Below are 576716 nucleotides of genomic sequence, written 5' to 3' on the forward strand. Positions count from 1 at the left end.
TAATCGCTTGTAAACATTGCAAGTGCTCCGCAGACCCGCAGACTTGAGCTGGAGTGCCCAGCCAAAAGCTCGAGCCTGAACTGGAAGCCCCAAATAAGGCGCGAGGATCCGGCGCCGCCCCTTTCTCTCTCGATTTGGTTAGAAAAGTTCCGGTTAGACGAGCTGCAAAGTGGAAAAGCGATCGGAACCCGCAGCCTTTAAAGGAACCGCAAAGGACGAAACGTCATGGATCGGATTTCACCAATTTAGAAACAAGAAAGAAAAAAAAAAGTCTTATCTGCGCCTTTTTTGAAAAATAATAATTTTTGTCAAGGGAACTGGGCGACGTTCCTTGTTTGTTGTTATTGTGTCGCGTTAAGGGAAAGTCCGGTTAAGTTTCTTTTTAAATATTACAATCATGATTTCATTAGCACAGCATTCTCCACACTTCCCATTAATACAACACCCATCTCTTGTTGTTGCCATTCCCATATTTACGGTAGTCTTACGGTAACGCGGTAAATTTACTCCATCCAATAATTTTATCTGTGGTTTGGGGGCAGAGGGAGCGGTGCCTTTATTTTTCAACTTTTAAGTTATGTTGTTCATCGCCGGGGTCCGGAGTCCCAGTGCAACCCAAATCAGAAATGAATTGGTCTTTTTCGGACACACCCTTCTGAACCGGCCAGCTGTGCTTCAACTCGTCCAGGGCTTCGCCAGGTCGCACTAATGTTAATTGTTTTGTTTCCTCGGCAAAATGAGAAACACATACCGGCAAAGTATTATTAAATAAAATTAAAGTTTAAACATCTCGTATTAAATATTTTTTTACATTTTCTAAAGTTATTTGTCACAACTATGCACGCGCAAAAGATTCGGTTGAGCAATTTGTATACCGGCCCCTAAACTGTGTATTTTGTTTTTAACAGTGAGTGCATTTTAACAAGAATTGTAATTATAAACAAATAAAACCGCGTATGTCATCGCGTTTTCATTTGTGAGTAGGGCAAGTTGTCATCCTCTTCAGTATGTCAAGCCTGCGACATTGAGGGATAATCAGACTCTCGGTGCGTGTTGACAGCATCCCACTAGGCTTTATAAACTAGTACTCTGAATTGTATATTTGATACGTTTCAGTTTCAACGCACCGATATCTGTTTAGGCAAAAGGGCGTACAAATTTCACAGGCTGGCCCACGTTTCATGAACTTGGCCAAGGTGCGCTGCGCTTCGAAAGCGTGAAAAAGCGTGGCTTCTAAGGGGTTTAGAAAGACGTTCTCCTGAGAGAGAGGTTTGCAGCCCTGGTTCTACAGAGTCCCTCCCGTATAGTTTTTGTAGTCAGGATTAAAGCCAGCGTCTATACACATGCAGGACATGTGCCCAGTGTTCAATAAAGTAATTCGGGGCTCAGGATGAACAAACTACAGACGACTCTTGCTCTGCAGGACTGGAGCTACTGACACTTGTGTTATACAGAACCCCCAGTAAGGGTAAAAGAAGCTAAACGACAGCTGAAATCCGGGATCATTAAGCGATAAGGTGGACAGGACTATACACTGGAGCAGCCCCGCATGTGTAGCATTGATTGTTAAGCTTTATTCAGCTGTGTTGAGAGGAGGTGCAACTTTAAGCGCTCCTGGCCCACAGAGACCTTCGCACGCTAAGACTCTGATAGTTGACAACTAATAGTTAATGGACAGCTTCAAGCCAGACACATACTGCTGCTCATTGGTGTGTTAGCTAATCAAAAGAAACAACACTCTCAGGGGAAAAATGAATGGTTTTATATCACACCAAAGTGTCACTTACTACCGTCGGGCTGTACTTAGCTTTGCTATATGTTACTTCACAAACAAAAAAGTGCTGGCTATCAGCTCTTAAAGGTCAACTGTATGTAATCAACTACAACCCCCCCAAAAATGAGACGAGCCTCCTCACTGTCAATGCTGGTGTAATGGGATCTTTGAATCTTTAATTCCTTTAGAGAGAGCAGGTCTTCTCAAGGATCTCCTTTATCTGCGTGGCACAGGAAAGAACACAATGAAAAGTTATTTATTTTAGCAGGGAAGAAGTGAATGATTAGTTTAAAAATGGGGAATTGTTTCAGCTTACTGTGTTCCAGATACAGGCCTGAACACTCATTATTTAGTTTGGGTATTTGAGAGAGGTGGACTGTGTTTTCCAGCCACCTGGATTCTCCTTGCAATCACTTTTAACCAACCCACCTGAAACGCTTCATATGGCTCCCTCATTCACAGACGGCAATCCAAAAAGACACAAGACTAGTCAGACTCTTACATTGACCTCAGCACTTCTGACTGATAAAAAACATGACATGACCAATGCATACAAACCACATCATGGTCATCATGGTGTTAATTCACATTAGACAGAGAAAAGCTAGGTTGGACGTATAGCCTTTTTACCTTTTTTTGATGTTCTCCCCAGTATAAATTTCAAACTACATCATGTTACCAACATTTTAAATGTGTGCATATTGAGGGAAGCAGGTGACAATGAAAATCCGAGACTGTCATTGCACAATGTGGGTTCAAAGCTGGCTCAGGACCTGACTGGACCTGGCTTGTTTGTCTCAGTTTAGCCGTAATAAATATTAATGGAATACAGGCATAAACTGCAGGAACACAGAGCCTATCCCGGAAGCATAGGGCACAAGGCATGTCTGCACTCTGGGCAGGGCACACACATACAGGAACTCAGAGATCACACCATATAGAGACTCCAGTTAACTTAGCCAGCATGGCCTTCGAAAGCTGGAGCATACAGCAAAAACCCAGATGAACACAGAGAGAACATGCAAACTTCACACAGAAGGCCCTCAGGCCTGGCATCATAATCAGGACTCAAGAACTATGAGGCAGTGTCTATAACCATCACACCACCCTGCTGCCTTAATTGTAATCAAACAACATAACTCAAAACATTGCATAAATGCAATTTCAATGTAAAACATTCCACTTTGTCCAGATTTCTTAAAATGCCCCTATATGGCTCTTTGTCTGAAGAATTAATATATACATAAACTGTTTAGCTTCTGGAAAGACTGAGCATTGACATTTACACACATTGCAAATTATTCATTTCACCTGAAATTACAAGTCAATGGAAAGCAAATTCGACAGCAGCAGTTGAGATGACTTACATAGTGAAAGATAGTTCTTTCAGTGCTATAAATGCTCATTTAGGAGCGTGCTGACAGATACCCTGTGAAGGCCGAAGCTGCTTCCCCATTAGTCATGGTGTCCTGATCTGAATCACTGTGATCAGATTAAAACTACGAAAATGTCTCATTTTCAATAACTTTCTGCCCTGACCACGTTTCTCCCAGTAGTGGTATGCCCAACTGAAAGGTCACCCCAGCACCCGAAAGGAACAACAGTGTCTCACGGATTCGCCAGATCTTCGGTCCAGTGGATGATCTTGATCAGGCAACACCGTGAAGCCTCCCTCACAAACCAGAATGAAGGGTTTTTCCTTAGGCAAATAGATCTGATCATTGGGACTTCCATAGCACAGTGGGATTAAATTGCCTGTAGGCAGCATCTTTCAATTGGGCTGGTGAGCTCTTGACGGATATTCATCAGTCCAGCTTTCAAACAACATTGTCCTTATGTTTAGTAAAAAGAAGTACACTGTGTTAATATTTATCTCATGCTTTGCCCCCCTGCCCCCTCCCTCAGGATGTAATAGCTAAGAATTAATAAAACTATCCAACTGCCACAGCACACTCTGGGGCCTGGGTTCAATTAGCAAAGTGCAATCTGTGTGGAGTTTGCATGTTCCTCCTGTGTTTGTGTGAGTTTCCTCCAGGTGCCCCGGTTTCCTCTCACAGTGTAAAAACATACTGGTAGGTTAAATGACTTCTGGGGAAACTGGCTCATTGATGTGAGTGTGTGCGTGTCTGCGTGTCTCTGCCCTGTGATGGACTGGCGTATCCTGCTTTGTGCCTATTGGGATGGGTTCCAGCTCCCCCACAACTCTGAATTGGATAAAATGGATGGAAGTTTGCACCTGCTCCAGCTATCCTGCTGCCTTGGAAGGACTTTCTTGATAACATTATATGGCTAACAATCGTGGTGTTACTCAGGCCAGTCCAAACCTGTTCTGCCAGAGACAGAGCCTAGAAACCAAAGTATCTGCTTGATAGCGTTACCTGAGCATTGCAAATGGGTCAGAACCTTAAACTGGGGAAACTTTCATGTGCACAGCCTACTAATCACCAGGTGACCTACAACTGTGATCAATCCTTCTGGAGTTTTTCACAATTGGTAACTTTGGGCTTGAATAAATAAAAAAAAGTACAGTTGGCTTGGAAAAACGGCTTTCATTAGGGAAAAAATAGAAAATGATATTTTAGTATTTTAGTAAATTAAATATTGTTAATGTTAAGATTCCCCTACTGGAGAGAGTTACAGAATAGACTTGAGTGGGAGACGGTCTGACTCACTCTCTGTGGTTTTTGGCAAAATTAATGAACTGGGGTCCCCAGTGGGCTCAGGAAACCAACACGAGGCATAATGTGTAGGTGAGCAGCGTCCCCCGGGATCCCGGACTGTCTGGATATTCCCGTTGAATTGAGAGCGATGGGACATGCAGAAGTACAGATTCCATTAAACAGTCGTACAAGTTCTAGGACAGCCAAAACACAGATCGGGCGACCCTCTGTCCCTCTCCTTCCCTTTGACACTTTCCTAAAATCCGAACCCTAAAACATTATAGCTTTGTATTTATCCCCTGTAAAATGTGACAATTTTTGTGCGAGGGCCGAATTATAATACTGATTTTGCAAGGGCGAGAATAAAATACGACATACCGAAAGTTTGTCATACAACATGAATCATAAATACAGATTATTGTAGATGTTTCTCAATATGGTTACTAATTCATATTACTGTAAAAATGAAGCTCTGTGTATTGACGGACGCATTGCAGGAAGTAACATTTACCATTACGTGAATTTCTGGCGCACTCGAAACAAACTGAAAACGACATTAATTACAATATAGTTGTGAGGATTTCATTCGTTATTATTCAAGTCTGATGCCAAATACCAGTGACCAAGGGAAACTTTTATCCACTGTGACAAGGCAAGTGAAAACCAATGCTAAGCGATTTGAATATTCTTCTGACAAAAAGAGGAACTGGTAGAGACGCTTTTTCCACTAACAAAAGCGGTACTATTTCCCTTCCGTTGCACACTCGAGCGCGAGCACGCGTACTGTACACACACACATTCAACATCCGTCGCAGACGCTCTCCTCATACCAGTAAACGACGGGCAAAACACCCGAAAACACCGCAGTTGTGCAGGTGTTTAAACATAACGGGTCAACGAATATTACAGAGAAGATTTAGCTCTTGAAAGAGCAAGCGATACCACAACCAATCAATTTTGTTCCTCACCAATTTGCCATAATTACATCTAAAGACAGTGATATACCGGGTGAAATGGTAACTGTAATGTACTGTCCAAACCGCTGGCTGTAGGCGCAATATCGTGATGTTGATTGTAATAGTAAAATGCATATTTGTGTTACAATCAAAACCTTTTCTTGGGTAAAAGGCATCAAGCTGAACATGATAAAAATCATGATTAATTATATCCCATCAGTGATGCTGATTTTTAATGCTAATGGTCTGCACGTAATCTGAGCTCTTTTTTTCCAGGTAAAAATTGTTACAGCAATTGTGACGTTTTTTCATGCACATTTTCTTTTGTAAGAACAATTAGCATGAAAACTATTGAAAAGCTGATTGAAATTAGGTCTGGATTACATGCTACGCCCAATTGTAGTAGTAGATGAAAAGCAGCTGTTTAATCAGTAATGGTTTCTTCTTTGTGCTCAATAGAAACCCAAATACAAGGCTGTACTCTGCCACAGGAAGATTTGTTGAAAAGTTGATTTCAGTCTGGGTCCAGGTGTTCGGATTGTCTGATGGAGATGACCACCAAGATTGACCATGAGCAACAACATTTAAAGAGGAACAAAATCCCACCCTCACCTTCTCTGCACCCTGAGTCTACCAGCGAATTGTACTAAGTAATAAAAAAGCTGTTTTAAAGTTGCAGTTGTCCAAAGGAAAATTTAAGCATTTTACAACAAATGTGGTAAAATACCAGACACCCCCATTTCATTACAATGCATCTTTATAAGTGTATAACTTAATCACCTGTCAAGGAATCAGCCAACTAAAAAAGTTTCCTGCACAATTCTGCAGTGAAGTGATTTGGAAGGGCCTATGTGCGACTGTCCCTGTATCAATCAATATTTTTGATTCCCTTATTGGTCTTCTCCTGCCCAGAGAGCATTTCTTTATTTTGAGTATATACATATATATAATATGTTCACTCACAAGAACGTAAGAGAGAGGAGGAGGGCATTTAGCTCACCTATCCCTTTTGACAGCAGTTCATTGATCCAGGGATCTCATCCAGCTGTTTGTTGTTGAAGCTGGGTAGTTTGTTCCACGCTCCCACAACCCTTTGCGCAAAGAAGTGCCTGTTTTTCTTCTTCCCCTCTGTGGGGCAGCTCCGCTGCTGGCTGTGTTCTGCTCCAGCTGGAGGCAGCAGATGCAGGAGAGTCAGGGTGAGGTGGGCGGTGCTCTCGAAGGGAAATAACTTTTTTGGAAGGAGCAGTTTGGACAAAGATTCGTTCACTGCCTGGCTAACCCCCACCCCCCATTACGATTATCTACCTCCCTCTGTTCTCTGCTCTTTCTACACCTGAGTATAGCCCCCCCAGCAATGAAAAGTCCCCATTTCTTCACCAGCCACATTGCACAATTAGAGGTTTCTAATGCAATTACATAATCAACCCATCCCTACGGCCAATTATGGAAGTTTCTGCAGGAAGTGTGAGAGGTGATGCAGGAAGCCGCAAGGCCAGATTCAAAGAAAGACTTACAGAACAGCAGCAAAAACATCTTAATAAAAAAAAAAAACACAATACTATTTTCCCCACATCATGTTTTGCAGGGCCTTCTTCTCATACTGTATATGCTGTATATGCTGTATGTACAGTAGGTGTGCAGAATGAATCATCTTAAAAATTCCAGACCGGACATGTTGGCAGCGGTGGCCCTCTCTGACTGAGCACCCTGACTTGTTTGCATGAGGGGATTCCATGGAATCACCAGCCGACAAGAGATCATTATCGAGCTATTTAAATATACTGTGGGAAAAAAAAGACACAACCACAATGTCATATTCAATCAGCGAAAGGCCCCTTCTCAGGTAACACGCGCAACTTACCTCCCTGAAGACTTACATCGAAAATATTGTTGTTATATAACAATTGTCCAGTTCCTAATATTTTCTTAAAAATGTTCAAATACAGCTCAGATACAGGGGGTGAATGGTATGAAACTACAACATTTGCACACCTGCTTAGCCAAGATGACACTAGAAAGTCAAACTCATTCAAATCCAGAGCAAACTCTTTCTCTCTTCCCCCTCTCTAACCTTTGGAGATGATGTTAATTTCCGATTTAATTTAAAGACTATAAACTCCATGTATGGATATTTAAAGAGATTGTTAAATTCTGATAAAAGCTGCAAATATCTGGCTGGAATGGGAGGTGTAACCTCGTAGGCCCAGGAAAATCCCTTATAACACAATGGTAGCAATTAGTGTGCAAGCGGATAGCTCTGCAAACCATTTGCATTTCAGACATACATCAGCCTAAATGGTACATGGACTCAAACAGGCGTGAGGCTGTTCCACTAGAGGGCGATACAGAGTCTTGAGGCAATAAAAACACTGTGATTACAATGAGGATGGTATGTTCTTGGTGGCATAACTGTGGTTTTATGAGAACGGTCAGGTGTAGGCAGACCTGGTTAAGTGCCAGGTTCCTGTAGGTTTTAGAGGCATCTTTCACTTATCACCTGAATAAGATCTGGAAAACAGAGCTGACTGTACGTCTTACTCAGTTAGTTGGTTGGATTAAGTCATTAAGGGCTGAGATGGAATGAAAATCAGAGGCAAGCAACAAGAGAACTGATGCTCCAGGCGCTAAGATTGTAGACTCAGCCTCTTTGATAACAAATCTTCTGGTTTTGTGGGTGAAGAGCCTCTATTAATGACTCTGACATGAAAGCTGACATGAGAAGTATTTGCAAACAGGGTTGATCAAAACAGTATGTTTGTGAAGTATCCTTTTATATTGCGAGAGACACATTATCTAGCACAGGCCGTGTTCCATCAGGACATTCCATCCTTCATTTGTTTCACATTCCACATTTCATCAGGGCATTTTGTCATGTGACATGGCAGTGGTTGACTGCAGTGTTATCTATCCATCTATACATAGCACAATACTGGGTCACACTGAGCCAGAGCCAGACCTGGCAGACAATGGGCATAAGGCAGGGTACGTCCTGGATGGAGCACCAGTTCCTTGGCATGGCACGCCCACACTTGGTGGATTATTCATAGATGCCAGTTCACCTATACAACATAGTTTTGGATTGTGGCAGGAAACTGGAACATCTGGACACAGGGGGAGCATACAAGCTCCACACAGAAGGGCCAGTTTGGAATTGAACCAGAGACCCCTGGACCCCAGCGCTGATCACCAAGCCATCAGGCCACCAACAATGTTAGCCACTACCACAGAAACAATGCCTCTTTTTGCCAAGGAATTAGGTAGTACACTTTCAAGTGTTCATTCAAGCTTCAGGCTTCCTATATATCACAGATAGTCACTACTGGTCCTGTAGGGCCATGTCTTCTGCTTTTAGTTTTATGCTGAAGTCACAATGACTTTGTTTGAATCAATTGATCAATCAACATGTCTGTATTCTCACCGTTGTTGAGGTTTATTAGTTAGCTGTAAAACTAGCCATTGTAGGTAAGGAATGAATATCAGTGATCAGCCTGTGTCAAATAGGCAGTGTTGATCAATGTGAATTGCCGTGTATCTAAATTTTCTTGAATTATCTTGCAGTTTGCCCAGGATTTTGTCTGTTGATCTTTCAGACAGACCATTATGAATGCTATGATGCTATGTTTCTGAAACCATCAATTTAAAAAAGATGACAGCGTGGCAGGAAGATCTACAAAAACAGGACAGGTGGTGTACACATTTCAAAAATACACTAGAACAGGATCGCAGAACATTCCACCAAACTCCCAACCAGCACAGCAAAATTAAGCAACAAGTGTACTTTCACTGTGTGAGGTGTATTTTGTAGCCTGATACTGAATGCATTATTCACACCAAACCACCCTAAAAGTCACAAAGAAATTACATATAAGCTTTTTCATTCAGGCCCATTTGAATTCTCAATTTCTTGTCCTCCTTAATTTTGTCCCTTACTCTTGCCGTACTTTACCTGGAGTGATGCTACGCTGCCTTCGATTCACATTTTGCTGCCAACCGCAGATTTTGTTTCAGGTTCTTAAGTGAGTTCAGAGCCCTAGTGGGTTAAGCTTTTCCTCTGTCTTTTTGTTTTTGACCAAATCAAATTAGTGGTCCTTACTGCAACCAATGAGATTAAAAAACAGGGTCGTTTTCGTTTGTAAATGCTAATTATACACATCCCATTGCTGTGGGCTCGTGGAAGGCTCCTGCTGCTAGGGGATAAGTGACAGATGAGAATAGGAAATGAGCCTGGTGTTTATGCCAAAGGTCATCTGGTTCCATTTACTTGCAACCAGTCTTGCCGGGTTTGGCTGCAGCTCCGCTATTAGGCTCGATGTGTGGAGGGGGTGGAGGACCGTGTCCTTATGTGTGTCGCCACTGCATAATTCCGTATGTCTGACCAGGGGTTTATTGTTTGGATTCAATTTGTCATAGTATAACATTAGTCTCTTTTGAACTGCCTCACCCCCCACTTCTGCCATCTGCCCACTTGCAGAATGCAAAGTGCTAAGGACAGAGGGGTGTCCTCGGAAGTCGCTGCCGAGAAAGAGCCCTCCACCATCACCTGATGAATCTGACCCGCATGTTGCACAGAGATCTGCAGCCAGTATGATCAACCGTGACTACTGCTGTGTAGCCTGATAACTGCCTGAGTATTGGTCTACCCTCCCTCCCAGCCCATTCCTCCCTCTTCTGAGTGACACTTGCTTAGGCCTGGATATAGTTAATCTATGACTTAGTCTGCTTGTCTGGAAAACCTCACCAGCTGGGGACACCCCAGTTTATAGCTCGAAAACTGTCATTTTTTTTTATTAGAACAAGTATGCTATGTTGCAACATTCAAAGTGATGTTACAGAGCCCTTTAGTGAGCTTCATTTCTCCTCTGCGTGAATGATAAAAAACAACTCTTTCTTCATATTTGACCAATGCCACTGTTTTCCTTTTCAAAACACTTCACATTTCAATATAGGTACTGTGTATCTGGAAAACTGCCTGCACCAGTGGAAGCAAAAGCTCTGTGCATCTCGGAGCACAGAGGTTCTTTAAAAAATAAATCCTCGGATGTGATATTAAAGGATTTGCTGCTTATTTTTTGAAGTAATAAGCTCCTAAAGATTGGTGCAAATATCAGGTAATTGGTCAATTATTTCTCGGAGTTCACAGAAAGGGCACCTAAAGGTTTATTGAGGTAGGTTAAGCCTCAGAAGGAACAAAGCCCTCAATCACCCTTGTGCAGCCTCTCAGTCTGGTGAGACACAATAATAAGGTCAGTGAAACCTCCAACAAGACATTGATCATCTGCACATCAAAGTCGTTCTTGGAAATCAACCCTCTTTCAGAAAGCACTGATATTGACAGAGTGTTTGTCCTCAGCAACATAGATACTAGTTGAAGCACAAAAACAACAGCATTAGTACTGACTGCCCTTTCCTCCACAATGTAGACATGTATTATTAGTGGAAGTAGTAGTATTATCAGAAGTAGTAGTACTTCTTTTGAATGTCGAAAAATGAAATTTAGTTCTGTCCAAAATCTCAGCAAGACAAGACGTTGAATGCATCAGGGTCCTCATCTAGATAATGTGGTAAATTACTAATATATTGCGGAAACTACTGGAATTGAAATTCTCTTGCTAAGACCATCACTTAAAATGCTTTGTATGACTGCGTACAATTTTGGTCACCACGTTACAAAAAGGAAATCATTTCCAAGAAGGCGAATAAGGTTAATTTCTGGTATTAAAGGAACTGGATCTCTTTAGTCCTGAATAGGGGACGATATGGTTGGACTTTACAGATGTATTTAAAATCTTGAAAGTTACTGACAAAGTCAATCCAGGGGACTGCATAGGGAGAACTAGAGACACTGAGACCTGAGCACACAAGTGGAATAAGAGAGTGTATTTAGAACTGAAATCAGGAAATGACTCTTTACACAAAGGTTTGTGGGGATCTGACATTGCTCAGCCAGGTTCCTGTGAGTTTTCAGGAAACAGCTGGATGAGATCCTTGGATTAATATGATATGAGTAACCACATGAGGAAAATGGACCAAGTGGTCCATTAAATAAATATTAAATATTAAATAAAATCAACAACTTTTAAAAATAATGCATATGTGCAGGTAGCATTATCTGTACTGGGTAAAATTGATGATGATGATTGTATTACAAGTGAGAAGGAACTGCTGCATGAAGCATTCGGCATCTCTGATCATCTGAAAACCTGTTTTTCCCTGGCAGTTCATCTAATAAAGCTATCTTCCAACAGCGCAGGCTGAGATTATTTCAGAAATGGTAGGTTCAGGTTCATTCTCTGCCCTGCGGTGACTAGTTGAGGTTGCCTGTGTATGGCTTGGCTTGGTAGGTGTTCATCCAGAATGGCAATCTTCAGCTAAGAGGGGAACTGTGTCTGGTTGTGCATGCCTAGGTTCAGGCATCATCAGAACAATAAAACCAAGCTCAAGGTAGGCAATGTAGGGCAAACAATGTTGTTTATACAAATAAAAAAAAACTAAAGAAGCAAATAAAAACCACATAAATGAAACCACATACAGTAAATCAACCAAGAAGGTAATATGGGGTAGCTTCTAAACTATATTATACATCCTACAAGAACCTTTGCTCTTGGGTACATATCTGTCTAGATGACTATTGGGGCCAAAGAAGTGGAGTCCATAAGGCTATGGTTTAAGACCTGGGATAAACGCTAAATAGGATCAGTTCAGAGAAAAAGTAGTTCAGTTAAATTAAGTTAGAATACAATGTTCCGATATTTTATGTCCAGTGATAGGCACCTTCTGTAGAAAGACAATTCATATAGAGAAAACTGGGCTTTAATGTTAATAATGTCTGCATTGAATAAACCACTACTTGTTCCTTCGTTTATTTATACAAATAAATACCACAACATCCAAGAGCAGCAGGCAAGTCATTCCATCTCCAACAGTAAACTCCAACACTTCACAGCATTAGTTCCACTAGATGTTCATAGATGCTTGTCAACATGAAAGATCTCTCAGTAATCATCTGCTTAGTTTCTGTGTTCCAGTAGCTCCGTGTTATGTGAATTTGTCAATCACTGCCACCCTAGAGGCTGTCTGGACTGACCCATTAGCCAGGTTTGTTTTTGCCTTCAGCAGAGCACCACAATCACATGACATGCACCAGAAAATGTGCCTTATTTCCCATAGTAGAGAAGACTGAAGAAAGGTTCTGGTACTTATTTACAATAATCACAATGAGACATAGCACAGTATGTACTGGGCTATGCCAAATACCAAGAACAGGATGGGTCACTTCTTTTGAATGTGGCATTTTGTAATATTTTACTTAGTTGCTGCACATATATGCACACACATTATTGTTCCTATGTATTAAGGATTGATATTACAGAAAATGCTGCCTTTATGGTTTTGTGAGTCTCCATTCGTTCCTAGGCGAGTGAGAAAGAAACCTTTTCTAGGTTTTTATCACAATGACTCAGCCAGTCAGGGAAATCCAGTTCCACCAATTAACCCTTCTCTCAATGGGGGACTTATTGACCCTGTTTCTCTAATAGTACAAAATCCTTCACTTACTCCTTTAAATTCATAAGGTATATTTCTTTACTACCAGCTCAAAAGGCTACACCAAAGTTGAAAGAAATCATCACGGAACAAAATCTTCTATTACATCTATCTTTTTTTGAGGATCTGCTAGTCTCATGTATTTGAGTTCTACGTTTAACTAAACAAATCATTTTAAAAATGCAGCATCTTGTTTAATATTCTGACCTCATATACCATGTACCTGTCAATGGAAATAAAACAAGAAATATGCACAAATAGAACTAAAACTTTCCCTTCTCAGATAACAAAAATAATCACCCCCCCTTCCCCTCAAGCACTGCCCAAGTGTCAGGCTCAGAGATAGCGCTGAGGAGTATTTTGGTTCCAGCAAGTTCCATTGCAGTAAAGCTTGTGGTTTCCGCCTGTGTTGCGGTCTCGGTCAGAGCCGCCCACTTCCTCTCCGGGGCCTGACGTACTTCCTGTGCCGAGGAGCAAAATTAGTAGCAACTCTTTCCACATTAAGACCCGTGATACCGGGTCTTCTTCCCTTCTCATATAATTAGTAACTGGAAATAAATGTAAAAGCCCCAAATAGAGAGTTAAACAGGTCAGATTCACCTGAAACCACTGAAGCAAAAGTCAGATATTCTTCCTCCGCGAACTTGTTTGTGAAAACAGAAGACACTTAGAAAGCCATTTCACATTTCACTTTTTCTGAAAAAACAAATGGCCTTAGACACGTTATTTTCACATAAAATCTGTCTATAAAGAATACCAGAAAATACTTGAGAGTAGAGTATATAGTAGTTCATTTCAATATTAATGACTGTCACTTTGGGAGTCATTACCAGTATAGGAGTCTAAAGAAATATTACTGCTGAGGGTTGAACGTGTATATCATTGACTTTTATGTTGAGTTTCAACCTATTAGTTTGTGTCTTTCACTTGGATTGAAACAGATACAGTATACATTGACAGCAGTGAGTGCTGTCAGCGCAGGAGTGCAGAGGTTTCAGAGATCGAATAAAAGTCTCCTGAATTAAATGAGAAAGCTGGGGAGAAAATCAGGCCTTTTTTATACTCTTCCCCTAAGATATTGTAAGTGTATAATGTCACATAATGTTTGTTTCATTTAATTGATTTCCTTTTCCTAAAGTGAAACCATCATACAAGTCACAATATTTTAGTTTCTAATTAATGCCGGGATGTTTTACAGGTAGACAACAAAGGATCTGGAAAGTCAAAGCAACGTTGAGGTGAAAAATATAAATATACAGTACACTGTATATACTACAATGTATGTCCTTTTCAGAGTGGAGTTAAGCCCTGCTAGTTCCAATGAGTATGTACAGTATACATCCTGTATACTGTATATGTACAAATATGGAGAAAAAAGTCAAAAGAAAGTTGACCTCACTTCACAAAACCAGGCATGATCAAAAGCAAAGGAAAAGAAGACATTCTGTGAACCAGTAGTGAGTGTTTTACCCACAATTACACAGAAAGAAAACTCCACTACATGTTAATAGAATCATAGTAGCGGAAACCAGAAACCATAACCTTTTTTCTGTGCGTGAGGCGGTCTGGGAGGATTAAATCTAAAAAGAGGAAGACGTGAAGGGAAGACTGGTCTTCTGGTGCTGCTTCCTCCCCGACAGGTCTGACGTCAGGAGTGTTGTCCCAGGTGCTGACAGAATCAGAGCTCTTCTCACTCTGAGCCTCCGTTCTCAGCACAGGTTTGTGAGGGCTTTCACTGCAAACTCTTGCACAAATACTTGCACTTACCAGGGTCATAGTATTTGAACTTCAATAGGCTTACAGTGTCTGTACAGTGTGGGGTGTCATAGGTGTTACTACTATGATGCAACACACTGTGTAGTCAGGAAAAGAGACTGGTTGATCTGCCCGAGTAACTTTTTAAGTGTGTGTTTGCCAGGAATGAGACTGGACAAGCAGTAATAAAACTGGCCACATTCTTAAAGACGTGCTCTGAGCCACAGTAACCCCTAGTGAACAGATACCAGATAAGACCCCAATTGAGCTCCATTCATCTCCAATCTTCAGTTGTCAAATTATCAAAAATGATCATTCAACTCAGCTGTTGCTTCTATTAATTAAGCTCACAATGACATGGGGAAGGTTAGCAAGGTATCTAGAAATACATGCCTAATCAGTTTTGATTTAACATGAACAGCAGTCTTGCATGACCCCCAGAGCCAATACTGTGACCCCATAGTGGTTTGTCATGTGGCCTGCAAGAAAGCAGTGCATGTCCTTAGTTACACAAAAACAGTGTCATGGAATCAAACTGTGAAAAATAACTATTTTGCACAAATTCCAATTTAACTGGAAAAATAGGCTTAACCATAAATAAAAAAAACAGTTTTCGTGAATCAGCAACCCAAATCACAGCAGAAATTTATTCTCAGACTTTCATATTACACAGCGATGACCCAAGCTCTGATTCCGGTTCACAATTTGATACAGTTTCATTTAAGTCAAAAGCACTAAACCTATAAATTGCAAAACAATTAGAGTGACTGCACCATTAAACAAGTTGAGCACACAATAAACAGAGGAAAATGATTGAACCCAGCAGCATAAGCTTAAAGACCAGCTCCTCAAAACTTCCTTCCTTTCCTATTATTTCATTTCTTACTGGCGTATCTTAAATGATTTTGTATTTCTACTTGCTCTGCTTACAGTAATTACCTTCAAAGATAAGACTAAAAGCTAACCACTTCACAAAGTGAGGAAGCAGGTGAGAAAAGCATGTTAGCATCCCCTAAAGCTGTGATTGAAGTCTGACATAGTGATCTATACAGCTGGTGCCATGCCTCTCTCCGGGTATCATCTAAGTTATGACTATGACTATGGTTTGATGGATAACCTTGGTTAACAAAACACAAGATCTTCCTCAACTGGAAACTCAGATTAAAACTCCAACAAGTCCAGGAGACCCTATGGTCCTTAAAGCTGTGGATTTCCTCTCAAACTAGAAGTGATAGATCCAATAGAAAATGTGCTCTGGAGTTGTTTTTAAAGAGATGTGATGTCTCAGTGAGGAATCGATACACAACAGTGACTTAAGACAGGAGTACATCTTTCAGCAGGGAAAAATGCTTCTCTTTTGGCATGTTTTACAAGGCAGTTGGGTATGTTTTAACTAGTTGTCAGAGAGCCATGGCAATGCCAGGGTACACAATAAGATGGGCCTAAGCTTTCCAAATTAGTCGTTGGCGTTCTGAGTGAGAAACTGCACAGTGGCCACGGGACTTCCCAGATTGAACTTCTGGATGAAAGCCTGCAAATCCCAGTTACCTGAAAAAAAAAGTCACAAATCTGTAAGTAGCTTTTGGCATAACAGGTAAAACAAACAAAAAGAAAGAAGGCAAATATCAGGAGCAAGCTAAAGCGCAGTGATAATAACATGCCATGCAACGCTTAAAAGCAGGCAGGATGTAAAGTGGCAAATTAAATTAGCGTAGCTAGCAGAGAACATTAGAAAGGTCAAAAGTAACATTAGGCTGTTTGGCTCCATATGCCTGAATGAGAGTTGACTATGGTACTCAAAACTGTGTGGAGAACTGATAAAAAACACAACGTAAACATTCATGGAGAAAAAAAAGCATTCAGATGAATTACAAGGAGATTCGGGAGGCAGTGTATTTTTAAAAAGGCATTCATGGGAGTGTGAACGTGAAATGACTGGCTCATTAATGAATGCTAGTCCTCCTTCAGGAGAGATCTTCATGAGCACCCTGCTCTTGAACTACCTATCTGCTACGGCAAAGAGTTTCATTCCTGCTGATTTGCGAATGGATCCGATGGTTTGAATATTTCTTTAGTTAGTGCAACATGACATGCTTTTTTTTTTTTCAGCTCTCCACTCCCGGCTCATTTCGGGCAAGCGATATAAACGGCAGAACTGTGGCTGCTCTCCAGGAGCAGGGACACAGGCCCCATGGGCTAAAAATGTGTCAAACGGGATCATTTGAATCGTCTCCCCTTGTCTCTAAAACTTCCCCGACTTTTCTGAATCGTGTGACCAGGTCACAGGTTTCATCAGTAGTTATCTGCTCAGCAGCCACCTTCATCCAGGATGACGTAAAATACATCTGAAATTTCCATGAGGTACGATCCGTGAAAGAGCAGCATGACCCGTACTCCCCTGCCCCTCGCACCCGACAGCCATCTTTCTTCACGGCTCAATTCAATGGGAGAAACGGGAGAAAACGAGGGACAAGGAAAAAAAATGGCCGCCTGGTCTTTTGCAGGCAGCCATATCCTAAGAAACCGAGCTGGCCACTTTCGCTGGTTATTTAAAACGAAACCCTGCCGTGAAGCACGTGGCTGCGAGATCTGAGTCACTGAGAACAGCGCTGCTGAAAATAAAACGTGTTGCCGTAGCATCGGAGGAGGGATGCGCGAGCAGTTGGCACCCAGAGCAGGTTCTAGCGCCTGGACTGCGTTTTTTCTTCCCTTTTTAAAACAAACACCAGACGGCAGTCCGGCTGGTATGACAATATCACTTCATGGATTTTGACACCCTCTCCCCCCACCACCCCACCCCCCTTCAAACAAAATTTGAATTAGAATTCCAACTTGACAAACAAAATGCTTTTATTTGCTCCTTGCAGCTGAAGCAGAACTTTTTTTTTCCCTTGTAAACAAAGCACGGGGGGCTGTAAGCGAGGATAATTTTGGCTGGGTACCCGATGGTAATGAATGCTATTTTAAGTATTCGGCATAAAATACACTGCCACTGCTTTTCAATAGCCTTTGGAGAGCCACAATGTGCTACAAATTAAGTTTTTTTATATTTCTTTTTTTTTTCATTGCAAAGTTGTTAATCCGCAAATAAAATCACATAAAACTCATGCATTTGCAGGGTGAGAAGAAACAAAACCACAGATTTCAATTTCGATGGACTTTTCTTCATGTTACTGTCTTACCCAGCTTTGAAATGGCTAAATGTGATGATCTCTTCACAAGGAAAGTCCATGTCACCCTTCACCTCAGCTTTGCAGTCCCACGGAAGGGGCTCATAGCTCTTAGTAAATGTGGGGACCCAATTCTTTATGGCACTTATTAGGATTTTTATTACTTATGTTATTACTACTAATTTATTTGGCTGATGCTTTTATCCCAAGCACCTTGCATTTGTGCCCCTGGGTGAAGTGTGTCCTCTGACTGAAGTGCCTTGCTCAAGGTGCCCCACCCACTTGGGATTTGAACCCATGACCTTTCATCTCCAAGCCCATTAAAAAAAGTAAGACATACAATATAATTGCAAGCATCCTTCATTTTTTTTCAGTGTAGTAATGTACACACTACATATATTACATATACTATATGTACACTTACTGTAGGTTTGTATGATATTCTCCATTGTGCTATAAGGGAAAACCCTTTCAGCCTGTGCAGAAGGCAGTGCAATGTGTGTTAGCAGTACTCACCACATCCTGGGGAAAGCGAGCCTGTGAGTGGCGTTGCCGGGGCGGAGTGTGACAGTCATAGTGTTGAGGGGAACAGTGTTGTTCTCATGGGAACTAACTTGTTTATTCCCCAAGATCCATAATCTGACATCACAGGTGAGAGGAACACTATCCGTTTGCTTCACCAGGGGTAAGCAATCTTGTGTCTGCCATCCATTGCACACTCTTCTATTGTAACTCCAGAAACGTCCTTTGTTAAATTAGGTAATCTGGTGCAGGAGGGTCAATTTAAGAATAATTTAAAGTATCAGGCCTGGAGTGGGATGGGCTTCCTGGGGTCAGGATTGTCCAGTTTGTGGCACTGGTCTGTCTTGAATGGCAATGATCAGTCCCACAGACCACTCGTTGTGGAGTTCACTGGATATTTGCTGGAATTCTGGGCCTTGCTGTAGTCTAAGACCTTTCCTGTGCCCACTTTGCAATTCCTACACATTTAGAAAGAGCGGAAAGAAAATGATCATGTTTTTCTTCAAGCTTCAAGATCTAGCTGCTTGAAAATGTCAGCTGACTGGTTTATAAAAAGAATATCTGACCAGACAGTCAGAAAAAAAAGGCTGTAGATCTTCTCTCTAGCTCAGGTACAACAAAATGGTTATAGAATATTTTTTTTCCCGATCTCTTCCCAGAACTGCAATTTCCTTTTCGTAATGTATAAACCACAACCAAAAATAATATGAAAATATGTATTAAACATCAGAATTAAAAGTTTTTAAAAGGCCTGTAAATTAAAAGACGCGGTAAAAATCATAAATATTAATGGAAATCTTGCCCATTTCCACAAAGGTATATTGTTAGCTCAGGTCTTCCGCAAAACCCTTTCAAAAAGACCTTGGATTGCTTTCACTTCTGCTCTGGTGGTTTCTCTGTCAACAGACAAGATGTCATTGTCTAATTTGTTCACAGATAGCAAATATATATCCACGTGATACCCTTCATCTTCACACTCATTCTGATTGGTGCCATAATAGCTCTTGTGAGGGCGAGGTAATGAAGACTGCACAACCGCAAGGCCCTGTCTGTGCGACCCCAAAAACGGCTCGTTCAACGGCTTTGTTGAACAGCCCTCCCTTCTTCCTACAGCTGGCGAAGATGAAGGGAACTTTTATACCAAACGGGGAGTGAGCAGTGACTGTCCGAACATGAGAACGATACCCAACGAGAGGTAGTTGTTTAGTCCATCTATCTCATCTGGCAGCTAAAAGCTGAAAATCACAGGAGTAAAGATGAGGCTGGGAGAATTGGGACAAATTTATTCTGAATTGTCTCTCACTCATACAGTATGCCACCCAACGTCAGCAATCGCCACCACTCATTTCTCGTTTTCTTTAATTCTCTGTCCGCTGAAATCGTAAAGCAATTTGTCAGAAAGCACTCTCCTGGGGAACCTGCACAGTTCTGAAGTTGCAGTGTGGCCTAATCAGTAAATCCATGCTCATTTCAAGGTTGTCCTAGCGCTCCAGGACTGATCAGGACTCCCAGATATCAGCTCAGTCTGCCACCACAGCTCTCCTTTGGAATAGACAAATCCTGGAATACAGGATTGTAAGACAATAGGCAAACAGATTGAGAACGGTCTTCTGGCAGAAAGATTACTTCAGCTGAGCATCTCTTCAAGCCTATTTCTAAATGCTAGAAGTATTACAGAAAAGCTGGGACAGGAACAATAGACATAAAAAGGTTAAGTAGGCTGTATTTATAACCATTGATAGCCATAGGAAATTAAATTTAAGTTAATGAACATGATTGCTTAACATTAACCAGAGATAAGATCAATGTAAATCATAAATGTGAAACAGATGGTATGGAGATAGAAGACGTACCCTAGGAGAAGGACCTAATCATTTATTCTAATTCACCAATGTCTGCATTTAGACAGTGTGGAGGGAGCAATAAAAAACAAGCCAACTGAATATGGGTTTCATTCAAGAAATGTGTTGATGAGAATCTTGGAATAACAGCTACCTAGAATGTGTATTTGCAGGAAAGACTCAATGGCCCTTTTGAATCTGGCCTTATGTTCAAATATTAATTTTGTAGCATGGCCTCTTCTATCATATTTATTCTGCCCAAAGAATGCAACAAAGATATGCATTCCTGAACTTTTCATTTTTCATTTCGTGGCGGCTATTAACAGCTTAACAAAACAAAAATGAATGACTGAACTGATCCAAACTACTCCTCTTTTGAGCTCTTTACCGTCAGGGGTCTGACTGGAGTGAGCATCACTGCTCCAGCACAGCTCTTCTGATTGATGCTGGTCAAACTGGGAATTACAACGTGGGTTAAACAGCATTTACCTGCCTGCCTTTCTTATTCACTGTCCTGGAGAGCAACTTTAATTGAGTGTGGGAAATGGAGTGGGTGACCTGTGCTTATGAGGTGACAGGGTGCTGGCAGCCCAGTGCTCAGGGGCACCAGGGGGGTTAATGTGCCGCCTCCGCATTTCTAGGGCACAAGGGCCAAGTTGCCCAGAATCTGGGTTATTAGGAGCTTGCTGCTTCCCTGTACTCTGGCCCAGGGAGAGAAGGTGGACTACTGGGATTCCTGGGCCACCATTGATTTACACAATCGAAAACAAAAGGCTACATGCTTTTAGAACAGCCCATTGTCATATAATTCTATATTGTGGAGATCAAATCAAACTGTATTCATTTTGTTTACTTTTAACACAAAATTAAGTGCACAACTGTGCGGCACAGTACTGTAATTCATACTTTATTGCCGAAACTTGGAATTTTTTACGTTCTTATTTTTTCTTGATAGTTTCCATGGGCTGGGAGATCACGTGAAAATTACCAGCACGCTTGATACTTCGCGCACAAATCTGTCCTTGGAAATTATTTTATCTCCTTACATGGAAAAGATAAGAGGGGGTATTAGCTTTTGGTCAGGTCTGCAGACAAAACACACTTTGAAATGCGCAGGAGAATGCAGAATCCACAGCTCTCTCGCTCTCTCTATACTGCTCAATTCTTCATGACCTACAGCTTTGTTCTGCTGAGAGACAGTGGTAAAATGAGCCCCGGAGTGTGATGAGTGCAGATCTCCCTGTCGCTTGGGGTCTCTGAGCACACACAGTGCCTCTGCCCAGACAGAGGATAACACCACTACTCTGAATGACTGGCTTCTGTGCCTCAGCAGAATTTCACATTGTCTAGATTTCAGAGGGTGTGATGTCATTCCTGTAGCCCGCTCAGTGCACTGAGCCCTGTTACATGAGCATAGTAGAAAGGTAAAAACGTAATCCAGATGCTGAATGAATGTACACCACACAAGTCAGAATCACACAGAAAACTGGAACAAATATTACATAATGCTCAGGGAGGGGAGAATGGGTTGGTGAGTTACTGCAGATGTTTTAGAAATGACATTGCTTTACGTGCTCCTGACAAAACAAAGAGGGCCAAAACGTGACATTGTTACAAAATCAAATGCAACTGAAAACATCACCTTCATTTCTTCATTGGTAGTTGTCCTTCTGACTTATAAAAACCACACAGGACGAAACCCTGGGATCATGCCAAAAGCTATTAATATTTCCTTCAGGCTCCATTCTTCTTTTTATAATGAGAACTATAATTGTTTTTTCGTGCAACCAAACAATATATTATATCACACAAACGCGGCAGACATACAGTATATAACTTCAGTCCACAGGCCCGGTTATAGCAGAGTGACGACTGCCAGATCACTTGACTTGCTTGGATGAGGGGAAATCCCTTTGCAGTTGTACTTTGATAGGGAAATGTCTGGTGTCAGGTGGCATGAATATCCTGCCTGTGCTCCGCGCTGACAGCAGGCGCACACTGAGGGAGAAAAGAATGGCACGTTGTGATCTGGTGGGGAAGTGGCACGCTGCCTCATAGAAAGGCAGCGAGTCTATAAATAGGCTCTGCGGCCACGGGCTGAATCTCGGCGCGTAGCCACTGCACTTCGCGGCAGCTCTTTCCAGTTCCCCAATTTGCCTGTTCATGGAAAGCTCAGTGCGGGCCTGTGAGAGTGACAGGGCTTTTGTTTTTGAGCATGAGGATGGAAAGTGCTGATGCTCTGTTCGCCGTGACTTTGGGAGCAGGGTGGGTGGGGGGAGGGGGGAAGCAGCTGGCACAAGAAGAGAGGGCACAACAATTGGAGGGCATCACTCACGCCAGGGGGGTCTTTCGGGGTGACCACATTAACCCTTCCTGTTCCAGAGGAGATTATCCGTGGGCGTCTGCTGGTGTGTGAGTACGAATGAGCGTTCAACCTCAAATTTACTACTCGCTTTTAGAAGGGTGACCTTTGAGAGAGAGTTAAAGGGGGGTGTTTCGATCTTTTTCGGATTACTCATCACAACACTACCGACCGCATTAGGCTTTGACCTGCCTACTCTGTAAACCGCACTCACACAGCCATCTGCAATATTAGTTGCAAACTGTAGTGCATCTCCGATATCAGAATATCCTTGAGTACCCATGAAAAGAAACAATTCCCATTGAAGGGCATTCCCGCACAATAACATTAAAAAAATGCCCCACAGGTCCTACTTTCGGCACCCTTGTTCAGAGCCCATGTTTCTCCACGGAGGTGTTTTAGGGGGAACAGCTACACCACTCCACCTCCCCCAGAGGCGACGAGTCGGAGCTCTGGGTTGAAGGGACTATCCCCTGCCACAGAGGGTAATTCTGGGGCACATTGTAAAAGTCTGTGACCTGTTGAATGGGGTTTGGCGAGCTGAACAGAGAGGCCAGAAAAAAAAAATCATGAATCATGAATCATGACAAGGGAATAGTGAATACCAGCAGAGGACATTCATACACCCTCTCTCCTCCGGACTCTTACTGTGAGACAATGGAAAGTAAAAGATGGTTGCCTTCAAATTTCCAAATAAAAATCCTTTGAAACAATGTGTAACTGAGCATTCTATGAAAACTGAGTATTTCTGTGTCAGAAAGTTTTTGAAATGTTTAAATAAAAGCATTAATTCAGCTGTGTGATGTGGATACTAGCATATGTAGAACTGTCCACATGTTTTTGTGGCTTATGATTTGCAAGATTGTGTTGATTACTGTTCGCTAAATTTTGTGGAGTAGAAAACATGAATGGTTATAAACGAGAGGAGGCTTTTTGGTATATCTAGCCTGTTTAGAAGATTATTGATCCAAGCATCTCATCCAACTGTTTCTTGAAGCAAGCCAGGGTATTAGTTTCAACAAAAAGGCTGGGTACATTGTTTCAGGCTCTCTTGATCTTCTGGGTAAAGTGCCTCCTGCTCTCGGTTTGAAACGCACTTCCATGTAGTTTCCACTTGTGTCCCCTGGTTTGCTTGTCACTGTTCACTCTGAAGGAGTCCACTGGGTTGACTTTGTCACTGCCCTTGATGATTCTAAATACTTAGATCAGGTCAGCTTGTGGTCTTCCCTATTCAAGACTAAAAAGGTTCATTTTCCTTCAGTAGGACATTCCATTAAGCTGCAGAATGTATCTGGTTGCTGTTCTTTAGATGGATTCCAGAGCAGCATCTTTTCTATAATATAATGATCATAATTATTCACCATATACTACATGAGGCCTTAACATTAAATCCCTTGATTTGAATTCTACACTTTTGACAACATATCCTAACATTTTGACTTTTTAATTACTTCCTGACATTGTCCAGAATATTTAAACGGTATGAAACATAAACACCTTTTGTTGACACGGTTTCATTATTAGCCTCTTTTAGGACAGTTTTTTCCATGTTCATTTACTGCTTAGGCTTTTCCTGCCTGCATACAAAATCCAACATGTGTTCCCTTGAAATCATCTGTCAGGTGTTTGACCTTAAATTTGATCTAAATCTTTTAAAAATTGTATCTGCTGCTTCTAGAGTGTTTGGGATCAAATGTGAACTTGATGAGTTTACTGTTTATACCACAATCTAAGTCACTGATATAACTTGAGTCTGTGCTCAAGGGTCTGGGGGAACTGCAATGTGAGACTAGCACATTGTCCGATCTGTCAGAGTGCAGTGCTTCCAAGACCTTCTTTCAGAGGGGTGGGTTTCTCTTATTTTCGTCTCACAGACACAAACAAAAACTCAGTAATTTAAAATCATGAGATATTTCTCCTATACCCCCACTCAATCTGGACAGGCCAATGGTTTAAGACTTGGCCTATGGCTACAACTCCAATACTGTACGGGGGGAATGAGGGCCTGTAAGATATGCTCCTCTGACACGCCCGCTACACCTTCCAGAAGCACATGGAGGAGAGGTAGCGCATCATTCACTGAGGCCACTGCAAACCTGTAGGAGACCAAGGAGTCACAGGATTCACTGTTTAGGCAAAAGCTGAATGATTGCCAGTGTGCTCTGGCAGCTGTCCACTTCTCACTGGAGGAAGTCTGGTCACAATCAGGTAATGATGTGACTTAGGCTTGAACTTTCAATGTCTCTCCCATAGGACTAGTTCAATTTGAACCTCTCATTAATACATGAGAGAGGTAACAAAAAAGAGCAGGCCTGTGGTCCACATAGCCTTGTGGTTTCTGATTGATCTTCTCATCCAGCTCTTTCTTGAAAAAAACCAGCTTCGGCAACATGGCTGGGTAGTTTGTTCCAGACTCCTGCCACTCTTTGTGTAACAGAGCCTTCTGTTCTCAGTTTCAAATGCACTTCTGTGTAATTACAACTCTCAAAACGAGGCTCTCTGAAGCTAGCTTTCAGTGCTGATATTTCATGATCTTTTTTGATTTCATAGTCACATAGTGATATGCTCTAAAAGAGACCCTACTAGCTTTGTTAATTTTATAGGTAAAGTATGATAAAGTCCAGAAATAAAGAAAATGTGGGGTCTTAAATCAACAACTATTTCATGCTTCACTTAAAATATGTTAAAGGTGACAATTTGGATGGCAGAAATCACACATGGGCACTATTATTTTTGCTGAAGATACACGTTCATAGATTTACAGTTTTTATCACTTGATCTTCTGTGGCAAACAAAACTAAGAAAGGTCTGTGAGAACTGAGAAAAACATTCCTGACAGCAGTCTACAGTGGACAGTGTTCTGTGCCAATCCACTGTGCTGCCTAGTCTGCTGCTGTAGTTTCATTGATAAAATCTTGTTGGTATTTTGTTACTTCATGGTTTGGAGTTGGGTCTATGCCTTGGACTGCTCCATGGCAGTGCAGTTCAGCAGTACGTGTCTGCCAGCTGGCTTGCACATGACACCAGGCTCTCTGTCTCTGCCCACGCCTGCCCTCGCCCCCAGCCTGTGAAACCCCTGGCGCTTCGCTGACATGCCGCCTGCATGCAGCAAAACAGGAACACAAGCACATTTTCCCTTCCAGTCGACGAGGGGTTTCCCCATAATCTGAGCTACATCTCGAGAGAGCCAAGATCAAAGCCTTCCGCACACTGACAGCACGGATCAGCTGTTTCAGGCGGTCTAAATACGACAGAAAAAAACCTGCCCCATATTTCTGATTGTTGAGCAAGCACGCTGCCTTTTGGCATCGCAAGGGCTAGATCACGGACTAAGTTACCATTTGCCTACATTCAGTTACCCTGCATCTCCTCTGCTCATGCCTGATTGCTGTCAGGATTTCATTAGACAATGAAAAATGTGTTTGTGTCAAAAGGCATAATTGAATTGCTGGAGGTATCACATGCTGGCAGTCAAATATGATTACGAGAAAGAGCATTTCCAATATCCTTTTCCCCTGTACAATGAGCATGGCCCCGATAAGCCTTTACACAAATAAATCCCCTATTATCATGCTGAATGGGGGGTTAACCAGGCTAACGTGATGTTTACATTTTTAGTAGACTGATAACCTTATATTTGCCAACGTCTATCAAATAGTGGTGACTGTCAATACGTTCTGTAGAACCAATGCTGAGAAAGCCTTTTGTGTCATTATAAATCAAATATAATATATTTATATATATTATATAATATATTAAGATAAGAAAAGGCCTGTTTTAACAATGTGCACTATTGCTTTTGCAGAGTTAGTTCCCATCAAAAACTATAGTCACCTTATGTGGAAGCTGCAAAAATAAAACCTTTTCCATTTATTAGCTGTGATTGAACATACAGTACCACTTCTCTGTTTTCAGCAGGTCAGCTGACAATTTGTCTGTTGTGCTCAGCCAATCAGACTGGATTATGTAATCACATGATTTTACTTTCACATTTACTAAAGAGGAAGGATGTCAAGAGAGGTGAAAGCATGAGGATACTGAGCGATCGATTAAGGTTTGCCATGATATGATGTGTTAGATGTGAGGGAACACAAAAAACACCATAAAAAGAATACAAAAAAAAATAAAAGATCTTAACTGAGGTGAAAGGATAAATCAAATATGTTTTTTACCGATATATTCTGTGATATGCTCCTTGGCTCTTTCTGTGCTCACTGTGTGGTCCACAACTGAGAGAAAGTTTTTCTTTTCCAGTTTGTTCCACTTACTACAGTAGCTGCTATAACACGTTTCCCTCAGAAACAGGCCATGTTCAAATAGCTTAAAATAGCTGTCAGTTGTTCAGTGTGTGTTGCAGTTTACCAGATGCCATTTTGCTGTCAGGTTTTTGTTGTCAACTAGAGCTGAAAAAAACCTTAAGCTTTATATATATTTGTTTTTGATTAAATTAAATTTTGTTTCAAAGAAAACAAGGATAACTAACAATGGCCTCTATTCTGACTTGGTTTCCTTTTCTTGGGATTTTATTTACATTGTCTTTTGTCACATTCCCATTAAGGCTACATCCAGGGGAAGGTGGGGAGCAACATATTGACAGGACTTAACAACATTACACCTCTAAACACCTCACAGCCACCCGTCAAACAACAAGGTCCTAAAATTCGCATCTGAGAGTCCATGGCTCCAATGACGGCTGACTTCTGTTCTTCTCTCGGGGAGTCTAGCAGCATCGCCTTTAAACTCACAGGACTCCCTTATTGTCAAATCGCTAACAGGTTACGAGGTGATGACGCAGGATAATTCGGTGTGCCGGACCCTGGACAGTACTGCTGACAGAAAACACCCGCACCCCAGAAAACACTGCCTGCTCCAATTAAAAACACAGTGGGACGTAACACTTTGTATCTTTGTTCAGAACAATCACAGATCATAAAAGGCAAGTTTCAGACAAACAACGGGGCTGTGTTCCTAAGGGTTGTTCACCTCATTGACTCACAGGTGCAATGTGGTTTACACAAGGCACAATTCAGAAAAACGGGCTGTCGTCCAGCGCCCCATTTTTAATGAGTTTCAGCTGCCAAGATAGCCTAAATGGAGGTTCTCAAGTCCAGTTAGAGAAGGATGATAACCCAGGCTCTCGCCCAGCTCTTCTAAATCCTAATGAAGTAATTTCTCGAAACTGTAAAAAGAGGAAATGTCTTTTCGCGATTGCCTCATGCGTCTCTCTTCCTGACCCTCAGTCAAGCAGATTTAGCCAAAACATAACAATAATTCCTTACACTTGTATAGTGCTTTTCTGGACACTCCACTCAAAGCGCTTTACAGGTAATGGGGACCCCCCTCCACCACCACCAATGTGCAGCCCCACCTGGATGATGTGACGGCAGCCATAGTGTGCCAGTACACTCCCCACACACACAGATGGTGATTATTAGGAGGCCATGATTGGTAAAGGCCAGGGGGAAGTTTGGCCAGAACACTCCTACTGTTCTCGAGAAAACGCCCTGGGATTTTTAATGACCACGGAGAGTCAGGACCTCGGTTTTACTTCTCATCTAAAGGATGGCACCATTTTACAGTATAGTGTCCCCGTCACTATATTGCCGTATTGGGATCCACGCAGACCGTAGGGTGAACGCTTCCTACTGGCCCCACTAACACCACTTCCAGTAGCAGCCTTAGTTCTCCCAGGAGGTCTCCAGACCAGGTACGCGCCAGACTCACACCTGCTGAGCTTCAGTGGGCTGCCTGTTACGAGTTGCAGAGCGATATAACTGCTGGCTAAACATCACTGTACCAAAATACTCAATAATTATCCTCAAAAGCCTCTAATTCTTGGATGTCATTATTCTTTGTCAAATTGTATTGTCTTTATTGAAGCCATGCTATGTCAGCACTGGTGGTTTTCCGGATTTATTTAGCTGTATTTAGGTCACTGGGCTTTGTGCATCTAATGAGAGAGAGGAGTGTCATCCGCCCGCAGGGTAGCTGTGGAGGTGAAATCCCTGGGCAGGGGCCCTTGTGCACATCATGAGCAGAAAAGCAAAATCACATGGCCCACCTGACCAGGGGCTGCCCCAGTCTCTCATACATGAGACACAGTGCCGGACCAGGAATAACTGGTCCCGTGGGCTTGGGTATTTGTTTCCCTTTTCAAACCTGCCAAGATTGCAATCAGTTTTGAGCGGATGTAATTTTTTCATTGAAATACAGGGTGGGTGTTATTACAAATCGGAGTCAATCGCAATCGTTTTCTCTCCGAAGCTGGGATGTTTTAACAAGGCAATTTCTAGAAAGGTTTTCCTAGGTTTTGTGCTTTTCTGTTAACAGAACGTGCTGCAAATTCTAGATACTTCAAATCTCTATGAATGTGTAATAAACAGGTAGTGTAAAAAACAAAACAGATCTTCTTAAAGTCTGGTGGCAAAACCACTGCTCTGTTAACACGGTGCAGCTAGTACCTTTACTGGTTATTTAAATTTAATTAAAAGCAGTAGGGCAGTGGCAAATAAACTGAAGACAAAGCATTATATAACCACTTTCACCTCAGAACCTATGTAAATATAGTACTTGCAGCACACTCTTCTGGAACAGAACAGACCATAGGGAATATTATGATATGATTCAAGATAAAAATTAAACACTGAGGCTTGTAAATTGATGAGTGTGGAAGATGAGATTGATATTAGAAAAATATAAAACTGTAACAAACTGTAAAAGTCAAGGATTATATTTCCACCCATTATAATAAAGCTATTTATCCCACAAAATGAGAACACACAACAGAACAGAACCTGACCCTGGCACACTGGAGTTGTGAGACAGCAATGCTAACTTTCACAATGCTAGCTGACCCAAAATTGTATTTATGAATGACAAAACCTACCAAGAGGTAATAACTTTTCTACTGTATGTCTACATACAGTTGTAATGCAGTTTGTATTGCAGCATGGTTGCAATCTTTTTTAGAGAAACTATAGCATGAAAGCAATACTTAAAGCATGCATTAGCCTAAGGAAATTAAAATGTAATATAATTTACAGCACTTGTGTATCACATGGGTGCTGTGCATCAGGAAATTACAATACAGTTGTAATGCATATGTAGACATACATGTTCTCCTGTTTGTCTCTCCTGTTATGCCCATTTGGAATGTCGTATTCTATCTTTCTCTTATGAGCAGCAATCCACCCATTACAAATAACAGTAACATTTTGCCTAAACAGGACCTCTTCCTTAATAGTGTACCTCATCAGCATATGGTGCCAAAGTAATGACCCAGAGAACACAGGGGTTTCTCCAGAAGATCTCTGCTTAGCATCTGTGTATGTGCCCTGTAAGAGTCACTGTGTCAGGCTTGCAGCATATTGACTCCCAATGGTTGTTTCTCTCTAACCCTTTAAAAACACCAATATTGGCCCAGAAGACTGAAACAGCCAGAAGTCAAGCAGCTAGGTCTCTGAGTCATGCATCGAATCAGGCCAGTTTCTTACTGAGCTCTGTATTAAAAGAAGGAGTAGAGAGGAAGTACATTCAGGCACTGCTGCGCACAGATGTTTTCACAGTGGTCTTTTTTGGTTTTTATGAATCACTGAAGAAGTCAACCGTGAGCAGTTTGTTATTGTGCTCTTGTTTCTTCCAGCAATATGAAGGGAATGAAGACATTATTTGAAAAAGCAGCTCAGTGACTAGAAAAACAGATTGTAAAAGCAAACTAGTAGACTCTAAGCTATTTTGAACACTTCGGAGCAAGCCCCTACCTCTAAGCAAGGCAACCAGAACAACATTTACCAAGTCCACAGTTCATTGACTAAACAGTTTTGAAAGTAGCTACTATTACAGACTGCAATTCTCCAAGCATGCAACGACCCGATGTGAGCAAGTAAAGTATGGCTTTAATTTGTAAGGTGTGGTTCCAGAGCAGGTCTGGGTATGCCACTTTTCAAGTCAACTGAGGTAGCAGGTGGCTAGGCTACCAGGCAGCCATTTTATCTTAAGCACGAGTTTCACTTCGGTAATTGTAAGTAGAATGATACCCATTAAGACTGGAGCTTTTGTTCAGATACAGTTTGCAGTATGGACTGGCTATTGACATGAGAACAAAATGGAACAGGACATCCTAGGTTATGCAGGATCCCTACTTAACCTTACCATAATTGCCTTGCCACTAGAATATTACCACAATTTGGAAACAATTGGAAAACAGACCACCCAAGCAGGTGATGACCCATTATGGACATACAAAATGCAGGAGCTCATTACATCTATCATGATTCAAGGCAATCAGTGCATCTGTTTGCATTTTGAGTATAAAATGGAGGCCAAACAGACATTGTGGTTTATGGATTCCATTTCACCTTGCATTAATTATATTATCACGAGAATGCTACTTACAGTGTAAGGAGTTAGTTGGTCAAACATGCCGTGCTCAGGAGCAGTTGGTGTAAATTGTCTAGCAAAGCAGTTGATGACCCGCTATGGGCGGGAATATTATCACTGCAACTCGTGAGAGAAGCCCTGGTTAAAGAACTCGGATCAGGGTGTGGCAAAGCCTGGGTGGAGCTAAACATTTAGCCCTACCCATCGCGGGTTTTCATTGGCAGATCGACCATCCCCCATTGATGAATACGGAACAGGACTGGGCTAGATGTGGGTGGAGCTAAACCTTTAGCCCTGCCCAGCACGAGATTTCATTGGCAGGGAAAGCATCCCCAGCTGAGGAACACTGAGCAGGACTGGGATGTGGGTGGAGTTAAACCTTTAGCCCTGCCCATCACGAGTTTTCATTGGCAGAGCGAGCATCCCCGACTGAAGAACACGGGACAGGGCTGGGCTAGATGTGTGTGGAGCTAGACCTTTAGCCTTTCCCGTCACAAGCGTTTTCATTGGTCACTCTTGCCCGAATCACTTTATGAGTTCTAATAAGACACAAAGAATACCATGGAGGTAAGGAATGTCGAATGTGACATTACTCCATGCTATTTTTTTATTCCTACAACAGTAACACTAGTAACACAATACCTAAACCCTAAGCGGTGTGCTCTGGAAATGGGAGATGCCACTCCCGTTGACGAGTGGGCGGGGACCTGTGTGTGAGGGCGGGGCCAAACGATTAGCTCTGCCCATGTGTTTGTCCCCACCTGTACTGTCTCCCGCAGCAGAGATACTTGGCTTGTGTAAATCAGAAGCAGCGCTGTGCACTCATGAAATATACCATTCTTAAGACAGCAGCTTGAGCTGCCAGAGGAAAAGGGAACTCACATGACCAATTTGGCTCATGCAGGAATAATACTGACTTCTGGAATTACGTTAAATTATGTATGCAAAAAATGATTTTTGAGCCATTTTGTATGATGGAACACTTTTCTCAGAATGGTTTATGATCTGTTGCAGATGTGAAAGTTAGAGTAGAAAAACCCTTGGCTGTAGATGGAATTGGCCCAGATACTAGTCTCATCCTAGTATCCAGTTGCTCATCTTCCAAAAACTGTCTTCAAACATGAGCAATTTAAAAAATTCAATGAAAAAGAATCCTTATAGTCACATGGTTTCGCAATCTGAGAGCCTAAAAAAGTTTTCAGGAAGTTCCTTATGTTGTTCTGTGTATACAAATGAAGAAGAAAACCTAGAACAGATTTCTGATAAGCAGTGTTGACAAAGGAGAGCTGGTCCCTTCCTGGAACACATTTTTTCTTGGTGATCCCAAAACAATTAGTCACTTAGACTTTTCAGCTTTGAGATAATAGCCAATAACAACAGTACTTCAGCTGTGAGCACATAGTGTCCTATTGTGAAGAAGATCATTTTAAACTTTTAAAATTCAAGCAGCTCCACAATACATGTCTGTGGTATCGGTTGTGACTGGATTTTCTGGGTTTTGAGTTTTGGAAACATACATATTTAAAATGAAATGAACACTTCAGTGCTGAAATACATCATGACACTTTTGTGGAGCATTACAAAAAATGCAATTGCTTATTTCATAATCACCATTATAATTGCTATATTTTGCACTGTACAGTATTTATTACACACACCCAAAGAAGGCTTTTGCAGCCGAAATATTGTTTTTCTCTTTTCTATTCTTCAGTGTGGAATTACTTGTTCCAGTATATATTACACAGGGCTGATTATTGGCAATAGGGAATCACCATTGATCAAATCAGACATATGTCAAGCAGATACAGCAAACCCCTTCGTTCTCGTTTTAACAAAAGCCACTGAAATTTAAACTAGGACTGACCCACAGTAAAAGCAAAATTCTGGTCATTTATGTTATGGTTTGATGATGTGGACCCAAGTGACCTGCAACCCGAATCATGTTTGTCACAGTACCAAGGGCAGTACAAAGTGCCAAAAGAAGAACATGCTACCAAATTAAGTTTCATTACCAGCTTGAGTTTATCAATATCTTGAGCAATCAGGTCATAACAGAGCCTTAATACAGATCTGGGTACAAATGGCAGTGTGCGTGGGCTCCCGGCTCTGTGAACATGACCCTATTAGTGTGCTCTGCTGCACAGTGACTCACTAAGTTCATTACTATTTCCTTTATTAGTTTCAAACGTTTTGACAAAATAGTCTTCGGAAAGATGCCTTGATTAAGTGCTTACAATTATGCGTGTGGTTAACGATCTCTCTTATCCCAAAACACAGAAGGAGAAGGAAGAACAGACTCTATTGAACATGGTGTGTCTAATTCTGAGACACTGTTTTGACAAACTCTATAAAACCCTGAGCTATTGGGTATTCAACATGATGAGGGTGACAGGTAATGGCCTGTATAAAATACCGCTCTAAATATGCTCTGTAGAATTAGCGCAATGTATGAAAGTATATTTTCAGTGCACTGTATATGAATAACACGTTTCATATACATTTTGCTGCAACATTTACTGTAAGTACTGCAGAATTTTATAATACAACACTGAATCATGACCTCAGAAACTATTTGGAAGGTCTGGATAAGTCAGTAATTGAGAGCGGGGCTGCAGAGTGTTCAGTGGCTCAGAGTTCGATCGCTCAGTACTGCAGCAGGTCAGTGTTATGGTGCTGAGCTGCAGTGTGTTCAGTAGCACGGTGTTATGGGTGCTCAGTGTTGGCTGACTGATGAGTAGCTCAGTATTTGGGAGGTGGGTTGTTGGGGGTTCAGTAGTTCAGTGCTAGTGTACTGGGTTGTGCTGTGGAAGCTCTCTGTACCTAATGCCTTCTGCTCCTCAGGGCTGAGGTAGGGAGTCGCTTTGGGCTGCTGTTCAAACAACATGAGCTGGTAGCGATGGAAGCCTGTCTCCGAAGGTGGGGTTGGGCGTCGATATTCTAGAGGAAACAAACAGGATCAAGGTATAAGCATCACCAAAAACAGTGCAGTTGCAACAGAAATAAAGCAAGATATGCAACATAAAATATTCACATAGAAAGACATAGAAATCTACATTAGAAAACGTTTTGTAATGGTATTTCCCAATACAGCAATTTAAGGTGTGATGGGGAAAATATACCAAGTGTTCACTTTTGTTTCAGTACTGTGAAAATGATTTTGAATGATAAACTTATCAATAAAATTTTATAAATAAAATTATAAATAAAAATTTAGTTTTTTAATTTTCACAAATGTACCTTCTTGAGATTCAATTGGAGGACAGTTTGCATTAGAAAAAAGGAGCTAATTTTACATTGTAATAGAAAGATTTGGAAGAAATCTATCACAGTGTGTTTATTTATTATTTGGATTTAAGGATGTCATTTACTATTGTTTTGTTCCAATATTTGGCAGGACCCAGTACAGTTACACTCCTTTTTTACAACCCACTGATGGATACAGGACTATTCTCCTTAACCCACGGTACAATGTTTGAATTTCTCTTGGTTCCCCAAGTTAAAACCTGCAAATCTGACTGATGTGGGCTCAACATCCTGGGATCCTGATCTGTTGCACAGAAAATGTGAAAGAAGAGCCTGAACCGGTTTTCAGACATCATCAAACTCCTGCTCCGTGTCTTTCAAAGTCCAACCGCTTCGAAATGGTACAGATTGAAACACAATCCACCCCCCAACAAATCACGGCGTCTCTATTCTCTGTTACCCCTGATGTAATTTGGAAATGCCTGCTTCTCAGAACGATTCAGTGAACTGGTTCTTTTGCATTCTTCTGTTGGTGAAATCAGACAACCTCAAACACGCGAAAACCAAGAATAGGATGAATATGGACAAAACGACTAAGCACAGATGCACTGCCATGGGTTAATGACCTCTCGTTGCCGAAATGAATTAATAAGTACATGACCATTAGCATGGAGGGACAGAGGGGGCTTTATTTACCTAGAGCTAATGGCAAGGGCTTCTCAACAGGGAGAACAGCTCCATGCATGGCTTTGTCCCGCGCCACTCGCAGAGTGACAGACGCCCATTACTGCCATGCTACATCAGCTCCACCAACCCTCACACATCATTACCCAGGAAGGCCAGCCGCCCCGGCGACTCTGCCCAAGAAGACAGATGATGATGGAGGAGTGTGGGGACCGGAGATGAGTGAGGACTGGGGGGGGGGGTTGCGTGAGGGCTGCATTTCGACATGGCCAGAGCCGGGACTCTGGGGGTATTTGAAAAAAACCCAACATGGTAGCCGTTTAAAATAATGGACAATATAGTCAGAGTCCATTCTGAATTTGAGTCCGTTAGTGATTATTGCCTGATCAACATAATTGGATATCAGAACATCCTCAAACAGATTGGAAGAAGCGCCTAAGATGTCCCGGTGTTATTTCTGTTGTTCCAGAGCAGAGTGGATAATTAATTAGCATGATTTAATTAGCAGTATTGCCAAAAATCACATACATTTACTATTCTTTAAATTTTGATTTGTAGTACTTATAAACTGTTTAGGAATAGAAACCGTCGATCTAGGCAGACTGTTGGTTGTCTAATTTCTATTGATGGCATCAATATACTTCATTAAACTGGTAGCTTGCTACATTTGCCCCTCCAAATGCTTTGCAGACAATGTAGTGCCAGTATGTCTTAGGAGTAAAACATTTTAAAAAAATTAAAGATTTAATGCTCAGTTCCTCTAGAACATTCACAACAGATAACTGGAAACAAGCATGATCCAAAAGGAACATTATTATGTCAATTCAGTAACAGACAAGCCCACAAACACACAGATATATTCTTACCAGACAGCACTGTGCCCTTTATATCACCTTTCTGAAGGTCACTGCCCTGGGTTCAAAGAGAGAAGGTTAGTTTCTGGACTTGACAGAAAGGATGCGCACTTATATTTTAATATGTACAAATGATCTTTTTAATGTTGAGACCATGACAAAATCTCCTAACCAACAAAATATTTAAAGTCTTTCAGAGAAGGCAGGCTGTGATCCAGTGTAAAAAAAAATGCCAATCTAATTACATAAGAGCTAAATGACTACTTCAAACAGAGATTTATATTGATTTGAGGTGAATTAAACATTTTCAATGGGCCCATTCCAACCTTAAGCCTGCTATTGGCATAAGGTCATCATCAATAGGGTGTTTAAATTGATAAAAAGTCAGTATATTCTCATTCAGTGATGTATGAAGGGGCAGTGTGTGTGTCTGTGTGACACCATGTCGCTGGAAAGTTTCTTTAATAGAAATGTTTATTTACAGCTATAAGGTCATGTGCCTGGGAGGAAAAAATAAGCATGAAATTAGTTGATTCATTCCGAAAGTGAACCAGCCCCCACTTGTGCGGTGAGGATGGAAGTCCCCAAGACCTTCACAGTATATCGGCAAACCTCTACATTAGGTCCAGTGAACTGTACGCGTACTGTACAGCCTACCCCCCACCCTCCCCACAGCCATCCATTCACCAGGCACAGGCTCCCCCATCAGGCATATCCAGGTACTGCAGCCAGTTCTCGCTGGTCACAAAATAGAATCAGCATCCCCAGCTGGGCCAGATGACAAAGCCTGGAGACCCCCTTCCCAACAGTGATTCAAACGTGGCTTGAGTTTTCTTTGTTAAGCTCTTAGATACAATGTGACTTAATCTCAACCCTAGATATGCCTCCATTTAATTTATTTAGGCCAATAATACAGGTTTGGGGTTTATTTATATCGCTATTCTTAGGTTAGCAAAAGTTTCAGATTCTCAGTTCCTGTAACCTGCCAATCTGGCCTGTGACATATCGCTCAGCTGTAGAACAAGCCCGTTCATTCTTCCGTGGACCTTTCTAATAAAAGTGACCATCAAAATGAGAACAATGTTCAGCTTTAGTATTAAAACCCTGGCTTTCACACATCTTTATAAGAGAACAGAGGTGTAGATTTAAAATCCAGAAGGAACCTGATACCTCCACCAGTTCACTCTGGAGCTCTGTAAGCCAACTGAATGTATTATTATTCATCTGCATAACCATGCCCTTACTTGGGGCAAAGTAAGAACAATGTAATTAAGTTGCATGGTTGACATCCAAGAGTTGATTAAATGATGTCACGTGATGGATGAGTCTAAACTGTCTTTTTGACAAAAATGAACTTCGATTGAAAAAGTTCCTTCCAGACCAAACTGATTTGCAAAATACATAGCACCCCCCTAAGGTCAATAGTTGAACTGCATCCACTGGGAAAGAACCTCCACTTGTGACAAATAAGATCCCTCTGTCCCCTGCAGGAAGAACAAAGAAATACACTTGGCCAACAAGTGTACACCTTGGCCAAGAGCTTTCTTTTCACCTTTTCTTTTTTCTACCTGCTTTATCATTGCTTCTTAGCAGATGAAGAGCTCTTAAATAAAACATAACAGAATAATCAATCAAGCACCAATCACTTTTTTTGATCCATGGTTTAACACCCTGCATTGGAAGAATGCATACAAAACAGTCAATTAAGGTGTCGACACGTCAAAGGTGTCAGGGTTTTAAAAAGCCATTTTTATTGCAATTTTATTGCCCGTGTTTTTGAATTTGAGAATTTCTTCTACTCATTTATTTATTAGGATAAATTTAACACGGCAATCCACATTTTGTTTTACATTTCAACAGTGACAAATGCTTCAGAGAGAAGGAAACAGGCTCGCGATTAAGATATAACACAAAGCAAGCACACATCTCTGTTGCACCTTTCATATGTCATTACAATAGAGAGGAGGAATGCGGAATCTTTAATGACAACAGATCAAAACTTTATGCAAGAAAAAAGGGAAAGTCCTGGCTACGGCCCTGATGTCTTCACAACCAGGATCTCACAAGAGGTGGCAGTTTATATAACACATCTCCGCGAGAGAATTCTCACAACCGCTTCCTCTTGAAAAAGGTGAGCACTGTGAAGAGGGTGAAAGGCTGGGAAGCATCTTTGATCAACTTTTACTCGCAAATGAAATCAGACTTTTGGAGTTTGAGAGAGGCGAGTCATCTGAGAAAATGCTACAGCTGGTAAAACTAGAAAGTAATAGACATTGAAGTCTTTTTTTCGGAAGTTGATGAATAATGGTAGCCATCCTTGTAATTCTTGTTTGAAATATTTTTAAAATATATATAAATATAATAAATTCATGACTATGCTTCCCTAATAATTAGTCATTCTTTCTAATTGCATTGCTCAACTTGATAAGGCCACTGAAACAGTAACTTGCGCTTTTCACGAGGCACACCTAATTGGGTGGAATTTAACAGTCTGCTTATTTTTAACTTATTTCTTATGTCAGAAGCCAAGATGTGGCACTAATCATTACTCAGCATGCAGCTGGTGAAGAACATCCGGCACACAGTGACACTTTGAAAGCTAAAAAGGGGCTGTTCCTCTACGTCAGCAGCCACAGACTCACTCATTCCATCACCATTTGCAAGAAAACCCAAATGGACAACATTGCAACTCCACACCGAAGGAAACCCAGATCTGAACCGAATGTCATTGCGCCAAATAATGTATCCACAAAAATAAGATCTAAGGACCTGGGAGACAGCAGACAGGTAGTTGTGACTGCTACATAACTGTTTCACTCAGGAACCTTTATATTTCAGATATTGATATAAAAATAACTGTAATCAAATTAATTGATAATTTACTATGGGTTCTATTTACCAATAATTTTATGACATGTCACAGGTGTATTAAGGACACCTATTTGGATTAACCTATTGTGTATAACTGCTGGACAGTCTGATCACCACTCAGGTCAGCACAGCCAAAATAGATCACGTTGTCTCATCCTATTGGTCTAGTACAGACTGGCATCATTCTTGGCACAATATGAAACATCCTGGATGAATGTGTAACTTTTTGAATACTGGTAAATCACAATGTAAACCAGTGTAGATAGGGGTTTCAACTGTAAAAATATAAATCAGCAGAAAACCCAGGATTTGCTCTGAAGACAGTATGAGTATGCTCTTAGTGTCATGACATGTTCTCCAACATTCAATACCCTGACACAATCTGACACATAAACCTGCTCTCTACTGATGACAGTTTTACAACTACAGAGTGTATCTGTCACTGGATAATTGCTGTTTTCTTCCCTTAATTAATGCTCTCTTGTGGTTCTTTAAGATATCACTGTAAAGTCCTTAATTCCCTGGTGTCTCAGGTTTGCAGTCAAAATTGCTTGTAAAAAAAGGCCTATTTTGAGCAAATGTGATGAGGAAACAAATGGATTCAGTGCATTTCTTTGAAGCCTGTTGATAATGCCACATGTACTCTTTGTAATCATACAGTTCCCAATGTCTTCATAGCAGCAAGCCACAAGCTAGAGGGACAGGCTGGGTTCTAGGAGACTAGGTGGACAAACAGTGAGCAGAGCTCTTGCAGGACTGAGCCAGAGGAAGTTACCAAACAGGAAGCAGAAATTTGTCATCTGCTTTGAAAGGGCAAGAAAAAGCTTGAAAACAGGGAAGCACAGTCTGTCACGATCGTCATCCCTCCTCTTAAGGGTACTCCGACCCTTTCGTATTTTAGTTCATTAGGTGCACCTGTCCCCTGTTTGTCAATCTTTATTTAAGGTGGGCACTCCCGCTATTCCTGGCTCAGTATTGGGAGATGGACACCCGGAAGCCTGCCTACCAGCGGGTCCAGGAGAGACCCGATGGCATAGGCTTCATCACGGCGTCCTGACCATCTGAGACCAGGGCTCGGAGCGCCTGGCCTCGTTATCCTGTTTCTATCTTCCTGGTTCCCTGTCCCTGTTCCTGATCCCGTTCCAGATTTTAACCTTGTTTGTCTCATCTCAGATGGATTTCCCGGTTCCTGGATTCTGGACTGTGCCCTGGATTTCCCGTTTGGACTCATTTGCCTTCGTCACGCCCCCCCTGTCCTTCATCACGTCCTGATCCTCTACGTCTCTTCCCTGTTGTCCTTCTGCACTTACTTCCGGAATATACCATCTGCATAGGGTCCTGAACTACGCTTCACATAGATGTGAACTACACATTCCAATCTACAAATCCCACCTTGCAGGTGTCGGGGTGGAATGCAGCAGTGTGGAAGGTTTAATTGGGCATTGGGGGGGAATAAAGCAAAGAAAAAAGGAAAAAAGAAAAAAGTGAGAGAGAGAGGAGGAGGAAGAATAGCCAAATGAAAAACTAAACAGTCAAAGAAGCACAGAGAAGGAAATGGAAAGAAAATGAAGAGGGAAAGAATGAAAGCACTGGGCCGCTCTGGTTGCTGAGCCTGTGTGACAGGTGGAGAATTGCACAAGTCTGGGAACTCTATCCCTGACCATGACGTAGGCCAAGCTGGCACTTCATCAAGAGGTGCATGACATGAGCATAAGGAGAGGAGTGCTCATTTGAAGACATGCGAGGGCCTGTGAATGACTAGGAGAGTATCTGAAGGTGGCGTAATTCAAAGGAATGAAACAGGCCTTAAGGGACTTCTGCCTCTGTGCCATAAATTAGGCTTACGAAAAGCCTATTGTTATGCAAGTTTCCTAACAAATCAGCCTTTAACTGCTAGTGTACTGTGTTTGCGCTACCTGAAAAAGAGCTCCTCTTGCAAACTTAGGTCCTTAATAACTGGGCAATTAAGGATTCCGAGACCCTGTTTGTAAGAGCAGTTATATTCTGCTGTGGACTTGCACAATCTGACTTTCACTGAATTTACTAGGCAAAGCAATTTCTCTTCTGTGTAGTGGGGTTGCTGGCACATAACAGATGCTGTGTGTTACCCATGTGTACTATAGTGGTAGAGGAAGTGAAGTTACAAGTTCAATTGTGAAGTGCTTCTTAACTATTATTATCTACAAGGTAATTTAAATGTGCAAAATGTGGTTTGTAGTTCCTAACATGTTAAAATCAGCCCCTAACAACTGTTTCTTACAACCAGTCGTTGCATTTGATGTGCCAGCGGCTCAATAAGAGCTACTTTAAATTTCATCAATGGAATCCTGAATTCTCGATGAGACATCTTGAGTTTGGTCTTGCAGTTTTTTTCTGTTATTTCATCAAGTTCTTGTTTATGTTGGAACCCAATATAATGAGATGGTGTGGCCAGCCATGGCCATGGGGCTGAAATTGCCAGCAGTACCCACTGCTGCTACCTGCAATCCCCTTGCCTTCAATCAGGACTTGAAGTGGGATTTAGAAGGAGACAGAGCTCTTTCGCTTTATAAACTTGTGTGTTATGCTACCAGTGGACTGAAATGGATTGCAAAAGGCCTCCATAGTGATCGTTGAGGTGCCAACTTTTCTTGCTTTGAAACCCCATTTTTTATTCTCCTGGAAGATCCATTTCTACTTCTTAATACAAGGAACAGTATGTTTAGGAACAAGGAGTTTAAGGATCAAACTATGTTGAACTAGATCTATTTAAGAGGTGAAACACAAATGCTTCAAATATCCCAGAGGTGGAGCATCATTCAGGACCATTCTGCATCAGTTTAGCCTCCCGCTTCCCATTCAGAGAATCGCCATCTGGTGAAATCAGCCTTCAGGGCAGTACAAGCAATGACTGTCCCTTCCATTCATCTCCTCTAACCCATCACTGACAAGAGCTGTTTTTACTAGTTAGTTAATAGTCAAAATTGAACTTTGCATTATTTTTCATGTTAAGCATAAAGATGTTTTAATAAAAACAGGCTACTTCTGATTATGATGTCCAACTAAGTCAATAATTTCATATTCAGTTCTTGTGATCAGGCCTACATAAAAGAAATGTGGACTTGGTTACATTAAAAGTTCAGGTCTTTGTCATTTCCCTAACCCTGAACATAGCCCTAACCCTCTGTGACTCTGTGTATAGACTTATGAAAGACCATGTGGTGACCACAAAACTTTAAAAGATCTTTTAATTTTTTTTTTGAAAAAGGAAAACAAATCAATTATCTACACAGATATGGATTTAAAGTACCCCAAAGCATTAAAAAATATGGTCCAAATTAGTCCCGAAAGCTGAATATCTGAAAAGTGAAATATCTGTTCTCAATCCTGAATCTATTTTAAATCACTTTCCATTTATCTTCTTTGGTTCTGGTGTATGTGTTGCTTATCGTGTAATGGTAGCATTGATTCTATTGGCCTCTTTCTGCAGTTTGAAAAGCTCATATAACACCCCCCTGAAGTCTTCTTCGGTCTGGACTAAAGCAATTCTGTTCTTACATCTACTACAGACGTGCATTCCCATTCCCTGCTGTATTGCTGTTGCTGTCTTTCTCTGGCAGATACAGTTTAAAGAAGCTTGTCCAATTCAATCCTATAAATACACGGAAAACAAGGAAACAGACTCTAACTTTGTCCCTGAACTATTAACTGCCTGTAGAGATCAGTAAGAACAGACTCAGCAGGAAACACTGTCACTTTAGCTCTCAAATGTTGACTTGCTGTTGCTATAGCAATAGTTCTGGACTCGGCATGCTGTGTAATTCATTAGTAACTTATTCTAAATAAAGCATTTTTTCCTTCAGACTTCAGTGAGCTAGGCAACAGTCATTTACACATGATATTTTTCTGAAAATTTCGAAAACCTAGTTCAGCTTTGACTTCAGCTAATTTAAAGATGTTTAGGCTCAGTTGTTTAACTCTGGAGTCTATTCAGAAGTGAGACTTCTTTGTCACTTGAATCGAACAGCTATTGGGGTTTCAAACGTTTGCAGAAACTGAATGTAACAATGTTGTCTATTGCTGGAGCCTCAACAGGCCTGCAAAGACCGTCGTGTAGAGGCCACTTATGTGAGAGTAAATATGGGCCTTTGCTCACTCACACATGAGTAATGAATGACTGATACAGCAGTATGGGGTAGTATCATGCACAAACCATGTGGCTGCTCCAAGCTGGGAGAAATATTGGGAGAAAATACTGAGCTCCAGCTGTTGTGATGAAACATTTGTCAAACCATGAGAAAGAGCACATCAGAAGAGCTTGTGCATTACAGAGATCTGGACATGCCTTCAGTTCCACAGATACCAAAAGGGAATGGTATTTATTAGATGCTAATCGCTTCACACTACTTGTCTTTGATCAGTAGGTGCTGGGAGGTCGTTCCGTATGATATCATTTTGAGGCTTGCCGAGCCAAACTCCCATTCTTACTGGTTCTCTATCCTAGAAACATTTTGCAATTTAGTATCACGTTCCATGGAAATCAGCTCAGGTTGTGATATTTCTGCACACCTACTGATTGCCAGTCTGTGTTCACACATTAACTAACACGGTGAATTAAAATTACAAATTCAAGGGCAATAGATTTTCCAGCAGTAGCTCACAGATAATAGATCTGTAATTAGCTGGCTATTAATGCTTGATACGTACCTAATACGAGAACCTAGAACTACCATCCTCCGCAGTCTCTGCCAGGGAACTGTATAATTAGTGCTTAGTGGAGCATGCAACCGTGCAGTACAACTCTCACTCTGTATGCTGTGAACAAGGGGGCCGCAGCTCAGACAGTCAGGGCTTGGCTGTGATCACTGTTTCAGCGCTGTCACCCCTCAGGGAGGTCTGCACTGCAGGGTTCTGGGGTTAATTGGCTGTCTGTCATGGTGATACCATAGCGCTCTAGTCGCAGGTGGTGGGCTTCTGTCTCCACAGATGGTTAAGCAGACTTACGACCAAGCCAGTTTTTAAGCCTATAGCAGAGGGCTGACTTTCACTTACTTCTTCAGTCAACTTGCCGGTGAAGTAATTCATCTAACCTACATGAGCAAGCATCAGGACTGCACAATACAGAATTTCACTACTAAGAGAAACTGAAAAGGACTCATTGTGACACTGATTTAAAGGCAGACTTTTCCCTTACTACAGTCTGGTGACTGTAGCACAAAGCCAGATCTTTGCTCTGATAGGTTCATTGCTCTGTGTCATCTGGCTGCCACTTAAACAGCCTCAGTTTTTAAATGACCAATTTAACAAGTGGTGTTTCTTCAGACAGAAAGTTTTGTGTAGTATAATGATCTCCTTATAATGAGTGTAAAGGGATCACAATTCTTCAGCCTTGTCCATCAGCTGTATCTTAATATAACATACACGCATATATTAATGATACAGGTTTCAAGACAGGTAGGACAGAACCAGACAATTGAAAAGAAGCAATCCTACTGACACATCGGAATGTACTGTATATACATGATTAAGGCTCATAATTTCTAGTTATAATCTGATTCGGGAATTACAGATATAAGGGTTTTGTTGTTTAAGTACTTTTCTAATCACTTATTTCCTTAACACATTTATACACACCTGCATTGGACTGGTACATGTGAATTGTGTCAGATACACATGAGCTAACAGAGTGTTGGTCTCTTTTCAAACTGTGATGTGGACAGAGGCATACTGTCTTTACCACCAGATACTCACCCTGAAACATAGCATCACTGCCTGTGGGTAGTACTTGCCTATATTTCTACAGTCACCATGCAGAGACCTGCAGGTACTGTAGAACTGTAAAGAGGCAAGTCACTATATTCCTGGCTATGAACATTTAGCAGAGAAGCAATTAAGACGTCCCTGGCGACACTGCTTGTGAAAGAAATATCAGTTTCTAGTAGAAGATGGTAGATTATAAAAAATAGATTGAAAAAAAAAACCGAACAGACTTTGTAAAATGGGGGTATTGCTGAAGTAAAAAATAAGAGAGCATCTGCCCTATTCATGAACACCCAAAACGTGCATTAACCAAGCTAACATGTAGGGGAAAAACAGTAGGTCATCGAGTTTAGAGACAGCATGTCTCCCATTAAAGTATCACAAACAGGCCACCATGGGGAATAACACCTATTTACATGGCATTCTCACATCGTGATCAGTGTCCTGTAGAAAGAAGAGGTAGTCCCAGGGGCAGGGGGCGGAGTGGGTGTTGTGAATAGGGGACTCAGGGAGTGCGCAGGACCTGGGGTCCTACTATCAGGTCGCACATACAGGTGACAGGCAGAGCAATTGATTCCTGTTCTCTCCTCTCGGGGGGAAACACTTTTATTGAACGGTAGGGAATTATATTTGTAGAGCCTACAGATGAAAAAAACTTCCACAGACTTCATTAATTTTGTGACAGGGTATATAGCCAATGAGAGCCAATGCAGATATTAGAGTGTCCTTGTAGAGATGCTACATCTAAATCTGTTCTAGGTGTATTTTCCCTTTTAACATTACACATTTGCTGGTATAAATAGGACCGTTAGAATTAGTGTAGAGTAGTGTCAATCAAGGGGTTCACGTTTACTAAATTACTGGCCACAGGCTGTATCTCTGCTTCTCAGGCAGACATTTAAAGCCTTCAGTCTGACTGTCCTCAGATGAAGACCGGGTTCTGTTGTAATAGCTTTCTCGTACCTGAGAAAGACAAATTAATCCTGATGAAAAAGGAAAAAAAACTCCACCAAGATTCACTCCTCACAACACTTTCCTTGATAAATTAAACCGGCTGCCACCTCCACTACATAGACAGTTGCAGGTCCTGACCTTCAGGTGTCAAAATTCCTTCATGCCACTTACAAAAGGTCCAGCATTTCTCAGCTAATTAAGGTATTCTTCAAGATGTGTTGATCGCCGTCTCAAAAGTACATCTGCTGAGCCTAAGCCGCCTTCTTATGTGGAGTAGCCCTGTGTTGAATCTAAAACGCACTACTTTTCCATGGTCTGCTAACTCACACAGCTCAGCTTTGGCTAGCTCTGCATGACTACAAGCTAGATGCATTAAACTATTCAATTGCAGTCAAATAATTACCACAAGCACCACAAGCAAAGCAAGAAGTACCAGAGGATCTAACTTTAGTGCAAGTGCATTAGTTATGCATTAGTTATAAAAAATGTAACATATAGAGCACATTTCCTCACTTGTTAAAATTGTAACTTTCCTCATGGTGTAACCAGATTCATTAGAATCGCTCAAAAGGTAGCTTCATGATCCACAGGCACCCAAGCAAGCAAGATGGGACAAATGGAGATTGAATGAGCCTTCCTTGTGGTATTGATATACTATACAACAAAAGCATTTGATTCTGGTTTGAACATGGTAACTGTCTGTTTTTTTGTAATAAAGCCGTTAGTGCAGGTGTCTAAATTTTAGCAGATACTCCAATTTCAGTTCTATCTACAGAATCACCAATTATTTTACTTTTTATAAGCCTCCTAAATGACCAACTGTTCATCTCCTTGAACACTGTACACCTTTAATGAGAATGGAAGAAATGAGGACTTGAATATTGTTTCCTCCGACAAGCATGTTGTCAGAACCTCTCAACGTTTTCCACTGGGGTCCCACTGAGGGAGGTGGTGTTGCCTGAAGCAAAAAGCATAGTTCTCTTTTGCAAAGTTGTACATTTGCAGGCAAATCAAGGTTATCATGGCAAATTCAAGCCCACCGAAACCCTAAAGGTTAACCAGCTGTGTAGCTCCATTTACAGAGTTAAGTTAAATGTTAACTGGTGATGTGTGGACTACAGGCCTCAACCTTTATGGTTTGAGAGATTGGAATGCCAGCTCCCGGAGAACCGCATATATTTTAGATTTTTTAAATTGTCACGAGTGGTCTAACACATGTGGATAGAAAGCAAACAGATCTTATCCACTGCATGTCACAAAATATTTAAAATATTTATTCTTTTTGCGATTAACAGACATCACTCTACTAGAAAAGAAGTATGGGCTTTTAAATTTTGGGTTGATGACAGATTCAGAGGAAACTAAAACAGCAAGAAATAAAAGACAACATGTCAGCAGCTCAGAGTTGCTCAAAGAAAGGGGAGTATAAACCATTATATTATTAGGTATTCTTTTCATTTTGAACTCCTAGAAAAAGTGCCTCAGACAGAGTATAAGACTCATTATACAAATTAGATAATTCTATGCTTAACACAAACTTTGAATAATATAGTTTACAAAATTTGGGACCAATCAATATTAACCCATACATTTTTTATGCAAACAGGACTGGTTTAATGGCTCACAGACGCTAGATCCCATAGTTCACTTGTTTGCTATTAAAAAAGATTTGTGCCACGTAGCTTTTAACTAAGAAAATCATTCACAGATATGAAATTCAATATATATGAACTGCACAATTAACAATAAAATCATTGTTCTTTTACATTTTTTGCTTTGAAATTATAATCCACCCCAGCAGTGAGTCAGACTGTTGAAAACAATGACTCTGCATGTTGTCTGCAGGCTGCTGAATTACAAGACTCAACAGACAGCACTGCTGGGAGAGCCGAGCGGTTGAACAGAAAAGAATTGCAGTTCTAAATGATATTTTTCTGAAAGCTGTGCTTCTTTACATTTGATAGTTATTTTCAGTCTCTACATGCAAAGTTCTACTTTTAGGTTTTCCCTGGGTGCTATCTGGTAGTCAATATGGAGGTTAAAAGGGGGAAAAAGAAAAGTTAGCTCAAACAAAATCTGTCCAGCAGAAAACGAATTCTACAAAAATGGAAATGGTGATAAAATCTGATGTAAGATTTTTGCCTGCAGGCAGGATGAGCCCCATATTGTGTGAAGAAACATTTTGGGGTCCTGGCCTGGAGTGTACATTGATGCCCCTCATCCCACCTGAGGGTGGGATAGACTTGGAGGATCCTTGTCTCTCTGCTCAACAAATTTCAACTCTTTTGTAATATGAGGTAAGATCACTTTATTGGCCCTATACAATTTCTTGTATTAGGAATTTGTCTTTTCACATATCCCAACTTGCTCTCCATGAGACACACAGACAGGGAGAGAAGCTGGGGGTCAAGGCACAGGGTCAGCTATTCATACAGCGCCCCTGGAGCAGCTGGGGTGAAGGGCCTTACTCGGGGGCCCAACAGAGTAGGATTCCTCTGCCGGCCGTGGGATACAAACCAGCAACCTTCCAGCCACAGGCACAGACCCTTAGCCACAGAGCCACCACACCACCCTGTAAGTATCCTTTAGCAGCAAATCAGCTACACTTTAGCCTCACCTCTATATTTCTGCATTAGTTCTACCTTAGGCTACAATGCTGACCTGCTCTCTAACATGTCTCGCTATTACTGTATATTATGAATCAATGACAACCACAAGCAACTCCAGGGTTAGTTAAAGAAGCTTCTCCACAAGTTTCCCTTCCTTTCAAAATGTGCATGTTCCCAATGGTTCCTCCCCGTACTTTGTGTTGCATGTTTGCAGGATTCTTACTTTACTTGGCCAAAAAATGCAATAAGGAAAAAAACATGGCTTCTTTAAGAAATAAAACAGTTTTGTCCATTGTGTCACTGCAAGGTGCACAGAACAACTGGCTGGGTCCGGTTATAAAACAAACAGGTGGCGCCCCCAGACAAGCTATTGGCTGAAAACATTAAACTGCATCATGCCATGGGAACATCGGATTTCTGCAGTTGAGGGCTACTGCTGTTGTATTTTCAGGGGTCATGAGAAACTGTAAATGTCAATACACTCATCCCTTGATTTCCAAGTGTATTCTATTACACAGCATGTACAGTAAACTCTTGCTTTACCTGACTATCCATGCATGGATCAGGATTTTCCAGCTTCAAAACAGGCACTGGAGAACCTCTCCAACTGTCCAAAGGATCCCAATAAAACAGAAACAATTTGCTTCCCAAGTATAATAATACGTAAAACCAACAGTGTCAGTTGTGAACATGCGCTAGCATTTGAGGATGGATTTGTTCACCTGTAGCTCTTTGTAAAGACCCCCGAGGAACTAAATATAACCTTCTTGGACGCCTACGTGGAATGAACACTGTACAGTACTCGAGTTATTGAAGTATACCAAGGAGAACATCCTTCTTTCCATGATCATCCTTCTATCCAGTCGAGAGAACCACCAGGACCAAAAAGTCCACCAGACCACTGGACCAGACCAGAAGTCCACTGGAATTCTTGTTTCCCCACTGTTCCCGGTTCGTGGTCTCTTTCTGACAGCTGCAGTCACACGCAGGAGTGTGCTTTACCGCTCTTAATCTGCTGGGTGATCAACCGTAAGGGTCAGGGACAAGGGAGGCAGATGACAACCTTCATGTGGAAATTCTACTTCGTGTTGAGAAAATGCCACAACATTTCCCTATGAATACTGAGAAAGTAACCGGATGATATGTCCAGCTTGTCAAATGAGCTTCCTACAGTACGTCGCCTTGGAAAACAACCCCTAAGCAAGAGAAAGGGGAACGCATACCAACTAACCGCTTCAGATTAGGTTCAAGGGACACAAAGCAGAATTCCATTCAGTGGCACCACAAGGAAAAGGATACAATACACATCTGAAGCCAAGAAAACAGTGGGAGACCACTCATAACAAAGCAGCCAAAACGTTGTGTTTTCTTTCTTCTCTTTTCAGCGTGGAATAAACCTATTACTTGTTCCTTAGTTGGGAAAATGCAATAAGAGTACTTTAATCAGCTGGCTGGGTAATGTGTAAGATATGCTCTGAGTCCAGAATATGATTGGGAAACCATGAGAACTTTCACTCTATACTTGGTCTTCTCTTGGGGTAAATGAAAAAAAGATGCCTGAGGCTGATCTTCACTGTCCTGCTGGGAGCATGCCTAGAAATGAAGTACCACAGCAGTCCTCTTGGGTTCAAAATCCCTACAACATCAGCTCATTAACAGACTTAGCATTTTCTTGGTACTCATCACTTCTTACTTGTAGCATACACTTTGACTTCTACCCTGAGAGAGGGTTCCTCAAATGCTGTATTTGCTCAAGGAGTTTCCATGCTAATTAGTTATCGCGCCTCCTCAAAAACCTGCAACAAAACACTTCTTAATTCTGATTGGCAGAAGTGTGCAAGGGAGGCAGATTCACACGGAATCTCTTAACGAATCTTCTCATATATTTTTTCCCATTCAGGCCTGTGGAGCTGTTTCGGGTAGGTGGCATTATTTTTTTAGTGAAGCAGGTACTCAGCACAGCATGCCACTAAATGATCTAATAGCTGGCACCCCATTCCTATTAGTTTACCTGTCTCTTCTGTTTAACACTCGTCAACTCTCGATCTGCAGGATATTTCTGCATCATGAGTTTCCTGTTCTATCCTTACTCTGCATTCCTACACAGTACTGTCTTCCTCTGCACCAAGATCTTCAGCTACTATAGCACAATGGAGAATGGGGAGTTCAAGTCCCTGGAATCTGATCATGAATAAATTATCCCCCAAACATCTGGGGACTGGAGTCGATAAAAGAAATATAAAGTCAGAAAGAATACCAAAAAGAACCATAAATGAGAGTATGCTGAGGCAAAAGCAAAAAAAGTTCCCTCTTTCATGTTTGCTATAAGCAGTCAACTTTTTTTTTCTTGCTACCTGGAAGATGCTCAGATCCTGAGATGACAGGATTCACCTGGTGGGTGTCAAGGAGGGGAGGGGGATGCCCCCTTCTGCCCGCCCACCCGCCCGCCTGCCCACCTCTCTCTCTGTCTGTGTGGGAGAGAGGTTCCCTTTGTCAGCAGGGCTTACTCACGAAGACCAGCATCCCCCTCTGCCTCCCCCCACCCCTCCCTCCTTCCCTCTCTCTTGCTCACTGTGTTCATAAAACCCACACCTACGACAATTAGCATCCCACGTCCTCAAAGAAGGGACGAGGGCTTCTCTCGCTGCTTAAATAACAGACAGAGTGAGCAAGGGAGAAGAAGAGAAAGAAAGCCCGTAACAGATGGCATTAGCAGCTCTATTCTGAGGACGGACTTTGCCACTTTCACTCTCTCTCCGATGCTAGTCATCTTCCCTTCATTCAGATTCCTCTTGCCACTTCACTTTATTCATATTTAAGAGGGTCTAATTAATCAGCTGTTACCATAAATCTCCACCTGATTAACGCCACGGTTTAACAGATGTGCACGGATTCCTTTTCACAGAGCATGGGCTCTGAGCTTTAGACCTTGTTGAAAATTACGCAACTTTGTGATTAGCAAACGATGGAGAAAAACGTAGGATGGCATCTTGTTATCGTCTAAAAGAACCTCCTAACCCAGCAGAAAATAATCAAATCAGTTCACTTTCCCAGAAAGCAAAGAGTAGTAAACTCCAAACATTGTTTCAGCTGGAACAGAAAGATTCTTCTCTACAGAGGCTGAAAACAGGATTCTGCTGCATGTAAAGGAGGACGAAATGGACATGTTCAAAAAGAACATTCTGATCTCTACCCAAGAACCTTCCTCCTGTACTGAAGATCAAAAATGCACGGTGAAAAATCAGTTTTTAAGAGATTTATTTCCCCTTGATCCTTTTCAATTTTTTGTGCTTTGGCTTTTTAGTTCAGGACCTTAACAGTTTTCTCTCATTCTGGGTTAAAATACAAGAAAAGACTGAACAAATCTCTGAGCTTAATTTTCTGACAGCGAATACAAAGTGTTAAAGTGAGCATACTGGGGAGATGATTAAAGTATGTGAAGCTGTGATTTCATTAAAATGCTTGGTTCAGTTACTGCACTGTCATTACACTGGCAGTGTCTTTGCACAGAAAAACGAAATACCATTTGGAAGTAAAACACAAAGTCTGTTGTTCAGATTACATATGTTACTGCACTGATACAGTACATGGAGTTTTTTTAACCTTTTCTTTTAGGGAATCAGATTTTTCATGAAATGCTTAATACAGCACACAATTGAATTGCTGAACATGACAAAACACAGTTCAGACAGTGAACCGATTTGCATAAAAATAAGAGTAATAAAGTCAGTTTCCTTTTTATATCAGGACCTGTAGATAAAGTTGCTTCCTGTGCCCTGATACGTTAGCTGACCCACACACGTCTCATGTGAAGCACCACCAAACCTCTGGCAGTGTGAAACCAAGGTTTTATTTGATCTGTACCTGGATGCTTGTTCTTTAGAAACTACATAAACCCACATTGGTGTTGTGAAGATGCTAACGAATTTACAGGCTGGAAGACTAAATCAGTCTTCCTTGTGTAAAATTATTGAGCCTGTTATGGTGGTCCTTGGACACTGCAGGTTTGGCTTTCATTTGGGTTGAGTTGTTTGGTTCTTTGGTGTCTTTTCTGTGACAACCATTGAAGTCAAATGAACATGCTACATAAGTGACATGATGTTTTAGGAAATGTACCTATGCATGGAGAATCTTGGAGTTGGTGAGGAATCTGGGATTTTCAGCAGATGAGTTAATATCCCCTTTCCTTGCATTTCCTAAACATGCTCTCTAGGGTACAACATTGTGAGCACATTTCAGTAGCTTGGTAGAGCTTAGACGTACTACATGGTCAGTGAGGATTATCAGCAAAAGTCACAGTCATGTGTATTTACCGGTCTGTCAGCAGCAGTATCAGGTATAGTAATAGTACAGTACTACAAATTGCAGCCTGCAACCCATACCCTCTGAGAACTGGACATGCAAGATAAATAAGACATCTGTATCCTTCTCAAAGTATGGTGAGCATCAAGAGAAATATACAATTGGAACATATTCACAAAATTATTATTAGGAAAAAGACAAAAACATTTTTTATAGCAGGAACACTAACATCCATGCTCATCCTTCACATGTGTATCCCTGTTCACTGGTCTCTGAGTCTTTGATGGCATTCATACTCTTATCTTATCACACAAATATTAAATGGGACTCATGTCTGAGAGCTCCACGCTCTCAACTCACAAGAAAGCCATTGTTATAGCAGCAGCATGAGGATCCTGCTGAAACGGCCTGCAGGTGAGGTTCAATGCAGTGCCATATAGTCAGCTTGCCATCAAGAACTACAGCTGTAGCTCTGGTATGACTAAACATGCTTGCCCAAACCTTCACACTTGGACCTAATCATGGACTTGTGATCCCCTAGATCATTCACACGGGGTGGGTTCCCTGATTTTGATCAGGGGGTTTCTATAATTTGCAGCTTTGTGAGCACACCAGGTGGCAAGAGAGAGGGCACTGACTAATTCCAGCCTTCATCTAATCAATGGCATCAAGAAGTTGAGCTCTTGATAAGTGGAGTCAATTGGTCCCTCTCTTTTTTCTTCTTCATTCCCACAATGCTTGACATTCAACAGGTCGAGTCGTCACCTCATCACCTGTGCCCAATCAACTCCCTAATGAGCTAATTTAGTGCTTATACCACAGTCAATAGTCACTTCAGCGTATCACAGTCACTCACAAATGATCAATTAATCAAACTGAAGCTAAAAACATCAATAACTCATACCAGCAGAGCTTATTTTTCTAAAAATATACATGCATAAATACATACAGTAAGTTTCTTTTGGTGCTCTGTGAAGAGTTTTATAATGTACGGCATGTTCAGTGCATTTACACAAGAAAATAGTTAACATCAGAGTTACAAGGCTAATCAATTGGGCCGACTAGTCAGCTAATGAATTTGAAGCAATTAGAACTGCTTCTCCATTGTCAGATTCAGCGGTGTGTCACTGTGTAGGCAGGATGGCAATAAGGAGGAGGAAGGGGGACGCTCCAGATTTGCTTCACTGCCTCATCAGTTGAACAAATTAACTCTCTTAACAGGCTTTCCCCTGAACTAATAGGTTTAAAAAGAAACTAATTTGTCCTTAAGCACAGCAGATGCATGGGTAAAACCCTGCATTGTTCAAGTTCCAAAATGGAGACTGTGGCATGAACCAGGAAGACAATGTGGTTCTTGGAAATAATCTGTGTTTAGTGTTAAAACTGTGATAAATGTCACCTGTTAGAGTACTGAGCACATGGGGCCCATCAGTCTTAACTAGGGAACAAAAGAAGCTTACATGAGGCCACGTCAATGCATCAAGTTAAGGAGTTGGTGAACAATTTTTATCCTCACCATCCTCCATATCAGTTTATCACTGGAAGAGAGATTATCTTATATCTGCTTGGAGCTTGATCAGTAGAGCTTCTCCCTACTGTACTGTAGGTCCTCCCTCCCCAGTCGAAACACACAATGTGAGACATTGTAAGAATTCCAAACCGAAAACAGCCAACTATGGCCTGCTGATAATGCTATCCAGCTCACCCGAGAGAGCAGCCTGGGTTCACCATTTGGTAGTATCGTCACTTCTCCGCAGAAAAATACAACAATGTAATATTTAGGAAACACACAACATGTACAGATGAAGCCTTCTGTATCAGAATTGAAAGTGTTGCCAACCCGCAATTGCTAGTTAAACATTTGTTGGTTGATAGAGCAATCACATTACAAACCACAATATGCTTTGATAGTTATCTTTATCAGGGGAATTTCTGAAAACACATGAACTCATTTCCATTAGCTCTTTTTCTTTTTTTTCCACAAAAGATAACACTGGATTTAATTTATAAGCACTCAATAATGCTAATTAACGCACATCTACTTTCCTCCTGTTACACGCTTACTGACCAGAGTCCGTTGTTTCTGAGATTCTGTAACGATTTTCTAGGACTGCCAGCTCTATGGCTTGTTACAGACAGAGGGATGCCCTAGCCTGTGTTCCCCTGGTAACAGCAGGACTGTCTGTCTGCGTGACTCATTTGAAGGGAATCCTAGAACAGCACTGCCCACTCCCCCCACCCCCGACCTCCGGCCCTCTGCAGGCAAACAAGCCACTGACAGCCCCCCACACACACACAGCCTGAGACAACTTCTTGTGGGCACCTAGTTTGCATAGTTCTTTTCTGCTGACACCCTAAACCAACCTAGGAGAACAGTTTTTTTCAGCCAAAGTGAATTAAGGCTCAGCAAAGCAATAGCATGCAATTTGCTTTTGCTCGGCCCAGTGCAACCTTTTTAGAATAATACCAAACATAATCATTTGCATTACCTAGTGCTTTTTATCCCAGAGCATCCCGAAGCACTTGGTGTACAAGAAGGGACCCACTTTATTCAGCACTGAAGAGCAGCCCCCACACAGGGAAACACACAGGAGCCACGAGCAACTGCAGCCCCTCTACACAGCCGGTCAGCTGGAGGCATGAGACATTGCTTCCCCAATTGAGGGAGAAGTTCAGGTAGGCTAGATCGCGGCAGCCCAGACTGGACCTGAACAAAGACACTTGGATTAATGCACCTACTCTTATGAATAGTGCCATGGAATCAGTATTGACTTGTATTAATGTCTAATCTGAAGGAAACCCCCTCCTACAGCACACTAAGGCATTGGTTTTGAAAACTGAGCACTAGAGAGAAGAGCGCCACCTACTGGTCTGCCAACACACACACAGACGGCAGCAATCTTGTCATCCTTTCTTTCTGACATATCTTAATTTCAGTATTGACCTGGATCAGCCTCGCTTAATTTCTGAAGTGACAGGATCAGACTACAAAATAGTGAGTTTAGTTCTGCATTAAAGGGCCCATTGATCACTATTAACATACATGGTAGTGTACATTACACACTTATTATTGATAATTCTGGTAAGTGTGTTCATGTAATATAATGACTTCAACGGGCAATACCTGAAAAAATGGAAATGTCAGCACTAGCCCCTTTAAAACTCTCCTCCAGAGCTGGTAAGATAAAAAAAATCAACTGTGCTAATTAACCTCAAAAAAGCCTGGCTCTGGGAGAGCTAGTCTGACAAAGACATTACATGTCTTCTGAATTAAACTAATTGAATTTACTGTTTAAACTGCTGGGATTAAATATACAAAGGAAATGAAAGTATTCAGGAAACACAGAGAAATAAAAAAGGAGCATATTTAATTTCTAAATTCAAACTACTGAATGTTTTTGATAAGGAACAAAGATGAGGAAGGACTAAGCCAGATGGATACCTGTGAGCAGGAAAGTGGCTGTCTGAGCAGGGCAAGTTGGTCCTGCCACACTAGGGGGCTGGGTAGCAGTGGCAGGACCCACACACACAACTTCCAAGGGCTTCCTGTGAAAAACTCTCAATTAAAAGGCCATTACAGCAGCCTCAACAGGCGTGTAATTAAACCTCTAATCAGCTCAAGGTCAATCAAGTCCTGTAGGAGGGGGGTTCTATGTGGGGGACATAATGGGGGAGATTACCACTGCTCTCTAATCTTCTGCTAGACAGCCTAATCTCTCGTGATCTCATAGGCTAAGCAAGGCTATGAGAACTGAGCCTTGTCTGGTGGATCCTTAATCCATACAAGGTACTACAGTGTATCAGGTGGTTGTGCTAGCCGACGGCGCAGACCAGCACTTGCAAACCAAAATCCCCCAGGCACTGCTAACATACAGACGAGTGTGATCCTACCTGTACTGTGGATCTCAAATACCTGCATCACAAGCATCTCAGATGAGAGGAAGCCATGTTCATCCCCCCTCATGTTCATCAGATTATGTTTAGTCCCATAACCAATATTGTTTGTATTGAGAACATCTCAATGCATGAGGAGAACAGATAAGCTCCATACAGAAGACGCCCAAGACCTTGTGAGGCAGTGAAATTAACTATCACTGCCCCACGCCATGGTGAAGGAATGTAATATATTAATAAAAGTGTGTGTAGCGTACTGTGGTGTATATGCGTAATGTAATGTGAGATGAGATAAATCTACACTTTGATTTGGTACTTGAATGGATATAAAGTCCATAAAGAAAAGAACAAAACAGCCTCAACTCCTTTAATATCTCAAGTAAATCCCCCTCCAAAGAAACAAAACAATAACCATATAGAAGAAATAAAGGTTTATTTCACAGCCGAAACATTGTGTTTCTTTTCTTCTCTTTTCAGCATGGAATAAACCTTTACTTGTTCCTTTGCGGCCTACACATGCTGATGCAGCTACAGTACCTACTTGAATAACCATATTGGTCAAAACACATTTCAAATGACACACCAGTTTTGGTGGTGACCCATCCATCCATTTTTAACTGCAATATCCAACTCAGGGACACAGGGGAGCTGGAGCCTAACCCAGCAAGCAACAAGTGCAAGGCAGGATACACTCTGGACGAGATGTCAGTCCACTGCAGGGAACATGCAGACACATGAGCAAGCACACTCACACCAGGGCCAAATTTCCCAGAAGCCAATTAGCCTGCCAGTATATCTTTGGACTAGGGGAGAAAACTGGAGCACCCAAAGGAAACCCAGGCAATAGAGAGGGAACATACGAGCTCCACACAGATAGCCCCCAAGGAATGGAAGGCAGGACCCCAGAGCTGGGAGAGAGCAATACTAATCACTGTACCACCATGAAACCCTGGTAATGACCTCTTTAAGCTTTTTTTTCTTCAGTCACTGGATAGTCTTTGATAAAATCCATTCAACTAAATACCCTCATACTGATTTATACGGATAGCTAGTGTACTGTGGAATTGAAATTGCAAAAAAAAAATTGCATTAAGATATTGCATTGCTAGATATTGAATCTTTCTATTATGAAGCAGATCAGAGCAGAACAGATGTTATGGTAACTACTAGCAATTGTGCATACTTCACAATAAGGTTAATGAACCACAGTTCCTATGGGAGATTGAGTATGTAATTAATTTAACAAATGTGGAAAATAAACGCTTTTATGCTTTTATTGACTGTGACCACAAAACGGCCTTTGTGCCAATGAAAGGTGTCAGTCTTCTGGGGTTCTGTTCTATGAAGCTAAAAGACAGAAAAACAATGATGCAGAATGCATTTGTAGCAAGGAACCAAGCATATAATTGTTTGATTAGCAATTATGAGGAAAATGGACTTCTTCTTCATTAATACTGTTTTTCCATCATTTCATGTTTGAAAAATGTTCAATGTAAAAGTCATGATTGTGCACACTGGTGGTACGAAATTTACTAACGACGTACATGGACATTATCATCCATCCATAATTATTCCTGGTAAGGGTCACAGCAAATAAGAGTCACTCCCCAAAGCTCAAGGCACTGATTACCCTAGCCAGTATGCCTCAAGAGGTAGAATCTGGAGCATCCCCATGCAAACTTACATGGGGAGAACATGAAAACTCTAGGTTCAGCATATAATGCGCACAAGGCCAGAATAAAACCCGGGACCCAAGATCTGTAAAGCAGCAGTGCTACTGCCACACCAGTAGAACGCCAGTGAATTTTGTGTTATTCTTTTATTTATAATATGTGCATAGAACAGTCCTTACCCCCTTTTTAAAAAGGATTTCACTCCATAAAATCCAGGGCAAATGGCATGAATTTAAATACTACCTTACATTAGTTTGTGGGGAACCCCAGTGCTGGGGCCCTGGGTTCAACTCCTGGGATGCTATCTGTCTGGAGTTTTTTCTTCCTGTGTCCAGACAGGCTTCCTCCAGGTGCTCCGGTGTTCTTCAGTCCAAAGGCATACTGGAAGGTTAACTGGCTTCTAGGAAAACAGACCCTGGTGTGAGTGAGCGAGTGTCTGTGTGTGCTTTGACGGACTGGCATGTATCCTGCCTTGTGCCTGTTACTTGCCAGGATCATCTCTGGCTGCCCCTGTATTGGAAAAAACGAGTAGAAAATGGATAGACAGATGTATTACATTAGTTTGTCTTGCTACATGTGGTTAAGGAATATCTAGAAGCGTACAACTGCAAACTGTACTCCCAGGAGAAAAAAACAGCTGATTTTATACAACACAAACTCTAGGGTAAATGACTGAAAAATCTGATCGTAGCTGTCTGTCACATTACAGGATGCCAAATAAGTTCAGTGCAGACAGTCTGCTAACAAAGCAGTGGACAGTGGACAAGACACATGGTGAACCATCACAGCAGATTTTAACTTTAACCGAGAGCATGCAAAAGAACAAACAGTTCTACACAAGGTGCTTGTGATCTCATTTCTTGTAGTGGCCTTATCAAGTAGAACAGTGATGGCGAATTCAGCTTTTTAATGGAAATGGCATGTACTGTATATGTCCCTTCTGAGTATCACTGTACCTTATTGAGCTAGAACATCTGAGTCTCTTCATCTATAAAAATCTAATTGATAAAGCACCTGATTATTAGGTTTAATATATAGACTGATTAGGCCTTGAGACTAAAAGACTCTCCTGCTATCAGTCTCCCACACTCATGTGTAGGTAAAATTATTAAGGTTATTATTATTATTATTGAAATTATGGTTAGATTTGAATAGGGATTTTCCAGAATGGAAAGAGACAGAGCAAAAAACTGACTCCCTAAGTAAAGCCTTTTGGAAACTCGGTTATTAGTGTGTTCAGTGTCCACAAATGAAAGGGTGTCTTATTTGGTAAGTCTCATACAATATGTACCTGTATGATGTCTGGGATGTAGACCTGTCTGAGTGAGTGGCCAGAACTGCAGTCTTTCACATTGTCGTGATTTTTATTGGAAACAATGAAAACAGTGAAAACTAGGAAGACAATTCTGCCCAGAAAACACTAACATGCAACACTAACAGCAACTTAACACTTACATCCTAAATGATTATACAGTACATCAGTGCTATAAGCAAAAGAAATAGACTGTAAGAAAGCTACAGTATTAAATGGGTTTGTCTCACAGCAAGTGTTTCATCTGTCTTCTGCTGTTTCTATTGTAATTCTCTTTTTTTGTTAATGACAACAAGCTTGGCAGCACAGACCTTGAAGATCCTTTGCTTGTTTCTTTTCTCATCAGTCAAGTGAAAAGTGCAGTGGGAGAACTGAAAATTAAACAGGGATCCCAACTTGTTCTTTGTAATGCCTTTCAACTTCAAGGATCTCCATTTGAGATAAGACTTCATCTCTAGGGACATTTGGAAAAAGAGATTTTTCCATTACTGGAGATTCCAAGATCATGCTGATAAACACTTGTGGGCGTACACCAAACAATCACTATATTCCCCAGCTTATCTTCCATCTTCTGTTTCAGATCACATCTCCACCATCTTCACAAACCTATGTATACGTTTATTGAGCTCCGCATTCCTAGCTGAGACAGGATTCAATACAAGCGAATGATCCACCTGTACTTTGACCTGTGTTCTATCTCTCCTGCAAGCTAATACAGTGAAGCCTATTTTTTTGCAAGAAGAGTCTCAGAGCCCTGCAAGCTGTAAATGTTCTACCAATGTGGATAGCCAAGTAGGGAAAGCAAAAGTGTAAGAAATTTAATCGCCCCCAAAGGAGCTCCCCTTTAAACCTGCAATCCTGGGCTGGTAGTGAAATCGTGTTGCTGCAGGTTATACCACACTCATGTGTTGCCTTTTCATTTCTTTAGAGGGAGAAATCTATATCACAGCATTAATAGTGTTAGCATAGAGGACGAAAACTATTTTAGTTCGCTGCTCCTTCATTTCTGTTTTTACAATGTTATTTAGTTCACAATTGCAATTAAGGACAAGCATTAGGAAACTGATGGTTATGTGAGACCAGAAACTTGTCAGAAGTGTGGTTGAAACTCTAGGGGTCATGAATTCCTTTGCCAGGTGAAGCAAACTAAGATTTGTCTCCAAAGTGTATCATAAACTGTATAGAGATTGCAGGATTCAATACATTGTGACACACTTCCTGTTTCTGGCGGGCCAAACATGCACTTTGAGTGTATGAGGCTTAGCCTGTGCTCCTGAGATTACAGCAACATGCCATTCAGGTGTCATCTTGAGATTTACAGCCACAACAGGCACACTGAAAGGAGCAGATACTAAGGACAGGCACTGCTTCAGCTCTCAGAATGGAGATAATATGCATTGGAAGTATTTCCCACTGTGTAAAGATCCTCACAGTGGTTATTGTGCAGGCAAGATGAAGCCTTCTGAAATGTGTCGGGATCAAAGAGCTCATCCAATAGAAATGGGGGATGAGGGTCTTTTTCGTAAGTAAAGTCTGAACATCCCTGGGATACAGGCCCCAGCAGCTGCAGAATGAAAAAGTGGAGCTCGCCTATGACAGAAAAGTGCAACATGGTGTAAGTCTGCGGTCATCTCTTCATGCTAAATAATTCATAATCACTAAGTGACCAAAGACACTTCCCCACATTTCTAGCTCACCAAAACATACAGTACTTCATTATAAACATGAAGGTCATGCTGCCTGCAATTTACTATTTTTTCAATTGTGACCAAGTCAAAGATACTGAATACTCAAGGATGAACAGTGCTGCCTATCTTTGCACTATCAAATAACCAGTGTTTCAGATAAACAAATGTGAGTTGCACACAAGAGAAGAAAATAAGCCAATTAATTTATAATTGTCAAGCTTGAGTCATAAATCCTGTATACAGTACCTTTCTTATTACTCTGAAAAATCCCTTTTGACTGACTAAGACTTCTCTATAATTCTTCAGTGAGGTATTATAAACAAGCAAGTAAGAAATTATCATAGAGTCAAAACAACTGGTTAAGCCCAATCCATTTTAATGAATGCTTAATAAAGTTAGTAGGATCCTGATCAATACAATTGTCTCCTGATTAAACACAAGAAATTAACATCTAGATGCATATGTATTAGCGAAGAATACTCCTGCTCAGTTTTGGGGATGTACTACCTTCTAAACCCAAAATAGGCACCAGTGCTCTATTGCACAAATAACGGTGGAAATCTGTCAAATGATCATGGCACGATTCAGGATTTCAGTCAATGACAAAAAGGAGCTGAATGGCCTTATATTCCTGTGCAACCACATGCTCTTAAAACTTTCTTTTGGAAGACAGGGCTTTTTTTTTTCCTTTTTCTGAATAGGCCTTGCAGCCCGCAGAAGGCCAGAGATGTGTCTGCCTCCTATTTTTGGTTTGCCTAATTGTGGATTAGGTGTGGAAACAGCTTGGCTTCCTCCCCCTCGTGCTGCCCTGCCTGTCGAGAGCAGCTGTGGGGCTACACGCAGTCACACTGTTCCCCCTCAGCAAGCGGGGTTTCCTCGCTGGTCCCAGTCTCTCCCTCCTCCACACGCTCGCTCTCTCTTTCTCTCAGCCAGGATCGCCCCGCTTATGCAAGCGCAGGTGGGCGGGCTTCACAGGCGCCCACCCGCCTCGGGATTGGCTCCAGCCGGCCAGCTGAAGCGTCACTCAATCCAGGAGGCTGCCGGAGACTGGGTATCCGGGGTAGAGGGGAGATGGCAAACTTTCAAGCCAGCCTGCAGCAGCAACATTGAAATTCTTACGTGGGAACAAGACAACTTTGCAGTTGGGGAATCTGCACACACAGACCAAAAAAAAACTGTTTGTCTAGCGAGAGTCAGACAGCAGGCTGGGGTATCGGCAAATAGATTCCTCCAGTTCACAGCCTGTTCGCTTCCTCCCTGCAGATGGATATCAAGATCATCTTGGAGCTTCTGTCCAGATTATTGATTAGAAGTATTGATAGCAATGGAATGGAAGTACCCTGTGTCTCTTCCATGTCAGGCAAAGGGCTGAAACAAATTCAGAGAGTCTGCAGCAGACAAGAAAGTCAGTCACATGCAGCCTTTCCCCGATTTTAGTGGGAAAAAAGCTTTGTCCCCCATCGCCACCAGCCTGGCCTTGCTGATAAAGCCACGCTTATCACCTGGGTAGCTTGCCGCAGTGAAAGATTCCTCACAACGTTCACAACATGGCTCCCCCATATCACCTTCAAGTTTGGGTACACTCCATCCTCTCCTCTCTCCAGCGCTCTCGTGCTCAGACTGGGTTCCTGGCTAAATTCGCCTTAATAATTCTCATTTCCTTCTGTGGCTTTTCTTAACGATCTAAAACACAGCACTCTCGCCACTCCTCGGTTCTGTTTTTTGTTGTTGTTGTTGTTGTTGTTATTGACCTCAGTGCAGCACAGTGAACCACTTCAGTTCCCCACCATCTTGCCACCCGAGCAGGGAGCCGACTAGTTGAAAACGCTCTCAGTGCAGCACTGTCACCTCCTTCGTGGACCCTCTTGGAAAACCTTCCCCTCTCCCCACTCCGGGCCCGCGCCACTCAGCGTGGAGCGCAGGGGCCACAGCAGGCCAAGGCCGAGCGGCGGGAGGAAGGCCGGCCTGGAGCGAGCGGTTGTTATGGCGATGGCGGGGGGCCTGTGTAGGTTACAGCGGCTGCGGCACGAGCGCGCGGTATGTTGAACGGGGGCTCAGGTTGGCTAGGAAGCGGAGGATTCTTATGTAATTCCCCCTGTAGGTAAAAACAGCAGCCCACACTCGGTGTAACCTGCTTGTAACTGAGCTGACAATGAGGGTTAGCTGCTCACAGTAATTATAATCTGATTACTGCCTCCCTAGCAGCAGCCTGAGGGTGTGTGAGCAATAGCGCAAAGGAAAGACCGGCTCTGCCTGCTATAAATACAATGTACACACACTCACTCACATTTACTCACGATGCCTATTGTACAGGGTAAAGAGGGAGGAGGATCTGGCTTCTGCCCTCATTTAAACTCTTCTTTCATTCGATACAGGTTAGATTTAACTTTATCCTGCCTGAGCAACGGTAGAGTATCAGTTGCAGGAAAAGCATAATGCACAGTACAATCCTTCTGTCGGGATGCTCATTGACATCATCCAATGTGCATTTTTAAACTCTTTCCAGGTTTTTGAGCACTAGTCTCTCCCGTTACTTGTCCATTGCTCGCTTCACAGTGGAAGTGTTCCTGACGACGATGACATTTTTGTATTGCACAATCATTTGACCAGTTTATTTTTTAAATTCCGACTATTGCAGAGAAAAGCTGTCAGCACATGAGGAGAGTGTGCAATCTTTAGTGGACAGAAGATAAAGCAATACTGTAGCTCATAGAAGGAATGTCATCACCTGTATGGACGACAGGCAACACAATGTTCAAAAGTGAACATACAGCATGCAATGGGTCACTCAACACTTCATGAAAATTGACAGATTTCTTCTTGATGGAAGCGTAACGTGATGTTCAACCTATTATTACCTACTGTACAGTACATTGACTTTCGATCGATGTATGGACATAATATCAGTCTTTCTGACAGGCATTTAGAGAACATGATGTTGGAGATGTTTAGATTTTTCTTATTTTATGGATATTCTTATTCTATTATTTTAAATATATTATTTTATAATCATATTCATAAGGGGTATTAAAATTCTCTAAGATGGGGCGGTGGCTCTGTGGCTCAGGATCTGTGCCTGTGGCTGGAAGGTTGCTGGTTCATATCCCGCTGCCGGCAGAGGAATCCTACTCTGTTGGGCCCCTGAGCAAGGCCCTTCACCCCAGCTGCTCCAGGGGCACTGTATAAATGGCTGACCCTGCGCTCTGACCCCCAGCTTCTCTCCCTGTCTGTGTGTCTCATGGAGAGCAAGTTGGGGTCTGTGAAAAGATAAATTCCTAATTCAAGAAATTGTATATGGCCAATAAAGTATATATATATAAAGTATATCTTATATATTTCTGTCCTCCAGCAATATTGGGACAGAAATGTTAAAATGTTTTGCTTTACTGTCAATCAAGTTATAATTGTGATCTTGAGATTAATATGGACCATAGGTACAATATAACACATATTCCATTTTTGGTTAGTTATATTTGATCATTTTAGAACAAAAATATAGCGTCCAACCCAGTGACCAATTCTTGGGGTTAAACTTCTGACTTTATTTTTTCCTGCACCATGTAAAAGACGAATTCCTAATGCAAGAAATTGTATGGTGCTAATAAAGTGATGTTATGTTATGTTAAAATGCATGGTTAGATGGACTTATCAATTCAGCCAGTCAAAGCATCCATTTCTTTTCCTGGTCAGCTCCTCAGTTACAATGGCCATATATTTTCATTGTCATGACAGCGATTCATGTTGAATGGTGAAGCACCACCCAAGGACTATGTAAGCATTTGCTTCTATATAGGCAGATAAAATTAAATGTGTTCCTGAATGTTAAATGTTAAAAATAAATAAATGTCTATGTAAACCTCATAATCCATTCTGTTGCCCTCATCATTAATTTACACATTAAAGTTTTACTAAAATGGTAAATCTTGATACCTGTGAATTTTGAGGCTTGAGTGTCACTTATGTGGTGGTAACATGAGAAGGCTATATGGTCAATTGTGTGGAACCTGGTCTTCATCGGGTATGAAAGCCTGACTCAGCAGATCTTAAATTAAGATAAACCCTCAAAATAATCTTTAACTAGACCATTTAGTGTTTTATTTGTGAGCAGGAGAACCTTAAAGTCCCCTCTAGATTGCACAGACGAACAGTGAAATTTACAGAGGAAGAGCAGGAATAATGTGTGCAGGGATTATTTTTTTAGATTTTAAAACCGTCAGCTATTTTTTTGTTATGCCCATCCAAAACACAATCACCGGTTGTGTGTTTTTCATGTTTCGGCTCACAGCTACCAGCTCTGTGACTGTACTGTATGTGCTGGAGAAAGAGGTGCTGCAGGCTGGCTACTCCAACTCACCTTCCTATATGTCATGGGCTATGTAGCTTCATAATGAACCACATCACTGCATGCCTGCACCCAAAGGCTGCAGGGGATGCTGTGTCTCTGAGAGCTGAGAGAGCCCAGGACAACTAATACCAGCCTGCCTGCAATAGCATTCAGCCAATCCTGCAGTGCAACTTGGAGAATCCTGGTCACAGTAGGCTAGTTACCTGCGCTCAAGTGAATACCATTACTGGGTGTCCTGAGAGCCCAGAGACTTGTAGAATTCGTAAAATGCTGAAGACTATTCAGTATCTTAGAAGGTACAAGGCATTTATCAATATCAGATGCAAAAGTCTTATCCAAATGTTATGCAAGTGAAAGAAAGTCACTCTTGTAATATTCCTGGCATGTGGTTCAAGTGACAGGTAACGCCATTTCATCAAATTAGATATGTGTTAAAGACTCGAGTTTGGAAGGCTCTTGGGACAAACATGAAGGCTATTATGGCCTTGAGATGTCTTGCTCTGTCCAAACTGCGCTGAGTTTGGTTACCTCGTGTGGTTTTTTCAACTTGCTCTCAGAGTGTGTGTGTTTGTCAAAGACAAATGAAGAGGCCATTACAAATCTATAATTATAATATTATACTTTTATTTCTCTCATCAGCCGTGTATTCATAATAATAACAAGCGTTGCAGCTGTGCCATATGATCATATTGTTAATCGTTTAGTGAAATAAGGAGAAGCTGAGAGGTGGGCGTGTGTTAGATTTACACTTTTAAAATGTTTTTAAATCCAGTACATACTAGTTGAAAAAGTCATTAAAAATACAATTCAGAAATTCCTAATTAATTTCTAACAATACAGTTAAGTGATTTGTACACAAATTCACTAAAGACTATTATTTCACGTTTAAGTACTTGTTTTGTTAATTCAGAAAATTATATAGTGCGCTCATTATGCACAAAGATTGTCCTCTTATCAGTGTAAACATACTTTTTAATCTATACAGCAACAAAGCAGCTGGAAACATTGAATTAATACATCCATTGTTATACATCCACTTATTCCTGACAAAAATTACAGCAGCTTATAATGTATCCCAGCAGGAAAAATCCTGAACTTGATACTAGTCCAGCCAGGGACACGCAAAAGTGCACAGCACCAATGTAGACACCAGTTAACACAGCAAGCATGTCTTCAGATTGGTGTAGGAAAGAGCATTAACTGTCCTGCCCCCGTGATGCACCTGCTTTAATTCATGTTCCTGTGCTTCATTTAAAATACTTGTACTGGCTTTCATTTTCATCAGCCAGTACAACATCATCTTGAAAGCAGATTGGACATTCTGCAAAACCCAGTCATTGCGTAAAAGCATTGTCCACCAAGTTGTCAGCGGGTGTGTGTGTGTGAGGGTTGGAGGAAGTCAAACGCTGCATTCACAGTACACAATATTTAAGACTTCCGTGCACTCCATGCTACCGTGATCCACGGGTTTTCAGGTGCTCTCTCAATCATCAGACAGAGTTTACTCATACACCCCATTTTATTTTCAAGATCTGGGCTAAGAAGAGTAGTGTCCTGAGATACAGACCTGCATCTTGGCTTAATGTTGGTACAAGACCATCGAATCCCCACTAGGTTAGTCAAGTTGCCACAGTAAGAGCACAGATAGGCTTTAAGAGGAGAAACCAACAATTAATGCTGAGAAAGCAATGTTCATCACCTACATTTCCATTTAGCTGGGTGTGGTGAAGGAGTGGCCATTCACTCTTAAACGTAAGTCATAACCTCCATTAACAACCGAGGTTCCAAATAAATCTCCTGTCTGCTGAGCATTTTAGCTATGGCAGCTGGTCCTAAGAAGCTGCTTGTAGCATTAGACCTGAACGTGGATAACATTGTCCTTCTCCTTTAAGTATTAATACACTGGTCTGACTAATCGATCCATTTCGGCATTAGGGAAAAGCAGAGCCACGCTACAGAATTAATGTGACAAAAGCTAATCAAAGCAAGGAGGAAAAAAGCAAGCAAAGAACTTCTTATTATAAAAGCTTGGAGGCTTGAAACCAAATCTTTCAAAATACAGAAAAGAAAATGCTTTTTTTGCCCAGATTATCGTTACTGAAAAAAGCACAGAAGGAAACTATGCCAAAAAACATGAAGAAAAAAGAAAACCCACTAACAGTGATCTGATTTAAAAGCGTGGGTTGCATTAGGCTATCAGGGGGAACACCACATTTCTGTGAGTATATAGTTATAATAAAAATAATGAATATCTTTAGTTATTACAAAAAACGAAAATGTGGACTGTGTCATGAATAGCAGTCCTTACTGCATGCTCACTTCAGTGACAACAGAAAGGTCTCTTTCTATATTAAATCAAAGTATAATTACAATTCTGCTGTACATAACTGATATATCTGAATAAATCTTTTACAGGGGCTTTTTCCACATGCGCTTTACTTTTTAAGACAGAATCTATGACTCTAAAATGTCAGCATATTCAGCTTTTTGGAGATAAAATGAATATGATGAAATGGTAAAAAATAGGTTAAAGGCACAAATTCTGCAAAATGTAGGAGTCTGACAGTCTTCTACAGCAGCACAGTGCCCCGGCCCTGCAGTCACCAGAAAAGATTTTCATAAGGGGATCCCAGAATGACAGAAGGATTGAGTGTCTTGATATTGTGTTCGAAGACAATATTCCTCTATCAGCTCTCACAATGCAAAATATACATTTAATCTGTAATTTACTAATGTGAGTCTTTCAAAGGAAGACTCAAAACCTTCTTCTTTAGAAGGGCTTTTATTGAATTGGTTCTGTCTCCCTTTATGCTGCAATCCAGGCTCTTGTTGTAATTGTGATAATTTTGCTGTCTCCGTTCCTTGTATGCTTTTTTTTTTACTGTAAAGCACTTTGAGAGGCCACTTTTGAAGGCGCTATATAAAATAAAGGTTTTTATGATTTGATTTTTTTATGAATGGGATGCACACATTTTTTTCCTCAGAAGAATGCATGCATGCGTTCAAAATATTTAAAAATGAAACTAAAGTGAAAATAAAAATCCTTACATTTGTTTTTTCCGGCGAAATGAAGAACACATTCTGTTAGATTACGTCTGTTCGTTAGTAAATGAAGTGTTCAACGAGATAAAAAAGATGCATATGTTTCAAAATCTGTTTCCCTCAGTGCAAGAGAGGAGCGCCTCATTATGAAACTCTATACAGCATCTCCTGTAAAAGGGCAGACGCTCTCATCATTAACTAGGTGACAGTGTGCTCCACTAGTTGGTCCAATATGCAAAATGAACTGTTTTACTGACGGCAGCCAGATGTTCCCACAGATGAGGTGTGAAGTGCATTAGGCAGAAATGAGAGAATAATAAAAATACACGGAACAGAAGGAAGAATAAAAGATTACTTACACCACTGAAACGAGTAGGAAAAAAGAAAATCAAGTATGACACATATATTGTGCATTTCGCCAAAAGCACATAACACATACATTTACTGTATATAATATATTTGTAATGTATACTGTATATGTATAATTGCGCTTTTTAGTAAAGAGTAGGAACCTAAGATTATGCTGATGCTCTCTTACTATGGGAAATATTACTCTACTTTTAGGGCTGTATGCTGTAGCCTGGAGGACAGAACAGAGCTAAACAAAGAAACAACAACACAGCAAGTCAGTACCTTGAAAAACAAGCTATGAATATGCATGCAAGACCAATCCCAAATAAAAGTTTTTAAAAGGTTGTATGGACGTCTGGTTATTACATATTTACAAATCCCTGTTCATTCTTGTTTGGACTTTTTTAACCATTATTATCACAAGGAGAGGTCTTTTTAGACCGAGCTATTATACCAGTAGGGATGAATGACAAATATTGCTTCTTGTTGCCTATGTTGGATGAATTATAAAAGGTAATCTGAATAAATTGCTACGTTTGGTGAACAAATGGGTTTTGTAAAAAAAGCAAATGGTTATGTATTAAAAGGCCTTAGGTAAGTGGAAATAATAGGAGGATAAAAATGCTGTAATATGTTTTGTTAACTTACGGTAAGGCAGTACAAGCATGTTGGTGTGCTATATATCTTTATTATCTATTATATGTTGGAAGTATTTTTATTAATTTTGCCTTCGAGTGCAATTTTATGACATTAAGAATGAAAAGGCATATTAGGCTCATCTGGAGATATTTTTAGGGTTAGTGAAGTCCAGACTAGAGCCACAGCAGCTCAGTGGATCAGAACATTGTGAGAGCGAGGATTGCTTGGCTTGAGTAAACATGAATGGAAATCCTCTTTTTTTCCAGAAAAATAATTCTTTATAAAACAAAAATGAAAAGTCTTAGAAATTTAGAATTTGAGGTCACTGACCACCAGTTTGACCACCATCATTTTTAAATGTTGGTCTTTTAGCTGTTTCTTTCTGCTTCTGTCATAAGATCAGTTATTCCCTGCAAATGTTCAATATTTCTTCATTTAGTCTCTTTGTCTTGCCAAATCCTGCTTTTTTGTGGCAAAAATAATTATTTTTTTTCTAATGAAAACGTAGACATCCGATGCTTTTTTCAACAAAGTCAGTTCTTGTTCAGAGGAAAAAAGGTTCACATAACAGACTACCATGCTACCTAGAAAACACTATTTTTATTCTTGGTAGAATAAAAACAGAAATTAAATCTTATACAGTCATAGTCATAAAAAACATAGTAGGGTTTACTGTGGGGACATGTACACTTGTATTAAACTATTGCACAAATTATGTTGTCATAGGAGATTTGTATGTGTTTTTTTATTGAAGTCAATTTTTCAGTCATACTATAATTTAGAATACCTTGGAGCTGTTTAAATTCTTTCCATGGCACTCCTGGCCTGCTCTAGAAAATATCAGAGACTCACAAACTCTCATCAGCTGCTACTATGTTAAAGTACCCATGTGTGCCCAGACACTGGCGCCGTGGGCTGAGGTAAGGAGTATGCATTAAGTGACATACAGAACAAGCCTGATTCATAAACATTACCCACTTCTCAAGGCTGTTGTTCAGCCACTGCTTTCTGACTATAAGTGGGACAAAGGCATTTTTACCTTTTATTTTAAAGACAGTAAATGGGAATCACGATGGGCAAGCTATGTAGTATGCCCACAAAAAGCCAGAATCTTTGATACGCTTTATTTACATTAAAATGACTCAGCTGCCAGCACTGTTCATATTAAGATAATTCATTGAGAGACTCTAAGTAACAGCATGCCAATGGAACAGTCTCAATTTGAACCCGTGACCTCCAGGCTATACATAGAGTGAAGCCATGGGGACACAACTGTTTGTCATTCACCATTCTTTAGGAACACTCCCGAGATTAAAGCTGAAATTGTCATTTCTGTGTAATGTATTCTGCATATATTAGCTCAGGTGATAAGAAATTTGACTGAAGATTACTGGGAATCAGTCCAACACCAAGTACCAATGTTACTCCAGGATGGGGAAGAATGAGATTCCGTTCCAGATGTATCAGACATCTTATTTATAGCACAACAATGACAGAAGCTTTGGTAAACCTCATACATGTAAGGGAAGCTTCACTTTGTTGGACTCAGTACTGCACATATAATATTTTATAATAATATTTTAACTATATTGTAAATGCTGCCCTGTGATCTCATAACTGCATCTTAAATAACAGGAGATGCCAAAACACAACGACCTACACTGCTGACTTAGTCACTAAACTGCCTAGTTTTTAATGAACGGGAATACTGCTCATTCATAACATACTAAAAAGCTTTAAAAATATCCTAATTTAAATCCAAATAATAGCCTGAGGAAACAGAATACTACCAGGCTCTACAGGTTGACTTGTAAATGTCAACTCTATGAATAGGCATTTATGTATAATGTCCTTAACAAAAAAAAATCTGAAGTTGGTATTTTTGTTTATAGCCAATATTTTTCTTAGCATGTTTACCAGGCAATATCAAAAACAATTAAAATGAAAGCTCTCTCAAACGGTGAAAAGCTCTTTAGAGTGTTCAATTATAGTCATTAGATTTCATTACATAATTTTGGTTAGCCAATAAAAACAATAAGAACAAAAACTTTTCTGACCCATTTACAAGTACACAAGCCATTGTGATAAATAGAACCCCAGCCCCCTGCAAATTGCCCAGTTATTGAATTGAACTCAACACAATTCATGATTGCCATTACAAACATGGAACATGAAGATGATCCAGTTTTCAAGAAAAACAACAACAGTTCAAAATTGAACAATTCAATTGCAATGGGCAGTTCTCCATTTCATGGCATTTTTTATTACAGGCTTCAGAGATTGTGATGATTATGAACCTAGAGTAGTTAAAGATCATGTAAAATTGATGTTGCTTTACAATGGTTTGAAGAAATATCATATTCTACCTTACGTGCTTAGCTATTTTTTACAATAACACAAAAGCAAAATAGCTTCAGAATGATGTAAAAACAGAGATTAGTAAACACTGGAAATAAAAAAGGATATTGGAAGAGAAATGACTTGAGGAAATGTTCTCCCACTAGAATACATGTCTTTACATAATCATCACAGTATATTACTAATTTATAAGATAAGTACAATTACTAAAAAGTATTTTATTCTTAAAGATACAAGTCAGATATAAAGTGCACAGCAAAATAAGGGGAATATAAGGCAAATTGCATAAGCATAACCACACAATATTATCTTTTACACATCTGATATAAGTGGATCCATAGGTTTTAGAAATAAGTCCTTGCATTTGAGTTGCCTTATCATATTTTGGATTTCATGTAGCTGTGAACTGTCTCATCCTGAAGCTTAATTTGCAAATATTCAGACACAAAACATATTTCAAAAGGTGTGCTTTTAGTGGTCTCCAGCTCACCTGTAAAGTAAAGTGAAATTTACTTTTAGTGACACATTGGGGTGCCAAGTCTCCACTGGCCAGGATCTTATAGTTGTGACCTCCAGTGTAAACCAGGGAAAAAAACTTGCCTCAACAACATGCATTTAACAAGATCAGCAAAACAAATGGCAGAGGAGTCTGGAAAAGGGTGGACTGAAAATGAATGCAGAAAAATCTGAAATAATGGTAATGGAGAGAAGAGGAGATACTATGACCAATGTTGAGGAGACAAATGGAGGAAAACTGAAACAGATTGATGGCTTTAAATACCTTGGATCAAAACTGGTAAAGGGAGGAGAAACACTGGAGGCAGTAAAACAAAAGAGTGAAAGCTGGATGGAACAAGTGGAGAGAAATAACTGGAATAATCTGTGACAGGAAAATTCCTAGAAAGTTAAAGTGCAAAATGTACAAGACTGTGATTAGACCTGTACTACTATATGGAGCTGAATACTTGGCAGTTGGAAAGAGGGAAGAGAACTTGATGAGAAGAACTGAAATGAGGATGTTGAGATGGATTCTGCAGATTTCAATGAAGGATAAGATCAGAAATGAAGAAATCCGTAGACGATGTAGGGTGGTGGATGTGGTTGAGAAGATGCGAGAGGCGAGGTTACGGTGGTATGCACATATCATGAGGAGGGACGTTGAGGAAGTAACAAAGAGGGTAATGGAATTTGAGGTGGAAGGTAACAGGGGAAGAGGCAGGCCTAGAAAGAGATGGATAGATTGTGTGAGAAAAGGTATGGAGGTATGTGAAGTGAGTGAGGAAGATGTGCTCGACAGAGACAAGTGGAGAAGAGCAACCAGAGCAGCTGACCCCAGGACAGTCTGGGACTAAGGCTGTGAAAAAGAAGAAGAAGAAGGAGCAAAACAGCATCAACTTAGTTATAATGATCAAATATAATGTTGGCAACAAGGTTTAACTAATACTGGCAAACTGAATTCACTGCTTTGGGTTTCCTCAACCAGACCTGAGGACCACCGGAATCAGAAAGCAAATCAATTACCTACAATAAAAAAATAAAAAATGCAAGATAGCAGATTTCTGAAGCTGCTCTGACCACTACCAGCAGTGCAGAATCCCTTTGCTAACAGTTTTTTAAAATAATTTACATACACACACCTACACAATATATACATTTAAAAGACTCAAAATGTTTTATATCTGCTTTGGCTTGGTTTTTGCTTAATTCTATTTTTAGGAATTTTGTGGCTTTTGGATCTCATTCATGTCATCTCTATAGTGTATAATAGTAGTATAATAGTGTATAATACTGTATAGTGTATAATAGTAGTATAATAGTGTATAACACTATATAGTGTATAATAGTGTATAATACTGTATAGTGTATAATAGTGTATAATAACACTTAATGAATGTGCAGTGTTTCTAGGGTTTTGCATCTGGAATAAGCTACCCAGCCATGTTGTTGAAGCTGATACCCTGGCTTCTTAAAATAAACAGCTGGATGGCATTGTTCAATCAATTAGATACTTGGAACCAAAAGGCCCTAATGGCTTACTCTTTCTTGCAGCATTTCTTATGTTTTTTTTATCTATGGAAATCCTCTGTATCATCTTAAGGGTTAAATACAACAATATCTGTGCTCAGTAACAGTTTCTGCATATTTGAAAAAAATCTAGTTAACTACCAACCCTCCCCATACTTAACGCAAATAATGTTGCAAACTGGTTAAGTATGTGTGGATGGGGAGACAGTGTAACTGTTTACCTAACAGGTTATTTACATAGCAGACTGCTCTTGTTAAATTCTCATGGTTTGCCTGTTAATTATCGCTACCAACAGCAAACAGGAACATCTGCATCACTCAAGACACTGGGAGAAAAACAGAGAGAGAGAGGGAGAGACAATCTGGAATCCGAGTTTAGCACTGAAGGAACAAGCTGTTAAATGTATTTCTCTAATTGCCTGTTATTGATGAGAAACTGCGAGGCTAGAGGAGATCCTGATTGCAAGATAGCTGGGGAGTTGCAGAGGTCAAGGCTAATCTGGTGAGAAGAAGAAAAGTTCTTTCTATTTGAATGGTCTCTGTACCATATTCCCATCTGCTGTGCAGTGTCTATCATTATGATCATCATCATCACCCTTTTAAACGTAAAGTTTACTGTTGTTTTTTTCATGTAAAATAATTATTCAACTATAAAACATAACAGTTATTATTCTATATAATATAATTCCAAAAAGAACAATTTAAGTGGAAACCTGAGTTTTATTTTACATAACTAATACAGGGTGTATCTACTGTGTAAGACCAAATAAACCATCGCCATTTACTTAGGCCTTGGAAGTGAAGATGACATAGCAAAAATGGTGGATGTACACTCACAGTCTAAATGCTTTTGGGCTCAATTACCCCATATCTGCACTCAGAGCAGAAAGTCAGTGAGCTGCATGGCACTGTGATTCCAGACTGAATGTTAGCATAATACAGGAATACATGGATAAAGGCCAGGATCAGAGCGAATATAGAAAGACTGATTTCAGATTCAGCCAACCATTCATTTTCTAACTGCTTTATCTAATATAGGGTCTCAGGGGAGCCGGACTCTATCCTGGCAAGCCGTGGGCACAAGGCGGAATTGATCCTGGATGGGAGTGCACACACAGACTTAAACATGCGCGCACTCACACCAGAGCCAATTTTCCCAGAAGCCAATTAACCTACCAGCATGCCTTTGGACTGTGGGAGGAAACTGGAGCACCCAGAGGAAACCCATGCGAACCTGGGGAGAACATGCAAACTCTGCACAGATAGCAGAAAGAGAGCAGAGCACTGCTTCCACCAAAGCAGAATTTGTTACCCAATATTTTACAGACGTTTTGAAGATAGCAAAAGTCAGGAAAAGTCGTGAACCTGATCACATCAGTGGGCCGGTACTGAGGTCATGTGCTGAACAGCTCGTTTCTATATTTCCATTATATTTTCAAACTATCTCTGAACCAGCAGAAAGTACCCCCAAGTTGGAAATGGGCATTGATCATACCAGTTGCAAAACACAAAACCCCCAAGACATTAAATAATTTCAGACCAATGGCATTGCTATCAACACAAGGTAGAGCACCCACTGAATCATATGCCGGGCTAAAAGAGGAGTCAAAGATGCTATCCTAATATTACTGCATCTCTTATTGTCACGGTGGTCATCCCTCCTCTAGAGGGCGCTCCCACATTTTTTGTATTGTTTTTAGTTTTTGTTTTAGTACTTTCACCTGTGTCTCGTCCCCTTTTTGTTATTTAAGCCCGGTGTCTCACCGGATCACTACGTTCACCACCCCCCCCCCCCGTCTTTCAACCCCACCGAACCCTGCTGTGTCTTTCCCTGATGTCCTTCTCCAGACTCTTCCGGATTATACTGCCACACATTGGATATTTAACTACACATTTCATCGGAGTCTGACCCGGCTCCCATGACATTTATAGTCACTTCTAGAATGTCCCAAGACACATGTCAGAATTTTATTTATAGATTATAGATCAGCCTTTAACAAAGTTCAACCACAATTCTTAGTGTTACTCTCAAATTTTAATCTAGACTTTAAGATTATACTTAGATTTTTTATGCAATGTATCATAAAGAGTGGGAGTAAATGGTCTTATATCAAAGCAGCTTTCTTCTTCCACTGGGTCTCTTAAGGGGTGTGTTCTACCCCCCATCCCATAATTCTTTATACAGACAGGTGGAGAAGCCCTTTTGAGGACAGACACATCATCAGGTTTGCTGATGACTCTGTCAGTCTCCTTCAAGACGTACAGTAGACACTGAGCAGGGCCTGTGGTGGAAGCAAACCTTTGTTGAAGGGTGTAACAACTCCTTTCTTCAGGTTAATGTGTCAAAAATCAAGGACATGGTCACTGATTATAGAAAGCAACCACCATTTGCCAAGCAAACTGAGGAATCACTGAGGAGCAAGACATTGAATTTGTCAAGTTCTAAATATATCGACCCTAGATCACACGCTAACCTTGGAGAAAAGCACAGATGCCATGCCTGTATGTAAGAAGAGCCAAACGTGATTGTTGTTCCTGAGAAAACTCCACTCTTTTAATGTGTGTACTACAGCAATGACTTAATTCTGCAGAACCTTCATTGAACCTGTCTTAACATTCCCTGCAGCCACCTGGTTTGGTAACCTTCAAAGACAAAGTAAAAACAGACAGAGCAAGATAATAAAGGCAGCCAGCAACATTATTGAAGAACAGCGGCTTCAGCTGTCAGACATCAAATAGTGTGGAAGGCCAATATAATCACTGACTGTCATGGTTGCCCCTTGCACAGGGAATTTGAGCTCCTTCCATCAGGGTATGGTATTTGACTACCTGGATTCAAATGCAGTAGAACTACGGTCTTTTCTAATCCCATTAACCTTCTTAATTTGGACCATTGATTGTATATTTATATTATTTTCTTTCTCATCATACATATATGTCTCTTATTTATCAATAGCTCCATGCTATTTTAAATGTATTGTGTTATGTCTTTTACCTGCCTGCAAAGCAAATTTCCCATCTGGGACAGTAAAAGTAAGAAATTAAAGTAAGTAAGCAGGTAGCCCAGAAATGAAACCCAGGGTCCCAGCATTGCCAGGCAGCAATGCTAACCACTGTGCCACCATGCTACTTATGACAGTTTCAGTACATTTTAATTCAATGTTAATCATTGACAAACCTGCCATGATGATTTCAAAGGGAACAATTGATACATTATTTTTTGTACAACATCTTATTAATAAAGATAAAGTAATTTGGTTCTAGCAATTCAATTTTACATGGCCCCTTGAACTGAGTCTCAGTTTACTTGCTTATTTCTTCAGTTTTTGGATGCAAATCAGCCCTGGTTTCATACTTTCACATGAGGCAGTCTGAGCATCAGCAGGCACCTGATAGATCATGCCCAGAGGCATTGTGAATTGGGAAAACTCATCCATCGATTGTTAATATCCCTCCAGGTGGGTTGAATCAGTAGGCTGAAATGGGAAATTCTAAATCAGCAAAGAATTCTAGGGGTCAAAAAATAGCCCCTCAAATTAAAGCATCAGGATTCATACACAAAAAAGTATCCCAGAGGAATCTGGATATAATTTAACACTTCATAATTCGCACACTCAATTGAGATAACAAGAAAGGGTCAAAGGATGTCACTTAGCCATTCCCAGCAATTAAACACCTCCCACTGAGGGTACCCATCACTCAGAATACTCATTAACCTCTCTGACCAACCACCATCCTCGACACCACAAACAGCCCAGCACAGCAGCCAATCACAACTCAAAGATTTGATGGCAACACCCACACAGCGGTGGAATATTGAACGGCTGGTTAGCGGCTGTCAGTCTAAAGAGCCAAAAATACATCACAGTGGACAGAACAAAGTTAGGAAGAGACAGGAAAAGTACTCTGGGAAAACAAAGTCCTGATTGTCCGTAATAGATCCCCATGGAAAAATCACTACTAACAAGAAGGAAATTAAACAAATTGGATAATCAAAACATAGTGCAGGAACTGATTCAATTACCCTATATCACCCATGACCAATTCTCTCTACAAATAAAGGATGTGCTTATAAACAGCAGAATTAAAACCCTATAGCAGATCCATCACCCAATGGTTACTGTATGAACAAATCAGTTACCGACACTGCAAGAAATGTCATAAAATTGAGAAAAGCTATAAATTTGGCCCAGGTAGTGTTGATCATCAGAAAAAAGTCCTCAATAGGATAAGGATAGGCAAAGGATAGGAAAGTCTGAAAGCTGCCAGTTAAGATCCATCCTAATGGCACATTCCCTTGCTGGTTGACTTGTTTTGTTGTTCAAGCCCTAGTCTGCCTGTTAAAAAGTACTGTACATGCTTAACGTTTTTCGGTTGTGGACAGAGATGAATATTCCTGTGACAAGATGACAAAGGGTTATTGGAATAGTGTTACCATTCCATTATGAATACTACCCCTAGCAATGCTGAGTTACTGAGTTTTTATTTCATGTTAAAAGTTTAGTATATGTAGTTTAGCTACATTTAAAGGGAAGGAAATGAATGTGTTATTTAAAAATTAATTATCAGTGCTCAATTACTTTGTGTAGCAAAAGTTTAATAACCTACTATTAAACTGTACACAATTCCTGCTAAATATCCAGTTATCAATGTTATAATGTTAGTTGGGAGAGCATTTTTGTGTTCAATATATTATTAATCAACAGAATATAAAATTGTGACCTTAAAGCACACCTTAGAAAGAATAACAAAATTTAAAACCTGTATTGTCTTAAGGAATCTCAGCGACTATGAGAACAAATTTGTCACCCTTAATTACACATAAAAGATGTTTGTTTTCAGTTTCATTTTTTCTTAATCTACTTGGCTTTTAATAACAGAATGAATCTTAATTAATGAATCAAAAATCACCAGCTTAAGCAATAAGCATTCTTAAATAATGCAATGAAGACTATTAACAGTAAAAGGATTTTTTGTTTATTTAATGATATTGTTGCTTTTTTTGTTCAGACCTTCACCAATATACATTTTACTCTGTGCAGTGTTTGTCATGTAAAAATGTGTGACTATCCATTAAGTCTATGTACTGTAAATGTGAACATAAAGAATGATAAAGATACTGTATAAACACCTTATTGACAACTGATATCAAAGCAACTATACTGAATTTTTTTAAGCTACTGCACATAACACATTTCATTCAATTTGGTCTACTATCTATATTATCTTAAAGAGTTATAAATTCTAAATAAAATGTCATTTTTATTGTAATGCTTATTTTATTGCAATAATTATAATAACTATTATATATGGGCCCAGTGTTCAAATGATTTTATGTAAATATGGGATTACTAACACTTTTTTTATAAGAATAAAATGCAAAGGAAATACTGTAAAGGCAGTATTTTAAAACATTGTTCATGTATGTTATAGATTTGTGAATAAAGTCCACAGTATATGCAATATTCTGTTTCTCCCAATATTCCACTGGTGTTTTTTGTGAAACAAACACATCTATCCTATCCTTAAGCACCCTCGGGAATGTGCACAATAAAGATTTTTAATGCATTATTTTTAAGAGTGCATCTTAATGTATCATATTAATTAAGAAGTTGAGTCACATGCTCTATTAAATATAAGACATTCAAATTTAACATTTTAAAATACTAAAAAGACAAAGAGCTGCAGCTTCAAAAGGCAGAAAACAGCATTTTGTAGAGCCAATGTTCTGAACCAGAAACAAAACAGATTGAAAGTGAACCATATCTGCTTTGGAAGAAAACCATGGTGATTTAATTCACCACTGCGATGTTTAATTTATTCAGCTTTTATCCTGTGTGCTTGCTTTTACATTTAAAAGCTTAAAGCTCCTGTGTGTAAACAATCAGTTTTGTTTCCACTCTGTATTACTGTTCCTCTGTTGGTTTAATAATCAAACCCCCTCCTCCCTGCTAAGATCAAGATGTAATTCCTATGTTGAAGGGCCAGTGCGGGCCATCAAGTAGCAGATAGAAGAATAGATAGTGGAAGTACTTCTTTTCATGTCCTGGGGCTTGGTTGTTCAATTGGCACTCTCCTCCTCCACCAATGTGTGCCCCCAGCTGGATGATGCAACAGCAGCCATAGTGCACCAGTACACTGACCAAACATCTGCTATCAGTGGGGGGGGGGGGGGGCAGAGTGATAGAACCAGTTCATAGATGGGGAGTATTAGGAGGCCATGACTGGGAAAGACCAGGGGAGAATTTGTCCGGGACACCAGGGTTAACACCCCTACTCTTTTTGAGAGATGCTCTGTGACTACTGAGAGTCAGGACCTTGGTTTTATGTTTCATTGGAAGATTTGCTAACTATTTGACAATTTACAGTATAGTGGTCCCATCACTATACTGGGGTGTTAGGACCCAAACAGACTGCTGGTTGAGCGACCCCTACTGGTCAACCTTATCTTTCCCAGAAAGTCTCACATCCAGGTACTAGCCAGGCTGACACCTACTTGGCTTCAGTGGGTTGCCAGTTGTGAGCTGTAGGATGATATAGCTGTTCGCCCAGTGCTGCGAGATCTAGGTAGGCACTCAGAGAATCCTTTTCCTGTCATGCAACAGTATCTTGCACTGGCTTGGTGTTGTGGAGTCATGCAGGGTGTGTTTGGCGTGGAGGTGGAGCTCTCGATTGAGAAAGACGTGTTGCCTCACACATAAGCACAGCTGAGAAGAGTGAATGTTAACAAACCTCAGCTGTGGGAGTGGTTTAAGGGGGGACTAGAACACTCTTTTTATATTTCGAGGTTAGAAAGAATCAGCATTGAAGTGTGCATTTCAAGCCACAATAAATGTAAAATGTGCACAGTAACATGTAAAACTTCCAATTTACATTCACAAAATAGACAATTTCCAGGTATGCGCAGCACCATATTCTGCGATTCAGAACAATGCAATCACACCCCCATCAAACAAAGAGCCAATAAAACTTCCGGTGACTTGTTATGGCCTCATTACATTGTAAAAAAGCTTGTGAACAACTCTCTTTTAATCTGCTAGAAATATTGCTCTTGATTTCGAGACAATTTTGCCAACAAATACTACTTTCGTGTTAACTCTGCATGCAGATAACATTGGAACATTTCTACAGTGAGATGTCTCCTTCACAACCTTTACTTATTCATTCGTACATCACATTACATTAGTCATTACAGTGACTAGTGAGCAGGAAGGGCTCATAGTTTATGATTTTGTGCTTAATTTAAAATCTGTAACATTTTTCTATAACATCTATAGCATCAGTTAATTTATTTTGTTAACATCAGGAGCTGTTAACATCAAGGCTTTGTCTATTGCATCCCAGTCTTGCAGATCTCAGGTAGATGGCTGGGTATTGCAGATGGCACCTGGAGGACTAGCATGTCTGGTCTTTATTGTTTAAATTCCAGGACAGGATTCAGGTCAAATAACAAATCATTTGTGTAAACTGTGTGGCACATAAAGAAATAAATCAAAGTTCTTAAGTATACTGATTCAGTCTCTAAGTACACATTTATTCCAAAATAATTACTGCTTCCTTTAAGCAGCTTTCTCATGGATCTCATGAAAACAGTTTACTAGACTTGAAACTGCGTCACGTTCTCAGCCTTCATCCCACTTGTACCTAAGTTGCTGTCACGCCCTCTACATCTAGAGGGCGCTCCTGCTCTGTCCTGTTCCTAGTTTCCCTGTGCTCTACTTGTTCTTCCAGTGTGTCTTGTTGTCTGGGGCTCTATATTTCCGGGTCTCCCTATCCTCCTCGCTCGGCACTGGGATGTGTTGTCGAGAGGCTCGCCTCACCAAGTCGCCCCACGTCTGCTATCTGAGAGCTTATGTCTCGTTCCAGCTCCGCCCGATATCTTGAGCCCGGAGCGAACCCCTGTGTTTGCTCCATTCCGGCCGCTACGCATAGGGTCCCCCCGTCTCGCCGGTCTCTCTCCACGCCTAGCCCCCGGCTTCTGTGACAGTTGGTTTTTTTTTTGGTTTCAGGTCAAATTGTTTAATTTTTTTGTAAGTGCATGTGACTGGACTAGATTTCCAATGAATTAATCCCTTTAGGATATTTGCCTCAACTGCACCTCCTACAGTAGATTCCCTATCTGTTGCAAACTATTAAACAAATGAGAGACTTCATGAGACTTCAGAAATGGCAATTTACAGAACAGAACAAGAAAAAAATACAGCATTGACATTCAAAAGAACTGCAGGGATTATTAATTAAAAGCATTACCACTAGAAATAACATTCCCAAAAGACATCGGCATCATCCAGGCTAATGGAGGTTCAGATACCACTTTAGATGGACCTAAGTGATACAAATGTATAAAGGAAATTAGAGGCGCCTATTAAAAGCAGGTGAACAGGACCAATCTACCCCTAGAATCTAAAGAATTCAAATCACTACTTTTTAACAAATAAACGTTTGGCTGCAGCTCCTCCTTAACATCTGTGGAGAGTCTCTCAATGACAGTGCAACAATGTGGGGCATGAGTCCTGGCTGTGGACACCTGACTGTAAGTTCATGCATTCAGATTCCAGGTGGGAAGCGGCTGCTCTTGAACAATATACTTCACTCAGACTATTTAACGGAGGTGTTTTTGACTGATGTATTAAACCAAATTAAATGTGCAGTGCATCAGTCAACCATTAAATATAACTGAGGATATTCTACAAACAGAGTTTCTTTACATCTTTAAATGATGAGTACCATCTCCACACAAAAAAAAGTGGGGAAAGAGGTTAATTTCAACAATGTAATAGATGCTGTATGTGGACTTAAATGAAAGATGTTTCATAGAAAGACACTTGTAGATTTTGGCCCTTTGAAAAATTCAAAATCATTCACCACTTGGAAACTTCTGGAAGGCCTCTGGCACTAGGTAAAGAGAGGACTTTCTGGCACCAGGAACGTGGTATGCATAATGTCATGCTGGAAAGAAGCGATAAGCTTGCTCTTTCCAGACTGCAGTACCCCATCAAAGTCTTGGGCGCCATTTTCCAGTCACACATTGAGTGAACAAAATTGTCAGAAGCTGTAGAACTTTGTTCAGCATTGACATTATTTTGTGAAACTACATTTGACATTATCTTGTGAAACACGAGGAAAACAAAGAAGAAAATTGTTACTGCAGGAGCGCACTCTTAGCTCATCTTCTTAATGCCAGTGGCATGTTATTCTAAGATTCTCATAACCACCCTGCCCAAAAATCCAGTGGTCTTACAACAGTAATAGAAAGGAAACAGCTGGCCCCTTTTCCATCACAATCCTCAGAGGCACTTTGACCATTGGAAAACTAAAGCACCATCAGATCAACCAAGATGGAATATTTCAATAAACCGAATGGAAATGTCAGTCATCAGCAAATTTACAAAGAAGAACTTCCGATATCAGACCTTAACAAAACCAAGGACGTAGTCCATTCCAAATTCATTGACATTTAACCTTGGAAAACAAGGCATGAGAATGTACAACCAGTTATCAAATCATTCTAAGAGGTCTTTAGCACTGAGAAGGAATTGATTCAAGATATTTCTAAAGCAGCTCTAAAGCTGTGAGGATGATGACTAATTTGATATTTTTATTCTGTAATTATGCAAGAAGCTGGAAACATGCTAATGAAAAGCACATAGGGGGGGAATTCACAAACTGGAGCATTCCAAAGTGTTTTTAGCACCAGTTTGCACTTACGCTTTTATATGGTACGTACGTGAGATTTCTGATTGCCAAATCAGCGCTTTAAAAAAATCTATATTAGCAAGCTTAGCTTTTCAATTAAAGGCCCAGTAGCAGCCTATACTTAGAGCACACATTGCTATTCTGCATCACTGCAGCTCTGAAAAAAATAACATGTAAAGCACTTACAGTATTTGTATTGCCATTTTAGAAAATAAAAGGCTGGACCCTGTGTTATTGTACTCATTTAAACATTATTTTTTCATTTACATTTGAGCTGCAATGGTCTTGTGCTAATTGAGGCACCCAAAATAAAACTCCACTTACGTAAACACAAGGGTGATTAAGACATACTGAATCACTCTTATTTTTGCATGAGTGGACATTTTTCTTCATTGATTCTTACCTTTGACCTGCACTTCACTGCTCTGAGCAGGTGAGTATGTTGAGTACCAGTGAAGGTATTGTTTACTTCAATTTCCCTCTTTTCTTCTGCACACTTTCATGTTCTGAATTTAGACGTATGCATAGGCGTCCTCTCAAGAGGAAGATCGCAATGCTTCTTTTGAAATGAAAGGATTTAAATATTTGATTACGCCAATTTTTGGGAATAGCGCGCTGAATAAAATCGCCATGTTCTTCGAATTGGTTGCAGTAGGCCGAGACAGACAACCCGAAAAGCGGAGAGAAAGGAAGTGAAGTAAATTAAAATATAGCATTTATTGACCAAAGCTGCATAGTAAAAGCACTTCCTAGGTCAAAGAGCAACGCAGATCCGTCACCCCATTCCCCTCGACCCAGAGTCAACATGATAAAACAACAGTTTTCTCTCTCAAGAACAAACATGGTGAAATACAGCATCCATCACATGAATTCTGTTCTCACTAATCCACCTTCTGTATGTTAGAAGCTTCCACTTTTCATCCACTGATTGCTCAGGAACCTGTGATTCTATACTGATGAAAACAGCCACTGAGCTTGGGCATTTTGTCAGTGGAGTTCTTACCCTCATGATTGCCACTCCAGAACTAGTGGTAACACTTAGGTCGAAGGATAGATACACAGGCTCCTTGGAACAGAAATTTTGCCACTTACCATACATGTACTGTACTGTACACTGATGAGCACAAGACTGGAGAGATATGGTACTGCTAGGTGCTAGATAAACTGGATAAACTATCTATCTAGAAATCTAAACTATCTAGATAAAATCTGGTGAAAGCCTGAGCATAACATTGATGGATTACTTATGGTAAAATGTGCCATTTCACTGCAAATACTGTTTAGAAACACTGATCCCACAGTAATCATAGGTTTTACCAATGAATTACACACCCAGATCATTGACTCAAATTATAAATATAAACAGCTTAATATATTCTTTCTGATTCTGTATTGCATTTGATCATAAAGGCGGGCTTGTCCAATCTTAAGTGTGCAAAACAAGGTGTGTGTGTGTACAGTACGCTATGAGTGGTACATTTGTATATTTTACCCTAGTCTGTTACCTATTGCTTTTACTTGCCTCTCAGCCTCAGAGAGAATTCACTGGTTGTAGGCAATCTTCAACACAGTTAAAAGGATGCAAAAAATCCAAAAGCAAGAGACTCACGACAATGTCAGCTACCAGCCAGTGCCTCCAGTATCTGCGTGTGGGGTTGCTATGGCTTGGAGCATCTGGATCCACCATGATCAGGACATACTTCTGTTTCTGAAAGAATGAAGGCCACTTCAAGTGAGTTAACCTGAATGTGACTGTAGCTGCTGAAGTCACAATTAGGTCACAAGGTTTTCAATTGTTGCTTCAATAATTGCATCATTTCAAAACAATGTACGCGTTGATGTTGTTGGTGAGACCTGTGAAAGTGCAGCAGGGGAGTAAGACAAATAGTATAGATCCATTACTAGTAAAGAGCTTATCCTGGTGAGAGCTGGGCAGAGTTGGAGGCAACCCCAGAAACAAAGGGATGCAAGGAACTGAGAGCACATTAAGAAAGGAAAAAAAAATGCAAAAGGGAAGTGATCAGAAGAGGGCAGTCCTGAGAATGAATGTCATGAATTACCATGTTAATAAGATCAATCCTGATTATAGAATACAGTTTCATGAGCATTCATCTGCTCTTATGGACCTGCTTTATAAACAGCTCAGGGTAACTGAATTATTACATTATTTTCTAATTAAATTAGAAAATAGAGGCTACAGAGGAAGGAAAGGAGACGTATTCTTCAAATCGGAACTGCCACCGTGACACCTTTTTCAATCCTTCTTTTATTTTATCTTCCACCATCGAACCAAACAAATAGATTTTTGTGTTCTGTTGAGCATTAGAAGTCATTTTCAGTCTCTTAAATACCTACTGTACCATAGCACCACTGCTCCCGAGTGTTCTGACCGGAGGAGATTGTAATAGACTTTCTAATGTTAGCCTGAGGGAATGTGAGGCCAATGTTTAACCCTGTGGGTCCCCGGGATCGAAAGGCAACATTTGAGGAAAAGGGCTTCAGAACCAGTTAACTAAATATAATGTCCATCCTTGCAAAAGACTTGAGAATTATTCCTTAGTTCTTCAGCTTTTATTAAGTTAGCAACTTTAAATACTTTTTGTGGCATTTCAGGAACAAACACTCCATTGTGATTTAAAAAAGCAAATCTTTCAAAACACTCTATTCGCAAGAATACATAAAAGCCAATTTGTGTTTTGCTACATAATTAAATCAGGACTGCAAAGGGACCAGCAAGTTAATTTCACTTGTGCTGGATTTGAGCTCACGTTCTCCAGATGTGAAAGGTTCTTGGAAAACTGGATTAATTAGCTACAGGCAAATTGAGAAACAGATGTTTCAGAAGTGTTGTATTACCTGTGATTAACGAAAGAAGCTCATAGTTTCTCTACTGAGATCAGTGAGGGCACTAAGCAAACCAGCTCTGAAGAAAGCTTTCTATGCCACAGTCATCCATTTGAGTAGGAAAAAGGCTCTACTTGCCAGCTAAATAGCACAAAATATTCCTTTCTGTCTGTATTATTAAAGTTAGAGAATTATGGGAGCAGATTGAATTGTTGCGAGAGCACATTTGCCATCTCTGGCACGGTGCCTGAAATCTGCCTGACCATATGATGGCTTTCTTATTTTACACTCTTTCCCGTTAAGCAAATGAACAGAGACGTCAAGCACAGCCATTCAGATCAGACTTGGCGTCGGCCGGTTTCTGTGGAATCATTAAAGGCAACACTTGAAATGTGCTAGAATCACAGTGCCTGGAAGGCTGGGGTATCAGTGCTAGAGACAGCAGCTCAGGAATGCATAAAGGTTTCCAATACAAACCACCTGAACGGCCTCAGCTTACTTATCTGTTCACGAGTCACAATGGTAATAGACCTGTGATAACACAGACTTCGGAAAAGCCATACTGCTAAGTTCCTTATTTTTTTATTCAGCATGAACACTTGCTTTTCCCAATTTATGCTACCTCACAGAATATTATTGTACACAAATGGATGATATTCTGATTCAAAAAAGCAGATTAATAAGTATCCTGTAAGCAGGTGGGGCTCAGTTTCTTAGGTACAAACAGATAACTTTTCTTTGCTAAACCAGCAGGAAACCAAAGGAAATTCTGCAATTCCATTAATAGGAAGACATGATTAAAACTTTGCAAAATTTTGGGATATCTTGGACACATGTTCCATAGCTGGGGTTGCTCTGAAATGCAGGACCTCACATTTTCATGTCTAAATCCATCCCTCTGCTTACTGCACAGTGTCTGCACAAGTCTGCGATCTAGCTGGCCTCAGAAGTTAAGACATTTGTGGTGGATATACAGCTGTAAATGAACTTTTGTGCCTGGGCTCTCTCAAGCAGCTGTGTGCATCTTTGTGGGCTTATTTATGGAGTGCCTGAATGAGAACAGACTGTGCCGTTTACAGTTTTATGGAAATACTAATTTTCACTGTGGGACATTCTTAAGAGCGTAAACCTCAGCTTACTTGACATGCAGATATCGCAGTAAGCCTAAACATACTACCCTGCAGCTAATCGGATAATGTTAAAAATTCCCTTTGATACTGCCTGCAGGTAATACACAAACACATTGCCTTCCGACAGCAAGAGCCTGGCAAGCTGAAGAGCATTACCAAATCGCTCCAGCCCATCCATTATTGCTAATCTGTGTGACTGCAATGTTCAGCTCTTTCAATGCGTTCATCTTTTGTTAGTCTTCAATGACCAGGTTGCTGTTGAAAGGCTATCTCCGAGTGCTGGATGCTTTTTCTTTCTTATACACTTCATCTTGCAAGATGCAGATGACGACAGCAGTCCAAGTAGGGTGGGGAAGCAAATCATATCATGCACGGAAACATTGCTAAGAATTGGCTATTTTTTTTCTCTGTAGACTAAAAGCCAGATGAGGAAGTAGTTGTCTGGATCCGGGATAACTGGACTGATTTGCTGTCAGCATATGGGACAAATACTAGGCTCTAGGCTGCTCTTCAGCAGTAAATAGCAGAGCTGCTGTTATGCTGATGAGTGGCATAATTCACTTCAGATTGTGCATGCTCCTGAGAAGCATGTCTCTGATAGATCTTTATTTTGTTCTAATGTCTGAAGTCAGGGATCCTGTGAAAAGATGAACATTTTGTCTCCCATTCCCAAGTAGCTCCTCAACATCATCAGGCAATATAGAGAGTCTGCCACCTCTAACTCAGAATCTGCATCTTACAGCTACTGAAGTTCAATTTACCAGAAAAAAGATCTTGTTACTCTTTAAAACTGTTTTAGCACATACCTTAAAATAGAACCATTCATATATACCTTATTTGGAACCAAAACCGAAACATGTTGAATGTGTTTTCTTTTACTGCACTGCACTTTTACATACTGTAAATACACAAACAGTGCCACTTGTAAGTGGGTATACTTTAATATATAACACATCGAATCTCACTATTTAATCCAATAGTGTGAACCTTCATTTTGGTGGCTCTTATAAGCACTGGTACACCAGTTATTCAAAGAGTCACTGGAACTACTTTGTATTGTTTCAGTGGAATTAAACAGAAAACTTTGTTATTTTTTAAGCATTTAATCACCCTGGGCAGATAATGTTTATTTTACAGGAGACCGAAGGAATTTCAACAACCAGCCTGACGGTGGGATAGGACAGGTTTTCTAGAACTCGAATGTACTTAACGCCTTGTTCCTGTCCTGAAATGGTCTTGGAGACCGCCGGATGTCAATCAGGCTCCGCATTCACCGATGTGGCTTGGTTCCAGCGTTGAGCCGTACAACGCTGGCGTGTGTGAGTCGTGGCCAGGGTGCGTGTGTGAGGATAACAGCTGCGTGGTGATGGTACCTGCTCTGAGGCGGCAGGCCCAGCTGGCACACTGAGCACCAGGGAGGAGAGAGAAAGGCCCCTTCCACGCCTGCTCTTCACACATTCTGCCACGGCTCCTCTCTCTCTCGCAAGCGCACTTTTAACTTCCATCTGTCAAACCCAGCAATAATTGCAACCAGATATAGAGACAGACTCCAGGGACCAGCAGACATGCACATCATTATCTGTTTTTTTTATTATTGTTCTTTGTTTTTTGTGTTGGAGGCTCAAACCCTTCTTTTCTTCTTCGTTTGAAAAAAAATAAACGCATGGTGCAAAAAAAATGCACAAGTTGTCGCTGTGTCTGTATGCTTCTCGATACTCGACAGGAAGTCATATACCATAGCATCTGCTCAACAGGAGAAACTGCAGCTCGTCACACACTGATGAAATTGAACAGTTCTTTGCAATTAAACATGTTACTGTGTCCTTTCTACCTAAATCTTCACCTGATGCTCAATTTTTAAGTGATGTACTGCACACTCCTATTCCGAACTATTGAATCTGCCTGCCCTCCAGCATTTAATGCAAAATGTTCAGCTGGGCTCTGGGCTTAATGTTAAATATGCAACTTTTCTCGCCCTTCAAAACACTGGAACTGAAGACAGGTAAAACGGAAAAGGGGTTGACTCTGTCAACATCCTTAAGGATTTTGAATATTTGATCAAGATACCTTAGAAGTCTTCTGTGTTCATAACCAAATAGTTTGATTCTTTTAGTCTGTAAGATAAGGGCATTACATCAAGCCCATGAGTGTATCAACTCTCTCTTCTCCGGACTGATTCCAAATCAGCATTATGTTTTTTGTAAAGAGGTGGAAAATGTGAATACAGACCTGTAATGAAGCATTCTTTCCGGACCCTATGCTGACAACACAATCCGGGGACGAGTGAGGAAAACATGGGGAAAAAAGCATGCGGGAGTCGGGAATGAAAACAGGGGGCGTATCCATGGTGCGCAGGTGTTCAGGGGGGTGAGTCCAGGGCAAACACCAAAACTGAGTCCAAAGGGAAATCCAAGAGGAAGGCAAAAGGTCCAAGCCGGGCGGTCCATCCAAGACAAGGACAAACAGGATTAAAAACCGGAGCGGGACCCGGTGGAGGGTCGGGGGGAAAAAGGGGGAACGGGTCCAGACACTCAGATCCCAGACTCGCTTGGTACGGGAACCAATGCAGAGCCCAGAACAGAGTGGGCGTCTGGCTCTTATGGTGGGCTGGAAGGAGGCTGGAACAGGGGGCAGGTGCAAAAATCAAGTCCGAAGTGAAAGAGCCGGAGCGCCCTTAAGGGGGAGGGACTACAATCATGACAAGACCAAAACATTGTCACCATAGACACTTTAAGCCTGTTTCAAAAGTAGCTTCTTGGAGGTCAGTCTTTCCCATCTTACTGTATATAGCTCATACTTTCACTACCTGCATGCAAGTGTCTACACTTGTCTACGTTAAGTTCCATTTTATCAGGTGCTTGCTCAGTCTTGAATTTGGCTTTTTTGAATTTCCTTTACAGTGTCTGTCTGTCATATATGAGATATATACAGATGGAATATACTTGGATTCTCTGTGAACTTGACTATTTTACTACTTATACCAGAATCTGGATCACTCACATAAATTATAAGCACAGAGATTCCTGTGCAATATAAATATTGCAGGCTGAAAAAATGGAAAAAATAATATGCTTAAGAGAGCTCACAGAACAAAAATACCTACTGCTGTGGTGAGAAAGGGAAACAGAAAGAAAAAACAGTTTCTGCTAAACAACAATTTGTGACTCGGAACAAAGATAGGCAGTGGTCTGAAGAAAGTCCCAAAGGTGTTAAGGCAGCCGAGACAAAATATCTTAGGATCCTATGCGGAGAAGAGAGAGTGTTCGAGAGAGGGTCGAGACAATAGGCACAAGCAAGGTCGGGGCATCCAAAGCCAAATCGTACGCCAGGGTCCAGGTCCAGGAACAAGAAATGGGGGTCAGAATCCAAGGGAGTCCTCAAAGAAATCCAATCCGTTAGGCAAAGTCGTGGTCAAAGAACAGGCAGAGAGGTCTAAATCCAGAAGAGGTTTCTGGATTCACAGAGAAAGTCTCTGTGTGAGAATCATCTTGCAGTGAAAGCAGTCTTTTGGTTAGGTTAGTTTAAAAGTTGGCACAGACGTGGGTTAAGTTCTGTGTTCGTTTGTTGACTCAGGGTTATTGATTAGGTTAATTTAAGAGTTGGCAAGGAGGTGGGTTTCAGATAAAGTTCAGTGCACGCCCATCGACTGAGGTTTAAACAGAAGGGAAAACAAACTAAGCCACTAAGTTATAGACCATATTAGGGTGTGACGGTGCTTCTGTTACACCAGGGCTGTTCTGGCATCAGTCCTACCTCTGAGTTTCCTCATAGTTTTTGGTTAATGTAAGCAGGTCATCCTACTGTATGCCACATTCCCAGTGAAGGACCACACTTTGATATCATCAATACTGATCACTTCCAACATTCATCATTTACTATATTTGTCAAATATCTATAACAAAATCATCAATTCATGTGACCACTTGCCTTTTCCATTCATAAAACTGCAAGAATCAATTTAATCATTTAGTAATTGTTTAAGCACTCTTTTTCTTGTACTGATCTATTTTATTTGCTCAAAAAGGTAAAAAGGTGCAACTATTGATCAAGTGACCAAACACTAACCCGAACTAGATGAACTATACCAAAGCTTTGAAACCTTCATACGTTCATGAATAACCACAGGGGACAAGATGCCCGCTGCCTCTCTAAATAATTTGTAAAAAATCAGCCTCATTAACTCATTGGGATTCCCATAAAAGAGAATCAATCAACTTCAAATACCTCTGACCCTTTTCCTTTGATAGGGACCTCCTCCTCAGTCAGTTTATTGACATTTGGAGGGTGGTGGTGGAGGTGGGGAGAAATTGGCCGTAGTAATCCAGAGCACACAAACACAGAACTAATCTCGTGGAACTGAGCTGCCCATTAAACTCGGCATCAGTTGCAAGCCACTTCTCCTAAATATGTTAACCTTCCTGTAATCTTGTGCAGAAGAGCTCTATGATTTGATTCCTAGCATTTGCAGTTCATTTCAAAGAGTCAAGCAAGGTCACCCGAGGCTGGGCTGCAATCTGCCCCCACTATAGCTGGCCTCCACTTATTCACTCTAGCGTTCCAGTTCTTTGTTCAGATTTTTATGGATGCATTCTCACCTACAGTAATAATATAATTGCTGTATATGAGTGCCCTTCGACCAGAACCCTCTGATGCTCTAATATCGATGAAAATTAATTTGTGTACACAATAAATTGCCATGCATTAACCACACTGTTAGGTGAGGCTGACAGACCTAATTACTCTTTTCAGAGAGCACGTACCCATTCCAGTTGTTCAACACAGCACTATCCAATGATCTCCACTTATTCTGAATGTGTGTAATTTTGCCTCCGATTAAATTATCATTGAGGCCTTTAACTCAGTGTCTTTATGTTTCTCACAGCACGTTTTGCATGAATTGTAATTTCATTCTGGGTGTTCTGGTTTCCTCCCACAGTCCGAAGGCATCCCGATAGGCTAACTGGCTTCTGGGAAAATTAGCCCCTGGTACGAGGGTGTTCATGTCTGGGTGTGCCCAGCGCCGGACTTGTATCCCATCCAGGGTGTATCCTGCCTGTGGCGCTGGATTGGATAAAGCGGTTAGAAAAAGGAAGGAAGGATGGTCTTTCATTCCTCACAATTGATCCTGCAACAAGTTTTGGATTGAATACTGAAATGTCCTTTACAGGTATGTGTAAACTATGATACCGAGCGCAGACACAGAAAACGTAATACTCTTAGTTATGCTGATTAAGTACATATACTGTATAGCATTTTTATAGTATTCCTGTTTGGAATGAGACCAATTGGAGGCATTTTGGCATGATTTATCCTTTTACCTGATACTTTCTTATGAAAATTAGAAAAATAAGTTGCCTTATAGTGAGCATGACATAGGCTCAATTTCATGCACTCCATACTATTCATACTACTCACTACTCAAAAAAAAACCAATTTAATGTTTCTGATTTTTGCTAGTTTTTTTCTTCCTGGGAATGGAGTGGGTGCAAAAAACAAGTTACCTCGTTATGCAATGTTAAACACTGCAAAGCATAGTAAAAAGTGGGCAATTCCGCACTTCCCTTTTTGTTTGTACTGTTTCTATAATGGACGGCAGCACAGTGAAGACCATGCATCACAGAACAGGGTACGAAGCAAGGCGCCGGAATGAGTAGAAGGTTATGTTAAGCTTGTCTTGTTGCTGGTCTGTGAACAACTCTCCCCTGGGAGTGAAGGGTTAACTGCTCGCTCTGCTAGTTTCTACAGCTGCTGCACAAACCCCACTGCGCTGTAATGAAGAGTCTGAGGACGCAGAGCGCGGCGAGAGAAATGAGGTGTGATGGGAATCAGAGGAGTCATCAGGCTAGGAGGCGGGAGAGAGACAGCTATTAACTGGCCAGAGCGTGATCTTTAATGCTCGCTAACAGCAGGGAAATGGAGCCTCATATCCCTATGGATTAGGCTCCAAGTGCCCTGGTGATAACAGCACAATCCCACAGGGAATTCCTATTAACTGCCAGAGAAAAACTCAACGACAATGGAATTATTTGTGCGGGAGTTCATCATACAAGATTTCTCTGTACAAGAAAAAGTTACTGAATTGTGCTTGAGGGGAGAGGGGCAGAGCTGAGATCTCATTGGAATAACATGAATCTTGAACATGGTTACTGCAAAGTCAGTGCACCTTTTCTGTGCTTCTACGTACAGTATGTTTCCGCTGAGAACAAATGAGGTCATGAGCTTTTCTCTCAGTACATGGCAACGATCAGGAAATCTCAATTCCTTTTTGAAACAAGAAAGGGAAGGTGATAGCCCAAGAGATAAAATGGCACAGCGATGCAAGAAGACAGGGATCCTAAATTGCCACCTTGAGTTAGTCAAAAGAGCCAAACAGCAAATGAGATGAGACCATTCCCTGAAATAAAATTATCCTAACACGTGATCTCCACTTCAGTTTCTAAGGACAGAGTAGGAAAGATCACTTGTTAAAAACAGCAAAATAGCACAGAGCTGGGTGTTTCCAAGTTATCTTGTTGTAAACAACAACAAAATATTAGCATATATAACAAAAAGCACAGACACTAGTGAAAGTAAAGAAACACATTTAACCTGTTTGACCTTAAACCTCAATAATAAACAAGACTGTGATGTTTCAAGTAGCTCAGTCCAAGTGTTTGCCACGATGTATATTTGATTTGATTTATACTGAGGGTGTGGTGAGTTCCGTCTACTAGTGCAGCAGGGACTGAATGGTACAGAAATGTTTGAGAAAGGGAAGATCTCCGAGAAAAAATCTTTGTCATGAAAATGTGAGCCACCAAACCCAGCGTTTTCCTCATCTGCAAATGAGACGAATTGTTAAGACTCAAGTTTCAAAAACACTGGGTGTGAAAAGGATGCTGTTGTCATAAAATCATGTGGCGTATCTTAATTTAAAATGCATTATCACACGGACTATTACCCTAAATAGCCAACCTTCAGGAAATTGACTTGATTTGACTTGCTTTCATTGACTTAGCTGGACTCAAAGAATGAAGTATCAGTGGTGTGATTTGTGATTAATTACTAGATTTCCAAGATGGAGCTAAGAAATGTATGATTTATTGGGTGGACTTCAAACACAGGAAGGAATTAGATGTCTAACAGGGTTAAAGATCTGGTTTAATCTAACAGAGGTTGCTGATAATCTCAAAGGAAATTTACATATTTTGAGGACATATTTGAGGAAATATTGAAGACATTGATTACCATGAGGGTAAAGTATTAAAAACACGAACACTTGGAAGAAATACTGTATGCTGAATGAGGCTAGCTGTGATGCTGGCCAGGGTGTTCAGGGTAGCATAGTCTCCCTTGAAAGAAATTTATAGCCTGTCAGTCACACATAAGCCCTAACAGTGAGCATTGTGTAGCATCATTCTTGTAAATACAATATCTCAATAGAGGGCTCCCATCACAATATCACAACACTAAATCCAGCCACCTCCTTACCTATCAAAACCTATTGATATCCTGAATGACTCCTGGCATGGCACCCCAAGATACTGCAGACAAACAAAGCATCTCCTCATTGAGATTCATGACGTCATGGCTACTGCTGTTATCTCTGGCAGGAGCCACTGTCCACCCACTGACACCATAACTCAGCTTGACATCACCACAGGAAACGGTCATCTCAGTCTGGCCCAATTCCAGGGATATCCTCCTTACACATAAAGGTTTAAAGGTCTTTTGGCTGCCCACAAGCCAAATACTAGAGACCATTTCTTATGACTTTGTTATCCCATTTGTTTTCATGCAATTTTATCTAGGTTAGTTCTTAATGCTCTCTAAATGTCTCTTCCAAACCAAGACTATAGACCACACTGCTGTTTATACTGCTTCAAATTTAGTTCAGAGCCTAGGTCATGTCACTTGTCACCTGTGACCAGGATTCTCCAAGCAGGGATGCACAATTGATAGAGCACCATCAGTGGAAAAAGTTGGGATTAATTTCCCAAGAATCTCTCAGAAAAAAACACAGACTCCTTCGACATCTCAGGGTTCTGCAGGACTGCAGAGCTGTACCCATCCTCTGGCACTAACCCTCCTGCCAGGCGATGTGGAGCACCAGGAATGTGCCAGTCAGGGAGCCAAGCACACCTTTTCTTGCTCTTTCTGTATTGGTGCAAGAGTGATTATTCTGAATGGGGGTGTAAAAAAACAATTCAAGACTGAAGGTGAATATAAAAATAAAAGAATATACAGCTTTAGATATAATGTAACTTATGTCCCGTAAATGAGGCACTGAAAAAAAACACCACAGAATTCGAGATATTTCTGATGGTAGAAAGCATAATCTGAATGAGCTTCTTTTTCTTTAGTCGAACATGTTCAGAAAAGAGGGAGACCCTCGGCGAGTTTAAAAGTTCACGCTTTATCCCTGATCAAATTGGAAACAATGTCATTCACACGGCTTCCTGTTAATTTCCTTTCTTTGTTCCTGGTCTCTCCTCTTCAACAGTCGAAGCACAGCGATCTCCTGACAGGACTGCTTCATTTCATTAAATGGGAGATACATCCACTGCACACTGAGAGCAAAGCAATACATTGACATGAAATCCCTCTTAAGTAGCAAGAACACTTGAACTTGTTTGGTAATTAACAGGTATCTGTGTTGTGATTAAGAAATGGAGATGGCTTAACAGCTATTGATTGAAGCCTAAAGCGAGGTTGGATAATCAATAATAAACTGAAAAAATATTTAGATGTAGTGCAAAAAAAGAACTAAGGAATGCCTGTAGTCTTCTATAAATTTGGTTATAATTATATATTTGATTATTACAGTAAGTTATTTGATGTGGTGGTGCATCATTCCATGGCTTAGAAACCTGCGTCTTGTGCCACAGAACTGCAAAAAAGCAAACCCATTTTCTTCATTTTTCAGGTATTTTGTTTCTGATTTGTTCCAATCAGTTTTCTTGGTTTTCTTTTCTTTATTCATTGTATTTATTCCATTAGAATAGCTTATAAAGACACTTTTCATCTGAAAGACAGAATATAGTCTTATAGTCTCCTTATAACGAGCAAAGCTTGATTACCAGTTATAAAGTGAAAAGGACAAATAGTGTTAAAGGTACAGAGCATCAGCTTAAATTTAGTTTGAAAAACAATGATTTTGACATAGCATGCATTTCTGAATTTGTGGATACAACATCTGAATTCCAGAAATGCTCTTTGAAGACACTTCTGTTCTGTCCTTCATTGTGCATTTCTGAGCGCCGCGCAGAAGTCATTTTAGTGCCAGATTGGACTGATACTAAAGGAGAGGAAAACAGAGGAGCACGCAGGTCATTCCCATCATAGGAAATGCAACAAATAAGAACGAGACCAGCAGAAACATACAGGTAGATGACTTTCAGGTGGAGTTATTACATTTGATTCTAAAAAAAAAAACTTCACAGGATGGGAAAGGGGTTAAAAACGTTGCCTGTCTGATGGATCTTTAACAGAGCAAAATTAAGCTGTGTGACAAGGCGCAGGGGGCAGAGGAGTGGCAGGAGGTCAGTGCCGCAGTGGTAATTGAATCCTGTCTCTTGCATGGACCGATGCCATCCGGTGATTGACTGAAATGGAAATGCCATTCGCACAGTTGTTGTGACATTAGCAGGGACTGGCTGCTCATCAGCTTTGCCAGCAACCTAGAGGTCACCTGCCTGGAGGGGGCTGGTGAGAAGGAAGGGGTAAGTTGGATACAGGTCCTGTCCATTAAAGTAGAGCCCCCCCCCCAACACACACAGGTAGACGCTGAGAGCTAATGACAAAGGACACTGCTGCATGGGGCAAAGATGGAGAGCGAGGGGAGAAATCCTTTTTTTGGAACAGAAAAAGAATTGAGCTGTCTGGTTTAGCTAGAGTATGTTTTTGGCATTAGCTGCCCATTAACTGAAATGTGACTCAAAGACTATATGAAACCATTATTTTTCACTATTATTTTCATATGCCACAGGGCTTTGCAAAAATAATTATACTCAAAATATTACAATCAAGCGACAATCAAGTAGATGAACACGGTCATCACTGAGAGAGGACACTTAGACCCTTTGGATCATTTCTGCTCTGGCATTGACCTGTATTGTCTTAATTGTCACGATCGCTAACCCCTCCTCTTAAGGGAGCTCCAGCCCTTCCTCGTTCCCTCCCGTTGTCTGCACCTGTTCCCTATTCCCGTTCCCCCTTAAAAGCCAGACGCGGACCTCACTCCTGGTTCCTCATTGATTTCCACATCATGAGAGCCCGGGGTCTTGCTGCGTCTGGCTCCGTTATGCTTTTAACTTTCTGTTCCTAGTTCCTGGTTCCCCTCGCCGGTTCCGACCCGGTTCGTGTTTTAACTCCCTGGATGGATCCCCTGGCCCTGGACTCTACCCTTTGTCTCGGATTACTCTTTTGGATTTCCTACGTGGATTGTTCGCCTGGATTCACTTCCCCTGGACACCTGCACTGCATGGACACGCCCCCCGTCTCCAGACCCTTTTCCTGCATGACCATTTTTCCCCTTGTGTCTTCACTATTCTGGATCGTGTCGTCCGCATAGGGCCCGGAAAGAACTGTTCGTGACATTAATAAGTATCAGTGCCAAGCTTCTACAAGTGAGAATAGAAGTCATGCTACAGTATGTGCTGACGTGCACTTGACATCTTCCAATACTGATGCTGTTACATGGTCATTCCTGAAAAAACATTCTGTGCCCATAAATCAATTACATTGGGAAGCCAAGGTTTTGCTAAGATGACACAACAAGTTTAATAAGCCCCCCATGAAACTGTCAACCTCAAAATACAAGAAATGGTTTAATTGTGAACAACTGAGTAGATGATTACTGGAATTAAGTACTTAGTAGAAATTATTTAGAACAAAAATCCGAATCCTTTTCATTCCAGCAGCTATATCACCCTGTAACTCACAACTGGCAGCCCACTGGAGCTCAGCAGGTGTGAGCCTGGTCAGTACCTGGACCGGAGACCTCCTGGGAAAGCTAAGGTTGCTGCTGGAAGAGGTGTTAGTGGGGCCAGTAGTGGGCACTCACCCTGTGGTCTGTGTGGGTCTTAATGCCCCAGTATAGTGAAGGGGGTACTGTAAAAATACTATACTGTAAAAAGGCGCAGTGGTTAGGATGAGATGTAAAAGTGAGGTCCTGACTCTCTGTGGTCATTAAAAATCCCAGGGCGTTTTTTTAAAAAAAGTAGAGGTGTAATCCCAGCGTCCTGGCCAAATTTCACATTGTCCTTTACCAACCATGGCCTCCTATTAATCCCCATCTATAAACTGGCTTCATCACTCTGTTCTTCTCCCCACTGAGAGCTGATGTATGGTGAGCGTACTGGTGCACTACGGCTGCTGTTGCATCACCCAGCTGGACACAATGGTGGCGGAGGAGAGTCCCCATTACCTGTAAAGTGCTTCGACTGGAGTCCCCAGATGGTCTATATAAGTGTATTATTATTACTTGCTAGTTTTATCAAGGGGAGTGGAGCTCACACTATTGAATCATTACACTGAAGACCACTTAATTTATAGGACTTAATTTTGCTTGATGAAAATTTCAAACATGCATATCATTGCTAGAATCTGATTAATCTCCCCCACTAGCAGGTTGAGTGTAAAAATATAGGCAGAGCTGGACCATTTGGTATCTAACCCCTTACCAAAAGCAGCACACAAATTCAGAGGCAAACCAGTTGCAGGTGCAGTCAGTGTCTCACATTTTAAGGGGCCCATTCCAAATCCCACGCAGCAAGCAAAAAGGGTAGGGTTACTGCTACACTGCTTCTGCACCACTGCACAACGTACACAGAACAGGAAGATTATTAAACTTGAAGCAGACAACATACTTTCTTTTTACTGAGTACAGTATATTTGTAGCCACTGGGAACGAGTATTCATTTACAAAAAGTCACATTGACTTATCATTAAAACCTGACAATGGCATTCCTACAATGAAGTTCACCATGTAGCACAACAATACTGTTCCATAGAATTTATCGCAGCTTCAGAATTAAAAAGAAGAACGGGGGTTTCCCCCAGTCAAGGTGCTTGTCCAAGTGTAGGCCGACTGGGACTTCGAACCTGTGTCTTGTCATTAGCAGACCTTGCCCAGGATTCCCTGAGAGGCATGGCACAACCGGCTGAGACCCGTCAAGGACAGGGTGGATTAATGGGCCTGGGATTTCTCGGCTTGCAACAAAACAGCGCCCCCTGTGGTCAGCCAGGCACCTGCAGGCAACTTCAGGGAGGGACACACTGCTCCTCCACTCAGAGCTGAACCTACAGTCCAAGGCTACAGTGTCTGTGACGAATGGCTGGAGGACTGTGCACCTCTTGCTCATTCCCCTCTGTACACTACAAGCCGAGACATATAAAACACACAACCAGTGCTACAAATTGGAAATATATAAAAACTCATTTAAATGTAATACAACATACATTTATACTGTATAGTCATTTACTGCTATGTACTGAAGAAAATAAACTGAAAATTAGCCAGTTCCTAACTGTGTTTAAAATATAAATGTTTCAAATCATTTGGATTTGAATATGTAACCTATCACACCTAATACAACAATAATAATTTTACCAAGTGCTTTGTTTTGGTGCTTACTAATGCACTTCATACTGTGACTTACAGCTTTGCCAAAAGTGTGTTGCTCTTCGCTGAACAGGTTTCATTTCCAAAGACGTAGTACAGCTTATTAAAATACAATGTGCTGTCAGTTTGAAACTCTCCATTAAAGCAAAACCCACCAATATTTCAAAGTGCTGTTGATTGCACTATCCCTCTTTTTGCACTAACAGTTCTACAAAAGTGGAATAGACAAATTCTGCAGTGAAAGCAATTCCTATCATTTTAATGCATCTGCAGGTTGCATGTAACACGAGACACTAGTACTCTGTGCTAAAGCAATTCAGAAGACATCACTAGATTTAGTTGTGAGCTTCCATTGCATTGGGATGGAACATTGCCACATTTCTCCTGGGGTCTAGACATAAAAAGTAACAAAAACTCTCTGCCACAGACCTCATGGGGTTCTTACTGTAACTTCTTGTAGCGTGTAATCAAGCCAATTTGCAGATATCACATCAACCATTAAAACAGATGAGAAGACAGTAGGATGAATTATGGCAGAACTGTTTTGTCATGGTACAGTGGAATTTTGCCTACAGATACTGAGCTGTCAAAAAAAAAGACGTTCTGTGAGTCACGAATGATTGGAGCTTCTGTGACCAAGAACCTTTTTTGGTCCCAGGAAACTCCACATTTTGACATTCAAATTCCCAACTTGGACCAGAAGTACTGCACCACATAGCAATCTTAAATGTGGGTTAGTGATTCCTACTGGATTGTGATCTACTTAACCTCAGAGGCTTTATTTATTAACTTGACTTCCTATTTTGTTTGAGACCTATTTAGCCAAACACCAGTTTACTCTTTTCTCTGCAACATTTTCTTCCACAGTTCAGGTTCACAGCCTTACAAAATACAAAAAAAAACCTGCTGTTAATTTATCACTCTTTTAATCCACACAAATCAATGGAACTCGCAGCATTTATTTATAAAGCTTATGAATAAAAAACTGTAAATAGCTGTATTAGCATTGTGATGACAGAATTGTTGCACTTGTCTGGTGCAAGCAGAACTATGTTTTGTATGCAAACGGTAAATGACCATTGTGCCCGTATTTCTGGGATGATACAACGGATGAAGACTTTAATTACTAACATGTAACATTAAAGAGCAAATGCTACACAGAATATGAGACATTTCAATTCCTGTCTGTTTTTATTTGTGTGAAATTTCACTGGATCAACATAAACTGAATTGTAGCAGCTGTACCAGTGCCTAAATTGTCAACCTATCGGGAGGGTTTAAAGGACTAAATATTCATACACACTGAGAAAGACAGTCAAGTCTGAGGGAGAGAGAGTGATGCCCACATTACACATTACACATTATAATCAAAAAGCATTAGCTTGCCAATAAGTACACAAGACTTCATTAATTCCTGGTATTATCATACCCTGGCATTGTTAATGCTGCTTTCTACCTAGAATCCCATCTATTTATATCTCAGCCTCACTCCCACACAAGCAGAGTGTGAAGTGGCTCACGGGACCACACACAGCTGAGAGCAGGGAGCCAGGCAACAGCTCTGCAATGTAGCGCCTTTGCTCAGCACAGCCACAAAAACACATTAACACCTCCTCTTAATGCCTGCTAATGCCACCTGATAGGCATTTATACTGCACAAAAAGAAATAACTACCTGCGTTAACGTTGAGCTGTGCCATAAGCATCTTATTATCGACAGCTTTGTGAAGGTGGCAGCTCAAGCCTCAACAGAGCTAACAGCTTTTTTCGTGAACCTTTCTGCCCAGGATGAATTTCTTTTACTGTATATCTGTGAGTGTTATTACTCTTGCTCTGTTGGTGCAACAAGGTAATTATTCTAAAACATTTCCAATGAAAGCTAGATTTGTCTCCTCCAGGTTACAACATAGTTGAGGGCGTCACTATGCATTAGTTACTTAGTCCACTTATTCTGATGCCAGATCCAAAGCCATTGGCAGTGCCCCAGTGGCACATATGGTCTACACAGTCTATCCAGGGTACAATGTTGTAATCCAGTCTGTGCTGCTCACCATTTTTGGCCAGGGCTCTCTGCTAATAGTGCAAAATTGACTGGGCATCAACAGATTTGGTTGGGGGACAGAAGTGAATTTTTATTTGTCGTGCAACAGCTCCCCCTGTGGCTGGCCAGGCTACCTGCAGCTCCATGCAGCGTCGTTCAGACTCGTTTTTGTCCTCCAGGCAGAAGCAATCTATTCCAAATCAGGAACCTAGGAAGAGCCATGTCTCTTAGTTCGGTGGGTGAAGCTGGGGTTACGATGAATATTTAAAACTGTGATTTTAAAAACATTTCCTAAATCCGTGGCTGGTGACCAGCGTCTGTTGGGAAATCCAAATGAATAAATGCCCCCAATAAAAGTCTCCATTTAAAAAAAAATGTTTTTGAAATGCTATTGGAAAAATGCATAGTAAAAATAGATTACAGTATATATTATCTTACAATATATAGATACACTTAAATACTTAAAGCCTTTACTTGTATCATATGTCTGTCAGTTGATGCTTCTTATTGGATCATTCGCACTTTGTTAATTGACCAACAGACCTAAAAATAGGTTCTGTAAAAACTCAACAAGCCATCGAAAATGTTTACTTTATTTGCTTAGCAAAGCAGATGATCTACACAGAACTGTGAATTAAGCACTGTACATACACAGTACTTGTACAATAACATGCAAAAAACACCCCACAAACTGATTTGTACAGTATCATCTTCTATGCAGATGAACTAAATATTAAAATTAATTAAATATATTGCCTAACATGAACAGTATAACAGGATTGATCGTTGCGATGAGCTTTTTTTCTACGTCCCTGTGCAGAGATTTTGACTTCAGTCATCAAGTCACACAGCACAGTTGTAGCAGGAGTAAAAATATATTTGAAATGTGACTGATGACTGAAATGTGACATAACTGATGCATAAGATATCATTCTGGATTTCTCCTAATCTTTAAAAGTGAAAAGACAATAAAGAATTATTGCTATATAGAATTTGTCATTGTAACAGTACAATCTGTGATATACTGTATCACAGAAACATAACATTAACCTTAGATCCTGTGTGTAGTTGTATAGGGTAGAAATTGCAGCCTATTTATAACAAAATTGCTATGCATGGACAATTGTCTTTTAAGTTGCTACAGTACATTTCTTCTCAGAGGCATACAAACCTTAGCTACGTGTTTCAGTTACAGCATGGAGGCATTCTGGGACAGCCACTGTTCAGCCAATTACAGCTCAATCACTTGATGTGTGCTATGCAGCATAAGGACATAGACGAGAGATTAAACAAACATCTTTGTTCCAGCACTCTTAAAAGCATTTGACTGGAATATCAGCATCTCCTCGCCCTTTTGTCAATATATATTGTACAGTAACACATTGAAATCTCAAGTTCCAGTATGCAAATGATATTGCATGAATTTTAAGGGTTCGTTTTCTTTCTGCTTTTCTACCACTGTACAGCAGTGATGCAAAGTATTCCTGCAAGCAGGGAAAGGGTTAAAATGGTTATTTTTTTGGGTGGTAGAAGCTGACAGTGTGTTCCTCTGTGCTGAGGAAGCTTTGCGGCACAGCATGCTCGAGAACACAGCCTTGCTCATGTTAAGCTTGTTAGTCACCCTGGATGCGATCTTGTTAGCTGTGTCTTTCAACACTTTCTTGTGGTGCCTTTACACATACACACCTACTCAGAACCAGCGCAGATGCACACAGACACATACTGAGGACCAGAAATGCAAACATACACAACTATAGTGGGATTGTTTTGGGGTGGGGGCATCAAAAACCATAGATACAGATTTATTTTTGGTTGGAGAAGAAAGCTGCCACAACACTGTGGTAGGACCTCATTCTGCTTTTGGGACCGGGTTTGTCTTGAACTAGAGATGCCATCTGGGTTGGTCAGACAGTGAGGAACATGATCCCTGCAGACCTATATTGTTTGTTAGAATGTTAACAATTCGCCTTTAAACGTGAACAGAAACAAACATAGGAGAATGTGATTCAAGTATAGAAACTCCTCCAGCCTATTGAAAGCATCAACCCAGTGGATGTCTTTAAGACACAGTGAAATACACACCTGTGGACACAAGCAGAAACTAAGGAAACGACATTTAAGGCTGGGAACTTGCAGGTACTTTTGTAGACAAAGGGTGGTGAGAATTCAGAACATGCTACCCGACCATGTGATAAAACGTGTACCCTGACTTCTTCAAAAAGGAGTTGGATTAGATCTTCAACCCAATCAGTTCCTAGCAACAAAATCAGCCAGACAGATCAAATTAATAGCCATTCTTACTGTATGCTCTACCTGAAGGAGCTGTACGATTGTAAACCAGGATAAGAGGATGTATAAACCTCCAGTATAACACTTGACAAAACTAACGTTATTTATGTAATACTAAGGATAGTGAAATAACAACGCAAGTCAAGAAGTTTAGAAATAGGAAGAAACCTGGTACAGTATGTATATTTTAGATTGGAGCAGATGGTATAATTAGAAAGACAATGGTCTTAGAAAGACAATGCAGTACAGTAATGTATTGAATGTCTGTTTATTTGGGAGGTCAAAGGTTAGGGAAGTGGGGATTGACAATGGTTTGTGTACATTTCTAATTTTTAATATAATTTGTGTTAATTATGGTTTGAACATTTAAAAAACCCAAAAATGGTCAAGATTTAAAAATGCCATGTTTTCAACCTGATATTTTCTAACAATATTTTCATGAAGATAAAAAAAAATGTTATGGTTGTAAATGATTGTATTTATGAATTTCATATTGCTATTGTAATGCATACGGCCGACATTACTGGTTGTGTGAGCCGGCTTGCCAACGTGGTGACATCACCGCCCTTCCCTGTGAATAGCAGGGACCTCAGCTGCTGGGCTGACGGGAGATTTCCCTTTGGCTCAAGTGGCTGGGTCCCTGTTGAGTGACGCCGGAGGCCCGGGCTTGAGTCCCCAGTGGTGGGGGGCCGACCTGAGGCGGCAGCGGCGAGGGCGCATACCCACGTGAACCCGAGAGTGCAACAATATTCAAATTACAAAACCTTTCATGAACTACTTATCTGAAGCGCAGCAAAGGAAGACTTGAAAATATAGGGAGCGAAAAATACACTATTAAATGGGGTCTTCAATTTCCAGATGAGCTGATTTCATATTACAAAGCAGATAGTCATTAATTTCCTTAAAATCCCTCCTTTGGCAAAAGGGGGTTCTGAAATAAAAATGGGAAAAAAGCAGGAGAAAAGCAGCACCACACACATTGAAGAATAGATCCTGCTTTTGGGAGTTTTTCTTAAGAGGCTTTTGCTTCTGAAAGTCAACTTCAGTTGTAATCACTGTTTATCTACAGTAAGCTTTTTTTCCTTCCGCAATAAACTAATAGCATTTCCTAAACAAAGCATAAACGGACTGTTCACACACTTTCAGTTACACTCTCACCAATACGTCAAAGGAATTAGCAAACACAATGTGCAAGTTCACACTCAGACCTCTAGATGCCCATGAAAAACTCCCAGAAACCCAATACGCACAAACCAATGCCAAAATCATACAACTGCAAAAACCTCCTCCTAGGACAGCCCCTTCGAAATACTGTAAATGCGTAGATCGCAGGGCAAAGAGAGCACAATGCATATGATCAAGGTGAGAGGCATGCAGCTTGTTTTCTCATCTTATCAAAATGAGAACCTCAGACATTTGCCAAATTTTACAGCACATGGGTTGTGCCAGATTTGCAGTAATTAAAATGGAAACACAGTAAATTCAAAGCCAGCAAGCTGTTCGACTCTCCTTTCCAAAAGTCACATAATATTGGGCAAGATTACATTTTCAAAGCTATAATCGCCTGAAGACAATTAAACAAGGTCTCTGAAAGCCATCTGATTTTTGCCCCGATGAGGAGGATATTCTAAATATAAACACATATTGGAAACGGAATTTTAGTTTAACTCTAGGCAGCTATATGGTTTCTATAGCAACTCTTTTTTTGTTTGTGATTAGTGAGGGGGAGGGGGAAAGACAGACTGATTTTCTTGAACAGTCTACCTCTTAGAATCTACATTTACACTGCACAACTCAATATTTTTGTGGCTGAACTGGAAAGCCAAGCTTCAGCGTAAAATTTGGCCTTTTCTAGCTTAATTTTGAATGTCCCAACGCAAGGATGAAAATTCAGCTGGGTTAGCTCTCAAAAAGATGAAAAATCTTTTAAAAGGCTAACATACTGTATATGGTATATAATTCTATGAGAAACACAGGATCTAATTCAAGTCTTGACTAAAATAACTCAAATAAAGGAATTGAGAAAATAAAAAAAATAATATATATCATTAATAGAAAACAGTTGAGCCTGATTATACTGGATTTGACACCTTTCCTCATTGCTGATAAAACCTATCAAACATCTTCACAGACAATTTGTGATCGGTGGACGTGTGATGTCAAAACACGCTTTCAGGCATTTCTTTCAGGCTTAATTAAGATTTTTAATCACCATAAATGAAACAAGCTAAAATCAATGACAAACCACTTTGGCACTGGATCTTACTCATCTCAGTGGAGGATGGTGTCAACGATGTGATCAAGCCCCGTACAGCACGTCTTTGCACACCACTTCTGAACGTGCGAAAAAGGGAGAAACCAGGAAAAAACCACACATGGATTTTTACCAAGGTCGGCCATCTACAGACCATTTCCATCTGCCAGATAAGGAACTGTGGAAACAGTTGAGAGGAAGAGTCCATGAAGACTTTCTGTAGCCTTAGAACTGGGGTGTCCACTCCTGGTCTTGGGGAGCATGTCGGGGAGCTCCAACCCAACATGTTTAAGAAGCCCCCATGAAACTGTCAATCTCAAAATACAAGAAATGGTTTAATTGTGAACAACTGAGTAGATGATTTACTGGAATGATGTAGTTAGAAATTATTTGGAACAAAAATCTGAATCCTTTTCATTCCAGCACATATATCACCCTGCAACTCACAACTGGCAGCCCACTGAAGCTCAGCAAGTGTAGGTCTGGGTGGGAGACCTCCTGGGTAAGCTAAGCTTGCTGCTGGAAGAGGTGTTAGTGGGGCCAGCAGGGGGCGCTCACTCCGTGGTCTGTGTGGGTCCTAGTGCCCCAGTATAGTGAAAGGGGTACTATATTGTAAAAAGGTGCAATCCTTTAGATGAGACATTAAACTGAGATCCTAACTCTCTCTGGTCATTAAAAATCCCAAGGTGTTTCTCGAAAAGAGTAGGGGCATCCCACTGATAGCTGATGCGGGGTGAGTGTACTGGTGCACTATGGCTGCTGCCACATCATCCAGGTGGGGTTGCACATTGGGGGTGGTGGAGGGGGTCCCCATTACCTGTAAAGTGCTTTGAGTGGAATGTCAAGAAAAGTGCTATATAAGTGTAAGGAATTAATTGTTATTATACCTCAAGAGTCAGATCTGATTTCAAATTACTGGTGCAATCCATCACTAAGAAACAAGTGTTCCAGGCTTACAGATATGGTGATATAGGGTGTCCTACAGGATTGAATACTGTTCACTTAATGAATTAATGTGCTTGCCAGGACTGGGAGAGGATACCACTGTCTTAGAAACCTGACTGAAAGTACATGACAATTAATTCAATATGTAAATTAGAAAGAAAAGAATGCATCTGGTACTGTCTTTTATCTTACGCTAATCAACTACAGAAGGCATTTGCCTCCTTAAACATAACATATCGATAAAATTCAGAATTATTTTAGCCAGAAAAAGCAGCATCACACCCAAGTTATTTGCACTGCTTTCCAGTTTCTCTGCTCCACAAACTGTTTAGAAAGATCTGTGTTCTCAATGGCAGACTATTAAATATTTACCTGCTGAAAATAAAGGAATACTCTGCTGAACACTCCAAACCTGCTGTTTTTGTTACCTGTGTCTCTGGTTGTAAATTTGTATGTGCCTCTATGGATACAAATAGAACAGCCTTATTGGTCACTGCCTTACAGGTTATCTGGCTGGCTAAAGAGGAGGCTGGCTTTATGAGAAACAAATAGCTCAGCAATTAAAACCTGAAAAGAGATCCTGGCAGCCTGATGTGATAAGAAGGCCTCACAAAAATCAATGCTCCCCTTCCTCCTAGGGGATAAATGATTCACGACACAACTGCATGCCACCTCCCCCCAAAATTCTCTTTTATTTTTTTATCAACTGGTACTCTGCTCTGGGGGGCAGCAATATCATTTATATGTGCCTGATTTGTGGGGTGATAGCCTGGTAACGTAAGGCTAAGGTGATTTCCAGAAAGAGACACTGAGACACTGGAGGTCACTAGAGGTCTTTGACTGACACGATCAGTTTAACTGGTTGAAGTGCAATGTCAGGGGTTTTGGAAAAAAACCCCAAACTCAAATCAATTTTCAGCCGGTGCCCTTTTGTCTACCTTTAATTACAAAAAACACAAATGTCAATTTGTGTGACATTTAATGAACATTCTCTTTATTGTACAGTAGATCAGAAACCAACCTTCTGGTTCAAGAATACACATATACAAGTATACATGTATACATTAAAGTATAAGTTGAAGTATACACTTTTTAGACATTTTACATAAAATATCCACCCCCACCACCACCACCAAAAATTGATTGTGTGACCCACCCTTGTCTCAGAGCCAGGGTGGGATGGATCGAAATTTCCTCGCCTCATGGAATTCTAGGAAACAGGCAGCCAGGAAGACCTCAGCTATAGGTCTTAGATTTCATTAGATACAGCCAGCCTGCTCGGTGTCACGATCGTAATCCCTCCTCTCAGGGGCGCTCCTGCTCTTTCAGATTTCCTGATTACGTGCACCTGCCCCTCCTTATTTAAGCCTGGCACTCCCGCTATTCATTGGGGGGATGGATGCCTGGAAGCCCGCCTACCAGCAAGTCCAGGAGAGACCCGATGGCATAGGTTTCATCACGGTGTCCTGACTATCTGAGTCCGGGGCTCGGAGCGCCTGGCCTCGTCATCCCGTTTTAATTCCCTGTCCCTGTTCCGAATCCCGTTCCGGCTTTTGACTCTGTTTTGTCCCGTCTTGGTTGGATCACCTGGTTTTGGACTTTTGGACTTCGCTCCGGATTTCCCCCCTGGACTCCTTGGACTCGTTCGCCTTGGCCACCCTCCCTGAGCACCCGATCACCATTGTCAGCCCCTCCTGGACCGGCTTCCGTTACACTCGGGATGTCTTGCCCTAAACATCACACATTGTTTGCCTGAGTTGTTTGACTGTAGGGTTTTCAGTTGACTGATTCACTTTTATATCGGACTTTTATTCACGATCCTGAGTGTTGCCTGCTCCCATAGGTTCTGGGCTGCGTTTCGCGAAAACAAACACCTGATAAAAGCTCTATACACACTAAGCACACACATAGGCTTGAAGCTGATACAACTGTGCGAAAAACAGTCATATGTAATATAGAAAGGATGTAGTTTCAGTGCCATGCCATGAACTACGTCTTCTGATTGAAAGAGTGAAGACTATACACAGACGGCCCTAGAGCAGCTGCCAGCAACAGCATCCTTGGCCATCAGTGCCCCCCCACCCCAAACCCCCCCGGGCAGATCTAGGCTGAGGCTTTTGGAAAACAGGAAAATATTTTTTCCCCTTTTCTCCTTTTAGCTTTTAAGGTTTTTTTAATCCCCAGTTTAAGCATGGGGTGTATAAGCACGTTTAATGTTCAGTGTTTCTGAGATCACAATAGAGACACACAATTTTCAGGATACATTTGTACACAACAGTCCAATTTCAAATAAAAAGGCACTGAGAATGTTAATCATCATTTTTATTATTACAAATCAGCGAGCGTGTATTTGATGCTGAATTTGGTCTCAGAAGTGTATAGAAATAAATTATAATTCATATTCCCTCCGTACACACACATGGAATGAAATAATGACATCTTTGTTATTTTAATTGAAATAATATATTTAAGGATTCTTCATTTTTTATATTAAATGTTTTTTCAACCCTTTTTTTCCTCAACAATTTGCCTGGATGGATGGGCAGCCCTTGAGCCTGTATTAGGCAAGAATTTATTTGCTCGTGCAATTAAAGGGTTACATCCCCATCTCCATGAATGTACTCTAATTCTTCAACATACATGTTGAGCCAAAAATCCTGTTGAGAAAGGAGCTGTAGCAGCAATACTCTGTACGCCACCATCCCTTCAAGGCACACTTAGGATTTCATGGGAAGAAAGAGATCTGCATTCCTGCACATATAAAGAACCTTTCTTCTTCCCCAGAATCTCAACTTTTCACTAGGAAGAACCTGGAGCTCCATTTGGGAAGCAGGAAAGAAAATCTGTGCCCATTTTTGGCAAGACATGTAAGGCTCCATGAGTAGCTTAGGTATTTCAAATCCCTTTAGTTTTAATCAATTTCTTATTTCTCGTGTGACATGAAAGGATCAGTCGCTGGTGAAGTTTATTTGAAGTGCCTGAGTGGGGGAAACCATCTACTGTATAAATCAAAAGCCGGGTGCCTCCTCCATCTCATTGTGTTTCATTTTGTCAATGGAGGAGTGGGCAAGTATGGCTTTGATTAGAACACGACATAACTTTCTTCCAAATTTCTATTATACATAATTCCCAATAAACTAGTCCAATAATTCCACCACAACTAATGAGAAATCTCAACTAATTTTGTCCCATTGTTGCATAGCTAATTGTTCCCAAACCCCTTGCACAGACACTCCTGCAATGATCTTCCACTTATCATTGGTCAGCAGCCATATCACCCTGCAACTCACAACTGGCAACCCACTGAAGCCCAGCAGGTGTGAGCCTGATCAGTACCTGGATGTGAGACCTCCTGGGAAAAACTAAGGTTGCTGCTGGAAGTGGTGTTACTGGGGCCAGCAAGGGCCCTGTGGTCTATGTGGTTCCTAATGCCCCAGTATAGTGACAGGGACACTATACTGTAAAACCAAAGTCCTGACTCTCTATGGTCATTAAAAAACCCAGCAGGGGTGTTACCCCAGCATCCTGGCCAAATTTCCCATGGGCCCTTACCAATCATGGCCTACTAATAACCCCCATCTATGAATTGGCTTCATTACTCTGTTATCTCCTCCCAACTAATAGCTGGTGTGTGGTGAGCGTTCTGGCGCACTATGGCTGCTGTCGCATCATCCAGGTGGGGGCTGCACATTGGTGGTGGTGGAGGGGAGTCCCCATTACCTGTAAAGCGCTTTGAGTGGAGTGTCCAGAAAAGCGCTATATACTGTAAGTGTAAGCAATTATTATTATTACTTGTGAGTTATTATTACTTGTACATTATCCATTGTACTGCTGGACAGATCACCGGTACTTCTTAATGATAACCAACAATAGTAGATGACAGATTTTTTACAGAAACATAAAGCATAGGTTTGACAAAGGGTTTACATTGCTTCTAATATTAACACTGACTTCTTTTCATAATCGGGAAAGAATCAAAACCTGGCAAGGCGATGTTAGTCTTCCGGAGCAGGCTTTGAGCAGCTTGCCGAAGCATGAATATAGAAATAAAACAATGAAATAATTCAAGACTCTAATGATTTAATACATATACAGAGTAATTATGGTACTCTAATTTTTAGCTAAAAATACTCATTTTTCTCAGCAGGTGATAGTCGCCTGCTTAGTGAGATTCTGTAAGGTAGACAGTTTGTCTAATTTAACATCACTTCATCTAATATGCTGAATAAATTTGATGCCTCCTGTAATTCACGAACAAATTGATCTAATTTGTTCCAATAATTGGGCACCCGAAGTTAGATTCCATTTGAAAAATACTGTACCTACGAGTCTAACAAGTCGTGTATTATCTAAAAAAAAAAGATGTATTCACTTTGTCATCCCAAATTTTAATTTGGCATATATTCTTTACAAGCATTTCACAGACAGTTCACTTGTTTGTTAGAATCTGGACGCAACAGAGAAAAAAAACAGACAGGTAAACAGAGGAACGTATGTTCTACATTTTGCTATAAAATGTCTGAATACTATTATGCATAAAACATAACAAACAGTAAAAATAAGTGTGGTCATGGTTAGAAATGTATTTGCTGTGGGAGTCAAAGAAGAATGTTAAAAAATGGTGCAGCACTGTTTTTTGTTTCTTCTAATTTAATTCTAGTTTATTTATGTTTTAATTACAATTGGCAATTACCCACACATGGAGAATGACACAGAATCTGACCCACCCATCAGGCCACTCATTCTGTAATGCGGTACAAACACTGCAATATGCAGAGTTCAGTGCCAACAGGAAGAGAGGCAGATCGCTCCTGCAGGCACCTGGGAAATCACAACTACAGGCCAAACAAGCACTGATCAATTGATCTCAGCTTTACGCCTTCATGGCGCCACAGCCCTAAATCCCTGTCAGAATCAGCTGGGGACATGACACAGGCTTGAACACACATTATCTGGATCAGAGAAGCCAAGAATTGGGGTGTGTCCTATTACCTTTTGAGCCACAGCCACCACAGTAACACCTACTGTAGTTTTCTATGAGTGAATGGGGCAGCTCAGAATGTTTGGTCATTTTGAGATGCACTGTCAGAAACATACTATTAAATACTGCAAGAAAGGTTTGCAATTCCTAGTCTGATGGCCTAAGAAAGATTCTGTGATTTATAATGCAGTATTTATTCTTTGAACATTCCCAGTTCATCACACAGTGTGATACAACAGTTACAGATGAGTAATCAGCTAGAGTGAGATGTAATATTTAAACAAAGGTCACATAATGTCCATACCCACATTGCCTAACACTGCAGATGCAGCTCAGAAAATCGTCACTCGAAAAAAATGACTTAAAAATGCCTGTTTTGCAAAGTAATAGAAGAAAAACCCTAATTAAGATTTGCAAGGAAACTAACTGCCCAGCAGAAAAATCACAGCATATAATGCGTTACATGAGGGAACAGTTAAATAATCTGACGGTGACATTTCGGTGCTGTCTTTATAATTACAAATGAATATAATGATTCTGTATGATTTCAGACGCCACACTGCTGTTGTCACCAACAATATATGTGGAAACATTTAGCCTCTGCTTGAATAGTATAAAAATGTCCACTTGGTGAAAATCATCTAAACTAATTAATTAAATGTTTTTTTTTAATATTTCAAATGAAGAGGAAAGTTACTGATTATATTTGCTCTTTATCATGAAGGATGGTAGACCCAGATGTAAATTTACTAAAAGGTGAGCATTCAGAACATACAAATTTTACATCCTAAAGTACCAATCCAATTTGAATGTTTCTGTACATTTTTAGATCAAATTGGAAAGGATCATTCCAATGCCATTTACATGGAAAGAGGAGTAAATTGCCAAAGTAAAGCAATTTGAAATCCAGTTTCCCTGTTTCTTCACGTTTTATAACAAAATGCGCCTGTATTGAATCAACCTTTCTTTATTTTATTTTAATTGAAACACTGAATTTTTAATTGAATTAACTTTTATTGCCCCAAGAGAATTTGTCTTGCACATCAAGAGCTCACAAACATATAACATATACAACAATAATACAACACAACAACAGTACAATAGCATAATACAAAACTACATTCAACAACATCGCTCAGTCAGAACTTTTCCAGTACTGTAAGATTAAAAACAGACAATCAGCGTGTAAAGACTCCAGCAATAACAATAACAATAAGATCCCCTACCTGCAAACAATTTGTTCATTATTTAACAAATGAATGCTTTTAGGTATAAAGGAAGTAAATGCTCTCTTAGTCTTTATACAGAGGATCTGTTACCTCCTCCCAGAGGTACTGTACAGTAGGAGAGTATATTTTAAAAAGAGTACAGTATATGAGAGGGGTCTTCTAACATTATATGTGCATGACTAACAATATGTCACTCTATTAGATGTGCTATTGAGTCCAAGGATGTGCTGGTAATATTGCTATGAGTCTTGATCACTTATTCAGTGATTCAGTTCAACGTATTTTTGCTGTAGAAGGAGAAGGCATCTCCCCAGCTCTGAATACAAAAGGTTAGAACACTCTGAATAAAACTCTTATAAGAAAAAGTGTCAACATTGTGATTTCTACATTAAAACTATTATATTACATTATCTATATATTCTATATTAAGCAGTGGATTGACTTTAATAACATGTACATTATAGTATGTACAGTATGTCTTACAATAAAGTATGTATGTTTTACAAAAGTACAAAGTCCATTTGCTTTACAGTGTTTTTTTTAAATGGAAGATCTACTTAACAATACGTCATTTACAACGATCACTTTTAACACACAACAGCAGCTAAATTAACTGCAAGATGTGAGTATTGGGGCAATTTTTTAACTGATAACGTCCAGATAATTTTTCCAAATTTTGGGATTAAATGAATTAGTTAGCCGCATCTTGATTTAAAGAGCCTAACTCACATTAAAATGATAAATTAATTAATATGTATAAATTATATATTAAATAACATATAATAAATTAATAACAAAACAATGTGAATACCATCTGTGGAGAGAAACACTTGATCAGCTAGCAATACAGTATATTGATTGTATTCATTTTTTGTTATTTTTTCAGATGTTTAAAATGTATGTTTTTAAGGTTATTGTTAATATCTGGGGCATCAAATTATGTTTTTTTGACATAGCTGTAACTGTAAATCACATGTTTTGACTACAAGGTAAAGCACATCAATCATAAAAATAGCTTCTTATTTTCATAGCTTCTTCAGAAAAAAATATTAAACAGAGGCCCTGATCATTTGGTCATTAAAAACCCAACAACACTGTTTCTCTGATCCCCTCCTTTACATGAAGAGCTTTGGAAATATACAGTTTTAATACAATAATGTAAGCTATTACAATTATTCTAATTAGGTTTCTTATAAAAAGCATCATTCTAGGTTATTGTATTCAATCTACAAATGCATTATGTCTATGTCACATAAATGCTGTTCGATACAAAACTGTTCAGACTTTCCTGTATTTTATTATTTCACAACAAAGTAGAGATTCACTGCAGTAAATTGACATCAGAGGGATCGCAGTAAAAACATTTGAACAACGTAAACCAGAATATATAAGACACTTCTAAGGAAAATTTAAAAACTAAAATTAAAATTATTATTTTTTCAATCTAGTCAGGATAATATATAATTTAATTAAAAATATCTATCATGTTTTTAACTGTGTTGCAACCATAAGGGAATCATGGTGTAGCAGATTATACCAACGCAAGTTTAAATAACAGACTTCTTCATAGGCTGTTTTTAATCATATACAATATTTAATCTTATACAGTATTTGTTTAGGTAAAAATAATAACATAAAAATATTGCCTGGAAATATTTTAATGTGTTACCACAACAATAATTTAAGCTAAGTGTGCCGTGAAGTTTTTCTAATATGTAGATTCTCAAGTTCTCTTTGTTTTAAATACATCCTTGCTTTCAAGCAGCCACTTGCTTCATCAGATCTCAGGGCTGGTCCTGCTCTGCAGATAATCGGAAATGCTTGGAGATCTCACATAAATGTGAGATCTTACCAAATTACGCACCGCTGACGTTAAGTCTTTTCAGAAATGTCTCCATTTATGATAATAAACCCAGTTATAATTTAAATGATTTACAGAACTGCAATTGGCCATATTTTGGATGTAACGCATTGATCATCCTGAGAATACAGCTAAAGCAAGGTTGCTATTAATTATTATTATTATCCATTTAATTTGATGCAACACAAATATTAAAATAAGAGATATCTATAACAAAAACATGAAAAACCCAGATGCCCAGTTACAAGAAACAATTCAGGTAAACCTGACTTTCTTTGCCTTTAAAATGTGGTCCTAGTTCTTATTGCTGCTAGGTTGCTACTTATTTAGCAGACACCATGATTCTGGGCAACTTATAAAATAGAAAATGTAACTACTTTACATTACAGTACAGGAAAGAATCATTCAGGTACTATAAGGTGGTATAAATAAATATTATTAAATTAATAAAAAGACAAGGAGATCACCAGAAACTGGATATTCAGTGCAAGTGGTGCCCTATGAAAAACGAAACAGTAAGTCATAAAATTTTGTAAGATAAGATAAGATCACTTTATTAGCCATATACAATTTCTTGCATTGGAATTAATCTTTTCACATACCCCAGCTTGCTCTCCACGAGACACAGACACATAGACAGGGAGAGAAGCCTGGGGTCAGAGCACAGGGTCAGCCATTGTACAGCACCCCTGGAGCAGTTGGGGTTAAGGGCCTTGCTCAGGAGCCCAACGGAGTAGGATTCCTCTGCTTCCTCTTCCTGAGTGCAGATCCTTAGCCACAGTGCTGATAAGAGATGCAGTGTGGCCATAAAGGATAAAGGCCTATAATTACTGTAAATAGACACACTGGGTGAATATGAACTGGTGAAGGGCTCAGAGAGCACTTTCACACATGGCTGTTTATTAAAGTTTTAGAGTGGTTAGATGGGAGTATGGATTGGTGGGTAGGCTGAAAAATAATGCCTTCATTGCATTTCTCATGTTATTGTGAGTTTGTAACATACTCAGATCCCTTGAGTCACCATATTCAAGTTGGGGTCTGTCACAGCGTGCAATTGCTTAAGATAGGTTACTAAACTAAGAATAAGAAAAACATTAGTGCAATACAAATGTAACTTAGAGCTGGGAGATCAGAGGTGCTGTCAAAAAAAGATGTTTTGAGCAGGTGCCAAAAAGTGATCAGGGACAGAGCAGTTCTAATTTCTATGGGTAGATCCTTCAGCTGCTCTATTACGCACCAAAAAATAGTTTTGGTAACCCTAGTGGGAAAGCATTGCAGAATTCCATGCAGTTTGGACAGCTGCGGATGCAATCCATCCAACTACTAACCACTTCATCTAGTTCAGGGTGACAGGGGAGCCAGAGCCTATCCTGCCAAGTCTTCAATACAGTAGTAAACATCCAATATACATATTCCTATGGAGTGCACCTGGTGATCTCCAGTTTCAAGCAATCATCTAACAGAAAAATCATGAGGGATGGATGTGTAAGATTTTTGCTGTTCCAGTGTATCCCTACTGTAAGATCAAATGGAAACATTGTATGTTTCTTGGGTAATTAAGATTCATTAAACAAAAAAGACCTGGAAAAGTGGTAATTTCATTTTTAGATTGCACTTGGATTTTTTAAATAGTATAAACTATGCTTTTGGGAGAAAGGACAGCTAGGTAACATTTTACCCAATACAGTGACAGTCAGATTATTTTTCTTGTTACATTTGTCTCCCTTTTTTAAAGTGTGAGCTCATATTCCTTATAATAAATTAATCAATTTAAGAACTATGAAAAAGTCAACAAAATATTCACCCTTTATATTCAATACTTAGCATATGTGGCCGACAGAAATTACAGAGCTAGTTGAAGATCAAGACTGTCATAAGCTCCTTCACTTACAAGGAATGAACCAGGGAGGCAGCTGAAAGGGTGAAGTTGGGGTAGTGGGAGAGGGGCCAGAAAAGAGGCACTCAGAGTTATGGGTAGCCGGTGAGTATTTACTGTATACACAGGAAAGTTTTTTTTTCCTTTTAGTTGCATTTTGACGAAACATTTGTTGAAAAAGGAGCACAAGGGACAAATGATCATGATGATCATAGTCTGTGATCATCTCGATATTTTAGGGAAAAAACTGTAGGATATACTCTAGTTGTTGGATGGAAGAAATATAAAAGACAAGGATATGAGAGCAAAAATGACACTATACTAATCAAAGACAATAAGTGATGAAAAAGTACCAAAATACCAAAATGAATACTGAAAGATAGCGTGGTTTCCATTACCAGTCATTAGTCTTACCACTCAGTAAGAGTGAGAGGGACCAGGGATAGAGCAATAGATTAATTTTGATCATGGACATGGACATGGACATGTCACTTGAGCATACAATCAGTTTTAACCAGTACAAGGTCTAGAAGTCTGCACTCTGGATAGGAAACCCACTGTTAAAGAATATCGGTCTCTGTCTGCTAGGGACCCAAAAGTACAATTGTTAACTCTGGTCTTGTAGTTTGGTGTATTTTGGAAAAATGGATGTCCAAATCCCTCAGTGTGTATGCATTGTGGGGGAGGAGCACGATTCAGCTTTAGTTACTGCAGGGTAATGGAAATCATTTTAATATGTTAAGAAGATTAAACTGGATAAATGTCGAGATACATTAATTTTTGTAAAACCACATAAACCTTCCTTTTTAAAAGGGGACAGGATGGAGGGAGGGGGGTATATGAGTCAGTTGAAATTAGGAAAATATGATCTATTTTCAAGTATGACTGGCTAAAGAAAACAGCTTATTTTCTGATTCTGTAGATGTTTAAGCTCCTTGGCTATGACAAATTCCAACCTTGCTTCCTATTATTTTCAGAACCAATCAAGAAACCTGTGCAAAGAAAACACAGGCCACGTAGGTCAAAACAGTCTTACAGTGCTGCTCCTGTTTTTGATTTGACCCTAATTTCTTGACTTCGTACTTAATTAGTTCAGGGTTGAGGAAAGTATACTAAATCAAAAATGCCAAAATCATTTAAAAAACAGTAACAAATCATTCACCAAAGGATTGCAGTGTTTTACTATTGACTTTGATTTATTTTCTCGATTAGTTAAAATAAACAAGATAGACCAATTTCAAATATTTAATTTCAATACAAATACCAATTTCAAATAGATTTTACATGCTTATTTTTAACAATGTCTCCTGTGCCTAAAACATAGTTTTTAAAAGGTATTCTAGCACTTGGGTTTATATTGAAAATGACTTAACCTCAATTTCATTTATTTCTTAAACATTTGAATAGGTTTGACTCCAATTGACTGAATTAGGAAAAGTCTACAAATCTGTTTTGTACAACGACACCGCATTTTCTCCTAGTTTTAAAACTTAAAAGCTTCTAAAATGCATACAGTAGATTTGTATTATTTTATTATAACATTTATCATTACATAGACAACATTAGCAATGTCACATATATGTGCATCGCAGGGAGATACTGTAATATACAACGGAAAGCAGATTAAGAGAACAAATACAGCTCATATGCACAGTAGAATTCTTGAATGAAATGGTAGCATACAGTAATGTCCTAATAAAGCTACAGAAAAGACATTTCTTTCCTCCTAGTTACCTTTCTACCTTGACTGCGTGCACATATTTAAATGGAACACTTCTTTAAATTGTCCCCATGTCTGATTGGCTTGCACTTGCCCTGCGATGGACTGGCGTCCTGTCCAGGGTGTACCCTGCCTTGCGCTCGTTGCTTGCCAGGTAGGCTCCGGCTTCCCGCGACACCACAGGGTATAAAGCGGTTTGGCAAATGTCATGACAGGTCTTCTGCAAACTAAAGGAAAATGTCTTCTGATCTCCAAACTATTGCACTGTGGATGTCTTGAATATTTTGCAATATTAATATTTTTATATTTTTAATATTTGTTCTATACTTATTTTACTTAATGTCTTACTTCGTTATACATTAACGATTTTAAGACAATCTTCTCTTGGAATTTTAGCCATTTTGGTTACAAACTAATTATTAATCTTGATAGATCTGTAATTTATATTCCTTCTACCTTTATGGAGGTTTAGGGAATTATGATAATTATGAAGAACACATGGTAATGAGTCAGTTACATTTTATTGATAAATGTAATCGATTTGCTACTACAACACTGCATATTGGTTGATGTACAGTATACTTTGCTTTGAGCAAATCTGTTCAAGTTTTTGAGGATTCTGATAAGTATCAGTTAAAGATACTAAATGACAAGCTTGATTTCTTCTTTTACAATGTACGCTGTATTGATAAGTCAAACGTTTTCTATTAGTAGAAAACACTAAAGAATGCTTTGATTAAAATCTTAATTTTCATAACACAGATAACAGTTACATCCATTATTCAAGGCAAGGTACTCTAATGTGGTTGACAATTTAGTTCTCTTAAGAGGATGGTGGTCAGAATATTGATATTTTCATCTTTACCATTAGTCCTCAAATGCTTTTCATTACACCAGCATTTAAATTTTCATCTGATATAATTAAATCTGTTTTCCTAATTAAAGCTGTTAGCTATAAATGACAAAACAGACTCAGGTGTTTTGTAAGCTGCATTCTTTAAGCAAAGCTTATTATCCCTTTCTCTTCAGTGCACAGAGAATGTAGCTACGTATACTGCCTGTTTCACACAACAAAGACATTCTGTCTGAAGATAGAGTAAGTGTTAAGTAACACAGCAAAGAAAAAGTAAATAAAATAGCAGAGGATTAACAAATCATTTGCATAGCATTCCTCCACTTCAAATACATGCAATCAGAGATATGTATAAACTGGTTAACACAATATTTGGTTCTGTGCATTAGCATTCAAGTGGTTAGACTCCAGACTCATTGTGTTAAAGAAACAAAAGCTGGTGAAAACTACTCACAGCTCATGGGTTCAGTTTATGCTTCATTTTATGTTTAATCTGAGGATGTTGTTACAGGGAGGTCAGGAGCAGAAAAATGTTTTGGCAACTTTTGTTTTTTACTTCACATGCATTCATTGTAGAAGAAAAATATGGGTAATTACCCTTGACTAACTACTGATCTCTGCATAGCAATTCCTCGCACAAAAAATATTATCTACTGTATTTGTAACAGTCTGTCAGATGTCATATCTAAGCTATGAATATTAATTATTGTCCATGCATGATCATGCATGATCAGAAGCCCACTCTTCACACTCATTTCTCCTATTCAAGAACCACAGTACACCAAGAAGGACTGACAGCTCCTGTTAGCAAGGCTTTGGACGAAGGAAAAGACAGCACCCTGTAGAAAACCTATGTGAACACAGGGAGAACAGGAGAGCTCCACACAGACACCAGATCCTGGAATAAAACTAGGCCTTAAAGCCGTGGGACAGTAATGGTGACCCGCCATCAGAACGCTCATGTAATTAAATACATCTGAAGGAGGCACTAATACTTTCAATTTAAAAGTACCTTAAAACTTTAAAGACTTGAATATTCAGGCCAATGTGAATCAGTTCTAATCTACCTCTTCCATCTATTCACATTTTTTAATAGTTTTATCATGTCAGTACTGCGATAATTTGATAAGCAAATTGTGTGGCAACAACAAATGCTGCATTTCATTCAATGCTACCCATTTAGAACATTTCAGAACATTTAACACTAGCACGAACACTTATTCTAGTTATGTGCACTCTAATGTCGTCATTAGGAAAATCATAATTATTTACTCGCTGTTCTTTTGTAGGAATTTGGTGGCTTCAAATTATATTATTTTAATTGGTTCAAAAACAAAGTACAGTAAAACAGGTCTTCTGAAACACAGGATTCTGCTGAACACTTATAGTAATTACCAAATAAACTTTATTGTTTTTATTTTATTTTGAGCCAATTTATTTGTTGATCCTTATACGGACGGACCTATAAGATTTTCTGGACTACAAATATTTGCCAATCCATGCTGTGTTTCTTCCATCAATGGAAGATGTAACTGTTGACTGTCAAGAATCCGGGTCATAGAAGAGACCCACATAAGGGAACATAAATTATAGTCTGACGAAGTTGAAATACTGTTAAGGACTACAGAAACACTCCAATCTACCACTCAGGTTAGTAGGAAAGAAATTTGTTCCCTCCCTTTATCAACAGATGTGTTAGCCTGCAGCCCGGCCAAAATCAACAGATGCTCCACAGGAAATTTTAATTTTACTTTTTCAAAGATGCTTGGTCTTGACAAAACCTATGCACCTAATGGACAAAGAGACACCCTGTGTGTGTAGAGTGCGTTTTTGGGGGCTGAAATGTAAGGATGGGAGGACAGAATAAATAGATACTGTAATACTCATTTTTAAAAAGCCATCGGAACACCCCCCCCCACACACACACACACACACACACACACACACACACACACACACACAGCTGCTTCATTTTTCAGTGTGGGGTCCAGGCATGGAACATACTTGTGAGGCTAGTGGGAAGAGTGACAGTGGAGTATAGCAATGAGATTAGAATATGCCAAATCGATTTGTCTTGTCCTTTCAAAACGCGCCCACTTGAACGAACCTGTGCCAATTTAACTTAACCCTTTCTTCTCGGTCCTGAGCCTCAGCAGGGAAACAAAGAAACCCATTGGGAACTGGGGCAAGCCAGACTTGGAAAAACAACCTGCTCATTGAGGACTTCAAACCAGCTCCTAGATTGTCTGCAAACACTGTGTATCAGTTCAGTGAGACATGTTTGAAGCAAGAGATTGTACTACAAAAGAAATAAATTGTCATGCAGGCAATATTCTTTTTACCTAAATGTATATACTGTATACACACATATTTTTAATTTAAAATTAACAGCTATGTTTCTTCTTTTTTAATAAAAGAAACTAATACATTTTCTTTTCAGTTATATGCAGTTTTGCTCTTCCACTTTCTATGGGATCCTGAAACCTTCAAATTCACAGTCGATACTTTGATTTGTTGTGACTTAAAGTGACTTAAAGAAATTTTGGTGTACATGTGAAAAGCAATACTCTGGGTTGCAAAGTACCTCTGGAAAGAGAAAATAAGAGGATGTAAATTATAGGCTTTGACAATTATGGCCACAAATAAGAACTGAAAAAGAGCCAGATGTCTATGGGATGAGCACATCTGCTCTCACCTCGCCTTTAGGAGCTAAAATAAGGTCGTAAAATAAAAAAATGCACATTCGACCTCAAATAACGATTTTTTAAAAAAAACATTAAAAAATATCCAGGATCTTTACTATCTCTCTCACTAACATTGCTTCATGATTAATCATACAAGAGTACACATCCTGGCTTTGTCCCTGCAGCACGGTTAAGAGCATGTAAGGGAAAACTCAAGTTTACCATCTTTATAAAGAGAATAAAACTTTCTGACTCCAGCAGCAGAGCCCAATACTGACCTTCACTACACAGCTGCAGCAGCCCCCCCTTGTGGCTACTGCTGCAACTGTTCTCGGGGAACCTTACAGCTTACATCCTGCACACTGTACATTACCCCATATGGTCCGTATAAATAGAATTTAATTTTTCTGTATTTGCTCTAGCGCCAATAAGCCTTCGCAGTAACTTTCTGCCCAGATTATGAATCTCTGAACTATAACTCACACAGATCAGCCTTTCCCATGGTTTTATATGAACTGCCGCTTCACCAGAGAATATGTTTCCACATTTTTAATATGTTTTAGAACTTGCAGCAGTCTAATGTTATTAAGAGGATTTTTTTTCTTCAGTATTACTTTTATTAGAGTCACCTGAGTTTAAGCTGCATTAAAAAAAATGTTGAAGATGTGCAAAAGTATGTACTGTAGGTGGAATGTTCCTTACCATCAGTGGAAGAAAACAACTCCATTAGAAAAGAAACTTTTGGGGGCAGATTGAAATCACTGATAACCATCTGCACCTGCTCGAGTAGTGGTCTAAAGGACGTTAGGACAGCATAACAAATGTTGCCCAAAAGAAATGCACATGAAATATGTTTTGATTAAACTCTGAAAATATTAACAAAATGCAGTAAAGCTACCTAAGGATTATTGTGAGTGAGCAGGAGCAATGAATGATATTAGCAGAAGTACTTCATTGAAATTGGAACATTGATTCCAACTATAAATTTCAATTCCTTCATTAAGGCTCTAGAGTTTGTTTGTCTACTCCATTATTCTGCCTTCAAAATGAAGTGCAATTGAGGCCAAAACAAGAAAAGACCACAGAAGAAGTAAGTAATAGGTAGTTATTTATAAGAGCTGAAAACCCCAGGAACTTCCTTGAGGGGGGCGTGAGGAATCCCCTCAAAACCAGTGGGACAACAGTGGAACAAAAGCGATTTCTCAGGAGAAGTTTAACGTCAGAGTGCTGCCAGACATCCATCCTGCCTCTTAATACTCCTGCCTGCCTACGAGGAGTGCTACAGCCATTGAGATTGCCTGGGTATCTCCCTTTATCTGCTCTAATCCCCTCATTGATGATAAAACACATTTTCATGGTAATTGAAATCATATTTTACTCTCCCACAACCAGCAGTGCGCCTGTTTTTACTGCCTGCGTCCTTCCCACTCCTTGAGAACAAGCCATGAAGCTCAGAGCTGGACTGTTTGTTTCTTCAATCTCTGACTGTAGGTATGTGTATTTTCAAGTCCTTTGTGAAAGGTGTTTAACACTTTAACTGAGCAACCAAAAGAGTCTGTGGCCTACTTCAGCTACTGTATGCTTACAGGCCTAAATGTCTCTATATCAAATTATGAACTTCTCTATATTAAATTATGTGAAACTGATCATTTATTTTCTGTGACCATTCCTCTTCTAATATCCTGTTAAATACAGACTTCCAAACGTTGTCATGAATGTAATGTAGTGAATTATGGTGGCACAGCAGTTAGCTTTGCTACCTCAAAGTACAGGGGCCCTAGGAATATCACCTCAGGAATTGAACCCAGAGCCCCGACACCACAAAGCAGCAGTGCTAACCACTGCACAACCCTGTCCCCCTTTTTATGGCTCATGCACTGTAAACTGAAACATAATACAAATGCCATTTTAAAAAATGTGTAGACACATAGAAAAATGTGCTTGTGAGTTTGAATGTGCAAAGATGATGCTTACCACACATAAGAGGAAGTCAGGCTTGCAGGCTTTAATCACACTGCAGTCACACCATGGCTCAATTAAAGACACAGAATGTGTCTATGCGAATGTTTCTGGCAGGAACATTGCAACATGGAGTTGCTAGATCACTCAGGATCCATGCTGATGTGCAGTAACTTACCATCACTGCACACCAGCAATGCTAGCAACAACTGACAGGAAAGAAAGGGCTTGGACTTCATATACTGTACAGTCCAAGATCAGACATCTTGAGGAAATATTAATTAAGCAAAATATCATATGCAAATGTAGAACCCTTTACTGTTACTGAAGATAAAGTAGTTCTGAAATATATGTAATTCATTCCTATATTTAAAACATAAAACATTGATTAGATAAAATTAGGCAATGATCAGTAATATTGAGTATTTAGTGCACTGATTTGGGTTTTTATCTGTCATTTCCAGAATTTTATTTTTTGGGGTCCCCTAAATGGCTCGACAACCAACAGCACTCATGTGGGGTGCAGGTGGACCTCAGTGCTCCTGATGGCTGAAGATTGCCAGAGTAACCCCGCTTATCACCCACGTAGACAAATGGCGGAGCATCACTATGGTAGAGTGGGCATCAGCTCTTATCTGAGCTCTCGATGAAACAGAAACGCCTCTGAACAGCCAGAAGCCGGTGAAACAGGGCTCAGCAGAGCTTGCCGCAGTCTGGGGAGTAGCAGTGTGTCTGCTCTGAGCCCGCAAGGGACTGTGATTGAATCCCAGCAGGAACAGAGCAGGGCTGCACCAGTCTCATTGGTGTTACCCGTAGGATTTCACAGACTGCCGTCTATGTCACCTGCAAGCTTGCATTGGAGAGGTGATGTCAGAGAGAGACATGCCACCACTCCAATTGGCATTAAATGCTCTGTGAGGCACAGCACCACTTGCAGGATGACAAACAACAAATGACTCCGACAACTCAGTGTATCAAATGTGCAGGTCCTCACTCTTCGTGGGTTTTACATGGGTTGTGGCTGTAAACTAGGTTTTAAAACAATGGGCAGTTCCAAAGCAGTTATAAAAATGACTGTCAATCACATTAAATAACATTACCTTATCACGTTGCCAATGACTCTCATGCCATGACGGCAAACACCCACTTTTCTCTAACCTTTTATAATCCTTAGAGAAAATGCATTGAGAATTCACCCATAAAATTTAGAATTAGTACAGTTTCCCCCATAAAGGAAAAAATAACTGTAGCTCCTCTAACTGTGACATTTTCCTTTATTCCTTATTGAATACAGTGAAATGTGGGTAAGCTTCCTGGAAGGTTTTTTTTTTTGCGGAGAGAACATCTCTCTCTGTCTATCCACCCCAGCGAAACCTGCTAAGGAATACTCCGTGGGCAGACCTGTAGGCTTCCCTCAGAATGACAAGGCCTGCTGGACTCCATAAGAAGGCAGCCCCGCGCGCACACACGCTGCCAGTCTCTCTGTGCCCAGGCAGAGTGGGCAGCTGAGAGATCACTGGCTCTCCCTGGCACCTCCAGCTTATCGGCTCCATTTTATCATCAGCAGCTCATAAAAAGGAGCAAAAAGCAAAAAAAAAAGGGGGGTCACATTTAAATCTCTTTCACCGCCCCCAGACCTTTCCATTAAGTGAAGCATACAAAATCAGAGAGAGAGAGAGTGTGTCTCAGAGACTGCAAGCAGCTATTAACAGCCTCTACTGCTATGCGTGAGCTCAGCAGAGTTCATGAAAGAAGCAGTTCTAATCACAGTTCACTAGCAATAACAACACCCAACATGAAAATGCGTTTAGGAATGTTTATTCAGAAGTCGAATATAAGAAGCTTAGGCTTAACCTGCTCAGCTGAGGGCCAGTCACCAAGTGAGGATGTTAGGATGTCCAGGGACATCTGTCCAGGGAGAAGGGGAGGAGGAGGAGGATGTTTTGGGAAGTTAGGTGAGGAACAATTATGGGTCAGGGCATACTTAGCATACTTTAGCATACTTTAGCTGTCGTCAATCCTGACTTTCCATTACAAAATTAAGGAATTTCAAATCCAGTAACAGTACATGTGCACTTTTCCACTCCGGGCTCTATAGACGTGAGATTCACTCCTGGCCCTGGAGAGCTGCAGTCCACCCATATACAGTACAGGACACTGTCAATAGTTTATAATCCTCAATCAGTGGTGGTGGTTGAGTGCCGTCGAGTCAGTATTGACTCATGGCGACCCTCCGGACAGTTCCCCCATCACTATCCATAGAGTTTTCATGGCAAGATACGGAAGTAGATTCCCAGGCCTTTCTTCCACACAGATAGTGCTAGTGTTGTTGCTGTTGTCATGGAAACGTGATCCTCCGCCACCAACACCGCCCCATACTGATGCTGCCCAGTATGGGTTATTAGAGAACCTTGCACCCGATGTGGGGCAGAAACCCACTACCCTGAGATTATGAGTCTTATGCTGTACCAACTGAGCTAGTCGGGGCATTCCTCAAACAGTAAACACCCAGAAACAACGGTAATATAGACCAATTAAGTGAAAATTTGATTCCAATAAAGACAACAAGTGTCCAGGCTGGAATGCAAACCATAAGACATGGCGCCCCAACATCCACCACCACCCCCAGACCCCCAGACCAGGAGTGAAGGCACACAAACATTTCCAACAAATTATGTCATCGAATCATTTTCTCTGGTGAAACGATGGAGCTAATTCAAATCTACGCGATATGGAAAGCTGGAAGTTAAGTAAAGGCAGCTGTCAATGATAGCAGAGAGTTACCTTAGTGGGACTGCCAGCCACACAAACCCCAGCCAAAACCCTCACTTCGAGCTTGAACCCATTCTCAGCACAACCCTCTCCCTTCCAGTACTCCCCCAAAAATGTAAATGCAGAAAAGTTTCTATCACAATTTATTTTTGTTTTCAAGAGAAAAAGGCAGACTTGCTTTTAAGGCAGACTCAGGAATCCAGAGTGTGCTGCTCTGACTGTATTATTATTATTTTAGTACCTTACTTGAAAAGATGAAAACTTGAAATAAGTCTTTTCTGCTTCTTGGTTTCAGCGAAGTACTGCTTGTGTTTTCACTTTCCGGAACCTGCAGTCTTACTACATCAGTGGGGTTTTTTTAGAGAAAAGAATGACCTATAACTCCTAATACTGTATCTCAGACTCTGCGTAATTTCAGTTCCTAATGAAGCTCATCATTACCTACGGTGTTCTCCATTGGACAACTCCAAATTTCAAATTGCGGCTTGATTGGGCAGTTCTGAACTTCCAGGGGCTGAAAGCAGAGGCAGATGTAGAGCTAACAAGAATAGAAAGCTACTGAGCTGATTACACAGGCTAGCAATAGGAAAGGTTTTAAGGAAAACCAAATATGGCTATAAATCCTCTCTCTGCACTTGGCAAATAGCTCCAGGTGAGATTCAAATTTTAAGGTTATATATTATTCAATAATGATCAATTTTGAGCACTAATATTATATACAAGACAACTTACAAAAGCAGATTGGAAGCGTTATCAGGTTTGCTTCCTACTTGAAGCAAATTCTTATGTCACAGCATGAAACTGTAACAGTAACTGACCACAACCTCACGGCTCCACGGCTCCTTTCACACAGTGTCAAACACACTCAGCCCCGCCACTGCCGAGCTCGAGACAAGGCTGAGAAATAGCTCTGGCAGAAAATAAAAGACCTACCGCCGAATCCACAGCGCTCCAAATTGCTACTCAGTTGAGAGAAATCCCGCTTTTTTCCCACTACCTGCCGTATGTTTTGATAAGTGATGGGCAAAACAAAATTTTAAAATTGCGTTTCAGGGCCCAGTAAATAAAGTTCGTATTGATTTGATCTCACACGTAATCTGTTTTGCTGTCTGCCACTAACTCTGGCAATAAAAGAGAATCATGTAAGACAGCATTATAGATAATACGGCCATATATCAATGGGGGTTTAAGACGCAAAAGGGTGATATATCATGTTCTACCCAGACTGCTTAGCTATGGAATTTATAAAATGCCTCACAAATTGAAGTAGCTTTCAATTTTAGTTTTCAATTTATATATATAGGGTTTTTCTCTCTGCTGATTTTATTTTATTTTTAGTTTACTATAGCAATCCCACGAGAGGTTGCCCACAGGCCTGGTCTTGCTCTGCCTTGGTGAAAGGCAACCTCCTCTGTTGCAATTGTTCCACCTCTTTAAAGCGTAAAGCCTACTGAATTAATCCCAGATTAACGTTATGATTTTATTTAAAGAACACAAAAAAAATACCTCTAGAAAAAAAATCATTTCGATATTAGGTTCAATTGGCCATCCTAACCTGCTGCACAGTGGACAATGGACAAAGAGCATGAACTGCCTCAGTGCTCTGCCCTGGGTGGTTTAATAATAATAATAATAATAATAATAATAATTGCTTACACTTATATAGCGCTTTTCTGGACACTCCACTCAAAGCGCTTTACATGTAATGGGGACTTCCCTCCACCACCATCAATGTGCAGCATCCACTTAAATGATGTGACGGCAGCCATAGTGCACCAGAACGCTCACCACACATCAGCCATCAGTGGGGAGGAGAGCAGAGTAATGAAGCCAATTCATAGAGGGGGATTATTAGGAGGCCATGATTGGTAAGGGCCAATGGGAACTTTGGCCAGGATGCCAGGGTTACACCCCTACTCTTTTTTTCGAGAAACGCCCTGGGATTTTTAATGATCACAGAGAGACAGGACTTCGGTTTTACGTCTCATCCGAAGGACAGCGCCTGTTTACAGTATAGTGTCCCCGTCATTATACTGGGGCCTTATGACCCACACGGACTGCAGGGTGAGCGCCACTACTGGCCCCACTAACACCTCTTCAAGCAGGAACCTTAGTTTTTCCCAGGAGCTCTCCCATCCAGGTACTCACACTTGTTTAGCTTCAGTGGGACATAGAATGTCCCTGTTGCCACTCAATCAAGCCAACTCTGTGACTTCATCTGTCTCCTTCAGATTATACTGTGTGTTCTTATAAAACATGCTCATTTCTACAGTAAGACATGAGATTCCAGCAAAATGCACTAGAATTCCCTATGACTACCATTGCTTCTTTGGAAGGTACCATATCCACTTGTGCCATCTGTGCCAAGGGACATTTTCATGTAACACGGGTATCTTGCCCTCACCCATCCACCTCCCACGCCCACTCACTCTCCGCATTTCACTTCCTACAACTATCATGTCAGCCCACTATCCGGTGTCTCCTCGTCACTTCCATCCTCTCACTGTACTTCCAGCTTTTCATGACCCCAGAATCTGCTGCTTTTTGTTCCAGCCGAGCTCTATTACTTCTCACTTAATTGAACCCATTATTGAATTGATTAATTAGAACTATTTTACTCATTTCAGCTCTTAGGTTGATTAGTAACTTAAAAGGCTTATATAAACCACATGAAGATATCTGAAATATTATTATCTACTGATTAGAATGCCTCCTTTAATATCACTATTTTTTTAAATTCTAAAATTGCATTCTGAAATTCAATTGTTAAAGGTTCTGAAAAACTCCATGTGAAATTAATAATTTTGACAACATGCAGACGTTCTTCAATATACTTTACAGTATGCTGATGGACATGCTACAGATACTGTACTTTTAAAATGTTCCCTATGCTTTTAAAACCAATGGGTACTGGGATTAGTATGTAACAGTACTTTATATAAGGCCATAGTGATCAATTCATTTCAATTCCACTTTATTTGTCATTATACTTACACAGGTACATAGTATAATGAAAAGTGTTTTTCATTAGTCTCTCAGGTGCAGTACATACAGAACAGCAGACAAGACAATAGAAAGTAAATGCAATACCAATAACAATGTAAAAACCAGTGTGACAGTACCAATATCTGTTAAGAACTGTGCAAAAGTACACAAACAGAGCAAACAGTGCAAAATAATACAGCGTTATCAAATAGTACAACTCAATCAAGTCAAGTTTTATGTTCAAGTTTGGCTTACTTTCAGTTGTCGGAGGTATGGTGTATCTATGTAGTGGTGTAGGAGTATAGTGTTGGTACCATATAAGCCTTTAAACTTCTCCATCTTTGAAACAGTTGGAAATTATAACAAATGACTAATTATGGGTCAAATTAAGTAACCAAGAGTACCTCTCGCTACATCTACTGGGATCACAAGTACCAGGATTGGGAAGCCTTGTCAGTGTATCTCTGCCTTGCAACCCTTAAACTGCTTCCTCCCCTACTGACACCACCCATTACTACAGATCAGATTAGCAGGCACCTCCGGGGCAGTGCGGTGGCTCTATGGCTAACGATCTGCGCCTGTGGCTGGAAGGTTGCCGGTTTGTATCCTGTGGCCGCCAGAGGAATCCTACTCTGTTGGGCCCCTGCATAAGGCCCTTAACCCCAACTGCCCAACTGCTCCAGGGGTGCCATGTAAATGGCTGACCCTGTGCTCTGACCCCAAGCTTCTCTCCCTGTCTGTGTGTCTCAAGGACAGCAAGTTGGGGTCTGTGAAAAGACAAATTCCTAATACAAGAAATTGTATATGGCCATTTAAGTGATTTTCTTTTAGTTTATAGTGCATGTTCACTGTTGCTTCATGGCCGCATGCCTTATGTGCTGTAGCCTTCCACAGTGTATTTGCAATTAACTTCATTGCAGTACACATTAGCTGTAGCCTGCTGACTGTTAGCGTTTTGGTCATTTTTATGCAAAGAGAAGTCATTCAGAAGTACCTCTTCCTCTGATTTGTGTGAGAGTAGCAAGCAGAAGCATTTAGATCAAAGGAAGGCAATGTTACCACTTTTCTGATGCGCCACAGCAGGACCTTGGTCCAATCAGTGCTCCATGCCTTCAGTTTATTTTTAATTAACTAATTGACTCTGATGCTGAAGGTGGCTATAAAAATTCAGAAACAGATTAAACAAAAACTTGGAATTGAAATAAAGCACCACCAAGGTTGTCCAGAAAAAGGAAAAAAAATGTTAATCCAAGCTATGGCTTTTACAACAGCTGCATTGTCAGCTCACCTGTTTTAGTGCTTAGTCACTAAGAAAATCATGAATGCTCAGAGGAATGTCCTTCAAATCCATGCCCTTTTAGGCTTTTGTTACAATAACTTCCATATTTACACAATTGAATATATTAAAAAATAAAATGCAAAAATTTCTTTTCAACCCCAAATTCTTTAAATCTTTAGGCTAGCACTAAAGGTTTTCGACCAGTTCAGGGAAGCAATAAAGCCAAGTGGAGATACAGTACCTTGCAAAAATGGTAGCTTTACAGTACAACTGTGTCTTGGGAGGCAAGGTAACATAAAAAAAGGCATTTTTGAAAAAAAAATTCAGAGGTAATCAATGCCTGTAAACAAAATACTTGAGCTTGAAACTTGAAATTCTAAAAAAATATATTTATATGTAATCTGCAGTTAAACGACTGCTTCTGAGAGCGCTGCGTGCGCTGATTACATCTGGAATGTCCAGTTATGATGAAAACCAGCGCACCAGACAGAGGGCTAACTGACGGAGGGCTCAGTGAATATGTAATCTAAAACAAAGATTTTTATAATCTATAATCTATGATTCTATAATCATTTTTTATGGATTCAAATTTATGTTTCGACAGTTAGAAACGACATGGAAAAATTAAAATATTGAAGTGACATAAAAACAAAGAAAAAATAAAAACAATTTTATTACGAATTTTAATATCATGTATATTAGAGACTTGAGCAGCAGTTCAAGATGCCGCCTGAAATTAAGACAAAATATATAGTGTAATAGCGCCACCTCCTGGTGGCAAATATTTCAGTTCTACCCATGGGAGTAAGAAATAGTTTCGATTCTCAGGCTGCGAGACGTGCGAGGACAGTGATCGGCATCGAAAGGATTCTGATTCTCAAAGCTTGCAGATTAGAATGGCATACGTTTAGCAATAATATTATTTATGGTACCTGAAAGTTTCAGGTTGTTGCACAAAGCTAAGGTATGCGTATATGTGATCTGACAACTGGAATCAATTTCCTGTCGTTAAACTCTGTTTATTTTTAAGTGAATACCAGATTCACAAATAAATCACGAATATTTCACATTAAAGTCGAAAACTAATTATTAGTTAAAATAGTTAAAACTAAAAATTAGTTGCTGCTTTTTTCTCAAACTTGAAATTCATCTCATAGTGATGTGAAATTAAACTCAGTGCACCAAAAATTAACAAAGTGTAACAAAAAAAAATGAAAAATGTCAACCTTTAACAGAATGCTTTAAGGTCTGCAAAGATGGACGGTGTACAGTACTCTCATATCCACAAGACAGTGCCCAGAGAGAAGAACTGTGTCATAAAATCTTTCTCAAGCAAAAGAATCAACATCTTTTAAAGCTGAGAATGAATTATAACTTCCAGAATTCTAGAAGTTCATGATCATTTCCAAGAAATAACAAATATCATCTTTTGAATTCCATTTGAACTGGTTTGGTTTGTCTCAAGAGATGAGCAGAATGAAAAGCTCTTATGTAATCATACCAGCTGCATTTGGAGTTGACACATCAGGTCTAAACCATGTCACACTACCCCCTGTAGGCATCTACATTTTAAATTAGAATTTAGATTAATTTTTTATTTAACTTGGCCTTTTGAAGCAAGAGCCTCTGGTTTCAGTCAAAGAGGATAACAATGCAAACGTGCACAAGGTCTCAAGAATGCATCTGACTGCTTAGTGTACAAAAAAATACTGCTGACATTTTCACACTGATCCCCCTTGACAGATCACTTTAGGACATACAGCTGAATAAATGATGAAAACATCAAAGGTAAAACGCTGTGTCAGGCAGTGCTAATGGCATGACAATGGTACCCAAACCTCTTGAATTCTCTCCTTTACCACACGTGGCTGACATGATCTATCAGCTGAGAACCCAGCCTCACCTTTTTGGCCTGTGTCAGCTGCACCTGTGGGGCCTTCCACTCTGTGCTGATCTTGGATCGGCAACGCTGGGCTTGTGGGACTATACTGCACTCACTGATCTGCAGCTCTGGATACAACACCTCTAATCCCCCTCTGCAAAGCACAGGAAACACATTTCACCCACTACAGCCATTCAGTCAAAAGTACCTCCCACCAAAGGTATTATCAAAGATTAGCCCCCATGTGTCACTGAAGTCCTTGATATACAGTACTGGATTTTCTTGATTAGTCATAATTTGCACTTCAACAGTCTCTCCCACCCATGTAGCAGAAATACACAAATTTCTGTAGAGAAAAGAATTGCACCCCTTCTGTCTTTTCAATGCAAAATGCCTTTATACTTATAGATATTATTAAAGGGAAAGGGATAAATCTGTTATAGAAAGGTAAGAAAACAGTCACCCAGGTTTGGAGGTTAACCTGATTAATTCTGAACCACACATACCCCTGTCAAATTATGAGTAACGCTAATATTGTGGAGTGCCACTCTCTGGCTTATGCAAGGCAGTAGTGTTTGCATATTGGATAAAAGAGATCCTCCATTCTTTGTAGAGCAAATTCAATCCAGTTAGTGCTACAATCCGGTGACACACACAGCTCATGAACTGTTGATTGGACTACCTGGACTGAAACTTTTTCTTTAAAAAATGATGCACAGTGTAGAACATAACTGAACTATCCTAACACAAAACTACAGCTTTATTGATACAAGTGATGTTCGTTTTTTTATTGTTCAACCTTAATAGCAGGAGTATTCTCTCAAAACTGGTCTGTTAATGCTGTCTCTCGGGCTGTGAGTACAAAAATGAAGAAAAGTAATTACACAGCAACTTTGCTCCCGGATCCATGCTACTGAAAACACTGAAGAATAACCTCTCTGAAGTACTGATCAAAAGGTTTAAAAAGTTCCATAGATTTCTTTAACAGGCTTTTTAAGAAACGAGCACCCTGTTGTAGATTACTTTTTTATCCTTCTCTCCGATCTCTGCTTCCACCCTACTTACCGGCAGAACTGCTCATCGGCGCTGCTGAGTTTCTCCGAAATCCTGTCCTTTTCTCCCTGAGCAATATCCAGTTCCAACACACTCACAGCCAAGCAAAGCACCAGGATCCCTGACCACTGCATCGCAGCCAGCTTGCTCCTAGTGGGAAGGGAAAAAAAAATCTAATCACACAACCACCCCACTAACGACCCACAGTGTATCATCATTCTTGAGTCATTTCAGGCTTGACAAGCTGCAAAGCCCTGGTACAAACTGTACTGAATTTGCAGGAATGCACATCGCATATGCTTTTCAAATATCTTTTTACAACAAAAGCCTTTCTTTGCATATTTAATCAAACAAGGTAACGAGTATCAATTCTGCAATGCCTTATTAGGGCTTAGATGGGAGAGTCTCCCATCTGTAAAACCTGATGTGCCTCAAATTACTAAGCAATGCGAGTTTTTATATCTGCCTCCCAGTGCTTCTGTGGAAAACAACTTCTAAAGAGAATTCTCAAAGTTGAATGAGGAAAAACGAAGAGGCCAGAGGGAGTGTCTATGTGTCGCACAGGCTGAAGCACACAGTGGTAGCAATCCACAGTTAAATAATACAGGTTAACAACAATTGTACTCCTGTTGTGTATGTTCTGGTAGTCCAGCCTGAGCAATTTTTCTTTTTATGAACCATGCCTCATAGGAACATAAGACCAGTTTCACGAGGAATGACAACACCCAAGATAAAAGCGTCATGGAGTGAAATTTTGGCTTTAACTCGCTTGGCTGAGGGTTGACCTCCCGGCCAGAGGACAAGGAGACCAGGACCCCCATGCAGGGTGACCAAGGGGCAGCTGCAGAGGTGGAGATGGGTTTGGAGGTGGGATGCAAGAGACATGCAAGAGAGAGAGATAGGGATCTCGTAGGTATTTACAGAGTTTGGGAGAGGAATGGATTGTCAGGAGCGATTGCTAATTACCGACAGCTGAGTCTGACTGAGCTTAGTTGTTGTCATCCCTCTTGAACTTTTGTTATAAACTCCATTACAAATGAGAGAAGGACATGTGTCCCATCTAGGCCATTTGGTACTTACTGTAGTAGCTAAGGGATCCAAAGATCTCGTCCATCCTGCCTGCACCAGAATAATCAGCTGTGCAAATAAAGCACTTAATACCAGCAGGACAGCAGTGAAATGTAGACAACTACTCCTTGAGTTTTTCAGCAGGGTTATAATCTAAATTCGCCACCAATCAATCCTTATGCTCACTGTATCATTTTAGAAAGGATTAACAAGACGAAAGAAATTACCTCAACTGGCATTTAGCTCAAAAGCATTTATCAAGACGCTCTGATCCCCACTTGGAAAACAGTAAAGGATGCGGTATGATTTTTGGTCTAATTCCAAATGGATGGATTATTCCTTTGGGGAGGGTGGTGGTGGTGAGCAAACTTTAAGTGGCAGGACACATGACTTTTTTACAATTCAAAAACTATCACAGATGAAGCTATTGAAGACCAAGGTTTGTTCTATCTTCAGTCTTCTGCTACAGTATGTCATCCTTTACCTGTGTAGCTACCCATCTGTGCGTGTGCTGTACATGTACAGCATACGTACTACAGTATCAACAGAAAAGGCTGTGGTTTATTCTTCAGAGGAAAAAAAAACTGCAATGGTATCAAAACCCTTAAGCAATGTTTGCAATTAGCCAGCAGGACTCCTTTGGGCTATTCTGAAAAAGTACAAATGGCACATACATTAGAATTTTTTTTTCAGATATTCTAGGTAATGTGAGTGGGGCACTTTTCTACCTAATTCTCTAATATTGCTTCAATTGTACCAGCAAACAATTTTGACAAGGTGATTAACAGGAATCGCAGAGCTGGACGGGGCAAATTAACAATCAAATCATTCAGCGTCTTTCAGTACTGAAGAAGATCGTGCTGAAGAAGGTGCAATAGTTATCATCGCATCCATTTCATGTCTAAATCATTACAACACCACAGAAACCTAAACTTATTCAAGGTACTTTTTTCTGGAATTTGCGTTTTGTAAGTAAATAGAAGCATATAGTGGGGACACGATTACACGAAACTCGGCGAAATGCAAACAAAATTCGACAGTTGACATCAAAACCGCAGTAGGAAAATGATCAACCCGAATCTAAAAAACTGTAGTTAGTGTTTCTCAGACGTTACACGGCATCCGATCTGAAGTGGCAGGCAAAGGAACAGCAGGATCGGAACGCAATCACAAACTATTAAGGACAAACAAGCAGCACATTTAAATTGTGGAAATTATATCTAAAAGGTTTCGTAATGTTTCGTATTTAGTGTTTCCCTTTTTCTAAACAGATGGCACAATACAGCAAACGGGAAGATGCAGAAGCGCAGTTGCACAGGTGTACCGAGAAGGAAAAAAGACCAGAAAACGGAGCAGTTATATTAGAACTGCCGTTTGGTTGCTGTGGGATCAGCCAGCTGCGGAGCTACAGTGTGGATGGTGGTGGAGAGGAGTCCCCTTCACCTGTAGCTCATTCTGCAGAGTGTCCAGAAAGTGTAAGGAATTATTATTAATAGTAGTATTAACAATTACTTAAAAACCCGATAGGAAACACAACAGATGAAGAGGTACAATAACAGCAGGAAGGGGGATTAACGGGTATTTAAGGAATCCCCAGCTGATCACTGTGCTGGACAGCAGTGAAGTCACTTGAAAATAAAATAAAAACGTGCATTTCTTCGATATTTCCAACTATACAGTACAACATTCACATGCCTTCAATATAGAATCTTCGAGATTGTGATGTTTTGTTTGATCAATTTATGTCCTGTCAATAATAATAATAATAATAATAATAATAATAATAATAATAATGGGCTACTTTGTGTTTATTTGTCCGAAAGCCTATAGCTGTTTCAGCTGTGTATTCGAAGATGTATATCAGGTACTGAACTAATCTCTTTGTTGAACAGAACTGCCAATTTATCCCCCGACAAGATGTAAAAAGACAACTATCGAAACACAAGTGACTGTTCTGCAAAATAAAGAGTACATACTGTACAGTATGTGGAAGCAAATTAAACCCACACATTTCCTAATGCCCACAAGTTTCGTGTCTGCGTTTAACTTCATAGCTATCCTTAATCCTTATGTGCAAGCTTCGCGGCTCTTCTATGTTTCAAAGGACAAGAAGAAACGGAATATGGGAGAGTTAGCACTGAACCCGACTGCTGAACAGGTTTAATCTCATTTCAACATTTTGATGACAGCGTTAAAAAAAAACTTTATATGTAAACACGGGTGAGGGGGAGAAGAAGAGACGTCGAAAGTTTTAACTTTAACTTGCGATACATGCGTGTCCGCAGTGAGCAGCGCAGCGGCTGACTCACCTAGCCCCCGTGTGAAAGTGAATCTGTACTGTGTGGTAGTTCTCCAGTTATAATCAGAAATAGCGTTTGTTTCTCAGGGTTGCGGCAAACGGGAGCCTGCATACTGGGGCACAGGACTGGGGGGGGTCGCACCCCCCAGTGAACAGGACGCCAGTCCATACCGGGGGCACAGCCTCACACGCACACAACGAAGACACGGAGCCGCCCACCCGCCTGGCCAGCACGCGCTCGGGGGCCGGGAGAAGAGCCACGCGCACGTGAGGAGGACATATGAACTCCTCGAGGAAGGTCGTGCAGGACGGACCCAGGACACCAGGACTGTGTGTGAGCCCGAACTAACCGCGGCACCTACAATTTATGTGCTTAAAAAAACTCTCTCCATAGGAGAGAAACATTTCGGAAAGAAAGCAATGACGTTTGCATGCGACGCAGGTCATATCGATACGCGTCCCATGCTTTGACAATTTTACATAATTTATATAAACTTTTAAGTTCAAATTTTCCTTTACCGGAGATGAAGTTGTAATATTGTACATACTGCATTAAGGCGGCTAACTTTCAAGCTTACAGAGAACACGTAACATTTAACAAGTACTAGGCTTTCACGCTTTACAAATAAAACTGTTTCATTCTCCTGTCTTTTGTCAACACGGTAAACGTCCAGACGAGTTAAAAATACGCAGTATACGGCTATGCTCCGAATAGCATCATATTGCATTTGTTCAGAACTCCAACCCAAGCAGTAAAAAATCACCATGCATTGACATTAGCTATACAGATATACGTGTCATAAAAGAAAAATACTTTTACCTTGCTTTTACAAGAAAATAATGAAGATTATTAGAGTGTCTCGCTGTGGATATTTATAATCACGCGTATATTTATAACCGCAGTTTTAACTTTCAAATGGTTATAAGGAGCAGACACGGCTTAGTAGAAGTCTGTCGACCCACCTCTTCTCACCTCCCATTGGCCTTTTAGCTTGTCAAAATGTTAATTTATTCGAGGTTGGGGGGTGAATGGTCCTGTCGGTTGTCAATATTCCTCCGCACTGAGCGCAGGTGTTGAGGGACCGCTGAAGGATCTGTGGGTGCTGGCTTATGGTAATCTAGCAAGTGGGAGCAGGCTACAACAAACTGCATTTTCTATTAATATTTTATGTTATTAAAAAAAAAAACAAGAGTGGCAACAGGTGCAGAGCTGAGTTTGTGTTTCAGGCAGTGGTTCCCCTTGTCCCAAGTGTCCAAGTGAGCTGTTTCTAGTGCATTTCGTTTTAGCCAAGTTCGGAATCTGTTCGGCTTGTTCTTTGAGGCACATTTGTGCGATTGCTCCTACAAAAAAACAAAACTGACCGGTGATTTTGATCGTCTCTGGACATTTCGGAGGTTCGGAAGAGGCCGCGCGTTGGTGGGCTGGCTAAAATGTAAACTGATTCCCTCCGGAGAAAGGAGAACCACACACGTTGTGCCATGACGTCATCACCTTCAACTCTTGGTCATAAATTGATCACCCGTTTAAAAGATGGTTTGACACAATCAAGGGGCCAGATTGTTAAGAGCAAGTCGAGTCACCAATGTCGAAGAGGCGTTTGTATCAGAAACAGCAAAGGATTTTGTCTTAAGCTGTGAAAACCGCTTGAGCCCAGAGATACACAGTGTGTGTTTAAAGCCACTCCCGGGGATGTGTCAATGAAAACACATTCTGGAAACGGTATTTAAATATTGACTTAGCAATAGTCAAGTATCAACAAAAGAAAGGCTTTAATGATCCAATCCTATAGGTAACTGGCAATAAACATTTATGAAGGAGCCAATTTGAAGAGAAATAACTCATCCATTGGTGGAACACTTTCAGAGGAGGTATAGAGTTTTTCTTAAAACACCTTATTTTTGTGTTGGTTTGTAAAGGGCTCCTTTTGGAGTTTGATGTTTGTAAACAGGTTATCTTTAAACTAGGCAATGCTTTTAACACCTTCTTTCTGTTCCCTTATGCTGACATGTAGGCTGAAGTGATGAGGTGCTTGATTAATACATTCAAGAAATGCAGAGGGCATTTTAGAACAGACTTCAAGATTTTATAAAATAAAGACCTTCCATTGGTCGTGATCCTATAGTGGTGCAGAGCTTTGGACTGTCACTGAAAAGATGGAGAGTAAAGTCATGGGTTTTGAAAACAGTGCCTTAAGACAGATTTTTGGACCAGTGAAAGAAAATGGAGAATGGAGAGGAAGGAAAAACAGAGAATTAAGAGAGCTTTATAAGGACCCTGATATTGTTGCTACTGTCAAAGGAAGAAGTCTACAGTTGTTTGGCCAGGTAATGAGAAGAGATCAAGAGCTAATAAAAGAGGTAGCAGGAGAGAATACTGAGGGAAAGAGGGCACGAGGAAGGCCTAGAACAAGATGGCTTGACTCAGTGAAAGAAGATGGCCACAAGGCGGAGATTGATGTAGACGCCTGGAGAGATAGAGTAGGATGCGATGGAGGAGGCTAGTGGGTGAGGCAATGGGCCGGCTTCGGATCGAGACGCCACCGCAGTAAATAAAGGCCATCCATTTGTCTGCTGTGCTCCATATCGATGTGACTGCTGTGTCAAAGCCCGTCTGAAACATCCATCCTTCCCTTAACATCCAGCAGTGTATCCTCCTGTGGAACATACTGTACAGTATCCTAGAGGCATAAAACTGCAAGGCAGGACAGAGAGCTCACCCCCGCTCTCCTCCTGGACAGGGCAGTCCGTTGGGGGGCAACAGAGAAGGAAAACCTCGTTTCGATTATTCCTACAATTTTGGCCATAATATTGCAAGAAAGATATTGCTGTACTGGACCCAGTGCAGGGATGAACCAATAGATGCATTCTGGGACTTCAAGCAAGGTCCTACAGGGACAGGCTGAAAGAATGAAACCACTTGTGGTCTTAATCAGAGAAGGCTATGAGGCAGCGTGATACAATTATTCAACATTCTCAACTAAACATTGGAACACAAACCAGAGGGCACAAGTGGAAAGCATGTGGATTTTGCATTTAAAAGCAAGAACTGGAGGCGCTTCTTTACTCAAAGGATTGTGGGAGTGTGGAACAAGCTAGCCTACCATGTCATTGAAGCTGATACTCTGGCTTCATTAAAGAAACGGTTGGATATCCTGGGGTCAACTAGCTACTTCCAAATGGGCTAGATGGGCCACATGGCCTCTTCTTATTTGTAACCTCTCTTATGTTTTTACTATTTAGAATAGTTGATCAAACAGCCAGCCAGTCTTTGGGTGGTGGGAGGAAAACCAAGAGCCTAGAAAAAAACATGTACAGTAAATATGGGGAGAACATGTAAACTCCACATAGTCTGAAAGTTGAGCCCAGGACCCAGAGCTGTAAGGCAACAGCTCTGACTGGCCACTCTATTGTGCCACCTACTGTCTGAAACTGAAAAAACATTACATTGCAAAATTTGTTTTTAAGATGAATAGCGGAACTTCTTTTGAATGTAAAATCCCCAAATGACCCAAAATGAAAACGGCACACATCTGACATCAGATTACCTTCTATCATATTTATTAATAAACATTATTTACACATCAAGGACACATGCAACAAAAGATGAGCTCTGCACCTCATTTACCTAACAAATGGGTTTAAATTCCCTTAGTTAATTTATTTTGCAGCATCACAAAAGAGAAGAACACAAGTCAAAAACAAAAGCCTCATTGAAATACAACACAGAGAAAACATTAAAGTTGAATATATTTAGTCAGTATCTACACAAGGCTTCTTTATTAAAAGAGCTCTACACTACCGTGATTGTACAGCAGAATCTCATCCTAGCAGCTGCTTTTTGCTCACTTTGGTTTTGTGCTTCTCTGCAGCGGTGAAATTAGCACCTGAACACACAGATAAGGGCTCCTGAAGGTCTGAGTTAGATTGACCATGTTTATTATTATTTCATTTTTTGCAGTTTAACACCTGAATTCTAGTGCCAGTGTTGAGTATGAAAGATGCTGCAATCTCACCTCTTTAATGGCCTACTGAAACATGTCTTGCTGAAACAGCTTTCCATTTTGTGCATGCTCCTTTACTATTGTAGATGGGCTTGGATAGTTTATCAATATGTTTATGCAGCACAAACTCATTTCCTATGCAATATACAGCATATATATTTAAACACACATAGAAATATAGATTTTAAAGACATTTCCTATAGAATTATCATCTAGGCAACAATTCAGATACATAATTGGGGCTTGTTGCATTCAGCGTGTTTCCATTGATACAGCGACTTTTAAGACATCAGTCCACACTTGTAAGGTCACCCCTTCCACTTCAATTGGAGCACTGTAATCTCAATAATTTGCGTGAAGATCTCTGTGTTTGATGGGAGATTCACCAAAAACCTCCCATCTCCCAGTAACCTCCCAGTAACTAAAACCTAAATAACACCAGAACGCTGGGGGTGGGTGAAAAGATGTGAAGTCTGCAGCTACTGTACATGAATGCCACTGATTAATACAGAATGAGCGATGTACAATTAATTTGTTAAGGTATCCTTTCTAATGCCGTGAAAGGCTCATTATAGTTACAGAGTGAAACAAACTGAACTCTTCCAACAACCTCCTCTTAAACATAACTGAAAAAAAATGGCAATGGATCATAATGGCCATGCCTATTAAAAATACATAGCAAAAACAAAATACAGGGGACTCATTTATACTTCTTGTAACAGGATACTTCAGACATGAGCTTTGTTTTCTCTTTATGTATTCAGCACCTGTTGTGTGATCAATGCCGTCACTCTAAGGGCATGTGAGCTCTGCCACTGAACCAAAGGAAAGCCACTGCAACATACTGTACAGCAAAGCAAGAGATCATTGTCTGCTCTTGTACTCCAGCCAGCAATTCAGAATTTTAAAATATTGACATTGATTGGCAAATTAAGACTTAAAATCAACAGGTGTAGACAGAGAAAAGGGCAGTACAGTAACAAATTTGGTGATGCTATATAAGATGCACAGTGTAGCCCTACAGCCTCGAAGGCTTCATCTCATCAGCACTTGGAAGCTAAACTAACCTGGGCTTGGCTTTAGAAGCAGGTAGTAAAGGGTACTAAAGTGCAGGAGCTGCATGCAGTGTACAGATAGGCATTGCTCAGGGTGAAAATAAAAGCTTCATTGCATTGCTGTTTTACCCATTTAATGCTTCACAAACTGGAAGCCCTTGTGTAAATTGTAGTGATAAAGCAGAAAACAAATCTGTATGATATACTGTAGATGTATATTTTATGTGTTTAAATACCGGTATATACAGTAGGTGTGCTCTGGGCAGGTTACTTCTAAATTTTAATGTTTTATATAATGGATTATAGTTGCAAGTTTCTTGTGCAAGGGATTACTTTTTCAAAATTAACATCAAGCTGGGGAAAATATTTTTTAATGTAATAAATTCCGCCAATACATTTATTGTTTGTATAATTAGTTAGCAAAGAATGTCTTAAAAACAATAAGTCAAAAACTGTTTAATTTTAAGAAGTAACCCTGTTCAAAAGAAACTAGCAAATGAAATGTGTTATTCGCCTGTTATTTATACATTATATGTACACATATATTTATGTCATGTCTGTTTTTAAGCTACCCAAACATACAAAAAAAACATAAAAGCACTTTAGAAACCAAACAGATGTTTCCTTGAGAAAGACAGAAAAAGCATACAGCAATGTGTGGAAGCAGACTCCAATTTCAGAAAGTTCTTTTATGAGGATTATTTAAATTTCACAGGATTGGCTGTAAACACTTACTACTTACTCAAATGAATTAAAACATTACGATTGAAATGAGTACAAATACTGACCTAAGAACAGCCTGCATGCAGTGTCAACTTGGTTAAGAGCTCACAGCTTCAGAAACCAGTGGCAGCTCAAACTATCAGGCAGGGTCTCCCAAAGGTCACAATATCTCATCCTGTTGAACCTGAAAGTCTGGATCCAGGCAGACTGTTGATGATGGAGATGAGACAATGATGTAAAGCAGAACTTTTGACAGTGTTTTCGCTTTCTTGTTTTACAAGCCTTAAAAAAAGAATTGCAGTCAACACTGATTTAGCCCTGGGTAAAACTAATGATGTGGAATTACATGAAACAGGGGAAGGCTTAGTCAGCTCAACAGCAGTACTGTCATTACATTAAAAGTTTGTTTTGCGACCCTAGCATAAAATGTCTTTCAAAGAACCAAGCTAGGGAATTCTCTAAAAAGCATTCAAAGTCAATCAAAAATCAAACTAGAGCAGCATGAATCAAACAGTGTAGGCATGCACATGCAACATTGACAGCCCTGTGATATACAGCATGTATAGTACAGTGATTTCCTTTATGTAGAACTTTTCACGGAGGCTGGTTTTGCCACCAATTGTGAGCTTGTCAAACGAGATGAAATGGCAAGATGCACCCTTTATGTTTCTGGTCTGACACGTTATCAAAAAGAATTTTGCACCACGTTTTCCACAATGGACGTTTTTTTGCTAGTGCCATATACTGTAAATTCCTCACAGTGGTTAAAATCAGAGCTCCCCCATAAAGTGCTCTGTTGTATGTTACATTTCCTGTTTAGCATCTACCAGGCTGATATTTTTATGATAGTGCTGTTAATGTTTTCCTCACTATAACACTACCTCTTCAGAGTGAAGCATTCCCATCTACAGGATGAAGCCGAAATTTGTTGACTTTGCTATCCTACATAAGGTGTCATCAGTAGCACAGAGTGATATCACCTCTGACATTTTGTTTTCCCTGGGTCTTAGCTTGCAGAGCTGTCACATGAGTCAGTTTGTCAAACTACTTGAGAAAAGAGATTCTCTCCCAACAAGCCAAACACGCCCCTTCAGGACCATATCTGCACACTCTGAGAAGGTATTTGAAGAGAAAGCATGTCTCACCATATACGCCTTATTCTGCAAACACAAGCGTTACAGTTTGTAAGAAGTTACTTTGCAGTGTCCCTGTTTTTTAACAGATTCAGCATGTCTGATGTAAATTTTAAATTCCACTCGTACACAAATTGCTCCTAAATTTTGTGTTTGGCCACATTCACTGTGGAATACAAATGGTTTGACAGATTTTTTTAAAAAACAAACTGCACGTTATAAAAGTCAAGCCGCAACTTAATTTAATACTGTATGGTTCCACAAAAAAAGTGCTTAAATTTTAGAGAACGTTTTCTTCTGTAGTAAAGAGTTAACTTGCCGTGAAACAGTTTGGAAACATCTGCAGAGGTGGATAGGCCTGCAGAATATACAGTATGTATATACATATATGAATTTCCACAACACTCTTTTTTTTTTTAATTGAAGAAAAGCTGGTTTGCCTAGGCTAAAACTTTTTTGTAACGGCATAAACACGGGACGAAATCATCACTCTGCAAGAATATCCGAAAAATTTCACAGTGCTTCATTCATTAAAACATTCAGAACATTTTACTTGACAAAACCAACTTATATTACAATGACAAATACAGGAAATAACCATCATGTTTTTATGTTCAGCAGGAGTCCATAACACCATGAAAGTCTCTGTCCTTGCTCAGAATAAAATACCAGAAATTGGGTACTGTAACGCACTGTGAAGATCATTTGACAGGATCAGGTTACATGATCAGCAAAAAGTTAATTGATAGTGAAGATTAATTTGTGAGTACTGTGCTTCCCCTTTGATTTTCTGATATACAAGCAACAGAACAGTGCTTTTGGCAGCTGTTTGTACTAAGAAGTGTTTTTGGTAGGTCTGATGTGAGCCTCCGTATAGAGGTGGCCATAGTGTTGTGGCCTTGGGTGAAATGGCATATCACAAAGCTATAGGAGCAGGTGCCTGTCTCCTAGCCTCAAACCTACCACTGGGTTTAGTAACATAATTTGTGATTACTCCACCCCCCAGTAAGAGCACCTCCCATTCCTCTCCAGGAAATGAAAGACAGATGGAAACAATGTTCACAGAAATCCCAAACGACTTTGCAGCATAAAACAGGAATATTGAACCCAGAGACTACATTTTTAAATAAATCTATGTGCAGCATCAATCTGTACATTTTACAATTAAACCAATGTAAGCAATTTTGATTTCTAAACTGATTCAATCTATGCATGCTCCTTGTTTTTCTTTGTGTATAACTAAAATGTTTCCTAATAAAAACAGTAGCTTTTTGTGTTTGCCTTAACTTTGAAGTAGTCTTATGCATTTAATAAATATATTAGTTGCACATGCAAAAACATTTACATTATATATACACACACATGTACTGTATTTACAGTATACTGTATATATGAGACATATATTTTATGCATGTGTGCACATATATACACAAATTCTGAGTTGATCAGATAAGAGTTGATATCTCAGATTGTAGGCCTGTAAAGATGTTGCTATACATGGGTGTAATGCACCACACTGTGTGTGTATATTTCTCATTTTCATTATCTTTTTATTCATTTGTTAAAAAAGTGATTTTACAGTAAACATTGCATGGAAACACAAGCTTTAGACTAACCAAGTGGGGTTAACTACACAAAAACCAAACCTGGATAAACAACAAAAGAAAAACTCTGAATAGTCCAATACTGCAGTGTAGCAGAATAGTGCAGAGCAATTACTGTAACATATTTAAACTAATAACCAAAACTCTCATTTGCAAGACTCATGTTTTTAGATTATTACTGAGTAAAATTTGTATAATCCACAGAGAGACTTCTGAATATCTTCCATTATCCACAGGAAGCTGCAAAGATCTATTCAAAAACATCTATTTCATTTTGTGTAAAGTCAGCAGGCACGTCCTGACACTGATAATAGCACACGTACTGTTTGTATTCATACACACACATAAATCCCATGGTCTTCTGCAAGTTGTCTGATTCCTTGTATGACTTCCCAACTCAGTAACATAAACCCCACAGGGGGTACTTAAGGTGTCACAGTACAGAATGGTTTTCTCAAAGATCTCCAGGGGCTTATATACTGTACATTGACTGGCTGCAGATAAAACAATTGTGTTACATCCCTTAGCATAAGTATTACAAATCCTTTTTTTTAATCACATTTCCAAAAAATGCCCGGTTTTCACTAACACTAAATACTTCATTCATCGTTTTTTTCTGGAGATGCAGTGGGCAGGGACAGTACAAGCCACCCCCCCACTTTGTCCATCATTGGAGGAGAAGCTGAGTCACTCAGGCATCTCACAAGTCCATTTCCACCAAGGGTGCAGTACTGCCACTTGCAGTCACAGCACACCAAGCAGAGTAATAAAACTCAACACACATGCTCTTCAGAGCTTGCTCCTTGAAATCTGGCAGGAAGATCCCCTACTGAACAGCAGCACTGGGAAAACAGACAGACGAGGCTCTCTGTAAGACATGGGTATAAGATGAGGATCCATAACTAATTCACAATGTCTCTCTCACTAGTTCTTTTTAGTAACTCCAGTGCTCCTTTAACCTTAATTGACAACAGAGATAAGAAAATACCCCAAAACCTCTCCAATGTTTAAGCAAGAAAATAACATGCTGTAAGCTTCAGGTCATCCCAGTTGCTACCTGAACAGGTTGCATTAGGCTGAGCAATATTTCAGGTACTGTGGATGGATGGTTACCATGTTACAGTACTTATTTGGATGAACACTGACTTTTTTCACTGGGACTGCTGCTGTTTGAAGAGCCGTATCGGAGAGTTTTGTATTTACAAATAAAAGCTTTGACCGGTCCTTGAAGAAAAAACATATTCCAAGACAGTTTTCTTTTTTTTTCAGCGACATTCCAAGAGTAAACACTCAGGCTCCAACAAATTTAAGTGCATTTCGCTAGTGTACACTCCTTTCTGTCCCTTACTGCAAGTGTGTGTTATCACAACACGGGAAGAAGTTCTTCTCTTATGGTATGACAGAGATCACAATGCATCAGTCACTATAATGTGATGGGACACCTACAGATGATCAGTTCATCGTCATATGGACACTACTTTTGTTTCACTAAAATCAATCAAATGTCTAGAAATACTGCAGCAGATACAGAATTCCAGCTTAATACCAAGTTCATTTTGGATTTGTTTTCACTCAATATAAAGAACAAACAAAACACAATAAAAAGCTACCTCAAATTATGCATTTTTGTATGTTGTCCAGGTTCTTGTATGAACTGATTTTTCCAATATAGAACTGAAATTTGAAGAAGAAAACATTGCTTAATCTCAAGAATATGTCTGTTCAATTAAGTCAAGTTGATTCTTGTTCCTGATCAGTCCTTAATGTGAATTTTAAGGACTGGAGTAAACTGGATGCTGTGTTATCTAAAGATATGTTTCACAGGACATAGCCTTAAAAGGTTTACCCAGTCACTTTGACATACATTATGACTGGGCTTAAAAAGTGTCAAAATACAGACTTGTTGTTTAACTGTTTTGCTGGTTATTTAATGGGACACATATTCACCGACTGACACATAATCAGAATCATTAGCAGTTTGAAAGGTGGTGTTAGCTGCAAATCCTGGAAGATGTCAGCATGCCAAAGGTTTTTATTTCTGCCTTTGTCATACTTCCTCTAGCGGGGCACCCAAGCAAAAGAAACATCAGCTGGTATCAGCATCAACTAGAGGACTGGCGTTCTGGCTCATCGTGAATGTTTTCTCCCCACATTGATCTTGAATACTCCAGATACGCTTGACAGCTTTTGTTCCTCCCGTGTCCCAAAGAAGGAAAATCTTCATATTCGAGGCCAGTGCACTCCACAGAAATTGATGTTCCACAGCTCTCTATAGGGAAAACAAGCAAGACGTGAAAGGGGAAAAAAAACGTGAGCCTGACCTAGATGTTCTCCTGCCCTGAAAGGACCTTCCAATCCAAAACTGCACAGCCAAGGGTACAGTCCTATTTACTCCCCCGCAGAAACACACCACAGAGCGGTGAAGGTGGGCCTAGATGTCAAGGCCTCGGGTGCAACCTGTTTTGTTGCTGAATTTCCCATCCACGCCCCCCTGGCTCCTCTTTCCAAGGGTTGGGCAGGGCCTTCAAGAGCTGATCAGACCACAGCAGAAGAGCTGGAGGAGGAGGAGGACGAGCTGGAGGATGGGGAGGAAGGCAGGTTCCAAAAGAGCCACTTGCGCTTGCACTGCCGCTTCTGGTACAGGTAGTCCTCCTTCTCTCGCTCCTTGCGCGCTCTCTGGTAGTGATCGTCTTCCTTCAGGTACCAGACGGGCGGCCAGCGGTGCTTCTCGAAATACTCTTGGTTCTCTGGAAATCAGCAGAAGGTCAGAACGCGCTGCTTGTCGTCACGTCATGCTGTCATGTACGCATGTATTAAAATGTTAAATTGCATTTAAAAATCCATTCATAACAGAATGCTAAAGAATTATTTATGTTATTTTCCAATTTTTCTGGCAGTTACCGCAATTACAGCACAAAAAAGAGATTTAATTTGGTTTAACTGTAAAGCCACTGAAGCTGCAGTAATGCTATTATTTCTGTACATTTTAATTGTCTTCGTTTCTACTGTTCTAACAGGTGAATACGGTACCTGCAGATTTGGCCTTCATGTCACGTGGGAACTTGCGACACACACTGTTGTAGTTGGTGCAGATGTGGTGGAGACACCAGTCGGTGAGCTGATGCGCACAGTGAAACTACGAGGACACACGAAAACAGAGGCAGGTAAGAAAACACTCAGTGCTTAGCAGAGCAAACTGTCTAAAAATGGCATTCCATAGGAATTTCCTCTAAATCAGGGGTTCCCAGCCCTGGTCCCGGGCACCCCACACATCCCAATTACAATACCTGGACCCTTAATTGACCTGATTGAGCATTTATTTTTTCCAGGTCCTTACATACAGTATGTTGGAGGCTGTCTTTTATAAGCAGAGATTCTTAATATCACCCACATTTCAATTTTTCAAAAACGAGCACAAATTCCAGTCAAACAACTTGGCAGTTAAATTCAACTTAAGATGGATTTAAAAAAACAAAAGAACAAACACCAGTAGGTGTGAAGGACCCCAGAACCAGGGTGGGGACCCCTACTCTGAATGAAGGTTCCACTATTCTGAGAAAACAGTCCTGTTCTGTGAAAAGACATTGTTTGGATGTTGGATGCTGCATTTTTAATTTGGCAGAAGAATAAAATCTGCCTCTTGGTTTTGATTTTAGCTCAATTTAATTGCCCTTGAAGTAGGTTTTAAATTGTTTACACTTTTCAGTTTTTTGGGGAAATGTTATAGAAAACAACAAAAGCTTGGACGTTTGTTCTCAATTCAACTGCTTATGTTTTTCTTACGTTTTCCACCTGTGCTGTACAGGCCAATTCCTTTTGCCCAGGGAAACATTAAATTAATGTAGATAAACCGGCAACCGCAAGAAATGAGATCTCCAGGAATAAGAAGAAAGAGATGGAGGAGGTAGTATGTAGAGGGTCCCAATAAAACAATTTAGAAGTTCAATATAAAAGCAATATATTTCTTTGAATCATATTCCCCATCAGGAAGAAGAGATCAGATATATCTACCCATACCTGCGCCATTTCAAGGTACACCAGCACATCTCCATCAATGTCAACTCCCATCATGGCTGCCTCCATCAACATTGTCACAGTGTACAGCTCTGCAACGAGACACCAGCTCCGTGAGCCCTCACCACTCCTGACTGCTGAAGGCCACACTGCATCCCTCTGATGATCACGGCTGTAAGCTCTAAGTTATGCAGCAATATATATTCCACTCCACTATCTGAGCACAGGTCAAATGATCTGGAACTCCAGGACTTAAATACGGGACGGGAATGTCCGGGAGATCACGGAAGGTTGTCAGAGCAGGGGTAACTTATAGACCATGACTGTATACAAACTGCTAGGGTTCACTGTCCCTCGCTCCCCTGGCCTTTTCCCAGGTCCAGTCCCCTACTGGCCCAACACCTCCACACTGCCGATGTGTTCACTCTGACTGCGTGAGTGTCTAGGCAAACAGTGTGTCTCTATCTGTGATGTTTGGTGCCTGTGCTGACTATATTATAGCAACAAGAAGACCTTATAAGGGGAGAGAACAGAACGTTAAAAAGAAAACAAACCATACCCAACAAACAGACTGGCCACTGTGCGCACAACTCAAAGAAACAGCCACTGCCCCACCCCCACTTCTATCTCTCTGGGACGTAAGGAGGACAATGGAAGAGAGTATGAGAATGGGCATGGGAGGAGAAATAAAGATCTGGGAGACAAACTCCTTGTAAAGGGTGAAAATCCAAAATCCAAAAATGAGAAGTGAGTTTGATCAGTTGATCGATTTATAGCTGACAGAAGAAGTTGCATATTCCTGTTCTCTCTTATGAGAAGTAGCCTCCGCAGTGCTTTTTCTACTCTCCAACCTGGAATCAACCTCTGCTCATTCACACAGATGCAGCTCCAGACTCAATCCTACTGATTGTCAGCTCTGTCTGGTCTTGTGGCTTTGCTCATGTGATATTCATGCACAATGCACCAGCCCCAGGTACCTGTGAGCGCCACAAGGTGAGGCAGACAGAGGCGATTGGCCAGGACGATGAGCTCCATGGCATCCAGGTCTGGCCGGGAGCAGAAGCGGCCCGTGTACAGGTACTCCAGCACCGCCCGCATGCAGCTACGCGTTGTGTTGGGAAAAAGCACCTGCAAGAAACACACAAACAAGACAGCGTGACCACAGGGTGGGAGCGTGGTTAGAACTCTGAGAGAGCCCTTGGGTTGGTGAATATTTTTAAAAAGTTGGTGCCGTATCTTTGAGCTAATGTGTGCAAACTATGTCAGTGTACTGAAAGCGCCAATATCTCCAGGAAGCTGGTGTTAAATCGACTGACAAATACAAGCACGTGTGATGGTGGTTGTGGTTGGTGCAGCCAGGGCAACGTAGCAGCACTTCAAATGACTCTCAACGTCCCAAAAGTCCTCAAAGCAATGCAATGTGCTGCATTTTTTCTATATCAATCAGAAAGTTCTAAGACTTCAAATATTCCTCAGTAACTGTCCCTTCCAGTTCTCACAAGGGACCCACCTCTTTGGTGCAGCTCTCCACAAAGGGTCCCCCAAACATAGCAGCCATCCAATCACAGCTAGAGATGAGCAGGGGCTTGTGAGCCAGGATGGTGCCATCGTCCAACTTAAACACTACATCTGATGGAGATAAGAAATAGAAAAGCCATACTTCGAATTTATTCTCCTACAGAAGGATCTCCTACGTTACGTTTGCTACTTTTGCCATTGGGAAAGCATTTCAAGTAGGTAGCTGCGTCATCATGCGTAGGCTGCAAAGGAAGAGGTAAAGGTTTATTCCATGCTGAAAGGAAACAAAAAGAGACACCTGAAACAGGCTCCACAGCTGAAACACTGACCCTATTTTCTTTTCCTTTCAGCATGTAATAAACCTTTACATGTTCCAATGGAAAAGCATGATGCGTTCAACTGAATTACTAAGAACTCTGAGCGTTAGTCAAGCTTTTTGCCTGCCTATGACTGTGGAGTTTTAATGTATCAGTTAACAGTTATACAGTAGGTAAGTGAAAACCAGTCAGAATTCTGTGACGCAAAGCAGAATCTAAAGTGAACATTTCAAAATTTAGTGACACTCATGACGGGAGTGGAGCAGGATGTACAGCACCACACTGCTCAGAAGTGACGACTGAGCTGAGTAACTCTCTCTTCAGTTTTATCATTATATTGGAGAACGTTCAGAAAGCAGGGGTGGTTTTAGGTTCAGGAGGCCAGAAATGTATTTAAGCATTATAAGTATTGGCCAAAAAAAAACTTTTTATAGCTAAGAAGAATTTCAGAGTCCCTGAAATTTCATTAATACCCAAACTAAGAAAATACTGTATGAAATCTTTACAACCTGAATTAATTCTAAAAAATATTGGCAAAATGTTTTGCATACAGTATACTGTTGACATATAGTATGCATTCCTACCTCAACCTCAATAAAATATTGTTACTGATACCTAGATACACTGGTTATGCTTCGCAGTGAAGGCAGTCCACAGCACTGTGTCCCTTAGTATTGTGCTTTGCAAACCTTCTCAGCATGCAGCACATTTCTCTTGTCCGAAAGTTTGCATGGCAGAGCAAATGATTTTAAAATAAGCAGCACAAATACTGCGAGAAACAGCATTTATTTCCAGCTGAAACAGACCATTTATTTTAAATGGTCTGTTTTATTTTAAAAGGAGCATTTTGATGTGAAAGATTTGAGTTATCTTCTTCTGCATTCAAATTCTAAATTTGAATGTGAAATGTGACCTTAATCTAAAGAAGAGAACAGTTTAATATTTGGTTTGCTGCTGGAAAGAGGAGTACACGAAGCCCCTGAGCCACACTGTTTAAACAGAATCTTGTCCGATTCCACTGCCTTTGTGAAATGTCCTGCAGGAATGTCACGAGGTGTTTCACGGAAATTATGCCAATATTTTTCTTTAGATATTTAAAAGGAATGATTTATAATCCCTTCCAGAATTCTGCAATATTATGTGATAATTTCCATATTACTTGTACTGGACTGAGTAATTTCTTCTGGACTCCTATAGGATTAATTGTCAGTTTCTGTCCGAGGAATATTAGAGTTTTTCCCAAGACTGCAATAATACAGTGTGTACAGGACTGTGATCTGACTCAGTGCCAATGCCGTACAGCAATCCTTACCCGAGAACGTGCCCTTAGCCAGGCACTCCTTGACGCGGTTGGTGCGCCGCACATGGAAGGCCTTGGTGATCTCCTGATTCATGAAGGCCTCGTTATTGAGGATGTTGGCCACCATCATGCGCAGGTCGAAGACCTCCAGCAGCTCGGCGATGTGCGCAATGTGCATCAGCTCCTTCTCGCGTTCGTCCAGGTGGCCCGCATACAGGTAGCGCAGCACCGCTCGGAACGGGCCCAGCTGGATGGAGGGGTCCATGCGCACCACGGTCATCAGGCGGGAGCTGTAGGTCACAGGGTCCTCCACCATGTCCTCCTGGATGCTGATGAAGGCCCGGCTCCAGGAGGACAGCAGCCTGCCCCTGCGCCCTCTGCCGTAGGAGCCCCCCCGGAGGGTGCCGTCACTCGTGGAGGCCCGCAGGCTGGCGCGGTCGCCCTCTCCGTTGTTCTCACACATGTCGAAGCTGGCGGCTCGCATGAACAGGTCTCGGCCGGACAGCGCCTGGCTCCTGGGGGTCTGCCGCTCGTCCTCCTCCTCGGGGCTGAGGTCCATCGAGAAGAGGTCGAAGAACTTGGAGGAGGCCGTGGCCAGGTAGATTTTGTGGGCAAAGAGGCGGTGGCGCTCCTGCAGGACCAGGATAACGTCGGCGCAGAGCGGGTCCTCCAGCAGCCGGCCCGGGTGCTCCTCGGTGGTGGAGGGGGGCGCGGGCACCGTGATCATGGGCGGTGGGGGCTTGGGCGGCAGGAAGGGCGCTTGTAGGAGCGGGCGCTGCACATTGCGCAGGTGGGACTTCCAGAACTGCAAGTGACGGCGGGAGATGAGGGCGGCGCGGATGGCATTGTCGAAGACATCCTTCACCCCGAACTGGGCCACCACGCTCGTCTCGTAGTACGGCACACCCAGCTCCTTTGCCACTTCCCTGCCCTTCTCTGGAGCCAGGATCTCATTGGGCTTAATGGGTCTGCAGTGGAGAAGGGGAGTGTGGAACAGCAAATGGGTTCGGAATGAGAAAAGCAGAGGGAAACACAAACATGGCACAAGTTAGAGTGTATCTCATTTAAGATGAGATTCAAGGTATAAGAGTATCTTCTGATGCACCGCATTGGACAGACAGCATCTCCAAAACAACACTGAGCAGTCCTGGTATCCAAACGGCTCTCAGAAAGACAGGTTTTCTGACTCATTCTAATTTGCACAGACGCTGCCCTGCATCACACACGGCCTACAATATGCCTTGTATTAATCATGACAGGCTTTTAATTCTTACTTGTGCAAAAATAATTAGATTTTTTTGTTTCGAAGGGCAGGACAGTGAAGTGTCAGTTGGTGCTAATAACCTTCATATGCATCTTTTAAGATCCTGTGAACATAAAAAAAAATTTCTGCTGGATCTGTTCTAGTATAAAGAGAGACTCCAGGGCTTTCACATCAAATGCAAGGGGAAATGTGGGCAGTGAATTTTAACTAGGAGTAAGGCTGTGCAGTTTTTAATTCCTTGTTTCTTAACACTGCAGTACAGTAAACTGTGAACTTTTAGAGGTCTTCATAGCAACTCAGGTTGCACTAATTTGACAATAAACAACTAATCAATCCAAAAATTCAATGTTTAAAACTGCAGGACAAATTTTAACAGCCTAATGTTTATCAGTTTAAGAACGCCAGATTACCAAAATATGGCCGTGTTTAAATTTCACAGCCAATTATCATAAACAAGGGCAAGTATCTTTTTCAACCGCCAATAACGAGTGCAATATAAGCCTTTTTAAATTCTTTTTACACCATTTTCAGAAATCAATAAAGCTCATCCTATCCTAAAGCCTTTCAGCCATCAAGGACATCTATAAGCTTTTCAGCTCTCATTACTAATAACCTAACAAACTGAAATAGTGCATCTGCCACAATTATACAGTATACACTCACAAACAAATGTCTGATTGTTATACTGTTGTCCTGTAGATATTCATAACGTGTACACATTTGTGGGTACTGTACCTACAGCATTGTTTATCTACTAATACTTTTATGTAATAACAGACTAATTGAAACGATTAAAGCAGTTAAATCATTGCTTAATGATTACTCATTATTTGGTTTGACAAAAAGGCTCTATCAACATCTTGAGGCTAATGGACTGTATTGCATGTTGACAAACAAGCCATGAAAAATGCACAGCAACTACGGTGAGAAACTAGAAAAACACCCTTGGCAGAGGAAGCGCCAGCTGACCTGGCTAGGGGGCGCCGCGCCCTGTTCACAGCCTCCAGATCCGCGTAGCGCAGGTCCAGCTGGCAGCCTACCAGGATGACGGGTGCCCGTGGGCAGAAGTGCTTGATCTCTGGGTACCACATGGTCTTCACATGGTGCAGAGTGTTGGGGTTGGCAATGGAGAAACACAGAACTACGACATCCGACCTGGCAGAGGGTCAGCAGAAACAGATGTAAGAATGCGTGAAAGATACAGAGGGCAGAGAACAGTCATCACTGGCCTCTTGAACGCTCCACTCTTAACGATGTGGTTTGAAAAGGCTTTGATCATCGCAGTCTATGCTTGAGCAGAAAACAGGAAATCTCACACTTCCGTCATGCAAAAGAGAACTTCAGGAATGAAAGAGTTAAAAGAGTAAATGTAAGAGTAAAAAAAGTAAATGTGGTGCCCAGTACCTGCCGTAAGCGAATCGGCGGTCTTTGTGGTGATCTCCAAAAGTGTCCCAGAGACGCAGGGACACGCTAACATCATCTACTACATCCCGGGATCGCTCCAGCACCTGTTGAAAAACACAGACATACTTTTTAAATTGATTTTGCCAGTCTCTTTGAGCAATAGTATGGATGATCTAGACTTTTCATTTATTTAATTCCATTTACTTGCCCTCCAAAAGTCTGTCGTAGCTGCTGCTTGTTAGTGCGTATGTGCTGTGTTTATCTACTGCGCTAAAGATCTGTTGTTTTAAAATGAACAGCTTTAGAATTTATATAGTACGCAGTCAATATGACAAAGCAACTCCGGCAGCTTGGCACTGGTCTGAGACCACTGTATTGTTTTCTGTGATACGCAGCTCAACAACACCTTACTGCTCCTCCATTGATGAGAATTTTTGTTTTCCTAGCAGAGAAACATTTTATCTAAGGATCCGAGCAGAAACAACAGCAGAATATTTTCAAATACAAAACACTGTATTGTAAAAGATGTCATAAGATAATTAAAAAAAAAACATAATTAAATTACTAAACATATTAAATAAAAAAAACAACATGATAAACTATTCATTTCAGAAATTAAGCACCCCACTATTAATCTTTGCAAGCAATTGCAATCACTGTGAAGAAATAATCAACAACACAATTTTTTCTTCAGAACTCTGCATGTATTACGGACAATTAAAAAGTAATGCTACTGTAAATGAAGCATGCTGATTTACAAAGGACTGAAAACAAAGAGTTGGAAGTCAACATGATGTGCAGTTTCAGTCTGATTTCTTTCAGTGGGCTTGTTTGCACTTCTGATGTTGAAGAATTCATTGGACTGGGGTAGGAAACCTTCTCATTTTGAGAAATCCCCTCTGTACTACTACTACAGACTGTTAAACACTCACTGCCAGTACAAGAAAACATGCTTCACTGAGAATGAAATGAGCTGTTTAAGCTTGCAAACTCATAGGAAATGCCAAGAGTGAAAGCCAACCAGAAAGTCTTGAATTTCAAAGAAGTCAATGACAAGGAACTAATTACTTTAACCAATTACAGCTAATTAATTCTTTAATGACAAATAAGTAATTACTTAAATGAACATCTGCAATCGTGTCTCTTGCCCTACAAACTCCTATGCAAAAAATGATGGGAAACAAAATCTACAGACCTAGGCAAAAAATCTCAAATATCATATTGTTACAAAAAAGGGCGTTACGAAAACAGAGTAGGCCGAGCAGGTTAATTAATATGTAAAATAAAAAATCATAACCCCCAAGTTGTAAATATATGCCAAGAAATATATTCTTATAATTAAAGGCATCTGAGAGATCTGTTCTTTAGGACTGCTATGATGAAGAGAGTAATAAATCAGGCACAGTGGGTTAACAAACATTGATTAATAATGACAAGGACACATTAAACAACTCACAATTTAAACATACAACACACAAGTTACTCTATTTACAAACAAGCTCTATCGGATATAAAGCCTAGTAGGCCCAAAAAAAGATAAACCTGCCTTCTATTCCAAACAGAATATAACCTAGAGTTAAAGCACTACAAAGTAAACCTCTATTCTAAAAATACATCCACTAACGAAGAGAGACTTTAACCTAGGGATTCCCCATACAGGAAATCAGAGTTTTCTAAAAAAACAAGCTTTTTTCACAAGTTTCAAATACTTAATTTGAATCTAGTCTTAAAGGTTAATCAGACAAGAACCTCCTGCCTGGCACTGTCTCTTCTCTCTCCTTGTGTCTTTCTTTCCTTTTTCTTCCTCTCATCTTTTCCAGTGTCCTTTCCTCATCTCGCTGCTGTCTACCTGCTTGTTCTATCCTCTATTCTTCAACCCTCAATCATTTTCCCTAGCTTAATTAACCTACCTAAACCAGACAATTCCTTTTATGAATGTGTCTCAGACCCCATACAAATTAAAAATTAAACAGTTTTACTGGCATGACTGTTGAATTACAGTGTTGCCAAAGAATATACAATCAATACAACAGCTACAAGCTTTTACGATACAAACACTTCACAGGACATTTATATACACTACAACATACAAGACATAAAACACTATTGAGAGGCTCACTGTTCCTCAGTGTGAGCAGGAGGTTACGTACTGGGCTGCCAGCTCCACAGAGTTCCCTCCCCCCTCTCTCAGTAGGAGCTGTTCTGAATCTGGCAGGTATGTTAATTCTGGGATTAGATTTGTTATTCTAGGGAAGAATGTTTGTCTAACATACTGATGTTTGACTAATACAGATCAGAAAAAACACTTCAGTTCCTTTCTTGCTTTGAAGATTGGAGAGCACTGCAAATGTTGACATTAACTAGGTGTTTGACCACCCCTCATGTAGCTGTAACACTCAGTATGAATAGAAAGATTCTAATTTGGCGATCAGTCTTGGAAATAATGGAGGCCTGAAGAACCTGAGGAGTTTTGTGGTAAATGAATTCAAATTGTCTGCTTTAATAAAAATATGTGCGGTGTATAAAAATCATTGCACAAATTAATATTAAATACCCTAAGCTTTTCACAATCCATCGATATTTATAATAGTTTTAATGTATTTTTTCAGTAGAATAGGACAGGACAATAATCAGTCATTAGAAGAACTATGGTATATCTGCAGCCCACAGAAAAACATAGGGGAGGCAGTACTGTGATATTTTCAAGTTTTGGAGATTTGCACTAACAGAAGGAAATTAAAAGGAGTACTGTAAATATAAATCTCATGTTAACTACTAATTCTGATTTGAGAAATGATTGGTTTGAGCCAAATCAAGATCCAAAACACACTTCAAACACTTGTTCCTCCAATAGGAATAATAATTTGAACATGCATAATGAAAATAATGTTTAAATATAATACAGAAAAACTGTAAGGAGGTAATTAATGAAATAATTAATTTACCTAAACAAGCTGAAGAAGGTCTTTTGCATAATACGTCCTGAAAATAATTGTTTGTTTTCCTCACTGTTCTCAAACACATTTCCGTCCAATACAGGTGGGGTATGAGCCCGAGCCCTGCTGGTCTGCAGATGCTTTTCAAGCAGCAACTGACTGAATGTAAACAGACAGGCACAGTACTTTGACTTCCCAAATCCAAATACAAACTTGTTCAATTAAGTAATTAAGGTAGTCACTGACCTCCTGACAGACACGGTATTGGTCTATCGCCCAGACAGTGGGCACGTGTGTAGCGAGCAGCTGGTACTGCGTGAGGGTGGCATTGCAGGCACGGGCACAGATGAGACGCGTCTTTCCAACGGCATTGTCTCCGACCACCACGCACTTGATAGTTTCAACGTTTGGCCTCTCATAGTCCATGTCAGAATCCATCAATTGGGACCTGAAGGGGTTGAGAAAGAAAACCTGTTAACATATACCGTCCCAAATTTACCTGGCTCCTAAAACCCGAGTGTCCTTCAACAAGGATGAGAGAACCCTTAGATCATCCTTATGTAACCCTATTTCAAGAGTTTAATTTTGCTTTTCAAAGCTTCCTAAATAAACTCGCCATGAGTAGTGCAATTAGAGATTACAAAAATGGAAGCATGTTAATAGTAAAAATTAAAATTTGTTGTGCGATTTTAGCAGTGTCCAGGTAAGAATGACATTCACCCTGCAGCCAGGTCTTCATTGGACCAAGTGTTTTCTGAGCCACTGTGCCTTAGAGGAAACGTGTTCAAGTCAAGAAATTCCCTCTTTCCCTCATAGGGGGCGCCTCTGAGTGGGAAAAGCTTTCTGAAGGCGGTGCAATGAAGTTTCATTTCTACTGATCTCTGAACTGGACCAATCCCTTGCCTAATTTGATAAATGTATTCCTTTTCCAAGGTCTTAAGCGGCTGCTGATTTGTAAAGTCAACAGAACAGGTCTTGCAGGACAGTGACCTCTTGGTGTAATGTGGCTGTATAATGGAGTCTGAAATGAATGGCATGGGAATGGACAAAGTCCTTGATCACATGAGTACTGGAGTATATATACAGGTAAGTCTCTTTCCCAGCATCCAATGCACTGCAGACTCCTTCCTCCCCAGCCGCTGCCTCTGCTGCAGCTCATTTCTTTGGGAGCCTCTGACAGCCTCACCCTCACAGCCAGGCATCAGTCTCTCAGCCAAGAGTGTCAGGACCAAAGAAATCTCGAGCTAGTCTGCCGACGAAGCACTCCATACTGTGGCAGACACCTGGAGCTCAAACATCATAAAAGCTTAATAAATTAAGGTGGTGCAAGCCTGACAACTTTCTCCAGCGTTTGAGCTGATGATTCTTTGTCATAGTTTTTCTCTGTGTCGATATCCTTTCTGCAATAAGGCTCGTCAGTTTATGTGGTGCCTTTGCAAAATAAAAATGGGATCACAAAGGAATGGATGTGCAGCGATGTTACAAAGGCTACAGGCCTGTGGCTGGAAGGTTGCCGGTTCGTATCCCGCGGCCGGCAGAGGAATCCTACTCCATTGGGCCCCTGAGCAAGGCCCTTAACCCCAACTGCTCCAGGGGCGCCGTATAAATGGCTGACCCTGCGCTCTGACCCCCAGCTTCTCTCTCCCTGTCTGTGTGTCTTATAGAGAGCAGGCTGGGGTATGCGAAAAGACAAATTCCTAATACAAGAAATTGTATAGGGCTTATAAAGTGATCTTAAAAAAAATCTTACTTAGGGAACAATTAGAAGTCTACTTATAAGTTGCTAGGACAAGGCTTCACAGAAAAGAACTGCTCCCTCTTTCCTGCTTATAACAAAATTTTGCCAGTTCACAGTACACACAAGGCAAAGAAACAAGTCAACTCTTGCAATTTATTTTTGCCATTCTTTCCCCTTTGCTTGAGATATAAAATTCCTTAAAATTCAGGTCATCCTATAGTTTAGGAAATAATTACTCAGTACAATAAGATCCCATTATTTGATCGAATCCTGTATAAAGCACTTTGATCAACAGTTGCAGAGAGGATGTGTAAAACAAAACTGGTTTCTCCACGTCACACAAATGCAAAAGGAAATGAGCTATTTGTGGTGTACAACTCAAAAGATATCTTTTCCTTACATGTTGCTGTCTGTCCAACTTATTAGATGACAGAGACCCTGTCTAGATACAGGAAAGACAAGCAAGACAAAACTGGAAAGAATTAACAGTGCTTCCTACCTGTTATTACTTTCTGTACAGGCCCTACACTCTCCATCCCCAGATGGGAAGCAACTAGGGGAGTGCTTTACAGTAACGACTGAGCAAAGAGGCTGGCATTTCCTGAGTGCTGTATAAACAAAAAGCTGATCCAGCCCTTCCATCCACCTCTCTGCCTAGCAACAGCCGATGACTGGTCAAAAAAAAATAGTCTCTCTCTCTTGTGTGTGGCTTCTGAAAGTTTACACCAGGAAGACTGCCCAAGCTATGAATCCAGTAAATAGGGCAGCAAACCAATTCACCCATCTACCCCCAGCCACATAACTAACTGGGCTCCACTAATCTTTGTTGTTTCCATATAAATAATAGTGCACTGTACTATTTTTGGATTTTGATAAGGCTAGGAATTATTGCACATAATAATTACTAGAATTATTTCAATTTTCTAAAAATAATAATCAAAACTAAAGACATGTTTTAATGAGAAAAGACAGGGTAGTATTTTATATTTATTTACATATAGCCAACATGTAGAAATGCCAAGAATATCTTTCAGTTTTAAGATGATACAGTACATCATGCAGTCTATAGCTTAGTACTTCTAATCTATCTTTGTCTAAATCAATATATTAACTGATTCCATTTGAATTGTTTTAATGTCTTATGTCTTGGAGGTAAACATTTCACAGACCAGCTTGAATGAGTTACGACTCCTGAGATTGTAACTACAAATACAGGGCAGACCTGCTATCGAGGATGTAGGCCTATTTAATGGAAATTGATTAAAATTTAAATGGATCCATTATGCTGAAGTTTTAAATTTGTTGCTTTGTGTTATGCTTATGGAATCTCTAAGTCCCATAATGTAAAAATGAAGAGTTTTTTGGTGATTCCTTCTAACCAAGTTTTCAAACTGTATAACTCAACCACTTAGCTAAGTCAAGAATAATCTTCTTTTTTAGATACTGACCAATGAAAATTGCTGGAGATCTGCAGGGGTGGGAAAAAAGTACTACTACTACTACTACTAATAATAATAATAATAATAATAATTGCTTACACTTACATAGCGCTTTTTCTGGACACTCCAGTCAAAGAGCTTTACAGGTAATGGGGACTCCCCTCCACCTCCACCAATGTGCAGCCCCACCTGGTACTAAATGGTACTAAACCATTCCTTCCAAGCTCTGCAGGAACATGCTAAACTCTAGAATGTTTAATGAGTATCTCTGAGTCATTAGTAGATGAAGGCAGAGGAGGACTGTTCTTTTTTGACCACTTGAATTATTCGTTCTTCAGCTCAGAGTTGAACTGTAATTTAAGCCAGCAGACTGGGCCACCATTGCCCTGTTACATAACGTTTATACCTGGTGTGAAAACACCTCACACCTGTATACAGTAGCTTTGTGCAGGGGAAAAAATGATATATATGATATCATTTACATATGATGTAATATGATGTGATTTACATATGATGTGAATGAAGACTATCTCCACAGACAGAAGCAACTGTACAACTCGGTTTAAAGATGTTTCATCACTTTGTTTCAGCCACACATTATTTTAAAGGTAGGGCCTCTAAGCAGAGAAAAAAGCATGATACACCTTGAACAGTTTCTTACCTCAAGGTGGTTTGATCAATTTTCTCACAACAAAGCATGTTTGTTTCACTCAGTCCATACAATTACGTCCTGTTGTAACACATCCATACTATACTAGTAGCTAATTGGGCCAGAGCTCATCCTGGTTACTATAGTGTTCAAGAGGCTGAGAGTATGTCACAGGCTGTGTTGGTCCCAATTTAACGGGGTAGACTGGAGCAACAGGGGTACAGTACCTCACTTGAGGTACAATAGCAGTGTCTGCAGTGCAGGACTCAAATCCACAGCCTGTCAGCCCAGGGACTGACCTGCTATCTAGACTGTCCCTCACAAAACTTTAGAACTAAAGCACAAACTCACAGCATCACGTTGAAGAAACAAAAAATGTCATTTCTTCACATAAGGTTGTTCTAGTCAACTAATTTCTCCTAGACAAGATTTCTGACAAGTGAAAACTGTCAATGATACAGGTGATTTCGTTCAGAAATAGAAATAAAGACGGATTCTGTTTTACTTTCTATGCCCTTGTCCGTCTTAACACGGTCTCCAGCTTTTTCCTTTGCTTCAGATTTTAATTACAAAAAGCCTAGTGGAATAACTGAGACAAGGCAATCCATAATGACAGACGACACACAGCTGCTCCCTTTAGTCAACTCGCTTCCAGCCTCAATGTCAAGTTTCCCTAAAATATTGCCATCTAGAAAAACGTCTTGAAAACACACATTTTACTAAAAACCATGGACGTTCTATATAATAATTGGCCAGATTGCGTCATTTCCCTTGAATAGCCAAAGCTGTCAATCGAAACACGTGCTTCTCTTTCACGTTTACAAGTAATTTATAGAAAAACGCCAAAAAAATAAAAAGGATGCTAAGGACATTAGACACATACAGCTTTGAACGGATTGCCAGCGATTCTGCCAACGCGATTAAATTAATTATACATTAACATATGTCCATGGACACGCTGTATAACTATCTGCTCATAAGAAGCTCAATTCGAGTGCATTTAACGCCACACGTTAAAATGGCGATAACGTCAAAACTCAGAACATGGGGTGAAACATGCAGTGTTTTTACCTTAATCTTTTCTCCGGTTGATCAATATATCGTAATCTTTAAATAAAATGGCAGTCTGGAGGGGGGGAAACGGACTTTGCTCACCTCCCAGTCTGGAAAATGGTGGTAGTTGATTTCGCTGTCCTACAGTCTGGTGTTTCCAAGGAAACAGATTTTTTATTTCTTACCAAAACTAGACGGCCACTTAGCAACCATACATAAACGCAATGGATTATTTAACATAACAATTAATTTACAAAATAAGAACTAAAGATGTATTTTAAAAGTGAAGTTGATGTATTTAACCCATTAACGTGCATATTTTAGAAACTAATATGTTAATTCCATAAGCAACAATATTTAAATGCAACCACAGAAGTGCCATTGTTTTATTATGACAGTATGTAACATTCACTAGAAAGAAAACATAACACAAAGATTAAATTAGCAAAGGTACAATGAGGTTTTCCAATCCGAAAATCAAGGACAAATCTATCGTTTCGGAATGACAAAGCTTATATTGAACATCAGCTGTCAGAGATCCAAAACCGCATTTGCAAGACGATCCTCTCCAGTTTGGTAAAAGCCAGTCTTCTTATTCTTGTTACGCATACAAACGCCATTACTGCTATACTATAACGGTCTTTTCAACGCCCCCGGCAGCAACACACATACACTTCAAAACTATAAAAAAAGACGGAAACTACAAATTAAGAGCCTAGCGGGCTGAGCAGCACTGATCAAAACGGACAGCAGACGTCTCCCGGTTATTGCCGGACGTGGTCACGTGAAAGAAAATAAACCGAGATGCTTCATTGCCACGGATATCTTCCAGACGCACTGCGCGCTGAAGAAACACTTCTTAACAAATTAGATTTGTCGAATAAAGCGTTCAAAATATGGAAGCTTTGAAAGACTCTAGCCCTGTCTTAGTTACTGACTCCAATACTGCTGCGGACCTAGGCTTCAGCTCATTCATAAAAAGTCTTCAGTCCCCGCCTTTTACGATGGATAATGTGTTGATTGGCTACTTCTACGCTGCTTGCTATTGATTGGCTGCCGCGGCTGCTCGTTACCGCGGGTTATAATACGGTGAAGGTGACTCGTGACTGCTGGGTCATAACATCAGCAGGTCGCTCTTAATGGTGAGAGCTTCACGTTTCCACTGCGTAGGTTATTTTTGGACTCCGTAGGTATTTGGTCTCTATTAACTGGAGACGCTCATATGGAGTGGTTTTATTTTTGATATGCATTGGTTAAAAATGCGTGGTTTAAGCTGTCGCAGTGGCTGCACAAGTTCGTTTGTAAATCACAAAATGAACAACATTGTAACATTCGAAATTCAGATATTTTGTTTTCGGGGACGCAAACATGAGAGTCGCTAATTCTGACACACAGGAACTGAGACTTTCAGGGGCACGGTCTTCTTTTAATCTAGTGGTTGATATTTGATTTTAATTCATGTCGTATGGGAGCCTACAATCCATTTTTGTTTTACTATTTATTAAAACGGGGAAAGGAAGGGGGTTTCACAACTATCCTGGAGTCAAAGCCTTTCTCATATCAACACACGTCGATTGAAAACAACTTAGTTTCGACTTTTCAAAGACCTGAAACAAAACGGAAGCAACAGCAAATAGATACCCAACAGGAAGTCCAGGAGATATGTACTGTAGTTCAGGAAAAACCAACATAAGAAGAATATAAGAAAAGTTACATACGAGAGTAGTTCTTTGATCCAGAGATTTCATCCCGCCGTTCAGTGAAAGAAGTACTGTAAGGGTATCGGCTTCAACAACGTTGCTGGGTAGCTGGTTCCATACTCCCACAGCCCTTTGCGTAAAGAAATGCCTCCTGTTCACGTTTTTAAATGCATTCCCATGTAGTTATCACTCGCGCCCTCTGATTTTGTCAGTACCTTTGAGGATTTTAAATACTTGAATTACATCCCATCATAGTCTTCTCTGTTCAAGACTATAAAGATACAGTTCTTCCAGCCTGCCAGTGCTGGACATTCCCTTAAGCCCCAGCATGTCCAGTATCTGATCGGTCTTGTCTTGACAGATACCAGACCAGCAATATTTTTTCCCATAACATGGAGGCCATAATTGTACACAATATTCAAGTCAGGTGATGTGAAGTTTCCACATCCAAACCCCAGCTCTGCATCCAACCCAACTCAATTACTGAATGTCATAGAGTCGACTATGACATTTGTTTTGTATTATTTTAAAGTGGGCTGTTTGTCTTCTGTGTCCATCGCACAGTCTGTTCTCTTCAGCTTTTTACACAGCTCATCGCCTAATCCTACCAACGACAGCTGTGGAAAGGGGCTCTGCTGAATGAATACAGCACGTTATTGGCAGGACCGGCACTGATATGACATAAAACAGACAAGACGTGGCAAAAATGTAAACGCAGACAAAAGACACAGATTCTGCTTAAAATGCTGTGAATATTGAGTTTTGGAACTGAAGTAATTCACTGGCACACAGAGCAAACAAGCGAAGCATAAAAACAGCTGATCTGGTCATACTGACTGGGGGGGGGGGGGGGGGGGGCGTGTCTCCATTTTTAAAGTGGGGAATCAATTTCTCTTTGGTAGCGTCAGATGCTATTCCTCATGCGCCTTTCCCCTCCAACATCAGTTCATGGCTGCCCTAGCTTGTACTCCTTGCGTTGTCCACGGTTTTGGAAATGTTTGCTGAAAGGCAGCAAGTGCTGGTGAAGCTCTTGGGACGGGAACTCGGGAGAGAGGAATGAGTGTAAAAAAAGACTGGACCTCAAGCCCTGAAGCAGAACTGTAGCTCACAGCTTCCCAACAGCCCTTTACCCCCCCGAGTTTTTTTTTTCTTGAATTCAGGAGAGCTGGCCAAGCCCCTTCAGAGCCTGAGCTCAGTAGAACACCATCCACATGACTCAGCAGAACCTGACGGAATCGCTTCCATCATACAGTAGCTGTTCAAGCTGCAGCTCTGCCACATTCTAGTAACTACAGGGATAGCTTAAGTGCGTTTCGTGTGATGGGTTGTTTTTTTTTACTTTTTCTCGTGTGTGAGGGTTGTGAAACTCTGGTGGCAGGAAGCACTGGGAACTCAAATTGTCTAGGATCCCACATAGTGGGGAGTAAAGCCTTTGACATCCTGTAAGGGACAATTCACCTATAATTTCCCCCTTTACCTTCAGTATTGAGTCCTTTAGCAACTCAGTCCACAGTATTACCCAGACCTAGACTCTCAACAAAAATACAACTACAACTACTCCATCTTTCAGCACACGTAACGTCCATCTACAACAAGCATCAATAATCATGAGACCCAATACCTTCTAAAAACCAGAATAGACAATATTCTCGCAGTATGCCTCTGGTCCAGTGTATGGCAAGCTTCCAGACACATCTCCAGAGTATATGTGTAACAAACAAAAGATGACACAAATGTAACTTATCATTCCTATGCTTAACCAGGCTAGTATACAATACATGCATTTAACCGATTTAATAATATAATAATATTTAATTTAATAATGTAATCCCTTACTCCTTTTTATGTTTAGTAGTGGGACTGTTTCAACTAGATTAAAAAAAAATCATTAACTTCTTTTTTTCTAATGGTGTACGAAAACATAACAGTGTGTGGATGAACACGCAGTTAATTCTTGTACCGGTACTTCGGACGCAGTTTCCCACAGTGTTACTGTGTGAAGTTATTTGGTCATTCTTTTCAGAGTACGTTTTACCACTGCAGGACCTGAAAAAACCCCACTGGAACCGGTTAATAAGGCCTATCTTTTTGTTGTTGTTGTTGTTTTGGCTTTAGTTTGTATACATCTTTTAATTACACATATCGGTATGCTTAAATACAGTATGTACGAAGACATGGGGAAAGCAGATGGAGTAACGTCTTCTCCTCTTACTTACCGTAGTGTATTGAAGTGGTGCATCGGGCTGGCTGGCGTTTGAAAGCTCAGGGAAGAATTCATCTCCACCGGCCGCAGCCAGCACCTGGAGGAAGCCGGGAGTTCGCTTCATTTTTCCGGCATAAATCAGTAAGGCTTTTTTGTGTGTGTGTGTGAGGAATTCGACTCCGTTTACGGATTAACGCAGTTCCCAGGCCTTTCCGTGCCGTTCCACTGTCGGACGGTGATTTATTTATTGCTCAGTGCTACGGGATCTGTTTCCCAAGCGGGTTCGCTGCCACTGAACCCTCTGCCCGCACACAAGGTACTGGGGGCGGATTCAGTTTCAGCGGTGCGCTGCAGCATCGCACAGCCCACAGCTATGTACGACAGGACACCCACATTTCGCGGACGCGCACTCGGAAAGCCGATCTGTCCTTCTAGTCCGGAATAACGCGGTGAGCAAATCCCTCTCTAGAAGTCACCGCGTGATGCAACTGCAGCTTCCCTTTCAAATGTTTAACCATCTCAAAACCTACAGCATAACTCTCCGGGGTTGGGACCGTACGGAGCGACGGGGCAAACGAGCTTTGTGCGTTTCCACTTTGCCGCTGGCTCGTACGGAACGCCCCGCGGGGCCGGCGGGTTTAACGGGATTTCAGGTTAAATTGGTACTGCACTCCGCCGCTCGCAAGGTCACCGCGCCGACGTCAGCAGCACACCAGGAGTTTCCTTTCAAATAAATCCTCAGCGCCTCTTCTTCCGCGTGCCCCTCTCCTTTCAGAAAAAAAACACACTTTTCAGGTCAATTAGTGTTTCCGAAAGTCCATGCGTGCGCTGTGATGGAATAGCGTCCGGTCCGGTTTGTAGCTTCCTCTTCGCGTCCCGTGTCCGTGTCCGCAGTGTTTCCATTCTGATGCCAGGAATTGACTGGCTGCCTTTCTAAACCTTCCGTGGACTTTTAAGTTTTCAGCCTTTTTTTTTTGGTCAGGTTTTTTCATATAACCCAGAGGTAACCAATCCTGGTCCTGCAGGGCCAGCGTGACTGATGGTTTTTCCAGGCTCTCTTTAAAGCACCAGCACCTCAAGAGCTGGTGCATTTAAATTATTAAATGTGCATCTGTCGTCCCTTCCCATACCGGAGAAGTCCTATTTCTCCACGCTGGTCCTGGAGTTTCCCTGTGTCTTTAGGCTATACTTTCAACAGAGTTCTTTCTGATAGGCTAATTGAGCTCTAGTTGATTATTCAGACCCTTAAGAGGTTGTACAGTACTTACTCATAATAACCAGCAACTTCCATGGTCCTGCTGCTTTGCTTAGATGCACACTGCTATCCAGATGTCCTGCAAAAACAGAGACTGAGAGAAATTGCAAAAAAACACAGGGATGATCTCAGTCAACATTTCTGCCAATGTACTGCAATTCAGATCTGATGGTGCTAGCACTCTTTATGACAATGTGTAGCAATAACCTAAATTTCAAATGTGACATAATTTTCATGCAGACATTTTTGTAGAGACGTACACTGCGAGAATGTGGAAGGGATGTTCACAGAGACGAAAACGTTACGATAGGCCTCTGAAACCGAAAATGCTGCCGTGTGTATAGTGACACTCGATTAGATATTCGTCAAAAGAGATCTTAAATATCAGATATTTCATCAGATTTTGTGTTACAAATAGTGTCATTCAGTAAGTGATTACACGATAAGAGAAAACTCCAAAACAGTCCAATGGGTCAGGTGAACGTTTGGTGGTTACTGATACAGAGGTACCTCATTTGAGTCTAATGTGCCATACAATGTGAAGTTTTGATTTTTTTAGTGTTACTTTAAAAATATATTCTTGCAGCTTTCTTCAGTGGCTGCTTCATCATCCTGTACATTACCATCAGAATCAGAAAAAAAAAGTCCTTGTTCATGTATGGGTATTATGTGACAGAGCTAATAGGGTAAAGTGCTGTTCCTCACCAAATTGAGCAATGGTATCATATATATTACATATTGTATATCACACAATATAGCATATATATTCTCTAAAGCAGTCTTATCACCCTGCAGCTCAAAACCTCCAACCCACTGAAGCTTGGCAGGTGTGAGCCTGGTCAGGGCCTGGATGAGAGACCTCCTGGGAAAAACTAAGCTTGCTGCCAGAAGAGGTGTTAGTGGGGCCAGCAGGGGGAGCTCACCCTGTAGTCTCTATGTCTATATTGGTCCTAATGCCCCAGTATAGTGATGGGGACACTATACTGTAAAAAGGCACCATCCTTTGGATGAGATGTAAAATTGAGGTCCTGATTCTCCGTGATCATTAAAAATCCCAGGGTGTTTCTCAAAAAGAGTAGGGGTGTTACCCCGGCGTCCTGGCCAATTTTCCTGTTGGCGTCTCCACAAAAGTGCTATATAAGAGTAAGCAATTATTATTAATAATAAGAATGCTAATCTGAACCTAAATTTCGCAAGACTGAACTTTTTCCTGTAATTATTTTGTCAGCATGACAGTATTTGCAGTGTAAGAAAATTTCAAACATATTTTCACTTGTGGACACAGAGTACCAATGAGGATTTTTCTTGAATTTGCAGTAAACACTATGGCAAAAATGTCCGTGTGAAATCGCTAAATTTCAGACTGGACAATGAGAGTTCGAATCATTGCACTGTTTCTGTATAATGTGAATCTGAATGACATTTTTAAAACATTACAGATTGGTACGAAGGCTGATGGGTAATTTTAACAGATGGGTTCTAAAAACTAATGCCCAACTTGAGTACAGTCAACTTAAATCTACTGTGTCAGGAACCTACTGTAGGAGTTGACTTGGACAGTCACCGTGCCTTTGACAAAAACGTCTCACCGATAATTGTCTTCTGTTTGTCAAACAAGTGAATTGTAGAATGAATCCATGTGAGGTAATCACACCATTTTAATTGCTAAACATTAAAAGTGGACAAATTTGTCTAAATCCATTCAAAGTCTCTGAGTGAGATATATTGGATTTTAGCAGGCAAATTGTTTCTGTTTCTGTATGTGGCCCTCTACAAACTTTTGTTACACACTCTGAAATACTGTACCTGCCAACAGGGTGAGAAGGAGTTCTTCCCAAGCTAAGACTGTGCTTCCGTATAGATTCATTAACTTTGGAGTTCAAGTGCAGATCAGTTTTTTTCATTGCAGCTGAGACGTGCCGCATTCTGAGTTCTCCTGGTTAAACATTGAAACCCCCTGCCGCGGTTGAACAGCAGTTTCGAAAATGGCTCAGTCGGTGTGGTGGATTGGACGTGTGCTCTGTAAATCTCAGCCACGCTTTGAAAACGTTTTTCAGAGGAGCCCACCCTGTGTGTTTCTTTCTTACCTGCAGTCTGGTCTTCTAATCCGAACTTGTCTCTGGGAGCTGGGTTAGTTGCTCTCTCTCTGTCTCTCTCTCTCTCAGTGTCCCTCCACTGTTTTTCAGCTCCTCCCTCCCCGCTCGATCTACATCCGTAAGCAGAGAAGAAAGATTTGTGAACACCAGCACAAGCGATGAGGCTGACAGGTCCGTACAGAAGCACTCGCTGGCACTCAGGCACGCTTACAGCCCGGGGCATACAGTGAAGTTCAAAGCCATGAATGAGTCCTTCCTGCGTCAGCAAGTGGGAGCAATGGACAGGAATTTTGTCACGCGCACTGTTTGTTTAACTTTGTGAAGGTGCAAGCACCCTATCTATTAACACCTTAACTCTTTCGTTCCAAAAACCTGCATATTTTTTAGTATAGTGGAAGTGCTGACATATACAGTATTTCAGGTTGTCGGGTTCTCCTGATGGGAGATCAAGATGGCGGGCTTTATGGAGAAACCTTCCAAAGCCTGAGCCACAGATCACTTTATTGGCCATATACAATTTCTTGTATTAGGAATTTGTCTTTTCACAGACCCCAACTTGCTCTCCATGAGACACACAGACAGGGAGAGAAGCTTGGGGTCAGAGCACAGGGCCAGCTATTTATATGGCACCCCTGGAGCAGTTGGGGTTAAGGGCCTTGCTCAGGGGCTCAACGGAGTAGGATTCCTGAATATGAACCGGCAACCTTCCAGCCACAGATCCTTAGCCACAGAGCCACGCACCACCCATCACGTCATAGGCATGTAATGACAGCATAAGGAAACATCTACTGCTATAATAAAAGGACAATACTGCATGTACTGTGCAATGCTGTACTCTCTGCCATTTTTTCAGTGTGCTAGGAACCTAGTGCACAAAGTTTTGAAATCAGGTCCTTAGCCTCACAAATGAGCATCATCAGCAGCAGCAGCATCATACAAGGGCCAGACCAAGGTCTACATGGCCAGTGTTGGGGATTTCCTCCTACTGTGTCACCAGTGGCATCACATTCTACACACTCTTTCTCCCTGCTTGCAGGGAGAATGCGAAGTGGGGGCAGTTAAACAGCAGCAACCTACAGTACTGGTAGGTTAAATGAAAAAACAAAAACTTGGTAAGTGTGTGCCTTACAATGGACTGGTGTCCCATGCAGGGTGTATCCTGCCTTGTGCCCATTACTTGCCTGGATAGGCTCCAGCTCCTCCATGACCCCGTATTGGAAAATGAATGGATGGATTCACTAGTCTGCTTTCCTAGCATATTTACCCAGTGTCTTTTGAGTGTGTAAACTGAAATAATATCACTTATTGGATTGAATGGACTGAACATCATGGACTGAATAAAATGCACTACAACAATGACCTAAAAGGAGACAAGAGAAACCAGTCTTTTTATATACAGTACAGACACAATAGATAACGTATGCTATTGATGTCTCCAAAAGTTCGTCTTTGCTATTGCCAGTGTCTGCACAGGCTCCACTCTCTTAGCTGTGATAGCAGCAGAGCAGAACCACAGGGAAATGACAGCTCTTGCGATTGTCCTGTGTTGAGCTGAGAGGTAGAGTATTTGCACACTGTGAGGAATTCAAGGCTGTGGCTGAGGGCTGTGTTTTAAGAATAAATGAGCTGTGTTGAAAAGGTTCGAAACAGAAAGGTTAACTGGCTCTGCGTGGAATGCATGTGTGCTGTGTACATGTAAGTTATTCTGAGGCTGCAGAGGCAAAGGTTTTTAACCGAAACCAGTCGTGCAGGAAATGAAGTGTCACATGTCTTTTTTTTCCAGAGGGTACTGCTTGTTATAGTACATGAATGTAAAAGAGATATTTCAAATGTGGATTTGGACAGATAGTTTAGAAAAAGGTACAATCTGTTTCAAAGCAGTTGTTCCTTTCAATTTTGGATAATGTGGTATCAGAATTTGCTTGTGGTTGAATGTTCAGAAATTATGGTACTTAATGCCAGAGTTACAACTATAAGATCCTTAAATATACAGTACTGCAACTTGCAAGTGCACTGCGTGGAGTTATAAAAAATGAGTAAAATATTTAAAAAGAAATCAATCAGGTAAAATAGATATACTGTCAGCAGATGAGTAGTGATTAGGACTCCAGACTGCAGAGTCATGGCCCCCAAATTTTGGGTGGTTCCAAATACTGCTGTGGTTTTAATAAGGTGCCTCTTTCAGATTTCTAATCCATTGAACGCCGTGTTGTATAAGTAGGTCTGCATGCCAACGTTTTAAATTAGACTTTTCTCAACGAACTTGGTAATATAAAGGAAAAGGTAAGTATGACATATTTATTCCTAACAATTCCAAGGTATCACTTTTTTGACAAAAGTCCTCAGTTGTTGCTACGCTGACTAAATTACGATTTTAATTTTTGTCATGAATACTGCAGGGACACTCAAATTTAACAGAAATTGCTTGATATAATAAAATACATGCGCTGTCACCACCTTATGTGTAACCAACATGAGGTATGTGAAAGTTTATCATTATAAAAAAATTCTCCGGCACAGATAACAAATTTTGGTCCGATTGAAGCTGGGCAGAACTACTGTATTTGCGAACCATTTCGAGTTGTCTCACCTCGTTATGTGCAATGCAATCCAGTAGGTGGCAGCACAATCCAATTACCGCCTGTCCTTTCTACGAATGAGCCAGTCTTTTGTGCTTTGACTTGATTTTTTTATAGACTCACGTAAATCCCCTCTACAACCATCTTTACATTATAAAGCCGTATTAAGGACTCGACAGTAAATTGAATGATATTTAAACCTGTACATGTCAACACGAGAGTGCTGTATGAAGTCTTGCTGGCAAGACACCATTAACCTTCCCTGATCTTGATGCTACTTATTAAGATTCTTTTTCTATTTTAAGATATTTAAGGAAATCGCTGTTGGTGACTACGCTGGTCTTATGACTCTTTGTAATGATACGCTACCGTAAGAGTGTCAAGGTTTTCAACACCTTTCACATTGTTGTGTAAACAATGAACATAATATTTAGTTAGAACTATTCTTGCAAAGGCAAACATTTTGTTCTTTTTTGTCCTTTACCGGTAACTCCGTTTTGGCCTTACAGATAGATATGTTATCTTAAACCAGTTGTGACTTTTAGCACCTGATCTCTCTGGGGGAAATACATCCCTGAATTGTGTAACGTCTTCTTCCAATTCCAGGTTGCGGAGGAGCGGGATTATCCTGGCAAGCAACGGGCACGAGGCAGGGTACACCCTGGATGGGACGCCAGTCCATTATGGGACAGACACACATTCACACCAGGTCCCGTGCTCCCAGAAGCTTAATTAACCTACCAGCGTGTCTTTGGACTGTGGGAGGAAAGTGGAGCACCTGGAGGAAGTCAACATGAAGACGACGAGAAGACACGAACCAGGTTGCAGGCATTCTTTTAGATGGTCAAAACAATCCTTAAATCAAGTCTCTTGTTCTTTTTATACGGATAATTATTCATTTGTGCCTCGGCACTAAGGAGCTCATACTATTCAGAATACAGCATTGTGTGCTACACAGTATGTTTTAGCAAGGGGTGTGTTTTCTTTGGCTCTCAGTTGCCTTGCAACCAGCATAGTGCTTTTAGCTCCTAGTTTTAACCCTGGGAAAAGCGGAGAGAATCCTTTGTAGATTAAATGGGAACATATGCAAAACTGCAAATCTTACAGAATTCCTGTTTTTCCATCTAGCATGCTTCAGGCAGGTGGCGGCTTTCTTTTTTGCTGACCTAATATACAAAGTAGACGAAGAGATATGAAAAATAAGAGCAGTGGCAGACAACAATGATCAGGAATTAGGAACCTATTAGGAAATCAATGACATGCCATGGCACGTATAATTACAGTTATATCCCAGCCTGCATCGTGCCAGCCCTGTGCTAAATCCTATATAAACCAGATGTTTTTAATTCGGAAGGAGATTGCTACAGTATATTGCATAATAGAGGCCAGACAGGAACCCAGTAAACACTACAGTAACGAGGCAAATATTTTCACAATGAGCTGAGTGGTGGAAGAGGTAATAAAAAAGGGTCTGACCTTGGATTGTTTATTATGCAGCAGAGCAGTTAAATGTTTATCTTGGAAGCCAGCGTCGGTTGCAGTGACAGAAAACATAGAAGACTAGGAGTTCAGAATAAAGACTGAAGAGAAATATCACAGACCCAGTTCTGTAAGTAACCCTACTTCTCCAAATGTGCTGCGTTTTGATGATAGATCTGCTCTGGGAGAATTTGGGCCAGTTTAGAAGACGTCCGCCTGTGCTGACACAATAAATTACTGGTAATTATGGAAACCGCTGCCAATTACTGTGAGGCGAATGACAGAGTACTGTTTAGCACCTGATCGCTGGGCATTGTGATTTGCATTGCCAGAGCTGATCCAAGAACTCTTTGGAAGATATTGCATTTCTGACAATAGAAAGTCGACCTAAGCCTTACCTGGGAAAAGTCCAAATAATTGCTAAGGTCTGAATGTAAGGGCTTTTGCTTATACGCAAAAATACTGCAAAAACTCCCAAATAAAAGCAGGACAAGATGTTTTGTAGTTCAAGTAGGTAGCTGTGTCAGCATGCATAGGCTGCAAAGGAACAAGTTAAAGGTTTATTCCATGCTGAAAAGAGAAGAAGGGAAGCACAACGTTTCGGTTGTGGAGCCTTCTTCGGGTGTTTTGTGATCACTTAAGACTGACCTTCCTGACTTTTTGTGAAGAAGGATGTACTGTACAGGCTTAAAAGACTGCAGATCCATGTACAGTATGCTTAAGACATCCTAAAGAAGTAGTGTAAGAGCAGAATTTAAAGAAGAGGCAGAATAATGCTCTGTGCAGCATATAATATGTACTGTATAGAAATGGAAATAACTGCAGTCATTTAAAAGATAGTGTTAAAAGAGCTTTGAATAAAAGTTAAATAATTTGGTAAATGACTGAATCTTAAAAAAGCTTGCTTATTTAATCTGATTAAATCCTTTGAGGATATATTAAAATACTTTTGCTCTGCAAAATATGAGAAGGTAGATTGCTCCATTGGAATTCTGTGCATTTTAGTATTTGCTGCAGTGAGAACCAATTAAGATTAGCCAACAGATACAGTCTGTTTCAGCTCAACCTTCCTCTTTCTAATGGGGTTCATGTTAGCGATCTGATATACCTGTAGGTATTTTCTTTGAAAAGTGATTAACCTGTCATTTCTGGTATTCATGGGAATAACCCAGTACTCTGTAATAATGATTGTTTTAATAAAGTTGTTATTCATTAACTGCCCTATAATTCACTTGCATGGGACCAAGAGCAATACAGAGCTGTGAATTCCACATAATGTAAAAGTACATAATCATGAATGCTCTCTAGCATTTTCTGAAAGAAAAATAAACAAATGAATAGTCCCTATTTTAGTAGTCTTAGATGTGTTTACCCTGTTGATCCACACTGTCCAATATATACTGTAGATAACATATAAAGCAAGACAAGGTCATCAGTCCTTAAGACATGCAATCTTCTGACCTTAACCCAGTTTGGAGCACTTATCCTAATGTCTTTCACTTCCTAGGTGGGTCATGGACAATTGGCCGATTAGGCAAGGTTGTGGAAAGAACCGAACTTGCACTGACCCTCAGACACTCAGAATCACCCAGCTGGTCTGACATAGGCTCTAAGAAAGACAGCGTTCTGATGGATGACGTTAAGTAGACTTCAGGGTCGCTTTGCTTTTACATGCCTTGTGCCATCCCCAGCTTTTGTTGCGGGATCATTAATAGTAATCCCACAGGAAAAACATCCCTGCCTCTCTTCCCTCTGCCCCTGAGCTGTTCATCCACGTGACATCTGACTCACTCACTCTCTGCCCCCTCCTGCCACTCCTTCCTCTGTAGCTGGATAAGAGAAGCATTTACTATCTCCCCTGGCTCTCCCAGTGTGGTCTTACTGGCTGGCTGTGGAAAGACTGAGCTCTGTCAGGAAATAAGCTTGTCCACCTGGCATGTGTGTGGTGGCTGGGGGATGGATTGCCCTCAATTTGTGGGGACATTTTTCTCAAATGTAATCCCTAAAGACAAAAACTGCTGAAAAACAGATAATGAAGTGAAATTCCTACATTGGAAATGACCTTTCTTATTAACTAAATGGCATCTGTATTGCATCTTTAAGTGCTAAAAATAGTTTTAGGTTTTAGACACGTGTCACTTCATACAAGAGAAACTTGCTAAAAACCTTTAGCTGGTTAGATTTCATGGTCTCTCCATGACGACAATGATTTGAGTGTGGTTAATGGGACTGGGAATAAAGCCATATGTATATTCTGTATTTTAGTGTCTGTGTGGTTGAAAATCTTTTTACCATGTTAAATAGGCAACATGTCTCACTCTGCAATTGTTTTCATACCTTGTGCTGCTTATATGCCTTTTTGGTGTCTGTCTGCTGCGCAGTGCTTTCAGAGCTTCGCCATAGAGGCAGAGAAGAAAACCCTCTTTCCTGTATATTAAATGTCAGGCACTGTTTTATACATCAGAGCTCAGAGTTAAATGATTTATTTTATCCATATTAAATAGGCCTTTCTCAAGTGGCAGGCTCTCAACTTCTAGTATTAATCATAGGTCCGTTTGTGCTGTCAGACTTCTTTTCTGCTCTGGCAGTGATTAGCAGGCAGTTCAGGCCAGACCTCAGTGAAACTGGTGCCTGAGAGCCATACTGATACTGCTTTCTTTTTCACAAATACCTCAGAACTGAGCTCCAGAACACTGGGAAAGTTAACAAGTGTCAAGACGACCTAAAAGCAAATGATTACAAAATGAGGGGATTGTTCCAGAAGAAAATGAGTTCTGCGAGATGTAGTAAATGTGTACAGCACAGTATGTATTTGAATCCTTCAAGTACATTTAGTCCACTGGTACTCTCATGTACCAGTAGAGGGTGTTAAAGGCTTTGAAAGTGGTTTTAAATCTTAGTTGACTTTCCCCCATTTTTTTGTTTTGTTTGTGTTAGCCATCTGTTTTGTTTTATTTTTAATATTTTTGAAGTTGAGCAATTTCTGAATCTGTACATATCCAAGAAAACTTGCTTATTAGTGTTTTTAGAAATGAGATATTTTGCTTCACAAAAGCCAATAACCTTTAACTCAGCAGTTATAAGTATGTGGGGAAATCCAGCGTTTTAGCTCAAGAAATGTGTGCCGTTCCTGGTGCTTTTATCACAACCGACGCCTTGAGTTGTGTTATTGCTTCTGTACCCATCTGACACTTAGAAATACTGACAGAGCTTCTGTTAGGAGTACATCTTGTAGCAATCTGCTGCCATGTCAAACACCTACTGTACATCACACAGATGTGCAGAGGCTACAATCCTGCAGAATCTTTGGCTACCAGTTAATGAGCACGTGATCAGTACTTAGGAAATGTAATTAGTTGAACCAGTAAATGATTGGATATATGTCCAGCATATAGTCAAGGCTGAAATTAAATATAGAAGTCACTGTAGTTTAGGGTTTATCGCCTCTGTTAAAAGTAGAAGCTGGTGCAGCATTTCCATCTTGTTTTAGACTTGATGCCACAGCTGTTTTCATATGGCTGTTTAGTATGGCTTAGCTAATACATAGTAATGGCAACATTGTCCTACAGTGGACTGTCAGCCCAGTTGGAATTAACCCGAACAATAATTGCTAACCCAGCCCCTTTGTGCTGCCTGAGTTCTCTGTCTTTTCCTCTAATCTTGTGTTTTTAGTTCTCTTTTTTGTGACTCACTAGGTTAAATACCATAATCCTATTCATTTCTAACACCTAGCTAGCAATTATAGAAAATGTTGTAGGCTGCTCTGCCCCAAAGAAAGCATACATCTGTCATAATTATTTCAAGGTACCAACCCGATATGACTTTAGTGCTTACAGAAACAGAGTATGGGAGACTCTCACTATTTTAAAGAGGTATCCAAATACTCCACCCATTTTTAAATGACCATTACACATCACTAAATACAAGATAAACTGGCTAAAAGCTTTAAGTCGTTGGATTCCCTGTATATAATTCCTTCATTTTTTATTTTTGCATTTTGAGTCCAAATTAATGATTCTAAAAAACAATTTCATCTTACTTAATTTCCTTACTGGAGAATATATTCTATACATTTACAGTCTAATATGAAACACACTAGATTCATATAACAGCAGTGTAATATTCTCTGATAAATGCAAATCACAAATCAAAAACTCTTCCAAGTTTGTAGGGGAAAGGACTTTGATTCAGAATGAAATTGCTCTTTTCACCTGTGAGAAGTGGATCCTAGTGTTTAAAGAAAGGATTATGAGCAAGTCCCTTTACAAAAGTATTAGCCTCCACTCCCAGGCCACTACTGAAGTCAATGGCTAACCTATTTTGGCTTTGTGTTGGATATTACTGGCTGGTGGTGATGATATAAGATGGCTTACAAGTTTAGTGTATTTTTGTGGCACAAACAATTTTGTTTACACCTATTCACCATTTGCCAGTGTTGATGATGCATTGTCGGTATTAACATTTCAAATCTGGAGCTAGATTTTATCAGCACAACAGTGTGTACAGTATGTGTGACAGATACAGCTGTGCTCTGCCCCTGCTAGGATTTGATCCCAGTCCAGTACAGGCTCAGATCGGATAGAGCCTCACTCACAGACAGTGGAGAACTCCGCTGCACTAAAAGAGCAGGTCTTCTGCTGTGGGAGCATTCAGCTCTGTCTAGGTTTCAAAGTGGTGGAGTTGCTCAACAACGTGCTCATTGCAACTCAAAGTATGTACTGTACATCACATCAATATTTACCACCTGGTACACACTAAGTAATTTAAACATTTGACTGAAATCTGGTTTCCAGCAGCACGGAAATGAGTTAAATGTACAAGTGTCAGCAGAGAGATTTATCAAATACTGTATCGAAGTTACAGACCATGCCTTTTTGGGAACACCAATTCACATATTTTTTGCTGAAATGCTGTCTGCAAACAGACTAGTTGGTTGTTCTGAAGATGATATGTTAGAGGACACAGAGGTTGTGCTATTTTCTGATTATAAACAGAGCCCTCAGTGGCAATACAGAATTGTCAGTAGACTACCAGGATACAATGAGAGAAGAGTCAGCCAGCCTGCAGGAGGCTCATCAAGAGTAGACCAACTCATTGTCTCTTTTCAGCCTAAATTTATAAGAGCGGTCCATCCACTGTAGGGTTTATATTTAGGACTTCATATTTATTCACCTTATAGTTTCTTGTTGTCTACCCAAAAGAGGTCAGAAATAATAGCATCATTGTCTAGGATTTTGCAATATTCTTTTTTTGGTGGAGGAAGTGTCAATCAACTTCATGCCCCACCCCTTGAATGCTGATGTCATTACAAGTTGCACATGATTATCTCCATTAGATTATGTTTTTTTTCTGTCCCCCTCTGCCTGCCTTTATACCTGTCAATGAGCTTGATTGCTTGGTACTTTAATGATTCTGGACCCATGCATTCACTAATTGAAACAGATTATTTTCCTTTCTATGGAGGCTGTAGCCACTGCATTATTTGTTCTGGTATTATTATGATATTCTATCTGGAAACATACACTAAGGACAAAAGTGCAGGGATAACAAAGCATTGAAAAGTTTCCAGTCATGTGATGGAGGCTGATGAGTCTGCTGGACCAATCAACTTGTCTGTCAGTATTCCACTTCATTTTGAAATCACTGTTGTTAAACAGTTTTGATAGGAATAAAAATGAAAAGCTGGCAACACTGGCTCTTGTTAGGGAGCCTGTGTGACCTTCTCACACGTCTTGACAGAACTGAGCAATAGTCATTTCCTACCTCAAGCCGAAATCCGGGTCTCAAAAGAGGAGATCTTCCTGATGCAAAATGTCTTGGATCGGATGTGTATGCGTGTCTCTGTGTTTCCCAGGAGAGCCAGTATGCTTCACACTTGTGGGATGCCAAGGTATTGTACATAGTCATCACCTTCCGTGGAGGAAATATAGATCTGAGAGGGGATAACGTCCCATTCTTAATTGTACTTGAAAAACCTCTTTCCGGAAGACTTCTTCTACTGTCTGCGAAAGCTCTGCAAAAAAAAAACGGATCTCTTTAAAATTATGATCCACCCCCTGCAGACAAAAGAAAACACAAAGGAAATTGCCTGGGAAAGAAGAAACTTTCTGGTCCTGCTTGTCAGTGCAGGCCGTGTGCCAGTATGATTCAGAACTTTGACTATGACCATCCACATAGCGGGGGTTAGCAGGATATTAAGAGCATGGCAACATCAGTCAGTCAGATTCACGTCTCAGTCTTGAATACAGCGTCTGCTTATGTGCTGAGACAGGAAGGACACACATCTGCCTTCAATCTCCTTTCAGTCTCAGTCCATTGAGGTGGACTCTGAATTCTGGATTGTGCACAAAACTAATTTTTATTTTTTATAAAGGGGGAAAAAGTGACTGGGTGCTTTTTCTAACACACACAAAGGGTGGTTCCTCTAGATCCATGTGCCTGCTCGGGAATTTCTATTATTTCCATCTGAGGATGGAAACTATTACACAGCTCACAGGGCTTCACATGAACTGCTGAGTGGGTGGGTCGTGCAGGGCTAGCGCACACACATGCACACACAAACACTGTGACTCACTCCCTGCACTTCAGACTACAGCCAAGCCACTGGCCTGAGACAGCAAGCAGCTGTGCACTGCAGTTATCTCAGTGCTTGAGCAAGATTAAATCCACAAAGAGCGGTAAGTACTGCCGACTTAATACTTTTGGTCTATTCTGTTTTTTTTTCATGATGATTGTGTTTTCTGATTTGACTTTGGTTGTTCTGAAAGGCAAGAAATTAATAGAGGAATTGTAGTTGTTTTAGGTGGCTGTTTTCATTGTAGTGGTTAATAATCAATCAGAGGTAAAACAGTACTGTATGGCTAATTTAATTTATTGTGTTATTCTCTAAATAGTATTTAGAAAGCACATCAGGTAACACATAAAGCACTACAAATCTAATTTGTACAGTATGTCTGTAGAACAGTACTGTGGCTTGCTGGTTAGGGCTCTAGACTTGTGACGGGAAGGCTGTGGGTTCAAATTCCAGGTGAGACAATGTTGTTACACCCTTGAGGAGGCACTTTGCCCTAATTGTTCCAGCCCAATCAGATACAAAATGGACATGGACTTTAACTGGTACATACTGTATATTGATTTTGATAGTAGCTGGCATTAATCTAATGCAACTTTGGAATCCCATTACACAACTGGATATTCAGTTGTGTAATGGGATTCCAAAGTTGCATTAGATTAATGCCAGCTACTATCAAAATCAATATACAGTATGTACTGTATGCACCAGTTAAAGTCCATGTCCATTTTGTATCTGATTGGGCTCTTCTTGAATAGCTAGTGTGCCATCTATTTGGCAGCATCTAGAGTAAGGGGCCAGTCCGAGTCACTCTTTGGACTCAGAGCTGCAATTTTTAATGAGTCTTGCCTAATTGGAATGAACCTCCTAGACTAATGGATCGTTCATATCCATGTGCCCAGTCTTCCGAGAGACACATCTCCTCTGCCTCAGCACTCCTCACGTGTGCCAGAGTCGTGTCACACAAGGGTGACAGCAGGACGACCCAGGGGGAGAGTGTAGAGAATGTTACCTAAAGCTGTACTGCGGGAGGAAGGTGGCTTTGTAGGCACAGTAGTAATAGTGTTTGTGTTTTAGTCCAGGGGATGGGGGTTTCCTCTCATTGACCCCAAGCAGCAGACTCAGGTGTCACTTTGCTCTTACACTGACAGGGGCAGAAAATCCAGTGCTCAATTGAGTTTCAGCTGAGGGAGAGATGGCTCAACTCTGGTGGTAATCATGGACCATAGAATAGGGTACATGACTGGAACAGAGTAGGAAATGTTCATTTGAATCTATAGGTTTTCTGCAATGTTTGATTGGGGCTACAAAATAGTGTGTATATTGTAGCATTATACTGATTGCATGATTAAGGGTGTCTAGCAAATCTGATGCATTGTGGATCATGTGTTGGGCTGGGGTAGTTTTGCAAACAGGTGGGTTGCCTGTTTTTGCGACCATTTGAACTTTTTTTGTGTGTTACAAGAATTAAGAACATGAGAGGAGGCCCATCTAGCATGTTTAGTAGTTAATAGTTCATCCAGCTGTTTCTTGAAAGCAGCTGGGTTATCAGTTTTAACAACATGGCTGGGAATCTTGTGCCAGACTCCCACAACCCTCTGTGTAAAGACATACCTCCCTCTTTTTGGTTTTAAACACACTTCCACAAAGTTTCCTTATGCACCCCCTGGTTGGTGTTTCTTTGCATAGGAATTTCAAGATTTGTTCAGTTCAAGAATGTCCCATCCCGGAATGCAAAAGAGATGGGTTTTTTTTGGAAAATGCAACCAACACACATAAACGCACAACATAACACACACCGCTCAAGAAGACACAAAAGGGAACCCCCCAAGAAGCAGAAAGGACTCGAGGGCTCCCACCCTGGAAAGCAAACATGCTGACATAATCATAAAGAACCGCGGAGGTCTCATTGCGGATGGGTATCCATTACCCACACTAGTGGCTGATAACACTAGCTGAGAAAGAGAACCTCAGCTCACAGCAGCGTATTGTACAGCTGCTAACAGAAGTGTTGACTCCCTGTGTCTGACACAAGGTTATTTGTTTAAATGTAAATAGTGTAAATGTCCTTGTTACCTTTGACATATAAATGAACAATAGAATGAATACTTTTTCTTTCTAGCAGGTGATAGGTAAAGGAAAGCGTGCTGGTGAATTCATTCATTTAATACCTGGGGGATGCAGCTCTACAGAAGGCCTTGTGTCTGATTCAGCATGGCCATTATTTACGCCTGCAAGTTCTTTCTTCTTTTCTTTCTTTTTTTTTTCTTAAAGCAATAAATCATTATTTGGCATCAAGGCTGCACCTTCCCCTTTTCATTTTCTGGAATGGCTTATAGCAGGGATGTTCACTCCTGATCCTGGAGAGCCCCAATCCAGCAGACCACAGTATATCTAATATATAATTAAGGAATAGTTCCTTTACCTGAATACAAGCCTGGCTAAATTCTTTGATAGTTTACAGCAGAAGCAGGTAACCTATACAACTGAATTGATTACGGCTCTCCAGGACCAGGTTTACAGAATCAGTTCAGAAAATCCTTAAAAATACCTAAAGGGAATAGAATTTGGTAAGTGTCTACATGGAGTTATCCATTTTGCTTTCCTATTTTTATACTTTAAGCAGATAATTCAGTCATTCTAATGATGCTTTGTAATGATAAGATCTGATACGTATACAACAGGGAATTTAATGGAGCGATTTGATTGAAAGACTTTACTTAGAGGTAAAGCAGCAGTGTTTCACTGGGAATTTGAACCTGCAACCCTTCAATCATGGGTCTAGAGCCCTAACCACTAGTCCAGACTGTTACCTGATCCTGATGAAAGGTGTTTTATGATACAAGCATAAGCTCTTATTGCTAAGCGCACACGCACTATTTTTGGTTAGATAACATTCAAATACTGTATGTATTCCACCAAGAATAGCTCCTGGAAAGTCATCCCAAGGCCTAATGGAAGAGTACGATACAGTGGCTCTGTTAAGTGTCACCTACAAGTGAAGTCATTTAGCAGTTTGTGTCAGTTGTTGTTTATGTTGTATGTGTTTTTGCAGATAGACTTGGTCTAGACTTGAGCTTAGTTTGCTAGTAAAAGCCCAGAACACCTTGACTTCTTACTCCTGTTGTGATGTGGGAGGTGGTGATGGGACATTGAGTTTAGGGTTGCTGGTCACTATGAAAAGGCATTCAGAAAACACTGATCACACTGGCTGACTCCACCCTCCAACGATGGTATCAGAACATTCCCTTAGTGAAGTACTATGTGAAGCAGGTTGTTTGACAAGAAGGAAATCTGGTGTTCTCAAAAGATTAAGAGGTAGTTATTTACTTAACCTGTTTGATTGTAAAATAAAATAAACCATCTTCAACCGCCCTCTATAAAGATAAGAGATGATATCATGTGCTGCATGGAAGAGTTCTGAGTAAATGGGTATATGATCTCCAAGGGTCCAGGAGTCCCAGACAGGTGGAACCCAGTTTAAAATACTTTAGATTTCCTGTGGTTACACAAAGCTTATACAGACAGCCCCAAAATTTAGACTAACAGAAAAAAAAATAAGGATGGCTTTCCATGAAGGAAATGTGGACAGGCCCGATAAGAAAATATATCAAAAAGGTCGTTATAGGAGAAAAACACATATCAAAAGGTCATAAGACAGGTGAGAAGTTAAAGAAAACACACAGAACACACACACCTTTTTACATTTGAACTAGAGGACAGCATCTCCTATAATAGGAATCTACATTGAAGACATAGGAATTGACTTGAAGAGTGGTATAGCCAAATGAACGTAAACCAACTGCTGGCCAGACTGCCAAAAGACACCCAACAGGAACCACATGCCCCTACCGTACTGCACATCCACCACTGTTTCATGGGCATTAAACAAATAGTCCTCTCAGGATTGGACCCGAATCCTGTGTTTGCTCCAGAGCTGTTATTTTTTTACCTAATGAGAAGAAAATACAGAAGGAAACTGGAAGCGGGCTAGAGGAAAAAAAGGACAGCGGTACTGTACGTGGGGCTAAAACAGAAAGGCAAAGCCGTGTGGTGTCTTTGGCAAAATGCAGCCGCGGTTCATAGCCAGAGTCATAATCAGCTCTTCCACTTCAATGAGCTTCAGAATGACAGGAATAAAGATCGCATCACAGCAGGGGGCACATAACTGAGGGCTGTATGACACTTCGCCTGGGTAAACACTGTCAGGGCACTCTGACAGATCTGCAAAGGGGGCTGTTGCTCTGCTATGCCTTACAGATCACTTTTCTCTCTGTAGTGCTGTGCTCTTTATTATTTGGTAAACCTCTTACAGTACATTCAGCACCACTACAACTTCATAGCAGGCACCAAAAGTGTTCTGTCTACCTCTCTACACTTCAGCTATTTAAGCCTGCTTTCCTGTCTTTGTGAAACCCAGCTGTATCCACTTTAAGATTCTTAAAGCCCCCAGCTCCCAAAATACAGAACAACCTGAAATGCAAAATCTTGCTTAGATGAGACAACAGCACTCATGTGGCAGATACTGGGTTATTCCCAAGGTGCAATTTAGTAGCAGGAGTCAGGAAGTAGCCAAGCTAAATATTTCTCTCAGTTCAATATGGAAGAAGATAAAACAAAGATATGTCTTTGCTTCAAATATTTATGTAAGATTGAAGCACTTGTAAAAGATAGGCCTTGCATACAGCAGCCTAATGGGCAGCACAGCAGTCTCCCTGACTGATAACAGAATCCCATAGTCTGGGTGTTTTAGCCTCTGCCTAGTCAAGCAGTCTTGTGAACCATTACCCAGTTGAATTTGCGTGGTAATGTTTAATTTGTCCTCTGGATGTTATGCTAATTTGCTTTCATGGTGTCATATTGTACCTTTCCTGCCCATTGCCCCTTTAGACACTGATAATGATATGATCTTTTTCATTAAGGTAATATTGCCTGTTTTGTACAGTAAATGTTCAATCTGGTAATGTTTGCCTGCAGTGAAAGCAATGCTGAGGCCTAACTTTCTCTTTACAAAACGTTCAGACATAACCTCCTGGGCACAGCTGCAGGGTTAGAGTGTTAAACTACAAGCAGGAAGCAGGTAAGGGCTGTGGGATTTAGTGAGTAGATTAGGCTAGGGGACTTCATTTTCCAGTTCATCCAAGCTCCTGGACACTGTATGCGAATAATCAATAACATTAAGCTGGCTGAAGTGTGCAAATAACGCAGTCGGACAGGAATATTCCTGGGCTGGAAACTCAAGTAAACTGATGTCTGCAATGGGTGGGAAAGAAACGAATCCTACCACAAACGTTTCCATTTCTGTCTTCACCAAGTGTGAGCAGGGTGTGCTTGGCGTGTGTATGCTGCAGCAGCTTGCCTCCGCTCTGCGCGAAGTGGCGGGTCAAAGTAGCTCAGAGATTAGTCTTGAAAAAACACTCAAATGCTCATGAGTCATTAAGTCGCTCAAAGGTTTTCTGGGATCGAGATCCACTGAGCCAAGCAGTTTCCTGGATTCTTGTCTCAGGCACTCCAGCACAAGGGCAGGAACTTTCATTCAAGACGGCAGGCTGTAAGAGAGGAAAGGAGGCACAACTGTTTGCGTTCTCTGGTCCCTAACCCTATGCTGTGAAATACCACCTTATCGCAACAAAGAGCTTTCTTCATTGAGAGCCCGGAGATCTGCCAAGCACTCAGAGGATGTCTTTTGAACGGGCCCTGAGGTTGCCATAGCGATGACTGTCAACGTCTCAGCAGCGTTTTTCACAGAGCCGGAGAGAAGCAGCGTAGCAGACTTGCGTAAGAGCACTGAGCTGACAGGATCAGAGGCATCACACCCCGACAGGACTGGAACGGTCTGAGCGAGCTGTGGACTGCACCGTGAGTAGGGAAAAACCCTGTGTTTAAGAATGCAGGCAGCTACATTTTGTCGAAGTAGTAAATTCCGTCTGATTGCGCCTTGATTAGCTGTTCTTGTGAACTTTGCTAAGGCGGTGTTTAAAAGCTGAAAAAATATCGTGCAAGATGCCCTTTGCATTTTCTGCCTTTCACTGGCTTCTATTGTTGTTAATTTACTCAAGAGCAAACTTTCAAAAACCAGCCAGGAAACTAAAATGGACTTCCATTACCACACTGCGATCTCCTTGAGGTTTTTCCCTCTCTTTTGTGGTCATTCTTTTTGGCAATTAAAAAACTCTGGATGACTTGAAATGACGACACTGCAAAATTCTTTCAAAATGCATCGGAGGGTGGCTTGTTTCAGGTTTCACTCACTTCTTTTTCTATATTGCTTTTACTGCTGTGCATTTACTGTATATTGGCCCGAACACTTTGTAAAAGACCTATTGATTTGCTGTAATCCTGAGCTTCTGGGGAGAAGCAGGTTGGGCATTTTGACATGAGATGCAGAGCCTACAACACAGTGCAGGAATAAGAGATCGTATTGCAGAAGCAGAGATCAGGGGGGCCAAAGGTCTAAGTGTATTTGTGAGTTTGTGCTCCTCTTCAGGTGTCCTTTTTCAGTCATCAGACTTTCAAGGATGTTAAACTGGAGGAGACCAGGAGTAAAAGCTCAGGCACATACACAGAGGACACAAGACTCTCATTAAACAGCAGTTTTTGCCATTTTAAGTTTTCTTGCTAAACACATAGCATCTATTGTAGCATAGAGATACAAGCATAGATTTCAGAGTGGTGAAAAGGTAGCTGCTTAAAGCTGGTTATACTGGATTCATCCGTTGAATAATCAGGATTGGATTTTGCTAAGCCAGAGCCAAATCCACTCTTTCTAAGCAAACACTCACCGGGCTGTGTTGCACAACTGCTCAGGTTTTGCAGAAGAGAAGAAGACGCAAAACTGGTGAGGTACTGTACGCGGTTTTAATTCCCATGTAGCCCGAGGAACGTATCAAAGAGACCCCAAAAGCTGCGAGGCAACAAAGAAAAACCGGAGCGCGGTGTGTTTTCTGCTTCTTTGGAATTGCATAGTGGGGACCGGGGGATCAAAGTCCAGGCTTGAGAGAACGGCTTCACGTCTGACATGCATTTGAGCAGACGTTGCTGTCTAAACTATTACTCTCACTCGCAGTGACGAAAGGTTCCCCCCAACCTTAAATCTGTGCCCCCCCCCAACATGGCCTTGCTCACAAATGTAACTTGCACTGTTTTCCTGCTCATTGCAGTACTTTAAAATGCAGTAGGGATTATTTCACTTGAGATGTGTTCTACTGTAGTTGAAAATCCAGTTCCTGATGGTCCTGATTGTGATCATACCAGAGTGATATCATAAAGTGTTCAGACTGGTTCCAGAACAGTAACCCGTGGAGTTTACATTCTCTTTTCAAATGATTCTAAAGCATAAACTAACAAGGACAAAACACGGAATGTAAGATGTTTGAACAGCTAAAGAGATATTGCCGGTGGTGGAAAAATATTTGAAAAGAAAATCCTATCTCAGCTATCTCGGATCACAGGGCTAAATCTAATCTTCCCTTTAATGTATAATTTACGTTTGTTAAAAATTGCCTAGATTTGGCCATTTCTCTCAGCCCCTCCTCCTCCATTATCTGTGCTCTCTTAAGAGTGTTTTATGACAGGCCTTCATTTGCCAGCTGTGCCCAGCCCACAAGATCAATCATTATCATCTGTTTTTTATAAAGGGGAGTCCTACCATGAGCGGGCCTGTTGTAGATACAATACTGTAAACATATCTTTCAGCAAGGACATCCATGCACCAATAAGCAATGGTAAAAGGCAGCAATATTCTGAAGGCTGATGTTTAGCACTCTATCAATGACAGACGGAATAAGGTGAAGACATGCATGATCCAGGGCTAAGTTAACCAGCAGGACACATGTTAACTTCTTCCATGCTGCCAAGAAAGCCATAAGCACAGACCTATAAAGAATAAAACCTTTCTCATCATAGTATGACTCTCAGCTCCTTAAAGATGATGATGCCACTCATCCTCTTTGGGTGTTGTCTAGCATTGTTTCCTTCCTCTTGTACTTTTCTAGAAGTAGTTTTCCCTCAATTACTTCATCATCAGACTTGAGGTCAACACTGATCCGATCCAGGCAGAGGATGAGTTCACCTTTCTCTCCCAAAATGACACAGAGCCTCTTCATTATTTTTCCCCTCTGTCCAGTTTACTTTCTAGATTCTCAAGCATCCATCAATCTTCCAGGATTCTTTGTCTTACTTTCTCATTGTCCTAGTCTCAGATGTTGCTCTCCAGATATGGATCTTTGTTTTGCTTCCTTTCAGGTGTTTATCGAAGCGATTAGAGAACGGTTCTTCTCTTTCTCTCTGAAGCCAAGTTTGGCTCTTCCCCGGTTTCTGGTGTTGATTTTCTGAGAGCATCATCCATCAGGCTTGAAAAGGTTACAGAAAAGTAACAGAACTCTTTCACTCCCTCTGATGCTCCTTTCTGTGTCTTTGTCCGTTGACACCCTCACCACTTTTGTCTTCTTTGTGTTTGTTCTCATTCCGTTATGCTTTACTTTTTTGCTTAGTTTAGTAACTAAAGCTCTGTGTTACCCTGCACAGCTCTGTCATTTGTAAGTCTGCATGACCTCACTCTTTGTTCTGCAATTGTTATTCCTTCCCTCAGGTTGTGCCATTCATCCTTTGGCATTGCTTCTATGAAGCCATTGAAGAGGGGTGATAAAATGCACCCTTTGTATGCCTCAAAACCATTTTACTCATTACAAACCATAAATCCTTGATAGTGGACACTGTAGCTGTGCTGTGGAGGACATGTTTCTTGTGACACTGTAAGAAGAGCAGAGGTCAGTGGCTGTTTCACTGCTGTGGCAACACAGGCTTTTCTGTGGCATCTTTTATCCATTGATTTCCATTTCCCTGACAGCACTGTGCTCTGGTTTAACAATGCAGTGGTTAGCATATCTATGTTATGCTGGGGAGGTGGTCACTGCTTTGTGATTTATATGAAACTGGGTTTTCCAAGATCTGACAGAAGCGGTGAGAGTGTCAGAGACCTGGTCTAACTCTAGCTGTCCGCTTTATTTTTAACAATGGCCAATTTTCTTGGTGACCACCATGTGTGGCCACAGTTCCACAGTAATATCCATATCAATGGTTACTATCCTTGGGATTGATGTTTTGTCCTGGTGCAGAATCTGCATTACGGATTCTTATGGAAGGAGGTTCGCTGGGCTGCATTTGCAGGAAAACGTTGAGGATGACTCAAATGGGCTCATAGTGTTTTTTTTGTTTAAAGACTTGCCAAAACAAAATGTGGAAGTTTCCTTAGGTTAGATTGCATTCTAAAAGTATCATACAGTATAGCAGAACATCACTGTATAAAGGGATGATGAAAATATATACTGTTCTCTCTGTATAGCTTGTATTTCACCAATGAGTTTTGCAAAATCTGTGCAAGTTTTAGATCCTTCCAAACAAGTCTGGGAATGCAATTCCTCCATTCATCTGTGGCTTCAGTCCAGTGGGTTGAAAGCTATTGTACAAAACCCTCATAAAACTCTGTCGTGCCGCAATGTGCTTAAAGCTAACAGTTACACTGCATTTACTTTTCATTTGGTATCTAAAGGTTGTTTTGCTGCCCGATCGGCCTCCTTGGCTCAAGTCTGAACAGTCTAAGCGTAACTGCCAAGTTATAATTTTCTGTTTTATTTAATGCCATGGCCCATGGGAGGGAGGCGTGCTATAGGCCTCCAGGTCTTTCCTATACTGTAGCTGCCTCTTTCATCTTCATTTGCTTTAAAACCTGGGAAACGTTCTTTTGGTTCAGTCAATTGGTTGCAAAGAAAGGTAAACACTAAATCACGAGGCATGCATGTTGAGTTTCAGCACTCACTGTTTAACATGTTCCATTTCTTCTGATTCCAGAATTGTGTGACAGGGCTCTACTTAAACAGGCTCACTGTTTGACATTTGATTTTCTCAGCATTACAGGGAAGCCAAGCCAGGATGAGGCTTATCTTGGGGTTTCAAGTACAAAATGAGGGGGGTCCTGCCCCTTTTCTCTACTTCTACAGGCTCCCCCAGAACTGGGATCCCTGGGAAGCTCACCTGCTTGGTTTCTCCTAACTTCACCCCACGCAAGTTACACACTTCCTGCTCAACATTCAATCGCATTTGCATGAAATGTGATCAACACGTGTAGAGCATAATGGTTTTGCCAGGATGCTGTGAAACATGGTTCTACTCTAAAGCAAATGGAAAACACAAAAGCTAAGAGCAGTAGGTTCAGACATTTTAAAATGGGAAAGTGAGGGATGCTTATCAAGCTGTAAAACCTTCCAGCATCTTCCAGCTTTCGAAAGTTAGGATTCCAGCAGGAATTGTTTGTCCCAGCCCCATATTTAGTAAAAGACTGATTATATGACCAGGCAGTTGGCTTGTACAAGAACGAGCCCTCTTTAATTTTTTAGACACAAAACAAATATGCCTTCAGATCTTGGAAAATATCCTACTTCCACACCAGATATGAGTCATAGTTTGACTTAAGTAAGCTGTTAAGAATGTTTGACTTCAAAGAAGACATGTCTAATGAAGCAAAGTGGGAATTTAACCAAGTAAATGTTACAGTTGATTTTACCTTATTAGGTGGGATTCTGTTTTGGCCCCTTTTCTCTGTAACATTTTCAGACAGATCTGGTGAGTATAGTTCAGAGTGTCATTTATAGCTTTAGCCAAGATGTCCTTATACTGATTTAGGAAATGAATGCAGCTGCTATTGCAGCCCATCTCTGTTTGCAATGAAGCTCGGTCCAATCAAAAGTGAAATTTCAATGTTTTTTTCAGATTCTATGATTCTGAGATTAAAATCTCAGAGTGAGGTTAGGGCAGGTTAAGAAATAGGAAAGGTCTTCAGTGTCGTGGGATCCCTTGATCTCTCCTGGCATCCCTGAAGTATGGTTTTGGATTGGTGTCATAAAGTGATAAATATTGTCTAGAGAAAGTTTAGACAACATCTAAGATCATTAGCTGCGACTGACATCTCTTGCCACAGAGTATTCTGAACTTCCATTAAGGGTAAGACTGTGGTTTATGAGCAGCTCAAGCCATCGTTGTTCCAGCCTCTTCTGTCTGGTAGAAGCTATAGATCTACCCTTTTTAGGAACAGTGTTTATCATCCGGTTACAGAGAGATTTGTCATGCTAGACCTTGTGTAATTCTGTCTGTTCTGTCTGTAATGGTAAGTGTGTGGGTGGTGCAGTGGTTAGCATTATGCAGCCTTGCACAAATGAGGCACTGGGTTCAATTCCTGGGGGTCTATCTGCATGGAGTTTGTATGTTCTCACCATGTTAGCGTGGGTTTCTTTCGGGTGCTCTGGTTTTCTCTCACAGTCCGAAGATATATTGGTAAACTAATGGTCTTCTGGGAACATTGACCTTGGTATATTCCTGTGTCTGCACTGCGATGGACTGGTGTTCCGTCCCGTAGAAATCCAGCCTTGTGCCCATTGCTTGCCGGGATAGATCATCCCCCGCAACCCTCAACTGGATAAAGAGGATATAAAATGGATGGATAGTACTGTATGTATGCATAGTGCGACGCAATTATCATGACCAAATATTATTTAAGCGAAAGGGGAAAAATGACACAGTTTTAGTATAGTTTAAGTAATGTTTCACAAGAGTAATGCTGAATTTTCACACCATTGCGATCAGTGATCTGAAATGTGGCCACTTCACAAAAGAATGATGGCATATTTCCCAGGTTCTGAATGTAATAATTTTACACTTTGAGAAGTGTGATCATTTGGTTTCAGTATTTTAATTTGATGAGTCTTGCTTGCACTATGCGTTCCTATTGCTTTACTGTACTTCACTGTGCATTTCCACACTGGACTTAACTTCTAGAATTGCCTACATATTAAATGTTTTTGAAATACAGAGCACACCTGTGGTAAAAGGGCCAAATTAATTTGATACAAATTTGATACAACTTAGGTCTTCAAAGGGAGAAACTGTTTGCATATAGTTTCCTGGTGGCCTCATTAGTGTCAATTACTCTTTTACAGCTGCTTTTATGAAACTGTCTGTGTTCTGAGCATTTATTTTTATTTTGTAATTTGGCATTGAGGAGGGCTGAAAAAGCTGAATCACTCGCTCATATATGCTCACAGGCAGTTTGTGTTTGTTCTCATTACCTGTTTCAACTGGCAGGAGGTGACTGATGTTTATATAAAAACAACCACCAAAATCAATGATATGTTATGTTTGATTTATAGATGCTATGACAGAAGTGTATTATGAATGAATTAATTTATGGAGTTTCACATTGACATGTTTCTTAGAATTATTTCAAAAGCAGCCAGGCAGCCCATGTCCATATACTAAAAAACCCAGTGCACTTCATCATTGTGAAATATTTCTCAATGAGATCTAACAGGGGAAAAACGCTGCCTCACTGATAGAAATATAGATATGAATGGTTACAGTGTTACAGGAAAGAAGGGGCCTGATTGTTCACTTTATCTTCTCTTGAATTAAGCAGTCTTTACAAACGGGAACAAAATGGCAATGAAATGCATGCCATTGCATTTTCAGATTTCACTGAAACATGAGCCTGTAGCAGTGTTCATGGACTCTGCACAGCTTTTGGCCTCAGTACGGGAATATCTCTGTGGTTTGGAATGTAAGATTTCATTAGAATGGGTAATGTATTTAACAGTTTATGTAAATCCGATCACATTTGGTATTTAAATTAATACCACTCAAAAATATATGTACTGTATTCAACCTTTATACCTAGTGATTTTGAATAGATGCTCATCATTCAGACCATGGCTACTGTTAAATCCCCTTTTAGCTTTCCTCATTAGTGTTCCTGGAGTTCAAGGGATATTCGCAAAAGCTGCTGTCAGTCTATGTCAGAACAAATAAATCCCTAAAAACTATGTAATACTTCATGAGTTTTTTTTAAACCACTTATGATACACTGTAAACTGTGCTGCTGGATCCCCCAACCCCAAACCATCCTTTCAAAACCATCCATCCATTTTCTGACTGCTGCCTCCAATTCAGGTCCTTTGAAAACCTCTGCTTCTACATGTTTTCCCTTCACACTTTCTCAGTAACCTAACCTAACCAGTTAGCCGGTGTCATAATGTACATTTGACGAAGCAACCTCAGGCCTGTTGGACTTTACTGCATGAGAATTCCATGTGCAGCTCCTCAACCCCTTGCTTCTGCTATCTGTAAGTGCTGGGCACTGGTCAATATTAAACTGCTTTTCAAATTCTTATCTTCTCCAGCACTATGGCTGGCTCCTGTTAGAAATGCTTCTTTGTATTGGCCCTGGGCGAAAAGATACCGTCAAGTGCTGCTTTTCGGCCTCATGATGATGATGTAATGGAATAAATGGGCCAGGACCTTACTCACAGCTACTCAAGCTCTATAAGCCACCCTGTCATACTGTACCTCTGTGTATAAGATCATAGGGCGGGCAGCACGATGAGCCACACTTCTGAAGGATTTCAGGAAGTTTTACAATGAAGTGTTTATCGGATTAGTGTGCGCCACTGGCCTTTTTGTCTGATGAATCCTTTCTTCCCTGTTGCTTTTCCCTTTTTGTAAGAGTCCTCCGAGTTCTGTTTTTCCAGCACTGGGCTGACTGCTCACTACTGCAGCAAAATGGAACAGCTTGGGAAAAGACTTAGCTATGGTGTGGAAGAGAGAGCAGTAAGGTGAGGAGAAGCTGGCCAGCGATCATGGGCTGAAGGACAATGGGATCTATTTCCTAGTGCCTTCTCCCCACTCTCCAGTTTCTCATCTGTATTCCTCCTGCTGCCCTACTCCACAATCATTCAGAAGCAATAATGGACACACACTATAGAGCTATACTGTCTGGTGCTACCTAAACATACAGCTGTTTAGACACCATTTGCTGATCCTACAATCTTCATCTTTCTGACTGTGCCCCTTTTAGTGCCACTGTCTTGTGCCACTATAGTCCCTTTTGCTATTTAACTTTATATACAGTACCATACTTGTACACAGATTCGTTTAGCATGTACTGCAATCTCCTGCACTGTAGAAAACTGCACTTTATTTACAGAATGTAACTAATACACTTTGACAAACTTTTTTTTCCAGAGTAACATAAGTCATTACACTGTGCATATTATACCTTTTTTCAGTTGCCTTGGATAACCATGTCAAACAAATAACAAAGAAGTAGCTTTTCCTAATAGAATTTGATGAGCCTGCTCAACATGGAACAAATGAGGTTTAAAGAAAGTCTTCATATGTCTAAAGGGAGTTGTGGTTGCCATTGATTTAAATGGAACAACTGTACAGTACCTTCTGTAGAAATGTCTTTAATGAACACCAGAGATGGCTGGCCTGGCAAAGTTCAGAGCCGCTCAGTTATGAAAAATCAGGCAGGGACATTTAATTATTCTGCACTATGTGTTCAGAGCTATTATCTACCATTTGCCATGGCAACATGAAATATTGTTATGTACATCCTAAATATTTATACATACATACTTTCTAGCTTGACTACAAATGTCAGTTGCTCTGCATGACCTCATTTGTGAACACTGTACGTCTGCAGATGAGTTTATACCATTGCTGAGACACTTAAGGGTGATGTAATGATTTCCCAGAAAATGTAGCTCTAGATCGAGAGCTTTAAAGTTGTAAAACAAAAAGGTGATGTTTCTCTGCCTTAACAAGACAGTTTTGTCTTGTCTTGTTCTGCTGTGCATCTTTGTTTTTCCTGTCAGTGGCACAGCATGAGATCAGACTTTTTCTGCCTGGGCTCTCTTTGTGTCTAGGAGTTTTCAGAAACAGTTTCTAAACCTGCCACGTTGTTGTCAAAACTCGCAGGCAAGTGGGAGGACAGCGCCATGTTGTGGCACTGTACTGAAATATGTAATGGACAAGCAATTCACCCTACTCCTGCATGAAGTCTGCAGAATAAATCATTTGTGAAGATAAAGGTGAATATTACATCATAATTCCATTATAATTATACTACAACAGTGGAGCAAAACATACATACATGATATGCTAAACATGAGAGTACATTCAAGCTCATTCTTGATGTGTATCCCTTATCATACTCTTTCTTGCAGTGCTTTGGCAGAATTAACATAGAAAAGAAAGACAAGCAAGTGAACTTTTTTCAGTGCACAAAGTACATTTTTTTCAGGATTCTCCATCGTGCTTATTCTTTTCCTAACTGAGGTGAAAAACCCCACAGAGCAGTCCGAGGATAAGAATAGTTCAGAACGAGAAAGTGGCCTGTGCTGTCGAGCAGTAGTTGTGACAACCAGGACAGCAAGCAGGACTGTGACGAGTGCTTCTTTTCTAATATGTGGCTGTGTTTCTGAACCTAGGTGGAGATCACTCAGGCTGTGCTCAGCATTGGAAGACCGTGATTAGGACGTAGTCGAATGACATGCAGCCCCAGGTAATGCCTTTGGCAGGAGTGAGATGACCACAGCATCATACAAGCTTATAGTACAATACTTATCAATCAATCAAGGTTTATTTATCAATGCATGAACAGTACAGCCATACAGCGGTGTTGTTGGCAATGAAATGCTTTATGAAGCATCTTCCACTTATCTGCATTTGCTTCTGTTGTTTTCAGCTTGTTGAACTTGTATTGATAAAACATTTCACCTTGCCGTTAAAAATTTTAAAACTACAATTAAGTTTAAAAAATTACAACAGACTCAACCCAGACTCAACCCCAGTTGCTTCATGATGATAATGTTTATGGCACCACCCTTGGCACTGCCTGGCACAGTTGTACCTGTCCTTGCCCTCTAGAGTGAGGCTCTTAAAATGAGCCCCAGATGAATGTGTTCTTGATCTTTGCCACAGCTGAGCAGGCCCATCCTTGCCAGTGTTACACAACTTAATTCTATCCACTTCTTCTCAAAAGCCCCCCTGGAGACTGTTGGACACAGGTAAGTCATGCAGCTCCGATTTAAGCCTGCCCTTTCCAGTTTGTGGTTTTTTTTCACCCTGGGCGCAAACATTTGAAACAGACGAGCCCCCTTCCCCACTGTCACCTTCAGACACTTGAGAAACAGAAAAACCTGGGTGGCTTGTGTTTAAAAGACCAGCTCCACTAAAAAAGGACAAAACAATGGAGGTTCAGCAGAAGAGGACATTTTGGTAACGATAGAGAGGTTACAGCTGGGCTGTGCCAAGACACAGGCTAAAGAAACCCATCCGAGTAAAATTCCAAAAGTTGTTTCAGTGGAAGTGTTTCCCCCAAGTCTGCCGGAAAAGTGCATTTGGATTTTAATTCCACCTGAAAGGATGTGCTTTTAAAACAAACAAGGCGGACAGCAACAAAGAAGAAGAAAAAATAAACTAGTTGTGGACAGGCTTAAATTTCCATTAAAATAGCCCGAACTCTTAACAACACAATGCGGCTGTGCTGATTTATCTAGATACAGTTTCACAAAGTGTGAGAAAAGCGGGATCTTCTCATGACCCTGACGTACAAACACACACAGAAAGAGTAGGAGAGTCTCTCCCAGATAAACACACAGAGGAGGAGGCGGGAATGGGTTTCCAAGGAGACCAGGGCAATTGTATCAATCTGGTGACTTGACTCCCCCCCACACCCCTCATTTCCTTCACAGCACCTCACTTTTTCAGAATGGTTGCAATGGGCAATTAATTGCCACATAACGAGCCTGCCTTTTCAGCCTTGTTTGTGTATAGCCCTTTTCTCCAGCCTTGCAAGAGAGACAATTAAAGAGGTGGAACACCACTGCCGAAAAGTTCGTTTTCCATAAATTAGTAGCCTCTCCCCCTGAGCCGCAGATAAAGGGCTAATTAGTACCCTGAAGAGGCAGTGAGGTTTATGTCTGTGATTTTTTTAGCCACATAGAAACCTCTGTAAAAGAGTTCAGACTGACCACACTGCCACACACACTTTTCAAAGCAGAAACCCAAAAGTGTGCTGTTGTTTAAGTAAGAAGCAGGAACTATGTATATACAGTAGCTTCCTCCATGTTATGTTTTTCAGAATACTTTACCATCTTCCTGTAGTAACATCTGGGCCGAGGAGTGTCACACTTTTTTCAGGTCTAAACAATGTCTAACTTTGGCAAATATCTTGGCAAAAATATAAATATATATATAGAACAGCAAGAGTGAGACTTCAATGTTGGTTTATTAAAAAACCTGCTTATAAATATAAATTATTATTCTTCAAAATACCAACCAACCAAATGTAATCCTGATTAAACTAGAGAAATGCACATTACGTAGAATATAATACATTAATGCGGCTGGTAATTTTCTGAATTGCAGAGTAAAGAGAGGCAAATGAAATGGACAAAATGTAATGCCTAATTAACTCTGTCTGAAGGTTTAGATTGCATAATTCTATAATTGGTTTCAGAAACCGGTTTGCATTCATGCAGATGTTTGTGAGGCCTACTGTTTCTGAAGGCTCTCCGGACTGTTTGTGCATGTCTGTACTCACAAGGTGGTGTCTGTGACGTGGACCCGCTAAGTAGCCAGTGCTGCCTGGAAATCTGCATGGAAAACCCCATAGTTAATTAAAACTTGTGTATTAAAGGTTAAGGGAAAGGGGTTTGTTAGCAGAAGGTTTCTTGTTCAAGCTTTGTCTTTGCAACCTGCTGTTTGCTGCCTTGAGTGAAATGTGTGAATCTCTTTGTAGTCTTTTAGTTTAGCTGTAAAACTGAGATATTATCGTCACCGACCTGGTTATCTCATGGATTTTTTTCTGGTCTCAGAGCATTCTTGCTTGAAACGTTGTTGCTAAATGACATGTCAGGGAAACCCTGTTCCTTCTTGAGCTCTAACAAGGTGCGGGACGTGTTGTTTCTGTATTCCTGTGTTTGTGAACCTGCAGAGGCAGGTGGAAATTCTGGATCGTTCCCACGGCTCCCGGATTGTCTTCTCCGATGACACCCTGAACGCACAGCGCTTCTACCCTTCTCCCCCTGCCTCCCAGCGCTGGACTTCTCAGTTCTCCCCAGGGGCAGCAATGACAGAGAATTTTCCCAAACTAGAGGACTTCATCCCTGCTCACCTCTACTCCAATCCTGCCCAGGGCGTGGCGCTGTCACCAGGGCTGCCCACCCCACCCCTAAGCCCCTCCCACACTTCTTCCCCTGGTCACGGACATCAGCCAGAGCCGCAAAAAGCAAGTTGACTGCTGCTTCCCCTTCCTTTCTCTCCACTGACTTGAATCCTGTAGAGAGTCATGAAACTAAAGCACGTGGGAAGGCACTGGCAGTGCTGGATGTAAAGACAGCTGAGTCAGTTCACTCACATAGGAAGTGACCCCTGCCTTCAAGAGCTTCGCTGCGTCTATGAAGCAGTTCATTTTTTATGCATGTGCTTGTGTTTTCAGAATCAACACTGTGCGGCAATGGCGCACAATATCGCAAGCAGGGTCTGCGCAGCAGACAGACCGGCCCGTGTTTATGCTGGGCTGTCAGCAGCCCCAACCACCCTGCCTTGCTCTCAACACTGAAATCGGAATGCAAAACTAGAAACATCTGATCTGATGAAACGTCTTTAAATTTGTTGGGGAAACTGCATGAAATTAGAAAGCACTGTATGCATCCAAAGATTGTAAGCAGTGGTGAATATACTACAGCCTCATATGATGATGAATTTGTACAATAGTTCTAGGATTTACCGTATATGGGGATAATTCATGACAATTCATTCATGTTTTTATACCTCCCAAAACAAATTGTTCCTAGTTTTGGGACTCAGTTTAAAACCTTGACCTATTGCAAGCATTCCATCCCTGTTCTCTAGGGTAGTGCAGCTCCCATAAATACATAAAGACAAAATAGAGAATAGCAGACAACTTAAATGCATCTGCTGTAGATACACTCATGTCATCAGAAAACTGTTCCACCTTGTGGTAACAATGACACATTACACCTAGTGTGGGTGGCTTCTGACAAACCACAGTTTGTTCTCGTACAGAAGTTGTCGGTTAATCAATTGAGACAGATAATTTGCTTCTCTGTCTTCCTCTGCATTCAAAATAAAGTGTCCTTCTAAAACAGATTATATACATGCTTTTCTTTACCTGCTTAGTGTTGTGATATTATAAGCCTGTAGGTTTAGTAGCTTGTTTTCAGCCCGTGAACTACTCTTCATTTGGGGAAGCAAGGAATAGTAAGCAACAAAAAAAAACTGTTCAAACTTTTCTATAACAGTCGTCATGTTTTAAGTTTTTAGCTTTTGTTTCAAGCTTTCAACTTATAGAACTTATTGAACTTATATTGTAAGATGAATGTTTTAAGCTTTATTTCTAGAGAACCAGGAGCAAGTTTTCAAAGCAAAACTTTTGAAAATAATTACCTTAGCAATGGAGGAAGCATCTTCAAACTATGTCAATTTATGGATCATCAGCATTTCAAGCATTTTGCACATGATTTTTCCACCATACTGTACCTAATATTAGTTTTAGTCCTGTAATTCTAACCAGGGCAGCTCCGTGTGTCAGCATCTGACTTCTTTGTGTGCTTTTCTCTTTTAGGTCATGGATACCAGTGTGGCTGGCTCCCTCACCCTCAACTTTGGGTTCAATGACACCCTGTCCCAGTCATCCAGTAAAAGGGTATCCCAAAATGGTACCGACCAACACGTTCTCAAGACACATGGTACGTCTATAGCAAAATATAGTGAATGATAGAAGAGGGGGTACAGGGGATGATGACTATGCTAAGAGATCTATTTTACGGTATCAAAGCCAAAGTTTATTTTTCAAATATTGTTTTTCTGCACTAATATAATGACTCATTGTTTCTCAGTCTGACTGGGGTGGTCTGTTACACAGTGAAACATCGACCGGGGCTTTTTAAAAAAAGAGACCCCGAGGCACTTTTTTGCACAAAGAGCTGAACTATTTTGTTGAGAGAACACTGGCTTCTCTCAAGAAACGGTTGGATAAGATCCTTGGATCAATTAGATTAGATCAATTTGATAATTGGATCAATGGTATCAAACTACCAAAACAGCCTCATGGCATTTATATCTTTTCCTATGTTCTTGTGTGCATGAGTTTATTGTTCCACCATCCTTACATGGGTGGTACTGAGTGTATAGTGCTACCAAAGTGTGATGTAATCATCTGGGCTCTCTCTCACTGGGAAGGGACACTGCTGAATGGCTCTGGCACAGTGCTGGGCACTGCAGGCTGGCGGGACATAAACTCCGCCCCCTGGGGGGGACCTCCAGCACAGATCCTGGGAAGCAGCCCTGCCAGCGCCCTGGCACAGACTCCCAGCCTGCACCATAGCAGGCTGGCCTCCGATGGATTCCCCGACAGCATCCTCCAGACAGGACAGGCCCTGGAGAAACTCCCACCCAGTTCCGAGCCAAGGACTCTGTCAGCTCAGAGACCGCCAGGCAACTCTGGGACCCTCCACACAGAGGAGAGGTGGGTGAAGTTTGCTGGCATCGGGCCCGTGGATGAAACAGGGATGCCCATCGCCTCTAGATCGGTAGGTACAGTAGAGCTACGTCTATATATCTTTCTTTATATGTCAAGCTGTGGGCAATGGGAGCTATGTTATGGATGCTATTTAATTGGTATTCTTCAAGAAATACCATGCTACAGCTTTTGGATCAGGAAGCTAACTTGAAGAACAAGTTCCACCTTTTTTTTTTAATCTACTCCTCTTGATTGTGCATGCAATCTGTTCTAAACAGATAAATCTAATTCTAAACAGGCTAATCTAATTAGCACAAAACTAGTTCTAACAAAAAGCATTATCCGTATATGATTTTTATACCGAGCATGGTCCTCAAGATATTAACAACACTTCCCTTTGTTGCTTTCTATCTGAAATTGACTATTTTCCCTTTTATGCAGCTATATGTCTGTTAAAGTGAGGAACAGGACATCACTTCACTGGTTTGCTATAATAACTGCTTTTAAATGCACTAACTCGCACAGCATTCCACAGGCATTAAACATACTTAACACTGGAATGGTGTATAAGCATGAATTATGTGAAGCGCCACAGATGATAGGGATAATAATGGCTTCTTTCTTTCCCTTTATGCCTGTTTGAGTTTCTCCCACTGTTGATTTTACAAGACTTTCACATCTTTTCATCAGCTTACAATCTTCTCTTTCCAAGAACTGGGTAAGTTCTCTCCCCGTTCAGAGTTAAGGGATTAAGAAACAAACAGGCCTGGCTGTTGTCTTTTCCCTCTGTGCTGTCTTGCATTTCAGCTTCGGCTTTTATTTCTCTTTTCTCTTCCGAGCCATTGTCTCTCCTCGTCTCTCAACTCCCACCCGTTTCGTTTTTTCTCTTTGTACGGCAGAGTGTGAACAAGCCCAGAGACTGGTACAGGAGCATGTTCAAACAGATCCACAAGAAACCAGAAGGTAAGGAGCACTTCCTGGGCTATTTGTTAAGAGGGAATTCCTGTATGTCAGTGGCAGCTGTCAAAAGCGGATCGAAGGCCAGATTACTCCTGGAGACACGTAGTGAAGGAAATCCGAGAACTTTTCAGGGCTAATAATGACTCCCAGGCAGTCGGGGCCGCCCGCATTGTGAGACCTAAACAGTGGTTTTAGTGGTCTGACACTTCAGTCTTGATGGGCTGCGAGGTCTGTGGTTTTCTGACGTCTCATTTACCTTGATTGATCTTTTTTCTTGGTTGGAAATATTGAATTGTGTGTCCCGCTATTTTAGAATTGGATGAATTGAAGGAAGAGTTTATTAAATGTTTCCAGGATTCCCAGTCTTGGAGGCCCACACACCTGCCAATATGTGTTCCAGCTGGGTTTTTCACTCAATTGGCCGAACACGTTTTTTTTGTTTGTCAGCTGCAGATTTTTAAGTTGCTTATGAAACACAGCAGTTGAAAGGCAACTTCCAAAATGTTTAAAAGCTTAAAAAAAATTAAAAAATTCAAATAGAATTTATTGAGGGTTCGAGAGCTTAACTTAATTAACTTGACCTGACTGATATTTAACTGAGAACGTGATTGGAATAGACACCAATTGAGCTGGGGCCTGGGGGTCCCCTGGACTATAACTGGGAACCCCCCTGAATCAAGGTACCATTTCTGTGCTCGTAAAATATTCGTAAAAAATAGGCCGAGAGAGCAGCTATACAGTAAGTGTGATGATTTCATTTCATAATTGGACCCATTGAGAGAACAAAATCAGCTCAAATAAAATCCCAAAGATACTGCAGGAATGTAAGAGTTAAGCTGGAAACTCTTGATGGGTGTTTCAGCCATTAGTCTTGGGATGAGGTTTTGCTACCCCACCTTAAAAAATCTGTTTGGACTGTGTTGATCTCTGTTGTCTCATGGTATCTCATTGCTCCAGGAAGCCAGTGCATTCTCTGTTAATTTGATTTCTCACGTTTTGTCCTTCATTGCAGAGTTTGATTTTGATGACAGTGGGCCTCGTTCTCTTGATGGTGAGTATTCAGAATAAACATATGTCAACACAAGCAGTTAGTCTGAGCTTCCTATAACCTGGGTATAGATTAGGTTCAAAGAAGGGCTTTTCTTCAGAGATAAGGAGTACAAAACTGTATCCTGATGAAGCCGTAGCTCTGGGGTATCCAACCCTGATCCTTGAGAGCCCCAGTCCGCTACAGTAGGTTATGTGTTTCTGAATTTAGGGAACATCTTTAAATTATTGCTAAATTAAGCAAGTCCTATATTCAGTTAGAAGAATTGTGGTCCTTAAGGACTGAGGTCAACTAAGACTTTAGTCCTAAATGATTATTCAATTTCTTAATTTAACAAATCACGTGCTTACCCCATCACAATTCAATTGTTCAGAGACTTTAGAAATTGTTGATGTAATGGTGTTCTGTAAATCCTGCTGCACTGGGCTTTCCGGGACCAGGACTGGACCCCCCTGCCTTAGCTGAATCATCCAGTTTTTAGAGTGGTTCTTACAGGGCATCCCAAGAGGCCTTGCTTGGATTTTGTTGGTCTCAAGGATGATGGGAGTGCCCGCTCCTGTTGGGTAGGCAGTAAATGCACAAAGGCCCTTGGGTGGGGTGACCTTCTGTTTTTATTTCAGAGCTTCATATCACATTAACCCTTAGTTGCCTAACTGATGATACTGTTGATGGCTGCATTTTACCAGTCAGAATTGGGAAATTTGCTGAAATGGATGTGCCAATGTTTCATACTGTAGTTCAAGACCATTTTCTTATGCCAGGACAAAAAGCAAAGAATTCAGATCAAAGCAACTGTAATTCGGGCAGAGCAAATATTCATTCATATTTGATAATAATGTCTCCAGGGTTTACTGACTCTTATGAAAAGGGGCAGAGGATTGCCTATGTCCATGGCAAAGGCAGGGCTTTCAATTAACATCTCCTTGGGAAGACAGAACCTCTTACAGTACAGTGCCCGCTGTACAACTCCCATGGTCTGAATCCTGTGGTCTAGACTGGATATTGAATACTCCTTATGGTTTCATTCAGCTCCACTTTATACAGCTTAGCAAACTGCTGAATTTTTGTTTTTTGGCCTCCTACTTAAAGTAGGCTAGGTCTAGTTCTGCTAATTGAAAGACAACTGAGTTCACTGGTCTCCAAGGAGAAGTGGCTACAGTATCACATTTTTCTTTTTACATGAATTGTATATACTTTAGTGACCATTCCTTTCCAAGCCTTTGGTCATCTTCCAGTATGTCACAGACAAGATTGACAGGAATGTTGCAATTATTTCCTTCCTCAACTCCTCCAGCTTTCCTTATTCAGTACCACCATAGGAAAACAATATTCCTCCCATGACATTCCTCTGGGATTCACTTAAAAGCTAAATACATAGAAGAAGTATGTATAGAAGAAGCAGAAAAGCAACATATAATATTTTGCTATTCTTGAGAAGCTTTGCTGCTTATTTTATTTCACTAAGAACACCATTTTCCCAGGAAACAGTGAAAGCAGAGTCACCACTCATTTCCTGGCTAACAGCTTTGTTTCACGTTGGTGCCTTCTGCACTGCTCCAGGGGAACCCTGTACCTCCAGGCGCCTCTCCCCTCTTGAGACGGTAGACAGACGCAGCTCGGACGGAGACCCCTTTGCCCGCACTCTGTACGGCTCCCTTCCTGACTGGTAGGTGGCCACGAGTGTAAAGTCACACAGCTGTTCCCCCTCCATCCTTCCAGGTTGGAGAAGGCCTGGGACAGCCTCACTGCTCTGTCTTTAATCACACAGCAAATCAGCAATGTTTTGAGCTGTAAAAAGCTGCTCACATCTTCAACACCACTGTGAGTCTATGCAGGCAGTATTTTTCCTGATAAGTACACCAGTGGAATAAAGGTAAGAGCTTAGAATTCTGTCCAATTGGAAAGTTCTCCTTTTTGTTTTTGCTTCCAGTTCTACTTAATTGTTTAAAACTGAATATAGTGTTGTGGCACTAGACCATTATCCCAGGGGACCTAGTATAGGGGGTGTGCACCAGGATTTGAGGGGGTCTCAGGTTAGCTAGGATCCTCAGTCAATTGAACACAGCTGGTCTCTGGACATTAGTTATCTTTGTGGCACGATCAGGAAGGACAGGTTGTATTTTCTGATTAGATTAAATAAATATAAATATATATACTGTACATATCTGACAATAAAGGTGAGAAATGTATTCACATGACAACAATCATTCTCTTTTTATTAACTCAAAGTAAGTAGCATTTGTTCCTCTGCATGGGGGTTTGGTGCTTTGGATCTCAGAGATGCATACTGTATACTGTATATTGGATCTAGCTGAAAGGAAAAGACATGGGACAAGGAAAACAAGATAAGGATAAGATCTGTCAGGACAGGCAGGAGCAAGGAATCCATGATAAAGCAGCTGTGCTTCTTGTTTTTAAGGAGTGAGCTGGGGCCTGGAAACACACAAACAGTCCAAGGCAAACAGCCCCCAGAGCCGAAGAGCATATTCGACTACGAACCAGGAAAGACTTCGACTCTGGGAAGTGAAAACCAGGTAAGATGACTTGCTCTTTCGCAGCATTTCACAATTACCATTGTTCCTGCACCAGTAACAGCGTGGTTTTCACATAGATACGAATGATTCAGCGTGATTTGCTGAAGTCTGATTTAGACAACCAGATCATTTCCTGAATATATTTTATAAGTCCAACAACCCATTCTACAACCCATTCTATGTAAACCTTGTGAAAAGCCATATCTCTGGAGATCCCAAAACAGGTTTTGAAATCCCATTGTGGCCTAGCTGTTAAGCTGACCTCTGTCTAAAAACCATGCTTAAATGTGAGCACAGTCAAGCTACTTGGTTAGAGGTTGGACTACTGCTTTTTCCCCAGGAGTCTTATGCTAAAGAACCCCAGAGAACCCCAGTTAAATTCTGGGGGTTAAAGCAATGTCCTGCTGTATACTGACAGGATGAGAGAACTGAAATTTTTTAGTCTTAAACAGACAAAACTATAATACAAGTATTCAAAATCCTTAGTCAACCAGTGGATGTCAGTAGAATAAACAGCAAAATGCCGACCAGAGAACACAAGTGAACACTAGGAAAAAGTGCATTTAATAGCAAGTAGGCACCTTTTTACTGTACATGAAGGTTGTTCGAGTGTGGAACAAGCTACCCAGTCATGTTGTTGAAGTCGATACGATGACGTCCTTGAATTGATTAGCTACTGACCAAAGAATGGTCCAGATGAGCCAAATGGCATTCTTTCATTTACAACCATTCTTATGTTCCTACAGGATATCGAAGTCTTATTTCTTTCGAAAATAATATTTCTTCCTAAAATACCTCTAAAACAAAATTTTAAATTTAATTTAAAAAGTGGCTATTTAAATAGCAACCAAACCTCTAGAGAAAATATATACTGCAGGACAAGAAACTCATCTGCTCCTTAGCATTCTACAGAGAACCGTTTTAATTGAAAGTACAGGAAACGTAAAGATTTCGAAAATGCAAAGTGACTATGCAGATTGGACAATTATTAGTGCAAGGCATAGTCTATTTATCGGTTTTGCATTCATTGCACTACTGTTAAAATTTGCCTTTGCTGTACCCATTGGGTTGGGCAGCAATACCAGGATAGCTGCTGGTGCTTTGTCTAGTATAAACAAGCTCCTGTTGCCTAGCTGTCTGACGGTGTGGACGAGCCCAAGCTTGCGCTGCCTGCCTGCACAAGGGCTAAAATCACAAAATCTTGAGCCTGTTCACCAAATGCAAGAAGGGATCCTGCAGGTTTATTCAGTGAAGAGTGTGGAATTTAAACTGACAAATTTCACCAGTGATCTTGGGATTTTGTGGGTGTTGTCATTTCCATTAAGGATTAGGAACTGTAAGCTGATTTAAGCATGCTCTTCAATACAGCAGTGCTAGACGACCCAGTGTACACTAATTCCAGACATTTCCTAAACTAGATTAGTATTAAGGTCTGGATCCTGATTAAATTACTAGATACTCTACATTTATTTGCTAGTAATAGTTTTATTGAAAATAAACACATATCTAAAAACACATCCATTTCTATGACAAAGAGTCAGCTATTTTTGGAATCCTTACAATGGCTTTGTGTAGGTCCCAGATATTTGAACCATATTGATCAATTCTTCGTGCTACTATATGTCGTATAGGGATATGCAACTCAATATATGACTTTCAAGCCACGCTACATTAGGTGCCATTTGAAATCTCTACATTTTTTCAGAAGCTTATCATTTGCCCAGGCAATATGGAGAAGAAAGGGGTTCATTTGGGAGTGCTTTAAATGATTCTTGTCAACGTCCCACGTCTGCAATTGGATATGGCTATTTCTGTCTGAAAAAAATACATCATTGTTCCATATCCTATATTAGTCTGAACCTGGCTGAGCTGTCCTGTGATTCAGATTATCTCATTAACTGATTGTAGGTATCTAACGCTGGGTAGAACATTCCCTGATTTAATTTCTGTAGCTGTTTCCTGTTTCTTCACATAGAGAGCATAGCATCATGATAACGCAATCATGATTCACTGGCTGGTTTTCACAGTCCATATCAGGTGTTGTATTCTCAGGAGATGACCTCATAGTCTTTGTGTTGTTTTCATTGCGGAGATGGAGTTGGCTGTGACAACAGCTTTGGCATTGAGACTACCTCATCATATAAAGGAATTTCAAGGGAAAAACAAACAAAGAAAATTGCAGCTATGTTTTTTTCATCTTCAGCATTTCTTCTGCTGTAAAAAAGTGCTTGCTTGCTCCATGTCCTTTCCTGTGTTTCGCTGTGAGTCTCTTGGCAGGTTCAATTCAACAGACTGAATTATACAGTGTAACCTGCACATTTTCACTTTTATAAAACAACCAGATTTTTTAACCTCATGCAATATAAGCCTTAGGCAGTCCCAGTCAGACTGTTAAGGGTTTCCTCAGACTATATATGCGGGATGGAATCTGCCTTCTGTCATTGCTGAATTAATGCTTCGATCACTAGTATAGCATTAAAAGAAGGAACCCAGATTTGGGAGACAGCTGTTTAAGAAGGTAAAGTGCCAGATTTGGAAGAGAAACTTGTTTCTGTGGTGGGATGGAAAGTATTTGCAAGCCGGTGTTGAGCAAGCTGTGTCTGGGAATGTATCCCATTCCAGAGGGCAGTCCAGTAATCCTGCTTTTCTCACTTCTGTACCTCAGAGGGAAGAATCTCTAAAACACCTTTTGAAGGAGCCTCGCTTGCTGCCTATAGAGGTGAGTTTCAGATGTGTTGACTATAAACCTGACCTTCTGTGGTTTAAGTCGGAAAGAAAAGATTGAGAAAACTGACGTTTTCTTGAGCGGCTCTTTTGTTTTACACTGTTGACTACATTTTAAGGGTCTTCAAAGGTAAAATGCCTCAGCACAGAGAGGAGAGTGACATTTTAAAACTCCGGGGTACGTTAGTGTTGCCTGGTAACAGCTTACTGTTGTTTTCAATGGGTAAGGGTGGCAATGAAGATCATCAGATTGATAGGAGATTGGTCGGATATGCTGCGCCTGTCCCCATCATCTCTTGAGCTGCGCAGTGTGAAAAGAGGAGTTGTAATAGGTTCTGGTTCAGTGCGTCTTCAATAATCCTGTTAAAGAAAGAGATCAACTGCAAAAAAAAAAACTGAATAGCCATTCTTTGGTTCAGTTTGAGGATGCAAGGTGGCATGTCGGTAAGAATTGTAGCTCTTGGATCTAAGTCTTAGTTCCAATCTGGAGTGGAGTTTGCATTTTTTCCCTATGACTGGGTGGGTTTCTCTCACAATTCAAAGAGATACAGCCTGAGTTAATTGTTGTCACAAAGGAATCTATTTAACCTCCCTTTTAAGAAATATGGCAGAGTGACTCCCACGCTCAATGATCTGAGGATGTTTGGGTTTTTATTCCACATCTGATTTTAATTATTAACATGAACTAATTATTTAATAATAAAACACTTGTGGAGGTGTTTCTTAATCATTTGGTAATATTTCCTGAAGTGGTAAAATGGTTATGTTGTGCCACTTTTTGTTGGTGCTGGAAACATTCTGGTGAAATATCTGCATTGGGTCCTGTGGGCTCTATGAAACTTAACTGTGGATCATTATTGAGCGTTATTTTACTGCTGCATTTCTAAAAAGACCAAAGGGAACTAATCACCGTTGTGCTTTACAGTGGTTTACAGCGATCACAGGCCTGTTAACTGTGGTTTGGGATTTTGGATGTTAATGTGTGTTTCCTGTGTAATCACTGTCCCTTCTCTCACCTGTTCCACCCCATGATGCTCTGGCCAGATCACCTTGGCCAAAGAGCTGAGGCAGTTTGAGGCCGAGCTGGACTCGGAGATCCAGGGCCTTGAGAGGCGCCTGTCTCAGAAACGGGAGCGCCGAGGCCAGGGTGAGGTACTGAGCCCATTGTGTCTTCTGTGCCAGAGGAAGCGCACGCTGCACGCGGCCGCAGGCTCGCACGCCAATCAGACCACCACCCAGAGAGATACAGCAAGGAGGCTGGCCTCTCACAGGGTCAGCCAGGCCAGGCAGTCCAGCCGGAGCTAGCACGAGGCCATGACCGCCAGCCAGCAGTGTAGCACATTCACATCAGCCCCATGCTCCCGTCATTGCGTCTCTGACTGGTACACCCTGCTTCACAGAAGCGCACTCGCTTCACGGCTGCCGTCTCAATGCCGGTGGTTTGTAATCCCAGCCAGGGACATGGAGCAAGTCAGACATGAGAGTACTGGGAAACGGGGATGATGGGTTTCAAAACTGAGCAACTGTCTGTTCTGAAAGAGACACGTTGTTCAATTCATTTCTGATCCAATTTCTTTACGAGCGTTTTGGTCAAAGTGATTGCTGGATGCTGGCATCTCAAACAACCCCTAGGGCATCGCAGGGCCTTCTGATTTGTGCTCCAGCTACTTAATTAGAAGAGGTATTTGAAGAACTGGCCACATTTAACTCTCTGTGGGATATTATAAAAGAATGGCCTAATTTAATTATCAATGAAGTAATAAATATTTCAAAGTGAGGAAATGTGTTAATTAAGTAATTGAGACCTCAAGTTGGAATGAAATCCAGAAGACCCAAAGACCTTTTAAGACTAGAGTTTGAGACGGCCATTCTGGGCTGGTCTAATGCTGTATTTCTCTGGGGAAGAGAACACAACTGTACTCTGATCACACGCTGCTTGATTTTGTTACAAATGCAATCTTGGCTGTCTCGGAAGCTCACGTGCATGCCTGCCCAATCCCAGCTTGTCTAATATGACAGAAACTGAAGGATCCTGTTGGATGAAGCCAATCTTGTTTTCTGGCATTTCGATTTTCTGGGTGCCTTAAACCAACTGCTTTCACAATTTCTATTAATCATGAAGCCAAGGTTAATGATGAGCACAGCAAAAAAAATGCACAACAAAACTATCTTGCTTTCCAGTCTTTTTTGCACTTTTTTTTACAGAAGCATGAGAAGGAAATCTAACACCAGGGCTTTTTTTGTGATTTTATTAGACCATGTTCCATTTAAACAGAGCTTTAAATCCTTTTGCCTATTTGCTATGATGAATGTGCAATAATTTTGCAATTTTGCTTTGGGTTTTCTCTACACTGTACACTCATATTCCTTGCCTTCATAGTTTTATTCCTATATGTCAACAGCCTTAGCCTATGATAATACTATGCCATATTACAGCACTGATAATCATGTACTGTGGTATTATTTTCTGTAGCATTAGTGTAGTAATGCAAAACATGAGTATGGTAATAACCCTGTAAGGAAAAATTGTGGAAAATCTCAATATGTGCTCACAACTATCCAATAGATTTACTATGGTAAATGTCCAAAAGGATTTGATGCTTTCTTCTAGCAGTGTCTACTCTGCACTGGATTGGGTGACACATGGGCTCAATGCCCCTAGATTTGGGAAGCTGATTGTGAAGTTGTCTCCTTCACATCTTCACCCCTGTTTCTCCTTCTCCTTCCCCCCCTCTCCTTTTTTCCTTTGCAATTGTTTAACCTAATCTCTTCAACCCACATTTGGACTATTCTGCAGTCCTGATTATATCCTCCCTCTTCTCCTGATTCTAATAGTTCTTTTGATCTTGTTTCTCGTGTCTCTTCTCCTCCCTCCTGCAAAATTCTGCTGTACTCTGCCTGCATACCCTTTCTGCCAGAGTCCTCTGTGTGGTACTACTCTGTGGAGCATAGGACCCAGGGGAGTGTTCTTTCCCTATCTGGGAGTGTCTAGGAGGAGCAGGCTCCTGATCTGCTGGGATTTTCTCTGCTCATTTCCACAAGGGGATAGGCTCCTTGGAAGTTTCGGTCTGAGCTCCTGTTTTTTTTTTCAGAGAGCAGGGAACAATCAAAGCCCAGTTAAAGTCCAACCAGCATCCAACACACAGGACAGCAGGTGAGTCCTAGGCGGGACAGGTTCCCTGGCTTGTATCAATGTTGACTGTATAGCCATGGAATTGGAACAAAGCTTTTCTTTGGGGGGAAGATCCTAAAAGGCTGTTATTCTTCATCTTTAAGCTGAATCTTTAAGCATGTTTTGTAAGAAGGCAGAAGCTTTCATCTGATGTTTCAAGAGATGCTGTGATTTTCATTTTAGGATTTAGATTGTCTGTTTTTAAAGCTATATTACTGACTTTAGACCTACAATTGTCTCCAAACAGATTCATAAGTGACTCCATAACTTTAAAAGGCAGGGTGTTGTACAGTGGATCAGTCACTTGTTACATAATGTGGAAGCAGCTTTTGTGAATGGATTTATTAAATTTGCTTTGAAGTTTAAAACAAATAACATAATGTATGTTTCTTACTGATTAACCAACTGTTTACTCACCAATGAAGTGAACATGCAGTACAGTACTGTAGTTTAACAAACCCAGGTTAGAATATGACCTAACTTAAAGTAAAATGATATATCATCTTTGGTTCTCTTACACCATCAATATAGAGAAGACAAATATTAAAACATCCTTATCTGTGTAATTTTCACTTCATGCATTTTGTTAGGCATTTTGAGGGCAGTGATTTGGCAGCTTGCACTACTGATCAATCATTATGATTGTGATCGCCACAATCACCATGATTATCATGACCATCACCATGTGATAGCTGCAACTGTTTTTTAGAGGTTAATTGTGGAATTCTATGTTAAGATGTGGATTGTAAAGTAGTTAGGGAAAAGTCATAATGTAAAATTTTAAATTAAGCCTGTTTTCCCTCCTTAGTTTTTTTCAGATCTTATTTTTTTAAACGTATTCAGAAAGCCTTTTACATTTGCATATTTGCATATTGTACCTCAAAAGGGCACTGCATTTGAAGAGGAAAAATCCTGATGTTACAGAAAAAATAAAATAATGTTAAACTGCTTTGCACTTTTAATTTTGCATTCTGAAAATCTGATGCAGACTTATGCAGTTTTATTGGGTTTTTCTGTTTTGGAGGGGAATATTTGTAAGCATGGTAGGTTGAGTGAATATTCTTGTGTCTTTTAAGCTGCTTATTTTGCAATTGAGAATTGTATTTGTTGTCAGCAGTTTATCATCTTGTGTATTAACAGGTTTCTGATACTAGCATTTTTCAGGTACTTCTCTTTAATATGGTTGAAGCCCACAATTCTACTTAAAATGGAAAGGAAGCTGTTAAAACTGGTTAATTAAATGGCAGCAAATTTTTAACTTTTTCTTAACTTTGTCCCAGTGCCATTCAGCAATAACAAGATCATATCTTCTAAATTGCTCAAGTTCAACTCTCCAAAGCCAGTTAATATACCAGGTGTGGTTATATGAACAGAAATAAAATGGATCTGACTTTTCACTCTCACAATCGCATTTCTGGCAGCTTTCTTTGTTGCTTGACCAAGATTTTTAAAATACAGCTTGTTATGTATTTTACTGCATTCCCAAAAGTTTGCTTGCCTTTGAAATAAAGTAGGTCATGTGAATTAGTTTCCACTTGAACACATATACACACCCTTGACCCGAAAGGAGTTAAAGAAGTTGGAGAAACCTTTTTGTTTATTCCAGATTCTTCAAGAAATATAATCATTTTGTGCTCTATTATAACTAACGGATCGGTGCTGTTCTGCTCAGAACACTTACAGAACAACTCAATGTATTGCACTGCCACCTAAGGAAGGCTGTAAGATTATTGCCAGCATTGTCCTTACGGGTTTGACTATTCACTTTCTACCTGGCTGGCCTCTGAGATGTCAAACTTTGCTTTGGCACCAATTTTACACATATCATTCCTGCAGGTTACCTGTGGGAATTCGAATGTATTTTTGTTTTAAAGGTTCTTTCAGTCCTCCAGTCTGTCAAAACTGAGCCGAAATTCTTAAAGGAGTTTTATGTTGCTTTCTGTTCACTGCTCACTTAGTGCAATCCAAGAAAGGCTTTAGGTTGGCGAATATGGACATTGGCCTTTTTCAATTATCATTTCCGCCTTAAAATATTCTTCCTGTTAAGTCACACTACAGACGTGCCTTATTTCTCGGACAGCCTTTAAAAGATGAGAGGGTTGTAACTGTGTTACTTTGTGAAGGTGCAGAACTTCATTTTAATCCAGCAAAGTTGGTAGCACCATATTTAGGCTGTTTTAAGTTCCAGTTTTGAGCAATTCTCCTTTTTAACAAACAGGACAAAAAGAGCACATACCCACACCCAGATTTATTATTATACCACAGAAATGGAGATTCTTAACCCCTCCTCTGTTCCCCTCCAAATCTGACACAGTATTAATGGGCAGCTCTGTACATCTTTTATCGCTAGTGTCAACACCCAGCTATCTGTGGATTTTTTTTATGATTACATGCTTGGGACAGATGTTACCTTTAAGCATAATATCCCAGGAACGCTGCAGCTTTAAGAAACCCTCTCAAGTTAATGGTTGAGCTTTTGGATGCACGCCCACATACCTGGCCTCTGTTAACCTTCCTAACAGACTCCTTAAGCCGATTACGTTTTTCTCCTGTTTGGCTTGTTGTTTTTTTTCAGCAGGAATAGAACACTTAAACAGCCTGGGGGGTGGATTTGAGATTTTTTCAAACAACCGTAGGCCCTGACACTGTCCTGGAGGTCAACGCCATCCCAGTTTGTGTCAGCTGTGCTTCCATCCAGTTTGGTGTGGAGCCAGTTTTGGCTCCTTAAAGGGGAACTGCAGTCCCAGTTTCTACGACAGGTTATTAAATATTGGTAACAAAATAAATTCATTGACGGAATCTCAAAGTTAACAATTAATCAAGATTCTAAATTAATCGCAAAATCATGAACTCTGTGCAAGTACTGTGCCTCTGCCATGTTGTCGCAAACAAAACAGAGGATTGAATCAGCAGAAAGTCAGTCTTTTTCCTCTTCCAAGGGGTATTCAGCTAGCCAAGAGATGGGTAATAAACATGGGAACTGATGTAGGTCCCATCAATAAATTTCTCAAAGAGATGAATAAGTGAATAAGTGCAGGTTATGTAGCAGAAATGTTACTATTTGATCTGCATGCAGAGTTGACAAGTAGTATTTGTCGACAAAAACCATCTCAAAGTCGAAATGTTGCATTCAATTCAATTAAACTCATTCAAATCGGCAGTCTAGATAAAGTATTTAAAAAACACGTCGCATTGTATGTGTCGCTTTCATAACATCATATAAAAATGAATACAGTAGCAAAATTTGCTTGCTTATTGTAACAGAAATAGATTGTTTTTCAAATATTGTTAATTTGATGTGGCACGTACTGTATATTGAAATACTACGCTTTGGAGTTTACATGATTATGAAGACTGACGATTTGATATGAAATATGTAATATGAAATACAGTATATTTTCATTTCAGATACTGAACCAAAACTTGTGCTCAATCCAGGTGCTCTTCCTACAATGTTTGCCCATAAAAAAAAGGATGAAAAGAGAATGCAGTGAAAGGGTGATATCAGTGCTTAATAGAAAAATAGAAAAAAGCTACCTTCACGATTTAAGTTCCTTTTTATTAGTTATGTTTAAGATGTTTAAGTTAACATCCATTAAATATGGTTTACAACTAAGAGCAATATTTCTGTCGGATTTAAAGAGATACAGTGTAGCTGTATCACAAGTGTAATAAGGCCGGTTTGCGTCATCAGACGTTTTGTTGCCTTGTTCTGAATCGCAGTCAATGACAGCAATATGGCTCTGCATGTATCGGATATTTTGTTGATTTTGTGATCTAAATTGGAGGTTTTACACATTACCAGGTGCTTTATACTTTAATTGTGGTTTGAAATGAGCTCATCAATGCCAATTCTCTATAACTGCAAAAGAGGGCAGTTAGGAGAGATTCCTGCCTGACAACCGTTTGGTTGGCAAGGTGTCTGAAACTGAACCCAGTCAATAAATCGACCCAGAGGTCAATCAAGGAATAGAACTGTGTGCCTGTGCTCTAATGCTTCCCCTCAGTGACTCACTGATTCAGTCCCACTAGGCTGGGAATCAACACCAACAGTGTCGGCATGGTTGATCCTTTCAATGCCTTTCTTAAGGCTCAGGCACAAGGTAGTCTAGAGAAGCCTTTTTTTTGCAAATTAATATCTCAGCAAAGTCACCACCATAAATTTTCAATTCTATGAGGTAAAATGAATACCTCTAACTACTTTTTGATAAAAACAACAATTCTTTCCTTGAACAGGTTGAACACTTCTTCTCTGGTCTAAAAGGACCCTTTTTGAGTGCCACTCCAGAAATGGCATTTGGTGAGCACTCAGAGGCAAACTGATCTCACACTGTAAAGGATGCTCAAATTGTCAGTGTTAGGATCAGACATGGATCGGCTGCAGTCTCGTGAGCCACTCAGAGTTTGTTGTAAAATTTCTTCTGAACTTCAGATCACATCAACAACTCACCTTTTGTTTCACACAATGATCTTGTCCTCTATTCAATTATTTCCTGGAAACTGCAATCCAAAAAATGAGAAAAAACTGTTGATTAAAAACTAATATTGCAAAATAAGAGTTTCAGCTGAAGACATTTTAAGACGGTTCTATTATTGTTGGGTCTTTTTTATCATGCATTCCAAGCAGGAAAAAAAGGTTGTTTGTCAGCCAGGAAGAAGAGCCAGTGCTATATTTCTTACCAATTGCTTGACACATTCTTGGGCTCTTTCAGATTTGGTTGGTTAAAATTAGAACATGTGTGATGTTTTAGTATTTTCTGTGCCCAACCTCAACAACCCCTTCCTACGGGAGGCAGTGAATGTTTCTCATGAGAAGGTGATTCACAGTAGAAAATGGAAATTTAAAGGGGAATTGATTTTTTTACTTGTTAATTTTGGATATGGAGTTTATATGGAGTTGGAATATTTAGACCAAAGTTTGCATTTGATCCTAACACAACAAGAATAATATTGTAAGTCTCTGCTATCTATTCTACCACCTGGGTTTTCAATTTATATTGTTGAAAGCTGATAGAGGCAGCATGACTTGTAGCAAGAGTTTGAGTTTGAGTTTTGTCTGAGGTGTGGGGTGGGGTGTTCATTATAATAATGTAAATCTGGCAGCAGGTTGGAAGAAAGCGACGTCCAGAGGACGTGTGTTTCAAATTTATTTTAACTTTATTTATTTATCCTTTTAATTTAGCCTGAGTATAAACTGAGCCAGTGACGGTTAGACATAAAGAGTGGGCGTCTGTATTTTCAATCATTTAAAAACAAATCTCTAATGAGGCTACCTGTCAAAAAAAGCCTTCACTAACACCCCCAAATCAGATGGAAAAAAATAGAACAATATTATTGTTTATTAGTACCAGATGCTCTGTGGGGTGTTTAAAAGTTAGCTGAATTCGAGAGTACTTAGGGAAAGAGCTATAAAGTGCAGTAAAAGAATGTATTTTGATATGCGCAGTTGCCCAATATGTGCATGGCTTCACTCCTTTATTTTTGGCCATTTGGGCTCATTCCAAGACACTAATAGCATAACATGGACAATAAAACACACCCTTTTTTGTAAAATAATAACAACAATAATAATGAGTAATAAAGAGTGCATCATTTTAAGCTGTCAGATGTGGGCATGCGGTCTTTAACGGGGGTATCATCTGGATTTCCTGTTTTGTTTTTTATTTCTCAGATGCTTCAGCTGGTCATGTCATGTCATGTCATTTGCCAAACCCGCTTTACACCATACGGTGCTTCAGCTCGTATCATATAATATTTCCTGGCTGTCTACTTGCCAGTTCTTAATGTTGCCAAAAGCCTCTCTCTTTCAGAAATCTCATGTGTCAACAGGCACTTTACTTGCCAATGAGACTGACTTCATGAGCCTCTCTCTTGAGTCTACACATGTAGCTTCACAGTCTGATTCCCTTTCAGATTGCTCTTATTTAAAGGGGGAAGAATATCAGTGCTGCACAGGGTTCAGTATACAATTGTGTTATATGTGTGAAACAATTATTAACACCCTACATGAATATATTTTTGTTTCCAAAAGGGAATACAGCACACTGAAATTGTGAAGTGTAGAACAAAAGACTTTGTTGGCACTTTCACAGGCTCTCTTTATACATATTAGGGGCTGGTTGGGGTGGACCCTAATCATCAACAACCCTATCAGTGCAGTTTTGTTCTTCCTCTTTCCTGAATTTGGAATAGCCCCTTAGTTGACTCACCTTGGAACCCTCAATTGTATATCAGCGCAGCTCACGGCTCCAGAACCTGTACTGGACAGGGAGTGTAGGCAACTATACATAACTCCCCCAGCATGGCATTCATCATCTGGCACAGTGTGAGCCCCAGAGGGGCGTAGTGGAAGTGTGCTCTGATTGGAGGAGCGTCTAGGCACCTGGCATTGTCAGGTGCTATTTTAGACCCTGCCTGACTGATCCTTGACTAGCCATGTACTGATGCTGGCAGAATGCTTATTTTCATTACCGTTGTCCTTTGAACCCTTATTCTTCTGAATTCAAATCAAGGAATATTATGTTAAAGTTGTACATGCACTAGTTAGGCCTCATTTAGAATACTGTGCACAACTTCGGTGCTCTGGAAACAGTCCAGGGAAGAGCAATCGGATGCATTCTGGGGCAGTGCACTGATGGGCTGAATTCGGAACCTCTTAAGTCTTGAACAGAGAAGACTACGAGGGGACGTGATGCCAAATCCTCAAACCCATTGAAAAGTGGACTTCTTCAAAATAAGCAGTGAAATTAGCTCTATCCAGATTCCTAGGCTGTGATGTCACCTTCTGTAACAGGCTTAGCGTCACAGAGGCCTGCTACACATGACTGAAAAGACTTTGAACATATGGCCAAATAGGGCTGCGGAGCGCGAACGATGCCCTTTCCTCTTCCTGTTCCAGGGGAAATGTTCCTGAAGTTGTGAAATGTCTGTGGGCGTTGCCTAGTTAAAAGCGCTGGCTTTACTGCGTTACTCACAGACTGGTGATTTGCAGTTCTGAGTCTCGCTTGTTTGCCTGCCCTGCAGTCCTCTGACAACAGCCAAGCAACCAGAGACGAGAGGGAGGGACTCGGCACCCAGCCTCAGCACTACGCAAGGGGGAGCAGGCCCACTCATCGGCAGATGTAAGTTAATGTGCAGGCACTATGCTCAATATTTTTTTTCCTTTTTGGCTTCACCTGGGATTACAGCAGGGCCATGAACTCCTATACACATGGGCAACAGTACAGCACTTTTCTTAGTCTCACTAAGTAATCACCTGTTTTCAACACTGGCTTAAATGTGATCCTTGAAATATTAGTTCAGCAACTGGATACAGAAGTGACAGCATCATAAACTGTTGCTATTGATCATAATATTACAATGTATTATGTATCATGTGCACATCACATCAGTAAATACAGTACCTCTTTATTGATACTGTGCATGAATTTGTTAGTACTTTATGTTTCTAAGTATTTGCCTAATTTCTTCAAAACTGTTTTGTGGTCCCCTGGGTATCTGAAGCACCGAGCAGCAATCAATCTGTTTCAAGCTGTACAATGTTTAATGATGAATCAGAAAATCTATGTCTGAACTTCAACTTTTCACGTCTTTTTGTGCAAATTTGCTCTAAGTTATCGCAGTGGACAAAACCTACACTGAACCTGACATGCTTGCACGCACTGATGGCCAAACAAAATTATCCAGGGACTGGGATGTCAGAATCCGATAAGACTCAGACAGTGATGAAGCCCTCTCTCTTTTCCAGGCAGTCCTGCCATTGTACCTGAAGTCATGGACTTGCCACCCAAACGAGAGGAGAAGAAGGTAAAAAGTCACCAATATCTCATTACCAGAAGTAGCTCAGACACACAGCTGCTGCTGTCACTTCAATCTGTGCAACAATGCCTGTTCCTTCTGTTGCTATCATAATATGGTTTTAATCTATAATACCCCTGTGTGGTAATCTTTATTGAGGGTAGCATGTCACAACACTTATTATGATTCATCAGAGTATCGCCAGAGGTTGGGACAGTTCAGCAGCTGAGGATGATAACCTTGATTGTGTTTCTGCAGATGAGAGCAGCCAGAGCCAAGTTCAATTTTCAAGCACAGTCTCCCAAGTGAGTATAATAATGTGTCTTTGTGCAGGACTGAAATCTAAGTGAAACACAGTGGTATAGTGAAGCACAATACAAAAAGGAGGAAAAGCTGTCACGATGAAAAAGAAATTACTCTTCTAGACATGATAATGCCATGCAAAGCCATTGTGTGGTTTTACTGTGATAAATGTTCATAACACAGACTTCAGCTGTGCTAAACAGTGTCTGCTCTTTAAGTTAATAGCTTTTCTATGTTTACATCTGAGACAGTACATGCTGTATGTAGTATCCTTTGTGCATGGGTAGCTATGGGTATATCTCAAGATTAAATAATGTGCAATGCCGTGCACAGGACCTTTTTTTCTGCAAATGTATCCACTCCAAACCAGCCACAGCTAGGTAGACTGATTTGCACACAGACAGAATAAAGTAAAACCTATACAGCATGTATGGATAAGATTACAAAGCCCTTCTCTTGCAAATACTATATGGAAATGCACAAAATTATATTTATTTTAAAGTGACATTTGGCTGATTTATTTTTTTAACTTGTGCCATAAGATACATCATCAGCCAGTGGGACAAGGTAAATGACATTAAGTTACTGCAGGGTAAAAACACTTAGAGAACTCTGTAGATTCGGCTACATTAATGGCCCATTAATGGCCAGGTTTGTCAACGAGTATGATAGAGCAGTATGATAATAAGGTCCCAGGCTGCTGTATTTCTAATCTTGACCTTGGCCCCACAGAGAGCTGACCTTGCAGAAGGGGGATGTGGTTTACATCCACAGGCAGGTGGATGCCAACTGGTTTGAAGGGGAGCATCATGGGAGAGCTGGCATCTTTCCAACCAGCTATGTGGAGGTAGGTCTCAAACCCACCACTTGCCCCGTAATCCTCATAGTTCTTGTATTAATGGTTGATTTTTCTGAAACTGTTATTGATTGCACTGTAAAAAGGGCATATTTTATTAGTAATAACGAAGAAGGTACATTATAGGGATTACGTTTTCACGTGTTCAGTAGAATTGTTATGTGGAATCCCATTTCTGTTATTTGGAATCCTATTAGTGTGGAGTCCTGTTACGTTTTATAGTTTAAATGGAAATAGATATAATAAAGTTTTACAAATAACATTTGACTTACTATACATGGACATCTTCCCTTTTTCTGACCCATCATTACACAGATTTTCACAGTGTGGTCTGTGTGAAATGTTTAAGGTCCTTAGATTAAGGGCTAAGTGCCATATCAAGAGGCCTAAATGAATATATGTATTGCAACAAACACTGGTTATGTACACTGGAGTTGCCACTTCCAAACTTGTATGTGTCTCACGTTACAGGATTACCATCTACAGTACATCCAGTATGTCACGTTACAGGTCCAGCATTTACTTATTTATTTAATCTAGGATGTATAAGCTTGGTATATGCCGTGTAAAGCAGAGCACATTTCAGATGCAAGATCAGATTTGGATTGGAGACCCAGGCTGTAAAGAAGTGGCACAATCGCCCTGGGTCATGCGTCCTGATCTCCACTTTCCACTTTCTGTCCTTGTTCTCAGCTAATCCCCCCAACAGAAAAGCCCACGCCCATCAAGTCGCCAGCCGTCCAGGTGCTGGAGTATGGGGAAGCCGTGGCTCTCTTCACCTTCCCTGCCGACCTGCCTGTGGAGCTGTCCTTCCGCAAGGTCAGGGCGCCCTGTGTTTGTCTGTGGCTCACTCTCTTACTTCACTAACGTCTTCAAAGATTTTGACATCTGCCTCGCAGGTGATGATGATTGTGACTGCCACTCTTAAATCAAACCACTGGTTCTAAATACACCTGCCTTGTAGCACACTCTGAAAGAGCAACTACTGTATGCAGCTGCGTAGAGCTGCAGTGATCTATGCAGAGTAGCAGGAATCCCCAGAGCATGTAGTCATCGATTTTTCTGCTGCAGAACTAGTATTTTGTGTGTGTGCTTGATTTCCACTCCCTGGATTTGCCTACATCAACCACTGGCCAGCCGTGATTTATACTGGAATTATCCTGCCTCTAGGGCTCCTTTTAATATTGCGTCTTCCAGATGAATCCTGGATTGTATCAAATAATGAATGAATTTTTGCAATTACCACAAAACTCTTTAAGTAAGCAAAATTCAAATGTGACCTTTACTGTAGGACAATGTAATTGTCTTGGGATTTCATCTTTTTATTCAGGATTGCAGCATTAAATATGATAACTGTGTTGGCAGTGTCCTTGTACCATTAAATATGGGGTGTATTCTGAGAAGGTGTACCCAGCCTGGTAACTCCGTGTTTCTCCCAGGGGGAGCGAATAGCCGTGACCCGTCGTGTAGATGACAGCTGGCTGGAGGGCCGGATCCAGGGCACCTCCCGCAGCGGCATTTTCCCTGCAAACTACGTGCAGGTGATCAAAATGCCACGCACGAAGTCCACCGACGATCACCCAGGCTCCCCCACCTCCCCCATGCCACCCTCCCTGATGAGCCCCACCCAGCCCCAGCAACCTCTTTCTCCTCACTCTCCCCATCCCCCAGCTCCACTCAGCGCCCCCCGACCAAGCTCTGACCCTCGCCACTCCCCCTCTGGGCAGCAGAGTCCTTCCGGGCTGCGTTTCCCTCAGTCCCTGTCCTCCCCAGCTTCTGCTGATGGAGCAACAGTTTTCTGGCCCCATTCCCCGCAGTCCCCCCCCCCTTCCCTGCCACAGCATGGCCCCTCCCAGCCTTCTTCTCAGACCTCCCTTTCCAAGCCTGCCTCTTCCCATTGGACCAAGTCCACCTCTAGCCCTGCCTCCTCCCCGCCACAGACAGGACCATCCTCCAATCACTGGGGTGGGAGCCACCCTACAGGCCACACCCCCTTGAACAGGCAAGCTGGTGCTCCCTTGTCACCATCCAGTCCAATCCTAGTGTCTTCCCAGTGGGCGGGTACAACGTCAAGCAACATCCCTAAGCAGGTGGGTGTACTTCAGATGATGGCTTTTCTATTTAGAGTTTGCAATTCTTTCTTGCAGTTCCAAAGCAAATGTACCTCATTCTTATGCAAAGACAACTAACCTAAGAATACACAACAGGCTATACACTGTAAGCAAGGTACCACTGCAAAATTAAAAAGAGGTTATGAAATAAGGCCTGCTTAGAGTCCCCTAGCATAATGCACAAACTCCCTGCATTGCAATTACAAAAGCTGTATGTCATTAACAAAGCCTATTTGTTCCCAGAAGCAAGAAAGTTTGACTGTGCATCTGATCACATCACCTAATTACTACTTGATATCTCCTTTTAGGATGGGTTACCTTCTAACTCCATCCAGGGCAGTGCCAAGTCTTCAGCCATACCACAGATACCACCCCATCCTGGTCCGTTGCAGCTCCAGAGGCAACCGTGAGTTACAGAGCTGATGCTGATCTGCTTTCATGCAAGAAATCATGCAGACATTAGTTGGTCAGAAATGTGAACAGTCTTGTAGTCTTCAAAATGTCAGTTGCTGTTTTTCCTTCTCTATTTAGTTAGGTTAAATTCGTTAAGTTGGAGACAACCTGTGACGTTCTGTAATATAGAGCATTCTGTGTAGAATTGGCTTACTCTTATATTCATTTTTGTATTAATACAATTTCTAGCACTTCCAAAACACGTTAGTCTATACTCTATGTCTTGTTAACAAGAATCACGTATCACAGAAATGCAAGTTCATACTCAAGACTAGTGGTTCATTAGGCTAGAGATTATCCCAGTTTCTGTAGCATTAAGCAGACTGAAAGTGTGTGACCTGCCCCACTCTGTATGGGGCACCAGTTCATCATAGAATTCCACAGTAATCTTGTACAGCTGGGAGGACTGGGAGTGGGTATAAAGTACTATGCTCAAGTCTGCAGTGTCCACTGCAGAGATTCAAAACCCAAATCTCTACTTCTCCCAACACCCAGAGCTCAGTAAGGCACTTACAATTAAACAGACCAGCATGGCATTAGAGCTGCTTTTTTAAAATAAAATACTCCATGGTGTTGGCAACAAATGAACTGGTTGTCAATGATGTACGACTTTCTGAAGTATCATACCTACTTTGTAAGTTTGTCTTGATATTTTAATTGATCAACGATTCAAGTAAGTTAATATTTCAGGAGGACATGCTGCACTAGTGACCAACAATGATAAGTGTGTTTGAAGTTGTGCAATTTTCTGAAACCCTGAAGCAGCTGCTTTAAACCTGGAAACAGTGTTTAATTGCTGCAGTTCAGCAGACATACTGTATGTTGTTAAATGAAGTAGGTGAGGTCTCAGCTGGGATGATAAGAAAGCCAAATAGGACACAGGTTAAAGTTTAAAGAGTCACTGGTCCATTGTCAATGTTACGTCCACATGGACAGACATAAGGAAGTGTCCAGTAAAGAGTATGAGAAGTTTCTGTTGCTCAGGCCTGTGGTCTGCGATGTGTCTGCAGCTCCTAACTGTCTGTACTGTCCTTTCACCCTGCCCTCTCAGGTATAAAGCAGTTTACAACTACAAACCCCAGAACAGAGACGAGCTAGAGCTGTGGGAAGGAGACATTGTGCAGGTGATGGAGAAGTGTGATGATGGCTGGTTTGTAGGTAAATTATTTTTTTTCTTTTCAGCCTAAGCTTGCAACATTGTCTCTTCTCATTTGAATGTTTTATTGGTATTCTGTTGCCTACCATTCAATGGATTTGTGGCAGATGTTTATTGGTATGTCTTAAAGAAACAGAAGGTTAACAAACATCTCCACTGTAGCTTGAGTGAGTCTTTTCCTGACCATGATGCACTGGGACAAAACAAAGTTCTTCCACCTGATTCATGTTCTAAGTGGTTTATATAAGTAGAAATACAATATTTGTTTATTACTATTAGTTAAAAAAATATTAAATATTTATTTAAAAAGCACACCTACATTGTGTTTAATATAATTTTATTGTATTTGTAACACAAAACCTACCCTAAAGAACAAATATTGCTCAGCATGTAACCAAAATATAGCTCTGCTGCCCTCTCCCTGCTGTTTCCCGTCAAGTGTTAGGGTTTTGTATATACTCTTAAAAATTAGGAGGTAAAAAGTGTATTATTATTATTTTTATTTTTATACTGTATGTATTCTGAAATCACCTACCGGTAACATTAGACCACTATCTGTAAATGGAATTCATTCTGCTTTTTTTAGCCTGAAGGATTATCAGATTCAATTGTAACAGCAGATAATTTGCATTAAAGTATAATAAACATTGGCACATATACACTGTGACATAAATGCCATCAAAACAGATCGAAGTTATTTGCCCTCAGGCACTGGGGAACAGAGAAACTATGATGTTCAGCTGAGAGATGGGGAGGAAGATTTTTTTAAGCCAGAGCTCTGATTTAATGGAATCCAACAATAATGTACTACAGACTTTGAAATTGGGTCAGATGACACTATGATGTCTGTATGAATTAATTGTTCTCATGTAGTTAATTCTCATGTGAAACAGTATCCCTGGCATCTTTAGCGCATCTTTACCACTCATCTCTTTTTGCATGGAACCCATCCACAAAAGATTCTTGTTTTTTCAGGCTCAGAAAAGAAGAGAAAGACTGCCACCTACTGGTCTGCCTTTCCAAGTACATTGAACATTGTTTCCCCATGAGAAATCCAGGGCACTTAATTAATTCCAAACCTTTTGCATTATGCACTGTGCAGTAAATATGACCTTGCATCTTTAGAAGCGTAATTTAAATTATTGACAGGTTTGGCTGATCTTCTTATTTATCAGCTTTTTGATGACTCACAGTACTTAAAATGTTCACACAGACGTATTGTTTGATACAAATTCCCTTTCTCACATACCAGGTACATCAGAGAGGACTCGAGCTTTTGGAACTTTTCCAGGCAACTATGTGGCTCCTGTCTAACTGCATAAGGGCACCCTACAGAGGACTGCCGCTTGTTGCCAATCGTAATGCCAATCAGCTTTATCCCTGGAGAGGACTGAAGAATACGGATAAGAGTCCAATGTGCTTTGAGAGAATTGCAGCTTGTTGCTGACAGATACTGACAGTGACCACTAATGAATGCATTCATTACCCTGTCCTTGATTCACCCTGTTTCTACACCCTTTGCAGACTAAGTTAACCATGCATCAGACCTGGAACCTTTCCACTTGTTTAACTTGTTTCAACCTAAACCTATTCAGAGAATCATTTTTTTCAATTTAATTCTTACGGGCCTTGATGGATATGAAGAAGAGGTGAAGATTGAGTCACATCAGCAAGGATTAAATATTCTCACGTTTACAAAAAAGTCCTTTGTACAGTACAAGCCACACATGGATCCCTCCTTATCCTGGCTGACTATGGATTCTTCTACAAACAAGTCAATTCAAAGAGATATGCAGCAGAGCCAGATTTTGGCTGGTTGTCTTGGCTGCAGATGATTCCATGCCTGACTGACGTACAGCAAAACCTGACAAGCTTTTCTACGTTTGTAGACCACATCAATATCCTCAGTATGTTACTCTTTTTGCTATCACCAGTACTTAGTGCCACAGACAAATGTCCCAGTAACTTGAATTTGCAGAAAGGAGAAAGCGATTCATCCCAATGATTGCTGATCTGGCTCTTCTGAAATTATTAGAACATCTTTGAACTGATTTTTGAAGAACAGCAATTAATCAGAGATTGTGACTTGGCATTCTTCTATACCTGCCCCCAAACCCATTTTGCTATAAAACACTGTTCTGTTTGTACTGAGTCTTCCCTGTCAGCCTTCACTTAAAGGTGAGCATTTTCATTAGGTTAAGCTTAATGCAGAGCCAAAGACACTGCAAAGCAGTGAAAGAAGTTCTGAAGTGGTTGAATGAAAGTAATGTTTTCAGGTACTGACTTTTGTAGAACTTTCAATCAGTAGAAATATACAGAAGAACACTCAAATTGTTTACATTCAGTCTTCTGGAGAAAGAACTGCCTTGGACATTGCCAGATGCACTTTGAACTAATGTGGCAAGATGGGCAGGAAGCTCAGAATCCAGATTAGATGACTGAATGTTTTAAGTAATGTCTTCATATTATTATCTGGCGCAGTTTGTCTCTCTAACAGAATGACTGAGCAAGGGGAAATTGGACGAGGAAGTGTGCAGCAGCCTTAGAACACCTTTGACGTTCTCCTAGATCTTGGTGGAAAGATGACAGGAAACAGCTGACTGGTGTTAAGAATACCTAGCACTGAAATATTGTAGAACGAGCAATTCAGGGAATAATCACTGCCTACGTGTTCAAAAGTAAAGGGACTTTAAACCATTGTATTGAAAAAAAGCAACCTGTGAATCGAACGTTCAGCATATCCCACTAATCTACTTGATAGATCCTGTTAAATTGATCCGTTTAGCAAATGTGTTCTTCATGCTGACGAGATCACTGTTTTGCCCTTTTTGGTTCAACTAATATTTTTTAACACCACACCAGCTTTCTTTGCCTATGGATACTGAGACGGTGCTATGTCAGCTCTAACTTTTTTTTCTTGGATTTCTGAGGCTGCTCACCTTTTTGGATGGTTTATGTCGCTGTCTGGGATACTGGGATATGGAAGAATAAGCAAAGTTGCTCAGATGTAATAAAGAAAACCTTAAAACAAGAGGCCTTTCTGTGCGTGTCAGAGCACAAAAAAGCCTTGCACACTGTTCCGTCCCCCAGTGAGCTGGATGTCTTTCAAAGCTCTGTGGCCTTGTCTTTATGAACAGCGTTTGATCAAATTGTTATTTTCTATTTTCAGTCTTCTTGTGTATTATGGTTTACACATACACCAGCCATATAATAACAGATTTGAGGCAAAGATAGGTAAGGACCCCTCTTTGATCACATTGTGAAGTACAGTTTTCAAGGATGCCTTTTCAGTGTTGCCCACTGTTGACTGTGCACGTGAACTGTAGGATACGTATGTCTCTTTTTTGCAGTTTAACTGCATTTTCAGAGGAAATGGAAAACTGCAAAAGTCTAAAAATTATCCAAGACCACGTTGATGTGTAGTGGTAAGTTAATATGGGTCACCTGCTCACAGGAAATGAAGATCACAGAAAAGTACAGGCAGACTAGGGTCATTCTTATACCAGATATGCTGTAGCACAGACACTGCTTTGTTAATTGAAATAAGAATTTTACAGAAAGAAATAATATATATATATATATTTTTGCCTTCAGAATGTATATCATTGTTATATAAGGTACTCATTTATTTGGATGGATGTTAGATAAGTATGATAAATAAATGCATTAAGTATAAAATTAATGAAATTTGTGATCTATGTCTCCACATTGGTATTATTTTTCTTAAACCTGCTAAAGAAAAGCAAGTCCATACAAAACAATACTACTATGAATATGATATATTCAATATGATATAGCAAGTTTTGTGATACATCATTTAAGGTACTGTACCACTATGCATGTGTAAACTTTATGATAACCTACAGGCTTTTCACAGTGGTTTCTTTTCCATAAAGAGGTGGAAATATGATTGAAAGGCACTACTTTGTGTGAATATTCAAAATTGTGTTGTTTTAATAAAACCTCCTGTTAATTAGTAAAGTACTGCGGCAACTATGTTAAAGACGAGTGAAATAGGGAAGAATTAGGAGATGAACCACAAAGCTTTAAAAACACTTTTTAGTTTTTTTAAAGATGCATGTCCTTTCAGACGTAAACGTTACTCTTCTGAAAATCAAAGATGTTAACCACTTCAGGCTAATCAGGCTCTGTAAAGGAAGATGCTGTTCTAAAAGAAAAAGAAATGAATTAAGTATGTGGTGTCCCAAATATTTCATGTACGCACATTTTATTACATTTCAATAAGCAAATGTCAAGAATAAAACAATGCCACCCTGCCCAGTTACTGTTGCTGCTGACAACCTCTTATGGCCTAGAGAGTATCAGTGTTGTGTTAGAATTGCTGATCTTAAGAACTTAATCCGGTGGCTAAATAACTCTTATGGGGTTCTCTAATGGGAACTGTAACAAAAGACAAAACTGGTTGGGTGGCAGATCTGCCTTGAAAACTGAATTAAGCAGAGCTTGTATGTGCAAACAGAAACCGTAACACTGAATCACTAAGAAAACACTCACACAATAACAGAGGCAAGCCTGTCCCTAAACAGGAGGAAGGGCCAGAGGACATGAACTGTGCCTTTCACACGTGATACTGAAGAGGTGTTTAATAGCTGAAGACACTGCGGAGAATGCAATGAGCAAACGGAAACGTTTGTTTAAAAAAGTGTAATTCCGCTGCTCGCAAACACTCTCTTCACGAGGAACAGAAGACACTGGGAACAGATATACTGTAAACGTAGTACAATTGTACTCCAAGGTATGTTCTTTGAAAATTGAATGATGGTTGTACAGTATGATGTCTTGTGTTTTGCTCGCAGTAACGTTTGCCTTGTGTGGATTATGGAGGGAGAAGGTCCAAAGAAGTGTTGGAACTTGCGACTAACGCAACTATTTGACTTTTTTAACAGATTTTTTAAACATTTCGTTAACAAAGTTTCCAAACATGTCTAAGTAGTGCATGTATTCTATTTTATTAGTGCAAAGCTAGTGAAGCCCATTATAATGGCTTAACTGGAGAGCCTGAAAGTCAGAAAATGTGATCTGACGTAGAATAATTTACAGTAAGGATGTTTATTCCTTTGGAAAGGATTGTGGTTCTGAACAACCCTTGTGGTATCCAATGAGTTGAGTAAGACAAAGCAGATGAGGTTTTAGGTTTTAAACAGCAAAACGTTGCTTGGTTTGAGAACAGTATCCACAGTGCCTCAATGAGCAACATTATTCCTTTTAAAGGATTATGACGAGTGTCCACAGCAATGATCTGAATGGGTCTGTTTGGGACAATTAAATTGTTCCACCAATGTTTCACAATATTGCTTTTTGAAGAAGTAGAGAGCCCTGAACAAAGAAAAACAGAACTACTGCAATTAGATAAACAACAGGGACAAAATATCACATGTAAAATTGCAACAGACAGAAAAAAAATTCTTAAAACGTATGTTGATATGCTTCCACGGGAGTATAGGTGGATTTTCACCATGCTTATTCCTCTATGTGCTTTCAGGGGTTTAAAACCAGAGTGGTTATTTCGCAAAGGAAATAACTACAAGCAGAACTAGCACCAGAGTTTCAGACAGAAAATACTATAAACAATTGAAAGAAAGAACGTAGTATTGGGATTATCTTGAATTTGACTCTGAGATACAGTACATTATTTTAAACTGTATATCATGTTACATATGTGTGACCTCTGTTGATGAAAATACTGGAAAGATGCCCGTGAATTAATGAATGACCCAATCCAAACCATAGGTACTGCTAAAATAGCACCTGAATCCTGTCACCGTCCTGTTTAACATTCTGAGCCCCTTAAGTTTTAAATATGTACAATATCAGTAGTTGAATCCAACAGCAGTGTTAATAAATTAAACTTAATATGCATGGTGGGGTAGTGGGAATCCACAAGACCTTCACACAGGAATTAATCAAAACATGAAATATGTAACAGTTTTTTTTCCCTGTCACCATGGCCACACACCCCGTAAGTACTGTATATACTGTATGCACGCCGCCTTATTCTAAAAATTGCTTGCAGACAGTACCGATTTCAATCTGCAGATGGCGCCTTGAAACTAATTCTGCACGGATCTCGCATATCTGCCTAATTAATCTCGGGTTCACATCTCAATTAACCCCCCCCGAAAAAAGACACACCCTCTCCGCCCTGCCCTAGAACCAGTACTTCATATTTTCATTAACACGTGGCATATGATGATCTCATTTTTTTAAAGTCATGAGTTTGTTTCTTTTTCACTACACCCTGTGGAAACTAGGTAGAGGAATCTTGAGTTTAATTTTTTAAAGTTAGTGAATAAGCTCTTTCACTGCTCGCGAAGAGGGGAGGCTAGCTGGCGCACGGTCACGTGGTCTCATATATATAACAGACAACGCTAATCACTCATAGAGGAGTTTGCTCGACGTCGTGTGACTCTTTGACAGCTTGGAAGAAGCTGAGATAAAAACAAGTCAGCTGCTCGTTTCGAGAGCCTCCAGGAGCAAATCGTACTGTCTCGCCGTGACGCGCTTGCCTATCCAGTGTACAAAGCAGAGCTACAGGTGTGGACCTATCGACGTCTGTCGGCATTCAGTCGCTTCCTTTTGTTACTGGTGCTTCATCAAAAACCCTTTCACGTACTGGTAAGTATGTTTGTATGTTATTTCCTGAGCCTAGAACAAGCTAGATAGCTGTTCTATGAAGAGCGGTACAGGTTTTAGCGTCCTTCAGAGTTCAAGGTAACATCTCCGATACTCTGTGGCTGTGGTGGACATCAAATCGTTTGCTTTCATTGGGGGAAAAATAAATACGGGCCTCGCTTTTCGTGTAATTCCTTTTACACGAAAGTGCATTGACTCCGATAGTTTGTTTTTAATTTACTTGGAAGAATAACGTTGAGAAGAGACGGAACAACGCACCTTGCCATTAGAGCTCTTAATAAAACTGATGGAGAGAGGCGGCTGTGTTAGTTGGTCTATAGGCAGCAAAAACCTACTGTATGAGGGTGGGTGGAGACTGAGCTACAGTACCACTTTAACATCGGACTGTACAAATTGCTCTTGTATACTGGTAATTATGTCACTTGTGCAAAATCTGAGATAACATTTTGCTGCTTTAAGAATTCTTATACGTTTCTCTTTACAGTACGTCAACGCTCCGTTTGTAGTTGTTATTCTGTTTGGCATCTACCCATTAAAATAGACAAGAGTGTACGAAACCGTCTAGAAACACATCCTATCTTTATTCAAAACTAAATGTTTGCTGTTGTGGAAATTTCCGCTGCTCTGTTGCGGTGCAGTATTTGTTTCTTATTTTATCATGTTTATCCTGAGGTATTGCTCGTGGTATTTTTGATAGCCTTCTACACCTGACCTGTTACTTTTGATTTGAGTTTTTCGTCACATGTTTTAGTGTTTGTGGGATGTTGCCTGCACTTGGACCTTGTAATGCAGAAAATCGATTTATATTATCTTTGACCTCGATGAGCAAAGTTATTTTGGTGATCGTTACAACACATTCCTGTGCTTTACAGGTGACACCCCTGTGAAGTGTTCCCTTGCTTAGAGGGGAAAATCTCTCGGCAGTTAATCAGCAATGAAACTTAAGATACTTTTGGGTTAATGGATTTGAAGACCTCGTTATAATACTTCTCCGCTTCTAACACCACGTTTTTATGTGACTGCAGGGTTTTTGTTGATCTCAGTTCCGTTTTGCGGTAAACGAAGCGGTTTGGTTGATTTGTTCATTATCTGCAAGTTTCCTGAGCGTGAAATGTCTCGTTAGTGATGTCTGTGACAAGGACATGCAGAGGAAAATCAGTCTGAATTTCAGCGCTTTATGAGAGTTGCTTGTCGGTTATTTTCGTGTCTTATTGATGCACTTAGTTATTTGGAATGTGAAAAGAAATGTACAGTAGTCTACTGGAAAAACCACTTGGACGTTTAACGTATTTGATGCGTCTTGTTTCAGTTTCTACAGGTGCACGCAAGCTCTCAATATCTGGTGCAGCCTGTGTCACCTAAAACGAGTACACTAGTTTAAGGAAATATTTAGGATATATTGTTTTTTTGTAAGATGAACATAACGTAAATATGGGAGTGTACATTTCTTGCATTTCTATAAAAAATCATTTCTATAAAAGGATTAATTACTCTCCTATGTAACGACAGTTACAGTCTCTTTCAGTGCAGCCGGACCGACCAGTTAGAGTAGGTCTGCAAGTCGAATTTGATAAATCTGTATTGGTGTGTTAGGTCATGTTGGGATGAAGAGTGCTTTATTGGTTAGCAATTGCTTAACATTACAGTCCGGTCTAATGACTCTTACAAAGCTGTCAACTAAAAAATAATCCATCTTGGTAAAGCAAGTGTTACTACTTAGTGAAAACTTCAGAAGGATTTCCAAGGATGTCTAAAATGAAAATGATCATCTCTGTTTTTTAAACAAATATGTATAGTCATCTAAACTACTTGAATTTGGAACTTGTTCATGCAGAATTACATTTCTACAGTGTGTTGCACAGGAATGAAGCTCAATGACCATCGCATTTAATCACCCTAAGAATATTTTTTTTCCTACAGTGATGGTTGTTTATTGCTCTGAATTACAATCCCCGTGTTTTGAAGTCCAGACAGTTGGTGTAAATCTGCACTTTCATGTTCTTGGCATGGAATAAGCCTTCGTTATGTTGGAGCTGTCAGCTTCTGCAACACCTCCCTGGGTGCCTTTTCAGCTCCTCCACAGCCTTTACACAGTTGGAGTTGGGGAATTAAGAGTTGGGTCTTTGTCCAGCGGTGTCAAACTCCACTGGTGGGCTGTAGTTCTACTGGTTTTATAAGTAGCCTTTTATGGTCAACAAGCAGAAATCTGGAAAGGCTTTTAACTGCCGATTTAAGCAACTGTATGATCCAGTTATGCGATTTAGAGCTCATGGGTTTTCCAGGACTGGGGCTACAGATTTATTTCAGTAGAAGACTGGAGTCCGTTTAGCCATCGGAATACTTGAATCAGGCTCTTATTCGGGTGTTTTTTTTTTTTTTATTTGTGTATGAGTTGCAGCTCTTCAAGCCCCTGCTGGGGTGCGATCCAGGTTGTTCTTGGGCTCCAGACCTGAACAGCACCACTCCCTAGAATGCAGATAACTCCCCCACACTAATAGGCCGGTCCTCTGTCGCTGGGGGGTTGCGTGTGACCCAGTGATGAGTGCCACTGAGCTCTAACCCTGCCAAGATTTGATCATGGTCTGTGTAGACTGGGAGGCAGGCAGTGCCCCTCTCATTCCAGCAGCGAGGTCTGCTTTGCCACAGGAGCAGCTCCTCTGCTCTGGCAGAGTTTTACAGTCTAGGCTCTCAGAAGAGGTTGGCAGCTACAAACACAGCAGCGCAGTGAGGTCTGTTACACATACTGCGCATGGCTGAAATCTTCAGTATAATCCCATCCTATACAACTGGTTTTCCCAGTCCTGGTCCTGGGGTACTACATACCTACTGTTTCCCCCCCCCCCATCTGTGTACTTAAATAATTCAACCATCCTTGGACCTGAAATAGTTTTTGTACTCTGATTCAGTTCCTCAACATGTAGTCGCCTTTAATTATGGTTTTTCCGTAACTTCACATCTATAGCGTGGAGGAGGGGAAAAAAAACCCAACTTGCAGAGGTTCTCGCCAAGCAGCGTGCCGGTCAGTTTAAGGATCTGTTTGGTAAAGAGCTTGGCTGGAGGCGTGTGGCTGCCCAGGGCCGAGATCGGGGTTCCCTGCTACAATACACCTTTCTGTGGTTTTTGCATGTTCTTTGAAGACCTTCTCTGGAGCGTCTACGTTTCCACACCTCTTTGTACCTGGTTTCTTCAGGTGTGTCTTCCCCAATGGCAAGAGGAATTGGGTGCAGTGATGTCCATAGGATCGGAAAGGAAGAATCACTCAAGTCCAAGCTTCACATTCGCACGTCAAAGCTCCAGGCTTGGCTGTACTGTATGCTTGTCACACCTAATGCAGTCTTCACTTTGAAATGGGAAATATGCATGCTTCGAATTCTTAGAGACAATATCTCCTTCTGACTCCTGCCTTTGTTGGTATGTAATAAAATGTGAATTGTTGAGGTTTATTCTGCTGACATGCCTTGAAAATGTTTAGGGAAGTCCAAAAGACAAATCTTTGCTTGCATCCCAGGCTTCTCTTTTTCCATTCCTATCCCATATTGCTTTTGTTACATTTTTCTCCAGTGCAGTTTTCTAAATGCATCGATGTGTCTTGAGAAATACATGGTGTAGTAGCAGTGCTGATTCAGCCTCATTGCTGCAGAGACGGTGAATCTGTTGAAGTAGTGCAACAGTATTTAAACAAAACAAGGGCTGTGCTCCCTAGTGAGGTTCTGAAAAGCTGTCGTGGAGGTTTTGAGAGAGTTTGACTGTATAAGTAAGTGGTGGTAAGGGAGACTTGAATTGAAAGCAGAAATTTATTCCAGAATTAATTAGTAGTAAGCTTTTTGTCTAGGTTTTAGCATGCTAACTCAATGGAGACATTAAGGGTTTCCAAAGGAGGCAGTCAGGGACTGCATATTCTCTGAAATACTGCTTTTTATGATGATTTCTTCTACAAGAGGGAAGCATTGTTTCTGCATCGTACTCATAAGCTCTAGTGAGCACTGAACAGAGTGCTGATCAAGCATGTTTTTAGTGCTTTCCTTAAACCGGTTCATGTATTCATTCTGAAACTGAATTGCATGAGCTATTTAAGTCTGACCACTTGTTAAAAAGGCTCTGCGAGCACAAAACAAGCCTGCTGTCAAGTCACACAAAAATATTACTATTCTGAGGGGGTAAAGAAAAGGGCATCATATCTGAAACGAAATGAGCAAATGTGACATCTTGATCGTTTTTGGAAAATGAAATTAAATCCTTGTACTTCATTTTGCTAATGCATTGGGAATATCTGATTTGCCATCCTATCAATTAACCTCTATTGTATTGTTTTTGTCCCATACTGACTCTTGACCCTGAATTAATATTCCCTTCTTTCATTTTCAGTTTATTTCCTGACCTAAATTACCCAACCTTCTAGCTCTGATGCAACATTGTACTGAAACGCTGCAAGGCAGTTGAGGAGTTTTATTTTGCAAAGGGGCATGTTGAAGGGACACAAGGTACTTTGGTGTTCCCTCCACCCAAGAGTGCTTTCTTAGGCTGATTGGGGAAGAAGTTTGTGCTTATCTCTCTGAACAGGAGTTGTTCCTTGGATCAAGATAATCTTCTTTTAAGAAAGCTAAAAAATATTTTGATCATCAATGTATATCTCATGTAGAAATGAAAATGCATACCTTAGTTTTGACATCCTTGTAATTAAGGATTATTTGCTGTGTAAAAGGGGTCCTTTAAAACAAGTGTTGTCTAGAGTTGATGTACAGGGGAAAAAAGCAACCTTTCCATTGGTTGGGCAGCTTTAAAGTCTGCTAGCTGCAGACTTCTGTATATTAGCCAATACAACGTGCCAGGTATTTTACCCCTGCCATCTAGAATACATTTGTGAAGATAAAGGTCAGTGTGTAAAATAAAACTTTTGCTTTTCTGTTTCACCAATACAACCTCAGTATGCCAGGCTTCAAATGTGCCAGCTTTGTAGCTGCTGAACAGATTCTGCTGCTGTCTATTGCTTTGGCTGTTAGTCCAACTGTGAATTTTTTTTTTTGCGTCACTGCAGGAAGTTTCACTCTGCGATATCATCTTTCTTTCAATAGGTCTTTAGGCGGTATTGTCTGGGGATGATAAGGAAGGCCTTGTGCAATTTAAGCTGGTTGGTCTTTCTTCTCTGACGGCGTGTCTCAAAATTGCACAGTAGTCATGGCAGAAGCATGCAAATGTGAGATGATGACTAATAACTCGATTCCCTAGATGTACTTTGAGCTCCACTCATATCAGATTTAAGCTAAAAAGATGCTTGGTTCAGGACATTATATTCTTAGTATGTTTTTTTTTTAGCTGTTTCTCATACTTTTGCCACAGTTCCTATTAATCAGTTGAACTCTTATAAAGGTAGTCTTGTTTGCTGATATGGTCAGTAATGGTCAGAGAACTGTGTATCCTTTGGTACATTTGCAGAGTGGAGGCACAGTAAACTGTGCCATATTCCTACTTTGCTGCTGCTTCTTCGCTTGTTTTTGCATCATTCTTTATGTATCATTCCTTTATTATGCTTCTACCCCAGTGTGACCCAGTGCTTTACTACACGATGTGCTTTGGGCATGGGACCCCAAAGTAAACTAAGGGAGGAGGAAATCTCACTCCGAAGTCCACAAAACGCCATGAGGGGCGAGGAGATGTGGGCTTGGCAGCGCACTGCTCAGCGGGGTGAGGGGAGGAAGGGGTTAATGATGCGAGGCAGACGGATGTGGTGTCCTGTCCTGCTTGCGCTGAGCTGGGGGAAATGCCGTTCTGAAGCAAGCGGCTCACACTGCTGCAGTGTAGGTCTGCCTCTGCAGTGGGGGAATGAGCTCAAGGGCAGCACTGACTTGCTTCCAGATCCCAGTGCTGGAGTTCTGCAGCTAAGGAGCTGCTTTCATGACCAGGTATCATCAGCCTTTCATGCTTATTTCTTTGCTTTTCTGGTTTCTCTGCTCCCCCTGAGCTTGCCGACCCTTTTTTTGCATCTGATTTTTCTTTTTCATAATATGCTAACAAGAATAAAAAAAAACAAACAACTGGATATAATGCAAAATCTCTAGTGTGATCCCATGTCCAGAGAATCTGCAGACCGTCAACAGCAAATTCAGGAATGGCAGTTCCTCCTCAGATGGGCTCATTTCCTTAGCCTGGAACAAAAAGTACTTTTGGGGGAATGTTGGAAACTTGGAACGCTGCTGTCCAGAAACCTGATTATGCGACCATGTTGTGTGTATTACAGCTCCAGATCTGCATCCTTCCAAGGGCCACTTTGATTTCTCTGCTACCCCTGTAGTTAAATGCATTAGTGGGCTTTCTCACTTAGTTGAGCTTTGATTTTTAATGTAGGTTAATGGGGCTGCTGAACAAAATATCTCCCCCCCTGATTTATATTTAAGAGTTCTATAGTTTCCCCACTTCTTAGTGGGAGTCTGTTAACCTCAAACCACTACAGAGACACTTGGGGAACATTATTAAAAAATGATCAAATAAAGTGGGGGCAGCTCCAATTTTGCATTTACATGTTCCAACAAAAAGAAACCGACCCAGTCCTGGATTGTAGTCGAGTACAGAAAAGGACCTGAACCATGATTATTAGAACCTAAAATGTATACTAATGATGTGCAAATGTGCTAGCCTACTAAAAACAAGTCGAAGGCAACTGCTGTGTTTCCCAGTAGTGTGGGAAAGCCAAGTACACAGCTTAGCTGAGTGACTCATTTTTTGCAAGTTGTGTGCAGGTTTCTCTTTGAAACCTTGATTGAACTCGAAATTTGTATACAAAGATATGTGAAAGAGGAAATTATTTTTGCTTCTTTTTTTCTGGAGTCATTGTGCGGTGTTCCATTATACTAGCATAGTGTCTGAACACAAGGCCTTACTCTAGTGAGGAATGGTTATGTTGAAGCAGCTACGGCAGAGCTTAGATGTAGACAGTGGGTGGCCACAGCTCTCACAGTTGCAACACTCAGTCCTGCAAACCCATTCAGTCTAGAATTGCTTTAGCATGGAAACTTAAAGTACCCCAGTCCCAGATGGAGCATACAGTCGGCAAATCCTTGTGCTTTGAATTTGAATCTGCAAATGTCAGGCAGAGGTTTTTACTTTTTGATTTGGTCTTTTTTTATGCAGCCTTTTCCTGATATAGTTCAGCAATTAATTTAATGGACTAAGTGTAGAATTGTGAAAGCAGAAATAAGAGTGGAGTTCCAGAAGAGTAAAATTAGTCCACTCAAGAATACATTACTTGCTTCTGGTAAATGTGGAGACCACCCTACTTGTGGCATGCAGCCTTATTCCCTAAAGTAGCCTTTCCATGGCTTTACAATGTATGGGATTGTAGCAGTATTGTTTCACCTGGAGTAAATTGCTATTTATTCTCCTCATAAAGATTCACATGTCTTCCAATTTTTAATCCTGCAGTTCAACAGAAATTCACATGGTGGGGGTTTCTGTTTTCTCAGCTCAGAAACTGGTTGGTTTGAATTTGGTGGCAGTGGGGTTTTTTTTTTTAAAGTGTGTATCTTGTAGCTCGTTTGACACCTGAACCGTGTTTCAAAAACTAGAAGAATATGATGGGTGCCTCCAGGAGATTGCTGGCTCTCGTTTCTCAATATAGGTACCCTTTAGACTTGCATGTTTTGCCCCTGGGACAAATATACACTAGAGCTTTCTAGATTGTTTTTACATTGCCTCGAGCCATAACTTTATGAATTCACGCAGATTCTTTTGTGTTCCATTAGTTAATAGATCTGGAGACTTAATTTTATGGGGTTATTGTCCTTACTACCCATTTTGGCAAACTTGCTCCACTTTTTATCTTTTGAAGTGGCATTTGGCCACAGTTGGCAAATGCAAGAACAATTGGACTGTAGGAAGCTTGTTTTCCGTAGAAATCAGTTTTGCTTTCAAAGGCTCTTCCTTCTTGGACAGATGATGAAGTTTACTGTAGTTTTGAGGGGTTAACCCAGGGTCATAAACCAAGCAGAGGAGCCTGTTGTTCCCTGAAACTGGAAGCACAGGAGAGATAGAAGGTGTCTGAGAGGAGGGAACACCTTGTGGCACTGCTGCCAGCCACAGCTGGGGAATCTAATCAGGTCTGGGTCTTTGGTACCTCTTAGCTGGTTCTTTGCCAGTTTCACCTCATTGTCAAACATTCTTGTCTTTAACCAGACACAGACGCACACCTTAATTCTTCAAATATTTTCCTGTGTGGTGTACTAAATCATACTATACCAGCTTATGAGATTTCTTTGCTAGAGATCTGCCTCCATAAGAATAGGTTTCAGAACCTTGAGAGTTCAGTCTTTTTTGTTTTTCATTGAAATTTGTCTTTTGGAGATGATTTTTTTTCCCTCCATTTTCTGTTTGTAGCTTCCCAAAAAACCTATGATTCAGAAGATTTGCTAAACTAAGGACAGGTTTCGGTCGATCACTCTTTATCGGCCATGACTGGCATGGCCGGCGAGGAAAGTGGAGGAAACCCACACCCACAGTAAAAATGCCTTATTTACTGGGGGTGTGGGTTTCCTCCACTTTCCTCTCTGTCCAAAGATGGGATGAATGCCGTCGACTCATGGCGACCTTAGGACAGTTCCCCCGTCACAATCCATCGAGTTTTCATGGCAAGATACAGAAGTAGATTCCCGGGCCTTTCTTCCGCGCAGATAGTGCTAGTGTTATTGCCGTTGTCACGGAAACGTGATCCTCCGCCGCCAATACTGACCTATACTGCTGCCGCCCAGTGTGGGTTATTGGAGAACCTTGCGCCCGACATGGGACACGAACCCACTACCCTGAGATTGAGTCTAATACTCTACCAACAGAGCTAGTCACTCCCCCAAAAGATGTATACTGGTAGGTTAATTGACTTCTGGGAAAAATTGGCCCTGGCGTGTGTCCTGGCCCAGTGCCTGCTGGGACAGGCTCTGGCTCCCCCTTGATCCCTGTATTGGATAAAGTGTCTAAAAAATGGTTGGATATCGCAAAGTTCCTAAACCTGGTCCTGAAGGGCCACAGACCTGCTGCATTTAATTGATTCAATAATATGATTCATTTGACCTGTCTGACTGTTCTCATATCTTAAACATGTTGGTGGTTGCCTTTTAAAACTATTGCATTTTAAGTAAAATTTTTAAACCCCAAACTTCTGAGGAGAAAAAACGACTTTCCACTCAATATTCCACTCAAGCCTGTAGGTGTGAGAGCCTCCAGGACCAGGGTCAGGCACCCCTGATTAGGCCTTCGGCCTGCTTCTCTGCGTTAGCTTGCCTAGAACACTAAAGACTGGATCGCTTCGCGCTCTGTGCGCTTCTCCCGTTCCATGCTCTTCTAGGTACTGTACTTGGGGGGAATATAGTCAAAGCTGTGTTTGCAGGAAAAAATGGGACGATGTTGACATGTGACAGCTCTTAAAATTGAAGAAGTATATCCAAAACAGTGTTTCAGGCCTGGGTGAATCAGTAGCTCTTGTTGGTGTGTCAATTTGTCAGAGAATAGAGCATTTTTAAAATATTTTTTATTTTCCAGAGCTGCCTGCATAAAGCCACAACCACAAGTTGAGAGCGCATTAGTTACGGGCCGACTGTATTTGTAAATGTTTTTTACTTGGAATTTATTTAAAATATGGGAAAGAATGTTCAGTAGAGCTTGCAGTTTTCCAGTGTCATGTCACTGGATCATTTAACCGGATATAAGGTTTTGCTTTTTACATGTTTATAAAGTCAAAGTTTGCAGCCATTTCTAAAGTCTAGATTTTTTTTTGTTGTTCTTTAAACACCAGCGAGTGTCTTCTGCTGCACTCTTTAACAGAGCACATAAGATCCTATTGCATCTCCCAACTACAGAAGAACATGTTGAAATATTGCTGAAGATATTTCCAAAATCCATATCCAGGCATTCCATGTCTGTTCCAAGTTCATGTTGAGAATTCTTGACTTTTTTTCTGGTTTTGCCTCTATTTTAGCTTCAGGGTGGATTCACAGTAAATGGAATGCTTAAGAGAAAGCCCTGTGCACTCAGCAGGTTTGGATACATTCACATGTCTGTTGTTTGTCTCTGTCTGCAGGTGTGGGGATTTATTGCAACGACAGAGGGCACAGGCCTGTTTAGAGATGTCGCTAACTGTGAACCTGATTGGGCCATCTCCTTGGGGGTTCAGAATATCTGGAGGGAGGGATTTCAAGAAGGCAATCGCCGTTTCCAAGGTAACACTTTCCACGCACCTTGCCTGTTGTCCAGCTGAGTTTGTATGGAATAGTCAGCCAACTGCTCCCGAGCTGCACAGCTCATTCTGCAATGTCCGAGAAGAGCACAGAGTATGGGTTAGAGCATGAGCTTTCAGACAGAGTCAGATTGTTACAGATTTTCTTATCTTTAAATTGCGGACTTTAGGAAGTCTCGAAGAAACCTTTTAGTGTAATTGCAGATTCCTGCGAGTAAATTTGTATTTGTTTAATTTGCAAGTGAATTTCCTGCAGCCAGCTACTTTGAGCTTGGATCAGCCTACCCCTCCTACAAAAAATGAGCAACTTTGCTTTTAACGTAGGGACTTTCTAAGATGTGCTATCAACATTGTTTTAGTATACAGCTGAGGGAATGATAAGTAGAACTTGTTTGACTTCGATGTGAAGAGGCACAACTTCTTATCCTGTTTTGATTAGAAATGAAAGACTCCTTATAACAACACCAGTTCCACCCAGCCTCTGCCACCACCTTGTCACTCTTGTCTGGCCACTTCATGCTGTTTGTTTCTCTGGAATGCTACCTGTTTCCTTTGATACTGAAACTCCCACTCTGGGCTGGTTTAATAAACTGCTTCATCAAAGGAAGCCACTGATTACATTAATGGAATCCGAGTGCTGGCCTATTGTTTTTTTGTGTTGTTTTTTCCAAGCCTCGGCTGCAGAGAAACAGGAAGATGAATCGCTGGTCAGTGCATATTGTATAAGAGGCACGGAAGATTTTTTTTCCAAGATTTCTTTATAAAACGTCTGAAGTATAAAAGGTTATTAACAATGTTACAGATTGGACTGTAGTGCTTTAGAGATGAGCCTGCCAACTCAAATATAAATGTGATTGCTGTTATTCTAGCTATTGAAAAATTGAATTGTAGTGATTTTGATGTCATTTCTTGAATAATAATTGGTTGCATTTATTACCAATGTGTAGTCCCCACCTGGATGATGATAGCAGTTATAGTGTGCCAGTTCACTCACCCCACATCAGCTATCAGTGGGGAGGAAAACAGTGATGCAGCCAAGTCATAGATGGGGATCAGTAGGAGGCCATGATTGGTAATGGTCAATGGGAAATTTGGCCAGGACACCAGGGTAACACCCCTACTCATTTCAAGAAACTCCCTGGGATCTTTTAATGACCGCAGAGAGTCAAGACCTCAGTTTTACATCTCATCCCAAAGATGGCACCTTTTTGCAGTATAGTGTCCCACTAATACTGTAGTAGGATAGACCATAGGGTGAGCGCCCCCTGCTGGCCCCACTAACACCTCTTCCAGCAGCAGCCATAGTTTTCCAATGAGGTCTCCCATCGGGTACTGACCAGGCTCACAGTGCTTAGCTTCAGTGGGTTGCAGGGTGATATAGCTGCTGGTGAATTTTGCTCCCATAAATGCTAAATACTGCCATTGGGTTGTTTCCAACACATGGGTTGGCAACTTGCACAACAAGCACAATTTCTGTCTCTCCTTAAGCCCTTAATCTGCCTTCAATTCACTGCCAGCAGTGCCCTCTGCTCCTGGCTTATGTGCTAAAATGATGACTGCTTAGCATTAAAACAACAGCGATGCCCTCTCTCTTAGGCTCAGTAGGAAGCCACCCTGTACCCAGAGACAATATCCACTGCAAAAAAAAAAAGGAGCTTTAGTTTTTGCAAAGTGAGGCATACAATGATTGAAAAGGCCTGCGCTATTGAAGGTCCCCATAGCAACACATAATTACCACTTGAATAGTCATGCAAACATGGCACCCTTGCCCTTTGGCTTGTAATTCCCTTAACGCTATGCAGTTCTTTTGGAAGGCTTTGTGCCCATTAGTTCTAGCTTTGTCCTAGAGAATGTTTAAGTTTGTAATGTTGTTGGTAGCTTATTGTTCCCCAGTCTTGTTGGTCCTTTTCTTGAAGGACCTCAGGTCAAGCACTGGCTCAATAAAACACGTCTTGGTAATTTGTTCTGAAGTGCCTATTCTTGTCTTATTTTTCAAAGACCTTGCTCCCTTTGATCTATGAAAAGCCTGTTTCCAGTTTTTATTCTTTGCGAAGTGTGAAAGGGAGACCCTGCCTTTAAGCTACTTGGAAGTTCTGTGTTCCACGTTCTCTGTATCTTCCATGTTGTGGCCAGGAGGCTGATGACAGACCTGTGGTAATGCAACATTCTTAAGACGCACTGAAAACGAAGTAAGCTTTCTTCAGTCCTTGAGAGGGTCTTGAGAGCCTCAGTGTCAAGAAATGAAGGAAAAGATTTTACCAATAAAATGGATAGCTCAATGAAATCCTTGAGATTGTGGATGCAATGGAGTCACTGGAGGCTGTATCACTCAAAAATGGGTCTGTCCATTATTTCTCTTTTAAAAGATCTTGTCTCTTTGTTATGGACTCCCTTCCTTCAGATGTCAGTTTATAACTATAAAGAGGCTTTCTGGATGCCAATACTTCACGCTGTTCTTTTTGTGATGCTCCCGCTCACCCCTCAGGTTCTTGTGACACCAATCAGTTTGCTGGCAGTGTAAATTGTGACCAGTTCCACCATGCAACTCACAATTATGGGCAACTAACAGTCTATACAGACTGCCTTTGTTCTCAATACATGACTGGATATTGCTCTGACTGATTTGCTGCAGGAATAGCAATGGCCATTTTCTACTTTTCTCTTTGATAGCAAGTTACTTATTGGTGGGAAATAAGTTATGCATTTAACTGATCCATTTACCTTTTACATTTCTTTATCTAAATGTAATTGTCCTGTTGGTTACAGCTATAATTCACTAATGGATCGGAAGTTGATTCATTGATTAACATTCATAAATGCTTTTGGTGGTGCTTCTTTGTTCTGAATCCTGGCATCTGTGGTTTTTGTAGTGTCTGTGTTTAACTTTATTTACTAGAGCTGACGGTGCCACACAGTGCTCATCGGTGTGCTGATGGGATATGGCCTGGAGTTGGTCACTTGGAATAAGTCGCCTCAGACGGATTGCTTTGCCTCATGGTGGCTAGAATGTCAATATGTTGCTAAGGGTGTTGCACAAGAAGGAGCGCTTTGATGGCAGATTGTCTTGTGTAACAAGATTCTCCACTCCCTTGTCTTGCGTATGTGCAGAAATGACCAGTGTTTTGCGTTATTGCACTTTGCATCTGACAGCTGCTTGATCTCTTCTCTCCTTCTCCCTGGTAGGGTCTATTCCAGTTCTAGGACTCATGGATATAGATCAGATATAGATGGCACAGCTTCTATATCTGAATTCCTGCTTTGCTGAAGAAAGCAGTGAGATGATGCTGTTGAGAGTAGTTGTGGAAAAGGCACGTTTCACCTAATGCACTTATGCAGATTTGTTATCATGTGTTTCTTTTCCACTTATGCAACATTTCAACATTCTAATCATTGGTCCTGTGCTTGTTAGGGTTGCAAGCATCAACATGTTAAGTATTACTTTTACATAAAGGAATTGGCACATGAAGTAGTTAACATAGCCCGATTAATTGTTTATATAGTGATAAGATGTGTATATACTGTAGCCTATAATTAAGTGCATCAAAGACTTATGTACAGGAATCAGAGGTAAAGGAAAAAGCGACTTAAAGTGTTTCAGTTAATTATGTAGTTTTAATGAGCTGAATGGATCACAGAGCTCATTCATTTATTGCCTCAAAGGAATGTGCAATCATATACAGCCTTTTGCCACAGAAAAATACCTAAAAATGTATATACAAAGTATGTTTTTGTTCCAATGTGATCAAACGCATAAATGTACCCATGAAATTACATACTGTATTACATTGTACTTCTTTCTATTCATCTCATGATCTCAAATTCAAATTGCCTGACTAAATTGCTGGTACTTCTGGAGGGTGCTGGAGCTGGTTCAGCAGGGGCAAAAAAAGGAGTAGGTTGGTAAAGAATAGCTGGGCAGGAAGCAGTCTAGCCCTTGTGAGCTCTCTAAAGCTTTTTTTTCTATACTTGGAAACGACTAAGACTTGTCAAGACTACTCATTAATTGGGAGCAATTTCTCTAGTCTGCACCTATCAATTTGGTGATGAGTCAAGGAAGTTGAAATTGGAAGAGAAATTGGGTTGTGTATTCCTTTCCACTTGACTGGGGGCTCTGAATATTGGATACTCTATGTACATAGTAAATGTATATTATCTCTTGGCAAGATCTCAGTCCATCTTTCTTACTTTACACCAGCTGCTCTGCAGCAATTTGACTGCTGTCTGTAACAGCCTACTGTGATCCCACACTGACTTCCTACGTCCACTCCAGGTGAATGGAGGCAGCAAGGCAGAGTCAGCCGGCCTTCGGCCGGGGGATGTCATTGCGGAAATCAATGGCGAGAGCACAGCAGAGATGCTGAACGTGGAGGCGCAGAACAAGATCAAGAGCTCCAAGACCAAGCTGCAGTTGGTGGTGGACAGGTAAGGGCAAGGCTGCCAATCATCTGGGTGTTGGAGGGGCATTGTCATGCTTAAAGGTGAATCCATGCCCGGAATGTTCTTCCAGGAGTTACTGGAAGAAATGTGTCTTACAGTACTATATTTTTGTACTCACTGTGGCTTTCGTGTTGGTCTCCCGTAGGCTGGAGTCTTGCTGGGTTTCCACAGCGATTTAAATTTTGTAGGGATAGCTGATGATCTGCCTGTATTTGTTGGCATTCCAGGTACCTATGATTTTGTGGAGGTCCCTCACACATTTAAGATGCAACCCCACATGTGTGTTGATCCAGCCCCATTTTGTACTGTAGCTGTCATACTGTCCTTGGTCTACTGCTCTCCTGTCTGCCTTTGAGCAAAGTGTCATTGTTTATCCTCCTTTCTGTTTTGTTGCCTTGTCTGGCCAATGGTGTCTGAACAGATCCATGACCGTTGAGACCATTTTGTGAACTGGTATAAGCACAGTTACAGACAAGAAGAGGCCATTAAGCCCGTCTAGTCCCTTTGGTAGTTAGTAGGTAATTGACCCAATGGTCTCATCCAAAGAAACCAAGCTGTCAATTTCAACATTGCTGGGTAGCTTAATCCAGACTCTTGCAACCCAAGTATATGTTACTGTCCTCGAAGAAACGTTAATCTCTGGATTGTTGCCTATATCTTGTTATAGTACAGAAGAGAATTAGCAAGTCATGCAGAAAGTTTAATTTGAGGAGCTTTGTCTTGGTCATTGACAGGCAATCAGTTACAATGCGTCATGTCAACACTGCATTAGACATTTCATTTTTACACAAAAGATATTTCAGGAAGGGGGACAGATGCATTTTAGCTACAGTAGGTCAGTAATGTTTGTAGTCCTAATAAAGGTACCTTGTACTGAAGGGTTGAAACTATGGGTATTGTTTGGCTGTGTTTGCATAGCTGTTGTTGGAAAGCTCCTTTGATCACTTGTTCCTTTGCCTTTTAGTTTCACCTGCCCTTTTATTTCCTCGTGAAATCATGAGGTCATCCATATTAAAACGTACTCAGTAGTGACTGTACAATTCCTATTGGAATAATATCCCGTTGAACACTTAGCAGAGACGCAATGTTTCGACTGTGGAGCCTTCTTCAGGTGTGTCATCCGAAACATTGCGTCTCTTTTCTTTTCCTCTCAATTTGAAATGAACCTTGACCTGTTCCAAAACTTTGACTCTGCCTTCCAGAAGCATTGTCTTCTATTGTTAATGATTGAATTTCATTTATTTTCATTAGCTCAAATCTGCATGTATTAAGAAAGCACCATATAAAAACCATTGGTACAGCTGAACTCCCAAGACTTAGTGCTGCAGATACCAGAGCTATTGCAGTCATCGGAGTCAGTCTTGTTTATTTACTTAGCTGAAACAATTGTTTTGTGTCCCCTGTAGCAGATCATGGCACCCTGAAATGTCCTATTTGTTTAGGAAGTGGAAACAATATAGCTTTAATTGAACAGTATTTTGCTCAACAGGAGGTTTAGTGATGTAATTGAAAGCTTGCCTAGAGCAACAGCCTTAAGATGCTGTTTATCAAGGACTGGGTTTGGTGGCAAACAGTTATTTGGAATGCAGGAATGTCATGATGGGAAGATGGAGTTTCACCACGCCTTTCATTTCAAGATCGTTCCTTTAGCTTTCACTAACCACAAACTCTGGTTTCTGGGCATTGCTGAAGTGCATGTGTGCGTTCTGATTTTTACTTTCAGCCCTACATCTCACACAAAGACAATTAGTCCCACAACACCTGGCTTCCTGCCACAACTAACAGTTCGCTTTTGTTACCCTTTTAATTTGGCACGAGAGTCCTGCCAAACAGTCAAGACTGCATTCCTGTGTTCTTCCTGCATTCTTTCTAAATTCCAATTTGCTTTTTCAGCAAGGGGAGTGCTTTATGCCCAGATTAAAATAAATCATAAATTACGTATTTAATAGTAGGTGTTGGTCAGGTTGATGTCTGTAGTAAATCAACTGTTAATGGAATTTAAGATCATCAGGTGGGTCGGAGTTTGGTTTTAGTTTGAAATAGGATAAGTATTGAATGGAGAATGTTACTCCTGGGTTTTAGAGAATACCCAGTTTGAACATGTACACAAAGATTGCATTAATTGATTTAGTTATTAATTACTGGATTTTATCTGGAGTGGTTTAAAATTAAGCAGGGTATTGTGTTCATGTTGGCAGGCCATTCCTTTTAGGCAATTAGATGACAATTACTTTTTAGTAACTGTAACATTTAGGCAGTTGTTATAGTTACAAAACCACTTTGGTTATGATTGGAACAGTACAATTTGAAAACATGGCTTAAGGCCTTTCCACTTCCTATAGGTTATTCAGTTTCTTTTTCTTTATTCATGCCTTCTGGGAAGAAACAATATTGAGACACTAGTCAGCTCAGAAAAGCACAGATCTAAGAATATATACCATTTCTTAATTCAGGACAAATTGATACTCGCTTTAAAACTCGTAGCTACTGCCAGCAACTGGCACCTTGCTGTAGCGTTCTGGACAATGTCCTGTACAGAACGCGTACCCAGATGTGTAAGGGGATAATAACCGCCACTTGGGTGATGCAGGCATCTGGATCTGAGAAGCCTTTGTCTCCAGGTTCATTCAGGCACTAATCATCTTGTGCTTGATAAGTCTAGAGGATCTTTTTGCCTGTACTTAAAGGTTAAGTTACATAACATAAGACCCCCAAGACTAAGTAAGCTACTGTGTGGGAGACAAAAACAATCTTGGATGACATGAAGTGTGCAGAATTTGTAAATGTTATCTGATCTTTTCAAACAAAGAAAAATTATAGTCCAGCTTAACATTTCATTAAACAATTGATAATTGGCTATAACCCTAAATAAGGAAAAAATTGAAAAGGTATTGATGATGAAACTTTAAAATAAAAGGCCCACTGTGAGTCACAAGACTCAAGCCAGTTGTGTGCTCCAGGAGTCTAGGGGCACATGACTTCCCTCTTCACCTCCCTTAACTGACAGTCTTCCCTTCACATCTTCCAAGAAGAACAGACATCCTACATGAATAGCTACTTGGGGAGTTCAACCCTCTGGTAGCGAGTGGACCCAAAACACAGGAAATGACCTTTTAATTTCTGCTTTTTTGATTGACATGGCACTTTTCAATGCATCTGTTGAGTAAAACGTTTTTGCTATTGGTCTGAACTATACAGTTGGCTCCAAATTGTATTCATACAATGTAACAGAGTTGGTTTTGGGAAGAAAAATGCAACTATACATGCAGTGTAGAGTTAAACGTGAAGTGTGCAAGGTAATATGTATTGGATAACACAAGCCGTCTGGAATAATTGCGTATATAATTACAATATTTGACATGAGATGCACTCCAACAAAAATTGTTTTGTTTCTCCTTTGGCTCACCTAGAGAAGATGCTTACTGTAGCCTTTTAATAGGCTCAGGCAGTTCTCAGTCCAGAAGTGTGACCATTCCTATGTCCAGATGTTCCCCAGCTCCTTTAGAATACATACCATGTTTTTGTGAAACACTTTCTTTACTTCATAGGAAAAAAACACTCTATTGAATCGAGGTCTGGCAGTGGTGATGACCAGTCTTTTTAATTTTAAACATTTGGCATCCTGCTGGAAAGTTCATTTTTGACTGAGCTTGAGCCTTCTTACCCGAGTGAACAAGGCTTGAGATGGAATATCCTGCAGTAACTGGAATCTGTCCCTACCTCGGCTCTGGTAAAGGCAGCCAAGGGTGCAAAACACCCACCTGCATGCTTGGTAGAAGTCTATTAACGTGAGCTTCGGATTTCTATGCTGTAACCGTGCTGCTGGTAGGCCTGTCAAACTCTGAATTTTTCTTCTAACCACATTTGGTCATATTTGTATTGGGATCAAGTAGTTGCTATTTGGCAGGCTCTTTTCATTTCTTGTTGCTATGGAAGTCTGCCGCAGACAACAGATTCATGTGGTCAGCCTTTACTGGTAGTCGTGGAGCCGTGGGCTCCTGATGTGAAACTTCAAAAACAAAATCTGACAACTGTTGCCATTTGGTGTGAGTTAGCCTCCCAAAGCATGACGGACCACAATTTTGAGTGCAACTTTTTCAGCCTCTTCTGGTAGTGTAGCAACCATTCTGTCAGCCTCAAACCTGATGATAAATGCTTCATGAATTTTTTTTTTATAGCCGTTATTGAGGTCAATAATTTTTTTTTTTTCTGGTGCCTGGTGGGATTGGCTCCGGCTTCCTCCGAGATTCTGAATGGGAAGAAGTGGTTAGAAAATGGGTGTTTTAATCCAATATGGATCCAGTATTAAATCAAGCTTATGTACAGTATGCAACTAATGATAATAAAATACAACTGCATATTCAGTGCTAGCCCCAACTTTGTTATATTGAATCAAGCGTATGAATAAATGTGGAGCCAATGGTGTTGTAGTCTCCATTTTTATCCTTGGGTGTATATTACTTATGCAACAAAATAAACGTCTTTTAAGGTGTGCCTCAGGGTTCTATACTGACTTCCATCTATTTTCTAACTGCTTTATCCAGTAAAGAGAGCCAGAGCCTATCCCAGTAAGCAACAGGAGCAAGGTTGGGTACACCCTGGATGGTGACGCCAGTCCATCCAAGGGCACACGCGCTGACACAGGCATGCACACATTCACACCAGGGGCAATTTTCCCAGAAGCCAATTAACCTGCCTTTGCACTATGGGGAGGAAACCGGAGCACCCAGAGGAGACCCACACAAACACGGAGAATATTCCAATTCCATGCAGAGAGCACAACAGGGAATTGAACGCAGGTCCCCAAAGATGCCTTGCTAACTGTGCTACTGTGCTGCCCCTAATGTGACTTGATTGATTTTTTTTTTTTGTGGCTCGTATCTTCCTTATGTAGTTTGTGGCTTTAGCAATTGTTTTAACTTAATCTAATTTGAGGTTGGAATGAAATTCTAGAAAACCATTTGAATGACCTTGTCTTGCTATGGCTGTTGCTGAAAAGCTTGTTCATACTGGCATTTAAAATGTTAAGCATGACCTTGTCCTCACTATATCTCTTGTAACCCCTGTTCTGAAGACATGGCACTGGCGACGAGTAAAGGTTAGTGCTGATGTTAAGAGTACTGGTAACTCTCGAAGCGAAGCTATGAAGGATTTTTCCCCACTTGTCACTGTACACTCTTTCTGTTTGTAATTTGTGTTTAGCAGTACCAAAGCAAGCTAATATATCATTGGCTCTGTCATTGGGTCTGACCTGGACCCCTTGGAGGTAGTGGCTGAGAGGAGAATGTTGTCCAAACTAGAGGCCATCATGGACAACATCTCCCATCCCCTCTATGACAGGCTTGTAGAAATGAAGAGCATGTTCAGCAATAGACTGATTCATCCACGGTGTGACAGGGAACGCTACAGGAGGTCATTCTTGCCTTCTGGCATAAGACTGTCCAACCCATCCACCTTGCGTCTGGGCAGAGGCAACATTGACAGTGACCTGTTTCTGGACTAAACACATCTACACATCTACTGCTACATCTGCTCTCTTTCTTTTCACGTTCACAACCGTTTTTCGTGCAATATATGCCAGGGACCTGTGCAATACATTTATATTTATATCTGTTTATATCTATATTACATCTATATTTATATTCATATGTGTTATACGATTATTCTGCATACTGTTCTGTTCTAGTTTGTTCTTTGTGTGTCTGGACTGTGAGTAACTCTTTTAGTGCACCCCTCAGTGTACTGATTGTATTGTATGTATTGTACTATTATTATTATTGTATCATTCGTCACACTGTGGCTGTGTTGTCTGTGTAAAGCTGCTGTTGCACTGCAGTTTCCCTCACGGGATCAATAAAGTATCTATCGATCTTAAAGTAGGTGGAACTTTTTCAGTGTAAGCACCAAGTCTGTGGAATGTTTCCGAGTCAGTGGCCGATTTCAAAACTTGGCAAGTCTTTTTTTTCTTCTGTTTTTGTCCTATTTTTACTTTAAATTGTGACATCTTTAAAGCACAATTTGCATATAAAATGATTAAAAAAACATTATAATGCAAAGTTCTACTTAAACCTCTCTACCTGCTGGAATGTCTGTCCATTTTTAGACAGCATAGTGACCGTGTTCTAGAAAGAGAGGCACAGACATCATTCCGCTTCATTTTGTTTCTTGCAGTTTTTCAGCTTCAGTGTCTTATTTAATAATTGCACATTTCAGCAGCTCAGCAGGCTCCGTCAGCAGTGTCACTGCTGTGTGTGTGTTTTAATTAGGGATTGTCTCTTTTCTCGCATGTCAGCAGAACGAGCTGATGTATGCAAACACTCTGATCCATGCACATTTTCTTTTTCTCTTCCTCTGTCTCGCACACGCGCGCACGTTGTTGTTCTGTCCCTCATCTTAGTCACTCTGTTTGTGAGCGAGCATACTGTAGGCTCGCTCTCTCTCTCTCTCACACACACACACTGATCTCTCCCCCAGCCCATGTGAGCAGATTTTTCCCCACTGACCTCATGTCTCCCAGCTGGCCAGAAACAACACCCCAGCCTCTTTCCCTGGACAATGCCATAGTGTAGCCGCCACTGCATCTCTCCCAATTACAGCTTTCACAGGCCCTAGCCTTTAAACAGCCTGGGCACCTGGCCAACAGGATGACTTTAGGCACTGCCCTGGCTGCCTTAAGGTTCAGCATCAACCATCCTTTTGGGGCATTGTTTATAAAGGACCCCTGCTGTTATGGTAACATCTAGGCCAGGTGTGTTATACTCAGAACCACTGGTAACTTCACTGATTATAATCTTAATTTATTCTTTTGCATTTGACAGTTTGGTCTAAGACACAGATAACAAATCATAAAGATTTAGGGTAGGAGTTGTGAATTATACTTTTTCCAAGTATTGTAAAGTAATAACTATTAGGGGTTGGTTATTATTGAATTGGTAAAAGGTTACTGCTTCATTTCCTGTGATAATGAATTTGCAATCCCACATCCACTGTAAGTCATTCCCACAAAAAAAACTTTGAGGCTGAAGTTAAACCACTGGATTTCTTCAGCATGAACAGTGAGACACAAACAAGAGGACATGAGTCCAAGCTGCATGATTTGAATAGAATAACCTTTATTGCCATTAAGGGAATTGGTCTTGCGCACACATCAAGAGCTCATAAACGTGTATGTGTGTATATATATGACACTAAAAACAACTATGTGATGTCATGATACAAAATAACATTTAACATCATTGCTCCATCAGAACTCTGCAGTACCATAAGATTAAAAAAAACATACAGTAATTTAGCCTGTAAAGAGTCTAAAAACGGCACCATAAGAAGAATCGAAGAATACTTTGAATTGAGTTTAATATGGAGAACAAACCAGCTATGATGTTAAAACCGATGCCCTGGCTTCCTGTGAGAAACATATCAATATCAATTACTGCCAAACAGAGCAAATGAACTGAGTGGCCTCCACCTTTTTGTAAGTTGATGCCCATGCTAGTGTTTTCCTTCAAGTTAATTAAGCCATTATACTTATTAAGAAAGAGATGGTTTTGGTGAAAGGAATGCAAACAAATCGAGCATCCCCCTGTGATCTGAATGTGACCCTACTGTCCTGGAAACATGGCAGGGGTAAAAGGCCGTGATCCAGCACCTTGGTAACTTTCCCAGTTATTCTGTTATTTGAATTGTTTTTTGTGATGAATAAACTTTTTAGCTGAAAAGTTAATAATCCTATAATTGCATCACCACAAATGTATTGAAAATTATCCATTTATGAGTGTTTGGCAAGTCTTAACATGACCATACAGCTGCCCGTCACCACAGACTTCCTTACAAAAATGAATGCATGTTATTTTACCCGTCTTATTGCAATGCAAACTTTGCTCCTGTTTGTTTTGCACAAACATAAACCTGCTAAAGTTAGAAAATCAGTGAAAATCTGTTGATTTACTTAAAAGATGCACATTGTCTTCCCTTCAATCCCCCCCCCCACAGAGTCAGTTTCTCATAATTTATAGATTGCATGCACGGCTGATTAGGCTACCGTTTTGATGAGGCATTTCTAGATGTACTTTAAATCTTCTGTTTTATGAGACCAATCATAAGGTTCTGCTCTTTAAAGTTGCCAGATTTATTTAGTATTTTTTAAGGGTAAATCGATAGATAGCATCACAGACCAGGGTAATATTAGCGGAGAATAATATTCTGCTTCTTAAGTATACATTAGTACACATATGTTAAAGTTAGCAGCTTTCATTATGCTACTGTTTTTCAGGGTAAGTGGTGAGCATTTAGTTTAATTTATTAAAATTTATAGTGCTTTTTGCCTTCAGCTGAATGCCACTCACTCCAATTTTTGGCAGATCAGTGTTAGCTGAGGCATTGATGAGAGTTTGTATCCGGAAATGTCACGATGAGCAGTATTCTTCAATGCATGCAGTCACTTCAGTTGGCTTGCAGCGGTGTACTGGCATAATCTCGGTCAAGCTCTATCACAACTCCAGCGGGAAAGAGCCCATATATCATAACCGCGGCTATTCTAGGTTGAAACTTGGCTCTCCCTGCAAACCACACTTGCAAACTGATGAGTTAGCAAATGGTTTTCCCATATAGTTTTCTCCTATTTCCTCTTGCTTTCTGTGCCTACTCTGTGTTTCAGAACCTATGCAATCCAGATGGAAAGCACTGTTTTCGCTACGTGTTTAGAAGCCAAATGCAATCTGCGAATGGGCTAAAATAATACCAAATGAAAATTTCTAAGTCCGGCCCCATAATGGTAAGGATTCATGGTTTATGGTTGGCATGACAATATAGGCAGAATTGCACCCTGTGTGCCGGCACTGTTTTGAGATCAAGCTGAGCAAAACCACATACGTTGTTTGTTTGCTCGGAGAAGATGGTAAAATGTTAAGATGGACATTTCTTTTCACTTTTCTATGGGTGTTTTCCATCTCTGGCTGCATCTTCAATAAAATGATGCTTTACAGTTAAGTGCGCTAGCACTAGTAGGTTTTAACTGCACCACAAAGCTGCAATTACAGCAGTCTGTCCACAGCAGGCATCTTCATTTTGTGGCCATCTTAAAATGCATTTAGCAAGGTCCTGGATTGGACATGTGCCTTGCAGGGAAGGAAAGGTACAGGCTGAATCGGTACAGTAACCTGAAATTTACAGATCTATTTATTGCATGGTGACGGCTTAAAAGAAGTACAAAAAGTGCTCCCCTTCTTGGGAACAGTCTGGACAGCAAGTCTCTCATCTATGCAATAACAGGCATTCCTTCATTGCCGTCTTGGAAATTCTGAATGTTTCAAAGGACTGTGTGCTTTTGGAGTTCTCCTGAGCATTTACAGTATTGCTGTGATTGTACCTGTTGATACAAAAAAACAACAATAAGAGGGGATGCAAGGAATTATATTACTTCTGAAAGTGTCAAGATGCAGAGCTTCTGAAAAGTTATTAATTTTGTGTAGATACTTTATTAATCCCATGAGGGAAATTGCAGTGCAACAGCAGCCTGGCACAGTCACCACAGCACAGTGTAGTGAAATGATACAATAATGCACAATACAATAAAGTACAGTCAGTGAGAAGTGTAGTAAAAAAAGTGGTTGAGGTGGTGGGATTATTTACACTAGACAGATTTCTTAAATATGATATACCATCAGAAATGTTTCTAAGTTAGGGATGATGGTCCTGTTTGCTCTGTATCTTTCCAAGCAAGGTCATGTGGGTTTGCCAGAGTGATTCTGTCGGATTTGGAAAAAGTGCCAGCAAGGAGGAAATGAAATGGCCAAGCTTCTTCTCCTATAGAACCTTTTACAGCGCCCTCAGTGGTACTTTGTCCTAAGCGGTATATTAAGAATAACCAGACTAAAGCTTCCGTGTTTACTTGCTTTGTCTCAAAGTTGACATGCTCTGGAAAGTCCTTTGAAATGGCTCATTGTGTGTACAGCCTGGGCTTCCATTGTCCATTGTTCCCTGGTTGAACTGGAGTAAATGCTGCAGCTTTCTGTTTCCCCTTATTCCCAAAGCCTGGACAGCCAGCATAGTCGCTGAGCTGGAACAGGCCAAGTCCAGGATCTCCGTAAACAGCTTATTAAAGCACAGTGGAATGACCTAGGTAATTGTAAATCATGTGAGCTAAGGAACTTAAATAGGATGCACAACCCGACATAAATTGTAGTGGTGCATTGCTTTTAGTCTTCCTATCCTCCTTGGTATTCATGAAAAACAAATGCAGTTTATTTATCATAGCATTTTTATTGTTTGGGGCATCACATTGTGCAAGAACATAATTTTTGAAACATCCTTCTTTAGCTGGAATTCAGGCACTAAAAAGTGTTTGTTTGATGGATGCCAGGTTCTCATATTGTGAATGCGGGCAATTTTTACTTGGGGAAAAAAATCACTATTGGAATGTTGCTGTGGCTTGGTTCTTGAATTAAATATTTTTGGGTCATCTTGGATTTCAGTATCAGTAATTCATCTTGACAATACTGTATGTTAAGAAACTCTTTTTAGTGCTTGTATTTTAGGCATACAACCATGTGTTCTGTTTTTGCTTTGGCAAATCTTTTCTGACTTTTTTGGATTGTTTTGAAATTGCTCTTGTTCAAAAGGGTACAGTGTAAAAAAATGTAATATCGCAGAGGATTCTGAACTCTGCTGGTGTAAAGTATATCTCCAGGGATCTCATCATATTTCTATTCCATTTTGCAGTGTCAGTAAATCAGACAGCACTTTATAAGCCCATGTTCAATGTATTCAATGGTTGTTTTCCATATGTAAGGTGTGATGCATATCACTCAGAATGAATTAATGCCGAGGTTTTTTAAAAGATGCCTTTTTTTAAATAAAAACCAGTAAATGCAAAATGGGAAAATTCAGAATTTTGATAGCAAACAGGTGTTGGGAACAAGCTCGTCCTAGTGAAGCTTATTCTTGCAGGGAGTGAAAAGGACTGACTTCGGACTGGAAACATTCAGTCTGAGAGAAGGCCTTTTGTCCCACCATAGATGCCTGGGTGCCTATAGGCACTGGGACTCAATAGCTAGAGATGTGTATCTTGCATCTTCAGCAATGCACCCTTGTCGTTCTTGAACTCATTGATGCTGTGTAACAACATGCCTCTTATTTTCAGTCTACTACTAGCTTTGTTCTAGTTACACAAGGGTTACTTCCAGTGAAATAAACAACAACTGGTTGGGAAATCCAGAATGTGGAAAGCTGCCAAACCAAGTGAAAAAAGGTATTATCCATAGCAGAGCCGCACAGTACCTCACTGGCTCAGAGTTTTTCCTGGTTCCAGTAGTGTTAAGCAGATGGACAGCACAAGACTCCAACCCCTTCATTTATAGAGTTGAATGGAATGGAGCAACTGGGGTGAAGTACTTTAGTGGGGTTCAACAGCAGTATCTGCAGCAGGGATGAGAGCCCACAACCCATCAGTTATAAGTCCAGAGGCTTACAGATTTAGCTGTGATGTCCCCACAACCCCTAGTGATGAGCTGATTTCTGTGCCTTTACCAATAAGACTCTAGTTTTAGGCAGGTGACAGTGGCACAGCCAGGTAACTGTGGTGCATGGCACAGCTCTGCCCTGGGGCACAAAAGGGACATTGTAATCTACAGTAGATGGAGTGATTACTTTTGGGCAGTGTAGGCTTGCAGCTGTGCTGTATCTGGCACCCAGCACACAGTCGCCTCCTTTAACAGCATCTCACAGGCCTCACAACAGTCTGGTTTTGTCCTGAACAAACTCTGATTTTGCTGGTGCTGATGTCAGGAGCTAGGCCCTCTAGGAAATATCTTAACTAAGTTATTTTAGCCAACAAAAAATGCAATTCCTGGTTTGCTACAGATCTCAATGACAGTGTTGTTCATTCTAGTTTATAGCTCAATGGGTATAGCCTGTCAAACTTTTTGAGCTAATGACGGGAGTCCTAATTACACACAAGACAGAACAACTGTCATGCAGTTCATCTAATGTTCTAGGTTTTGATCTGCAGCTGAGAATAAGCTGCATTGCTTTGCTCTCCATTCTTTCCACAAGTTATCTTATGTTAAAGACTATGAATTGAAACTCTCCATAATGAGTATTTTCGTATGTATGAAAAGGCTTTATATGGAGTTGAGTAGTAATGGTAATAACATAACATTAATTGTGTGCCTCTTGTGGAAGTTCTCCACCGTACAAGTGGATTATTTGGAAAAATTAAATCGTCTGGTTTAAAAGGATTTAAGGAGAATGACGCCCTTTTTGAAGTGTTTTCAAACTGCAAGCATGCTGTAGTGCATTGCCACATAGCCGTTTCAAGCCAAAACCATGCACCAGTACGTTTCAAATTGTCATGTGGTAAAACGCTCATTTTCTGTGACTGATGTTCAGACGGCACTCCATGTCTGTCCACACGTGCGTGCTCAGTCCACAAGCTTATCCACTGTGTTCCTGTCCGCATGCATGTCATTAGCTATGCCTCGCAAACGACCCGTCTGCGTTATGCCGGGACTGCAGGTCCTTTCTCTGAACTCCAGCGGCTTTTCCAAATAAGCCGAGCGATGAACAAGAGTTATTCAGACCTCTTGGCCAAGCTGTCAGAACTGGCTTTTCTGCACAATTAACGATCGCATTGAAAGTATAAGCTTCATTACCTGTCCAGCATGCTTCTTTTCTTAATGGTTCTTGACTGCAGCATGGTTTGTTTATAGTATGGCGGTGCAGGCTTATTGGAAGGGAGGAAATATCAAAAAGACCCTCTAAAGAACACTTTGTGTTCTCTCGATTTTTCTTCTTTTTTGCTGCTGGTATTCGTCTGTCGACATTGAAATTTTCTTTGAGCAAACCAGAGATTGCAGAACAGCAAAACCTTTAAGCTGCTTTGCAAAGATAGTCTGTGTTATTAGAAAAATAACCTTAATTTTATATAGCGCCTTTTAAGGTGGCTTTTTAAAGTGCTTTACAGAGTAACAATAAATAAAGAATACACAAGATACAATTTCAATACACAGAGGAGACTGTGGATGGTAGTACTAAGTATAGTAGGAGCAGAGGGGTAAAGAAAGGAACCAGTTAAGTAAAGGCTCTTCTAAAGAAGAAGGTTTTGAGTCTGGATTTAAAGGAGTTCAGAGAAGGTGACTCTCTGATATCCTTGGGGAGAGAGCCCCAGAGCTTGGGGACATAACAGGAGAAGGCCCTGTCACCCATAGAATGTAGACAGGCTATTACAGACTAGGTAGGCTGAATGGCCTCCTCATTTGGACCTGCCCTTATTGTGTGGCTGCTGGACAACAAAACTTTAGCGCCTCAGTTTCCTTTTGTTCAAATTCAAGTCTGCCTGTCTCAATTACACTTCACGATGCCAGTTTTGCTGAATGCACCTAACAATGCAGACCAGGGCAGAAGTTGTTGTCTCAGTGTTGGTTCTCATGCAGATCGCTATGTCATGACGATACTGGAGTCTAGGGCAGAGGTGTGGCTGAATGCTTCATGCGGTGCAGATTGCATTCTGGGGCACCTTTCCATATTGCCCAGGGGGTTGATGGTGAAATATTTGGCACCCCGTCTGTGACGAGAACTGCTGTACCCCAGTTTACATTGGGGGTGTGTTCTTGAAAAGCGTCCCATATAGTGAATTAGCAGATAAAGAATTGATTTTCCCTGTAAGGTTGTATTAAAGAGGGAGGCTGTGTTCAGAAATGATCCACATACTAGCATAAGAAGAATGTTGTTCGAAAAATTAATTTCTGTAATAGTACACAATGTGAACGTTTCTGTTGTTGTACCATGCGGAATATTTAACTATTATTGGAATTACACTATAACTGTTTACACTTCTGTTTATTCACTGTATATTGCATGTTTATTAATAATCGTGATAATATACTGTACATACTGTTCTGATGTGAAAGAAGTGACATTTTATTTTCCCAGTCTCTCCTCTCTGTTAGGACTATGATCTTCATTTAGAGTTCACAGCTTTTCAGCATTTCTTCTCCTTGTGTTTGTCTTGAGCAGGTCAGAACCCCTCTCCCCTGGACAGACAAATGGGCTCAGCTCTCCAGAACACCTAGCCGTCCGATTCCAGGTCTGTACCTCTTCTGTTAAACCAGATCTTTTCAATGGAACAGAAGGCCTGTTTTTAGCAAAGGATCTGCAGCCATTTTCTCAAGATATGGATGTGAAACAAAGTTATAATTTGCCTAGTATTTTTGTTATTTGGTGAGATGTGTTAGGATTTACTCGTTTGACCAATGCCTTTATCTATGGCAATTTGCAGGGGTGCCACATATCAAAAATAACAATCTGTATGTGCGAAAAGATGTTTGTAAGATAAATGTATGAAGTCGCATAGCTGATAAACTTATAAGATTAAGAAATGGATTATAAATTCTTGACCGATTTTAGTTGGTCCTTTATGGTCTCAAATCTTTCTTCCCGTCTCATAGGAAACATCGTTTCTCTCTCTGTCCCTGTTGTCCTTCGAAATAAAAAAAAATGTTTCTGTTGTGATCCCTTCCATGTGGCATTTATTAAAAAGTGTGTTCCTTTAGTTCCGGAATATACAAGCTGTTCCATCCATCTTCTGAAGTACACAAGGTATTCTGCAATGTACTGATCTACATACTGTACCTCTGCAACTAGGAGGATGTAATGCTGCACAATGTGTAAAAAAACATGTACTGAGCCAGGAGTGCAGTTAATATGCCTCCTGTAAGGAGTTGTGAACTGTGCAGATTTGGAACAGTTCCAGGTAGGAAAAAAATTTGTGTGGTGATACTCAGGTGTCTAGCCTGTGGGAGCAGACCTCACTGCACAGCTGACCGGTTGGCATCCTTTGGTCCTTTACTGCGCATGTGTTTGGCAAGACTGGACAAGCAGCCTTCTTATCAGAACAGTGTGGCTCAGAGCCATCTAACTCTGGACTGTAGATCCACTCTATAATTATTTGGCTACTGGGTTCAACGTGAAAACACCGCCTGAAGATCTGGAAGTTCCTAGGGTTAAGCTGAACAAAGAAAAATACATTGCAGTGTTTTTCTTTTTCCTTATAGTAATGCAGAGCTACTCTGGTCTGACGTGGTGAATATTGGAAACTTACACTGCTGTGAATCAGTCACATTTCACTGACTATTCATCCCAAATAACATAGTACAATATTAGATGTCATGTTAAACAGTATTCTCTTGGATCAAAGGCAAGAGACAGTAAGGGAAAAATCATTACTACTGAATGTTGTTTATTCTTTGTTTCTAAGAGGATGGGCTAGAATAAAAAGCAGAGGGACATTTTATTGAACAAAAGTGACCCAACCACTTCTATGACTTCTGTGACACACCGATTTCTTTGTGATGATGCATACATCTTTCAGCAAGCCATAGTAGAGGGTTATGACTATCTTTATTTCCATGCTTCAGAATAAATATCCCAGAAGAGTTTCAAGTGGCTCAAAGCAGTAAAGGCATTTGCTCAGTGCATGTTGAGCTCTGTGGGTAAGACATTGCTGGTGTGAGCCTGGGTTCTTACTTGTAGGCTGTGACCAGTATTGCCTATGTGGCAGCACGCAGTTGGCAGACCAAAACTAGGAATAGGATAGGACTGGACGTAGGCAAGATTTCTCTCTCCCTTCCAGCAAACTGTGACCACCTGGGCGCCTGCGGACTTGCAGTGGCATCAATTGGAGAAGCACTAGCACTCCTCTGTTAGAAGTTAAATCCCCTGCCCCACAGTTATGATCTTGGAGCACGTGACATGGCGAGTGGCTCTACAGATGGGCATGTTGGAGAAGTTCACGTTGCTCATTCTCTTCTGGGTGGATACAGGACTCATTGCTGGAAAAGAGTCTTCACCACAACAATTTGGAACCACCATTTGGTTTAAGTATGAAGGAAATAATACAGGATTCCACAGTTTAAAAAAAAGTTTTATACCATATACAGACTGTTTTCTTCACTCTTCAGAATGCTTCCCCACTGTTTCCAATGCTTAAATCTTTGTTCTGACCACTACTCAAGTTTTTCATTTTATTTCTCAAATGATGACTTGTCCACAATGACTAATCTATGAAATCCTTCTGCATGCAGTTCCCTTTGGATTTTGGTTGTGCCAGGTTTAAAATCTGGTATACTGGCTGACTTCCTGAGGAATTCTTTCTGCTAGTCATGTGGGTTGTTTTTCACACCATGCAGTGCTTTCCAGGCCCTGTCTCTTTGTGGTTTCGGTCTGCAGTCCTGTTGTAAACACTGACACAAACGCTGAGGCTTGGGACTCTCATTAAGGTTAATCTTAATCTACCCAAGAAATTACAAATATTGCCCCATAATGTAACCCTCTATTTTAATTTGTCAGGGTCATGTCGCCTCTTTACAGTCTGATATTTTGCTTTACTACTGTATGTCTATGTGCCCAATGCATGGCACTTACTAAAACTATATTAATGTAATAAAAATACATGTCCATATTCTGTACAAAATATAACAAAACTGAAGTGAGGTCTTCTTGAGCAAATACGTTTTAACGTTAAATTGAAGAAAAAAGAGGAAACATTATTTTTAGAACCAAAAGGTCTCCGTCAGGCAACAGCTGCTTCCTTTTTTGTAGAAACATCCTGTTCCTACTGCTGCATTTGTGCAATTGGACAGATGCCTCTTCGAGCAGTGACCGGCAAAATCCCATAAGCCCAGGATTTTGATTCCTGTCCTCTTCATGATGGACGTTTATGGTCAAAATGGTTTCTTTGAGCTCTCCAAAGATTATAGGATACTTCAAAATTATGGAAAACATCTGTTTCCTTAAAAATTATAGAACTTGGTAAAAGCATTTTGGGTATAGAACGCAATGTATTTGGACAAGAGATGCTAAAATGTGTCGTGTTTTGTGGTACAGCTATGACTGTAGCTAAAGCTCTGTGATGTTCAACAGTTTAATTAAAAGCAGTATAGATGGGGAAAACGGAGTCTGTTGGACATTTTTAACTGGCTTAATATACTTTAAACTTGATAGGCCATTCAGCAATGTTTCAAGTGGAGGAAAAAAGGTGAGGCTTGCGGTAATGATGTAGTGTCATTTAAAGTAAGCAGTCTTTTTTTCGCAAATCTTTAAGAACGAATTGGTTAACTGACAATCTGTGCCCCTTAACTACAGAGGGTTATCTTCCTTTAAGAAGCGAATAGTTTTACAGAGCTCTTAATTCTTTCCTTGTTGTAGGAGGCCCTGCAGCCAAGCCGAGATGAAAACTACAACGATTATTCGTTCTCTGGCCCACCATCCCTGTCACCAACTCCTTACTCCCCAGAGAGGAAGAGAGATGCACACACAGCCTACAGCACCAAGAGGTACCTGACCTCATAAAAGTTGCTATATTATATCGGATCACCACACCGCCACCATCTCCACCGCCCAGTACATGGTATTTAGACTTGGTAATTTTGTTCATTAATTTCCGCCATCTTATAGTATCCAGTTATTTTTCCAATTCACCGCTGCTTGACACCAGCCAGAGAAAAAAATCACACAAGATTACTAGCTTCCTCTGAATTAGAAGAAGGTATACAAGACAAGAAGGAGCCATTAAGCCTGTGCCAAGCCAAGATATATCAAATAATACAGCTCCTGTGCCTCAGTGTGGTCTGACATGGACTACAGTAAAAAGGCAGGCACCTGCCTAGTGCCAAAAGCTACTGGACCAGAGTAATTAGAGGATTCTGATCTGTCATAGTTAAAGGGCAGGAACTGTTTTCCAGCAGTTTTCCACTGTATTTTACAGTGGAGTACTAGCGTAATATGGGTTGAGACAATGCTGAAGGACCTACCAGGGTTAGTTATTGGGAAGAAGCTGCAGTAGTAGGCCAACGTATCTGATGATTAACATAAGATATTGACATACTGTAAGCCTTCATACCTGGATACTTCATACCTGGATCTTGCAAGGGTTAATGTAATTTTTAATCTGCTTTAGGATGATGCACAAGAATCCCTTTGTCTCACAGCCTCTCAAGATTACAGGAGCTGTTGAATATAATGGCAGTTACCACTAAAATATCCCAAACGTTCAGTCTCACGCCTTGCAATGTGGAATCGATGTTGCATGTTCTCAGGCAGCATTCCACTTTTTTTTGTGTGATTGTGAGGTTGTACTTGGCACGTCATTCGTTGCCTGTAACCAAAAATAAAATAACATATTTCAAGAGAGAGACACATTCCAGCCATCACTCCATTTGTTTGGAGGATTAACATCTGAAAGCTGGAATCCTGGGAGAGGGGAACAGCAGAATATCTCGGAATGCAGCAAAGGTCACGCCTGCGAGTTTCTGACTTGTGTTTTGTAAAAGGCAAGATGAATTCGAAGAACAGGAAAGTAGCATGCGTGATAAAAGTCATTGTGGATAGTGAAGATCTTAATGATGGGCTCACATGATTGGGTAAAAGCCATTCTTCATGGATTCTGAGCATTTTTGAAATATGTATTGAAAGGTATTCCTGGTTCTTTGCATTTTTTTTTCCCCAGGGAAATGAATAGATGAAAATATTTAGGTTACTTACTCAAGAATGCACAGCACTATTTTTTTTAAACAGCCCTTTTGTTTTTCTTCTTGAACTTTTGCTTAAAAGCAATGGGGGAGAAAATTGGAGGCACTGTTTCCCATAATTTCATTTGAATTACTTGCCAGTGATGCATGACAGATTCACTTAATAGCTATTCTAACTTGTTGTTTCACCCAGTAATCGACAGTGGGATTGTTTGCATTGTAGCCGTGCTTAGATTATTATTATTAATGTATTGTCTGTTGCACAATGTACATTTGGGCCACTTTATCCCAAGAAAGCATGATGTTGAAAGTGTACTCACCTTTCTTTTTTTATTGTAAATATGTCTGTGATAAGTACACACTACTGAAGCTTCCATGTGGCTTCACCATAATGATGCTTGCTCAAGTGCAGGCTGAGACCCGTGATCCAGGCTCGAACTTGCAACATCTAGAAGATGTCACCAGCTGATTATGACTGAAATTGTCCAAGTGGCAGGGTACAATTGGCTGAGTGCCATCGATGATAGGGGCAGGGTGGGATTAGTTGACCACAGCCGTCTTGGCTTGTGACATCACGTTGACCCCAGCACCTTCCCAGAATGCCGTGCTGTAGGTGAAGAACACTCCTCAAATCTTCTCTGAACCTCTGGTACAGGGCCATATTACCCGTGATGTCTGAAATGGGGTGTGGCTCAAAAAAGAGAGGTGCACACATCAAACTTTAAATAAATATTGATGGTCATGGTTCCCACATGTCCAGAAAAAGCTCCCTGGCAGAACTGTGCCAGGAAAAGAGGAAAATAAATGTCCTGGAAAAGGTATGGAAAACTATAGTAACATTTCTGTTAATATAAAGGTGTAGGTACACACTTGGCTGCTGTGTACTCAGATACTGTAGCTGCTAAAATTACACTGACCCAGTAAATGTGTTGTATCGATGCCAAGGTAAAAAAGCAGAAGTAATTTTGAGTCTGCATTGTAAAGTAACACAAATGGCTGTATGTTGATATTCCAGGTGAGACAGAGCTGTTAAAACCATTGAGTAAAGCACTTCGTCCAGGTAGTTCTGATAAATGGCTTGCTGTGAATAAATGTGTGAAAAGTCAATTGAGAGAAAATTATCTGGTTAAATAAACCAGTAAAACTCCAGTCGTTTACGTCTACTTGAGCTTTTCCAGGTCATGCAATCTCATACATGTGCATTGCTCTAATCCTGTTACTGTTTTTAAGATTCATTCTGTTAATGCTGTGTTTTATTTAGAGTACTTCAGAAGTAGAACCACTTATGCGAAAACTTGAAAATGAGCCCCAAAGAACTGGAAATACACCTATTTGTAGAATTCTGTTTTTTTAGGCAAAGGTTTCATGTGGAAGAAATCAATTAAATCCATACATGACTAAGATTTTTATTCTACTTAAGTAACGGCTCACATATAACTGAAACGGTTTTCTTCTCCTGTTTGTAGCTTCCAGACACGCTCGTGGTCTCCAGTGGAAAAGGTTGCTAGCCCCAGGACCTCCTCAAGACCGGTCTCCCAGGTGAGTGGGATACAACAATTCCTTCCCAGTAATCACAGCTAGAGGATTGGAGGATTTCAGAATAGGAATCCACTGATTTGTTAAAATCCATTGAATTTCTTTGCTTAGCAAAGCACCTACCTCTAAATCTATGATGGCAATAGGTGCTGAATTCACAAGTCTGTATATGAATGTAGTTAGGAAGTTTTGAGCTGCAGAAAAGAGAAGCTTCATATTCACCTACTGTATATAAGTGGTCTTCCCATTCCTGGAAAGTCTTAATCCAGTTATCCTTCCAGGTGCTTACAGATCAGTAATAAACATGAACAACTAAGCAGGTAGCTTGTTCAGATTCATGAGTCCTGAAGGGTATTCAGATTTGTATTTCAGATCTCTAAATAAAATTGTTACAAGGCTTTGGGAATTGATTTAGTGGTTTTCTCTAAAATTAAGGGTCTCTAGGACTTGGGTTGTAGACCCCTGATTAATATAAACTAATGTATGACAAACATACAACAGTGGACTCGTACATTGAATCAAGAGGTTTAAATAGGTATCAGGCAATCTAAATGTGATCAAAAATGTTGATCAGGAGTATTTGGAAATGTGCAAATTAGCTTGGTGATCTTTCCCTTTTCTTGTTAATTAAAATTCTTTTTTTTTGGAATGACTAAAGAGATCCTTAATCTACTCAGAAATAAGGAACCAAGAACTCCTGACATTTTTAAGAAATCGCATGACTTGAGCTCAGGATTTTGGAGCTTAATGAACAATGCTACTCAAATGCTAGAAAGTAAAGAACATTATGCACTGTATGTGTCCAATGAGTTATTGATGTAAAACGTAGATCTTGTTTTCCCACTATGTATCCGTATAAAAAAAACTGTTCGCATACTTCAGATACTTTAAATGGTCTCATGATTAGCAGTTTTTTTCCTTTGAGTGAAAAGTACCACATTTTCCAGTTGAGCAGAAAGATTAGAGCGATGCTGTGTTCAACCCTTTTTCTGAGTGACTTTGCGATAATGCTCGTTTAGAACAGATGTGCGTTATCACTGTGCTGGGGTCGACCTGTCACTGTTTCTGTACAGAAGGAGGCGATAGCTGGGTCGATCAAGCTGGAACTCTACACTGCTAGTATTGTTCCAGATTAGTCAAAACAACCCTTTTCGAAATCAAAACAAACTGGCAGTCTTGAGAGAGTAATTATACTATAGATGTATTTGCTCAGTTAAAGATATGTCTTGCCATTCCTTTCTACTGCTTTATGTCTGAAGGTTTTGCCACAGTGTACATCCTGATTGAACCTCCATTGCTAATTTGAGTCGCCTACCAAAAGCAATGAACTACTGCATTAATAAATAATAAATAAATTACTGCATAAATAATTAAATAAACTGCAGATATTCCTAAGAACAGACTTGTTTTTAACTTGGATAAATAATGCAACCATTAAAGAAGAAAGCAAAAGAAAAAATTGAAGTAAAGCAAAGAGAACTAGGAAAGCAGTATTTCTCCTTATTCGACTGTTTTCTTGAAATAGGTAGCACACCATCTATGCTAAGCAGAGCCAAGAAAGTTGGGTGCCCACACATCATATTTATCACAGGAACTTAACATCGTAAAATCATATCTCCACATACTGAAGTGTTGTCTGGGTTTCCTGCAGCATGTCTATCCTCAGTCGGAATGTCAGCCTAGCACATGAGCGTCGACATCAGGCCCTGTACTAAACACTGCAGTGTTTGTGGCTTTGTGCTGTGCTTTGTGTTGCATACCTATTAACTCCTATGTCAAGCCTGTACATTTTAATAATGTGGCTGATTCTATACTCTAATGCAACGGTAAATAGAAGTACAAGGGGTCATCAGGGTCTTCCATACTTTTTTGTCTGCAAAGTACTGTGTGGTGCTCAGTGTCTGGTTTTCTTGTATTGCATGGAGGTCCTGATCATGAATGTTTCATCTGTCAAGCACTCCTGAGAGATTTTATAGATTTGCTTTCTTTAGGCCACAACCAGTGCTGTCTGGGACCTGGACCGCTGTTATCTGGAAGTTTTGAGGAATGCAGAGTCATGTCCATGTGTGACATATTAGGATTTTTTGGAAATGTTCAGGAATGTCTGTATCTGTAGGGGGAAGGGTGGAGCAGAATGAGGAACCTCCCATTCTGAGTTGGCGTGATCAGCTGTTTTCAAAAGTCAGTTTCTTTATCATTTTTTTTTCCTCCTCTCCCTTCCCGCTCAGATTGCAATTAATGCTTTTGTGTGTGCAACAAAGATAGAAAATCAGGGAGTGCTCTCAGCTGTTTCTGCCAAATTGACGCCTCTCCACTCCTCTTCCTGACAGAGTTTGATTTTCCCATATAAACCTTTCAAACGAATACTTGGAATCTGCAGCTGCTGCTCAGCTAAATCTACTCTGCTCATGCTTACCAGGGAAGGGATGGAGAAAATCAACGGTCCTTATATTCTGCTGCAGCCAAGCTGCCCGCTCTGTAGTACAGGATTTAGGTGGGCATTTTGCCCATATTTACCCACAGTGGAAACTCGGGCTGCTGCCTGCTGAGGCCAGATTCGAGGTTGCATGTCTGTCATGATCATGAATGAGATGGAAAAGAGCTTAGGCAACAGCTGTGGACATGAGTGCCTTATTCATTCCATCCACTTTTGCAAGCAAGGTGCAAGGCAGAGTCATTGCCTGAAAATATAATTGAGGTTGTGTTTCCACTGAAGTGCCAGTACTGGAATAACAAAAAATAGACCATCAAATGACAGCAGTTATAAAGCTCAGTAACGTTGAGGGGAAAACTCAATTCAGGCCAGCTATATCGACGTGAATTGCTCGGTGAACCCCTTCAGCAACCACTTGACTGCTGAGCTTCAAGCGTGGAGCTGCACTGGCTGCAAAGGAACAAGTAGATTCATCTTGGGGTGAAAAGCAGAAAGCAGAAATTAAGGTGTTGAGGCTGCTGGGCCTTCTCTAGTGGTCAGCTCGCTTGTAGGTGTTTCACCTCTGTGCTTTGCATACCTGAAGAAGGCTCAGCGGACTAAATGTTTTTTTCTTTCCGCTTTTCAGAGTGGAATTCGCCTCTGTTTGCAAGGATAAAGGATATAACCTTTACAGCTGGCTTTTTAGAACCCATTCCAATTCATGAAGCCCTGCCCCTTCACCATGGAGGGGCTGTTATGTTGTATCAGCTACTGTTCTCTTTAAAGCCACCTGAAAGTGTTTCCACATCACTGGCTGTGAGGCTCTAAAGAGCCGAGCCTCTGACTGCGTCCATTTTTAGGATAATAGAGTGGAGTGGGGGAGGGCTGTGGTAGGGGTGTCAGGTGTCCTGAGAAATGGTGCGTTACAATAGGGGCTCTGATGGCAAAGTCTTGGGGGTGCGGGTGTTGTCTTTCACCCCCGTCACAAGGGCTGTCGCTGTGTGCGAGAAACTGGCTGAGGCTGGAGAGTTTTTGGGAGGGGTGGGGGTGGGCACAAAGAGGGGAATCCAGCACCATTCCCAGGAAGATCCATGACTCTCCATCACAGCCTCCAGAATCTCTTTCCCTTCTCCTGATCACAGGACAGGGCTGCCCATTGTCCAGCCTGTCTTTCACGATTCTTTCGCCATGGGACGTCTCCAAAAGAGCAGAGCGCACAGATGCACAACGATACAAAAGACTCGCTGCTTTTTTAGAAATGCAAAGATCTGATTTTTGTGTGGAGAAGTCCATTTTAAATGCACTCTTTGTGAAACATAAATGTCTTCAGTGTCCAAAAGCGAGTTTGAAAACCAAATTGAAAAACATCCCGATATAGTACAGCTTTTATTTAATGTTTTTGTTTAGATGAGAAATGTAATATAACACTTATAGTGCTTGAATGGAGTGTCCAGAAAAAGCACTTGACAGGTAGTGGGTACTCCCTATGTGGGTGCTGCGTTGGCAGCCGTCGTGCACCAGTACGCTCACCACACACCAGCTCTCAGTGGGGAGGAGAGCAGAGCGATGAAGCCAGTTCATAGATGAGGATTATTAGGAGGCCATGATTGGTAAAGGCCAATGGGAAACTTGACCAGGATGCTGGAGTAACATCCCTACTCCTTTCAAGAGGCACCCTGGGATTTCATAAAAGCTCATCTCCCAAGATTATAGCAGCCTTCAGAGATCTGTGCTCCTCCTCAAATCATTATGAGTGACATGACTGGATACTCTTTGGAAAGATGAGAGGGTGGGGCTCTGCAGTTTTACGTTTTCTTTGCAAATCAGCTCTGAATAATGTAATTTCTGTGATTATTTTCTGAATTAGTCCAGGCTGTCACTGCTCATTTGAGTCACTTTTTGTTTCCCTAAGAAACCTTCTAGGATCAGGGTTGCCAGTATATAATGTGACAATATTATAAACCGAATATTGAAGAAATGTATTTGGGGGCTTTTTTGGAAAGGTTGTTTGGATACAAATTTAATAGGTCCCTGGTTGTTGCTTTGACATCTAGCCAAGCACAGACGATAAGAGGAACTTCTGTAACAGAGGAGGATCATGTCTGTTTAGGAAATTAAAGAGAGCTGTAGGAGGTATTAACACATACAGGCTTGTGTTTTTTGTTTTTTTAATGAGCATCAAAGCTTTTAGCTACCAGTAATCCAGCTTGTTAGACACTTGTATTGAAACACACTAGCAATAATTCCTCTTTTTTTCATGTTTGTGGTCATTACTTCTCTCCAGCTGCATGGTTAAATTCTCCTTTAGACTTCCCCATCAGTTTATGATTGTTTAGCAGGGAGCAACATTTTGTCAAGCCTTTTCTTTTTGCTGGACTAGTGAGTCACCACCGCAGCTAAGGAACAGTGTGCACAATGTGTGAGAAATGATATGAACAGGGGCAATAAAGGCAACTCTTTTCTAAAATATTTGTAAAACTGGAATTTTAAGAAAGTGCCCCCCCACCACCTCTTCAACTTCCTAGCCAAAACAGACTGAAAATCGCTGTGCTAGATTGATGTGCTATTCCAGGGTTGTCAGGACCAGAGGTGCTGTTTAGTTTGGCAAGGCTGAGGTCTGCTGCCTGGCTATTTCCTTAATCCCACACGAGGGGAGTGGGGAGTGTTTTGTGTATGTGGGGTGGGGGGGAATTGTTTTCTTATTCTTGGAGTGAGAATTGGGAGTTGACAGTGCCAACAATTGTAAAGGCATCTCCATTAATAAAACAAGCCCATTGGCTGGTGTCCCATGGGCAGCATGCTTCCTGTCCCTGAGCTTTTTCTTTCAGGTGGCAATTTCGGACCAATTCTGCATCCCTAAAGCTTCACTCTTCCAGGCTTTTAGTCTTGTCTAAATGTCTGAGACTGTCTGTTTCACTTACTGTATTTTATAGGCCTTTGGCCTCAAGAGATAAGTCTTTTTATTTGGATCCAATTTGCATGCCTGTTTCATGGATTTAAAGCTTGTTATTTTAAAAAATGGATGTCTTTCCTCCTCTGCTCAAAAAAAAAAAACATGAGAATAACCTGAAATCTGCTGGTTCCAGAAAAATTCTACAGAATTCTTCCCCCCCCCCCCCCCCCCCCAACCACCACCACCAAAGTTGATCAGATAAACTCTGCTGTCCTCATCACCATGACAGGGCTTTGTTTAAAATTGTGATTCTGCTCCGTCAGATAGCTTTGAGAACCAGTTCGACCTGCTTGCTCACTGTTGTCCTTGGCCTTCTCTGTTAAACTGTATCTTATGCTTGCAGGTTTTATGTGTTTCGGTCCTTTATCTCTTTAGAGCATTGTTGCTCCTGCACAGATAGCAGACCGACAGGCCAGCTCAAAATCAAAATGAATCTGCTAGGGGGACTACCCCTGATCTGAGATGCTTTAGTCATCAAATCTGTTAAAAAGATACTAGGTAGCAAGCAAGCGGTCCGTTTTGATAGTTCTTTTTTTTTCCTATCACAGATTTGACATTCTTCAAAGGTTTGATATATTTAACTAAAAAAAACATTTAATGTTCCATTAATGGCAACAGCCAACTACAGTATATTGAATACATATCGGGGAAAATAAAATAAGTGACATTTTCTCATTTTTATCAAAGATTACAGCACCTTATAACAGCTTTATGCAAGTGAGTCTGGCTCCAGGCCGTTCTCTTGCTATCTGCTGTAATAGCCGTGTCAGCCCTGGGCATACCCTGTTCAATTGTTGACTGCGTCATTCCTACTCAGCTCTCAGCCTGTCTGAAATTACGTCCTATAATTACCACGTAATTGGATGCATTTTCCAACCAACAGTAAGCATTAAACAGGCAAAAGTATTTCACCTCCAGTGAACTTTAACAATCAAAGGAATGCACTGTTTAATAAAGGTCAAAATCTCCAGGGTTTTTTTTTTGCTGTGGGTTTGAGAACTGATATACTGTATGTAGTTTATGAAAGTGTATTTCTTTCAATTTAGAATACATACTTTGTTTTGACTTTAATTTGAATTAATTGAATTATTCCAGGTCTTTAAAAATTGCCTCATAGCTACAGGGTCCTGGGTCCACTTTCCAGAATGGGGGTCCTTCTGTGTGGAATTTGCATATCTGCCTTGTGTCTGTGTGTTTTCTTCAGGTTTTCCCAGTTTCCCTCCTGCCATCCAAAGACATGTTGTCAAGATTAATTGGTGCCTCTAAATTCTCCTTTTGTTTTGTATGTGCCCTGCAATGCACTGGCAACCTGTCCAGGGCATCAACCAGCTATGCTTCCTGGATTGGCTACAGCTTACCACGGTCTTCACTAGCAATAAACAGCTTTCTGATGGTAGCTTTATGCATATGAATTATTTCATATGGTTTATGCAAGATTTAATTTATTTGGGTGTGTTCAAATTCTTTATTGGAGAATATGGATTTCAGAATTTTCACAAACTCAGTATTAAGATAATGGCATTGTGACAGACTAGGGTGGAGTTACAACATGCCAGTATCTATGCTGAACTCCATATGATTTTTACTGCACAATCTGGACCTCCAGCTCTGGTCCCGATGCCCTGCGTTTCAGGAAGCTGTCCATTGGAACGTGCAACTTCAGCCTGGATGTAATGGATCCGGGAGAGGCACTCAAGAGACTCGTCATAGAGAGAGGAGAGTGGGAGGACACTAGCTCCCTTCCTTGTGGAACGAGCTGTTTAAAGAAGCAAACCCCTTCCCTGTCTTTGGGTGGTGGAAGGAAACCACAGTAGCCCAGAGGAAACCCTCATGACCACAGGATAAGCATGCAAACTCCACACATGACGAATCACGGCTGGAATTGAACACAGCACCCTAGTGCTCAGAAGCAGCAGCACTAACCACTATGCCACCCATGAAGTACCCTTAGTCTCCTTAAAACATCAACAGCTTAATACCAGGACCAGGGCTTGGGACCAGGTACCATGTAACTACCAAATAAAAGTAATATATGGTCATTTCAGCTTAAAACCTTGGATGGATTTAACTGCTATAGAATGGGAGCTGAACATGCTGAAGTGTTGCGATATGGTAAAGTACATCAAAATCTTGCCTTTAGTATTGCTCTTTAATTTGCATACTGTAGCATTTTGACTATTTTCTTAACTTGCAAAGAATATATAGATATTTGGTATTGCTATGCAGTTGGGAAAGTCTCTTGCCATCAGGCAATAGACTGTGATTGAGATTGTCTGTCTCCTTGCTCAGATCATATCTTTTTATATAAAAAAGCAAGATTCCTTTATTATCTCTGACATGTGTTTCCCATCAAGTGGAGTCTGTTGGACTGACTCACTTTGGTGTTCTCTTTCTGGGTGAAATTGAAAGAAATGTGCTTGTCATTACCACTGGATGAGAATCTGTGTTCTGTGTCAAGTACAGCCAGTCCAAAATGGTATTTTAATACTCTTAGATATTTTAATAGCCATGGCACCTTGTTACTGTGCAGTCAAAAATGATATTGTACACACCCTTTGGAAATCTTGTGAAAATCTGGTTTGTGAGAATGATATTGCAATGAATTCTTAACCACAAAGAATAATAAAATTTACAGATTGCACAGTTTTGCCTTTTTGGGAAAGGGTGCTGTAGAAGCATTCTGATTAATCAACCATTGGGTTTGGCAAAACATAGGGTAACTCCCATTGTAGAGTAGTTAGATCCCATTTGTACTTCACACACTGCAGGCTCTGTTGCAAAAGTTGGACTTGAAGGCAATAGATTAAATATTTAAACTCCACAGCTGTCTATGCAAATGTTCTCAAGGAAATGAGGTTCAGCTATACAGGATCTGCTCTGGGCATATGGAGGAGCCTTAGCTTTCAAAGCAGAGAGTTCAATCTCCTATACACACGGGACTCTTATCTTAGTCCCTGTCATACTGAGGACTTGAGCTGGTTCTGGAAGACACCTAATTCTCCAGCTATGATGGAACTGATTGCCTACTTTCATAGACTGCCACAGTATTTTGTCCATTGTAGCATGGACAATGCCTCGTTATTTTTGGTTCTTGGCCTTTGGCATCTGTGTGACTGCATGGCCTGAGGTGTAATCCATATTGATTTATTTGTAATGAAGAAAGTGGCCTTATTTTAATTTCTCTAAGAAACAGCATGAATGTGCAACAGATCTTTAACTTCAAAGTCCTCTCCCACTCCTGTGACCGTTTTTATTTTGCCTGGATTCTGATGGGCATTTTAATTCCTGAATTTGCCCATTACTCTCCATTTGGAAAGCGGTATTTCATAGGTTTTAATATGACACCTGCCCTCGAATACTCAAAACTCACCCCCTGGCATGGCTGCCATGCTCCTTACAATTGAAGCCTGACCTAGGGAGATGTAATGCCTAAGAGAGGGTCCTGTCAAGAAGCCAACAACACAATGCTTCCCCATCTTGTAAATTGGGTCTGGCCTTTGGGTTGGACATCCTGGGAAGCTCCTCAGAAACATTCCTGTTCCTCCCCTTGGGGCTTTTAGATTCTTTGTGTCTTGTGCTGAAGCTGTGATCTTTATCCAAAACAGATGCCCTTACTTCCCTGAAAAAACTTCCTGTTTGTACTTTGGATGGATGTCAGTTTTTCTTACTGCACTGTGTAGGACTGATTTTGATCTTGGGATTCATTGAACCATCAACTTCTTAGATCCTGACACCATTGACTTACAGAGATAGTTTGTGCCATCTTAGCTTCCCTGTTGTGGTGCTTCAGACTTGCCCATCGTATTGCATATTGTTTCTTCCTCTCTCTGTAGAACATTAGAAACCAAAAGCCGATGCCGAGTGGCACTGGGCTCTGAAGCCTGTTGTCACCTTATATATGTACAGCACAAATAAAACTACAACACTTTCATTCTTAAATCTTTGTCCTATTTCGGTACTGAAATTGTCCATCAGTTTGACAAATCCTTTCCAGAAAAGGAGAGGTCTGTTTGTGTAGGAGTACAGGGTTTCTCAAACCAGGAGATGTAATTTACCAAAAACAAACTGGCAAAAATTCAAATACTAAGTTGGTGCTCCAGTATAGTATTACATTTACTACAAGGAGATTGCTTTATCAAAGATATTCCCTTTTTATCTGTGCTTAGTGTTAATAAAATTATCAAGTGTCCATAAATAAAACTTGTAAATCAGAGTTCAGTAGAGCTACTGTAGGTGTACCATTGGCATACTTTCCAGAAAGTAAAAACATTCATAAAGAGGAATTAAGATGGAGTTTTAGGCTGAAGTGTGTTTTCAGATTAAAATGTACACGAGTGGGAATAGCAATGAGAGGTGGAGGAGAAAGAATGGGAAAACAGGATTGCATCTGAGCCCAAACCCAGAGATCTGTTGCCAGTTTTCTGTGGAGCCGCTGGGCACAACAGACCCTTTAATATGACAGCTGAGAGACTGTGCAGAGGAGTTCTTCCTGAGCCACGCTGCCAAGCATTTTTTTTAACTCCCCAAACCTCAGCACCCTAAGACACTGAAATCGAACATTTTGCCCAGCCTCCACAACCACCCCCCACCCACACACACACACCCTTCTTGTTCTTTGATGTGCCACATGTTGAGAGACGTCTCTTGATTCATATAAGCTCCACACGCTATGTGGTAAAATATTGAGCTTGCCACCACTGGGCGGGGCCTTTACTGTAATCTCATGTCTGTGTATGAAGGGGGGTGGGGGGAGAGCACATTTCTCTGCTAAAATAGGCTGCTGTGATATTTGTCTGCTTAAATTGCCTGTTTGTTCTGTGCTCTGGAAAAAAATAGTGCAGTAGGATTAATACTGTATACAGGTCTTTCTCTGTATCTATATAAGAGTTCCTCAGGAACTCTGCTCTAACTTTTTGGGAGATACAGACTAGATGTGGCCATCTATGATCTGCGAGAGCTACAGGTTCTTCATATTACTTTATGACTTGCTTCCAACTGTATGGGTCTATCAGTCCAGCAGTCCACCTGTAGTATTTTAGCTGGTATAGGCAAGGGTTAGCCACTACTGAGGTAGAGTTTGAGACCTAGTGAAAATGTTTAAATTGATAGAAATGTTTTCACCTTAATTTTAACTTGTCATGGCAAAGATGCAGACGTCTGAGTCGGTTACATTATGGGAATCCAAGAGACTTTACAAGGAAAAGAATGACTGTTTTCAAGTATCCTTCTCCTACAAGAAATGCGCTTTATTGAGAAACCGTATGAATGCCCCATTTGAAAGAATACAATTCTATTTCAAGGGAAAAATTTCACTCCAGTTATCAATGTAGTGTGGATATAAAGGAATAAGTGTCTGTTTGATTAGGTGAAGATCTGACCTTTTTCAAAACTTTTTTTATCTCTGTGTCTATGTATGCCTTAACAACAGATCACATAGTTCATTTTCTTGGCAGTGGATTTCCTTGTGCATTTGAGATTGCAGATTGTCTGATGACCCGAGGTTGTTTGGAGATGTGATTACAGTTTGGATGAAGCCTTAATCATAGCTTCCTCAGTGCACCAGCCAGAGGAATGAGGAATAATTGGATGCTGTTTTTTTTTTTCATGCACTACATTCCCCGAGTCTCATTCTGTTCCAACACAAACAGGCTGCGAGATTTTGCTGGCCTCCAATGACGGCACTTCAGTGTGTCCTGGTGTTAGTGGCCGCTGTCCCCAGGGTAGGCAGGCTGTTTATTCGTCTGGAGGAGGGGCAGGGGCAGAAGCTGGAAAGTTTAAGGAGCCCAGTTTTCTATAAAAGGTTAGGAATGGTGATATGATCACGGTGGTCAAAGCTGAACCTTCTAAGGCCACTGCAACTGAACCAGCATCCTTAAACCTGGTTGATGGGGGCAAATTGTGCTAAGTGGTCTAATGCAGCAATCATTGTCTTGATTATCATAGTACGCCGTATAAATGCTTCAAAACACAATAAATAAGAATAAAAGAGTGAAGTGTGAAGAAGCAGAAGTAAAAAAAAATAAACCAAATATAAGATTGTCTATAGACCTACAGTGCCTAGTGCTTTTAAGACATTGGAAGTTGAATCAGCAGACCCTGTCGCCATTATTGCAGCGGGCTGGTATCTCAGGAGTCTGGGGTAGATAGGCTGGTGAGTAACTTCAAGATCCTCTCTGGATTTCCCAGGTAGCCACTGCAGGCGTGTACAGCTCAGCCCCGTGTTTACTAATGTAGAACATTCGTGTTGGACTAGCAAGGTCTTGCTGTGTTTTAATGGAGCATCTGTATTGACTAGAGAGCATCTATTAATTAGATGCTTTACTTCAGGAGCTTGTAGTCGGGAGTTAATAGGAACTACTAGAAACAGGGAATAAGTTTCTCATCCTAGCGATTCCAAGAAAGAATAAAATGATCCCAATTAAGTGTAATGTTTCTGGGGGAATAAATATTCAGTGAAATTGTAACAAGGGGGTTGCACCAAAATTCCTCAAAATGTTTGTCGGGAATCTTGGTCTAGCCAAACATTGGGAATTGAACCCAATGCTGCACTGAAATGTGTTCAAAAGGGCCTCAATTGAAACCTGATGGTGGGCCTGGATTCAGAAGACTCTGGCACACCCACTGACAACATTCCAGGCCATCACTTTTACGGGCTCTGCGATCTTTTATGGAGACGCTGTTGTTTCTCTCAGGCCAGGCTGTACAAAACATAGCCCCTGAATTCTGTGCTGACTCTTCAGAAGACTCTGGACCACACTGCACATAGACCAGGAGGTCTTGTAGTTGTGCTTGAATCCCCTCCTGTGCAGGAGGGTTATTGGTCTAATTAAATGATAGTTCAGTTGATTTTACCATTTTCCTGAGGTCGTGTTGCTGAGGACTGTTGCCCTTAAGGACCGCATTTGAGGAGCTCTAACCCTTAATCCCCATTTAAAACTGTTTGACGTGGGATTCTGAGCTAGTCCCTGTAGCAAGCCAAGGAAGTGAATTATAGAGAAAACTTAATATTAAATCTTTTTTAATATCATAGGTCAAGTCCATGCTTCCATGAGAACAAAATACAATATCCCGAATTGGTTACTGTACAAAAGCATGGCTGATCCCTTTACAATAAGGTAAATTAAAAAAAAAACAAATTGAAGAGTTGCGTAACTTTTTGGATTAAATCTTAAAAAAAAACCCAGCTGTAGTACATATTCCAACACGGTTTAATTAGGAAGAGTGTCAAAGAGAAAAAGCAGTGGGTAAAATACACAATTTGTGTGCTTTGCTGAGCTATTGCAATAAAGTGAGTTTGTTTGCTAGAAACGGCTGGCTCAGCAATTGCACACCGTACACTTGACAATGCTGGATGTTGCCCTAAGGAAACTACAAAAAAAATAACAGTACAATGTTTTACTCAGAGCCCAGTTTACTACAGACTGAGACTGAACTCATTAAAGCAGTTTGGCATAGAAACAGGAGGCATTATCTAATTTTTTCCTATGCAAACATTTTTATATCGGCGATCTTTCATTTAATAACCCTCAGGTTAAAAAAATAATGCAACTATCGTCGAGATTTATTTTTTTGGCTGCAATATACAATGTGTTGTCCCTTTTATGAAAAGGGATGCAGTATGCCTATGGACAAAATGTTAAATAGTTTTGGATAACTAATTGCAGTGTACTTGGGCTAAAAGTATGTTTTGCACTGGAAAAGGTTTTAAAAGCTGTAAAAAATGCACTTATTTGTCTCTTTATCAGACAGTATTTGCACACCTGGTTTACCTCCTCAGTAGAAGATGTGCTCGCATTCTCGCAGGCTGCTGATGAGCTGTGCCACGCTGCACCACTCTCGCACCTCTGCGTCACACACAGGAAGTCATGGGTGCCGTCTCTATCAGACTCTTCCTGTGGGTTTATGTGCAAGATCAGTCGGGGCGAGTTTGTCTGTGCTCACTAAGACAGAAATGCCATGGGTATTCCCAGCTTTACCTATGGTTTAACTGGCACTTTGCAAAAATGTCCGAGCTTATCCGGTTAAGGAGAGGCCGAAGGAACATATTTAAAACAGCCTACAAGAGCATAAGAGTTTACAATTAAAAAGAGGCCACTCATCCAGTCAAGCCCGATACCAAAGAAAGGTAGGTCTTTCATTGCCAGAATACTGTATATTCAGTGCTCTTGGAGACCGTTCTTGGTGCAACACTATATTCCTTCCTGGCAATCCTGCTGAGTGAAACTGCACAGGAAAAACCACCACTACTTTGAAATAAACATGGTCCATAACAATCTGGAGAGACCACAAAATAAAATCAAATAGCATCTCATGGCCTATGATCACGAATGATAAAACTTAACCCTATAGCACAACAAATCAAGACAAGTCAAGCACAAGCAGAATAATTGTGGTTTTGTTTCATTCTGATCCTGGGCATAATGAAGCAATAAAAAGATATGGGGTGGCACTAAACAGGAATAAAGAACAAAAAAACAAATACCACAAATATCTATATTTGACTTCAATAAAATTGCCAGCAAGAAGGCAGCAGTTCTCATTTGAAAGGACTGTAGGTCATTTTAGACCAATTAACTGCCTGTCTTCTGTGGCGAGTGAGGAAATGAAGCTTGTGTGATGGGACACTTCAGTGTAGTGTGTCTGTCTTGCTGCCAAACCACATGAGGGACCAGCCTGCTCACTGCAGCCCTCCTGGGTCATGGCTCTGAGGGAGTCGGAGTGGGACAGGGGCCTGCTGGTCCTGTGCAGATTGCTTGAGCAACCGCGAGCAGCTGGAGAACTCAGGGGTTCGGGTTGTTTGTTGGGCTTGTAGGGTTAGAATTTCAAGCCATGGAATATGCGTAAAAGGTATTTTCCAGACAGGTTTGTCCACATTTAAAAAGAGAGACCAGAATCCCTTGTTTTCCCTGTCAGACCAGCACCGAAACACTTGAGGTCATCTCCATCTCTTCCACTTTCGCTTCTGATCTTGCATCTTATCCATTTTCACTTTTAATCAGTGAGCCATGTTGCAGAACACTGGGTGATTGTAGGTACAAGGAATTATAATGAGAAGTTAAAGACAAGTGAATAACGGTGCAGTAAGCTGATCACTAATGCAGTACAACCAAAATGCCAGTCAGAGCTTTGTAATGATTTCTGTAAGACAAAAAGTGCATGGGTAACAGCATTACTTTATTATGTACAGTATCTTATAGCATGGCCTTATTCTTTTTACATTTTTGAGCCAGGGCCTTGGTCCTTGGAGAACGTAAGAGTGTTGTATGTGATCGGGAAAAAATGAAATGGGCAGTTATTTTATTACCACACCAAGTTCAGTGGGAAAAATCCATAGATATTAGGGTGGCAGGATGAAGGGTAAGATGGGAATGTTGGACAATGGAACAAGTAATAGGTTTATTCCATGCTGAAAAGAGAAGAGAGAAAACGCAACGTTTCGGCTGTGAAGCCTTCTTCAGGTGTGACCATGTTCAACAATTGTCGTTAATTTGCTTTCCAATTGTTCATCCCATGGAAATCCACATATCCTGCATGAAGAACTGGGAGGAGGCCATTCAGAACATCTAGCTCATTTGACATCCGAGATCTAGTATCATCTTCAACAAAAGATGGCTGGGTAGCTTGTTCCATACCCCCACATCCCTTTGTGCACAAACTGATCTCGGTTTTAAGTTCAGTTCCATGTAGTACCCACATGTGACCTCTAGTTCATGGTTCACAGTTGCCAAAGTAGTTAGGCATGATGAGTCTGTTCAGGAGCCATTTGTATTACGGCGATTCTTTTTTATTTAATGCGGTATGTAGTCATCATGGGTAATAAGACATACTGTGTGATTGGAATTAATTAGCTGGAGGATGCTAATGATGTACAGACTATCTTTAGAGATGTTTCCTTTCTAAGCTAAGAAGAATGTCTTTTGAGTACTTTCAATTAGTTTCACACTTACAGAGGTGTGAAGAAGTGTTAAAATACCCCTACAATTTGAGTCATTATTCTATGATGTATTAGTTAACTTTTCTGTTGCATGTACATACTGTAGACTCAAACCATGCTACCTTAGAAACCTGGATAACAGTTGAAATGGGCTTGTCCCTAAATTGTGTGAAATGATCGCCCTCTTGTGTTCGAGCGAAGGATGGCATCTCCATGAAACATTAAGGTTAGACTAAACCTCATTTATCATTTAAATTGTGTGACTCTTCATCAGTTCCTAATTGTTACATGTAAAATGTTTTGACAAAGAATCCTAATGTTTTTAAAGCAATTACCGAGCCCTGAGGGTCAGTTATCTGGGTAGGTATTATATAATTGGTAAACCCACAGAGTAGGAATATCTTAGAGTGCTTTTGTAGTGTTGCAAAACAGTACAATCAACATGTAACAAACTCTATTACTTTATTATACAGTATGTCTTGTGTGTCAGTGATGAGATGGTTGCAACAGTGAATTTTCTGCTGATATTAAAGCACTAGTGCAACTGCAGTTAAATATGCTTTATTATAGCCAGCAGCCATATCACCCTGCAACTCACACCTGGCAACCCACTGAAGCTCAGCAGGTGTGAGCCTGGTCAGTACCTGGATGGGAGACCTCCTGGGAAAAACTAAGGTTGCTGTTGGAAGGGGTCTTAGTGGGGCCAGCAGGGGTCACTCACTCTGCGGTCCATGTGGGTCCTAATGCCCCAGTATAGTGATGGGGACACTATACTGTAAATAGGCGCTGTCCTTCAGATGAGACATAAAACCGAGTTCCTGACTCTCTGTGGTCATTAAAAATCCCAGGGTGTTTCTCGAAAAGTATGGGGGTGTAACCCTGGCGTCCTGGCCAAATTTCCCATTGGCCCTTACCAATCATGGCCTCCTAATAACCCCCATCTGTGAATTGGCTTCATTACTCTGTTCTCCTCCCCACTGATAGCTGGTGTGTGGTGAGCGTTCTGGAGCATTATGGCTGCCTTCACATCATCCAGGTGGGGCTGCACATTGGTGGTGGTGGTGGAGGGGAGTCCCCATTACCTGTAAAGCGCTTTGAGTGGAGTGTCCAGAAAAGCACTATACAAGTGTAAACAATTATTATATTAAGAGTTAATACTTTTGGCAAGAAGACTGTAGTGTGAATATCCAGTAATTGAGAATTCTGCCTTCATTGTGTTGTTGAACTTGGTTTTGAATATCGAAACATTTGACAGTGCATGATTTGATTTGCTTCTAGGATTCCATTATGGTCTACTTGTTAAAAGAAAAATGTATCAGTAATGAATAAAGCCAACCATTATGGCTGTCTGAGCATACTCATCATGATCTTATGGCTGCATCAAGTGCGACCTGTATCGGAGAAATTCTAAAGCTATAGGATGGTGTTCTCTTTGTGTCATGAATAAAGAGCAGTGTGCAAATACAGGACCACAGCGTTTGAAGAGTTGTCTGCACCTCCTGCTGGAGGAGGAAAACTTATCATTGAGCCTTAGGTGTGGAGTCAGTTTTGCAGTGGAAGTCAAGTCTTGAAAAGCCCGAGAGTGCTCCGAGAGTTGTGTTGGAGACACCGTTGTTGATGCTCAGCTGAGCTCTTGCGGGAGCGGCTCCTTGTACCCAGGCAGCCTGTGCAGGTGAGGGCGAGTTCTCTCACCACTCCTTCAATCCGTATAACAGCCCTCAGGGCTTGGAACGAAAAGCATGCTTTTGGAAACTTAATTTGACATTCATGACTGAAGTGGCCCGTCCCGTGTTTTGTTTTTTTTAATGATTTGGAAAGCTTGACTCCTACAGGTGAGCCTCTTTCTCACAGGTAGTTGATACCGGGCCAGCCCTAGTGAAGGGTTTCTGTTCAGTAGTGGCTGTCCTGGTGCACTGAGACTAAGTTTCTTCATATCAGTTGCCCTTCATATCCCACATGAGTGATTCATTCCCAAATGCTTCATAGAATGTAATCTTCTGTATAACTTGGGGAAACGGTAGCATATACATACTGTGCTGTGAACTGAACTCGGTACTGTTCCTGCCTGTCACAATGGTTACCAGTTACTCAAAAGGTTGATCTGAAGTCGTTGTCTTGTTAATGGGCAACATCACTTTCGTAGATTATCATTTTCAAACTTAATCGATCCACTGAAATATGTCCACCTTTTACATCTGTACAATATACAGTATGTTTAAAAGAAAAAGATAACTTTGTAAAATGATAGGGTTTGGAAGCAACCTGGATAGGATGGAGGAAGGGGAGGAATGGGTCGTACTGCAGGTCATAGGTATCAGGTTGGAGACGGCTGGAGTGTCAGGAACAAGTGTGTACAGAAGTGGGAATGTTTTTTTTACATGTCCTTATTTACTGCTGAAATAAGAAGAGTGTTCTATTAAATGGCACCATAGAACATTTGAATTCCTAATTGAGGCTGGTATGCTTTTTAAACGATCATTCGTTTGTTATAAATGTAAGATTTCTTGGAGTAGATTCTCTGATGGACAGCAGGACAGTGTAAGATAATTCATCTGAAGAGCCTGTAAGAGAAGACTTTGTGTAACATTGATGTGTTCCCCTTTTGTATACTCTGTCCTACTAGTAGTAACTATTAACTTTAAGTACTGTAGCTGTTTTCCTTTGTCCTGGAGTTATTAGTTAGCATCTAAAAAGAAGCAGTAAGAAAGTATCATCGCAGTTAGTCACTGGAAAGCACACCTTTAAAGAAATAAAAGAAGAGGGAACAGTAGGGTAAACTCCTTTCTGCTGTGAGGTACTATTGTTGTGCGGTAGATGGTTTCTGTGGGAGTTTCTTTTATATGACTCAATGTATAAATTAGGCAACACTAAATTCCTGAGATACAAAAAAACTCTTAGTTATTTCTGACTCACGGTATGTTGTAGCAATAGCAAAATACCATTAGAAGAGGTCAAACCTGTTTTCCGAGCTTTTCTGTATTTTCTTGAAACTCTATCTGCAGCAGCTGGAGCTATTGAAAGAGTCTGTTGTTTGTTTGTTTTTAATCTCTCCTTAGGGGTGAAAATAATCATCATAACTTTCTGGCGTGAAAATATTGACCACCAGCATATTAGTCTGAAATCTTTGCTTCCTGGGGCACGTGTGATGCTCTGGGTATGATGAGGTGCCCCCTTTGCTGGAGGCCGCTGTGCGGAGCGAGTCTTCTGTGGCAGTGCTGCTGCTGATGTGGACACCTGTGTTTCAGGAGTTCGTCCCAGACGTCCGGAGTTATTCCTTGTCCCGGACGCCCACCCCTCCAGGCCGCTACTCCCCACAAAGCCCCAGGGAAAGGGAGCCTCCGCTTTCCCCCCGTCGCAGGTAAGAGCCAAGAGCTTTAAAACATCCCTTTATCCTTTTTCTAAACCATTTTATCAAGCAATGGGTACAAAGTAGGGTTCACCCTGGATGGGACACCAGCCTGTCGCAGGGCAGACAGAGGCAAAGACCCACAGCAGGGCCAGTTTTCCCAGAAGCCAGTCAACCTACCAGTATGTCCCTGGTCATTCATGAGAACGAAATCCACATGAGCAGGGGGCGAACACGCAAAGTCCATGTAGATAGCACCACAGGAAGTGACCTCGGGGCCCCAGCACCGTGAGGCAGCAGTGTTAACCACTGTCCCATCATGCCACCAGTTTCAAATCAACCATCCTACACATAGATTCTAGACAAAGAGCTATTAGGGAGTGGGATTTTCTGGACCCGAAGAGGCAACCTGTAAACAAACGTTTCGGAATCGAACGCTTCTATTCAGAATGTCCGGACACCATTTAGTCTTACAGAAAGCTCTAACAGCAGCTTGGGCATAATCCAAGGATACCCCCTTCCTGCTGGCTCTGTGCCACTCCATGGTGCAGTGCCACCTGTGGGGTGGGGGTGATGTTTACCCCCTAAGAGATGGCAGCTGTGAAGCATTGCTGAAGAAATGGAAGGGTTAAAGCGTTTCTCAGGAAAAGGCCTAATGGAAGGCACATGGCCTCAGCTCCCACATCTCGAGCAGTGCATTCCTTTTCCTTGACTTGTCTGCTCCGAGGGGCTGGGGAGGAGAGCAGCTGCGACAGGCCGGCCTCCCGGCGTTCCTCCAGACGCGGCCCAGCCCACCGTCCTCTGTCCCGGGAGAGCAGCCGGACAGCGGCGGCCGCGTGGAGGAAACGCCTTTTCCTCTTCTTTCGTTTCTTCCTGGTTTCAAATCCTGCTGATTTTCCACATGATTACGACAGTTTCGTTACAACGGTTGAGGCTCCATTTGTGGAACATTGAATCCATTTCAGATCCTATCCAAATCGGTGCAGTGCTGGAGACTTCAAGCGTCTTGCCTTATTTTGAGTAGAAGAATGTAAATGCCCAGTACAAAAACCATTTATATTTTTTAAAAGATAAATACATTGCAGTTTTTAAAAAGGTAGCTTTTCTGATTTAAACCATGTTAAAAGACCCTGCTTTTGGAAACATAAATACTACTACAACGCTAGTGAATGAGAAGTTACATTATGACTTCTCTTTCCATTCACTACACTGTGGATGCTCAGAATAATTTATTAATGCCGTCCCACTTTATAACTCAGCTTTAATCCTGTCTCTGTAAGGTCCTGCGTTTTGAATTTTTGTTTTCCATTCCTGGCACAATCAACAACAGCAGCAAAAAATAGCACATAATTTGAGTTCGTGAGGGAATCCTGGGTATCTGTGTCTGGCTATGGCAACGAGGGCGCCTCAGTGTGCCCAGGCAGTGACGAGCTGTGCTTTCTGTAGCTGAAATGTGAGTGAAGCAAAGAAATATTGCATCAGACCTACACTGTCACACCTTCACCTAGCCCCCCATTGTAGGAATGTCCCAGTCAACACATTTTCACACCCATCTGTTCACCATTGTTAATGTTGACTAACCAATGAACAAACACTCCCGAGCAGTGTTTGCACGGTGGATCAGTGACTCTTCACTTCCCTGTCTCTGCTGTGTGTCACCTGGCCACCTTCGTCACACTAACAAACTTGAACCACAGTGCAAGTGGTCCCTGTTGGGATCTCCTTTCAGTGACTCTTTCATTTCCCTTCTTAATCCCACCATGCCCCTCACCCCTACTTACCTTCATAGGCCCTGCCTCCACGGCAGCTGCAAAACGGGGTTCACTCCCTCCCTCCAATCACAGGCCACCTCCCATCCCGCCCCTCTTCCCCCTTCAGCCAATGACATGCCGACTGAGGGCACACCTTTGAGCCAGACTCTTTCCCTTGACTGGGACAGAGCAGAGGTGTGTGTCTGTGTGTGTGCACGCCACACTGCTCCAGAGCTGACTACAGAAGTTACCCTAGAGCAGGCAGCTCACAGGCAGTTGAGCTAACAGCACAGGAATTTTCTTCTTTGTTCTCGGCTCAGGCTTAGCGGTGAGTCTTTGGGGCTTTGATTTTTATTTGGGGGATGGGGGGTACTTTCTACATAGTCTTTCTGCTGGAAGATGTATAGTTAAATTTCAACATCATAATACAGGCTGGTAATCTGAATTCTACCAATGTAACATGAGAGGTGCTTTGCTTAAAGGTCTGTTATTTTTCTTTTGGGGGATTTTTGAAAAACATAGCTGCACTTCCCACATTTGTACAATGTACATGAATATAGTGATTTTAAAAATGCACCAAATATCTGTGTAACTATTTCAAAATACCTCACAAGCAGCTGTGCAGCTTTTACTATGCAAGTAACTTTAGTAAAGCTGAGACTTTGTCATGTTGTCGAGTCACAGAAATTTCCTTGAACTCTGCAAGAGAATGTCGTAATGATAGTTTCCAATATTTTGTTTAAAAACCAAGATTCTGAAATAAAACCTAGCTGTTCACCTCACACCAGTCTGTGGTTTTCCACACAAGTGTGATTCTATTTTATAGATACTCAATTAGCTTCTCTCCTGCTCATTTTGGAATTGAAAACTGATACTCAGCTGTGTTTCCAAAGTGACCTGAGGGAAAAGCATACACTCCCACACATACATGCACACAAAATACATGTTAGCAAGAATGATTCTCTTTTCACAGTCCTCTATAGAAGGGAAATGTTGGGGCTTTGGAACCTGTAGGAAGACCTCCATCGTTGCACTCCAGTCCTGCAGGTCCTATTGGGTCTGGAGATGTGGAAAATGAAGCTATGCAATCTCAATTTGCTAGTAGTATACTTACCTCTGGCACCATTTGGCCAGCTAGGTCCTGGCTGTGAGGAGTGCCAACTAATGCGGATACATTGTTTCAAGACTGAAATAATATAATTTTCTCATTTAAAAACATAAAACAGTTGCAAAGTGTGATATTTTTTTAGGTTCTTTTGTCGCCAAGCCTTCATTTAGCAAACCTGGATGCTTTTTTTTTCTTTCAGACTTGGTATTTTAAGTACATTTGCACAAACAGATGTGTGACAATCTTTGAATATCTCAGCTGCCTATATGTGTGCAGCGTATTTCAGAAAGGTATTGAATCCTTAACATACTACAGAACCAGATGCTAGAGATCTGGTGAACACCTGGTGCTATGGCTGTTTATTTGCATGTGGACTTTGCTAGAAGATGTCTGCAACCTTTTCATTTTCTGTTAATGATTACCAGTATATCCATCTGTCATATTGCGATTTATAGTTTTACAGTTCATCACTTTTCTCCACAGATATTGAACAAAGGTTAAGATCTTCACTGATTAATACATTGGTCTCAGAGTTACCAGCTGTGGAAAACCAGACTTGCTCTTAAAAGAGTAAAGAAGATTAAACAGCTGGGTACTTGTATGACTTTGCCTCATATCCACTCTATTAATTTTTCTCTATAATAACTGTCTGTGAAAATGTAGCTGATCAAAGGAAATGCAGAGTATCTTTTCCTTGTTCTTGTTTTTCTTGCTTGTTTATTGGCTGGATCTGTAAGGATGGTATTTATTTCACCTCGGGGTGTTCACATTAGCTTACTATTCTAAAAATACATATCCTGATTTAACTGCAGGTCATGATCTGTAAAAATACAGATCATGATCTGAAGTTGCTAACATATTCTTGTTAGCAAGTCAATGGAATTTTCGGTCTGCAAGACCCAGCTGGTAGTCTGTAACAAGACCTTTAACTTTCCAGTTAATCACAACAGAGCGAGTGAATTAAAGACAAGTCACTCTAAAACCCATTAGCGGGGTTTCAGGATTTGAAATACGATTTCGTAACTTTTCTGTTTTTTTTTTCTGCCTGATCAGAAGCATGATAAATGTCAATTGTAAGTGAAAGCAGCACATGAATGCACAAAACTGGACCATTCATAGTGGGAGCATTGTTTTTGGTATGAAGGTCATGGACCTCTATTGATGATTGGGCATCAATTCCATTAGCTTAAATAGAGTAACTAAGAGCTGCTCAATGCATCAGTAATATCGTTTCAAACAACAGGAGGTAAAATGGTATCCCAAACAAGAAACTCTGAATGAGGCAGCATGAACTTCCTTGTGAGATTCCCAGGATTTTCTTTTTGCAGTCTCCATTTTCAAGCATGCACTGTCCCCAACACGTTTGGCACTTAAGCTTTCCAAATGATGATAGGTTTCTGGAAGTTGGCAGGTTGTACAGAGGAGCCAGGAGTACATGTGGTAGCGATCAGTTTACGTCACTTCTGTAGGTCTGGGAGCTGACTGGCTTGTAGGCATTTCGCACTCCATTAACAACCGTTTCCCAAACGCCACCGCAATGTTTTTAGATTGCAGCGAAGTGAGACGCAGGATATTGTCTGCTAAGTGTTGTCCCAGCCTCTAATTAGAATTGGGCATTGTGTGTAACTTTTCATTAGATTTGAGTTTTGTTAGTTTCTACTATTGCTTTTCTTTAAATAACTTCTTTTGTGTTCATGCAAGTTTGGAGTGCGCAATTCTTGGTCACCCTACTGTGGCAGTGCTCATTTCCATGAGGACTGGATATCAGCAGTTGTGATCTGGCTTTTTGTTCTTTTTTGTGCTCACAGGGAATTGTATGCATGGCTCACATCTCCCTCTGCTGCATAGGTAGTTACCGGTTTGTTCAAATTTGGGGTGGGGGACAATCTTTTTCCAACTTACTCATCAATATCTGTACTTCATTACTTATTTCTGGTGTACTGTATATGATCTCATTAAATTGTCAATTGTCATCCCTTTGGTAGAAATATTTCTCATTTTTTACAGCCTAATAACATAATAATAGAACATTGTGAATTAACTGTGGTAAGAGCTCAAGGGATCGGGTTTAGAAAAGTCTAGCAGCATCATTTTACATTTTGCAGATTTTTAGATTCCCACTGATGCAATTACTGTGTCTGACTGACCGACATCTACAGAGTTAGAACCACACCTGTTTTTCAAGTGCAAATTCAGGTCCAGCCCTTATCCGGCTCCGTTGTTGCAGAACTGGTTTGAGGGTGATGGAGGTGTAAGAAGCTTGAGACAGCAGCCCTGACCCAGGCAAGCAGTGGATTGGTCCAGTGAGAACAGGTGTCTTGCAAACATTTCAGGGAATCAAGTGCAACTGGTTTTGCCTAGAGAAACCTGAAAACAAAAGTCATTCCAGATGATTGCCTGGCTTACACAAGAAGAAAGGAAGTGCAGCAAGTTTCATCATTTTAATTCCTAATTACCAACATCCCACATGAGTAAAGAAGTTTTCTGGAGTGTGCTTTCGAACAGCGCATGCACCGAAAGTGCTCTGCAAGCCGTATCTTAATCTTGGAAACTTGCTGTTGGTAAATTGTCAGCAACATTACTCTAAAGTACTTTTGACATTGTTTTTCTTAGTCTTTTGGAGAAATTGCATGGCCTATTCATAATAAACACAATGCAGGAAGCACAGTGAAGATTTGAAAAGAAGATTGGCGAAAACATTGTTCATTACACATACTCCATCTTGGAGTTCATTACAACCAGAAGTGTTTGAATAGAAATGAAACACATGTAGGTTGAGGTCCTGTTGATAAGAAAACGCGTCTGTTTTTGAATGGCACAGGGCAATTGTGGGCTGCAGAGATATGATCTTTTCAGCTTCCGCATTTGTGGAATGTTTCACAAGTTGAAAAATTTTTGTTAATGGGTTTAATACTCACACGTACATTTCTGGAAAGCAGAATACCTGTGATGCATCAGTCCAGCAACATCATCTTAAAGCAGTCAACCATGTAGCCCTAGGTGAACCAACATTCATGCAGAAGCTACTCTAAAACAACCTGGGCTCTTCTGCCTGATGGAGTCCCACCATAATTCTCCAGAAGGGAAGAGATGGAAAATCTGCTGGATCGCTATTGCCGTAAAGGTTATTAAAGCAGCTGTGATTGTGGCTTTGGTATAATTTGTATGGGATATTCCTGCAATCCCAGAAACGGCATCCTCAACTCGGGATGCATCCGATGGAAATTTTCTATTCGCCACACCTGGTTTTGGGTCCGCTCCGCTCAGGCTGGAGTAACACTGTGGCTTTGCCGTTGGCAGCTCGGACGCCGCAATGCAGCGCTTTGACCGGGATTCAGAGGTCTACAAGATGATCCAGGAGAACAAGGAGTCCCGATCAGCACCTCGCCAGTCCAGCACCTTCCGGCTGCTGCAGGAGGTCCTGGAGGCGGATGAGAAAGGTACTGCAGCACCTCCATGAGCACTGAGGACGGGGTCATCCGTCCATCTTCACTGTTCTGCAAAAATCTTTGTCCATTTCTTTTGATACAGTACCTTGTAGATATTTTCTAAGGGGGTGTCACACTTATGCATGGTACTGTAGGATATAGAGCGCCCCCCCCATAAGTGTTTTTTTTAAATTAAGAATGCATGAATATACATTCAGTAAAGCAGTAAGGATGCTGATTGTGTACCTCCTTGTGACACGCCTCTCTGCTGGGTTCTGACGACCTGCTCTTTGTGTGTTGTTGGGTTGCCAGAGGCCGCTCTGCGTTTCCCGGGAAAGCTGTCTCCGAACGCTCCGAAGCCAAGCTCGTCTGTGGCCGGCGTTCAGAAGTTCCACACCTGTGAGAAGTGTGGCACCAGCATTGTGTAAGATCTCGAGACCGCTGCCTTATCACACACCCAGTGCAGTAGAATCAGCTACACTCTTACCACATAGCTGCTTTCTAGAAAAAAAAAGAGGTGCAGTACTTCACCATGTGTTGTTGTAGCTGTTTAACATGGCAATAACTTTTTTTATTTAGAAATTAGCCAATATAGCTGGTTTAAGCATTGTACTTATTTTGGGAACTTCAGAATGGTCAGTAAATGAGGCCAATCAGTACAGGCTCGCAGCCAAGCACGGGCTGAGCTGTGATGGCAGGTTCAAGCCTGGTTTATGTCACTCGCCAGTGGTGACTGGGTTCTTCAATCAGCAGCATTGAGAACAGAGCGAAGTTACTCACCCAGGGCTCTCAGGTCTCAGGCTCCCAGTGGCCTCGAGGACAAATACTGTACAGGCATGCGGTACTGTAAGTGAAGGGACGAGAGGCTGCGTTAGAATATGCGAGGTGGGAGGAGTTCACAGCTGACTTCCTAGAGCCAGCTGGCTGCTCCAGATCAGGAGTGTATACAAAGAATAATTAGCGCGTCGCCATTTAAAAAAAAAAACTCATACATAAAGTTGGACTCATTTTCGTTCCATGACCTCACATGGGGTTTATACAAAATGGTGTGCCTGCACAAAACCTAAACTCAGAATGGGTTCAAGAAGTGTGTTAGTGTCGAAAAACATTCCTCATAAGAAATTATCCAGAAGATCCTAAACTGCAGTTTTGTCAGCTTCACCTCAGCTGCTTTAAGGAGTCAGGCGGAATTAAGATTATACAGTATGTCTGGGAGGTTCCTCTCTGGCTGATATCATTCATACCTGGTAAAGAACCATATTTTTCCAAATCCTGGTGTGATGGAAACACTTGTAATGGTCATTTCTCCATCAGCTGGGAGTGACATCAGATGGACAGCTGACTCAGTAACTCCCCTAATCAGAATTACACCAAGAGAGTGTGGTGGAGCAATAATTTAGTAGCTTATCACGATCAACAGGGATAAAAATTAATGTTACCTAAACAGCTGTAATGTTGTATTTTTCAGAATCCTCCTTCTTGCTCTTAAACGTCTTTCACACAGTCACATTATACAGTGGGGCTACTTATAACAGTATTACCAGATTGGTTTAAAGAAGCATGTTTACAGCTCCTGATTACAGACCATGCTAAGGAGTGCAGAAAGTATAAATAAACACAAAACAAGCCAGCTTTAAAAAAGTATTTTAATGGGTTTGCCTGCGTGCTGAGCTAAGTGTGAAAAGATGCTTTTATATTTTCACTGAAAGTTCTTTGTGTGGCTTAGCTTCAAAGTGTAATTTTAGTTTTGGAATTTATCAGGGGGTTTTGTAACTTCTGTACTACAGGGTCACATGTTATGCTAATTTTTTAGTGAATGTTTAAATGCTCAAAGGTAGGAAGATCTAATGAAAATTGAGTCTGTTTAAATGAATGGAATGGAATCGCTGTTGCTCAGTTTCTGTATTGTGCGGTCTGACTAGACTGAGTAATATTGTACTGGTTGTCTGCAGGACGCAGGCTGTCCGCATCATGGAAGACCGGTATCGGCACCCGGAATGCTACACCTGCACACAATGCTGCCTTAACCTGAAGATGCGCGGGCATTTTTGGGTGGGCGATGAGATGTTTTGTGAGAAGCACGCCAAGGAACGGTACCAAGGGCCTGGCAGTACCCATGTCACCATGGTCTCCCCTCACCACTAGAGATGAACCCAGCAGGACACTCCTGACAGACTGTGGGCAGTTAGGCTAGGGGGCATAGGCTTAATTCTAGAGGATGTGCCATTGGTGTAACATTATTAGGTATTTTGTTTTCTGTTTACAGTCAGTCTTACCTGCCTTTTAACTTGTAGGGAGCTGTCAACACAAGTGAGAGTTCTCCAAGATAGAACAGGCTCAGTCTTCCTCCGTCGATTCAGCAACCTTGGAACAACTGGTGTCTCAGAAATACGCCCTCCACTTCAGACAATCATGCATTCATGTCCGTTACCCCACCTGGCCAGGAATTTTTGTATTTATTATCTGTTAAATGGAAGGAATTCCTAAATGTTCAACTAAACAAGGGCTACATCATCTCATCACTAGGGATGTCATCTCTGAATGACAAATTTCTTCCACTCCCTTTAGATAATGAAATAATAATCAAGCACTTTATGCTGTTTCATGGACCACTGAAGTGGATGGCCCTGGGGTGACAACCAACAGCGATCAACTTGATTTCCGTAGATAGGGGTGGAAGTGCTCAGTCGATTAAAATTAAGGAACTGAGACCGATTTTTTTTGTGAGGCAGCAAGAACAGTGGCAGCAATAAAATAATTTGATATTCCTAAGAAACATATATGAATATATGTAGAAAAGAGTTTTGAGAATGCTCCTTTTAGAAGAAAATGTTATTACCACGATTTTCATCCAAGAAAGTGCTGTTAGGTACTTATAACATTTTCTGGTGAACACATTAACATCTTATTTGGTTTCAGGTAACTTATGCAAAATGCAAGTTAACACAAAGGGTCTTGTGAGTTACATCCCCAAAAGTAAATCATGAGTAATCTTGTTTTCACATTTTCATTAGCACTGCTTTTGTGCAACCTAGAGTTTTAGATTCTCTCAAAGGGATGCTTGGTACCATTTGTTCTGGGGGAGGGAGGTTCTTCCCATATGGGTTTGCTTCATGTATTAGTCCAGGGGTGGCCATCTTAGTGGGTCACCTTTCATTATTTGTTTATAAAGTCTTAAAATGTTACTGCTAGTACGGGAATGGACATCGTGGGTCCTGGATAGTTTATATACTGCAGCTAATTGATGAAGTTCTGGTCAAATCTGCGTCCCCTGTCACTCTTTCAGTCCTAAGAGATCTTTTCCAAAGCTTTATGTCCTAATTGCAACAAAAGTCTCTAATCAGTTTACCAAATAGTGTTAGTTTAAATGAAAGTATTTTTACCAGGACTTCTAAATGACTTTATCTGAATAATTTTGTCCACTTAAACAGGTATTTTATGTAAGGTTGAGCTGCAGTATATTCATAATTTTGGACCACTTATGGCTGTCCTGTACTAAAAGTAACATTTTTCTGCATGTCTCTTTAATCTGTTTTTCTTATTTATCTAGAAAATACTGCTCTTTAACAAATCCTACTCTAGATGTGAATGCCAGAGTGACGTACGAGTGTTTTTCACTGTGGCCTTGGTCAAAGCGTAGGAAGGAATAAAAATTCATTTAAAGGCTTCACAAATATTTACTGTAACATCATATCCAAATTTGTACCAAACATCTTTATCTGCTAGAGATCTTCAATGATGGGGAAAAATACTTTTGGTCAAAGGAAGAAGACTGAAATATTGATGGAATGAGTACATGTGTAATGCTTCATAAAATTTCAGATATTTAAATATGCGCATGTGTAAATCTCTTTCCTGTAAGTTTTGTGCACTTTGCATCATACGTAACTTTTTAGATATGCATGTTTTCTGCTCTGTGGAGGTAGGATTGTGCTACATTTTCACTGTGTATACACAATGAAGTGTCGGTCAAGATTCCACCCTCTCATTCAGAGATTTTTTTAAAAATCTTTTTTTGATGGAATAATTAGTTACCATTGAAAATAGCAGTCCAAGTAGCAGGACAGTAAAATAGCAGGGTGTATAAATATTGGAAGGTGAACTATGCTGATATAATCTGATTCTTTAAGAAAGCAATAGAAACTAAGATTTTTCTATGCAAAAAAAAGTCTATTTAAAATACAACTTTCAACTTGTTTGAAGGATATTTTGCCAGATTTCATTTCTACGCCTTTTAAATATATATATATTTGTAAGACAAGGGAATATATCAAATACTTTTGCAAATTGTTACATGTATATATTTATATTTTCTTCAGGACTTCAAAACATGTATTTAAAAGAAAAAAGTTACGCGACAGAATTTTCGAGAGTCTGTGCTTTTTCTTTGTTGTAAAATTAAATTGTTTTCATGATCAAGGTCTCTCTTCTTTTTCCCCCACTAAGCTGGTTGGCTTCATTATAAGAAGGCTTTTTTTGTGAAATAGTTTTTTTTTACAAAGTTCCACTGTACACAAATATAGAATGCATCTGGGATAAATTGTGCTTTGAAAAAGAATTGTTTCATGAACAAGTTACCCCCTTAGTACGTGGCTAGTTTTCTTCCTGTAGATGCTACCTTTTGAAAATGTGACTGTTCTGTTGCATAACTTGTTAACATCCCTCTTGTTTATAATTCACAATGCATGGCTGTTTCATCTATTAAGCCCCCTCAGCCTTCTTGATATGGTTTATGATGGGTGTGGGCAGTTTTGTCAGCTTGCTATGGTGCTTTGTGATAATATCAAAGCAAAAGGCAGTGACGACAGTGAGAATAATTGGATAATGATTTAAACATGTCAGAGCAGGGGAAAGAATGCTGAATTGCTGTAATAAAGAAAAGCACATCTGCATAAAGAGTATGGGGAAATTGCACTCTGAGTACAAAATTACTAAAGTATTCTTCTAGATTATATGCTAGACTAATTGTTTTCTGTGTTAATGTTTGGTAATTTGCAGTCATTGAGTCTTATCTATATAAGACTGAAAAATATTCATTTTGCTCCTGGCTTTAGGATGATTTATTATTTAATTTACTTTATTACGTGTTGTAATAACATGGTACTCATGATCGTGATTTGCTGCCAGCATCTCAAGCCTTTTTCTAAAAATACTCATCTGGTTGTCACAATTAACCACTGGAGAAAATAAAAGCACAACCATAAATCTACTCTAAGCTCATGCCATTGCAGGACTGAATTACAGGTTAAACAGGCTCTGGGACTTATGATCAGCTTTACCTGTGAACCCCGCTTGAGGGATTCAGGAGTCAAAACAGTGCCTGCAATGTTGCATAAAAAGCAGCTCATAATTTTTTTTTTCAGTATGAGTTGTGCTTTTATCTGAGAAATTCACTCAGCTATTGCCAAGTTTTAAGGGTTTTTAAATTAAAAGTAAACCAAAATCAAAGCATCCTATTTACACTATGTAGGAGGGCACATGTTCAAACATGAACATAACAGCAGAAGAGAGTATGAAGGATTGCAGATGACAGGTTTCCTTCTAATAATAATATCACTTCATCAACCCTTTACAATTTCTTGCATTAGGAATTATCTTTTCGCATACCCCAGCTTGCTCTCCATGAGACACGCATACAGGGAGAGAGCCTGGGGTCTGCCATTGTACAGATGCCCCTGGAGCAGTTGGGGTTGAGGGCCTTTCTCAGGAGCCCAACGGAGTAGGATTCCTCTGCCAGCTGTGGGACTTGAACCGGCAACCTTCCAGCCACAGGCGCAGATCCTTGGCCACAGAGCCACCCCTCCGCCCTTCTGTGTTAATTTGGTTGCTGATAGCTTCTTGATATAAGGATCTCATCCAAATGCTTTTTGAAGGATCCCAGCAACTTACCTTCAACAATGTGGCGGGGCTGTTTGTTCCAGCCGCAAACTTTCCCATCTACATGACTCTTGGTACCGTTTATCAAGTGAGTCATGAACTGCAAGTGATGCAAATCTTCTCTTGACCATTCTTTAAGCGTTGGCTGTTGAACTAAAGGCTGTGTTCATTACTACTAATGTATCTCCTGCTAGAAAAACCATGTACATCCATGTTGGAAAAGAGATTAAGAGGGCTTTGTACTGTGTGCATTTTTTCTTTTCTTTTACCCATGAATGCATCAAATTAAAGAAGCTATGCCATTCTGAAGCCTGATTATGCCACAGAAGTTAAGGGGAGCCTAGGCTGCTCAGTGCTATAGTTAAATTAAAGATATCTGTAAAGATATCTGTTGCTGGTGGAGCAGTAGGTGGCCCTCTACCCTTAAAGCTAGAAATTCTAAACATGCTTATGTTGAGTGAGGTTTTTTTTTAATGAAATTAGTATTTAATTCCGAATAACTTCCTGTAGAACCATTCAAAACAACAGGTGACTTAACCTAGTTGCTAAATTGTATTTTAGGCTTTTTAATCCATTTTACCAAACTGTCTAATTTAATTTTTCTATAGTCTCATGTTAGCTGGGTGAGAATATTTTTCAGGTGTTGGGGCTGGTGCCCCCTTAAACAAAGCTTTTACATTCAGGTTGTAATTTTCACAACAACATTAAATCTGCCAACATCCTGGCAAAAGCCTGTAGTATTGAAGGGAGTAACTGGACTGCTTTTTGTCCTGTTGTAAAACACAACTTAAATATGAGCTTCTGAATGCATTGCTGATGTCTGTGTTTTTTCTGGTTCCAGACTTACCGTCTCTCACTGGCTGCACAGTGCGTTTCTGCCAAAGACTGGAGAAAAATATTGCACATCAAAGATGTTCCACATGTGTGTGTGATCCGGTGTACTGAACATCCCACCTGCACATTTGATTGACACTGTAGTGACTGGCAATTTTTGTGCATTATTAAATGTGTGTGATGAGAAGGCCCATAATCACAAAAACTGCAGATGACAGTATTGCTATAACTCACAGGTGATGGCAGGTCATTTCCAGAATCATCTGTTGTGTAACGAGCTCTGCAAACCTTTTCAGTCTAGATTTTGGGCAATCCCACAGAGCAGATTGTGATCTGTTGTCAAGTACCAGTTCTAGCAACTGTATATCTATATTTTTACTGGACACAAATAGATATTTCCACTTTTTTCAGCGGTTTACATCTTTACATCAGATCAAAACCACTTATATTGTGGGTGCTTTCAAATCTGATGCCTTCTAGTGTCCCTTAGGGCTCTGTGTTAAGACCCTTTATATTTGGTATTTGACTCCTCAGTTCAGTAATTCGCCATCACTGGGTTAGTTTTTATTGCTGTTATTTGACACAATGTGCAGGTATAACCTTATTCTGATCAACCACACAGAACTGTCAAATTCCTTATTTAAGATTAAGCAGTCGATACAATCAAACTGGTTGGTCCTCTTCACATTTAGCTAACTGACATGATTATGGGTGGGTCAGAAATAAGCCCTGCTACATCAATTTCAGACCAGTTCTTTCTGGCATGACTTTGTCTTTCAAGGCCCAAATGTTACAAAGGTGTAATTTGTTTTTCATCCATATTATTGCCTGTTTATTGCATTGGTGGCTTTGATTGGTTATGGATTTAAATGGAGTCCTTAGACAGCACAGAAGATAAGACTGTATATGTGAACTATTCTAGATTTGACTGGCAGCCAGGGTAGGGAAGCCAAAACAGGTGTTATATGCTTACAGCCATCAGCAAAAGAAGTTTACATTAGTTCCTAATTAAGTAAAACCAAAAATAAACTGCCTCCCATAGTCTGTCAGGGACTCCAGCACTTTAAAACCGTTTCAGTCTCATTTAACAATTCTTGTTTAATCTGGTTTTTGCTTGAACTCTTTTCAGGCCTGTATTTTTATTTTACATCACCTTTATGCCCTATATAGAGCCATGATTGTGTAATTTAGTGCTGTCTATAAATATCTGTTTATTTGCCTGATTTTTCAGTCTTGTGTATGTTGTGCCTCAGGCAAAAATACTAATTGAAAAATCTGGACAGTTGTTGCAAATGCTAGCTGTGATGTCTAAATTCACTGTATGCAGTCCAGGAACGACACCTTTTTCCTTATTTGCCATTTTGTACAAAGAATGTTGCAAGAATATTTTGTTTTGGAAACAGTTGTCCTTACATTAAATATATCACTGATGAACATAATTCAACATTAAAGTCTGACATCTGCAGGAAATTACTGGGACCCCTAATCAAAATTGTCTTGAGGTCCAAAAAGATTTACAGACCGCATGTTTTAGCTTTAAGTGCAACTGCCACAAAATGTTCAAAATTAAAACCATTTTAACTGCAGTTCACTCACCATGCTTTCTAATATTAACATAACTAAGACCAGTGACAAATATTAGTGTTGTAATGCCATGATCATTTTGAGAGCAGTATGCTTTTACCTGTCATAAACTTAAGAGGTGTATAGTTCACAGCATTAGTGGGAAATCTGGTTTTGTATTGGTTCACTGCTACGAATGGGCCTGCTGATGGGTATGCAGTAATCGTGCTATGCCTGAAAGATGGTTTTTAAGCAGCTGTTAAATGCAAACTAAGTCAGTAAATCGTTTTAATAGAATTCTAATGTTTGCATTTCCTTTCTCATTGCATCCTATATTCTGTGCAGCACCTGCTGCTATTACTTAGCACTCAATAAATATAGGGCAGATGACATCTGTCTTATTTCTGTCAGAACAAAATTACCTGTATTCCTACTTGGTGTTCTTGCTCCACGGCAACTCTGATCTAACCCAGGATCTGGTTGGGTGTTTGTGTAGCTGCTGTTAAAAAAATAGCTGTCACTGCATTGGCAGAGCCACCACTCCTGGCATCACCAGATCCTGGCCTCTCATAATACTGGTACAGCTTTCAACAGTTAGGATCCATGGTGCAAGTGGGGGTTACTGGAGGCTTGAGTTAATGGGCATGCATTGTAGCTGGGATGGGGGAGGGGTTTTCTTGTTGAACTTTATATTTTAAAAAAATTCCTAAGTTACTCTAGTTAATCCCCTCTGGCCCCAGCCCTTCTCCTAATTTTATTTTTTCTCTTATCCCCGAGAGCTGAGGCACTGTCCAATAGTGAGCTTCAATGCTGCAATACTCAGGTGCTGTTTATACTTTCCGCCACATGAGGTCCACCTCTCCTAAATTAACGCTTTTGAAAATAAACTAGATTAATCGCTAAGACTTCTATTGGTTCAACCTGTTCCAGTGTGCCCATCTCATTAGATCAATATTAAGTAAAGAAGATCACTTATTTCCACCAAGCACAACTTTAGATTACAAAAGACCAATAATAAAGAGAAGAAGCATATTTTTCAGTGCCTCTCCCAATCCAAGAAATCAGAAAAGCACATGGGCTTGCATTCACAGGACTCTGATAACAATGTGGTTTCTCAGTAATTTTCTAACATCCAGGGAAGACCTATGTATGTGTAATATATACTGTAAGAAGAAGAAAGCATCTCCAAGCACTTTGCATATTGAAAGGTATCCATTTGATCTACTTTGAAGAGTAGCACCCATCTCTGGGTAATGTGCAACTGCTGTAATGCACTAGTAACCCCACTGTACAACAGATCAGGAGAAAAGGTGAGAACGTTTGCCAGTTGAATTAAAAGGGAACTTTATAAAGCCTAGATTGTTCAATTTCAGAGTGGAATTTAGTCAGGACAATGGGGTTAACGCCCCTCTCCTTTTGAAAATTGCCATAGGTTCTTAAATGACTTGGAAGTCAGAATCTTAGTTGAATGTCTCATCTGAAAGATGGCATTTCCTACAGCTCAATGTCCAGGTGACCATACTGGAGCATTCTGGTCCAGAGAAAATAGTGCCACCTACTGGTCCTCCAGCACCATTACAGTGCATTTACACACCCAGGCTGGATTAGCTTCAGAAATTCTTATGCTCTGTGTACCTAAGTTAAAACAGGAGAACATGAAACAAAAAAAAAAGAAATTGATAAATAAAAAGAAATTAGCTAACTTCTGTGCGCCATCTGTTATTTTCAAGAAATTCTGGCTCTTTAGCTGTTGGTGTCAGTGTGGATTTTGGCTAAAGATAGTGGGCATTTGAAGGCTTCAGCAGATATAAGGATTTTGTTTCCCAAAGCCAAGCGAGTAACCAGCTCATCTCTTGGAGCTTCTGCTTTTACAGACCTTGTGTCCGTAGGGTTGTGACAGCGGTCCAGATGTTCCAGTCATGCGAGTCAGAATGGGTTTGTGTGGAGGGTGGTAGTGTAATTGTTCTCCTGAGGAAACATCAGTCTGTCTGTTGGGCTCTTTATTACCGCTCTACCCTGCTAACACCAGCCCCCTCACCCTGCTGTTCTAGCACCATATTCTACCTGGAATGGACTCCAGATGTTTGATGAGAGATCACTAGTTTAGCTATAACAGCGGAGAGGAGGAAAAAAAAGTTGGACTCACATAAAAGTTTGTCTGGATGCCATTAAGTACAATTTGATGTAATGTGTAGTTTGGGACGTGACATTTAAGTGGAAACTGTGCACAGCAGATGAGAGATTGGAGGGGAGTGTGTGTGCTGTATTTTCAGCCGTATTTAAGAGGGTTGTATAAACAGCACTCTGTTTCATCGCTGAGCAGGCGCCTCTCCAGTCCTTTCTGGTCTCCCTAAACAGTCAAAATGGAAGGGTTCTTGTTTTAATGTGTACAGAATTACACCGAAATGAATAACACACCTCTGTCGGGGGTTCCAGTGGTTGTGGGGTGATACAGTGGCCTATTGTGTGGGCCGAGGGGTGCTTGCTGAATGAGGTTACATTCACAGCCTATCCATGTCAACCCCAATTGTATAAAGAGGCTCATTCAAAAATGTCTCAATTCACTGCTTAATATCATTTCAAAACAGAAGGCAGCTCCTGCTTCGAGTCTCAGAAGCTTACACTTCCACTGCCTGTCAAATGTAATTTTTTCAGATCCAGTATATATTTTTCATCTGCGCTATTCCACGGCAAAAGGAGCAGCAAAGGTATGAAGTAGAACTAGAATAACAGCCAGTTGGTTTTTCTAAATGTTGTCATTTAGTTGAAGGGAGATCAATACTAAATATATACTGCTGAAATTGTTGGAGCAGCAAATCATTTCAGAAAATGATTGTAGAAAGTTTATATAAGAAGTTGTGGGTAGACGTTTCTGACATTTTCTCCATGTTGTAAACTCAGGTATGTCTGATAGTGTTTTTTAATGAAAATGTGAAGATGTTGAACTTCATGAGTATTGATTTGGATGGTGCGACACCTGATTATTTGTATTGCCTGAACAGAACCAGCTTTAGCAAAAGCAATACTGAGTGAAATATTTTTGCACGAAAATAGGCAAAAAACATACATAGAGTAAGTCAGTTCATTCACTGAACTACTACTTACAGTAGACATCAAATCAGCTGGATTGCTAAGGCTTTAAGGCTTGAAAAGGGAAGAAAGGATATTGTAAGTGTTAAGACGCCTATGAGAGGCTAATGTGGCCCCTTATAGTACATAAATATTTCCAGGATTATAGCTTAACAGTTCATAAAAAATGGCAGGACATGCAAGAGGCAGATGCCAAGCTGCTGGCAACGTCAAGGCCTTGTGTGTTCATTACATTCAGGAATGAGTGCCAGAAGTGTTGGCGCCCCTAACCGATTTCACTGCGTCTTTACGGAGAGCTTGGACATAATGAGCACCCATCAATCACCTCCCAGTTGCTTTGTCCAGTTCTGAAAGTGTGGCTCATGTCAACTCATTTTCGCCATTAGAGAACAAAAAAGATTTCATTGTAAAACAGAAACATGTTCAAACGAGTGTTTTGTTCATTTAATCTTTAAAGGTTCTGAATGAAAAGGTCATGATTCTAAACTACAGGCTTATATTAACCCTTTTACTTTCATCTCAAGGAAGACATTGTATCTTTATTCCAAAACACTGGTGCGCTGTTAGAGTGGCGCAGCTATCCTTTCTGCTATTTGTTGAATATCATGGGACAGTCCATTTATTTTTTTCCTTTTAATTAAAGTTTCACATTAATAACATTTATAATTCGGAGCTCCTGAGTGGTTCCACCATCACCCAAGTGATTTTTAAGCCCTGAAATCCAGGCATCACAAGCTTGAGTCTGGGCCATGTCATTACCTGACTGCGACTGGCATTTCCCAATCCAGTGATGGGGCACAATTGGTCGAGCTCCATTCAGAGCTAGCTATGTCTTGGCATGCATCTGCCCCCCTAGTGCCTTTCTTGAGTGAGAGGTGCCACAGAGGCTGCTTGTCCAAGAGCTGCTGTCTGTGCCCTGCAGACTATGGAACCCTCAATGTGTAAACATTGAAGTGATAGAACTGAGTACTGTTGCTCAACAGTGGGCAATTCCACTTTTACAAAATGCATACAAAATACAAAATGCAGTAAATACGTACAGTGATGAGGGATTTCTCAGTTACTGGAACAGCTTCAGTTTCATTTGCCATACTTTCTAACATCTGGGGTAAAAAAAAACAGCTCCAGTCAGATTCTTAAATATGGTTAATTGCACCGTGGGCGTTATGTAAGCTTTGTATCTGAATAACTACAGTACATGTTCATCAATGGGCGGAGTGTTTTAACTGAGTGAATCTGCAAATTATTTAAGTTCAGATACTGTATTAAGTATTTTTTTCTTTTTATCAAAATATCCCTCCTGTGAAAGTGTTGAAACTTAGCCTTTTACTAAATGATGTTTACAATTCATCTAATGATGTTGTCTAATTTTACACTGTATCTGATTTACAATTGTACGTGTCCCCATAAAATAACCAACTAATGCAGAATTCCAGAAATAGAAATGAACACATTCATATCTGGACATGTGGCCTTGTGCATCACCAGGGAATTGTTTACTTTTATACCAGTGACTTACATTTTTCAGGACTATCAAGTCTATCAACAGAGAGCTGCTTGGTTTTAACGCTGTATGCTGGAACTCGGTGGTTCATTGGTTCATACAACGAAAGCCCTACAGCAGAAACATTCTGTTTAGCTAATGTTTCCACTACTCTCCTCTTATTCAGAAGTGATTAGTAAGGCAAGAGTCTAAAAAGAAGCAACAGCTGAGTCACACAACAACATAGGCAATGATTATGAAATTAAACAACAGGTACACAATACCACAGACTGACCTAAATTGGCTGAATCAAAAAGGGCAGTTGCTATGTGATGTGTCAGTACCCATTAGTTCCCAAAAATGGTTTCTGCTCTGACCTCCAAGCACAGGTGTCCCTCATCAGCAAACTGCTGAGGTTTGTAGCTTAGACAGCTCTGAGTATTAATGGGTATTATTAGGCACGGCTCATAAAATATCTCAGAAAACTCTGCTGGCTTGTCTGTGGCTCCATTAATGAGAGAACGAGAGAGAAAACACATTGTGGAAGAATAAATGAAAACATACACTGAGCTCTGCGGCGCTTTAACTGTGTCGAGAGAGACAATGAGGGTGAGTGCTCAGAGTTAGAGTGGGAGGTTGAAATAGGCTAACCCCTTCGATTGGAACGGATGCATTCTGCTTCACAGCATGCAATGACCGGGCAGAGTGTTATTAGGAAGAGTGAAATGCATCATTTGGCATAGTTTGTGGTCTTAAATTTCTTTGGGGATTTTCCTGCCTGTTTTCAATGTATTCCAATTTATGTTAGAGAAATATTTAGGCACAGCCATGTTTTTATAAGGTCCGTTCTGGAACCACATTCTGTTCTGTTAATAGGTAAATGGTTACAAATACCACAGGGTGTCTTGGAACATGATTAGGAATCCATACCACTGCATTGAAGCTCAGAAGTCTACCTACTAAGATTCATCGTTTTCGGGAAACGTACCCCTGATCTACGGTCCTGAACAGAACAAGTGGGTCCCATGCCATAGTTTATGTAAAGCTCTCTGGACCCCTTTGTGATGAATTCAGAGAATTGGGTTGTGCTGCTTTTTAATTGCTCAATTGGGACAATTTTTCATAACAGACCCATGAATTGTCTGCAGTCGGGAAGGGGAAAATACTAATGAGCCAGGAATCACAGCAGAGGATGCACTATGGTAATTATCCTCACTACTCCCAAAGTTCATCCTGGGCACTGTTGTGTTCGCTCATTCTTCTCATGTCATTCCTTTTACTGATAGCCTCAACGTTTTGCAATCTGTCAACTTTTGCCAAATTAGCAGTATTGCCAGTATGTCTCATTAAGCTACTCGATTTATACTAATCACTGTGAAATGTAAAGGATGCATTTCTCTGTTAATTTATGTTTTTTTTTCTTTATCTCAGCTTGTAAACAAGGCAGTTCGTTTGACCACATCTGGACTCTCCTGAGAACTTGTGAGGCTCCGCGCTTGTCCCACTTTGCCCTCGTCCTGTGAAGTAACTACTGCTACCAATTTCGCATTGTCATCCCCCGCCATTGAATTAAATTCGATTCTTCCTCCTGAAAATGTTTTATTCATTTCAGGCGAGTTATAATATCACTGACATGCTGTTTTTCTGCAGCACATTCCTCCCTTTCCTCCGTAGTGCTTCCTGAGATGACGTTAGTGTTATGGCGGTTAAAATAAATCCCGTATGTTCTGTGTTCCCTCTACTCTCGGCCTTTCCCTTGTCTGAATGGATTGTTTTGCTGTTGCCTTGTGTTTTCGGTGCGGTTGCGTAGGTGTAAATTGATACAACGATGTCAGGTTAGTGAAATGTGTGCTGTGGCGGTGCCGTAGGGGTTAAGGCGGTGTCGCCTGCTGGACAGGGTGAGAAGGGTAATCCAGATGTGACTGGTTTAGAAGCCAGCGGTTTTCCGCACAGCTGGAGTCTGTTAACTCAGCTCCTTCCCCCCGATAGTTTCAATGTGCGCAAGACTCTATGCAACTGGTGGCTTTGATAGAATAAAAAACGTAATTCGCACACGCAGGTCATGAATTAATCTTTTCTGAAATTTGCATCTTTTTTTTACACGATACTAAGTGGGTGATTAGCTCGTGCAACCCATTCTCAAACGGGGAGTCTTTCGTAGGGCTGTCATTATGGGTACCGGCACTGTAGAAATGGAAAACAAGATTTCCGCCCGTTTGCAAGTTCTTCTGTGCCTGTGGGTTTGAGAATGTCCGAGGCTTGCACATTTTAAGGATTTGTAAATCCGTATTGTGCTCAACGTCCCAGTTCTTGCTGTTGACCTGGCTGTTTTGTGAGCAGGGAAACCCGGAGCTTTCCCACTCTTTAATGTAGCCTAGACTCACGCACGGAGCTGCAGTGTACCTAGGATGCGTAGAAATGGACAGTCGCTGCCCGTTTCTGGGTCCTAGCGCTGGCGTAACTAAAGGTATTTTTTTTTTAGAAATGTCTTATGGCATCGCTTGTTATAAAGTAAGATTGCATTAATGTAATGCAAGATAAACGCTGCAAAATATATATACTTTTGATAAATTTACGTAGTTAAAGAGTATTTAAAGCCATGATTTAAATTATTTTCAGTTTACTCCAATATTTAAGAAGTCTTATGAAGAGGTACCCCATTGTTTATCAAAACAAACGTCGCTGTAAGTATGGGAATGGATTTCAATGTGCGCTTCAGCTGGGAGAAAAATAATAAACTCGCTGTTTTAGATGTATTCCATCACGTTAGGTGTTAAGGTGATGAAATTTTACTTTTAAAAACACAGTAGGTTTTTAATGAAAAAAAAACAACTTCCATATAGTAAAATAATCAAGCTCCAAAATGACAGGAAATGAAATGTCCTTAAAAGCCGCTGTTCACACCCAGAGATGAAATATTTTACTAGGTCTGACTCTATACACCCTACACTGGCATCCGAAAATATCCCAAAGCCCTCTCCAAGCACCGCAGCCTCGCTGGAAGTTCGGGCAGTCGGTCAAAACGAATTCACTGGGGACATCGCAACAACAACACGGCCTTTCCTCCTGCATGAGCGCCGATGTGCTGCCTTCCTCAAGCTGTTAGCGAAGGGCAACACGCAAGCATCCGCTAGCTCCAAAGCAAAACGAGAGATCATGGCTCCGTGAGTTTATTTTAATTCCATTCTTGCGCTATACATCCTGTTACTAGAAAACGACATCCGCCGGGGACAGAGGTACTGTATTGTTTCAGCAGTTTAATTCCGTGTCCGCGGAATTCAGTATTTATTTATCCACGTTGCTAAAAACTGCCTCTGCCATAGGACTCCAACTCTGGAACGCGGAGGTGGACCCAGCTCAGCTAACAGTTCAAAACAAGAAGAAGAAAAAGAAGAAAAGCCGACAATTCACTAGAAACTGACTAAGTTTTTATAAACTGACTTTTTTATTTTATAAAACATGTAACATTACATATCAGGCCCTTGAATGACTACTGAAGAGGCATTAAGCGATTCAGTTAGATGCAAAGCATTTTTATTCATATCAAAATATGTTTATAAAAGGGAGGCACAGTGCCACAGTGCTTTGCAGTACTAGGACCCTGGGTTCAATTCTGGACCTTGGGTGCTATCTGTGTGGAGTTTGTATGTTCTCCCGGTGTTCACCTGGGTTTCCTCTGGGTGCCCTGGTTTCCTCCTGCAGTCCTAGGACATCCTGGCAGGTTAGTTGGCTTCTGGGAATAACGGCCCTAGTGTGTGTTGCATGTCTGTGTCAGAGTGTCTGTCCTGTAATGGACTGGTGTCTTGTCCATAGTGTACCCTGCCTTTAACCAACTGCTTGCTGGGATAGACTCCGGCTACCCCTACAACCCAGTATTGGACAAGCAATTAGAAAATGATTTGATAACTTTAAAAAATTGAAATAAACAGTGAAGGTGAGAGGACAGCAGTAATTAAACAAACATCTGCTGTTGGTCAGTGCAACAGAAGAGAGACACGTTAAAAGCAATCACAGGAAATAATTTCTAATTGGAATCTGCCATTTCGTCTTACGGTATGTGCAAAAATGTCATCGTGTTTCCCAGCCCACTGGTCTGGAGTGATGCTGACTGGTCTTTGCCATAACCTTACGCAACATTACTAACCTTTAGCCTCTGTGGGTCGTCAGAGAACGAAGACCTTAAGGTGCTGGTCCCTGGTGCAAAAACAGATGAGAAACAAGAACACAGAGCAGAGTATACTGCACCTCTCTATTAATATCAATATTGATCACATTACTCCTATCCTGGAGTCCTTGCACTGGCTTCTGGTCAAATTCCGTGTAGACTTTAAAATCCTCATGCTCACCTATAAGGCTCTGCATGGCTTGGCACCTCAGTACCTGTCTGAAATATTATTGCCCTACTCCCCACCTTGCAACCTTCGCTCTTCTAATTCTGCTCTCCTTACTGTCCCCCGAGCCCGTCTACATTGTCTGGGTGACAGGGCCTTCTCCTGTTATGCCCCCAAGCTCTGGAACTCTCTCCCCAAGGATATCAGAGAGTCACCTGCTCTAAACTCCTTCAAGTCCAGACTCAAAACCCTCTTCTTCAGAAAAGCCTTTACTTAACTGGTTCCATTCTTCACCCCTCTGCTTTTCTTAGTACCACCATCCACGGTCTCCTCTGTATATTGTAATTGTGTTTTATCTTGTGTATTCTTTTTATTTATTATCATTGTCATTCTGTAAAGCGCTTTGAGAAGCTACCTTTAAAAGCGCTATATAAAATAAAGTTTATTATTATTATTATTATCATTATTATTATTATAAATGTGTAATACAATGGAGTTGTCAGAGAGGGGGTTAGGAGCACCAGGTGGGACCCTATGCGGCGCTGAGACTGAAGGTGATTGCAACCGATTGGCATCCCAATCCCAAAGGCAAAAGGCAAAAGTCGTAGCCCAAACGGAAGAACTAGGTCGGGTACCCAAAAGAGTCGGGCCAAGTGAATCCAAATCCAGACAAGAGGCGAAGTCGAAGCAGGAGGAAACGAGGTCGAGAGTTGAAGCGCGCCCCAGAGAAAGCCGAAGAGAACTTCTCACTGAGCGGGGACTGAGAGGAGTGAGAGGGCATCGACAGGGAGGAGTGTGAGGGATGACAATTGATGAATCAGTGTGCGGGTGTTGGCGGTGAGAGGTGCTCGTGGGTATGGGGCTCGTGCCGGTACTATACTAAGATGCACAAGTAAAGCATCAAATAACTACACAATCACATGAGGTCCCTATGTTGTTAGCCCTTCAAGGTTTGTTCTTTCAGATGCATTAAGGAGCTTCCTCTCGGGGTTATTTCTCAGACACACATCACTGCTGTTTAGTTAAGTGATAATTCGAGAATTTACCACTGTTAAGTTACGGTACTTTTTTACAAGACCAGGAAAAGGGAATGGGTTGCAGAAAATAAAATTAGCCAGCTATATTACAGTACGTCATTCCAGAAAATGTGTTTGAAGTCTTTTTGCCTAGATAAAATAAGATCACTTTATTAGCCATGTACAAGTTCTTGAATTAGGAATTTGTCTTTTCACCTACCCCAACTTGCTCTCCTTGGGACACACAGACAGGGAGAGAAGCTTGGGGTCAGAGCGCAGGGTCAGCCATTGTACAGCACCCCTGGAGCAGTTGGGGTGAAGGGCCTTGCTCAGGGGCCCAATGGAGTAGGATTCCTCCGCCGGCCACCGGATACGAACCAGTAACCTTCTAGCCACAGGCGCAGATCCTTGGCCACAGAGCCACCGCTCCGCCCTAGATGGGCTATATTCCCCCTGCAAGGTGAAATGGGTTAGGTTATTGAAAATGAAGTCAAATAGTTCACATCTCACACAACTGAGAGTGAAGCAAAATGAATCCAGATGGGCTGAGCTGTCTGAACATGGACCTGAACACCTTGGTGCCTGCTCAGCACCCATCTATGGAAGTGTGCTCAGAACGGAAGACCTGCTTTTAGAATTCTAACGCATTGCCCCAATGCTGCGCAAATCGTTTATGGAGTGTGTTTGGTGGAGGGTGACAAAAACTGGGGGTAATCGTCACTGCCTGTGTCAGATCCATCCAGTTTAGCACCTTTTGGTCAACATCAAACTACCTCCTCATCATAATCCCTTTACTAATACAGGACCAGAGGAAAGGCAGCGAATGGGAGCAGGCTGTTGAAGCCATCTAGCTGTGGACTTTAGTTGTTAATTGATCTAAAGATCTCACCAGGCCGTTCCTTGACCTAACCCAGAGTATCCACTCTTTTTCTGTAACTATTTCTATCTTAGTGCAGGACAGGTTCTGTGTAGAGCAGACAATGGGAATAAGGCAGGATACACCCTAGACAGGGCATCGGTTGCGACTGATTAAGGTTTACTTCATATTATACTGATTGTAAGGTAAGTACAGTACTCTTCAGACCAGGGCAAGGAGAACCTCGATCTGGATTGGAACTGTATCTGCAGGCTTGCATTCCAACTCATCTGTTAACAGCCTACATCAGCTCATTATTGGCTTAATACAAGCACTTGAAAACTTCACCCAGCTTTTTAAGTGCTTTATGGTTTTTTTTAAGAGACCTAGAAAACCTACAAACCACCCTTTCCAGGACCAGGACTGGACACCCCTGCTGTAGATGAACTGGGAATTCTGGAGTCTCTTATAATAAATATAATTATATATTGGTTGAAGCCAGTGGAATACAGAAAAAAGTTATACATTGTGTTACAGAATATACTGTACGTCTGTTCATTTAAAAGTTTTTTTTTAAACGTCGTTTTCAATTTCATACACGGCTATAGCAGATCCGTGATCATGCTCAAGTGTTCCTCAGGACGCAGGGTGAAAACTTCTTTCTTGCTATTGCCAACATGAGTGCTAAACGCGTGGCGTTTCCCGCGCTAGGACCCTGAAGAATTGCGCGCTCCCCGCCGCTGGGGAGGGGATGCGCGCTCTGGAGGCCCTGACTGGAGTGGAGTGTGACAGAGTGGCAGGCGCAGACCGCTACAGCTTAGCCATCACAACCGAGCCGCCCAGGGCTCCCACTACCGTTATCCGGACCGGCGCTCTGCTTTCCACATAGGAGTTCTTTATTTAAAAGATACCAGGAGATTGATAACGGAACAATCAACTCCAAAACTGGCAACTTGGTGCATGAAAAATAAGAAAGAAACGTCCCCGCGTCCTGTCAGCTCCCAAATTTGGGAATTACAGTACGGCTGTAATTCCTATTTCATTTGTCATGCGCTTCAATGAACTGTACAGGATACCAGAAGAGGAAGGAAAGAAATTTGTTTTTCACCAGAGGACTGTACAGCACGAATTCTTAGACGGCTCATAACCAACCCAAGGGTCGGTTTTCTCGGCTGAACAATGTAAATGTCATTAGGAATCCATTCGGAGGGATGAAACGGAGTGAAAGTTCTAAGAAACAGTTAATTGCCTCATTTAGAAACAACTTCATTAACGTTTCCCTTTGGAACTCTATCGAGTGAAGAACAACTGCTTTAAAACCAACACAACAGTGCTTGCTTTTGTCTTTTAATCAATAATAATGTATTTGGCATTCATTTTATCCGAGATAGTATTAAAACACTATTGAGCTGTGCTAGACGTCACTTAAGACAGTTGAGGTTTTCATAACGGAGCGCACGTTTTGAAAAGTGACAGCTTCTGGATTTTTCTTTGATCACTAATAATTTGACAGCAAGAGGAGATTTGCTTGGCTTGGCCATTTTTGATTTCCCTGCCTTTTTTTCAGGAACAAACTTTTAACAAGGTCTTAACACATCCCCGCAGCGCGGTTCTCGGCGCAGTCTCAACCAGAAGACACAGAAATTAATTTGCAAACCTACAAATGATCCCGCGCCAGTAATCGGCGGATTTGCACCCTCGGAGACATGGGCTGACAGCGGGACAGCTGAGGCTGAACAGACGGGGACAATGCGGGTGCCGGGGGCTGGCGTGCCGTTCTGTTTCCCCTTATTTCTGCTGCTTGTTCTTTTCGCCGTCTCCGGCTCTCGGCCGGCCAAAGCCTGCTCCGAGCTGACCACCATCAGCGGCTGCCGCTGCACCGACGACCGCTCCAAGTCTCACGCCACGGCTTCCCGCAAGAAAGTGAGCTGCATCGGAGAAGAACTGACCGAGCCGCCCCAGGCTAGACTGCTCCCCAACCTGACCGTCACCCTGTGAGTACAAGAAGGAGTTCGGAGTTTTCGGCCCACGTCTTAAACGGTAGCAGGAGAGGGCGTGAAGTGCGAAGGGAGTGAAGTCGAGATCTGGCCATGCATTCTTTACCATAGCAAGATAAAAAAAGAATCAGGTCCAATTCAGGGGGAAGCAGAGGTCAGTTCCACTCTGCAAAGTTAAATTAAGAGTATTTTTTTTTCTTTCATTGTACCGTTCAACGTGGAAGTGACCTCTACTTGCTTCTTGGTGGCCGGGTCGGACCCGAACTCTCAACATATACAATTAAGGCATTCTCCCATACCAGTATCATAAATACCGTGACATTGACGTATTGGGCATAATTCACCGTTTTCTTCACAAACACACATTTCATTCATTTGACCGCACACACATTTCTACTCTTGAGTATCAGACCAGGGGTGCAGAGCAGAGGTGTTGTACAGCATTTGAGTCAATGCAGAGAGTTCAATCAATCAATCAGTTGATCAAATGCACAACAATACAGCGTGCGGCAGTAGTTGCTGGCAATGAAATGTCTTTACTGATGTTCAGAGAGAGGTTGTTCTCCTGGCACCATGCTGCCAGGGTTTCAACCTCCTCCCTGTACGCAGTACAAGCTCCCTGTCCTTGATGGATCCACAAAGACTACGCTCATGACGCCTCACGGCCAGCCACGGACGTCGGACCGTTATCTGCTTCTTTTAGCTCCGGTGCTGTGATGCAGCTAGAATCGGCTTAGAGAATAACTCAGCGGGTCCCCGTCGTCCCAGCCGTGTTTTACAACTTGACGGGTTTGCCCGCCGTTAAGACAGCGGCGGTATTGCAAGCGTGTATCTGAACCGAGGCTTTTGTAACTGCGCAAAACAACAAATGCCAGAGCTGGCTCAGGTTCAGAGGCGACCGATGAAGTCACGAGGAAAAAAAAGTGGGCGACGTTTAGCGAATGAAGGTGGAATAAGTTGTATTTCATTTTCTGTTGGCATGGAGTTAAAAGCGTGTGGGACACACTGTCGCTCATCTGTGTCTTTAGGGGCGGCGCGCGTTTGTTTATATGTTCGACAGCTCTTTTTTTTTACAGTAAAAACATTATGCAGCAAGAGAACTAGCCAGCTTGCATTGTGTTTTCATGTCGTTTAATGACGTACAGTACAGTAGTTCGCTATTGTATATAAACTGCATGTAGCGGGCCATTTAGCACGAGCCTTTTCTACATCGTTTGCCCCGTGAATTCCAAATCCAGTTCGCTTTATAGAAAAACATTCTGTTACACTTTAATTTCTTAAAACATCAGATTCTTCTTTTTCGAGTATTTTTAAATTTCACGTAGAAGCATTTTAAGAGCAATGCGTACGGCCTAATTTTCAAACTACATTTCAAACTAATTTTCCAACTAGCTTTATTCCATTCGTTACCTTATGTCAAAGTTGGTTTCCCCCCCCAAGAAACTTGTTTAAACCACCGTTGCTTGGAGTGGTTTAAATACTTATTGTAGTTAAATCTCTGAAGCATGAGGCCACGATTCTGTGTTTTTTCTCCATGATCATTTGCGGACTAAACGCTATAACTCGTGGAGGAGAATAACACTTTCCCAGAACTAAAATCAAATACAAAAAAAAAATACAAGCTAATGTAAGAAATAAATAATTTCTGTTTAATATTAAACGATGCTTCATAGCAGCTCGAGCGTGAAGTATAGTATGTTTCTGATAACATTATATATACATATCCATGTTCACAATAATAAAGCGTTGAAAACGTATTTGTAGACCCAAGTGTGTTAATACGCGCTCCCACATCTCGTGAAGTACGCCTGCCTCCAATTACGCTGTTAGTAGTGTTTTCTTGCTCGGGTTTGGCGAGTTGAAAGGAAATCGTTCTCCCTGTTTCACGTGTTAGTTATCATTACCGAATTAGGCCCAGGCCCTCTCGGTGAACTGCAGCGCTCACCTCCAGCAGTCGCCTCGAACAGCTGAGGTAACCGGTGCCTTACGCGCAGGAATCCCAGCAGAGGTTGCCCTGAATTCGAAGGCGTGACATATTCGAGGACTGTGCTACTGTATTCTGTGGTGGCAACGTCTCAATGGATAAAGTTTTAGATCGTTTGTGAGCTACAAGGGAAAGGTGTTACTCCTCATCCTCATAAACTAGAACACCTCACCTTCTAAAAGCCATTTTTACCGTTCCACAATTTCCTCAGTCTTATTAGACGATACAAAGACGTCTTATATTTAAAAAAAATTATTTATGAGAGATTTTTTAGCCAACACTGGGTAGCGAATGTTTCAATGATGTAATTTGTTTTGTGGGGGGCGGGGGTAAATACATGTACTGTTTATATCCTATATTTTAGATAACTATATGGCGTTGTTTAAGTGCACATGTATGATCTGTGTATGATAAAGAGAGGAGAACGTATATATGGTGCTTATATACTTTTTAGAATATGTATTAACTATCAGTTTATTAGCAACAAAGGATCTATGAAGTAACTGATTGTTATCACTTTGCTGCATCCTGTTAGTGGAATTGGTCTTCCTGCGTATTTTTCAAAAGCGAGCTGCAGCTCACCAGGCTGTCGTTTGTAAACATAAATTAGTTGTATGTCCACCAAAACAATAGTTATCCAGACAGGGTGAAACTTTTATCCTTAGTTCATCCGATGCTACAGAATTCAGAATTAATTAATTCATTCTATTAGTAAGAATGTAAGTTCGAAAGTTGCACACACATTTTGAAACCGTTTAAAAATAGCTAGTAAATGTTAGTTTATCTTCGATGGAAAATCAGAAATTAATCAAGCTGAGCTGTAATAAGAAAGCCTTAATGCAGCTGCAACCAATTTTTTATCTTGGCTGGCTCAGGTACTGAATTAGCCAAGAGATAGGCTTGTGTTTTCTGGTCTTAGGGTTGATTTGGATAGTCACATTAAAAGGTATCAGAAAGCCCTTCTGTTTTCCACTTCATCCCATTTATGGCATGATTAAGGGTATATGCTTATTTCAGAGCATAGCTCGTATATTATGAATGGTAAGATAAATCTTGGGCCTGTTTGCTGATGGCAGAACTTACAGTCCAAGGTAGGAACAGGCTTTTGAACCTTTTTACAGTATGTTGCTGAGCTCTCTGAAAAAGGAGAATGACCGTGATAAATCCAGTCTGTGCTAAAATGGTTAATGGCAAATATAGACAGGCATTTTAGTTACATGTATTGCTGTGTCTTGGTGAAAGTACATGGTTTTACAACCAAACAGCTGTATTCTATGGTGCCATAGCCTTGCACGAAGATAACTTGTAAACATATTTTAATGCACCATAAGGTGAGAATAAGGTTCTCTTTATCATTTGGTAACAATTCTAAATGCAGTAACGTATTTGAAAAATCAATAATATTCCTCTGTCTGAATTGTTGTTAATAGGGACTGTTGAATGATGCCTAGTCTGTCTGATCTCATGCTACAGTACATGATGTCAGAGTTGCATGGTTGAGGTGAAACAGACTCTAGTAAAAAAATCAAACACAGGCCCACCAGAGTCTGCTCACATTCCATGAGCTCAGTAATCTACCTCATTCACAACGTATCCCCTAGCACTATGCCGGTTTAAGCTTGGCAAGGCATTCCAAACAATTTTGACCTACCTTTGTATTCGAAAAATGTTTTCTCCCAAATTGCTTTTAATTCATGCTGTGTTGTGTCATTTAAATATGTCCACCTGCACTGATTCCTTTTAAGATACCTTATAGTGTTAGGATATCTCTTGTGGTCTAGGTTCCGCAAGTAAATCAGGAACCAATTCAGTTAATTTCCAATTTGTGCGAACATATAATTAAAACAAATAATTTTGTCACTGTAAACAACTTTGTGATAAAATGTGTAATCTTACATACAAATTATTTTTGCTGGTTAAATTGCATGTTGCTTACGAAAATAATATGTCCACAGGCTGAATTGTCCTCCAGACGTCCTCTTTGTATGTGTTTTGGAAGTGTGCATCATCATAGCATCACGTTACATCATTCACCACAGTTATCAGTATCAGTCTCAGATGGATGAAAGTGGTGTGTCATGCTGTAGGTGTGGAGTTCACGTTTAGGTCAAACAATTGGGGTTTAGCAGTTAACACTTTTTGAAATGTGTCTGAAACTGATCCAGTTATGGTTTAACCGAAAATTAGAAATTCATGAACTACATTATATGTTCCGATGTTATGGAGCCAAGTGGCCAAACGACGTTCGCTCTTTGCAGCAGATCCATAAAACAAAGTGTTACTCCCTTCTGAGTGTCGCTTTAAATCCACGATCGATTAAAGGAAACACTCTTGAGTTCAGTTTCTCCCCCTTTTGGGCTAACTTGGCCCCGCTAAACTGGGATAAATAGAAACACATTTTCTCTTCTTTTTATCCTTAGTCTTTGTGTTTTAATGGCGGCTTGGCTACTTATTTTAATACCATAATGTCCCAGCAGTCTCGGGCAGCTGCTGCACAATCGCCTTCTGTGTGCCTAGGCAGACTGTGTCCACCAGTCTGATGTGAAATTAAGCAGGTCTATAAAGCGCAAAGTCCTGCGTTGCTTTCCTTTACAAGCTATAAATTTTTTTTAATAAGGCAAACAAGAATTTAGTTTAAATGCTTTCCACAATCTGGTGAGAGATGTAATTACAATTATGGCATTAGAGTACTAGCGCACCTCTGTCTCCATTGTTTAGTTCTGATTTATCCTGTTTTAGGATTCCAGCGCATGTCTCAGTTAAGGTGATTGAAGAGGTGTCTGATGGATTTGGTCCGGTATTCACCTTGGTCCATTCCACCTGTTTTGATTTTTAAGCTGCAAGTAGCTTTGTGTCCAATAGATACCATGGAGTTTTTTCGGGTGACCCCGAAAATCAAGCTCCACTATTCGGCCCCAGATTATTCCCAAAAGACACACCTCTGCACCTTTCTGTTTTTCTTTCATTTGGATCACTGGTTCTGGAGTCCTGTGTGGTGCATGAAACCGCTCTGTTTTTTTTTTCCTTCAGAGCACCTGAATAAAATCCTCACCAAGTTATTTTTGCCATTCTGGTGGAAAGTGAATTTGTTATGATTAATTGCATGTGATTATCTTGGTTGCTCTTCTTTGAGCTCTTCCAAGAAGGCTGGTTTTGTTTTGGTAGTATGGTTCCCAGAACATAAGATGGTTTTGGAAAAGCAGTGATGCAAGCACATTATTTAATATTGCAACATTTCTGAGCTACTGGTCCCAGAGAACTGAGTGATTTCTCTCTGTCTGTTTTCACCAAACAGGCATCACTCTGGCAACGATATGTTCCCCCTTTACATTCACCCTAAACCCACAGCATAAGACTTTATTGTAACAGCATTCCAAATCCAGCACCTACACTAAAGGACGCAAAAATGCACGCAACCTAAGAAACATCAGAACATAAGAAACAGTACAAACGGAAGCAGGTCATTAACCAAGTAGTATTAAGTAGCTAATTGATCCTAGGATCTCGTGCATTCTTAAAAGAAGCCAGGGTATGGTGTCAATGACATGGCTGGGTAGCTTGTTCCATACTCCATTTAGAACTAGAAACCATTAGAACTACAGACATCGGGGGGTTAATGGAGAATATTAACCCACATTTATAAATTGTGTCAATTGTACAGTAAGTATTCTTGTTGTGTTCAAGGGAATTTAATGTAATGCTTTTATTGAATCGGGATGTTTCCTTGATTTAAGACCGTTAAGACTTTAAACGTAAAAACCTAACCATGACATTCAAGGACAGTTTTGTCAGACTGTGTTTACTTATAACAAAAGCTTTGTTTATAACAAAAGCAGCGTGGAGAGACACAGAAAAAGGCTGTTTGTGTTTTTTAATTACGAATCAAGCATTTGCTTAGGCCCCCCCCCCCCGCAGTGTTGTGTCACCATTAGTTAATGAGCTGCACTTCCCTGCTGTGACCCACATACCAGCGTGAAACAGTGAAGGGGTCCCACTTTCTCTCCCAGATTAGAGCCAGCTCCCACTGGCAAGCGTGGCTTTGAGCAGAGGCACATCTTTCACTACAGCACTGCAAATTCACAAGGCTCTGGCAAGTCATGCAAGACGTTATTTTATATGAGCTACGGCTACCCTGGCTGACCCAGGCCTAGCCCACACCCAAGCTGGATGTCACCAGACCACTGGGAGCAGTGATGTCTACCCTATGCTCATCCTACACTCCGAACACCCACCTTCAGTTTCCAATCAGCAGTTGCAAGCTGAAAGAACAGAGCTAAAAAACGACAGTGTCAGCAGTCCGGATAAGTCCAGCAGGAGAAAGTGTTCTGTGTCTTTGCTCTTCCACACATCTTCCACACACTTCAGTATTAAAACAGTTTTTCCCGGGTTGTTCATTTCTAGCCATTATATCCAGATACGGTCTGAGGACCAGCTCCTGCACGGCTATCTGAAACGACAGCTCCAGGAAAAAATCCTCTTTCATCCTGAAGATACGGGGAATTTCTTAAAGCGTTATAAGACAACAAACAGCAGGTTTAAAAAACAGCCAAGGCTTTACCTTTAAATCTGGTGAAGATTGACCGTTCACAATTCCCAGTCTCCTAAATCAAATGATCCAAATGAGAGAATGTCCTGCAATTGAAGCAAATTATCTTGATGGCTTAGAGAAATCTAAATATTTGGATGTGCTCCACATTCCCCACCAGCAAAAGAAAAACCTTATGAAAAGACCAAGCACAGGGATCAATCAGACTGGAATCTTCTGCTTTAGGACTTTCCTGCAAAAACATTGTTGCTTCTGTCTATTTGTAAGAATCGATAGTCCTGGACCCTACATGCAGTATATGTTACTTTTAGAAGAAAAGAATGATTATATAAGTAACCGAGAACATTTTACTGCTTTGATTTGTATTTCTTTGGGGTGACGATAGCTTCTGTGCATTTTCATTTACACATTCTGAATTCTTCCCCTAACACAGAAAATCACTGGAAGGTAGGACTGCAAATTTTATTCATTGCAAAGTGACCTTGGATGAATACCAGGCCCCAGCAAGAGATTGTCTTCAATGCCCAAAAATCAGGAGTGTTGCAGATGTTCTTTTTTAATTATTAAATTAATAAGCATACCCAGATGTACCCAAGGCACATTATTCAAATGTATTCTCTCAGACCAAGTGTCTATGGATCGTGAGACTGGTTTGGAAGGTCAGAGCCTTGGATGTGTTGTTTAAGTCGTGACAGCTGGCTGTGGTGAGCGTTCCTGCTGAGATGCTTGTGTCCGAAGGAAATCTTGACTGGGATTGTTTATTAAAAGTATTAGTCTGATGTTGTCAAATCTAAATAAACGTTAGCAAAAGCCTGTTCTCCTGTTTCCCTCCATTTCCTACTCCCATCACACATTCACTGTGATCGTCTTTTGGTAATCAGGTTACATACATAACAGTTACATAAAAACGTTTGCACGTCTGTGAAAGTCCCAGAAGGAAAAACAAGGTTGGTTTTATTCATTTTCGTGTCATTTGGTACGCATTCATTTCCCAGGTGGAGTCTTTTTTTTAATGGCTATTTTTTTAATACACAGTTTTGTGTCTCATGTTCTTTGAAATCTCTTCATTGTTTGATAGGTGACACAGAATGTCACTTATTTTGTGGGTCTGTTGCATCATAAAATTCATGTTTCTTTCTGACTCATAGAAATTTGTTGAAAAAATGTTTCATCGTAATAAGTATAATTAACATTTTACAGACATCATTACTATGTTATTTAATTTCTTGATAATGCATTTTACATTTCATGCTTGATTATTCCTGGAGTATGAAGAAGTATTGTTCCTGTCTGGAACTACTGTCCTGTCTATCCAGTAGTTTAGTTTCTATGAATCATTACAGTTCTTTATTCAAAAGTAGTCATGACCCTTAATGTTTCAAAAAAGAGGTTGTCTACATTCTTTTTCATCCCTCTCAAGTGAAGAGATTAAACCATACATTTAGAATGAAAGCGTCTAATAAAAAAACCCTGTTGTGTTAGCTCCTAAAACATGGAGTTTGTAAAAATTGTTTCTGTAAAAACCTCCAACTGTATTTTGAAGCTGCTTAACCTCTTTCCATCTCTCTCCCCCTCTCCCCCAACACAAGTTCATCCACACGCAGTAACTCTCAACCTAAATATTTAGTCGTCCTGGTAGGAAACTGCTATTTCCAAACGTCTTCCAGATGTGAGCTTATGCGGGTCTATATTTAAGGCTAATTACGTTCGGCTGTGAAGTAGAAGGAGTCCTGATACACAGTGTAGCTACAGTAGTGTTTCTAGAACTGCACTACTGAACAATGCCTGGGTTCTTATCAGGGCGGAAGAGGCCTGAACCGGGAGTTTGGGGTGCTTGTTCTACATTTGTCACTAATAGAATATTCTGTCAAAACTGCAAGGAATTGCTTTTTTCCCAGTGAAAAAGGCCAACATATTTGTCAACCAAAAATCATTTTGTTTTATTTTATGTTCCAGTTTAATTCTGGCTTCTGTCTTTGTGTTTTTGGGCTGCAGCTTTAAGTAGTCTCATGAAGTTCTTACAGGACGCCAAAGCCTTCCATCTCTCCACACACACACTCACCCAAATGTCTTCTTTGAAATTTCCCTGCGTTCCTTTCATCCACACCTTTCATGACCTTTCATGACCACCCCCAGAACCCTTTCCAGAGGAACTGCCCAACACCAACATGTCCAGTTCTGTTCTGGCATATGGACCACTCTGTCCTCCAAGAACAGATTTTTGTAGTACTGTATATGCATCATTTTATATGTGCTTTGCTTTTTTCCAGCTGCTTAGCCTGTTGTGTCATGATGCATATTCCACTTTGGATTGTTATTCGTCTAACTAATGAAGAGCTGCAGAAAAACATCAAGGCTTCTCAGACATGGAAAAAATGTCATGAAGGGAAGGGGCTTAGAAGTGTTATCACCTAATGTTTAAGACACGTGAGGGAGGAGAAAGATACAGAGTCTTTGAGTTAATTAGTTCTGGCCAATAAGAGACTAGCTGTTCAAAAGCAGCTGGGGGTTACACAGAACACATGGGACAGGCATCAGTCCGAAGGGGAAAGATAGGACAAAGAAGATGAAGTGAGATACCTTGACTGTCTGGTGTTCATGTCAATGGTGTTGACATGAGATAGTACATCTACAGCAAAGTCTGGAGCACGTACAAACACATCTGTATATACTGGCCTGGGGTAGCATGAAGATCTTGATGCAGATAATCATGTGGAAATTTGAGAAATTATGTGAGGAAAGTACGTTAGTCCCATATATTTTGGAAGTTTCACTAATTTGTTTTTGGCACATATTAACCTAATAAGGTTCTCTGTAAGAAAAATGAATGTGTAAGCAATACACAGTGGTAGACCTGGGTTTTAGAGAGTTATTAGAGGAAAATCAGTAGGTTTATATCCTTGTGTGTCCTAAAGAGGATGAGACATGAGATAGTTTACTGATACTTTGATCATAATGAAGTCTGTAACGTTTGTCTGAGCTCAGGTACAGAATTGTGGAATTGGTTTGGAAGGCTTGTCTTAGCAAAAAAAACAGTAAAAGTGGTAGCCCATCCTACTATTCAAAACCAGTAATCTTACTACTCATTCTGCAAAATTAATGATTTTCTTAGGGAAAAACATCTGTAGACTGATGTCAAGCCAAAAATGTTACTTTTGGAGGGCAGCCTTTTATGGTTCCCTGTTTTTTGTGATGTGTTTCATTATTAAAAGTTAACTGTTATCAGAAAGACATATTAAAGCATTTCAATAATGTAAACCTAAACTGAAACCTCTGTCTTACAGAAAAATCTTTCTTTTCTTCCACCAGCAACACGTCTCAGTACCCTTCCTCTGGAAACTCGTTTGGCAGCATTATAGAAATGTCAGTTCCCACAAAAACTTCATTCTACCCTGAATTATCTGATGTCATGACATCACTTTCCCCAGAAACTACACTGCTTGGGATTTACTAACCTGTTGCTATACGTTCTTATTCTATATCAATGTAGCAGCATCAATTGAAGGAATTTCCCCAAATCTGTCAATTCAATAAGGTTTTCTGTCATTCTAGGCATTTGTCTCATGCATTTGTCCCACAGCTAAGTGGGTTAAGCCAAATATTTCCATGACTAAGCACTCAATAAATATTTTGGAAAAGGAGATCACATGGAAGGCATGGAAATATTTGGTTCTGTTAATGCTTGTAAAGAGCTCTTTGCTATATTATTTGTTAGCAGATATGATGGGGCTATTAAGATGCAAGTGTTATCCAGTTCCAGAAATTCTGATGGGCAGAATAGTGCAAGTAGTCTCTTATTATTAACCTTTTATATATTCCAAGTATAGGATTTGGAATAGCCCTTCCTCAGTGTGCTGCATGAATACTATATATCGGGAGTGGTAGTGTGTGGGTGGCATGCCTGTGTGTGCGTATGTGTTTTAGAATCTGCATGTGTGTAGGTTTTTGAATTCCTTGTGGTCAAGTGGTTTGGTGTCTGTGATCCTCCGGGAGTAGCAAGCACGTGTCCTTGTGTGCTTATGTGGAGCTGGATTTGGTGGTGCATCCTCAAGGACATCTTATCAACAGAGCAGGGAGAGATGGAATGCAAGAGGAATTCCAGAGATAAGCCCATGGGGAATGGCTGAAAGGGGGCTGAGTGACTACATAGCTGGGTGGGGGTGGGTGGCAGTTGTGGGGGTTACGAATAAAAATAAATAAACAGAAGTCTGATGGACGAAGCTCTGAGATGGGATCAGAGCACCTGTTCATATCAGGGACTCTGTGGCACCATCCTTACTAAAATATCTGACTGATGCTTTTATCCAAAACAACTTACATTTGTACCCACTTATACATGGAGGATTGTAGTGGACTAATTCAGGTGAAGTATCTTGATCAAGGATATAACAACACTTACCTGGCATTTGAACCCGCAGTCCTAACCACTGCTCCACACTGATGCTGCCTTCCTTTACCCCCACAACCAATGATGTCTAGGACTTAGCCAAGGGTTCTCTTCAGATATTTGATATCACAGCAGTTTCCAACATGTCCTTGTAGTCCTGCTCTGCTGGCCTTACTGCTCTTGAAAGGTCTTTTGTTGTGCCATTGTGAAATTGCTCGCAAACGTCTCTTGCAAGTATTGTTTTTCTGATCTGGCAAAAATCCTTATCCTAAATAAATAAACCTTTTCTTAATTGCAGTTATTTACCAGAGACTGAAAGTGGTCTACCCATTAAAAAAACATTTTTGTCCATTTCAGTCATTACAGTTGCAGTCAGATGCAGAGCCTTGTGAAAATACCACTGGTGAAGCATAAATTTACTCCATATGTCTGACTATACAACAGTACTCAAGCTAAGAGGCATGAAATACACAGCACCTGGTCTTGGCTTATTTACATGAACACCTGTTTACAAGAACATGAAAGTCATAGCATCTTAAATGACTCCACCTCAATGCAATGCAATGGCAGTCTTTCATTTTCATCTTTGTATGACCACATACGCAGAATATGGCCACTCTTTTGTGTGCCTGTTTTAATGTGATTGGTTTAGATCTGCTTGGTGATGTTTCTCATGAGGTAAGAATCCACAAGCTTGTTCTGTCTCTCTGATCTGGAACTGATATTTTATCCCAATAACATCACTAGTCTCCTCCTCACCTCCCTGATGGTTATCTGAGGCATTTATATCTTGTTGTAAATACAGTCATTCATTACAGTGTTGCTTGGTTTAACTCAATCCATACTGCATCACTCTTTCCCCTTTCCTGCCTCCTGTCTCCTTACCTCCCCTCCCACCCCCCAGTCCCCACCACTCTGCTCTCTCTCATTTGCCCTGACCACATGAAGGATGTCTCCAGTTCCTGCCATGGGGCTGGGGTGCAGAGTCAGAGCTGAAATAAAGGGGTTGGTGTCTGTGGCGAAGATGCCTGTGGCGACCACCATATGTGTGTACATTATTTATGGCAATTCAGTACGACACTAAGTGAGGCTCTGTAGCCCTTGTGTCATGCCAGGTCTTCTCTCACCATGAATGGCATGCAACCTACAGTAGCTAGCATTCATGCTTTGGTGATCATTCTCATTTACCGTCAGTGGGACTGAAGCAGAATTGTGGCCATGTACCTACAGCTGTGGACAAAATCTTTGAATCATCCCGGCAATATCGAGTGCCCTGATAGTACGATGGCAATACTAGAAAGCTTTCAGTATGAGCTTCTTTATGTAGTTGTAACTGTCTGGAGCTTCAAAGGTGTTGCAAACTCACTGGATCACATGACGAGTCTTCTGGCTCTGTTGATCTGTTTGTTCTCTTAGGCTCTGTTTGGCTGTTGGAACCGTGTAATGCCAAACAGACAGCCTTCTGAGTCCCTGCCAGGGAGAAACTGCACTTGTGACACCTGTGCCCATTGCTGTTTGCCCGACAAAAGACTAAACATGTTTAAGGAAGTAAACAATCTAGAAAATTTAGAGTGGGCCGTTGAAAGGCTCTCAACATCAACCATAAATAGTGCTGCAACTGCAACATTTACGCTTAATAACTTGTGGAAAACCCTTGTAAAGGTTAGCTTGTCAGTAGCAATTTATGTAGAAACAAGAGCAGTGAATCAGAGAAAAATGACAAGAACATAAATAGTAGGGAAAAGAAATAGCAGAAAATAAGTGGAAAAGGCGATCACATGAAATTGTCCTTTTTGGCCCTGTTTGAAAGACTTCTGTAAGATAATCTGGTTGTGCTACTGCCTTAAATTGCTAATACAAGAGTACTACATTGCGCCCGGACTTCTGTGGTGGCTGTGGTGCTATGGGAATACAAAATCTTGGGAATGGGAAGTTTCTGTGTGTTATGGGAATCCACGCAAATCTCAAACGTACGTGTGTGCACAGGGTGTGTGGGTGTGTGGACGTGGGTGTGTGTGGCCACAAGTCCACAGCTTCCTAAAATAGATACCAAGCCACCCTTCTCTAATTAGAGCCTTTTTATAAAAGCCAGATTTTTTAATTTTAGGCTGGGGAGAACCAGAGTGATTCCTTCAGCTCTGCGTTGTGAATGGATACACTCAAACATGTGCGCACGAGAATGCACACACACTGACTCACATACAGTACAAACAGCCTTCCGCCCCTTTTTGAGACCCTCATACACCCTTTGCTCCATTCCTAATGATGACATACACACCCTCAAAACTCTCAGTGCGAACACTACTGGGCAGAGTTTGGCAGCCAGTCAGTCTGGTGGCTTGCTGGTGGTGCTTGGTTATGTTCAATAGTGCCAAAGCACCACGAATCGGTAATGTTTTCCAAGGACACCAAACTTTTATCTGTTGTAACCTGAGAATTCTGGTCAAATGCTGGTCCTCTCCCTTCAGTTATGCAGTTATGTGGTACCTGCCTCTTCACTTTCTTGGTTTTAGCTCAATGTTAGTGGGGCAAAAAACTTCCATTTAGGAATACGATATCGGTTAATGTCTGAGGTTTTACAGAGGGATACAGAAGGATGCTCGCTACACCCTAGTCTAGCTCGGGAATTCATAAGACTTGCCACTTTTCCCAAGTTCAATACTTTTCTGATTGCCGGCTAAAAGGGCAAGCTGACAGAGTTTTGGAAGTTCAACAAAGGTGACCTTCCAACAGCACTCTACTCACAAGCTGGAAGGACATATGACTGTAGCATCTTTCCTGGTATCAGCACTGAGTTTTCACATACAGTATACTGGCTTGCCATTTGTACTTGTAACCAGCTCTGTGATTTTCATTTCTCTTTTACTTATTCTTTTTTTGTCACAAACGCCTTGAGACCCCTCCATGTGTCCACGGTTATCATTTTTCTCAATAACACTCCCATTCCACTATCAGGGATGCTCCCAACACAGGTCAGTGATGCTTATTCACCACAGGAACTAGTTTCTAGCTTTCTTGAAGGAATTGCAGGAATAAGGCCCTGAGCAGATAAAGAAAAAAAACCCAACTAGCACTGGAATCATGCCCATGTTGTTTTCTTGGATAACTCTGTTTACCCTGCGATTACATAGTTCATGTTTTGCATAACTGCACAACAAGAGATAAAAAAGTTTGATCTTTCAGACTTGGCAGAAATCTGTGACCGTGCTAAAACCACAGTGGTAAGAGACAATGGAGACATTCAGCCAGAGTCAAATGTACAGTATCTCAAGAACAAAATACCCCATTTTATTTGGGGATTTCTATAATGCCATTATCAGACAGGGCCTTGGCCTCACTGTGTGTCTCATTTCAGCAGAAAGCAGTGACATTCGGCTCAGCCTTAATGAGGAAAACAGTGCTGAGGCCTGTTCAGGTTTGGCAATGCTGTATATGTATAATAGTAATTTGGAAATTTGGCAATGGGATGGGCTGGGATGGTAACTGCTGAATTATTTTGGGCAGGGGGTTAGGTATGAAATAACAGCTCTTGTGGTTAAATCTAAAACCAATCACTTGCAAAGAATCAAAACAGAAAAATATTTTTTGAGTATGATTTCTTCAGAGAATAACACTGCACTGAACAACAATTCTTGCATGATTTAACATGCCACAAATATCTACAGGATGGACAATACTGCTCTGTTTGCTGTGGTAAATACTGCAGTTTAAAGTTTAATGTTGTTGTAAGCAACGCTATGGTCTTGGTCCAATGTGGTAACATACAGTAAATGCACAGCAAACCCATAAGTGAACATAACGTACTACAAAATGATTTCCAGGTGAACTTTCAGAAAAGGTGAAACCGCTTAGGCCTTCACTGCTGTTGCTCTCCACAGGCCAACAGCAAAGGAGCAACCTTTGTCCACAGATGCGGAGAGCCGTTGATAGATTTGCTGCAACACTTCAAAAAAAAAAAACAAATTAATGGAGGCCCTTTTAGACAGTAGCCGGGAAGTACACTCAAGCGCTGTCGGATCACAGACGCACACACAGTCACACACGGCACAGACCCTTCCCCGCTGAGCGCTGCCGCTCTGGCAGACAAATAAAAGCAGTAATTGGGGGCTCTGGCTTCATTAGCAGGGCTGAAGGCTGCGGCACTTTACAATGAAAGGCTGTTGTCGAGGGACCCCGGTGCTCAGACCTCTCCCTGTTTATCCCAGGAGCTGCTGGCCCCTAACCATCGCCATGTGTCCCGGAAACAGACCCTGTTCTAAACAAGCGGGGTGTTTACTAACAGCACTGCTACCCCTACACCCCTTCCTCACACCCCTATGAAAATAACTTTCATGTTTCTGGAGAAATGTCCTGATTCTCTATAAAAGCCTATATATGCTTCTATAGAAAGCTACAGGCCATCTGCAGGTTATTTTCTTGATGGGGGATGACAGATTGTGTGGGAGTTAAGTTCAGCTTTGGACCTGGTGTGCTCAATCTATTATTTTGTACCCTGGAGATGCAGTCAAATGGCATTTTGAAGTTATGAGGTGCTATTAGAATCCTGTGGTAAGAGTGTGAGAGCTTAGAGCGGTTGTTAGCACGATACTGACACAAAAACCTCATTGAATTGGGTTTCCTGAAGGAACCATTGATTTGGATTTTAATCCATGAACGTGGAGTTTTATTCCCAGCACTCAGAACTCTTGGTGGTCAAGATGACTCCTCCACTTCTCTCCCATGCTGATGTATTTTTGTACTTTTGTGTCTCCTGGTCCCAGACAGTTATCCGATACTTCACATGGTAGAGCATTTTAATTGGCCAAATGAAGAGAACTGAGAAGGAAGTTTGTCCTTCATTAAAATAGAATTTTGTAATTTACATAAGAACATAAGACTGCTTACACATGAGAAAGGGGTGATATTTTTTATCTGTTTTACTGTATATTCACCAGTTTCAGAATTTCTAATCTGGATTAAACTGCTGCTGTTCCGTCGCTCCGGGTGAGATGATGACAACATAAAGATCTCCTTTAAAAGTCCTCCTTTAAAAGATCTCCTTACGTTATCAGATAAGAGATATCTCCCACGAGAATCTGACTACAGACTTGGCACAGTCTAGGCTGGGCTCAGTGATTGCCATGATGCAGTACTATAATGACAGATGTGAGTAATGATAAATTCATCCTATCCCTACCCTGTATTAAAAGTGACAAATCTGGATTACTAGCAGTGCATATTGTATCTTTGGTTCGCTTTTCAAATGAGAGTCACTTCAAATAATTTGGATGATTTGATGGGGAATCCAGCTAAGAGAGACCCTTCTTGAATCAGTGCTGCCCTGGCAAGATCACAGCCAGGTACCACTGACTAATGTCAATGTTTTGCCCTAGAAATAGCTGGGAGAGGCTGATCACCCTTCGACCAAAATGATTCCAGGCATAGCTCCTAATAAATTTCATATTGTATGGAGTCGTATCCTCATGTAACAATAAACTAGATGACTACAGTTTTACCTGGGTTTTACACTAAATGGCCGTGCTGTTTTGCTTTCAGCTTTATTGTGATCGCACTCTGCTTTACTAAGCAAGACCATGGTTGCAATTTTCTTCATTAAGTTTTTATAGGGGCAGTATTGCATAGCCGTTGCAAATATTTACCATGGTAACTAAGAGTTTAATCCCAGTCTAGGATTTCAAAGCTTACTGACAGCCTTGGAATGGAGTGTTGGACAAAGAAGGACGTCACATTTATGGCAAAACGGCCCTGAGCACAGGTGGACAGTAATGCCATGATTAATGCCACCGATGTAATTCTGACAATGGCCACTGGACTTACCACAAAATTCCAGGTTCTTAAAATGAATTAAGATCTAATAAAAATCATTCTCAATGTAGTCTTAATTATTGAGGTTGGGAATGAAAATGTATTTGAGCCCATACTGACTCTGAAGCAGTTGCAATCACTGAATGGTAAAAAATATATTATTTCCTCAGAGTTATTTAAGCACTTCCTCACCCACCCAAAACGTATAGTGAACCCTTGGGATTTTCAATAACCATTCATCTAACACTCCTTGATCCCTGGTCTGGCTTCCTACAGATTTGAAATTCTAAAGCTGCTGTTGTTTGGAGACAAAACGGCCATACAGTTTTTCGCAGTAGGCGTTTGCCTTGTGTGTGGCCACTGGGATGCACAGCAGTTCTCTAGTTTAATTATGTTTATACAGAGTGTGTTGAATTGTTTTGACTTGCTTTATTATAGTTAACCTGCACTCCTAATTTTGTTTGCTTTGGGAGTAGAGATTACACAGATAGGGAGGGGGGATTTGTAATCCAAATGAGGTTCCTCAAATAATTTCATTCGATCGAGTTTATTACCCAGCACATAATAAGCTTTGGTGACCTTTGACCTTTTGGCAAGGCACACTGGGAATATTGGCCTATAGAGGACCTATGTAAAAATGTGTTGTCATCATCATCATTGTTGCTTTCCTTAAAGTGTGTCTGTACTGTCTCCTGAGGTAAGGAGAGAGAGAAGTTATAAGAACACAGAGCTTAACTCACTGAAGTATTCTTATTAAATTTAAATCCCTCTTAAGACCCTGATCCCGTGTGTGTGGTTTGCAGTGTACCCTGCAGCCAAAACTCCAGCACTGTCAGGGAGAGAGAGAGGTGTCTTGTGGGCTGGTGGTTAGAGCTGAGGGACAGCGAGGCCGGGGCGATGCTATGTAGTGGTTAGAGCTGAGGATTCTGGACTGAGGAAGACGGTGTTGAACACAGATGAGAGCGAAGAGGAAAGAGGGAGGCAGTATCAGATAGTGAGTAGAGCCGAGGACCGAGGACGGGAGGTGTGCTAGTTCAGTGGTTAGACCCAAGGATCTGGTAGGGAGCAAGCGAAGGGGTGGAGGTTATGAATAATGAAGGTGCTGGGAAGGAAGGGAGCTCAAATGGGGCTGGTGGTTGGTGGTTAGGAGAGAGGGAGAGTGAGTGGGGTTTCCCAGACTCGTGGCTAGAAGCATTCAGCAACTCCTCCCATCCCTACGGCTTTGATGGACAAAAAGATTCAATCGAACAGCAATTAACAGCACAGCATTAAAAGTAACTTTACAGGCTAACAGAACCGCACTCAGTATTCAAGCAAAACAGCAGCATCACCACTTTCCAGCCTGATCCTTACAGATCTCAGAAGCTAAACCATGCTGTTGGGCCTGACCAGTACTGGGATGGGAGTCCAGAAAATCTTGTTGTTGTCCAGAAAAGTTGTTGTGGAAAGTGCTGTTGGTGGACCAGTAGGTGGGGATCTTCATTCTTGACTGCTTTAGGGCCTGAGAGGCAGTGGGATCAAATAGCTCAAGGTAAGGTAATGGAATCTTGTGTGCAGAGTCAGGGAGAGAGAGAGAGAAAGGAACCAAAGAAATGTTTTTTTTCACCCAAACCTCAGCTTATTAGGAACAGATTTTTCAGATCAAAAGCAGGATATCCTGTCCCATTTAGGAGATTTTTTTTCGGTAAGGGGGAATGGTTACAGACCTTTTTTTTCCCCCTCTGCAAGCAGCTGCTGTTTAACTGCACCACAAAACTGCAGCTCAGCTGTCTGCCGTGTAACTGTAGAGCATTCCCTCCGAATCACAACAGGGCAGAACCACATGCAAAAACCAGCGCAGCTGGGCCATCAGTAACACAGAAGAGATTCTGCCCTCCAGTAATATAACTACAGCCCCCTACAAGAATCCTTCGCTCTTCTTTCTCCTGACAAACACAAAAATGAAGCAGCAGAGAAAACAAATCTGGGATTTTTTGCATCACTTGTTTGTAATAATGCCAACAGCCTGGCCCCATCGGTATGGGATATTTATGGATATTTATATATTTATATAAGGGGTTTTCAGATTAATCTAAAACCACCCATTATTGGAATCTTTGGCCAGGAAGAAAAAAGCCAAAACACTCAACATCTTGGCTCAGTGCATCTCACTGCTTTCATATCCTAGGTGATAAAAGCTAGACCTTCAGTGAAGGCAATTATGTTGTTTACCAAGTGGGATATTCATTGTAAAGTTGCTTAGAAATTCTGTAGCTAAGTACAGTTTATTAACTTTGTGGCAATTAATGGGTGGTGTGTAATTCTATTGCTGAATGTCTACAGTAGTAGGGCTGAATGAGCTGTGACCGGACGGTCTATTACGAAGCAGACAGTGTGGGTTGCTTGAACTGGAAGTCTTCATGGAAGGTAGAAAGGCTGATATTATTTTTAACTGTATTCCCCATGAGAGACCAGTTTGGTTTCCATATAGCAATAGCCTCTTCATGTTTAGGAGAATAGCTGTGTCCTTTTCATCTTAAAGGTATTGACTAAGAGTTATCACCTCTGGGAGAGAGATGACAACCTTTCACTTTGATTGGTTGCTATAGAAACTCTTGGGTCCTCAAGTTTGGCAATGTTGTTAGAACAAGGTGGGTAACTCCAGCAGAATTCAGTGTCATTCATGTCTTGCAGGGCAGTGGATGACATGAGAAAGAGATGCAAAATTAAGGCAAATTGGTATAATGGACTTTTAGGAGAAGGAGAAGAAACGGGGCAGGGAACAAGACAGGTCTATCTGACTGAATTTATTTTTTGGATTGTTTTTTTAAGTAGTGGTCTTGCTAATCAAATGTGAAAATAATACATTCTGCGCCTTTGTTCTGGTGTAAAACCTAGCCTACAGAGGCCTGGCCTTGTGTTTAAAAATCCTGACTCTGGAGAGCACAGAGGGTCTGTATATCTGGACGAAAGCAGCCTCTGGCTTAAAACACACAGAAAACAGATAGAACATACACCCCTTCCTCTGCTTGTCTCTAGACAATGCAATAACGATGCAAGCCCAATTGTCAACAATTAAGTTATGATCAAACAGCAAAATCTGTAAAACATACCTGTAACTCCATATCTGTATTGAATTAACTGGCTCTCTGATCACCAGGCCTCACTTTCCTGTATGCTAGACAGTATTAAATCATATTGACAACCCTGTACTGTGCTTTTAACTTTTAACCTACATTCGGTTTCATCAGAAGTACTGTACCAAACCCTGTAACTCAGCTTCATTGAATTAACAGGCCAACAGATCTAAAAAAAAACTGTTCTGTGTACTGTACTCAGTTGATTCAGTTCTTTAGCATCTTTAATGTCTGAAACATTACTAGCAATGCGTCAGATTAGGTCAACAATGCAATTCTTATATCTCTGTGTTATTGGGTTAGCTAACTTTCATGTCTGCAAATACAATGACATAGAGGTTTTCTGTAAGGGATTAATTCAATTAGCTGGTTCCTTGTGTGTAGGACAGTCCTGAGCTTCCTGAACAAGGCTTCCTTCTGTGTGTGTGTAACTTGGCCAGACTGAATATTCTGTAAAGGGCTTTCAGGCTCCCTGTGTGTTTCCTGTTTTAGACTATAGTGATTTAGATGCCCCTCAGCCCTCTAATGGAATACATTGCTCTTTGAGCTGGACCTTATTGAATTAGACCTCTCAACTCTACAGTCCGAGGCCTTATGTGGTGGACTGCATTGAATAATGCTCCCCCATTTCAGATCTCAACAAAGTACTAGCTCTCAGATCGCTATCCAGGAAGTGTCCTCTCGGTAACCTCTGACCTCTGCTGGCTGGGCCCTGAGTAAACAGCTAATTGGCTAGATTTCCTGTTTAGCCTGGCGGGACCATTACCTATTTTGGGCTGTTTACTGAGCAACAGCTTGGAGGTTCTTTTTTCAGTGGAAGTAATAATACATATCTCAGTGTGCTGTTTTAATACCCGTATATTGGCAGACACAAGCACGTCTGGAGTCTCCTGTTCTAGATGAAAGGCACTGCTGCTATTTGCGCAGAGTATCTTCAGTTTTAGTGGATTTATAGCTTCTAGTTTTATGGTATACATACTTGATTGTGATGTTAGATAACCTGGTTTTGGGTGGATAAATGATTTGAGTGTCTCAATTTTCTTTGTATGGGAAAAGAGGAACATTCTCTCTCTCTCTCCTTCGAAACACACGTTCTTAGACAAACAATGAGAGGATGATTCTATGTCTGCAATGCTCCTCAGGGAGTCTCATAATGGAGGATACTGGGGTGTCAGCAGGAAAACAGTATACAAGATTGATCATGAGAGCTGGGGGGGAGGGGGGGGACAAGGGAGCTTTTTTTCCAACACCTTCCATTTTTCAGAGTGCTGTTTTGAGCGACGTTCTTGGACAAAGCAGAAAACAAATGCTGAAGTGGAACGGGAGGGAGGAGTGAGAATCTGATATGGTCCAATCTTCTGTAAGGCTGGGCTAAGTAAGGTGGGAGACAGCGCCCTTGATGTTATTGAATAAAGCTGCCGTGCCTTTAAATCGGTAGGGCGTGTTCTCTGTCAGCTCCTTTTAAAAAATGTAGCAGCGCGTTGCAGAGTGCCGATTAAAAACACACTGCTTTTGACAAACAGAATTTGCAGGCAATTAGAGACCCACTGCAGGGGGAGGAGGAAAGTGGGGCATGGAGGGGCCATCACTAAAGAGCTGGTGTGCACAGAGACAGATGTGCAAACTGAAAATCTCCTGCGTCAGTGTGCAGTCTGGGAGGCCAGCATGTGAATATTCTCCAGAGTGTCTAACAGTCCGGACGTTTCTGAGGATGCTGTAGTTTATGGTTTGTTGTGCTCGCAGAATTCCAACCGTTGTAACTGAACACCCTGGAATTAATAAAAGAACGCGCGGAAAGCTTGAACGCGTTTGGTGTTGGTCATTGCAAAACAGACGGGATCAGGGCTCTGCAGCAGTGCCACAGAACAATTCCGTCCAAGAAGTATTTCCTATTCCATGAGGATATAGACCTCAGTTTCAAAAATGGAAAACTCTTTGTAGTTATAATTGAGGGTCATGTACTATGAAGTTTGAAAAAACTTTTGTTGTTTTTTTTCAGCAAATATACTTTTTTGTGATGATTCGGTCCGTACTCTTGTGTTCTTAAGTACAGTTAAGTACTGCTATAAAAATAGCTTGAGATGTGTAATAGTCCTGCTAATATTAATACATTTGTGTGTCCCTGCGATGAACTGGCATCCTGTCCAAAAAGACACCAAACATGTGATTTCAGGCCTGTATTACAGCCTGTGCTTCTGGGATGGGCTCCAGATTGCTAAGATCATCACTAAAAAAGTGACTTTCTCAGTGGATTGATGGATAATTTGTTTGATTAAGGAAAAATTAAATCTCTGTGTGTTTATGTTGTTAAGGGTTAGTTGTCCTTTTCTGCTGGGGGGAAGCTTTCTTGGGAAAATACATTCTTTGTCGTATTCCATTATCACTGGTCACTGACTGCACATTTACTGAATAGAAAGGGATGTTGTAAATGGCCTCATGAATCTAAACCAATAGTCCTTGAGCTGAGTGGATTTGGAGGTTTGAATCAGATGTCCTGAGATGAAATCAGAAAGTGTCCTGTTTTGTTTTAACCTGCAGGGACTGGGAAACAATTTCAAATTCAACTCCAGAGGCTGACATAGTGTCTTGACTTGATACAGACAGGGAAACAGTTGACAACAATTAACAGAAAAGCACCATGCTAAATTTGTAGTAAATCTCAAGACTGGACTCTCAGGGTTTGCAAATTAAAATAAAATACTGTAGGAACTAGAGAGAACCAGCTGTGATCTGAAATGTGAAGTTAGAGTATAAAGTCACATTGACACATATGAAGTATGCTTAGCCTTTGGGATGTGGTGATCTATAACACTCTGTTCTTAAGGCAATAAATAGCCCCTCTAAGTCGTTCTGTGTTCTCTGATTACTTTGCACACAATACAGCCATCAGTTTTACAGACATTTCCCACACCAGTGCAGCATGAATGCCTGGGTTCAAGTATGAACAGCTGCAGCTTAGCCTGGACTGGGGGCATCACTTTGTTCTCTAGATATGAGCGTGATCAAACAAATTGATCGGCTGGCTGGGGAAAGGGGGATTGCCCTGGCAAAGGTGATGCTTTAATTTGATCCGGGAGATTTTCTTTTGAAGTGAGGGCCATATCCACTCTCTAATGGAGTTTGCAGATTTTGGAATTCCACCCTGCCCTTAGCATGCTATAATCAGTCAAAAAAACAGTTCCATGTTGCCAGAACAGTCAAGTCGCAGTTGCCACCTGTGTCACTATTGCCAAACTGCGCCTACAAGAGGAATGCCATCCATACTGTGTATCTTCATAACCTCTTATATAAAGTCCTTCAAGAGCACCTAGTGTACATGATGCTACACAGGTCTCCCAGAAAGAGAAAACAGTCTTTCATCACCCTTATCCATGTTACATTTGCATTCTAGGTTTCCATGACAGCACCATGGTTTGTCACTATATGGCAGCATGCTTATAAACATTTATTATGGAAAATACATTTGATACGATAATAAGGAAAAATGAGTGGATTATCACATCCTAGCCTAGTAATGAACTTTGAAGGTAAGGTAAGATCACAGGAAAACAAAAGGAGTGTGAGGCATATAAATATTAGTGAAGAAATTTACTGGTTACATCCTGATACCTGTCCAGAGTGTACCCTGCCTTGTGCCCTGTGCTAGCAGATACTAAAGACCAGCAGTGAGCCTGCTCCATATGTTGCTCTAGATGACATGGCTTTCATTCACAATTGTGCCTCACCAACACAATATTTTGCTAAACTATGACACGGGATATGAAAACAGAGAAGATATCTAAGGCACAAGCAAAGATACTTACCTTTTTAAAAGGTAGACCCTGTTTAAAAACCTTTGAACATTTTTACCTCCTCAAAGACTCACATACAGTACATCAAAAATGTTAGGAGCCAAGGCTAGGCTTGCATTATCAGTTTTAAGTCATGTTGTTTTTCAAATGTGATAATCAAGCAATGTGTTGCAGCTGTTATCTCAGCATGATGGCTTACATTGATAATGCTGGATTGAAGCCTTTTCCACATTTTGGCTCATAGCTAGCACTACGGTGTGGGTTCACTGGAGAAACTGGTGAAACTGTGCTTTTGTTGGCAGAAGGTGGCTAGGATTCTTGATTAGGAACAATGCTGGATTATGAAAGCACTCTGTCTGTCTCTCTATGTCAGGCCAGATTCTGATCCAATCTGTTCTCCCACAGGATTCTGAATAACAACCGGATCAGCGTGCTGAGGAATGGATCTTTCTTCGGGCTTTCCGCCCTCGAGAAACTGTGAGTGATCTCTCATCTTTATCTGTGCTGTTACTTTGAATCTGCCACGTTCATAGTCACACATCTGCGTTTCCCCTTTGGATAATGAGAAAAATTTAACACTTGGCACAGATAATCACCTAATTTCTACAAGGGATCATGGATAAAGCTGCAGTGAAGTCCTAGTTAAATATAAACGATCTGCAAGTTTGTCAAAAATAAGGTAAGGTCAGCTAGAATAGTTGCTTCGTAGATATTTCCGAGAAGGCATTTTGTTCTGCCAGTGTCATACTAAATAAAAAAGACAAAAGACACCATGAATTTAATGACTCAGCAGACCTGCAATCCCAGTGCCAGATACCTGAGAAAAGCATGAAACTGACCCAGCTAAAGTAAACTGCTATTTCATAGTTAAGGTATTTATTTCAATCATTTCAAAGGTAATTATTTCAGTTTGGATATTAAGAACTTAGTTGAAATGGTATGGAAATCATAAAACTGCAGCTTTCAAGGGTCAGAGTGGATGATATACAACTGAACAAAACATGAAAATAGTGCACCCGTTGTAAGGCCTAAAAGATGCACTATCTAAAAATTGTGTTCAGTTTAACAAGCTTAAATCAGTTCTAAAACCACCGACCATTCAATCCTAACATTGTGCACAAGCCTGTGGAATGGCCCTGATTATGGTTGAGTTGTCCCAAATCCAGTGGAGAAAGTAAGACAGAGACTGGATTAATACCTGGACTAGCTCAGATCCATTTCAGCAGGTAAAGGTGATTTCACTGATGTGACCCACTACTGAACCCTAGTATTGTAGTAACAGGATTTTAATTATTAAAAAAATCTCCAATAAATGGAGTTGATAACAGAGGTTCTGGAGGAAGGTTAGGTCCTAATCTCACACACGTCCGCTCCTGTACGTATATAAATCTCACACCCAGGACCTCTTGGAACCTATCTCTCCTCACCGTCTACACCTACTGGAAACTCCTCTCAACAGTGAGGGAGGGTTTGGGCAGCCTATGCGCAAGGATATCCAATTCGTCTCTCTGTCGCATTCACCAAGCTACTGAATTTCCATTTTGCACATTGTGCTTTCCCATGGTATAAATCCATTGTTTTCTAGTTGTCATCATGAGTAAGGAAGTTATTTTGCCAGTGGGACGGGTGGGTGAAGCTGTGTGCTGTGTTTGACAATAACAGGTGTAAGACTTGAGCCGTCCCCACTCTGGATAGGAAAACCACCCACACCAGCCATCTAAGCAGCCATGGGGGCTGAGGAGTCCCCTTTGACCCTGGGGCTGTTTCTGGTTTCTTGTTCGGATGGAGGTGGGGGGGTTTCGAGAGGGGCAAATCTCCTTTGAGCGTGGCGCCGCGAGCCCGTAGTAAGTAGTGTATCTCCCGGCTCGGCTGGGCTGATGTTATTCCACTGCTGAGCGGGAGGCCTGCCAGGTGGGAGGATGAAAGTGGTGTAACTCCTATCACAGAGCTATGCAGAAAAGATCACGTAATTACATGGTCATCTGTCATTATCAGGCAGGCCCCGCTCAAGCTACAAGATAAGGGGATAATGAGAAGAAGACGTTGGCTTCTGAGGAGAAGCGAACGCCAATAGTCCTGCCTGAACGTTTTTTGATATATATATATATTTATTTGCCACGGATAGAGGTGATTTTATCAACTTGGCAGTATTGCCATAAAAATTACCACATGGATCATAGTGCATGCATAAAGTCATTTAATTTCTCCTTGATATTCACACCATCTGTACACTGATTTAAATATTACTATTTCTTTTTGTCTAGCGGAGCACGTGCATTGCACTTTGAGCCTTCTCTGGCCTTATTTATCATTTTCTAACCTTATCCTGCTGGTGTGTGTAGGATTTTTACTCATCTAAAGTCATGCGTGTATTTTCAGTTGTTCTGGATAGAGCTATTGGCCAAGCTAATAAATAGAGTAAACAATATTAGTATTGATAACAATGTACATTTCAGGAAATGAACAGTTGTTCAATTTGCCTCGTCATTGCCAGCCCATAATTAACTGGAGTCAGTCTGTTGTTTACTTAGCGCATGGGCTGAGGGTGTCAGCATATGTCAGAGATTGGCACACTGATGGAATCTATAATCAGAAATAGAGACAGGAACTGGAGTCCCCATTCCTTCAGATTCTACAGGTGTCCATCCAGCCACAGAACTCCTTCTTCCCAGTGGTCTTGAAGACTGATGCCAGCTACCTTACAAGTGCAATTTTTGTGAAGAGCCTTGGCTCAGCTCTACTGTATGTCTAGCTCTGTTAACCCCTGACGACACCTCTCTTTACTATTATGGGCTTCCAAAAAGTCTGACGCTCTCTCCCTGCACTTAAAGGGAAATCTGTTCCTCAGAAGTAATTCCCTAAGTATGTCCAAGCCAACTGTGTATATTTCTAGTGACTGTGGTTCTCGAATACTGCAAATCTATTTGTCATGGCTTTGGTAGTGGACATGTGCTGTGGTTTTTCTTTGTAAAAACTCTGCAAAGTACAGTGGAATTATGGTAAAAGCAGGGCAGAATATAGAGAATATGATGATGTGTAGCAAAGTAGGAACCAAAGCTAAGCAGAGAAAAAAAATCAGTGGAACAGACAAGGTCAAAAGCACAATTAACTGCAAATGTACCAGGGTAATTTACCATGGTACATGGTTTTAAGGGTAGCTAGGCATGGTAATAAGTATATGGTGTTGAGACAGATATAGTTTATGTCTGGAGAGAAGTTTACCAAAGCCAGATGACCCCTGGGTCCCGGTGAGGTTAAGGGTTGGGGAGAGTGTAACTGGAGCTGCCCTGCTCCCATGCTCCGACACCCTGGGCTCTGGTAAACCCCGCAGGGGGGAGAGTGTACGGGGTTCAGATGCCATCAGGGCTTCAGACACAAGCTTGTCTCCCAGCTAGGGGTGTGAGACACAGTTATGCTGACAGACAAGCCATAAACTGCACTGGGGACCAAGGGTATGAAATACAGGGATAAGTCAGTATGAGCATGAGTAGGGCTACTGAAGAGGATATCCAAAAATTGTTCTTTCTTAACTTAGCTGATCTCAAATCGATCCCCTTTTAGTAGAACTGCTCATTTTTGGTTTGTATATTTGGTTTGAAAGAGCCTCTGTGGTGGTCATAAGTTTCTTGGAGGTCTGCCTTCAAAGGGGGGCTGTGTCCAGAAGCTGATCTCCCTCTGTTTGTACAGCCAATACCATCCTGAGCCAAAGCAACAACACGGATTACATATAATACCTGTTGTGCCCCCGTGATATGGGCAAGACATGACCTCTATACAGAATAACAGAAAGCCTTGATTCTGGGGCACATTTCTGAGAACTGCATATAACGTCCGGGAAAAAAAGATGGGAAGTCAGCTCAAGGAAAGCCCAGGCCAGCTGAATTCATTTGCAAGGCAGCTTTGAAGGCAGATTTGAAAAAATAAATAAAGCCAAGAAAAAAAAAAGAAGATGCAATAACTGCAATGTGTCTTAAAGTGACTCCCCTTTAGGCACTAACAAGAATGTTTCTTAATTTTAGATTAGGCAACACTAGATCAACATTGGCATGACTTTTAAATTATGCTTTTCAAGTTAAGAAGTAATGCCAGACTACAACATAATAGTCTTTTGTCAGCTCGTGGAAAAACTGTGCTGTAATTTCTTTGTGCCTTTATTTTGGGCATAAAACATGCCTGTACTGTCACAAACACACTTTCAGAGTTTGGAAACTTGCATGGACTTTGACGAATGCCCGGAAGACAAAATGCAGACGAGGCCAATGATAAGAATCTTTTGAAGTGAGGAGATTCCAATAGAAATCAGATTATTTACTGTGGTAAGTGGTATTCCAGTTCATCACAAAAGATCACAAAAGACAGAAAAAAATTATGTGTATTCACAAATGCAGTAGGAGCATAACAGACACTTCTTCATTGCTATATAAGTGCTATATAAACTTACTATTAACCCTATAAAACTATTACTGTATCAACTATACAATTTGCTGCTTCAGCTGTCAGATATTTATGTCAAGTAGTGCAGAAGGTCAGTAATCCCTATCATGACCACCCCTTGCACAGTGAATTTGAGCTCCTTCCATCAGAGCGTTGGTGGTGGTGACTACCCAGATTCAAGTGTAATAGAACGAAAATGTACTGTGTTATGTCTTTTACCTACCTGCAAAGCATGTTTCCCATCTGGGACAATAAAAAGAAGTCAGTAAATCTGGGAACAGTAAGCAGTCTCTTCACGGCCACTGCCTGCTCTTACAGCGGCTGTGCCTGGTGTGTGTGTAACTCATCCCCATCCCTGTGTCCCGGCAGTCAGTGACTCCGGCACTCCGGCAGTGTTTCGCGTGACTGCTTCCCAGGACTTCTCTTCGCCATCAGATATTAACCCCTTCCAGGCCTCTCATCCCAACGCAGGCAGCCCTGGCTCAGGACCCCGCCAAGGCTGGCCTCTTAATGAGCAGAGACCTTAACGAGTTGCGGACAGATCCCAGCGGCCTGTCCAGCTCTGATTTGCGCCGCACTAATGAGAATAATGAGCAGTGGGGCCTGGCTCGTGTCCAGACGGCCTCTACCGCTCACTGGGACACGGGACATTGAGGGTACAGGGGCTTTAATTACTGCGCCAGACCTGGAGGGTGTGAAGGGCTACAGGGTCTGTGATGAAGGAGCAGCAGGGGGTGATGTATGAAGTGTACTGTAACTGGGGCTGGTGGAGTCCATCTGTATGTGTGCGTGAAGGCTTTGAATGGCACTATCTGTGAGACTTCTACAGCCTGTGTTTGTATGAGAGAGAGAAGGGCAAGCCTTTGCAAGACTTGATAGATTTGCCTGTCACTCTGCTGCTAAGAATGTAAGAAAGAACAAGCAACACGAAGACTATTTCTCCCAACTTGTTCTTTTTTGGTGGGTTTGCAGCATACATTGGTTCATGAATCTCATCAAACTACTTCTTGAAGGAGACTCAGGATTCTAAATATAATGAAGAGCGGCAGTTAGTTTCAGAGCCACCGAATCTCGTTGTGTGAAGAAGTGTTACCCAATTCGAGCCGATACCCAGTCAAAATTTGAGAAAATGAGCTTTGTGTTACGATCAGTTCTTTCCGGGCCCTATGCGGACGACACGATCTGGAATTGTGAGGATACAATAGGGAAAGTAGTCATGCAGGAGAAGGGTCTGGAGACGGGGGGCGTGTCCGAGGAGTGCAGGTTTCCAGGGGGAGTGAATCCAAGGCGAACAATCCAAGGCTATATCCAGAGGGGGAATCCAATACAGGAGTCAGAGTCCAAAACCAGGGAATCCATCCAAAGGAACTAAAAACACGAACCGGCGGGGCAGGGAATCAGGAACAGGAAACTGAAACCATGCAGGCAGGACCCGGGCTCTCACGGAACAGGATTCAATGAGAAGCCTCGGGCAAACGCCTGCGTCTGGCTTTAAAGGTGGAACTAAAGAGGGGCTGGGCAAAGGAGCAGGTGTAAGCAATGGGGGAAAACGAGGAAGGGCTGGAGAGTAGCGATCGTGACACTTTGTCTGACTCAAACCCAATGATCACCTGCCATCCTCTGCTACATTGATTGCTATCCAAGCAGCTAAGCCATTCCAATAAAAAAAAACAAAAACTTTTGGAAAAGGAAACAATAAGGAATCACACTGGGCACATTTATCGGCAATGCAGGAACTCAAATGTTTCAGCTAATGTGCTTCAGGGCATTGTGTGGCTCTAATTTGCTTCCCCTGCACATATCCTGTTATCATCCTTACTAAAGTAATAACAACAAATTAAGCAGAAGCAGCAGGACAGCGAGGAGAAGGACACATATGTTGAAGTAGGCAAGCAAAGCGAAGGTAACAACTACAGACAGCAGACTTTAAAAAACATTCTTGAATGTAAAACGTAAGTCTCTTTTTTTTTTTGCTGATGAAGGTCAGCATTGTTTCCAGTGTAGGTAAGGGAATTACCTTGGCAAGCCTGAGTGTTTCTTTGAGTTCATTTATTTTAAGTCGGCTCCATCACATTATACAGGTCCTGGCAAAATAGTACTGTGGAAATGAGCTGGCTGTACGATTCTACTGGGACCTCAGAAGAAAAAGAAAACAAATCAGTCCTCAGAGGCCTTGGTGAACAGGCTGGAGCCTTCCTTCCCCTAAACCAAACATGATTTTGTGTGATAGCTGAATTGTGACTTTCTGCTGAGAGTGAGTGAGCGATGACTGGGGAGGTGTGTGTCTTGAGAAGGTGGGGAGGAAGGGGTTAACTTTGTGAGTGTGTGTGTGTGTGGGGGGTGGTGGGGGTTGATAGTCTCCAGATGTGTCTGTGAGATAAACTGAAGGAAGGGGAGTGTTTGGATTGTGAGCTCGGCTCAGTCGTGACACGGGGTTAGTGCAACTGCAAGCACACTTATGTACACACATGCACACACGCACACTATCTCTCTCACAAGTGAGAAAGAGAGCGTTCTCTTCAGCTCCAAACTCTCTTTCTCCTTCCTTCTCCCCTCCTTTCTCTGTCGGTTTTTTCTCCTCTTTCCTTTGTCACTCTCTATCCCTCTCTCTCATTCCCTTGTTCTGTCTCATGGTTTCCTTTCGCCTGTTCTCTCTCTTAATCCCTCTCCCCACCCCCATCCTCCTCTCTCTCTCTGCACACTTTGCCCATATGTTGGTAAAACGCAATTTCTATTTCTTCCATTTCTATTTCGGAACCCAGTCGCTGATACATGACAGAACAAATGCTAATGACCCCAAATTATTTTTTCTTCTGCTTCCTTGCACTTCTTAAGTACAAGTTGTAGAATATTGTACAACTTCAAAGTCTGGGTGTATACTGAACGTTTGGTTGTCTGTGTGGAGAATGGTGTTGAATATTCGGTGAGAGCATAGCTCTTGATCTGTTTTGCCGGATCCCTTTAAAATCGACCTCTGAAAGATTACTCACAAACACACAAATAAAACACAATCAGGAATGCTGCGTTTTGGCTCTTTGAGAAAACTCAAAAACGGACTATAATTAGCTGGAAAAGCAATGGCCTCTGGTATTTCCTCCTGCTCAGAGAAAAGCTCGGAGCTTTTCAAATCACTCGTGTGCATCCTGCCTCCCTTGCTGCTGTTGTTGCACTTGGACAGCTCAACCTACAGCGTGTCTCGGAGCAGCCACTTCCCCCGAATTGCGTGTGTCGATATGTCTTGCGTGTTGCACGACCCTCACATAGCTCTGAAGCAGTTTTTACTGGCTGTAATAGAACACATTTTCGGAACACGCGTTTTTGATGTTTTGACTGGTGCTGCACTTTTTTTTTTCATTTCCATATATGTGCCCCAAAAGCAAAACAAACAAAAAAGATGTTTGCTTTAAAATTGACTGGTCTGTGCGTATTTGGGGGAAAGAGATCAGTGTGTATATTTTTATAACTATGCATAGCATTGGCTGAGACCTGCCTATGAAAGCAAACAATTATCCCTTATTCTGAGTAGGTTCAGCAACATGCTGACTCATGGAATGTTTACACAAGATGGGTATCAGTATACTGTAGCTACACGGGCTAGGCCCAAAATTAAGAACGGTTAGTCAGTCTGTCGCCAGCAGGCTGTGGGTCAGGCACTGCCAGCCTTTTGCAATCAAACCTGGCGTCGCCCCGATGTGCCAGCAGTGCCATGTTGGCAGTGTGTGCCAGCAGGAGCCCCAGAGTTAGGCCATGGCAACCAGGAACCAACTAAATAAATGACAGAAACATTCAGAGAAGAATTAGTCCAGCCTGCGTGTCAACCACATTTAACTGTTGTGAAATGTTGTTTTTTGAATAAGAATTAACTGCTGCTGGTGTGCTGATCAGAACATACTGTGACCACTGGTCTAATGGCAGATCATTTTGCACGGCATTCTGTGTTTTTAATCATGCCAGTATTTGAAATTGCGCCACTGCATATGCGCATAAAACAGCATTTCAAATATCATGCCCTTTTGATACATACAGTAAGTGGTGTTTGACTATAGGCATCTTAGTACAGTAATAGTGGTATCCTAGGGTAGCTGTGAGAGTATTTCTTGGCCTGTGCCACATTGGAGAGGTATCTTTAAACTAACTGAGCCACTTCTGTCTCACAGAGAAGAGGTCGGGTTAAAAAGTGAAGTACCGCACTTGCACTGATGGTACACGTTGAGAAAGTCACAAGTTATCAGTGAGAAAAAAGACGCAATGATTCAATCAGATATTATGTCGAGGACTGAAGAAAAGAGGTTCTGCTGTACCCAGAGCCATGGCTATCTGAGCTAAACTGCCTGGATTTATTCTTGAAGCTAATCCCCTGGAACATTTGAGCAGGCACTTTACTGAGCAACAAAATGTGTGAAATATGCCAAACAGTCCTTCTCTCATTCTTAAACTTTCCGATATTTACATCTTCTGAGGCACGGCTCGCACACTGATGTTCTGTTAAGTGTACAGTACTGGACATACACAGACTCTTGGTTGCAGAAAGGAGATGCAGTCTGGATTAGGGAATTAATCTGAGGGGACAAAAAACAAAATAATCTATGTTGGGGCAGGAAAGCAGGAAATGGGTAGAAAAACAAGCGAGAATCAGATCCTGGTTTCCTGTTTGGGGGGGAAGAAGGGGGAGAAGCTGTACAGAGCCCCCTTTGTGAGCGAGTGCTGGTGGGAAGGGGTAATTATACAGAACTGATTTTGCTCGCAGCACAACCCTCCCCCTACCAGAACTGAAAAAATAAAAGAGAGAAAGAGAGGAAACCATAAAAATAAACGAGCGAGAGAAAGGGGGCCCTACACCGGTGCTGCCAATGAGACAGGAAATGACATGCAGCACCAAAATGGGGCTCCACCAGGCTCCACTGGAACAGAGGTGCCAACTCCTCCAAGCCTCCGCAATCATCCCCAAATCACCCTCCCAAAATATCTCCCCTCTCACATTCAGAGTGTGTGGGGGTCCATACGGTGAGGCAGCTCAGGAGAAAATCTGCAAACGGCATGCCCCTTTATGGTTTTAAAAGCCCCTTTTAATGGAGTGAAACAGGAAATTCTCGGTTCCCGGTCTTGCGATAATGAGCGGTCAAGCACTGGCTCAGTGTTCTCCAACATGCAGAGCTTCCATCAGACTCCTGCTCTTGGGCTTTAGTGAGGATAAGAGCGCACCCCATTCACAGCTCTTAATAATGTTTTCAGCCCATGAAAACAAGTAAAACCCCCCTTGGATATCAGTTTGATCCATCACGGGTTTTACAAGGTCTGATGGAAGTCACAATTTGCAGCAAGAATATTTCCACAGATCTGTGAACCTACTGTAAAATAATAGGAAATACTGGACTTTCCCCCTTCGGCTCATCATGAATGAACTACATCTAAGCCCTTTGGGACAGCAATCCTACCAGATCTGTCTCTCTGTCCCAGATAATTGCATTGTAATGATGGGGAACGTTTGAAACACTGGTAACAAATAGTCTTGGTCAGATTCTCAACCTCTCTCCTTCATTCTCTGTTGACTCTTCTCCCCTCCACATTCCCCAGGGGAGTGATAAGAGAGTGGATCTGTGTGCAGGGCTGTTGATATTCATAAAGCTAAGCACACAGTGCTCAGATCCTCACAGTTCATGACTTTGTCTGTCAGGAACCGTGTGTGGACAGGTGTCATAATGTTATCAATATCTAAACACTTGTGAAGGAACAAGTAAAGGTTTATCCCGTGCTGAAAAGAGAAGAAAAGAAACACAACATTTCGGCTGTGGAGCCTTCTTCGGGTGTGGAAACACTTGTGTTCAGGAAGTAACATCTAAGAGAACTTTTGCTCTCCTTTCACTCAAATGATGTCTACGTCTAGTTTTCCTGCTATGGGCCCACCTGACTCAGGACAAACACTATATATAAAAACACTGGTAGCATACAAGTAACAGATCTTGTTATTGCATGGGGAATGGAGCTGGCCTCCCCTCCCCATTGAGGTTTAAAGCATTTACTTTGTGTAAGCAGGGTTGCAAAACACAACTCTGAAAGAAAGTAAAAAGAGCCTCAGATGAGACAACGTCAGGTATTTTTGTTCCAGTTGTACCTCATTTCGTCTTCGGCCAGTGCCTGGAAGGACTCACGATAGATGGCACAGTATACAGTACACCCTCCTTTCCTGTGAAAACGGAATGGAAACGTGCCTGTTGATAAATGGGCATGGCTAGCAGCAACATCTGCACTTTCTGGATTGGATGTGTCCTCAGGGTACAGTGTATTCTGCCCTCTGGGTGGAGACTGTTACTGCAGCCAATGTGGGAAATCAGAGTCCAGGTTTTTTTTTTAAATGTTGGCCTTCATGCAATATTTCACTTTTGCTTCTTCATGGCACTTTTAATATTGCAGTGATACTCTTGATGATCAGTTAGTCATTGAATCTACTGCAATACTCTTGTGTCCTGAAGCATATGTCAGTGGAATCTATCCCATATTCTCCTTATTCTCCATATGTCCTTGTCCCTGTGCACTTCAGGCCGATGTACTCACCTTCTATATGCTCTCTTCTGGCCGAAGTCACTAGACAGCTATGTAGATCTCAGCTCTAGGCACACTTCCAGTCCAGCAGCAGTTGGTCTCCCTGATCCACTGAGATACTGGCTGTGTGCCGAAAGGTATCTATATTTAGAAGAAGTACAATCTCCACTCACTCATCAGTGGGGGATATCCCTGCTATTAGGAGGGTATTTTAAGAAGAACAGGCTGAGACACCAAGTTAGAAGATCACAAAGAGGCCCATGCTGAAGTGTGTGTTCGTCTTTTCTGATCAGAGCAGTTGAAGCCGACAGTGAGTATCTGTCCCTGTGAAGCATGCCTGTTGAGCAACTGTGATTCTGTGGGACTCAGCCAGTGGTCACTCATCAGCGGGAGGAAGCCATAGGCAGGGCGCTGCCTTTCATCACTGTACTAATGAGCCCTGGGACTGTCCAGACAGGAAGTGACTATGTTCCCCCCGTTGCCCCAGCCTACAGACTCTCTGACAAACACCACTCAGTCCTCAAAAGCGGCTTGTGTTGTCTGCAGAGCAGCACGCTGGCACACTGGCACATTTTCTGCAGGTTTGCAAATCTCTTCCTGAGGGCCAAGGCCAGCTCCAGTTCTAAGGGGAATTCACAGCCTGTCTGCGTTTTCATACCTTGTCATCGCATTGTAAAACCTTGATTACTTGACGTTACATTAAAAATACTTGTCCCATTCTTGGATCCAAATCAGAGAAGCACGTTTTACATTGTGCACCATAATTTCACAGGATCTTGAGAACAAGACATCAAGAATTTAGGAAATGTAAAAGTAAGTTAAAAGTGGGATGCATTATTGATGTTCCAGGCAAAAACTAGTCTTGACCACACATGCATGGTGGATTCATTCTTTTGCTTGTTCTTGTGCCCTTCTGTGTGTGGAAAACATCCCACAGGAAATAAACTGTTTAGATGTGTAATTCATGGCATTAATCTGAATATTTCCATGTCCCTGGCAATATATTTCTTAACCTGTTGATATTCTCTGCCTGTTCCCTGTATTCTAATTCACCTTAAAGGAAACTGTTCCCACACGCAAGTAGGATTTAAAGATGGGTTTTCCAATTTTAAAACAGAAATGAGTGGTAGAAATTGCGGTAACTATCCCTCTTATTTTTCAGGCACATTTTCTTCTCTTGCCACTATGTTAGAGGGACAAATTCTATACCATTGGGAAGCAACCAAGAGACCCCTACCCATTGCTGTGTGTGTTTACTGACAGGTCCTACAGTGAAGGTAGCAATTTTGATGTAGACAATTTTTTCTGAAGAAGGGATCTCACAGCATATTTTCGGTGTAGTAAGCAGACATCAGTGCAATTTTACAATTTACAACTGTAATAATAATGTGTTTCTTTATTAGCCCTATACAATTTCTTGCATTAGGAATTCATCTTTTCACATACCCCAGCTTTTCTCCATGGAGACACAGACAGGGAGAGAAGCTTGGGGTCAGAGCACAGGGTCTGCCATTGTACAGCGCCCCTGGAGCAGTTAGGGTTATGGGCCTTGCTCAGGGGCCCAACAGAGTAGGATTCCTCTGCCAGCCACGGGATTTGAACCCACAACCTTCCAGTCACAGGCACAGATCCTTAGCCACAGAGCCACCGCTCCGCCCTAACTGTAGATAATGAGGGACATTTTAAAAGTTTAAAGAGATCAGTAGATCCGAGTGAAATGATGTAAAGTGGTAGCATACCATTAAGGATGGAGACATGGATAAGGATTAGTTTAAGATGGCGATCAGCATATGAGATGAAGGTTTGAATCCACTCAACACCTCAAGCCAATCAAAAGTTTTCCTGTGGGTGTCATTTCCTATATAGACCTTATCAAGCAGCTTCAGTATGCAACCTCCTCCCACCTTCTACTTAGAAATCAACTTTGAGAGGCTCTTTTATAAAGAGCAGTGAGATAAACGCAACGAAAGGTAGATGCAATAGAAAAGAACTCAAATATTGCTAGAATAAAGTGTGGAGAAATGTAGTTGGAGTAAACTTTGTTTGAACTGTTCACAAAAATCTACTGTGATTCACTGTTTAAGATCTGTTGCGTGCAATAGCTCTTAACTGCAGGGTATCAGATTGGATTCCTGTTGCTTGGCAGTACAGATCAATAACATTTGTCTGTTGACCTTCCCCATTCTTGCTATTCCCACCTGGTCTATAAAATCGTTTCTGGAATTCCAGGGGTTAATTGTCAGGCAGGTGGGAAGGGAGCAGCTGAACAGTTTAACACATGGGCGTTTCTGTAGAAATCGAGAGGGGTGGACATGGAAGGAAAAGAGTGGGTTAGGGTGCAAATCTGAAATCAGATCTTCAAAGGCTGCTGAATAAATTCATATTCAAGGCTGGGTTGTCTTAAATCAAACTTTTCATGGGTAGAGTTGTCTAAAAAAAGACTGTAATAGAGTTCAGCCTTGCAGTCTGTGTTCACTTCCTTCTTCTTTAGATGTGGGCATCCAAGCCTGTCTGTCCTGTTGGCACCTTGGATAACTTTCCAGCTTTAACAGCCAGGTCAAGCCCAGCCCAGGTCACAAGTGAACTGATTTTTGCTTTGTCTTGTTCCTGCTTCCTACTGGCTTCCATTTCTTCTCTGGGCTTTGTTGTCCACTTGGGAGTGGACATGAGATCAGATAGCACCAGCAGGCAAACTGCTGCTGTTCAGTAGTGATATTTCTAAAAGTTCTGAAAGTTGCTAAAACTGTGTGCGTGCCTTCTCTTCACATCATTTTAAACTGTGTTCTGGAATGCAAACTTTTACAAAAGCAACACGTGAAATGAAGAATTTTAAGGTGATATAATACAGGAATAATGCTGAATATTCTTTTATCACGAATTCAAAACTTTTATAACTTATAACTTTAACTTATTATGCCTCTCATGTGTGGTCATGCTCATGATGTAAATTGATTATTTGTTGTCTGTTTGCAGGGATCTGAAGAACAATCTGATCAGCACTATCTTGCCTGGAGCATTTCATGGCCTGACTGAGCTCCGAAAGCTGTGAGTATCAGACGTCTGGTTGCAAAAATAGATATGTAGACCCAGATACAGCTCATACAAATGCTCAGGTGTGTTACATACACTCATACACAATTTACACACACTTTCATGATTCAAACTTCATGTGAAAGTAGTCACATTTTTCCTGCTGACTTCGGGATAGCTAAAAGACAAGTTTGAAAATGTTATGGGCTGGTAGCAATGTGCATTAACATTAAGATGTGACTGCCATTGGTTTTTTGTTATTTTTAATTAATTGAATTAATCTTGAGGTCAATTTTAAACACAATTACCGAACACAAAAAATGCTGAACATTTCAATGACATGCAATAGATTATACAGTAAGCAAAACAAAAGAGAAATTCTGAAAAATTGAATGAAATGACAATGGAAAGTCTTTCCTCTGTTTTAGGGATCTCTCAAATAATCGGATCGGCTGTCTGGCCCCAGAGATGCTCCAAGGACTCTCCATCCTCACCAAACTGTAAGATCTCCTGCAGTACTTTGATTCACCCTAGCTATGCCACAGTGGGGTTTTCCCAATGGGAGATTAGGAACAGAATGAAGGCAGGGTTGGACACTTCCTGCCAACACTGTATGTAGCATCAATCTCTTGGACCTATAATCGACAGCAAGGGCTTGTTGCTTCAGCTGAAGAATCACCTATACTTCATCAACAACTCTGTAAATGGTGAACGAAACACCCAGAATCTAAACATCATTATCAGTAACTCAGCCTCAGAGAAGACTACAGCATCAATCCAAAAATTAATAGAGAACTTAGGTTCTCCAAAACTCAGAAGAGATATAGATGAACATGCATAGTATGATGAATGAATGGTACAAGCATAGGAAAGCACACAAATGCATGGTAAAACACAATTTATTGTAGGTAACTTTTAAATGCACTCTTAATTATTCACAGAACACATGATGACATTAAGCAGGCCCATACCTTGGTTGGAGATGCATACCTCCACTTTGTTTTGTTGACTGTGGCACATTTCTCTGTGTGCATTGGAGAAACACACTGAGTCTCAGAAGACAGCAGACACAAACATGCAGTGCATAGGAGCATGTAAAAAAACAGCAAGGAGAAGTAATGGGACACCCTAGGGAATGATAGCGTTGCTATTGATAAGCATGACAAATACACAAATTAGCCATGGTAAAGTACAGATGGAGAAGTGCTAATGATGTTTTGTAGATCGAGTAGAGAACAAGTACTGTAGATTTACATAATAAAACAGTAAAGAGAAACAGCAGAAGCAGAGTAAAATGGGTTATAATGGGAATAAAGCTTGGAATTGCTAAGAGAGGCAAGGGTGTTAAAGCTCAGGGAAAATCATGCTGGAGTGTCACCAAGAATGGTCATCAGTAAAGAATGACACCAGAAAGCGATGTCTGCCCCTCTGTTTCTAAAAAGAACCTGCAGCTATGTACATCCTATGTCATGGTGAGTGATAAACAATGGTCTTTATAATAGGAGATGCTCAATTCAGTGCGTGTGCATGCTTGTGTGTCTCACAGGAATCTGTCAGGCAACATCTTCTCTTCTCTGGAGCAGAAGATCTTCCAGGAGCTGCCTTCACTCAAGCTGGTGTAAGTACCTGAAACTCGGTCATCTGTGTCCAGCACTGTCAACACCAGCACAGGGATTTTATCTGCCTCATTTTAGCTCAGTAATAATTTGATCAGTCTGTTTCTTATTACTTTTCAGCTCCTTGGGAATATCTGTGTGTATGTGGTCATACTGTACATGTATTGATTTTTGCTTTGCCGTGTTCCACTAAAGTGAACAAATTCAATGCATGTCCTTACAAACAATGCCGATATATCTATGTGTGACTTTTGCTCGCTGTTTTAATAAACCTCCAGCTAAGAAAACAGTTGATCTCATTTTGCTGCCTTGGAGGTATCAATGATCTTAATTAAAAAACAAGAAACAATGCTAAAGACAGCTTTAAGTCAAGTACAAAGAACAGGAACATGCTGTCCTTACTGCGCCTAAAATGCTTGAAGATTTTTTTGCCACCTTTCAGGAGCTTTGACACTGACTTCCTGTTCTGTGACTGCAATCTGCGCTGGGTGCCAGGGTACTTTCGGTCCAGTTCCGCCCGTCTGTCAGAGGAGACGCTCTGCTCCTATCCCAGCAGCCTCCGGGGCAGGCCACTGCGCGGCCTTCGGGAAAATCAGCTCACCTGCGGTGAGTCCGATGGGCCTAAATTGGAGAGCAAATGAGTGGTTTATTATTACTGCTTTCTTGAATGATCCTTGTGAAAACAATGCAAAGGCCTCATGTAATTAACTTCTGGGTTACCTGTTTCTCTTCGTCTTTCTCACTTTCATCACTCCCTGTCCCCTGCTTTCTGTCTCCCAACGGTCCTTTTCTCCCACATTTTCACTCTTTACTTCAATTTCTAATCTCATGAATTCAATGTTCACATTGGTCTCCTGACCAGACAAACCTAACTTTGCCAAAAACAAATTTAGCAAATATTAGGCCAAGTAAGGAAACTCACAGAGAAGATAAACAGCTCTTTCTTGGCCCTTGGTTTCCCCTTGTCCCCTGTCCCTTGTAAGAACATAAGAACGAATACAAACGAGAGGAGGCCATTTGGCCCATCTAGCCTGTTTTGCAGTAAGCAGCTAATTAATTCAAGAATGTTATCCAGCTTTTTCTTAAAAGACGTTTCACTGTTTATTTTTAAGATATCCACTGCTTTGACTCTATCGATGCTTTTTGGGATTTTGAACACTTGTATTCTGACCCCTCTTCTTCTCTGTTCAAGACTAAAAAGGTTCAGTTCTTTCAGCCTGTCAATATAGGACCTTCTTTTAAGCCCTAGAATATATAATAATAATAATAATTGCTTAAACTTATATAGTGCTTTTCTGGACACTCCACTCAAAGCGCTTTACAGGTAATGGGGATCCTCTCCACCACCACCAATGTGCAGCCCCACCTGGATGATGCGACAGCAGCCATAGTGCACCAGAATGCTCACCACACACTAGCTATTAGTGGGGAGGAGAGCAGAGTAATGAAGCCAATTCATAGATGGGGATTATTAGGAGGCCATGATTGATAAGGGACAATGGGAAATTTGGCCAGGACAGTTACACCCCTACTCTTTTCGAGAAACGCCCTGGGATTTTTAATGACCACAGAGAGTCAGGACCTCGGTTTTTACGTCTACCGGAAGGACAGCACCTTTTAACAGTATGGTGTCCCAGTCAATGTAATGGGGCATGAGGACCTCATGAGGGCACTAAGACCTCTTCCAGCAGCAAGCTTTTCCCAGGAGGTCTCCCATCCAAGTACTGACCAGGCTCACACCTGCTGGGCCTCAGTGGGCTGCCAGTTGTGAGTTGCAGAGTGATATGGTTGCTGGCTGGACATCTGGTTGCTCTTCTCTGGACTGATTCCAGAGCAGCCATATCTTGTTTGTAAATGGTGAGCATAACTGTACATAATATTTAACCTGACTTTGATGTATGATTTAGATTCTACACTTCACGTCAGCCTTTTAATTGCTTACCTTCAGAAGATGTCGATGATGTATCAACATAAACACTCAGGCTTTTTCATAAGTAGCCTCTTCTAGATCAGTGTTTTTTAAAAAATGTCCTCCTTTACTTCAATACAGATGATATTCCTCTGAACTCCAAAACATTTTAGCAACATCTGCTTCAAAAACAACTACTTAACAGAGAACAAAACATTAGGGACAGAAGATCAAATGGAAAATCATGTATAAGTATATTTCTGACTGGACAGAGAAGACATGTTCTGTAAGCAATGACAATTTAAAACCCAGTGTCCTTTGCCTGCCATGAAAGCTGACTACAGCTGGATCCATGTTCTTGGATCAGTGAGTTAACAACCATCAAAACGGGCTGTTAATGACCTTTACCATGTTTTCTCTCTTTCAGATGGTCCCCTGGAGCTACACACGCTCTCTCTCCTGCCCTCCCTGCGTCAGGTGGTATTCAAGGGGGACAGACTGCCCTTTCAGTGTACCGCCGCCCTGCTGGACAGAACCACCTCCCTGCACTGGCGCCACAACGGCCAGCCTGTGACCTCCACCCCTGAGGAAGGCATCCAGTTGGAGGACAGCATACTGCATGACTGCACCCTCATCACTAGGTATTCGCAGTCCACCCCTACACCCTGAGCCCAGAGCTCATCTTCCCTTCATCTTTTTCATCTCTTTCTTGGGGCATTCCAATTGTTTTTCAATTTGGGGTCTTATTATGGTGCTTGGGGGAGTCCTTGCCGATATTTCTGTTTAAAATAGGGGCGACATAATCCAATCCTCGGGGAACTGTCTTTTTTAATTTCTAATTTTAAAAAAATCAGTTTTTTTTTCCCTTAACACTGCCCTACACCCATCTGGAATGGCCAATTATTAAGTATGCCAGCTTAGTTAGACTTAGTAATACCTGCACAGGAGAATAATCTTTTTTTCTGAAATGCACCCTTATTTAGCTGCCCACCCTTTTCAGACTTCAAAACCCACATCCCCTGCATGAGAGTGAGTACCGAGAGAAAGAGCAATGCTGCTCTCCCTGCAGGGAGGAACACTACAAGTGCACAGATTCACAGATTTACGACAAGCTACAGGACATCACTGCCACACAGCAGCTAAACGCATCCTGGCCAGCTCAGGCTATCTGTGCTTTGTCAGTACTGCATTCTAAACAGACCACTCGGGGATCTTCAAAGGAATTAATCCTAACCTTAAAGAACAGAAGCATTTTTGTTTTCATGGATTACAATATGTAATCGGGAAGTGATTGAATACATTTGTGAATTTCCTTTTTTGGGAAAGCTTCCATGCCTGTAATTATTCTCAAGATTACTCAGTAACCAATGAGATTGGGCCATAAACACGATGACACGATGTTAACATGACGTTTATCAATGATAATAAATAATGCGACTATGGTCTGTGTTGATGATAGTTTCCTCATTACAGCGACTAATGGCGCTCGCTACAATTAAAAATCAAAAGAGGGTGTGTTGGGATACAGTGTCATTATGGCTACACAGGAAATGATTTTAGCATTACGTAATGAGAATTCTCGGAGCTACCTCGGCATTAGTCAGTGAAAAACTCTTGAAAGTCTTAATTGCTGCTGTGATGACTGAGGGTGGCGTGTGGACTCCCCGGCAGCGAGCTCATCCTGTGGAACATACACGTGGAAGCCAGCGGAGAGTGGGAGTGTGTGGTGTCCACGGGCCGCGGCAACGCCTCTCGCAGCGTGGAGATCGTGGTGCTGGAGAACGGCGCCTCCTTCTGCCTGGAGGAGAAAGTCACCAACAATCGGGGAGAATTCAAGTAAGACAGACAACTCAAGAGCACAGAGGGAAGTCTGGGTTTCAGGAGGCCGGAGCAGGAAACTGCGGGCCAGTTGCAAATGATCGATAATTCCACACTGGAAAGACAGAGCGTAACACACAGTCTTTCAGCTGTCAGGGAATCCACACACAAACATTAGTCATCACAAGAGCCACGCGCCTGAAGAAGGTTCCCCATCTGAAACTGTGTGTTGTGTGTTTTACTCTTTCCTACTACTTTACTACGTGGAATTATTCTCTACTTGTTCCTTTGCAATGAATTTCTCTAATTATTAATATTGTTCTTATCATTAGTAGCATTGTGTATTCATCTGAGCAGTGCATTCCTTTAAGGGTATGAGCATCAATGTTTGCAAGCAGAAAATTGAAAGTCACAGGAAATCTGGAAGTTAATACTATACAAATGCATTGGCTTACGTACTGTAGTGCCAAATACATCAGGCAGTGCAATAGAATATGACAGAGTATAAATGTAATAGGATATTAACAGTGAATAAGTAACCACGATATTAAGGTTATTAGGAGAATACCTGATGTATATTATATTGTATTAATTTCCCAGATGGCCAAAGACACTTGCTGGCATCACGTCCTATCAATACTGCCTGCAGTACCCCTACCCAGCCATCACCATCAATGGGGGCGTTGAGCAGAAGAGGGCCTCCCGGCACTGCAACCGACTGGGGCGCTGGGAAGAAGGCGACTACTCACAGTGCCTGTACAAAAACGACATTACCCGGGTCCTCCATACCTTTGTCCTGGTCAGTACCTGAAGAAACAGAAACCCAGGCGTTGTGGTAACACTCAAGTTCAGACATCCATCACAGGCAAACAGCAAACAGCATGTTATTAGCTAAGCTATTAATAATCATAGAGTGTTTTTTTGGAAAGTTGTTTGTCTTTGTGTGGTCAGAATTATAGACCCCCTGTGCTTTCCGGGTTAAATAGCAATGTCAGATTGTGTAAATGTCTAGGCCTGAACAAAACGGACGAGTGCTGTTGAGTCTGTGCCCTGTGTTAGGGGTTGGGAGTATTTGGAGTGGTCTGGAGGCTATTGTGAGAGAGTTGGTGAAGTACTTTTTCTGAGAGGAATTAGTTTGGAGAGCCAGTGTATTTCTTAAGCCTTGTGCTGAATGTTTCAGGTGCAGGTCAAGTGAATATGTTGTATTTTGTTGTTTGATTTGCACCGTCTCTGCACTGTGACTCTATTCTCCATTTCACTGTTTGTTTGCAAAAATCTGGGTCCTTTTGTGAGTTTTCCTGGCAAATAAACTGCCCTTTTTGTTTCAACCTTGTTTTTGGGACTCATGGTGCCAAAAAACTACACAGAAGATATGAATGTTATCATTCACATTTTTTAACTATAATATAAAAATTATAAATCAGTATGTTTTACACCCTTGCTTGTTATGTGTAATGCCACATAGATTGCTTATACACTGCTGTAACTAGTGTGCATTTTCAGTGTTTTAGTCGATGTATAAAACTGTTTTTGATTGTCCTATTAACCACCACTCTTTGTTGTGGGTATGACGTTAACAAAAGATAACCTCTCCTATACCTCTGGTCTCCAGATGCCCATCAATGCCTCTAATGCCCTGACACTGGCACACCAGCTGCGTACATACACTGCGGAGGCCTCTGGTTTCACTGACACAGTGGATGTGCTGTACGTTGCCCAGATGATGGAGAAATTCATGGAGTACGTCGGGCAGATCAGAGAGGTGAGAGAGCCCAGGGGCTTCAGAGACTGCACTGTCCTGAGCAGTAGGCATGGGGCCGTGAACTTTTCCTGCAAAGAGACGTGATCTAAAACAAGAGATCCCACGAGAATGTAAGAACATGTACAGATGATAGGAGGTTGCTTCTTATGCTGTATTTTTATACCCCTCACTCTCTGTGGCTGAGAGCACCCCTGGGTCTGATTTTGCATCTGTGTTGGTCTGTCAGCTGTCAGAGGTCCTGGTGGAGATGGGAAGCAATCTGATGCAGGTGGACGAGCAGATCCTGTCCAGGGCTCAGCGGGAAGAGAGTGCCTGCAGCTCCATTGTCCAGTCACTGGAGAGCATCGCCAGGTGGCAGCTGCATGGCAACGCCCAGGACCTCTCCATGGTAAGGCCCAGCCATCAGCTTCGTACCCCAGTACCACCCAGCTCCTTGCCTTATCACTCCCGGAAAACAAAAAAAAACACAGGAACAGTGAGAGTCCTGTATGCTTTCCCTCCCTCTGATTCGTCTTCTCTTTGTTTCTCAAGAGCTCCCGGAACATTGCCATGGAGGCCTACCTGATCAAACCTTCCCACTACACGGGCCTGAGCTGCACGGCCTACCAGCGGAGTGAGGGGGCAGGGGCAGGGGGCAGCCATGTGGGGCAGGAAGGAGCAGAGCCTTCCCATGAGCAGCAGCTGCGTTTCCGCTGTACCGCTGGGACCCACAATGCATCACTGCACTCCTTCCCTCTCAAGGTAATCGGACAGTCTTTGGGTGTATTGCCCTTGTGTGTTATCATACTCCTCCTAGATGGAGGTAAGCTGAGATCAGTTCTCTCCTTCCATGGTTATTAGATAACTGTTATTATTATTTGACTGTTATTATTTTATTTATTGAACTCTATTCCTTTGCAGATTTCGGCTATCCAAACCTCTCCTCCTGTTCTCCCTGCATGTGGACAATCATTCTCACCTGCTGCGTGCCCATTTCCCCCAGGTCCCTGCCCCTTCTCTCCTACTCTGTCTTCTGTTCCCCTAATGCTTTATTTATCTGCTGCTTTCCCTCTCTCCCTCACACCTGAAGAAGGCTCCACACCCAAAACGTTGTGTCTCTTCCCTTCAGCGGGGACTACACCTTGACCTGTTCCTTTGCAGGAACGCAAGCTGGCGCAGCTCCCTACTCGAATGTCTTCGATTCTTTGACTGCGCCTTGGTTGTAGTTTAGCAATGGTGGGTTACAGACTGGTGCAGTGTAGTGATCAAGCATTAGAAGTGAAAGTGAAAAGAACTCCAATCTTCGGATCACCCTCTCACTCCTCCTGTCCCTTTGTCTCCGGTTCCAGAACAGCGTGGCCTTGGCGTCAGTGTCTCTCCCTCCCTCTCTCTTCCCACCGGCCGCCCCCCCGGACTGTAAGCTGCAGTTTCTGGCTTTCCGCACCGGGCGTTTCTTCCCTGTCACTGGCAACTCCAGTGCTCTGGCAGACCAGACCTGGCGCCGCAGTGTCAACACCCCTGTCATCTTTGCTGGTTTGGGTATGAGCTGTTTGGATCTGTACAGAGTCCTGACATATTAAAATGAGCAGCCTTAGCACACAGATAATAATTGTGCACCACAATACCTAGAGCAGAACACACTGACTCAGCAGTATGTGACATACAGTAGGTTGGCCTGGTGCATCAGGTTTGATGAAACTTTAACAGCTAAATGATTTGTATCTCGCGTTTCTCATGCAAGAATGTCATGGAAGAATGTATGTGAAAAATAAAAAAATTAAGTGCAACATGACACATCTCTATACTTCATACGAACCAAAGAGAGATCTCACAGGCGCTGCTAAACGGATGTATTTTGGCACAAGAAAAACAACTTTTGGAAGAGGACGCAGCACAGCATGCACTGGGCAGGAGCATTTCAGCTTCTTGATGGCAGCCTCCATTTGTCTGTCCCTGTCTGTCAGATGGGTGTCAGATGTGGAACGAGTCGGAGCCCATTGCTGTCTCCCTGCGCCACTCGTTCCTGGGCTCAGCCCCTGTGGCCGCCCACTGGAGCTTCAGTGCCGGGGACAGGCAGGGCGGCTGGAGCCAGGAAGGATGTCAGCTGGTGGCCAGTGACTCCACTGTGTCCACCCTGCGCTGCGCACACTTCAGCAACTACGCTGTCTTACAGGTAGGTAGTGTGTCCTTTCTCCCTCCCTTCTGGTCTTTGAAAACAAGGAAGTCCGTGGCAAATGAATGTATATCCGGGGCCAAAGATAAGACCAGTCAGATCTCATTCAGACTTCTGCAAGAAGTGCTTTAACAGAACAGCTAGGCTTTTCAGAAATCGCCCTTCAGTTGGAACACTGAGCATCCTCTTCTGAAAGCTGCTAGGCCATTTGTCGAAGAATAATATAAACTGTCCTGCTTATTTTGCTTAATCCGAAAATGACCAATTCCTGCAGACGGACTTTAAGAGGGGTATGTCCATTCTTTTGCTATGTATTTCATTCATTTCAGAAGACATCTTTCTGCATCTCCCTGATACTGGTTTCAGAAATGCAGTGAGTATCCCAGAAGCATAGTGCACAAGCCAGGGCTACTACATTCTGGATAAGACAGCAGGCCACTGCTGGTTACACTCGCACACGGACAGTTAAGAGAGACCAGTTGACCTAGCCAGTGTATTGCTGGATGATGGAGGAAAACCAGAGCATCCAGAGAAAAACCTAAATGTGAAAAGAACAAGTAAACTCCGTAAAGAAGACACCCTACTCTGCAGTTGAACCCAGGACATCACAATTTTAAGATATCAGCACCAACTGCCATGCCACCCCACTTAATATTCATGTAGAACATTGTAAAGGTAAAGTACTTTTATTAGTTAAGTGGAAAATAAGTACTGAGCTTAACATTGTGCTGTATAGGATCTTTAGCTAAATTGCAATATTTGAAGTGCAAAAATTCATGCACTGTAAATGTAAACAATTGTATTCTATTTGAAGCTTTATGATTTGAAGCAGGCTGTTGTACAAACAACATTTGAAGCAGACTCTTGTACAAACGGTACACCAGATATTTAACTTTTCTTCAGCTTTGCACACGAATCTTTGTAAACCTACAGAAAAATAAGACGACAAGCTCCACACGTTCAGCAGCCGGTGCTGGCTTCTCCGCAGTCGCGGAGCGAGGTCCCCCAGTCTCTTGTTCGTGCGCCCTGCGGCCCTGTTTCCCGGGCGTGACGCTGGCCTGTTTCTCTCCAGGATCTGCCAGAGTTCCCCAGCCTAGCCGCAGTGCCGGTGGAAGTCCTGCACCCTGTGGTCTACACGTGCACGGCCCTGCTGCTGCTGTGTCTCTTCACCGTGATAATCACATACATCCTCCACCACAGGTACCCCTCTCACGCCTCGATGGGCCCGAATGTGCACAGTGCAGCACAGATGTAGACTCCAGAGCACACCCCTGCACTTGAGGGGTGAATTCATGTACTCCTCTCCTGGCATCCACCAGGATGGTTCGTTGTGGTAAACGTGCAGGGTATATTTGCAGCTTCCCCATGCTACCTTAAACCATGAGTTTTTCTTTAATTTTCATCTGATGTTTTTAAGGACATCAGGAACTTTAGAACTCCAAGGTGGCATTTTTGTAGCAGCAAAAATAACACTAGTATTAAAGAAAAACTGTACTTTACGACTTCACAATGGGACACACTTTTGCACATCCCCACCCCACCAAAACAAATTAAATGCAATTACTTGTGCTTCAGCTTGGGGGAAATGTTTCCACTAAGAAAGGTAGACTGTACAGTATAAAGGTATTATCTACAGTATGTAATGATAACATGAAGCACTGTCTAACACGCCCTTTACACTCCTCTGTCATTCCCTTCAGCTCCATCCGCATCTCCAGGAAGAGCTGGCATGCTCTGCTCAACATGTGCTTCCACATCGCCATGACGACAGCTGTGTTTGCCGGTGGCATCACCCTCACCAGTTACCCAGTAGTGTGCCAGGCAGTAAGTCTGACCAAGTGGTTTACAGCATGTCGTGGGAATGTTAGAGGGAAAAGACTCGTAAGCCGAAGGAGAGGTTCGCCAATAAATTCATGGAAGACAGTCAGAACACTATGACCAATATCTCTGAGTAAAAAGTGAGATTATCTTTTCCTCATAGGGAATAAATAGTACATAACTGTTCTCGGTTCTCCAGAGATTTAAGGATTAATGATTTATTCCTCTTTTAGGCATATAGAAGATTAATATATTTTGGCGTATAGGAGTTAAACTGCTTTGGCATTCTCCAAAGAGCTGAAGAGTGGGCAAGTCTGTTCGACCTGGAAGGAATCTTGATTTCATTCACTAAGTGAAATCTGTCAAAGCTTTCTGGAGAAACCCCTGGTCGGACTGCCAGAACCCCTCGTGTGTTCATGTAGTAAGGTCCTGCAACTGATGGACACTTTCCTGTCACTCTTTTCACTGGGGGAGCTGTGATCATGGCCGACGTTCTGGATCTGATCAAGGACTGTGTAAAACGCTCCTGCCTCTCTCCTCCTCTCAGGTGGGGATCGCTTTGCACTACTCCTCCCTGTCCACGCTGCTCTGGATCGGGATCAGCGCCCGGGTCATTTACAAGGAGGCGGTGTGGCAGTCACCACGGCAACCGGAGGACGAGCTGCCTGTCCCCCCCACGCAGCGCCCCATGCTCAGGTCAGTGATGTCATCAAGCACCCATCAGGACCCATGGGCAGCGTGGGCAAGTGATATAACTGCACGTTACCGAGTGTGGCAGGAGTCAGCACGGCCCCAGGACAAGAAATAAAAACGCTTACAAAGCATTGTGCTGCAAAATTCAAAAATCCTCCGTAAAGGGAAAGCATAGAGAAACACCATGTGGACATTCAAAAGCATAATATGCCTAGGGGTGGCAGTGGGAGGCATGTCTCTTTGAGGAGAGGAATGTACAACGAATGGATTAGCTGAGGCAACGAGATGAGGATCATAACTCTTGGCTGGGTGCCTTTGCTGTCACCCATTCCGCACTTCTGTTTGTGACCTCCTGCTGCAGAGCTGACCTTTCACCTTTCCCAACTCTCCTCTTGCACCCCACTCGATTTCAGGGTCACATTTCTAATGTCACTGCCCTGGGGGGGGGGGGGGGGGGGATTATAACCCCCCGCTAAGATATCCTGCCATTCTGTAACTTGACAAAAAAGGTTCTGCAAGAATACAGTGACAGTGGAGGCCATTGTGACACGCTACAAAGGTAAAAGTGGAAACCTGAGAACTAGCATGTGTTAGTCACAGGGCTGCCCATGGTTATTAGAACACAACAGCTGTAGACCACTGAAAGGAAGCTATAGGCGTTTAGAATGCTTTGGAGTTCTCCAAAGAGCTGAAGAATGGGCACGACTGTTCCAACGGGAACCCTGATTTCACCAAGTGAAATCTGTTCAAGCTTTTCTAGAGAAACCCCTGGTCTGACTGCCAGCACCCCTACTGTGTTAATATGAAAAGGTGATAAGCTTCTTCTTCTGCTGAGCTATGAATTAAATAGAATTCCAGTGCAGTAGTGCCTTACTGTAATAGCTAATCTTGGTAAGTCACAGTACCTTAACAAAAGCATAATCAACACTTCTCCTTTCCTCCTTTTTACTACGTTAACAATACATATAATAGTGATAACTGAAGGAGGGCAGAGTTTTCTCCAGTAGAGATAAGAAGTTGTAAGAACTGCGGTAAGTAACATTAATACTGCTCTGCTTTCCTTCTCTGTGTTCTTCTCCTCACCCTCTTGTCATTATGCCCTTCCTCTTCGCTGCCAATCTCTGCCATTCCTCCACCTCTCCTCTGTCCCTCTATCAGGTTCTATTTAATCGCGGGAGGAGTGCCTCTGATCATCTGTGGAATCACCGCAGCTGTCAACATCAACAACTATGGTGACGGCAGCCCATAGTGAGTCACTTTTACACACTAATACTTGGGCACCTAGCAACAGTGTGTTTAGAATTAGTGCCTAATGAGATTTCGTTCCAGCTAGGAAGAACATAAACTCAATCAAATCAAGTGTTTTAATTCATGCATTAAGTTAGCACCTCTGAATTTCTCGCAACAGTTTCCGGAAAGGTTCAATTCTTAACCTCCTATAAGCCTAAAAGAGGGAAAAAATCATTAATCCTTGAAACTCTAGAGAATTATGAACCGCTTATTCCCTATGAGGAGAAGATAATTTCACTTTTCACTTAGATACTGTATATTGGTTATAGTGTTGTGAGTGTCTTCCGTGAATTTCTTTATTAATGAGCCTCTTCTTCAGCTTACCAGTCTAACGTTTTTTGTTTCTGCTTTTCCCCTAACAGCTGTTGGTTGGTGTGGCGACCGAGTCTGGGTGCCTTTTTTGTCCCAGCAGGCTTTGCAGTTCTGGTGAGCTGGGCCTACTTCCTTTGCACTATCTCCTGCCTGCAAGGTCCGAGGCATCAGAGTCACAAAGATCTTCCTGGGTCATCGTCTTCCAACTCCTCACCGCTTCCAGAGAGTAAGCCGGCACTGGGAGGCAGTGCCAGTCTGCTCTCCACAGACTCTGTTGTTGGTGCTATGCATACTGGGATGGCCTTGGAGGACCAGTATTCTTTGAAGGCACAGTTCTTGGCAGTGGTGACCACACATGTTCTGTATGTGGCACTGTGGAGCTGTGGGGCTCTAGCAGTGTGGCAGGGAGGGAAAAGCCAGCTGTTGTTCAGTTGTATGTATGGAGTGGCTACCACAGTACTTGGCATCTTCCTGCTGGTGCACCACTGCCTGCGCAGGCTTGACGTCCAGACCACCTGGTTGAGATGCTGCCCAGGTTACCACCGCTCCCAGCCTATACCAGCCTATCTGCATCCTTGTACTGCTGGCACAGGAGCACAGACCAACACTTCGGAGCGTGGATCTCAAATCTTTGTTGGCTGTCTTCCTCCGGGGGAGCCCCACAACTCTTCTTCAGCAAGATCTTCCTCCACCCCAAGTGGAATCAGTAGTCTGTCTGGTCCAGGACCCTGCAAGCTCACTAACCTGCTACAGGTGGCACAAGACAACACCAACAATGCCACCCGTACCCCCAGTGCCACCAACACCAGCACCAGCACAGAGAATAACGTCAAACATGCTAACAACAATCTGCTGTCAACAGTAGGTTCTGTAGCCCCTGGTCAACAGCAGAGAAGAAAGGTGGGCAACAGGACTAAGCAAGGGGCATCTGGTCTGTATCACCATCGAGGGGAGGGCAGGGGACATTACCGTCTAAAAGCTCTGCGTAGTGGAGGAGGAGGGGGCAGCTTGGGTGCCTTAGCACCTCTGGGTGTGGAACAACTCACCACTCCCCAGCTAGGCCACAAACATGCTTCCAGTGAGAATGGGAGCATCCACAACAGCCAATCAGAAAGCCACACCAGTCCACTGGCCAATGGGTGGCGGGTGGGAGAGGCGGCTGCTACCAGCTTTTCTGAGGGCAGTGACGGGGGCAGCAGCGGCAGCCGACAGAAGCCCTTTCCGCTGCTGCCCTCTGTAGCCAGCAGGGTGGCAACACAGGGAGCTCAGAGACGCAGTGCCAGCCGGGATAACCTCAAGCTGGCGGCGGCCGCTGAGAAGGAGGCCAAACGCTGTTCCTTCCCACTCAACAGTGGCAACGGGAGCTTCTCCCCCGGGACCAGTCAGAATGGGACACTGAAAGGTTCAGGGCTGGAGCTGGACACAAGTGGGACAGAACATTCGCAGGTGTCAGTGGGCATGAAGAGTGGCATTTGGAAGAGTGAGACCACTGTCTGAATGACAGTCATCTCAGAGCAAGACTCTTGGAAGTTTTAAAGAAATAGGGCTGTTTCAGCCCACACTGTTCACCTATATTGTGGTCACTGTCATGACCCACAACCAGTCAAGGGAAAAGGAACTACAGAATCCCATTCAATCCACCAGCACTGGACAATTTTGTAGAAACAGATTGATATCTATATAATCAGTTAAGGAAAGATGTCTGTGAATCTGATGTGAAACCATTGCATTTAGCTCTGTGCAGGCTTGACTTTCCACTGTTTCTGTGAAGAACTGCCCCTATATTCGTCCTGAAGTCATCACCGAGATGTAATTTCAGATTTTGGTCTGTGTGACCACATTTTGATCCTGGATTCAGGATTTCGAGGACATGGTTCAACATTTCTGAAGGTTATATCTTTTCTCCAAGATAAAAAGATTCACTGGTTGGTCCTCGTTGCTCTAGCTGAGAAAGCACCTGACTTTGAATAACAAATGATTGGAACAGTCAGTCCTCTAGACTCAATCTGCCCTCCATCCATTTGTTTTAGCTTGTCTATGTAAACTCTTTAGTGTCTCTGACATACACAGGGAGGTGCTGAGGAGGGAACTTAGTGAAATGGAATGAAAACTAAATCCGAACATTTTGCGGAAAAGAATGATGACTGAAAAAACGTAAGCTGAAGTTCCTAGTTTGTGTTCCCAGAATCGAGAATAGCTGATCCATGAACTTCCTTCAAAAATTCTTTACACATTTTCAATAACTCTTATACATCTGGGATAGCAAGTGTTAATATCAATATGACATTTCATTTTAAAACAGAAAGGAGATCTCAGAAGGCCTTCTTTCTTGTGTGTTAAGGCACGTCAGATGAAAGGGAAACTAAGCGTCTGTTTTGCATATATTGTATACACATCTGGGGTCCCTAAGTGGTTGGTGGAGTCTGAGCATTGCTGTAGATAGATATGAACAAACAAGAGAGAACTTCAATTAGATTCTAAGTGGACTGACAAAGAGAAACTACACCTCCTGACCCTTCTATATCTGTGCCCATTCCCTTGCCTACGTAACAAACAATGCTGTAAGTAATAAGAGCGATTTCAACTTTGAGGGTGTGCATTCATACGTTAGAATTGTTCGGTTTACTGACTGTAGCTACAAAAGAATCTAATACAGTTAGTGGGAAGAATAATGGTAACAATTCCAAATACCTGACAACTAATATTATACAATGATTTGCCTAGAAAAGGGAAATAGTTTATTCAGAAAGGGATAATGGCAATTAGAGCATTGCACGGGATACTGCAGGTATTACAATCCAATGACTCTCAACAGGGCATTTCTAATGGCAAAACATTTTTGGAACTTCAGATAAATAGCAATGTAACAACCCCACCCGCCAAGAAGCTGACAATCAGAGCTACTTTGCTAGTTACAGTACTGCTCAGGTCAACTCACTGTGTTTGCGGTGTGAGAGCAGCCTATAGGAACGCTACAAATAATCAGGAAACATACTGTACCTGCTCTTCTGATGCTTGGCTTTACTCAGCGAAGGAGGTCATAATGGGCTGTCACTGCTCTAATGAGGAAACATCTTCATCTGTCTCTGTTGTGCGTTATTACAGAGATGGTGGTTTTCTATAAGGGGATGAAGAAATATTAGTAATCCATGGATTTTTAACTCCTGATTTGCATAATTGGAGAAATTAAAGCTTTTCCTTGATCTTAAGAAGATGGATAATTAGATACACCTATAAAATCTGCTGGATGCGCCTGTTGTTAAGTATGTATATACAATTTTATTAAGTAAAATGGATTGGGAGACTCCCGGAAGGATTCGAACAGGGCATTGGAAAACTGAGCATTGTTTCTACAATTCGAACAGAAGCCCTTGGGAAGGGGCAGAAGGCAGAGAGATTAGGTTGAGTGAGCTTCCCCGTATTGCAGTGTAGCAACCTTGTCAAGATATTAGCTTTTATTTAGGGGTCTGTTGGCTGCTCTCCTTCTCCTTATTTCCTACAGATGTACTCTTTCCTTTATACAAGGAGCCTCCAATTCTGGTCCTGGAGGGCCAGAGGGTCTATGGTTTTTCAGTCAAGCTGAACACTTAACAATCTCGATCAAATTATTGACATGACTGGACCAGTTTTACCAACTGCTCTCAGGTCTTAATAGGTGTATGATATACCAGCCCTCTAGGGTCATGACTGGGGACTCCTGCCTTATACATATGGAACCAAGCTCCTGCTGTTTGGAACTGAAGGAACCATACCGCCCCCTGCTGGACGCAATGCTGGAGTTGTCCTTGCAGTGGCAACTGAAAGGATATGGAATTAAAATCAATGGACATTTACCACAGTTGAACTCCCCCCCGATCTGGAAAGGTTTTCTAGATCTCTTTAAAGCAACAACACAATTAATCTAATAACCAGTTGGTTTAGCTAATTAAGTACTGGATATGAATAAAAACCTGCAGGCGCAGCAGTCCTCTAAGACAAAAATTGGATAGCCCTGCCTTAAACATTTATTTTTTGTGTACCATGATTGTTCTTTACAAAAAGATAACTCCTCCCAACAGCTATTAAATCCAGCAACTGACAAAGCATTGTCATTTCTGAACTTCCAACATGTCATTGCAGGCACTGCCTTATTTCAGCTGTGTCATCCTCCACTCCTACAGGGCTGATGGGTTGTCAAACATTGCTCTCATCTCCGAACACTCTTTACTGGAGTGTTTTTTATTATTTTGTTTTCTTATTGTACATCTTGAGTCCCATGGTGGTCTTGTACAGTCGATCCCTGAACGATTTGAAATGTAGAGCCCATATGAAACAGCCTTTCTTGCAGCTTTAAATTAAAGTTAAAACATGTCCAATCTGTCTAGTAAATGGGTTTCATCAAATGACCTGAAAAATCAGGGAAATCAGAAGTTCTTGTATTCCTTATGGAATGGTGTTTGACACTCCTGTCTCATAGAATGTTGCTGACATTGATGTTTACATAATAAGCATGCATTAATATGCAATTTGTATACACTCCTATAAAGCTGTAGCGTTAAAACTCTTAGTAGGCAAAATAGGGCACTTGCGGTATTCTGTATTGCTGCAGAACACTATTCTGTCACCTGTAATTATATAGCTGATCCTTGCTTAGGTTAGTTAAGCAGTGTTTTATGAAGCCAGTCTGTTCAGGGAAATTATCGTGCCAAAGATTTTTGTTTTTATTATTGTTGTTTTGAAGATGCTAAATAGCTTAATTCATTTGCAAAGCAAAAAAAAATGTAAATAATTTTTTTAATTCATTTCTTTTTTTATTGGCCATGTCAGCCTTGGAATCTCCCTTTAAAACTCCGGTCTCTGGTTGGGCTGCAGAAGAAAGGAAGAAGTCATTTAAACAACCTACATTATTACAAAGCTGTTGAACTCTTCGCCCTGGCATGGAAACAATTTGGTTTAGAAACATGCCGCAGCTTTGACCCTCTTTACTTGCAAACTACTGTTTCATTGAACATGTTAACTTAGAGAGTATTTTTCCTTAATAGGTACCACTGTGTCTTTACTACATGCTCTGAAAATGTGTAGTTTGGCTTAGAAACAATAGCCATCCTGACTTTGACAGGCATTCAGAGAGGGCCAGAGAGATTTTTATTCCTGCTTCAGGGGTCTGGATTAAATCGAAATTTCAATTTAATCACAAATTCTAGGTGTCAATTGATGGGTGCTTTCTGTTAGGCAGTCTCCTGCCTGCATCTACTCAATGGACAACCTCCAGAAAGTTTCAGGATTTAAATTTGACACTGGCAGATGTCTCCAAGATTGTACAGAATATTGGCCGAGGTCTCAGTTACATCATTGATCCAGCAACAAATATTTAAAGTTCTACCAAGATGTTTTACATTGGATGATATATAATACAGCCTTGATCCAGTTTTTCAGTATCTGCAGCCCTCTGGCTCTGAGTTTCAAACCCTCGATTTAAAATATTTAAAAATTAACAACTATAGAAGGAAGAGTACACGTCATTATAATGGAGGATTCAGGCTTTATTTATCAAAGGCTGTTTGTTTTACTTCAGCTCTCATTTCATTAAAGCCACACAGTTATGTTATTGAACTGCTTTATGAGCTCTTAACTGAAAACTCAACAAAAAAAAAGGAAAATTTAACAGACCATAAAATTTAAAAATCTCTGGTTTTGTAGTTCTCATTTCTGGGTGAACAGGGGGAGATTTCAAGATTAAAGTGCATATTTATATTTTTTACCTGAAGACAATTCATTATGTATATTAATAATAAAGCATTTTTATATAATATATTTCTTCTAGAATCCGGACAGTGCCTTATAAAAGATTTGCTTTGTCGGTTGTTTATTTCAAAATAAAGATTTTTTTAAGCTATGTATGCATTATGTCACTGAGAAACTTCCTCCCTCCCGTCTTTTGTTTATTCTAAATGTTTTTTTAAAAAGCAATACTTGAAACTGAGCACATATTGTTGCTTCTTGAATTCCACAACATAAGGAGGGCTAGAATGTTAGGTTGTATGTTTTGAACAATTCGCTCTTTCCCCGCTATCAGTGGGAACCTCCCCCTGCTGTAAACAGACGAAACAGCTCCTAATAAGGACCTGCTCTTAGCAGCAGCAGCAGCGCTCAAAGCCTCTACCGTCTGTCCGTGGCACCATAGATCCTAGACGTTTAATGTTCCATATAAATTAAATCAACATAAGCCCACAATGTCAGGACAGCGAGTGTGAGGGTCCCAGCGTAGCGCCAACATCTGTTGAGCTATAGGGAAGACCAACCCCAGCAAGATCTTTAGTTGAAAGGTCAGTCACAATTGTATAACCACTTACATCCTGAAACACATTTTTTTTTTACCCTGGCCTCATTGAGTTGCATTAAAGCGTGAAAAAGGACACATAATTTATCGATTTCATTTGCCTTTCGCGGTAACGAGCAATTTTTCACCATTTAAGGCTGTGTAAAGAATCTGACAAGGAGGACAGAAGATGGCGCTGCTGTCTCAAAATTGCGGGCAGTCGGTTCCCTTCATGGTGTGCGGTTCACCGTGACTAAAAAAATCTGAAATCTGAAATCTTTATTTGCAGTACTTTTTGTTGTAGAAAAAAAAGCAATAGTAAAAATAAAAGTTCATGCGGCAATGTCATGCGTCTGGGGGGTGATGACGTTTCTTGAATTTATGATAGTAACGTAGTGACCAAGCGACTTTATTTGAATGGAGAGCAGTTATTTCCCTGACTCGATCTTTCTGCTGGCCGGGTCACAAAAAAAACCGAATAAGCTCAGGACTCATTATGTTCGACCCAAATAAAAACTACAGCATTTCACAGTCACAGGACAAGTGTGTCTTTCCACCTTAATAGGAGCCGCTCGACTGTTCAGTGAGAGCACTTGTCTTTCAGAAATTATAAATTGCAATTTAATCTCTTACTACTTTTTAAATGCATGTCGTTTTATTTATTTAACCACGTAAATCGAATGAGAGCAAGCAATAATAACTTGGACAGCATCCATGGTTTCAGCAGAAAAGTTACCGGGACAAATTGAGTGCGCTAATGATCAAGGTGTGCCGACAGCTCTGTGCTCCCATATCTTGAACCCAGGATACTCCATAAGGATAGCCTTCATCCATCCCTATACCTTGAACAGTCACTCACAGACTCTTTCACTCCCTTTGGAAATTTCAGTGGAATGTATAGTACACAATACCTAGGACTAAATCTGGGACTTTTGGTGACTTTGTCTTTTCCGTCGCTGTTCCTTTGTTATTGAATGTCTTTCCTCCAACTCTTGCAGAGACAAATTCTTTGACTGTCTTCGAATCTAAACTCAAAACTCACGTTTTTACTAGGACCTATGTCTGATTGCCCTACATTCTATTCTATCCTGTATTTAGTTCTATTATTATAATTATTATACGAAACCAAAATTAACTAATAATAAATCAGGTGGGTAACTGCGTCAGCATGCGTAGGCTGCAAAGGAACAAGTAATAGGTTTATTCCATGCTGAAAAGAGAAGAAAGAAACACAACGTTTCGGCCATGGAGCCTTCTTCATGTGTAATAATAAATCATCCTTACACTTAAATAGTGCTTTTCTAGACACTCCACCCAAAGAACTTTACAGGTAATGGGGACTCCCCTCCACCCCACCTGGATGATGCGACGGCAGCCATAGTGCACCAGTACACACCCGCTATCAGAGAGGAGGAGAACAGAGTGATGAAGCCAATTCATGGATGGGAGTTATTAGGAGGCCACGACTGGTAAAGGCCAAGGGAATATTTTGGCCAGGACACAAGGGTTAACACCCCTACTGTTTTTTGAGAAACACCCTGGGATTTCTAATGTCCACGGAGAGTCAATACCTCGGTTTTTAATATATCATCTCGGACGGCACCTTTTTACAGTATAGTGTTCCTGTCACTATACTGGAATGGAACAAGTAATAGGTTTATTCCATGCTGAAAAAAAGAAGAGAGAAAACACAACATTTTGGCCGTGGAGCCTTCTTCAGATGTGAGAGAGACAAGGCAGTAGGCAAAGGTAATGTAGTGGGAGAGCAAAGGCTGGGAGGGAGGAGGGGTGAGAGGCAGGAGCAGGGGACAGAAATCAAGAGGTGTGAAGTCAGGATAGGTGTGGAGAGGTGTGAAATGAAACTTCCAATGAATGGAGAAAATTTAGTAGAATAGTAGTCTGTCGTTAAGAGAAGGGGGAAGGTGTGATCCTAGCTGCAGGATAAGTTTGGTTTCGGTGGTCTTTCTGATGTATGAGTTCGGAAAACCATCTTTGAGAACACAGACGGAGAGATTAGAGTGGCCGTGGCCATCAGAGGTGAAATGAGAAACAATGGGCTTGGAGAGATCTTTAATCTTCACAGCCCTGACGTGTTCTCTGAAGCGGTCTCCAAGTCTCCTTCTTGTTTCTCCAATGTAGAGAGAAACTGGGCATTTACTGCAAGAGATACAGTAAATAGGGTTGCTGGAGGTACAAGATGCCATCTGGGTGATCCGGAATTGTCCTCAGGGGCCTTGAATGAGTGTGGTGTTGGATGTGTACGTACAGGTGATACAGCGAGCTCTGTTCACCTGAACTACTATACTGGAATGTTAGGGCCCACACAGACCGCAGAGTGAGCGCCCCCTACTGGCCCTACTAACACCTCTTCCAGTAGCAACCTTAGTTTTTCCACCTGTAGTTTTTTGCTGCTTGAATACAGCGATGAAACCGATAATAAGCCAACTCATTTTACAAGCAAGCCTGTTTCCTAAGCAAATACGCTTCGAAATGAAACGTTGACATATTTCTCTATATTTTCCTAACAGTATTTATGATTATTTATATAATTTCAATGCAGATTATAATTTAGAGATTTACATCCACGCTTTACCTGTACCGTAATGCTTGTCATCGTGTTTAATCTCTTTAACAATTATGTTTGTGCGAACTTATCACTTCAGTTTTTTTTACACATTTCTTTAAATCCGAATGGAACTTCGCTTTTAAACACGCAGGTCATCGTGTTACAATGACGTAATGCCTGTTGCCGAGCAATTTGATCCCTAATCTTTACCTGCTCCGGACAATAGCAACCTGTTGTAGAGCATTTCCACCAATCGCAGAAGGAAAAGGTTTGACTGATCGGTAATTGGCCAATAAGCAACTTCGTATTGGGCAGATGGACGGGGCAAGGTCGAGGCGGTGCGTGATGAAGGAGGAAGTTTAGTATTGACTGTGAGTTAATAAAACAAGAGGTAGCACTCGAATTACTGAAACTAAGGGGAAATGCGATAACTGAAAGGAGCTGGTATTATAAAAATGTCAATATATTTTTTTTAAGGCCGGAATGAAAAGACCTGCTTTCTAATGAAATGTTGTGGGCAGCGACTGGTAACTATCGATGAAACGACTCTCGTTGAATAAGCCGTACACATGGTAAATTTAGCAGCTGTGGACTGATGACCTGAGTTTGCTTAAGGTAGCAGTTTCGGTAAAGAAAAAAAAAGGTTTAATTAATAAATCCTATTTACAAGAACGAACGTGGATGCGAAGCGGGTTACAGGCAGCAGTTGCGGAGGCTGGACATATATATCGTGTAGCAACTGTTACAGAACAAGTGTTATTACCACGAATGTGTTTATGACGAGTATAGACTTTCCCAGGAAAAGAAAAAGACGACCCCGAATAATTTCCTTCGAAGGTAATGCTGTTTGTTAGGAAAAAGTTCACAAAAAGAAATTTCGGGCTTTAAAAATTCGCTTATAGCAACGCGCTAGTGAAAAGTACATTTGGGCTTTGCACGACAAAACGCAGAAAAATAGACGAGTCGGTCAGTGCGGTGCTGAACAAGTGCGCGGTGTGGCGTACAGTACGTTAAAAAATATTCAAGTTGAGAGAGCGATAAAATATTCAACATATTTTTAGATAGTAACTTGTACGTAAACTGCTCCAAGGAGAAGTGTGTGTGATAAGGTCACGTCATTGGTGTTGCTGAGGAATTTCAACATTAAGCATTCCAGTTCGTCGTGTTTTCAAAACACTACAGCTAACGTTATCGCGTTTTTCTAGGAGTGGCAAAGGGTTGTGAAATAACGAGAGTGAGGAGGAGCTCGCTTTGGCACGGACACGGCGATACCTAGAAACTCAGGACAGTTCCCTTTGAAGTGCCCTCCGTTCAGCCCAGGCCTTTTCTAGCGACAGGTTTCGTCCGCCCGACCCCGACACGGGCCATGTCTCTGGCGGAGCAGAGCCAGCAGTGGTACCCCACCACCGTGCAGGTGACGGTGCTCCAGGCCAGGAACCTCAAAGCCAAGGGCAAGAATGGCACCAACGACGCCTACGCCATTATCCAGCTGGCCAAGGAGAAGTACTCCACCTCGGTGGTGGAGAAATCGCCGATGCCGGTGTGGAAGGAGGAAGCCACCTTCGACTTGCCCATGTTCCACCAGGGCAACGAGCAACGATGCACCCTGTACATCGTCATCATGCACCGGGCTCTGGTGGGGCTGGACCAGTTCCTGGGGCAGGCGGTCATCAACCTTGTGGAGCTGCAGGAGAATAAAAACCGCAACAGGACTGAGTAAGTCTCCAGACTGTTTCGGTTCAGGTGTTCCTGCTGGTCTAGCCAGCCTAAAGAAGCGTCTCCTGAATTCTTAGATCAAATCTGAAACGCTTGCCCTCTTCTCCATGTCGACAAGGGCATCTTGCTGGGGTGTTGAACTCCGTGCTTCCAGAGCATGGAAAACAGCCTGATTTTTTTTCTCTCCTTTCTGTTGTCTGCCAAGCCCATACAAAAAGTTGGTATCTGTCTGGTATAGAAAACCCTTTTGACCTTTGTTCTCACAACTGGTCTCTCTTCACATTTCAAAGAACTTTAACTGCTGTAGGTTTTTTTTCCAGTTACTTGCCTTAAGTCCTGAAGCATCCCTCCTCACTTTCTGGGAAATAGAAATGTGTAAAGTCAAGAAGAGATGTCTGTTCCCCTATGGCGAAAGACCTTTCTTTTGTATCCCAAAAGAAAAGCAAGTTGTACTTACTTTGAGAACTCATGAGTAAAAGGAATTTGTTAGCCCTTTTCAGAATACATAAGTATAAGATTTATTTAATTAGTTTAAAGATTTTAGGTTGAGGAATTGGCTTGATTTCAGTTTTCCAACTGAAAGTAGTATGTACCTGTTAAATTGAACCTGGCTGTCCATGAGTATGTTATTTATTTAAAAGAAGTTAAACCTTGTAGTTGTTAGTGAAGGTAAATTGTATAATGCAAAAATAGAATTCTTTAAGAATTTGTTTTTATGCCGCCATACGTGAGAGGATATATGATTTTAAATCAATGTTAGTGTTCATAATCCTTGCTGTTTTGCTTGTCTTTTCTTAAATTCTCAATTGTAGCATGCACAGTACTGTGGTGTGCCTCAGGAATCTATGGAGCTTTTGAGCAGTTCTTAGAAATGTTCCTTGCACATTCCTAAACTGTGCCATCAGACATTAGCCTTCCTTCCAAGAAAGGTCATCTTAAGTGGGGGTGGGTGGGTGGAAGAGCTATGAATATTTGAAAAGGCATATATAAACAGAGGGGAGGCCCACTTTTATTGTGTTAATTACCAGTAATTGGAAAAGGGCCCCCACCTCTTTTAATCTAATTATAGTTTCGACAGTACTCAGTGGCATGACAATGACTTGACAAGCTACAGAAGCTAGAGTCCTCACCTAGTGCGAATACTTCCTTATCGCTCACTGTTGTATGATTGTTTTCTACACCCATTACTCCTGCTCTATTTGCATTGTAAAGTTTTTAAACCTTTTTCCACCCAGTCCTGTTTTGGGGGGATGAACCCATGACAATGCCAAAGAAACGACTTGGGGACTAGCATTAAATGTTAAAGCGTTTTGGTCTTGGTGCTGGTGATCAGCTACTCCCACGAAGATATTGTGAGAGAATGGCAGCAGCTAGGCAGCCATGTTGTTGAAGCCAATGCCCTGATATCAACCTTATTTTTCACTAAATGGCTGGCTGAGATCCTATGTGTCAGTTAACTGCTAAGTACCAAAATGGCAGACATCATGAATTGAAACATCAGAATTGCTGCGGAAAATGGTGTGTTTGTCTCTGCAGATGGTGGGGAGTGGCCTGTGACCTCAGACCCCAGTCTAGCTGATGGAATATTTTGTTGTTTTAATGTAGTACCACATTTCCATTCGAAGTCTGAAATAGACCTACTGTTATAAATATGGATTCTACTTTTTTCTCCTTCATTTTTATCAGCAATTATTGTTCCCTCCGTTAATGCAGTTGGCCTTACTCTGCATATGGAGATAGCATCTCCTCTTATTCAGACTATTACATTTTTTTTACCTTCAAAGCATTTCTTTATATTAATGGTGTGTATTTCTCCTCCTTAAACTTGTTCCTAGACTGTGAGTCTAATGGAAAAATGCACGTTGTGAAAATATCTTCCTCAGTGGGTGTGATTTGAGTGTATTGCCAATTCTTGACCTCAGTATTACTCATTATGTCAGTATCGGTGGAAAAGCAGACTAGTTGTTCTTATTTTAACATGAGTTGCTGGGTCATTCATTGTCACAAGGTTTGGTTTTGTGAACAAATTGGTTTTTGGTATAACAGGAATTTGGAGAAGTTTGAATTTGAAACTGACATCGTCAGTCTTCTCCAGAACTCCTCAAGCTCGATAATGAAGGCAGTAAGGAGTGGACATTTTCCAGGCCAGCTCTATTGGTCCTGGTTGGCACCTTGTTACGTACTGTAACAATGTTTCTTGCTCAGTTGCTCCATCAGTCAGTAGGAGAAGGCTCATTAAGCTCCAAGGCTGACTGCTTACTTGCAAATGGCTTCTTTTAAAGCAGAACAAACTGTTACCAAGGAATTCCTGGAATTCGCCTGTACTGCATGTCACCTTTTATCTTGGATACTGGTTTCTGTATTTATGCACAAATGTATACAATAATGTCTGCCCACTCCCTTATTGTGCACTTTTTGGCCTATTGCCTGGATTTCTGACTCTTTCTGTGACAGTGTCATCCTTCCTTTAGATTATCTGCCAAATGAGAGTAAATGGCAAAACTGAACAAATACATGCGTGATAAACGCCTCCCCCCTCTGATATATGTAATAGCTGTCCATGACTTTTGACATGGTTAGTGGCTATGTCTTACCCCCAAAAGGAGGTTTTTTTTTTAAAAGTTTCTCAAAGCAGATCCAAATATTAATGAGGGATAAGGAATATTTGTTGTATCTGGGGTTACTGAAGCATCCAGAAAACTCAAGGAAACGGTGTTGCTCTATGTGCACGAGGCTTCACAGAAATGTAATGATAGAATAGAATATGCCAGGCCCTGCAATACAGAGTGCAGAGCACACACATGTCCAAAACAATCAGGTATCAGAAGAAGGCAGGGAGGAAGATACCTGATTGTTTTGGACATGTGTGTGCTCTGCACTCTGTATTGCAGGGTCTGATGAAACAGCAGGGAGTGTAGTCCCACCCTGCTATACCATGGCTCCTGGGTAAGGACGATGCCAAATGCACAGCCTGACAAAACAGTGATATTCGCATTCCTCTTCTGCTGTGCCAGTCCCGCGATATTCATTTCCTGTCTCCTCCTGTCTCTGGTGTCTGGCACAGACCCTGCTGTCAACAACAAAAAGGAGCTCCTGCATTCAGGGTTTTTCCATCTGTTCATTGAAATAAGGTGAACACCTCATCTGGTCATTTGTTGTCCCTGGCACAGAGAAGGGCATTCAAATGACATTTTCACTGTGTCAGCTCACTAACAACGTGCCCACAAGCTTCCTCTTGTCAGATTAAACCCATGCTGGGTGGCGAGGGCATTGTATGTCATTCACGAAATAACCTAGCAACAACAACAATGTAATAGCTGGGGCTACTTCCATTATTGTTAGAGTTGAATCCTTTTTAAACATGTACAGCAACATGTTGGTTATTTCTGTAATGACTGGTCTGCAGATCTGCTAATAGTTTTTTGCTCTGTGCTCAAAGCCGTCTTTGATGCTACCTGCGTGTGTAAGGTGCCAGGATGGCCTGAGCCCCCAAGGCACTGTCACTGTGGGCAGGGTAGGCCAACGCCTGGGAGAGGCTCTTTGTATTTAAAAACACAGCTAGGTTGACATTTAACTTTCCTCCGTCTGAATGCCTCTCTGCGTCATGTGGGATATTTTTGCAATCATGTGCCGTACATAACGTGTAACTTTTGAAAAAGCAATTTTTGCATCACGTAGCAATGTAATGGTTATTTCAGCCCTGCAGGTCTTTTGTTACCATGAAGGAATACAGCTCCCTTGATTTGACCTTCATTCTTCAAGCTGAGAATTTTGACATCATCCGCAATGTATACAAAGCAGACATACTGACTTCTTTTTCTGGAGGAATGCCAATTTGGGCAGGTGAGGCGAATCAGAGGAGATGTAGTCTGACTTTTGAGCTGACGTAGATAATACAAACGCAGTACAGCAAAAATGCAGTCATGGGGGTCACCTGATTGTACTGACACTGCTGTGCTTAGTTTTAAATGGAGGATACTTGCACAAAAAGGAAATGCAGGAACATTAAATTGTTCTGGAATCTGTAATTACTGTAATTGCTCACCACCACCTGTTCCTTTCTCCCTTCACGTGTCGTAGTGAAATCATCTGCTGCTGTGAGGGTCCAGTTTCTGATGGTGAAATACAGAGGAAACGTTGACAAGTAATTTAAAAGTCACAAGGCATGTTTCAAGGTTTAATCTTGAATCATAAGGAGTGTTATCTCTGCTGCCAGTCCTCCCCATAAATACAAAATGGAAGCCTATTTTAATTCAAAGACTCAAGTGTTTTGAATGCTATAGTAATTATTTTAATTTCTGTGGTTTATAATGTGGTCCCAGCCAGGGTTGATGTCATGTCAATAATTAGGATGGAGAGGTCTGTTGCAGAAATGCTTGCCCATTGTGTGTGGAAAATTAATGTATAGTAAGTTACAGAGAGAGAAACAGCGCCGTCTCACATTTTCAGTGTTTTAAAATGTCCTTTATTCCTTAGTTATGTTGTATGTAAATGTGCAGTTGTTAGTTGTATGTAAAGGTGCAGTACTTGCTGCTGGGGTGAAGGGGGGCAACCGTTGCATTCCAGTGTGTTAAACACTGAAGTTGCTGTAGTAACTATTCTGCAGCGTCATCCATTAGGCAAACTCTGTCACATCATGAAGTGAAAGCCATTTCAATTAAACAACATGGTAGGCTTACAAAAATGTTTGAAAGGTCATTAGAAAATGAACAGGAAAAGTGCCTCCTTAGAATGTGTCCAGATTTTATCAGGGCATGATAAAGGACATTTCTGAATTGAGGTTCTAATCTTTGCTTTGGTTTCTTTTTATACCTAGTTTGAATGATCGTGATGTTGTCTTATGAATAATGTATACAAAATTGTTATGCTCTCCCCTGATAGAATCCTTGACAGGAAATAGAAATAGTTTTTCGTATTTAAATGAAAAATGTTCTTGAACCTCCAGAGGTCAAATCTGAACATTTAAGTTGCTTTTGTCAGATTGAAGTTGACAAAATTAGTGTCAAGCTGTGTGTGGTAATATATTTTCTCAGAAACCCAGTGTTTTGTAATTCTGTGCTCTCTGAATGTTTTGTTTGCTTTTTTTACATAGGTTTCACTCCATTTAATTTGACTTGGTAAACCTGCTGCACCTGTCCGGTCAGCTGCTTGACGTGAAAGCCTTTTTGCTGTAGCCTGATCAGGTGTCGGGGAAGTGAGACAGTTCCCTGTGAAAGGTGCCATTAAGATTGATACATCAAGCACTGTTTTAAGTACGTGCCCTCTCTGCAATCCAGATCTCAGTTCTTCACAGCCAAATATGTCTAATTCTTTGCCAAAACGTGTCACCTCCCTGCTGAGAATGTGACCTTTGCTAAAATAGTGTTAATGCTGTAGATTTAAAGGAACATAATGTAGAGTATTTCACTTGCATTTCCTTGTGCATTGTTTCCAATCAGCTGTTATAACTTAAGAACCTGCCAGAGGTCTAAGTGTCTGTTTAAAACTTTGCTATAAAATATCCTTGATGCCATCCAACAAGGAAGAAACTCCCAAAAGCAGTAAACATTCCCTGTCAATATTTTTTTTTAGTTTACGGTAGAAGGCATTCTAACCTCGCAGTGTGTTCTGTTGAAATATGGAGTCTAGGGTTTCCAGACAGATGTGATAGGCAAAGAATGTTTGCTATGTTTGGTGTTGGTCATGGAATTGAGCCATATCTGAATCTGTTAGGACTGGGACCTTTTAGCTGTTCCTCTTTTCCAGTTGCTATTGAAAAATTTGTGGGAAGTACCTCAACAGTAAATAGGTTTGTGCTAAAGCAGTCTTTTATTAAAGAGGGCAGAACATTACATACCATGGGGAAAAATGCTCTTGATGAATTTTAATATTTTTTTCCAAATGCGTGTTTAAATAAACTAGGTTGTTTCTGCTAGACTGTGCACTCAGTATTTGACAAATACAATGTGATCTTCAGTATGAAACAAGCTGATCTACTAATCACTTGTCATATTCCTGTTATCTGTAGCCTAGTACAGAATACAGCTCCCACATGGAATAACGCAAATGCCAAAGTTTTTGTATCTGAAAGTACTCCCAGCAAAATAAGCAGAAATGAACTAATGAATCTCATAAACAACAGAATACTCCTGCCTTTCACATATTTTGAAAGTGCCATTTGTAGTTGTTTCCTTGTGGTTTCACACAATAGCAGTAATTGTATGGCTGTGTTATCTCCCAAGTAGCATTAAATTACCAACAGGCTTTGGAATGAACTAATCATTCATTACTGGTAAGTGGATTCCAGGCTTAGTGTGATGTTTTTTGGAGCACAGGCTTAAAGGTGTAGTGTAACTAGTAATCTGCATGAGACATGAAAAAGCCAAGATCAGTCTGCAAGAAAGTCATACCTGTAAAAGCCTGATCTATAAGCTGTTGAGATATTTAATCCTTCTGCACACCTATTCCAGTTATTATTTAAGATGTTATGAATTAGGTCCAGTTGTACTGAAAATCTTCATTAAAATATCAGTGTCAATATAACGTTATAAGGTTTTAATTTGCATTAGCTGTGTACTGATAACTATTGACCAGTAAAGGGAAGATATGGCAAATACAATAAAATATTTCATTAAGGTTATTTACACAACAATAATTTTCTTAAAATGTAAGACGGCATAAAAAAGGTTAAATGATTAAGGGCTTTACAACATGTTACAGAGCATTCCTACAGCTCACCTGTTTCACCCATTTTAGTTTCCCCTGACATTTGCTGTAAAGTCGTGCCCACATATTTTTGTATCACTGGCTTGTGACTTTGCAATAGAGGCTTGTAGAAAAAGATGATGCTCCTAAAAACTATTTAAACTCCTGTTTAGAAGAGGGCTTGAAAACCATTCGTGGAAAGCCACAGCCTTTTAGTTTGATCTCTGTAACTCTCAATCAATCAATCCAGTAACTTAATCTGTGGGGAAAAAAAAGTAATGTTTTTTTTCCTTCAACTTGAAAAGGTTTGTGATCTTTTGTCTACAAATATTTATCAGGGCCTATGCGGTATATATTTTTGCTGTCCATTTCTATTTAATTTCTTGAATTCCTATTCAAGAGTGTTTGGTCCTTACCAGAGATGAGTCATTACCTTTTCATTGTCCTTATTTTTTATTGAAAAAACTAGCATGCCCCTTTTTCTTTTTCTTGAAAGCATCATGCGTTGACTCTTTGTAAGCCATGCAGTCCCTACTTCTGTTTAGTCTGTCTTTTAATTTAATTAATCTGATTTAATTACCATGTGCTTTATTTAGTACTGAGTTTATTGCTGTTGGTTGTTGCCTTGGTGCCAGAAAATAGCTTTATTTAAAAATTCTTAAATAAAGAAAGCCTTGGGAGGGTATGATAATAGTTTTGTAGTAATTATCGGAAAAGGGAATTTTAGCAGAACTTTCATTGTTTCAAAATTGTTGTATAACTTATTACTTTACCAAATTGCAATTATTGGTGTTTGGTAACACTACTGATGGGGATCTTTTTATGTATGTACATGTTGGTAGTACTTGTATTTCCAATATTTAGCTTGTATACTGTTTGCTGAGGTATTCTTGTGGGTTCTGATCAGTAATTGTACAGCACTATGGGATCTTTGAAAAAGGAAACAATGATTGTTTTATTAGTTTTGAAATTTTGCGAAGGTGGTCAGACAGCCTTTTTAACCACTAAGCTTGCCCAGTTTCTCTTATGCAGCCTGTGCCTCTGTCCTTCCACAGGTGGTTCAAACTGCAGTCAAAAGAGGGCAAGAAGGAGAAGGAGCGTGGGGAGGTGGAGGTGGACATCCAGTTCAAGAGGAACAACATGACAGCCAGCATGTTTGACCTGTCTGCAAAAGACAAGCCCCGGTCTCGCATTGGCAAACTCAAGGACAAGATCCGTGGCAAGAAGAAGGATGGCTTCTCTGACTCGGCCTCCGCCATCGTGCCCTCTGTCACTCAGGTGCTCACGGACAGCGAGGGTGAGGGCTCAGCTGATTCCCCCGGCACCAAGAAGAAGTCCAAGCTGAAGTCCCTCTTCACCTCGAAGTCCAACCTGCAGCGTAACGTCTCCCAGTCCATGTCCACGCTGGAGTCTCTCCCCGAGAAGAACTCTTCACTCACCAGCAGCCGGTCCTCTGGCCTCAACATCGACTCTCCTGAAGGTATGACTCTTCTTCCCAGCAAGGACGGCCAAGAGTGCTGTACCTATTTCAATGAGAAACCAACTTGCATGACGACTGTGTTCAGAGCTAGGACCAATTTTCCCATTCACAAAATTCCATTCCTTTTTCTTTCCCTTTTACTCTTTCGAAACTCTTGCTTTTTCCGAAACAAAGACCCAAAGTAAGCCTTTCCCAGCAGTGTTTTGTGGGTGGTTGTCAGGTAAACTTGCCGCTTGCTCCAATTGTTTTGATAGAAGAATGGGAGGTTAACATTTAATAGCAGCATGAGAGTTCTTTTGTTGAGTTCTTGGACCTTTCTCTTTTTTGTTCTTGCAGTAAAGAAAAAATTCAAGTTCCTTGCCCACAAGCGCACTGGCAGCAACGAATCGAAATCCCGAGACCCCCTCTCCCTGCTGGGCGAGCGCTCCAAACGGAACAGTGCGGAACAGAGCAACCTGTGCATCAATGGCAGGCATGTGTACACCGAAGAGCCCGAGGGTCCTAAGACATCCCTGACAGGATCCAATCAGAGCCTGAACAGCTCCGGGCAGGGTTCCGTTGAGGACCTGCGCAGGGTGACGGAGAGGCAGGACTCCGGCTCTTCTGCGGACTCCCTCAAGGGCTTTGGCATCCCTTCATACCGGGTCGAATCCCAGGAGAGAGCCCCGCAAGAGCAGCAACGGAGACAAGAGGAGGAAAACCGGTTAGCTGAGGAGAAACGGAAGGCAGAGGCCAGGAGACTCAGCGAAGAACGGAGTCGGCAAGAGGAGCTGGAGAGGAAGAAGCTAGAGGAGGCCAGGAAGGCCGAGGAGCTGAAACAACAGGAGGAGGCCAAGAAGAGTGAAAAGTCCTCCTCCCTGCTTAACATGGTGAAGTGGAAGAAGGACATCGGAAAGAAGGAAGACCCCGAGAGTCCTCCCGCTTCACTCCGGGAGGGTGATAAGCCTAAACCCGCTCCCAGGCAGACCTCAAATGAGTTTGTGGAGGTGCCCCTGCCTGAGTCCCCCCACAAGCCGTTCAACAATACTACACTATCTGAGAGGTCATCCTCCAATCTTTCAGAAGAGAGCCCCCTGAAGCTAGAGGCTTCCAACCCCTTTGAGGAGATGACTGAATTCCAACATGGGGTGAGGAGCCCCAGCTCTGCCAACACGGCCTTCCCTGGCCGTTCTGCCAAGGTGTCTGCGGTCAAGCCCAGGTCAGTGACCCATAAAAAGCTCCAGATAAGTCAGCGTTATTCTGCGAATCAGCTCTGATAGGCATGTAAAGAGAATGTAAATTTTCTAATGTAAGGTAAAGTCGAACATTTCATCTGCTGCAGTCACAGTGCTTTTTGTATTTTCTGCACTGTCTGAGAGAGTGGTTAATGAAGGCACTGGAGTACATAAAGAGGTTTATAGTGAGAGGTTTATTAACCAATAATGATTAATATAGATGATTACTAACACTTTCCATTTGCTTACCAAAGATTTATCTGTAGGGTGCTAGATGGTGCAAAATATCTTAATTTCCAATCTTGCCTAAAAGGCATGGCACAAATAAGAGGGGGGGTATTTTGCATTAAATTACCATCCAGTGTGGTGTTTTTGACAAGGCAGCCACAAGTTCTTATGAGCAACAGAAATGGATCTTCTTTAGATATGCATAAAGTAGTGGCACATTGGACCCCTGTTACACCTGGCATATAACCCAATTGCCCCCTTTCTGATATTCAAACCATCTAGTACCCATCTTGACAAATGCACAACTAAATAATAAAAAACGTTAACTGTACTGCTTTGCTGACAATGGGGGGGCAAGATGACATGAGCCTCTTCCTTTCTTCTCTAACTCTCTGTGATGTGAACTAACTGGTGATCTGCTTGTTGGAATATGCTTTTGCAGGTGGAAGGAGGTTGATCAGCTACTGGCATTACCCTTAAAGACACAGGACTGGCACCTAAAACACCTATGCTTCTTACCACTAGCACATATCTGTGTTGTCCCTTGAAACTCTATGATATTGCAGGGTTTTTGCATTTTACTACTATTTTATTATAGGCTGAATCCGTAGTACACATCTTTTTCACAGAATCATAGTGTACAAATGTCAAATTTTTTGTTGATCTGTGATTTGACTGCATCCCTAAAATATTAGTATTTTCCTTCCTTGAGATGGAACATGTAGGAGAGCCAGCCCATAAAGGAATGAAATTCCATTTACATGGGATCACTTTTAGGATTTGCAAGAGTCTAACAGATTAAGGACAACTGCCCTGGACTCCTGACTCTATTCTTCTTCAAAAAAGAAGTTTAAAAGTGATTAAAGTGTGTCTGACTTCAGATTGTGAGTCAGTTAATGACGAATTAACTTCAGTCTTATAGATTGTCACTGTGAGGTTAGAGTGCACTACTGCTAATTTTATTTTAGTTACATTACACTTAAGAGCAGGCACTGAAGAATGAAAAGACTCATTGGCAAGGACATGAAAAGCCCTATTGCACCTGAAAGTTAACCCAAGTGACTTCTATCTTCTATGCATCATGACAAATGCAGTATTAAATTAAAAGAATTTGTCAGAATATTTTGTTAAGGCATTGGAAAATGGCCTGTGCCTCTTCTCGGCCTAATTTGGTCAATCAGATCTGGCTTCACCTAGTGCATGGTGGGTGAACATCGCTGGATCACGTTCATGTTGTGCCATGAGTCTTAAAGAGTGTTAATTTAGGAGTCCTTGGTGGCTCTTTCAGCATTGATTTTGTTACATGGGGATTTTCCCTGTTTTTCTGTTATTTGTGATGAACTTTGGAACTCCCATATTGCTGCGGCTAGTGGTGGTGGTAAGTCAGCAGGTGGCACTCTTCCCTGTGGTTCCCATTTCAAAATCCAATATCTCCGTCTGGTCCATGGGGACACTGTGCAGGAGGTGAAACATCGTGGTCCAGGGATAGATGTCTTGATTACTGCTCTTCCACTTTATTTATACTGATGCAGGCCGTTAAAGAACCTATAATGTGTGAACTGAAGTAATGGTGGTATTGGGGGGGGGAGGAATTATCTTCTCTTTCTTATAGAAAAGTAATGGTGCTAAATGGGCAGTGGTTTGGGATTCAGCTCTTTAAAACGGAAGGTGTGGGCGCTTTCTGGGTTTGGTTTTTGCTTTCTTATGGTTTCTTACCAGTACTGTATTCTAACATTGAAGGAGACCTGCAGCTGTAAAGGCAAACAACTTGAACTCCAGATTCTATTGAAGGCTGCAGAAACGTTTGAACTCCGCTGTCAGTTACATAAGAACGCATCTCTTGCTTTGTATCTTCTGATCATTGAGAAGAATTGGATAAGGAGATCGTGTCCTTATATAATAGGTCTTCTTATAAATACACTACAATTAACCATGCTGCCCTGTGAAAATTGAAGTGATTTTATATACAGACTTGGATAATATAAGTGGACCTTAGTTAATATTTAGGTTAACTGGAAAAAATTATTGTACCCTCATAGTGAATTTATCCATACCTGAGAAAAAAAAGAATCACAATTTCTGTGCTTGATTGGAAACAAAGGAGGTAGTATTTAATTTTCTGTACGAAATTGACAATGGCAGTTACACATTTTTGGTGTATGCAAGGTGTTCATACAAGCATGTATTTAAGTCATGCATTTGATATGTTCTCCAGTTAGTCGTGTAGTGGGATGACACGTTACCATGATTAGGAAAAAGAGAGTCTGAGAACTGTAAATATGTTTTACTACAGACAGGCTCTTCTAACAGTCTCTATCATAGTTTCTGACCTCGTTGTTGCCTTTATTGCTGGATCCACACAATCCTAGTGTGAGCAGTAATTACTTTCAATGCAAGGATTCCAAGCTTGTGTCTTGGGGCAACAGAAAGAAATGCAGAGTCCTGCTGGAAATCTAATCATGAAATGCAATTGCATTTTTTCCAGAAGAGACCATGAAATACAAAATCTGATTGGTGATAGTGAGCACACTTTTTTTCTAAATTGGTGAAACAAGAATAGCTACTCTGCTATACAATCATAAATTTGATAGATGCTCAATATATGAACATAAACATGAATTACTCATTTTAAAGTGACCATTACTTGGAGACCATGACATTGTTTCCTCTGCGGGAACAGTAATACAGGAAGCACACTGGGATATAATTGTAAATATTCCTCGACACAAAACAAGCCAGTCTGTGGCTTCCTCACAAATGTGAGTAAATTACTCTGCATGACCCGTTGCAATGAGTATAGGAAACAGAAAAGATGATGGAGCATTGTTGTGGCTGACAATACACAATTTACTAAGTAGCTTTATTATCAGTCTACTGTCTGAAGCATGGTTTTTTTAATTTTACTTAGTGATGTAGGGTAAATGCAGTGGTTCTTACAGTGTAAAAAACACTGATCAAATTATTTTGTGGGTGACATTTCATATATATATTAACAATAATTGATGGGGTACTGGTCCTCTTCCTCCTGCAGCTTTCTAGTTGAACAGGTTATTATTGGCTGGGGTAGCACATTTTAATTTCACCTGCAACATAGTCGGAACAAACAGGCTTATGTTTCTCACTAATGCTCCACAAAGAGTTGGAAAGCTTTTATTTGTTAATCAATCACAAAGATGGAATTAATGTCCCTGGTGTGTTATTGGCTATGGTATCATTTTCTTAAATCTTCCTTCAGCAGAGAATCTTATTATAGCAATTAAACTTGGGGGAATTTCCACTACAATTTCAGAATGCAGTAGAATGTCAGAAATTGGCTATAAGTTCAGGGACTGTTTGCAACTATTCAGAATTAGGGCTTTCTTCAGTTTCCCACGCATGTTTTTTTTTTATTTGCATATCTGACTGCCTGTCAGTGTAATAACTTGTAAAGTGACAAATGCAGGCATGCACAGTCATCAGTGGATTTCAATAAACCTGTCTTAACCTCTTGAGCTGGCAGATGAAATTCTTTATCTTCTGCTTCAGTTCCTCCAGGGAGTGACTTGAAACTCTCTGAAATCTCATCAGCCATCACTTAGTGCTTTGAGATTGTGCTTAGCATGAAAAAGTGCTTTATATATTAAAAATTGATTGATAGATTGAATTTGTCGATCTCTCCACAACCACAGCAGTTGAACCCCTTTAGAAGATCTCGTGTTATAGATTTACCTGCCATTCTGTGCTTTTTTTGATACCCATGTGCCAACTGTAAAGCAGCAAAATAACAGGGTATGGCTACAGTTGTTTTATTAACATTTTCAAAATTCCACACCTTTTTCTGTCTAAATATAATAACTACTTTTGCCTTTTGCATTTGTGGCATCAGGCTGAACTCACCATACAGATCCATTCATAAGTATAGCCTTGCTGTGGCTGTGTTGGCCTGGGTGTTTTATCATTCGTAGGGACCACTGCATACCCTCTGCAAATCCAGTTAGCTGCATTTTATCAACACGGGGGATCTGAGTACTAGTGGGAGTCAGGCCTAAAGGGGGCTCAGAGAGAGCACTGTATAAGGGCACTGACCTGTAGGCCTCTTTTTTTTTTCCCCCCTCTTTGCTTCTTTGCAGATTGGTCGTGTCTCCGAAGGCTGAAACCAATAAAGGCAGGCTACCCTCTCCTCCTGCCTATGCTGACCACCACACTAAATCCCCTGCCAAACCTCCCCCTCCCTACCCCCCCAGCTCTCCTATTGATAACCTACCATCTGAATCACCTGACATTTTTGCCAGCCTGCACACCTCCTTCGCCCCATCCCGAGCCAGAAAGGGCTCCAGGGACTCCTCCAGTGGCAGTACCGAGAATCTTGTTGAAGTTGGCTCATCTGATGAGAAGAGCCCTGCACCAGGGTACACAGCTTCACCTAAGAAAGAGGACCCACGGCCCAAATCCATATCCCCCTCGCCTACTCCCATGCCTACCAAGACTGGAACTGACTGTCCAGAGCCCATCAAGCCGAAACCCGCTCCCAGGTCTCTCACCCTTAAAACTGCTACCAAAAGTGGGTTTTTACTTCCTATCTCCGAGGTGGAGATGACAAACGAGCCCCTCAAACCACCTGCCCGCTCCCCTCCAGACTATGACTCTCTGTTCACGAAGAAAAAACATGGCGTTAAGGGCCAAATCCAGTGGGACAAAATTGTGGCCGAGATGGACTCTCGAAATCTGGACCTTCCTCCTGTGCTTGGGAAAGGGGAGATGAGCGTGGATAGCCCTGAGATTAGTGTGGACAATCCTCAGTTGCCAGCACACCAGGATGAGCCAGAAGCTGTGGATATAAAGGTGGAAGACGGACCAAATGAGTATAACCCTGAGTTGATGGCATCTGTCACCTGGAGAAGATTGGGAGTGAGCAACAATCCATCTTCCTCTTCCAAAAGTGGAAAAGTTAATGAGGGACGTCCTGATCAAGACACGTTGAACAAATTTGCCAGCAAAGTATTAGGAGAAAAGATCAAGGGAGGAAAAAACACAGTGTTTTCAGCTCCACCAGATGACAGGTCAAAGGAAAAGCCAGTATATTTGTCTTACAGTTCTAAGCAGGAACCATCTGAGAGGAAGCTTAAAGAGGCTCCTCCTGTTAAAGCCAAGCCAAATGTCAGTGACAGTGGGTCAAGGGATGGGCTCGCAGAAGGGAGCACAGATGCAGTATTTTCAAGAAATACTATATATGAAGGAAAAGATACCAAAGTATTAAAACCAGCGCTTGCTGATATACATCCGAAGAATGTTGCCATGTTGAAAGATGACCGTGTTGAGGAGAATTATAGAAAAACACCTCCATTAGAGGAAAAGATTGACAGCATTCCATCTGTAACTGAGCGGGATTGCAGCAGAACAAGCATGTTTAGTGCTGAACAGCAGAGATTGAAGGGAACAAATTCCCAAGAATTAGTACTGACATTTGAGGAAAATGATAAACTGTGGGACCCAAAAACGAAGAAGGAGTCATCTGAAAGCCTGACCTTTAAAAAACACACAAGTGAGACCTTCCCCTATCCCAGAGAGCAGCCAGTTTCAGGGAAAGCCACAAGTGACACTCTCCCAAATAATTTAGAAGGGAGAGTGCTTAAAAATGAGCACAAAGCATCCCCTGAAGAGGAGAAACAGGTGGAAAAAAGTCCAAATGATACTAGTCCCATTTCAGGTGCTGTTTCACCCAAGAAAAAACAGGCGCCGCTGCCTCCACCTACAAAAGGAGGCTTCCTGAAAACTGAAAAAAAGCCTGAACAAAATCCTCAGCAACAGTTGGCTCAAAAGGACCAGGACCTTGAGCTGAGCTCAACGGGGACAAAAAGGCAAAAGAAACAGGAGAGTTTGATTAGTACAGGGAAGGCCGCGTCACAGAGTAAGGAGCATGAGTTAGAGGAAGACTCCTTTTCCACCAACTCTCCCCAGCCCCCCAGCAGCTCCCTCTCCATTTCGCCCCCTTCTCCCCTTCCCCAGAAGATGGAGATCTCCGAGAGCTCCCCACAGCCTGTTGGCGCTGGAGGGAAGATGCTGCTGCGTGCCTGGGTTTCGCCCTCGGAGGCACAGCCAATCGCAGCACAGAGCAGCAGTGCGGTAGGGGGCGGGACAGCCTCGACACAGCGCAGGTGAGCCCTGATCTTTCTCTCGCAGGAGATATACATGCTTTACGCTCACAGACGCTCAGCTCGCTGCTGGAAGGAGTGCTGAGGAACCACGTGGTGGATCTGTGGTCAAGCATGGTGTTTTGCACTGGGGTATTGTGGCCATGTTGTGGGGGGAGACTGTAAAGCTGGCATTTTAGGTAGGGGTGTCGGCTGTCAGATAAAATGTTAGATCATATCTGGTTCTTCTCAGACGCACTCTTCTTGCTGTCTGTTTCCCTGATGTGCACATTATGATTATCTACTGCAGCCCATACAGAACAAAATGTTCTCAAGTTCAGGGTTAGTAGACTGTTAATGTCAAATAAAATGTTAGTACCTTTTTCCTGCTACTCTTCTTGCATACTTTTCTTGAATGAATCTTTGTATTACTTCTGTGTTCAGTAAATTTTTATTTTAAGACAGTCTGGTAGATACAGTTTCTCCAAGCTGGTGGCTGGGAAGAATATGGAAGGAATTTAGTATGGCATCTGCTGGGGAAATCCCCTGCAGGATTGTCATACATAATGCATCTATGTAGCTCCAGCTGCAAATCTCAAAAAGTGAAACAATATAAAAGGTGTATAGAAGTAAGAAATTTAAAGGACTGCAAAATTTTAGAATTTATGAATCGGTAACCTGCCTAAAAAAATCTACTTCTTGTGTATTTTGGTACCTAGATGTACTTTAGCATTCAATAGCTTGTGCAGTTGGTATCTGTAAGTGGTTTATCTAAGAAAAAAGGGTGATGATGAAGTTCTCAGATGCCCACATTTCGGTGACATACTCTTGCTTTCTGATTCCCCGATTCGCCCACTATAACTAGCCACCGCTGCCCATACAGGACAAACTGTTCATGTTCATGAACAGCCTTTAATATCTGCTGATTTAATTGGATTTGATAACAGACAAGGAATCACCGCTGTATTGAAAATATGGTATGCAGACAGCAGTCACTAAAATAGCTCTTGCATTAGTGGTGTAGAAAAAGCTGCAGTCAAGAATGGACAGTCGGGGCTAGGTTATACAGTCCAGTGCTGTGTGAGTCCCAAGGCAGGTTTATGTGAATGAGATCCTCAAGTCTTTCATTTCTTTAGGAAGCTACTCAAGATTTCCAGGTAAAGGTGATACTTATTCCACTTTAGCTATCAAGTGACATTGAGCAAAAAAAAAAAAAAATGCCCTGAAACCTTTGACTGGATCTGGACACCTTTACTTTAGAGAGGGTATTGAGTGAAATATAGCGGTCGTCAGTTTTTGGATTAGATGGCCGTTTTTCTCCAGTACTTGCTCTTGGCTAATACTGTATTACTGTGTCCACAAGTTGCTGTTCTATTCCTTTATTTCCTTTTAAGATATTGCTTTAGCTGATGTATTGATCATGACAGCAGTGTGATCACCTTTTTAACTTCAAATGACCACAGCTCTGTGTACTTTAAAACAGGCAATACTCGCCTCTTAAATGTACCTCTGTGAAATGTAATATTCTCCACAATTTTTTGTTTTCAGAATCCATAAATACTTCAGTTTTTTTCCTATAAAGTTAATAAATCTTAATAGTGACATTAGCAGTAATCTGAGCCAACAGCTCAGTGTTAGCTCATATTCTTTTCACTATAATGAGCGCTCTTACTGACCTTGCTCTGTCTTGTATTAAAGCATGATCTCCCTGTGCTTTTAAAAGCCCTACAAAATATCTAAAACAATCAGTAGTAATCAAACACCATGCAGACGTGGCTAAATTAGTAATTCAATGAGGAAAGTAATGAATAAATAATGGGTCAATTTAATCATTTATACCTTCAGTGCTCACGGCCCCTGTTTTCAGGCATATCACACTATCAGTCTGTTGATTGAGGTTTTCTGTTAATAACTTCTATCTAAAGTAATCACGTGTACAGTTGTGAGGTAGATGTTACCCATGGATAATAAACATGTTTCTGCTGTAGTCTGAGGAAAGATCATTTGTTATTTAGATTTTCTATTTTTGAAATAACTTTTTTGGCTGTGTTATTCATTGTGATTGAGTTTGATTAGGTGGAATTGAGGTGAACGGCTTTAGAAAAAAAAGCAATCAAACTCGGCAGGGAATCCCTGATGAGCTAGTGGTTGTTCTTAAAACTTGTGAATCAAAATAATTCACAATTTGGGACAATTTACATTGGAACTGAAAAAAACACTGCTAAAAATAAAGTATAAAATTGGCATTTTGAAAAGTTAGAATAAAACTTCACTTGGTTAATGGGCAGGATCACCCATCTGGCATCAGTTTATCCCATTTTAACTGCAAATTATGGAGAAGTGTAACACCTGAGATGTGAAGACCTGCGCCTAATATTTAGTTTTCAAGTATAGATTTTACGTTTCATTATATGATCAAAATTAATACTATTAATTTTGTGTATAAACCACAAAGTTTATACATACAGGTATAATGATTTATTCCTTGAAATGGAATAATCATGTTTCCTGGGTTATGTAGAATAGTGCATTTCTCTTTGCACAGGACAAAGCTCCGCTGAGATAAAATTTCCTTTCACTGTACTTATAAATGGAGTTCCCTGTATACTTCCTGTGGCTTCATACAGTTTATACATGCCACTGTCTTTTTCACAGGCCTCACCCAGTGAAGCCCATGAACTCGCAGGACACTCAGCAGCTCTCTTCTGCTCCCTTGGAACGAGACCCGAAGCTTCTGGGAGGTCGGGAAATTGCAAGGACAAAGGTACATTTATTATTTCAGGTTGCATATCTAAGTAGGAAGTGCATTTTGGTTTGCCCAGAGGCATAAACAGGATACATCGGATTCTTCTCTCTTTATGCCTGTATTGTACAGAATAGCCTCTTTCCTATAGTAACCTTATTGTAATGTAGCTTATCAATGAGATTTTGTTCCTCCCTCACTCCCTACTTATTTATTGGGGGAGTTCCATTTTGATAAAGGTGTTATATGTACAAAGGCAAACTTAACTAAAAAATACTGTTCCTCTACTTTAAAATAGGCTCCTCCACCAGACTGCTTAGTTTTTTAAAGGATGTGGATTGCAGGGTCACGGACTTACTGTCAACTAGACATTCAGCGCATTCCAAACACACAACACACAAACTCCTACTCTTTCCTGGATCAAAGCTTGATTTGCAGCTTTCCAAGCTCTGGAACTCTGGGCAAAACAGTCTTGGCATTAAGCAGGTGAAAGAAGACTAGGTGTAATGCAAGGCTAGTTCTAAAAGACTAGAAGCTCACATATGGCAGTGGTTAAACCTAAGGTGGTAGTCTGTTTATAAGACTATAATTTAAAAGGTGAAACAGACAGGCCACTGAATGGCTCACTTAATTGAAGCCTCTTTCCAGGGTTTAGTTTACAGGATCATATCAAGGATGATACATCAATTATGTCCAAAAATACAGTGAGAGAAGTTTGTCTTGGTATTTTGGGGGCCTACCATTTCCTTTGGGAGAGCCACTATAGTAGCTGATTCAGGTGTAGACTTCTGTGTTAATTTTGAAATATACATTTGACCTAATTTCAGGTATAAGTGCCGTGCAGCTCCTTGGGTGTGGAGCAGATTGGAGTTTGATGTTCTTCTCTCTTCCTTCTAGTTAATAGAGCGTTCTGGCAGTGGTCCCTATTCCCAGCTCACCCAGGAGGAACTGATCACACTGGTAGTGAAGCAACAAGAAGAGATGTCCAAGAAGGATTCCAAGATCTTGGAGCTGGAGGAGTACATTGATCTCCTGCTGGTGCGCGTCATAGAGGAGAAGCCCAGCATCCTCCTGGCCATGAGTTCATCCAAGAAGGCCTTGTAATAGACTTGGGAAAGCAGGCGGGCGTTGCATAAATATCAGGGACATACTATATTCTTCCTGATATCTATTATCTCTGAAGAACTTGGGGTGTTTTTCCAGCCTCTAGACCTGTGTAGCTTTCTAGCATGGGACTTCTTAGATGTATGTAGCTGTTGTTAATGGGAGAATTTTCAAATTAAAAAGCAAATGGTTCACACTACAAAGTACATGATATTGAAGATTAAGATTTTATCCATTACATTAATTACAAACCAAATCAAGTACAAGAAAAAAACAAGGAATCGGGTTTACTACAGGGTACAATTTTGCAACCTAACAAATCTGCAGTTTATATCTGCTTAAATACAAGGAATATTTCAGTAGCACATTTAAAATCTTGCAGTCTTTCATATTGTACTGTTAATTATGTTGCGTATAGAGATGGGATTTATCTTTTGAAACTTGAACATGTCTTTCTTAATTTTGTACTTTTTTTGCCCTTTAGGTATTTTTTAGAGGTAGAGGTGTGGTCATATAGCATTGTATATGTAAACTTTAAACACAGTTGCTGAATAACACTAGGAACATGAAGCAAACAAGAACATTTTAATTTTTTTTGCAAGTAATACTTATTTAATTTTTGTGATGAGGTTAGTAAATTTGCCTTGTTTTTGTCTTGTCAATCACAGCCTCTCAGTCTGGCAAAAGATTGTCTTGTAACTATCCAAAAAATAACATGCAATACTGCAATATACTATTTGGGTCTACATCACAGTGAGGGAAAAGCTCTGTAACAGCCAGAGTCCCCTAATCCTGACCATCTCAGTGCCTTACTTTGCTCACAATGGACACATCTTTACTTGGCTTAACATCTGATTTTTGCAAGTTTATCCAAGAAGCTGGCTAGATGTTTTGTCAGTCACTACTATTTAAAATTGTTTGGGTATCGCATAGAACAGAGCCTTCTGATTTTCTGCTTACTATAAGCTGCTACTTGAAGTTTATAATCTATGTATATAGCCTTCTATATGATATTGAGCTATACAGTATATCAAAAATCCAGATTAAGTCGATAAATGATTTGAAGGTGTGGTTAAGCCTACTTTAAAAGCACTGCACTGTACTGCTGCCCAGTTATCCAACTAGTTCAACACCATCAGGGGGTGAGGTGGCCTGTTGTTCACTAAATCATATCTGTTGGATTCATTGATGAAAGCTTGAGTACCTCCTATAATTAAGGGTTAAAGCTTGAAAGTGTTCAGAGAAGTAATATTGTGTCAAAGAGGAAGTGCAGAGTACTTCCAGTTAAAAGACTTTTAACAACAAAGTCTCTCAACTTTGCAGAAAGGTTTGATTTTTATTTGCTTACTGAAGTTTTAATATGCTGTTTTTTTCAGCGGCAACAACTGTTATAGTAATTACTGTCCTATGGTGTGCCTCCATGTACTTTATGGCCTAAATAAAACATTGGAAGGCTCAGTAGGACTTAAACTAACCAGGTCTCCCTAGTTTTGAACACTGTGCAAGAATTCATTGAACCTGCCTCTCCAGGGGTCTTGGTTTTCCAATTAGTAGACATTTATTAAATATTATTTAGGAAGTATGCATTAATTCTTACTTTAACAGAGTGCCATGTGATCTGATCTACTTTGCTTGGGTAATGTGGCCCAGTGTTTGATTGCCTGTGTGTTTGCTGTAAGGATATTCGAGGCATTGCCCCAAGAAACATGTCTGAAAATCTGTGTAAAGCATAAGATGGTTCTAATGTGGGTTTTATGTTGAGCAGTTTGTACACTGCTGCAAAAGTATGTTTTTTGGAATATCACCGTTGTGTGTGTATGTAGAAAGTAATTTGATTCCCGCATGCACTTAAATCATGTAGGATGCACGTGGGTTACAGATAAAGGGCCTTTGAAGTATTAAAAAGCATTTCAGACCTCAGCAGAAACCTAAGAGAGATCATGGCAGTAGAGAGACGCATAATATCTAAATTATGGAAATGCCCATTGCTCACATTCAAATCCTGTGCCTTGAAGTACAATCATGCTTTTTCCTGTTCTGTCCTGTATGCTCATGTGATTCAGCTGGTTTATGTTGAAGGTTTGTCATGCTAACTCACTGTTCTTCTGAAAAGGTTTCTTGCTCCCAGTTCCAGGGTGTGTCGGAGAGCACGTCCAGGTCACGCTGTGGTGGAAAACCCACTGATAAAGCACTGAACATGACATTCACATGCTCCCCACCTCTGACGCCTTTCCAGTGTGTTTTGAGACAGCCTTTTTTATAGGAATAGTTTGACAGCATGGAAAAGCACATTTGTTTTTATACTTTAGTATGTGTAGCCCACCATAAATTAATATTTGCTGGGAGTATTCAGCCTGTGACAGCCTGAAATGAGCACAGATGTCTTTTTTTAATTTTTTTTTAAATGTATGTCTGCACAAGTAGCAATGATAATGTGCATATTGTCACAACCAAAAACACATTAGAGAGTTAATCAAAGATATTCCAACTACAGCTGGATTACTGTTTCTGAGGCCCCACAGGGGGGTTCTGTCTAATTCAGCTGATTTTAAAACAATAGTAAAATGCTTAGTGGAGGAAGAATGTTCACTTGTCACTTGTCCAAGTCTGGCTTCACCCCAAATGGACTGTGCGTTGGACAACTTCGTAATTATTCTGATTTAAAACTTAGATTAAAAACTCGAGAGTTGATTTTTTCCTTAATGTACCTGTGCATGTTTACTTCCAGGTTCTGAACCAAATCTGAGTCTGAAACTACCTGAATTGTAGAGCATGTTTCTGCTTATGAAGAGTGTGCTGTTTAACCAATGATTTATAAGACCTTGAAAATGTGTACTGGGTTATTTGATCTGGGTCAACAGTTTATTTTTCATTCTAGTGATGAAATACATTGGAAAGAAAACAGTCTGTTTAGTTTCTGAAATGTTTTATAGATCTTCCATGTATATTCATTCCTCTGTTGAGAATTGGTGTTTATAAAGAATATCAGGGTATTAACTGAATTTCTAATATATTATGACTATTTTCTATTTTTCCTTTTAAATCTAAATAAAACTTTATATTGTGAACTGTTTTGTGGAGCTTCTTTTTACGGTCTCGAAAAGCTTATATGAGTGGTAAAGTTTAGTTCATTTTTACAAGCTGGACTCTAGCCTACGTGGCGGTGGGTGTTAACTAAGCAAATGTTCTTTCAGGAAGGGTCGTGTTGGGGGTTACAGTGAGGCCAGTAGGATAACCGAAGAACTTCTACGTGGGCAGTCTGACAGTGGAGGTTGAGTGTTCAGCACGAAAAACACCCACACATTCCTGCAAATGCTAGTATTATTTGCAATCTTCAGTAAAACTTCAATACAGCGTCTGGGGGAAAAAAGATGGCACATTTTTCAGTTTATAGAGACCCAACAACCTAAAGAGATCAAGGAAAAATTACATTCAAAGCAATCAGGATTCACCCATGAAAGTGTTGAGAGAAGAAAACTTCCATAGTAGCCTTCATCTTCAGAGCCATGTGCAATTTAATGTTAATTAAAGTTAATTAACTTTCCCTGTTCACACAGTGAAAACGGCGTGAGTGGACTTTTCAAAGAAACATTACCTATTGATGACAACAAATTGGTGTCAACAGAAAAACAAATGCTGTTGTAGCATGAATATATTATTGATCACACATGACGGATAACGTTATGCTGATTAACATTTGTCAGGCCTGACAGGTCACAAGGTAGTGTGCAGCTGCTGTTGAAAGCCACATGAACTCATCTGTGACGCGTGCTTTGCACTAGGTTACAGATGCTGTCTTGTGGGATTCTGTCCCAATCCCAATGTAGTGTTGACAGGCAGGGTCGGGCTTCCACACAATGTTTTCCCTTACAGATGTTCACTTCAGCTCAAATCCAGCAAATAAAGTATCCATGGCATAATCCAGGCAAGCACTCTACAGATGTGCAATTGCGGTGAGGTGGTGGGATTTGTGATCTACCTGTCTGATCATGACCTGGATGTGCTTGGCTCTAGCATCTTGTCAGGTTAGAAATGACACAAAAGCAGTAAATGCAGTTTTTGGTCTATTGGTTTTAACTGAACTCTAGCTCTATAAAACATGTTAAATAGCAAGCTGTAAGTATTTTTTATACAAATTCAGAATTTAAAACCAGTAGCATTTGCCTTTTTTGTTTCGCATTGTAAGTCTATAAATGTTGCTATAACACAGGGCTTGAACAGTACAGTGTAAATACTTCATTGATACATTAAAAATTAAAATATGGACCCCGATAATAGGAATTTGTTGTATGGAACATTCTGGGACTAACTCCTTTATTACATTAATAATTAAAATGTATTTAATTATTTTCTGTTTTATTTCGTCGCCCTCTGGTGGCAAACAAGAAAAGCAAATTGAATTAGTAAAATCTGTACTAACACAAGTCTAAATATTTTTAAAGGTCTTGACATTTGGCTGATAAATAATATGCCTTTCTTTTTGGTAAAGAAATACTTAAATACTGTATTTCTTAAAATGATTTCTTGTTTTCCCCGAATTTCACGAGGGGAAAAAAGGCAAAAACAAAAGCCCGGAACCATAGTTTGGGAACTAAATTTAAAGACCGACGGACGCAGGGGACGATTTATGAGGATGCGCACTGGCGTTTCAAACTGTTTTGAATGGTGTGTTGTTTAGTGGCTTTAAGATTTCAGTTTATCTGATTGTATGTTTAGCAGTGTCTCTTGAGCTTAGGTTTGGTTTTGGCAGTGTGGTTTGAATATTCTTCCTGTAAACGCCTTGGAATCCTAAAAAAACGTGAGAGAATTAAACATAACATCTAGTTTCAGCTGCTGTTAGATATATTTGACATGGTTGGTAGTATTATGCAGTGCGCCATTTCAGCGTACGAGTGCCGCGGTATCTGTCTGTGACTTTTCAATACATCACTGTTCTTATGGTTTAATCCAGCTGATCAATATCTTGCCGGGATCTAAGGAACATTTGATTCGAAGATCTCAGGCCTATGATGATTTAAAGGCAACTAGTAAATCCTGTGGGTTCTTGTCGTGCAGGAAGGTGTTGTAAACCTGTGTTCTTAACTGTACTGTTAGTGTTGACGATTTGATACTGAGCGACCCGGACCTCCTGTCAGTGGGCGGGACTCTCAAATTTGAGTTGTTTTTTTTGTTTGTCCAGACTCCGCTTAAAACACAGGCGTCAGAAACACCGGACTGTCAGTGAGTACTCGAGTTGTGCATCCATTTAGAGCCATAGTGAGGGCTGCTGATGCTGAAGACTTTAAATGAGAACTAAATCATGAATTTCCTATATACTGCATATATGGTTTATTTTTGTATTTTATCATGTCTGGAATAACACTTACAGGTTTTTCTCTAAATTTAGTACATCTCTGGTTTCATTGCTCATAGGTAAAAGACGGAGCTTTAGAAATGGATGATTACCAATCAGTTGAGACTCTCCAGGATTGGAGTTGGTGAGCGCTGTTCTGAAGTAACTAACCTCAGACGGGTTGCTTGTCTTTATAGAAAGTGCAGAGGGGATGGCGTCGGGCAGGTCTTGCCCAGACTGCGGGTCGTCTAACGTGGTGGACGACGCTCTGTACTCCCAGAGCCAGCTGGTGTGCGCAGACTGTGGCTCGGTGCTGTCCGAAGGCCTGCTTACCACCACACGCAGTGAGGAGCAGTACAGCACAGGTATACCTTTGCTCTGATTTACTCGAAACTGGGTGGCAGTCGTCTGCCCTAAGAGCCTTTCGTCCAGGTGTTGGGCAGGCCTGGGGATTCTCCCTGTCCTCATTGGGAGGGAAGCGTGAGTTCTGGTGGCTATGATAGATGTGGTAGATGTGTTATAACCTGGTGTGCATTTCTTAAATATTCTTGATCTGGTGACTTTAGAACACCTGTTCAGGTAGGTGCACTAGCTTGGCAGCACTGTGGAGCACATCACACGCAAGCGCTGAAATTAGTCCTGCTTCTCAAGGTTCCCACATGTAGATGAACACGCGTGACCCGTGCGTAGTGCGCAGTCAGCTCTGAAGTTACTCTGGTGAGGTGTGCCGCATCTGCAGCTAAGCCCCGGCGCTTGGTAATATTTGGTTGTATGGCTTCTGTATTTCAATTTGGGACTGCCACCGAATAGCTGTTTAGTAGAGCATCTTTGCTTTCTTTTCTGCTGGTTGGCTGATGCCTTTGTTCTGCACGCAGAGGTGAGATACTCTGAGAGCACTGCGGTAGAAAAGCAGCCGAGCCGCAACCAGATAAAAGGTAAGACACCCCTATACAGGCTTATCACACAGAGCTGTGCTAACAGAAACTCCTCAGATTTCTGCAGGATGGATAGCCTTGCAGAAACACAATTTTGAATGTTCTCTGAGCAGCAGCTTTTCTTGAGAAAAGTCGAGGCCTTCTAAAGGCGTCTGAACTGTACACCCCAGACCTGAAATAATATAAACAGCACTGCTGCCTCTCAGTGGTGATGCTGTTTGGTGTGTAATCCTCTTGTGTGTTTATAAAGTCACTCAGTGTTACACCCCAAAGCACAATGCCTTGCAAACGTTGCATGGGAACAGGGATGAGGAGTTGGAGATGGAAGTCAGCGTGTGTGTATGTTTGTTGGAGGTAGCAATAAGAGCTTTAAGACACTCTTAAAATGCTTTTATGTAATATTGCTGCTGTTTTGTTTTTTGCATTTTTATTACGATAACAATGGATATATCAGTGTGATTTCAGTTATTCATTAGTATTGAATGACCTAGACTTCATTTAATTATAAACTTCAGCAAGACACTGTGATCCTGTATCATCTTTAGCTGAAATGTTTTGTGTTTTTTAATACCCTGGATTCATAAAAGCTTCATTTCTGGCAGGACTGCAGCGAGTGCGCACACTGTGTCGTGTTCTAAGCCTTCCCCCTAGAGTGGAGGATTTTGCACAGGCCCTTTTCAAGCAGGCCTACACACACCCCGCTTTCCTGCATGTCAGCTTGGAGAAGAAGGAGCTGCTGGCAGGCTGCTGTGTCCTGGTGAGCTGCAGGCAGCAGGACTGGCCTGTCACCATGGGAACTATCAGCTCTCTTTTGCAGGCTGACCCAACTCTAATGGGAAAGATTTACATGGAGATGATGAGTGTTCTCAATCTGCAGACTCCATCTGTCAGCCTCACTGACCTGGTGCAAGGTCACTGCAACAGGTCAGTCTGCAGGGATTATACTAAAGTCTGTGTCATTGGCTCTTATGTTTCAAAGGGTGAGCTATAGTTCTATACATATCACCATATAATAGTGAAACAGCTGTGCTCACTATACCTTTGGTAACTGAAAATTGGAAAAAAAAACATTTACACGGAAAAGACAAAAAATATGACCACGTTTTAATAATTCAAAAGCTGGTTCTCAAAAACCCTGCTTGCTCCCATTGCTTGCAGGAAAAGCCTCTGGCTCCGCCGCAGCCCTAAATGGAAGAAGCGTTTAGAAAACAGGGGGAAGGATAGTTCTCAAGAATGAGCATCGAAAGAATTTTAAAACAGCAAATTTAGTTATGAAAGAATTCAATCTTTTTGTGTAGCAGGTGTACTGTCACTTTATTGAGCAGTTTATTAAATGTAAATTCATTATGCTGATTAACATTTGTGATCAACACGTTCGATAAATGTGGAATCTACTGCGGGTGTTCTCGTACGTTGCTATTACTCAAGCGACATGAGGATGAGCTGTTGGGATGTTGTCACGTCAGGATGCGGCAGAGGAAGAGAGCAAGTGAGGTCCCGGGACTTGATGAGTTTAGTGTGCTACACTGTAATACTGTCAGGCTGTCTTTAATCACTGCAATTGGAGTTCTGTAGCAACTAGACACTCTACCCAGACTATCACACTTGGACGATCAATCACTCTGTAGTACAGAACAATTAGCAAATTGTTTTGCACATCTGCACCTCACATCTGACCTTCTCCAGGACAGTCTGCATATAACCTTGAGTTGTTGCTAAAGATCTGACTAAACAGCAAGTGACAGTCTGTCGACTCCAACATAGTGATGGCATGAAGCCGTTGTTATCTTGATAAGCAGGATATATTGGTTCCTTTTCTGTGTTTTTCTTTCTTGATTTTCATCAGGCCTGATATTCAGCAGGTTAAATTATGTCATCTTCTGTTCCTGACACTTCCTGTCATAAGGTTACTTAAGGGCCAGTGCAAGTTACTCAAGTGTGGCATGTGGCAGTCACGAAAGATCAATTAGCCAAATTGACAGTGTACAGATGATTAATGTGATTATGTTCTTCCCCTAGTTTCCAGCTCTCCTCTCATGCCATCCCAGAGCAGTTGCGCGAGAGTGCCACCCAGCTGTCCGACTGGGCGGTCAAGCTGGTAGAACTGGCCGGCGAGGCCTGGCTGTCGACTGGCCGCCGACCCGTGCCTATCCTCACTGCTGCCACCTATCTGGCCTGGCTCTGTCTGCGTCCCTGCCCGGCTCGCCATCGCATCTCCCTCAGCAAATTCTGCAAGCTGGCGGGAGTGCCTCTTCCTCCCCCAGCCGTCAAGAGAGTTTCAGAGCTCCGGGACACCCTCTGCAGGCTGGGAAAAGAGCTGCCCTGGCTGAAGGGCTCCCAGTTAGACTCCAGAACGGTGGTTAACCACGGCAAGGATATCCTGAAGTATAGACAAATTCTGCTGAGGAAAGCCATGCAGAGTCATGACGCTAAACAGCAACCAGGAGCGGTGCCAGGTACTACAGCCATTGATAACAGGCCTGCTGGTGGTAACTCTCTGGAGACTGGAGAGACCACAACCACATTGGATCTGGGACAAGATCCAGTCGCCCCAGTTTGTGTGCCTGTGCAATTGGAGGCCGCCAGGGCAGTTGATCCTGGACAGCAGCACGAAGGAGCATCTCAGCCAGCTGCTACACCAGATGCTGGCGAGTGTTCACAAGGGCAGCCAAATCTTATAATGGGCACTGTGACTCAGCGAGACTCTGAAGGAGCAAAGGGAACAGGGACAAGTGGTGTTGGCACATTAGGAGCTGAGAAAAGGCACATCCCAGTGTTTTTACCTCCTTGCCTGATGAACCCCAAGAAAAGGAGGAGGACAGAGGGAGAAGTGGCAGGTGCAGGCCAGCAGGTGACAGGGTATGAAGAGATTTTGGACAGTGAGATCGAGGAGTACATCCGCACCCCTGAGGAGGTACTGGCTTTTGCAGAAGCTCAGGCTCGACTTGGATAGCTCAGAGCTTCAAGTGCTCAACAGAAGGACACATCTGGCGTAGTACATGTTTTTATGTCTGTAGACTGAAAGGCTATCGTGACATCCAGACAGGAGTTCTCATTACAGTGTTGAACTCATCTGGAATGAGCTACTGCAGAGTTTCTCTAGAATTGGACTGAGCAAACTAATCATTTTTATAGGATTGCACTTTGTTCTTCATCTGTTCCAGGATGTGGCCACACTGGAAAGCACACCACTAAGATTGTTTTGTGTTGCTGGAAAATATTCTGTTGAAAAGCAGATAGCATTTGGAATTTAAAAGACCTTCAGAAATGTTGTCTCTGAAACTCATGTTTAAGTAAAAAAATCTTTATTTTATAATAAAAAGTTAAGAATTTACCAATCAAACAATTTTGTAATGTTTTTGATAACTTTCAGGAGAATGCTATCTCTTTACTCTGAAAATGCAACTGCAGTTTTGGTCATGTGAGGTTGCTATACAATAGATTTCTGTGAGCATAATATATACATAATATTTTAGTTGTTCAATCAAATTCATATGAACACGACGAGACGGATGAAGGAATAGCATACTTAATATTTTAAGGTGTGGTGTTAACTCGCCTGGTTGAGGACATGACAACGCTGAACGTTCAAGGGTAACAAAACTCCACTCACTTGCAAGGAATGAATCAGGGAGACAGCTGCAAAGGGTGAAGATGGAGTGGAGGGAGGGGTGTGAGGAAAGATGTACACAAAGCTCAGCAAACAATATTTATGTGTAAGACGTGAAGTGTGAGATTACAATTTACCCTCTCCCTGAACTTCTGTTAAACAATACAGTTTCAGTAGTTTGGTCAAATTCTAATTCATGTACATATAAGATGCTGGTCAGGGAATGCAAGTCGGCAAACAGGTGGCAGTAGAGTCAAGAAGGCCTGGATCAATGGAGACTGGAATTCTGTGGAGGGTGGCAGAAAACACTGAGCCAGCCAGGAAAGTGTAAAGTGAGGACATCGGCACTAAAACAGAAGTAGAATAGGAACGAGTAGGGAGTACTGATGTTTGCTGCAGCTGAATGGAGGAAGAATTCTGCATGGACCCCCCAGAGAAGAAGGAATAGCTGAAGCGATGGTCCTGAGGACAAACAGGACCAGTGTACTTCAGAGACTGTTGGTGGAAGCTTGTGGTGGTGGGGGAATAGTCGAAGGTCGACACCACACCAGTCGGGCACTGGCAAGGATTGAGAACAAGGAGACTGCACAGTGCAAACTGATGTGTATTCTGTTGGAAAGCAAAAATATAATACTACTTTCTTTCCAGAAAGTCTGGATTGTTCTCAAAGTTGACATTTTTGTCTTCAAGCAATACCACTGAACATCAAAGCTACCCACACACAGAGCAAAGAACCAGGCAGTGTTCATGGCAAGAAAGACTTTTTCTTTTTACTTTTCTCTTTAGGTTATTTTCATTTTCCCCTAACACTGAAAGTTTCTGTTTGATATCTTATAGCTGCCAGGAAACTGCCAGGAGTTGCATCATTAAAGCTAACATTATTGACAGTAATTACTGAGTTTACAGTTTCCCAAAGATGCCTGGTAATTGCACGCTGTTAGAGATGAAATTGCCAGTAATAACTGTATCCTTCTTTTCAAGACGCGCTCTGATGCTTGGGCTCCAGTGCCAAGGCAATTATCAGAGGAAGCTGTTGAATGTTGTTCTTAACTTTTTGACCTGGAAATGTAGTGATGTATTTTCAGTTCAACCGTGGGCTTAATATGCATTTTTATTAGTTTCGTCATTCATCGTTATTCAGAAGCCCATGCTAAGCACCCCCCCCTTTTAAAATGGAAACTGTCAATTTGGATTTTGTTTCTTATCCCCAGTTAGACCACCTTAACCTGTAACTTCTATAGGTTAGCTCAGATACAGTAGATCACCTGGCCAGTCTAATGTATTAAGGGGGGTCAAATGCCAAGGTGTTAAAAGTTCAATTTGATTATCTGATTATCTGCCCATAACCGTCCCTTATGAGGATGGTCTTAGATTTCCAAAAGAAATGTAAAATGGCTTTAAATTTCAATTTAGACATTCTCTTGGCAATCTAAAAAAACACACTGGCTTCCTCTTAAGGGACAGTGTTGGAAGAAAATCCTTGTTTAATTTTTCTTTGAATTTTCTTCTTTTGGTAAATTTCAGAATATCTTCTGTGGTTTTTCATTGCAGCACTTAGATGAGAGTTAAGTGCTTTTTATGTATGTTTTTACACTGAGGATACAAAATCATACAATGAAACACACAAATGTTCATCGTCTATATTCAGGCTCCCCTTCAAGCCTTTATTAAGGATTTTACCAGCTTCATCCTCACAGTTCTCACTCTCCTTGTTTTCAGTACTGCAGCCCATTACGTGTGCACGAGCCTCTCTGCAGCTAGTGAAACGGATCGGATATCACCCAGCTGTGTGGGTCTCAGAAAAACGGAGCTCTCTGGATCAGCCAACCGGCTGGTCAGCGCTGGGAGCAGGGTCAGGAGGGGTAACAGTGGTACAGTGAAACGTCACCATTGCTTTCTGCCGTAGGAAAGCTGAAGTTCATATGTGACCTCCAAATCAGCAGCTTATCAATGTACATCTTTTCCTTCATTCCATCATGAGCTGGTTAAGAAAGGTAAGCCTCTTGCTGTTTTTATCTCATGGTGACATGTCTGATTTATAGCCTCCACTCAATTTTTCATTCTGTATAAAGCTTTGCACTCCCAATTTGTCTCCTCTTTCTGACATTTACTTATATTATGATTGATGATCTTATTCAACACTTTGAATAAAGGGAACAGTGGTTCTTCTGGTAGTCTTGGATTTTGCCTCTATTGATAATGTTAACGTTTTCCCACAATTTGATCCTTCCTTTCTGTTCAGTCTCACTACTGCGACCACAGACAGCGTCTCACATGAGCTAGATTTTTCACCCTGCCTGATTTGTCAATAAAAGACAATAAAAGGGAACTTAAGGAGATCAGAGCTTGTGTGGTTTGAAGACAGGACAAGCTTCTTGCTTCCTGCAAGTATCCTGTATTTTGCAACCATAGATGCAGACTCTCACGTGAGCTATTTGTTAAGGTCGGGAGTTCAGAGGTCATGCAGGACTGCTTCCAGCTGAGAGTAAACATTCCTCCCTGACTTTCTTTGACCTATGTCAGGAGGCCTGTACTTTGCTTTTATTTATATTTGCACAGAAAATGCACCACTTTCCTGTAATTTCCACTGGGGTTGTTTTTTATATATTCATAATTATATTTTCTGCATCTCTGCTTTTGGTTTCCTGCTTCTGCTTAGAATACTTTCCACTTAACTAAATAAATTCCACAAGGAGCTACATCAAAAACGATTCCATCTCTCTTGAACATCCACATGTATAAATACATTCACCTCTGGTCTTAAACGTGTACATCGTCTGCCTTGTCAGTATAAAATAAATGGTTTGTCTTTTGGCCACTTTGCTTAGAGATGCTGGTATTGAGATTGAGAATGGGTCGTCATGCCCTTTACTGTACAGAGTTTTCAACACAGTGCACCTTTACAGAATCATTCAACGACGGTTTGCCTAATTCCTACATCCCATGTTATGGTGTTCCACCTGGCTGATTTGCTGTTACTGGGCTAACTGTCACCTCATGCTTTTGCTGTTTTGACCCCGATTGAGTATACAACTCTCTGGAGTCTCTCCAACCTTCACATGTAGCCTCTGGTCCTCAGAGTGTCTTCTCTCAGCTACTCTTCAGCCTCACTCCAGGGACTGTACCAGGCTTTCTGTGGTGCCAAGTCAGTGAACAATTGCACTCCGAGTCCCGGTGAGTGCCAGACTCCCCTGGAGGCTAGAGCACCACGCTGGCAGTGGCACAGTTGTTGGTGGGAATCCCGATGCGGCGGCGACAGGTGAACATCTTGCGCAGCTCGGCACGGAAGCGGTCGTGCAGCCAGGCGTACAGGAAGGGGTTGCAGCAGGCAGAGCTCATGGCACACCAGTGGCACAGCAGCTGGATCAGCAGGAAGTAGTGCTTGTCGATCAGATTGATGTCGATGTCGCGCAGCACGTTGAAGACGTGGATGGGAAGCCAGCAGATGCCAAAGGCGGCCACCACCAGGGTCACCAAACGGAAGATCTTGCGCTTGCGGGCACGCTGGGCCTCTGCCTGGCTCTGCGTGGGGTGACCAGGCACGACACAGTTGCGCAGTTTGACGGAGATGCAGAGGTAGGAGATGCAGAGGGCAGACAGGGGCAGGATGTAGGTCATGATGAGGGTGCTGTAAGCGTAGGCCAGGCGCTCTTGTTCCTGGCCCATCCAGAATTCCTCGCAGATGGTGAAGCCCTCCTCCTGGAACTCCACGTGGTAAGTGTGAGCGATGGCAGGCGCCACCAGACCGCAGGACAGCAGCCAGATACCAGCTAGGACGTAGGTACAAGCTGGCACTGAGATTCGCTTCTTCAGAGGGTGCACTGTGGCGTAGTACCTGCAGGCAAGACAGAGACAAGTGACAAATCACTGCTACTGGAGTATTCCAGCACCCAGGCCTTCAGATGTATCTGATGCATCACATCAGAGATCACTTTTCATAGTAAATGTCCTCAGATGAAATTGGGATTTCTCTTTATTCAGTGAAACCTTGGTAGCATCGTAGAGTGGTTTTCACTGATTGTCTGTTGGGGAACTCTGTTACTATTGTCACTGGGAAATTCATGTGTTTAGATTGAATATTGGTGCACAGATGACAAGGACCACTGCTCTTCCTAATGCAGATCAGTCATCTAGAGTCTGGTACGGCTAGCAAACCGGTCATACAGTATTTGCAGACCAAAAAAAGGAGAATTAGCAAACACTGTTGAGGCTGTGTAGAAAGTAACAGCCAACTTTGTATTTGCAGACATGGTTGTTGCATTTCATTGAGTGTGCGGGTTGTTAATGATTTTGGAGACATGAGCACAAAGGGGAGGATTTGTGTTGTTTTAAAACAAAGCTAAATATTTAAAAAATGTAAAAAGTTACTGGTAATAATTAATAATCAAGATTCACTTTCTAAGCTTTTAAAGCACAGCTGTGAGTCTCGGATCAGTGTCTGGCTGTGGTGTTTTCTAATTGGAAACAGATGTCTTTGAAGAAAATTAAAAGAAATTGCTTTTAATTATAATGGCACAGATGTACTCTTGTCACAGCAGCCGTCTTAACGTGACATCCTTGTTTTTAACTCGCCACCTTCCAGACTGGTTGCCACGGTGGCATTCCTGCCTCTCCATGACTGTGTATCTTCTCCCTGTGTTCCTCCGGGTCCTCCGGTTTCCTCCAAAGCCAAAAAAAAAACCTGGTAGGTAAAACAACCATATGCCTCTGCAACTCACACCTGGCAGCCCACTGAAGCTCAGCAGGTGAGCCTAGTCAGTACCTGGATGGGAGACCTGCTGGGAAAAACTAAGGTTGCTGCTGGAAGAGGTGTTAGTGGGACCAGTAGGAAGTGCTCACCCTGCAGTCTGTGTGGGTCTTAGTCCCCAGTATAGTGACGAGACTATACAGTAAAAGGGCACCGTCCTTCGGATGAAACAGAAAACCGAGGTCCTGACTCTCTGTGGTCATTAAAAATCCCAGGGTGCCTCTTGAAAGGAGTAGGGGTGTTAACCCGGCATACTGGCCAAATTTCCCTTTGGCCTTTACCAATCATGGTCTCCTAAAAATCCCCATTTCTGAACTGGCTTCATTACTCGGTTCTCTTCCCCACTGATAACTGGTGTGTGGTGAGCATACTGGTGCACTATGGCTGCTTTTGCATCATCCGGGGGGGCTACCTATTGGCGGTGGTGGAAGGGAGTTCCCATTACCTTTAAAGTGCTTTGAGAGAAGTGTCCAGAAAACCACTATACAAGTGTAAGCAATTATTATTATTGATGTTTTTTTTCTGGGAAAATTGGCCTTAGGAGTGAGCGTGTGCATGTTTGTGTCAGAGTGTTTGCCCTCCTGTGGACTGGTGTCATGGCGAATGTATACTCTGCCTTTTGCTCATTACTTGCTGGCTGGGCTGTGGCTCCCCTGCAGCCCTGTACTAGACAAAGCAGTTCGAAGATGGAAGGATGGAACCTATCTTAGAATTCACCGGGCAGACACTTTACAGTTCATTTTGTGTTTTCACAAAATGCAATTTTGGGGGGGGGGGTGTTGCTGCCAAATGTGGAGTGCCACTTCACCTTCTAGAGCACCAGCACACCAGGGGAATCTGTAGTGAACTTGCTGCATTAAATTTGTGTCCATGCAAATTAAATATGTGGATGTCTCTGAATAGACACGCTTCCCTTTTCAAGTTATGCAAATGCTTTTAATGAGCAATCTTGTCTTATTAACATAAATGCCAAAATATGGTGTATTTAAAAAAAAGGACATGCTAGTAATTATTATATTGATGTCAAAATTAATTGCCCAGCAATAGCTACCATGTCAAAAACCTCATTCAGTGTTCCAGTGCTTGCTCTGGTATGCTTTTGGCAGATTGCAAAGAGGAACTGGCTATCTGTTAAATTGGTATTCGCAAACCTTGGATTAGAGTGAAAAATAATTAACTATATTTCCTTGACTGCCATTTTCTCTTACCATTTGTTGCCACACATTTGGTCCATTATCTCTCTCTCTATATATATACAGTGCATGCATTTCTTAAAATGTAATGTTATCAATGTGAAGTGAATATCTTGACAGGTGGAAGGGACAAAATAGCAAATCTCTGTTCTTGTCTTGTATTTGTATTTAAATGTTAGGGTCCTCAAATCCTTACAGATTTCAGCCTCCTGTAGTTCTTTACTATGAAGATTTTAAAGATGGCTGCAAGATGAAAAACTACCAAATAGCATACAGGTTACTCACAGCATGCACTACACCAGCCATTCACAAGACCTGGTCTTCCATGCCTGCACTCACATAACTGGAATCTCCCAATTACTTGCTTAATATGGCCATTTTAAGAATCGGTGGGCTGTGAAAAGTTGCAGATTTCCTACTAGCCTCCAACCTTTTCATCAGAGCGGAAGTGCTGCTTTTCAACACCTACTGTCGGCCTGGTTAAAAACGTCTTAAGTGAGTACATTCGTTCAGCTGTGCTGCTCTGAACACTGTTGCAGTATATAGGATTGGTGCACCGTCACAGAACGTCACAGGGGTCCGGCTGCGTGTTGCTCACCTGTCCACAGCTATGGCGGTTAGCGTGAACACAGACACGTAAACCGTCACGGGCTGGATGAGGAACACCAGGTAACACATGAAGCGTCCGAAAACCCAGCCCCGCGGGTTGAAGGCGTAGGCGAGGGTGAAGGGCACGCAGGTGGCGCACATCAGCATGTCGGAGAAGGCCAGGTTGCCGATGAAGAAGTTGGTGACGTTGTGCATCTTGCGCGTGCGGCAGATGACGTAGAGGAGCAGGTAGTTGCCAAAGATCCCCACCAGCACCACGAGCGCATAGCAGGGGATGATAAGGGGCTTGAAGGACTGCAGCAGCTTCACCCCCGCGAACTGGGAGCTGCTGTTGGAGGAGGTGTTCCGCACTGGCACCTCGAAGACACTGCTGCTGTTGTTCTCCCCTGTGCCACCAGGTGGCACCATGTCAGTCCCCCAGGCACAGCCACTGCCTTCCATCCTAGCAAGAAGAGGGGTCTGTAACGCTGCAAAAAGTAGGAATCAAAAATGAAATGAGGGTTCATCTCAATTCTTATTTATTGCAGAGTTAAATCGGACTATAGGACCAGAGCAAAGTATTCCCACAATGTTTGTGAAACAAGATTCTTTGCACATTTATGAAGAGTCGTATTGCTTGTAAAATCACACTGGGACTTTGCCAGGCAGATCATTCATCTCAGCACGTGGTAGTTCACTGTGAAAAGTGATGATTAAGAAATGAGGAGAGTCTTAATCTGTCAAACTGTACATGTGGAAATTCAGGAATAAAGATCTTTACTTGGGCTTATAGTTAGTGCACTTATGGTAACCACAGCTTTTTATACCAAATGTAAGACACATGCTGCATATTTCCAAGCACTGTGTCATTGCATAAAAATAAAGACAAGCTCATTTAGTGGTTTATAAGCACCACAAAGACCAAGACATAGAATTATTAAGGTGATTCTGATTATTTCTCACTTTAATCGAGTTTCAACTTTAAATAACCCCCACTTTAAACCTTAAAGTGGCGATCTGTAAAAAAGACATTAAGTACAAAAAACTCTGGTGGGTTTAATTTCATCCTTTGCAGTCTACGAGGTCTTGTGGTCATCACACATTAATGGCTGGAAAAAGCAATTCTGGTGATCTGTGATATAGAACCTCTCCGAGCATTTCCACTAGCCTAACTATAGATCAAGTTGCTGTTTAACTGGAAAGGTTTTAAACTAATATTTGAAGGGATTGGGATTAAATGGATCCATGCTAAATGCTTAGAACAAGACAGATGTCTCATAGACGTCTAGTATTCTACATCCTGAGCACTTGAAATTCAAGTGAAATTCAAATCAAAATACTGAGCAGTATTTTAATTCAAGTAGGTCTGTATTATTATTATTTAGGTTGCATGTGTTGCGTAATTGCACATAGCCTTGAGTGTTGCGCCACAGCTGTATGAAATTGATCTCTTATGATAAAATACCCAGGCAAATGGCACACACTGTTTCAATCCCATTGTAACATTGTTACATGTAATTTGTGCCCAGTTATGACAGTAAGGTCATGCCTCTAGTTTCCTCCCCATAAGAAAATTGATTAATCAGTATGGAGGATTAGTTAAAATTCTGGACTCATAACTGGAAGGTTATGGGTTCCTATTAATTCGAGCAAAAGATACTTCACACAGATTGCTTCAGGGAAATGCCCAGCTGTTGTAGAGACATCCAGATCGTGAAGCTAGGCATGCATTTGGAAAAGAGGACATGTTGCATTGTCTACAGAGTGGTGATAGTTTAAAGATCAGCTAAGACTGGTTCTGTGTCAAGTTGTTCTGAGGGAGATCCAATTTTGGAAGAGAGTCGGTGAGCATTCAGTTTACTGCAATGTAGCACAGGCAGAGAAATTGTAAAGGCAAATTAGGAACTTAATCTATGATACTTTCATAAGAGATATTAAATGTGTTTCTTTAACTTCTAGAGTTAAATTTTACAGACTAAAATTTTAGGCTTCTCTGGAACAAATCCCGAAAGGCATTGGTCCAACTCTGCTCAGTTTCAGCCTCACGATCAGCAGCGACAGAAGGCCCGGGGACACAAGTGGAAATTTAAGACACAAGACCCTTCTTTACATAGAGGACTGTGGGAGTTGGGAGCTAGCTGCCAAGCCATGTGATTGAATCTAACTCAATGGGATCTTCTTAGGCCTGGAATGATGGAATTTGTAGAGCACTAAGATACAAGTAAGATTATTGGAATAGTGCCCTAATTTGCTATGTTCTAGTTGACTGTGCGGGTAGGTTTTTCTCTTTCTTCATTAAGAGCTTAAGGGGTGAAAGAAACAAATGGGGCAGAAAATTGTATTATGGGTGCTGATGCACTGCAAAATGGCTTCATGAAGCTCCCAGCTTAGTACATGAGAGGGACCTAATTATATTGGCTCAGATGACATTTTCAGAGATAGGGACTATTTTTCTCTCTGCGGTTCTCCATTTCTGTTATTCTTGTTCTAGTGCTCCATCCCACTGACTGACATATAAATGAAAACATTTTGCATTGTCGCTGCTCATCTCTGTTTCCTGTATGAACCACCACACAAAAAATTAGGTTAATTAATCTGTTGTGCCTCAGAGCAAAAAAAGAATCTATTTTTTTAAATTAATGTTTTCTAGAAAAACAAGAAAGATATGACTCATAGCTCAGATATAAACCTAGCAATAATCGAGGGGCAGCTAATTGCAAAGCCTAAGGCTTTCTCTTTTGTACTTGTGCTTTTCACATTTAGCATGGAAATCTTTCATCTTGCCAAGTGCTGGTACTCTGTCAGACAGAATACTTTAATGTAGCTGGTTTTACATAGGTAAATGAGGTAAATGACACCATGAGCAGCTGGCAATTGAAGCCATAGTTAAAAATTAGGGCAGCTTGGATTAACTTCATGAACTTTCCTGCACTTTCGGAAGATATATTTCCAGTAGGAAACGACAGAGAAACACTGGAATACTCAAAGGAACAGGACGATGCATTGGTGTTGGGCTGAATTCGGTGTCGGAAGCCATGACAAATTGCTCCTGGTCCATTTTCTTTTTATTAAAAGAATGACGGCTCTGTTCATTGCACTGGAAACCTGAGGCAAAACAATAACAACTTCTCTGCTCTTCATAACCCAACTGTAAATCTTCACAAATAGACTTTAAAGTACATAGCGGAGTGCTTCAGATGAAAGTCTCAAGAGGACAAATCCCTCTATTTCTCCACACTCGGTTTAGATACCAGTCATTGGCAATTGGCAGTTATATTTGCGATTTGGTCATGAGTACAGCAGCAAGTCCTTTTCCTTTCTGGCCTGGTTAGTAGTAGATTGAAACAGCATGACAACTCACCTTTTAACTTGGTGTACTAATCAGCCATAATTGCTATAGGCAATTCTTAATAGGTTTTAATTTATGTTAATTCATTAGTACGCCCCTTTCAGCTGATGTTTGGGAAACAAAGTGCTTTTCAGAAAAATGTTTCTGCATGGCAAGAACAGAGCAGGCGGCAGACCGTGCCATTGCAAATGTCTCACGCTATCAGTGCGTAAGTGTTGACAAATTACTGAAAATACGGGCTCCGCTTTGCTTATTAATTTATAATTTGCAGCCACACTCTTTCTTTACAGAAAGATAATTAATATGGACCCAAAACTCCCATTAAATTCAACAACATGACCCATGAAAGGCAGATGCAGCACATTACAAATCGGCTTAGAAATTAAAGGAGCGCTTTTTAAAAAATACTACACTGTGTTATTGGCATCTAATTACTTCTAATTGCATTTTGAGATCCGTCTTTTTATTTTTCTTTAAGGCTTGATGGACAGAAGACTATTTGGTGACCAAATTTAAGAATGTCATGAAAATTACTACAGGGCAGCCTAGATATTTTTGCTCAGGGTAAGCTGTGCTTGCATCTTCTGAAAAAAAGACGAATTTTCAATCATCGGACATTTAAAGCGAGCTAACGAGTGAGTAACGTCTAAATCATGAACTGAAGTCAGATTTCCTCCTGTTGAAATCCAAAGTTCTTGGTAGTATCTACTTGGCAACAAAAAGAGGATAGAAAATGTGTAAAATAAGGTGGAAATTAATATTTCCAGTTTATTATGACAAAACCTGGAGCAAATCTCTCAAAGAATGTGTTTTTTTAGAGCTCTGTGAATTGAAATCGGATGAAACGCTGCCTTCTATCCTGCTCAAGTGTTTAAATATGACGAGGGTGGCAGGTTAGTTTTGACCATGCAGTTCTGATCATGCAAGCTGTGCTCGTTCAGGTGAATGCCTCCCTGCCTTTTGAGTCACTTGTAAGTTAAGTGTGGATCCATAGTTGACCCTTTATGACCTCTGAAGAGCCTCCACGTCTTTATCAGTACTGGGTGTACGTTTTACAAATAGACCTGTTTGTAGTAAAATATATCTTTCAAATAGTGATTATTTCGTTTAAATCTGTACAATCAACGGGTCCACACGTTCTTCTGTGGATTACGGCGGCTTCAATTCGCCCCTTCACTATTCTTTAATCATAGTCATTGGAAAGAAAGACTCATAACTGGAATTGGAAGAGAGGTCTTGGCACAAGGTCCATCTGCTGCTGGGGGTTATTTCTTCTTTAGCAAATTGACAACGTAATATTGTCTCCATTATTTCAACACCTGCAGAATACTAATAAAATCGGTTTATTTTATCAAAATCAACGATTTACGATTTACTTCCGATATGAAGTAATCCAATGACAATATAATTGCCATGCAGAACTAAAATGATTATTATTATGTATTTCACCGTTACTTGTGCACGTTTTATTTGTTTATACGCAGAGCACAATATGTGTTGTAATAGCACTACAGTACTGTACATTGAATACACAAAATACTGCTAAATACAGTATATGTCAAGGTACTCAAAGTGTTTCGTTATCCATAAAGTAAAATCCAGAAAGAATTATTAACCTGGTGATTTTTAATACTCAAACTATGTTCTGGTATTGAAAATACGCGTCTATATGAAATAATGTATTCCATTACGTACTGTATACGATATTTCATGCCTAATCGCATTTGACGGCTACCTACGTGTTTCACCATTAAAATTATTTAATGTGCCGTTAATACGTGCTTTTTTTCCAGTTCGGCGATACTGATTTTAACTGCAAACAAATTAAAGCAATTAAAGTTTTATAATTTCCCCCAAACCGTCTAGATATTGGTACTGATTTTGAAAATTTCCAGTAAGACCAATAACAACATAACTAATATATGTAACAACTGGAAACTTAGAAAAGACAGACTCCTTAGTGTGAACTAAGATAACAGATTAGAAGCATTGACGAAAATAACTGCAGCTCACAGTTTTAGAAGCGTTTTGCATATTTGTTTGGTTCACGGGGATAAGATGTTATCTGGTACAAACAAATTGCGGTACAAACGCGTTGATAGAAACTCAGGCAAGTTCGGTCGTCTCACCTTGGCCCGAGAAGCAGTCCCTGCTCGTCCTAAAGCCGGGGTCTGTGCGTTGGTCACCGCAATTCAGCGCAGACACCTCCAGGTCCCGCTATCCTCCGCAGTGAGAGCACCGCATCTCTCCCACAAAACTTATTTGTCCCGATAGATTAGGGGCGAGACGGGGGGAGAGAGGGAGGGAAGAGGACAGAAATGTTGATAGGTGGAAAAAGGTGAGCCCTCCCTCTGGCGGCCAGTATTTGATGCTGCAGCAGCTGATGATGCTGACACTCTACAGTCCGCGTTTTGACTCGTAACTCAGACAACGATAACCGATGTGGTCCGCTCTTCCTCCACCAGGGACGACACAACCTATTATGTTAAAATCAACGAACTATAAAACTGTTTTTTGTCTAACGCTAAACCGAGGAACTCTAATTGATTCAATGAACTCGTCAGTCAGTGCCGTGCTTGAATTGATATTGCAGATCCCTGCGTCCGATATCGGAAGATCCCCGATATCGGAATAGTAGGGGTATTATCCCCGGTACCCTAGCTAAATTCCCCTCAGAGTTTAATCAATCTAATCCCTCTTTCTTCGACTGTAAAGCAGCTTCTCACTCCTGGGGTCGGTGTGTCAATTTTTAAACTTTGTTTAAATGAATTCATGAACCGATTCTGATATAAAAAGATATGTTGAGTTCTTTAATGTAATTGCAAAGTGTATTGACCAGGGCTATAAGCAGAGTTGCAAATCTGTCATGGTCACAAATGTTTTAAGGTACTTATGATATCAGTATAAACATACAGTACCCCTTACAGAATAACATTTCATTCGCCACCAAGTACATTGTAGCTACGAAAAATATCAAATCGTCTATATAAGCTATCACAACGTGATATTAGGTCAGCTATTATCCCTTGCTGGCATAATAAATCTTAAATTTAGAAGCAAGCCGTCATTGTGCTGCTACTCTGCTTCAGTGAGAAAAGGCATGATAGCTGAAAGTAATAACAACACACGCACACACCGATAATAGTACTCGTACACTAGTTAATGGTGTTTGAAAATACAGCGCATAAAACCTAGGCTACTTCAATACAGAGCACAGCTCTCTAGTCTACACGCAGAGATAAATGCCAAACTCATCATCTCCATAATTGCTTTAAGAACTTGGCTGTGCGGATGTCCCCAGGAAATACTGTACTACTGCATAGACATTAAGAACCTAAGCACAAACTATATCTTGACCGCAACAACTGTGGGACAGAATTAGCAAAAATACCACTTAGTGTATTTCCGCATCTCAAGGCGATTCAAAAAATTAAATATCACCGTTAAAAGAAAACAGAAAACTAAAAACATATACATCTTTCGGTCTTTTCCTAAATTATGAATTGAGGAGGAATACAGTATATACCCTTATTCCGCCTGCGTCTCATTTTGCACTGGGTTAATAATTTTCCTCTACCCTGTCACTCTCTTCCTCACTGTTAGAGAACAAAGATAGACTATATTCATCTAGGTATGTACAGTCTTTCTCGAGAAACTGAGCTTCTACATAACCTAGTTGTTGTTTATACGCGATTTAACCTTTAGGTATTCTCATCAGCGATATGAATTCAGTGTTCTTCATATTCTGAAATGTATAAAATATCATTAATTACATTTGTAATTTACATTACAATTATAGTGGAATTGCAAATCTTACTCTTCTGCAACAAACGTGTGTATGCAAACGCTTACTGCTAATGCAATTTGTATATACGATGTGAGGGTTTGCAAGGAGAATGCAATACAGAATGTGAATTAATGCAATTCAGTACTAAAGTAAAACAACTCCATAGAGTAAAACTCACCCCTTACCAGCATACACTTGCCTGTTGTTTGAGCTACACCACGATAAAATAGCATCTATATTCGTATTCGGTTTGTATCCCATGTCCATAATGGGCAGCTCGTGGTGGCTATAGGCGGAAAGAGGCTCGTGAACAGCACCGAAACACACAAATATTCACCTTGGCCACTTTGCTATGCGTACAGAAAATATAACGTAACTAAATGGGTGAGTGGTTTCCCTTTTGTTAAAACGGCATTCCTATAACCGGTCTAGTTTGTTAAAGATCACAAATAAACTTCACAAGATTTGAACACTCTGTACAACAATTTAGCATGTTAGAAGTCCCTTTAATTTTAACGTTAATCAGACCTGAAATCCTAATATTTCGTTAGCCAAAACTCAACATCTGCGGCTTATTATGAAAACAATCATACAGTACGTCTTCCTTTCACCACCTGTGATATTAGGTGTAGGTGTTTTCAGGCTTGCTATTTCTTAGGAATATTTTGTTGCCTTTAAACCAACGCTGAAAATCAAACGTTTTAATTTACATTTTACCGTTATTTGCACACGAGCCTAACATTTGTGGGGGAAAATATAAATACAGTAGCAGATGACACGACGTCGGGTCTTCTCTGAGGTGGTAATGCCCCTGGTGCTGAAATCCGTGAAGTGAAGACGGGTTATTGTCCAGTTGGGGTGCTGTCTGTGTTAGGTCTTACGGTGAGTGACCTGTCTTTGTCCTGTTCCAAGTCAAGCAGAAGAAATAAGGTTCATATTTGTAGTCAAGTTTATGAGGTGTTTAAAAACATTCCCTAACGTGCTATTAAATGGAGTTTACTTCATAATTTCGGGAGGAAGTTGAGATCCTTATTGTCGTTGATTGATAATGGGATATGTTGGTACTGTTCTGTGAAATGGTGTTCACCCGGATGTTATATTGGTTTTTTCACTGGCTGGAGTGGGTTTGGCATTTTAGAGATTGTATGTATAGTGCTTCCCGAACTTTAATACGAGACTAAATTGTACTTCGTTCGTTGCGTTTAAGCGAAGATACTACGATTATCTTGCACACTTCCCGCCTGCCTACATACAGTGTATAAGTCTCGCACACACGTCTTCCAAACGCATATCTCTCACCTCCCCGTCGTCACCCCTCTCAATAGTGAGTGAGGATTAGTGAGGATAGGCTGCCATTCCCTCACACCAAGTAATTTGTATATTTCGTCTCTCCAACACATTCGTTTCGATGTAACCGAACTAGTTGACGATACATTAAAACAACGAATTATTTCAAACTCGAAGATAACACATAGTCAGTTCTCAAGTGAAAACTGAGAGGCGGTGCAGTTAGGTCTCAGAATTTATTCATACAAAGAGTTGCCAGGGAAAAGTTGTGTTTTAAAAGCTGTTCTCTTTGATTGTCCACAAGAAATGGAGGAGAAATCAAGTGCCCAAGCAGAGGCAAATTTGTTTGTAATCTTTCTGGTGTGGCTATATCCCTTTATTGTAACATCTACTGCTTTGTGTACCTCATAACCAGGTATGAACCTGCTATGGTTCAGCTAAATACCATTTGAAAATTGGTATTTTAAACAGTCATTAAAGAGGAAATATTGATTTTTCACTTCCACAAAAAAAATACAAATATCCACAGTTCAATCCTATTGATAGTGTTTCAAAGCAGACAGAGCTAGTGGCTTCACAGTTTGTTTATTTTCTTTCCACTCTGAGCTCATGGGTATTGAGTCGAGTAAATGATTTTCTCACTTGGCTGAAAGTGTGATTGAGCCCAGGTAAATAACCATTGATTATTTGAATAGACAATGAAGCCCGCAGGACTGAAAGCTCCCCCTCTCCAGTCAACAGCTGGTGAGCTCCGTCCTTTTGACATTTACAAAGGACCTACTGTCCTGGCACCCCAAATTGCTCAGTTCACTCTGAGCCACTCCTTTGTGATGCCCCCAAATTGGAGTGATTGGAGTCCCAACAGTTAAGGAATTGAGAGGAAATTGGCTGTACTGTGATTCAGCTATACCTCAGCAGAGTTAGGGTTGGGTTCAGCCGTCCAAGAGCCTGCAGTGTAGCTCCTCCTGCTGATTGGGCTGTCTGACCAATAATGCACTCTGACCAGACAGCAATACTGAGGGACAAATCACTACCTTCAGCCCCTTTACTTGTGTGTCAGTTAAATTAGTGTGGCCCCCTAACCGAACCCTGTGGAACCCCTAACTTGAAGAGGAAAAGAAATTTGAGTTTGACAGAATGGACAGAACATGGCTGTGTGGAAAGAGTGAGGGATGAATATCCAGGCATGACTCCTGCTCTCACAATATAGTTACTCATCTGCTTATGTTTCAGAAGCTTTATATTTTTTTTCCTTCAGAAGCAATTTGTCAGCCTGGAAACTGAAACCTATTATAACTGAAAACCGCAGCTCAAATGTTAGTCTATACTTAGTAACAACATATGCCGCTATGATCAGAAAATGGAGTGAAGAAATGCAGAAAACACCAACTGACCACATTTAAGTAACAGTCAGCTGTTTAGACATTATTGTGTATTCTCAATACGTGTGATCTGCATTTTTATCTAAAAATGGCAGCATATATTTATGTGTGCAGGTACACAATATACTCTTATATTGCTATCCTTATTAAATAGTAATATCCAAAATTGCCGAAGCAATGTCAGTAAGAGTGCTTATTTGCTGACACCCGACTCCCAGTAAATGAAAGGTTTCTCTATTTGTACTAGATAGATTTTTCCTGCCTGGCTCTAATCGAATCCTGCAGGATTTTAAGAGGAATTCACAGAGAGAAGTAGCTGGATGACAGAATTCATTTTGTGCTTGCTTCTCTTCCAATACTCCAGCCCCCAGTTTCTTCAGTACCAGGATGCAGTGAATTTACCACCTCTTTGGCACTCCAGCTCATTTCTCTCCGTAACGTTATCTGTTGTGCCTGAGTCCTCGGTCAGCTCTGCTTTTTTAGACGATAAATTACACTTTTAAAAATAGAATTAATGCATCAGCCTCAGTTGCAGCCTCAGCCTCTCACCGACAAAACATTCACAGAGTTCTTTATCCATCGGAGAGAGAGAGACTCTGTGCTGCCCTTTCAAAAGGAAAAAGGATAAAGCAGGGAAAAATTCAGACAGACAGAGACAGGGAAAGGAGTTATGAGGAGATCTTGGCTGTTAGGTCTTGTTGCTCTAGCTCCATTGACCGCAAACAAATAACATCTATGTTCTGTTTCAATATATGATATCCATTCAGATAGGGCTCTTGTTTTTTCTAGTTGGCACCTAAATAACGGTCTGTTATTGTGTGTCAGAGATTTTAAACAGTCATTAAAGTAATACTTGAAATGTGGGGGCTTAGGTCAGAAGTGTTCTAGGTTATCATCACTGCACTTCATTTTTAGTGGTAGGTTCTTATAGTTACTACGAACCTTTATGTTTCCTTACTGATGTATCAGGTAAGGTGATTTGCTCCCTGTGTATATTCTCATTCTGTTCCTCGGTTATGGGTGCTTTTTAAATATTTATATTATTTAATATTTGTATAAATATATAATATCTGAGTATTATACATTATTTGCCTATTATAAATATGCAAAATCACTCCTCAGCCACTGCAATTTAGACTTGCTGGCTGCAAATGCTCTTTGGAATATGGGGAATTTGGGCTGCAGTAGGGGGGTCAAAATGCTAATACACTTTTCAACAGGATAATGGCGATCAGCTTGTTCAATTTTGTGTTGGTGCACCACTCTAATGGAAGGGAAGACTGTTTTGTTGACAGTGCAATAATGAGCCCCCTCACTGCTGGGGTTCAGCGTGAAAGAGGAAGGAACATGCAGAAACAGTTCTGTAGGGGCGTGAGTGCTCAATGACCTGCTACAGCAGTGTGGAGGAGCGGTTGAGACCCTGGATCTATAACTGGAATCCTCTGGGTTCGCATCCCGAGTGGATCACTCACTTTGAATGAGAAATGAAAAACACACAAAAGTAATTAGGGAGAATTCCATAATAGATGCTTTCAAATATTAATATCCAATGTGAGTGATGTGCTGTTATGTATAATTAAAACACTTCCATTAGTTTTTTGATGAATGGGGCATCAGCATAACATTAAATAACAAATGTCAAAATATTTTTTAAACCCTTTAAAATGCCATTTCATTAACATTCTCTGCTAAGCCTTCTGAGATACAAAGCCCAATGTTTTCGATATTTCTGTAAACCATGGGGCACTAACAAGAATCATAAACAAGGAATCACGGGCTGCTTGTGGCTTATTTTTATAGCTGTGTTTTGTTTAACTTTTCTATGATGAATAAGCAAAAAACCTCAATAAGGATGAAGAAGCCGGGAAACTACCTACGCTCAGCAGATAAAGGCATTGTGGACTGTTTGATTACTAAACGCATCTTCGGTGTTGGGACTGAATAGCAGAGACATCAGAGTTTATATTGGTAATTAGATACAAGAGTTTTCAATCATCCAGTTTTTCCATTTGTATCCATGGTGACAGAAAAAGAGCTGGGAGAGGATTTTTAATTACTGTGGAGATTTTTATTGTTATCTGCTGTAGGCAATCCTTACAGTTCTAGAAACAAGCACGGGCATTGCTGGCACAGAGGAAAAAGCAAATTTCCCTGAATTATGAGACTTCCCTTATAGAGAGAAAGCCCCTTCAGGTACTGGCAAAATTGCCACAACACTTCCCTCTCTTCTCTTTCCCATTCATTCTAATTTTAGTAATGTGTCCCTTTTATGTAGAAACAATCTCTCAGTTTCTTTGTTGTGTCTTTCTCCTCGGAAAACAGGAGCTGTACATCATCCAGTTCAAGCTGAGTGCAGCACTTCACAGTCCCCGAGTCCCTAATGTCTAATTTCTTCCTAAATCTCTCCATCTATTTGCCAATTTCTGGCAATTTTGCACTTGCAGTGGTTCACTTTTTTGACCCACTTTCTCACCTCACAAACCCATTCTCACATTCCGAACCCAAACCCGTTGCCTCCTGCTCTCTCCCACTCACCTGAAGGGGCTCCACAGCCGAAATGTTGCTCCTCAATGTGGCATCGCTCCTCACGCACTGGTGCTGCTCCCCACTCAATCCTCTTTCCAGTTTTGGAACTGCTTTATCCAATACAGGGTCTCAGGGGGGAGTCGGAGCACCCCCAGAAGGGAAACAAGTCAATTGCAGGTCATGACACAGACACCAACACACACTCACACCAGGGCCAATTTTAAAGAAGCCAGTTAACCTTTTTGTATACTTTTGGCCTGTGGGAGGAAACCGGAGCACCCACAGGAAACCCACACAATCACAGAGAGAAACTGCAAACTCCACACAGATAGATAAGTACAGAATCGAAACCAGGGCCCCAGAGCTACGAGACAGCAATGCTAATCACGTGCTGCCCAGCTGTAGCAGTATAGTCCAAATTTCATTTGTGTAGTACAAATGCTACGTTCACTTCCATGAATGCTGTGCTCTCCTGCTCTGATGCAATAAAGAAGCACTATTGTTCGTCTGCATTCTTGGGGGGAAGACCTTTTAAACATGCCTACAGATCTGTGGTACATTAATATTCAATGAGAATATCCTTCACCCACCGCAAGCTCCATGTGTCCAGTCCAGTTACCTCAAGCCACGATCCGTGCAAAATAGGTTTGAAGTAAAGGCCATGTAAGTCTGTGCCATTTGTCAGTGTGAGCCTTGAGAAATGAGGGCTCCCTGTCAATTGTAATCTGCTTTGGCCCCTCCAGCCAAACCCTGGTGTGAGTAATCTAATCACAGTCTCTGCTAACAGGCTGGGTCAGGCTGACAGCACGCCTCTCAATGAATAATAACTGTGTGTGTCTGTGGGTGCTTATACACAGCATATTTCTCTCACACGTCTGTTTGAATTTAGTTAAGTGCATCTTTACAGTATGTGTATGTTTGAATGTATTTTTGTTTGAGAATGTGTACACATGTTTACACTCCAGTGGTGGATGGTGAATTTATGTATGACAGTGGGAGCTCATTTTTGAACATACTGTGTAACCTCTGGGAGATTTGTTGCTATTATCCTTTTTAATATTTCTGAAATTGGTAAACAATTGTGGCCCGAGGGAGAAATGACATTTTTAGAGGGTTCATCAGTTTTCATGGTCCAAAGCAGAAATATACAGTACATTTGATACCATAGTAAATTCAGTTCTGTAAGAGATGTAAAACTGTATACATCCATTACCAGCATGCTGCTTTTTCCTGTTAAGGGATTTCTGAAAGTGTTAGGAGGGACTAAACACTGGACATGATGCTAGACGCCAGTCTATCACACACAAACAGCTCATCTAGACACCTTTCTTTGGAAAATGGGAGAAAACCACACTGAATATGATTATATATTCTGCTTTAGGAACTTAAGGAGCAAATGCAGTCTAACACAACCAAATGAAGATTGCTTTTGATATAAGAATGTTTTCTGGAGAGTCTAGAGATGTTCATTTGCATACAAAGTGAAGTGGATCTTATAAGAATAAGGGATGAATTAAAAATGGTGTGTATGCATGCAATATTTTAGTTTTCTCAGATGGTCTGCACAACTGGAGGAAATACGTAGCAATAAATATGAGTTGCACTTCCTTAAATTAGCAAGAGGAACAAAGCCGAAAGTAAATTGGATGGCTCAGGAGGTCGGGTTTAAAAAACAGTACAAATACATGATTTCCCGCAACAGCCCACCTCCTTCAATCACAACATTGAACCTAAGGCAGCTTCATGGAAGCTCAGATCCTGGTGGTCACAATGAGCCCGGACAAGGAGCCCTCATTTATTGCGACGACTGAGCTTTCAGACAGACTTGTCCTGATTGCTGTAGTCTCCATTACCTGGCTTTCGTAAGCACTTTCATCTGCTGCTGTATGATCAGATCAAAGCGCCAGTGTTTATGAGTCAAGAGCTACAGATTGTTGCTTTTAACTTCCCTGAGGAAGGCTCCTCTTTTGCTTTAAGTTTGATTGAACAGTTTGTGCACTGTGAAGAGATGAGGGTGATGTAATGGGGCTCATGCCTTGCTTGTTTATAAAAGCCCTTCTGCTTTATAGTAAAGGGGATTCAGCCTGAACTGGTATTATGCTAGTTTGCTTTCAAAGCCCTTAATCATTTTAGAAGGCCAGGCTTTGCTGTACATCATGTTCATCCAACATAACTGCTCTGGTATCCTAATAGAGATGGGTCCTTTCAAGTCAGGTTTTGCAAACTACAGTCTGTTGTGCAAATTGTGCTTTGCCTTGAAGCTGGGAAGAGAATTCATTTCAATATCATTTTAACTTCACACATCTGTCGCTGTAGGCTTCATCAGAATAAGGTAACAAGCTTGACATGGCCAACATCTAGTTTTAACTTCAACAAGGGCCTGGAGCTTGTAACACATGGAACGGCTTAATCATGCAGTGCATGGGAGTCTTATCTGTGTCCCTGGCATGATTAATGTTACACTCTTTGAATATCTTTGGAAAGGAATTGAACAGTGCATTCATCATTCCGGTCCTCTCTGCTCTGATTGGTGGAAGCCCAGATGAGTGTACTGTTGCTGCTTACACTAAAAAGCATAGATAAGGCAGCACAGCTGAGGAAATTCATCCACACAACCTATTGAGAATCACTATTATACCTTTGTTAATGTTACAAAGTTGATGTGAAGCCAGCACCTTAGAACGATCTGGGTTCAAGGCAGGGTTGTGCACTGATGTAATGGGGTTCTAACGTTTTATAGTACAGGATATTCAGTCTGGATTTTTTATTACTTATGCCAGTGAAGTTAAGAGCAGCAGTTGGAGACCATTACAAATTGCAAGGGGCATGCACGTTGATCTTCTGAAGTAAAAACAACGAGAAAAGGTTTGTGGAATTATAAGAATACTGTTCTATGTATTTTAAATCTATTGTGATTTGAAGTTTCTCTCTGTGTTTCCATGTGAAAATGCACTTAAATGCTATGTAGGATGAAAACAGAATTTGTGTTTTGGCTTTTTTTCTTCAGTTTTTAGACTTCAGGGCTACAATCTTAATAGGGGATAATCTAAAGATCAAATCTAAAGCAGACCATCTGTTAATCCATTATCAGAAAGCCATTTAGACATGACAACCCAGAGAATCTGCCAGAAGCTTAGGGCACAATATGGAACTGACTGCACTCTGGACAAAATATCCATTAGAACTCTGTCACAGGACACACAGACACAAAAACATAGAGACAAATTAGAGACACCTATTAACCTAGCCAGCATTTTTTGGAAGATGAGAGGAAACCAGAGCGCCCAGCTGAAACCCACATCAAAATGGGGAAAACATACAAACTCCACACCAAAAGCATCGTAGTCCACAATCACAATAGGTTCGCTATACTTAATTGTTTTTATACAGCATTTATCCCTTCATTTGCTGTCCATGTCTCCTGGTCAGGGTCATGGCTAACTGTTCTCAAAGCCACATTCAGAAACATTTTCAGTATTTTAGTATTTTATTTGTGAAAATATGAACATTTTGTCATATACCACAGACAATCCAGGGGGCTACAGTAGTTACAGTAGTAGAAAGTTCAAAACTTTCTTCAGGCCAAAATGTGTGAATTACAGATTAGTTATTTGAGAGAGAGGTAATACTTCATCATATAAAACCAAGATGACATTCAGCACCTATTTCCCATTGTTGGTCCATTAATTTTAAAAAAAGCTGTGTTCAACTGTGAGTCTAAACTGCTACCAGTAATTGGTGTTACCCATTCCAGCTGAGGAGCCAGAAAAGCTCAGGTTTTCATTTGTTAGGTTTAAATGACTTTATTCATTACTGGGGTGCTGGTGCCATATTGGTGAATGAGTCAGTGCTCTGTGTGTTGCCACTACCATTTGTTGAGTATTGCTGTGACATGCTACTGCAGTGATGCTAAAAGGACGATAAGGGAACCACAGACCAAGTCAAGGAGTGCACAGAACTGAAACTGTGCAGGGCAGCATGGTGGCACAGTGTTAACATTACTTCCTCACAGTGCTGGGACCCTGGGGTCCACTCCTAGTATACAGTACATGGTGCTACCTGTGTGCAGTTTGTATGTTCACCCAGTGTTTGTGTGGGTTTCCTCCGGGTGCTCTGGTTTCCTTCCACAGTCCAAAGACTTACTGGTAGGTCAACTGGCTTCTGAGACAATTGGCCCTGGTGTGAGTGTGTGTCTGTGGGTGTCCTGTGATGCACTGGAGTTCCATCCAGGGTATGTCCTGAGCCTGTTGCTTGCCGGGATAAGACTCCAACTTCCCTGCAACCCTCTGTTGGATAAAATGGTTTAGAACATGGATTCGTGGCTTAAACTCTCAATATGATTTCTCTTCTATATATTCACTACAAATCTAACTAAAAAAGATGTGTAATACATTCCAGATCCACCACACACACAACCTTTGTCTTTACAGCGGTATAAAGGGAGAAGCTTGGATATTTGCATTTTTTGTTTTCTGATGGAGCACAGCACGTTGTCAAAGCTGTCTGCATTTACATTTGTGATTTTGCATCTTTAATGCAAAATTCCTTTGGTTTAGTTAAATAAATTTGCCACTGAGGTCTTGAACTATATTCTGAAAATTCTAACCCACCCAAGAAAAAGCACATTTCAAACCCACTATGTGACTTCACATTTTATAGATAGAGACTTTTTTTAACTTTTTGCCACTGGGAAGAAAACGTGGAAAACTCTTGCAGCCTCATTCAGGTAAGCAGTACACTCAGCTTTAAATGTGTCAGGCCAAGCACAGCTGGTTTTTAAAGCCTATTCATTTATGCAAGAGTGACTTTGAAGATGATTTCCCATTGGGCTCCTGCGGTAGGCTGACTAACTCATCCAATTCAAACACTACAACCCAGAACAGAAATGACATTACTACGAACAAAATAGTCTGAAAGGAAGCAGAATCCCAGAAACGACGTCCAACCACACACAAGGGAAATATGATATCTGTCTATGGTTGTGCATGGAAGATCTACAGTATATCCATCCAACAATATAAAACCTGCTTAGCATGATGAGAGTTACAGAAAGGTATATACGTTCATTTTTACGTTTTTAAGAATTCATTAATGTCTCGATACAGAGCTTCGTTGCAACTTTTCTTTAATACAACCTATTGCAAGTTCTAGTGCAGGCTCTTTTTTGACATTTTCCAACATCTGAGCCAGCACTGTAGATTTCAGTGCTAGTGTGACTGCTTTATCAATTGTCCGAACTCCACCAGCTGCTAATTAACTATTTTGTAATCATTTATTGCCTGGTGTGGCCATAATGAGAAGCTGGCACACAAGTGGTGTGGACTGAGAGCCATGATGGTTTGGATTCAGCAATCTCAATTAGATACAGATTGGTGCTTGATCTTACAGATGGTATGAAGAAACTATATTTAGATACCATGTATTCTGCTCATTTTCAACAGCTACAAATTCCTGCTTGTTTCTATCAGTTTTATGTATGGTTTAGTGAATAGTATTTGAATTGCCATTTTTTCAAAAGCTTTTTGTTTTGATTGATTGTTTTTCATTGTTCACAATTTCATTTTATCATGCAGCCACTTATCAGCAGGTGTTCACCCAAACACTATTTTTTATTATTGCTTCTCCCTATTTTATTGCACAAAGTTTCAAAATAATGTGGCTAACAGATGCAGCACCCATAGTTGTAATAACAAATGAATCTGAGAAGCAAATAAAAAGTAAGACAAGAGTTAATACTGAACTTAACTGGGAGGGATTGAAGCTCACCCAGAAAAGGCAGTTGCCACGGTTGCAGACCTGGGTAAGGGCACTGTGGCCCACATGCCACCAGCCGAGTCAGGTTCACGCACTGTAGCACCGGTTGTCCAGGGTCTTCTTGATTTTCAGCAAAACACCTGACTTGTGGGGTGCCTGAAGTCTTGCAGTGACATCAACATAAGGCAAACTGTTTCTCCAGATGTCACAGAGCAGCATGCAGCTCGTCAGGAGGTGAATGGTTCACTTGGGTGGGCGTGTCCAAGGGGTGTGCCTGCAGGCCCTCATTCTCCCTCCCCCTGCAGCTCGTCAGAAGGTGAATGGTTCACTTGGGTGGGCCGGTCCAAGGGGCGTGCCTGCAGGCCCTGATTCTCCCTCCCCCTGCAGCTTGTCAGAAGGTGAATGGTTCACTTGGGTGGGCGTGTGCAAGGGGCGTGCCTGCAGGCCCTCATTCTCCCTCCCCCTGCAGCTCGTCAGAAGGTGAATGGTTCACTTGGGTGGGCGTGTCCAAGGGGCGTGCCTGCAGGCCCTGATTCTCCCTCCCCCTGCAGCTCGTCAGAAGGTGAATGGTTCACTTGGGTGGGCGTGTCCAAGGGGCGTGCCTGCAGGCCCTGATTCTCCCTCCCCCTGCAGCTCGTCAGGAGGTGAATGGTTCACTTGTGTTGGCCTGTCTGCAGGCCCTCGTTCCTCCCATGCTGCATAGAGACTGTGTCTGTGAGCAAAGTCTCCGAACAATTGGCAATTCCACATTGGGTGCATGTGCAATTAAAAGAGTAATTGGCAACTCCAGATTGAAATAAAAAAGAGGGGATGGGTAAAAAAGTACAAAATTATTTACACAACCCTTCATTCCAGACCAGACTTGGTTTCTTCAGAGCTTGGAACCTTTGAAACCTTTCGCTTCAAAGAAAATGAACAGTGCTGTAAAAGACAGGATAGAAAACGAAACTGTCCATTAACTGTGAATTCCAAAAGGCATTAAATAAATGGAAAAAGGGGGGAAAGGATATAAATTGTCATTTTCATAACCATTGCCTTTCTCCTCTCTATTCTGTAGTTATGGATGCAAACAGATGCCAAGGATTCTGCATCTGATCCATTCCAGGTCATGTTCCACTGGGCAGTGAGAAGGTCCCAGGACTTCTGGTAAAGCAAATCCATGAAACAAACATTTCTATAATGCTTGTCCTAGCTACATTGCAAGGAGTACTACAGCTCATAATGGTGTATGAGCTAGTGCATGAGTACTGCACAATGATTTACACTGTGATGCACAGATTGCATTCCCAGTTAACAAACGGCATAAAGCAAAGGTCACAGCCTGTGGTAATGCCAGCTCCGGTGAGTCTTGAACTTTAAATGCTGTGTGGCGAAGGCCTGTTATGCTTTGATTTGGCCTGTCACTGGGATTCCCGTACTCCTGTTCATTAGCTATCTAATTTGAACATTTTTGCATTAGCCTTTAAAGACTAAGACTGAACAACAGAGCTTCTAAATACCCTGAGATCTACCAGATCACATTGCCATGTGTCTTTCTCTGCTTTCTCCTTCAAATATGGTGAGAATGCTTCGCAGTCTCACAATCTGGTATTAATGGGCATTCATATCATGTTCTTAAGGAAAGAGAAGGCACATAATAACATAAATAGGTCTTCTATTGCAGGTGGTGGGAACTAGGAGTCAATATTAGTCTTCTGTTTCTCCACATTTTCACTCACTTTCTCCATCCAAGCAAGTGCCTACCACTACTGCGGTGTGCTGTGGTAAATCAGTAGATCTGTGTTCCTTCAGCATCATCGACTGAGTTTCAGGACATCGTCTCAGTCTCGGTGGGGATGTCCGCTGGGACACAGCACTATATTTCTACGGGAGATACGAATATCTTTCCCACGTGATGCTATCATGGAATACTTTACCATCTGATGTTTTTGTGGATTACATTTATTGTATAGAGTTACTGTACAGAGAGCATTAAACTATGTATGCAGCAACAGTGATGAATTAACATTCTTCTACTCCCCCAAAATAGATAAAAACTGGTATTACAGGCTTGAAAACTGGGAATAACTTCTGTTAAGGAATGGCTTCCCATCTCTTTAATTTTTTTTGGTATCTTGTTCTTTTAAGAGCATTTTATAAAGAAAACATAAATATTATGGATCTGCATAAGATCTTCATAATTTCTTCAAAATATGGCAGTAAGACTTGAAATATACAGTCTTCACTCAGTCACTACCATCGGCACCATCTGTGCTAGAGAAGCATCTTAGTAATAGCTAAATTATTGTTGTGCTTATATTTCTAAATATAATTGATGTAAAGCTACACATAGTTCTTGGTTATGATTCTTCATTGCTGTGAAGCCTGGATCTCAGGCAGCCATGTGTTGACAGCTCATTCTCTCAGCTTGCCTGCTGTCATCTTCCCCTGCCTCTGTGTGGTATACGATCCTTCTCCATTCCACAAACACCCTTATTTCCCCCCGCTACACATATACATTTATCGGGTTTTCCCAGGTCCCTTATTTCAGCTATCACAGAACCTGAGATTGGTTGTGACAATCAATTTCCACTCCAGAGCCACACAGAGACGACCTGTCACAATGTCAGAGGATTCTACGCCTTGTCGACACTTGGAAAAAAGTGTCCAGTTTTCCGCACAACACGTTAATGTTCAAATGTTAAAATGCATTTTTTAGAGAAGGTAAGAGGAAGTGAATATAATCATAGCATTTTGTTAGCAAAATCAATTGGTGCTATGACAATGAAATTCCTATTATCATAAGGGTAAAGCAGAAAAAAAGAATTTAGTTCTATGTTTCTCAGTTTAATATTTCCTAATTGCAACAAATTATTCTGCCAATATATAATAATAAGATCTTGACATCAGTTTACATGTCCCCTCTACTATAAAGTGGTGTCTTAACTGGTCAAACAAGCTTTTTTTTGATTGACCTGAAAGCATTGATCAGGCAGAGAAATGCTGGTAAATGGCATTAAGGCTACTGACAGCATACGGAATGAAGCTCAAAACACTTTCCAGTTAGTTTCTGTCAGTGCCCTTGCATACATTTCAAAGCATTAAATCACAACCAGGTTCGTCATCCATTTTTATTGATCTTTAACCCATAATGCAGAGGTACTTAATATGTGGCCCTCAGGGCAAGAAATAATAGCCCACTGACAAAACCATTGTAAAAATGGGTATATTCATGTTGTACGGTATTGTGTGGAAAGGATTTGTTGATGTGATTAACACATTTTACAGGTCCAGGCTACATCCTCTGCCAGTTAGCTGCCTACGAAGTCAAGTCAGAGCAATAAAGAAGGGAAGGGTGAGCAGGCAGGGTCAGGGTGTGTGGCTCTTGACTCGTGTGGACCACGTCAAAACAACTGTAGGGTTCCTGACCCTGAGAATTTCATCTGAAATGTTAGATTGTTTAATTTTTACGGTGATACAATTCTCATACCTTCTCCTCAAACTCTCAGCTGTGTTGATATTACAACAAACAGCTCTTAACGATTTTCTGGCTGCTAATGAAATATAAATGTAAACAAAATGTTATAATAATACTATTATTATTATATTAATTTAAATTATTATATTATTTATACATTTTATTTCTCATGTATGTTATAATTGGGCAGCTTCTCAAATAGTTGCATGGTGTAAACTACAGCTTTCTTTGAGAATTATGCATTTACCTTCAGTCGGTAAAACATTTTACACACGTACACTATAAATGCACTTGCATAGCAGATGCCTAGAAGCGTGAATAATCACACATTTAGGTACTGTATAACATCCAGCTCAATCTATATCAGTTACATTGATTTCAATTCATTACAATAGTTCATCCATCAATCCATATTCAAGAACCATCCACCTCAGTGCAGTGCTGCAGTGCAGTTGATAGAGCATGATGTAATATAAACACACATACTGTACCGTCACAGGTTCACTCTGTTGGGGATGCATTCCCAGGTGTGGTCAGATGACAGTGTTGTGTCTTGACTGCCTGACCACTTCAACAGTGCTTGGAGATCTATAATTTATAAGGAAGTATCCATTGTGCAATCCATCCATCCATGCAAATACTCCTCTGAAGGTGGGGTTAGAACAAAGGCAGATGATGTAAAGTGTGGTGCTGTTCTCCTCCTTTATAACTGTTAAGAGTCCAAATCAGTGTATCTTGCTGTCCCCTCCTTACAGTACCTGTACTGTAGCAGTCACCAGCCTCACCCTGTCCCATAGAAAACCTAAAACTTAAAAGCTTTTCCCTCAGCTGCCTGGCCTGTTTCTCTTCCCTTGTGCGGTATGTGCTGATATGGGAGGCTAGCTCGTGGAGCATGCTGGGAGAATGTGTACTACGATGACAGCACTAGCCTGATTACTGCCCCAGTGTGGCATCAAACACACATGATGCACCTGTGGAAAAGAAAACAACTAAATAGAAATAATCAGCTGCATGTTAAATTTACATTTTAGATCTGGCTGGTCCTACACAGCAGGACTTGAATGTTCTGAGAGCACACCCTGCATACACATGTACTGCACATAATGTAGATATGAGGTGAAGTGATTGACACCATATATTCTTAAAGTATTCAAGCTCGTAATGTATGGAGTTATTATTTAGCGTACATTTTATCCAGTAATATGGCAATCACAACTTTTCTTCAGCTAGGTGTAGTAACATACTGTACGTTAACCATTCTAGTCTATCTCAGACAAACACCTCCAGCTTCAGCAGTCTATTGTCACAGTTCACACAGAGTGTACCTAAAGGTGACCACAGAGTTATCAGAAAACCAGGCTTCCCACACTCAGCTAAGCTGGGCTTGTCAATGAAAGAGGGAAATGCATTATGCCTTTTAATTAGACTCTTTTATTCCCACTCCCAAAGAAAAGGCACCCTTTCAATATTCTGCTAGGCAAGCTGAATCCTAAACTACAGGTGATGTTAGAGATGTCTAGTTCTAGTTCAATGACTGTAAATGAATAGCTCACGCCAGCTTATTATTTTTTTTGCTTGCAGGCTGTTCATCTTATTTAGGCCATGTGTGTATTCTGCTTGCCTATATTCTCCATTGTATGTTTGAACAGAATTAATTAATTGCAGTAGATTAAAAGGGCGTCATTGTGGGATTCAAACTAACTGCTGTAATTTGTGGCACAAAAACATACTGTATCAAGCGTATAAAGAATGAACTTGATTGATGAAATTCTATGCATTGCTGATAAAAGTAAGAAAGCATTTTCTAACAGTGGGTATCAGAGTAATTGAATAACAGGCAGTAAATGAATGGATAGAGATTCTCACAGGTATGTTGTATGTCAATATTCAGCACGTATTTGTTCACTTTGCAGAGTCCCAGAAGGCAAAGGGACTAAGCCATGCTTTCATTTTGCTTGCAGGCACTGAACTCCCAAGGTGGCATCTGTATTAGATTCTGTTTTGAAAAACAAAATGGACATCGAAATCCTGGAAAGATTTCAAAGACAAGAACCCAGAACAATGCCTGAAAGGGCTGAACGGTATGTTATACTCATCGACAGATTCAAATTCAATCTATTTAGCCAGGAACAAGGGACATTTCTGTCAGAGTTTACATGGGCATTAAAAGTAAACAAAAAAAATTAACAAATTTAGCATAAGCAACTGTTTCGAACTCCATAAGTAAACTAAGCCTCAGGGACACAAATGTGAGTGTTGAATAAGGCTGAAAATTGGAAGCATATTTTCACTCAAAAACAAGTTTATTGCACTTCTGTTCAGCCATTAAAACAAGTAAATAGGTTAAACTGACACAATGCATTTTATAATTAATGAGTAACAAACGAGGATAGTGGTGCATAGTGGTGCATAGTGGTGCCTTTAGACACAATATCTCAGTGTACTATGAAAATGAAAACAACAAATTTCCCAGAGGAAACTTAGATGTAAGGACACAAAATTAAATTAAAGAGCAAGTGTGCTGAAGGCTGTCAGGATGTGAGAACTCTTCACACAAACCTGGGGTGCTTCAAAATGCTGCTTCCAAAGAACTGTGATCAAATGAGCAAGATGAACCACTAGGCCCCATTCTCACCAGCCGTGAAACAGGTGACAGGGCGCAAGTGGAAAAGAGAGGGGAAGCGCTTTTCAAACAGGAGACGCTTCTTTACGCAAAGGGTTGTGGGAGTCTGGAGCCCGGTCATGCTGTCAAAAGCTGGCTTCTTTCAAGAAACTGCTGGTTGAGGTCCTCGGACCAATTAGCTCCTAGCGAACCGAGCAGGTTAAACGGATGGAACAATCTCCTCTCCTTCATAGCCTTTCTTGTTTCTTAGTGCACAGGAACATGCCATTCAGCATCGTGCAGTTTACTGCCCTTTCTCTAGCATTTCCTGCACTGCAGTAATGCTCTTCTTTCTGGTCGCTGTATTTTGTGCTTTGTTTGCTCCAGGTAGCAATTGTTTTACAGTCCAAGGTGGGGGGATTCACAAGTGTCAAGTTGCACTCAATCTCTTGTTCTTTTTCCGTATTTCCTCCCTCTTGCTCAGTCTCAAAAAACGGTGCGGCTCCAATAATAGCACTAATTATTGATAATAGCGGGGCAAATAATTGGGACAGCTGACATTCCCTTTGTGTTTGATTGCAGAGTCTGGCGCGACTTTGCTTTCGCGGTGATGGAGTGGGGAAGGGAGGGTGGGGGCTCGTGTGATCAGCTAGAGAAATTTGAAAGGAGGACGTGATTTGAAAGGAAGACAAGAACGGGAAGAAATCGATGAGAAGTTATAAATATGTAAATGGTTGATGCATCATCTCCCAGGAAAAATGGAAAAATAAAACAAAAATGAGAATGGACTTCCCGAGTTAATGAGCAGGCAGGTCTTGTTGAAGTGCCGTGATGGGGTTCTAGTTTATTCTGTGCCTTAGTGATGAGCACTTGTCAATTCCAGGAGTCTGAGTCTTCACTGTTGCTGTATTGATAGTTCATTTGCTGTAATGGCCATCGGGATCGAATAGTCTTATAATAAGCCATCTTTCAGTGGCATATTAAAAATATCATCATGTTCTAGTAAAAATAATCTGTTAATGCAGAACTGGAGATGGCAACAAAAATCTGTTATACCTAATGATTTTAAACGAAGGCTGCAATTTAAACTATACATCCAGTCCCCTCAAGCAATGTGCAGAGCAGGTGATGTTTGTAATAAATCACCCACACTAGGGATTTAGGACTGACATATTATCATTTCACCTGTTTCAGAATGGCACTCACATAAAACACTGGAGATCAGATGGGAAATCCTGGCAGCTTGTTTCAAACATCATTTGTTGCTTTTAAGGCTGATTCTGCAGTTATCATTTCTTTTGATTCTGAAAATTCTATTTCCGATTTCATTTCTAAAGAGATCTTTCTGGAATAGCTGACGCCCTGTAGTTTTCTGCGCTGCCTGTAAAAATGTTTATCATCATACGGATTCAAAGGTGCTATCTAACCTGCAGTTTTATGGTTATAAAGTTAATGAAAAAACATCACTATTGAGATATACACAGTCCATGAAATGCAGATCAAGTAACACCTATTGGCAATAATATTGTTTTTGTTCCATTGTATTTTACAGTATCAACCTATCAATTATCAAGCTATTGTTAAATTCAGAAAACAGACAGTTGTTCCTTTCATCACTAATGCGTTGGACTGTTTATTCACCAGACATTGCTGCCTCCAGCACAGATGAAGTGGTCAGTGGCTATCATAGTGTCGCCCGTACAGGTGTGCTTCACAAGTGTGTAAAGAGGTCTGTTTTAAAAGCTTTCTGAATTGCATTCTGTTGTTTACCTAAAAAAAAAACAAAGAAATGAGATGAATAATTAAATGAACAAAAACTGCATCAGCAGTCTGCTTGCATATTGCCGCGTATGAACGTGTACGTACAGTATGAAACCAAAATATGAGTAATGTGTTTTAGAGCAAACAGCTCCCCTGAGTGTGTGATGAGGGTTATGTGACTCTTGTTTGAAAACAGTCACTACAGCGCTGTCTGTGAAGTCTTCCGAACCGTGTCAGAGTGCTTGATAACTTCAGGCAAGTCTGTGAAGTCTGTTCGATTGATCCTGATAACTAAACAGGCTGAAAAACAGGATTGTCAGGAAATGAATTTAGAAATAATCCCAGGAAAAAAAAAAAGAAAGAACGGGCAGTGGGTTTTCTGCACGTTTTCGAGAGAAAAAAAAGTTTTGATTCCCATTCGATTCCCTGATGCCTTTAATGAGCACATAAATCCTGTTCTGTGTCTCCTAGCCTCTGCTCCACTGCTTCTCTTGAGAAGGCAGCTCTGAGTACTCATGGTCCTTGTCTGGTTCCTGCCAAAGTATGAATGACTTGTACATGGGGAAGCTGAGCTTAATTATGCTCTTGTATCCTTCAGGGTGCATAAGGCTGTATTTGTTCATAGAAACATGACTACCAAAGCTACTGACACAAGCCCACACCTTTTAGCCTTATTCTCATCACTTAATGACAGCTCAGGCTTGCCTGGTTATCAGTGGACATTATGAGCTTGATCCCAAATGTTTCCTGGCTCTGTTTAACAAGTGCAGGATTCAACACAATTGGCACATACAAGTACACCGATAACCATGACTGCAAGTGAAAGGCTGTCCTCCTGCTAGCACTGCAAAAATACCATTTAGCAGTCTCTAAATTTCCGCTTTGACACTCAGAGCTGTAAAATGCAAGTCAGAGCCTGAGTGGCATTTCTGAAGAGTTTATGTTATTTAAATCCGACTTGACTTGCTGCCAAGAGCATAGTTTGGAAACAGATTTGTAATTTTGCATTCCAGAAAGTGAATAAACGCCAAAAAATGGAAACAAAATGGAACCATGAAAACAAATGTATGTCCCATTAAAAAAAACTCTGGTGCAGCATAAGGTTGTGGAGGTAAATGCTTGTGGGGGTCCTTAGAAATAGATTTTCAAGTCACTGTAGCTTTCCTGGACTTGAAATTAATTCTCTATGTTAGTCAGCTCAAAACATTTGTGTTAGGATAAAGATCCTGAGCTGGCTATAGCCCAGGGGAGATGGAAAAACTGGAAGATTCTCCGTCCCTAGACTTAATTTCACTTGCTATTGCGTTGATGCAGCATTTAAACTGTCAGGATGCCCACTGGCGATTTCTCCGATCTCATCAGGAAGAGCACCCGAGAGTGGGCAGGGGTTGACACATTGTACATCTTCTACTTATAGATGATCCTAGAGACACATGGCGGTCTGTAGCATGTGTGTGTCCTGCAGGGGACACAGTAGTATCCCCAGCTCACTAGTGATCCTGAGAGACAGGCCTAAGCAGGACTTATTCCCCCGACTCTTCCTGGTAATTGGTGTGAAGTGGAGGTGCTGTCACATTCTTCACTCACTGTCACTTCACTGATTAGAAACTACACTAGGTGCTGTCGTTCATCCTGCGTGGGGTACACAAAGCTCATTTCACTCCCGGCTTATTAAAAGCCTTTCAAGCGTTTGTTGAGCGAAGAAGCAATTACAAGCAGACACCTGAAAGAGAGCTGGAAATCTATGCTCCCTTGAAGCATTTTCTGCAAAATAGGATGGACTGGTTATCCAGAAGAGCGAGTCTGGAACTACTTTAGGCAGAGAGAGGGCCTTAATTTTCACCTTATTGTGCAGCATACTCTATATTTACAGTATTTACAGTCAGCATCCATGCTGTGGAAAAGCAGACCGAAAAAACAAGCAGAGAAGTGATACTTATGGTTTCTGTGAGTGAGCCTAGGCATCGCAGTTTACAGGTGACACCTTTTTTCGAAATAGGGGTCTTTTTAAATTTATGCTGACACATCATGCATGATAGAGGAAGAAATGGATGTTGCTTCTGTGGCCAGCCAGTTCTGTTTGCTTTTCCTGCAATGCTGTTCAACAGGCTCGAGGAATTTGGTGGCTGACTCTAATTGCTTTTCAGAAACTGTCCCTGATCTCTTGTCCCTCCATTAAGAGCAGTTTATTGTGTGGAGCAGTCACACAGCTCTTAACATGCACTCAAAGGTGACAGAGGTGCTTTCATTCATTATGGGGTTTTATGAAAAGAGAAGCACATGAAAAAGCTCTTTGCGGACTGTTAATGTCTCTCTGTGTGCGTAGGTGATAATTACAGACATCACTCATCTTGGGCCCATGGTTTGGAAAAGAGGGGAGTAGGCAGTGAAATTATACAGCCTGTCCTAGATTGAGGTCAAAGCCCCTCTGGAAAAGTGTACTTTATGGTGCAGGTTTGTGCTTCCTATACAACTCTAGAAAAACTGAGTAATATTAGATGGAAAAACTCCAGGAAAGAGGTCTTAGAAAATTCTGACAGGGTTGTCTTTAAAACAGGGCGCAGGGTAAACACAATGATCTGATGAGATATGATACTACCTTATCCCCCACAACTCAGGACAGGGGAATGCAACAAATTATCTGTACACAGCAAGTTCACCCTCGTTTGATTAAGAGGGTGAAAAAACCTGTAGATCTGCATGAGTTAATAAAGTTGTGTGCCAGATGTTGGCTTCTGTGGATAGCGGATAGGGATGAGGTCAGCCTGAGGTTTTAAAAATACATATGAGATAAAGTTCCACACCCTCATTTCATAGTAGTTATGTGAAGAGTTCTTCGTTAGAGCTATAGCTTTGATTGGTTTCTGTAGCTTAAAGAGACCAAGATTCCATGAGGACGGTTCACTACCATATTAACTTCCTTGCTAGTGCTGGAAACCACTAACGCAGGCAGAGTTAACTGGGATAAAGTACTTTGCTGCAGCAGTGTGTTCTCTGGGGCCTTGAACCCACAACCTTCTGGATCACGAGCTTACGGGACACTTAAGGCTACGTGTATCAGGGCTCATCTCATCGCCTTACCGTGACTGACCCAACTGGAGGGGTGTGAAATGAAATGATGAGAGCTTGTCACTTTTGGGATTTTATTACATCTTGGTTGTTGTGTGGTAGTCAAGCCCCTCGGAAACTCAGAGTGCTTTTGTTTATTCCTGGAGGTAAAGGTAAAGGCTCCTCCATCAGGCCTCAGCGCATACTACACTTTCTCGGCTTTTTAACTAGCTTGCGTCCCTCTTCTGCACACCCTCAGCTGCTAAGTGAATATAATGAAGAAGACCCCCCACTCGGCCCATGTGTCTGGAAGCTTGCCTGTCACTCCTTGCTGTTGTGATGAAAGCGGAGCCCTTTAGCATTGCCCTCGCTGACTCCCTTGTCTGCTGCAATCCCATTTTCCATCCGCAGAAAAAGAGAGAAAATGAGACAGAGAGCTCACAATTAGGCAGACCCCACAGCCTTCAGTAATAGAGTAACATCAGTGACCAAATGGATTAAAGCCCATTTCCTTGGCAGGCATGTCTGTTAAGAAGAGCTTCATTAGAAAGCTGTCCAGTTTATCACCCTTCCTAACAGCGTAGTTACATCTCAATATAGGGAGCTTAATATAAGCTATGTCTTGCCTACAGACCTGAAGGGCTAGGTCATGAGCACAATAGATAACTTTGATTTGAATTAGTCCATCAATCCAATTTCTGCTGAAAATTCAATTTGAATAGAAGTTAAAGCTGTCCAAAATTTTGTTTCTGTCGTCAAAGACCACACTGTCAATCCACTATCGGTTACAACACTAAACACAGATAAAACACAGATAACAGCTAATGCTCTGCAGATTTGAAATGTCAGTCACTGTTGATTGCTGATGGGTCAAATTTAGCCCCGATTTTTAGTTTGTCACTGTTAAGTTTTTTTCTGTGCATGGCTTGGTGAATGAGTTTGATCTAACTACTTTTGTAGCTCTCAGTTACTTTTGAATGAGTTGTAACATGGTCCTTAAAGTGCTCTACAACAGTGGATCCTGATTACATTCATATCCTAATAATATCCATGAGCAGTAAACTGTGCATCCAAAATTAATGATGCAATGTCTTTCCAGAAGAAAAACGATAGTGAGAGTGTCAGATTCAAAGTGAATAACGAAAATCTGGCATGAACCCAGGTCATGAATCTGCAGCACCACTCTGGTTGTGTTTTTTGGTAACACATTAGTTTGTATTGCCATTATAACAGCCTATATAAAATTAAAATGTTACTACTTATGTTATAAACAGTTCTAAAGCCTTATTAAATAATTCTAACTCCTCACAGTTTATATGTTATTTATTCCATCAGTATAAACATTTTTGTACTAAATTTGTTCAGAAATGGCACTTGCATCCCCTAATCCACGGTATTGTTTTTTTTCTCAAGGTTTCATCTCATCAACACTGCCAATGGCTGAGAAAATAAATGCTTAAGTATTAAAGTGCGATGATGTCGATCTTCAGGTGCAACATCCTTGGAACTTGAACAGCCAAAGCATTGGTTTTACAGGGTGAGTCCTCTCTGATTCATGCTTGGTTGTGTTCACTTATAGAAATTGCTCTTATGGTAGGAGGTAGAAGTGAATTTCATTTTGCAAGTGCATGTGCTATGTCAGCCTAGACAGCTGCATTTTTCAATCAGCCCCTTCTACTACTTTCTCACTAATTAATTTGGTCCTTTGCATCCATTTTATACGATGGGAATTTCAAGTGAAAAACCTCGCTCAAGGGTACAACCACAGTGTCTGTCCTGGAGTCTGAGCCCTTGACTTTCCATTTACTAATCCAGAACCCTAATCACTGCTTTACACTGCTCCCCTGTTTTGTGTTTTAAATTTGGCTTTTATGTTGTTGTATCATCCTGCAGTTAAGTTTTAAGAAAAACAAATAAAAACTTAAAAAGTCCCTCAGAGAAAAGGGGACTAACTCATGTGAGCAAAGCTCATCTAGATCTGAACCCAGTGTCACAGGTACTGGAAAGGTTGTAACAGCAAAGAGATGAAGGTTCTTTTTGCTGGCTGTGCTCTGATATGTTGGATTTTATTTAGTTAACAGTTTGGTTTCCTCTTTCACTCAATAATATTTTCTGCTCTGTAAGCAGCTCTTTGAAATGGACACACGAAGGGATGTTTTGTCAGTATGATTGACAGGGGCTCATCAATACTGCCTGCCAGCAGGAAATGTCTTGTTCAGCCCATAATGAGGAGCAGCCCCCACCACCACCACCACCATATCCAAACTCCTACGCACGCAGATCCCTGTGTCAGGCAATCAGGCTCAGGCAGGGCAATTGTCTCTGTCTCTGTCTCACTGGAGGCCTAATTAAAACAGAGGGGACCTCAGAGGTGCTATTTCATGGCCAATCCAAATTCTAAACTGTGACAGTAACCTTTTTTGAAAACAAAGTTAAAAGTTTTTAATTATCTGTGTTTAGCAGGATATGTTGCAGACAAGTTTCCCTATTGAGCCTTTAAGTAGTGTTCCACGATTCTGGCTGAAAACATTAAGTCTGATGTAAAATAACAATGCATATATTCATAGTCTCACTGCAGGAACTAGGAATGAGCTCCGAGTCAGAATTTTGTTTCACTCACAATTCCAAACCATCTCATTCCAACAATGGGATTGTCATTCCTCTTAAAATATAACATTTAAGAAATTATGGATGCCAGTTTTTGTATGTCTGTTATTTGAATTTGCAGTTTATTTTTTGGTAGCACATGACAGCATTTGAAAGGAGTACATTCTGCTCATCAACCCCACATAGCAGTTAGTCGTTCTGAAGATCTCATCCGGTTGTTTCTCGAAAGAAGCCAGGTTTCCAGTTTTAGCAACATGGCTGGAAGTCTTTTTCCAGACTCCCACAATCCTTTGTGTGAAGAAGTGCTTGATGTTCTTGGTTTAGGTGCACTTTCCTCTGGTGTCCAGTTGTGTCCTCTGGTTTGAGTTTCATGGCTGAGTCTGAAGAAGTCCTTTCGTTTGATTTGGTCAGTCTCTTTGAGGCTTGTGACTTCTCTATTTACCCCTGCAGTCTTCTCTGTCTGAGACTACAATGTGTTGTGCCCATCTTGGCAATGTGTGGAGTGACAGTGCAGTTTGTGATTTCACACGGGTTTGTAGCTTTTATGAACTGTCTGCTGGATTAGGAATTGATGACCCGCATTACACCTTATTCTGGAAGCAGAGCTGTTGGTAATATGTTTACCCCTTCTTTATGTAAGAACCTTTCATCTAACATAACCTTCACCATATTGCAGTGGCATCATTTTTGACTGCATAGTCCATCCTTCAACAAATTACAATAGAACAGATTTTTTGAGTTGCACCGCAGTGCGCTTTCAATAAAAAAGGAAAACGAGGTGGAGGGAGAGAAGGAGATGGAAGGATTCTGTGTCACTCCAAAACTTGACAAGGCAATGTTTAAAGTTCAGGGCTCAATGGGTTTGCTGTGTACACAAGACACTGCTTTTGTGTAAGGCTTAATTGTTCTTCTTCAATACTGTAGGAGTAATTGCTCCAGCAGTGACACCGTCTTCTTTGTGTCAGGTAGCTCAGATGTAATATTCTGTGCCGTTTACACAGAGAGATTAAAGAGTGCATCTCTGGGCTGTCATTTCTTCACACCCACACAAAGCTTAATGCTGGAACTTAAAGTGTTATTGTTTCTCAGGGGTCTTCCTGTGCATGAATTCCTATTAAAAAAATAAACTCCAAACACATGAATCCATTGCAAAATGTGTGCGATACACCATTTTCTAAAAAATCAATCCCATAAGGACATCTTGAGACTTTTTTTTTTTGTTCAAAAGGGATTACAAGGAATTTTCAGTTATATTGACAATTTGGCTCCACAATTATCCGTGCAGATTCAAGAACGAAACTCTGTGAGCCTATTACTTTGTTCACCAGTGCATTTATTAGAATAGAGGCCAACCAAATGGCAAAAAGGAGCAGAGTTTGAATTTATGCAGTCCTTTACAGGCTATTATATGGGGTAGGAATGTCATGAAGTACAATGCACACAACTGAGTGGCTCAACCTGTTGGATACCTCCAGTCTGCCACTCAACAGGAACACCAGTCATCTATTCAGCACCTTGGCGTCTACAGAGCTGTCAGTGGAAACTGCTGCACTTCTTCAGCTAGTGTTATCACTGCTGTAGACACTGTTAGACTTAAAGTAGCAGGAAAGACACATGCTGACAAGACGTATTCTGAGGGAAATCTTGCAAACACCTGATGTGCTTAACAACAGGAAGGTCTGGTTTGAGGGTATAAACGGAAAATTAATTGATTATATTTCTCCTGATTGACACCCTGAACTGCCCCAGCCTATTCCGACATATTGTCCTGCCCTCCCTCCTCCAGAAACTAAGATACCCTATTGTCCAATTCTAGGGATTTTCACTCAACAGTGAATTTAATTTTGTGCAATTTTACATTTTTAGCTATACCTTTGTTTTGCCCAAATAATTCAAAGATAGATTTGTTATTTGACAAAATATTGGGAATTAAATAGCACTGTGGTTGAGACAAAAGCTACAGTACCCTTTAATATTAAGATCATTTCAGTGGCCCTCTGAGATGGGATATGGCACCAGTTTTGGGCTAAAAAACTGACTCATGGAAGAGGGTAAACAACATCGCAGTCTGTTAGTCATGAGAAAACATCATGTCTTTAGAGTGCAATTATTTTATACAGATAAAATTGGGTCCTAGTTTTTCCTTTTGCAGGCGTACAGTGTTATTCTGGAAGGGTCCAGAAGCCTGAGTGTGACATTTGGTGCAGTAGATCATTTAAAAAAAAACATTGAACTTCAGCTTTCAAGTTAAATTGAAGGCCTCTAAAAAACATAGCTCTCTAGTCTTAATTTAACTTCTCAATCGTCTACATAGAGTCATGATCTTGGTATCTTCTGTCTAGATCACTTCACTGTTGCAGTATGTTTGAAGAATTCAGAAGAGAGACACAAATTCACAGGAGAAATTTAAACTCCTGCCCACTAATGAGCAGATTGGTATTTGAGGAATAATAAACCATGACATTTTTGTCTGTTTGCCCTTATTTAGAGTAAGCTGTCAGAAGCAGTAAGGTACTTCTTGAATGTCACTTTGCTCCTCAGGTAGTTGAACTGCTTGAAATGTTGGTAACACTTTTTAATGAATTTTATGTTTTGTGTTTTGGATTTTAATTTGCACATTTGTGTCATCGAAGCCATTTTCAACTTATACAATTGTTTTTTATTTTAACATATTGCAATATTCATATTGTTACAACTGTTGTGACTTTTAAAGTGTTTTTTTAAGAATCGAGATGCAACCAGTAACACCTGGCTAGTGTCAACATTTATCAGGAACAAGGAGATATTTGCTGAGAAGCAGGGGTACAAGATTCAGTGATGAAACAATCAATGTCAATCAATCTCAGATGAATTTTAATATCTTGTTTTACCTTAGATAATAAAGTTCTTGGTAAATGATGAAGTATCAATCAACGGTCCAGGAACAGAGCATAAAACAGGCAGACAGAAGGACGAACAAGACTAGAAACAGCTAGGAGGGACGTCAAGGCACAGAAAGACAGAAGGCGAGAGCTCTTCGTCCAGATTATCCATAAAGTCCAGACTGAAGTTAAGTATTTGAATTTGCTATTCAGTTGTTGTTAGGAACATTCATTTGCTGTGTAAAGAATCCTTTGACTAAAAATAGCCCCGGTCACTGTGTGCATTTTTAGAATAGAGAGATGGGTTCCTATTCATTTTGGAGCATCCAGGTCTACAAAGAAAGAGACTTAACTGTAGGTTGTATTCTGTTTAGTTTAAAAGAAGCCTTCTCTTCTGCTGGCCTGTGTAGGTGTTATATGAGAGTTGAAATACTTAGTAGCAGTCTGGTGTTTTTCCTGGGTGGTTAGGGTGTAGGACTCTGAAACACCCTGTGAGTAAATATGGACATACTGTAATTTGTGGGTGTTATATTTATGTTGTGTGTTTAGTGTGTGTGTGTGTGTTATCATTGTTGATAAATATTTGTGTAACCCATTGTGCCTGAATTATTACGCTTTTCACCAAAGCTCTGCCAGAGAACAAAGAACCCAGGTACCTCAAATTATACTAACTGTCCAGGTCTTGGCAATCCGTTTACAAGTTGGAGGCTATGATCATTTAATTTACCTATGGATTAATCCACTCAGCTATTTCTTATACTCACCGTTTTTGTAACCCCCTATTTGGAACAATATACACTGTTAAGAAACTGTGACGAAACATCCATTTGTTTGATCCAGATTTTTTTTTTAAAATTAGTTTCTCTTATTTTCATTCTTTAAAAATAGATACAAAATAGATTGCTTGATTCCTGGGTCTCTTGAATATGGTTGTGCAGCCACAAAGATCAAAATCCCTATGACTGAAAACAAGTCAGTTTGTGACATAATGAAAACTACAGATGTTGAGAATTGTCATGAATCGTGCCTAGGCTAGACACCCAGATTTCTTCCGTAGTGATAATATGAAAACAATTTAAAATGTTTAACCATTTATCCATGCTGGATACCCAGTATAGACAAGTTTTTATGATACTTGTTAACACGTCACTTAACTGCTGTGCTCTCGTACTTGCAGGAATGTGGGACTGTGATGTGATTTCAAAAAGCAGCACATTACAGCCATTGAGGCAGGTAGGAAGAAAGGCCTGAAGAAAGTGGATGTGCCTTTGAGTTGTTTTTCAAGTGGTAAAACTCTGGACTTTCAATGTTTAATATTAAGCAAAAAAGCTTGTTTAAATTATAGCTGCATTATCAAAGCTTTAGGGCAATGCTGGAGTGGTTACATAGGATTGCCATCTTCAAAACAGCCTTGTGAAGCCAAATCACTTCTTTAAAATTAGTGCACTAATCGGGTTGTTGCCTTAGATTATTTTAGTTTTTTTCAAAGCCACTATGCACAGGGTTGGCTGCATAGCCTGTCATTCTTCTCCTTACATTAACAAGCACTGGTACCATTATCAGGGCCACCAGGCTTGTACTGTCACGATCCGGTTCTTTCCGGGCCCTATGCGGACGACACAATCCAGAATTGTGAGGACACAAGGGGAAAAATAGTCATGCAGGAGAAGGGTCTGGAGACGGGGGGCGTGTCCGGGGAGTGCTGGTGTGGCCGAGGCAAACAATCCCTGTAAAGTCCAAACGGGGAATCCAACACAAAAGCAAGAGTGCTTAACCAGGTGATCCATCCGGGGGTTAAAACCATGAACCGGGTCGGGACCGGCGAAGGAAGGGGAATCAGGAACTGAAGGTTAAAAACATAACGGAGCCAGACGCGGCAGGACCCGGGCTCTCACGATGCGGAAATCAATGAGAAGCGCCGGATGACGTCTGCATCTGGCTTATAAGGTGGAACAGAAGAGGGGCTGGAATAAAGAACAGGTGTAGGTAATGGGACAGAACGAGGAAGGGCTGGAGCGCCCTTAAGAGGAGGAGTAACGATCGTGACATGTACAGCCCCTGGAGGGCTCATTTGCCCTATAAATTCAGAAGGTAATCTGAATCAATATTAGAATTGCTCTTAACTAACATACACACCCAGAGCCATTTGTGGATGTTGGTCAGCTGCCAGCACAGCTTTACCGATCTCTCCAAGTTCAGTTTTTGAAATTGGTTCTTATTCATCCATATAATTGAAGGCAAAGCTCCTGCATGCTTGGGGCTTTAAGAGACTTGGTAAAGAGTAGTCATCAGTTATCTTGTAGTGACGCAAATGGACTTACAATTGCTGTAAGGGCCTAGTCCCAGTCTTGATTATTCTTAATTCTGTTATTCAGTTCTTATCTGTGGTTGCATTAGGTAATCCTTGATTTACTCAGGAAGGCTCCCAGAGGAAAGACACTGTTGGGCTATCAGTATATCTGTTTTCCAACCAGAAGACTAAGTGTCCCACTAAGTGTCCTTGTCTTAACCAAGGTGACTAACACTCATCAAAATCCGGTGCATGACATACATACAGTGAGAAGAGCATGCTCAATCACAGTTATGCATTATGTGATGCAGAACAACAACAATGAAAAGAGTTGTACAGCTAACAGAACAATCTGCAGATTACACAGTGCAGGATTTAATATATAAAATGAAGAATCAACCAGGAAATGTGGGGTTGAGGAGTAGCTATTTTTATATAACAATAAAATAAGTCAAGCCTTAGATCTAGAACAAACTGCATGGCATGTGATAAGGCCACGAAAAAGGCCTGAACAGGTGAGGAGCCCATTCTCTCCCATGATGGATCTTGCGCTCAGGAGTAGCCAAATATGTAAAGGGGTGTTAGTACAAGATTTTGCAAATTGACTGGAAAAAACAAAGATGGTAATTAAATGTCACAGACTAAAGAAGGGGGATTTTTGCCTGTGGATTATTCCAAGAGGCATCTATGTGTAGAACATTCTGTTTTTCACAAGAACAAGCGAGTAGTTTCATACTCTTTTCAAAACATTTCCCTCGGACACGAAAGCATTTTGAAGTGATCCCCACACTGCTGTGACAGGCCTGTGCTCCGAAATTGCTTTTCACACTAACACAGACGGCCAGTTATGTCCAGTAAACAGCAGCCCAGCATGTAAGGAACTCAATCAGTACAAAGGGCTGTAGCCACAGGCAATATATGCAATGCTTGCACTCAACAAAGGTTTCACTCTCTGCAGAGGGGTTATTTAATCTTTAATAGAAAGAACTGGAGTTGAAAATCCACTTGCATCTCATGCCTGCTCCCTGTCCTTCCACAACCCCTGGGATCTAACATTGCATTTTTAATAATGTTATTGCAAGCACTGCTCTGGCTCCAAGCATCAATCACAGACTGGCTGCCTTCGCCTAGCAGAGCCTCTGCTCAGAACATGTACTGTATGCACACACACACCTCTGAGTTGTATCAAGGCTGCAAAGCTGGTGACATTGAAGATCTCCAACCGGCTTGTCCAAAGAGAATTCCAAAATCTTTTTTTTAATGTCTCACCTTCCTTGTTTGTTTTCCGAATCTGAACTTTTAAAGAACAGACAAATGCCCTTGGCCTCAGTTCAAGCTTACCTTGCAGTGAACCTGCTGAAAGAGAATCATTTGCCTGTTTTCACATAATTTCGAATTTAGGATCAGAATGTTAAACAATGGAGGGGAGTACAGTTTCTCACAACAGGTGAACAAACTGAATAATTAGCAGTTATATGCTAGGATTGTTCTCAGTTAATACATTTCATACAAGATAATAAAATAAAAAAAAAATAACCACAGGTTTGCAGTATAATTTCTTAATATACAGTCAGGCATTCTCTTGTGTAATTGTTCTGTGTTCTTTATCTGCTGACATTTCAATTACTGTGCAACCTATTCAAGCAAAAAAAAACTTTCTTAAAAAGTTTTTATAGAGTAACAAGAAAACAAAATACAGTGTCCCAAAGCATTGCACACAAATCCATTTCCAGTTTCACAAGACATATAATGTATTTCTGATAATGGATGAAGGTTACAGTATATACAGTATACGGTATAATTTTCAATTCATGATTTTCTTTGTTTTGAACAATGACTAATCCGTCCATCCATTTTCTAAACACCCTATCCAATACAGGGTCGGAGGGCACTAGAGACAGGCAGAAGGTGGGATACACGCTGGATGGGACGCCAGACTATCACACAGCACAGACAGTCACAACCACACTCACAACAGGGCCAGTTTTCCCAGAAGCAAATTAACTTACAGGCATGTCTTTGGACTGTAGGAGGGCACTGGAGTCCCAAGAGGAAATCCACAAGCTCCATGCAGATAGCACCACAGATGCAGAATTGAGCTCAGGGCTCCAGCACTGCAAGTCAGCAATGTGAACAAACTGCACCACCGTGCTGCATGCTGACTAATTCTTTGTGCTGAATGCATCAAATTGTTATGCAATGGTAGTCTTCCCCATCGCTCCCCAAGCTTAGAACAGCCACTGTAAAATGGATGCAAGGGTGGTATTAGCAGAATCAATGATTCTATTTGTATCAACACAAAGTATTTTCAAGATATATTGATCTGCCCAATATTTTTACCACCTTTATCTGTTTATTTTGTCCTGAGTAGCAGGTCCTATTATACAAGGATACGAGATATTGGAAGAAGAGTACCTTCTAGAAACTGAATTTAAACCATTATTGACCTTCAGTGATAACATAAAGTGCAAAAGATACACTTTTTTTTTGTTTTTGAGACACTTTAATCAATCAAGAGAAAGCACAGTAAACACTTACAATAGGTAAAAAAAATCGTTTAAATACCTAAGGGCTACATTTCCTGAGCACTAGCACCGCCTTGTGGACAGTCATTATACAACAGAAAAGGAAGGAGAATAGTGTTAAGGGGTACTGTATATACATACACAGTATAGTAATGTACATAAAACTACATTTTTACTTGCTGACTTCACAACATAATGCTTGTCAAACACCCCAAAGGATTTAACATGATTTTCTTCATTTTTGTGTCAGCAATGTGTTTTGTCTTCAAAATGATAGGTGCTTTGAGATTTTAAATGTTTTAAATTATTTAGTTGCTCTCTGGAAAGCAATTTTTTTTTTTAAATACTTTATTTTACATCCCATTTCCAAGAGCACCTGTTATCAAGTCATACAAGACCTGCACTAAAAAATCTATCAGGAGGTCATTTGCATCACATTTTCCTGCAAGGATATTACTATTACTGTTATTATTACAAAAGCCAATCAAGCTCCTCTATACAGTGGTAAATTTAGGGGATACCTTTTGTGTGCAATTACCATACCATTTGATTTCCTTTTTGTAAGTAATGTTCCAAATTACCTTTCGAAGTACAGACCTTGTGCTATCTTGACTGATCTCAGGTAATCACCTTTCACACCCCCAAGGTTGTGTGGAACCAACACAGTTTATTTTGTCTTGTGGTGATTGTCAGATCTCCATCTTACTGACTGTGATGAATTCAGCAACTACCATTATCTTACTGCTGTCTCTCCCTGGTCCCCCACCAATTTAATCACTTCGCCTCACCATTGCTGCATACAAAAGCAGCCTGATCCGTTATTCATCTGCTGAATGTAATCAGCTGACTGTACTGAGCCAAAGTGAGTGTGGTTCGTTAGTCCAGGGTAGGTCACTTAGCCTCATCTGGTGTCCACACTGTTATTGAGTAAATCACTGGGGAATCTACCCCTGGTTAGAACTATAGCTATTCTGCCGCCAATAGCCTGTGCTCTGTAATCTACTTTTCCTGATTGCTCCCAAAGCTTAGATCACCCACTGTAAAATCGATGCAAGAAATGTATTAGCAGAATCAATTATTACATTTTCTATATTTTCTATATTTTGCACCAGTGGGTGTTGTCCTCCTGCGCACATTATGAAGTCCAGGGATTTAAACCACAACATATTTTCTTTTAACTTTGTGAAATACATTTTCCAAATTTTTTTGTTAACCTGAGACAATCTGTTCACTTAACAGAAGGCAAAGGACAAAAAAGGCAGTCCCTTAGTAACTAACTCCAGCTGCTGTTGAAACACAAGCAACATCAACCAGAAACTATGGCTAATTCATCCTTTTGAAGAGCGTAGTGTTTTTTCTTCTAAGCATTAGACCTCCTTAATCATTTATATTACTTGACTGCTCCTGAGGTCAGAGATTACAAGTCACGGCCTGGTGTATTGATTCAGCTACATAGTCCAGATTTCGACTGTTGAGGGCACTAATGTTCAGGCAGCCATCAGCTGGAAGGTAGATATGCTTTTTCTTTGCCAAGAAGTCTACCTGTTTACCTGCGGAAAAGAAATAAAGCCCATCAGATAAATGGAAAAATGTACATATATGTACTAACAGTTTAGGATAATACAACACAAAAATATAAAACCACATGTTTCAGAATGTTAATACAGTGTAATAGTTGCTATAATGAAAACATTTAATGCACTCTTCATTACACCTGGAATCCTCTGAAAGGAGAACAATGCCATCAGAAGATTTTGTATTTTCAAAGCAGTTGTATATCAATCTTTTGAGATACTACTACATTTGTGCTCAATAATCTACTCATTGAAACAAGTAAACCATTCCAATTCACTTGTTATCTACAAATTCATGTGCCAAGACAATGTTTCCTTCACATTTTCATGTCGAAAGGGTCAAATACAATTACAGTCTCATGTGTTGAGTATGGCTTTGGCTTGTGCTACTGACTGCAAAACACAGTGTTTTCTTGCTATTTTAACATAAACCATTCCTTTCCTGATGAATATGAAGTTATTCCATATCTATGATGCATTTATGAATTCTGATATGACTACTGATAGTCTGTATACTGCAATGTGTGCATCTACTGGAACATTGATTTGCTGTCACTAACTATCCTGGGGCAAAAAGAATTTATTTTAATCACATCTCCTTATACTCTATGTAATAATTTAACAGAAAGTGCTATTTTAAGAAGATATCACTGAAACCATTAATTTTCCATCCTGCTGCCAAGGAGAACTGCAAGACTGTGTAATGACTTTCTTAACACGTACAGTAGCAGCAGACGCTGAATGAAAACTGATAGAAGCTGAAGGCAGACAAAGAAAAAAGAGGCACAGCAGGATCGAACAGAACCCACAAAGTGACATGGTCAAGCATGGAAGGAAATGGAACGAGGCAGACAGCAAAAAGTTTAAAGAGACCCAGGTAACCACTTACACAGAATGATAAACAGAGACAGACACAGTCATATGGGATAAACAAAAGTCAGATATGCAGTGCCTGCAATAATTTTTCAGAAAGTAACAGTTCATTTCATGTAGTATGACATCTCTCCCCAGCCGCAGAGCTACATTAGTCATTCAAGAGATAAGTAAAGGTAATGTGTTTTACTCAAGGAATGTCAATTTACATCCCACACCGAGGGATTTTTTGCTAAATAAAGCACAAAAGTAGATGGACATATCGCCCAAATGAGCAGAGCACAGCAAATGTATTGCAAAGTAATCCCTACTGGTAAGAGGTAAAAAGCCTTTAAACAGTGGGTCTAATTACGTTCTCAATCTATCTGGCATGAGCTTTCATAAAATACCTATATGGTACTTCATAAAAATAATTGCAGCTAGATATAGTATAATGGTTCTTGGTAGAATTTAGCAGGGTTTGTGCTGCTGTTTTTTAGTTTATTTTTAAAAACTTCTTTTTTTTCTAAATGTGTGGATGCACTGAAATAGACATGTTAATAGGAACAGAAAATTGGAATGATTTGATGAAACAAATTGTCACCTCCACAGGCAATATGAGATCAATTCACAAAGACGGGTATATTCACGGGTATATTCAATGATAGAAGTTGCTTGATGTTCTCTGGAGCATTTTAGAGACTAATAGAGCTTGCTATGTGGTAGCACAGAGACAGAAACAGACATTTCACAGTGCACTGCTGTTCCTTTGCAGCCTAAGCATGCTGATGCAGCTACCTACTTGAACGCCTATAGACACATATGCAGAAATATATAGTATTTCACAAAATATGATCTGCATAAAACAGAGGACAGACTTATATGCCACAGAAGGTCAGAAGCCAGAGGAACTGATGGACAGCTCACCAGTCAGCCCAGTGTAACAGTACATCCCAGCCTGCTGTGTCAGGTGATCCCAGCACCCTGGACTTCCCAGCACCCTCAGTTTCTCTCGCAGCCTCTCCCTAACCAGCATACCTTGCTCCACGATTCTCTTTAAGCCCTCCTGCCTACATATGCACACGATACAATATTAATTACAAACAAAAAACATATTTTATATTGCCTTTCATAAAACATACCACAACACACTTTATAATAAACTCTAAATATATATTCATAATAAATACTGTGTACCACCACACATAAAAAACATATATTGGGGAAATAAACAGCATTTACAAATAAGATTTTATACTTAATTTCAAATACAAGCAGTCTCTGAATATACATAAGTCTCTTGGAGTAAAACAGAAAAATGCCTGATCAGCCACACAGGAAAGATTTCAAGACAGAAGGGGGTTCTCACACACTGGCTGTCACATTTTAACCCCAAGGAAGGAAATCTTGGTCTTGCTTGGCTGTTCAGGGCTTTATTCCTAGGAGTTCTGTATTCTATTTATAGGACCAATCAAGGATGCCATGGGAACTGCCACGTGTGTATGTAATCTACTGTTTTTCCACCTGCACCCTTAACAACATGTAATATTGTGTGTCCTTATTCAAGATCCTGATCATAAAATAAAAAAGGAATCTTACCTGTAATTTTGAGCAAACTGCTAATTTAATGGGTTTATTGTAGTGAAAAAAAGCTTACAGATCAGTAGGAGCACTTGCTCATGCTCTGCTCACCATTCTGCCAGATGGGCGGGGTTATTGAGTACTGTGGTGACCACACGAGCTCCTATTCCAGGTGGGTGGGACCACAGTGTGCGAACCATGCTCTCTGCCTGCGATTGAACAGCCAACAAAGTGGTACTTTCCTTCAGGACGAACAGGAGGCACCCAGTTCGCTCTCCTGTGATCACAGCAGAAAAACAAAGAGCGTGAAATGACAGTGGAAGATAATGCCCACTGAGACTCACCTGCTTGCTGTTTTCTTGATGGTTCCAGGTTTTATTCCATGAGGTTTCTCACATATATATTACAGTGATTCACAATACCTTGGAACAATGATCACAGTGTTTACAGTTTACTAGGGACCCTAAGGAAGCACAATTATCACTCTAATACTTTTTCTGTCCAATTCAAAATCTGACCAATGATAAAAATAACCCAAAGGTTCATGCTTGACAGCACATCAAACATACAACCTCTGCCTTAACCCTACAATCTGCCCTCAACAGTGGAACCCCTTTCTTTCTTTCTTTCTTGCTTGCTTTCTTCTATCCATCCAGTGATCCATCAATACAACCCAAAACTTTCAATATACTGATTGGTACATGTGCTGGACACATCACAGAGCAGTGGTGTCCTGTCTTACCATAGAGCCCAAAGTTGTGAGAGAAGGACTGGGCGCAGAACAGTTCCTGTCCAAGGGAGACAAAATGACGCAGGGGCCAAGAGTCCTGGGCAGGATCCCCGCTGCACAGCCCCTGAGCTGGCAGTAGAAAGAAGGGGAAGAGCCTGCGCTTCTGTTAGGGCAATCAGAGATGAACAAGACTGTAAGTCAAGGAGTCACATTCTAGAGCTGGAAGAACTCACTAGAGTTACTACATATTACATCAACACCACACTCACAAAGCTCTTCGTAAACAAACCTGATTTCTCTTCCTCTATGAAACAGGAAGAGGGTCAACTCTGGCTCGTTCCCATGAAATAAAAGAGAGCTTATAATCTTGAACAAACTAAAAATATAAATAATTTACTGCAGTGGAAAAAAAGGTCTACAGTGTTTTTCATATCTGGCAGGAACAGATGTCTAGAAATACAATGTTCTCAAACACTCTACAATAAAAAATACCCACATAATGGGTTGTGTTATCAAAATGATCCAATCTCTTACTTGTTGAATGTTTAATACTGGATAATAATTACTATTAAAACCGATGCTTCATCAGACAGCCAGCCACCAGAGGCTCATCTCACCATCATCACTTGAGCAATCAGCTTCCACTGGTCCTGGGAGGGGTCTGTTCCAGTGGGGCAGTGTGCAGAGGCAGAGAGGACAATGACCGCCAGCTCTGGAGCCTCTTCTAGATCTTCCAGGAGCTTCTCCACTGCCAAGCTCTGCTTCTCTGGATCCCAGTAATGGTAATGACGCACATCCGTGATCCCTGCTGCACGGAAGGTGTTAGCCAGGGAATCTGACGACAGACAATCAACAAGGGATCAGTGACTCGACTGGAGCATACAGGAGAAAATTATCACAAAAGTATTTGTGCTTCTACTACGTTCACGATAACATAGCATATTAGGACTTCTGGTTTTTGATGTGTATGCTTGATATGCAGTGCATTCCACATGTATTGGGAGAATAGGCAGACAGGTGTTTGCTGTTGGTCAAGTGTTTGTTTTTTTATAAATAGGCTCATACAAAAAGCGAGGAACATCCCATTAGCTACCTGGCTTTCGTTAGGCCTCTGGGATAACTCTAAATTTGTGTAACTTGTGTATTTCATGTTTATGTTATGTGTAGTTTGGTGTGTGGATTGTCACTGTTAATAAATACTCGTTTTACCAAGTGTACCTAAATTATTACTCTTTTCACACAAAGCTGTGGCAGAGAACTAAGAATTCATGTGCCTCTAGATATAACAACCACTTGGTTGGCGATATTTTCATAACTCCCTATTTGTAATAGCATACATGGAATTACGGCACTTAAAAAAATTATAGTACTCTTAGTCATTGACAATTTGTACAGTGTGAACATTAATTAATGTAAGTTAGAGGGGTGTTGCATGTTACCGAAAATCAATGACCAGTTACTTTGTTTTCAAGACATTTAACCTATTAAGTCCTTTAAGTCATCTACATTTCAGTAAAATATTTATTTTTTATCAAATATGGATATATCAGAGGTTTGAAAGTGCATAAAATACATGTAGAGTTATATGAAGATGTAGAAGTTCAGCACTGAGTGTTAGTAAACACTTATTTAATATCCATGCATTATGGAATGAAATAAAATATTCAAATCTCAGATACAGATTGTTTTTAATACTTTCTTATGGAATATACTAAGAGACATTATTATTAGTCCCAGAACTTATAATGCAAGAGGCTATACAGACATTATGACCAGGATTTGAACTGTGCAGCAGTTCCAGGATTTGAACTCTACACCAATTACACAAAGCATTTATAAAATGATTATATAAAGTTTACAAATACTTCAGATACTAGAAACATGGCACCTATGGGGATTCTTAAGGCACATTAACCAGACTTTCCTATCTATTTGGTTCAACTACCCTGCCTAATTGAAAGGCCTCTGCTGACCTTCACAGGGAGAGGAGAGGTAGACTGGCCCACACCAGCCCATGTTCACATTGTACCACTGACGTAGCAGCTCCGCCCCCAGGCGAACTGCCCCACTTCTGCCCACTGTCTGTATTGCTCCTGCCTGTAATAGCAACACCATCAGAAAAAATAAAGTTATTAATGCCACACAGAACGACCTGAAAATGTACTATTGGCAGTAGCTGTTTTTAAGGTGCATCTAATTGTACTTCAGATGTTCCAGTCTGCTTCACGAAGGAACTGTGTTATGCTGCTTGTTAATTATGTCATTTACTTGGTTAATATGCAATAACAGTAAGTGCACAATACATCTATAAGAACATTTCTATTATAATTATAATTTCTTGCATTCATCATAAAGGGATATTAACATGTGGTGACATGTGGCAGCCATTGTGCGCATGTAGCTTCACTACACAGCAGATCAAGAGAGAAATTACTCCAGCAACTGAAACAAAGACTTATTCTAATGAAGGTAGGCTGGACTATGTGAGACCAGCGTGCAATTTAACCGTAGCCCTAGGAACAATACTCACTACTGTGGAAAATACTACTTAGAAACACTACCAAAAAATCTATAACTTAGGAGTCTGGTTCAGTATTTAATTCAAAGAAGTTTACCAACTGCCTCCTCTTCTTTAATGTAAAACTTATCAAAATGCTCCAATAAAACTCATAAGGCAAAGGTGGGCACCGGATCTGAATGGAGTTGAAAGAAGAGAGCAAAGTAATTAAACGAACTGCTAGATACTATCCATAATGGAAGAAGCTTAAAGGCTGACACTGGAAGTGTCTCGTCAGTTCAGGGTCTCCATAGCCCAAACTACACCATCAGACTTCTACTGAAGAAGCACTTTACTCTTCATATGAAAAGGTGGTAAACAAGTCAGTGTGGCTTTCTCCATGGGTCAGAATTCGTAATCAGTATAGCCAAGAAGAAGCGTGTTCATGATTATAAGGCAGAAGCAATCAGACCACGCAGTCTCACCAAAGTGAAGTGCATCAGGTATTACCCTGTTTTCAATGATGGCTGGACTGTCTTGTCCTAGTGCCAGCTCTGTCGTACTCCTAGTGAATTCTGGGAAACCTGAGATGGGCAGATATCTGGAGGTCAGCGTGGGGTCGTCGGCCATCCGCAGCTTGATCTTCCAAATAAAGGGAAACATATAGCACCTTCCATCCTCTGTGAGGTACTCTGAGATGGAGAAGGAGACAGAGGTAGATGATATTACATGATAATAGTGATACTTCAACAGTCTTCAAGGAAACCTTTACAACTGGACAACGTGTGGCCATTCCTTACAACTGCTTACCATCTGAATTTGTACACGTTGTCAAACCTTCACCATGGTTTCACTCTGATTTCACTATGCTTTACGCCATGAGTAAACAATGGTGTTCTATGGTAAAGATTCTACAGAAATACCTATTGAGATAAGTTATAGTATCCCCAAGGTGCTGGGTAGCCAAGGTAGGAAGAGACCATGCTGAATATGAATAAACACATAAAGTGATTAGAGTGTACCTCCATTGTTTTGCCAGTAGTGTGTGTTTGTGTGCATTTGTAGGTATACAGTATGTACGGTATATGTAATAAAGCCTATCCATCTATTTCCAACAACCACTTACTCCAATACAGCATTGTTGCAAGGCAGGGGCTAACCCAGGAGATACAAGGGAGGATACAACCTAGAAAAGGGACCAGTCCATTGAAGGGGGTCTTATTCATGAGTAGACAAATCTTTACAACTACAAATTCTTCATAACAAATATAAAATAAGACTACAGACTAAAATTATTTAATATATATGCTCTCTATATATACACATCTTTAAATACATTACAGTTGAACGCTTGAAGAGCTTTCTAAGCAGTAATAACGGAGGAGTCAGAGGGTTTTGCATTGAAAATTATTTCCGATGTTTATTAGGATTGTTATGGAAAAACTCGTTCAATGTTACTTTTTTATTTGGAAAGCTTTAAGTTGAATATAAAAAAAAACCGAAACTACGCCATATCTGCCCCAACAACACCGTTACAATTTAAAAGTCATTTGTGCTCACAGTTGTAAATCCATTAAAAACCGAGAAGGAAAATACGTCTACTCCGAAACTCGATGAAGATTTCAAACTTGTAGTCAGCAGATAACAAAAGCAGAGACATTACACAGTCGATGTAATATATCATCGGCGAATGCTAAAAGTGTCAGTACCTGTATTACTTTTTGGATAGTAAAAGACACTGAAACAATATATTTGTTTATCGATTAATGACTATTTTGCTTGCTTAACTAAAACCTAAATTGACAAATTGAATACTCATAGCATGAGGAGCTTAAAAATAAATATTACATGCAACCACGTCAAAGGAGTTATCTTGTGTTGGGTCACTCACCTTTCCCACCGAGGTACACCTTATTAAAATTCTTATCTGTTGTGTACGCTGCCAATAATTTTCTTTTCGGGCTCAGCGGGACAGTGGGGGATTCTATAAATACGGAAAGAGTCGACATATCGCCTTTTTTTTCCTAAAGTTTATGGTTGAACAGTCTCCAAGTGTCCTACTCAGCTGCCACAAGTACAGCACGCCTTCATCTTTATTTCCGGGCTCTCCGCTGTGTTTCGCCCAATGCTCCTTTAACACCTGCTTTGTTTACACGGGGTTGCCAAGATACAGCTACAGCTTCGAATTGGAGTTGCGCTGATGGGGAATATTTTGAAACGTCCTGTTATTCTAGGACTTAATTACACTGCAAAAGTGTAACATTGTGCTCCTGTCTTTCGAATAGCAACGTTTTCAGCTTTTATTGGACCACGCTAGAATGTCTTTTTTAAAAAAAACATTATGCCATTTTCTTGTGTTGCAAGTGGCATAGTCCTTGAAAGTTCATTAAAAACGCAGTTACCTAAATAAGATCTTACGCACCTAATACGACGAAACACTATGCTAAATTTGTAATAAATGAGAAATCATTTGCAACATTTGCAAATTTTTGGTTTAGGCATTTTGAGGTCAATCAGTCTTCAGGTTGTAGTTTTGTTCAGTTTCCTGTGCTCATTTCTCACAGTCCTGTATTCAAGTCAACATACAGCAGAAAATTTCTTTGCTTTCATTCAGCACCTCACCACTGCCATGGCCTCAGAAATAGCTTGGATATGGGTTTGTTGTGTAGGATAACATAAATGTTGCATTGTTGACTCAAATTTTCTTACTGTACATTAAACATTGTTATACTATAAGTTGATCCCCAGTGGTTAAAAATCTCAGCTCATTGCTTTGCCCTTTGTGACCGGAAAGGAGGAATACAGGGGTTGCCATCCATGTCGTCCTCATCTTGCACTGTTGAGCCATCTGCTTCTCTCACCCTCTGTTCCTCACAACACCTCCAGGAGGACTGAAGCAGCTCTCACTGTTAGCACCACAAGTTTCCTTGCATTCCACATGGGTCACGTCTGAGGACATAAGATGTAAGACACCCCTGCAGCCCCATCTGGCCAGTGTATCCCACCACTTTGGAAATGCAGCCTGTACTCAGCTGCTGGAAGAGCCTCTGACTGGAAACACGGACGGCTGGATTATGGGCTTCAACCACTTTCAAAAACAAACACATTTACTGGTTGGGTCATATGAGTGTTCAGAAATATTTATAATTTCTGGGGTGACTGAACATTAAGTTTGAAGCCCTGCCTCCAGGGACATAAACTCATCTGGTGGGTAGAGCAACTTGTCTTTAACAAACCCACCCAGCCTTTATAAAGAAAGGCAGGCAAAGAGATTCCCCTACCACTGACTGTTTCCTCATTGCAGTTGTTCTTTCTGGTTCCCATTCCTCTCTCCACGTTAACCTGCTGGTCACCTGAGTCTTGCTCCAGTCATTTGTATTCTCTAACAGCCAAGTTACATTGTGACATTTCCAATTGTCTCATTTTTTGTAGAGAAACAGATGCTGTACAAAACAGAACTGTCACAAATAGGCCACACTTTTTCTATCTCTGAATAGTCTACTGTGTTCTCTATATTCAATCATTTAAAAGAAAGTAAATCAAGTTGTCGTAAATCAAGTAGGACATTTTGGTTTATTAATGTAAGGCACTTTAGTATTTTGATTTCAGTGTAAGAAATCTCTTCATATTCTTTTTAACATTTTGAGGTAACCAGGGTTTTGGCGCACTCCTAATACCCTATATAGGATTACGTCTCATGGAGTAATACTTCTTTTCTTAAGGAAAACAAACAACTTTCAAAGTCATAAATTTAACACTAACAAATTAAATGGCCACTATACTGCCCACGGTTTCCAACAATTTTATTTCTTCAGTCATTAAAGGACTATTCTCATGATAAATTGAAGGGAGCCCTTTTATAACCTGCCTTTCTTTCACTCCTTCTTTGGCAGCTCCTGTGATTTACTAGGAAACAGATATGGCAGGACAGTCCTAGCAGGGCCCTGGAGTTTATAAAGCAGGTTTCCTGCTCTCTGAATACTGGTTCAGCTTTAAACCCTCAAGACCGGGGCTTTCAAAGACAGGAGTTTGAAGGGGCCTTGGCACCACTCCTGCTTACTGTAGCACATTTAATTTTACCAGCACTAATCTTAAGTTCTATCCCTTGCCCTAAAACTAACCACTCATTTATATACAAGTACAGAAAAGAGCACACTTGTGCTTCCTGTGTGGATAAGAACTCCAGAACACTTGGTAAGCCATGCTGAGAAAACAAGCATCATTCTTTCTCACTTACATGATTTTTTTAACCATCTCAGTGCATCAGTGAGTGGTTTTCTTGCTCCACAATCTTTTTGTAAGTAAGCATCATCTACAAGAACAGAGGTGAAAAAGACTCTTCAAAGCTGAACACGAGGGAATGAAAAAGAAGGCATGCTCAGTACTCAGCGTTTTAACGTTTTAACGTGAGTGTTCTTTGTTCCTACTTTTATATCAACAAGACAGACAGTTCTCAAAACACAGACCTGGTTTTGCCATCTTTGATACATACTGACAGCTTTCCACGGTTTCCATGGGGTTATCAATCAGAGGTGATGCTTTCTTTTTTGAGCATTAGAGATTTCACCAATCTGCTCCAATACCCCAGCAGAGATCTCATTACTTCAGACAGGCAGTGTGGATTCGTACTCAGCAGCCCAACAGTGTGGATACAAAGCACAACAGAGACAACAAATGCAAATAAAAAAAATTTGCTTGTTATTATTATGTAAAAACAATCTAATAATCATATTATTAAGTCTTTTTAGAGTCACCAGGAAAGGGTTGAAGAACAAATTATAATTCTTTTATTTGAAGAGACCTGTGAAGAGAAGACAAACTTTAATGGGCATACACATATCCTAGTTTCTGAAAAAAAAACACTAGAACTGTTGAAGCCAAGGTCACATACAGTACAGTATCTGTACACAGCTTACACATGTAAATCAAGGGATTAAAAAGTAAAAGCAACTCTGGATTTCCTATATTTATATTAACGCAGCCCTAAACTCACTGAGTCATATGCGCAGCTAAGATGGAGACTCTGAAGCCTCTGTCATCCACAAAAAGACATGGTCAGACAAAATTCTTCTGCAGGTCTCAAGCTCTGTCATTGAAATGGAAGTCCCTGCAAAGTCTAAACTTGTTTCCAAGTCCTGACTAAAGACCTCTTTTTTTTTTTTAAATTGGTCATTTTTACAAATGTCCTCAGTGTCAGTAGACTGAAGTCACTAAATCAATCTGGACTGAACTGTGAGCATTCTTTTTGTTACTCACTTTCCTCACCTTAGCAGCTACTGGAACGCAAGGAGTAGAGTTTCTCTTCCTCTTCCAAATCCACTGTAAAAGACAAACATGAGAAACAAAAAAGTAACCAGAACAGCATCCATAGAAGGACAGGTTAAGGATAATTAACATAAATTTAACCTGTTCTGGTACAAAACACAATGGATTCAGAATTTAAAATTGTATATAAATAGCTCTTACTGAAATAAGTCTAGCAAGAATCATTTTCATGGCCTAATTTCTTGACATTGTTCACGTGATGCTTTTGTATCACAAGTTTTCAATATCCCAACCATCTTCAGATACTCACACATGAAGTGCTGACCAGAAATATAGACAGGCCCCTGCCCTGAGCGCAGGTTAAAGGTCACCGGCGGCATTAACTCAAAGCAATAGAAGCTCACCTGCAACAGAGCAGCTTTTGTTCAGACGTGTTATTGGGAGGAGTGAGCGAGGATGTGGGATGAACAATAGGAACCGGTCCTGCCTACAGACTCTTCTTGCTTTGCCATACACGTTTCAAAGGACTAACCCACGCCATTTATGTTTTACACTAATTAGTTTTGGCCTTTTGGCGACACTGCCCATAAATCAACAACCGCCTCCCTCACTGTCCCAGGAGCGGACGCCGGTCTGTGGCTGACCATGGGCTGGACCGAGGGCCGCAGGGTGGCGATTGGGATGGTGTGGACGTTCTGCATGATCCTGGCCTCCACTTCGATAACGTGCAGATCGTCACTGGCTTCCTCACTCAGGCAGATCTAGAATCCAATCAGGAAGACATGTAACAACCCTTGAAATAAAAGAAGCCTTTGTTTTACTAAGTGGAACCGTTATTTCTCTCTTTTTATGCCCCTGGGTGGGTTGGCCAATTGTTGATCAATCTTTTTCCGCACCATAGCTGATCCTGTCTGAGCTTTGACTAAATGCAGATAAAAAAATACCTTTAAGTTTAAAGTTCCTTGTTCCATGGGCGAAGAGTGATTAGTTTTCTAACAAAGACTCGTTTGTAACCTGTATTCATGGCTCAGTTTAGCGTGGTGAGCTCTCATAGCCGGATCCCAGTGGTGGACCCTTAGCTCCAGACATACTGTACACTGAAAAGGAACAGTGATGCGGATGATGTGTAAGAAGTGGTCATGTTTAATTGGAAGAACATGAAAAGCAATTGCATTCTCACTGAATGAATTGGCATGTGCATGTAGTGGCACCGTCAGACAGATTTAATAGTATTAGTTAAACACTCTGCAACTGACTTGACCAGTATTGACCAGGCTCATTTGCTCAGTGTGGAATTCAAACTCCCCACAGCATCCTGCTCCAGAGTAAAAGTAGGCATGAACAATGCATAAACATGCATTGCTACACACTATGGACATTGTTTTATTTTTACAACTTTTACAACTCAAGTAGTGCGGAAACCAATTGAAACATGAGAGGAGGCTAATGCTGTTTCTTTGCATTCCTCCCTTCAAACACCTTTTAAACCATCAGGAACCACTTAATTCTGAAGAAACCCACAAGAAATGGCAGGAATTGTTTATTGCGATAATTAATAATTCTAGTTAATTCAGGTTTCCCCTTCACCACTTTGCACAGATTACGGATGTATTTTTCCCCAGTATCAATTAGAAGTTTCCCAATTGCTTATTGACTTATTTGTAGTACAGGCTGAAATTCAAGTTAAATGCTTATAATAACAGCAATGAAATATTAAATAGATATTTTTGTGACTGCCCACTGTATATGCTTAATCTTGTCAATAATCTGAAAGCACAGATCAATTTCTTCAAAACCAGCATATAGGGTCTATAAATGAAATGTATTACTTATAAGGCTGATCCACCTTCAGTCCATTCAGATACTTAAAAGACGGATCTCTGTTTTGTGACCGGTACAAACTAAGCATTTTCTACAGTTAAGTGTTAAAACACATTGTGCTTGGATTAAGTGATGGTCTGTAATGTGTTCAAAGGAGTGAATATTCAAAAATCTCAATAAAACAGCATTAGGCTCAACTCACAAGCTGCTACTGGAAGAAATCCAGTTTCCGGTTTAGGACTCCTGCCCCAGTGCTGAACAGGTGCAATCAGAGCAGATTCTAGGGGGAATAAACAATGCATAATGCTACAGATTAATTAATGCTGTGGGATTCAGAATCAAACCCATTTCCCCAAATGCTAATTTAGGCTTTATTATAGTGTTGTGCCTGCCATTCAAACTGACCGTCTTGATAAAGAGCTGGTTCTCCAGAAGGTCGTCTTCCACTTCAAACTTAAACTTCCTCTGGCTGCCATTCAGCTCACAGCCTGTCCAGAGCATAGAAAGAGGCAGAGGGTGGGTGTTAGAGTGTATATGCAATACCTACGTGTACATTTGGAATATATTTAGCACTGTGAAAGTTCCGTAATGGAAAGACACCAGAAAGCTGAAAAAGTACTACTAAAGCACTTTGTATTTAGCAGAAAGGCTTTGCTTTTCTAAAATTCACATCAGCAGTAATAGGTTGTGAGTCATCTTCCTACACCTCCTGACATGATGTGCCAGCCCAGAGTGTTATACAAAAAGGTGGTTTAACAGAGAACAATTTTATGATATACTGTAAGTGACCATGCCAGTAAGCCATTGGCTGTTCCTATTCAATAATGATTCTCATATTGCTGGCAATCGCAGGACAACGTCTTAGGCTTTCTAGTACAAGGGCAACCAAAAACCTTTACTGGACATCAACTTTAATCTTCAGCGCGGTATTTTCTAAAAATGTTTATTAAAGTAGAAGTCACTATAACCAAATCTGGTCAGAAGCTGTTAATACAACAGGACAAAAACAGAATTATTCCTGGCCCATCCATTTATCCAAAGAACAAAATATTTATGCAGCAGAAAGCTCAAAGCACATGATTTCTCAACATACTGTTTCCAACGTGTGCATTGCACCAGTCAATTAAACAACATTTTAGCCAGTAAAGGCACTGCTATTATTTTTATGTTTAAAGTTTATATGCAAGTACTTTAATTTAAATAATTACGAGCAGAGATTAAATAAAAACCAGGACACCTTATGAACGGAAATGAGGAACAGGACTAATGAATGCAATAAAGTCACTGTAAAAACAGCATCTCACAGATCATAGAAATCGGACACTTAAAACAAGAATCATTAATTCCAGATGATGCAAGCCGATTCTTAAAAAACAAAAAGGTTTCAGTACGAACTTCAAAACATTTCGCTCATGTACAAAATATTCTCCAGTTTTTTTATTCTCTAAACTTTTCCAGAGCTGGACTCTGATTAATTTTCCACAGCTAAAATCTACATGAGGAAACAGGATACTTGTTTTATTTCAGTACTGACATTGCCTTCTGCTGGATTTTCACCTGTAACATGAAACTGTAGCAAACTGCAAGTTTCAACAAAAAACTTTATAATCCACTTATTCATTTTAGCCAACTGAGACTGAAATGCAGAGCTGGGGTTCCCCTGAGTAAATCAATGATAGCCAACAAGTTTCACAGTAGAGTAGGCTTTTCATTTTTTTTAACAGCTTAATTGTTAAAGACATTAGTTGAAAAACAGACAGCCGATTACAAGAATGTCTCTGAACCCGTCTGTCACTAGCTTAACACACAAGGATGCTCTGAATTCCAAATTGGCTCATTCTCACAAGCCCTACAGTGTTTCCTGCTTTCGGCTCAGATTTTCAGTTTCTAAATTGAAAAATAAAATCTTTGGTCTGCAATATATACCATCTTTCAAAGGAACTTCATGGAAGAGTTCAGAAAGAAAGTTACAAACAGCTGTAGACCTGAAAGTAGGGTTAATCTGATCCAAATAACTCATCTTTTACTGGTCATCAGCTGTTGTTTTAAAGAAATAGAACCCCCCCCCCCTTATCTATGGCCCTTGAAGACCACAGCTTTCACCACCTACTACATACATACAGCATATGTATACATACAGCACCCACAGGGAGAAACATCAGGATTTGTGCAATGGCATTTTCTTACCCCACAGCACACAGACTGGTTTACTAAGGGATGAGATGGAAGAGACATCCACAGGATCCATTAGGATTGATGCTGCAGCCTCTTTGCACCACTAAGTGGCCACCAGTTCCGAGCTGAGAATAAGAAGACTGAAACAGCCTGACAAAGTTTAGTGGAGCAGGGAGTCAGGCCACTGTAGTTGCACAGTACCACATTAAAAACCTCTTCAGTACAAGCTTCTCAGAAATGCATGGGAGAAGAACTTTAGTGGTGTTCAGGCTGAAAAGAGAAACTCAGATTTGAATGAGACAAAGAGATGGGGAAAAAAATTGAATTTAATAATGGCTTTACTTGCCTGCAGGAGATATTTTGCTTTTTTGTTATCTGGACCACGTATGGCCCTTCATCTTCGCAATAGTCTGAGAAATCTACACAGAGACACAGTGTACTGGGATAGTTTACACAGCAAATCATCATCTGTATATCGACAGACCACAAAGATGTACATCTCAAGGCTCTATTCTGGAGTTTAACATTTTAATTCGAAAATAACTCAGAACCGCTGTTGATCCTACATGGAGAAGGAACAGTAGCAGGCCTTCCTTGCAACCACACGTCTGACAAAATGTTTCTGATTAACGCTTTTTCATTTAACTGTGCTGTACTAGAAAAGTTTCCCCTTGAGAGAGACACAGGGGCTCGGTTTGGAAAACTGCAGGAAGAACAGGGTTTTGGCAGTGGGTCAGAAGGCTCTGTGGCATCCAAGTGCTTTTTGGGAGAAAACTAGGGGGCATTGTTCCCACAGCTAATCCAATTACAACCTCCCTCCAGGGTGTGATTGGGAAAGGGAAGTGGTGCATGGAGCCGTTCTTTATTTGCACTGACAGTCCATGTGGTTTGAGACTTCATGTAACAATTCATCATCTACAGTGGTCAATAAACTGGCAGTGCCCCCACAACCCCCCCTCCAGAATAACTCTGGCACATAGACACTGAAAAGGGGCACACATCACTTTCCCATGTATGCTGAAAATCCCCTTCTCTCGCCACATGCCTAAAAAGATCAGTTCTAGGTTAGAATGGCTTTGTATTAATTTGTAAAACAGGCGAACATAAGGCTTAGTTATATTTTTAATTTTCTTCCCTTGGAAAGACTTGGAAAGGAACACAAAGGTGTTCAACGGGATCCGAGACAGGTTCAGTGAAAAACAGGGACTCTACATGCAAACTCTGGCCAAATGGCCAAAAGTAGTTTTGCAGCCCAAAGTGCAGATCACAGGTCCAATGCCCATGTATTTTAAACCTTCAAGATCTAAAGTAAAACAGATTCTTAGAAAAGACTGTATGACATTATCATCATGCGTGTCACAAAAAGCAGAATGGGGGCTTGTCCCACATGTTCTCTGGTGCTTAATAGGTCAGGATGAATCCAAAGAAAACAGGTGCAGTGGATTTTCATGCCGGTGTTCTGCTACTTTCTCATGCTGTGAACACACAGCAGGTGACCCAGCAGTCTTATCTATTATTCTACTCAACTAGAGGCATATAAATCATATACATTAATAATCCTATGAATTTTCAATAAAGCATTCAATCAAAATTAACCCATGAAGAATTATGTATACAAGAGTTCCCCTTAATCCTTTCCTATACTTCCATTTTTGCTGCACAAAAACTGCACACAAAAGATCAGCCTTTTCATCTGATAATGCTAGTTTGCATAATGTTTAAGTTTTCGAAGATGCAAGTTGAAAGCCTTACTTTTACCACTAATCCAGAAGTACAAAAACAAACAGGTTAAGTAATCCACAATTTAAAAGGTAAAGCTCTCCATCCTCTGGTCAGAGAAAGCAATTAGTAGATGTCAAAGCTGGCTTACATAATACAATTAACTCTAAAAGGTGTTTTTATTATTTTATATACAGTATAACAATAACAAATGCCAATGTACAAAGCCTATATCCAATTGCATTATTTATGTCAATATATTTCTATGCAATAATGTGCAGTTAGGAACTACTAAAAGGCCAGTTAACTTTTATTCATATTTACAAACTAAGTAATGGTTCCATAATAATATTCAATGTGATATTGAAGCAACAGCAATTTGATCACGGACCTCAAATATTTTAAGATTGAGCCTCTTCTTGTAATGGGATCATGGACATAGGCTCCAGGTCATACAGTAGGTCACACAAACAGGTTCTCTTCTATACCATCAATAGGGTATATGCAATGAATAAAACAACATTTAAGCTCATTCACCTGTTAGGTGTAATGAGATTTGTACATTGGGAGTCTTAGTATTAAACTACAGTATGTTCGGTGTCACCCAGCTTCAGCGTTTCTGCTTCATCGTAGGTGCACTTACTCGTGCAGGAATGCAACACAGGACAAAGTGTGTGCAGACCAAAAAGGACGAAGGTTTTTGATGTAATAACTAAAAATAATTTGAGAGTGGCCAGGGTGATTTCACTACACAGCTCGTTCGGCATTTGCAACTAAGTCTGCAGCTCCGAGCTACTCGAAAATGACAACAGCAACCTAAAAAATAATACAAAAAAAAAGTTTTCCTCAAACGGTAAAAAAAAAAGAAAGAAAAGAAACAAAAAAACACTACCCGTAACCGGGCAATGCATTTGAACTTTTGGGTTTGATGTAAAACTCGAGATGCAGACACTTTTACCGTTCATCGAAATGGTTCCCTAACCACTCTTGGTATTAATGTAATTTGGGATTATGGCTACATGTTTCCCAATGACACAAAAAAGAAAAAATTAAAAACAGAAGTCGTAAGAATTATTGTTGGACACCACGAAGGAAAAAAAAACTCACACGTGACGTCTGCGCTGCAACCTGGAATTGCGAACTAACAAGCAAATCGAATCCAACTTACCTACAAAGTGCGGCGAGAACAGGGTTGACTACACATGCTAGTGTTATACAGAGAGTGGCCATTAATAAGTAATTGCCAAGCTAGTGTTATACAGAGAGTGGCCATTAATTATGTGATTCATCAGGTGAGCTGACGAGGAGGTTTCGTTGCGCGTGGTTTCCCCCACTCGGATGTTTTGGTGAATGGAGTCTGTCTCCATGATCCGTTGTTAACATGTCTTAGACCAGTCGTCGTTTACTTTTAGCACAGAAGATACCCTATGGTTTCAGAATTAATTACAAATATTTCTTCCAGTTATTTAACTAAATTAATTTGTAAAATCATACTGGACATTTTAAAGACGTTGACTTTTTCTCCACACAAGATGGCAGTACAATCCATCTCTTTTGCTTTTCGTTTTTTTCTTCTTCTTCTTTTTAGTCAGACGATAACTTCTCTTGAACAAATCTTATTTTTTATTATTGTCCTGATTTGCATATTCTGTTTAAATGTAATAAAAAAGAAACGATTTTTAAGAATGAATGAATCATGTTTAATGCCATACATTAGGCCAAACATTGAAAGATCGTTATTTAATTTTTCCCTGCAGTTACTTGGGCATACAGCATAACATTTTTAATTTCTTGCCAATATTGAGTACTGCTTCCCCTGTTCTCTAGCATTTTGACTTTATAATTGAAACCAAAAAACATCCAAATTAAGTGTGTTGTGTAGGCCATCTGTTTTTTCTCATGCTCTGTCATGATTCTTCATGGGAAAAAAAAATCCTAACATTTGTGAGTACTTTTTGTGGTTTCTCCTGACACTGAACTTTAAACAATGCATATCTACATCTACAGATTTAACAAGGTGCTGAAGACCACTTGAAGGGGCCTTGTCCATGTTATTGACATTGTAAAAACCTACTTTTAGTACACACTTTATTATGAGGAGTGTTGAGTTTGTTCTACACATGAGAATATAAGATAACATAAGACAAAACTGGGGAAAAAAACAAGCTTTCTTGTGCATTAATTCCAGTTGTTTCCCAAAGAATCCAAAGTTGGCTTAGAAGAGGAAGTTGGCTTAGAAGGGGATCCTAATTTCAGTCTGAAATATTCTTAGTTTGTAATAACATTATTGTCATTGCTGCTTTTTACATACTGTAGTACTTGGGTTGACTTCGTACCTTCAGGGAATTTTGAATATTTGGCATCGATTTCTTTGAACCAGGAATAATTCTGGTAACTATTCTTTGAACTGCTTTGTGGTGACCAAAACTCAACATTTGCGTTACGGTGTTGTAAAGTAGGTGTTAGCCCTTACATTTTACAGTCTTAATAATCATTTTAACCTCTAAGTAATTGCTATACTCAAACAAAATCTGTTAGTCTTCTTTGAACATCATTCATAATACTCCTTTAAGTCTGTTTTAACCAGGGCGGTGCGGTGGCTCTGTGGCAAAGGATCTGTGGCTGAAAGGTTGCCTGTTCGTATCCCGCGGTCAAAAGAGGAATCCTACTCTTTTGGGCCCCTGAGCAAGGCCCTTAACCCCAACTGCTCCAGGGGTGCCGTATAAATAGCTGACCCTGTGGTCTGACCCCCAGCTTCTCTCCCTGTCTGTGTGTCTCGTGGAGAGCAAGTTGGGGTATGCGAAAAGACAACTTCCTAATACAAGAAATTGTATATGGCCAATAAAGTGATCTGTAAAATGTCCTTTCACCTCTTATTTCTTCACACCCAGTCTTGGGGAATTTGTTTCTCAGATGCAGTTTTGCTGGCATGGTTATCTTCTGTGGGAAAGAGCTCAGAGCAGAGGCAACAATTGCGAATTGCTATTAACCCTCACAGTAGGATATGGCATCGCTGGGAGTTGTAACAAGAAGAGATGCCTTTTGATATTAATGGCTCCTTTACTGGTGAACTAGAAAATATTCAGGCTTTTTTCTGCTGTCAGGCAGTTTCCTCACCGATGGGTGCTCTTATGCTTGCTATGCCCGGCACTACACCTAGAGAAAGACACAATCTGACCTCTGAAATATCAAGTCCGGTTTTGCTTAGTGCTGTAATGTGTGTCTTTTCACACCTACCCTGCCCTCAGTCCTGCTGTGTGGTTGCGAATACTTACTGTAAGTAGTACACACAGTGCAGTCATGCAGATATCATGACAGGGGTAGTATCATGGCCAGCCTTCTGCATTCCTAAGGGACAGAAACGTGTCCCTTATCAATGTGCTCAATGGTGTTTTTGTTTCTCTGTCTCAAGAAGCAGCCAGGTTAGGAGAGTGTTACGGCACGACTTCGAAGGGGATGACCCAGACTGAGTCATTTTACTGAGCTCTTTCATAGGCTGTGCCATGGCTGGGGTTTGTCTCTGCTTGTCCCTTTGCAGTAGCAATCCGTATGTGTTCTGTGTGTTTGATTGTTTAAAATGGCCACAGTTACGGTTTGCTTTAAAAACAAAGATCCTCAGAATTAAGGTAAGGTGATTGTAGAGGGAAAAAAATAACCTCTGTGACTGCCTAGAAATGGATTATCAGAAGTTTGCACCACAGGGGCTCCTGTAGAATTCGTCAGATGAACACTTATAGGGGTGTTATCTCAAAGTCCTGGCCAAATTTCCTGTTGGCCTAAACCAATCATGGCCTCCTAATAATCCCCATCTATGAACTGGCTTCATCACTCTGTTCTCCTCCCCACTGAGAGCTGGTGTGTGGTGAGCGTTCTGGTGCACTTTGGCTGCTGTCACATCATCCAGCTAGGAGCTACACAATGGTGGTGGAGGGGTGTCCCCATTACCTGTAAAGCGCTTTGAGTGGAGTGTCCAGAAAAGCACTATATACTGTTAGTTTAAGGCATTGTAATTATTAATATATTATGAATACACAAACATATGAGCCCCGAGAAGTAATTTTGAGCAGCACTGATTAAAATTAATAAGCAACTCTTATTATCAGTGGGCACAGTCTTCTGTGCAGGCCTGATTTGTCTGAGTGATCACTTGGACAAAACACCACAGCTGGGTTTAAAATTGTCCAGAAGAATACAGGACATGACTGACTACTTTGGTACCATTCTAACATGTGTGATAGTAATGGATATATAAGTTATACTTTAGATTTTAGGACTACATTTTAAATATCTCTTTTCTATCTACAGAGCAAATACGAGACACTGGCCTACAAATCCACAGATGTACAGAAGGGTCTGCTTGTATCAAAGAAGAGATGAACGGTAGCTCAATCACTCAATTTATGTTGAGACTAATTGGAAATATAATTGTGTAGGTAAAAGTATATGTGTAGCACACACTCATTGCTGGGCTCTTAGCTTCCTGCAGTCAGGTAAAACACACATTTCCATAATGAGGACTATGAACACTGTAGCAGGTGTTGCAAATGATATTCTGGATATTTCAAATACTTGCTGTGAAGCTGTAAAAACTGGAAAAATGTGAAACGTTGCAGTGAGTTGTCTGATTCACACACAAGATGGCACTATTGAAGAGTCAGAAAATGAAACAATTTAAAATGCCTTGAAATCATTACACCATAATTAATTGTGTCCTTTTTCTGTCCATAGGTACCGAAATGTTAACATTAGCACATTAGGGTTTTGCCTGTTTTACAGAGAGCAGAATAGCCTTCTGTACAATACATAAAAAGAAATTCATTTTGCAATCAGAACAGTAGAATTTCCGTTCTTCTGAATGGTGTAAACTGGTATGATACTATCCAGTCTTTTCAGCATACCATCAGAAAAATAATTTCTGGGCTGTTGCATTCAGAATCATAGTTCGATTTTAGACAGTTAGTATCTCCAGAATGTCATGTTCTTAGCAACTTGTGATGGTTTCAGACCGGGTAAAACTGCTGTCAAATACAGTCCTATAAGATAAGGGTAAATATATCAGTGAATGTTTAAGAATGTGTTTAATGTCTACTGTGTTTGTTCAAAGTAATATTTGTCCTGTAGTGTCTTACCCAGCGTGCACTTGTTTTCGACAGATTTGTTTTTGTTTTATCCGATAATGATACTCTTCCATTTTTTCAGGTTTTAATGTATTCATGCAGCAAATACTGAACTGAATTTACATTTAGTTTTGACTTAATCTGACTTTCAGTAGGCTTGTGTCACAGGTATGAATAAAGTTGAAGCCGGCAGCAGGTACTGATAAGTTATTCCAAGCTTATGAGCTGGAAACAGTGATGAATCTGTCTCATTGAGGATATAATTACTTCAATTTCATTACCAAGTGTTAAGGTAGGAAAAACACACTAAAAACACTGCACTGGATTTATACACCCCAGGACCAAGCTAACAGCATTTCTCTCTTTAAACAAGAACTTTATGTGCTGGTCTGGGGGAACTCGGGGGGGTTCTTATTTTCCATTTAGTACAAACTGCCCATTCCAAGTACTGGAAATTAAGTCAATTGGCCCTTTGCCCACTGGAAAAAGTCAGACCCAGTGTGTTTCGATGATTTGTCTACAGTTAAATCTAAACTAATGACTCTGAGGCGGTTCAGAATCTTGTTCTTTTATTGTCGCAACTGAGCATTCAGTACATTCTTGTTGAATAACATATGTGCTGCCCCCCAAAAAAGGTTCTCTAGTGTACTGTGAATGTTGTGATGCATAATAATAGAATAATGAGATTTCCACCCTTCCTTCCGATTTCTAACAAAACCACCCTCAAAGGAATGGATATAGATGAATCTGCATGAAACAAGAGACTCTGTTGAGCTTGACTCACTCTTTTGGAGCCCAGGAGTCCTACTGTCCAGGCATTGCTGCTTCAAGTTTGATCTTTGACATGAATTGGCTGTAATGTGTATTTCCAGGTGACCAGTCACTGTAAAGGCTTAAATTGGATTGAGCTATCCAAGGGTGTTTTGGGCTTGCTGTCTGACACTGATCCCTGTGGTCGTGCACTGCTGTGTTTGAAGGCTGCATCACTTTATACAGAGTATGTTGTTCTGGACGTACCATAGGATGCACAGTGTGATAACAAAGGCAATTGTCCAAGAGTGCTGCTTTCAGAGGCTGGTTACACATCAGGATCATCTCTGTCAAGCTTGAATGAGTTTGACAGAAAAAAACCCACAGATCTGGTATCTTTTAAATACCACCAACTCGTTTACCAGCATGAAACTTTGTGATGAGTGGAAGTAGGAAGAAGGACAGAGCAGATGGCTACAGGTGGAAGTGGAAAAAGAGGTGAGGTGACAGAAAGCATTCATTACACAGAGAAACAATTACAGTATATAGTCATTGTGATCCTAATTACAGGTGCACAAAGATAATTTAACTTCTCTAAATAGCGATCTATTATGGAAAAAATAGAGAGCATGAGGCAATGAGTTGAAATGGCTTCTGCGGTATTGGTTACCCAGCCATTCTTTGAGAAAGTTGCATTGTATTCTGAATTCAATATCTCTTTCATTACTATCCAGCTTTCCTTAATTCGGGCAGTCGCAGAGCCCATTTCCCTCATTTGATCAAGCTTCAGTCAGATATCCATGACTTTATACATCCCCGAGTTCATAAAAACCACTATAGTGTCACCTTTGTCTTTCAGCAGCTACCCTTTCCTCTCTCTGTGTGCCGTTCTGCAATTTGACATCTAGTCAGGTTGCCTCTTTTCCGCCTGCGTGTTTTCTATGGGTTAGAGCTTTGCTCCTACCCCTGTGTCAGACCGCAGACCTGGCCATCGAGCTGTTGGCAGCCTAGCGGTGGTGGAGTTACAGTATTTGTGAAAGCAAGCGCCCCAGCCCCAGTCTACACCACACCTTCCACGCAAACCTGCCAGGACACGTAGGTAAGTCGAAATGGTCCATGTAATAGTTGATATGATAAGTATTATATTCACTTTCAATATAGAAAAAGCAGGGCATTCATTCAGCATCCTCAAATGACTTTTAGAAAGAAGGATTTCCACTTATTCCAGGAAACACCTAATGGGGGTGAGGGGGGTGCCCCAGCCACTCAGACTTGGTTATCCTTCCTCCATCATAGCCTTATGGATGAAAGTACAAATCTTAACCATAGTGCAGTGTGTATCCATTCACCTTTACTCCTCAGTGCTCATGGTCATGGTCAAGGAATGTTATGACTCCCATGTCAGCCTTTTCTTTATATTGGAACTGACATGTAAGAGGAATTTGAGCAGTCTGGTACGTGTTTTCGATTGTTTTGAACAATTACTAGTTGTTTTTGCCCAAACCTAGCCCCTTTAAGGGCAATGTTCAATGTTATTAAGTTGACTGATTCACGCACACATTGCCTTACAAAGACATCATATATGGAAGATTACGAATCACCGCATTAAAAAATACTTGAGAATTAACTTCAAAGCCAGGTTTTGGAAGAGCTGTTCACATTTTGCAGTTCTTTCCTAAATTACCACCTATTTAGAGAGATTTATATAACCATTTTAAATTGTACTGTTCTTTTCTGTCTGTCAGACTCACCTTTGTCTTGCAAGTCTGGAGGAAAAGGTTGCACATGCCCTTATAATAAAAATAGTTAGAGCTGATGAACTCTGCATTATTTCATTATGTTTGACCTGTTGTGCTTGGTGTCCTCTTGAAATAGCCATGGGTAATTTTCAGCAATTTTGTCTGAAGGTATTTTCAAGTCCATCCTGCCTGGTTTTCCCAGTTTTCAAGGAACCTTTGTAAAGGCTGCATCAATCTTTTTTAGAAGAAAGATGAAAGTTTCTTTTGTGCATGGTGAAAATTCATACTGTGCATTTTTACCATTGAGATTCGTTTGGATCAGCTTCACTAGACCAAGAGACGTTATTTATTATCTCACAGTTTGTTGTTTTCTTAAGGCGTTTATATTTATTTAAATTAAGATTCAAACTTGTAAATTTCGTTATATGCCCTATGGATAACAGTGTGACATCCACCTGACAAAACATTTATCAGATGCATGTAGGAGTTAATTATTATTATTTAGTGTGGTTTCACTCAAGTGTATGGTCATCATTACCTTATGCTAGATTTCCAATTGGTGTTTTAGATCTTAGTTTACTTTCAATACCCAGAACTCTTAATAGTTTCATGTGTTCTTCTGATTAACATGTGGCTAAAAGGGGTTTTTCTCTTCCTTTTTGTTAATAAGTGCAATTGATTAAGCACCACTGTACAGAATAATCGCTAATGTTCGTACAATATAATCATTACTGTAAAGCTACATGTCTCTGGTCAGTGTCCCGGATGGCGCAGACCTACAGCTTCACTGTCCTGTTCTTACACATTACAAGACAAAACTAGAGTTGGTATTCTTTTCCTGAAGTGGGCCTTGCAAAGTTTTATACAGCCTCAGACATACTGAGAAAAATGTTGAATAAGAACAGAATTCTTACATCTTCATCCCCAGCAAAGGGTGGTTTTGCACTTTACAATTATTGCTCGTAATACTTGCTATCAAATATGCCAATATACAGAATGTGAGCAGCTTATTTCTGTGGGGCCATATTGTTTGTGATTTCTAAGGGCTATTTAAATGGGGAAAGAGGAAGGCTTTTTGCAGGCTTTTGACATTGATTCAAGTAAAATCATAGATGAGGGCTATAATGGTTCCAGTAAGTACATAATGAGTATTAGAGATCCCTGAACCCTCTCTGTAATACCACAACACTATCTTACAATAGGCAGTTAGCCTCCCAGTAGTTATCTCTCGCAGTCATTCAGTCCCCGGTAACCCCCTCCCACCAGATACTCAACATCTGGGTATACAAAAAGATGGTGAAAAAGAAAATAGTATTTTTTTCAGTGTTTATTATGTTTCTTTGTATATTTATATATTTTATACTCCATTTTAAATAAACTTTTTTTCCACTTATATACAAGATGAGGCATTTACAAAACACTATGTACACCGTTTAAGAGAGAGATCGCTGGCTCGGCTAGGATCTGTTGTCAATTATGGATCTGGAAAGGGATGTTGTATTGGGAATGGCTGCAAACTATGCAGAGCTATCAGGGGAGGGCTTGGCATTTGTACACATTTGTACGGCTAATTATCTTTTCACAGCTTTGGTTTCCATTTCTGTGCTTCTTGTATGCATATGCTTTACTTTTTGTGTGGTTCAGAGCACTTTCTGTCTGGTCTTTCAGTGAACTCGTGCTAATAATGTTACCACAGATCTTTTCCACTTGGGGCTGCGTTCCGAGCAGCACTGTGATGTCTGATTTGCATGTTCTGCTTAAAAAACAGCCATAGCAGGTTACACTTCACAGCCATCTCTACCTCTTTTCCTGTTAGTTAAAAGGGTGTGCAGAAAGTCAGACCCAAACTAGTTTGTTGGAAGAACATTTCCACTTCCGTCCTCTTCCATGTTCTTCGACATCAGGACAGAATGTTTTCGTGCACCTTTCCTGTTTTCTGTCAGTTGTCTCTTATTTTCATACTGCTTAATCGTTGAACGTCTGTGAAGGTGAAACATTCGTTTTACGCAACTCGGGCAAAGACACTGGAGGTGTGGTTTGTCTATCCAGCTGAAAGCTTTTTACTGCCATCATATCAAGGGTCAGCTTCCTAGGGAGAGTTTGTGGGGGGGGACTGTGTGTCCCACTGATGCCTGGGAATTGTGTGTGTTGTGATGGGAAAAAGCTGTGGAAAACAGTCAGCTCAGAGTTCTGTTACAGCACTCTGACTGGACTGAACTCCATAAGATAACGCCTCTTTGTTCCAGGAGACCCCAGGAAGGAAGAGGTACTGTACATACAGTACAAGCTGGAACATTTCCGTCCTGTTTGTGCAGTCCCACCAGCAGGACTGGTTGAAGGAAGGAGTGGGACCCAGGCCACTCTGCTCATGGACAAGTAATGAGATGGCGAGCCCATCTAGCCAGTCAAACCTTACTCGCATGACTACAAGGGGTTGGAGGAAGCCAGAGCACCTGGTGAAAGCCCACCTGGATCTGTGTAAATCCTACAGATGTGTAACAGACCCAAGAGCTGTGATGTGCGGTGCTAACTACCACACCTTCCACAATACCCATTTTACATGACCCAGTGACCCTCTGTGCTTGATTTCAGCACGTTCCTGTGGTCGTGAGAAGTTCTTTAGGAGTCCCTAGAAGGATTTTGTTTCCGAGACCACTGATTTTCTTTTATTTTCTCGAGTGTACCAGTATTGTCTTCGTTTTGATGAAATGTAACAAACTGGAAAAGTCGAGCGTAAGAGGGTGTACAGCTACTGTTTCTGAGGGCATGGCACAGCTGCCTTGAGGAATTTGGATGAATGGCTACCTGCATTTACACTATATTCTTCAGAACAGAGAAACCAGACAGAATACTGAGTCAGAACAGAAATAGGAACCAAGTGCAATAAATAGAGAGCATGACTTCTAAGCCTAAGATAGTCTCTTGCGTGTTTGATAGCAAATAAATTGATAGTTGGTCATATCAATGTAAATGCCCTCAAACTTTCAGTTTTAAACACCAGGGATCTTTCATACAGTTTTTTGTTTTTTTTTTTATATTACATACAACTCAGTAAAATGCTGTATCACTCTCCCTACACATCAGTTAACATTGTATAAAAATAAACATTTATAATATCATTATGACACATCAGCATACAATATAGTATCAATAATAATTAAACAAGTGACATAACTGAAATAAATTAGGCATCATCTAAGAAAAGACAATAGTGAATGAAAGAAAATTCATAACCCAAAGATGTGTCATCTGGGTGCCCGTGTGCGAAACAGCTGCTGCTCAACACTGCCACCTGTTGGCAGGCTGGGCACTGCAGCCTTTGTGGTGCAATCTAATTAAAACTTGTGCGCTAGTAACTTGTGATTTTTTTTCTTTCACAGTTTATTTTCTGAAGTGTTTACCATTTGAAGCATTATGGGTGTCTTCTGAAGATCAAGCACTCCTGAATCACATTTTCCACAATTCTGCATGCATGACTGTATTATTATATTCGTGTTCCATTTGTTATCAAAGAAAGCTCTTTCTGAAAACTGTTTCCCTACATTTCCTTACAGATGGTAATCACATTGCCAACACAACTGAAACGCTCTTTACCTACAGCTTCAGAATGGGCTGTTTTTGCCAGGCAACAGATAAGACTTCCATTACACAGAGGTTTGATCTATTTCAGATCTTGGAGGCTAATGCTATTTATATCATCTGACACTAGATGATGTATGTTTCAAACCTGCTACCTTACTGTGAGTAGATTTGCACAGGCAGACATGTGAAGGTAAAACAATATAAAATATTAAGCTTCTCTCCTCCATCATTATCATTTGTGAAAGAGTTTGCACTTTGCAATATCCAAAACAGATCCACCTGCTATGAAACAGGAATCTTGTGTGTTCCTCTGGGCTGTGTGGCAAAGCGTGGATCCATGTTTGTCATCAGACTTGGCTGAAATCCTTAAGAGAGACCGTTTGGATTCAAACCTGCTATCTCTGGGCTCTCTTGGGCTCTGTGCCCTGGTCAGTTTTTATACAAGATGTACAGTACAACTCTGGAACATGTAGGTACTACTGTAGTCTGAAGTACAGTGGCATGCATTATGTGGAAAATCAAAAAGTCCAACAACTAAAGAACAATAGAATAAGGCCCATTAAAGCAAAGCTTTTGCAGTGATCATTGGTTTGTGCCAATGTAAAATTGCAAATTTTGTTCAGAATTATTTTAAATAGCTGCTTAATGCAGCTATCTCAAGTGTTTCATGACTTACGACTCGAGTGATAACGCACAGAGCTCGTCCACATCTCCTTTTCTCTGACTTGTTTTTCTGTTTTGAAACAAAGGCTCAGAACTGCCTTATAGTTCAGTGCCTTTGAGTGTAAAGCTGCCACATGCTTACAATGTATGTGCCGATGTGAGACGAAGATGCATAACGATATTCCATTTTGTGTAGCTTGGTAAACCAGTTATGAAGATGCATGGAGGACTCCTGAAGGTACTGCCCAGTAGTAATGGTTTCTGCTTGTAATACAGTTAGATTTAAATGCTATCTTAGAGGAAGGTGGTTTGGCTGTAAGAGGTAGAAAAAAATGCAAAAACTCAATAAATCTGTGAAAGCTGGCACATTCTTGCTGCAGTTGCTGTCTGTTTTTTTTTCTAAGGATCTAACGCTCAGGATAGCTGCAAACAAATTCACATCTGCAGATTTTCAAGTCCCATGCACTGATGATCAGGTTGCTACAGCATTACTCAGTCACCACTTTACTTTGTGTGGTTGGAGGGGAATTCCTCTGTGACTTCTTTAATAAAATCAGGTTCTAAAGAGGGAAACCGAGCGTAGAACAAGACTGCAAGCTGAATTAATGCCGTGAGGCACAGGGAGGATGACTAAACCGAATGTGAAGTTCAAAAATTAAATGGGAAAATCAACAAAATAAAAAGCCTTCTGAATGCAGTAATTGACTGTATATCTATCAGAAACTAGAATTGTGCTTGAATGCTGAAATGCTGTTTTTTTCACATTACACGACTACTGTGTGTCCTTCGATAGGACAAAAGTGTAAAGAGTTTATATTACATTTTATATGCTTGTAAATGTACATGGTGCTGGAGATTAGGTGCAGTGCTGGGTGTGTGTCACAGGTTGTTAGATCAAGTTCAAGTCTGTGCACTTGGTAGATGTGAACAGCATACTGTAGCTGTAAGCAAAGTCCCATTCATTCAGTGGAGCTTCTTACCGAACATCTTAAGAGCTAGGGCATTCATAGAGTGCTTTCGAATGCTTCAAGCTCCTCTCTGTCTCTAGCTGCAAAAGGGTCCAGTCATGGCCAAGTACATTAGCAGGAGAGAGCTTTCCTTCTTACTGTTGCGCAATAAACTGGGCTGGTTGTCCAGTTTCACCCACAAAAAACTGGGGGCAACTTCTTTTCTTCAGATATGGCCATGACAGTCTCTCCACCATCTGATCAGTCCATAGCGTTGTTTGTAGTGATGGTGTAGGTAGCCAGGCCAGCCAGTCACAGCAAAGCCCATTCCTCATTTTCTGGAGATCTGTCAGTTCTTTCTCAGCTGTCTTTTTCCTGTAAGAAGAAGCTGAAAACACAGGAATACAGTTAGGAGCTTGCATCTGGGACAGTCACTCATTACTCATTTAGTCAGATTTAGTATGAAGAGAAACTTCACTTTTACTGCAGTTTCCACTTGTGAATCTACAGTATGTCACTGACACACTGAACAGCTGCTCTAAAGTCACTTTTGTGCAGTTAGAAAATGGGCATTTTGTACAGCATTTACTGTTGAGTCACATGCTGAAATACGCTGGGGTCATGAGAAAATTATCCTAATAACAAACTGCAACCTGTGGTGAACAAAAATGTACTGTGATGCCATGTATTGAAAATGAGGAAGTGAGCACAAATCCAACAGATAACTAAATTCAATGAATCAAGATAAGAATGTTGTTCTGAAGATTACATGAGGATTATCTGAGTTAGATATGCTTTCGTCACCATGCTCCCCATTGATACCTTAATGACAATGCTGTAAATGAAGTTTGTTTCAGTAAGGGTCTGCCAGAGTTTGGAAGTGAAAGGTGTCAAGGATACAGCTGAAAGACATTACAACATGTTTGTATGGGTGTTTCCATAATATCGGAAATTCTTCCACTCAAATCCACAGCCACATGCACGTAGCTAGGAAGGCTATCATTCAGCCCACTATCCTTAAAAGGAGAGAACATGTATTTTCCTGTTATTTTGTTTTGATCTAGCAGCCTGTCAATTAAACGTGTCCTGTGTTCTCCTCTGTTGCTTTGTGTGCTTTAAATGTGATTTGTGATGTGAGATAACTATTCCAGCAAAAACAATTTCTCAAAGTTAATGGTGGGAGGTATTTACAGGAGAACAAACAGTGTTGTATTGTGCTTGGTGGTCCATTCTTACAGCACTGTGGTGCAATCCTGATATAATCACCGAGAAGCAATTTCTGGAAGCAGATTCAGAAAGAGAAGACAAGTATACTCTTAGAAGTATACTTCAGAAGCAGCTATAAACTCATTCTTCTGTGCAGCATGTGTACAGCTTTCAAACTACCTCAAAGCAAAGACTTGGGCTCACTGGTTTGAATTCGTGCTGTGCCACTCACAGAGAATACTTAATGGCAAATAATGTCCTCTTCTACACTATTCTTCATTTTTGCTACCTCTTCTCTTCATAGATTTTTTAAATAATGTGGTAATTAGTGGTAATTAATTCTTAATTAAACTTAATTAAACAAAGCTATTAATTGTGTTTTGCTTTTTCTCTGCAGATTATTTAAGCAGTTTAATGACTGTGATGCTCAGAAACAAAAAGGTGTCTAGTTAAGGTTGAAGTGGTCGATTTCATCAAAGCCATTCACACAATTCACAGACTGGGACACATGCATAGCATACCAGGCAGAGTAACAACCATTGTACAAGACAGAACCAATTCAAATGTCACATAGTTTAGGGTGAAGGTGAAGCTTCTAACCTAAAAGGCTAAAAAAGCCTCTCTCCCACTCTACCTCTCCCTCTTTCTCTTCAAATGCCTTGGATACCGATGGTATCTCTGATACTGTTCAAGTCTCCACAGGAAAAGGTAAACAACATGGACAGTTTATTCGTGCTCAGAAAAAAGGAAAAAAACAAAATGTACAGTGCAGAGGTCCGCTGCCTAAGCCTTTTTAGGAACTGCTTTCAATTCCTAATGGAGTGCTGATTAGTGCATCAGAGAATACTGCACAGAAGAAATGGGCTCGGGGTTGCAGTTCTTATTTATAATCTACAGGGAGGTCAATAAGAACATGAATTGTGTGAAAACGAACCATTTGAATTTTGTTTGCTGATGTAGTTGCCCACAAAGCTTTGAAAAATGCTTTAAGTGGGAAAACGAAAAAAAGGTTTTGGAACTATAAGAGTGTGTGTTAAATGTATTGTACTTTCACATGCAGCTCTGGGTATTCTATGTAAAGTCATATTCATACAGGGCAGATGTGTAAGACCTTTTGATCCCTTTTTAGAACACTTTCTTATCCGATCTCCCAGTGCCAGAATGAACTAATGTCTGTAAACAATCTCCTGGGTGCCACTGTGTGTTTTTCATTTGATCCTGTAATATTTTTCTTCTTCCTCTTTGAACCTCTAAAATATTTACCAAAGAGAGAAGTGGAACAGATAATGCTGCGATTAATACTGGGTCATTTTGTAAGTAAAGATTAACTCGGACACAGTAGACTTCTGGGAAAAAGGCCATCTTTACGTTAGTTGTTCTTACAATGGCTTAAGGTACTATATACTGTACGAGCAGGAGAGCTGTAGAACAACTACAAATTCTTATCTTAATGTGTTTATTTTTCTATATAAAGTACCATGTGGTTTACAGGAATTTTTATCACCAGTCTTCCAATTTTTGTTTAGTGGAGCTACTGTACCTGGCTATGGAGAATTGGCTGAAAAAAAAAGACGGGTATTGACACCAAGACAATATGTTTAGTGTTTCTGGTAGCTGTGAGAGCTTTTCAGACAGTACAAAATAATAGATGCAACACATAATGTTCACATAACAATTCTATGGAGAATTTCAGTAAGATTAGAAAGTCTCTGCACAGTAATTGAGTGTTTGCAATATTCTAGATTTTACTATGGGGTTAAGTTGTTTTCCAAAGTGTGACATAAATATCTTTTGAACCTTTCCAGCATACCTCAGCGGGGTTTCACAGTTACAAAGAGAAACAGAACAGATGATACTGAAAAGGTTGCCTCTGGAGAAGAATGCAAAACATAAGAGAACCAGGAACAAAGAGTTGTTTTGGATAAACTTTTTCACACATGGTAGTACAAGCATATGGAATAGGTTATAAGAGAGGGCCAAACCATCAAAACAATGCCTTGTGACAGAGACCTGGAAGTGTTTCCAGAACATGGAGGGGCTGAGGAAAACTGAGGAGCTGGAAAGCTTTATTCTTTTAGCCTCAGTTCTGGAGAGCAAGATGTGAACACTGCACTGTGGACAGAACCGACCCGACACACATTGCAAAAGACAAATCTTTAGTCATGTCCTGGATTCTCTTGCCTCTGTACAGTATTCCTTGGCAAAAGATGAACTGTTTTAAACCAAGACTGCAGTATGATCACCAAGCAAGTTTTGGCCTTTTTTGATGTACTTCCATGTTTGGATCGTAGCTTTTTTGGCACTACTACCAGAGTATGTTTGAGTGAGAAAGAACGTATCGTTATTACATAACCCGAAAGACTGATTATGAATTGACTGTGAATACTTCAATGTAATCTGATCCAAACTTGGACTGAAGTTTATGAACAAAATTAAAATAAAGTGATTTAAGTCTTTTTACATGCATAATAAAGAGAAAAATTTGCTCAGTGTTTCGGTTCACAGAAAATTTCGATATACCTTGAAATGCTCTAGACTCTATGCAGTCCATATTTGCCTTTAAGACAAAATTCCATGTTTTTAATTAGTGGAGGTAATTTTTAATTATATAGAGACCTTATACTGTACAACTATAGGTCAGCTCCATGAATAAAGATATTTTGCTCTCTGTGGTATGAAATTAATACTTAGAACCTGACAATTTATTCTTTCTAGAACTTTCTATAGCCACCACTACAACTTGTTTAGTTGTTAGCATTATTTCATTTACATGTCACACAGCATGAGGAATTACAGGACAACACATTAAAACAGTATAGAATTTATGCTAAACTGCTTCACACCAAAGCAAAGCATTCTTAATACTATAGATCACAGTTATACAAAGTCAGGCAACCCTGTTTAGTCAAGATCAGACTAACTCCTGGGTTCATTGGTACATCATTTTCATGTAGATGAGAATCATGTTTGCAGTTTATTTAACTCTATACAGCATGTGAAAATCTAGGGTAGACATAGCCATGGTTTCAGAATAGCAGATTACCTCTTTTAACAGAAACATTCTCTAAAGGGGTACAATAAAGTAAAACATTCCCTTCCCATGCTAGTGAAGAATTTGTTGTGCAAGGTCATTCTAATGCCTAGTTATTTTGTTAACCTAAGTCTTAGTTCGGTGGATAAGTCTCCATTTCCATTGGTTTTAAATTATTTTCAAATTTGCATAGTGGAAAAGGAATTCAAAGGTCGATGCTTGTCTAAAATGCATTTTAGTTTTAAAATGATAAAAACAATAAATAGACATGCTTATGAGCAGCCCGATCATGCATAGAAAACTATAAACTACTGATGAAAGATACCATGCTAAAAACCATTCTGAAGAGTTAGTGTTGATTCGTGTACATTGTGACTTTACTGCTAAAATGCTTTGGAGCACTGGACACAGGGGTTCTGTAATCACCCATTCAGCAGATTATAGTAGTGTGGCTCACCTAACATTTTGGAGCTAAATCAGTACAGACCAGAAACATTATAACTGAGATTTTTCTAAAGAGAAAGGGGAAAAAATAAAATTATTTAAGGATTACAGAGCAATCAAATCTAGGGATATCTAATCAGTCCATGTTAGCAGTTGAATACAGACACACTACAGAGACAGAGGGATTATGCTAAGGTAACAGTTTGTTGTGCAAATCATGCTGACATACACAAATACAGTATTTTTTATTGTTAGATCTTAAATGTAGCAAAATGTATTTTCAGGTAATCCACTCATTGTGTCTCCAGTGATGATACTGCGAGACTGTCAGCAGCCCTATTACCCTGCAACTCACAGCTGGCAACCCACTGAACCTCAGCAGGTGTGAGTCTGGTCAATACCTGGATGGGAGACCTGCTGGGGAAAAAAACTAAGGTTGCTGCAGAAGAGGTGTTAGTGGGACCAGCTGGGGGTGCTCACCCTGCAGTCTATGAGGGTCCTAATGCCCCAATATAGTAACAGGGACACTATACTGTAAAAAGGCACTGTCCTTCGGATCAGACGTAAAACTGAGGTCCTGACTCTCTGTGGTCCCCAGGGTGGCTCTTGAAAAGAGTAGGGGGGGTTACCCCAGCGTCCCAGCCAAATTTCCCATGGGCCCTTACTGATCATGGCCTCCTAATAATCCCCATCTATGAATTGGCTTCATTACTCTGTTCTCCTCCCCACTAATAGCTGTGAATAAAGACAGTGATAACCTTGTCATTAGTTGACTTCATCTACATCTTAAACTTTGTTATTCTAGAATGGCAAACATATTTGATGTATACCTTACAAAAAATAGCAGTGACGTAATTAGAAATAGGTATTTTTTTTTTCTTTTCAGTGCTGTGTTTACATTCACATTTCTAAATGCTGCATCGAAAGACATTGTTTCTTATTACATCTCATGCTGAATAATCTCTGGTTCATGCTATGCGTATAAACAGAAATACTGACAAACTTATGAAAGTATGCCACTATGATAACACAATCCTGCGATTTAATGCACTACTCATGTCTTGTGTCTTTGGGGGTAACAGGGGGTTGTCACGTCAAGCCTTAGGGGAAGGGGTTCCCCCGTTCAAATTGCAAGTCATTGAAGGAAGTGAAAACGTTTCACCCAGTGACACTGAGGTCTGACACCCATTGAAGGCTGAGGAGGTGGCCGTCCTAATAAGGTCATGTGGATTCTGACTTGTTGAAAAACAAGTTATTTATAAAAATGTGAATTACTAAAGTTGGTGTCAAAGACTTCTTTAGAAGACTCTACCCCTGATAATTCTTTGAGAGTGCCACCCTGAAGCAAGTGAGTGTCCCCTTCAGATTGTCTAACACGAGTTCAAATTCATATTTGCTGTAATTCCTTGGTTTTGAATTTCCTTCAGAGAACATTAAATTGATTTAGGCTGATCTCTGTATTTCCTCTGGGAAATTCAGCTCTACATATTGAAAGAATATTCAAACCTCTGGCAGTGCACAGGAGACTCATACTTGTGTTGTAACATGTCTCTGTGCTCCCCTGGAGAAGAAATGATATTCATGGATGTGATTCAGGAGAAGTGGTGGGCTACCGTCCCTAAAAATGCAAACAAGCAATGCGACTCCATTCTCTGCTCCCATATTTGTAAAAAAAGTATCTTAACTTGGCTATTTCATAATCTCAGTAAATAATTTTCTGTTTGTGTGTGTGAACATATCCAACAATGGGCCCTTCTTTCTGCACAAAATTTCACAATGCGTGGCTCTGGAGACTAGTTGGGGTTCCTAGTTTTGCTTTTACTCTTAAAGTGAGCTGATACCAATTTTTAGAGAACATGCGTGCTCATCTGGTGATAGTTTTAAACAGGCTTCAGTTTAAACAGGAAACATAACACAGCAGGAGTACAGTCCAAAGGTATTACAAGGATTTTGTGAAATACAGCCTTTAATATTGCATTAAGCCCAGAGTTTTCTTTAAAAGCAGTCTTGGTAGTGTGACTGGTGAGGGCAGACCATGCATACTGTTAATTTTTACTCATAATCTTTGCTAATATTTTGTGTTACCTGAGACTATTATACAGTATGTGTGGTTGTTAAGCAGGTCATATAGAAAAAACTACAGTAGTTATCCACATAAATAAGCTTTTGTGTAGGTGAAACCTGACTTCAGTTCATGTCATGTTATTATGGGTTTGTCAGTAACACTTATTAGTACTATTTTATTACAATTGCTTCTATAAAACAATGGGAAGTGCTTTAGGATAATTTTTAATGAGTGAAATGTGATTTCTTTATCAGTAGTGCATAAAGTCATTAGAAACATAGTAAATGTCTGGAATTGACTTGTTTAACTACCCAAGGACATTGAAAGTAGAAGTACATTATTTAGAGGGAAAGGTGATGCTCCTTAAAATAGTTCCAATTGTTCAGTTTAATGTTGAAAAAATGGCATGAAACTAGTGGTTTTCTCATGTTGGAATGACCTAAAAGAAGAGGAGGGTCTTAGGTTAGGTGACATATGTTACAGCTGTCAGGACCCACTCCCTTCAACAGGAAGGTAATTCAGATGGTTTATGTGAAATGAAGGGCAGTAACTACTGTACATAAAAATAAATGGCTGTCTGCTGGTTGGGTAGCCTAGGGATAGGTTACAAAAATGGGTTATAAAAGTGGTCAGAGAGACACTGTAAAGTAGTCTTAAAACTGGACTGAATGTCTGTGATAATGGCTGAAAGTGAGCAATGAGAGAGGTGTTTTTTAGCATTTCTGCTATCTCTAAACGTGTGGCAGCTTCCTAGAAATTAGATGTGGAGATTCTTCCAAATCAAATTTTACAGCAGACAGTTATCATGGCCACTAGCCACTAAATAAAGACAAACAAAGACAAAATAGGTCTGGAGTTGTGACAAATAAAGAAACACACATAAAACAGAAAACACAGATAATGTGTTGAATCTCACTGGCACCTTACATGGCAATGATTGTATTATTGTGTAGTCTTTGATTTAGAAAGCATTAGGGCACGCCTGGAAAATCCCTGGTTCATTTTGAAGACTACTTCAGCATCGTAGCATCTTGCGTTTTATTTAGAATGTTTATTCTGGCTTTACTATAAGCTTTTCGTTTGATGGAAATTAATTCCAATTTCTTAAATTTCAGAGAGTAAAATAACTTGATAACATCAGCTGCCCAATTCTAATCTGTTAGGTCTTCACACAGAGTTTTGGCTGGCACAGTACAATCAAGGATTTGTTGCACAGCAACTGTGAAAAAGGAATGGGAATTAATAGCACATTCATATTCATATTTTGTGATGAACATTTTAATTTAGGGCAGCATGGTGATTTGAAAGTTAGTGCTGCTATGTTACAGCTGTCGGGTCCTGAAACTGATTGTGGACACTGTGTCTTCTGTATGGAGTTTGCATGGTGGCCTCATTGTATGTGTGCAGTTTCACCAGGTGATTTACTTTCCAAACTCATGATAACAAGGTTCATTAAATTAAAGTTATCCCTTTGTGCTTGTGTGCGTGGGCTCTATAGTGGACTGGCGTCTTGTCCAGGATGAAATCCTCTCTTGCTCTTTGTGTCTGCCAGGATAGAGTCTGGGTGGCTGTGACCTTTTCTGATGAGTGGTGGATATTACCAATAACCAATAACCATTCTACAATCATGATGAAGTTTCTAATTATAATCTTCAGTGTAGCTTTGTACTGAAAATAAAAAATGCACCAAAAAAACAGCGATGGATTTTTTTTGCTTATCAGCTGAAAGCATTTCTACAGCGACAGCCAACCTCCTGCTCCCATCTTCTGAAGAGGACTACCTTGTGTTGTATTACATGACTAGCTATAAAAGATGCCTAAAAAATAAGAAGCTTGGGACAGCTATTTCTGTCCTTCTGGGAGAATGGCAAAGTTTTTGTTTCATGTCAATTACAGTGAAGTATTTTTCTTGTGGAAAAAAGTACAGGCCGCTCAGAAAAGAACAAAGAGCCAGCCAGGCAAGAACTGCTTTCCTCTCCAAAATAAACCAGCAACTCACTGGGAGACTCAATACAACCCCATTAATTGAATCTGCCAGACTCTCTATCTGTCTTGCTCCTGACAACTCCTAATTTTTCACGAAAAGCACTTTTGATGTCACTCTTTGATCTTCCTGATTGATAGGCTTTTCAGTTGATTTTTCCCAGACAGAGCTCAAAATGTTGGAGATTTTTCTTATTATTCATTAAAAATGTCTTATATTTTTACTTCCACTTTCCTCTTTGCTTCACAACACCACCCCAAAGTTCACCTTTGCAACCCGCATGAGATTGCAGGAGACTGAAGGAGGACAAACATGCTTTGAACTTAAAATTTCCTTTTCACCCACGGGGCCTAATCAATGGATGTTGGATTAATTTGCTCCTTTGCCATGTGTGTGCTCAGAACTGTTTGTGGAGAGTCAGCTACAGGTGGGTTTCATAAGAAGCCAGGCTGTAGCACTGCCAAACTGCTTGAAGATTTATTATCTTCATTTTATTCAGTTCACAGTTTATATCCACAGCTATCACACGTAGTCCCGAACACAGTCAACTTTCTAGAACTCTTATACACGTATTCCAGCTAAATAAAAAACTACTCAAATGAGAGCTGGAAGAAATATAATGTCAGAAAATGTCAGGCGTAGCAGGGCTTCAGAACTGTGATTTTAGCCATTTATTTCCCCTACTGACCTCCAGCTACTGATCATCTCTGAGAGGTGATTTCAGAGCAAAAATTAGTGTTGAACATTTTACACATGGAAAAAGTCATTGGGGCCCATGTGAGACATGGAAATGAAAATACAGGATAGTACTACTGTAAGAAATATTTCTTTAATGGAATACTTGCAAGAGCTGCACAGGGACAGCTGTAGAATTAAATAGATTTAAAACCTCAGTGTGGGACAAGTGCCTGGTGGATGGTATTCAATGTTAGCAAGTGCAATGTTCCATGTTGGTAGTAACAGCAAACTATGAATATATAGCGGGAAACACTGAGCTAGAAGAAGCACCGTCGTAATCTTCTAGACAAAGTAGGGAAGTAGGATACGAAGTTAAAATTATAGAATGTAATTTAATTTAATCAGGGTGAACAATTTTAACATTACAATGCACTAGCAAGATCTCAGTTAATATATTGTGTATATACCAGGTCAGCAGGCTTCAAAAATGATATTGCTTCTCTGGAATTAACCCGGAGAAGAACCCTGAATGGAGAAGATTACAAGGATGCCTTATTCAAGTATTCACAGTTCTCTAACGCATTCACAAAGTCCGCCCAGCAGATTTCTTCAGATCGAATTGTGAAACAGACACCAGAGGACACTAGAAGGGAAGTGCATTCCAAAAACCTGAGAACAGGAGGCAATTTCTTACCCACAAGGTTGTGGAAGTATGGAACAACTTACTCGGTTATTTTGTTAATGCTGATAACCTAATTATTTTCTAGCAACCGATGAGATTCTTAGACCAGGTAACTACTAAGTACCAAACGAGTGAGAGAAGATTCAAATAGCCTCCTCTCATTTGTAGCCTTTCTTATGTTATTTTGTATTATTTTCTTATTACAAGTGCTTAGTACAGACTTCACAGAAAAATGTTTATCCTGAGTGACATTTTGTACACCATTGTAAGCTACTGTCACCTTTTGCACGCACGCCAACTACAAAACAGCGTTTCCATCTGTAGAGGAATTGGAACTGTATTGAAATATCATATGCACACTAAAACAAGTACAGCAGGTATTATCTGTCATTTCCTATTGTTTATAATCACATTGTCGCAACTGTGCTCTGCCCAGGAGGTCTGTTTTTTTGTGTGGCTTGTGCAAAAGGAGCAGCTTATAATATACCACACAATACAAAACAGTGCTGTGATGCAATCGAGGTCTCTAGAATTTAATGGGAGTGTTTTTTTATTCATGCTGCCTGATTACAGCCAAAATAAGCACAACGAATGTCAAACACATTAAAGTGTATTGATGGTGTGATTACAGATGTGAAACTTCCCAGCAGTGTTAGCTCTGCTTGATTCTTCTCGTGTGTTAACCTATCTAATTGTATTCCTTTTTTCTGAAGTGTTTCATTGTTTTACCTCATATCTTCAGGCGGCACATGAGTTTCATTAGTTCAACAACCCTGCGACCATGAAGTCATCTGTGCTGCAGGATTTCTCCAGGCATGATTGACATGCCTGTTTCTGAGCCATGAGGAGAAAACGCTGGGGCCTGGTTTTCTACCGATTTTCTAAATGGAAGAAAGAACAGATATTTAGGAGGCTCAAATTCAGCAAATTCAGAAGCTGTCGGATTGACTCTATAGCATTGTAATTTAAAAAAAAATGAGCTTACACTTTTGTCCATGGTGATGATTACAATTTCCTCTCTTCTAGACCTGTTTTAGTACCTGTTTATACAACTGGAGCATCTGAATAAGGAATTTCACTTGAAGTCATCACAGCAGTGTGAACAACTACAGTACTCTACATAGCTACCCCTCATAACACAACGGCCCTGACAGACAGGCGTTTGAAACATGATGGAAAACACTGTCTGACGTGACCCGCGGCTGTCATATGTGTTTAGATCATTTTTCCTCATGGCTGTTACTCACAAATCTGACAGCCACAGGAGTTCGAAGGCACTTGTCGAGCCCAATTGTGAGAAGGTGTGACAGGGGAAAAAAAAAAGTTGGGAACTCAATGAGAAGGTATGCTGAGTGCAAGAGGGCCCGCGTGTATTGTATTTCTTGACTGTGGGAGCCGTTGGAGTTTGGAGTCGTGCGCGCATTAGGAATCGAAGAACTGCACTGCATTGCTCCTTCATAAAGCAATCACGGTATTTTGAAATGAGTTTTTAAAGCAGGATTAGCCCTGGAGTGAGGCAACCCCCAGTGCGGAGAACATCATTGATCAGAAATAGTGCACTGCTCAGTGGCGGTTTCCCCCTTCTCACTGTCCATTTGCTGTGTGGTAACAGCGTCCACTGGCCTTGCAGAACAGGACCCCACTGTCTCTTCCATTCCCTCCTCGCGTCTTTCCAGTTTAACCCACGCAGAGTGAGCAGCACTGCGGGCTGGATTTATTGTGTTCATGATAAGGGTCATGACTCGAGGAGAGGAGACACTCCATTGCACGGCGAATCCAATGACCAAAGTCATGAAAAGCACAGGGATCCTTCCAGACAACGTTTAATCACTGAGACCCTCCAATACGCAGGGCAATCAGAATAGTTTGAGAGGCAAAATTGCGTCTTTCAATTTTATAAAGTTTGTATCTAGCCATGTCAGAAAAATGTATTCACAAACAGAATTCTGGTAGGAAGGATTATTAAACTTAAGACTATTTTATTGCTGTACTTATCAGCATGACGTGATGTTGTTCCATTTATTTTATGCAGTATCTCGTAAATGTCTCTGACAAAACTTTAGATTACTTTTTTTTTTACTATGCACATGGGGACATAGTAATTAAACTAAAATTAACAAGCAATTCTTCCTGTCTGGCGTGCCATATACTTGCATTGCACTTTATGGGACAAAATGAAATAAACTGATTAATCTGCCTAGGGAGCAAAGCCACCCTCTAATTAGCAATGTTTGTGTTTCCTATCAAGAGCAAAGCAGTTCCTTCCATACTGCTTTCACCCTGGATAGAATGCGGGTCTCTGTTGCGATTCAGTTAATTTGTAGAATCTGAATGACCGGACGTCTAATTCACAGGCAAATCAGTGCATGAACTATTCTCCAACTCAGTGGTTTCTAAGTCATCCTTGTAAAGCCTTGTTTTAATCTGATATTGGAAAACAATAGTTTCGTTCACCTGTGCTGCTAGCACATACAGTACAGTAACAAAGTGCAGGCAACAAAATTCACAAAAAAGCAGATTTCTTATCCACCAAACTTTAAATTAGTTTCTCTGGGTTAAGTCTGGGGAGCCAGGCACGTGTGCTTGTTTTTTATTCCATCAAGCAGCTGTAGAATTTGTTCTTTTAATAATGTCTTTGATCGATTTTTAAATCAGTGAATACAACAGTTAAAAAATAAGACAAAACAAAATGCAACTTATACAAGTCGTGCACTTCAATAACATCTTTGACTGACTAATTTGCTCTTAAGATTTACAGTTATTTTGGAAATTAATTTTAAGTCTGTATGATACTGTATTTAAATAGGAAAGCCAAATTCAATTTTAAATATCCCAGGGTTCACCAAGTTTTCAAATGTTTGATTATAACATCGATAGATGCAGATAACACGTATTTCACTGCTATTTTTCAGTGATCCATTGAAGAATGCTTTACCCTCATAGTCCCCCTGTTTCGATGCATCGGTGTGTAAAAATATTATTTCTTCTTGTTATTGTGTAACATATGACATTTTCTAAACACTGTTAACATCAATTGATTGTCACAACCATTCTACTGGTACCGTTGTTCTAGAAAGTACTGTAGCTCGAAGCTCTTTTGTATTAACATTGTAAACAGTAGCTTGCAGTACCATGGGAACAGCCCCACAGGGGAACAAGGGAGAAAATATTTTTGTCCAGGAATTGACAGACAAGAATTTAGTGAGAATTCAGATGGGTGAGTTTTTATGAACCTGAACTAGATGTGATTCAGTGGTGATGTATTTCAAATGGGCCAGGGAGCATGAGTGCAGCACAATATGAAGTAGTTTACTGAGGCTGGACTGAAACATTCTGCCATTTTCCTAAAAGCATTGCAAATTACCCAATAAATCAAAGCTATCCTCAGCCCCTGTGTCCTTATGTTATATCCCCTGTGCTTCCAGTGGTACGTGATGTTTCTTGAAGGGAAAAGAGCAGAGATAATCTGTAAATAAAAAGGGATTATATTCATTTTTGGAATTTATTGACCTTTCACAGTCAAGAACAATTGTTCATAAAAATTGAGGCTACAAATGCAGGACTAGGACATTGCAAAGGGGAAATTGTTTCATGTGGAATTCTAAAATAATGTAGACTTGCATAACAATCCCTGTGATGAGTTGGAAACTACATTTTTTTTACATAAAAAAGGTCAAGGCTGATGTACATGTGTGATTATAAGCTGTTATCTTGATCCCTCAAGATTAAGACAGTCTTTCATCATGGGTTTATACGTTAGTAAGCAATGCAGTGAAACTGCTGATTTTTTAAAAAGCTTTGTATCTTTTGCGTAAAGGAATGAAGATAAAATAAAACTGATAGCATAAAATTGAATAAACGTCACACCTTTTTTGAAAAATAAAAGACCAGGAGCTAATTATACCCTTTAAAAATTGCTAAAACATCTCAGTGTATTTTAAGAAATGAATTATTTGAAGCAAGAGGTTCACTGAGTAAACATACTTCTACAATGTTTTGTAGGTAATACAATTATGAACCATAAGGTCCTTATTATTATATTAGTCTTATTTAAATGTCATGTATTTGTTGTTCCCAAAAATACATTGTTTTATAATACATCTGAAAATAATCCTCTAAACTAAGATGTTATTTGAGTTTTTTAAAGAAGTAAAACACTGAAAAATACCTGCCTGCTCCCTTTACCTATCCTCAGAAGTTGCAGCTGTTGCACAGTTCAACACAAACTGATAATCTAGATCTGAAATGCTTGGCAAAACCTTCGTACTCTGACCTTCTTATACAGTGAGGGACCATAGATACAGTATGTTAGACACGTCTTGCTGCTTTTCATAGCCAGTTTTCCTGAAAAAATAAACTTAAAAATTAGGTATTGATTTTTATTTATATGTATACACATTGTGCATCTTTTCCTGTTTGTATTTTTTGCATTATTCTTGAATGCTAGCTACTCCAACAAAACTACCCTCTTAAAGCACAACTAAGTGACCTCAAACTGCAGTCCAAAATTGCACATCAAAGTACAGTAATGTACAGTAATGTTTTGGTGCCAAAGGGTTTTAATATGAGCCCAGAAACTCCAGATTCCTTTAACAACACAATAGGATACAAGGCAATTAAAAGTGAAATAACAGGAAAAAGCAAGATTATACAAACTGGCTATTAAGATAACAGAAATACAGTTTGGTAAAATGCCCTAGAAACCGCTCCCTGGAATCGTATCTTGGTAAGCAGGATGAATATTTCTGTCATCGCTACTCATTACTGTTGCCAGCTACTCACAGGCTTTTTTTTTTACGGGTAATTATTAATGATTTTCCAAGTAGTTGTCTTTGAAAGGCTTAGTAATTTAAGCCAAAACCTCGTAGGTTTCTTCACGTTTACATTATCAGCCACAATGGCACTGGTATTTCAACAGATCAAGGTGAACAAATACTAGAATAATTCCCATTTGCAAAACTGTGGTGAACTACTGTATGTGAGATCAAAAGCAGTCTATGGTATATCATGGTTTACTTTGCAGTCACGTAAATATGAGCCGAACATACTTTTTCAGCTCGTTCACTACTTTCAGGCTACAGCCTTACTCCAAACTATATGGAGAAAAGAACAATTGGTTCTTTTGAAAAATTGAAAACTTCATTTTTTCAACTTTAAATCGGGAAACTTAGCTTCTTTTGTCATGGATTCTCCTACAGCAGCAGCGGAGACGTCTTTGTTGTCAGGTGTGGAGTCATTTCTGCAAGACTGTTTTGCTTGGAAAGGTAAATACATCTGTGCTGTAACTTGAGTTTTATTTCATCTTTGTGAAGCAGTGTGGCCTGGCAGTGGCGTATACCATTAATTGTTTGCGGTCTCCGTCACATTTGAGAAGGTCTTCCTTTTCAGAAAGTATTTTAAATTAAAAATCTAAGCAGGAGCACCTTCCAAAACTCACAGAAAAGCACGAAAAACATTCAGAATGCTGAAAAAAGAAGTTTCCTCTGTCTGTTCCAAAATGATTTATGGTATTTGAAAAAACAGCATCTAGTTCATGCACTACATAGGTTTCTAACTTTTTATTACATTTGTTTCCACTCTTGCAAAATATGGACTTTGCTCTTCCTCTCATTGCACTACATTAAATTTTAAAAACGTGAATGCTCAAAGTTTCAAAATACTGTATATTACTTTGGTAAGGTTTTGACCTTTAGAATTGACTACTGAACAAATAAAGGTGAATACTAACTTAAATAATGAATAATCATTAAGTTCATTTGCAGAAAAATGGAAGAAATGATCAATCTCCTCTTGTTATGTTTTTGTGTTCCAATTACATATTAACTAAGTTTCCTGTTTTATTGCCACTGAGATTGGTATGAAGCAATACGTAGAGCTCATTGAAACCTTTAGTGATATGTGTATTATGTAACATAGTGAATAAGAATGGAACAAGAATACTGTATATTAATCAACACTGTAGATAATACTGTTATCGATCCCTTTGAGTCATAAGATAGGTATTTAAAAGGAATACAGTTTATTGCATATTGGTTTTTAAACGCATTTAACTGATGTATTGAAAAATTTGTTGCAGAGCAAAGTATCTTAGTTTTTTAGTGATTTTTTCAGGGATTTATCCCTACCACATACTGTACAATAAAAACTCTCAACATTTCACATATTTGTACCACATTTGTGTATTTCTAGAAACAGTGAAAAGAATTGAAATTAATAAGTATATCCCCTTAAAAAGTTACAAAAATAATTTACTTTGATTTAAATTAGTACACTTTTAGTGCACTTCACTGTGATTGTACCTCATCCTAATGGGATTCAGTGAGACGGATCAGGAGATCACATTTTAAAATCTAATTTCACTAAATTTGCCAGACGTTGACATTTTATTACTCCTTCAACACGTTAATTTATCTGTACCATAATCTATAATAATATATAAAATAGACATTTATGACATTTCCTGAAAATTATGTTTTTGAATCATATTGATGCTATTATCAACCAACATTTAGTGTTAATTTCATCCAACTAACACGTTCGTACAGTTAAGATTACGGTTTTATTATAATGGCTTTGCGACTCGCCCTCATAGTGAAACGTTAAGCATAGTATTGTAGCGCTCTCGGGTTCACGTGGGTATGCGCCCTCTCCACTGCCGCCTCAGGTCAGCCCTCCACCGCTGGGGACTCGAACCTGGGCCTCCAGCGTCACTCAACAGGGAACCAGCCAGCTGAGCTAAAGGGAGATCTCCCCTCAGCCCAGCGGCTGAGGTCCCTGCTATTCACAGGGAAGGGCAGTGATGTCACCGCGCTGGTAAGCTGACTCGCACAACCTGTAATGTCGGCCGTATTCATTACAGTATTATTAAGCTGAGCTGTCATATACTGTATGAAGGTAATGCAATGATATGCAGTAGATGGAGAGAACTCTTGTTCTGCTGCAAATCACTTAGAAAGAGATCCAAGCCTACACTCCCTGTGGCTCTCTGGTCGTAAACAGCTGGTAAACAGCTTGTACCATGGCAGCTAACGGAAGACTGGTCCCACAATGATAAATTTTATCAGCTCGCAGAATGCGATGGGCGGCCTGCAGAGGGGCCCTCACAGAGAGAGACAAAACAACAAGACCCACATGCACACCGAAAAACTAGCAGTCCAAATGCATTCAATATAGTATGCATGACAATTCCAGCAAAGCTACAGAGAAAAGCAAAAACATACAGTACTAGATCTCCTTCAGTTTAGGTTTTTTTACATTGATTTGCCCTGTTTATGGATTTATTGCAATTAAAACTAAAATTCACTTAGTCAAAATAATTTTAATCATAGGTCTTGTTGTGACAGAGTTCTTAAGTTATATATAATTACATGTATTTTTAACAAATACTACTGGATATAATAGTTTTAATTTAATACCTCAATGACACAGCAGAATTCAAATCCTTTCCATTAAATTTGCAGTTCATACCGTAAATTATATTATGGGTTTGTTACTCTGTTTTTGTTCTATATTTATTTGTTCAGTTTTCAGCTGTTACGACTTTATATCCCTCTTAATAGAATTAAGATATGTAAGATTTAACACCAAAAGAAATAACACACCACAATGTATTCCTCAGAGCTGGCATGGATCAAAATGTTGGAATGTATCAAAATGTTTTGCTCACTGACTGAAACACTGTTAAAAACATCTGTTGCTGATATGTGAATATGTGGTATGTTATTAAGTACAGGCCCTGCAACAGAATGGTGTTAAAATATTTATATAAAGACTAAATATAAAGTAAACACAATATAGCTATTAAATAATTAGGGTAATTTGTCTAAAACCTAGGAGCTCTATCTTTAAAACACTTAAGTACTTAAATTCCCATTGTGTCCTATGGGGAAATAAGTACAGCACATAAGTATTTTAAATATTGGTCCTAATGTGTAAAGTATACAGTGTCTGAATATCTGTCAGTAGACCTATATCTGATTAAATTCAGAGAGCAGATGGGATAAAGTTTTTAAAACATTTTCAAAGGAAAAACAGAATAGATATATCGTGCATTGTAGCACATCAAAACAGTTCTTTATAATATACAAGACCGTGATGTGTAATTTAAACTCCAATTAGCATTTATTAAAACTGCTTTGATTATGTTGGAGATGTGACGTTTCTAAATATAAGATGTAAAACATTATTTTGACTGACAAAAGTCAACATAACAAATAATGAAAAGCAAAAAAAACTTAAAAAAACAAACCTCAAAATAAGATGCAGTATGATGTTTTGCTTATACATAATGACATGACACTGTCAGGTACTTATTTTCATATGTTAGGTACTAGAACCTTGTACTTTTTCCCTTATTTATTAAGTGTTGTAAATATTGTTATTATAATATACTTAGTATAATTCCATGTCCAGTTCAGTCCAACACATAGTATGGTGTTCTAGTGATTTAAACAATTTTTGATACATGATGCCAGTAATCCACAGATGCCTGGGCAATTGTAGAAATACTGTAAGAAGATCTTTGTATCAAATACTAAGTGCTAATACTTACACAGCTGTATTTCTTCCACTTAACATACCATATGGAAATGTGTGAATTTTCTGCAGATGCACACAGATCTTTCCCACATTAATGTGGGCCATGGGGGACTGTGTGTTCCTTACACTTTCCAAACACTACAGCCTGTAAGAATCTTTTTCCATGTTGACTTTTTCTCTTTTTTCTTTTACTTAAAAATCACATATTAATAAGCCTAGTTTGTCAGGCTGCTATGTTTTACAACTTTTTAAGAAACTTTCTCAAACTCCAAGGAGGGCCAGTTTCTCAAAATACAAAATTCTTCACTATGGAACTGCTGAGAAATTAACCATTGATCTTGTCAAAAAGATTATAAATACAATTTAGTATTTATATACACCCTGTTACACAATATTCATAAAACCTGTGTACATATAAAATGTTATCTGAAATAATTTAAATATAAACTTAAATCCAGTTTGTAATCCATTGAAGAAGACATTTAAATTCTAAGTAATATTGTTTACTGTTCACTTTAAAACATGCATGAGTTACCATTCTTATATTTTATATCTTGTGATACTTTTCTAAAGTCATTTTTTTATTTCCTTTCAGATTTGGTCAGTTGGTTATACAAACTGAAATCTGTATTTACAAGAAGATACAATAAGGTGTAATTCAGTGTCCTAGAACTGGGATACCAGTACATAGTAATGGTCAAAATTGGAATACATGTAAAGATCATTAAGGATAATATTTTTTAAATTTATTAACCCCCCCCCCCCAAAAAAAAAAAGGTTTGTGACCATTATTCTTGTCTTTGCATATTCTGTGGTTGACTACATTTAAGTAATTGTAAGGATTTGCATACAGTATGAAATATATAAATTTATGTTCAATGTTAATGAAGTGGTTTTCTGATGTCTTATGCGTCCATGACAAAGATGAAAAAAACAAGCATGTTTTTATTTGGTAAAACAGGATAATGAAAAGTTTAGTGATTGTAATAATAGATTTGAATTGACTGAACAAGAATTCACCAGCCTCATTTTCAAAACAACTGGATCTACATTTCCAAGCACCTGTTTCTTGGGTTGTATGTGTCCAGTTCTCATTAGCGAGCTTTAAAAAATGAAAGGATCACAGCATTTGTGCTGGGAAGTGGTCCCACAGTCAGTACAGTACATCTTGTACTCAGTGCGGTCTCCTGTTCTATCTATGCCATTTCACACTTCATCTGCACAACAGTAAAACTTTACTGTACCTTGGAAAGCTTTTATACTACAAAAATCAAAAAAAGAATAAACATGGAATCATGCTATCAAAACATCCTGATACTGAACAGTGAGAGGAAAATTCTCTGTGATTTTTTATTGGGTGCTTTTTTTTTTGTGGTTTCGGTTCCTGAAATGTATTGTTTAATGTATAACTGTGTAAATAATGTTGCTTCTTGTTAAAATGACACAGTCATTTCTTTAAAATAGATATACAGTGTTACTGAATGGCAGTAAAAAGCTTATGACAAATACAGTTTTATCATTTACATTTAATGTTCTTAGAATTTTCTGCACTAATAACAGTTGACTTCTCCAAGTGTAAAACAGGAAAACAGCTCTGTAATGTATTGGAAAGTTTGGAGGACTTGTACAGATAGTAAGGATATTCTAATATGATTCAGGCTAAAAGTCAAACAAATGCAAACAACATCAAACAATGTATGTAAAAGTTAAATGATATTATTCAGTAGCTCTGAATAGAACAAGAATTTCTCTGCAATTGATGTGCAAACGTCTCTATATATGTGCATACACTATATATACATACACCCAAGAGCCCTTGTCCACACACTCACATACAGTACACACATATGGATGTCTCTGTGTGGGAGCCAGCGGTGTGTAGCATATTAATTGTTGAGATTAACCCTTACATTCCTGATAATTTCAGCATTCAAAATATATTGACTGTAGCCCCATCTGAAAAAAAACCCCACTTACAATAAAAATCAATGTCCTTGGATTCAATCTCTTTTCAAGGCTGCCAATAAGATTATTAAATTGCTATATTGATTTAACCTCAATGCTAAGTGGAGAACATGACAGGTATTGTAAATATAGCATATGTCTACTACTGAAAGAATGCATGGAAACTTCAGAAAGCACAGGATATAGACACACGATAAAGAATGTGGCTGTACAGGCATGAGAAAAAAATGCCAGCTGTTCTAAATGTCAAAGATCTTAGCGGCTATAGAGCATTGAAAATGCAGGGTGCACCTTCTAAACTGTGACCACAATGTTCAGAACTTAAGTATGAGAACATAAGTTGCTTGTGTTTCATTGTTTGAGCAGACATGATAAGACTCTGCTGCATTGCATCAGCATTGTTTGTTTTCACTATTTGGTCTTTTTCAGGACCATTTTACTGCTGAGTTTCAAATCAGCAGGAAGCTAGAGACGTCAGATCAGGAGATAGAACTATACCACTGTTCTATTTCAATCAAACCACACAGACCACATTCGAAGACCGTACTAACTAGATGCAGTTCGTGTTATGATACCACTTTCCCACAGTAGTTTTAAAGATACAGACATTTATGCCAGAAGCAGTCTGATTTTGAAGTGCAGTGCTTGTATAGAGTTGTTTCTTGTTTGAAAACTGCCAGCTTAATCTTTGCTTGTGCAAACGTACAGTAATTCTGATTCCTGAGCGTGTTTCGAGTGTGCATTTGTTTTTATTGAATTGTTCATGGAGATTTCTGTTCCCCCAGTTGTGAGTGCAATTTTGCATCAAAGCTCAGAAACCATACAGTAATTGCTGCAAACGCAAACACAAACTGCAAGGGCAAATTCAAGATAGAAGCCACACTTACATCTCTGTCTCAGGCTCCGAGAGGTCACTGAAGTGAGTGCTGCCATTGGAATACGGGGGTCCCGGGGAGGGCTCCTCACTCCTGCAGCTGCTCTGGCTACTGGTCAGGCTCTCGCCCCCCCGTGTCCCCTCGTTTTTTTCTGGGGGCCGTTTCTGGAAGGAGTCGGCCAGGCTCACTTCTGGTGCCCCCGACAAACAGGGACAGTGAGTCCGGAACTCCTTGTAGAAGACGTTCAGGCGGGGCGCAGCTACCCACGGGCAGCCCAGCAAGTTCTTGAAGGCGGTACGGAACTCGGGACTGCGGCAGTAGATAATGGGGTTGAGGCCGGAGTTGATGTAACCTAGCCAGTTGAGCAGGAGAAAGATCAGGCGATCAGGAGTGTTCCTGTAGAAAACTTTGATGATGTTGGCCACAAAGAAGGGCAGCCAGCACAGGGTAAAGGTGCCCATGATGATGCCCAGGGTCTTGAGCGCTTTGTGCTCTTTGACAACCGTTAGCCGCGAGGGCCTGCGCTTGGAGTTCTTCCTGCGGGTCGCGATGGCACCAGAGGCCGGCAGGTTGTTGTTGCCGTGAGGCTGCTGCTGCAGCTGCTGCGACTGCGGTTGCACCAGGGCCCCTTCGCTCTGGAAACGCAGGCGGTTCTTGTCGATCAGCTGCACTTGCCCGGTGGCGATGATGAAGACGCGGGCATAGACGAAGATCATGATGATCAGGGGGATGTAGAAGGAGACCACGGAGGACGCGATGGCGTAGGGCATGTTGGTGATGAAGTCGCAGCAGGTGGATTTATTGTAACACTCCTGCGCCTCAGTGTTGTTCATGTCCCGCCAGTCGTGGTTCATGATGGGTGGGAAGGAGATAAGCGCGGAGACGGCCCACACCACACACACAATGAGCCGGGCACGCCGCTTGCTCAGCAAAACCTTGTATCGGAGGGGTCTGGTGATAGCGATGTAGCGGTCCACTGCAATCACGCACAGTGTCTCGATGCTGGCGGTCACACACAGGACGTCCACCGAGGTCCACAGCTCACAAGAAGTGGTGCTCAGCAGCCATTCACCACTTATAATGATGGTTGCCCCCAGAGGTACCACGAGGACACCCATGATAAGGTCTGCACAGGCCAGAGACATGATGAAGATGTTGGTTGTGGTCTGCAGCTGGGAGGTGCGTGTGATGGCTATGATGACCAGCAGATTCCCAAACACAATAATTAGGATGATGATGGCCATCAGGGGACTCAAGAGCCAACCCCCAGTGGCAACTTCTATAGTAATATTTGAGGATGTGTCCATCTTTGATTTGACCTGTCTGTTGATTATAGTGCAAATCAGGATGTTTCCAGATACCAGCTTCCACAATAAATGTATTTAGGTTTCTCCTGTGGTTTTTGCATGATTCAAAAAAGAATCCACAAAAGATAAAGGCAACATTCTTTACATGCCTCATCAACTGATTGATCGGAGATCAGGATGATTAGTTACAGAGGGAATTCAAGTGCTTCAGATGGAAAAACAGGTGGTTGAGTCCCTTTCAGCTTCTCTTCAAATGTCACCACTAGGTCAAGTTTACAAATAAAAGAAATAAAAAGGCAGTGTGATCAAGCAATCACCATTCGATTACCGAGCAGGCTAAATTTTCCTGGCTCGGTCCCTCTTGGGTTTCTTTTGTGATTTTGCCTTTCCATGCAACCCAGTGTCAAACACAGAAGAACAGAAGCAATCCTCTTTTGGTTTCTGGAAATCAGTCATCTTTCTGTTGCTTCAAACACTTATAGAAATACAAAGCCAAATGCATTCAGTTCATTTTTTCTGTCTCCGTCTTTTTTGGGAAAAAAAAAAGTTTTGAGAAATTCAAAAGGTATGTATTAAAAGTTTATTTAAAAGCCTTAAAGTGCCCCTCTGTTTCAGAAAAATCCATTCTGCGGTTGTCTGTTTCTTTTGAGCCAGTGTCACCTGGACAGACTTTATGTGAGCTTCCTTTCATTGTTAGACTCTACTGCTGCCGGTATGAGTGAAGGAGAGCTAGCCCTGAAAGATCCAGGAGTGCACTGCGCCGCTTCTCTGCCTGCCTCTCTCTGACTGCCTCTGCCTGCCTCTCTGTCGCTGTGTGCAGGGCTGGAGCCCAGAGTGGAGGTCTTGAACAGACTGTGCTGTCTTTAATTGCTCCCAGCCCGAGGGGAGGAGCTGTGAAGTGTGGCCGATCAGACAGGCTCTGGAGTTAAAGAGACACCCCGCAAAAAAAAAAAAGGATGATCTTGAAAGGAGACTATATCTGGTTTTACTTTAAATAAAAATAACTTGCAGTCTTGCCAGTTTTATTATTGAGCTCCGATGGCAGATTGTTGGATTTGATTTCAAAACTTTTATACACAGTATTTTGCGATACTTCATTTATTATATTTTTGAAAGAGGGTTAAACTCAACCCAATTGCCCATTCTGTACATCTTTTTTTAAACAAATAAACGAAATGCAAAATTGTTCACTAAATCCAACCCCGGACATTTATGTCTCATGGAAAATATTATAATCTTCTTGGTCTGAGAGGTCTTATGGTAGACTTTTTACATGCCCATGACCATTTGTCTGGTATTTAGTGTTTCTTCATTTGAGAAACCATTAATGACATACAAATTTTTAATAAACTAACTTAAATATTGTCCGTGTGTTGATAATGACAAAAACACAGCTACTATGGAATGAGTTATAACAAATGCAACCTCAAATTTAAATATTTTGCACATTTGGTCTTACAGTAGCTGAGAACTCCATTTGTTAGGACGACATTTCAGTTTATCCACAATTCATACAGTAAGTGTTAGTAATATCAATGTAAAGAGTACTTTTCCACTGAAAAGAATGAGGGTTGTACAAAGTTTTATCCTTGCCTGTATCGCCAATGGCCACCTCTGTTCCCTGGCCTCAGAAGAATTTGAATGATTTGCTCTTCATTTCCTGGCCAGATAGTCATCTCCCCTATGTGATATTCCTTTGAAATGCTGTAAAAGTTTTTTTTTTCTAGTAAACAACCTCTCCTGTCAGCACGAAAAGAATCTATAAATAATACGTAACAAAGCAGAATTAAAGTGTAGGCTAACAAAAACAGTTTTGTAAAACAATCGAGACAGCATCACAACACTCAACGTAGATTTATGATAGAAAATAGCTTTTTGTGGAGTGTTAAGGGACCATCCTGTTACTGTGCACAAATGTATGTGTTCGAGCACTGTTAATGTGGGGACAAAACCTGAAGACATTTATTCACAAAGACTCTTAACAAATAATGTGAGGACATACCTTTATGAGCCATTTTTTACAGACCAAACAGTGCTTTTAAAATCTGAAAATGGTTTTGAGTCTATTTGCACCCACACAGTTTCATGGTAGAATTAGACTTGAACAGTTTTAGGAATACAAACGACAAATGTGTGTATTAATGTTGGGGACATTTACTTTTTAAAGTAATCTGTTGCAATAACCTAAATTGTAAACCTCTAATTTAAGATAAATGAAGATTTTCTACCGACGTAAAACCTCACCCAGTTACATTTTTGTTTAAATAACTTGTAACTGTAAGTGATTGTTTTAAAAATACCATCCCGTAATACACGTGTATAACCACATATATGTGATTATTTAAAAAAAACAATACTTTTATGGGATTAGAACTTGATAAAGTCCTTATGATAATATAATATATATAATAATGTAAGGTCCTTCTCCATTTTGGTTGTAGAGAAAATTACCGCTTTTTTTAATGTAGCAAAATGCAACATTTAGGAAGTTCAGAGAAAGGGCACATGGGCTCTTTCTATGAAACAGAAACACCTGACCGCTTCCCCAGCTCAACTTCTAATCACCTCCCTCTCTTCAACAGAGGGGACAAGAGGACTAAAAATAATTGATCGCTATCTCGCAGCGTCTCCACAACGAGGAAGTTTCAAAGAACAATCAAAACAAATGCTTCGGATGCTTGTCGGAAAGGCTTCGGGTTTCACCGGTCGCCGCGGGGGTTGAGTCAGCGCAACATTCATTTCTGCCTGGTTTTTAAACGGCGGCTCACTGACGTTCCCTGTCACCGCAGTCCAGTCCGGGTCTCCAACTGCGCGACGCATGACACCGAGACCGGTCATTCCCGCCTCCTTTCCTTTCCACCCCAAGACACCGCATCTCAAAGCGTTTCCCACAGACTAGTGCGCGTCTCATCCGTCCAGAACCTATTTTTGTCAGATTTATTTTTCGAAAAGGGAGAAAAAACAAGATCAGAAAAGCGCGTACAAAAAAAAAAAAACGAGAGCTTGCAGACCACCCTGTTTCAGTTTTACATGACCAAATGGAACCTGGATATACAGTACTTCCTTCCATGAGAACAGTTCTACAGAAAAATGCAGACCTATGCAGTAGATTTGAGAAGTACTGTATCTCGGTTTCCACTTAACTTCAGACGACAGACTTATTTTACCACTGCATTCACTTTCAATAACCACTTATCCAATTTAGGGTCACAGTGGCCCATAGCTTATCCTGGGTAGAACTGGGCGCAAGGCAGGGTACATCCTGGATGGGACTCCAGTCCATCACAGGACACACATATACTCAATCACGCACACACATCAGGGCCAGTTTTCACAGAAGCCATTTAACCTACTGTACCAACATGACTTTGGAGTGTGTGAGGAAACTACAGCAGCCGGAAAAAAGAACATAAAAGCTCCACACAGATAGTATCCCATGAATTGAACCCAGGGCCCAAGCACTGCTAACCCAAGGCAGCAATGCTAACCACTTTGCCACCATGCTCCACCAAGTCATTTTATCCAAAATCTAAATGATCATTTATTTCAAAACCTTGTCCTTGATTGTCTTAAAATGTATCCAATTATAGTTTAAATAGCCAAGTTTAAAAGGAGCAAAATGGACAGGCCTGGGTCAAAATGGAAAGGCAGCAGGATGCTCAGAAAAGATCTGACAGACTCTGCCCTAAGACATTCCTTCTCAACTTTTCCCTTTCTTGTCATAACAATCCATTTATATTGCGTTAGACTACCAGTCGGCTAAATAGATAAACTGGAATAGATAAACTGCAACCCAGAGTGGCCAATTCTTAGCTTAAAAAGGTAGTCTTCTCACACCCAGTCTAATTGGTAATTGAGACCCATGTTTCCATGGACACCACAAACATGAAGAGAGAAATCATGGCCTCCTGCCACATGCTTGGGCTGTATGAGCGCCAAGAAAAGAGTGTTAACAGACCATAAAAATCCAGGGGAAGTTTACTCAGAAACTGTGGTACAGCAATTGAAAAGATTCACTTACTGTACCTAGGCACCAAATCTTAAAATTAGTTGAAGGTGTTAAGGATACTATAGAGTCACCTCAAGTACCCCAGGTGTTATTGGCACTTTGATTTTATTCTGTGGATTGATTTTAAATTCTGAGGAAGATATTGTGGAACTGTATAAATATGGTGGTTCACCTATAGTTCAAGAAGTAGTCAAGGAAATTACAACCAGACTGTCTCTGTTTCTGTGAGTTTCTAATATTTTTTTAGCAAAATGAAAAGGTATTTCTTTTCCACTGCAGGAGTCCCAAACCTTGAAGGAGCTGTTGATGTATCTTGCGTACACCTGACTTGGTGAACATCGCATTTTATATAGGAAAGGAGACAACATCATTTAAGTGCACGTGGTTTGTGATGCTAATGTTAAAATTTTCAACTGTACACCTAATTACATTATATTATATTTACCTATATATAATGAAAAACGCGTATACTGGGGAAAAGCTCTCCTATAATATAATGTATTCATATCATTGGTATATGCAATACACTGTGCGAATCAATATAAATACACTGTACCAAATAACAAAAGAAAATGACAGAAAATATAGTACAGCAGTGTTCTGTTCTAAAAAGGAGTATTATAATTTTTAAAGCATATACAGTATATACAGCATATACAGTACCACAGAACGACTCTCGCGCCGAGTTTAACCCAACACCGCGAGTAAGCGAAACGACGGAAGCTTCTTAGCGAGAAAAAATATTTTCTTGCATTAAACGAGGTAGTATTACTTTTTAACGATAAACGTTTGGCTTCCGTACGAATCCGCAGATGAGGCAAAAAGGGGTGTATTGCACAAAGGCCTGGTTCTACTGTGCAGACAGGTTCCACAATCTTAACGTTTTCTACTTTATACTGTACAGCATGAAACTTTTCAAAGATGAGCAATACAAGCCTGCCTGGAGTCAATGTGAATCAAGTGGCTCACACAGCAGTGGAGGAAAATATTGAGAGGTACGGTACATTGGTGGACTGAAAAGACTTGGAGAGCAGGATAATGCTAGACTAAGAATATAACATCTGTGCTGCTGCAGCCCTGCACATCAGAAGGCCAGAATTACGAGCAGGTACTATATGTTAAATGGCTTGAAACAAAGTGAAAGTATTTTCTTCTTACTTTTGGTGGGATTATGACATATCTAAGTACTGATTTATAACTTTAAAGTGATTAAAGTATGAGTAAAAAATAATCAAGAAGATATTGCTTTTAATTGCGCAGGTGCATTGTTCAGCTTAAAGTTCAGGGCCACTTGCTTTTATGAGTGTACATATTTTGTTCATCTTGTCTGTTTTGTACTAAAATACGTTTAGCTAGAATTTGACGTTCTGTAGGATGAATCATGTATCAGGTCAATAAACATGCAATAAATTTTGTTACCTTTATATTGATGCAATATTTGCTCATATAGTGAAATATAGCTAATTGTATTACAATTTTGGTGTTTTTTTAAAACTAAAAGTAATTTTTATTTTATTACTATTTATTTTATATTGTGTTTGCTTTTAATAATTAGACACACTCAAACAATATTAAAACAGATTTTTATGACTGGTAAACTTCTGTGTTGTTTTAACATTCGTTTGATATTTAAGAGTCTTTTCTGATTTTAGTTTTGTTTTCTTTCAGGAGAGATTTACTGCAATTTCCTGAAAACCACTGCAAAGTTTCTCTTTCTCTTTCCCTGTGCTACTCATGGGCTGCTCCTATAGCAGCTGTGGAAATATCCTTCTTGTGCTGTTAAATACTGAAGTACTGTTGGTAAGGTGGAACTGGAGTACATTATAGTTTCAACAGGTGTGCATGCTGGGTGCAGTGGTTCCCATTTTACAATTAATTTTAATTTTAAAAGACAGTGCATTTTAGTAAAAGATTTTTACATTCTGTAGAAGATATCAATGAACCTTTATAACCACATCATAAATAATCATTAAATCATTATAAGAGTCATAAAATGATCAAGAATTTTCTTCCTGCATTCTGTTTTTTGTATTAATGTTTAGAAGCTGTAAATTTAAGCACACACTGCATTTGTGAACGTGGTTGAACTGATATGACTCCAGTTTGCTTTGAAAATGACTGACGGTCATTATACCAGAACGATATACCTAGATTAGTCATTTAAAACTACAGTCAAACCTGTTACTCCTTTGCAGTAAGTCTCCACGTATTATAACCATACAGTTAATTTCTGTCCCTCCTAATATAAGACTGAGTGTATTGTTTGACAACATACAGAGCCTTGTAAAAGTATTCATACGAGTGTGCAGTTTTCATTATTTGTAACTTTAAAGCTTGCACTCAAAACACTTTGAAATAGTAATTAACACATTCAAAGCAAACAAAAATAGATAAGTAACCTTTTGTTGTGCTACATGTAAACGTAAATTAAATTACGTGCACAAAATTACCTTAATGAGCCACTCACAGAGCACTTTCTGTAAGTATACAGTATTTCATGTAAAAAGACTAAAATAGGAAAACTAAAGAGCTTTCAAAGAACGTCATGAAAACACGTAGTTCAGGATAAGGGTTCGAGATGGAAGAAAATGTGCATCAGTCCACAATCTCCAGACCACTTCACAGAACTAGCCTGTATGGGTGGCACGAAAGGATTCATTACTACAAATAAAACATTCGAAATTAAAACAAATTAAACAAGCCTGCGTGGAGTTTGCAACAAAGCACCTGAGTGATCCTTCTGAAATATGGCAAAAGGTGCTGGGGTGAGATAAGACCAAATTGGACCTTTTTGGTTTAAATGCCAAGTGTTATGTTTGGAACAGATCCAACAAGCTCTCCTCCCTGTCAACACTATTGCTGCAGTCGAGCATGGTGATGGCAGCATCTTGCTATAGGGATGCTGCTTCTCAGCAGGGACTAGAAACCTAGGACTGAAGGAAGAATGTAATGAGAAGAATGCAAGCAGATACTGGAGGAAAACCTATTTCAGTCTGCTGAAAATTCATCTTTCAGCAGGACAGTGATCCACAGCACCAGGCCAAACCTACACTAGACTGGCTGAAGAATGAGAAAGTGAATGCCTTTGAGTGACCTAGTCAAAGTCCTGACTTGAATCCTATTGAATCAGTGGAAAGTTTTGTAAACTGCTGCCCAAGCAATCTGAGAGAGCCTGAGTAAATAGACCAAGAAAAGGAGCAGAAAGTGCACCAAACCAGTGGGCACAGGTGATAGAAGCCTATCGGATCTGAATACTTAGCAGTTTTCCTCTTTTCTTTTTGCAGCAATTTACTGTGACTTCTTTTACCCTGAGAAGTCTTCAGTGTGAGCGACTAAGTTTAATACTACATGCAAGTTTAAAAATGTGCATGCATCACAGTGCTATGAAAGATCACAGTGATTCATTCCTTTTTTTTCCCTCGCAGGTGTCACAATTCTGAAGTATTCTAAAAGCGCAGATGTTCTCACCGCCAAAATGGGGAGAGGAAAGACTGTCACATGTGAGACAGACATATGTAAGTCAGGGTATTCCTCACCATTTTTCTGTTTGGTACTTTTCCAGCTATGAATCATGCACAATAACACATGAAGACTTGTTTTATAATATGAGCATTTCATATCTTCAGTTGTAGATACTTGAATCCTGACCTATTGTCAGAAGATTAAGACTTGATCATCCTGGGGACTTCCTTTGAATAATAAAATAAGGAAAACACTGTGTACAAGATGCTACAAATGAGAAGTATTTTTCTTGTTGAATGAGAAGTATTTCATTTCATTTCTCTTGTTGAATGAGAAGTATTTCATTTCATTTCTCTTGTAAACTCAATGTAATGTGACCAGTGTTGGTAAGTGCCTTAATGCCAGTACTGAACCAATGTGCCAGTTACAGTATAGAAGCAACTTGCTGGATCGGTGGCATCAGTTCCCTTTCATCGAATATCCTCCAAAATAATGGAGATTCCATCCTACCGATGTCCACTACAATTTTAATGGTTGAGTTTTGCTGGAGGTTCCTGTTTGTGGGTCTGTTTTCACAATTTGTCTTTTTTCGCATCCTGACCCATATTTTCCTGTCTTTTTCGGAGGTCTTTCACAGACCATACATGCCACGGGTTAACACTGTTTACTTTTCCCACTATTTTTTCCCATGCTTTGTGTTTACTGATGCTAAAGCACTTTTCAGAGACTGTTCCTAAATGGATGCCCTTTTCTGCATTATTCGCTTGTAAAAGGCAGAAATGTTTGGCTCATGTAAACTGTATACATCGCTCTTCCCGTCACGCGTCACCTGTTTGTTTTTCCTAGTGCCTCAGATTTCCCAGAATGCTCTGTCAAATTGATGAGGGAAGATCAGTCTCAGAAAAGAGCACTCTTGTCCGTCTCCAGTCTGAGTTTCAGCGACATTCACTTGCTCATTTTAGCTAATCAATTGTCTGTTTTTGCTACCTTATCAGAATGCCCAGCTGTCTAAATGGTTATAAATGTAAGTTTTATAACTGATGAATTTTATCCTTTTTTTTTTTCATTTTAGTGGCTCAAAGATTCTGTGCAGTTTTCACATTTCCAAAGAACACATATCACTCCCTGTGAGCAGGGAATGGAGATAAAATGGCAATATGGAGGTGTTACGGTGAGATTTTCAGAAGTGATTCATAACATTGTCCCCATTGTTAAACCAATTCGTCTCCATGTGCAGTATTCAGTTTGCCACTGCACTACACTACACATACTGGATGAAGGGTAGGATACATACAGATTATGTGTACATCATTAGGTACACTATGAATTAAATCAGTATAATTAAAGTAAATACAATAAAACTAAAGTACTGTATTTGATGTGTGTATCTTATCGTCAGGGTATCCTTCTCAGGCAGTGGCACAGCAGGTACATCAGCAGATGACATGTGGCTCTCATGTTCGTAATGTGGGCGCATGTCAGAAAGAATGGGGTGTGTAAATCAGGATTTGGGTGCACTTGCATGAGTACAGAAGGACGATGCTTGCTGACACAGTGTCCATCAGATCCTTTTTTGTCCTAACTGTGCATTACTTTTTAATTTCATATAATTTGTGTATTTATTCCTGTTTGACTTGAGTTTAAAGGAGAATGCGATCTCTGAAAGCTTTACAGTCTGCAGACTGAAGTGAAACATCTGTGCCTTTCAGAAAGCTTCAAAAAACAAAAATAAAGCTGTCTGGGAAACAAGTATGCTGGAGACTGCTATTGCATAAAAATAAATTATATGAGATCCATAAATTACATTAAGTTGTATTTTGGGGGAAAAATATTAAAGCAATGAAAAGTATTCAAAACTAATTTGGGCGTTACTGTAATAAAATCAAACATTAGGCGCAACTTTAGAAAGTTTTTCTAGGTGGTCTTTGATTCTGGAAATTCTCTTAATGTGGCTCATGAATTTCTGTATCATTTGTCAGGTTATTCAAAGCTTCTACACTCCTGTTTACTAAAATACAGGACTTGCTTGAGATCTCGGAGACTCGCTAGTATTTTAATTTAAAATGGATTTCTCTGTCTTGGCTTCACAGGTTATGGTGTGTGCTAAATGAATTTTTCACTGCTGTATAAGATATGGGCTCACCAAGTTCAGACACAAGATTGAATCTTCAGTCACTTGTAGCATCCAGGACAAATCCAAAAGATTTGCTTTCTTAATCTGTCTGCAGCTTGTTTCCAGGTATAAAATTAAATTTAAAATTAAAATATACAGTGTTCTCGTGTCAATAGTAAGAAATGGTTACCTGAAATCTTAATGCTTGTAAAGGTGGTTTCATGAGACTGTTCTTCAAAGATTATATATGAAGTGTATATAAGATACACTTCTATTTGTACTTTTCCCAATGCACCTCCATCTCATCCAAATACAGATACAGCAGCACTAGTGCCAGCTGTGAAATAGAGCATTTTCAAAGTCTTCTTCGTTCTGTAAAAAACCTGATTATTTCCAGAAATCCTGTCCTCCTTCTGAACAATACGGTTTTTCTCAAGATCTTCTTGAGTCACTAACTCACTTAAATTTGATTTCCCACTTAGGATTTCTTCTCAAAGATCCCATTGTGAGCTTTCCTTCTGCCAGCGGAGGGATTTTAAATTCCGAGTGAACAATGCCTTTTATTTGTGTATGGATAGGTCTGTGTCTGTCTGTGTAGGTGTATGTACTGTACTGTATACAGTCTGTGTCACACTAATGCTATTATTTCAAAACAAATATCTAATATCTCCTGTTGCAAGTCTGTAATGTGTCTCTGGAAAACACAAGAATTTTTATTTTGTATGGTTTTGTTTTTCAGTACAAATCTCTTAAATACAGCATTGGATGATGCTGAAATCATACTGAGTCATTTTTCTGACAGTGGGAAAGGTGCTCAGCCAATGACTGAGCTGGATCATGTGTGAAATGTCAAAGGGAGAGCGTAGTTCACCCCCATCCTGTCCTAGCTTGGCAGCACTTAATGATTTTCACCAGTTTGGCTGAGTCAGTGAAGGACACAGCCTGCACTCAGTCTAGTTACTTGCAGGAAGAAGGGAATATTATTGGATGAGCCACCTGGGAGCCATTTTAAAAAGTGTTCTGACCTTTGTCTGATGATCAACAGCTGCCCATTGTTGGGTGAGAAAAAAAATAGTTCGTTCTTCATTCACTGTTCTTTAAGAATGTAAAGTACACTAAATGAGGTTCCGCAGCATCTCTGCATTTTAAACAAAAGCATTGACCAATACCCATGATCATTGTCTACAGTAAAGATTTCTCAGCGGCCATTACGTACATCAACTGAAAGCAGTTACTGTCTTTCTGAACATAAGCCCAAAATTAGAAGGTCATATCCATAGGGTGACCAATCCAGGATCAGCTAATGAACAATACAAAAAATAACAATATTATTTTCCACAAACTATTAAACATGAATAATAAGGAAATAGTAAAAGTCAGAAAAGGTGTACTTTACATAGATTACTTTACATCTACTTTACATTATTATTCACAATAAGAATAAGACTAGCTTTACTAATAATAAGCTTTACTTTTATGCAGCACTTTTCTGGATAATTTATAGGTGCTTCACAGGTAATAGGGACTTCCCTTCACCACCACCAATATGTAGCCTCCACCTGGATGATGCGACAGGGTGTTTAATGACCACACAGAGTCAGGGCCAATATTTTATATTTATAATAGGGACAGCGCCTTTTTTTACACTGACACTATAGTGGGGAATTAGGACACACACAGACTAGAGGGTGAGCAGTCCTTATTGGTCCCTCTAACACCTCTACCAGCAGCAACCTTAGCTTTCCCAGAAAGTCTCCCAACCATGTATTGGCCCAGATCACACCTGCTTTGCTTCAGTGGGGTGCCAGTTGTGAATCACAGGGTGACATAGATCCTGGGAATGTATCCTGACTTAACAGTTGTGAACGTAATAGGTAGAAAAGCAATTTGATTTAACGTCATGGGTGCAGTTCAGTGTTTGGGCTGTGGAATGATATTGTGTGCAGTGCCTCTGCATCCAAAATAGCGCAGCCCCACCAAGAATTAAATGTTTTGTCAATACAGTCTCTGGCAACTGGTGTTCTCCTGTATCATAGTAAATGCAGGAGAGAATCAAAAGGGACTGGTATTGATAATGGACTGTGGCAAAAGAATAGGTCAAGGAATCAACTTAAAAATCAGCACGAGCAATGATCTCCAAACAGACTGATTAGCAGGAATGAGGTAAAAACAGAAAACCAAGGGCTTGTCCCAGTGAAATCAGCACGTTCAGTGGTGTGTGTTTGTGCACGAGATCAGCACAGGATGCGCTCCAACCTGTTCCCGCACCATGTGCTTGATTACTTTCTGAAAAGGGGGGCAAAGAGGCGAAAGAGCGGACATCTGCTGAGTCCGAGAAACAATGGCGTCATTTAGGGCTGCCACCATCTAAAACAACAGGCTGCACACCAGGTTTTCTCCTGTGTTTTATGTCAACAGCCCATGAAAGGTGACTGCGGTTCAGGGTGGTAGCAGTCAAACAAAGTGCAGCAGATCGTGAAGAAAGCACGTTGGCCTGGGTTTGGTGAAGCAGAGGGCTTTTGTGTTTCAGAGCTGCAGGCTTTGAAGAAGTATCCCACTCTTGCTCTTGTTTGTGACGTTGCCCGGGGTGTTGTTCAGCAAGCAACACTTTTGAAAGGTGGTGAGGCCTCCCCTTCATAGGAAGGCACTTCTGTACTCACGTGAAGCATTTTAGTAGAGATTTAAGACTAGACTTTTTATTCAGCAGGCTTTTCAGAACTGGGAGGGTCTGTAATAAATGAATTGGAAACTGAACAGTAATTCCGTATAGGTCGGTGTTGAGATGGTAGCCAGAAGGATAATGAATATAAAGTAAGTGTGTTAGCACACCGTGTTCAGTTAATAGATATTCAGAGTTCTTCTGACACATGCCCTTCCACAGGAAAGCAGTTCTGAATACACAACATTACAAAGAGATTTGTGGGCTTTTGTGGCATTGTTTTCTTCTTTTATCTTTAGTTTGCTTATAAATTTAGAGAAGAAAAATATTACAGTGTTTTTGCTGTCTATTTTTGGCTTGGTCGCACAGGGGTGACCTTTGCTGCCTCGTAGCACTGGGACCCTGGGTTCAGTTCCTGGGGTGTTGTCTGCATGGGGTTTGTAAGTTCTCCTCATGTTCATGTGGGATTTCTCCAGGTGCTCTGGTTTCTCCCACAGACCAGAGATATACTGGTAGGTTAATTGGTTTCTGGGAAAATTGGCCCTGGTATGAGTGTGTGCATGTCTGTGTCTACATTTGCCCTGTGATTGACTGGCATCCTGTCCAGACTGTACCCAGCCTTGAACCCGCTGCTTGCTGGGATAGGCTCCTGCTCCCCCACAACCCTGAATTGTATGACGCAGTTAGAAAATGGATATACAGTTAAAAAATGGTCCTTTTCTGGGTTTTAAAATTGTGTATTTGAACAGCTTCTCAGTTCTCCTGTCGAGGACTATGTTGCAACTTTAATTGACTGAGGTGTCCCAGGGACTGAATATTAAGAATCCTCCAGTTGCTTAATTATCCCAACCTCTGTGTCTTTAATTAAATTGGTATTTTCAAAGTGATAAAACAAGCTCACATACAGTATTTATATTGCATTTCTGATTACAGTTGTCTTGCTGATTAGACCTGAAACACTACATCTACTGTTTCTTAAAGGGCTACAGAGCACAATAATGTAAATAATTATTTCAGTCTACTGGAATATTAGTATATATGTTACTATCTCCTTATTTTTAATAATCTATGCTGTTTGTTAGCTTTATCCTCTTTTGGAGTTTTTTTTCCATTTGTAATTGGATTAAGCCTTGAGAGGCTGTATTCAAGAAGGCTATGCCCTTATCTTGAGTGTCACCACTCTCAGGATGTTGTGCACAGTGTTTTCACTCCTCCTCAGGAATGGTCTCTCTCTCCTAATAATATGAATGGTGTCACCTGTAGGAGAACTTTGCGGCCAGCTTAATCAGTCAGAGATGACACTAGTAGGAATGAATTATTTTTGTTCCTTGTATTAGATTTACAAATTGCATTGTATTGCTAGTCCTTTGTCACAATTTGGTCACAGGGACGCAACTGGATGAATATGTTAGCCAACCCTCCAATTCATGCATTTGGTTTCATCATTAGAATTAATAACATAAGCAGACAAAAATGGAGAAAACCTGTACACCCTGATAGGAATTGATAATATCATACAGAAAAAATGGAAATCAGATAATAGAAGGTATTCTAGTTTTCTTTCAGTATGTAGAAACTAACATTTCTGATACTGAAAGTTTTCAATCATTTGGCCAGTAAATCAATAAATGTGATTCAAATAGGTTTTTAACTTATTGATTATTACCTAATGAAGTAGATAAAATAGAAAACAGTGTTCCTCTTGACTCAGTCTGTTTTTTATGGAGAAAGACAAGTACTTGCTGTTGGTCAGGCTTTTGCAGTAAAAAGCTAATTAATATGCTTTGCTTTCTGTTGGGAAAAGATATTTTTTTAGTGGGTTACAGAGCCTTTCATTGTTCAGTCTTGATTGATTTGAGGCTTCTTGTACAAACCAAGCCTTACAGTTTATTTTAGTTAAATTCTGCTGTGTGTCCGCTGGCAGGGGCATTTACAGACAGATGGGTTTGGCATGGAACATAAATCCCTTTTTGCAATATTGTTTCCTCTGCTGAATGGTACTTTTCCAAGCTCTTTTCCTGCAGCCTGGTGTCCTAGCTGTCAAAGCCTTCTCCAACAGCTCGAGCTGGGCTCCCTGTGGGGCCCATGTCTAAACCCAGAAGCTGTGCTCATAGCCTGTCCCATGACATTAGAGGTTAGCTCGTCCCATGAGGACTTTCTTTAAGCTTCACAATTGAGCTTGTCTCTTGTGGTGCGAGACTGTTTTCTGAAAAAAAAAAATCTATACAGCCCTGCCCATCTCTGAAGTGTGCATTAGCCAGCACACTGGGCTCTTTCCCCATGGTAGTCTTTCTCAACTCCAGTCCTGCGGAGAATGCCCAGTCCATGCTTTTGATCCAGCCAGCACCTCATCATTCATGTTTAAATTTGTGATGCTTTATGTTGCCTTTTGAACACTCTCATGATCAGGGATTTAAATTATTGTGGGAATCTTCATTGAGCCCCACCAGTCACCAGAAAGAAGAAACCCAAAATATTGGTTCTCTGGAACGAAAGCTGGGAAACTCACTTATGGTATAAACGATTTATGTAAGTTATCATGTGCTGCTGAGCCTTACAAAGGGTGTTTGATGATGATGATAATAATAATGACTTCTGTAAGTTAACGGATATGGATGTACTTGTCCCTTATATAGTGAGTGTCTGTTCTCCCATGGAACTTATACAGCCTCCCAAACCCTGCGCCCTTCTCTGAAGGTTAATGACCAGAAATGAACCTATTTCTTGTGGTACTGAAGATGCTTTTTGTCCTATAAGAAATCTCTTCAAATTGTATCAGCTAATAATTCTTGTTATCAGACAGGCTCATCAGTACATCTGTATTTTAATGTTTAAAACTATATCTTAGGACAAGCTTCCTGATGCAATTTGTTTAATAATGGAAATGCACATTATTTCTTTAGAGCAGTTTCTAAGTAGATTTGAAGTCCAGATTTAATCTGATTTAATACAGTACTGTATGTGGTACTCTTTTATTTCTCTGGACTTTCATTCACTTAGTGAAGTCTGAAAATGCAGCTACCCTGCAATGAAAGTATGCTCGCCTAGTCACAGTATAGCTGCAGCCCTCTCCAAAGGAAATAGTTTGCTGAAGAATGAGAGATACTCTCAGAAGTGGACATCCGTTTCAGCGGATTATTGAAAGAGCTGTGCTGGGTCGCAGCGGAAGACAAGAGGCCCTGCGAGATCGCTGTCAGACTGTCCGAGGGCTGGCAGAGTTTGTCAGTTTATTTGCTTTGCGTGAGAAGACAACATGAGCTGTATGGGAATGTTTGCAAAGCAGGCGCTGGGCCTGGCACACAGAGCTGTTGATGATTGCGAGTGGGACTGAGGTGGGATCGGACTTTTCAGGGCTGTTGACAGGGATTTTTTTGAGGGCTCTGTGATGCCGGCTTCACACCCTGCTGGAGCCTCATTTACTTCCCGTGCTCCAGCCTCAGTTCCGAATCTCACCAATTCTTCTTCTAATTGGCCAACCACCATAATGTAAGGATCACTTTTGGGCAGTAAACTTCAAATCTGTCCTACTCCAGCAGGGCTTCAACCCTTGTTACCATACCTGGAGAAATCCAAACCAGGTATTAATAGGAATGCAGTAAAGATACCATTTATATTTCAATGGGATCTCTGGACTGTGACTTCCAGCCTGCACTCTGAACATTGGCTATAACCAGTTCTGTCACTAGCCTGAATTAGCCACACACTAGATAGTGTAATTTCAGTGCAGTCTGTGGAGGATTATGGATGTTAAGATCTACAATATAAATCCTGCTGGGTACCTGTAATTTATCATAACACACTGTGTTTTTGCACCATGCTTGAATGAGCTCAGGGCTTTTTTTTCAGCAGACTGAAAAGCGAGTGATAGTTACACATTCATTTCCCTTCAGTTGATTTTTCTGAACATTAATGTCTGCAGTTCTTGAAGGGAAAATGAATTATTGTGGCTATTCTTCTGGCTTCAGGGGAGCGCCTCCTAACCCCAACTTTTGGGAGATCTTACTCCGCACTTGGTGAATATCCAAGTTTGCATTCTTTGTCCGTGATGTTGTTTCCGAAGAGAGGTCTCGCAACTCCCACCGCCAGGCCCAGCGATTCCTAAAAAAAAAGTCTTCAAGATGATCTTTGGGAAGAGTTGGAAGGAAGATGCTATGAAGCCGTGAAGCATGCAGATAAAGTGATATACATCTTAATGAGATTTCCAGACATTCAAATCTTGAATTATTTTTCGGTGCTCCCCTTTATCCCAAATCAATACTTACAAGCAAAAAAAATGTGCAAGTGTGGCAGATGAAGGTAAAGAATCTATTCATTTAGATAAATCACATGTTGCATGCTACTCCACCCTGTTTGACCTTAATCACATGAATGTTTTTACTGTCACTTGAAAGGCTTTTGAAAACCAGCCCACAGGCGTTAAAGCCAATTGTATTCTCAGAGCAGGAAACCAGTTTATAAACTCCAGAGCCCTTCTAGGTCTGCCCAGTCATATCTCTTAAGTGGTAAATCATGAGAGCTGCCACAGAAGGGGAGAGCAAGCCTGTTTATAACCCACCTTCCTCCAATTTGTCATGAGAATATTTCTTTAACTTCTGATAGAATAACACCTATGAAACCTTATGGACTTGTGCAGTAAATTTGTTTCTAAAACCAAACTTTCTAGCTGCGGGTATTTACACTGCCTGAGAACAAGGCATGCCACAGGCGAAAATGAATCCAACCTAAAACCAGGTACATATACAGTACAATGCCGAACACTGTGCCTTTTGATTACATCACACTTCAGGCATGATATCAAAGGAGGTTTTAATTCATTTTGGGTTTGAATCAAGAGAAATCTTTGGTGCTTTAAAAAAAGTTTAATTACATATTTCTCCATAAATCATTAGTGTCTATTATTTTTAAAGGGTAAAAGTTTTACCGTTTAACTGCACCTAGGTTCCAGGTAATGAACACAATAATCTGATTGAGAATTAGAATTAGGTGTAGGACAACATATCGGCTCTTAGGCAATATAAAAAATCCTTTGCCCCATTAATGTGTGCTGTTGAGCTCAACAGACAGAACCTGAACAATAATGTTTCACCTGAAGGGAAACATTTCACTGTGACAACTCAAGGAGGTCTCTCTTACTTGGCTAGGATATGGAAAGAGCTCTTTTTGGACACATTTAATTTTCAGTTATTACTTTATCTCTCTTTCAATAGCTGCAATAAAAAAGCCTTTATCTTTAAGATGCCTTGTGGAAGTGGGGGTCTTTATCAGGCATCTTGCCTTTTCATGAAGGTTTTTACGATCTTTTCCTCCCCCCCTTCCTTTGCCCTGAGGCTGTGTTAGTGGAATTTGCCTGGCCTGCAGCATATTTTGAAAAAAAGCTGACAGATGAGAGACTCTTTTTTTTGAAAACGTAAGATGGGAGAAAATCATTATTGTGCTCATCTCTCTAAACCCAGGACAACAAATCCCAGCAAAGTAAGCCATTTTTTTCCCCAAGGCTTGTGATGTAGATTAATATGTGGAGTCTCACTGCTTACAGCACATCAGTTGGATAGAGAACAGTGTTAGGGATCTGTTCATTAAACTCCAAACGCAAATTCCAGCATTAACCCTACATGGTCTTTAATCTGCTTGCTTTTAAAATTCGGTGACTCCAGTGAATATAATCTGTTCATCTGTTCATCTGACCCTACCTGGGGTTTCTGTACATTCTGTACAGTGTCTGGTGGTGATTGAGTTAGGTCAGTGTTCACTACAATACTGTAGTGTACTGTACTGTACTATATTGTATACAGTACATATACTGTAACTTAGCCAGCATAAAATCCCACTGTAATGGCTCAGCAAAGGATACTGCAGGGTTGCTCGTAGATGATTTTACAAATTCCTCTAAATCCAAATTCCATCATAATTCGCTTGTGCAAATTAGATGCATTTCTTGGTGAAACAGGGCCAAGGGGAAAGGGTGTCAGCAGGGTTTTAAAACACAGAAAAAGCAGCTGGATACACCAGAAACCACAATCAGTACCTTCACTTCTTTTTCTGAAAGTTTGGGCAGCAGACAGAATATGCAGAAAGGAGTCCGAACCCCCGCGCCCAGCTCGTGTAGTCGGGATGCATTTCAGAGTGACTCTTACAGCTTGTCGTGACTTTGCAGCTTATCTCCACAGAGAGGTTGATTAAGTTTGTTTAAAATATTTTTATTTTGCTTCTTTTTTTTACACAGGAAGTTCTACATTAGCTGGAAGGACTAATTGAGAGAACAGGGGGGTGGGGGGGAGAAGAGGAAACTAGCAAGTGCAAAACACTCACATTCCTACCCCAGTTCACTAAAGACTTTTAAGCTCCTCCAAGCACAGGCTTACTACAGTATATTACTGCATTACCTCCATTATATACAATACATGCTACAGCTCTTTAGCCCGTTCACCTACTGTATAGCAGATCTCCCCAAGCTTTTCGAGTGTGCAGACCGCTTTTCAATTCCAGATCTGCGGCCCAGTTCTTGCTGCTGGTTGTTTGTAATGCGCACACTTTAAACTGTGTGACATTCCTATTCATCACCTCAAGAGTTGGATCTGCAAAACACAGCCGTGCCTGTGCATGAACGGTTGTGTGCTGAGTAAATTGCTTCCATGAGACAGTCAGTGCCTCGTCGCTGACTTCAAAGACGGGATGTCGTGATAATTTTAGCCTTAAACCTGATTGCTCATCACTTTCTTCTTTTCCATGGAGCCCCTGTAGTAGCTTCGTGAGCCACCATGGGTCCCCAGACCACAGATTGGAAATCACTGTCCTTTCCAAAGGAGCACAGAGCAAAGGAGACGTTGCTGCAACTTCACTGAGGTCTTCTTGGTCTTGCCAGTCCATGCTACATTATTCAGTCTTCAAAGACACCCAGAGGAGAGGGCGTAGCTGTCCTTCAGCTTCTGGCATTGGTCGAATGTCCTAGCCAGAAGCTTAACCTCTAGCCCTAAAAATGTCAAGGTTTTTACCATGCAGCCAGAATGCATTACAAATAAGCGGGTATGAATTTGAAAGCCATGGTCATTATCAAAACAGGTCGAAAGGCAACAGCAGGGCTGCAGGAAAATGCAGTGTAGATGCGCATTGTTCTTTATCTTGTCTTCCTTATCTTTATTAATGTGTTCCAAACATGAACATTTCCCCCACACCACAAGATCCCTTCACTCATCCCTCCATTGTCCTCAGCGTCACCCCAGTTTCTATCTAAGGACCCCTGAAAGATGGTTAAATAGCTACAGTGGAAGCCCCACTGTAGGGCAGAGCAGGGGTTTGGCTACATCAGCAGTGGCACTGCACGCCTAACCCCATCTCTCCACACGCGCCACATATCCCAGCAGTCAAAGCTCCATATGAACCATATCAAGATGGGAAGGGTTCCAGTGGTGCCCCATATAATGCCAACACCCTTTACATGCAAGCAGACCATCCAGCAAGAGTCTCATGTGAGAACAGGGCATGTCCCTATTTAGAATAATGGACCAACAAGAAGAGACCTGTTTGGCATACTTCTGTTGTAAAGTTTTCAGTATTATTTTCTGGAGATTTTTAACCCAATTGTGAAACCCAGCTTGCCTTCCTTCCACTTTCAGAGGTGTACCTTTTTCACAGTGAGAAGTGAAACTTTATTGCTTTAATAAATCAGTGAGATGTGATGAAAAAGAAACTGATATGAGGCCCTCTGTTATTCACTGCAGTTTCTGAATCATGTGCTGTGGGCAGGGGAAAGACAGTTATGGAGAATGAAACAGACTCTTTGTCTTTCCTCTCAGCTCTTTGGCCTGATTTTGACATCCAGCCTTAGGAGAAGAATATGTGCTGGATTATCGACACCTTCCTTTTCAGCATGTTGTCAGTCACGTTTTCCTCTTTTTTTAGCTTGGGATTAGCTTGACCTGACGTCATTGTTTTTCTGAAGTAGCAAGCTCACGTCTGTCAGAGACCCAGCATCATCTGGTTTGCATTCCATTTTCTTCACTGGTGACTGGCCGACCTTATAGCATGTTTTCATTGATGATTTAAAGCAATTTAGAAATCTTCCAGCACGGCACAGTACTTGCCACCACTTGTAGAAATACAATACTTCAATTGATAAATTATCAGAATTTTTGCATTATGGTGATTTTGTTTGTAAAAAAATGGATTTTGTCAGCTTCCATGGTCTCTGTTGAGCATGCTGTGATACTCATGTTCTTTTCTGCAGAGATGTGAGTTTACACTGTATTTCTTAGAAAGGCAGCTCTGAGTTCTAGATTAATTAAAAAAAACTTTAAATTGCAATTCACTTCTCACTTAGTGAAAAACTTTAGCATAGTATGGCTGACATTAAGAGTATGAATTCTTTCTGATGCTGATAAACTATATACAAAGTAAGACTGCCTTGTAACCTCACATTCAAATTCACTTGTAACATGTGCAACCATTTACGTTGCCTTGTAGGGTAGTAAAACAACCAGAAATTAACAGCGGGAGACTTCATGCTTTGCTGATAACACGAGTGTGTCCTGGTTTTGAGCTTTGAACCCCATTTCACGCACTTTAAAGGGTTAATGCAGTAAAACTACCCTCAGCATCCAATGTCTAGGTCTGGATGAAATTACCCCTCTGGAAAAGCCCCCTCATACCCTACTACCCTCCACAGCTATGGAACTGAGGCTCTAGAGAAGCAGTGAAGCCTGTTGCTCACACTGCAGTAATCACACAGGACATGTTCCAGGGAAATAACCTTTATTACACTGTAATTGTACATGTAAGCAGGTGCTGACTTCTTTCATAAGCCATAAAGGGTAATAGGATTACTGAGTGTCGCCCTCAGACAAGTAACCATATGCAATTCACTACTGGGCCTTTATTTTATGTTCCGTCCTTAACCTGGGCTCAGGCTGCCACTTGCCTTAATAACCACAACTTTGACTTGCTAAATCAGCTCCTGGGATGTTCATTGTTTTATTTGTTTAATTTACTCCCTATTGCCGAAGATTGAAATGGTTCATGAGACAAAGATGTCAAAGATGCTCCCAGCGATGTTTTGGTGGTCATTGAAAATGCCTTACAGGCTTACACCCCTGTCGGGATCTTCACCTAAACATGGGACAAAATGGTTCAAGTCAGCCATGGGATTCAGAGCGGGTTCATAAGCAATTTCTACAATAGTTACTCCTATGAAAAGTCACTATAAGGGGATACACAGAGAAAAGGGGGAACTAAAAGCACACCATCTCAAACCTAGTGTGCAAACCTAAAGACAATATAAGTTGTCTCTAATAATATAAGCCAGTGGAGATCACTGCCAAAACACAGGTCCATTACTAGTCATCACTAGTGAGCTCATTTATGGTGGGGGGAGGGGGGGGGCATTCTCATTAAAGCATAGGTACAGCAACACAGCACTATTTTACAACATAGCCTTTGCTGTGGCATTTTGAATAAGAGTGCATTAACCTTGATCCTCACAAAGGTTAATACAACCTAATTTGCACAAAGGGGATATTTTTAACACCCTTTTCCTAATAAATCTGCCACTTAATGGACACGCACAGTTGTAGCTTGTTTTAATTTATTTTGAACATCAATGTAATCTTTGGGCTAGTTTAATGAATGTTTTCCTGCTTAGATTGTGCCATAAAACTACACCACAAGACACAGAAAGTAAAAACGCCAGTGATGTTTTCCAGAGCAGTTCAATATCTCTCTGCAACGGTCCCTGAAGGTACTAATTACTTAGTCTTGACACAAAGGTTTCTTGTTTTACTATAAATAAACAACTAGAACATCACCAAGTTTTAAACAATTTATTCAGAAATGTTCTAAATTACTCCAAAACCAAAGAAACAAGAAACAATATTCCTCATTCATTACTGTGTGTACAAGTGGTACATGGTAAAAAAAAGCCCTGCAAGGTCAAGGTTTAGCAATGATTTCACTGGAAGCCTTTCGAATGGGCTTTGCTATCTTTATGGATTCGGTAGAAGGTATGGCTGTCATTCTGAATCTGCTTTCACTTCGTTTTGCTTTAAGCAAAAGTTTGTGGCTTTGGCTGAGTTCATTTCAATTGCAGTCTGTTGTTCTGCTGATGAACTTTTTCAGCCACAGTTTGAAACTGAAATCATTCTCGGTTTCCAAAACTAATTGCCAATGCAGAGCTTTTTTCAGTTTGTTGAGACATGAATCACAGGCTTCTCTGCTTTACATCTTATCACTGAAATGCATAATTCGAATATTTGCATATAATACGGCACTTAAAATCGAATCCACAGACTGTGAGAACAGCCTGAGCACCTGTGATGAAAGTCAAAAAGTTCAAAATGCAAATTTCTTCTTAATTGCTTCAAATTTTTCATTAACAATTGCTTGTGAAATCCCACTTAGTAACATAACTGCTTTATAGATATGAAAGTTCAATGAACAATTTTTATACGACTTCTTAAATTAAGTTTCCTCTTGGAGGTAAATTCATAATCTCCAGCTGACCAATGGAAGAAGTTGACACTCAAATCCAATATTAAGTTTGCATACATTTGGAAACTGTTGTACCGAAGACTGGTTAAGGATCCAACAATATGTTTTGCTATTGTAGTAAATATTAGTTATTAGCTGGTGTGTCTAATATTTGTCTCGGAAGTTATACGATTACAGTGTTTACCTTTTTTACAGAAACAATTTGGTGCCCACTTACACTGCTCAGGAGTCCGGAGCTGTAACTGTTACTCCATAAAAATACATCAAAATCTCTTGATTACAGAAGCACAGCTCAGCTCAACATTTTCACTGTCCATTTTAGATTTTAGAGGAACAAAAACTATCTACAGCTTGCAGTTGCAACAACAGGCAACTTTAGCAGGCTGGGAAGGGGTTGAGGGAGGGGTCACAGACTGTTAACAACACTGAGTGCTGTTTTATACAAGTGTAATGGAAAATGTTGAAAAATTCAACTTTATTTTAACACATACTGTACATCCTACGTATTAATATGCACTAATCTGTATAGCAGATCTAGCATACGAGTATAGGACAGTATGCAGAGTCTGATTTATATTGTGCTGTTTGTCCAGTAATTGATAGGACAAATTGACTTTTGCAAGTCTGCCCTTGATGTGAAGCTAATTGTTGGTTCGACGAGTCCTCTCTTGCAGTAGATTTTTTTAAACAGATTAAACAAAAATCCCTTTTACTTTTGCCAGCTTTCAATTTACATATCTCAGTTTCACTAGTAAATCACAGTGTTGTTTGACATTGGTTACATCTCGTAAACATACATGAAAAAGACACAAGTGAAAGAATAAGGTAAGAGGCGAATGAATGGATAGAGGAAAAAATATAAATTATAGACAAGGACTGCAAGGAGACTCCAGATTAATCCTGATAAATTATCTTTGCTTTGTGAAAAGTGATCAAAATGGTATTTGGCAAGAATCACGTGAATGTGACAATTCTTTAATTCCTTTCCAGAAAGCTAACTTCTTAAATATATACATGACACAAAATCCTCTCTCTTCACATAATCAATGGAGACAAAATTGCCTTATTCTTAAAAACCATGCTAGGTCTGCATTCAATTGCTCAAAATACAGTTAAAAGATTTGTTTTTAATTTTCCAAATAAATTCCAAATAAGTTCAAGTGACAGCACAGCTACAGTACAGGAGTAAATTTCTGTTCCAGATTTTTCAATTGTAATACACAGGAGTAATGAAGAAGTCATCTGTGGCAGACAATCACATTTAATGTTTTGGTCTTTTTCAGATAACTTCCCCTTATTGATAATGACTCACGTTTTCTGTTTAAGAGATATTTTCTAGTAGAAATCGTCAAAGCAGAAATTTGAAAAAAGCATAACATTCAGACACACTTTTAAAGGTTTGTGACATTGTGCCTTGGGTATGGTACAGAACACCTTTCTTTCACTGCTGAACTTTTATTTTTCAGCTTTTTTTAAATCAAGCTACTGTAGATCATGCCCTATGAATTAAATTATTCTGGATTCATTTCTGATTCAGATAAACAGGACAGATAGTTAATAGGTCCCTTACCCCAAAAATAAAAATATGGTGTTTTAACCTAATGTTACGGGAATGAATTAAAAAACTAGGGTTCTCTAACTTGTCAAGTATAACATCAGTAACAGTTTTCATTAAAAAATTTTTTTTTAGACATAGCTAAATACAGTATTGTCCCAATCTATTTTGAAGCAGCTAAGATGACTTTGTTCAAATACAAATGTACCTCCAAAAAACAAGAACGAAAAACTAAAAGGAAAGGAGGATAATGCTGAGAATTAAATAAAAGCAATACTTCAAGACATCAGAGCCCCCCTTCCTTACCAAAGGTCTGACAACGCTTTGTGTAACGGGACAAGTGGTAGTCAGGTTCAGACAGCAGTGTCTTTGCAGTCAGCACAGAGCAGGACAGAATTTTACCTTCCCAAAGCATTCAGGAAACTCTGTCCTGAGTCACTAGAACCAGCGCAACTGTTGTAATAACAGAAAAAAGTACATTCTCCCTCAAAAACACAAATTTTGCAGGTTCATACTGAACATAAATGAACTGTACTGATCACAGTGAGAAACCTTCAAGATGCCACAGCAAACATCTTCACATTGTTAGCTAATGGACCCTTTAAAGGACTATGTTCTATCTGTTTGAGATGAGCTAATGAGCTGATGGACAGATGAGACAGGACAAATGAGCTGTTTGACCACCTGCTGAAGTCAAAGGACTCCATTCCTTTATAAAGCACATGTTTAAAGTACATCTTTGTTTTCACTCCTGTCCAGGAACTCACTAAATCAAAGTATTTATTACTTTTTTATGTGTTGCCATTAAAAGTCATATAGGGTTCAAACACATGGCAGTCAACAACCACTGTCACTATTTCTTTTTCAGCTTAGCTAAAAGAACCCAGAGGTATGGACCACATCTGTGGGTTTTCTGTGCTTTACAAACTCCATTAAATCTGCAAGGCTGAGATTAGCTATTTCTTATCTTGAGAGTGTAATTCCAGAGGGAAAGGTGAAGACTGTCTCCCCCCATCCGCCTTTAGCACAGAGACAGTAGAGTGCCCGCGTTTGCAAACCAGCCAGCGCAGAGCTTAACCGACAGATTTAATTAACCAAATAACGCCACCCACCAGCCTGCTTCCTAACATCTAATTACTTTTTTAATACTCTGTTGCTGGAGCTGGGTTGGACAAATATTTGGATTTGCTGGCAGAACACCTTGATCCAGCTTGAACTCAGTCAAGAGGACGCACAGCTACCCAGATACGGTGGAGAGAGGGAGATAGTGCAGTAGCACAGGATGGAGCTGGAGAGAGAGAGAAAAAAAATCTTAGCCACTTGCTCACCTTTAGAGTTGCACAAGATGGGTATTCAATCATTTGGATTGTGTTGGGTTTTTTTTTTGCGGGGTTGGGGAATGATACTGACTGATTAATTTCTGATTTCTGACTGAGAAGATGAACATTTATAATTGAGGAATAACTGCACACGTTTGTCTTCATTACTCAGCACTCTGTGGGTGAGAAATAAAGAAACTCCCTGCAAGAGAGGAGAGGAATTCACCATGCAAGCTCGTGATTTCAAGCCTGGTTCACTGGTCTTGGTCAAATTGATAGCAAGATGGAGATGGCACTTATTAACAGAGATAGTCTCTTGGTGGACCCCAGTCTCAGGTTATCGCTCTGCTAAATGATGCCACACTGCTGGTTGATAGCTCTCCTGCGATTTAGCACTGAAATCAGAACACAGCCTGTCCTGGATCTGTCATTCCTGCAGCGGGAACATGGGAGGGAAATCATTCTCTCACACCAGATCTGAGGATTGAGCAGATACCAAGAATGGTTAAGGGGTGTCTTGTCTCTGAAGTTTGTCCTCATACGACCCTCTATTTGGCGAATAAACGCCATTCCCTCGATAAAACGTTAATGCCCTTGATCACCACTTCCGTGTGGGGCCTGTGTTTTGATTTCTCTCATCCGTGATGAATATTTACCTCAGAGCAACCGCAGCACACTGCTCTATGGGCCTGTGTATGCTCTCGGAGATTAGATAGTGCAGGTTTTACTGTGCTGCCAAACATTTTGGTAGGGGATTTAAATTTGAGTCTATGTTGTTATTCAGGACTTTTGTTGTTGTTCAGAACTTGTTTTATCAATGATCTAGCAAAACATGCAAAAGACAGATGACACTTTTCAATATTTATTTAAGAGATGCGTTTGTCCAAGGTTGTCACTGGTTTTGCTTAAAATGATTATTATTTTGATTTTTTTTCATTTATTCGCTTCATAAAACAAATCCATTTGCCATAAGGAGCCAATCCAACCATCTATTTATTTACCATGTAGAAAAACTGGCTTTAAATGTAGATTTGAACAAATTTAAAAACAGAAATATGCACCACTGTATGACAGTTGAGTATTGCTTTAAAATAGGGTAGACTTGTAATGACACAAAAATGTTTTACCAATAACATAATGTGCTCAGTAGCCAAAATCTTAATAATTCAAGCCTAATAATCTGCTGGGAATCTGTTTGTATGAGCAGAGCCTGGCATGTATGTAATAATGTAATAATAATAATAATAATAATAATAATCGCCATAATTGATGAAAATTATTGGGAGGCCATGATTGGTAAAGGCCAAGTTTGACCATGGGCACAATAGAGTACACCCTGGACAGGAAACCGGTCCATCACAGGCACATCACAGGGCAGACAGACACAAACACAGTCACAGCCATGCATACACTAATACCAGGGGCAGTTTTACCTGAAGCCAATTAATCAACCAGCATGTGCTGGACTGTGGGGGGAAACTGGAACGTCCGCAGCAAACCCACATTAACATATGGAGCCCAAACACCATGCACCCCAGGATCAGAAATTGAACCCAAGGCCCAAGTGCAAGGCAGCAGTACAAACTGAGCCCCCGTGCTGTCCTGTTATTAATATTGTAAATAAAACTTACTTCAGTGTTTACTCTGAGATTGTCTCTAAAAGTGCATAAGCACCTTGTCCTGGCAGAACAGGAGGGCAGCAGATCAGAGCTCTTGCTCAGCCTTTCTCGGTAGTTCTTGTCATTTTGTTTGTCATGTCCGTCAAACGTGATAACTCAACTCACACCACGGATGTCTGGCCTCTGTCTTGTGTGTAGACACAGAACGCGCACCACAACACTTTGGTTACTTCACAAAACCGATATATCAACAATATTTACTGTAAATTATTCCATCTTGGTTTTTCTCACTTGAGTCAAAATTCCATGGCTGCAGTCTGACGGCCCAGCGCTGTTTCCTTTGCTCTCTGGCCGAGAAACGCAATACACGATGTTCAGAATGTGTCCCACTTTAAACTAGATGTGCTTGTTAAAATCAGCGGCTTTGTATGGACTTTCATGCCCAGCAGAGAGCTGAACCTTACTGCTCATCAGAGCGGAGGCTTCGCTCAGGGTCCCCAGTTTCCCAGGAAGCTCCCAGTCTGTCATTGGGCCTGTTTGTGTGACACTTAGACCTTTTGCAATGCCAAATGGGCATCTCTGTTCCTAGGGATTAGAGATAAATGGCTGTGGTTAGGAACATCAAAGAGCCCAGATGAGCCTTAATGTACCCTCAACTTGCTTTTTTATTTATTGATGTGTCATTGGCAGGAAAAATAACATGTTCCTGCATAGGCTTCAGCTCTGTCCCTGTCAAGTTGTGCTTTTAGCATTCTCTGCATTCTTCTGCAGTGTTCTCTGTATGAGATTATTATTTTTTTACAGAGTGTCATATTTTGGAGGAAGCTGTTTTCTGCTCAGTTTTTCGGGTGTGAGTCTGCTCTCCCCTTCCTGCCACGGATCAGATGGGCACAGCTGCAGAAGTGAAGTGCGGGGCTGTGGACAGGAAAAATGCAACACAAATGGAGGTCGAAAATCCTGCACGCTGGTCAGCACAGTTTCGTTGATTATTTGTCATGAAAGTCCAACTGTCTTTCCAAGGAAGGTTAATATCTCACAAGGATTAGAAGTAGGCCTAATTGTGGATTTGGACTTATTGACTTATCATCCTCCATTTCTCCAATCTGTAATTACTAGACTGCTTCTTCCAAAAGACCCTGGCTTGCAATCAGTTGGACATGGATGCTGTAGAGGACATTAAGAACCAATGTTGAAGAATGAGAGAAGTGCTGAATGCAGAGTTTCAGTGTTGCTCAGACAGTGCTTGGGCTTTTATTGTTGTTCATGTAGAGTATATTTCAGCACATGTAGCTCCACGCTTCCTGTCATTTTTTATTAGGGATAATGAGGATACCTACAGTATCATATCGCAGGCAATTAAACTCAGATTTCCCATGAAATTAAAAAAGCTCCACTTTATGGATCTCAACATTTAGGGATCCACTATATGATTATAAGGAATCTGTTGTGATATGATGTCTAATAGCTGTGCTGTCACTAGCTAATGTACTGTATCAGAGATGTTGTTTCCCCATTTGGCAGGGAGATTCTCTGGAGTACCAGAGCTGGATGCTGCTGTCCGTTCTGGAGGAGAGATGAAGGCAAAAGGTGGCAAAACTGCATGTGTCCCTGGTAGACTAGGGCAGCTTTCAATAGTGGGCAGAGAAACATTTGCGCCACAATAGCCCTGGAATGTAAATAGTTTAAATCTGCACTTCCCAGACACCCCACCCCATCCCATATGAATATAGTTAAGGGTTCTCTGCTTCCCATGTTTTTAAATCTCTAAGCAGCTTTACACTACAGTATTATATACTGTATTCACAACATGGCAGCAAAAAGAGAAAATTCTTATAAATTCTCTAATAAGGCATTATTACTGCTAATGCCACATTTAGAATGTTTCTGCATTGTTTATAACAAGCCCATTAGTGCAAGGGTAGAACTGACCCTTCATTTTTTCCAAATGACAGATAATGAAATCTCAAAGTTATCTGTAGATTTTGACAATTATGTTGAGCATTACTCAAATAAAACACATGTGTGCCAATGTCAGTGACTGAGACTATGGATAGGAGAACTGCATGTCTTTGACAGACATTCCTATCAAATAGTGAGGGAAAAGCGAGGGGCCATATTTTGGGGATACTTCACCAGTCAGGCAGTTTACACAATTTTGGTATGGAGTCCATGCTGACCTCTAGCCATCTATGAAAACAATATGTTTAGTCCACTTCAGCTTGGAAAGAAAATCCCCTCAATCCCCATTACAAAGGCTGCAGTCTCCTGACCATGGCAAGCCTGATTAAAATGAAAATCAGACAAGACCAAAAATACCAGCCTCTGCACCCTTCCTGATCTAATCGCACTGTAGACATTACTACGCTATTCCCAGGCCTGCAAGCTGCCACTGTCCTCACATGCTCTCAGATGAAAAGTTACAAAAGAGCTCCCACTTTCCAGCAATGTGTCAGGACCTCAGCCGTCAAGCCCGTACCTGCACCTGACACGAATGATGCAAACCGAATTGCTAATGCACTTCCACAAACACTGAAGCACAGAGAGTCCGTTTCTCGTCTCATATGGAAATTGCCACTGATTCAGACACTACCCCCCGTACACCCACAACTGCGCTGTGTTCAATGGCCCACTGAACTCCTCTGACCTCTAAACAAATTAAGATGCTGTACGCTCTCAGATAAATGTGTTTAGGAAAAGCAGTGTATCGATAAACAACAGAAAGTCCCTTTATCCAACCCATAAAGCCTCCTTTGATTGCCAGATCCCATGTGGCATTGCTCTCAAACCCAGTGGCTAAATGTTTCCACTCATTGGGCTTGTTTGGTGCTTGTTTGGAGCTCAGTGTACAGACGCCACTTCGCCAGTAAGAAGTAATGTCTTTGAGTAATTGAAGAGCTCATTGTAGAGATGCAGGGGAGTGGCATCACTGCCTCTGTTTAGACTAGCTCACTCTCGAGGTGCAGCCTTGCAATCATAGACAATTTTGCACTGAACAAGATGTTTTCTTTCCGATGAAGTGGCGCATTCATTTTTCTGCAGCACAAGGCTCCTCTGTGATTCTTAGTTTCAGTGTTCATACTGACACATTTGACTTGTCAGAGGAAGAATAAATGTTCTTCCAACAGAATGTACCAGATACACTACCTGAGAATTTCTTTAAGATGTGTCTCTCTTAAGAGCAATTACAAAGGAGAGAAAGGATTTGGGCCCTTCTGACACCTTGATCCTAAGGGATATACGTTTGCAGCAGGTGAAGTACTTTGCTCAGGGGTACAACAGCAGTATCTCACCTGGAATTTGAACACACAACCTTCCAGGTGCACATCCAGAGCCCTGACCACTGCTCCACACTGTTGCTTTCAGCTCGCTGTGTGTCTCTTAATAAATTGGGCTCCATCCTGCAGCAGAAAGTGATGTAACATAATTTCTAAACCACTGTCAATGCTGATTTAGATGGCGAAGTAACCACCCTAACAGGACTGTGGAGATTCAATTAATTGGATTAATTGTGGGGTGATCATATTTTCCTAAGCTGAAAACAGGACAATTGGCCTTTTCATTTAACAGAAAATAACACAAAGGCCCATTTTTAATATTATTCTAAAAGGCAGGATGCCCAGGACAGGACTGTTGTGGAAAAAAGTAGGCTGTGTAGTCAGAATATTTAAATGTGTGCGTACAGCCCTGCTGGCTTGGTTGATTTCAACTTAATTGTCAATTTTTTACTTGTGTCCCAGTCTAGTGCTTATGTTCTCTTTTATGCCTTCCTTGTGCCTTGTATTTCTGGGATGGTCATTGGTTTGCTGTGACCTTTTCCAGCAAAAAGCTGCTTTTTTTAGGAAGAACAGATAGGACACAGACCTTGAGAAACTGAATCAAAGAAAAATTATGGAGGTCCATTGACAGCATTAATTTGATGATTGCACAAGACAAGAACTGCACATCATGGGTTATCAGCAAGCTTGCCAGATTATATCAATTGCTGTTTTACACTGACAACGCAGAATTTCCTAAAACTGTAGGGTGCCTATGTAATATCTAAATGTTAAAACTTATTCCAAACAAATGCTGTCACATGTTTATGTTATGATGTATTAGGTAATTTTTGCCCAATTTCTGAATGCTGTCCATTCACTGCACAGACATGCAATTACTTCTATGTGTCTGACTGACAGCGATCATGGTCTCCCCAGGATTTTTTAATTCTTTTAAGAAACATGTGATATAACCCACATGATATCTGAAACCCAGAACAGGAAAACTTCAAAGAGGGCTCACAATGTATACTGTGTGTAGAGATGGGAGTAGACGGCACATACCTGACTGTAACCTGTATAACTGTCCTCCACCTTTCACCATTGCTTTGCATACCTGACTCTAGCACTCATCTCTCACCCCATATCAGCACTTCATCCTGAAGCCCTGCGCTAACCTGCCCAGTCATTGTCCTTTACCTTTCATTCCCAAGAGATTCACCAACACAGCGTGTCAGAATCTCCTCACTGTCCTTCATCATTCATCGGCTTTCAATGAGCAGAGAGCATATGTACAAGTACCTGGCTACGGTAGTTAGAACCCATTGTCATCTTTCAGAATGAAATAAAATAAGTAAACCATTCCAGAATAGATACCTGTGGCCTGATCGGCACTCCCTTCCTGATTGAAGACGCCTCCCTGCTGCACAGGGACCCTGTAACCCTGTCATTTGCAGTCTCTTCAAAGTCACGCCATGTTTTCTCAAAACCCAGGGCCTCATTGGGCCAGCAAGACCTTTTTCCACCCACTTGTCTCTAACTCTTCCTCTGTCTCCACACCACTCTTTCCCCAATGCCTTGTCTCTGCCAGGACTCTCTCCTCGCTGTTCATACCTTTCCAGGGCTGGGTAATCTACTGTAGCTCTTGAAGTGTTTTTCACAAGGTACAAAAATAAAAAATAAAGATATCAATCACTTTGAGTAAAGCCATTCACAAAATCATGGGGGCAACACAAAATTGTTTCAAATCTGAAACCCTGCCAGTCCACCTAGAGCAACAAATACATTACATTTCAGGCATTTTCAAAGCCGCATAGTTTCTCTTTGTTTTGCTTTTGATTGCAATAATGAAGCACAGAGCCCAGTGCATCAGTTTTTTGTAAACCCACAATGGCCGATTTTCACATTGTTTAAAAGATGCACTGTTCATGCAGTGGAAAGTGGAAGGAAAAGTCTATTTATCAAAAATTGTGGATGAATTTGGTTTTAAAACCTGAAGCTCTGCCCCTCAGCACACCAGCATAATAACCATCATAATACTGTATATGCACATACAGGTACTGTACATCTGCATTTGGATACTGTATGTATGCACTGAAGTAGGATTATGATTTTTCAATTGTCATCAAATGCATTTCATTTTTTTTTACAGGGATTTGAGTTAGCCTATTAAGGTCTCTTGACCCTAATTAGGCTCTATTGCACGGAATAATCTGCAAACTCTAATAGCAAGTTGCCTAGTATAATGCAATATTACAGCATGATGTCCTTGCTCTGAACCATGCTAAGTGCCCACTACAGAGGTGTACTGTGCTAAATTAGCGAGGTATGCAGGCATTGTCGAAGTGCCATTGTCTCTTGATACAGACAATCGGGGAAATTATATTATGTTAAAACAGCAGATCTTTTTTCTTGGAAAGCTTCATTTGTAGAGGACTGGCAATTTCTTTGGAGGTTTGAGTTTAATTAATAATTCATAGGTTAAACTTTTTTTTTCATGTGCATGTTGGCAGTTTAATCATGAGAATGAGTGTGACAACACTAACCAGAGGACCTGGGTGGATTTGTTATTTTTTTTATATAGTTTTTTTTCCACATTTTTAATTGGTCTTTACATATTTATATTTTCCAGGATAATAGGAGGAGAAGTTATTGATGTCAACATTATCATTAGCTATGCAGTTGAGCACTGTTTAAATCTCAGATCTGACAGAAATCCAAGTGTTTGTTGCCAATTTGTGGCTCCTAATGGAAGCCTAAAAGCTGTAAGGAGAAGCTGAAATATTTTTTATCTGCCCTGGATATGTTGGTGGTCTCCTTGCTAACCTGCTCTTTGCCTGATTCTTTGACTGGTTTCCCTGATTTGCTTGCAAAATGCCCTTTTAAGGCCCGTATTTACACAGCTTTAATTTTCTCTGCCCCTGCCCTATCACAGGCCATCAAAACAACATCAGCTCCCATCTAATTGTGCAGCAATTTCCCCGAGCAGAACACTACATCAGTGGTCTGCAACATGGTGAAGACCCCAGCCTTTGAAATCCAACCACCATGATATACAGTATGAAAATGCTTATCTTTTTTACATTAACATTTAACATTGCCATCCTAACTTGGATACACTGAGCATTGAATGCCTACAATCTGGCTGCTTTCTTACAACCTCTCCTTCAATTAAGTTGGGAGACAAGACCATCACAAATTCAGGCAACTGGCATACCTTCATGTCCAGATGTAAACAACATGTAATTAGGCCTCCCTTCCCAGCATTCTTCTTTCTTGTATCTCTCTCTGTCTAACCCATCAATTCACTTTAGAGTGTTCTACAGTTACTCTGAAAAGGTTTCTATCTTCTTTGACTTAGTGGTCAAGCTCTCCCACAAATACCTGTTATATGTTCCATATACAGTATATCAAAAAACACTTACATGAAGTATATCATGTTAATCTGTGTCCCCTGAACATTGACTTAGGTCCTGTACACATCAGTCTTAAGGCATCCCATTTGTCATTCTCTTTGCATGAGATTCATACTGAATAGAAGACCATGCTTTGTATAACCAATTCAAATGCTGAGTTGAACATGGTAATCTGTTTTGGTGTCCTTTTATATTGGAGCAACTTGTCAACTCCAGAGATCTCGATTGAAATCCTGCTGAACTTTGAGTTCCTGTACCATGTCGATGACTTGAAAAATTACAAGGTTTCGTTATTTCCTCAGATCGAAAAGACTTGCCCAGCTGTAAAAGTTTCTCTAAAGCCATTGTTACCAGTGTTGAAATCATGGACATCTGACAATGATAAGCTCTGATATTTATAATTAGTTACTCTCCATTTCAGTCACTATGCTATACACTGCTTGCATCATAAAAAATCATAGACGTTATTTATGATATAAATTGCAATCAGATGACTGAGAGCACCAGACCCGTAAGTGCCATGAGAACACAAAAATATAAATATTACAAAAGACAGGAGGCCAATTGGACCATTTAAATTGTTTGGTTGGCTAGCTGCTAATTTACTGTGTTTAAAGATCTTCCTCAGGCATTTCTTGAAAGAAGACTGGGTATTAGCTTCAAACACTTGGCTGTGCAGCTTGTTTTAGACTCCTACAACCTTTTGTCTAAAGAAATGCCTCCTGTTCTCAGTTCTAAACACACTTGCCTGTCGTTTCCATTGTGCCCTCTTGTTCAACAAGTTTCGCTGTTGGTTTTGGAGATGTCTATTGTGTTGATTTTGTCAATACTTTGGGGGATTTTGTGTACTTGAAACAGATCCCCTCATGTGCTTCTCTGTTCGAGACTAAAACAGTTTGTTCTTTTAGACTAGGGCATACCTTTAAGCCTGGGATGTGTGTGGTCTAAAGCAATATCTTTTTTGTAATGTGGTGACAAACATTCTGAATGGTCCACTGTATTATAGTATACTAGTGCATTGTACTAGTTTAACACAGCTCAATCTCTTGATTGAAATTGTACACTTTCAATTACAAAGTCTAACATTCATTTGCCTTTTTATTGCTTTTGATGTTGTTTAAAAGATGCAAATGATGTTTCAACATAAATACCTGTGGCTGTGGCTTCCTCAAGCTCAGTGTTTCTTATCTTATATTTATAGTTTATATTTTTGCTGCCTGCATGTAACTCTCTGCACTTGTCTACATTAAATGTTATCTGCCAGGTGTTTACCCTGTCTTGAAATGTGTCTAATCTTTGTGACTAATTTACTGACTATAGCAGAATCTAGATCACTGATTTAAAATAGGAAAAGCATTAGCAATTTTCCAGTCAGCGGGTCATACCTATGTTAGTTTGGTTAATAGTCTATAAATAGCATCTTTTTTTTCCTGAAGTACTTTTGGTAGAGTACCAGCAAGTGACTCTAGTACATGTACCACATCTGCCATTTCTCTGTTAATTTCAATCTAGAATTCTACTCTTTTCGTAGCCTAAGGCATGTTGTCAGGTCCTTCTGAAAATGACACAATGCACATCTCACATGCTCAGCTTCTTTCTGTGTTTCAATCACCTTATTCACAATCCTGCCTCGCACATTTAGTACTTTCTATGAACTGTCAGGGGAAGTATCAAAAATGGGAATTTGCTCAAAAAATCTAACTACAGTATGTTATGAAAATCAGGTAAAGTAGCAAGGAGGGTGAGAAGCAGCTTAAGGAAATAACATCAACCGGTTTCCTTACAAAGCTTTTGAAAAGTCCTTCAGCGAGAAACAGGATTCCCTTTTTCTCTTTGGAAAGGCTAACGCTAAGTGCTTTGTTTTTGTTTCTTTGTTTTCATTTTTGGCCATTAAAATAGTAGAGCTGTTCTGTGAGTTTCCTGAGCTTGCATTTTTGTTGGCTGGACACGTCATCTGGCGCTGTGTCTTTCCTCACCTTGCAGCGCATTCCACTGAGAGCCCCTGTGGTAGCCGGTACAGGCCGTAAAAAGGGAGCCATCTTGAATGCTGCTTCTTGACAGATCCCATGAAGGCCGCAGCTGCACACATCACCACTCTCCGGAGATGTGTTGGGAATGCACAGACAGCAGCCATGTGAAGGGGGGGGGGGGGGAGTATTGTGTGCATTACTCCTTACTGGGGTGTTGGAGCTTGAAAACCTGACTCCTTCATAAGAACATAAGAAAGGGTACAAACAGGAAGGCCAGTTGGCCCAACTAGCCTGTTTGGTAGTTGTTGATTCCAGGATCTCATCCCAGCTGTTTCTTGAAGGAAGCCAATGTCTTGGCTTCAACCCCATGGCTGGATAGCTTATTCTAGACTCCCACAACACTTCTAGATTCTTGGTATCCACTATACCTTACTGTGCAAAAAGAGTCCTAAAATCTATTTATAAAAGAAGTTAGGTATTTTTAACAGCTGTAGGTAACTTTGAATAAAATTTTCTACAATCAATAATAACATATTCAGCACAAACTATGCCTGTAGTATAAAAAGCAATCTTTTAATGGTTTCCATGGTTTAGAATTTCCGTGTGGTGAAAAGCCCAGACAATAATGTGATGCTATAGCTCATTTTCTCTTGAATGTGACTAGAGATCCATGCATAGGGCTGTTAGATTATGTTGTGAGGTCATACCCAATGGGATGTTTTCCTTGTATTCCTGTTGCGACGACTCCAACCCATCCTGTACTGTACTGTATATGCGATGTCTACTGACTCGCTTCTATGGTGCTGTTTTGGCGCCAGTGCTGCCATGCTTTAATACCATTGTGCTGAGCTGATAGCTGATAAGACAGAGAGCCAAGGGAGGAGGTGGACCTTGTTCTATGTGTGTACTGTAGGTTCTCAGTGGTTTGAATTTTTCAGCTCATTTTCACGCTACAGATTGCTGAAGTTGAGGTTCCCAGAAAAATAATGGACAGGCAGATAGACGTCTAGATACAATCTACTACGAGTTTGATGATGTCAATGGGTCGCAGGCATGATGCAGGTATAGCGTGCAAAGGATTCACAACCAAATACTAAGTTTTGTACTATTTTAATTTACTCTAAGTTAATTTGTACCAATACTTCTGCTCACCTAAAATTGGGGATTTAACACAAAAGGTTGTATTATTCTAGAATATATATCTATATTATAGAAATATCCAGAGATAAAAGGTGACATTCTGTACAGTATTTTGCCTCATGCTCATCTTTTCATCTCAAATCCGAATTGCTTGAGTATACAGCAAAAATAGCAATTTTAACTTCACTGTTCTAATACTTACAATATGGAGGGCACTGTAGGACCATCTGTTTATTTGAATATTTAGTCACTGTGCATGCATGTGTAGATGAGTGAGTGCAGAGCTGAGAACTGGCACTAGATTTTTTATTTGAAAAATACCCCTTACCACAAAACAGCATTTTTTCATCTAATCAGAAATGTGTGTCTGATGTGCAATAGAATTTCAGTCTTATTCTAATTTTTTAATATGGTGTTGGTCTTAATGTGGTGTCACTGTCATAGCTCAATAAGAATTTCTGAAAACTTTTGAGTTTTGACCCACGTTTGACCCAGCCACAAAAAGAAAAATTCAGAGGAATGATGCATCTGATCAGCCCATTCATCACATTCCTACATCGGATGTGTGAAGACAGCTGATGAAAAGACCAGACAGAGGTTAGGAGAGAAGAGGGCAGAGTTTCTGATGGAAAAAGATGTCTTCCATTAACTTCCTCTGCTTCTGCAAAACCTGGACCAGTCTTGTTGAAATTACAGCCCTGTTTGGACCACAATCTTCTTGTGAGGTACAAAGCAGGATGGAGAGAGACAGAAAAAGAGAGAGGGAGTGAGAGATGATTTTTTTGAATGTCCTGTGAGTGGTGTATGAGTAGTGGTGTGAACAGCTCGTTGAGGTGAGGATGAGAAAGAGAAAGACGGTAACAGTTAGGACAAGAAGGGAAGACCGTGACCATGAGAGAGCAGGGTAGGAGAGAGAAACTGGATAAAATGGAGAGAGAGGGAACAATGGTGATTGGAGGGAGCTAGATAGCATCTCTGTAGCCCGCTCCCCTCCACTGGCACATAGCTGAAATTTCTCATGGTAGATGTAGGCAGGCAGCGAGCTCAGACCTGTTCCCTGACTGAGCAAATAGCACTGCAGGGTGAGCGAGGCAAGGCAGAAAACTCACAATCCAAACAAGCCACTCTCCCTGTGTGCGACACAGGGCAGCCTTGAGCCAACGATTATGCAACAGTGACAGAACACCAACAGCAAAACAGAGCAGCCACAAAAACACCTCTATTTTGGGTAGCCTCCCTACAGGGACCGCACTGGGCATACCTACTTAACATGCCAAATTGAAGTCTTTATCAGAAATGACAAGTGGCAATTCACACTGTGAGATAAACAGATGCCAAATGAAATAATGCACAAGGCAAACCACACAAGATATATGCTTCTCCTTTTTCACTGCACGAGGTGGCAATGGGATGTATGCTTTGAAGTTATGGCACAATAATGATGCAGCAGAAAACTATGCAAGGGTCATCCCCCATAGTGCTGTCAGTCTGTCTGGTGTATTACAGACTCTGATAGTGTCATTCAGGGTAACAGACATAAGGCCAAGTAATACTAGGCTGCAGATGCTATGGGTTAATGCACTAGTAAATCTGAGAGCATGTTTCACATTTCATACCAGGCTGATAACTGTCAGATCATTCTTTATTTTTACCGCAAGCCTTCAACACAGAACTCTTAAACAAATGAGAAAATAATTAGTCCTGTACGTCTGTAGACCAGGTTCAGACGATCACAAAGAGTGATATCGTCTGCATTATTTGTGAGCAAAGCGTCCTGGGATTTGAATGAGCTTCATGCTGGGAACTAGGATTACTTATTTTTAATTAAGGCAAGGTAGTCCTAGATAACTGTTAATGCAATTGTGTGAAACCAAATCGTTGTTATCTCATTATTGCCATATCAGCAGAGTAGCAATGATGTTACAAGGTGGTTATTATTGACTTGCTATAATAAGGTGTATCTCAGCAATGGCTGAGTATGATGGGATGAAATGTACTCAGCAGAATGACTTTCCAGCAGGACAAGAAGAAATGGGGGAAAAAAACCTTTCCCCTCACACCCTGTCTTGCCTGTGAATAGGCAAGAGAGGCCTGATAAAGAGTCACTATCATGAAAGAGTAGGGGACACTTTTTTTTAACACAGGGATGTTCTAAGTCAAGACTCCAGGTTGTTACTGGAGTCTTTGTAATTTGCAGGTGTAATCATAATTCTTTATAGTCGTACCTTATTCAAATCAGACATCTGTAGAAGCATTTTTGACTGGTTGTCTGATGCACAGTTTGAGGATGCACGTTTGGAGATAGATGGTGTTTCCGTTTTATTTGGAACAGACAAATTCCCTAAATCCCACACTTTCATTCTCATTGGTCTTGTACAGCTTGTCATTTTCTCTTGTAAATTCTCTAAATGCAGGACTGCTCTCCAAAGACGTTGAGATTTTTTGGTTCATCATCAGCAAAGATTTAGTTTTTTATGCTGTATATCTGCAAATGTTGACCCCCCCTTTTTCCAACCTAAACCTGATCGTAAATCTCTGATTAAACACTCTCAGGGCTGAGTGAGTATGCTCTACAGTCTCGAATAGGGAAAAAAGAGAGAAAGAAACTGGCAGTTCTAAATAAATTAATTAATCAATCAATTCAGTCATTCTTTTCTAAGGTGTACACTGCGGTGCTGCTCCTGGAGTTCAGCCAATCAGATTGGAGGAGGTGGGTGTCTCCTTTCATGAAGTGCACACCATTCAGTGTGACATCACACGTCAACTTCTGTCCAGCTGCCTGCTTTAGAGCACAGTGATACCCAAATACACTGCTATCATTCCCGTATTTTTCTCATTTCCTGCATCACAGAGATGATCTAGTGTTACACATTAATGGCTTTGCAGAGCAATGTGATACAGTGTATCTTGCGTTTGATGCCACTGACAGTGAAAGATGCGTTTCAGATTGTTTTGGAAAAGCTTCAAAATAACCTGCAATATCCCTATAGACCACACTGAGAACAACAGGGAAATGGAACAGCTTTCCAAAGGAACTAGAGCTCCATCTGCCCACTTTATCAGGCCTCTCTTGCCTATTTGATTTGGCTTTGCTTTGAAAATACATGTGCTTAGGAGCTTAAGGCACTGAGGCGTAAGATGGGTGTCTGGAAGGGAAAGATTAAGCACTTTGTAATTGTCAGTGTGGCTTATCACTCTTTGAATGCACTTTGGCCCAACTATGCCTAACCTGCTATTAAGTATTTCTTTGCCTCCATTCTCCACAGCTTGACTCGTCGTGTCCAGATGATATGTTTGCCCATTTCAGTGCTGCTTGGGGCCTGTAATGAAATTTACTGCCACTTTTCTCTTACGTATTAAAACATGTCATGAGGCTGCTCTTTTCCTCTTTAGTTTTGAACGGTTGTTTTTGTGTTCTTCTAGGTGATCCATTTGACACAGAGATCATTGGACAGATTGTCTTTGTTCCTTCAGTAATTAAAAACAGGTTTCAGGACTCCCAGAACAAGCTGTTCCTGTTGTTTGTTGCCATTCGTCTTTGCTTTGCGACTCTCATGCTGCTTTTGTTGTTTCGATTATTTGGCTGAAAACACAACAGCGCCACTTTTGAAAAGACACCTCAAAGCCTGCTGAGGAATAAACCTGCATCACTTGGTGATCTTAAGTGCTCTGAAGAAGCATTAGTGGAGTAAATTTCTTTGTCTTTTTCACTCATTCCTCTTTGTGAAATCTATTTGGTATTGTAACTAGGTCAACCTCTTAACATGCCAACAGTTTTATTCTAAATATTTAAAAACACCAGTTACCTGAACTCTACTCCTACCCAATTTGGAATCGCCTGTTATTTCTCAGATTGGGTACTTGTCCCAGCTGGCCCAATAGAGGAGAATAGAGGAGAATGGGCTTTGCATAGTGCTGCCATTGTTTTTCCACACCATCTGCCAGGCTCATTAGTCACTTGACACTCTGTGAGCTCCATAGTGCCTTATAAGAGAGACAGCTTGACATGTCTCCTGCTGACATCACTGCAGGCTGTAAGCATGTGCTTAAAAGGTTCTAGAAGTCACTATTGTGTGTGGAAAGTCAAGGAAATCCCAGGCATCTCTAGCAGACCCAACAAGACAGCTTTTGGCTAATCGTGACATCATCACTAGATGAGTATCCTCTTCACAGCTGACCAATGACATTGCTCCAACTCAAAACAAATCTCTCTGAGAAAACTGAAGAAATGACTGAAGGTTGAGTTGAACAGGCAGCGTATCATGAGGAATTGTTGTCTAAAATCACCTTGGGCCAGAGCCTTAAAGATTTGCCCTCCCCATTTATGGATCTTCATTATGGAAATCCATTCAAAACATAAAGGATGACAAAACCTGCAGATCCTAAGTCTTGCTAACCTATATTTTGAAATGTGATTTTTGGTTAGTATTTAATGAAATTAGCCACAGCCCATTATTTCAAAGTAGATCCGTAGTTCTGTCATCCTATCGATTGCCCACATGTGCAAGCTGAGTGGGCGTGGAAGCTGAGTGATGCATGTGTGTTTAGCCATGGAGACTGGCATCTTTACTGTGCTGGCTGTGGAAGAGGGCTGTTGGAATAGGTGTAGGAGACCACATCCAGCGAGATCACAAAGTGAGGGCAAATATTTGTCTATCAGCTGTCTCCTGTGTCAAGCAGTTTTTCAGCAGCAGAGCCCTAGAAAGAAGAGAATTCGAGATGGCTGTGACCGTGTGTGTGTGTGTGTGTGTGTGTGTGTGAGGCCACCTTATCTGCTAATCTCTCAATTGAATGGGAGCAGAGGCTCATCCCTGACTGAGGATTAAAGAAACAGAGGTGCAAATAAGGACCAACAGCTGCCTCATCTTGCTTCTGGTGGAAGCCGCTGACCTTTAATGTGATAATGCCATCTCAATGGGCTCCTAAAAGCCTTTTTTTAAATAAATGATTATAATAATATATTTTTATTATTGATTATAACAACTCCTCTTTTTGAAAAAAAAAACCCTCTTAGCTTTGTGTTAGCTGAAAAATGCTTTGAGCTGAGTCATGTGTCTACGGTGTATAAGCGTCATGCAATTTATTTCAGAAATAAGTCAGATACTTATTTGGACTTTCAGTCTGCTTCTCATATAATATACCGTCACTAGTGACCTGTCTTCGCTTTCGATTGTGACTGGTGCAGAACTAACTTGTCCATATCTATTGATTGTAGTCCGCAGTCACAGAGAACAAAAGTGTATGTTTGTATACTCTATTGTGTTGCAATACAATGAAAATCTATCAGGTTTTATAAAATATTGATCTTCATCACTGAGAGCTTTGCAGGCTGTTTTCTTCCCGATTGTGCTTGAGCATGGCAGTTTGTTGCACTAAAATTAAAGGCACTGTGCTTTTTCTTCTTGATTGACCTGTACAACAATTTCAGTTTGCTAATGACCGGCAATAGTGGGCAACTGACTGTTTAATAGCTGTTTACTAAGTTGTTTAATAAGCTTCTAACCATTGTCTATCCACTGTTACAAAATGTCCTGCTAGTTCATTGTATCACAAGGTGAGTTGCAGAAATTTGAACATCCGTGATCAGTAAAAGTAGGCCAGTGTCACTTTAGGAACACAGAGCCAGTGCAGTTATTCAGTCTAGTAGGTAATGCACTAATACAGCTAATTATGGATGCATCTGTCCCTCTTCGTTAGACATGCCAGTACTTTAAGTTTTCTAAATCTCAAGAACAAATAGTCCTTAGAAAGCAGTGTAAAACTGGAAATATCACTTGGGAGTAACGAGAAAATAAGGTTAAGGTGCAGTGGAGATCAATGATTTTTATTAGAATTTGTAAGAATTCTGGAACATTCATGACAAGCATGACTAAATGATGATGCAAGTTCTGAAGTATAGAGTTGTTGACCTGTCCTTCGAGCCAAAAAAAGTGCAGGATAAAACAAACCACCACAAGTTTTTTCCATCCAACCTCCTTAACTCCATGAGCACTTAAAAACGATTTGATAATTAAGTGCTGAAATCATTGGGAAAGACTGAGTTTCTTGCCCAAAATATTTCAGCTTCTGCACATTGTTTCTGGCAGTCAGAAGCCGCCAAGAACTACCGTACTTTTAAAAAAGACCATACTTGAAATGGTTGACTATAGCAAGTAAGTGAAAATCCAGTCATGACATCTCATTAGTTTTTGTAAGAACCTTCTGGCAGACTTGAAACAACTTCTTCTATCTTTATAATGTTTTGTATATTTTAATTTTTCTTCCTTTTAAAAGTTCAGTAATCCATACAGTTATAATGTCTTTCTAGGTAAAATGATCAGGTGTCACTAACTCCAAATTACATTTGCATGCTCTTGAGTCACTGCTCATTGTGATCATCAGAATGTATAATTCTATTTCTTGTTTTTAAACGAAGTTATTCAAAGTTGGTTCCTTCAAAAATAAAATCTGAGTATAAACAAACTGAAACAAAAACAAGTAAGGATTTAATAGCAGATTTTAGAGTTGATCATGCAGGTTTTTCCCACATCCGTAGACCACATAATAAGATGTTTGCCTTCAAATACTGAATTCCTGTACAGTACGTGTCACTGGTAGGTATTATTCTAATAACTTGTCAAAATCATGAAATAGTTTTCTATAATATCTTCTGCTTCCAGTTCTGACCCACACTTTCAGAGACAAACAGATTCTACCTTATAAATAAAGAAATACTGGGATAGGAAGCAGAATAATTCAGTTGTCTTCAATGCTGATGAACTAGTTTGAAAGGGTGGACTGAGGTCTTGGAAGCCATGTTAAACTGAAACACATTACACAATTACACAGTTGTGATTTTTTGTTCATTTTATCATTTTTGCAGCGAGAACTGGGAATTGATAACGTGTATAAGATAAATGAGAATCAGATTTTTATTATGGTTACAGGGCATAGTTTCAATACTATAATTTGTTTTGTAACACAGCACAGTTTCAGGTGCCAAAATTGGGCAAGAATCACTTTTTAAATAGCTCTTGAGTGAGATCTTGTTGCGAGCTGAATTCATTGTATCTTGTTAGAGCTACGTAAATTGCTTGTGTAGCCATTTTCCTCTAAAAAACCAAAGACTAACTTCAGAAGCAATTTTTGGCTTTAGAGCCGCTGCTCTAATGTACAGATAAATGTTTACTGCTGGTTTTTCTTGGCTGCCTTGTTGTTTTCCCTTTTTTTTTTCCCCATCTCAGATCAGTGTATTCTGCCTCTTATTTTGGTGCTGCACTGTGCTGTTTGTGTTATCATTCTGTGGTTCCCTTGTGAGTGTCCTTTAATTGGCTTCCCTATCACCATTTGAATCTGAGTGTGGATTCCTCTGTTATCTAAAAACAGCATCAGGCTTCCTTCTCGTGACACACACCGCTCGCGCTTGGGAATCTCAGGGCATGGCTTCCCTTGTCTCTTAAAGGCACAGCCAGGAGGTTCGTGATTCCCCCTTAACCCGCCTAATGGCTTATGGCTCAGCTTGGTCTAACTGTGAGACATGGCAGTTACAACAACTTTACAGCAGGTGGCACTGTTTGCAGTAGGGCTGGCCAGGGGGTTGATCTACTGTAAAGGTTTTCTAAATGTCATTGAAACATATTCCATCCCCATCTTTCATTTTAATTCAGTGCCATGGTGGTGGAAATTGGCTAAATTATCATTACTTTCAAATGTGATTATATCTTTTGAGAGTGACACTGTTATTTGAGTTTGGATGAGAACAAATTCATCTCTTTTTCAAAAGAAACTAAGGATCACACCACGTACCATTTTAAAAACACCCATCTTTTCAAGATAATAGTGTCCTATTTGAAAGTTTTATTAGAAAAAGTGAATCTATAGACAAATTAGTGACAAAAATTAGTAGGCTTTTAATGCAAATGTTGTTTAATGTTTAATGCAATGCATGTTTTTCTATAAAAAAAAACTTTCAAGGAGAGATGTGGAAAATTGTAGTCAATTATTGTGCACATCCCTAGTATATGCTGATAAAATTGCAATAATTATGTCAGGAGTCTTAACCTCATGTCTGTGAGAGCTACGGGCAGTGCCTTTTTGACCCCAGTAACTGATCTAATCTCTCGGTCTATTAGACATATTTAACATTTTATGCACGTTTTAGGCAGCTGATGATTTTAAGATATCCTAGATAGCATTACATTTCTGAAACAATCTGACATCAGTTAAGAAGTCTTCAAAAGACTTAAATTAATGCTCATTTAGTAAAACATTTTTTGCTGTGCAGCCTAGAGTTAACAGGTATCGAGGATGTTATATGTCCACACTAGAGCTATGAATCTAAAGGGAATTAATTATAAATGAATGTCACAGATATTTGAATTACGTAAATAAATACTATGCATTTAGTTACTGTCCATCCAACCCTTCTCAATCTTATTGTTCGAGGTCTTTATACCTAGCTAGGTCATTGTCTTTAACATTATTAATCTTTTCTGTTGAAAAATGAGCACATATTTACTGAAGAGTTTATGAATTTATTATCAATTACAGCAATTATGTGCTTTGTACCCCTCTCTGAAATAACAGAAGTGGATTGTAGGTCATGACAACTTTTTCTGCATAATGAATTTATTTAAACAATATGTACAAATTCCTGATATTACATGATAATAAAACAGGTAATGTTTTGTGAACATTTTTTATTGTGTAAAAAATCTAAGTATCTACAGTATATATAATGCAATGTTTGGAAAACCCCAGATCCCAATCTCCATCCCTCACAACCCATACTCAAAAAGTACTTCTCCAAAAGTCAGCCTAAAAAATACCAGTATAAAAGAAAACAAACAAAAGAAATAAAGAAAACTAAGAAGACTTCAGCAGCAGTCTTACTTTGACTCCCAGAAGCAAGCAGTCCAGTTATTCTCCAGCCGAATACCTCTGAATCGGTGACTTGAGTGTTTTGAATAAATTCCACCTATATCCAGAACAAAATTGAAGATAGGAAATGAAGAGTCATTCAACCTAAAGTGTCCTAAAATAGAGCCATAAGGTCAGGAAAAATTTTAAAATACCCAAGTCGCTGATCCAGAGGCATGGGGCTGGAGAAGAACTGGACTGCTTGCTTCAGGGAGTCAAAGTAAGACTGCCGCCGAAGTCTCCTTAGTTTTCTTTTTTTCTTTTGTTTGTTTTCTTCTGCTGTGGGAAAGCTAACCTGAGCGGGACACATTTACTGTATAAAGAGGAACAGATCAGCTTGTGCAGTTTCAATGGGTTCCTGGGTGTCAACCAGTCATGCCTTCACTGCTCCTGAGGCTGTCACACGGAATTCTGGGACACAGGTCAGCAGCTCTCCTGTGGTGTTTGGGTTAGGTGGCATGGCGCATGGCTAGCACTGGGTAGCCTGGCTGTGTACATGGCCATAACTCCAGCACAGATGGCTGTCTCGCAGTTGACCAGGCTTTGACCTCCTGTGTGTCAACTGCTGCGCGGAACGAGTTGGTGACCGTAATTAAAAGGTGTTTGCGCAAAACCCACTGGAGCGGCTGCCTGCGCAGGATGCAGGTACAGACCTCAGACCACGGCTCCCTGCTCGGGGTGGGGGTGGGGGGGGGGCTGTGAAAAAGCCGGAATCCAGACACCTCTCACGAGCCCTGGGCAAACACAGCCTGAATACTCAGCAGAGCCTCCTCACAGGACACCGCTGAAAGAGCTGGAATCACGTGTCCCCTCTCCCCTGTCAGCATCCCGCTGTGTCCCTGACCGCCCACCAGACACATGAACTCTTCATACCTGCATTAAAAAAGCCGAGTGATCTCCTCGACTGTTTTAAAAGTGTTATTAGGAAGCCAGTGTGCAGTCCCTGTTTGAGGATGTTGACGTTTCTCAACATGCATATAAAAGGGTACTGCAGAAGTCGGCATGATACCCATTGCACAGCAGAATGACCACATGGCACAAGCATGGGTCAGCCAGACAAGAGCGGTCAGGTCCATCATGATTCCTGAACTTTCTTCAGGATAAGTTCAGACAAAGGTCAGGCGGCTGAAGCATTCAATGACTCCTGCAGCAGTAAAGTGAATTTGCAGTGCAGTGTGGGAATGATTAACATACTTAAGTGTTTAGAAATTGGCCCACACAGAGGTTTTTTTTCTCTCACAATCATTTGAAGTTACAAATCCTATTAATTAGAACCGTTTTCCTCATTTACTTTGGTTTTTGAGTCATACATACATCCCCTTCACTGGGCTACCTTTCCCACACTCTGTTAGAACTTCGTACTGAATATGTCGGAGATTATACAGCTGTTCGGCTTCATTTATCATGAATACAGGAGATTAGCCAGCCCTGGAATGGAAACACAATGGGACCATCTGCTTCCTGAGAGCAGACAGATTTGCATATGAAAAAATAATAATAAATAACAAATATAAACAAGCCGATTCCAAATAGACGCATTTCTCTTCCTTATTCATCTTTTGTTTCATGCTGAAACGGATCAAGGATGTTCACTGGCCACCGCACAGAAGGAAATATTCATAAAGAACTGTATTTTATTCCTTTTGAGGAGTGGAGTAAGTGCTCTCCAATCAAAAACAATTATTGAAACTGCTCTCCCTAGAAAATCAAAACCAAATTCACAGGTGTATACCAAGCATGGTGGTACAGCTTTCATTAATATGACCTTTCACCTACTCATATCAGCCATTGGCATGCAGTATTCCAGTTCTAGTCAAAAGATCGCACAAGGTAATTAAGCTTTTTTGGTCAGCTTAATTTCTTCAATACTAGAAAGCTGTTGATCTAACCCCTTATCCTTGTTAGCAAATATATTCTAACTCTGAAGTTGGAAACATGTTTGATGCACAACGCCATGGAGATGTGCAAACTTAGAGATGTCCCTTCCCAGATGAGGTCCCCCCAAACTACCCCACCAAAACACCTACAGTATCTCAAACCTCGTGTGCTATTGTCCTGCTCATGAACATGGTGTAGTGTACATAGACCATATATCTGGAACATCAATATCTCAGGACACTTACAATGCATAGGACTTCAGTCCAATTCCTGGATCAACACTGTGTGTTTTTTTAACTAGCAAATGTAAAGACCCACACAAACATTTTAAAAAAATTAGACTCAAGAGAAAATACAAAACCTTATGATAATTCCTGGCCTAGGATCTGTTGGAATGTCCTGCTGAGAAACCAGAAATGTGCCCAGCTAACTGCAATATGTCTTGGAACAGCACAGTCTATTAATCTTTTTCATTTAATTTATATTATAATTACAATTACTATTGTGATTGAAGTTCAACCATAGTGCAATTTAAATTTGCCATCTTGCCTTGTGATTGAAGGAATTAATTGATTACTGGAAGAAGTAATAGGTTTATTCCATGCTGAAAAAAGAAGAAAGAAAACACACCGTTTCGGCTTCAGGTGTCAATTGATTATTATTAATTGATTACTGTTCAAGTGCATTCCATTTGTCATTCAGAATTTCATATATTGCAAATTACATCTTCCTAGTTGCATAACTGGATCATTTGACAAACGCAATTACAGCATTAGAGTTTCACTTTTTGCATTTAAAGTAGCTGGTGTTGTATTAGTTATGTTCAAGGTGAATGAACATGGAACTAGGATTAGCAGTTAACAGTTCTATTGCAATAGTAAATTTGGTGATAGTCATGACTAAACTCAAGCCTGAACTGTCTATAACCAGGAGAGTTATATTTTTTTGGAGTGTGCAGCTGCTTTGGTAGAACATTTCCAGGGAATGCACTCTTTGTTCATGGCTGTTTGATGGTCTATTTAAAAGTTACTGACTGCATGTCCCCGTGAGATTCAAAGACTCCCTAGTCTCTGCTAGCTATGTCATGGTATGTCTGCAGCTTACAGTAATTCTCAAGGGCTGGCACCATGCGATGAAATCTTGGGGGTCTTCACTGTGAGTTTGTCTTACTGTCCTGGAACTTTGCGTGCATTCTTGAAAACAGCTAAAAAAACAAGTTGAATTTCCTTTTGCACACACAGTAAATATCTGTTTCATTATATGCACACAAAGCAATGCAATATATTTGCATTGCACTGCTTTACAGAAGGAAAATCGGCATCCATAATGCCTGTGTGGAACATATGGACTTAGAGGCCTGACATTCTAGAAAGTGAAAATAGGCACATACTGTTGATTAACATGTGATGCTCTGGTACACTTCACACAAAGTGTGTCTATATTAACTTAGTTTTATTTTACTAATAAAATATTGCAAATCTGAAACTCCACACAATTATTATTATTATTGCTTACACTTATATAGCGCTTTTCTGGACACTCCACTCAAAGCGCTTTACAGGTAATGGGGACTCCCCTCCACCACCACCAATGTGCAACATCCACCTGGATGATGCGACGGCAGCCATAGTGCACCAGAACGCTCACCACACATCAGCTATCAGTGGGGAGGAGAGCAGAGTAATGAAGCCAATTCATAGATGGGGATTATTAGGAGGCCATGATTGGTAAGGGCCAATGGGAAATTTGGCCAGGACACCGGGGTTACACCCCTACTCTTTTTGAGAAACGCCCTGGGATTTTTAGGTCTTAACATCTGGTTTTAAGGAGCAGGGCAGTGTTGAACAGGACAAGATGTGACAAAACTGCAGTGGTTCCCAACTCTTAACCCCAGTGCCAATGAGATCTGAATGGGGGCTTTTCTGGTGAAGTCATTTCACAAAAGCTAAACAAACAATCCCCAGTTATTCTTACAGGATTATCAGCGGTGCAAGAGAGTATTATCAGTGGCTATTTGTACTGGAGTGGACAATGGAGGGGGTGGATGGGAGGGGGGGGTATGTGAACTGGGAGAAGTTTGAGTCTCGTTATGCCAACATAATTAATCTCAGAATCCCACCCTGACATGGCAGTAGCCAGTGGGCACTGTGGGAAACTGGCCTCAGCCAATCAGGGGCCATGATACTGCTGGGTTGCTCAAATCCAGAGGCTGGAGCCTAGGGATTAGAGGTATGTTTTTTTTACACAAGGAAATTGAAACTGTTTTTTGCCTTTATTTTCCATTTAAAGATCGGCAGTTGAGCTGTACAGCTGTAAGATGCTTCTGAATTTTTATCGTTGCATTCCAGTGCCTTTCTCAGGCTCTGGTTGGTTCGACGGTATTCTCCCCTGGGCCTGTTTCTGCCATAGAAAACTAGCTAGACCAAGTCCAGACTCAGATTTCACAATTACTTGAATAACACAAGTGCCAGTCCATTTACAAGTATGTAAGAACAATGGATAACTGGATGTGTCAGAATTGTACCTCCTCCACAAACACACCATATTATAAATAACAAATAACATTGTGTGGCAACACAACAAAGAGAGGCAGAATGCTGTTGTTTGCTGTACGTTTCCATGACACCAACACAATAGGTTTGCAAGAAGTAGCTCTCTCAGTAGGCATGATGTCATGGGTGACATAATTCTTTTCCATATCAGTAAAGCTTGTAGTTCAGTAAGGTTAGAACAGTACAATATCCAGTTTGATATCACAGGTAATTAAGCTAAAAGGGCATGTTGGGATTTAACTGTTTTGAATCTTCTGCGTAGTATTGAAGAACAAAAGTTAAAGGTGCTATCTGTGTCGTCTCCATTTTCTTTTTATTGAGTTAGCTTGTTTTCGTCTGTCCAATTAAGAGCTCCCTGACTGATTCCCATGTCATCATTATTTGTCCAGCTGTAATTAAAACTGCCATAAACAAAATGAGAAAAGGCTTCAGCAGAAACTCCATAAAGCAGAATGAGAGGAAATGACTAGAGGAGTTAAATGGGTGATGCACAGCTGTGCCTCACTAAAAGACTAGAGATTTGTACAATGCTAATTTGCATCCATCCTTAACAGTTCTGAACAGCTGTCTTGGCAAACTGTATGTGCAAATGGACCCATGAGTTTAGCCATCATAGCTAGTCAGCGGATTGCCAGTTGTTGCAGTAAATTTGATTTGGACCAACCTCTGTTTATGCTTATTGTGGAAGGACCAGTTTTTTATATTGACAACTGAGAAATACAATGAACTTTATTTTGAATGATTATGCATGATTTCCCAGTTGGATGGAAAAAGACAAGGCTTTGGCCCTTTTTTTAAGATATTATGGGGCTTAGTAATGAGTAAGAAAAGAAGTCGAGCAAACCTATGAATTATCCCCTATATATATTTCACAATCGGGGAAAACTTTGCCACTTACCACCTTGCAGTGTCATGCAAATCTAACACTGATGCACAAGTGTGTCAGGTACAAAATGATGATGTTTGCTCCATGAGTGACTCCTGTATTGCTGCTTGGACCTTTTCACTATCACCAAAGTTTAGGCTTCTTGGAACTTCTTCCATCAGGTTGTGTGGATCATCTCCAACATCTGAAATGTTCAAGTCATATCCAGGAATCAGAAAACCGATGATGTCAATCTACTTGGGGTTGAAAGGATGATGAAACCTCCATGTGCTCCTTATATGTACAAGACAACTAAGGGATCACAGGGCATTCACCCCAAGCTCATTCTGCTGCATGAATGCATGCCCACATTAGTCAGAGCTACAGTGCAGTGCATTAAGGAGCTTGGTTTTGAGTTATTAGCCCATCTACCATTACCACTGTTAGTCCAGTTTTCACACTGCGGGATGTCCATTTGTTTGCCCTAATGTAGGACGTCCTCTGAGGTTTGCAACTCCAGTGACAACAATGTAGTTCAAGTGGTAGTGCAGGAATGACTCAAGAGATCAGCTAACATCTTCAGATTATCAAGGCATTTGTAATCCTATGAAGAATCATTTGGTTACAGAACAAAGTGTGAATATGTACACACAGTAGGGGCATTAAAATTAAAACCAAAATGTCCCTCTGTCCCATCCTTATGCACTTGATGGAAAATCCACAAATTTACTTTACACAAATTGACTTACCCTAACACATGCCACATTCTGATGAACCAGACAAAGCCAATTCCCTAATTTTAGTAATCGACAACTGTGTAAGATTTCCTGTGTTTCCTGATTTTAATGATATTCACAGAATAATACAGTGTTGATAGAGTTTGTTTTTACCAGAGAGCATACTTTTTTGTTTTTATTAATACTAAGCATGGCATTTTTATTTTTAGAACTAAAACTGACATTCACATACTGTGGTTATGCTGACATACTTTCCTGTTCAGCAATCAATTGAGCTAAAGAGCTAAAAATCTTTTCCCACTTATTTTAAATTATATGCACAAAAACAATGACTGAGGGAAAATACCACAAAAAGAATTGCAGAATTAATGTGATCTGTGGAGGTTCCATAGATCCATCTGGTATATCTGGTGTTTTTCAGTACATAAGAAAGTTTATAAAGGAGAAGAGGTCATCTCGTCTGTTAGGAATTAAAAGATCCAAGGATCACAATCTGCCCATTCTTGCCAGGACGTCCCACAATCCATTAGTTAAGGATTTGCCTGTTGTGCATGGATTTAACTGTGCTTTCCACTTGTGTGTCTGCTGGTGTGTGTTTTACTGTTCATTCTGAAGACATCCACTGGGTTGCCTTTATCATTACTCTTGAGGATTTTGATTTCTTGTGACAGAAGAAGGTTCAGTTCCTCGAGCCTGTAATAAGATCATTCCTTTAAGGCCTGAAATGTACAGTATGTGGTTGCTCATCTCTGGACTAACTCCAGAGCAGCAATATCTTTCCTAAAACATGGGTACAGAATGGTACACCATATTCTAAGTAAGGCCTTACTAGTGCATTTTAGAATTTTTAACATAACAACTCTTGATTTAAATTCTATTAAATTGTAGTTATTAAATACCCTAGCATATTGCTTTCTTATATTCTTTGGAAGATATAAAAATGTGTCAGTATAAACTCCTAAATGTTTTTAGGTGAAAACGTTTTCATAAATAACCTCTTCTAGCTCAGGATTTCCCATTTTGTATTTACATTTATACTTTACGTTTTTAATACCTGAATCTACAACTCTGCACTAGTTTATATTATTCATTTGCCAGGTTCTTTGCCCATTTTTGATCAAATTCCAGATCTTTCTCATTTTAATTTGCTGCTTCTAGAGTGTTTGCTGACCCTCTTAGTTTGGTATCATCTATAAACTTAACTAGCTTACTAACTACACCAGAATCTAGATCATTGATATAAATTAGGAATAACAGTGGTCCTAATACAGATCCTTGTGGTACTTATTTTGAAAATACTATAGAGAAATCATGCCTCCAGAGTGACTCAAGCAGCAAAGATTGTAACTCAAAGTGTGGTTGAGTTCCATGGTCCTAACATCACCTGTCTGAGTCTGGGTCGAGTCAGCAGCTGACCGTGACTGGCGATTTCTATACCTGCAGCCCACAGTGGGCTGAACACAACCAGAGCAAGTTTGTGATTAGACTTATGGGACTCTCCTGGTCTTCCAGCAATAGTGACTCCTGTAATGTATAGACTTACCGTGACTTCAGGGATAGATATGTTTCTCCTCCAGTTGTTGATTCATGCTTTGTAAATCACTGTGCAGCTTGCAGTCAACTGATGAATGTCTCAGCTGATCAGTGTAGGAGTAGTCATAAATAAGTGTATAAATAGGTGTCGATTCGTTGGTGTTTGGGTATAAAAATAATAATGGATTTCAGTAATTAAAAAGAAAATACTATAGTAATTGCCCTTTAACCAGAATCTACACAGATAGACACTCAGTAAAATCTGTTATTTTCATAAAAATACTAGTTTTTTATTCTTCAGTCTGAATATATAAACTATCCAGTGTGTTTGATGGGAAGTTCACACACTCCATGTGAGCAGTTGTGAGAAAGAGAAGTTTAAAGGTCCTTTAGTGGTCATTACTCAGCCCATTTTTTTAAACATCCTGCCCAGACAGAATCATTTAAAGAAATTGAAATTGTGCTGTCACAGCTTGATCTCCATTTGTCCAAATAGAGCACAGTAATGCACATATAGCCTTAGGAATCCCTCAAACCTCAGTGTGGCCCACACATCATATGTGTGCTCTCAAAGATATTCAGTAATCACAGATCTCAGTAAAATTAATTGGTGTCATATATACTGTATAATAGGAAAAAGGAATATGTTTATTCCATGCTGAAAGGAGAAGAAAGAAAACACAATGTTTTGGCTGTGGAGGCTTCTTCAGGTGTGAGCCTGTATACTGTATAATGTATATGATCCCCAAAACCAGGCTCTTCAAAGTTAGTTTTTCAGCTTAAATGATTAATCTTTAAAAGAGAACTTTAAAGAAAACTTACCTTGTATGGAATCACCAATATTTTTTATTGTTTGTGGTGAAGCAAGCTGAGGCTTAGTCAGAGCCTTTTCCCTCACTGGAGGCTTAATTGACTGATTAAACTCCTGTGGAATGGAATTCCACAGGCAGAAAAGTGTTCATCTGATTGGCCCTGTGCTTAATTGGACATTCCTCAGAAGTAGCACCAGTCAGTATAACAGCAGTCAGGTGCAAAGGGGAGGGTACTGTGTCTGAGCTCCTGCAGTTTAGGGAGGGTAAGCGTTAGTGGCCTGAGTTGTAATGTATTTTGATAGCATAGGGGTCAAGTCCTGTGCTTTAACATCAGCAGTCCTATGTTTAGTTCAGGTTAGGTTTTTGGTGCTGGAAAGAGATGAAGACTTTCAAGGATTTTTTTTTTTAGTTATGGATTGGATTTATAGTAGAATAGACAAATGGATCCAGAGAGAATTTAGCATGTGTTCTCTAGTGTAAACTGTATTCCTGGATTGATTTGAATTCTCCAGAGTCTATATGGTGTGGTAGACCCCATAATGAGTGTCTTCCAGTGCAGGGAAGGATGAGCCCAGTTGAGTGTACCAGTGGTCATGAAGTAGAGATGGGACAGCTTTCCCCCCACCCCCTGGTAAATGGTAGATGCCACATGGATGGGAGAGCCTGGTTGACTGTTCCAAGGAATGAAAGGAAAGTCCTTTTGTAAGGAAGAGAAATGGAAAGGGAAGGGGACATTGTGGATTTCTGTGCCTGCTCTCTGTGAAATAGAGGAGTGAAAAGTTATTCCATGTGAGAAAAGGTACTAAAGATCATTTTGGGGAGTACAACCTCTGTGAAGGCTTTTTTTTTTTGGGGGGGGGGGGACAGAGCAGGCATCTCCAAAAGGGGGCTGGTAGTACGCTGAAGGAGTCTGGAGGGCTTCTGCAAGCCAGCAGTAACGGATCACTCTAACCTGAGCTCCCAAAGTAGATCTGCTGGTTTAGGGCTGCAGTCTGGCTCTAGGAAGTTGACATTTGTCACATTATCTGGAAATGGGATTTGCCAGTTATCTGATGGTGGATTCATGACTATGACTCCTAAACTACATAGGGAGAAGAAGGACCTGCAGTCCTGCCCTCCTGAGACGTCCACCTGTCTGCTGGTCAACATTTGATGCTACAAAATCTGCTCATGGTTTGTTAGGTGTGCTCTGTCGCTTGAGCAGTCCCAGTCTGGATGCTGGGGTCCCTAACAAGCTACTAGTGACGTTGAAGATGATACCCTGGCCTCTTTCAAGAAACAGATGGTTGAGATCATGTGATCGATTATCTACTAACTACCTAATGAACTAGATGGGTCAAATTGCTTCCTCTTGTTTGTGACCTTCCTTATGTTCTGACTTCAATGAGACTCATGCTGAAAACATGTAGACCACAGGACCTTCCCTGTGCTCTAAGCAGGTGCCTTTACTGCTTCCCTACATGGAAACCTGCAGTCTAGCAAAGAAAACATTTTCTGGGATTACAAATAACCTATAATCTGGTTTAGGGTTGGGTGTAGATCTATGCTATTGATAGCATAGTTGCTAAACGACGTGTTACTTTACATTAAAAGTTTGGTGGGACATTTTCCGTTCGCTTTCTGCTACAAGCAAAATTAGAATATGGGAAAGGGAAAAATGGTGTGGGAGAGCACAGTGATTTTATAATTGTAAAAAAAATAAATCAAAAGGGATGTAAAAAAGCTGGTCACAAACCCTTGATGTGTATTGATTGTTCTGGAGGGCCATGCTCTCTGCAGTTTACAAGGTGTTTTTAAAGCAGCAGCACCTGAAGAGCTAGGAGATGCTGTTAAATCGGGCCGTTAACCAGCTGGTTTCTCTGCAGAGGTGAGCTGGAAAAGCCTTAGATGCACCAGCCCACTGGACGTTCCTAGTTTATATCATTTCATGCTGTCTATTACGGACTAGGATTTCCTGCTAAGATCAGTGTAATGCTGGCCTTATTCAATATGTCTGTATTGTGTTTGATAAACAAAGAAACTATGACTTCTAGGTTTCAGTAAGCATAAGGCCTTCCTGCCAGAACTTGTTTTAAACAGTTCGGGAGAAGTATATCTTTACCGTTATTGGAACATGATCTGACAGATGATTTAATCTCTTGCATGTAAACCAAGAAATCCCTCCTTCTACAGATATCTTGGCTAAGTAAGCAGTCTTAAAATTGTGCCTGTGTGTGCGTAAAGCCTGTGATGTCTGGTATATAACGTTCTTGTGCCCTATGCCACCTAGATGGGTCCTTGATGACTCTGTATCTCTTCTGGAATATCGGTCTGCCTTATGATGGATGGATGGTCTTTCATGATTATTGTACCAAATCAAAGTTTATTTATCAAATGCACAACAATACAGCGTGCAGCAGAAGTTGCTGGCAACGAAATGTCTTTTCTGCGAGCTCACAAGAATCACAAAATTAAGGTTACAAAAATAAGGTTACATGATAATAGATAATAATGTAATAAAAATTTAATAAAACTCAATATGAATAGAACTGCTATGTTTCCAGGGTGTATACAATATGTTATGTCCAAGTAGTGCAGTATGCCGAATACAATAAAAACTCTATGTCCATGTTGCTAGTACGGGTGATTTTCTAAAGGAGCTGCAGGTTGGCTGTTTAGCAGTCTTATTGGCTGGAGGTAGAAGCTGTTCTGTAATTTGTTGTACTTTGACCAAATGCTTTGGTACCATTTACCAGATAGTAGGAGAGAAAACAGTTTGTGACTGGGATGACTGGGGTCCTTGAGAACGGACCTGGCCTTCCTAAGAAATCTAGCTGAGTAGATATCCTGGATGTTTGGTAGGTCACAGCTGGTAATGAACTGTGCTGACTTCACCACCCTCTGCACTACTTTGTGATCCTGGGCAGAGCAGCTCCCATACCAGGAAGTGATGTACTTTATCCTGCAATGATCTGCTTAGTTCTCAAAGCTGATACAAACCAGGCAAACGTGCACCTTCCTGCACACCTGCTCTACCCACTGACTTTCACATTCAGCCACATGTCCACACGCTGTTGTTTTCTAAGGCCAATTTCTCCAGAGGCTAAACCTTCCAGTATGTTTTTGGACCTTTTGAGGAAGCCAGGGTATGCAGAGGAAGCCCCCATGAGCATGGGGGAAAACATACAAACTTCACACAGATAATTATGCCCCTTCAACATTATGTGTCCATCCTCTCACGTGGTAGTGAAGATGTTCGAGTAAATTATTTAAGAGAAGAGGGATCTGTACATATGCTTTGTCTCCAGCTGGACAGGGATCCACTTGGCAGATACTGGCTCAGTGTTGTCATTCTCCCTGCCTCCAGCACTCCAGGTTTTGTTCTGATCCCTGAGAAACAAGGGAAAGAAGCTATGGGTTATGAAATGCTCTCAGGCTCCACTTGGGACATTCTGTCAGCAAAATAACTTGGAACCATAGACTGCCCTGTTCCTGGGCATTCAGTCCCATTGCCTGAGGCGAATCATTTCCCCCTCACATTAACCAATGTAATTACCAGCCAATTAGATGTTCTGTACAGGGTACAGGGAAATGGATGTTGGTAATTTGTGGCATCTCAGAAATGCGCCTTGGTGTCATTAAGATGCTACAGCTATCATGGTGCCCCATTATTAAACACACAGCCCAGCTGAACAGAACACTATACCATAGTGTTCATGTATGTATACACTGCAAATGTGTTAAAAATGCTCAGGAGCTTCAATTTATGTATGATGATTAACTGTATACTCTATGAGTGTCTGCTACTACTTCGACTAGTATTAATACAGCTTAGTCTGGGTGAAAAGAGCCACATCTTTAAATTTAGCAATCTTTAACTCAGTCTCTGAACAGCCTCCTATTAATCAGGCTCTTCAACTGCTTGATCACAGCATTAAGATAAACTATGCGAGAGCAGCCAATGTTAGGTGCTCTAGCTAATTCATGACGTTCATCGGTTAAATCTGCGTGGGTTATTGACAGGGTGCTACATGTCATTAACGTCATTTGTGTCTCCCTGCAGATTCTGAAAGCTAAAGGGATACTTTTTTGGTCTATAAAATTCTCATCCATCCAGACTGACAATACATAATGTTCCAATTTGAATAGAAGATCACTATAGAATTGTGTTGCTGCAAAAAGGAGGAAAAACACTGAATTAAAAGAACAATACAAAGTGTTTGCTGCTCAGCAATATTAATAGTGCAATGTCTTATATATCAGATATGCAGCTGAAAGATCAAATCACTTTCAATAACCATGCTTCCAATTCAGGTGCAAGGCGGGATGTACACTGGGCAGGACACCAGTCCATCACAGGGCACACACTCACACCAGGCCTAGGATTTACAAAAGCCCACACTGAAAGCACTCCAGGAATTAAACTTAGGGCCCCAGCAATGTTAATCACTGTGCTATCATGCTCTTCATATATTTTATTTTAAATCTATGATCTATTAAATTAGACATATACTGAAAGATACTACAAAAACAGCCTCTTTTAAATTAATAAGTATGATAAATGTACTCTCTCAGGTTGGAGAAAATTATATTCAGAAAACAAAGTTTTAGAACTGCAGTTATTCAAAGTAGACTACATCACATCAAATTGAAGATGTATACGAAAAAACACAACCTGACTTATTATTGTTAAGGGAGCAAAGTTAGGATTGTACTATTTCTTTTTGGCCTTTGGCTTAATAATGCTAATATTGCATATGCATTGTCATGTCATTTCCTCTCAGTACACTGAAATCTATTTTTCAGTTCTTTGCTAGTGGAGATGCTTAGCCAACATTCCTCAGAACATCCTTCGCAGGAGGAAAGGATCCCTCCAAGGAGACAATGCAAGCGTTCCAGTACAAAGAGGATATGTGCATCAAATTCAAAGGCAATTAGCTGGGCTGATCCAGCCGAAGTGCTCCTCCAGTTGAGGCTAGCCCTCTTGTCAGGTGTGCTGGAGCTCACAACATGTCAACAGATAAAGGCTCAGTGGCAGGAGCTTCTCTGCCCTTCCTCAGTCCACCGCTGTCCATCGCACTGGTGTACACATTGTACAGGAGTTACTGCTGAGCTGTCAGGGCCAAAAGAAACAATCGTCTATTTCAATGTGGTAGATAAGAAATTATCAATCCCCAAAATTGTGGAAAAATGATCATGGTGCAAATTGGATAATCCAGACTGTAACGGATCCCCCTTGAGGGTAGCTGAGCATGGGGGAGATCTGCTACTTTGAACCTGTGTAACCAGCATTAGGCAACTGAACTGATTTTTGTTGTACTTTAACCATTTTAATGGTCACACAGCCCTTTAACTTCTCGCCTTTGCTTAATCTTGACGAACGTTAGGGTTGAGTAGTAGTGGAAAACCATCTCCCAGATGATTCCGTTTGGCTGACCTTGCTTCTGTCCCATTGTCTCCGTACAGGCAGGTTAATATGGAAACAACCCAGGCTGCTATTCTTGTGAGCTCCCTGCTCTCAGTAGAGTATACTCAGTATAGCACATGTTCAGGAGTCTTCCATCTCCCAGACTACTCACTCCCAACCTGGGGAGCTTTCAGGCTACCACTTCTAACCATAAGTCTCAGATGTCTCACTACGAGATGGAGCTTCCCTTGTCTCTCTCCTGAACGCACGTGGTCAGACATCTGTCTTTCTCTCCGACAGCTCTGTTTGCTCCCTAGAACAGGCTGTCTGCTGTACTGGGTATTGATCAATCCCCTCTAGGGTTGTGCATGGATCCTGCCCCTTCTGAGGTTAGATGGAACCACAGTGCAGAGGCTGGTCCGTCGCTGTCCCCTGAACAGTGCGGGTCTAGCTAACCATGAGCTGACCATTTGAGTCTCCCCGTGAGCTCTGATACCTGCTGACACCCCTGACAGCGAGGGACTGACTACACTGAGCTGACCATCGGAGTCTCCCTGTGAGCTCTGATACTCACTAACACCCCTGAGAGCGAGGGACTGACTACCCCGAGCCAACCATCAGAGTTTCCCTGTGAGCTCTGATACTCACTGACACCGCTGACAGCGAGGGACTGACTACCCTGAGCCGACCTAGACATCTTACTCACTAAATCTTAAAGAGGTCAGGCTTCACAGAAATGATGCCAGCTCCCAGATAACCTCATGCATACTGCATGTTGTTTATTAATGCATGCCTGCGTGTATCTGGACTGCCTCTAATCTCCTTCTGGTATTTTAACCCCTTAGATGACACTCCAGATCCCACTGCCCTCTTATACAGCAAGAGAAGCAGGGAGGGGCCTAGGTGTCTCAAGTGGTTGACTGTGTACCTCAGTAAAGATAACCATATGTCAGTGTATGGATGGATGTTGGTTCAGATGTTACTGTAAACTGATCTGGATTCCTTGCTCATATGGTCTACAAATTGATGTAAGAGTTTAACCTCATTGGTCCACACAAATGCAGTATAGCCTTTTCCCGAAAACGTACTGTAATGAATTTGGTCAGGTCCCTAGCTGCAAGGCACTGGAGCCGAATCTGGTACCCTGTTCACTCCTTCCCAGGCTGACATTTAAGAGATGATGGATTGGGGAGGTAATTTTAAATTGTAGTACTTTTACGAAGAGATTTCGGAGGTGGATAGTGATTAATAAGCCACTGGAACTTAGGAAAAACACATATAATTGCTTCCATGTGGCAGAGTTTGGAGAACTTTGTTGACTTTTCAGGGCACAACGACCAACTACCCCATAACAAAACAACCCCCCTCCAACACCTCAAGCCATTAAATATAAAAAATTGCATTATTGTTAATAAGGTTTTATTAGTTTGGCGGTAATAATAACTTGTGTGCCTGTTTCTCTGCATTACAATAGCAGGACCTTATCATTTGTTAAGTGTTAAACCACAGGTTGACGTATATTGGAAGCACAGTTCATTTATTTTTGGTATTTATTTGTTTTGTGTTTTTCTCTGTAATCTTGAGTTACAAGGTTCATGCAGTAAGTGCATCACAAACCTGCTGCAATGGCCTCACTCCCCTGGCTCTCACAGGGGACCCATGAGGTTGTGGTTTTGACTCAGCTGTTTGGTTCTGGGGGGTCAAAGCAGGCACCATTTTCTATGTTGTTTTAACCCAAACTTTTGTTCTTCAGTAGGACATTATGGTCCATTTGGGTTCTGTGAAGAAAAGCCCTTTTAATGAACTGTAATTAAGACAGAATTTTCTGTCTGTTTATAAACATTACTTCATCGTATTGGTTTTAACCCGTTTAATGCCATACAGGCTTTTAAACAGAATCAGTGGATCTATAAAGAAATGGAATTAATACAAGCTGTTTACGCGATTTCCTCCATGGAGAAAAGCCGACAGAGTAAAGACAGAAGGAGCACCCCTGTATGAAGAGCATAATTGTATTCTTTCATTCCTAGAGACTGAAACTCTTACAGTGCATGGACAATCACTTTGCTCTTGGAAGCCTCAATGGCTCAGAGAGTTGTGAATAGCTGAAGCTTTGGGATTAAATGGCAGGTAAATTAACTGTCGTCTTCTCAGTCCACTTAGCTGTATTTTGGCATGGTGCTTATTGTTTGAAGGCTGTTTTCCAAACTCTGGATTTAAACTATCTCCCCTATTCGAAACGTGCATTGTTGACTTTTTTAGGGCTAGGGGGTGTTGTATGTTTTCACAAGGTTGGCTTGCACTTTTGTTGTGGAAGTTGTTCTGGAAGCTGTAGGAGGGAGTGAGCATGACCAGTACACAAGCGAGTAGTGTGACCTGCGCATAGCAGGAATGAGAGGAAAGAGAATCCAACCTTAAGGGAATGTTTCTTATCTTGATCAGTAAAATAATCTAAACCGATGCCTTAGAATTCACTATAAGCTGAATGTTCCACACAGTGCCTGGAAAAGTTGACTCCCAGAGCTCTTGGACTCTTATGTGCCAGATGGGCATCCCAGCTTGGAAGGCATGCTGGCTCGAGGGACAGTGCCACTGACGCATGCTTGTGAGACATTCGCTGGTGAGGCCTGCAACCTCCTGGCCTATCCAGCCTGTTATGTACGGAATGCTGTGCTAACTGCCGGCCTGGCCCTCCACACAGAGCCCGATGAAAGCCTACATCATCGCCCTGCCACCTGCCTGTCAACAGGGGTGTGTTATGCTACATTTACCTTCTGGCCAGGGGAAGGTTAGAATGAGCACAGTAATCACATTTGTATTGCACGCATACTAATTCATGGAGATACAGTGTAGACACACACATCCACATTCGGACTGAAGTTGAGAGCTACAGTGCACAGACGTTCAGATGCACAAAGAGATAGTTCATAAGTGTGCAAGCACACACTCTCACAGTGGTGCACAGTGATGCAATGAGATGTACACAGAGATGTGGGACAGTTGCATGGGTTCACAATGGACACACTGTGCTGTATGTCCTCATGAAATCACATCTTATGCTGTGACTGGGTCATGTACAGTATCTTACCTCATCGAGGGAAAATTCTAACTGCCTTGCAGCCCCTAAGTGAAATGCTCCAAGCACTGGAAAGTTATAGCATTCCAAACGGGGTAATTATAATATGTCCTTTTTGCCCTGCCAGAGGCAGTACGTGGTGTCTTTTCCCCAACAGCAGAGGCCAGTTTCAGTAATTTGAAGATGGTCAATTACAGGAATTTGTAAAGGCACGTGTGTTTCATATTGTTCTGCTATGAATGGTTTCCAGATTTTTCCATGTGTAGCTTAAACCATTTGACTTTGTAGACCGTGATAGAAAAGATTTAGATCGAAGAGCTTTTTAGAAAAAAAAACTCAGGATACAAAACTGTGCTTAGAAGTAAAACTTTTCTGAAAGCATTCTCTTGGGCAGAAAGCGTTGAACCCACTCATTTCAGCCTGTCGGGGAAAATTGCTTCTCAAGGTTCTGCACCAGGAAGTGTGCTAAGGGTAACCAAATACCCTTGCACGGTCCTCTGAGGGTCACTGATGAAGTGTAGTTGACTAAGATCTCTACCGTGACATATTTCTTCCATGATTCTCCTCTCTAAAGCAAAACATTTAGAGGTTTAGAGCATGCTGTGATCCAAAATGTCTCTTCCCAGTAGAAGAAAACTGTGCAGTATAGAACATAGAAAATGCAGCCAGTCTTATAGAATTCTGTTTATTCTTTTATCACTGAGGGCAGTGTCAGTCCTCTGTCCAGACAATCTCTGGCAATTTTTGTTCACAATCCCTGTATGTTAACAAGCAGATGGCTGGCGAGTTCTTGTTTAAGAGGATTCCTGACTGTCGTCTTCTTCACACCTAAGGGGTAACCATGCGCTGGGTATGAACAGCAACTGCTGAATTCAAATTGGCATGACTTTTAAATTAATTTCTTCAAACAACCACCTCTTGAACAACGTTTATTCTGAATTCAACATACAGTACATTTTATTTTTATTAAATTTGCCTTCCTGCCAGATAAATGGCTGAAGCGAAAGGGAGTATACGATTTTCTGATGTAACAAAAAAAAGATGGCATGTTATTCTAACTGAAGTGATATCATAGCACATGCCTCTTTCTGTTTTTCTTTCCTCCTCAGGAAGGCATAGTTATTGCTGTAATAGCACTGACTGGTTTAAAAAGAATCTTGACTGCTCCTCGCATCTCCTTTCATAATGTGGTCGTTTGTCTCTATTTGTCATCAAACAGTTATCCCAGCGTAGGCGGGTCCGCCACAGTTGCAAAATGCAGATTGAATTACTCCACACTCTGACACCAATGTTTGCGTTATGTACACTTGTAGCCTTATTTCAGAATTAATTACTACAGAATGTCTGGATACCCAAGTGGAAATTAACTCCTTTTAGACTCTATCCAATGATTTATCAGTAACAGCTGGCCTTGATTTCTTTTTGTCATCAAGCTCAGGCCTGATGAGCCCTGTAGTGCCTGTTCTCTTTCTGTTGGGTCCCTATGAGATGAGCAGCTGTTAAAGATCATCAGATTTTTAAGCAGCCACGCAGAAAAGCTAAAGGAGTTTTCCTTCAGTTATACAAAATCTTGTTAATGAATCCATCAGGTCATAAGACTGATCGTCCCAGTTGCTCAAGCACCATACACCAATCTTCACAATGACAGATGGCCGATGAAGAAATGACCAGTGGGATATCTGAAAAGGGTCATCACGAAGACCAGTCCACTGTTCAAGATTAGGCCCACAGCTGGTTGGGTAACTCAGTGGTTGGGTCTAGGAGCTGTAGGGCTGCTGGAAGTCACAGCTCAGCTCAGAGAAGTTTTGAAATTGTTTGAATCAGAAGGCCAGGGAGCAAAACGGGGATACAAAAATGGAAAAAAAATATCCTGCTACGTTCTAAAGATTATCCTTTTCAAACGCCTTTTTATAGTCCATGTACAGTCCCAGTCAACTTCTTACATTGCCATACATGTCAAGACACAGATTAAACATCTATTTCACCACAGAATGTAAAAGGGCATACATATATACTGTACACAGTATGGCACCAGTCACAGAATGCACATTCTAGTGTCCAGCTGCCCAGGAATCAGCATGTCGGCTGAACAGCTAATAAAGATTACAGCCAGAGTCAAGCAACAGGTCCGTCTACCTGCATTCCACCGAGCAAAGAGATCCCTGCTCTGAACTGAGTGAGCCACAGGCTGAAGGTGTACTTGGCAGGGCAGGATAGTTTTTATCAGGCTGGATAATACAGCAAACCACAGTGTTCCATGGTCAGTTCCCACTCTCCTCGGGCCAGAGTCTGATTTTGACTTCCCATTCAGATCTTTCAGAAGGGGTTAGAGTCTACAGCTGTTGAACTTCTGAGTTATGTGAGGCTAGTAGGAAGCTTTCAAGGAAGGTTAGGCAGGAGATACACAACTTTGAAGCTATTCTTTACATCTTACAAGCAGAAGATTGTAATTAGACTCTCCCCACTGAGAGCTGGTGTGTGGTGAGCTTACTGGTGCATTTTGGCTGCTGTCACATCATCCAGCTGGGACCTACACACTGGTAATGGTGGAAAGCAGATATCTGCACATTGGATGCTGCACATTGGTGGTGGTGGAGGGGAGTCCCCATTACCTGTAAAGCACTTTGAGTGGAGTGTCGAGAAAAGCGCTATATAAGTGTAAGCAATTATTAATTATTATTATTATTATCTTTGAGTGGAGTGTTCAGAAAGTGTAAGAAATTATTATTATTATTATTATTATTATTTTATAGTGCTTTTCTGGACACTCCAAGAGCTTCACAGGTAATGAGGACTCCCCTCCACCACCTCCAATTTGCAGCACCATCTGGATGATTGTCCTGCTTTTATCAGTTTTAATATCCTCTGTTGCTTAAAGCAGTTGTTAGTTTTATTTCTTTGCTCCCAATAGGATGTTTATTGCAGATTTCCTTTGTTGTCTCTGCACCGATCAGCAGTGTATGATAATTCACCATTCAAAGTGTACTCTGGCCCCATGAGGTCCCTGCTATATCTGTGCACTACAGGGCTGCAGCCCAGACTCAAAGTGGTGGAGTTATGTCACTGGCATGAGGGAGTAAACTGTTCTATTTCTGCGAGCTGAAATTCTTAGTATGCTGGAGACACTGTGACTGAAAATAGATGGAAATTTCCTCCACTGAAGCTCTTATTTCCTTTCTTTCAACTGAACATACAGTTTACACAGTTGTACCCTGACACAATCTATTTTACCAGACAACAGACATTCATAGCAAACCACCAAAGGCACACATGAATATATTTCAGGCACCTGCTCTGATTCTCCGATACAATAGGTACAACATTAAATTGATGTGTTTTAATTTTAAACGATGCCTTTTTAAACAATCAGTGAAAACATCAAGCCCGTCACCATTACAGTGGGCTACCTGAATAATCTCACAGCCTAGCTTTAGAGATTAATGTAGCCATTATCAAATAAAGACTTGTTCCTCACTAAAGTGAAAAAAGATACATTACTGACTGTCTGGAAGAGATCATATAGGCATATAGTTTCATCATAGCCATGCCTTACAGCCTGGAACCCAATGGAATATGTACACAATGAATAATGAGCCATACCGTGCTAATGTGACTGCTCTGAAATAAAACTAACCCAGAGCTATGGCAATGTAGACTGGGGTGTAGTTCAAAAAGTCTTTAATTCCATGCTTAATCATGTTAAAGGTTTTGTGGTTGTCTAATAAATTGGGTGCCTTCACTTGAGTTTCTATTACATTTTGTATTCCATGTTATTTCTTCATTCTGCACAAAGCAGTGCAGTATGAAATTATGAATGTGCAGATATGACTGTGAAGCTATCACCTCTCTGGCTTGCATACCTCTGTGGCTCCACACAAAGGGGTATAATAAATGTACTGTATATGCTAATACAAAAGCACACACATAGTCCAGGCTATACACATACATTACAGTTTATATCAGCATAAAACAACAAGAAGCAGGCACATACCACTATCCCTAATTTATTCACTACACTTCTTAGAACACTTTTCCTACTCACTCACACGCACACTCAGTCCTCAGGGAGAGAGCTGGTGCTTCAGTCAGCTGCTCCAGCCGATTCCTGACTTCATTCCATTATTTGCTGTGTGTATGTGGAGTTGGGGGGGGGGGGGGGGTGGTGATGATGGGATTTACTTGGAAGAGGTGGCCAGGAATTAGGGTTGGGACCAGGAGGGTTAGTGGAGATCAAGTGTTCTTTTAAAGAGGGATGCAAACTGAATCTGAAATCCCTGAACCTCGGAATAACAAAACTGCAGTTTGTATTCGTACCCATTCACATTAAACACAATGGTGAGAATCGCTGTCGTTTCAGGATGTTTCACAGATACTATTTCTCTATAAACTCTTAACTACTGAATGCACGCTCAATGCTTGATAAGCATGAATATTCTTGGTTTTGCGAATCTCACACAGACATCCAGCAATCTTGTCCCAGTGTCCTGAGGTGTGTGTTAATGGCAGAAATAACGGGGGAGGGTTGTATTGAGACAGTGTAGCATCAAGGCAGATAAAACAGGTCCCACTTGTGCAGAGTTAACAGAACTTTCAAGGCAAGAGGTCTAACTACCTATTAAGAGGTTTGAAGTAGCAAGGGGGGCTCACTACTATAAGGAACTATACTATACCAACTACTATTCCATCTGTACTATATTACTATACCAACAACAGGAAGATGGCATTAGAATATTCAGTGTTTTGATCAAATATCATGTTAATGTGGAGTTGAGTACAGCATATCATGTCTGCGAATGGGAATAGGTCACTCTCTTTAAAATGTTCTCTCCAAAGGAAACAGGATTACTAATAAGATCCCGTGATAATGGGAAGTTTCAGACAATTACTTGTTCATGAATCAGGATTGAGCTGTTTATGTTCAAGATGCAAAGAGCCGCGAGTCATCTCCTTATCCCATAGTTAATTGCTTAATTGCTGGTGCTTTGTGATAAAATTAAAGACATCCTGCTAAAAAAAGAAACATTTGATTTCTGGGCAGACTAGATGGTTGATTCCACTAAGCAGTTGTTTAAATACCTATATTTAACATTCACACTGTCTCCTAATGAAATGAACCATGTTAATCTGCAAGGCGGAGCTACTGATGAATGAATGGAAGAAAAGCTCACAGGTGTGCAGGTTTTGATAAAACAGATTACTTTGTGTAAGCAGCAAGAACTAAAATAAAACCAGCTGGTGATAAGAGGGGGACTTTTAAAACCATTACTACCCCATTCCTCCTGTACTTACTGTTGGGGCTATTTGCATTGCCTTTCAAGCAAGTGATCTGAATGCAGTTTTGTTGTGGTCAAAAACTGGAAGCCGTAAGATCCAACTATAATTTTCAGCAGGTTCATAGGGAATCTGTTTACAGACATCAGTACACTTAAAGCACATTTGACTAGATGTCCCTCTTTACATTACAGATATTGATATCAATTATTAAAGTGAATATACTTCTTCAGAGCAAAGCTTTGGTTCAGTGGTAGAGTGCTCACCTGTTACCCAGAAGGACCCAGTTATGATTCCCAGTCATATTTTTCACAAAATACTTTTCTCTTATAATAAAATCAATAATCAATAACTGTCGGGAGTAAGACTGCAAGGTTGGGTAAGAGTGACATCCCCAGAACACATTTGGTTACAATCCTTTTCAGAAGTTGTCTGTATGAAAAGTAGGGCAGTTAAGGATACATTTTCCCTGTGCAAAAACCATAACAATGTGGACAGACATCTCTTCTTCAAAGCTTGTTAATTTTGCCTCCAGTTCCGTTTTTGTGAGCTTCCTTTTTATTGTTTTTTCTTTGTTGTTGTTGATGTGGTTTTTCAGTTTTGAGTAAATAACATGATTAAGTGCAAACCCCAAATTACAGAAGCAGCAGCAGGTGTAGAAGTATTTATTGCAGCCACCACAGTGAAGACTAAGAGAAGAACTGTCAGATTTGGTTCATACAGGGCTGCTCTATTGTCGGCACACAGTTCTGTTACCATACCTCACCTTTGTAATTATTTGCTTAAGTGGGAAAATGTATCCATGCTTTCGAGTGTCAGAATGCTGTAACAAAGCAGTCTGGGTTAAATCAAACCCACAGCCCAACTGAAAGCAGCATATCCCCCAAATGTATCACTTTATGATTTACTTCTATTATTGTGAGTCCCATTGTTGTGAAACCAGTAGAAATACATCATCAAGAACAGAATTGTGTCTGAAATTCTCAATTGGCATAGGGGTTGAAATTGTGATTTAACCTGGACCTAACCTTTACCTTGAAGCAAAAGCATCAGCAATAAGATAAAAGGTATTTAATGTGTTCATATATTCTATTTATTATACAAATATATGTGTAAGTCTTTAAGTCTGAAGTATGTTTAAATAATGGAACAAGTAAAGGTTTATTCCATGCTGAAAAGAGAAGAAAGGAAACACAACGTTTCGGCTCTGGAGCCTTCTTCAGGTGTGAGAGGCTCTTTCGGCTCCACAGCTGAAATGTGTTTCCTTTCTTTTCTTTTCAGCATGGAATAAATCATTTACTTGTTCCTTTGCAGCCTACGCATACTGACGTAGCTACCTGCTTGAACTGTTTAAATAATGATTGAATTCCACAAAACAAAAAAAAGCATATCATAATAATCCACTTGTTACATAAGAAAATGTTTAATTTTCAACACTTTTTTTCTTAGAATCTGTAAATAAGGTTCTTGTTTATCTATATAATTATATCTGTAATGGTTTACATTAACATGAAAGGTGACTTTCTTTTTAAAATGTATCCTAAATAAACATCTGTTTTCATTTTCTCTTAATGAATTCATATCTCTAGTATGTTTTCCCCCAAGTCTTGCAAGTTAATGTTAAGCCAATTTTTTTTCAACACACTAAGACCAATTCCCTAGTTCCTATCAGGCATAATTACTGAGATGGAGCAATAAGGCATCAGTTGGCCTGTGTTCCACCAAACAGATGTGATGAAATCACTGCCGTGGAATTTGACAAAAAGCCACCCTCTTGTTGGTCAGATATATGACCAGAACTTTCAAATGATGGCTCTTGTAACTAATTTGAATACCCCTAGAATTCTGGAAAAGGTACAAGTTAAATGTTTGAATTGGAGTTCCTTTTATACTGGTGTTGTTTATCCCCAGACTTTTTAAAGACCTCTTGCCCTCTTTATAAGAGTGAGCGTACATTTAGGCAGGAATTCCCAATCAAGGCCCTCAGAATTTTAGAGTGTTCTGATTTTCACACCAGTTAAAATCAGTTGCCTGAAATCAGTTACCTAATTGAATTCCCCCTTGAACTCATACAGTATATAACTTGATGGGACATTTAACTTTTTTCCAGCTCCAGTGTGACTGGTGTTAAACAATGTTACACTTCAACTCTCTTACATATAAATCCACTACTCTGCACTCATCTTTGCCCTAGCGTGTGGCATTTCAGAATTATCAGAGACAGATCTCTTTCAAACTTTGGCATTTCTGGGCTTCGATTCTTCCAAGCCAGCACGAGAGTTGTTTCTTTAACTTCAACATCTCCATGGAAAAATGTACTCCCTGCGCCTGCCAGGATGATCGCCTTTTTCTTCCAGTTCTCAGGTTGCCATCGACCCTCCCTGAGGCTCCGAAACATCTGCAGCCGCCCCCCTCCACCTCTCTTCCAACAGTCCTGTTCCCTCCACTCTCTTCCCCTGCCCCGCTTTCTCTCCATTTCTGGTCTAGCGTTCAACCCAAAACTCACCATACTGTACCTATGGCCCCAGTATATCTTCACTGTTTCATCTCTGCCCTTTCCCCATTCCTCCTTTGCTCTGTCCCTGTAAGAGCCCCCCTAGTCGCTAATGTCTACTTTCCCCCAAGAGTGTAAACCCAGAGGCAGCGCACACTGGGTCGGGGCTCCTTGTTTGCAGCGCTCACTGCCCCTGGAGCCTGCACCACCATTGCCTCCCAGGCAACAATTGGTTCCTTCCTCTTTTAACCCCCCCTCTCTGCTGGCGTCCAGCTGGTACAGTGTCAGCCATCGATTCTCCCCCCCACCACTTTCCCAATTCTCTCAACTGCAAACGTAGCTAAGATATCTTCTTCCTCTGGTGGTGCCATATGGACTTCATCCTCATCCACTCAGTTCTAACAAACTTCAGAGAGTAATAACTCACTATTAGCTCCAGGCTCCTTCCCCATTAGAACAGTTCACCTCAGGCTACTCTTTCCAGATCACCACAACGTCTTCTGCTGCCCACTCCAGAGCTCCAATCTCAATTGAGCTGGAGTGCACCATTGCCTGCATCGTGCCTCTGAAAACATTGCATATCCAAATCTACTCAAACAAAGACCTCATGGCCAGGGCTGTCATATCCTCTGTCAGATGAGTTGGCACCAAACAGTGCTGTTAAACATGAGTTCAAGATTTTAAAACTCTAATCTCATTCTTCTGCTTCCTAAATACTTGCTGGCTGTACACAGCTCTGCGTGTGGCCCCCCTTCCTCTACTCCAACTGGTCCTTGCAACTCTCTCCCTGGTTTATTCCGCCTAAGCAAGTGGGAGTTTGTTACCTTTGACCTTATGCCCAAGGCCGTCATGTTCTCAGCCAGGTGGGAAAATGCCAAACACTAAATTGTTAAGTATGCTATCCGTCAACTTATTTGTCATAACTCGAATTTGACCAGACTCCTGAAAGTCTTATTTGTAATTTGCAATCAGTAAATGTTTTGTAGGAACTGAAAATCTTTCAAGCTGAATTGCGTCTGTGAAGGGTTCAATTAAGAAGCTGTGAAATAGACTTTGTCTTATAAGAATTAAGACTGGTAAAATCCTGGCTTGAAAAGAAATTCAAGATTGAGCTCAATTAATAAAAGGGAGTTGAGGTGCCAATAGAAAATGCATAATTGTTGGTTTAAGCAAAGATAGCATAACCCTAGATATGCTGTATCAATGGATAAAAAGTCACAAACTAGCTTAAATATACATTTTATAATCAACTGATCATAAAGCCTTCATCGGTTAAAGGTAGGGACAGACTCTTTCTTTTGTGGGCCGGATTTGGGAATGATCTCCAGACACTGATCCGATATTATCATGAATAATTGTATGCATTATCGCCTTCTGGTCACCTATCACAGCTGCACTGCGTTGTGTCAAGACAATGATAAGAGCATTAGATTATCTCCACCAGCAGTGGGTAGAGTGTTTCAAGTTGGTATTTTGACTTTCCCAGCAGGAGACAATTCTTGAGCTCTTCTTCAGGGAAAATGATGATTTCCCTTGCATGACCTATTATTTCCTGTTTACCAATGGCTTTTTACAGATAATTTGTGAAAGAAATTTTAAACACCCCACCCCACCTACACACACTCTGCCTCCTCTAGTTTTACAATGATCTCCAAGGTAAATGTTTTTCATGGCCTTTTTTCCTTGACTATTTTTTGGGAGCGGCACAGAGTCACAGTAGAGGATTGCAACCTAGCAGTGCAGGGGCTCAGGGTTCAATTCCTGGGGTGCTATCTGCAGAGTGGAGTTTGTATGTTCTCCCTATGTTTGTGTGAGTCTCCTCCCACGGTCTGGTTTCCTCACACAGTCCAAAGACATAGTGGTAGGTTAATTAGCTTCTGGGAAAATCGGCCCTGGTGTGAGTGTGTCTCTGTCTGTCTGCACTGCAATGGACTGGCATCCTGTCCAGAGTGTATCCTGCCTTGCTCCTGTTGCAATCCCCCTGTGACCCTGTATTGGACAAAGCAATTAGAGAATGGACGGTAAGACTACATTTGGACTGTTAGGATCTTTGATTTGTTCGGGAAAGTCTAACATTGCACTGCGAAAGCCTATGGCATTGAGTCTAGTACTACTATCTGATACATGACTTTGAACATCTGCTGTTGTAACAGATTTAGTCCTCTCTACCCCAGTGTGATGCTCGTAGCTAGTATGAACAGCCTGCTCATCACCTCATTCATCAGCCCTGGCAAATCTTCTGAGACGTTTTTTTGATGGAATACTCATTAGCCCAGAAAATAACTACCAACTACTGAGAAAACAGCAGAGAATCATTGATGACTCTCATGCATCTGCACTCACGCAGTGAGATGTGAAATGGAGAAAGCCAGTCAAATAAAACATGCACTTATATTTTTAAAGCAGAAAAAGAACATATAGAAATTGCAACAGAGGTGAGCAACTCACTGAACAGAGTATTTCTGAAAAGTTAACCTATACCATTACCCTTTTGGTACTGTAAGTTCTACATTTTAAAATGTGAATTGGAAAGGTAATTAGACCAATGCAAGAGAGAGGATTCGTGACTTTCTTTATAGAGCACAGCTTGACTTCTTTTTTTTCGGGAGGTTATGTCATGGATAATGAAAGGAACAGTTAAGTGAAATCCTTTCATCTTGTCAACAATGAAGGACTGAATTTCTTTCTCCTCTTCCTGATAACAAGCTGTTATGAGCTATTTTAAGGGGGCCAAAATGCAGCAATTAACTAACTGACAAATCTCCTTTGAAGTGGGAGAGTATTTAAATGGTTTAAAATGACACCGTGTTTGAAATTTAAGGTTTACAATACAAGTACCGCGAAATTTAAGGTGACCTAGGGTCAGGATTACACAATGCAACTGTGAAGTAAATTGATGCAAAACTTTGCAAATAAACTGTCAGATTCTGAG

At 40.8% G+C, this 576716-nt stretch overlaps 11 protein-coding genes across 28 annotated transcripts; 5 read left to right on the forward strand and 6 right to left on the reverse strand.

Annotated features, from left to right (window-relative positions):
- Positions 1–15346: 15346 nt before the first annotated feature.
- Positions 15347–139233, reverse strand: pebp4 (phosphatidylethanolamine binding protein 4). Of its 2 annotated transcripts, none has more exons than XM_088908741.1 (7): positions 139210–139233; positions 134493–134630; positions 133449–133581; positions 84850–84948; positions 35755–35800; positions 33782–33898; positions 15347–16235 (listed from the first exon to the last, which is right to left on the reverse strand). In XM_088908741.1, the coding sequence occupies exons 2-7, from the start codon at positions 134612–134614 to the stop codon at positions 16144–16146; spliced, it is 609 nt and encodes a 202-aa protein (XP_088764867.1). In that variant the 5' UTR covers positions 134615–134630; positions 139210–139233; the 3' UTR covers positions 15347–16143. The 2 variants fall into 2 exon arrangements, with proteins under 2 accessions (XP_088764867.1, XP_088764866.1); XM_088908740.1 differs by lacking the exon at positions 139210–139233 and adding an exon at positions 138668–138795.
- A 5752-nt stretch (positions 139234–144985) lies between these two features.
- rhobtb2a (Rho related BTB domain containing 2a) lies at positions 144986–171334 on the reverse strand. Of its 4 annotated transcripts, XM_088937532.1 has the most exons (11): positions 171241–171334; positions 167912–169232; positions 159363–159564; positions 156181–156284; positions 155746–155931; positions 153525–154480; positions 151888–152006; positions 151355–151505; positions 150381–150469; positions 149394–149499; positions 144986–149110 (listed from the first exon to the last, which is right to left on the reverse strand). In XM_088937532.1, the coding sequence occupies exons 2-11, from the start codon at positions 167971–167973 to the stop codon at positions 148899–148901; spliced, it is 2187 nt and encodes a 728-aa protein (XP_088793658.1). In that variant the 5' UTR covers positions 167974–169232; positions 171241–171334; the 3' UTR covers positions 144986–148898. The 4 variants fall into 4 exon arrangements, with proteins under 4 accessions (XP_088793658.1, XP_088793677.1, XP_088793668.1 ...); XM_088937551.1 differs by lacking the exons at positions 167912–169232; positions 171241–171334 and adding an exon at positions 164098–164927; XM_088937542.1 differs by lacking the exons at positions 167912–169232; positions 171241–171334 and adding an exon at positions 164014–164927.
- On the forward strand, positions 167933–229051 carry sorbs3 (sorbin and SH3 domain containing 3). 4 transcript variants are annotated; one of them, XM_088937496.1, is made up of 23 exons: positions 167933–168039; positions 171340–171420; positions 174435–175547; positions 197196–197269; positions 199706–199999; positions 201359–201482; positions 201976–202325; positions 203155–203218; positions 204228–204266; positions 205824–205929; positions 206683–206797; positions 209463–209516; positions 210566–210673; positions 212614–212675; positions 219717–219814; positions 220441–220499; positions 220749–220795; positions 221526–221640; positions 222343–222468; positions 223089–223739; positions 224069–224166; positions 225265–225371; positions 226622–229051. In XM_088937496.1, exons 4-23 carry the CDS (start codon positions 197258–197260, stop codon positions 226681–226683), a joined length of 2691 nt encoding a protein of 896 aa, XP_088793622.1. In that variant the 5' UTR covers positions 167933–168039; positions 171340–171420; positions 174435–175547; positions 197196–197257; the 3' UTR covers positions 226684–229051. The 4 variants fall into 4 exon arrangements, with proteins under 4 accessions (XP_088793622.1, XP_088793640.1, XP_088793631.1 ...); XM_088937514.1 differs by lacking the exons at positions 167933–168039; positions 171340–171420 and having other exon boundaries at positions 174423–175547; XM_088937505.1 differs by lacking the exons at positions 167933–168039; positions 171340–171420; positions 174435–175547 and adding an exon at positions 181914–181984.
- A 2491-nt stretch (positions 229052–231542) lies between these two features.
- On the forward strand, positions 231543–296085 carry pdlim2 (PDZ and LIM domain 2 (mystique)). 2 transcript variants are annotated; one of them, XM_088927077.1, is made up of 10 exons: positions 231543–232005; positions 242084–242222; positions 246510–246661; positions 260687–260756; positions 263876–264003; positions 266664–266736; positions 285279–285391; positions 291539–291678; positions 291979–292090; positions 293619–296085. In XM_088927077.1, the coding sequence occupies exons 2-10, from the start codon at positions 242130–242132 to the stop codon at positions 293809–293811; spliced, it is 1074 nt and encodes a 357-aa protein (XP_088783203.1). In that variant the 5' UTR covers positions 231543–232005; positions 242084–242129; the 3' UTR covers positions 293812–296085. The 2 variants fall into 2 exon arrangements, with proteins under 2 accessions (XP_088783203.1, XP_088783195.1); XM_088927069.1 differs by lacking the exon at positions 231543–232005 and adding an exon at positions 237859–237923.
- Positions 296086–311524: 15439 nt separating this feature from the next.
- Positions 311525–369591, forward strand: adgra2 (adhesion G protein-coupled receptor A2). Its single transcript, XM_088909214.1, has 19 exons — positions 311525–312710; positions 336748–336819; positions 350290–350361; positions 350775–350846; positions 351893–351964; positions 352405–352568; positions 354299–354512; positions 355543–355707; positions 356290–356488; positions 357302–357451; positions 357678–357839; positions 357983–358192; positions 358780–358969; positions 359395–359603; positions 360676–360803; positions 361304–361427; positions 361969–362117; positions 363273–363362; positions 363767–369591. Exons 1-19 carry the CDS (start codon positions 312466–312468, stop codon positions 365211–365213), a joined length of 4134 nt encoding a protein of 1377 aa, XP_088765340.1. The 5' UTR covers positions 311525–312465; the 3' UTR covers positions 365214–369591.
- Positions 369592–372924: 3333 nt separating this feature from the next.
- rab11fip1a (RAB11 family interacting protein 1 (class I) a) lies at positions 372925–396927 on the forward strand. 5 transcript variants are annotated; one of them, XM_088927091.1, is made up of 7 exons: positions 372925–373417; positions 373786–374296; positions 382036–382460; positions 382797–383658; positions 388012–390036; positions 392668–392776; positions 393653–396927. In XM_088927091.1, the coding sequence occupies exons 2-7, from the start codon at positions 373947–373949 to the stop codon at positions 393857–393859; spliced, it is 3978 nt and encodes a 1325-aa protein (XP_088783217.1). In that variant the 5' UTR covers positions 372925–373417; positions 373786–373946; the 3' UTR covers positions 393860–396927. The 5 variants fall into 5 exon arrangements, with proteins under 5 accessions (XP_088783217.1, XP_088783250.1, XP_088783242.1 ...); XM_088927116.1 differs by having other exon boundaries at positions 372933–372951; XM_088927099.1 differs by having other exon boundaries at positions 372959–373152.
- Positions 396928–398494: 1567 nt separating this feature from the next.
- brf2 (BRF2 general transcription factor IIIB subunit) lies at positions 398495–403466 on the forward strand. Of its 3 annotated transcripts, none has more exons than XM_088909551.1 (5): positions 398495–398524; positions 399389–399556; positions 400067–400126; positions 400729–401050; positions 402146–403466. In XM_088909551.1, the coding sequence occupies exons 2-5, from the start codon at positions 399403–399405 to the stop codon at positions 403077–403079; spliced, it is 1470 nt and encodes a 489-aa protein (XP_088765677.1). In that variant the 5' UTR covers positions 398495–398524; positions 399389–399402; the 3' UTR covers positions 403080–403466. The 3 variants fall into 3 exon arrangements, with proteins under 3 accessions (XP_088765677.1, XP_088765679.1, XP_088765678.1); XM_088909553.1 differs by having other exon boundaries at positions 398514–398657; XM_088909552.1 differs by having other exon boundaries at positions 398514–399556.
- Positions 403467–406934: 3468 nt separating this feature from the next.
- Positions 406935–415816, reverse strand: prlhr2a (prolactin releasing hormone receptor 2a). The gene is made up of 3 exons (XM_088908687.1): positions 415743–415816; positions 410275–410752; positions 406935–407571 (listed from the first exon to the last, which is right to left on the reverse strand). The coding sequence occupies exons 2-3, from the start codon at positions 410724–410726 to the stop codon at positions 406935–406937; spliced, it is 1089 nt and encodes a 362-aa protein (XP_088764813.1). The 5' UTR covers positions 410727–410752; positions 415743–415816.
- Positions 415817–450828: 35012 nt separating this feature from the next.
- Positions 450829–458743, reverse strand: got1l1 (glutamic-oxaloacetic transaminase 1 like 1). The gene is made up of 8 exons (XM_088927137.1): positions 458626–458743; positions 457245–457426; positions 456211–456334; positions 454855–455072; positions 454250–454400; positions 453619–453784; positions 452854–452996; positions 450829–451050 (listed from the first exon to the last, which is right to left on the reverse strand). The coding sequence occupies exons 1-8, from the start codon at positions 458741–458743 to the stop codon at positions 450911–450913; spliced, it is 1242 nt and encodes a 413-aa protein (XP_088783263.1). The 3' UTR covers positions 450829–450910.
- A 3257-nt stretch (positions 458744–462000) lies between these two features.
- Positions 462001–466068, reverse strand: npm2a (nucleophosmin/nucleoplasmin, 2a). Its single transcript, XM_088939419.1, has 5 exons — positions 466008–466068; positions 464226–464308; positions 462644–462760; positions 462310–462403; positions 462001–462053 (listed from the first exon to the last, which is right to left on the reverse strand). The coding sequence occupies exons 1-5, from the start codon at positions 466066–466068 to the stop codon at positions 462001–462003; spliced, it is 408 nt and encodes a 135-aa protein (XP_088795545.1).
- Positions 466069–476629: 10561 nt separating this feature from the next.
- On the reverse strand, positions 476630–504123 carry adrb3a (adrenoceptor beta 3a). 4 transcript variants are annotated; one of them, XR_016094654.1, is made up of 3 exons: positions 501993–504123; positions 491332–491483; positions 476630–480900 (listed from the first exon to the last, which is right to left on the reverse strand). XR_016094654.1 is itself a non-coding variant. In XM_088939397.1 (2 exons), exons 1-2 carry the CDS (start codon positions 503285–503287, stop codon positions 480873–480875), a joined length of 1323 nt encoding a protein of 440 aa, XP_088795523.1. In that variant the 5' UTR covers positions 503288–504105; the 3' UTR covers positions 476630–480872. The 4 variants fall into 4 exon arrangements, 3 of the variants coding, with proteins under 3 accessions (XP_088795523.1, XP_088795514.1, XP_088795532.1); XM_088939397.1 differs by lacking the exon at positions 491332–491483 and having other exon boundaries at positions 501993–504105; XM_088939388.1 differs by lacking the exons at positions 476630–480900; positions 491332–491483 and adding an exon at positions 495615–495849 and having other exon boundaries at positions 501993–504105.
- Positions 504124–576716: the final 72593 nt, after the last annotated feature.

Source organism: Atractosteus spatula, chromosome 2 (assembly GCF_055471065.1).
Source record: "Atractosteus spatula isolate fAtrSpa1 chromosome 2, fAtrSpa1.hap1, whole genome shotgun sequence".
NCBI classification, from domain to species: domain Eukaryota; kingdom Metazoa; phylum Chordata; class Actinopteri; order Semionotiformes; family Lepisosteidae; genus Atractosteus; species Atractosteus spatula.

Bases quoted from the DNA above. Each gene is read 5' to 3' on its own strand.
- pebp4 (XM_088908741.1), bottom strand. From the start codon at position 134,614: ATGCAGTGGTCAGGGATCCTGGTGCTTTGCTTGGCTGTGAGTGTGTTG. The intron at 133,582-134,492 runs GTAAGTAGGGTG...TGTGCTTTGCAG, and splicing joins GCCGATGAGCAGTTCTGCCG to AGGGGGATTAGAGGTGTTGT. The intron at 35,801-84,849 runs GTGAGTCTCTTG...CTTTGAACCCAG, and splicing joins GGCTGGTAGCTGACATTGTC to GGCAGTGACCTTCAGAAAGG.
- rhobtb2a (XM_088937532.1), bottom strand. From the start codon at position 167,973: ATGAATTCTTCCCTGAGCTTTCAAACGCCAGCCAGCCCGATGCACCAC. The intron at 159,565-167,911 runs GTAAGTAAGAGG...CAACCCCTTCAG, and splicing joins CACCACTTCAATACACTACG to GTCCCAATTGATGGATTCTG. The intron at 151,506-151,887 runs GTGGGTCCCTTG...TGTTTCTTGCAG, and splicing joins TGGAGAGCTGCACCAAAGAG to GTGCTTTTTCCCAACACAAC.
- sorbs3 (XM_088937496.1), top strand. The intron at 210,674-212,613 runs GTACTGAGCCCA...TTTTTTTTTCAG, and splicing joins AGCGCCGAGGCCAGGGTGAG to AGAGCAGGGAACAATCAAAG. The intron at 222,469-223,088 runs GTCAGGGCGCCC...TGTTTCTCCCAG, and splicing joins TGGAGCTGTCCTTCCGCAAG to GGGGAGCGAATAGCCGTGAC.
- pdlim2 (XM_088927069.1), top strand. The intron at 264,004-266,663 runs GTACCTGACCTC...TCCTGTTTGTAG, and splicing joins ACAGCCTACAGCACCAAGAG to CTTCCAGACACGCTCGTGGT. The intron at 292,091-293,618 runs GTAAGATCTCGA...GGTTGTCTGCAG, and splicing joins AAGTGTGGCACCAGCATTGT to GACGCAGGCTGTCCGCATCA.
- adgra2 (XM_088909214.1), top strand. From the start codon at position 312,466: ATGCGGGTGCCGGGGGCTGGCGTGCCGTTCTGTTTCCCCTTATTTCTG. The intron at 362,118-363,272 runs GTCAGTGATGTC...TCCCTCTATCAG, and splicing joins ACGCAGCGCCCCATGCTCAG to GTTCTATTTAATCGCGGGAG. The intron at 363,363-363,766 runs GTGAGTCACTTT...TTCCCCTAACAG, and splicing joins TATGGTGACGGCAGCCCATA to CTGTTGGTTGGTGTGGCGAC.
- rab11fip1a (XM_088927091.1), top strand. From the start codon at position 373,947: ATGTCTCTGGCGGAGCAGAGCCAGCAGTGGTACCCCACCACCGTGCAG. The intron at 390,037-392,667 runs GTGAGCCCTGAT...TCTTTTTCACAG, and splicing joins ACAGCCTCGACACAGCGCAG to GCCTCACCCAGTGAAGCCCA. The intron at 392,777-393,652 runs GTACATTTATTA...TCTTCCTTCTAG, and splicing joins GGGAAATTGCAAGGACAAAG to TTAATAGAGCGTTCTGGCAG.
- brf2 (XM_088909551.1), top strand. From the start codon at position 399,403: ATGGCGTCGGGCAGGTCTTGCCCAGACTGCGGGTCGTCTAACGTGGTG. The intron at 399,557-400,066 runs GTATACCTTTGC...TTCTGCACGCAG, and splicing joins TGAGGAGCAGTACAGCACAG to AGGTGAGATACTCTGAGAGC. The intron at 401,051-402,145 runs GTCAGTCTGCAG...TTCTTCCCCTAG, and splicing joins GTGCAAGGTCACTGCAACAG to TTTCCAGCTCTCCTCTCATG.
- prlhr2a (XM_088908687.1), bottom strand. From the start codon at position 410,726: ATGGAAGGCAGTGGCTGTGCCTGGGGGACTGACATGGTGCCACCTGGT. The intron at 407,572-410,274 runs GTGAGCAACACG...TCTTGCCTGCAG, and splicing joins ACCGCCATAGCTGTGGACAG to GTACTACGCCACAGTGCACC.
- got1l1 (XM_088927137.1), bottom strand. From the start codon at position 458,743: ATGTCGACTCTTTCCGTATTTATAGAATCCCCCACTGTCCCGCTGAGC. The intron at 455,073-456,210 runs GTCAGCAGAGGC...GTCTGTCGTCAG, and splicing joins CCTCTCCTCTCCCTGTGAAG to ATTCCCTGGCTAACACCTTC. The intron at 452,997-453,618 runs GTGAGCAGAGCA...GTGCATATGTAG, and splicing joins CCCGCCCATCTGGCAGAATG to GCAGGAGGGCTTAAAGAGAA.
- npm2a (XM_088939419.1), bottom strand. From the start codon at position 466,068: ATGGATCCTGTGGATGTCTCTTCCATCTCATCCCTTAGTAAACCAGTC. The intron at 464,309-466,007 runs GTAAGAAAATGC...TGCTCTGGACAG, and splicing joins ACCAGTCTGTGTGCTGTGGG to GCTGTGAGCTGAATGGCAGC. The intron at 462,761-464,225 runs GTCAGTTTGAAT...ATTGGATTCTAG, and splicing joins ACCAGCTCTTTATCAAGACG to ATCTGCCTGAGTGAGGAAGC.
- adrb3a (XM_088939388.1), bottom strand. From the start codon at position 503,287: ATGGACACATCCTCAAATATTACTATAGAAGTTGCCACTGGGGGTTGG. The intron at 495,850-501,992 runs GTAAGTGTGGCT...CAAGCAAAACAG, and splicing joins TCGGAGCCTGAGACAGAGAT to TCTTGCAGAAATGACTCCAC.